General features: G+C 39.8%; 16 protein-coding genes and 1 long non-coding RNA gene across 57 annotated transcripts; 7 read left to right on the top strand and 10 right to left on the bottom strand.

Annotated features, from left to right (window-relative positions):
* The first annotated feature begins 4,664 nt into the window (after positions 1 to 4,664).
* cd34 (CD34 molecule) lies at positions 4,665 to 20,026 on the top strand. Its single transcript, XM_026154640.1, has 5 exons — positions 4,665 to 4,908; positions 15,275 to 15,334; positions 15,516 to 15,652; positions 17,861 to 18,064; positions 18,322 to 20,026. Exons 1-5 carry the CDS (start codon positions 4,827 to 4,829, stop codon positions 18,511 to 18,513), a joined length of 675 nt encoding a protein of 224 aa, XP_026010425.1. The 5' UTR covers positions 4,665 to 4,826; the 3' UTR covers positions 18,514 to 20,026.
* Positions 20,027 to 35,290: 15,264 nt separating this feature from the next.
* On the top strand, positions 35,291 to 45,378 carry LOC113012882 (uncharacterized). 7 transcript variants are annotated; one of them, XR_003270771.1, is made up of 5 exons: positions 35,291 to 37,083; positions 37,421 to 37,520; positions 39,105 to 39,347; positions 44,047 to 44,137; positions 45,337 to 45,378. It is a non-coding gene; the product is annotated as an uncharacterized LOC113012882 (long non-coding RNA). The 7 variants fall into 7 exon arrangements; XR_003270773.1 differs by lacking the exon at positions 45,337 to 45,378 and having other exon boundaries at positions 39,105 to 39,187; positions 39,302 to 39,347; positions 44,047 to 45,256; XR_003270768.1 differs by lacking the exon at positions 45,337 to 45,378 and having other exon boundaries at positions 44,047 to 45,256.
* A 2,147-nt stretch (positions 45,379 to 47,525) lies between these two features.
* LOC113012881 (C4b-binding protein alpha chain-like) lies at positions 47,526 to 74,733 on the bottom strand. Of its 6 annotated transcripts, none has more exons than XM_026153297.1 (21): positions 74,330 to 74,733; positions 74,064 to 74,163; positions 73,807 to 73,880; positions 73,536 to 73,715; positions 73,228 to 73,407; positions 70,729 to 70,917; positions 70,463 to 70,562; positions 70,207 to 70,280; positions 69,936 to 70,115; positions 69,628 to 69,807; positions 63,303 to 63,491; positions 63,037 to 63,136; positions 62,255 to 62,328; positions 61,984 to 62,163; positions 61,680 to 61,859; positions 58,756 to 58,845; positions 54,518 to 54,697; positions 52,449 to 52,496; positions 50,674 to 50,749; positions 48,947 to 49,012; positions 48,588 to 48,654 (listed from the first exon to the last, which is right to left on the bottom strand). In XM_026153297.1, the coding sequence occupies exons 1-20, from the start codon at positions 74,550 to 74,552 to the stop codon at positions 48,955 to 48,957; spliced, it is 2,655 nt and encodes an 884-aa protein (XP_026009082.1). In that variant the 5' UTR covers positions 74,553 to 74,733; the 3' UTR covers positions 48,588 to 48,654; positions 48,947 to 48,954. The 6 variants fall into 6 exon arrangements, with proteins under 6 accessions (XP_026009084.1, XP_026009085.1, XP_026009087.1 ...); XM_026153298.1 differs by lacking the exon at positions 48,588 to 48,654 and adding an exon at positions 48,704 to 48,733; XM_026153299.1 differs by lacking the exon at positions 48,947 to 49,012 and having other exon boundaries at positions 47,526 to 48,654.
* A 5,816-nt stretch (positions 74,734 to 80,549) lies between these two features.
* On the bottom strand, positions 80,550 to 84,685 carry LOC113013615 (uncharacterized). Its single transcript, XM_026154659.1, has 5 exons — positions 84,629 to 84,685; positions 83,531 to 83,851; positions 83,086 to 83,403; positions 82,009 to 82,162; positions 80,550 to 81,880 (listed from the first exon to the last, which is right to left on the bottom strand). The coding sequence occupies exons 1-5, from the start codon at positions 84,660 to 84,662 to the stop codon at positions 81,712 to 81,714; spliced, it is 996 nt and encodes a 331-aa protein (XP_026010444.1). The 5' UTR covers positions 84,663 to 84,685; the 3' UTR covers positions 80,550 to 81,711.
* Positions 84,686 to 84,732: 47 nt separating this feature from the next.
* ptpn22 (protein tyrosine phosphatase non-receptor type 22) lies at positions 84,733 to 99,149 on the top strand. Of its 4 annotated transcripts, XM_026154656.1 has the most exons (29): positions 84,733 to 84,880; positions 85,227 to 85,313; positions 85,595 to 85,598; positions 86,150 to 86,264; positions 87,501 to 87,609; positions 87,962 to 88,038; positions 88,422 to 88,517; positions 88,729 to 88,767; positions 88,936 to 89,007; positions 89,974 to 90,033; positions 90,177 to 90,319; positions 92,029 to 92,095; positions 92,196 to 92,273; positions 92,454 to 92,540; positions 92,958 to 93,465; positions 93,541 to 93,627; positions 93,724 to 93,798; positions 94,002 to 94,073; positions 94,202 to 94,350; positions 96,318 to 96,345; positions 96,511 to 96,594; positions 96,729 to 96,797; positions 96,906 to 97,039; positions 97,174 to 97,201; positions 97,638 to 97,724; positions 97,933 to 98,036; positions 98,130 to 98,160; positions 98,245 to 98,325; positions 98,407 to 99,149. In XM_026154656.1, the coding sequence occupies exons 4-29, from the start codon at positions 86,163 to 86,165 to the stop codon at positions 98,466 to 98,468; spliced, it is 2,529 nt and encodes an 842-aa protein (XP_026010441.1). In that variant the 5' UTR covers positions 84,733 to 84,880; positions 85,227 to 85,313; positions 85,595 to 85,598; positions 86,150 to 86,162; the 3' UTR covers positions 98,469 to 99,149. The 4 variants fall into 4 exon arrangements, with proteins under 4 accessions (XP_026010441.1, XP_026010443.1, XP_026010440.1 ...); XM_026154658.1 differs by lacking the exon at positions 85,595 to 85,598 and having other exon boundaries at positions 84,735 to 84,880; positions 97,662 to 97,724; XM_026154655.1 differs by lacking the exon at positions 85,595 to 85,598 and having other exon boundaries at positions 84,814 to 84,880.
* A 2,509-nt stretch (positions 99,150 to 101,658) lies between these two features.
* rsbn1 (round spermatid basic protein 1) lies at positions 101,659 to 109,105 on the bottom strand. Of its 2 annotated transcripts, none has more exons than XM_026154896.1 (7): positions 108,513 to 109,105; positions 107,492 to 108,144; positions 104,975 to 105,112; positions 103,883 to 104,025; positions 103,625 to 103,792; positions 103,402 to 103,510; positions 101,659 to 103,288 (listed from the first exon to the last, which is right to left on the bottom strand). In XM_026154896.1, the coding sequence occupies exons 1-7, from the start codon at positions 109,054 to 109,056 to the stop codon at positions 102,752 to 102,754; spliced, it is 2,292 nt and encodes a 763-aa protein (XP_026010681.1). In that variant the 5' UTR covers positions 109,057 to 109,105; the 3' UTR covers positions 101,659 to 102,751. The 2 variants fall into 2 exon arrangements, with proteins under 2 accessions (XP_026010681.1, XP_026010682.1); XM_026154897.1 differs by having other exon boundaries at positions 107,492 to 108,126; positions 108,513 to 109,104.
* Positions 109,106 to 110,730: 1,625 nt separating this feature from the next.
* Positions 110,731 to 217,355, bottom strand: magi3a (membrane associated guanylate kinase, WW and PDZ domain containing 3a). 2 transcript variants are annotated; one of them, XM_026154301.1, is made up of 22 exons: positions 216,087 to 217,355; positions 151,081 to 151,197; positions 146,918 to 147,037; positions 137,033 to 137,239; positions 134,547 to 134,709; positions 133,603 to 133,682; positions 132,840 to 132,897; positions 130,927 to 131,033; positions 124,640 to 124,849; positions 122,528 to 123,148; positions 120,695 to 120,726; positions 119,731 to 119,995; positions 118,917 to 119,011; positions 118,496 to 118,688; positions 117,153 to 117,368; positions 116,439 to 116,624; positions 116,219 to 116,312; positions 114,524 to 114,602; positions 114,174 to 114,311; positions 113,874 to 114,012; positions 113,489 to 113,581; positions 112,510 to 112,572 (listed from the first exon to the last, which is right to left on the bottom strand). In XM_026154301.1, the coding sequence occupies exons 1-21, from the start codon at positions 216,391 to 216,393 to the stop codon at positions 113,529 to 113,531; spliced, it is 3,480 nt and encodes a 1,159-aa protein (XP_026010086.1). In that variant the 5' UTR covers positions 216,394 to 217,355; the 3' UTR covers positions 112,510 to 112,572; positions 113,489 to 113,528. The 2 variants fall into 2 exon arrangements, with proteins under 2 accessions (XP_026010085.1, XP_026010086.1); XM_026154300.1 differs by lacking the exon at positions 113,489 to 113,581 and having other exon boundaries at positions 110,731 to 112,572; positions 216,087 to 217,353.
* Positions 217,356 to 218,222: 867 nt separating this feature from the next.
* On the top strand, positions 218,223 to 222,606 carry LOC113013424 (tyrosine-protein kinase STYK1). The gene is made up of 10 exons (XM_026154302.1): positions 218,223 to 218,374; positions 218,539 to 218,622; positions 218,925 to 219,068; positions 219,200 to 219,400; positions 219,487 to 219,668; positions 219,762 to 219,845; positions 220,048 to 220,265; positions 220,426 to 220,466; positions 220,605 to 220,701; positions 221,189 to 222,606. The coding sequence occupies exons 2-10, from the start codon at positions 218,574 to 218,576 to the stop codon at positions 221,358 to 221,360; spliced, it is 1,188 nt and encodes a 395-aa protein (XP_026010087.1). The 5' UTR covers positions 218,223 to 218,374; positions 218,539 to 218,573; the 3' UTR covers positions 221,361 to 222,606.
* A 73-nt stretch (positions 222,607 to 222,679) lies between these two features.
* tmem269 (transmembrane protein 269) lies at positions 222,680 to 230,784 on the bottom strand. Of its 8 annotated transcripts, none has more exons than XM_026154304.1 (7): positions 230,700 to 230,784; positions 229,936 to 229,987; positions 226,927 to 227,074; positions 226,285 to 226,382; positions 225,115 to 225,258; positions 224,802 to 225,002; positions 222,680 to 224,347 (listed from the first exon to the last, which is right to left on the bottom strand). In XM_026154304.1, the coding sequence occupies exons 2-7, from the start codon at positions 229,964 to 229,966 to the stop codon at positions 224,238 to 224,240; spliced, it is 732 nt and encodes a 243-aa protein (XP_026010089.1). In that variant the 5' UTR covers positions 229,967 to 229,987; positions 230,700 to 230,784; the 3' UTR covers positions 222,680 to 224,237. The 8 variants fall into 8 exon arrangements, with proteins under 8 accessions (XP_026010089.1, XP_026010088.1, XP_026010092.1 ...); XM_026154303.1 differs by having other exon boundaries at positions 230,501 to 230,783; XM_026154307.1 differs by having other exon boundaries at positions 228,854 to 229,987; positions 230,501 to 230,782.
* An 8,634-nt stretch (positions 230,785 to 239,418) lies between these two features.
* On the bottom strand, positions 239,419 to 333,394 carry hspg2 (heparan sulfate proteoglycan 2). Of its 17 annotated transcripts, none has more exons than XM_026154414.1 (90): positions 332,911 to 333,394; positions 303,430 to 303,559; positions 303,090 to 303,140; positions 294,875 to 294,934; positions 291,923 to 292,029; positions 291,711 to 291,769; positions 291,244 to 291,416; positions 291,081 to 291,119; positions 289,935 to 290,060; positions 289,598 to 289,789; positions 289,399 to 289,518; positions 288,208 to 288,339; positions 287,702 to 287,846; positions 286,976 to 287,133; positions 286,712 to 286,852; positions 286,412 to 286,575; positions 286,158 to 286,337; positions 285,768 to 285,964; positions 285,312 to 285,459; positions 284,692 to 284,819; positions 284,378 to 284,464; positions 284,092 to 284,150; positions 283,773 to 283,840; positions 283,469 to 283,609; positions 283,122 to 283,295; positions 282,045 to 282,224; positions 281,837 to 281,955; positions 281,622 to 281,733; positions 280,860 to 280,973; positions 280,552 to 280,679; positions 280,350 to 280,436; positions 275,840 to 275,907; positions 275,649 to 275,710; positions 275,400 to 275,540; positions 274,413 to 274,604; positions 274,028 to 274,066; positions 273,431 to 273,535; positions 272,645 to 272,923; positions 272,490 to 272,543; positions 271,763 to 271,846; positions 270,936 to 271,028; positions 270,760 to 270,849; positions 270,240 to 270,470; positions 270,036 to 270,149; positions 269,815 to 269,942; positions 269,316 to 269,402; positions 269,088 to 269,146; positions 268,754 to 268,918; positions 268,537 to 268,647; positions 268,206 to 268,306; positions 267,924 to 268,104; positions 265,530 to 265,589; positions 262,888 to 263,010; positions 262,531 to 262,683; positions 262,174 to 262,334; positions 261,855 to 261,932; positions 259,715 to 259,850; positions 259,418 to 259,569; positions 258,200 to 258,344; positions 257,103 to 257,246; positions 256,072 to 256,206; positions 255,774 to 255,955; positions 255,436 to 255,631; positions 255,057 to 255,236; positions 254,663 to 254,923; positions 254,375 to 254,537; positions 253,636 to 253,733; positions 253,274 to 253,540; positions 253,041 to 253,153; positions 252,758 to 252,905; positions 252,538 to 252,654; positions 252,346 to 252,363; positions 250,955 to 251,039; positions 250,699 to 250,843; positions 250,499 to 250,601; positions 250,286 to 250,395; positions 250,092 to 250,200; positions 249,877 to 249,975; positions 249,481 to 249,702; positions 248,822 to 249,066; positions 248,561 to 248,732; positions 247,357 to 247,488; positions 246,995 to 247,051; positions 241,682 to 241,757; positions 241,506 to 241,584; positions 241,104 to 241,151; positions 240,765 to 240,835; positions 240,586 to 240,669; positions 240,192 to 240,295; positions 239,419 to 239,628 (listed from the first exon to the last, which is right to left on the bottom strand). In XM_026154414.1, the coding sequence occupies exons 1-90, from the start codon at positions 332,977 to 332,979 to the stop codon at positions 239,456 to 239,458; spliced, it is 11,316 nt and encodes a 3,771-aa protein (XP_026010199.1). In that variant the 5' UTR covers positions 332,980 to 333,394; the 3' UTR covers positions 239,419 to 239,455. The 17 variants fall into 17 exon arrangements, with proteins under 17 accessions (XP_026010199.1, XP_026010200.1, XP_026010205.1 ...); XM_026154415.1 differs by having other exon boundaries at positions 272,490 to 272,540; XM_026154420.1 differs by lacking the exon at positions 246,995 to 247,051.
* Positions 333,395 to 338,162: 4,768 nt separating this feature from the next.
* On the bottom strand, positions 338,163 to 342,008 carry agmat (agmatinase (putative)). The gene is made up of 7 exons (XM_026154167.1): positions 341,673 to 342,008; positions 341,058 to 341,260; positions 340,788 to 340,836; positions 340,185 to 340,380; positions 339,638 to 339,817; positions 339,404 to 339,488; positions 338,163 to 339,293 (listed from the first exon to the last, which is right to left on the bottom strand). Exons 1-7 carry the CDS (start codon positions 341,975 to 341,977, stop codon positions 339,220 to 339,222), a joined length of 1,092 nt encoding a protein of 363 aa, XP_026009952.1. The 5' UTR covers positions 341,978 to 342,008; the 3' UTR covers positions 338,163 to 339,219.
* Positions 342,009 to 343,038: 1,030 nt separating this feature from the next.
* On the top strand, positions 343,039 to 345,792 carry LOC113013246 (tubulin alpha-1B chain). The gene is made up of 4 exons (XM_026153985.1): positions 343,039 to 343,147; positions 344,116 to 344,338; positions 344,425 to 344,573; positions 344,667 to 345,792. The coding sequence occupies exons 1-4, from the start codon at positions 343,145 to 343,147 to the stop codon at positions 345,645 to 345,647; spliced, it is 1,356 nt and encodes a 451-aa protein (XP_026009770.1). The 5' UTR covers positions 343,039 to 343,144; the 3' UTR covers positions 345,648 to 345,792.
* Positions 345,793 to 346,084: 292 nt separating this feature from the next.
* pink1 (PTEN induced kinase 1) lies at positions 346,085 to 350,566 on the bottom strand. Its single transcript, XM_026153984.1, has 8 exons — positions 350,074 to 350,566; positions 349,270 to 349,545; positions 349,041 to 349,144; positions 348,759 to 348,941; positions 348,406 to 348,569; positions 348,168 to 348,295; positions 347,670 to 347,900; positions 346,085 to 347,455 (listed from the first exon to the last, which is right to left on the bottom strand). Exons 1-8 carry the CDS (start codon positions 350,425 to 350,427, stop codon positions 347,171 to 347,173), a joined length of 1,725 nt encoding a protein of 574 aa, XP_026009769.1. The 5' UTR covers positions 350,428 to 350,566; the 3' UTR covers positions 346,085 to 347,170.
* A 2,606-nt stretch (positions 350,567 to 353,172) lies between these two features.
* Positions 353,173 to 354,997, bottom strand: LOC113013295 (trypsin-3). Its single transcript, XM_026154092.1, has 5 exons — positions 354,940 to 354,997; positions 354,365 to 354,521; positions 354,082 to 354,220; positions 353,754 to 354,005; positions 353,173 to 353,468 (listed from the first exon to the last, which is right to left on the bottom strand). Exons 1-5 carry the CDS (start codon positions 354,995 to 354,997, stop codon positions 353,316 to 353,318), a joined length of 759 nt encoding a protein of 252 aa, XP_026009877.1. The 3' UTR covers positions 353,173 to 353,315.
* Positions 354,998 to 360,712: 5,715 nt separating this feature from the next.
* On the top strand, positions 360,713 to 370,533 carry LOC113013321 (trypsin). Its single transcript, XM_026154133.1, has 5 exons — positions 360,713 to 360,789; positions 364,196 to 364,355; positions 367,450 to 367,591; positions 367,705 to 367,971; positions 369,275 to 370,533. The coding sequence occupies exons 1-5, from the start codon at positions 360,735 to 360,737 to the stop codon at positions 369,443 to 369,445; spliced, it is 795 nt and encodes a 264-aa protein (XP_026009918.1). The 5' UTR covers positions 360,713 to 360,734; the 3' UTR covers positions 369,446 to 370,533.
* Positions 370,534 to 420,152: 49,619 nt separating this feature from the next.
* Positions 420,153 to 422,683, bottom strand: fam43b (family with sequence similarity 43 member B). Its single transcript, XM_026154268.1, has one exon. The coding sequence runs from the start codon at positions 422,496 to 422,498 to the stop codon at positions 421,491 to 421,493; it is 1,008 nt and encodes a 335-aa protein (XP_026010053.1). The 5' UTR covers positions 422,499 to 422,683; the 3' UTR covers positions 420,153 to 421,490.
* Positions 422,684 to 435,005: 12,322 nt separating this feature from the next.
* Positions 435,006 to 440,577, top strand: mul1 (mitochondrial E3 ubiquitin protein ligase 1). Of its 2 annotated transcripts, none has more exons than XM_026155077.1 (5): positions 435,006 to 435,126; positions 436,779 to 436,924; positions 437,013 to 437,100; positions 437,196 to 437,316; positions 438,797 to 440,577. In XM_026155077.1, the coding sequence occupies exons 2-5, from the start codon at positions 436,805 to 436,807 to the stop codon at positions 439,524 to 439,526; spliced, it is 1,059 nt and encodes a 352-aa protein (XP_026010862.1). In that variant the 5' UTR covers positions 435,006 to 435,126; positions 436,779 to 436,804; the 3' UTR covers positions 439,527 to 440,577. The 2 variants fall into 2 exon arrangements, with proteins under 2 accessions (XP_026010862.1, XP_026010863.1); XM_026155078.1 differs by lacking the exon at positions 435,006 to 435,126 and adding an exon at positions 435,174 to 435,405.
* The last annotated feature ends 12,129 nt before the right edge of the window (positions 440,578 to 452,706 follow it).

The following is a 452,706-nucleotide window of genomic DNA, read 5'->3' as shown; positions in this document are numbered from 1 at the left end:
AAAGTACGGGCCTCTTCTATAAAGAGGGTCATGCATATCAGAACTAAATGAGTGACTAAGAGAGGAACATTTTTTCCAACTCTATTATCAAGACTGACTATCAGATATTTTCTTTACTTTTCCCAAAGGAGATATTAAGCAGTATGTTGTATGGGAAATATATTTATGCAGAAATATTTTGGGGGGGTTCCCAGAACCTGTTACATCTGTTTATTGTTTGTATCGCTGTCGCAACTTGCAATCTGTTTTACTCATGAGGGCGCATCCACAGACTGTATCAATGATAAACTCAGTGACGTCCACATTTGCCTGTAAAAACAAAGAATTACCAGATTTTTTTTTTAAACATATTTTTGTTTTTAAGAAAAATAAGAGCCACATTTGAGGATATTCGTTTAAAATTTTGATAGAACAGTAGCAGTATAATGTCCTCGTAAGTGGATATCAGGCCCTTGTAGAGCAAAACTGAGTATTTTGGTCTAAATAACCCAAAATGTGATGTCCACATATGTGGACGCCAGGTCCTAGGAGGTTAAATTAGACATATTACACTTTGCCATTATTTATTTAACATTATCTATTGTGTGAAAAGCCAAGTAGACCCATGTTTCAGTAGTTTTTTGAAGTGTGGGTGAATAGTTAAATAGTTTCAGCCTTCATAACTTCAAGTATTCTGAGGTAATGGTTTTCTGTATGGCTGTCAGTCTCTCTCATCGCTGTTTAGAGCATTGCTTCATTGAAGTTTGCAGCTAGTTCGTAATGATAACACGCAGTTTTCTCAAGTTCTTGCCACAGCATTTCGATCAGGTTGACTTCTGGACTCTGAGTCGTTGAAATACCTTCATTCTTTTATTTTTTAACCCATTCTGTTATGAATTTGCTGGTGTTTATTCTACTGTTACATAAAGCTTAAACTGTTGGACACTTGTCTAAAAACTAGAATAATTTGGTATAGAAAGGAGTTTATGGTTAACTCAGTCACTGCAAGGTTACCAGGTGCCCGCGTCCTGTGGCTGCAAAACAAGCCCCGATCATCATCGCTCCACTACCATGTTGCTTTTAGCTATTTGTGCTGATGTGCTGTGTTTGTGTTTCCAAACGTGCCGCTGTGTATCATGGCCAGTCATCTCCACTGTGGTTTTCTGTTCAGAGGACATTGTTCCAGAAGTCTTGTGGCTTGTTCAGATGCAATTATGTAGAGCTAAACTGTGCTGCCATTCTAGATGGAAGGGGTTTTCTCCTGGCAACCTTTTCAAACAAGCCACACTTTCCATACAAGTGGCCACACTTGCTGATGATCAGTCAGTTCAGTGTATTTGATTATCAGCACCTGGCTGCTACTTTTCCTCTTCCGATGAAAGCAGTCGGGGTGCAGTTAGTTTTTCTTACACTGATTCTGTATTTTGGTTTAATTATTGGTAGCAAAAATATTAAATTTACTCTACCGTCATTCAAGAATATTCAGTCAGAAGTCTGGCTGGTGTAAACTGTACTTTATTCCTGCCTCTGCTGTCTTCCTCCCTGCAGAAAAACTTGGAAAGATCTGTTCCGTTTGTCTGTCGTGGGCTTGAGGTCATCACTGGGTCTGTCTGACAAGTTGTATGCTTTATTGTTAGCACATACCATGTGCAAGGAGAATGGCAGGAAACAGAAAAGGAATTTCAGTTCAGGAGAAATGATGGATGGAGACTAAACTGGGGCTGAAGGGTAACTATACTGGCAGGAAACAGAGAGTAGGACTTTTGTTGTTTCCTTAAACACTTTAGGTAAAATCATCACTGACTTCTATGCCTAGGAAACCTCTCCAATAGAGTCTCTCTGTGCTTACTGTAAGCTCCTAAACAACACCCCAGTTCAACAAATGAAAAGAAAAGCAGGGATGCGTCTTTACTTCAGATCCCATCTTATGTTGTCCCATAATACTTCAACTGAGCTGTTCAAATGTCACTGTTTCATTAATCTATTCACTTTTATTTTTTTATATATTTCTACACAAAGTGCTTTACAGAGAGAAACAAAAAAATCTGAATTGTTTCCACTACTGTTAGATGGGATCTTTCAAATTTCACATGGTGTGTAAAATGTTGGACATTGTGCTCTATATCAGTGTTAGTTAAAGAAGAGACATAAAAGTTACTGTTTTTTAGCTATTCAAAAGAACCGACAAATTGAAAAATTAACTAAATGTAAACAGGTATTACACTTAAAGCTGAATGAAATTATATGATTAAAGGCCATTTTTAAAATAAAAAAAACTCTGAAATTTACTTTTGCCCATAAGAAAAGTTAAGTAATCCAAGTTCAGCATTCATCATATGATATTCCACAGCACAGAAGAAGGAAACAGAATAACACAGAAGGATATGACCCAGGGCAGAAAGACTGAAAAAGGAAAATAACATTCACTAAGGCCCTAAAGTCTTTCCTGAATTCTAATATTTTAGAAATATATATATATATATATATATATATATATATATATATATATATATATATATATATATAATATACTCTGACGGCTCTTCTAGAACACCAAAAAAAACCAACAACTCCAAAATGTCCTTTAAAAAAGAAGAAGGAAAAAAAGGGCCCTGAGGGTCAGATTTTCTGCTAACATGTGCTGATCCTCGTGATGTCCTGGCAAAGCCTTCCTCACTACACAGAGAATTCTTTGTGTATTTCAAGAAAAATAAGTCAAATGGTAAGTTAGCAAGGGCGAAGAAGAGAGAAAATCTCACAGAAATATCAGGATTCGTAAACAGGCCAGACCCATGCTGTACGTTCTGTGGGGCAAAGCACAAACACAGATACAAATCAGATCAGATTTGACATAAGTTACTGGTCTGCTGCTCTTAATGGAAATTTCACCTCATCATGATCCACCAGGTTGCATTTATTTACTTATTTATGCTGATTTCAGTTTTTATCAGTTTCTGTCGGAGCCATTCACAATTATTTTTATGTATTATTATAATGAGAGAAAATTCAGTGAAAATTAGTTGTTTGACCTTAAAATACACCTAGGCTTTTTATAATGTTGTTTATTGTCATACCAGCTTTAATTATGTTTGTTTCAATTGTTTTTAATAACTAAAGACATGTAATTTATAAAATCATAATGCAACATAATTTTCAAACAAAAATATGCAAAATTATTTTTCAATTAAGATTATTCCGTTAACTGGCTTTCCCAACACATGGATTAAAAACACAGTTTTGAGTCAGTTAAGAAAATGAACTATTTTCCAGTGAGATGTTTGGATACATACAAGTTCATGATATGGCAAATAACTGCAAAGATTATGACAGAGCAACAATTAACAGAAATTAAAGTCCTAAATTCAGACTTCAAAACTTTACAAATTCAGATTAAACATTCTTATTTACTTTTGACTTTTAAGTTCCTCTTAGAAAATAGCTGTTATGAAAACATGGAAGGTCACCACCAGGGATGCCTATTCCCAGACATCAGCCTGATCTTGACTGCATTGATCTTCATATGGTTGCATTGTTTGACAAGCATGTCTCCTGGCAGTCCTCAAAAACCCAGCAGTGGAACTGCAGTGATTCCAGATGTGGCTGACACAGATATGTGGAACAACACATCGCTGTGTGAACATGAATGCTGCGTACCACTCATCAAACTCCTACAACAACCCACATGTAAGTGTAGCAGTTTAGCTGATGTGGTGCGACTTTGAAAAAACACGTTTTGTCTATAATCTCAGTGTGTGTGTGTTACGACATTTGAAAAATGCAGAGTACAGTATATCAAACCATGCATGTGTTTTTGTGCCATTCAGATGACTCACTCTTGGCTTTTGGTGATTTAGTCCACCAGGGACACACAAAAACTGCAGCCAAGCTTGTGTGTGATGTCATGTGTTTTCACAGGCCTTTTTAGCAATGCAAGTTCACACTTTGTAGAATATGAGAAGACTTCCTCCTCTTTACCATGTGCATCATCAAAGTGGCGCACTTCACAGCAAGAAGACTCCTGTAATGGACTGGTGTCCAGGTTGGACCCCACCTCCCCACCCCACAACAGCTAGGATAGGCTCCAGCCCTGAATTGGATGTGAAGTTAAGAAAATGAATGGATGAATTATGAAAAAGCAAAACTGCAACATATTGTGCTTCTGTTTCTCCTTTTTTCTTTTCCATTTCTTCTTCTTTCTTTTTTTTGCCTTTCTGCAAATCTTTAGCCAAATTGAAGTCAAATGTGTTGCAGACAATTCTTTGTCTTCTCTCAAAACTCTGTTCACATTTGCACTTTTGCCTACATCTTTTTACTGTACTTTTGCACTTGTTTTTCATAGACCAGTCAATAGAAATGGCTCATATTTCTGCTAGAGTATCACCTGAAGCCTTTCTTAAGTCTAAGCACAACCACCAAATTGCAGAAAAATCGAAACAGTGCATAAAATGTGCACACTTTTGTGAAAGAAGAACCAGGAAACCAGGAAACAAACCTACAACACATAAAGCTTAGTCTGCTGCCAAGTATCTCCCAATAACATCTCATTATCCCATTCTGGCCAGCTAATCATGCGAGCACACACAGGAACACAGTAAAGGGAGGAAGAGGGACTGTTGCTCTGGGGGAAATGGGCAGGAGGCAGTTAGAAAGGGGGTGTGGAAAAAGCACAGAGTGAGAGGCCAAAGAGTCGGGCCATATAAAGAGAAAGAGAACACAAACCAGGCTCTATCTTTCTCCTCTATCAGACCTCATCGACGACCCTTTGCTTCCCCTCCCTCACACTAACCTTCAGTGTGTAGAAACTTTTTGCTCTAACACAGTCCCAGCACCAACTGAGACCAAAGAGGATGGCTACATCAACGTGGAGAATGAATGGACTCTACAGAAAGATGACTCAACATCTGTTTCTCTGCACTCTGGTCCTTAGCAGTGAGTACTGTAATAAGTATTTATTAAAGTATGTTATTTTGCATTTTCGGGCATTCATCCTTAGTTAGTTATTCTATCCAAACAGAGTTTTATATATTGTGTGAAGTTCATTTATTTTTTTATCTAAAAGTGTCTAACGTTCTACTCCATCAGCAAGATTTTGTTTATGTCACAGTAGCTTACAAACTTGCTGGGGATTTGCTTTGATGTGCTCCACCATGAGATTGCACACAAATGCAAAGAGGCATGGTTAGCAGTGGAGTAGCAGCAGACACAAAGGCTTTGCTCAGAAGTGGAAGCTGCTGTACATACTCATTATACTTTATACCCTGCAGTGTATCTCCGTGGAGCTAGTAAACCACACATAATATAGTCTCAGAATACACACACACACACACACACACACACACACACACACACACACACACACACACATATTATGCGGAATGTATTTAGAGAGCTGCACATGTACTACATGTGTAAAAGTAACCACATTTCATATTATTTCATCACTGAGCAAAAATAGTTCTTTCATCTGTGTTCCTTATAGTAAATGTGTGTGCCTTTGTGTGCACAAGTGTGCAATTATGCGGATGCGTGTGGACACACTGGGCAGTCCACTCCAAATCAGTCCGAGGCCTGACGTTAATTGCAGGGTAATGTATGGCTTGGACGATAGAGCTTCCTCGCTTGTTGTAAACCAGGTCTAGTTCTAGTTCAGCCCAATGTAACGACTTCTGCAGAGCTAAGGCCACAGGGGCGGTAAATGTTTGGAGTGACCTTGGGAACACTAAGAGGAGTTTTCAAGATTGATGGAAAATAACTGAAGCTTAACTTTTAAAGGGGAAACAATCATGGGATGGCAGAACATGTTTGTAGTGTAGTAAAGAGCCATATTGCCTGCATCAGCAGCCTAACAGATGGTAATTAAATTTACATAGAAATCTAATTACTCTGGGCACACCCCGTCAACGCAGATTACTTTTTTTGATGTATATAGCCTAGTATACAAGTCACAAAGTCACCTCAAGAGGCGTTACTGTTCAGGCAACATGCTACTCCTTCAGTCTTTCTAATATTTAAAAACGTGAGAAATAATGTCTGACAAGTGATCTAATAACCAACCATGTTTATTTGTGTTAAGCAATGAATGATATGCACTCATACAGTAATGGACCTACAATGAAAGGGACTCACTTGACTTCAAGAACAACTTGTGGCTCACTATTTTGCCAAAGAACATTGGCATGTGAACAGACCAGGGATGAAACCTGTAATTACTAAAGCGCTAAAGCACCTGAGCCCCAGTGACCCTGGTTATTTGTGTTCTAATCTAGTCTAGTTTTATTATGTCAAGAATTTTGTATAATTTAATTAACTGAGTTTGTTTTCACCCACTTCTTATTATGATTTCAGCCATGATCGCCTCGCCTTTTGCTCTATTTGCAAATCAATGTTTAAGCAGTGGTCTTAATTAGCATTTCAGAAACAAAGGATATAAACATTGCACCTTTGTTTTAGGTTTAAGCACACAGCTTCTGATTTCTACTTTAAGAACTCTGCAGTTGTGTTGTCTGCTCACCCGTCCTACGCTTCTCACCACATCCAACAGCAGTCCTTTGATTACACAAATCTGGTCACAGACGGCTCAGAAAAACAAAAACTGAACATTTCTCACCTAATTATATGTGATGGATTGTTGTGTCTTCATGCAGCTCTGCCATTCTGTGTGTGCGTGTGATTATTTTGTTTCTTGTTTTGATTTAGTTTACATGGGTCCCAGCTCTAGGTCACAAGAGACAAATTGTCATTGATTTCTTTTGACAATACCAGCTTCTGTGGTTGCAGTAGTATCAGAACTCTCTGATATCTGGTAACCTTGAATACACATTTTTGCAAAGTCTTGGAAAGTCCCACATCATACAAAACCTTTCGCAATTTGGTATGTTGGCATTGTGACCGGTGTTGTAATAATAGTTTATCTCAAAGTCTCAGAGTATTAGAAGGTAAATGAAGTGTTGGTTCTCACTTTCAGCTTGTTGTACGTGGGAGGAATGGACAGCTGTAAAGACTTTTTATAAAGACAAAACTGCTATAACCAAACGACTTGAAACGGCCTTTGGTTGGAGCATTTCCAAAATGCCAATGGGCTGCTTTCAGTCAGGAGTGATGACTAGCTACTGAAACAAAGGATAATAAAGGACACACCAGCACCAGATGTTATATACAACAAGGCACCCTTAGAGATAGAGTCCCTCAACTGGTCAGAGTGTTTTTTATGTGCCTGTGGCATGTCAGCAGCATATTATAGAGGATGTTTAACAAAAAGTTTTGGCTTAGCAGTAATGTCATGTTGCTGCAAACGTGCAAAGAACTATAAAAAAAAGTGTCCCCTCTGCACAGTTTTCATAAGGTGGAGATTTGCTATTGAGATAAAGACTGCTTTTTTGTTGTATCAGGGTGTAAACATGTTTATTTCTACTGCTGGGACATTAACTTGGGCATCTTGGGCACTGACTTGCAGAATCAGTCTCAAGTGGCCATTCAAAGAACTGTTTTTTTGGAACCAAATTTCCTTCACTTTTAACCCCAGAATTACTCACTTGGTTTATCAGAGCAAACATCCTTGTCACATATAAACAGGTCTCTCACCCTGACTGCAAACAGATTGAGTTTATACACTCACTTCCCATGGCTGTAATTCAGTATCTATGCAGGCGTGCAAATATGCAGCGCTGACATGGCCATGGACTAAAATCTTAGATGATGTCATTCATTGCCTTTTGGAGTGTGTTATAAGCGGTCTCTCTCCCTCTCTCTCTCTCTCTCTCTCAAGATTTCAGGGGAAAACCCAAGCTTTAAATCTGCTCTGGAGAAGGGGAAAAACATCTTGTCTCACTTACTTCAGCTTGTCATCTACAATGACTGTTTCTGTTGCTAAGTCAGGGCCTCAGGCGGAGCAGAATAGGATAGAACAATTGCTGCTACATATCATAGTGAAAAAAGTTTCATTCATGGTTGGAATATTCCAGTTTCTTATTAAGTTACTTGTGTGCATTTTTGCACATGTGTAGAAGTAAAAAGCCGTTAGTACTTTGTGATGATCTGTAAAAATATGAGACTAATTCGTTCTGAACAAGAACAAGTAAAAGATGAAAGGGTCAAGACTTAATGTTTTAAAGTGAAAGAGCAGACTTCAGTGAAAATAAGCCCTGATATGTCTCTGCACACACATTTTTGAAACTTTGTTTCTCAGAAAACAACTTTGCCAATGTAAACATGGCCAGAATATTGCCACTCATGACCCTCGGCTATTGACCAGCATTCTTTCAGTCTCAAGTTGTGATGATGAAGTTTGAGTCACGTCATCTGCTGAAGGGTGTGGGTCTTTTATGTAAGCCTTGGCAGATCATGGTCTTATGTCAGCCTAGGGTGTGTGTTCACTTGGGCCCAAAGTCATGGTTGAGGAGCCATGTGAGCTTGCAAAGCAATTAAACCTGAAGCCTGTGTTCTGTAAAACCAGCCATTTTGCTTTAGCGATTTCTAAATGTGCAAACCGGGTTAGATGTGAATAAACAGCTTGTATCAGTGTACATTCTGACACCATATCTCTGAACCCACATGCGCAAAATCACATTTTGAAATGTATTTCTCTCTGAATTATCTTTATTTGGAGCCAACTTCCTTCCAAAAATGATGTTAATGAAAAGCAAAACAAAGCCGCTAACTAATGATCATCCATGAAAAGGAAATTACTTCAATAAATAGATTGTCTAGCAACAATATTTACCTTGTGAAACAATCTTAACTAGAAAAAGTTGCATTTCCTGCAAAAATGCAGTGTGAATTCTGTGTAGTGGAATTTGCTAAAAACAGCTGAAGAAGCTGAACTTTCTGCTGAAAAGAGGTGAAAAAAAATGAAAATTCTGCTGAAAAGAGGCGTAGAAGCGGAATTTGTGCTGAAAACAGGTAAAAAAAAAAGCAGAACTTTCTGCTGAAAAGAGGTGAAGAAGCGGAATTTGTGCTGAAAAGAGTTTTAAAAAAAAGCTGAAATTTGTGCTAAAAAGAGGTGAAAAAGTTGAACTTAAAATAAATTTTGCTTAAAAGAAATTTAGCCATGGCTGACATTCAAACCCAGTCCTCCGAGTCACAAAACAGCTGCTCGTCTCACTGAGCTGAAACACAGCTCACCCTTGTGAGCTAAATCAGCAAACACACTTGTAATGTGGTTCCATTCATCAAAATGGGCCAAAAAATGGCATAAAAACCTTCATATTTCAAAAAGTATAAAAGTTATGAGCACCAAAAGATATACCAACCGTTAGCAGAGTTTGAATGGTGGAAATTGTATGAAAACTGAAGGGGTAGTTAACCAGCAAAGAACGGAGCAACTAGAATAATAAGGTAGAAGAAAGAAGAAAGAGAAACAGGATCTCAAATTCACACAACAATGAAAAACAGAAGCTGTGCTACCATTCAAATCTTCCTTCTTCCAATTACTGCTGTTCTGGTGAGCTTATTGTTCCTTGTTCCCCTGCTGCAATTTTACAGCTGCTAGGATTGAAAGAAAAAAAAAAGTAGTCTCTCATTTAATTGAAAATTGGCAGTATGAGATGTCCAAAGGATGAGAAGCTCTTAACACCTTTGCTCAGATGAACCTCAGCTCTATATTCAGCTAATGAACAGAAAATAAGTGTGATTTCTAAAACAAGAACTTGGAAAAATCGTTTCACTTATTATGCTGCATCATTGCTTTTTCCCTTGCTAAAACGTAAGCAACAGATTGTCCTCACTGACTTATGTAAAGTTATGAGGATGTCGTAACACCAGTAGAATGCAATCACTGCATAAACTACATAATCTACGTTGGATACCCAGGCTGGGATTTCCTTAAAGAGGGCTATATTGTTTACCCAGGGGGATAAAAGCTCTTAATGAGCATTAGTGGGCGGTTTTGACTGCCAAAATAATAGCTCTTGGTAATTAATGTTCATTAAATGGCACACTGTTGAAGGCATACTTTAGACATCCTAATTGAAAGCATAAGACTGCACCCCTTGCTGTTCTTAAAAGCCCTTGGTTGGAACACCACATTCATTTGTAGCGTATATGTTTCTGGGCAAGTGTTTTCATTTGTAGGAGATACTGCATTGTTTAGAAATGCGTAAGGTTTTTGAGTTATTACAGTTACTTCTCTGGCTTCCTCTTCCAATTTGGTTCCTTAGTTTCAGTAATATCAAAGCCAGATTGTTTAGAGCGATATGTTTCAGTCTCTTTTTTCTTTCCCAACAGAGTATCATGAAACATGTCTTGAAATCAATCCATGGATAGAAAAGGAGAGCAGCTTGCCGCCTCTTGGAACAGCTGGTGTGTCCAGTTTCTAATCCACTAAGAAAATGGATAGACTGTTTTGGAAACATAGGTTTTGAGTTTCACTGCCCTGCTGAAACGATTTTAATGAGTAAATTAGAGGTTGAATAAAAACAACAGTGAGCGGCTGCTATCAGTAATAATGTTACCTTTTTGTTTTTTGCTTTATTGCTGAAAAACATTTTTTTCAGTACTATAGCTTTTGAAACACAATAGGCTTGGGTAGAATATCAGTAAGTAAAATCTTCCTAATAAAAACAGTCCCAGGTTATATTTCTTAACAACAGGCATTATAGTTCCACTCCAAGAGTATGTTCCTGGTGATGGCTGTTATCTGTAGTTTCCAGCATGTTTGTCCCTGTAGTTCAAAGAGGTCACTGTGTGCTGTGATATCCACATCCTGTCATACAATAGGATGTGCATGGATAACATTCCAAGCCTGTTAATTATTATTGTTTTTGGGTTGTTTTTTTTATGGTTGTGTTTTGTTTCAAAGCAGGGGCGTGTGCAGGGTGGAAAAAGTCAACATTTGCCAACCGTCTGTGCAGAAGCAAAATTAGTTCTTATGTTCACTGATTAACTGGTATATTCCAAGTGTTTTCATTGCACCAAATAGCAATAAACGGAACTGTAGTGATTTAGTGAGCTGTTGTTTTCTTGTTTTTTTGGTGTTTAGTTGGTTTATGCTATGAAAAGATCTATATTTTTCTTGAAGGCCTGCAGGATTGAAAAGAATCTCTGCTTAAATTTGAAATATAAAATAGAATTCCTCTTAATAGGAACAACTAGGAGTAGCAAGGGATGAGTGATGGGAGACTTTGGGCTCTGCTTTGGACATCTGGTGAAGTAATGGAAGGAGGGTGTGGCTCATTATGACATCCAAGGTGTTGTCTCTACAGTCTGGGTGGAGGTCAAATTTAAGCCCCAAGGTTTAGGGCTGAGACTTTTCTCCTTTTGCATGATGTTACTGATTTCACAGCACAGCACATATGTAGGGAGGGAAAGAGCTCCCCAAGGAGACTTGCTGCAGCTGCACCACTCATCCCCCTCTCCAGGCCTCCTCCCCAATCTCCCCAGAGAGGAAACAGGCCTCATCCTCAAATACCATAAGTAAAGGACTCCTGTCCCCGGCTTATACTGTCTGACTGCAACCACTTAATCAGGTGTGACAACGTTTGTTTTTACTGCAATTTCCTGCTTCTTCCCCACCCTAAAATCAAAAGCTGGGATGACAATCACAATGGCAGCTGAGAGATTTTTGTTTCATATTTAGTTATTTCCCATAACAGCGACATGGGAAATAAAACTATTCTTATTCTCATATATAGGCAGACATACAGTAGACTTGTGCATTAAAGGAGTCTGTTTATTCAGTACAAGTAAAGTATTGATGATGATGATGATGATGATGAATTCAGAACAAGCATTCCAAGTATTGTATGTAGCAGAATCCACTCATGCAGTTTGAGCACTAGATCAACGATTTCAATTTCATCATGGTTGAATTAGAAATTCAAAGGAAGTGCTCAACCTCTGATGCTAAAAAAAAGTGCATTTTTATTATTGTTATGCTCATCATTATTGCTATTGGACTCAATATCTTAACTGCCCTTTAAATGTAGGAAATAGCTAAAAGTAAATCAAGTAAATAAAGTGAAGCAAGCACAGGATAACATAAAAAGTTTAATTTTCATACTTTTTTATGAGTAGAGAAGCTGCATTCTCAGGAAGAGACCTGAAGCTACCATTAAAATGAACACACAGGAGTAAAATCTGTATTTAATCTTACCTTACCATGGTAGCAACTGCGTTTTAGACAGATTGAACTATCTTCAGAGAACATTACGCTTTGTACATTCTCTAGCTTGTGATTTTGGCACCGTGCTCTTGAAATTATGTTTTTGCATCTGTTAGTGCATACAGCAAGGGAAGACTTTTCCCCAGTGAGGAGGAGCGGTGAAAGAAGGTTGTCTGGCATTAAACAAAACCAAATGTAAAAATGAAAGGTCTGGCTGTCATAGCAAGTTTAGTGCATAAATTGATGATAATGATACGCGGCCTCCTCCCTGCAACATGTAGCTATAGCACCCCTGCACAGACTTGAATCTTCTATAGACTGAATACACAAAGCTTTTCTAAAAGTAGTGATTGATGATGTGCAATCCAGGTTGCCAGTTCTGTAATGACCTTTCATGCTGTAATCCATTACTACAAATCCAGTCACTTGTGAAATTCTTGAGAATCTCCCAAGGGATCATCTTGCTTTATTTCTGGGGCTGACATCCACAGTGTTTACAGCGTATCTGACTTTAGGGGTTGCTTACATTCCCCTGCCATTTAAAGTACATGAAGTACAGTTGGATTAAACTTGAGACCAGCATCTCATTACTCCAGCAGCATGTTAAAAACTCTTGTGGTCCTATAAACTATGTAAAGAGAACAAAGCACTTCCTGGGAGATACATGAACATCATGGCAGCAGACAAAGCAGGTGCTTTAAGAGACTCATATTTCTTTTTTTTTCAAAGAAGTTTTACCTTTTGTCTCACTGTCTGTAATTTTAATTTGTCCAACAACAACTACAGTGTACAGCACATCTGATTTAACTTATTATTTAGTTCTTTACATCTGGCTACACACCACATCACCCAGGCTAAAAGGAGGACAGCCAGGCCAGGAAGTCCACTTCATGTAGTCAAGCAGTGATGAGCAAGATTTACTCAATCTTCACCCAAGATTTACTCACAGTCTTGGCCTTATGCTTTCTGAGAGAGACCAAGGATGTGTTTATGCATTTTTTTGTGTTTCCCTGTGTTTGTGTTGAGACTGGAGCGCCTAAGGCTTCTTGTTGAGGCCAGGGGGGCCTTGTTGGAAACATAGGAAGACTTTTCACACAATTGTATAAGCTGTCTCTGTCCACAGTAGTGAGGCACTACTACCTATAACGGTTTGACATATTCCATAATGTTTCAACATGTAAGGATTAATGTAATCACCTTTTTCTTGAATTGTGATTTTTTTTCATTTATAAAACATAAGAATAAAGGGATTTACAGTGTCTTACAATTCATACAGACTGCTTAGTAAGTGGAATGCTTTAAAATCTTTCACTGATACTGATTGCACTAAGAAATATTTAAAGTCACGAGGTATAAACTAAGGTAAGTCAATTTGGTAGGCTGGCTATTTTTGACATATTAAACACAGCAGATTAAATCATAATTAATCGAATGATCTGATAGCCCAGATTTGTACCCCAATTTACAAATTTAATTGTAGCATATGACCAACTTTGGTCAATATCCAGCCATTTGATGCTGTTGGTGAGAAAGGACACATTGCTGGAGAGAACCTACATGGTCCAATCTAGAGTGGTAGATGCATCATATTGGCCATTCGCTAGCTTCTTGTTTTGGATGAAAACATTTCAAAGTGACCTTGGCACTTCCCCAGAATATGTTCAAATTAGCCATGTTTATAGGATTACAAACACACGCTAAACACTTAAATCTACGTCCCATAAATGTGTGTTGTGTTTCACTAAATAATGATAGTGGTGCACTGAAAACATTTTGCTCTGATTGCAGAATAGTTTTGGTTACACGTAAAATTGTTTACACACTACACTGGGTTTCTTCCATGAGGAGGGGAGTGTTTAGAAGTTCAGGCTGAATTGAATTACACCGCCATCATACAGTAGGCAGGATGATCCCTGATGCTGATTATGTCTCATTTACCCTTCATGACTGTGGCAAAGCTGTGCTACATAGTTATATCTTTTTGCGGCTGTTTTTAAAAAATAAAAGTCAAAGGAGCTTTTTATCGGAGCATTTACATTTAATAACACTGTCTAGTCTTCAATATATAAAAATACTTGTTAAGATTAATTTTCAGTCATAATATGATTATGGTATTAGATTTCCAAAAGAAGTTATTACATAAACAAGATTTCTCCCAGGAGATGGATGTGTGGTGAGGTCACGACCCTTTGAAACTTAGCTGCTCATTTTTATATGATGCAGAGAGTAAAAATTAAGACAACCGTGAGTACTAATTAGCAAGTACCCTTAAGAAAATATGCCAAACTGTTAAATGTTTTTGGGTGGGCTTGAGGCTTAAATCACCAGGAGAAGATGTTCAAACCACCTTTTTAACCTCTATTAGAAACAAACAAAATGGAAAAAAAAAACCTCACAGATATTTACATAAAACATCTTTTCTTAAAGGTGATTATATATACATTAGCAGTGTGTTGCAACTGCAAGAAGTACTGCACTGGCATAACTGTGGAAAACCAAGTGTAAGAAGTTTTTGATATTTGATATCTGAGAATTACAGATGATGTGAAGACAAGAGTCAATGCTGGAGATGGAAAAAACTTTATCTTTGGAACCTTAACCTGTATGAATGAACTGAAACAACTAGACGTTAACTACACTCATTTTGTGGGATTTGGTATATTTAATGTAATCATAACTGCAGCAGAGACAGTGGCACACATCATGGAACTAATTATAGTACTTCAGGTAGGACCCGATTGATTTAGTTTGCATCAGAATTTGTAGGCTAATCGTTTAAGATTTGGTACTTGCTCTCATTTGAGACTTCACTATCACTTTTATATAATAAATAAATAAATGTCCTCTTCCCAAGGAATCATAACATTTGGGCTGCACTGCAAGTTTGAAGCAAATCCAACAGAATAGGTTCAAAATAAGGCTTGAACTGTAATGTAAAGCTAGCTAATGTTGCCATAGGAAATGACATTATACTTTGGACCTACAATGCCGAGAAAAAAAACCCTGCTTTGTCTGATTGGCATCAAACTTTATGAGCACTTGCAAGAAATGAAATGACAAAACATATGGGACAAACTGTGTATTTATGCAAGAAGCTTTTTTTTTTTTACCATTTTAATTATAAAGTGTTTAATTTGCAATTCCTTTTTCTCGATGTCTCTGTCTTTCTGTGATTCACCTGCTCTCCCTTCCTTACAGGTGTAGTGATATGTCAAGACCAAACCACCGCCTCTACCAAAACACCAAGTGTCAGTAACGGTAAGAACCTTCAAAAAAATGTATAATGGGATGTGAGAACAGCACTGGATTCCAGAGAATTTCACTATATTTTAGAGATATTATTTTAAAGTGCCAAGTTCCTTCAAAATATATACAGACATGCTTTTGTGACATAAGACATGGTGCCTGACAAAACTTTGTATTTAAACTTTATTTTCAGAGACAAACGAAACCTCCATTGATTCCCTGATTACTTCAATAACCAAAAGTTTGGCTTCCGGTAACGACAGTGCGTTTTGGTTTCTCACGGCAGAACCGCAAATGGATGAAGAAAACACCATCAATGATAATACAATGGTAAATACCGGCCTGTAGCATCATATTTTCTATTTATTAACTAATAGTACCTCTATCACCAATAAATCTAACAGCAAAAATGAAAATTATATATGTTATGCTGCATGTTATATAAATGATGACATTTATTTTTTAAACATGTATTTACAAGGGATGACAAAAGCTGTAGTTATATGTATATGTGCAATATATGTGGAGTATAAGTACAGTGATATGAGAGGAGACAGCGCTAATCCCAGTCACGTCCTGGTGGCATTCCCTCTAACCAAGACCCTTTATCTGGCTCCCTACACCTTGGGCCCCGAGGAAGTGTTTTGTGCTGCTTGGAGGAATCAACTGAATGTGTTTAAAGACCTACAGTTGGAAAAATTGGTCTCATAAAAGTGGATCTTTTCTCAGACATTCCTCAGCAGTTGTAAATCATAAAGCTGTGCTCAATGCTGGAGACAAATGAACTGGAGAGCTAATGTTTCCACTCATGCACTCGAACAGGTGTGGCTCATTTTTTTCACAACTGTTTTTTGCAACAACTTTAATATATTATAGATTTTTTATTTCTTTTTAAGGTTTGTCAAAACAGAAATATCTGACCTACAGAAAGAACTACAGATTTATCTTACTGTGTAATACAATATACTTATCCTCACATTATTAAACTGTAATTGCACATGTATTTTTTGACGAACAACAAAAGAAATTTGATGTTAAATGTTACATCGGAAGTCATCGCTACATTGTGCCATATGTGACTCCAGGTGTGTAGAGACAGCGCAACAAGTCTGTTATATAGGTCATTACTGCAACATCAAGCCAGGACCATCAACTGTCCAACTCAACCTGAAACTAAACATGAAATTCCTAAATAGCTTGATATGACACTGATAACAGAGTCGGTATCAGTGGATCACATTTTATAATATTACAATGGAGGTTATGGGAAATAAGAACACTAAAATCTGTAAATCCAACACATGTTTTTCTCCTTCTATCTTCAGTATCAAATAAATTGTTTATGTTAAAATATGCCGATTCAAATTAAACATCCAACTATGGTCATGTAAGTTCAAGCAAAGCAGGAATGAGATGTAGGATTTGATCAGTCACAAGCAACAGATGGAGAACAGCACAGATTCCCTGGGATTGATTTTGTCATCTGACTTCAGCCTTCCTGAGTTTCTTCCTCTTCTTTTCAAAGCTCTGAGCATTACAGACGAGTCCAGCTGTGAGCCCACTCCCAACTAACTGAGGATTCAAAGTTACAGCTCACAGTGGTCTTCTGGGAATGCTGAAAGCAGTCTGGATCACATTACAGAAGAATAAAAAGTGTTCCCAAGTTACAAAGCCTGAAGTTGTGCAATGATGATATCATTATTCAGGGTTAAAGTGGGTAAAAAAAACGAAGGTGTGGTCAGCAAGTTCACTCAGCTGCATCTTGTCTGTAAGGCACACAAGGCCAGTGTGTAGTCTGAAACACACGTTTGATTGGTGGCCCTGTGCTCAATGTGTATGAATAAAACTATGTACTGAAAAGTGAAAATTGCATTAGGCAATTGCAAAATAGGATATATTTTGTAGGAGATTGCTCCAGCCTAGACAGTGACATATGGAAAAAGTGTACTATTACAGAAACTACTGTCCTTCCACATAACAGCAAGTATGTACTTTTTTGTTTTTCTTACTTTGTGTGAAAACCCTTCATAATATTTTTTTTAATATACTGTATATGAGTTTCTCTCAAAGCTACAGAAGGTGAATTTCAGAAAAAAGTTATTTGTCCATCCATTCTCTTCTGCTTGCCCATCATCATCATCATATTTATTTATTTATTGTTTCCGAATTTCTTTTTTAAACTACTTGCAAATAGACAATCCTCACGCTTCCTTCTTTATTCTATTTATTGAAATAGGACAGCATGGACATTATACACCGGCTACAAATCATATTATAAAAGGCCAACATTTGGCTTCACGTTTAATTTGAACCCTACTCTCCCTGTGAAAGTTCTCTAATTGTAATGCACCACCACAGATACAGACAGCAAAAACTCAGCTATGAGAACTTAACTTGCACTCTCACAACTTGCATCTCATGACTGAGATAAGAACACCTCTTATTTTCTTCTGGACTTTTTTGACCAGAAATGTGTTTTTAACTGTTCCCATATAACTTTTTTTAATCACACATTGTCCTTTTATACTTTTTTTGTAGGTGGGAAGTACTAAAAGTCCATCACCATCATTACATTTATCACCATCATCATCATCATCATCATCATCATCATCATCGTCGTCGTCATCATCAAATTCCTCTGTGTTTGTGGGACTACTTGTCAGTGGTCTGCTTGCTGCCCTTGGAATCACTGTGGGTTATTGCTATTGCCAACGCAGGACTGACACCAAGGCAGTGAAGCTGGTAAGAATATTGTACAATATACAGTAGAGTATCTTTCCATTGTGGAACTCACTTATTTATATATTCATGCTGGCACAGGTGTTACTGTAAGCTGTAGTACACCATACCGTGCACCCTGGATTAATTAAAAATCTTTATAACAATTGTAAATTCTGAACAGAAAGACGACTTTATATTATTTCATGTGTGTATTGTGATGGTCAGTTGAAAATTTCTAGTCTTTGTTTGATGAGCTCCTACTTGTGGTCTATTTACAGACAGATGAGACCTATCCAGCAGATCAGGAGAACCAGGGGAGCACTCTTGCTTCTGTAGCCCCCCTCATCCCCACTCCCGAGACCCAGGAGAAACCCAGCGTAAATGGAGAGTCCCCCGAGGCAGCAAAGACCCAACCTCCTCCACCTACCAACGGCCACTCCACCACCAAGACAGCAGACACTGAGCTGTGAAATAGTCCAAAATGAATTGAATCCCAGAAACTACCCATCTATACACACAGACACGTCTGATGAAAACACATCTTTGTTTCAGAATTCACTCCTGCCTAATCACACAGAGGCCACAGAAATGTGGACTTTAGGGACTACAGCAATCCCTTACATAAACACTCCTGTTGTTATATGGTCCTGTTACCTGCTCTTTTAGCTACGTGCCTCAAAAAAAAATCAGGAAAACTAGTCTGATGATGACAATAATGGTAGAGATGAATGATGCTGATTAATCACGACGAAGACTCGGTTCCTGGGTTTTGATGGCAGTCAGGAAGGAGAAGAAAGACAGGAGATGGGCAGTTCTGGGTGTGAAAAGACTATAATGTTAGTATTAACCACAGCTTGCTACCATGATGACTGCAGCCTCTGGAGTCACAGCAATGTGCTGTCCACTTCAGCAGAGGCTCTGCCTGTCATCTGGTTTAATGCTCCAGCCAATCATCCAACTGAAAACACAGCTAAAGCACCTAAACAACACGTGTCCTTACATTAATGTAAGACCATAACAGACAGACAGGAACTAACTTACACTGCCTTGAAATCTGTTTACAAGAATACATCTTGTATTCTTAACGTGCGTAGGTGGTTGAAAGTGTGTGTGTGTGTGTGTGTGTGTGTGTGTGTGTGTGTGTGTGTGTGTGGGTGTACTATGACATTTTGCATGAGTGTATTAACTTGCATCTGTACTGTGCATTGACTGTATATATCCATACATGCATCTACGCTTATCCTCCTTATTGTACTGTATGTACATATGTGTGCTTCATGGTCATTTTGATCAGTCATGTCAGTGATCGATAAATCTTAACCGCATGCGACAGCCATGAAAAATGTAGAAATTTGTAAAATGATGGCTAACCAAGTTGTGGACAATCGCCATGGTGAAGCAAAACGAGTATTGACATTTAAGTCACACCATGGCATTAATCACGAAGCCAAAAGGCCTCTTTACTCACTGTTTGACCAACAAACTCACAAGGACTTTAGACACAGAGCCTCCTTATGTCACCTCTGCCCATCTATTTGTTAGTATTATTCTCTGTCCAGTACTGTATATACTTGTTTTTATTCTGTGTATCCATACTTGTATTGTTCATTCTATGTGCCAAGATCTTCATTTTATAACTTTTATTGTGTTTATATACTTCTCCCATCATCATGATATTTTATCTAGGTTATATGACAAAGAAATATATTTAGAAATGAATCAAGTTCAGCATCTAATGGTCCAAATATGCCTTTTTTTAATCCTATAAATACAGGTAACATCAGTTTTCCCTGACATGCCTAATAACAATAACAATAATGATAATAACTTTGAAAACTTTGATATCAAACTGGAATGTCCTGCATTCATTGTTCTTTTGATCCATCTTGTATCGTACCATTATCACATCAATATTTCAGTGTGACTATTTAATTTCACTAGCACTCTGTAGTTAAAATGGGATTTAACATGAAAAAAAAACCTAAATAAATAACACTGTATATGTTTTCCTGTTTTCAGCCTATTTTTTCCCAGAAAAAAAGCGAGTGATTTTGCTTGAGTTTAAAGAGAAGTTGGATTTTTAACTGCTGCCAAGCTCCTTAGACAACTACTGACAAATTGTACACAGACACGTACATACTTACACACATCTGTGGTCTAAAAACACATGGAATTTAAGTCCCATACAGCCCATAAGGTCCACAGCTGGTTTACATTAGCAGTAGTAGTGACATCACTTAACACTGTTTTGTCTTTCACAGTTTGGGTGGGGCAGTAAAAACATCCCCCAGCTGTCTTGTTGAATGGATCAGGACATGCTCAGAGTCAAACGTCAGTTAAAAGTCAAGGCCATCATCATGGTTATACACATTTACTTTAAACATTCATGTTATATTGTTAGTATAGTATTTATAATATTATATTGATGTACAGGGTGGGCCATTTATATGGATACACCGTAATAAAATGGGAATGGTTGGTGATATTAAAGTCCTGTTTGTGGCACATTAGTATATGTGAGGGGACAAACTCCTCAAGATGGGTGGTGACCATGGTGGCCATTTAGAAGTCGGCCATCTTGGATACAACTTTTGTTTTTTCAATAGGAAGAGGGCCATGTGACACATCAAACTTATTGGTAATGTCACAAGAAAAACAATGGTGTGCTTGGTTTCAATGTAACTTTATTCTTTCATGAGTTATTCACAAGTTTCTAACCACTTATAAAATGAGTTCTATGTGCTGCCCATTGTGTTGGATTGTCAATGCAACCCTCTTCTCCCACTCTTCACACACTGATAGCAACACCGCAGGAGAAATGCCAGCACAGGCATCCAGTATCCGTAGTTTCAGGTGCTGCACATCTCGTATCTTCACAATTGCCTTCAGATGACCCCAAAGATAAAAGTCTAAGGGGGTCAGATCAGAAGACCTTGGGGGCCATTCAACTGGCCCACGACGACCAATCCACTTTCTAGGAAACTGTTCATCTAGGAATGCTCGGACCTGGCACCCATAATGTGGTGGTGCACCATCCTGCTGGAAAAACTCAGGGAACATGCTTCAGTGCATAAAGAGGGAAACACATCATCATGTAGCAATTTCAAATATCCAGTGGCCTTGAGGTTTCCATTGATGAAGACTGGACCCACTATCGTTGTACCCCATATACCACACCAAACCAGTTAGTGTCAGACCAATAGCGGTGGTTTTGTTTGTTAACTTCACCATTCACATAAAAGTTTGCCTCATCACTGAACAAAATCTTCTGCGTGAACTGAGGGTCCTGTTCCAATTTTTGTTTTGCCCCTGTAGCATGGGAGATGGGTGGTCTCGTAGGGTGTCTTGCATTGAAATCTGCTGCAATGACCCGGTTACTGCGTTCACCAGATATCAACACAATTTCGATCCGCTCCTCACGTGTTAACCTCTTCGACATGTCAATGGCTGTGAACAAAGAGAAACTTGTAAATAACTCATGAAAGAATAAAGTTATGTTGAAACCAAGCACACCATTGTTTTTCTTGTGACATTACCAATAAGTTTGATGTGTCACATGGCCCTCTTCCTATTGAAAAAACAAAGGTTGTATCCAAGATGGCTGACTTCTAAATGGCCACCATGGTCACCACCCATCTTGAGGAGTTTGCCCCCTCACATATACTAATGTGCCACAAACAGGACCTTAATATCACCAACCATTCCCATTTTATTACGGCGTATCCATATAAATGGCCCACCCTGTATTACGTGTTGCTCTCTGCCACACAGACAGTTTAGCTATTTTTTCCCATACATTCATGCCTTTATTCCATCACAAGATCAGGTCCCATATGAATTCCTACCCTGGCCTGTCCCTCTCCACACCCTAAAGGAAAATATGTCCTCAATGCCATTTAGCAATGCCGTAGGACAACCCTGTTGCCACATGAAGTCACAATGTAAAGCCAGCAAGAAGCGCATACCATACTAAATGTAGTCAAGTCTAAGACTGGCCATCTGTCAGACAGCATCAAATTAAAAGGTGCAAATCCCAGAAAATGTTAAAATTGCTTTATCTATGCTCTCAGACATGTATCTCTGTTATTTACAACCTACTTGACAGGCTAATATTACATTATTTATTAAGCGTCTACTTTCAAGAAACACACTCCACCAATGTGAAAAGGCCTAATTAAAGTTGTTTCCATCAGCTTTTACATGTTTACTCATTTCCCAAGTTTCTAGTTCATGTTTTAAGATATGTACTTTTTGCATTTGTTTTCCTCCATTTGTCCTGATGCAGTGTAAATTAACTGTAGCTGCATGCTGCACTGAAAAAAGAAATCAAATAAAGCACTGATTCCATATTGCTATAGAAAAAACACTATCAGCTGTTTCGAAAGAAAAGATTAATAAGAAGTACTGTCTGAATTAACATGAACCTCATATGAGAATGTAGTTTAAGCCTTGAATTTTCCACCCCTATGCCCCTGCAGAATATCAGTTCAAACCTTCCAATTCTCAGCTTTTGTTCAGAGTCACATAAGTCCCCTAGTTCCAAGCTTGTTCCTTTCGCATCTTTTATCCCATCCAAATCTTAGTCCCCCCACCCCTCTATACTCCTGGATTTGGCCAAGAGTAGTGTATGTGTGTCGTGGAATCTGGAATGATGGACTAAACTCAGCTGGTTGTTTTTATTGTGGGGATGATCCCCCCCTTAACATAGTTACAGCTGTCAAATACGTCATGTTTTCTTTCTCCACGCCAAAGCTCAGCCCTTCTAAACTCCTTAATGGTAAGATAATATTGGTTGGAATGGGAGGCTGGAGGAAAAGTAGAGCACTCGAGAGACTTTGTGGGACCCTGAGGTCAGAAGGTGTGGCCTGCACACTGAGCATATAAAGACTGATAAATGTAAAGGTTCATGAAAAGGTCATTGCTAACAGAAAAATCAACTTCATACTGCACAATACATTTAACCTGGAATATCTAAGTTAATGTGTCTTCAAGGAGAAAATACAATAAAGAATGCCTGCAGCTTGCAAATATCTGGACTATTATGTGAGCTGTATTAACAAAACAACTGTGCATAAGAAAGTGACTCTCTCTCTCAGGCTTAGGGCGTCGGGGGGTTCCCCGGAGGCATCTTCCTTGGGGGGCTCAACCCGGGGTAGCGGTCATGTCCGGTTAGGGGCTCTGTTGGCTCTCAGGTGACTGTTTACTCGCGGCTGCGTGCAGCGGGGCTAGGGGAGGGTCTGTGCTGACGGACGTGGGTTACTGACCTGGTAGCCTGGCTGCCCCTGGGTGGGTCCGGGATGGGCGTGAGGTTCTGGGGGCGCTCCGTCTCTGGGCTGGGACCTGGACCGGGCCTCGGGGGCTTGGGTCCTGGTTGGTGTGTTGCCGGGGTTGTGGGCGGGTGGGTGCATGGGGGCCCAGCCCTGGAGCGGGGTGCCGCCGGTGCATCGAGCCACCTGGGGGGCTCTTCAACTGGTGGGGGAGATTGTCACATCTTGCAGCTTTCCTCTCTTCAGGAGCTCCCTCTGCAGGAGGGGGAGATACAGGAGAGGTGGAGGAAGATCTCAGCCTGGGCGTTTACTGTCTTATGTAGTCTGGAAGATGAGTGGATGGTGGGGTGGGTGCAGTTTTCTCTGTGGTGGGGTTGGGAGGACTGTCCCGGGCTCTGTGGGGCCGGGAGGCGCTGCTGCGCTGGGCCCCGGTCTGGATGGGCCTGGGCCCCCTTTCCCTGGCGGGTCGCGGAGTATGGGGGTGCCTACTGGGGTCAGCGGGGGAGCTGGCCCCAGGGAAGGGTCACTTGCCCCTCCCTTCCTTCCCTCCCCTCCCCATCTCCAGCTGCCTCCCTCTTCCCGCTCCACCACAACCACCCACACATGCAGGACCTTGGAGTAGGGGTATGTCACCAGGGTGCAGAGGAGGCTACCCCCCCCTCTGTCCCCTTCTGGCTGCCTCTGCCTCAATTTTATCCCACAACTTAGACATTCACATTACTCACACTCTCATTACACATACATATAGGGTCTTGGGGGTGGGCACGATACACGGAGTCCAAAGTACCATCAGGGTGTACACCCCACCCCTGGCATCGTTGCCCACCTCTCAATTTTAAATACACGTAGACATTGAGGGCTAGCAGGAGGGACTATGCGCTTACCTGCTGCTCTCTGGCAGGTAGCTCCATGCCCTCCTGGGTTTTAAATGCACCTTAGAACACACATGCATCAACACTACAATGAGCGGGTGGAGGGAGGTTTGGAGTCTTCTCTCACCCCCATTCTCTGCGACCTGCTGGAGCGGGGGGGCTAGGAGGAGGAGTTGGCCGTCCGACTGCGGTCTGGAGTGTGGGGCCTTCCTGCTGCTGCAGAGTCGGGGCGGTCTGTCTCCCCCCACCGTAGGGAAAAGGGTAACACCACCTGGGTCTGGGTGCAGTTCCCCCCTCCAGGGGCAAGGGCACCTAGACCCGGTTTGTAGAGTACGCTTGGGGAGTGTGATCGTGTGTACAACGTCTCTTTATGTCTGTCTCCACGTTGGTTGAGTGTGGAGTAAGTGCATGAGAGCATGAGGGTGGGAATGGATGTTTGTATCTGTGTGTGCCTGTATGTCTGTGTCTATATGTCAGGTTGGGTGTCAGGCGCCACCTCTCTGGGGACATCTCAGGCCCTCCAAGGTATGGAGGCCTATCTCCCCCTACCACCACTTCCCCTGCCAGTGGCGGTCCCCCTCGGACATCGGTGCGTTGGTGGTTCTTTGTGTACGGGGGTGGGCGTCCAGGTACACACCGGCTCACTCCTTGGCGGCCGCTTATCGGGGCCTGGAGCCTGGGGCTCGCTCGGGCCACTTCGGAGGTGGGGTGCCCCCGGCCTCTCGGCCTGGGGCTCGGTCACTCAGGCGCAGCTGGCTGCCGGCGGAGCTCACGGGCGCGTCACTGCAACTCCCCCTGGCTTCTGCTCCGCGGCTGCTGGGTGAGCCCTCATCTGGGACTCTCCTCAGCTCTTTCTGGGACAGTGGCGCAGCTGCCCCTCTGTTGGTCTTCCTTGGTCTCTTGTGTTCTGGGGGCCTCTGGATGTCTGGAGTTTTGATCTCCTCCATACATGCTTCATGCCCTGAAGGACGGGGCTGTGGCCCCCCCACACCCTCTAGCAGATTATTACATGAAGGAACCTTTTAAAAAACAAAAAACAAGCGCGTCCATGCTCACAGGTGTACACACGGGTGATCACACCCACAAACTACACCCTTTTTGACTCCTAACTCAAAGCACACTGTGTTCTGTTGATCTTATGTGCTGCACAATAATGTTTAATATTTAGTATTTACTGTCATATTCCCATATATCATTGTGATGTTGTTTATTCTATTACTCTTGTTCTCTTCTGCTTGTTTTCTTTTTTCTTTCTCAGCAGGTGACCCAGGTGATTGATATATGCATTTTTTTTCTCTGCCCGTTCTGTTGGTTTTTGTCTTTTGCCCTTCTCCCCCGTCCCTCTTCTCAGCTGTTTCTCTTTCCCTCTTTCTTTCTCCCCTTCTTTCCCCCAGTCAAGTCTGTCCCGTATTCAGTAAGTGAAAATAAAATAAACAATAAAAGGTGAATCAAATGGACCATTACGGCAAGGCTGGGATGGTCAATTTGGTAAAGTAAATCCGTTGGGCATCTTTCTTTGCCTTTAGACAACAATTCTGATGGCAAAAGAGCCAAACGGGACAGGCAAAAAAAAAAAAGAAAAAAGAAAAGAAAAGAAAGTGACTCTCTGAGGCTTTGACCGTGATAACATACTCTCTTTAGTCATATACAGTATTCCTACCGTTTATTCAGTTATGGCAGAGAGCTCTAAATCCCAATGTGGATACAGTGAAACAGATATTCTGTTTTCTTTTGGATTCATTCATTACATCTGAAAAAGAGAAAGCCTTTAATAAAAAACAATGTTTTTTTTTAATGTCGCATTCACCAAATTTGGAATCACATTGATGCCCATTTGTGATATGTGTATAAGAATTTCTTTTATTTATGTATTAATCACATTATTTTATTGTATAATGCCTTGGTGCAACTGGATTTTAGCATGTCTCACACTCATGCAGTTAGACAGAGGGTGGGGGTCTGGTAAGGAAGTTGGGGGAAGCAGAAAACTCCACAGGAAGAATCTTTTGTCTCTTCAGAGACTCTGGGAGGTAGCAAGGGAGTGTGAACCTTAAGGTGTGAAATAGCTGTGTACTGCCTTTTGTTCCTGGACAAGGTATTTAACTAAGAGCCATGCTAGGCTCAGAGAGAGAATCTGCTGACCGTCTGCCCCACGATCATGCATGCTCTCCACCAAGCTTGGTTTTCTGTTCTTTGTCTTGACTAAAGAATGTTAGCTACTGCTCACCGCTTGTCTGCAGGGTTTATTTAATGGAAAACTTCCACAACGTATGTAAGCGTTGGAGCAAGTGCACACTGCTTTTAAACAACCTTCTAAGGTTTTTCAAACATGGCTGGTTAACTTAAAATTTACTTTAAAATTAACATGTTCCCCTCCTTGTGATTCATGTATGATGATACTTCTTAAGAGGTGCATTTAACCGGACCAAGTTACTATGCACAAGGTGCCTGGTGTTAGAGAGACTGCAATGATTGGTTTTGTTCTCATCCACCAGTGTGGTTCAAATTGCAATTACTGACAACTACATTTTTCAGAGATTTTGTCCATATTGAACTGACATCATGTAGTTGCTGCAGATTTGTCAACTACACATCCATGATGCAAATTTTCCATTCAACCACATCCCAGAAGTGTTCAACTGGATTGAAATCTGGTGACTGCATAGGCCAGTGAAGTCACTGTCATGTTCAAGAAACCAGTTTGGTGCAAAACCATCTATGTTATAAAGCTATGTTTAGCTTTATAACATAGATGGGTATATTGTCCCAGATGGGATAGGCTCCAGCACCCCCCACGACACTGATAAGCGGAAGCAAATGCATGCATGGATGGGTATATTGTGGGCATAAAGAGATAGATATAGTCAGCAACAATACTCGAGTGGCTGTGGTATTTGAATGAGCATCAAATGGTACAAAGGGGCCCAATGTGTTCTAAGAAAATACTCAAAACTCCACCATCACCAGTCTGAACCGTTGATACAAGGCAGGATGGATCCATGCTTTGTGTTGTTTACTCCAAATTCTAACCATTACCAGGCAATGTTTTTCCAGTCTTCTATTGCCCAGTTTTGGTGAGTTTAGGTTAATTTTAGCCTAAGTTTCCTGTTCTTAAGGTGAAAATATCCATTGAACTACTGCTCAGTGGATATTTTCTATTTTTCAGATCATTCTCTGTAAAGTGTAGAAATTATGTGGGGAAAATCCCACTAAATTATTAATTCATGAAATCTCCAAAAGTTGACTCTGTTCATCTGGACGTAGCGTTTTCAGTGGGAGAAACGTTTCGTCACTCATCCAAGTGACTTCTTCAGTCTCAGCTGACTGCAGGTTTCCCCAATCTTGTAAACAGTACACTTGCATAATGACTGAAACCAGCTCATTGAATGAACAATGGGCTGGGAGGTCAGTTCCTTCATCATGATTATGCAAATGCTCATGACCACTGATCAAAGACCACTGATCAAATTCATGAAATACTCAGAGAAACCTCAAGCAACAAAAATCTTTAACATGTCAGTAAGCCTAAATGCTTTGAGTTGCTCACATGAGCTTGGTTGATTGGATATCTGTGTATACAAGTCACTGAACAGATTTACCTGACAAAGAGAGAAAAAAAATGCAATTTTTACTTCTCTACATATACAATTACAACTATTATCCATCTCTTTTGCTTATCCTTTTTCAGGGTGGGGGGCTGTAGCCTATCCCAGCTGTCTCAGGGCGAGAGGCAGGGTACACCCTGGACAGGTTGCCAGTCTAACACATAGACACAGACTCGCACTCACATTCCCGCAATTTAGAGTTTCCAGTTAACCTATCTGCACGAACAGCATGTATTTGGACTGTGGGAGGAAGCCAGAGTACCAGAGCATGCAAACACAGGGAGAACATGTAAACTCCACATAGAATGACTGATGGTGGAATTGAACTCAGAACCTTTATGCTGTGAGGCAACCGTGCTAACCACCGTAATTATTACAGCTGTTACAGTTGTGACAGTTTGAAATACAGAGCGTACCAACCGTTGCCTGACAGTCAAACAACAACTTACTGTTGAAGTACCAAATGCAGTTAGGAAGGATGTGAATGGGTGTCTAAACATGACAGGAGGAAGTTAAAGAAATGTGAGCCGCTTTTTTACTGGCATTTTAGAAGTGGTGAAAGGGCCACAGCAATCCACAGCAACCGGAGAGAAACCTAAGATACTTGAACATAGTTTAAAAAAACATGCATTGGGGAAATGTAATTTGCAGTTTCAAAGCTGGGATCCACATTAAAGGTAGGTGTTCTTTTGAAGACAAATATGGGGTTTCCCTGACTAATGTGCACACATAAGGGATTGACCAGACTGTCATTGTGTACATTATGGTTTTAAATGCAGTTTTTATTGGTTCTTTTTTAAAAGTCAGTAATACTAGGACACTATTTAAATCTCAAACTACATCTTATTTTCATAAATGGGATTAGATTATTCCTTTATTTAAACTCTTGTTAAGTCATTTCAGGTCATACAATAGTTTGCAATAGATTTTTCTGAGGATTTTTCTGTGGTGCATTTTGAAAGTAACGAATTCAAACTGAAAAGGTGATATTTCACATTTTGTCTCCATAGAAACCAAGACAACATGTAACAACGGAAACTTGAATTGATATTCCATCTGTTTCCTGCAAATCTTTCTGTGATATTGTTGTCTATTACCAACATCTGCTGTAGGAAAGAATCTGGAAAACATTGCCTCTTGTTTCCAGTGATGCAACAATCCAGAAGGCACATATCACCCTTTAGTAAACTGTAGTAAGCCTGAGCACAGTTGATTGCAGTAGAACAATTATTTACAAAACCAGTTACGAGTTTACAAAATCACTACACCAGACAAACTACACAATAACCCCACATTTTAGGTCTAATTTATTAGGCTAATAAAAAATACCTCATTTTAGCCTCAAAACACTTCTCAGCTACCCACTATAAAGTAGGTGTATACAGAAACACAACATTCTTCAAGTGACTTGCATGAGGTGCTTTTCCAAACTAGAGTTAAGAATGGACTGGAAAGTAAATGTGATATTGTTGGGTTAGGATGCCCCCTGCTGTGGCCTTAGGGCCAAACTGCAAACTCAAAGTTAAAAACGCAATAAACAGCCTATTCTTTTTTTTTGTTCTCTCCGGAAGCAGGCCGACAGACACAGCTACTGCTGCTGTTCACCATCAGCTCAACATATGGACATTCTTCACTTGACTCTACAACTTGATGATCAGTTTTTTCAAGCATAATTTTCCACAGAGGAATGGCCAACAATGAAGAGACAGCAACATTCAAGCCTAATATCTGCAGAAATATTATACATTAATGCCTTGGTACTGGAGGTAAAAGATCCAGTTAATCTATCTCTTTGTGCCTGATAATAAAATGATTTAAAAACAAATTAATCTTCATAGAGCCAACACGGGGAAACTGTACGGAAAAAAGTTACAGGAACATCTTAAAATTGAAAAGTAGCTACTCACTGAACTTACCAGCTGGATGTGCCAACATAGCATTGCTGTCCATCAAAAAACATGTATCGCCACTTTTGACTTTTTATAAATGTAATGTGCTCATTCTGCTGTGTCTACTCTCAGGTGTAAGAACTCAAATAACTAATGAAAATAAATGTAGTAGATTTATAGAGCCTTTGCTTTAAAAAAAAAATGCAATTCAAAGTGCTTCACAGGTCTCGGTCCAATCAATAATCTATGTTAAACCATGAAGCTGTGTTTTTATTACTCATCTTGTTGTGATGTCAGAAAAGAGAACACGAAGAACAAACAGTACTAACAAAGTTTAAGAAGAATTAATTTATGCAGACTAAAGCAGTGCTCAACTATGTTGACGTTGGGTAAAACACTAAATCAAATCCTATGTTCTGCAATCTTTTTTTATTTACTTGAAAGTAATGAATATGAATCTTCTGCTGCCATTGTGCTAGGTGAATATGTTGATGTAGGTTAACACAGTGTGGCTTGTCGGGGAAGGCCAAGAAAGAGGGCAAATCCAAGGACCTGGATGAGTGTCCAGAAAAAAATCTGAATGAGAGGCCGGTCTTATACTAGTATTTTGGGGACAAACTGGACTGAAAGGAAACACTTTGTTAAACCGCTGGTGTAGGAGAGCAGTGTGAACCAGTGATGAACAGAAGCAACTGAACCCAGGAGGTCAACATCAGTTTTTTTGCCACCTTGTGGTGGACGGTAGAAGAATCAGTTTGCCAGCAAATACTCCTGTTGATCTTTGGCATTAAGCAGTGGTGTTTTTTGAAGTGGGTAGGAAGAAGAGGGAAAATTCCAGAGAAGACGTAGAAAGCAAAGGTGAGGAGTTAGACAGAACAGCAGGACTTCCTCAAGACCTTTCTTCTGGAGCATCCCTGTAGGTCACTGTACCTTCACACACTCCTCTGCAAACCATTAAATCCAGTGTGGAATCCAGTCTCTGTCAATGCAAGTGTTCAAAAAATATTAAAAGACTTAAATCTGTCCCTAGTATACTTTTTGTGCATTTAAAGCAGGGAACAACAGTGCTGCCATGTGGGACGAATGACGCATGAAAAAAGACTGTGTAGGCTATGAAGGAAACTGACAATAAAAAAGCCAAGTGGTTACATGTATTGACCTACAGGGTCTCCCTGCTCTGCCACAAGCTTCAAGCTTTTGCCTTTTGTTTTTTATAAAACAAAACTAAGCGCACATAACTTTACCATCTATGACAAGGCATCATGTGATGCAACAATTTACCTTTGCCATTTGAGTTATTGGCCTCTCTGCCAGTAAGTTTGCTTCATGCATTGTACATTTTCTTGAAGAAAACTCCTCATATAAAGAATACATCCTGTGAAGAGATGGATGCGGCTACCAGAACCGAAACCTCCTCTTATGCAACACCCTCCGCAAGTTTGCTACTGAAAACAAGAAGCAAGTTACGCAGTAGTATCTTAAAAGATGTCACACACAAATAGAGGGACCCTCCGCAAGTTTGCTACTGAAAACAAGAAGCAAGTTATCTTAAAAGATGTCACACACAAATAGAGGGTAATTTGCTGCATAGTGAGAGAAGCCAAAGGAACAGAGACATCCATGTATCAGGTGAGTGTCCCGCTGTGATCCAGGGAGCTATGCCCAATCCACGGCCATACCATGTGAGATACATGGACTACAGTTTCTTCGCACACTTCAGCCAAGTGCACACCTGCAAGTCAATCCGACCGGGGAAAAGTGCTGCCGATCCAACAATGGATTCTCTCATTTACTTCACATTTACTTTACTTTCACACTGAGATGATTCCAGGCTATTAAAAAAAATGCATGCTTACTTTTGAACATGTGAGTCCAATTTTATGTTTATATAATGTGTGAATGTGTTAAAACTCAGTTTTTGGTTCTCTCTTCTGCCCATATTTTTTCTTCTTTCCTCCTTTGATATGAGTTGATCCACTAGATTCAATGCTGGTGAAACTATATCATACCACCACCACTGATAACGTACAACCCTAACCAACCTCAGGAAGAAGAGGAGACATCACAGTGTCACTATTATACAGCACCAGATGAGAAATTAAGAAGCTTAACATCTTCAAACGCTTAATTTTTTTAACATGATACAGTGTCGTGTTATTGACCTTAGCACTAGAAAGTGTGCACCAGAAATTACTGGTAAATTCTCATAATATGTGGTCAAATGTATCTTAAGGAGGAAATCACTACAGATAATTTTATTACTCTTAATAGCCTTCGGACATTATTTGGCCAAGCTCGAAGTTTTTATAGAAATTGGGAAACTGCCAGGCTAGGAGTTGAGCTAGATTAGCTTTGGGTTGTTTTTTTAAGACCAACCTGTCAGACGGATGCGTTCGTGTCTGTGGAAGAAGGCTAGCAATTAGCACAGAAATGCTGCGCATTTAATTTAAATATAGACGAGGCTTCGATGCAGCGAGTGCGTTGTGTGGAAATAGCCTTGCTATCGCTAATTCAACGGCTGAATGGGGAACAAGTAGAGACCCAGGACGTGAGGACATTTGAAAAACACGCATGTCCACTTGTGGTCACACCGAAACAAGTAAGTACATTTGAAATATTAAACGGCGCACTGATGACTGTGTAAAGTCATTTCGCATCCCAAATGTGTACCAAAATAGCATTATTGCTTCATTTAGGTATTTAGTTTTACATGAAACGTGTATTTTTTCATGCTCCTGATTTTATTTATTTATTTACTTATTGGATGTACGTGCTAATCGTTGGACAAGTGGCACAGAAGTTGACCCTTTATTTGGTTCAACTGACACTGGAGGGTTTTAGTAGATGAACTGTGCTTTTATAGTCCACTGATTATGTCTAGGCCTGGGCTTTGATGAGTGAACTCCAGAAGCTTAAATTGTATTCCTTTTGAGACATTTAAAGGTGAATCTGGTCTTATGCTTGGGATCATTGAGGCTGTGCATTACCCAACTTTGCTTGAGTTTCAGCTCAGGGACTGATAGCAGTTCACCCAATTCATTTTTATTTATATAGCGCCAAATCACAACAGCACTTGCCTCAAAGTGATTGTAAGGTGAAGACCCTACAGTAATACAAAAAAAACCAACAACCCATGAGTCAGATGATCTCCGATGAGCAGCACTTGGAAACAGTGGGGAGGAAAAACTCCCATCACGTGAGGCCCTTAGCAGCCTAGGCTCATTGCAGCAGGGAGGTTTCAGGGTCACCTGATCCAGCCTTAACTACAAGCTTTATCATAAACTTTTAAGCCTAATCTTAAAAGTAGACAGAGCACCTGTTCCCCAAAATCTAAACTCGTTGCACAGAAGAGGGGCCTAAAGCTTAAAGCTCTGCCTCCTATTGTACAGTGTAATACTCTCAGACTGATACCCATCAGTCTGAGAGCAAAGTGCCCTACTGGGGCGATATGGTACTATGGCATTTTTAAGATAAGATGGGGTTGTTCAAGACCAATTTTGGATTTAACAGAGTGAATGAAGATAAGCCAATATGGGAGAAATATGCTCTCTTTCTAGCCCCTATCAGTACTCTCACTGCAGCATTTCGGATTAACTAAAGGTTTTGGTGTTTGCCATCGGATTTCATGGATAGATGAGGCTGGTTATCATCTGCAGTGTAAATGTGTGCTATGCCTTCTAATAATGCTACCTAAGCAAAGACACCCCAATAACTTTAGTTTGCCACCTCCATGTTTCATCGTAATACATATTATGTTCTGTTTATAGAATTTTGTGTTTGATTTACCCAAAATATAATGAGACCACTTTCTATTGAGCAGTTGAATTTTCAACCACTGGGTGGACGGAGCACTCTCCCATCTACAAAAAAGATTTAAGGATCCTCAGTTTGTGTTTTGGCAAATTCACAAAAGCCTTTTGTATTCTTATTGGTTAGCAATTGTTTTTGCACTGCCACTGTTCCATAGCTGATTTTCCACTGTCTTTTGATCAGTGAAGTCTGACCTTTACTGATATGAAAACAGCCTGCTCCTTGTATGCTTTCATTAGATATCTTGTAACTTCCTCAATGAGCTGTCACAGAAGGATTTTTGGATAAGCTGCCACTCCTGGGAAAGGTAAATGTTGTTCCAAGTCATTTCTGTGTGTGGACAATGTATCCAAAGTTTTGTAGGCCTTTTCAGATATATATTTCAATCAGCTTCTTTCCTTTTATCTTCTTCTATTGTTTCTATTTAATTTTGGGACAGCAAGGTACCGGTGAGACTGTTTAGCCAACATTAAGCTATGTGATAAACTAAGTGGTAGAATAGTTTCCTTTTTTAGTTTAATAAATATAACTATCATTAAAAGCTTGTTCCAGGACTTTTATAATTATTGTTTTCTGTTGAACTGAAACAGTTTAGTTTAAAATAGAGAAATTGACAAAATCAGTAAGAAGACAAATTCCTTTTTCATTACACTGTATTTGAATAGCTTTTACATACAGTACTGTTCAAAAGTCTTAGGCTGTCTTTCATTTCTTTATAATTTGGTGGGAAACTAGAAATATGGGGCTTTGTTAAAACGCATATGGAAATAAAATATATAAGGCAAAAACAGAATCTGTATAATTCTAATGAGCTTGAAAGTCAACATTTGTATTGAACACATTTTTTTCTTCATTAAACTTCATCAAATGTCTTGAACAAGCTTTCTTGCCATTTTTTTAAGTAGTCGTTAAGTAGTAGTTCTCCAGGCTTCTTGAAGAATGTTCAAAGGTCAAAGATCATCCAACAGTACTGCAATAATGTTGAGGTACAGTCGATGACTGATAGTTTTCTCTAGTGTGTTTTCTATGTATGCCTTTGTGCATTAGCAGCATTTTTCTGGTTCATTATCATGCTAAAAGCTGAGCCCCTTTTCAATCAGACTGCTTCATGATGGGTCAAAATCTGGCAGTTCTTTCCCCACAGTGTGGGAGACCCATGCCTGCCCCATTGTTATCTTGATATTTTTCATAGATTCAGCTAAAAAATGGCTTTTTCTTTTTTTTTTGGCAGACCACTAGTCCTTAAAAATACAATTTAAAGTTGCTTCTTTACGAAGTTGTCTTTTACATGTAGACATATCACTGATTCATCCCTTCCGTCAGTCTTCTCCTGCTTGAATCATTCACAGATTCGTTTTAAGTGGTTTAAAAAAAATTGGAAGATCCTCAGAAAGCCTGTAGAAGTTTTCCCCAAGCCCACTTAAAAATACAAGAAAGTCTAACTCCTTAAAAACAACATTAAGAAACAATGGATGGCTGTAGAGTTTTTCAAAGCACTGTTGATGCAGTGTTTTTACTACGCAGTGAGATAACGTTGCGTCGCATATTAGGCCAATTTTTCCAGAATAAACAGCTGCGTGAGCTTGGAAATTCTTATTAATCATATATTCAACATATCAATGTCCTCTTACTTCGTATTTAAACCGGAAGTTTCCCGAAAGGACTCTTCTCCCTTCGCCCGTATCGACTTCCGCCCCGTGCCTGTTTGTAAACATGCGTCAAGACCACGTGATCCTGTCGACGTATTTCAGAGCCCCGTCCAATCAGAAAACGGGGGTGTGTGCGAGTGGGCGTGGTTGAATTCTGTTGCTGTGAAAATGTCGATGGACTACGGGTTTTCATTAGGGCAAGGGACCACTCTGGAGCCAATGTTAACCAAGAGGTTGATGGGAGGTTATATCAGCGACGAAGAAGCAGTTATAGTGAACCGGAGAGGTTGCGAAAGAGTCGCTGTCGGTAAGCAGCCTCATCATCAGATCTTCAGGAAGAAACTGTTTATTTACATCTACCGGCTGCTCCTATGAGTCATGTAACATAATCTGTATGTATATAGGCTATAGTGCCCCTACTCTGGGTGATGAGCTGTTTTAGTGATGTTTACTAACGTTCTTCGTTTGTTTGGGGGGGGGGGGGTTGTTTTTTTTTTTCTGTGTTATATAATTGTACTAGCGTTGAGCTTTGCTTATTTAAAACTACAGCTAATCGTAAAACAGTTGCTATGTTTCGTTTTATTAAAGGCCGATTAAAAATTACGCATGAACGTGATATGATTATTATAGTGCAGTGCGCAGTTTCCAGGGTTGCTTCCCAACGTTACCCGGAAATAATTTAGAAAAAAAAAGAGAAAAAGTATTTGTTACAAACTGTTCCCTTATAAAACATGTCTGTGCGCATTTGTGGCTCATTTTCTTCGGAGACAGTGAGAGGGGCAGAGTTGGGTGGGAAGGTGTGCTGGATGCTTACTGCAGGAGGATGTTGCGCACTTCAATTTACCCCCGGAGTGAGTGGTCCGTGCATCCATGCGGTACTGCGTAATAATTTGTTTTCGAGAAAGATGTTGATAACGTGTTTGTTTGTGACTTTTAGTTTGTCATTTCGGGTGCAGAATTTAAATTATTGAAATTTAGGACGTGTAGTCATGTGCATGAGTGTCTTGATTGAGTAAGTTTAAAATTAAGTTACAACACGGAGTAAAACTAGTTTACCTTGAAAACTGTAATTCATAATAGGTAAACCATAGAGAAGCTACTACTCCTCCAGTCACTTTGCGTGATATACTGACTTTGAATTGTGTTATGATTGCACCTGTCAGAGTGCGTCACGCTAATATAGCACAATTTATTCTTAACATGTTTAAACTGTCATGTTGAAAGTAATAGAAAATAAACAATAAAATATGACAAAACTTAAAATTATGTAAGATGTTTTTTTTTTTCTTCCGCTGTTCATGAGCAAAATTACATCCTTGAGTTACTAATTTCAAAACTTGCTCCCGATTTATTTCTAAAGGCTCATTTTTTGTTGTTTGTTGATGTTTATTGTGTGCCCTGTTGTTCCAGTGCCTTGACTCAGCTCCATCCATCCAGAGGTTTCTGTCATACGCACTTTTTATTCCTGATGTAAACAAACCGTCAGAGGGCAATACCTTCGATCACCAAAAGATGGCGTATTTATGCAGGGTTACAGAACAGTTTGTTCTGAAGCAAGAAAGTTCTCTAAACACTGTTCTTGGAATGAGTCAGATATTGGGAAGCATTGATGCAACACTACAGATTGAGGGTGAAACAGCAGCTTGCGCATCTAAATGAGGGGTAACGAATGTATTTTTCATTCATTTTTGTGCCTGGTAATGTTAGAAACCTCCAAATGACTGCAATCCTTTTAACAACTCGAGTTGCTGACGTCTTCAAATGCACATTAAGAGACCATTTTCAGGGTTGAGATTGAAATGCTATAGGAATGTTTCTGGAATTTAACGTAGTTAAAATAGACGACATAGTTCAACGTAGAAATAAAAAATGCTTAACCTCTCAGCTGATATTGCTGTTTATCTTTTCACAGAGCAAAAGTAGAGACACGCTCAACTTCCCTTGAAAGGTGAGAACCAGCACACTTCTCAGAAAACCAGGTCAGCCAAGTTTTTTGTAGAACAAATGGCAGAACAGAGCAGTAGTCCATTGTTTTTATCAAATGTTATCCAAAAGTCAAGTATCTGTGTGATATTTGCAATATTTTTGAAGGTTGTTAAGTCAAGGGTGTGGCCAGTAGTTGGTGATTATACCTACAAACAACATGTCACATTTTAACATGTAATATGTTACTTTTGTTACCCTACTTTATCGTTTTTAGATATATAAAACTATGGACCTTTAAATAATATTTTTGTTCTAGATCATATCATATTTTTATCTATCCATCTGACATGGTTTTTTAGGAGCTTCTTCCGATGGCAAAGCTCTGCCAGATGTCTCTTCATGATACAGCGACTGATGCTTAACACTTCTGAGAGGCAACTTGAAACCAGGTAATAAAAGGTAAAAACTGTTTTGTTTTACTTAAGACAACATAGATTTTAGACTTTTTCTTTTTTAGCCTGAGATCAAAAATATGCGCAGCTGCATTCAGGATTTTTATTCTTTGTTCCCATTGCAGCCAGAAAACAATATCAATGGAGCTGACTGGGCACCTTTCCAAGGGAGAGATTAAGGTTTAGGAAGTGGAACAGGCATGGCTGATAGATGACATGGCTAAAATTAACACACTACCCACTGGATGAGGAGAATAAATAGCTGACAGGAAGGACCAACACTTTAAAAGCATGTACCCTTAAAGTCACATAATATAACTGTCAGCACAACCATTGTCACACTAAAACTTCCTGTTCCTGTTAGAGGGCTACAGATTGGACCCCTTTAGCATTTCCCAAGTTATCAAAAATGCTGGAATATCTAGAAAGATTGGAAATGAATGAAATTATTTCATTTTATTCAATTTTAGAAAGTTTATGTTTTGTAGATGGCCAAGTTTAGAAATACCTGCAACTTAAAGTAAAAAAAATACTGCATCTTAAAGTAGTAGGTTAACTTAACATAAAGTGTTGCACTTAATAGCGTAAAGCTCAACGTGAAAAATATACTTCTTAGTCTTTTTCTAGTTATTTTGCAAGAGATGCACAGGACATCTTCATCCTAGAGGAGCAGATAGACCTCAATCCTCTGATCAATACCCTCTACTTCTACCGGTCTGCACGGAGCAAACATGCTTTGATCCCTCGGATCCCTTACATTTCCCATATAGCTCGAGGGTGAAAGCTGATTCTTTTAGCAATGCTCTTCTTTCTCAATCCTGTAAGGTGAAGCTGTGGGCTCTGTGTTCTTGGGCTCCAGTGGGGAATTAGGACATCACGAGCTACAAGTGCTTTAGGGAAGAAAATTTACAGCCACATGAAATGCTGGAAATCTACACTTGCAACTGGAGAATAATGGAAAATTTAAGGCATAAAAATAGAGAGCTTAGTTTGTGCTTCAGAGGCTCAATGAAGCCTTTGAACTCACTGTAAAACTAAAAGGTTTAGGAGATCAGTGTGACCGGACTGCAGTAGAAAAAATATTCTCAAAACATAGTTGACATCCACTTCAGCACTTGAGTACAAACTTGCAGTTATAATGTTAGGCTTAAACATTTTCCTCCGTGTTTTTAAAAATGATGAATTATTAATCAAAGCACTAGTTCAGTGTTAACATTGCCGTGTATCTCTAATATAAATAGGTGTGGTGGTGAAATGACCAGCAAACTTTATTTGGCTTTCGGTAGCTGAGACAAAGCTTTTGTTTCAGTTTAGTTTATAAAGGGCACTTTATGCTTCTGAAATGTGAACAGACCTAATAGGGACAGATGAGCTCATAAAAGGGACAGAACCAGGCTTGTTCCTCTTGTCGCCCTGCCCGGACGCTGCTTCCTGTATTGTTTGCATAGATTCAAATATCATTTTTGTTACGCTTAGCTTTCTTCAGACTAATTTTGTATATTGACACTGTGAATACATTCACCTAGTCTGTATATAGATTTATAGTTCGTATCTAATAATATACTCCGTCTGTTTTTATCTCTTTCCACAGACCATTGCGTGAATTTGTCGTATCGTCCGCAGTCGGTAGGAATAGCAGTTGTAGTGTTCACAAGGTACCATACTGTAGTTCAGGTAAAGTGTCGTGTCTAATGGAATATTAACAGATTGTCTGGAGTCGTTTCATAAGGTAAACAGAATGATTTTAATGGTTATTGTTTTTAACTTTCTCTTTTTATCCTCCTGCAGTGCCAATGTCTCATTTATATTAGAAATGAAGAAACATCTGTTCGAGGTATGTGAACAATCACACAATCTGCAACCCGAATTCTTAAAATAAACTCAGCTAATGTTTTACTGAATCAAAGCAGACTATTTATAAATCGGGAATCGCAGTCCTTTTAAGGACATCTAACGTAGTACCCATGTTTAGATCTTATATTTTAAAGTGTAATCACTTTAAAGTATAAGCTTACATTCTTTTTCACAATATACATGAAACGGTTAACAGCACAGTGCCCTGTGTGTCCTTTAGGGCAGCGCTGAGGTTGAGAGCACTGAAAGAGGAAGTATATGTTGTAGGGCTATTCACGGTCTTGATGTGTCAGAGTCAGGATGTGATGGTCAGTCACTTTGCATTACATATATTTTTCCTTCTCTAATCTGGACCTTGGCGACTGAATGCGGAACCATATGCATTCTACAACCTGTACAATGAATCTACAGTAAATCACCATATTAGGTACATACAGCATAGCCACACAGTGTTAAACAGGGTCCTGTTTGTTTCAGAGATAAGTCGGATTCTTCCTTAGACAGCTTTAAAAAGCCAAAGGACCATTTTAGTGCTTATGCAACAGATACACACTCTGGTGATGTGCCTTTAAAACCAGTGGCTTGTCAGGTGATCGAGGAGGCTCAGTCAGTTCTGCCTCACAGACAGAGAAGCCAGAGTGTGTCTCTAGCCGAGAGCAGAGAGGAGAGTGCCAGAGAGAAGGGCAGCGGAATGAGAGAGACCCAATTATAAGGGACATAGGGGGAAATGGGGACACAGCAACGTCACAGAGTGGGGGAGAGGGAGCCTTGGTGGTAGGGTCCCTTTAACTGCAGTCTGCTCATGCTCACTTGCCTTCTCTGGCACCTAGCAAGTGTGTTTCTGTCTCAGCTTGATCAAGAGGCTGCGTTGTGTAGCCACAACAGTGGTACAAAAGCACAGAGAATTAAGTGCTGCGTCACACTCAGGAAGAGGAATTGCGTGGCTAAGCGCGCGTGTGCACAGCTGTGCGTGTGTGTGCGTGAACGCGCACGTACATATGCATTTGTGTGGGGTCTATTCTGTTTCTGTGTATATGTGTTAGCTCGAAGTAGCAATCTAATGGCAGTTCTGCTGTTGCAACAAGATGAAAATAAAGAGTGCGTGTGTTTTAAGAGCCAAGCAGAGGGAGATACAGAGAGGGAGGGAGTGCAAGCCAGAGAGTGAGAAAGAGAGAGAGATTTTGGATTAGTTGCTACGTCACTTTTTCATGTCGGGAGAAACAGAAGCTGAGATAACAGAAGCCCAGAGTCATCGTCAGTCGGTTTCCACCTGGAGTGAACACAGTGGTTTCGGATAACCTCGCCTTTCTCCTCCTCTTCCTCCTTGGTAGTTTTGATCTGCTCTGCCTGTCGCTGCTTTCTGTGTGTGTGTGTGTGTGTGTGTGTGTGTGTGTGTGTGTGTGTGTGTGAGCGTGTGTGTTTGTGTGCGCGCTGTGTAGTTCCTGTGAGTTTCAACATGGATGCTGAAGATGTGACATAGTTTCACTAGGTCTTGTTATGATAGCAGGGTAAGGTGTGCGTAGGGTGGGCAGAGGTGCGACAAAAGGGTTAACAAAAGAATATTCTGGAGAGTTCTTAATATCACGCCGAAGCCCAGTCAGGAATGTTTTGCCGAGAATTATCGAGGCATTCGAACAACGCTTCTTTTTTCCTTCTTCTTCTTTTTGTCAACATCACCTCAAGAAATCCGGATGGCTACATTAGTGGAAATAGGTGAATATAGTGGTTGCGTGGCGCTGTCTGACCTATTATGAAACAGAGTATTACATGTGTAATACACCAGCATTTACTTGTGTGTACAGATGCAGCAACGTGGACAGCATAGAAAATGAAATGAAATTGCAGAATAAGTTTGTTGTTAAATTTAGGCACACAAATGACATTATTTTTTATTGTTTTGTCACCACGCATATGAAGTACATGTGTACGTATACGCATATTCACATTGTTGACTGTAGGCCTACTTTTTGTGGTTAGCTTACGATGAAGCTGAAGCAAAGAGTGAGCATCCAGGAAGAGATGTATGTATGTGTGATGGCAGAGACTGTTGAGGATCCAGCTGTATCAGATAACAGCATGTGGCTAGTGGCACTTTTATCATGTGATTTGTTTTGTTTTTTTACCCTCAAGGGCTACTGGGATCTGGCAAAACCCTTCCCAGGACACATTTGTTTCTGCGTAGTTAGGAGAGATCGGGATGATGACGCAGTCATTTATGGGCTGGACTTCTCTTTAATCAGTGCACAGCTCGTATCTCTCCATTTCTGTCCGTCTGTTTATCCGTCTCCTGTTCTCGGAGAAAGGGACAGGCGGAAAGAGCTAAATGTCATGGCTCAGGTTCAGAGAGAGAGAGAGAGAAACTGATAAAAGAAGGATAGATGAGACGAGAGGGAAGTTGTTTACCTTGTTCTCTTGGTGACTCTGCCTTGGCTTCTCTCCAGTTCACATGCAGTGGACTTCCTAAAGCTGCTGCATCACAGGCCATCGTGCCAAAGCTGAATTCTCATTGGATGGGAGGAGCTCCCCTGGCTCCACGAGCTTCACAGCAGTACTTTATTGGTTTTTAGCAAGCAAGTAGCTGGAGTTCAATACCTAACTGATTGGGGAGGGCTCTTTTTTTTGTTTTGTTTTGTTTTGTTTTGCTGTTGCAGAAACACTTTTCCATGGATACAACCTTAGCTTATATGTTTATATGATTTTGTATTGTTCCAAAGAGTTAGGAAAGTGGCAGTTGATAAATCAGTTGTTTAAAGCTGCGTTTTTACAAGTAGTTCTTTTGTTACGTAACGATCAAAACAGTAATGACATTTCTGACTGTCCCTGTCTCTTATGGGCCTTGTTTGCACCGTGTTTTACAGGTTATATGAATTTCAGATCTTTAAAAACTTATAACATGTACACATTTATTAGAAGGTACTGGGATCCATAGAAGTTTCTCATTTCATTTCATATAAATTAATATTCTTTTCATATCTTTTGTTAAGGCATGAACATTATTAACGTGTGAAACGACAGAGGTCCATTTAAATATGTTTATTTGATAGCTGTTATATTTATTCTGTGTTCTCCTTATCCTTGCTTCTAGATATGTTTTCGTATTTTTGCCTCCGAGGTGCTTTGCACAGAGTCTCTAGGCTGTACCAGATTTAATTAGAATTTATGAACTAGAGGTACATCAAAGGAATTATGTCTTTTTTTTTTCCTCAGGTATTCAAACCACATTACATATTCACTTACAGGACCTTGCTCATTTAGAATGACATATATTTTACTTTCTTGAAAATCAAAGGAAACTGTAGGACCTGTGAAATAAAATGTTAAACGAGGCCTTGTCGTTTACTATGGACTGAGCTGATCAGTATTTTGTGCATAGCGCTCTCCCTGGCGCTCAGATACCTGAGTACTTATATGCTGCAGATGGCAACTTCAGCAATTATATAAATCCTCAGAGGAAAGCGGTTTTCTGGTCCTTTGTGCTGGAAGTCCAGTGTCCACACTATGCTACATTTCTGAAGTGATGCAAGAGCGCGTGTGGCTGTTCAGTGGTCTGCATTGCAGCTCCTGCCTCTGGAGTCAGTGTCGCGTCTGTGCCTCGCTCTCTATTCTAAACCTGCTGATGCTGTAAAAAGCTTTTTACTCTCACGGCTTTTTAAAAATGTTCCCCTTGTAAAGATGATTATGAAGAACATGATTTCTAGCATCACCACTAAAGGTTCAGTTCCAGCTATGTTAAAAATATTGAGAAGGGTCGTGGTGTGTCGTGCCCCCTGTCCATCCACATGTAGCACTGTCAGATACAAAAAATACCGTGTATTTGTTCACTGCATAAAATTGACCGATCATACTTGTTTTGACAAGTACAGCTCTAAGCAATAATGTTACTTATCATGCATGTTTCACTGCAGTTTTCTCCCAGCATTTTAATCCCAGAGAAGTAAGGACTGGTATTTATCGTTGTTATTCGCGAGGTGCTTCACAGTTCCACTGTGAATCTGTCGATGACTGCTCTCTGAAGGCCTCCTGTCCCTTTAAATCTTTTATAAGCATTACACAACAGGTCCAGTGGCACACAAGCAACAAACAACCCGAAAAAGAAAGCTCACAGGGTTGGGTCGAGGCAGCCAGGGGAAGGAACCAGACACCTACAGACAGACAGGCCCTCTGATCAGAGCCGTCACTGTGGCTACCACGCAAACACACTCGCACACATAGCCGTGTTCTTCCTCACACACAACCAACCGCAACAAACAAACAAAATGGTTTTGCTTGGTCAGTCTGAAGCCTGATAAGGGCTCGTAAATGCCGTGGGGATTTTGTCCTTCCTCCCATTGTGAAAATCAAAGTTGATATTTTGAGGCTCATGCTAGGGCTCCCTGATTTGGTCTTTAATCAGTTTAAAGACTAAGTAGTATTTGTGGGAGTTGTCTTTGTAAAGATGGCGGAATTAGGGCGCAGTTTTAAAGCAAAATCCATTTCATTTGCATGCAGAGAGCAAAAATAGAAAAAGAACAAGGATCGTAGAAAGGATTGGGTGGTTATGTACTTTGTTGAGGCACAAAGTCGGTGAACTGGCCACTACCTGTCGCTGCCCCACCCTCCCAGTGTCTCATAGCCGTGTTTCTGCGTCACAGCTCGCATTGTCTGCGATTGACTGCTACTTCCCTGCTTTTCTCTTTTAGTGGCTGGAGAGCAGCATACAATCATCCTCTCTATTCTTTTGAGCAACCGAGAGAAGAGGATTTGTCAAGGTCTGTTTGCATAGAGCTGCAGGTGAGCCCGTATGTTAAAGACATACAGTACAGTGGCAGGATTTTCTGTGTATCTGTTCTTTTTTGGCCCATCACACATCCACGAAGCTTGGATCAAGTAGCAGATCAGCCGCGTGGGCGTGTTAGAGAGAAATAGATTGAGACGGAGAGGTGTTCTGGTGCTTTCTCAGTGCTTTTCATTTCATCTCTCTCTCTTTATCTGCTTCCCTTCTCTCCGATTTCTGAACAAGGTCAGCAAATCGAACTTACTTTGTGTGTACAAACCCGAGCAAAACCATCATATAGTTGATCACGCTTAACGTCCCTCAGCTTGCCTTGGACTGTCATCTTCTTCCATTTAGAAACAAGATATGAGACGGTGCCTTTTACTGTTTCACTGGCATGAATTAGCATGAGACACCGACGTAGCATTGTTTTAAAAATGAACTGTTCTATTTACAAAAGTTAAAGCCTCTAAATCCAAGACTTAACATGACACAGCCTCTGAATGCTCCTTTCAGCGTGATCTTGCTGAAGTCGACTTTCCCACATCCAGTGTGCGACTCTTTTGTGATTAAATGCCATGGATGTTGTGTCATTTTCTTGTGGGTGTTTAGTTAACGCATAATTCGCTTCTGCGAACAGAGCATTATATTCACAGAGCTACCAACTGTTCTGTGAGCATTGCCTCCTGAGTGTGACTCCTGTTTCTATATTAAATAACATTTTAGGTACCAGATGAAAATATGTCATCTTAGAGTAATTAATCCAGTGTCAGTGAAAATAAGTCATCTTAAAAGGATGTGTTGAGTATCCCAGTTTGTCTGAACTTTATGACAATTTTTAATGCAATATAAGAATATTGTTGCAGACTTCTAAATCTAGGCTGTCTCCCAACTTACTCCCATATCAGCGAGAACTTCACATCTGGCGTATCTGTCCTATGCTCCGTGTTAATTACAGAACACGCAGATATGAAGCTATGTGTGTATCAGATGCAGCCTCAGTGCCGCTTCTTTGTTCTTTCATTCATCTTTTCATTTCAGCTCTAGTGAAATATTCCTCGCATCCACTTTATCAAAGTTGTGCATAGTGCTTGCTCATATTAAATCCAATTCATAGTGAAAAGAAAAAACATCTGTTGGTAAACTTTTTCCATGTTAAATTATTATTTTCCACTGTTTTCTACTAAAACTGAATTTATGTTTCTGGCTGTTCTAGATTCTGCTGAATTTTACACCAAAGAAGACGGCCTTTCATCAGAGGTTCCCCCTTTGGAAGCTGGTTTCAGATGGTGGCTTAGAGTATTGTCATCTATCTAGCACCATTTGAAATCAGTGTTCTTGGGGCGGGAAGTAAGTTTCAATGACCAGCTGTGAGGTGTCAAAAGAAGTGCCCGGTGATAAAGGTACAACATGGAAATGTCACCACTGGAAGATGGAGTACCACTCGCAGAACTACAAACTTCTGGTCTACACTGACGTTTGCCAGCTTCTGCTTTTTGTCCTCTTTCCAAGGTTGACCGATTTCTTTCGGTGTTCAGAGTCTGCTTCTGTTTCTAGCACCATTTGAAATCGGTTACAGTGAAGGACAGATCTCATCTTACCTTGAGGAGGATTTTGCAACGAAGTGGTCCGCTTTTTGGTTTTTTTTTAAATGGCCTTTGTAGAATCTATAGACATTGATATGTTTATTTTATTTTTTTTAAGAGTCTTTCGGGGTATACAACTCAAAAGTTTTGGGTCACCCAGAAGATCCCAGATTTTGAATGAAACCTTTAACTTCCATCCACCCACTTTCTTAACTGCTTATCCGGTTTAGAGTCACAGAGAAACGAGAGGGAGTGTGCAACCTGGATAGTTCACTATTGCACCACCTGACTAACCATTCACATTTACAGTTTCTTTGGAAACACCAAAAGAATGTCAGCACGGTGGGATGTTGCAACATTGGAGAACATTAAAAGCCTCACACAAAAAAAGTATTAGATAAGCAGGAGGTTCAAACCAGAAATGGTTTTGCTTTGAGACAACAACGCTGTGGTATTTATTGATGAGAAATTTCACAACTTGAAGCAAGGAGCCACAAGTTGGAATTTTTTAATGGGCACTTCTTACATACCTTATTGTCAAGATGTTTCCACAACAGCTAAGCAGGATTATATTCTCATGACAGAATAACAGCTGAAAGCTTCTTTTCGACATTTTTCTTGCAGTCTGTAGCTGTGCCTCATCATTGTCCTGTTATCGTGTTCCCACTTAAAATTTGTTTCTCAGAATGACCACACTAAGATTTTAGTCTTTTAAAATACTAAGGTACAACATTGGAACTCTAGAGTAGTGGTGTGCAATACTGCATATTTTGGTATCGATCCAATACCAAGTAAACAAGGGTCAGGGGACGCAGTGGATGCATCATTGAATTCCTAAATCTCAATTAATTTTCATGACCTTAACTGTTTTTTGTGATGTTTCTTTTTTTTATTGTTAAATAGTTAAAATCCAGGACATAATTAGGATGTTTATAATTAAATAGAAAATACTTTTCTCATTTGTTAAACCACTTAAAACTGACGTATTATCCAAAGTATACAAGAGGCACCTTGAGGTGAAACTCAAGAGATCAAAACCAGTGTAGTACCAACACATAAGACAAAATTGGTATTTTTCTTTCAATAGGCAGCCTGTCACAGGAAAAAAAAATGTTCACATTTCAGTTTTATCTGTGGAACATACCAGAGCTAACACAGTTTGACTGGTGAAAAAAAGCATTTCTGCCCCAACAACGTGATATATCAATATACCCTTAAACAACTGAAGAATTGGAGGACCAAAAAAAGGGTCAGGCCTCTGCTGTTCATTGACGAGCCATCGTCTCAGTGCAATGGTGGCAGTCAGGAAGCCATTCTGTGTGAGGAACACTAAATTACACAAGAACTCAACTGAAAATCACTAACAAAAGGTCTAATACAGTGATGAATCCAAATTTAGATATTTGGTTCATATTGTTATTGATGTGTATAAAGGTGGTTAATAGAGAGGTAGAGTGACTGCAAGTCATTTATAAAACAGGGTGGAGGCTTTGTCATAATTTGGAGCTGCATTTCATTGAGTGGTGTGGAAAACTGATAAAATTCTGAACCCAAAGTATCATCACATTATGTTCCACCATGCAATAAAAGCTCTTCAAAAAGCACAGACTGAATACATGTTGTATTTCCAAGCATACTTGAATGTTTAGATTTATTTTAAAAATGCAACATATGAAAAAATTAGTGGCGGTTCAATACTTTTGTATTGTTGAGTAGCAACAATCTACTTATTTAGAATTTATTAATCCATTTATAAATCTGTAAAAGCATGTGTGTGTGTGTACATTAACATTATCAAGAGGAGCTTAGCACACAGCAATGTTGTCATTGATTTTATTATTATAAATTTTGTTCCAACTTAAAAATCAGATTCTTTTATTTTAATAATAAATATTAAGCAAGGCAATTGAGCTAATACTCAAAATATTCATCTTCATGTCCTGAACAGCGAGTAGTCAAAAGACAATTTAAAAAACAAAACAAAAACTCATGCAGTGACAGGCTGATATCCACAAATGTTTAAAAGACATAAAATACAAGTTTATGACTTTTTTTTTTTCCTCCCCCTTGTCAATGAAACCTTGAAACTCAATCCCAAAAAGTTGGTTCTGTTCATCGTAGCATGTCCAGTGGGAGAAACATTTCATTCACTTCTTTAGTCCCAGCTGACTTTAGGTTTGTAAGATCTGGGAAACCTGCAGTCAGTTGAGACTAAAGACGAGTCCAGATGAACAGAAACAACTTTTTGGGATTTCCTTTCCTGGATGATTGAAGTGTCTTCACATATCCTCAAACTTACTTTGGCAAATTAAAAAAAAAAAACAAAAAAACAAGGTGCTGACATTATTTAAGACTAAACACTGCAGGCAGGTTTGGAAACCCAACAACTGGGTTAACATTTATGAAATTCACAAATATTTGAATGAAGCACAAGCTAAAACACTTTTTTTTTTTTTTTGCATTAAGGCATGAATAGATGCCTTATGATTAGATTTGGGACCATTTTACAGATCTAACTCTCCAACCTAACAGTCCTTAATACACAAAACTTTTCCAACAAAATTTTTTGATCCAAATGAGTAGTTACAGACATTGTGTGCCAATTTTGCTCATTTTAGACCATCTGTAAATGAGCTACAATAGTCAAGCTGTGTTCCTTTACTACAGTGCAACAGATAAATTCAACATAGAATTGAAGCTTCTCCGCTAAATATTTATCAGTTTCTTTGTTATGATCAGAAAACAAAAAGCCACTCGAAGCATAACATGTCCCAATCCACTGATGTTTCTTGGTCTTCGGAATCCAATTTTAAGAGAGGTGCTCAGAAACTTCAGGCAAATGCGTGTACACAGAGGGCATGTACATTCAAAGACTGGTCCTTTGACATTCTTCTTAGGAAGCGGTTTTCACAGCAAGTAGTTGTGGAATATCCAGGCTGTCATGCTTACTGAAAAAATAAATAAAATTCAGTAAATAAATAAGAGTAATTATATACTTTTTTGAAAAGTCTAAAACCCCCAGCAAACCTGTAGAGAAAGGGAAAAAAAATGTTTGAGTACTAAAACAGTTGTTTCACAAGTTCAGCCAAGGTAGAAAAAGAAAAAAAGACCATCACTGAACATACATTATGGACATGAGTGAAATTATATGACGTGTATATCTACATTATCACATTAATCTCGTTTTTTGTTTGTTTTACATAAATTAGCTCAAGTGTTCTTCAAGATCCATCATCTTACCGAGAGTGCTACAGTACTTCCTCTCCAACATTTGTAGCATCTTTGTCAGTATTGCCTCTTCGAGCGCTGTAATCCAGTAATGACTGGTCAACATTATTGATTATGTACAACAGGCAAACAGAAAGCTACATGGAATGAAGAAGTCCACAGAAACCACCACATGCCTATATACCACTCATCCACAAGGACCACCCCACACAAGCAGCACCCGTGCCAGCAGCTACTCTTTCACCTCTTATAGTCAAAACAGCCAAATTTGTTTGATGAGATACAAAATATTACCTGTTCATTCCTGTCAGCAGAACCAAACAGATAAATAAATCTTTATCAATAACAACCTATTTGGCTTTTTTTAAAGACTCAAATTAAAGCTAAAATAAAAAGTGAATTAATATCAATGTTCCAAAATGTAATTAAAATCTTTCATGCAACTAAAGAGATTACAATATACTATGTAAACAATGCCTACATACTATTTGGGCTCTTTATATTTCTCTTATAAATACAAAGAGTGATAAGATTGTGCAGGAGGATATAATTATGCCACCACCAAATGCTCCCTTGTCACATTTATTTAAAAAACAACAACAACAAAAAAAAACAAAAACAACAAAAAACCCATCCACAACATTTACTGACTAACGATCTCCTCATTTTTACAAGTTCATGGCAGACATTATGGATCCTAAAAGCAAATTGAACGCTGTGCATCCCCAATACATGATAAATATTTGAATACAACTTCATATGAAGTATTGCATTTCCCCCAAAAATAAGTGTTTAAGTTCCTACTATGCCCCATTTCAACGCAAAGAGAGACTACTGTGTTTTGATGTCAGCACTATTTGAGCAAGGTCTTTCCTCCACTATAGATTTCACTATATGTATGCGTGTCTACTTCACCTCCTGATACCCTTTGCCAAGTCCCTTTCTACCACACATGCCCACCCACACGCAAGTGCGCACACACGCAGACACAGCAGAGACTGGCAAAATGATGACATCATTACTTAACTGAAAGACTTATTCAGTTTCAGTAAATATATAATATGAGAATACCTACAAGTAGTAATCTATGTAAAATGACAAGGCAGTACTAAATAAAACTCCACTGTTGACACCACTTCCACTTCTTCACCCTCCCAAGCAATCAAGGAGAAACACCTAAGTGTAAGACTCTGAAGTCCACAACAGGAAAGCCACCGAATTTCATACAACACTTCTCTGGAAATGTGTCACTGGTATGACACACACATTTCCTATTTTACAGATAAATTTAGTCAATAAAAAGTTTTCTTCTCTTTAAAATATTACAAATCAGATGTATTTCTTTGACCATATTCACAGCCTTAAAATTTAAGAATTAGCTGTGGTACATAAGCCATAAGCTAATGCAAATGAAACAAAATTCCTGTCATGGCATTCACAGCAGTGAATCAACATGTATAAAATATTGTATGTAACAACACAATTTAAACCACTACTCACCTCATCATTCAATATTTTAAAACACTACATGCTACATAAAATAACACTGTAGTAGAGAAATTCATTATCCAGGAAGCCTTACAAAAAGCACAAAGTTTCAGCATGCAACACTAAGATTATAGAAAGCTTGGATAGAAAGAAAAGTTGGAAAACTAACGGGTAGCCTGAGAAGCAAACAACACAAAGGACAAAGCTTTTTCGAGGGTTAGTCAGCAAAGTTTAATAAAACACAATTTTACCGCTTTCCCTTTTTGCTGTTTTTCTTGTACCACATAAAGCCTCCAAAGCCGCCGGCCAGGGCTCCGATGACCACAACTTTTATGGGGGAGAGGGGGGGGGGAATTAATGCGAAAAAAAAATTGAAGAAAATTAAAAAAAAAAAAAAAAAAAAGCTTATTGACTGGACAACCTATTAGATGTCAGTATGGCCACAAAAGTAAGTAGTAATTAAACAAGAATATGGGAGACTGCTACACTGATGATACAATTTTAAAGGAGGATAATCCTGGCAAAATATTTGAGTAGTATTTAACAAAAGAAGGGGCAAAACAAAATCAGACCAGGCAAATAGTCTTCAAGTGAGAAGACAGTCAATGAAACAAACCAAGTTAAAGAATTCTCGTTATTTTTTTTTTTATTTTTATTTTTTTTTTTAAAGAGAGACTATATTCTTCTGTTATTTCCAATTTTACTGAAATATGAGCCACTTTGGACTGTGCAGAACATATTATAGTTGTTAACGCAAGTAATAGGCCACTAGTGTGGCATAACTACAGTTATTATAAATCACATTAGTGCAGAACCACACTGGTTTAAAACTTTTGCGTCTTGTTTAACTTTCCATTTGCTGCAGCTGCAGGACATCCTACACTTAATGGTTTACCACCATTGTATATCCGGTCTTTAAGTGATGACATGATGAATCCTGCTTCCGTTCCCAAAGTAGTCTGCATTTAATAAGGCTGTGGTGTTTTTAACATGTTCTAATGCTTTGTATCTTGTTCTATTTAATCCCAACCCCCTGAAAACAGTCAGTGATCACTGTTGGCTTCTCTCAGTTTTTATTATCGCTAATCATTTTAAAGTTCAGTTTTTAAACCCTTACGATTTAACTACAGCCCAGCCCATGCAGCAGTATATTAATGACTAACCTCGTATTATGAATGGATTATCTCTGTGGTTCTCCTGACAGACGTTTGGTCCGTTTACAGCATCCTGCCGTCCGAGTGCATTTGCCCCTAACCATTGGGAACCCTCACATTAACTTTTATCGAGTGGAGAAAAAGTCCTCCGTTCATTAGCATTCGCCCTCCAGCTTTACTGTTTATTTTATGCTAACATAGCTGTGTAGTGCTAGCAATCACATAGCACATCATTATATACAGCTAGCCAAACTTCAGTAACTTTCCATCTTCATTTATGTCGGAAGTGATAACAGAGCTGTACGTTTGAATTTGTTTCATAAATCTCTCAGTCAGAACATGGTATATTATATTTAGATGGAAGCTAGCGAGCTCACTCCCTGCTAACTTCTAACTCTGTTAAATATCAAAAATTATGTTTTCACGGATGCCTGGGTGTTAAACTTAATTGTTACACCTGGCAGAGCAGCCACAGTGATCATTTAATTACAGATGAAAGAATTTAGATCAGATTCCAGAGCCCAGACATGGCTAATGACGTCAGACTTAAAGACCGGATTGATAACACTATATAATAATTAGTGTAACCAACAAGTTGACCCAATGGCCAACCAATTTTTTTTTTTTTTTTTTAATGTACAGTCAAGGTAAATAAAAGCGAACAAACAAAAAACCCTAATATTAAATAAAAGAAAGGAAAAAAAAAGACTATTACATTAAAGTACTGCCATTTAATACTTATTACGGGTATGTTCTGAATGTGTATCATAAAAAATATGATAAGCATGCTGAAATATAAACATGATCTTTTTGGGTCAACCTCATGTTTTTACATTCATGATCTACTATAAAAAGATGAATTTCAAACTTACCCACAATGCCAATGACTAAACCTTTAGAACTGCCATTTCCATTGTCCACTGGAGGTTAAGGTAAAAAAGACAAAGACCAATTAAAACGAAAGGAAGAGACAGCAAAATTCCTAAACTGATTATACAACTGACCCATGAGCACACTGAAAAATCTCTTTCAATCCCTGTGAACTGCATCCTTCTGGTTCATCAAAAGTATACTTTAAAATTGTTTCTTTAAATTTTTTATTACATCTACAGTGGGGCAAAAAAGTATTTAGTCAGCCACCGATTGTGCAAGTTCCCCCACCTAAAATGATGACAGAGGTCAGTAATTTGCACCAGAGGTACACTTCAACTGTGAGAGACAGAATGTGGAAGAAAAAATAAATAAATAAATAAATAAATCCATGAATCCACATGGTAGGATTTGTAAAGAATTTATTCGTAAATTAGGGTGGAAAATAAGTATTTGGTCAATAACAAAAATACAACTCAATACTTTGTAACATAACCTTTGTTGGCAATAACAGAGGTCAAAGGTTTACTATAGGTCTTTACCAGGTTTGCACACACAGTAGCTGGTATTTTGGCCCATTCCTCCATGCAGATCTTCTCGAGAGCAGTGATGTTTTGGGGCTGTCGCCGAGCAACACGGACTTTCAACTCCCGCCACAGATTTTCTATGGGGTTGAGGTCTGGAGACTGGCTAGGCCACTCCAGGACTTTCAAATGCTTCTTACGGAGCCACTCCTTTGTTGCCCGGGCGGTGTGTTTTGGATCATTGTCATGTTGGAAGACCCAGCCTCGTTTCATCTTCAAAGTTCTCACTGATGGAAGGAGGTTTTGGCTCAAAATCTCACGATACATGGCCCCATTCATTCTGTCCTTAACACGGATCAGTCGTCCTGTCCCCTTGGCAGAAAAACAGCCCCATAGCATGATGTTTCCACCCCCATGCTTCACAGTAGGTATGGTGTTCTTGGGATGCAACTCAGTATTCTTCGTCCTCCAAACACGACGAGTTGAGTTTATACCAAAAAGTTCTACTTTGGTTTCATCTGACCACATGACATTCTCCCAATCCTCTGCTGTATCATCCACGTGCTCTCTGGCAAACTTCAGACGGGCCTGGACATGCACTGGCTTCAGCAGCGGAACACGTCTGGCACTGCGGGATTTGATTCCCTGCCGTTGTAGTGTGTTACTGATGTTGACCTTTGTTACTTTGGTCCCAGCTCTCTGCAGGTCATTCACCAGGTCCCCCCGTGTGGTTCTGGGATCTTTGCTCACCGTTCTCATGATCATTTTGACCCCACGGGATAAGATCTTGCGTGGAGCCCCAGATCGAGGGAGATTATCAGTGGTCTTGTATGTCTTCCATTTTCTGATGATTGCTCCCACAGTTGATTTTTTCACACCAAGCTGCTTGCCTATTGTAGATTCACTCTTCCCAGTCTGGTGCAGGTCTACAATACTTTTCCTGGTGTCCTTCGAAAGCTCTTTGGTCTTGGCCATGGCGGAGTTTGGAGTCTGACTGTTTGAGGCTGTGGACAGGTGTCTTTTATACAGATGATGAGTTCAAACAGGTGCCATTCATACAGGTAACGAGTGGGGGACAGAAAAGCTTCTTACAGAAGACGTTACAGGTCTGTGAGAGCCAGAGATTTTCCTTGTTTGAGGTGACCAAATACTTATTTTCCACCCTAATTTACGAATAAATTCTTTACAAATCCTACCATGTGAATTCATGGATTTTTTTTTCACATTCTGTCTCTCACAGTTGAAGTGTACCTCTGGTGCAAATTACTTACCTCTGTCATCATCAACTTGCACAATCGGTGGCTGACTAAATACTTTTTTGCCCCACTGTACTTTCAGGATATGAAACTGACATCTCTCTCACACACACACACACACACACACACACACACACACACACACACACACACACACACACACACACACACACACACACACACACACACACACACACACACACACACACACACACACACTTTTTTTTACCATGTAGAGTATTATATGATAAAGCTGAAAACATAAATGTTTATAATTAACAACTGACTTACGTGCACATTCTGGAATTCCTGGTGACCACAGACCATTATTTTCACATGTCTGGGTATCTGGTCCATTTAGCTTGTATCCAGATGAGCAGCCAAGAGTCACTTTAACCCCATGTCTATATGGAGGTTGAGCGCTCACAGTCACCTCAGCACTTCTCTTTCGGGGATCTTCACATCCTTGAACTGTTGACAATATAGCAGTTTATGCACATTTCCAAAAAAACATGTTCAAACAATGTCAAGATATTGGGAACACATGGAAACTGCTGCAAAGTTTGAGAAATAAACAGAATAATCTATGTCAACAGATTTACATTAAAAAAAAAAAAAAAAATCCTGTTAGTATGGCATGTTTCATCACTCATTTAAACGGTTACCATATAAACCCAAAAGTTTACGTAACCATTGTGGTTTTCTTAACAATATGACATTATGATGGTAGTATGACCTGATATGCTATACGTCTGTAGACAGTGGCCACACACACACACACACACACACACACTAAGAGGTTTCTTGCAAGGCAAGGCAAGGCAAGGCAAGTTTATTTGTATAGCACAATTCAACAACAAGGTGATTCAAAGTGCTTTACAGAGACATTAGAAACAAGAACAAATAAAAAGCATGATTTAAAATTGATTAAAACAAGCAAATAAACTAACTAATTAACAAACAAACAAACAAACAACACTATATAAAATCAAAACAGATAAAATCAGAACAGTAGATAAAATCAGTAGTTAAATGTAAGTTTTGAAATTTAAGCTTAAAGTGTGGATTTGGTGCTTTATTCAAATGCAGCTGAGAACAGGTGAGTCTTCAACCTGGATTTAAATAAACTGAGTGTTTCAGCTGATCTGAGGCTTTCTGGGAGTTTGTTCCAGATATAAGGAGCATAAAAGCTGAATGCAGCTTCTCCGTGTCTGGTTCTGACTCTGGGAACTGATAAAAGACCGGATCCAGATGACCTGAGGGATCTGGATGGTTCATACTGGGTCAGGAGGTCATTGATGTATTTTGGTCCTAAACCATTCAGAGCTTTATAGGCCAGCATCAGAACTTTAAAGTCTATCCTCTGACGGACAGGCAGCCAGTGTAAGGACCTCAGAGCTGGACTGATGTGGTCCACTTTTTTGGTCTTAGTGAGGACTCGAGCAGCAGAGTTCTGAATGAGCTGTAGTTGTCTGACTGATTTTTTAGGTAGACCTGTAAAGATGCTGTTACAGTAATCAAGCCTACTAAAGATGAATGCATGGACTAGTTTTTCCAGGTCCTGTTGAGACATCAGATCTTTTATCCTTGATATATTCTTGAGGTGATAGTAAGCTGACTTTGTTATTGTCTTAATGTGTTTTTCTAAGTTTAAGTCTGCATCCATCACTACACCCAAATTTCTCGCCTGGTTTGTGGTTTTTAGATGTATAGATTGAAGTTCTCTGGTGACCTGTAATCGTTTTTCTTTGGCGCCAAAGACTATTACCTCAGTTTTGTTTTTGTTTAGCTGGAGAAAATTGTGGCACAACCAGTCATTGATTTCCTCAATGCATTTACCAAGAGCCTGTACAGGGCCTCGGTCTCCTGGTGACATTGTGATATATATTTGTGTGTCATCTGCATAGCTGTGATAGTTTATTTTGTTGTTGTTTATAATCTGTGCCAGTGGGAGCATGTAGATGTTAAACAGAAGGGGTCCCAAGATGGAACCTTGGGGAACTCCACATGTGATACTTGTCTGCTTAGATGTGAAGTTACCTATTGATACAAAGTATTTCCTGTTTTCTACGTATGTTTTGAACCAGTTTAGTACAGTTCCTGAAAGACCTGTCCAGTTCTCCAGTCGTTTGAGTAATATGTTGTGGTCAACTGTATCAAATGCTGCACTGAGATCCAGTAAAACTAGGACTGACATTTTTCCACTGTCTGTATTCAGACATATGTCATTAAACACTTTGGTCAGAGCGGTTTCAGTGCTGTGGTTCTGTCTAAAACCTGACTGGAAGGCATCGTAGCAATTATTCTGTTTTAAGAAGTAACTGAGCTGTTGAGAAACTGCTTTTTCAATGATCTTACTTAAAAACGGGAGATTTGAGATCGGCCTGTAGTTGTTCATTTGTGTCTTGTCAAGATTGTCCTTTTTCAGTATAGGTTTGATTACAGCAGTTTTTAGTGATTCTGGAAACACACCTGATAATAAAGAAAAGTTGACGATCTGTAACAGGTCTGACTCTAAAGTCTTTGAGACCTTTTTGAAAAAACTTGTTGGCAGGACATCTAAACAGCAGGAGGAGGAGTTCAGTTGACCTAAGATGTCCTCCAGGTCTTTGCTGTTAATAGGTTGAAACTGTTTCATGGTGTTTAAACAGTTTTTTGGTGGACACAGTACATATCCTGGATCTGCTGTTGATGTACCAATTGCTTGTCTAATTTTTTGGATTTTTTCAGTGAAGAATTTGGCAAAGTCATTGCAGGCCATGGTCGAATGAAGTTCAGCTGCCACTGACACAGGGGGGTTTGTTAGCCTGTCAACTGTAGAAAATAAGACCCGAGCATTATGGCTGTTTTTAGTGATGATGTCAGAGAAGTAGGACCTCCTTGCATTCCTCAGTTGTAAATTATAATTGTGAAGTTTCTCTTTATAAATGTCATAATGAACCTGGAGGTTTGTTTTTCTCCATCTGCGCTCAGCTTTCCTACACTCTCTTTTTTCATTTTTCACCAGTGTGGAGTTTCTCCATGGAGACTTTTTCCTTCCAGAGATAACCTTCACCTTAATGGGAGCAATAGTGTCCATTACATTTAACATGTTAGCATTGAAGCTATTGACGAGCTCATTGACTGACCCTCTGGACAGGTCAGGTGTTAATGGGAAGACCTGGTTAAAAATTGCACTACTGTGTTCAGTTATACACCGTTTTGTGATCACTGTTGTTGATATATTTGTGTGGGCTGAGATTTTACTTTCAAAGAAAACACAGTAATGATCAGACAGGCCCACATCAGACACAGTAACCTTTGAAATGCTCAGGCCTTTGGAGATCAGTAGGTCAAGAGTGTGTCATCTATTATGTGTGGCCTCTGTTACATGCTGAGTCAGCCCAAAGTTGCCCAGAGTGTTACTCAGGTCTTTAGTCCCTTTGTCCTGAGGGTTGTCCACATGAATGTTAAAATCCCCAGCAATAATTACACAGTCAAAATCAACACAGATCACAGACAGCAGTTCACTGAGGTCATTAAAAAAGTCTGTGCAGTATTTGGGAGGCCTGTAAACATTAAGAAACACAACTTTGGATGGGGCCTTCAGCTGTAAAGCCACATATTCAAAAGACTGAAAACTTCCAGGAGATAGCTGCTTACATTGAAATGATTCATTAAATAAGACAGCAACCCCTCCTCCTCTCCTGCTCGCCCTGACCTCACTGATAAAACTGTAGTTAGGAGGGGTCGTCTCGATGAGAACAGCTCCACTGTTACTTTGGTCCAACCAAGTTTCAGTTAAAAACATAAAATCAAGGCTGTGCTCAGTGATTAAATCATTAATTAAAAATGTTTTCCCAGCTAGAGATCTAATGTTTAATAAAGCCAACTTAAGTGTTTTAGAGGTATTACTTGTCCCCTCGTGTTTGGGAGCAGTCTGTGGCACACAAGGTATGTTTACTATGTTTAAAGATCTTTTAGAGTGCAGCTCTCTGTGTTTTGACCAGGCCACATGTCTCCTGTCACCTAAAAGTACAGAAATTTTAAAACCTTCTAGTAAACAGGGTCCCAGCTTCTCCTGGGAAAAGTCATCACTGCCATAATCCTCACAGCCCAGACCCTTCACACATCACGCATCAGACTGCGGAGACAGGGCATGAAGAGGAACTAAGGGGGGCGAGGCTGGGCAATGTGACTTCGATTGCTCTGTTGAGGGTGGGGCTCGATGGCGAACCTTTGGCCGCTCTGGTGGGGGGGTTTATGGGGGACAAAAAGGGATTGGGACGGGGTGACCAGGGGAACAAGATTTTAATAAAGCATGTAGGAGAAACAGATTAGGTTCAATGGTTTGGAGACAAAGCAAGAGAAGCAAAGGTAAGATGGTTTGTATTATGATCTGCTGTGGCAACTTATAAGGCATAAAGCAGGGTTTGGCAATAGTAGTCCCAGAACTTCATGCGCTCTTTGCAGAAATTAAATACCCAACCTAGCTAAAAGGGAGGAAAGCTGGATTTTGAGAACTTTATGAGCTTTAAATTGAACTGTACCTGTTGGTTTCTTTGGGGTAGAAGGGTTAGTAGTGGTAATGGTCGTAGTGGTTGTAGTGGTAGTTGTTGTGGTAGTTGTTGTGGGGTTTGCTGCAGGAACAAAAAGTCAGTCAGCAGGGATGTGTAAAATCCCAACTAGAGATGTAACTATTTGACTGGGACATCGGTCTGATCCTCACTCAAAAGCCTGGAATAGTTTTTGATTGCGACAACAAGCTGATCTATTACCAAACTACAGTTTGGCAATTTTTAGGCTATTGCTAAAGATCATTCAGTTTAAGTCTGCATTGTTTACAGCAGCAGCGTGTTGATGTTCTAGGAGGACAGCTAGGTAGCTAAAACAACACAATGGAAACATGCAAGCAACCGCAGCTTTATAGATATTTCAAGCTTGACATGACAAGACCTTGTGTTTGTAGGAAGTAAAACTATTCCTAACCACGTGAGTTAAAAGTTCCAATGAAATCAATGCTTTCCCTGTTTGGCCTCTCAAACACATCAGATAAACTGATATGCCATTTATTATAAATACAGCAATAAATTAAAAGAGGCTTACGATTAAGAATCAAATACTAAAAACATTTACTGGGCAGATTTTATTTCACAAAATTACAGAAGCAATGTTTAACCTGAACCGGATGTTCCCTTATAGATAAGAATGGTTCCTGGTGTTGTCCCCAAAGTGACAAATACAGCTTTTTAAGTAGGGTTGGATATCGATTTCAATTTCTATAACTGATTTGATTCTGATTCGCAAGGTTCTGATTTGATTCAATTCAATTTTGACACAGTCAGAAATATTATAATTCTGATCATTTATCAGTACATATCCATACTTTTATATCTCTGTATAAAAACAAAACTGACACTTATGAGATTTCATCAGAGGTGTAAGCATCAAAGCAGATGCCTTTGTGTTAAAGTAACAGAGGATAAAACACAAAAATATGAAGGAGATTTTCCTGGCCTGGCACTTCATAGCAGATAACCTCCTTAAAAATATTCTGCAGTAGATCAAAAATGGAAGAAAACCATGAATCAGCAGATTAACATTACCTGATGCTGCTGAATTGAAGTAGAGCAAAGTTACAGAGGTTTTATTAAAAATACTGGTACGTGTTTTACGATTTGGCATCATTTGTAAAAGTTTACATTTCTTCAATATTGAAGAACAGAAATTAGGCGCTCTTGTTGGAGGTAATTTTTGAAAAACAAAAGACAGCGGCCAGCAGCACTGTACACAACAGTAGACAAGTGCGTAATAAGCCAGCAAAAAATTGGAGAAAACAGATTTTTGATGGGAAACTGGTCTTAAAGTACACAAGGAGAGAGAGCTGTGCAGTAAGTGTGATTTTATCATGGTGGAAGCAAAACAGCAAAAGTAAGAGAGAATTCATGATGATGTTTTTCAAACATGAAACGTCGTTTGGATCTTATTTTGCTGCTGGTTGAGTTAAGTTTTACCTGCCCTCATTTGTTGTTTTAACTGTTTGTCAGTTGTTGAAATAATTTTGTGAGCTTTAACCTGAGATTCTGGCATTTCTGAAAAAATACATTTATATTTAAAAATTGATTCAGTGAATACATATCATATTATTCAAACTTAAATTATTTTGAAAAGGGAAAATCTTTTTTTTTTTTTTTTTAAATCCAACCCTACTTTTTAATTCAAAGCTAGTATTGGACACACTTAATAGAGGGAGCACTCATCATGCTTTTACCAGTCTGATACAGAGTAACTCTAGGTATTTGGTGAGATAGATATTAGGGGTGCAACGATATACAAAATTCACGGTTCGGTTCGATATTTTTTCGATACAAAAAAAATGTTCATGCCTTTTTTAATTTGTCATTTACTACATTTTCACGGCACATTCTGCACCACATCTCTGTGCGTTCATCATTTGTTTGAAGCCAGCTCACCTCCTGCAACTACTGTCGAGCGCAGATCCACTGAGCGCTCAACACAGACAGCACCGTCAGAAGGAAAGTTGATAAAATAAATTAAATATTTTGTATTGTTCGATACATATGCGTACCGAACCGAAAGCACTGTATTGAACGGTTCAATATATATCTCCATCTTTTTTTTTTGTGTGTGTCAAACCAAACCAATGTCCCTCTGGCTCTTAATTCATATGATACCAAACAGAGCGTAAAAACAATCGAGCAAAACAGTCCGATCTTCTCAGTTCACTTTCAGCAACTTTGCACTTTGAAAGCATACAAAGAAAAGCAATTGGTGAAGCTGGCATGATATGCCTCTAAACTGCTGTGGCTTTGATTAGGTGATCATCCTTCATGCTATAATAGTTCTGCCACTAGATGCCAATTGAACCAATATCCACAAATCAGATCAGTGCATCCCTAGTAAATCATGTGGTCATTACCCAAAGCCAGGGTATCAGTTACGAACTGGAAAAGTTGAATAAAATTTTCCCAACAGGAACAGTTCATGCATAATATTAGCTTTATGTATGTTACTGATTATTTCTTTTAAAAAATGCTGAGCAATGATCTGTAATGGAAAGAATAATCTTTCGTAAATGCTTTAATTTAATCATGTAACTGGATATTTTCTTTACATTATTGAAATATAATAATGCAAGAAATCAAGAGTTAGCTGCCAAAATCCATGCATTGAATGAATGAGGAAAAGAAAGACAGCACAAGTCAGCAAGCTCCAGCTTTGAGCAGGTAACTAAAAGCTTGAATTATAACACCTTGCAACCAACATGTTTTGCTAGCATATGACGAGATTCAAAAGAAACCTCATAGGAGAGGTAAACTGCCATTCAGCATTTATCAAAAATGATCATTAGGAGGAGTTATGCTCAGAATTGCGGGTGAAGTTGCACTTAGAGCAAAGAGATGATCCGATTGAACTCAGTACATGCAAATAGATATTTTAATTTTTGACTTACGAATACACCGAGGAAGTCCAGGCGACCACTGACTATTTAGCCCACACGTCACAGTCGCGGATCCAATCATTTTGTATCCAGTGTTACACTGTAATGTGACTGTAGACGAGTATCCATATGGAGGCCGAGCACCGCTACTCCACTGTCCAAACGAAATCTCTGGTTCCCCACATTCAACCTCTACAGGGAAAGAAAGACATTAGTGCAGTTGTCAAAAATGATCTTTCCATAATATGTATTAGCCTAATTTATACTACACAAGAAAAACAAAACAAATTATTGAAAAAAAATTCAAAACACTTACTGATACATTTTGGAGGCTCAGGCTTGAATGTTCCATCATCCGAACAATCCAACTGTCTTGATCCATTACGTGTATAGCCGCTTTTACAGGTGTACACTATAACGTCTTTATAGTCATAGAGTTCTTTAATTGGAGTGAAAGTGCCATCCTGTACATCAGGTGGTGATTCACATTGTGTCACTGGAAAATAAAAATACAAATCTATCAGAATGAAAACAAGCAGTGAGCTTTTAATCAGGGGTGTGACTTGTGTTACGACAAGACAACCAACCTTCACAAACAGGCAACCTGCCCGTCCACCCTTGGCTTCCACAAGTGAGTTCTCCTCCACCAACTGGCATATGACTGATTCGAGGGGAAAAGGTTAGTTTAGAGATTTGATTTCACATGACACAGAACAGCAAGTTTTTGTTTTTTTAAGACATGGAATTGCAACATTTTAGTGATTTAATATGCTACTACTAAATTCAATCTAAAAACTAATTATCTAAACACTGTTTATTAGAGCTAGCATTGTATTTTGGGAGGATTTGGGAGCAGGCTGAGGGTCGCAGATGCCAACAGACTCAATAAACTAATCCGTAAGGCCAGCAATGTTGTGGGGATGGAGCTGGACTCCCTCAAGGTGGTGTCGGAGAGGCGGATGCTGTCCAAGATAAAGACAATGTTGGATAACACCTCCCACCCACTCCATGACATGCTGGTCAGTCACAGGAGCACGTTCAGTGAGAGACTGAGATTACCGAAAAGCACCACTGAACGACACAGGAAATCTTTCCTGCCTGTGGCCATCTCCCTGTACAACTCATCCACTTAACACACTGTTTGCTGCTACAGCTACACATGTTTCTTGTTCAGCTATTTATTTATGAGTGACTTATGTATGCATGTATGTATGCATGTATGTATATATATATATATATATGTATATATTGTACTATTCTTAGTTAGTGTATTGTCTGTCTTGTCTTAATGTTGGTTTATAATGGAGCACTGTAACAAAAAATAATTTCCCCCAGGGATCAATAAAGTATTCTGATTCTGATTACTAACCCGGGGTTACAAATGAGCACTGCTTTATCACCAAATTCAGACCCAGGACGATATTCAATCTGTCCATTTTCAACTTCCCTCACAGGGCCACAGTTCTTCCCTGAAACAAGAAAAAGAAGGTTATATTGGAACTTGTTTTTATAACATTATGTGTAATCTCAACAAATATAGTCTACTATTTATGTAACATGTTTATGTGCTTAAACTGGCTGTGAAATGCAGCTGCAATAAGGAATTTGAATATCAAATCAAGTTTTAATATTCACGTTGGCATTTCAACCCCAGAGAGCTCCAACTTCCAGCAGTACAAGTAATACGTGGGGACCCTCCTGCAGACTCATATCCAGTGTTACAGGCAAAAGTAACTGTGGTCCCATCTGGAAAACTAGTTAGAAGAATGTCATTGCCCTTTAAATCCATATTTTCTCCTTTAGGAGGTCTGGAACAGTTTTGAGCTGTACATGGAAAAAGAAAGAGAGAAAGAAAAAAGATACAGACAAAAAAGAGAGAACATAATTTTAAGAACAGGGTAACCCAAGAAAAACACCATGCTGTGTTTACCGTGTCTCAAGCTAATCCGGACTGCACTCACCTTGAGCAGTAATTGCCAAAAAGCCAAGACTGCTCAGCAGAAGGACTGCAGCAATAGCCATGACAGGATCTGACAGGTTTAACTAAAACCAAGAGCCCTTTCTGGTACAAAACAAAGGCAAACACAAGAAAGATAATTAGAGATATTACTTGGTCATGACGGCTGGTACTAACAAGGCTCTCCATTGAATCAGGTCTGTCACTGCTAACACATTAACTAGCGGAAGGTAGCAGGTGCAAACATTCGGTCTTCGGTAATGTTTATATATTTCGCTAAACCAAAACCTTAACAGTAACCAAGTTTAGGTTTTAAAAATGAAATATTTGAAAATACTGCCTCCCCTCTCCCTTTGTCGCGGCAGAAAACAAACCTAAAGTCTTTCCATATTATACAACTTGAAGGCCACGATAGCTTCGGCTGGCCGATCAACATTTGTTAAACTAAATGACAGGTAGGTACGGGGAAAAAAATGGCCGTGAATTCTCGTAGGTCACGTATGCTACTATCAGTCTTCCTTGATCCAAAGATACCATGGGTGGTAACACAGCACATTAATAATCGCGTAATTTAGCTTACAGGGGGTTAAGAAGATGTCACTGAAAGATTAAAAAAAATGCTGATTCCATCTGAATGTCTGCAATTTGGTCAAAATCCATAAACTGTTAAATCGCCTTCGGCTGCGTTAGCTAGCTAATTGTTAGCTAACTTAGCAGCAACGACGGATAAATACAATAATATAGCACTGTTATGGGGTCGACGCTTTGTTTTTGTTTTTTCGGTTGTTACGGACGGTTAAAACAAACGACACCATACCTTACGTCTGAACGCCAACAATGATGACCGCTAACAGTCCTGCTCTGAAAGGTTATTTCGGGTTTCTCCTTGTTTTAATGTGGGCTGCGTCTCCTTCTCGGAAGTAGGCGCGGTCAAACAGGTGACGTGCCTGTTCTTCATAAGTCTTAGCCTTAGATTACAGCTCGCGTACTTTATAACATAGTAATGAAATACACGAAAGAAACAAAGCTCTTAAGTTTGTGTGGATTCACATAAAATGAGTGTAGTACTTGTAGTGCTACCAATAAGCCAAATGAGGGTTGTTGTACTTCCATCCATTTTACTTAGTAAATGTAGCACCAGGAAGAAAAACTAAATTAGTTGAAACCGCTGTATTTCTGAAATTAGTCTGTATGCTATAACCGTTTTTTTTGTTTTTTGTTCTGTCTTTTCTGAACATAATACGCACAAGTTTATGAGCCCCACCCACCATAAACCCAACACTTCCTTATTACTCTGTTGTTCCATACTTCACATAAATATGCAGTTTTCCCTTCTTAAAGCAGTATTAATAGGACACAGCACGAGACCTGTATATAAAAAGACACATACACCTTTAAGACAATATGAAAGTGCAGGCTGTTCTTTACTGTCCTTGAAAAGCTTTGGCCCTCTTTTGTAAGCCATGCATACTACTTGTGACATACTTGTGAAAACATTTTGTGTTGTAAATTACAGTGCCCAATACATTCAAACAGGGTGACGCATTACAAAACAGGGCGGACTGAATCAATGTGAGGAAATAAACTTCCTGTTGTACTTTGGTCTGTTTATTCACCATTCACAATTCCTGCTTTTTCCAAATGTTTTTCCAAACATTCCTTTAAATGACATCAACCACACTTGAAAAAAAAATACAAAAACTTCAGAGGATTATTTTATTTATTTATTTACATTTGTTTTTACATTTAAAACAACCTACAGAAGAGAAAGTGCAACTCGTACTAAACTGTCTGGAATCAAATGTATTTAAATACAAACTTTAATCATAAGTGTAAATGGACATTTAAACTTACAAATTAACTTAATACTTTAAATGTGTCTTTCACATGTCAGGTCATTTTTGTATGACCTCCACATGACCCCCGTTCACAATTACTTGGCAAGCACGCAGAGATTCAAATTTATTTAATGGATTTACACTGAAGTTTAAAACTGAGACTTAAAAAAGAGTGATTTCATATTAACATGAAACCAGGTGATTATAAGCAAAAAGAAATGTTCAAAAACTTGTGGAAACTGTTTATCAAATAGTGTTTTCTAAACATAAAAGTGAACATTATATGATCATTCACATGCAGCAATGTGAAATCAAATTAAAACAAAATATGATGACTTTTGTGACACTCCACGTAGCCAAACCTTTTATATCATATTGTATATCTAGGTACACGGGCCTTTCTTAACTTATCCAGATCTTCCCTGAAATAAGACCACAGACAGGAGGAGACCATTATTCAGTCATATCGAATCACAGGATTTTCACATTCACAGAATGGAAATTACTAGAATTGTCCAAAATTATCTCTATATTATGCTAGCAACCTCCTGAGGTATTTAATACAAATTTTAACAACAATTGAGAAGTGAAGCTACATATACTTAAGCAATTTTAATTCATAACATGCGTATACATTAAGGAAGTCCAGGTGACCAGTAACGTTTTTATGTCACGGTAAGGTTTGCATTGATTATGTATCCAGGTTCACACTTTAACATTGCTGACGACAACTATATCTTCAGAGGTTAAAAATCCTCATTCTATTCATCATTTGGACTCTTCATATTCAACTTGTGGGAAACAAAAAGGAAACTGTATATCAATACAGTTATCCAAAATGACCTTATCTATCATTAACCAGGAGACTGGTCCAATTGAGGCTATAAAGGCAAAGTTGGAATTTAAAAATACATATTAAATTCACATACACATTGTAGTAATTGCACACCTTTAATACCAAATCATCTACAGAGAAAATTAAATGATATGATTAGATATGCCTAGAGAGGCACGTCAGTTTTAGCTATATATATTTAATTTTGTGTAATATACTGAGATAATTAGAATTAGAGCTATTTGTATTTATTAGAGCAATTTTGTTATATTTTATAACCTTGTAATATGCTGTATTATTTCACTTAGTTTAGTTAGTTACTGTACTTAGAGTCTTGGAGCAACTTTGACCACATAATTTCTGCTTTGAAAGCAATGTTTAAGCCAAACCTGATGTTTGCTTATAAATAAAAAGAATGGTTCCTGGTGTTGTCCCTACAGTGAGAAAAACAGTTTTTAATTCAAAGCTAGCACTGGACATGCACTCAAAAAAACGCTGAGTAATGATCTATGTAAATATGGTAAAAATCTTCTGTTGTCAGTTCTTTAATTTAATGCTGTAATTCAATAAGTGTCTTTACATTACTGAAATATAATGATGCAAGAAATCAAATATTAGCTGCCAAGATCCATATATTCATGCTCATAGTAGAGGTAAAGTGCCATTCACCAATACTCTCCACTTTTTGCTGAAAATCACTGGCCAGGACCCCGTAGTCTTCATTTACCTGCCTTTTTTGCACTTTTCATAAATATGCAGCAGGAGGACTTAGGCTCAGAATTGGGGTTGAAGTTGCCAATGGCGTGTCCAGCGGGGTGGCCTGGGGGGGCACAGGCCACCCCCCCCAACCAGACTGGCCACCCCAGGTGCCACCCCAAAGGCAAAACAATAAAATTCAATCAAATATCAAATGTCCGATTATGTTTTCACGGTGAAGCTCAGATATCCGATTGTAAGTGAATGCAGCATCCTTCTGCGCTATGCGCGTCACGTTAGCAAAGGTAGGAGAGCCAAGCACGAAAGATGGCACTGCAGGAAACAATTTTTCGGTGAAAGAAAATGAGGACAGAATAAATGTCCCGGTAAGTAATATTAAGTTTGTTGAGTTTAGTAAACTTCGGTGAAATTAGAATACCAAGGAAAAAATAACACTTAAAGAATTATTGCAGCCGTGGAATATTTCAGACAGTATGCTACTGAGGGCAGCTAACATAAGAGTTATGAGTTATAAGATGTAATCTAAGTCGTAACATTGCTGTATGGAGCTGCAGATTTGGTTGCAGGTTAACATCGCTGGACTGGCCATCGGGCTTATTTGACTTATTTTTTATTTTTTTTGTAACGGCATGAACAATGAGAGGTGGTGGATTGGCCAGATGCAGGTCGATGTGTAGAAATAACTCCGTTGTTTGGTGGTGGCTATGGCGGGGCTTCCACAGAGGCCAGCAGGTGGATGAGGGAAGGGGAGGCAGGAGGAGAGACCCGAAGCAGCCACCAGTCCGAGTGTCAGGTGAACTGAACTTCAGGTAAGAAGTTATGACCTGCAGTCTCTCTGGGTCAGATATAAACCAAGTTTAGGTGGAGTTTATTTTAGTTGTGCTGACTTTTTACCGTCAGTTGCAATAACTCATACTGCGTTCTAGCCAGCTTGATGGAGTTTTTAGGTGGGTGGGTGCTATGATGTTACTGATAGTGAACTTTATTTTATTCATAAGGTTAGTTAGTAGAGTTGCCAACGGCTCCTTAAAAAAATGGAATGGTCCCTCATTCAGAGAAAATATTACACGTTTCGTATTGAGCTGAGAAGAGACGCAGTTTGTCCCGAACTTCAGCTAGGATGGAAAAAGACACAAAGCTGGATTTATTCTGTCGTTATGCGGCACAGCTGCTTCTTCTCTCATTCTCTCCCCCTCCCTCTCCTGTTGCTACTTCAATCATGAAACTGATCAATGATCAGCTGATCAGCTTTTCTCTCTTGTTTATTTATCGCCCACTTTGCGCCAGAAAGAGGAAACCAGCGGATGTCGCGCTAAACAACAGCAGCACGTTTAAGCTTGATCAGCTGTTGTTAGAATGTATTTAATATTAATTTCTAGTATCAGCTGATGTTTGCTGGAGCCACAGCTATAAAGCTGCTGGTCATGATGTCAGTTTGGATATGTGGTGAGAGGGAAACATGAAACCAGGAGATGTCCTTACTGAATCATCAGAGCTGAACAGGTGATGGAGAAACAGGTTTACCTTTTAGGTGACATGAATGAGTTGAAGTTATGAACTGTTTCTGAGAGACAAATAACACCAGGATCCTTTTTTATGTAGCTGACAGCTGGTAACTGTGCAGGGGCGGGTCTAGCAAAGTGTTGCCAGGGGGGCAGGTAGGGCATTAACAGGGAAAGGGGGGCACAAAGAAATACTTTTCTTTCTTATTCTCATTTAAAATATCTAGCTTTTATTAAATAATTATCTAAATCTTACAACCAAAGTTTTTATCTGACGTAAAATGTATAGAAATCATACATATACCAACAAGACTGTACATCACTGTCACCACAGCGTTTGTTTTCATTCAAAGGCTTTATGGCTTTAATACCTGGTGGGTCGGTCTGTAGTCAAAATGCCCGATTTTCTGTCCCAGTCCAGCCCTGCAGGTTATACTGGCAGTGTCACCATGCCAGCTGAATGTATTTCATCATCAGCCAGTGCTGTTCTTTATCAATATTACCAAAGTTTACCATAAGGCAGCATAGAAAGTATTTACTTGCTTTCAGGTTTTATTCAAATATTAGTCTTTTCAGTTGTTTCCCCACTTTTTTCCTGTTTCAAAATCAAACACCAGTTTGTGAGAAGATTATCTTCTTTTTTTAACAGGCAGAGAAAGTTTTGCATTGGCATTGGCTAATTTGCCAATTGTTTGTTACAAATGTTCGTATTTTAATATTCAAAAATGTTTTTGCCCAAAACATATGTGCACTACATGTCAGTAAAAATGCTATGCAAATATTGCTGTCCTTGAATGCTGAGTAAACACTGACAACGCAGTATCTAAAAACTTTGCACCGTAGTGGTTAAAATCTCATTCTAATAAGAGTTAAAAGTGCATTTGGTTATTAGGTTTATAGGATTATTGAATTATGGTTAATGGTTGGTAGAATTTTTTTTTTTTTTAAACATTATCTGCCAATTAAATCTGCCACCCTTCTCCAAATCTGTGCCCCTACCTGGCCCCCCCAACAAAAATTTTCTAGACACGCCACTGGAAGTTGCACTTAGAGCAAAGAGATGATCCGATTGAACTCAGTACATGCAAATAGATATTTTAATTTAACTTACGAATACACTGAGGAAGTCCAGGCCACCACTGACTATTTAGCCCACACGTCACAGTCGCGGATCCAATCATTGTGTATCCAGCGTTACACTGTAATGTGACTGTAGACGAGTATCCATATGGAGGTCGAGCACCGCTACTCAACTGTCCAAATGAAATCTCTGGATCTTCACATTCAACCTCTGCAGGGAAAGAAAGTAGACATTGGTGCAGTTGTCAAAAATGACCTTTTCCACAGTATGTATTGGCCTAATTTATACTACACAAGAAAAAACAAAATAAGTTATTGAAAATAACTCAAGACACTTACTGATACATTTTGGAGGCTCAGGCTTGAATGTTCCTTCATCCGAACAATCCAACTGTCTTGATCCATTACGTGTATAGCCGCTTTTACAGGTGTACACTATAGTGTCTTTATAGTCATAGACTTCTCTATTTGGACTGAAAGAGCCATACTCTACTACAGGGGGTGATTCACATTGTGTCACTGGAAAATAAAAATACAAATCTATCAGAATGAAAACAAGCAGTGAGCTTTTAATCAGGGGTGTGACTTGTATTACGACAAGACAACCAACCTTCACATACAGGCAACCTGCCCATCCACCCTTGGCTTCCACAAGTGAGTTCTCCTCCACCAACTGGCATATGACTGATTGGAGGGGAAAAGGTTGGTTTAGAAATTTTATTTCACATAACACACAACAGCATTTTTTTTGTTTTTTTAAGACATTCAATTGCAACATTTTAGTGATTTAATATGCTACTACTAAATTCAATCTAAAAACTAATTATCTAAACACTGTTTATTAGAGCTAACATCGTATTACTAACCCAATGTCACAAATGAGCACTGCTGTATCACCAAATTCAGCCCCAGGACGATATTCAATCTGTCCATTTTCAACTTCCTCCGCAGGGCCACAGTTGTACCCTGAAACAAGAAAAAGAAGGTTATATTGGAACTTGTTTTTATAACATTATGTGTAATCTCAATAAATATAGTCTACTATTTATGTAACATGTTTATGTGCTTAAACTGGCTGTGAAACACAGCTGCTATAAGGAATTTGAATTTAAAATCAAGTGTTCATATTCACTTTGGCATTTCAACCCCAGAGAGCTCCAACTTCCAGCAGTACAAGTAATACGTGGGGACCCTCCTGCAGACTCATATCTAGTGTTACAGGCAAAAGTAACTGTGGTCCCATCTGGAAAACTAGTTAGAAGAATGTCATTGCCCTTTAAATCCATATTTTCTCCTTTAGGAGGTCTGGAACAGTTTTGAGCTGTACATGGGAAAAGAAAAAAAACAAAAAACATACAGACAAAAAAGAGAGAACATAATTTTAAGAACAGGGTAACCCAAGAAAAACACCATGCTGTGTTTACCGTGTCTCAAGCTAATACGGACTGCACTCACGTTGAGCAGTAATTGCCAGAAAGACAAGACTGCTCAGCAGAAGGACTGCAGTAATACCCATGACAGATCTGACAGGTTAACTAAAACCTATTAAATACACGTACACATTGTAGTAATTGCACACCTTTAATAGCAAATCCTCTATGGAGAAAATTAAAATGTCAATACAATTAGAGAGGCACGTCAGTTTTAGCTGGGATATTTATCATCAGAGCTGTTTGTATTTATGAGAGGCATTTTGTTATATTTTGTAACTTTGTAATATGCTGTATTATTTCACTTTGTTTAGTTAATTAATTAAGCGGAAGGGAATGGATGGATGGATAGTTAATTACTGTTCTTAGAGTTTGGAGCAACTGTAACCACATAATTTCCTCTTTGATTAACACAGGGTTTTAATTCTGATACAGATACATGTTGGTTGAACAGCCTTAAATGATAACAACCTTAATCAACTGTGTCTATATTCCTTTTTACAGATTTACTCTATAACTTTATAAAGTTTTTACACATTAAGAGAATACTGACAGGGAATATTAGAGCATATTCCTCCTATATTGGCTTATCTTCATTGGTTCCCTGTTACATCCAGAATTAAATTTAAAATACTTCTCCTCACATACAAGGTCTTATGTGATCAGACTTGATCTCATCTTACCAATAGAGAGGAGGTGTGAATGGTTCAGGTGTTATTGAAGGGAAAGATCAGGAAGGCTAAGGACAATTACAGGAGAAAGCTGGAGCGGAAACTCCAGCAGAACAGCATGATAGAGGCGTGGAGTGGCATGAGGACAGTTGCTGGATTCAGGTCATCCAGCAGCAGGTGAGCTGGGGGTGGTGTGGACAGAGCAAATAAGCTGAACGTGTTTTTCAACAGATTTGAGATTGCAACAAATGTTCACCCCCCTAATGACTTACCTGTAGTCAGCCTGCAATCCACAGCAAAGCCACTTTCTCTCCACATTGCAACACAGCCTTCTGGTAAAGTATTGAAACCCCTCCCCAAACTGTTACTTTCACTCATGACCAGATTCAGAGACAAGTCAGAAGATGTTCTCAGGCAAGTCTGCTGGACCAGACAGGGTGACTCTCCATGTCCTCAAAGCCTGTGCCACACAACTTGTGTGGGATTTGTGTGGGACTCCAGAATCTTGTGTCCTGGATTGTTTATTAGGTAGACCCAAATATGTGCATCTTCAATATTGTCAAGGTGTTCAGTAACGTTTTTATGTCACGGTAAGGTTTGCATTGATTATGTATCCAGGTTCACACTTTAACATTGCTGACGACAACTATATCTTCAGAGGTTAAAAATCCTCATTCTATTCATCATTTGGACTCTTCATATTCAACTTGTGGGAAACAAAAAGGAAACTGTATATCAATACAGTTATCCAAAATGACCTTATCTATCATTAACCAGGAGACTGGTCCAATTGAGGCTATAAAGGCAAAGTTGGAATTTAAAAATACATATTAAATTCACATACACATTGTAGTAATTGCACACCTTTAATTTTGTGTAATATACTGAGATAATTAGAATTAGAGCTATTTGTATTTATTAGAGCAATTTTGTTATATTTTATAACCTTGTAATATGCTGTATTATTTCACTTAGTTTAGTTAGTTACTGTACTTAAGAGTCTTGGAGCAACTTTGACCACATAATTTCTGCTTTGAAAACAATGTTTAAGCCAAACCTGATGTTTGCTTATAAATAAAAAGAATGGTTCCTGGTGTTGTCCCTACAGTGAGAAAAACAGTTTTTAATTCAAAGCTAGCACTGGACATGCACTCAAAAAAACGCTGAGTAATGATCTATGTAAATATGGTAAAAATCTTCTGTTGTCAGTTCTTTAATTTAATGCTGTAATTCAATAAGTGTCTTTACATTACTGAAATATAATGATGCAAGAAATCAAATATTAGCTGCCAAGATCCATATATTCATGCTCATAGTAGAGGTAAAGTGCCATTCACCAATACTCTCCACTTTTTGCTGAAAATCACTGGCCAGGACCCCTTAGTCTTCATTTACCTGCCTTTTTTGCACTTTTCATAAATATGCAGCAGGAGGACTTAGGCTCAGAATTGGGGTTGAAGTTGCACTTAGAGCAAAGAGATGATCCGATTGAACTCAGTACATGCAAATAGATATTTTAATTTAACTTACGAATACACTGAGGAAGTCCAGGCCACCACTGACTATTTAGCCCACACGTCACAGTCGCGGATCCAATCATTGTGTATCCAGCGTTACACTGTAATGTGACTGTAGACGAGTATCCATATGGAGGTCGAGCACCGCTACTCAACTGTCCAAATGAAATCTCTGGATCTTCACATTCAACCTCTGCAGGGAAAGAAAGTAGACATTGGTGCAGTTGTCAAAAATGACCATTTCCACAGTATGTATTGGCCTAATTTATGCTACACAAGAAAAAACAAAATAAGTTATTGAAAATAACTCAAGACACTTACTGATACATTTTGGAGGCTCAGGCTTGAATGTTCCTTCATCCGAACAATGCAACTGTCTTGATCCATTACTTGTATAGCCGCTTTTACAGGTGTACACTATAGTGTCTTTATAGTCATAGACTTCTCTATTTGGACTGAAAGAGCCATACTCTACTACAGGGGGTGATTCACATTGTGTCACTGGAAAATAAAAATACAAATCTATCAGAATGAAAACAAGCAGTGAGCTTTTAATCAGGGGTGTGACTTGTATTACGACAAGACAACCAACCTTCACATACAGGCAACCTGCCCATCCACCCTTGGCTTCCACAAGTGAGTTCTCCTCCACCAACTGGCATATGACTGATTGGAGGGGAAAAGGTTGGTTTAGAAATTTTATTTCACATAACACACAACAGCATTTTTTTTTGTTTTTTTAAGACATGGAATTGCAACATTTTAGTGATTTAATATGCTACTACTAAATTCAATCTAAAAACTAATTATCTAAACACTGTTTATTAGAGCTAACATTGTATTACTAACCCGGGGTTACAAATGAGCACTGCTTTATCACCAAATTCAGACCCAGGACGATATTCAATCTGTCCATTTTCAACTTCCCTCACAGGGCCACAGTTCTTCCCTGAAACAAGAAAAAGAAGGTTATATTGGAACTTGTTTTTATAACATTATGTGTAATCTCAATAAATATAGTCTACTATTTATGTAACATGTTTATGTGCTTAAACTGGCTGTGAAATGCAGCTGCAATAAGGAATTTGAATATCAAATCAAGTTTTAATATTCACGTTGGCATTTCAACCCCAGAGAGCTCCAACTTCCAGCAGTACAAGTAATACGTGGGGACCCTCCTGCAGACTCATATCCAGTGTTACAGGCAAAAGTAACTGTGGTCCCATCTGGAAAACTAGTTAGAAGAATGTCATTGCCCTTTAAATCCATATTTTCTCCTTTAGGAGGTCTGGAACAGTTTTGAGCTGTACATGGGAAAAGAAAAAAAACAAAAAACATACAGACAAAAAAGAGAGAACATAATTTTAAGAACAGGGTAACCCAAGAAAAACACCATGCTGTGTTTACCGTGTCTCAAGCTAATACGGACTGCACTCACGTTGAGCAGTAATTGCCAGAAAGACAAGACTGCTCAGCAGAAGGACTGCAGTAATACCCATGACAGATCTGACAGGTTAACTAAAACATATTAAATACACGTACACATTGTAGTAATTGCACACCTTTAATAGCAAATCCTCTATGGAGAAAATTAAAATGTCAATACAATTAGAGAGGCACGTCAGTTTTAGCTGGGATATTTATCATCAGAGCTGTTTGTATTTATAAGAGGCATTTTGTTATATTTTGTAACTTTGTAATATGCTGTATTATTTCACTTTGTTTAGTTAATTAATTAAGCGGAAGGGAATGGATGGATGGATAGTTAATTACTGTTCTTAGAGTTTGGAGCAACTGTAACCACATAATTTCCTCTTTGATTAACACAGGGTTTTAATTCTGATACAGATACATGTTGGTTGAACAGCCTTAAATGATAACAACCTTAATCAACTGTGTCTATATTCCTTTTTACAGATTTACTCTATAACTTTATAAAGTTTTTACACATTAAGAGAATACTGACAGGGAATATTAGAGCATATTCCTCCTATATTGGCTTATCTTCATTGGTTCCCTGTTACATCCAGAATTAAATTTAAAATACTTCTCCTCACATACAAGGTCTTATGTGATCAGACTTGATCTCATCTTACCAATAGAGAGGAGGTGTGAATGGTTCAGGTGTTATTGAAGGGAAAGATCAGGAAGGCTAAGGACAATTACAGGAGAAAGCTGGAGCGGAAACTCCAGCAGAACAGCATGATAGAGGCGTGGAGTGGCATGAGGACAGTTGCTGGATTCAGGTCATCCAGCAGCAGGTGAGCTGGGGGTGGTGTGGACAGAGCAAATAAGCTGAACGTGTTTTTCAACAGATTTGAGATTGCAACAAATGTTCACCCCCCTAATGACTTACCTGTAGTCAGCCTGCAATCCACAGCCAAGCCACTCTCTCTCCACATTGCAACACAGCCTCCTGGTAAAGTATTGAAACCCCTCCCCAAACTGTTACTTTCACTCATGACCAGATTCAGAGACAAGTCAGAAGATGTCCTCAGGCAAGTCTGCTGGACCAGACAGGGTGACTCTCCATGTCCTCAAAGCCTGTGCCACACAACTTGTGTGGGATTTGTGTGGGACTCGAGAATCTTGTGTCCTGGATTGTTTATTAGGTAGACCCAAATATGTGCATATTCAATATTGTCAAGGTGATCAGCAACACAGGTACCATCCTCTAACTCTTTCCTCTTCACCATCTGCACCACAGACCTCAGCCCCTACACAGAGACCGCCATCTTCAGAAGTTTTCTGATGTCTCTGTGGCGGTTGGATGCATCCCTGGGGATGATGAAGCCAGGTACCGAGCTGTGGTTGACTCCTTTGTCATGTGGTGCCAGCAGAATCATCTGCAGCTCAATGTGAGAAAGACCAAAGAAAGGCAGGAGCCGATCACAGCTGTCTTAGGGCGAGAGGCACCAACAGAAACATGCATAATATCAAATTTACTTATGTTATTGATTTACAATTGGGAGCGTTAAAAAATTTGAGTGTTTATTTGTGGTTATAGGGTAAAGATAATCATCTCCTTTTAATCTTTTCAGTGTGTGGTAAATAATTGAATAATTTCTTTACATTATTGAAATATAATGATACAATTAAACAAATAAAGCAAGAATTTAAGAATTAGCTTCCATGGTCCATGAATTAAATAAATGACAGACAGAAAGGAAGCACAAGCCTGCGAGCTCCAGCTTTGAGCAGTTAGTCAAAAGCTTGAATTATTACAACTTGCAACCAACATGTTTTTCTAGCATATGACGAAATATTGCAATGGAAAAATCATCTACTTCAAAAGAAACCTCGGAGTAGAGGTAAAATGACATTCAGCATTACTCTCCATTCATCTTTGTGCTGGCCAGGAACCCTTAGTCTTCCTACAGCTGCTTTTTAGCATTCAGAAATATGCAGCAGGAGGAGTTAGGCTAAGAATTGGAGGTGAAGTTGCACTTCAAGGAAAGAGATCACGATTCGAATCAGTTCAGTACATGCAAATAATTATTTTAACTTATGACTTAGGTATACACGTAAGAAGCCAAGGTGACCACTGACCATTTACCTCACACATCAAAATAGTGATTCCATTCATTTTGTATCCAGTGTTATACTCTAATGTCACTGAAGACATGTATCCATACTGAGTTAAAAACATAATCATCTAGAATTCTTTAAAAGTTATTCAGTAGATCCAAAAATGCTACGTCCAGATGAACAGAATAAACTTTCTGAGATTTCTGGATGATATCTGGATGATTGAGCATGCATCAAAACATAAATGCTCAGCAGGTCTGAATTGGCCAGTGTACCTAAATTACTCCAAAACCACATTGACGACTCATCCAGGAGGTCACAAGAGAACCCCCCCCCCCCCCCCCCCAAAAAAAACCCAAACAAAAACAAAATGTAAAGAACTGCAGGCCACAATTCACTCAATTAAGATCAGTGTTCATGATTTAACAATAGGAAACAGACTGAGCAAAAAGGGCATCTACGGAAAGTAGACATTAATGCAGTTTTTAAAAATGCCCTTCTCCACAGTACGTACTAGCCCAATGTAGGCTACAGGGAAGAAAATGCAGAGCAAGCTATTGAAAATTATTAAAAACACCTACTGATACATTTTAGAGAGGATCAGGCTTGAATGTTCCATGTCACTGTAAAATTAAAAAGATGGCTATCAGAGTGAAAACAAACAAGTGCGCTTTAAATCAGGGGGTGTGTACTGTCAATTCCACACCAAAATGATTTTTTTTTTTACAAGTGTATTGTATAACTTCTCCACAGTCACGGGATTCTTTACTTGAACTGAAAGTGTAATCGGCAACCACAACTAGTAGATTGCAAGTCGACACTGAAAACTGAAAGTTGTGTCTATTAGAACTGCAACAGACATCAAGATAAAATAAGTAATGATAAGATAATTTCTGCAGTGTCAGAGATATGAAGTCTAAAATAATCACATACCAGCTAACATAAAACGATAAAATATACAATATATGCAATTTATGTTTCATAAACACCACATATGCAGAAAGTCTAAGGATATAACTAGTGTTTTGGAAAACACATGGAGTGGGTCTGAGTATAGGATGCAGGTGCAAATGGGAGCTCACCTCACAATAGACATTCACTTTGATATAATCACCCACTGAATCATAGACTACACGGTGAACTAACATTGGTAAACTATTTACCAATGTGCTCTAAATGATTCACGTGCACTCTAGCTTTTTATTGGTCATGCTCCAGCGTTAATGGCAGGCATACAGCTATACTCACACCCATTTATTGGGATAGGAGGGATCAGCCAGCCTACATTTGGAGATGGTCTGGCTTACAACTTTACACAACTTTACACTGGACTTCACTAAAACTTCGGAGGAAACTGGTCTCACAAAACATATACGCTATGACCATTTGGATTTTTTGCAACTTAGAAATCTATTGCAGTTACTGTTTCTGACATAAAACAGTTTTATGATTAGGAAGATTTACTCATAACTATAAAGTAAATCTACTGGACCTTTGACACTTTTATAGTGTTCTGTTCAAATAACAAATGAAGTCCCAGCCAAAAGTTTTGGCTGATGTAAACATTCACTTTTTATGCTTCATACACTTTGACACGTCAGATTTTATGATGATGATTGTGCAGGGTGATCAGAAGCAGCATATACATGAATTACAAGGAGCTTCTGGGTTTAGCCTAGAAGTTGATGTCCAGAATGCCACAGAGATTTGCATTTGTTTTGATAAATGGTTGATGATCCCTGTATTTTGTATTGATGTTTTATTTATTTGTCTGTGACTATGTACAAAAAACATTAATGTCTGAAAAGAAGAGATTTGTTGTACCAGATTTAGCCGATACCTACTTTCCAGCTGCAGTTCTTGAGATGGCCTTATCAATTATTCTTCAATCCCACCAGACCAAAACGGCAATGCTGGTTACTAATAGCATATTGTAAATACCCAAAGAATAAAAGTTGTTGATTTAGGACTTTAGGCCAAAATGTCAGATATTTCAAATCAATCTAAATCTGATTTTTTGGTGCTAAGGAGAGCATTTTTGTGTCTTTTTGTACATGAGTTGGTTTCCCTGTTTATTGTCTGTATGTTTTTCTCTGATAGACTGGCAATCTGTCCATTGTGCAAACAACATCTGTCATGGTCCTGGGTCGAGCGACCCAGTGTTTGAGTTTTATGTATCTTTTGTATTCATTTGTGCCCTAGATTAGTTCATCTAGTTTATTTTGAGATTGCTGTTTAGTCCTTTGTTTCTTAGTTGTTTATGTCATCTCCCCCTGTACTCAGTCTCCCTGGTTCATGCGTCATGTCTGCGTGGTTATGTTTAGTTCATGTCATGTCTAATCTCCATGTTTCCTGTTTTACTTTGAAAGTCTGTATTCAATGTCAGTATATTTAGTTTCACTTCTCCTGTCCTGCCTTTAGGTTCATGTGTGTCAGCTGTGCTCCCATGTGTGGCCACTTCCCCTGATCATCCCTTATGTGTATTTAGTCTCTGTGTTTCATGCAGTCTGTGTCGCGTCATCTGTGTTCTCACCCACCATGTTTGTATTCATAGTTTTCTGTGGCATCATAGTACCAGTTTCCCAGCTTAGTTATAGTTTAGTTTCGTCACAGTGCTTCTACCTTGTTTGGCCCCCATGTCATCAGCCAAAATAAAGGCTCGCTTTTCGTTTGAACTCAGTTTCGTGTCTTCGCCTGTGTCTGCACCTGAGTCCTCCACACACTCTCCACTCGGTCTGCCACTGCGGATCGTGACAACCTCTTCTCCAAAGTCAGCTTGGTTAGGAACAGAATATCATCACAATATTGTTGGATTATTGAATGAGTACTTTGATGACCTCTTTAATCCCACTGACACTTCTTCCATAGAGGAAGCAAAGTCTCAGGACGAGGAGGACAACTCGTTCATCGCTGAGGGTGAGGTCACTGAGGGAGTTAAATAACTCCTTGGTGGTAGGGCCCCTGTGGTGGATGTTATTTGCCCTGAGTTCCTGAAGGCTCTGCATGCTTTAGGGTTGTCTTGGTTGACACGCATCTACAATTTTGCTTGGAGATCAGGGGTGGTAACTCTGGATTGGCAGACCGGGGTAGTGGTTCCTATCTTTGGGAAGGGGTTCACTGGAGGGTGTGCTCCAACTATTGGGGAATCACACTCCTCAGCCTCCCCGGAAAAGTCTATGCCGGGGTGCTGGCAAGAAGAGAGTCTGTTAGTTGAACCTTGGATAAAGGATACAGCTTGTAGCCTCCAGCTTGCACTGAAGTGGTTCACAGCCGAGTGTGAAGCAGCAGGAGAGGGGAGCGGGAGATTGACTGATGGATTAGTGCTGCGGCTGCAGTGATATGGACGTGTACTGGTCTGTGGTGGTGAAGCTCTTGATTGACTGGTCTTTCTATGTCTTTACACTCACCTATGGTCACAGATACAAGTGGCAGAAATGAGGTTTCTCTGAAAGGTGGATGATCTTAGGGGGAGAAGTTCAGCCATTCGAAGGGGCTCAGAGTAGAATTGTCAACCAGGATGCCTCCTTGTCGAGGTGTCCAGGGCATGTCCCACTGAGAGGAGGCCCCGGTATTGGTAGGTGTATTGGTACATATATTGTATATTACCAAGGTATATGTACCAAAATACCTATATTGCATATAGGTATATTGGTACATCTTTAAGAGAGAAATCAAATACCCAAGTAGTATCACTGCTAAATATGAAATATATAAAATACAGAGAGATTTTATAATGTCTGAAATGAAAAGTTTTATTATTTTAACATTAAGTGTAACGAAATCAACTACAGTACAACGTGAGTAGTAATTAACCTGGAATTTTCTGACACTTTCTCTGAGAATGGAAACAAAATAGTATCAGTCAAGACCCAGTAAACTAAATATTTGGACAACTGTATGCTACAGTTCATATACATCACTAATTCAAGGGTAATATTGCTGAATTCTACCTTATAGTTTAGTCTGTTTCTAGTGTTGAGCCAGCAGCACTAGAATTTTAATCAACCTGATATGACATATTTTAATGCCCTACAACGCCCAAGTACTGACACATTGTTGTGATACTGATTTCACAATAAGTGGGTGAGGTATTTGCATTTCTTCATAACCTGTAACAGCAATAAACCATTTATCATATAAAACTTCCAGACTCCACGGTTTAAGTATAATTAATGTCGCTAATACAAAAACAGCAAAGGTACATGGTAGTCAATGACTGTTTTACTGCAAATTTATTTATATATTTTTATAATCATCAGTCTAATTCATGTGGAAATTCAGGGACCTGAAACACACCTTTTTAATAATCTTGGGCTACATTCTTAGTCATCATCATTATTATTAAAACAATCCTCTTGATTGGCTCTCTTATGACGCTCCATATATATGTATAGTCGACTAACATGACTAGGTCTGAGTCAGGAATGCCGCAAAGGAGATATGTCCACTTAGAGGTAAATAAAAGTTAAATACCTGATACTCTCCATCAGTTTATAGAAGTGAAGAGGGCCTTAGATAGACGGTAAAATGTCTGAAGTTTGTTTACATTTATTTCCACTACCTAAGACAATACCATAAGTCCTTTTATTTTCATTGATCGTGATAATCATCATTAGCTGCCTTCTGAAAAGCTTTGTTGGATTTAATGTCAATATTTTGTATAACTAATGTATACAAAATTGTGTAACTACTATATGAAAAGTTGATCTGATAAAGCAATCAGCAATCATAATTAAAACTGTTATTTCAATGGTCTTGTAGATTCTTCCAAACTCTAGTATTTCAAATAAATAACAGACCACTTTGGTCAGTATTGCATGAGTCATTCTGCAGTCTGACATGTTATGCCCTACCCACTTCACAAACAGGCCCACATGATCGAAGAACTTTGGCCAACAATTAAGCCACAAAGCTGCTATCTCAGAGGCATCATTCTAACTTCCACAGAACTACCACAGTAAAATTCAGGTCACTGACACGCATGGTAAATTCGCCTGCAATGAATATTTTTCTTCTGGTTGGCATATTTTTTGTATCTTCTTCTTGTGTATTTAACAGCTGTGCAAATGATTATCAACAAGGCCAGAAAAGAACTCCAACGCAGTAATATGTACCACAGTGGCAGTCCCGTCAATGATCTAGAAAAGAAAAGGGGAGTAGGGCAGGTTTTCAGACCGCATCTTATGGTGAAATTTCAACAAATTTAAATTCTCTTTTCAGCCTTTAGTGATTCTTCCATAGAGTAAAAAGTAGCATATTGACTAACCTGATGAAAAAAAAGCCTTGAGTGGTTTCATTCAGTTGTAAAGATTGATTTCTTGTGTTATCACTGATGTTCATAATAACTAGGCAGGAGGTCAGAGTTGGTGTTGTGACTGTGGTTGTGCTCATTCTGTCTGCACAGTCATAAATTGGTTGACCTGGTAATGAAAAAGAAAAGATTACAATGATAATGCTTTATAGACCTTGAGGATGAAGCTTTTACAGCATTGTAAAAACAAGAGAGAAGAAAACAGACGTTGTTGTTTAGAATATTTCATGGTAACTTTAAACTCTGTCTTTTATGTTTATTGTGTTATATAATACTAATGACCTGATTTTTGTTAATAAAAAAATAGAATGACCCTAAGGAAAATTTGTACATAAAGGGTTTGTACATACGGTCATATCTGTTATAACCTCTAGGAGTCACTGAAGTCAAAACTTACACACGATGTCTTTAATCCTTTCTTCCAAGCAATAGTTTACTATACTACACACACGCAGACATGCACGCATGCATGCACAAGTTGCATAAAAACAATTATTAAATGCCATTTTAATTTCATCATAAATTTTTGGCTTTAAAGTGTCACAAATGCACAAATAGTCTATTTTTTGCCACTAATATATGAGGCTATGAATATTGTAATCTTTTTCATGGGACATTTATGAATGGTGTAAATCATCTATGCTACGCTAACTACGCTATTAAACTTAAACTAAATATTTTACGTTTAAATTAATGTCTTAATGTTGAAAAAATCTCATTCTAAATTAAAAAACAAACTAACTAAATAAATTATCACTATGGGAACAGAACCACGTCCATGCTCAAACATTACAACAGAACACTTGCCATGTTTTAAAATGAAATATAGTAATTGACTTGTTGTTTTAGTCATTGTATATTGTCAGTAAATATAAATAGTTGTTATAAAAATGCTGCATGTTTTTTTTTGTTTTGTTTGTTTTTTTTACATTTTTTACATTTGTTCTAAAAGCATTTTATTAATCAGTAAATCACTGTAAAGACAGTTCTCACATTTATATTTGCACAATGGAATATCACATTTGTTCTTACCCTGAATATTAACAACATAGATACAGCTGCTGTTTGCAGGCATCAGAACCTGCACAGAGATGAGCTCACTCTTCTCACTGCTTATGTCATTACTGCCAATACAGAAATAACTACAGTCCTTTTGAACTGCGCCACAGTGAAGATACAAGTCTGAAGACTTATGGAGCAGGAAGTCCTTTCTGTCAATGTGCTGATACCAGGCATAACGAACACCAGTGCCCTTTGCACAACCACAGCGTAAGGTAACTGACTTCCCCCAACATGTTGGCCTGTCCACCAGAGAGCTCAGGGGCCAAAGTCGGGGCTTGGACACTGGAACTGACACAAAAAAAGAAATGTCAGTCCAGTCAGCTTAACACCAAACAGAGGCTGTGATGCAGCATATTTCACTGTTATTGTAAAATAATGTTTATTTTCTAAGTTGCATAACGTCTTTTATTCTTACCTTCAGTGATAATCACTTTGACTTGGGTCATGATGTCAGCATATATCTTATCAATCCCAACCCAGTACGCTCCAGCGTCATCAAATCGGAGATTTGTGACTTTCACAAACAGCCCCCTTCTGTTTAAATCTATCACTTGGGACCTGTGTGTGTTTCGACTGTTTTCTGAGTCTGCCACAATCTCACAATTGCTTCTGGAGGGCCCTCTGCACCAATACTTTTTGCTGTACAGAAAATGATTTATGCCATACTTGCATTTAAGGATAAATTCACCTCCAACATGGGCTGTGATCTCTTTATCACATTCAAGCTGAAGACTTGCTGAAATACAAGGCAGACAGAAAGAAAATCCTTGTAGTCTGGTAAATCATAAAAATGTTATTCAGTTTTTAATTCGAATTAATATGAGTTTGCAGTTTACCTTCAAATTTTGATTGTCAGATAGCACAAATGCTAGAATAATTGTCACTAAAAGCCCGAGAAAAAAACACAAGCAAAAAAACCACCTCATACTTGAGAGATGGGGGTAGGTGTTGTCAAACATCCTGTGTGCATTTACAACACTTTTCTTTCATTTAACAGTATGTAAAGTAAATATATATATATATGTTTCTATTCCACCTTTCACGAAAAATGTTTCCCAAAAAATAGTTAACGTGTTAATTGAATTTAAGGTTTAAAGAAAAAAACATGTTAATTTAAACATGTTTTTCTTCGTAAATAAATATTTCAATAAGGAGTACATTCAAGAATTTTTATAGGCTTGTATGTTTTAATTATAATTTTAAATCTTAAAGAATTTCAGGATATGAAAGTGAAGAGGCATTTATTTTTCACATAACAAAAAAAATTATGACGGATTTATATATGAAATAGTAAGTTTACTGTGACTGAAAAATATTGATATGAAATCAGAGTTTTTATCTATGATGCTAGAATAAGCTGTGATTTTACAGTTTAAAGTCACAAAGAACGGAAGTGGAAAAAATTACAAAAATAGAGCCTGGGAGAGAGAGAATAAACAATGATGATTAAGGTGCTGAAAGGATTTAGCTTAGTAAGTTCTTTCATAGAAGGTTTAAATTATAGCTCACTCACCTTGAAAAAGCAAAACGAGGTAAAATATCTTCATACTGATGTCAGGTTTGGAATCAACTCGACAATCAGGAAACTGTAGAGGTGGACTGTGGTGATCTTAGCTTCCTGTAGGTGCGTTGTGGGTTACATAAATGTTTTTGCGTCTATGCTAGGCCTTGAACACGAGTGTAACATGCAGCAATACTAACTAGTGACACAGAAGTGAAAGAGTGGGAACCCTCCCCACATAAGAGCTGCACTTCACTTTACCTGGTAAGAAATTCCCATTTCTTTAATCTAGTTAATCATAGTTTATCGGACACTGCTGTTGATTATTACGAGCAGCATGAAATACATTTGCACAGCAGATGCTTGATTCTTTATGACTGGAAAAAACATGGCAAAAATCTTCCTTTAACCTTTTGTTATTCGCTAGTCTGTCTTGGATGCTTTGATATTATCCAGTTATATTTTCCCGATATATACTGTAAACCGGTGACTAATGTAACATTCAGTTGAGTGTCAGAATGTCTCCATTAGTTTACTACAAAGCCACTAGATGTCACTATTCGACTGATGTGGCGCTCAGCACCTGCTAAATGTAGCAATGTCCTGTCAGAACTTCTTCATGATGCCACCCCGGACAAAAGCATTAGTTGAAGGTTGACTGACAAAAGAGGCAACATCCACGCCCGGGAGCACTTTGGTAAGTAATGCATTTTTTCATTTGTATTTTTTAAGCCACACTCTTTTCAACGCTGAGCTTTTATGTATATTTAAGAAAGGGAAGTCTTTAACGGGTGAGTTATTGCCCGTGGTTCCTGAAAACATAGCTCCTCCCACTACTCTTTTTATGCACACATTGTGAATTTAAAAGTATTGTTGCTTAACCACTAAACAAATTGCATGAATTTGTGCTAGCTGAGATTCACAAGATTTTTTTTATCATCCTGTCTCACTTCAATTACAAAAATGTCTGCTGTACAGTAAGGTAGGTACATGAAGACTTCCCAAAGCTCTGAGTGGATTACTGCTGAGCAACTAAGGGTGATTATCTTTGACACTTGCGCTCCCTCTTTCTTCTGTCTTAGGCTCTATCCCTACATGCGTTTCTCCTCCACTTGGCTTGTGTATTTAAAATATTGTACAACTGACTAGACTGCTTTTGATTAAGATCACCTGTTTTGACTGTTTATGTGCATAAATATATGTTTGTTTTCCCCTACCATCCCCTTTGCTACATATTTATGCAATAGAACACCCGGGTGACTTTAGGACCCTGTGAGAGAAACCCACAGGGGGCGCGGCAATATTTTTAATCTGACCACAGAACCTGTTAGCTTCCTCTTACATTCTGTAAGACAGTTTAGAAGTTCCCTTACACCAGTTCCTTCATGTGAGAGCTACAATACAGAAGTGCTCTGTAGCGGAGCAACGTAACAGCCTCAGTCCTGTCCCCAAGCTTAGCAAGCCTATCCATGACCTGTGGACAAGGACCTTTGTGCCATGAAATGCCTATGAAAACTGCCCTATCCCACACAGTGAAGATCCAGCTATGGACCAGCAGGTCAGGATTCTGAGAAGCTTCCTGGATGACCTGGAAAGACAGGAGGCTGCGGCTGAGGAGACACCTAACGGCATTGCTGGGGAGTTTGTGGTGAGTTAACAGTAATGTTCCTCTTGTTTAAGTACAGCTAAAAATTCTCAACCCAGAAGACATGCTGTATTTCTCGATGGGTTTTCACATTCACACGCTAAAAAAAGGTGTATTTTTATATTGACAGTAAGCACGGCGAAACTGAAAGTTCTTAGTCTTCCCGATTTTTAGGTTTTTTACAAAAGACATCACACTGAGGGAAGTACCACACTGGTATTTTTCGGAGGGTTCCAACGCCATTTTCATTCTTCCTCTTTGTATTGATGCTTGTCACTAAAGGCACAACAAGGAAGAAGTGTAAGCAAAAGTCCTGTAACACGACTGACGACTAGCAGCAACAACAACCACACACACACACACACACACACACACACACACACACACACACACACACACAGAGAGAAACACACTCACGCAAACATACTAAATTGTGCCTGAGAAGTGTTAACCCCAGGGTGACATCATCTGTGGGCTGCTGCCATGGTGATGAGTGACATGGCGGTGCCTGAAGACAGCACTGTGTGCTTCACATGCTGCCCCTCTGCTGTCATACTGCTGCCACCCCAACCACTCCAGAGGAAAGAGTCCATTGCATCACTTCCTCTGAGGACAAAAAGCACTTTGTAGTGTTAGAGAAGTGCAGATGTATTTCAAGTCCTTTAGCAGACTCTTTTAGATCTGCCTCAACTGGCCTCAGAACAAAAAGACCAATGTCTCAACAAGTCCTGCAAGCACAAACATGAGTTTAACTTGAGAGTCCGAGCTTCCGCTTAGGTGATTTAGAATCGAGGTCCTCTCAGTTTGTCAGCCATCATGTCAGTTTGAGCTCGAATGAGTCACAGATTCTTCGTCTGAGGCTGAATCACATAAAAACTGACCACATGTGACAATGTGCCATTGGTCACATGTAATTTGCTGGTTACATGCCCACTTTTTATTCACTCTCCTCTATCAGTTGCTAATGACCTTAAAGCATCTGCACTATGAAAAAAGAGCTTTTCCAGTAAATGCACAGGAAACACTACCATGAAACTCATATTACCCATCTGCTGTTTTGGCTAATTAAATATAATTTAGACGCATTTACATGATACCCGTAGCTTGGAGGTTGTTTCAGTATGACACATCAGCAAAACATGACAAAAATAGCTCTTTGGCATTTAGATAGCGTCTAGGAACTATGATGAAAAGTCTTTATGAATGCAACGCATTTACATTTCTTTTTGTGTTTTTCAGAGGTTGAAAAGTCAGTCAACAAAGTACCGAACGGACAAGACGTATCCTAGCAAAACAGCAGAAAAGCAGGAAAACATCAAGAAGAACCGATACAAGGACATTCTGCCCTGTAAGCTTGTTTAAATGTATAAAAATACAACAGTTTTACAGTTTTCTGCATTAACACTGTAAAGGAATACTTCTAGATTACCTATAGTGTGCCAGTGACCAAAAAACCCCATATAAACAGTATGTAATGCTCCATCAACATATCTACTTAAGTTTCTTATATTTATTTAAATTAGACAAGGTAGACTAGATCCTAGGAAAAGCTTACAAACATTAACATATTTTATTATATTTTCATCTTTATTTTATTCTAATTCTGTTCATTTCTTTTGCCACAAGGTGAGAACGTAAAGCACACTCTGAATCTTTTTAGGTTTTCCAACATTCATAACTACATATTTTTCTTTTTGTAGTTGACCACACCAGAGTAAAGCTTACTCTTGTCACATCAAAAAATGACACAGACTACATCAACGCCAGTTTCCTCAAGGTAAAGAACAAGGTCCCTTTTAGCTTATATCCACTGATGGCTCAGCTTCTACACATTTAATTGACAAACAACGTAAGTGCACTATTTAGGCTGCTTTAGCCTGGCCACAGTGGATTGGCCACTTTACAAACCAACTGTACCCCAGCTTCTCTTTTTTATGCTGTTCGAAGCTTTTTAACATTATCTGTGGTTGCACTGATCTCTGCTACATTCTGAGCCAGAGTCTTGCTGCTGCTCTCTCTGCCAATATATGTGAGTGGAAGGCTAGGGAGGTATATGCTGCCAAATAGTTGCTGCATTAGAGATAACAGGTTTCTTTTGGCCACGGGGGTCCCGACTGAAATATGGTTTGTGCAAATGTAACTACTGTGTTTTGTGTGCAGGGAGTATCAAACTCCAGGGCTTACATTGCTACTCAGGGTCCTCTGCCCCACACAGTAGTGGACTTCTTGAGGATGCTTTGGGAATACAAGATAGAGGTAAGGTCTACACCACAAGGTGCATTTAAGATAGCACAACTTGCTTTATTTCTTCAGTTGAAAATTAAATTAAGATTAAAAGAGCTGTGACTTTGGCCACAGTAGCTGAAATACAGATCCCCATCCCAGTTCACATATCTTTTAAAAATGTTTTATTTATTTATTTTTAGATCTATGATTTTTTTTTTTTTACACATCTTCATGATTCTAGGTTGTCGTGATGGCCTGTCGAGAGTTTGAGATGGGAAAGGTAAACTTCTCTCTGCTTTCCACTTTTTTTCTCACCATACAGAATTTTCTCTATATTTGTATGTTTATACACCAGCCTGGTGTCAGTTTGTTAACTATTATCGTTTGATGTATTGTTTAAATTGAAAGTACTTTTGTTACACTTGTATGATTGATTTTTTGTGTTTAGAAAAAGTGTGAGGTTTACTGGCCACAGAAACACGAGGAGCCGTTCGTTTGTGAGCCTTTTAAAGTTTACTGTGTGAGTACTTTTTGTTCTCTATTCATATTTTCAAGATGAATAGGTTAATGGATCTGATGCAAAAACTTATACTGAATATATACTATAGTATTTGCTATACTGAATATATTTAACTACTTTACAAAACAAAAACTGGCTGCTCAACATTGGATTTTCTCTAATCCACACAGGGTCAACATTATTCATACGGTCTCAAATACATACAACTAATATTTGGTTAAATGTCCCTTAGCAAGTCGCGCCTCACCCAGATTTGCTTTGCTTTTTGTAGCTTGGCATAACTCTGGTTGGATATTTGACCACTCTTCTTGACAGAGTTGGTAGAGTTGATTTAAATTGGTTGGTTTCTTAGCATAGCTTATAACCACACTCCACAAATTAGATATCATTACATTTAAAAAACCTCAGCTTTTGTCATTGTGGCCAAATGGCTTAACCTTTGTCTTGTCTGACCATAAAATTTCTAAGCCAAAGGCCTTTGGCTTGTTTATTTGGGCACCTGTAAATTTCACTTGAGATTTAAGGGGTCAATTTTAGAGCAGGGCTTTTTTTCTTGGTGAGCAGCCTCTCAGTCCATGGCGACGTAAAACTCGGTTCGTTACAATTTTTAAAAAGACTTTCCCATTTTGTGTAAATCTACAGGTCTCCATAGATTTTCACTGTACCTTCGCATTGTTCTGAGCATTGTTCAATCCAACCAGTGCTGTCAATCCAATTCTTTTTATGCTAAAGGATTTTTTGACTTTTTATGTATAAATTTGAGCCTGTGGAGATTAGTGAAAATCCCAAATAAGCCCCAAATTACCGTTCACACCCATGATGAATCTCTGTAAACTGACCAGTACTGTATGCCATGCACATACACTATACCTAATTATAGTTTTTTTTAAAGTCTTACATTGTTTTACCATAATTTTGTAAGCAGCAAGATCAAGAATTTAGGTTAAAGAAAAACTTTTTGTGCAGGACTCTGAAGAAAGCAAAGGAGACTATCTGACCAGGACCCTAAGGTTGACCTATCACAATGTAAGCACTGTTTATAGCCAGCCTAACTTTTGTGGTTGTATTTGACAGTTGGGTTTGAACCCCAAAATATAACTATGAAGTTTAATGTGCTCTAAAAAGACGCTTGCATTCTAAATGTGTACAATACTTTGAATTTTTTTCAGAGTTCCCGAACCTTGAAACAGTTGCACTATGTCAACTGGCCAGATCACGGAGTACCGGACTCCATCCCTCCCATTCTGGACATGTTGCATGAGATGCGCTCTTATCAAGCCCATGATGACGTCCCTATTTGCATTCACTGCAGGTCAGGCATTTGAATAGAACTTGAACTTACTGCATGGCTGGAGTTAGGTGTTAAGGCAAAATATACATCCTGTTAACATATGAGTGAAGTGGATTGTCTTGCTCAAAAATGAGCTGCAAAGCTGATCTTTATTTTTTAATAGGTAATGCTTATATTGTTGGAAGCTCTGTTCATCGTTCTTAAGAAAAATGTTCTTGATGCTGTTTAGCGAAACCAGAAATGAATCAGAATGTACACAGCTCAACCTTTAAAGTAAAAGGTGCACCGGTCCAACTGAAAGGAGGCTTTTGTCACTGTTGGTTTCACATGCTTAAATTTCACATCCTGTCACTCAGGACAACTTGAATCACCAGCTTGGGGTCAATTTTTGTAGCGATTGATTTTCTAAATATAATGTAAATTAGATTGCGTTGCTTTTTAATGCAAAGAAATCAGAATATGGTGTTGGTCTTCTCTCAAGTATTTCAAAGTATTTCTTTTAACTGGATTCAAGAAATAATTCAATTGATTTCAACTAAAAATGAAACTACATGTGAAAAAATATTTCAGGTAAATGAAAACGTGACTCTTTTATTCTTGTACGTTGTTTTTGTTTTAAATAGTTTGAAAGTTCGCGTGCGATTTTTTTATTTTTTTATTTTTTTTAAAGTAAAGCATGAAGCCATTATAGAAATTGAGGTTGTTGTCACTCTTTTATTCTTTACTTATATTTCTGAACATCGCTTTGTTATCTGATCAGTACACGCACGAGCAGAAACTACCACACTGTATGAAATGCCATCGCTCCTTTCTAACATGTTAAAGAAAAAAAGCAGATCAAAGGAGAACTGTGCTTTTGGTTGTGATCGAGTTTGTACTGCTTGTGGGCAACGTGTACAGGTCCCCAGCAATATGGCTTCGAGGTTAGACGCTATTCTTTTAACAGGAAATGTTTGTAGGTGGTTGGCCAAAACCCCACTGGGTTGTAAAGTATATATGTATACATTTCCCCCTAAAATTTTCCAGCACTTACACTATGGCTAAAGCAAGAGCTTGTGACTTAGATAAGTCCAAATAGAAAACCTTGGGGCATGTGGGATTGCACCTGTGTGAGCTTGTCAGTTGTGTAGAAAGTTTGTATCATTTTGTTTCCAGTTCTGCATCATACTTTCCCTCTGAGGAAACACAAACAAGTATAGATTTGTCACATACTGTTACTTTGTCACATACTGATTGTTTTTTTTTTTTACATAAATACATATTATATTTTTTATATGCTTATGCTTAACTAAACTGTTCAGAAACTATTAACATGTGAAACCATGACACTCCTCATGATGAGTCAGCCATGTACTGTTGAGTTTGTAGCAGATATAACCTAACCTACATATCACGAAGCCACCCCACATCTGTGACAGGTCACCACAACATGGTTGCTAAAACTATCATTAAAGTTTTATTTTTTCATTGCGCCAGTTTTCATTGGTTTTCTTGTCCTGAGAAAGAGTTTTGTACTTAATTCAGCTGACGAGGGGAGTCGTAAGCTGTGAATAGTTACAGACATTGCTGCAGTGGTTGTGGTTTAGCCATTAGATGTACCATCGTACCTAATGCCTTCTTCAGCTATGCTACATATATGTAGGGCAAGTATAGCATAGTTGAAGAAGCATATGGGCAGTTATACTGCAAATGTCTGAAAAATGTGACGTTTTTCTGTTGTGTATTTGCAGTGCTGGCTGTGGTAGAACAGGAGCCTTGTGTGTCATTGATTATACCTGGAACCTCCTAAAGAAACAGGTTAGCTATTCTTCTCTGCCTTGCTGTACATTTTGTACGACAGATGCGTTTAACTGTAAAATTGCCAACCTTTCCATTACTTTTGTGTGCTCGTTTATAGATGATCACTTCAGATTTCAGCATCTACAATTTAGTTCAAAGCATGAGAACCCAGAGGCCATCTTTAGTTCAAACCAAGGTACCTGATGTTTTTTTTAATATAATGCAAACCATCACATCTAACAAGTCTTCCAATCAACAGAAACAAATTTCAAGCAATTTATATAACAGTAATGCCAGTTAATGTCAGTTTTGTTTCGTGAATCGTGCCCCAAAGTTATGCTACCTAACAGAACAAATTCTTGTTGTTTAATCTCAGGAACAATATGACCTTGTCTACAGAACCATCAAGTTACTATTTCAGAGATATTTGCAGTCTGTAGATGAACAGACTTTCCAAAACGAGGTAAGTAACCAGAGATTTATTATTGTTAGTGAGCTTAGACAGAGACTAGCTAGAAGCAGAGACGACATGGTTTTGGTTGTGTGCTTCATCAACGCATACCGAAACGCACAGCCATCTGAATCTGTAAAACAGAAACAGTAGATGTGGCAGGCTTTCTTGTGGTTTCAGCAACATTAAAATAGAATCTAGTCACATGATCAAAGCGGAAAATCATCAAACTGGCAGATTTGAAAATTAACTAAGAAGGCAGTGACACCTCTGTGCTCTGTTGAAACTGCTGCTGTACACTTCTTTTATTTACTGTTAAGCAAAATATTAAACGGAGCTGAGAACATTCATATTTTACAAGCATACTGAATTTACATGCAAATTATAATCAATAATCTATTCTTGATGCAACTCATACTCCTCTTAAAGGTCTCTGAGATCTTTATCCCAGGTGAGGAGTCTGGTTTTCTGCCACAATTTCAGCATCTGCTTGACGAGGAACGGGCCTTCCTACCACAGTACAACAGTCCTTTGGCTTCTTCAGAAAACCTACTTTTCTTGAACGCCAAGGACATGCACAAAGACCAGCAACAATGGCCTCTGTTCCAGACCTCTCCTGAGTCAGTTCCCCAGGACCTGAATGAAGTACCCTGGATGGTGCATGCAAATCAGAGAATTCCTTCAGCAGAAGAAGAATTGGTTGCAGAGAGTGATAGTGTACCGTCACTGATCCGTCAGCCCTCACCAGATCTAGCAGCAGCCATTTGTTCAATGGTGGAGGACCCCTACTTTGACACTGGTTTGAGTTCTCCGTCATCAGATGGGGGACACACGGGTGCTGCTGAGGAGACCACAGAATGGACATTTAGCCCTCTTTTCAGTGCACCCTCATTATTTTTGAATGACCACACTCTGGAGGCCAACTCACCTGCTTCAGGTCAGTGCTAGTGCCTGTGCATGTGTTAGTTTCAAGATGAGCAACAAATAGCAGCTGATTTTTCTGTTTTTGCAGACACCGGTGAAGTCTGTACTTCTGGAGAAGACCCTCCTCCACTACCTGAACGAACCCCAGAATCCTACATGCTGGCTGTGGATACAGGTTAGGGCCCATAGTGAACATACATCTGGAATATGAGCTGTTAGCTTAAGGGATGCTTACTTAAATGATGCAACATGTTGCAATTTTGTCTTTCAGAGGTATCTGACCCTTTTGAAAGGTTATTAGTTATTCCACACGATGCTGCTGCTGATGCACTTACAGAAATTAGTGGTAAGAACACGTAACTGGAAAATAAAATGAGACTATTAAGTATGTAGATGTCTGCAACATATTACACACAGTTTCCAATGCATCAACCGTTTACTGAGCACTTGCAATAAGATCTTATTTGATCAAAATCCTTCATATTGCAATCATGTTATTCAGCAAGTGCACTATTATTGATACACTATGATACTTTTCCTTACTTCCAGGCAGTCCCCCCTCACCTGCACCCCCACTTCCAGAAAGAACCCCTGAATCTTTTGAGCTGGCTATTGATCAGGGTAACTTTATAATCTCAGAAATCTCAATGATGAAACAGTAATTTTAAAAAATGAAAAAGCTTTTTCAGGTATTTCAGTTTTCATAAAAAGACAATTGATTAATGAAATTGCTTATTTTGGCTTTTCAGCTCCCGTGGAGCAGAAATTAGAGGTCATACCAGCAGTCGCACCAGCGGTGAACCTGAATGTAATAGGAATGTCTTCAGAATGGTTTGGCAACTCAAATCTTGGAGCCACTACATTTCAGAATGAGAGGAAATCTTTTGAGAGGAGTAAGGTAAGAAAGAATTCTCTAGACAGAATTCCTGCAAAATGTGTCAGTAATGCTGAGAAATAGAAAAAGAAAGAATCAACAGTCCATTAAATATATAATCAATCTACCGGTTACTTAAGCAGCTTTCTTGTATTAGTCATCGTGATCTATAAACAAAACATGTTGCAGGAGGTTATCTCGCTTATCTCTAGTGTTGCGCTGCAGCAAATTAAGGAACTGGTCGTTCTAACCAAACCTGAGACTTATAGACATTGTCAAATTTTTATATTATTCGAAATACATGCAGAGCTTAAAATAAATAATAGCTCTTACTCTTGACTGCGGTTATTCTCAGTCACCAGACTGATAACTGGTTTTTGGGTTTCTCGCTCACGAGGCTTTGCAGCTTCAACAAACACAGTCGTAAAAGGTTGGGACACTGTGTAAAGTACAAATAAGAACAGAATGCAATGGTCTGCAAAACTCAGAATCACATAATTTATTCACAGTAGAAAACAGAAAACAAATCAAGACAAACATTTGAAGAAAAAGACTGGCTCATTTTGAATTTGATTGCAGCAACATGTCTCAAAAATGTTGGGATGGGGTTGCATGCACCTTTCAGCCATGATGGTGCCTTTGCAGACGTGCAAACTGCCGATTACATAGGCAATAATGCACCCCTGTACCATCAGAGACACAGGCTTTTGAACCGAGTGCTGATAACAAGCGACGTGGTGCCACTTCTCTTTAGTTCAGAGGAAACGGCATCCATGCTCTCCAGAAAGAATTTCAAATTTACAGTTTTCCACATTGCCTTTTAAATGAGCTTTGGTTTAAAAGGATGGTGGCCTTTCTAGATCATGTGTGCATCTTATTCTTTGCATGATTGAGTTTTAACAAGTACTTGTGCATGGTGTGGTAAACTGTGTTCACAGACTGATTTTTGTGTTCCTAAGTCCATGCAGCGATTTCCGTGACAAAACCATTCATGTTTTCAATGCAGTGCCACCCGAGGGCATCCAATGTTGATTTTCAGCCTTGTCCCTTGCACGCTCTTGGTGATGAAATATTTATACAATTTTACACTGAGCAACATTATGAATGTGCTTGTAGATACAGTTGTTTGCAGATTGGCGAGCCTCTTGCCATCTTTCATTCTGCCTCTAAAAGATGCTCCTTTTTCCTCCAAGTCATGGTACTGACTGTTGCTAAGTGATCTTAGCAACAGTGATGACTTATTTGTACAATTGTCTACTGTGTTTTTTTTAGTACCTCTTGTTTTTCCTGCCTTTTGTTGCTGGTTACCAGTTTATTTATACATGTTGCTACAATCAAATTCAAAATGAGCTAATAGTTTTTCCCAAAGTGGGACGGTTTCTCAGTTTAAACATTTAAAATGTTTTCTGTGTTCTGTTGCAAATAAAATATGACTTCATGAGATTTACTTAATCTTAATTTCTGTTTTCATTTACTGCTTTTCTGGAATCGGGTCTGGAATCAGTTTGTATGTGTTATTCATTTTACTCATTTACAGTAGTTATTAGTAATTATGTGCATCCCAGAACATGTGGGTGCAATGTCACACCCAGAAATGTCACAATGACACACGTCAAGGTTTGTGATAACTCACGTTGTTGATTCACTACCGTTTTCAAAACCATTTCCCTTACAAAACAATAGCGGTAACTGTTTAGATGTAGTAAGAATAAATGCCTTGCTGAGTATTATCCCTGTTGTGTTTGTACATGGTTAGTGGTTGTGTAGTTTCCCTTTTGCTTCCTTTTAGTTCTGCGAACAAACTTTTGCTTGCAAGGAGAGAAAGAGGAGTTAAAAATATTTAAAAGGTCATTATAATTAACGTAGTCATTTAGCGACAGTTAATGTTAGATTTCATGATCTAAAATAAAACTGAAATTAATGTATACTGTTTTGGAAATATTTCTGAGATGTAGATATAGATAACCGTGGGTCACTTTTCTTTCTTGTAGAGTCTAAAAGTGAAAATGACCTTCACAGGTAAGATTTTAGTTATTATTAACAGTGTAATAAACTATACCTATATAAAATTCTACAACGATTTAAAAAAAAAAATTTTACATTTTCATAAATTCTCACAATTAGCAGGATATTTCTACATGTGCATTGCGATGATTTATATAGCATTGCTTTTTTGTACTGTAGGACCAGTAAATGATCCTGACCTTTCTTCAAACTGTACTTACTCTCCGTCTGTGGAGCCGCTATCTCCCCCACAGCCTGCCAAAGGTACGATCTAGCTTTGATGTTTGCCTTCAAGTCTTGTTTTAGAGTAAAACACTTGCATGCAAAACAGTGAATGAGGCAACTGTTACCTAATAAGAAATGTAAAAGTTTACGGTTGGTTGTATTTGATTGTGCAGCCGAGCGCAGTCTGACACCTCCCCTTCCAGAGAGAACTCGACAATCCTTCATCCTCGCCACGGAAGAAAGTGAGTATACCATCACCTGCTTATAGCAGCGATAGCTACAGCTGTTTATTTGAACAGCAGTACTCGATGTCTATGGGTTTTTTTTTATTTGTTTTTTTGTTTGTTTAGTTCTTGAGCCAACCGCCATTTTCCCACAACCGTTAGAAATAGCGCACCCCTCAACAAGGGTGGGTATATCATCTGAGTGGGATGGCACTTCTCAGCCCAAGAATTTCCACGATGCTGTCATGAGCAGGAGCAAGGTAATGGTGGTAAAATAGCTCCAAGGCAATAGAACACGCTGTTCTAAATAAGACAGCAAACAAGCAAAACAGTGATTAAAATGATAAGTTCCATAAGACATTTAACATTTTTGTTTTTAAACACTTCCCCACAGAGTGTTCGACCTAAAAGTTCAAGACAAGGTAGGTTGTTCAGTTCAATGATTGATGATACCCCCCTCTTTAGATGTGAGATTAAGCGATTTTCCATTGAAAGGGTATAAATAGCAATATTTGATCATAATCATAAGCTTTTTGTGGTTTCTAGTGAGCAGTGGCTTTTGCATATACACAGAGCTCTTATTAAGACTGTTTCAAAGTTAGGAACAGAAACTATAGACTATAACAAGTTTGGATTTTAATCGGTTTAGTCCAGTGACCAAACTGTTTTACTTACTGTTACATAAAAAATACTGTTTGATGATTTTAAATGGTGTCAAAAGTTTGTTTGTTGCTTTGAAAATGTTGGCGTACACTGGGAGGCATGATATGATAAAACAAGTGATGAAAGCTTGACTTTTAAATTGCTACTTGTTTTATTCATGATTAATCTAAATGCTTCTTTATGTGCTGGGTGTAGTTTATCATTGTGTTTCCACTGCAGAGCCCCCAACTGTAGTTCAGCCGATCGCTCCACCTACTGTGTTTGTAGCTGAAGGAGGAAGTGGTGAGTTGGTTCAGGCATTAAACAAAATACACAGTAGCCTCTCTCACACACACTGTTATTAGAAGACCTGTGTACCAAGTGCTTTGCTATAAGACTTCACAACATAGGGATTATTCTTGATGTGAAAAGCAGATCGCGTTAGAGGTCGCGCTTGGTGAAATTTCAAACACAAATTATTTCATTTTCTTTCTGTTTCTGTGTTAATCAGCTCAAGCGGAACACTGTGATGTGAACCGCAGAGCCTCCCTGAACAACGAGAAATCAGAAAACAAATCAGACAAAAACAGCGAAAAGGCCATGAGTAGAACGAAGGTAAACGTAAACTATACAAGTACATAGTTGCACGTTTCAGGGATATTTGAAAGGATATCGGCTCTAATTTGTGTTTTTGTTTCCTTTGCCTAGAGTCTAAGGTTTTTTAAACACAAACAAAGACGTAAGTATGCTAAGATAAAACTTTGATATGGTCCTGATATCAGAAAGCTTAAACTAATAGATCTGTAAATTCTCATATCCTTAGCAAAAACTGCCCCTCCAATGCCTCCTACTCAACCTGGAGCGTCATCTCAACCATGCAGTGTTTTTTCAGTGTTCAAGTTTGGTAGGCCTACATATACTGTAACCAATCATATGTATTTCAGTATCACATAATACATTATAACATCATTTTTATCACCCGCAGGATTTGGAAACCGTTTTGGAAAGCCGAAAGGCCCCAGGAAATATCCTGACACTTGGGTCTGACTTCTCTGGAAACATAAAAAGTAGAAGCGTTTTTTATGATGGTCACAGTGACACATTGCATTGCTAGAAGATTCGTCTCATTGCCTCAGGACTAAGTGGCGATCAAACAAGCACCAGCACTAGAGCACCCCCAACAGGAGAGTCTTGGTACCTGCTCTGAATATGTTACGTACGATTTATGAACAAAAATGGATTTTAATTAAAAAACAGTAGCTTTAAAAGAAAAACATGGACAGCCACTAAGATGAATGACTTGAAAGTTCAAACTCAGGAATGCTAGTCATTAGAATAACTTGTGTGCAGAAGTAAGCAGTGAGAAGTTTTAACACTTCTTGCATTAAAGCTCAAAGCAATGCTGTCAAATCTGGCATGCAAGAAATATATTTTGATATGTGCCTTTATGCTTTCAGCATAACATGAAACGGGTATGCTACTTTGTGTTCATTACTTGACTTTTTCTGTGAAATAGAGCTCAATACTCAATGTCGGTTTGCCATATTTGACATGACCACCTGCAGTTTTTAAATGTTTTAAAAACTACTAACACCACCTTAAAAGACATGTCCAGTTAATGGACCATTGAATATGCATATTTAATATGCATATGTTGCAACTGTAAAGCTTAACTATATTACATACACTGGTTACACACAAATTATTTATTAAAAAATATTGACAGTATGCATTCTAATTGTGTTTTTTCCCTCTTGTTTAACAAGACGAGATCACATTACAAACAACAGAAAACCATGTTTCTGGCACACAGAGCATCGCGACATGAAATGACAAAACCCTGATATGACAGGGCTGTGATGGGGTGGGTTTTTTTTCTACATCAATTTATTAAGTTAAGACCACGTGAAAGCCACATTTCTGACAAAAAAAGAAGTCATTTTTCTCCTAGTTTGGGATATGAAAGGCCTAATCTTCTAAAACGATGATGCTATTATTATTTGCTTTTGGATATCATGCAAATGTAAAAGGATCATGTGAGCAACTTTTTTTTTTTTAAATAACAAAAACATGGTACACTATGGCTGTTTAGCCTCTCCCCATTTTACCATCCTACTCAACAAATAAACCTTGCAGGTTTAAATGAGGCTTACTACATACAGTACAAGGCACTAAGATGTAGTCAGTGGTATAGCAAAGGCAGCAAAACACCATCACTTCCTTCACACAGGAACAAAATTTAGAAAACAGAATGAAGGTTTTTCAGAGACTCTGACGTACTCTAAAACGTGATCAAAGCTACGATGCTATATGCCTATTAGCCACAGCATTAAAGAGACGCAAAGAAATAACACAGACTGTGTTGGACTTTGAGGAAATAATTCTGGTATTCATGTGGATGGTACCACTCCAAAAAAAGCTGTATGGGCCTCCCTGAGCAGCACAAAAAGTGCTCAGGAGTGGCTGAACAGATTAAAATGTCCAAGGCATCGACTGGGCCTCAAAACTTCAGGTTCGAATATAATTGTGCATTTGTGAGATGCAATAGTCTGATCCCCAGAGACCACAGACACAGACCCTTTGGGATTGCTGACAGTGCTGTGCCAGGAGCTGCATACTATGAGGCAAGTAGTTCTAATGTTGTGACAGATAGCAGTATTTTTGGGCGGGGCTTACACTTTGGCTACGTTCACACTGCAGGTCTTAATGCTCAATTCCGATTTTTTGATCAAATCCGATTTTTTTGTCTGCTCGTTCACACTACAAATAAAATGCGACAGCAAACGCTCTCTAGTGTGAACGCTCAAAGCGGCCCGCATGCGCAAAAGAAGATGTCACACACAACGCGCTCTGTTTAGACCCAGAGCAACAGTATTGTTTGACTGATGGCCGTTAATATAAAGACTTCGGTCTTCACGTTTCCCAATTTTTGCTTTAAGTTATTTTGTTATTTACATAATAATGTAAATAACCTAATAATGATCCTTATTGCTGTTTAAGAGAGGAGCGGTGCTTCAAAGGATAGTTGCAGATTTCTGTCAGAATCTGCAGATTATACAGTACAAATAAAATGTTTACGTTGTCTTCCCAACAGTTTCACTGACATCCACACTGGATGGCCAGGAAGCGTTCGCGATGTCTTCTCGGGCGCTTCTCTGGCGCTGATAATTGGCTTCAGTCTTGTGTCGGTGACGTAAAAGGCGGATTTAATGCGACTTGACCGTTCAAACAGCAGTCGCTTTCTAAAACATCGGATATGTATCGGATTCAGTACCACATACGAAAGTGACCCAGATCGGATTTGAAAATATCGGATTTGCGCCGTTCACACTGTCATAGCATGATCGGATATGGGTCGCATAGGGTCAAAAAACCGGATTTGATGCGCTTTCGCCTGCAGTGTGAACGTAGCCTTACTGACGCCACATAGGCTACGTTCACACTGCAGGCGAAAGCGCATCAAATCCGATTTTTCTGACCCTATGCGACCCATATCCGATCATGCTATGACAGAGCGCAAATCCGATATTTTCAAATCCGATCTGGGTCACTTTCGTATGTGGTACTGAATCCGATACATATCCGATGTTTTAGAAAGCGACTGCTGTTTGAACGGTCATGTCGCATTAAATCCGCCTTTTACGTCACCAACACAAGACAGACGCCAATTCTCAGCGCCGGAGAAGCGCCCGATAAGACATCACGAACGCTTCCTGGCCATCCCGTGTAGATGTCAGTGAAACTGTTGGGAAGACAACGTTGGAGAAACGTGAACATTTTATTTGTACTGTATAATCTGCAGATTCTGACAGAAATCTGCAGCTATCCTTTGAAGCACCGCTCCTCTCTAAAACAGCAATAAGGATAATTATTAGGTTATTTACATTATTATGTAAATAACAAAATAACTTAAAGCAAAAATTGGGAAACGTAAAGTCCGAAGTCTTTATATTAAGGGCCATCTGTCAAACAATACTGTTTGGTCTGGGTCTAAACAGAGCGCGTTGTGTGTGAAGTCTTCTTTTGCGCATGCGGGCCGCTTTGAGCGTTCACACTAGAGCGCCTTTGCTGTCGCATTTTATTTGTAGTGTGAACACGCAGACAAAAAAAAATCGGATTTGATCAAAAAATCGGAATTGAGCATTAAGACCTGCAGTGTGAACGTAGCCATAGTTGCAACCACGTCAAACTCACTACAAAGTGCCTTCTTCAGCATAATGACATTATCAGCTAACAATAAGAGTGTGAATGGAATTTTAATTAAACAGACTGAAAGACAGCTGCAACATATTCCCAGCAATAACAATATAATATTTACATTCCAAATTCTGAATACAAACTCCACACATGAAGAAAAGAGTCAAATTGTTATTGCTAAGCGCAATAGATGTGATTCCTTAGTCACTTAGAAGTGCTTTTACAATTAGGTCATAATCTTAAATACTCATCACTGGTTATAAACCTGTGTTTATATGTTAAGCTCGATATTAAGAAAATAAATAAATATCAAAAAACTGTATTAACAGTAAGAAAAAGGCCCTGTATAAAATGTTTTTTAAATAAAGAACTGCCTTAACTTCAACTTATGAAGCAGACGAGTAAGATTTAAGTGCTTGTAATATATTGTATGTTGCCTCGTTTAAAGGAAATTATACTCAAGTTTAAAAGACGGCATTTGAAAATAATAAAAGTAATAGCTAATTATTATTTCCATAGGCATGATGAATGTAAAAAGTCAAATTCTTCCCAAGCTTTTAAATCAAATAAGAAAGGCCTGGCAGCACTTTGACAACTCAGTCTATCAATGAGAAGCCACAGTATTCTTAAGGTAACATTAGTTCACTTTGCATCGGTCACTGAAACTAATAAAAAAATAAAAAAAGATCAGTATCATGCTTCTATACTTACATTTTTTAAGCTTCTAAATCGATCCACAAGCATTTTGCGACTTCAATTCTTCCATGATATGGAAGCTAAACCAGCTAAACATTCAACATATATTAAAACATGTGCATGTGACAAATTATGTCAGTCTAAAAAATAATAGTTTCTATACATCATACACAGCTTCTGAATAAAACAGTGAAGCGTTACAGTGAATATGAGAGCAATATAAAATAAGAAATTGTATTATACAATCCCATTAAATTATGTAATTGGACTTACGGGAAAACATGTGACTACATCATAAACAACATTTGAAGATTAAAAACAAAAGCATGAACAATAAGTTAAGTCGAAAAGCTTCCTGATTGACAAAAATGTCAGTCCAAGTCCAAAATTCCTTTACAGGGGAAATATAGGTTGTGGGGGTAGATGGGGGCATAAGGTCATTCAGGGAAGTCTGCAGTGTGGCCATGAGCTTTCGGAAGGCTGGGCTCTTTTGAAGGTGTACATCCAGGGCGGACTGGTGCTAAGAAATGGTGGGGATCCTTGTATGTTGTTGGGAGGTGAGCAGATTTAGCAGGCTGTGGAGGGGCTGGCTGGGTTTCCTGGGAAGGTGTTGCAGGCCTCTGGAACTCAGGTTCTTCGGTTTTAGCCACCCCACCCTGGATGTTGTCTCCCTGTGGTCTTGCACAGGGGGTTATGGAGGCATCAGGCCTCGCAGGGGAGGAAAACGACACTCGACCAGAGGTGGGGCTGAGATCGTTGGGTTGCTGCTCCTCCTTTGCGGTTACGTCTTCTGAATGGTACTCTTTGAGGCGGATGTGCCAGGCGAGGCTGCAGACTGCAGACACGGTCTTGAATTGGTGGATGACGTTCCTTGGGATAAAGTAAATGTCATCGTCACACAGCTGGGCGCGGATATAGCGAATGCCTTCCCTCCTCAGCTGGTTGAGCTTTGCATCATCCACCCATTGAACACACTGCACAAAGAACGAAGACACATAGCGGTTTTATTTTAAAGCAAACAAAAAAACCCCGCTATAATATAAAAAACAAAAAACAAAACACATTGCTATAAAGCCGCACGTCTCACCTGAGCTACTGGAGGTTCGTACAGATCCAGCTGCAGCCTCTGGACAACTTCATTGAAGTCCCCAGCATCAAAACACACTACATCTTTGGTTATACGTGGTCGGTTATTCCTGTAAGAGATTTTAAAAAAGAAACAAAGTATATCGAAAAGTTACTTTCCCACTTCACATATCATGATGCATGAGGTGCTGCTATCGCATCATCTTTATTTAAGAGATACTCACCCTTCTCCGAAATGCACTGCTTTCAGTACACCGACAGCAGCAGTGCTCTGCCAGTCAAAACTCTGCCCAATATGATCAGCATGGGCCTTAGTCCGGTCTTCAAAGAGAACCTCCCTGGGTTCACTGGTTCTCGGTAGGTAGTGCAGATTTTTTACCTCATTCATGGACCTGAAGAAACACACAAGAACAAGAAAACCAGAGGTTACATCATGAGTACTTTGCCTATATACACTGATAAACCCACAGATGAACTTGTACCTGCGCCGTTTGAAAGGAGACTTAGGCATGTCAGCAGTGGGCACCATCTGTTCACCTGGTCGGACCCACATGATCGGCCCATCATCACTCTGAGAGCGACAGTCCAGTTTTAGACTAGAGAGGGTTCCCCATGGGAGGGTCATCTGTGATGATATACACAGACACAAACATTAAGAAACATCAAGGCATCAAGTTTACCTTGATATGCATCATATTACAGCCTATTAAGCATATGCAATTTGCCGATGAGCCCTGTATATGCTGGGTAATGCTGGAGGATGGTGGTAACAACTTGTAACCAGTAGGAATGTGTTAGCACTAGATCAATCAGAGTATTGGTACTTCTTAACATTCCTGACAGCAACATACTGTATTCAACATCTTCAAGTCTACGGCCCAGAACGTAAGTACTGCAACAAGTTTTTGCTTCCTGTACTTTAGGCTTCGAGCATATTCAATTTGAAATAATCATTGGAAAGTCAGGTTCAGTTTTAGAATCACTTTAAATACACAGTCCCTACCATTTAGGATTTCATAAATAAGGCCAAATGAAAAAAATTGCCATTTTTCATATGCAATATTTTGCTTTTTGCAGGCAATAATTTACTGAAGTATTCAGGACTCTATATTTGTATTTTCTGTGCTCCATTAAGCTTTCACTAGAGCCAACATCAGTTATTGTTTGTTATGCAACACAATGCATGTTGTTCTCAATTTATTTGGATGAATAATGGCACACATAAGGCTCTAGTATACCTCTGGATTCATCCGATTTCTTATGTTAGCATTAAAATAATCACTTAGTGCTAATGCTGAGTGACCTAATGTTTACTGGTTAGGGCACATACAGCATGAGAAGGGTCCAATTGCAGCCTTACAGAACCAAGTAGCTAGTTTCACAGTACTTTGTTCCATAAAGTTAGAGTAAGCAGTAGGTTGTAGAGTGCTGCAGCAATGTATGCATACTCTTGTCCCACTTCTTTAGCATATGGTACACAAAACAAAATTGTTACAAAACCTAAGTGCTGCTGTGTGAGCCATGTAGGCAGACTACAAACTTCCATCTATTAGGACTCTAATATTTCCTCTGACCTTGAGAAATGGTGACTCTTCCAGCATGTCCAGGAAATCTGGGAAGTAATCTCCAACTTCCTCGTCAACGGCTCCAACCAAGCTGATCTGCCTCATGGGTCCTGCTCGATAAGTCCCTGAACAGTAAGTCCGATTCACCTAGGACAGCAGAAATTTTAAATATATTTCAGGGTGTGCGCTACAGTCTAACTTACTGTCTTTGTATACTGCATTTAGACACAAAACAAATGACTGTTAAATGTCAAAACCCGAAGAAGAATGGGCACTCTCATATCACAGATTAATGATTGTGACAAAGCTTCAGTGACACTTTATGGCTAACAGATTCGATTTACTCAGTCACACATCACCTGGTAGCATATTCAAAGGAGGGGGAAAATCCATACACAAGTCACTCTAATGGATTTCTGGCCCGTGTGTGTCTAGCCGACACTACAGACCGTAATCTGTGAGTCACACCTTTATTTGTAGAAGCACATAAATGCATAGAAAATATACTAGACTACAGTCATTGTAGCAAAATGATCAAACGCTTCATGAATCACAGACGTGATCAGCAACATAAACACTGCTGTTTTATGTAATGACCTAGTAAAATTCTGTAGTAAGTAAAAACAACAACAAAAACATTTTGTGCATTTATGCAGTGGTGAGACGACAAACTGCTGAGCTCTGTATCCTTTTCAGCATCACACATTTGCAGATGTACTGACACAGTTTCATCTTTCTGCAGTTAGGAATCAATTTGCAACTAGGGCTAAGTATCGTCACTGATTTCTAGAATCGATTCAATTCCGATTCACAAGGTCCCGAATTGATTCGATTCGGGGAAATTTTGCCTCAGACAGTCTGAAATATTATAATTCGGATCACTTATCAGTACATATCAATATTTTTATATCTATAAAAAGAAAGTTGTGAGACTTTATCAAAGGTGTAAGCATCACAGCAGATTTGTGTCAAAGTAACTGAGTATAAAACACAGAAAAACATGAAGGCGGTTTCCTGGTCTGAGTTTTTATAGCAGATGACCTTAAAAATATTGTGCAGTCAAAAACGAAGTGAAGCAGAGCAAAGTTACAGAGGTTTGATTAAAGACACAGCTAAGCCTTTTCCAATTTTGCATAATTTTAAAAAGTTTACATTTGTTCAGTATTGAACGGCAGAAATGAGGCTTTCTTGTCAGAAGTAAGTAAAACAACCCAAAACAAAACAAAACAAAAAAAACAGTGGCCGACACCATAGACTGGTGGGTAATAAGTAAGCGAATAATGCAAAAAACAGAGATTTTTAGATGGAAAACTATTCCTGAGAGAGAGAAAGAGAGAGAGAGAGCTCATGAAGTGGGATTTTATCGTGGTGGAAGCAAAACAGCAAAAGTAAGAGGAAATTCGGGACAATGTTTATGTAAAGCGTAGTTTGGATCTTCTTTTGCTGCTGGTTCAGTTAATATTGTTTGGAAAGAGATCAAACCTGCAGCTTCAGAATCAGCGCAAAAAAAGGACGTAAACACAAAGCGCCCGCCGATGGTTGTAGAAAGTTCGTGAGGTTTAACTTGAGATTCTGGCATTTCGGGCAAAATACATTTATATTTAAAAATCGATTCAGGATTTTAATGAATCGATATCACATTATCCAAGCCAGAATCGATTTTAATCGATAAATCGATAATCAAAACCCACCCCTATTTGCAACGTCATGAAACAACTGTGACTGTAAGTGCCCTATGAGAACAAACGCAGCCAGCCACCAGCAGTTTATCAACTTAATGAGAATATACATTAAACACAGACAGCTACTGAGAGGCAAATATTTTTGTACCTCATTTAAGATCGTGGCTTTTGTAAGACTTGCTCTGACTCACAACAATATTGATTTTATCTAAAATTTGTTTTCGGTTTTGGTGTATCGCATCTCACCAGAAAAAGTATCTGCACCTGATGTATAAACATTGGTGGAGTGAGGGAACTCATTGCCCTTATGGGCGATGCTATCCATTTCCACCATCTACAACTTAAAAACACTCAGTTTTCGTTCATGACAGATAATCTCAGCTGTAACCTGATTTACTACATTTATGTTTTTGCATCTCTGACACAAAAATGTTCTTAAAAACAAAACAAAAAACCCCCCAAAACCCAACATATTCTGCAAGTTTAAATTTGCTCTTCCCAAAACTACCCCCTCTATAAATCCACTTATGCTCTGATATTATAGCACAAGAGGTTTTGTACTGTTAGTTGATTAAAACCAAGGAATCTTTACACTAAAACATCTATTATAAGCAATATATATTTAACATTTAGTTAGTTCCATTCATAATGGAAATTACTCTTTTCAGCCTTTTTTTAAAAATAAAATAAAATATTTTAAACACAAATTCATGCTGATCAGCATCTAACCACTCTGCTCACCCCAAGCAGTGTCCTGTACTGTATTTGTTTATGGAAGTCACGAGGGATTCTGTTTACATTTTTTGTGTTATGGTCAAGAGAACCCTTTGCCCTTTTCACATACCTGAGACTGAAAGTTGGCAATAGTGGTAGTCTCAATGTCTTTCTTGCCCATTATCTCCATTTTGACCGGCGTGTTGGGGAAGTTGAAGGCAAAGTAGTCCAAGAAGTCCGGTAGGTATGCAGCTGCATTGTGTACTACTGACAAGGCATATGAGGCTGCACCTTTAGGCTTTTCGGCAAAAGCCAGCTTCAGAAATTCCTGGGCAAAGCACTCCATCTCAGCCGGACTAAGACAGGCCAACTCGTCAGCATAGGCGTGCAAGATAGACCCCCCACCATTGGGTTGCCTTTCCTCGTGTATGAAGCGTCCATATCGTGTTCCTGTCTGGAGACAGGAGCTGCGGATGTAGTGGTCCTGGTGGGAAAAGAAGGGGGCGTGAACCTGTTTGAGAGCATGGAGGTGGGCCGGGTAGTCGACAGCATCTCTGCCGGGATGGTGATTGCTTTCATGCTTAATGCTGCCAGGCAGAGAAGGATCTTTTCCAACCCCTGAGCATACAGTCTGAACGGCTTTGTTGTGCATGTGTCGAACCTTCTTGACACCTTGCTCATCCTCATGATTCTTCTTCTTTTTTTTCTTAAGGAGATATTCTTCTAGTGTTAAAGACTTGCCATTCTCATTGTGAGGCCTTGGCTCTACAAGTAAATGAGCAGCTAAAAGTTAGAAAAGAAGGATGTGCATAAAAAAAGCTGTGTTTAGCTCTGTTCTTTAGTCAACCCATAATGCAGCAGACTAGCAATGATGATTAAAGGGAGGTTCGGGGACATATTTTCTGTAAGTTTTACGTATTCATTGCTTCTTTTTTTCTTATTTACTATCAAAGGATATACACTAGGTCAGTTGTATAGCTACTCTATAAATTGCACTACTTAACAGCAAACATTACAAATTGTTGTAATCAGAAGACTCACACATTACATGCCATTACTTGTCATTCAGATCCCCCCAACATCCATCTTCAAATGCCAACAGTCTTTAAACGAAAGTAAATAAATAAATAAATGAAAATAGCAAAGCTCACCCTTCTTTTTCTTCAGTTCGGCGTGTTTCACATTTGCTTCTTCATTTTCCTTCTTCAGCTTTAGTTTCAGGTCCTTATCCCTGGGCTTTTCTTTGAATTCCTGGGGCTTGGCCTTGACCACTTTGAGAGGCGTGAAAGTGAAGAGCGCAGGTGGCTGTGAAGGCACCGTTTGCTTCTTCTGTAGCTGCTCCGGCACCTTTCGCGGCTGAGGCGGAGGAAAAATCGGCTTCTTCGTGCCGTTGGTGAGGCTGTGATTGTGATGGTGGCTGTGCAGGACGAGCTTGTCCGTGCTGAAGTTGTGGGGCTTGGGATTTTGCTGCAGCTGATGCGGCTGATGGATCCGGTGCTCGGCATGTTTGTGATTATGATGGTGGTGATGGAGCTTCACGTTTTTCGCTTCTTTTTCAGACCTCTCCCGTTTGTCGGCCAACGGTGACAAGTCCCTTTTCTTTTTCTTCTTCTTCTCTTTCATGAATCGCTCCAGACGATCCCTTACCATTTTGTCTTCTACTTTGGCACGGAGCAAGTCGACCTGAGCTGCCATCTTTGCACGTACAGTAGTCAACAATTTAAAGGACTCTGGGTTCCTACTGCGCAGGTCCCCGACAATATGTAGTCCTCTTGCCGTTAATTTGTAGTTCCCTTCGCTGATTTGAGTCCATTGCGCACGCGCAACGCATTGATCTGTAGGTAATGTAGTTTAAAGACGGCGCATGGCTGCATGGGAGTTGGAGTTTGGAATGTACTGAATGCGTGCGGCTTTGCACGCACTCACCTCCGCTCAGCTGACGTAATGGTTAACCCACTGGAGGCGGAGCTTTTGCGTTTGCAGCGGGTGAGAGCTGTGAAGTAGCAATATTACACGCCACAACGATAAACCACTGTAACCGACTCCAATTTGAGGTAAAAATATATATATATTTTAAAGTTGTCATCATAATGCAGTGGCACACCCACTAGAGGCGTAAAAAGAGGACAAAACAAACATGTTGAATCAGTAAACCTTTATTTATCAGTGCATGAACAAAATGCCATGACCAGATTATTATTATTTCTTTTGAACCACTTTATAGCATTTCCTCTCAGTTCCCTTCCCTTAAAAAAATAATGAAACAATTTAGAGGATTTTTTTCCTGCATGAAGGCAAATATTTATACAGGTGCTGTACAATTTATAAACATTTACAACTACCATGATGTAAAACTAAAAGTTTTTTTTATATATTTATATATATATGTATATATGTTGGAGCAATACAAGGCCACAGTATCATACATGGTAATGGCATGAACAGTAATTAATACAGTATCGCATCATAGTCACAATAAAGTGGACAATAAATTAAGCAGTGGTCTTACAGACCCACAGATGCATGTATTACTGCTTCACATCCTTATGGGTTGGGTTCAAGCAATAATTTGCTTGTGAACAGCAGTGTATAAACCACTAGGTGTCTCTACTCCACAGGAGAAACACTGGAACGATGCTACATTGTCATTTTAGAGCAGGGCAACATATCCCAATAACTTTTTTATTACACTGAATTTATTAAAAAAAGAAAGTTGACAAACCTTAGATTGTAATTTCAAGCCAGACTCCTAAAGAAATGGTACTGCCAATTTCATGCACTATATGTTCAATCACCAAAGGGTGACTATTTGGTGAATTCTTCAGGCATCTTGCCTATAATGGAGCATAATATTAATACTATACTACTTAAATCATGGGGGTCATGTACTAAAAATAATGATCAAAAATAGATATTTGTGTTGGAACCATCTGTTTTTGTGCCTATATTTATGGTTAACAAAAAGACATATCTTCTAATGTTTTTAGTAAGTTAAAAGCCAGATGTCTCACTTCTTACAGTCAGCCTCTGTTAATTCAATTCATGTATAATATGAGTCGATATATGTGTAACCACTTTGTTAAATGAGATATGTTTCATTTTCAGTATAGTCGATGCTACAGTGATATTTAAAATACACAGGCCTACAAGTCAGCTTGTATACGTACACGCAGGCAGAGGACCTAAAATACAGAGCTGTGAACAGTCAGCAACTTTATGAATCAGGCTTGAATGAAATTAGATGCATAAACTGCAGTCTTTGAATGTATTCTTTTAGATGGAGATGCTTATCTACACGTTCCATTTCTACCTTGCCTCATCAAGTCCACGTGAAAAGTGAAATTATGTGTACTAACTGTTCTGTGTACATTTAATTTCAATAAATTACATTATGCTTTATTTTCATTAACACACATATAACAAACATTAGAACTATAACCACAAGTATCTGGTCTGCTGATTTATGCATATAAAGCTCCAGGGTAGTCTTTCCATTCTCTGATATGCTAAGGGAATTCATGTCTTCGCATGTATGAATGCAGTCACACAGACGATTCACGACTCTAGTCGGTCTCAAAAAACAAACCATAAAGGACTTACAAGACAGTTTCGCTTTTAAGACAGCGATCAGAGAAAATCACAAGTCTCAGTTTTTAAAACATCCATTTGTGACAGCAACAGTGAGTTAGTCTCACCTGGAAGAAAAGCTGTGATTGCATGTGTATGCCTTTAAACCTTCAAACGTGACACACGTAATAAAAAAAAACAACCCCAAAACAAACAAACAAAAAAAAATCTGGATCCTTCATCGTGGTGGGGAGGAGAGCAGTTTATCCAAAAAACCCACAAACAGTCTCACAGTGAGTGCAATTAGGAGCAGCTTCTTTATATTACCGGAGTCTCTGATTGGCACAAAATAGACGTCATTGTTACTTCCAAATACCACACTCAGAACCCATCTGTTACACACATGCTTACACATCATTATACAGTACAAATTCTCATGTAGGTACAACGTGTGTCGGATCAGATATCAGCAGCTTGATGCAAACTGATGTAGGCAAAGTGGTTGGAGAAAAAAAAAATAATCAGGAGCAATGAGAAGCTATGTTGCTGGTTGCACAGTGATCTGCTATGTCAGACATGTCTAAAAAAAATAATCCTTCAATTCTGAATTCATGTTTGTGGCTCAGCTTTTTCTTTATATATGCAGAGTCCTGGCAGGGTTTCAGATATCTGCATATGTGGTGTCCACTCGGGACTGGATCTTGGCAGAACTGGGAACTTTCCACGGGCCCGGGGTGATGGGACCCTTCTTGCTGGAAGTGTTCCCATTACAGCTGGGGTCTGGGATGCTACTGTTTGAACCTCGTGGGTCCTTTTTATTCACTTCTTCAGTTGAACCATGGTACTTGCCATCTCGATGTTCCTTGTCCCGTTTGTCTCTTGCGGTCTTTCGGCTCAGTGTGCCACCATCAGCGTCTGACCCCACCCTCTCCCTGTATGCTTGGGAGTTGGATTTTTGGACCAGTGCCTCTTGCTCAGCCCTCTTTGCCTTTCTGTAGTAGTCAGTGGTTCCCCAGGTTTTGTCTCCACTCTCTGTAGCTCCTCTTTCCTGCCAGTAAGCTGAATCAGTCTGCTTGTACCTCAGGTCCTTCTCTTCTCCAGAGGCAATATTGGGCTTTTGGCCAGCTGGGCGCCTGGGGCTGTGAGGCTCCTCCAGGTTGCTCAAAGGCACGGCAGGGTCACGTTCCCACTTGGAGCCTCTCTGTCCCTGGGCTTTTCTGTCCTTGCTCATGTCCTCCAGGGATCCGCTGTGGCCTTGGTCTGTTTTTCGAGGGCTCTGGGAGCGATCTATGTGCTCCCTTTGGCCTTCAGTGGCTCTTTTGGGGCTACCATTTGCGGAGTCGCTCCTGCTTGTTTTATTGGTCTGGGTGCTTGGGCTGGTGGTGCGCTTATGGTTAGGGTCAGAGAGCTGCTGTCCTCTTGGTTTGTTAGCCTGCCTACCATGCTCCCTCGCAGCACCAGGGGACCCACGTTCTATGCCGTCACCCCCAGGGAACTCATCAGGGGCAGATATTTTGGGTGAGGATGGGGAAAGTTCAGAGGTAGAGAGGGAGACAGAGGATGGAGAAGCTGGAGATGACTGCCCATCAGATACAGAGAATCTGGGAAAGCTTGAGGTTGGAATGGTTACTTTGTCCTTTGAACCTACAAAGCAAGCAGCAGATAGTAAGAAAAAAGTTTGAGCTAAGCAAAAAAACTGCTATGTGAAAGCAAAGAAACTGCAGAAGCTAAAAAAAAAATCATAACGAGATATTTTTTGCACATTCAACAAAGATTAAAGATGATTAAATAAGTCATACAATAGAAGCGCGATATGCTCAGTTTTTGGAAAAAAGATTTTTTCCGTCTACCACACTTTCTGTAATAGTCCTTTGTAATAGCCCCCTCTAATATATTTGCCTTGTTTGAGATGTGTATCAGCTGACAACGTAGCTATCAATGAAAAGGTGCTAGAGTTCACTCAGCACTGACGTTTCAATTTTCCCCAGAGCTGATAAGAACTGCACAGCTGTAGTTGAGAGCAGATATATGCAGCAGAAAAAAACAGAGAGAGAAAAGTGAGCGTGATGGACTTAGAGGTGCTGAAATGAGCTTTTGGATTTCTAAGAGCAACAACTCATTCAAATAATTTGGTCTTTGGATTGAAAGATTGATGCCAGTGAATAAACACAGATCCTTTTACTACTTTTCCACTCACTGATCAATATCTGGTTAAGAACTTCTCTCCAGGCATCCATCTTCACTCAAACTAAGGACGCAGTGAGTGTTCAGTGGCATCTTGTTTTGTAATACCCTTAAAAAATAACCTGTGGGGCTCAGAAGCCTTCCAATGCTCCTGCAGGCCTGTTTGTTCTTCTAGGACTCACTGCTTTAGTTCAGCCCTCTAGATAGTCTGGTTATACTGTAATACATTAGGTTATTACTGAGCTACAACGAACTGATCTATTCAGGCTGATCATGGGGGATGACATAGTGGATAGAGAATAACACTTTAATTTGGGAGTTAAATCACTCTGAAAGGAGAGTTCTAAGACAAAAGTAGGTGGAGTACAAGGATTACCAATGTTATTAGGGACAGACCAAGAAAAGCAGTGAGGCCTTTAGTGATGCTCTGGTTTCATGTAGAAGCACAGGGTGGAAGAAGAGTTCAGACCTATAGAAGGAAGAGATAAAAGTAGAAATAGACAGCCGTGCTAGAGCAGAAAACAGAGAAAGCAAGGCAGATAAAGAGCACAAAAGGCAGATCCAAATAGCAGTAGTAAAACAGAATGAGAAGAGAGAAAAGTCAAGAAAGCTTGCAACACATGCATGAGAAAAAGGAAACTCGGCACCCTGCTATCTAGCATATCCATACAAAAGCTTCTCTATATGTATGACTAATAAGCTATTAAGTAGATCTATATGCAGCGGCGACAACATGCACGCAATGCTCTGCAATAACTCACTGTGATCCGGGACCAAGCCCTGGCCAGGTCGGAGAAGTAGATGAACTTTATTGCCTCCTGCTTGGATCAGCTCAATTGCCCGAGTGTGTGTAATGCCCTGTGTGGCCTCGCCATTGATCTCCACTATTTGATCTCCAACCTGACAAATAATAATAAAAGAAAAAAAAATCTATTAACATTAACTTTTCCACTGCTAGGGGCAGGATGTCTCATTTTGCCCGAGGTACAGTGCTCTGTGAGAAACTCAAAGCTTTGATTAGGAACTATTGCACTTCAATAAAGTGGAGAAAGAAAACATACATGTATCCTGCCATCTTTAAGAGCGGGTCCCTCCTCGGCCAGTCGAAGAATGAACAGCCCCATGTTATACTCTTTCCCTCCTCTCAGGCTGAAGCCGAAGCCCCTCTGGCTGCGTTCCAGCTCCACCACAAAGCAGCCCTGTTGTTCACAAGAAAGATTGTGAGCTTTTAAGACTGAAGCAATTGATGCAAAATCATTCCTGAGGTGGAAATGAATCTGGAAAATCTATTACTTGGTTGATATATATCACGATCAAGAGTTTCTGGGGATCAATTGACACCAGGGCAGAATGACAAGATTACAACCATAAAATACTACAACTGGGGAAATATAAACATCAATGGCCTCACCTGCTTAGGGCCCGATGGAATGAGAGTTCCTGTCCCATCTCTTGGTGAAAGATGATTCTTAGCCTCGGAGTCACCATTCCTACCCCAGAGAAGATGCATTACAGTGTAATTTACTATAATATGACACTAAATATTTACTATATTTAGAAAACAATATTTCAAAGACATGAAATAGACGTCGTTTATTATGAAAATTTGAGTCAGTAAACAGTTATTCTGACGAGGTAGACTGTGATATGTTATGCGCAATATTCATACCAAAAATAATAAGAAGCAACTATGGTGGCAGTTTAAAGGTGAGGGAAACACAGCCCTTTGTATAACCCAGGTAAACTAGACGAGTATTAGCTGTTTGCTAATCCACTGGCATTTATAAAGGCCAATAAATGAATACTAAAAAGAAAAGAAGAAACACCCTTTAACCATCGTATGAGTGTTGACATCGCAAGTCTATCAGAGGGCACTCTGGCAACCAACATGCTTGAAATGCCACAAACACAACTGATCCAAGCAAACTGGGCAGAGCATAAACGAGTAAATAAATAACGTAACAAATATCAGGGGAATCTGTTTATGCCTCAAGTGTCTGAAAGGAAAAAAGAATCGATCGAAAATATATCAGAATATCAGGATTTTAAATCACTAAAAATCACACACACATATACACGGACACACTAAAATATCAACATTGGCCTCAAAAATCGAATTCTAATGAAAACCCATAAAATGCATGTGTTCGGTGCTCTCGTACATACATGCCTGTACCACCAGCTTATTCAAATGTAATATTAGTAACAATGTTTTTATGCATATCCCATTTTAAATATAGAATCAGAGAGCAAAAACAAAAAAGGAGAAAAGGAGTCTAATTCTGTTCCCTCTCTGCTGTGTCCAGTGTGAGATCCACACATTACTCCTCCTTCATTACAGCAGCATGAGCCTCTTTTTGTTGGCGTCATTATGCAACACACAGAGAAATGTAAATTCTTCAAAGAACCATGTTGCTTTTACATTTCAGTGATAGATAAGGGGGCATACTTTAATGCTTCGCAGAGCTCATTACAATGCCTTTGTGAGAACTTCGCTGTGCTGACGCACTATATAAAGAGCGTAGGAATTCTTACCAGCTCTAGCTTTCAGAAGAGTTTGCACACTTTATGCCACCAAGCTGAGAGTTTCAGCTCATATCTGAGCCTAGTGTGACCCAAGGCATGTTGGTGATTAAGCGGAGAGGAAGAGGCTGAGGACTGGACAGGGGGCTAAATGTGGAGAATATGAATGCATGCTGATGGACAGTGAGCGGACGTGGGCAAGAAATGATGGTGGCAAATTTCTGTGGCAGTGGGATTAAAAAGTCTGACACAGGTGGCCTTGTTTAAAAAGAAAGATCAAAGGGGAAGCAAGACTCCCTATTAATCTGTCTCTTTTCCTTTGCTTCACCATCCAAAGGGTGACCACAGGGGGATTTTCTGTCTTTTTGGATAACGAAGAGTGTGTGAGGCACAAGAGATAGTAATGGGCCACATTGCAGCACAAAACCGAAGGCGCTTTGAGAGGATTGGGGCTAATTTATGGTTCAAGTGGCAGAACCTGTATTAGATTGTCTCCAGTGGACTTAGTATTTCAAAGGGGAATACTGGCAAGCCTGTGTGGATGCTCAAGCTTGTGTGGGAGTATGCGTGTATAATCGTTTACCTGTCTTGGTAGCTGGGAGGCTGTTGGCCTACAGCTCTGTGTTGTGCCGAAGGGCTCTGCTTGGCTGAATTTGTTCCAGACGGAGGAGCGCTGTCTGTAAAAGTAAAAGTGTGCCAAGATTCCTCATGATCTTATTCCCGGAAAATGCAGTTAAAAAACAAAGCAAACAATGACAAAAGAACAGCGCAGCAACACTGTGACTTGGTCTGTGTCAACTCACCATCTTCAGGCACAACAGTAAGAGTGACAATGTTTCCAGCATCCTTGATGAGTTGAACAATATCGTTGTGTGAAAGCTCCATGATGGAGCGGCCGTTGACAGCAGAAATACGGTCTCCCACCTTCATTTGACCTATACGGTCTGTAGGGCTGCCTTCAATAATACGACCAATTTTGTGAGGTATAACTGGAAGAGAGCAAATCAGAGAAATGACAGTCTGCAGTGTGGGATGTTTATGCAACTCTATGAGCCCAACATTTAGAGACCAAATTTTAAGTAAGAACACATAATGCCTTTATGTGATGTCCTGCACATCATGTAAAAGCATTACGCACATGCTAACATATCAGTTTATGACTTATGTTACACTCAGTCTTAGTTGAGCACATACCCAATAAGCTCTTTACAGAGAATAGCTAAGATTAACAATTTGTGCCATCAGCTTTGGAAGTATTTGAATATTAACAGTATGAAAATAGCATTTCTTATCTGAAAAGGGAATTTATTGTTTGCGATTATTTCAGGACAATCCTTTCAAAAATGACTTTAACGCTTCCCTCCCTACATGTTCTCCACTAGCATAACTAAATGTCAATAAGTAACAGATTTTGCTGGAAATGTGTTTGATGTTTAAAAGATTTTGTTGTTCCAAAAAGTAAAAACACAATATAGGATTTCATTTTTAAGGATTTATTGATTTTATTTATTCCTAACCTCCAGGTGGGGGCTTGTTCTTTGACGTGAGGATGACAAAGCCAAAGCCTTCGTTGTCTTTGCGCTGCAGAGTAACATCAAAGCGCTCAGGACGGGTAGGCTGAGCAGGCTGGATGATGCTTGGTGCTTCAGTACGAGGCATCTTGGGAGAGCTGTTGACCAAAGCAGATGCAACCTGCTGGGGCTGCTGGTTGTTGTCATCTTCTCCTCCACCATCTTTAAAAAAAAAAAACAAAAACAAAAAAACGGTACAAAAATATTAAAACACAAATGCTTAGCATTGTAGCAAATTTGGACTTCATTTCTAGGACTGATTAAAAAAGATGCAATATATTAACATTTCAGAATGATTCTACCAACACACGTTAAGTATGAGCAGTCTGATTTAGTTAACATAAATTTAAACCAATAACAATTACTTGACAAAATCTTTCTGATTTGCTCTTGCAGAGATCCTTCTGTAAATAATGCAGAAGCAGGGGCTTTATCAAAGAAGCCTTTCTGCAGCATGTCTTACCCACATTAAATGAAAGACCGTCAGCTCTACAGTTGAGATAAAAGGCCTTTCCAATTTGTTATTCATAAGACAAGCTAAGCAACCTCCATCTCTCTTCATTGTATGTTTGTTTTGCTGAGTCTCTGTTTTGCAAGCCAGCATCAGTGAATCGCTTTCTAAGCCCCCTGCTTTGAAAGCATAAACCCTCACATGATTGATGCTTAATTTTTTGCAATGTGATCAAGCTGTTGTTGTGATACATCAAATCTGTAGTAATTTCAAAAAGTGCTTGTTCTATTCATGGAATGGCTATCGGTGGGGTAAACCAGCCAGGATGCAGCAGGGTATGTGCAGTTAAAAAAAAAGAAAAAAAGAAAAAGGAAAGAAGAGTCAGCATTTTTTCCATCCTTTGAGATTTAACTCTACCAGCTGATCTAATCTTCAGTGCTTTTCACACAACTGCAATCATCCTTGACAGATAAACAGAGAGCAAATAATCTTCTTTTCTTGTTTCCACTTTATGCCCATTTTGATTCAAGATGAAACCTGGAATTCACCTCCCATGATTAAAATAAATTAACCGTCCTTAAAATTCCATCTTTTTCCTTTCAGGAAAATTACAGCATAGAGTAGCATCTTAAAAAGTCCATTTTTGACAAACTTCATTTCAGTCAGAGAAAATCTACCACAACGAATTTAAAGGATTAATGGAAAAAAAATCCAGATCAAAGCTTTCCCTCAAAGGTTCTCCTCTAGCATACCTATATAAGCCAAAGGAGTGAGCAAGAAGCCACGCTTTCTGTGCCCTCAGAGGAATGCGGAGCTGATTATTCAGAAGCAGACCAACCTGTGTATGCTAGTTTCCTGCGGACTGTAAGCATGACTTGGCCATTACGAGCAGCATTGGTCATCAGCTCCAGCACTTGTTTGTGGGATTTGCCCTTGACTGGCACGCCATCTATACAAAGTAGCTCATCCCCTGCCCGCAAGCGCCCGTCCTTCTCAGCTGCACCGAGTGGCACAATGGCACCAATATATACCTGCGGAAGTAAGATGGTGTAAGAGACATAGCTAAATATACCGATCTGAGGGAGATTCATGACACAGACTGGCTGGTATTTTCATAATACCATTCCCAGAGATGGGAAAAGAAACTTTCAGTTAATATTAAATCAACAGAATTCAGCTTCAATTTGGTGTCAGTCTGCTGCTCTTATGACTGAGGGTCTCCAACAGTACTTTTAAATGGATGCTGGCCTCCGACTTACTGGCTGATCTGGTCCCTCGCCCCCAAGGACTCTAAAGCCAAAGCCTGATTCCTGATTCCTTTTGATGAATACATCCAGGTCCTTTGTATTGGGAGCTGCACAGAGAAAAGAAAATATAATTGGTAAAAACTGATGAAAAATATTCATTAACTGCAAGAATGAAATCTCTCATGACCATCAGGAAAACACCTAGATACTTGACATGGGCAACAACACACCTATACATAAGAAAAACGCATGCTGACCACAAGGCAATCTGAGATTAAGCAATCTAAACTAGGTCAGCTGTTTTTGGAAACTCTAGAGCAATATTTTCCCTCTTGCCGAGCCAGAGATGACACTGCTAGCGATGTTAATGAGATGATGTTGTCAGACGCTAACAGGAGGTGGCAGAATCTTTTTGTCTGTGTTTGTGGTCTATAAGTAATTCATGTGGTGCATGTGCACAGATTTGATTCAAAAATGTTTTGACTGTATTATTTTGATTGCAGTATTTCGTTGTGACATAGGAGTAAGACGTTTGCGTCTTTTTGTGTCGTATTTGGCTTCTGTGTCCCTGAAATTCAGTAACAAGTGTGTTAGCATTTGCAAAAGACTGTAAGCTGGTTTTAGAATTGCACATCTGAGGATTTGATTTCTTTGTGTAATAATGAAACACAAAGTAGCAATTTGAATCAGCATTGACACCGGTAACTTGTTAATTTCACTAATCCAAAAAATACGTTAAAAAACATGAATGAATTAAATAAATCTTTGCATCTGTAGTAAAGTTTACTACTGTAAACTGTGTAAGTATAAGTACTCTTGTACTTACGCTTGCTGTCTAGAATGGCCTTGGACTTGAGGTAGAGCTCAGATGCATCTGGTTTGGGTGAAGCTGAGCGCAGGGTGCTGGAGGAGAACGTTGATGCATTGGGGGATGCCTCAGGCTGACTTAGGGTCTCTGTGCTGCTGATCATCTCCTGCCTCTGCTGCTGCATCGTGGGCTGAGGGAACGGATGGACCATTTGTTGGGGCACCGAATGAGGTGCCTGGTGTGAAGTAGGCTGGGCTACTCCGTGAGACATGGGACCTGTGCACTGCAACATAGAGACAAGCAATGTGATATACAAGATGGTAAAGCACGAGCTCATTATAAGGCAATCATCCATTAAACGAATGGATTATATATTACATATTTTTTGCCAATGTGTTCAGCATCATTGTATTATGTCTGCAGGTTATTTAATAAAAGGTATTCTATACTATAGCAATGATTTATGTCTAAAGTAGGAAGGTAGCTAATGGAGGGAAAAAAATCATTAAAGCTTGTCCAGAGTGACAAACTACTCCACCGGCATAAAATGAAAGAAAATAAAATAGTACATCCATACAGATCTAAATAATTATGCACTGAACAAATAAAACAGTATGAGTAAGCCTGTCGGTGCCCCAACACTCTCTATTTTAAGAGTGCATCATGGAGGAGTAGCAGAGGAACAAGCTGTTGAACATGGCATATCATCTTAAACACCCATACACAGAGGGATGCTAAGTTGCCGTTTGCCAGAAGCCAGCATATTTACCCACATGCAGTTCCAGAAATAACAGCCTGGCTAATGTGGGCTCCCTGAATGATGCTTCTAACAGCAGCTACTACAGCACGCACACGTTTACACGCTGGGGCTTGCGGGTAACCAAGACAAAAGTTTTCTGGTTTAATAATTCATCAGCAGTTTTAGCAGCAGAGTCTATTTTTTTCATCATACAAAATGGATTTGAACTGACAGAAAACTTACTGGTTTCAGTGACTTCACTGGAGACGTCTGACCTGTGAGCAGAGAGACAGAAGTGGGAATTAAAGTGACGTCATTAACAACACAACAGCAAACATCTGCCAACATCTGCTTACATCAGATTAAATTATTTAAGGACGAGTTGCATTTTGCATTTTCTTCACTCTACTACAGATTTGAACTTTTGGCCTGAAGTGGTTGAATGTCAAGACTAAACCCTCTCTCGGTTCTTATACAGAATCTGCACCTTCTTCTCCACCGACTCACACGGTGAACTTGCTCATAGGTTTCAGATTTAGCTTTTGTTTTTGTTCTCTCTGACATGGTCATGGTCACAGAGCAGAATGTGAACCAGAGTGTAAGTAAACCAGTAGGGGGCAGTAGACTCCAGTTGCATGAACGGTTTATGGGATGAGAGACAGATGACCTTAAGCCATGGGAAAACATGCATTTCTGTGGTTTAAACCTGCCAGCTGTTAGCTACATTACTAGAGCAGCATAAACACTGAAGCTTTTCAAATTTGAATTTTCATCAAATCAATTTATCACAAAGACAATTACTGGCATCGATTTAATAAAAAAACATTTAGTTCCCCCCCCCCCCATTTCCAATATTATGTAAAAATTCACTGGCAATATCTCCATTTTCACAATCTCTGATCATATCATATCTCAGATACTGAGTTCAGAACACAACCCATGGGGAAGGGCACTTTGTCTCATTTCCAGATTTAAATCCAGTATAGGGAGCAAGGCCAAATAATTTCCTGTTTCATTTCTCGCTGCTCTGCTGTCATTAGAAGGTAGTTCTAGCCCCCGGCTGGGAGTAAAGCCTACCCTAATCCCAGTCCATGGGTGACCTGAGGGAAGCCCTGCGGCACTACTCCTTTTAGTCCTGGAAAGCTATGATCTGCTTTTTTTTAAAACATTAACACACAAATCCTCCATATGCACTGCAATTAAAAAATGCATATCAGGCTGGCACAGCAGCATACACACAAACTACAACCCCCTGGAGCTCAACGTAGACCCCAGCTGTGCACATCTGATATGTGGGTGCAACACTGATCTCTTGAATCTAGGCTACTGCACTGCAGTAAAGGCATAAAGGAACAAGCCCTTCAAATCTGTGAAAGCATGAAGTAAGAAGAAGGGCAATCATTATTCACTGTGCTCCATCACTCCTACCTCCCCTCTCACTTTCTCTCCAGGCAGCAAGTGAATCACCAAAACTGCCATCTATTTGCACCTTCCTAGCATAGCTCATCATGTGACTAAGCATGACTTCCTCCCTGTTTGGGAAAGTGCATGGTGGATGATGCAGAGCTGGTGTAGACCAGAGCGTGAAATTGCTTTATTTAACATTGGGAGAGTCTGTGTATTCAAGCAACACCTACTGAACACCACAATGCGTGCTGTTATTTTTAAATTAAAACATTGTGCATTACATTAAATCTCACCTCTTCTACAGTTGAAATATCTTTGACAATGTCTCACTTTCTCGCAGGAAATTATTTACAAATGGAAGCAGACTGTTCACCAGACTGTTACGCTCTGTGTTTTCTTTTGGCCAAAAGAAAGTAAAGAAATAGAACAGGTGGCGTAAAGGTGAGTGAGGATTAAAGTAACTTCAGAAACGTGGGTCTAAATAGCACTAACACCTGTATTTTGTCTAAACAGCAGATTAATATAGACATCAGCGATGTCACAACATACGTACTGTAAACTCACCACCTGTGATATCCTTCTATAATGTCAGTGTTGCAGGCTTACCTGCAGCAGAAGTGTACAATAGTACAATAGCAGCAAAGTGAACTTTCATCATTGCTGACTCACCTCCTCTAAGCACCAGCACGTTGACCTCACTGCCCACAGGCAGGTCTTTGAGGATGTCGACCACCTGCGAGTGGCTCAAAGTTTGGACATTCTGTCTGTTGATCTCCTTGATAACATCACCCTTCAACAAGCCGCGGCACCACTGGGCGTCCAGGATCATCTTTACCTTTTGTCCCAGGGGGCAATCCGCTATAGCAAAGCCAAAACCTCCCGGGCCTTTCACCAAGGGCACACTCACCAGCTCCGGCTGTAATAGAGTAGGGTCAGGCCCTTCTTGATTAAGGGCATGTGGAAGGTGGTGGTGTTGATGGGAATGAGGATGGTGGTGGCGTCCTCCGTTGGTTATAGGTGGCACTGACGCAGTCTGCCGAGAAAGGGTTGCTCCATCGTTGACAGCATAATTGAGGTCTTGTGGTGTCGAAGGGGAAGGAGAAGTGTCCTTAGAGGCACTGAGGTTGCTCGATGCCTCCTCACTATTGCTGGTGTCCTCTGGCAGAGGGTAGCCCCGACACAGGACCATGTCCACATACTGATTGACTGGGATAGACTGGAACATCTGCACGACATCAGCATGAGTCTTTCCCAGCACGCATGTCCCATTAATGTCCACAATTACGTCACCTAAAGAAGAACAAAAAGCTTTTACACATTTGTGACATGAAAAAAATTGGACAAAATTTAAATTTCTGTATTCATCACCATGCCAAAGGAAATTTTGAAAAGTACTATTACAACAATACACCAATAAAAAGACATGGGGATAAGCGCAATTATGCAATTGGATTACATAAGTAGACTCCTATATCTTAAAAAATTCAAACATGTTAACGGGGGAGGAGGGAGTGTGCGAGAGAGAAAAATAAAACGAGGTCATTGACGTGTTTTCTTTTTCCTCCTTTTATCTCCATGTACTGTAAAGGATAGACTCTAATCACCCCTGGCCTGCCCCAGATATAGGTCTGGATAAGCAGCTGAATTGCTGACTAGCTAGGTGGCTAGATGCCCAGAGGTGGATTGCCCACCCACACAATCGATACTTTACCAAAGAAAAAACAAAGGCTACGTTTTCACTCTCGTGAGTGAGCTTCATATTCCAGTTTGTTGCTTGTTCAGACCAACTACATGTCGCTCATACGATTAGTTCAACAGCTACATATTCAAAAAGCTAAGCGAAATATATTTTCTCACAAAGTTCAAACACTCAACCTTTAGCATAAATAAATGCCGTGGGCCAATACTCAGAAATGAAAAAAAAAAACCTACTTGAAGATGTTACAGTCTACTGCTTGCAATTAAAACCCAATGAAATTAATTACATTCATCTTTTGTTATAGTCAATTACCCTCCTTCTCAAGGGAAATGAAACACTGAAAATAATTATTCTCTTTGCTCCACTCTTAAGTTGATTCTCAGCAGCCGCAATGGCTCGGCAATCAATACTACGGTAATGTGAATCTTAAGGCATTACACAGTAACATACTTCAAATTAATACAGTCACCATGCATGTGATCACAGAACTAGAACATGCAACAATAAAGAACTTACTGTGCCACTTGCAAAACACACTACATGGCAGACTCATATACATCCCCTGTTTTTACATAAGCACACATGTCAACCTGCAGCCACGCTGCCTGAATGCAGGCTAATTACATTTTTAATATACGAGTGCGTATAAAATGTGAGCCTCTACTATAAACTACACACAGGTTTATTGATGACTTCTCTATTTTTCGAGCTGCTCCACTGAACACTGCCTATAAACATTTGTCTTTGCTTGATCAAGCAATGTGATATTCAGAGTGAAGTGCCTGTTCGGTTTTTTGCCTCCGAATGTGTTTATTTGTGTGTACACAAAGGGCACATTAAGCTGTATTATGTACAGAATGTATGCTAATGCCCAGCTTAAGTGTTACTGCGTGAATAAAGATAAATGCCATGCACAGTTACCCGTGTACACGTGAATGTGACACTGGATTTTGTTGACTTTGCTTTTAAACAATTGTATTACCTTGCATCATGGAAACAAATTACAGCAGGGTGGTCTCCAACTGTTAAAACAGCATGCGAACCAGATACTTAAAAAACATTATGTCTGTGGGGAATGTTACCTGAGGCAATCTTCTTGTCATGTGCTGCAGGCCCATCTGGCAGGACGTTTTTGACCTGGAGGAACTCGTCAGGTCGGTCTCCGCCAATAATGGTGAATCCAAAGCCCTGGGGGCTTTTTCTAAGTGCTGTCTTAAGTATGTTGCCCTGCAACTGAGTTGGATCTCGAGTAAACCCCCACATTCCCCTGCCAGGCTCCTCTGCTGTGGAACCTAAAGGAGACGTAGACAGAAGGTAATCATTAATGATCTAATATCACAAGTACGCTCAGTAAAATTATTGCACTAAATGTTTGGGGTGTGAACACATTCTTTACACCATGCTTTCAATTCCACACACAAAAATGTTCGGACAGAACACATGTACAGACAGCAAAAGCTTCAGAAGTGGCTAAATGAACAACTGAAAACTAACATATTTACATTTCAGCTGGGAAAAGGCCTGATTTCTAAAGAATATTAGTTTAAACACATCAAAATAAACAGATTCCAATGTGATTAGTTCATTTAAAATTTTGCCTGGTGTTCTACAGAAGGCAAAAAAGTGTCAAAATTCACTTAATTGCTTCTGTTTACCTGCTGGAAACAGTTTCAGTTTAAAAGTAATTGGATGTCTTTTCATCTTTTAAACTGTAAATGAAGTCACAGTGGCGTCAGTTACACATGAATGCAGCAAGCCTCTGTAGTTCAAAAGTTTGTGAGACGGAATTGTACGTGTATGCGAAAATGAGCCCAGTATAGGAAGAGACACTGAAACGCTTGCTCATAAATTGCCATCTGTCACCATCATAACAATACTCGCACAGTGACAACATGTCTGACAGCACATCACTTACTGCTAGTAATTACATGAACACTAAGAACTCACAGTTTGAGCGCAAACTCCAACAAATCACACGCGCACACACAAACAGAGACACACAACTTGCAAAACCACTGCTCTGTTTACAAAGCCAATAAACACCTAGTTATTGCAAAATGCCTAAAGTTTGCCCAAGTCTCCCCGCAAACAACCAATTCTTTTCACTGCAGTGATAAATCCATCCTGAAACGCACCTGACATTTTCCAGATAAACTTTTCATTGCAAATTTCCTTTGTGTTGCCTGCAGGATGTGTAAATGGGGCGCTTTTATAGAAGACAGGAACAGAATTATATTAGACAGTGTGTGCGCGCGCGTGTGTGTGTGTAGGTGTGCATTTGTGCAAAAGAGAGCAAGATAAGAGTGATGAGACAGAAAGAGACAGCAAGAAATAGAGTTAGCCTTGACAGAAAGAGAGAAATTTTAACTAAATCCGAGCTTGCCCTTCTCTGTGGTGTGTGCCTATGAGATTGTGAGTTATGTGCTCTGTCCCTGCGTGCTGGGCTTCTACTCTGGCAGTTCCCACACTGATAGATGCTGGGACATCAATCTCATTAGGGAGAGCACAGATAGAAGTCCCCCCTTCCCCTGTCTCCTACACCACTCTCAATGTGTCATGGGATTGTGATTTGCATAATTGCATGGCAATTGGCAGAGGAACGTGACCGCTCTGAAAAGACAAAAAAGATTATGCCAAGTATGACTTAGATGACACTGCTGCGTCAGTGCCGGACAAGTACAAGGGATATTCTAACAAATGTCAGTCTATGTTGAGCAAGGATTTGCAAGCAGGTACAAAAACATGAAATTCTCCTGAACAACTTGGAGCACAAGTGTGTAATAAGTATGATTTATGATGGAACTAATCCCTGTCAGATAGCTCCGACATACTGAAACAGTCTTTCTCGCACAATCACCTCGAAGGCAATACTGGCATAACAGTAGTGGAGAGAGACAATCACAAGTGGGATGAAAAGGGAGCTACACACCAAAGCCATGTTTACATGGTCTTGATTAAGCTGTAGGCCACAAAGGGACAGTCAAGTTTCCTTAGGGTGAAGCGATTATATGAAATGTCTGACAGGATTCTCAGCATGATAATTATGGCTGAACATAGGGCGGCGCTTTGCTCTTGTGCTCTGCGGCATTGTCTGGGAGGTCAGGTTAGCCAGCCTTGTCAAAACAGTGTTTAGAAGCCACCTCACGCACGTCCATACACTTGCACAAGACCACTAGCCATTAATTCTCATTAACAAGGGTGGGAATTTGGAGAACAAGCACAGGGGAGGCAGTCGAAGCTGGAGGCGGCGGTACACAGCAATATCATCCACAAACTGCAGAAAGGCTCAGCTGTGGGAGGTGGGGTCTGCGTGCAACCGACTGAGGCAGACAGTTGTGTCCAAAGGGTGTCTGAAATACAGAGGCTAGTTTGAATACAAATGAGGCCATGCCTTTTGTGTTCACACGCAGAAGAGCATTATAATTCTTGCACATTTTACAACAACCTAGTCTTCTGTCTCTCAGACCTTTATATTTACTGAGAAGAGGGTGATTAAATCATCAAGCAGGAGCATTCCCCACAGGTGGTAAATGATGAGTAGATGACCCAGTGGAAATGCAATTTATGATCGTAAGTCACTTTCAACGGCAGTCACCTCTCTCTCCTTCTCTGTCGCTCTTATTTAACTCCCTCCCTCTGTTCTAAAGAGGGCTTTCAACTACCATGAGTGACTGTGGCAAAAGGATTTCAAAGAGACCTCAGAACCCGCCCTATATCATATCTACTTGTCAAAATGAATTCTGCCGCCCAGTGAAGCACTGTTCCATTATTCAAATTGAATATCATTGCTTCAGAGGCTATGGGCTGTTTATCAGAAGCCTGTCAACTGTTAGAACATCTTCCAGACAGACTTCTTAACATGAAGGAGATGAAAAGTGTCCCAGTATTTTGATTATATATATATATATATATATATATATATATATATATATATATATATATATATATATATATATATATATATATATATATATATATATATATATAAAAAACACCCAGCACGCCCCTGCGGGCGGTTTATCCTTCAAGCTCGGGTCCTCTACCAGAGGCCTGGGAGCTTGAGGGTCCTGCGCAGTATCTTAGCTGTTCCCAGGACTGCGCTCTTCTGGACAGAGATCTCCGATGTTTTTCCCGGGATCTGCTGGAGCCACTCGCCTAGCTTGGGAGTCACCGCACCTAGTGCTCCGATTACCACGGGGACCACCGTTACCTTCACCCTCCACATCCTCTCGAGCTCTTCTCTGAGCCCTTGGTATTTCTCCAGCTTCTCGTGTTCCTTCTTCCTGATATTGCTGTCATTGGGAACCGCTACATCGATCACTACGGCCGTCTTCTTCTGTTTGTCTACCACCACTATGTCCGGTTGGTTAGCCACCACCATTTTGTCCGTCTGTATCTGGAAGTCCCACAGGATCTTAGCTCGGTCATTCTCCACCACCCTTGGGGGCATCTCCCATTTTGACCTCGGGACTTCTAGGTTATACTCGGCACAGATGTTCCTGTACACTATGCCGGCCACTTGGTTATGGCGTTCCATGTATGCCTTGCCTGCTAGCATCTTGCACCCTGCTGTTATGTGCTGGATTGTCTCTGGGGCATCTTTACACAGCCTGCACCTGGGGTCTTGCCTGGTGTGATAGACCCCAGCCTCTATGGATCTTGTACTCAGAGCTTGTTCTTGTGCTGCCATGATTAGTGCCTCTGTGCTGTCTTTCAGTCCAGCTTTGTCCAGCCACTGGTAGGATTTCTGGATATCAGCCACCTCCTCTATCTGCCGGTGGTACATACCGTGCAGGGGCCTGTCCTTCCATGACGGTTCCTCGTCTCCCTCCTCTTTCTTGGGTTTCTGCTGCCTGAGGTATTCACTGAGCACTCGGTCAGTTGGGGCCATCTTCCCAATGTATTCTTGGATGTTCCTTGTCTCATCCTGGACTGTGGTGCTGACACTCACCAGTCCCCGGCCCCCTTCCTTCCGCTTAGCGTACAGCCTCAGGGTGCTGGACTTGGGGTGAAACCCTCCATGCATGGTCAGGAGCTTTCTTGTCTTTATGTCAGTGGCTTCTATCTCCTCCTTTGGCCAGCTTATTACCCCAGCAGGGTACCTGATCACGGGCAGGGCGTATGTGTTGATGGCCCGGATCTTGTTCTTACCATTCAGCTGACTCCTCAGGACTTGCCTGACCCTCTGCAGGTACTTGGTGGTTGCAGCCTTTCTAGCGGCCTCTTCATGGTTCCCATTTGCCTGCGGGATCCCCAGGTACTTGTAACTGTCCTCTATGTCTGCAATGTTGCCTTCTGGTAGTTCAATCCCCTCAGTTCTGACTACCTTCCCTCTCTTTGTTACCATCCGACTACACTTCTCCAGTCCGAACGACATTCCAATGTCATTGCTGTATAGCCTGGTAGTGTGGATCAGTGAATCGATGTCTCGTTCACTCTTGGCATACAGCTTGATGTCATCCATGTACAGGAGGTGGCTGACAACTGCTCCGTTCCGTAGTCGGTATCCGTAGCCAGTCTTGTTAATGATCTCACTGAGGGGGTTCAGGCCTATACAGAACAGCAGTGGGGACAGAGCATCTCCTTGGTAGATCCCGCACTTGATGGTAACTTGTGCTATGGGCTTGGAGTTGGCCTCTAGTGTTGTACGCCACATCCCCATTGAGTTCCTGATGAAGGCTCTTAGGGTCCCATTGATCTTGTACAATTCTAGGCATTCCAGTATCCAGCTGTGGGGCATTGAGTCATAGGCCTTCTTGTAATCAATCCAGGCAGTGCACAGGTTGGTCAGTCTGGTCTTGCAGTCTCGGCTGATTGTTCTGTCTACCAGTAGCTGGTGTTTTGCACCTCTGGTATTCTTGCCAATTCCTTTCTGTGTCCCGCTCATGTATTGACCCATGTGCCTGTTCATCTTAGCCGATATATATATATATATATATATATATATATATATATATATATATATATATATATATATATATATATATATATATATATATATATATGCACAAATCTATATAAATATCTTTGCTGAACAAAAAGCTAGAACTATAAAGCTGACATCTTAATAATACTGTCGGCTGCATTGCATCTTATGAAGGAAAATCGCCCTGTGGAGAAGTTACTGAGTTAAACTACCACTGCCTGAGCTATCGATTGTAGCGCCACTACCATAAGTCAAAGACACACTAGTACAAAACATTTTGTTTAATTAAAGATTCATGATTGAATTTCCTGTAAGACAGCCATCAGGTCAATAACTTTTTAGAGGTTTTCTTGCTTCTTCATATGGAATCTGACATGAAAGCTGAATCCAAATCTGACAACTGAAATAGTTGAGTAGTAAAAACTTTTATATGTATGTCCATTACTTATACACGCAAATTTAAATTTCAACATTGGCTTTTCATCTGGCTGCTTCATTACATAATATTTCATCAAGTCTAGATAAGGAAGCCGTTATATGAAACGTTAAATAATCACATATTAGTTCATCTCTCTATGGACATCACACTTGTTTAGTTTCTGAACAAGCTAGGGCACCAATGAAGGACATGCAAAGGTTAAATGTATTTCAGTGGTGGAAATTCTGCAGATCACAATGTCTTCAACAGGGCATTGGGAAAGAATATGCTGCCCTTTTCAGACATGACTGCATATGTTTAGCACCTACTAACATGTATTTTATTGTAAATTTGTCAACAATTTGAATTCATATGAGTCCAATTTAATCAACCCAGGGTGACGAGTTTGGGGAGTGTGACCATCAGAAAATTAGCACCTACCCCCAATTGGGCCATTTTTGCCAATATTTAGGGGTCAAAATCTATTTTAGCCATTTCTGGATTCAACTAACAAATTTTGATCTTAGGGCTGATTTAGACATTTGTCATGAGCCCAAATTGGACATGTTTGACTAAAGCTTTTATAGAAGCACGTTGGTTGTAATTAATCCCCAAAATAACTGGATACATTTAAAGTATTATAATACCGACAAAGACAAGACCTGAGTTTTGAGGTAAATGCAACTTTTGCTAATTCAAATCTCAGAATGCAATTTAGACCTATGTGTCTACTATAAAACTCTTCAAGCGTGTGTTTAGTAATGGTAATGACTGGATTTTAATGTTGATCTTGATGAAGGCTACAGGCTGAAATGCAGTGGTCAAGCAGTAAAGTTGTTCTTCATTACAAATGTTGCTGAAACTTCAACTTCTAATGACTGGATTTTCAAAGAAAGTACCCATTTTCCTCCACACTGACAGTTTTCTGTACAAAACGGACAAAATTTGACAATTTGTTCTCAAGCCTTCCTTGTGTATGAACCACTTTAATATGCCTGCGGCTCGAGCGTTGTAGGTGCAGTTACCTGAGGGCGTAGCAGCTTGTGGAGGTGCTGCAATGGGCGTGTCCACACTTGGTTTTCTCTTAGCTTCCATTACTGGATTTTCAAACTGGGTCTTCTGGTTGATGTGGCTGTACAGGGAATATAATATTAAATGAGCAAAAATCAGAATGTTAGATAAAGCTAGAATGTGCATTGAAAATATAAATGTTTTTTTGTTTCGATTGCATACTGTTGATCTATTACTGAGTTTCTCATGTCAGTTGACAGTCCGAGCTGCCAACTGATGGTTCACCGTTTGGTATCGCTGAATAGTGCTTGTCCAAAGAGCAGATACTGTTCTTTGCCTGCCATGCAAACCTGCGATTTGAATACGAGGGCTGTTTGTGACATAACATGTGCTAGGCAGACAGGCTGTCTTTATAATATGTGAGCTGTTCTAAATACATTACGAAAATCTTTAACCTGTCTTTGCCAGAACTGCTGCACATTTAAATGGTTTGAGAGAATATCTAAACCTCATTAATTAAAAATAAATTAACTGTCATGCCCAATGAATTCTGAGAGAATTTACATGGAGGAAATCAGTAGCAATCTTTCATGCTATGGGCCCATATTGTATAGCTGGGATAAACATCTGCTCAATGCCTCATAATGCGAGAATAAAAAGACTTAATGAACAGCAAAATGACAGAAATAAAAATGTGCCCTTTTTCACATTACAGGCACTGAGGTGGTATTGTTCCAGAAGTTTCCTAATATAACCAGGCTTTGCCAATCCAGGATCAGCAGCTATACTTGGGGGACTTAACACGAAACTTAATCTAAAAACAATTAATGATTTGCAGTCACACCTGTGTGCTTAAACATTTCCTGTTACCAAGGGAAATGTCCTTCCACGGTTAGATGGTAATGGAGAGAGGTAGCTCATCTGCATAATAAGCTTTAACGGTTGTAAATCACCATTACAGCACCTTAGGAAGAGAAAATGCATTGATGCTGCACAGTGAATCAGCCACATGCTGAGACACTGACTGTATACGTGTGTGCGCGCGTGTGTGTGTGTGTGCATGGGTACTCTGCACTCTTACTGCGTATGACTCATGCACAGAGATACCCTCGCCATTATGTCTGAAGAGATAAACATTCTATTTCCTTCATTTCTGTCATTTCCTCTTTTGCTCTGTCTCACTTTCTCAATCCTTGATTGCCACGCCTCATGTTTTGTAGACACAGTGAGACTTTGCGTCACGTCGTTGCATTTGGTCGTTCATTCACAATAAAATTTGCCAGACAAAAAAAACACAGAGACAGAAGGGAGAGAGAGAGAGAGCCTCTCAATGACCCTCTTGCATAAACAGGCGCGTATATTTCCCCCCTGCCTGCGGGTCTCTTCCTCTTTGTTCACAGTAATGGCACTAAAATGAAACACTGTGCTCTTGTTTACACTCTCGATCAGAATTGAATCTCACCCTCGTTTCCATCTCAGGGACCTCTAAATCTTCATTGTCTGTTGTCTCCACTGTATTTTCTTTTTCAGATACACAGACAAAGCTGTAGCTCACTTGTTAGTTCCCACAAGGGTGCTTTCAGCAGAATTGTGGGAAACTACTGTTTGCACAATTGCATAATGTACTATTATCACGTGTCCCACAGGTTCCCCTGAGATCCAGCAGCTCAACATGTATATGCTTGGTATTAAGTGATATGGCTTTATGTTGCTGAATATACAAAAATATCTTGAAATAGAAACCATTCTAAATGGGCATTTTAGAGAAGTCAAATATGCAGAAACAGCTTCAGAAAACCTATAAAGGTCGAGAATGATGTCTCTTCAGGAAAGAGACTAAGAGACTCAATATCACCATGCATGCTTATCAACAGGTGTAGATTTCTATGGATCTCCAGGTATAAAAGGAAGAGAGAATTTTACTTACTCTACATAGTATGTGCCAAATTGTGGATCCTCAATCTTCTCCCAGCCATAGGGCAACTCTGGATGAAAGGGAAAAAAACAGACAGGGAAAAGGCTGACTCAAATCACTTAAGATACTGCTGAGGCACTACATGGACAATTGGACACACTCAATGAAGTGTGGTGTTTTGACTGGCACCATCACAGCATGCTTAGCTACACCTACAGAACAGGAGGCCTTCTTTTATTTGTCACTATGTGTTTAAGACTTGATACACACTATGGAGGAGGAAGGGGAATACGGGCGGGAGGGGAGGGGGGGACACCGTGTGTTGTTAGAAAGCCTCCCAGGAAAAAATAACAGCCCTTCTTTCCAGTGGTGTGTATGTGTTCAGCATCTCGGGTTTCTGCTGCTGTGTGACAAACACACGCAGCGCAGAGGAGATCTTTACGCAAGAGGAGCCATAGAAAATTGCCTTTTGAGAGATGCTGCACTGATGAGCTCTCTGCATGTGTCCACGAAACCATTAGGAGGAGACGGGCGGACTGAGGACTGGGGGTTTGTGCTGTGTCACCAGCATGACTGTGACCAGGAGCGCTCAGCTGTTCAGTATCCGTCTGTTAGCCAGCGCCCCCTTCAGAGAGGCAGGGATGCAGTTCATACACACAAACCCTTCAATACAACAAGGACTTGGGAAAAGTGTAGGTAGCATGTGAGCGGACTCGATGGCTGTAAGTGCCTGCGCGATTGTTACTTATCACAGAGCTAGCTCCTATTGCCTCACCTCCTTCGTCGCATTTCTCAGGTGGCTTGGCTTTCTTGGCAAGACGTGGGTCCAGCCAGGTGGTGGTCTTGCTGTTATGACTGTAATATGAAAAAGATACAGGGCTTTAAGCACAGTTTAAATTATTTTTCAAATACTTAAGATGCCATTAGAGTTGAGCAATTAGCGCTTAGATCTCTTGGGAGCCACTTCACCCGGGGAGTGTTTTTCCATCTCTAGCAAACGAACAGAGCTCTCCCAAAACAGGATTATGACTAGTATTTAATCTTTTGGGATCAAATACTTTATTAAATAACCTTTTAAAAATATTAGTACAGTTTTAACAAAGCTCAGAGGACCGTTTGAGGCATAAGGGAGATGAAAAGAAAAAAAAAAGTCACAGATTACAGAAAGATGGAAAGGGATGACACAGAAAGATAAAAGAGTGAGCAGTTGCAGAGATCATAAAGAGCAGAACTAAGACAGCAGGTCAGGGGTGGCGAGCTCCATTTACCCTGTTGTTTCTCTCACTGGCAGAATGAGCTATTGATTTAGCAGCAGGCAGCTTTACTTGGCTCTCTCAGTGGCTCAGCATTGACTGTTTGCCACACTAACGGGCCAGGTAAACAATGCGGGCCTGCTGCTTTTAGCGGCAGCCAACAAAACCAACATCAAACGCAGGGGAAATAAAAGGAAAAACTTTATTGAGACTCAACTCCACTGCAATGGCTGAGTCTACAGACAACTTCCATGTTCAGCACCTGCTGGTAATTCAGTACAGAGAGTTGCACTGAATAGGAAGCAGAAAAAGTCAGAACTCTAAACATACTGGGTTAACAAGGCAGAAACAAAGAGATGAAGAAGAAACTGGGACTACAAGCAATGGGATTAGAACAATGGTGATGTAATGGGAGTGTAATAGGACAAAAACAAGACAGGGAAGTCACAGTAGAAAGGCTACTTACTCGATGAAATAGACCATGCCGGTTTCTGTGTAGGCCATCTCCCAGTTTTTAGGCAGGGGCTCCTGACTTTCATCCTCTGTGTTCCATATACGCAAGTCCATGGCCCCGGCTGACTGGTTGTAGCTGGGCACTGTCTTCCTCCACTCTGCTTTGTCCTTGTGCTCTGTGGCCAGGCATGGGGAGAGGGACATGGGCATGGAGACAGAAATAGGAATGGGTTGGGAGTAGTGGTGTGGGAGATGATAGAAGGAGAAGGAGACAGGACGTGAGAATGTGGCGCCATTGGAGCTCCTCTGGGCTCCTTGCATTTCTCCCTACTGCTGCTGCTGCTGCTGCTCGAGCTGCTCTTCCTCTGTACACTAGCCGGACTGTTACATCCACAGGAGTGTAAGGGGTAGAGAGAGCGAGCGAGAGAGACAGAGAGAGTACACGCAAAGAGGACGGAAGAGCAGCAATTGCCATAGGATTTGCATGTCAGTAGTGATGTACTGAGAACTGCCTCCCAGGCAAGAGCAGAGTTGACCAATGCTTCAGCCCAGCCGGGAGCGCTACATCGCAACTCTATTAGCATCATAGTGTTGCTTGTGCGTGAGGGTATTTGCCTAATCTTGATGTGTATGTGTGCCTGTCTGGGTGAGGCTCTTATCTGCAGGTTTCATCTGGCTGTGTGTGACCTAGCTTTGTCGTGGCATTGAATGCTCACTCTGTTTGGCTGGAATAAAGGAATGGCAGGGGAAAAATAGTGACAACTGTTGACTGGAAGAAGTCAAGAGCTCTTTGTACTGAAACCAGGGCCCTTTTTCATGATAAAACCAGGGCCCTTTTTCATGATAGAACCAGAAAGATGTTTCTGCATTTATAAAGTCTGAATAAACGACTACACACAGACACTTGCTCTAGGGTACAGCTGCTTTCAGCCCTTTCAAAGAAATATAAACAGAAGAGCTGTTGCAAATTTGTGCAGGCAAGATTGCTAAAAACCCCGAAATTACATGAAAGAAATGTACAATCAGTACTTAACTACATTCAAGGCCCAGAAATATGCCAGCTGCTACCTCTTTAAGTGGGCACTCTAAAACCATATGAAGAATTCATGTATTTTCAGTGAGACAACTGACGTGGTTCAGGGGGTTGGGAAGCCCGTCTTGTAACCGGAAGGTTGCTGGTTTGATCCCCAGCTCTGTCCATCCTGGCCATTATGTCGTTGGGCAAGACACTGCACCGTACTGCCTACTGGTGTTGGCCAAAGGGGCCGATGGCGCGATATGGCAGCCTTGCTTCTGTCAGTCTGCCCCAGGGCAGCTATGGCTACAACTGTGGTTTGCCTCCACCAGTGTGTGAATGAATAGTGGAATTGTAAAGTGCTTTGGGTGCCTAGAAAAGTGCTATATAAATGCAATCCATTATTATTGTTATTATTATTAATTAATAGTGATATTTGTCTATAATTAGTATCTTCTCTTGGTTGAGGTCTACACTGCCATCCAGAGATGACAATGCATATCTCTGACAATTTCTTACTTTGAAATATAGAAATTCAACCTAATACAATAACTGATCTTTTTAAAAGAAAATGTATTTATTTATTTATTTTAGAATTCGAATCCGTGTATTATATCTCTGGGACCTAATGTGTCCTTCTACACATAAGGTCCATGCCCATGAGCATATAGACAAAGCATGAAAGGAAGAGGAGGGGTATGATATTTGTTTGTTAAACAGAATAGAAGCGTGTCAACCGAGACATCAGGTCATGTGGGCCGGCACTGACACAGTGGGGTTGTAGGTGCAGGGTTGCAGCCAAGCTTGACTTTACTGCCTGCCTGAACTACGGCTACGCACAATTTATTTTTCAGATCTTTTTTTTTTCGTCTTCATTTTTAAAAACATGTTGCAAGCACTCAGAATTGAGAAGAAAAGAAACCTTTCTTAATTTAGCATTTGCTGCTGTTGCCACTCGAGATACATTTTTCAATTTGCATATGCAACACACGACTCTACTTTTTGTAGTGTTTAAAATAAAAGAGTGTCTTAAGGTAATGACTTTCACTACTGCTACAATTTCATCCTCACTATTAGCTCTTAGCTGAGCCATGCAGTGGCATCCGTGTATGCGAATGAAACGAGCACAAACTATCTTTCTACCCGAGGGATTGCTTCTATTGATCTCAGACAGACTTTGGCTACATTTTGACTTTGCAGTGCTGTGATTTAGTGCCGACCTTGCATGCAGAGCAGCTAATCCTGAGAATGTTTATTTGGAGAGAAGAATGATAAGGAGAAAAGTAAAAAGGTCCTGCTGTTTTGCATTCTGAGAACAATATAATGAACTGCTGGAAAAATAAATAAATCAAGCAAACAAAAAAGTGCTGGGGTTTAAATGTGTAGAAAGCCAGTAATGAAGGGAGCTGTAATACAGCTAGCAGAGAATACTAACTAACACTTGTGAAAGCCACGAAAAAATTAAAAACAGCGGTGTCCCTCACCGGTCAGTCCGTTGACCAAAGGAGGCCTCTCTTCTTCCTCTTCCTCCTCTGGAGCAGCGCTGTCCTTTCTGTCCATCTTACTGACAGAGGTTGTGCGTTTTCTTTGGACCTCCGTGTCAAATTCCTCATCAAACAGAACCTGGTCCACCAGGTCTGGCTGTACAGGGCTCGGCTCCGCAGGGGGCTTAGGGGTCCCATAATAGTTGCCTGGGAAGAAGAGAGGGCGAGAGTGACAATGAAATATATTCTTTAATACATTTAAAAAAAATATGTGCAAGCTTTCTTGATTAATTTCATCATATAACCCTAACCCCAACCACTTATCTATACACATATTCACATACAACCCTTCCACTCAGCTAACCTGTAATCTGTTTCTTACCCTTACCCTTAGAGCAGACTTAGAAATTGCTAGGCAGCCTCTGCTTTGAAGATCTCATATTTAAATGTAGACACTTCAATTTTACCAAAATACACACAGACAGCCAGAAATGTTTACTATGGTATGAAAAGAGTTTCTTTCTGGCTTTATAGTGTACTGCGAAAAGAGGAGATAGAAGTACACACAAAACCATTGTGCTCGCAGCAGACCAAAAAGAGACTGTATCACTTAAAGTGTGAAAGATTACTGCTTTTTTTTTTACCTACAAATTTTATCTGGCAGACCTGTACTCTGGAACAAAATGAGACCAAGGATTTGCTGTTGTAACCCTCAAATGTTGTGAAAATCTCCAGGTTATGAAAAAGTCTGTAGCCTTTCTCCTAGATGCCAATATCACAATCAGTACTGACCCACAATACCATATGCTCAATCAGGACCACTGACTATTACTGTAACAACAGATCATTTGCTGGCTTCTAATCTTTGAAGTGGCCAAAGGAAAAAAGTTTTGATTCACTCATTTTGTTTATGTGTTAAAAAACATAATGTTATATTTACTATTTCACTCACAGGCAATTGTGGCCACAGCGCTTATGCCAAGGTTCTCGGGCACTTGATTGTCCCTTTAAGTCCATCAGCTTCCCTTTGCTGTCATGTTGGAGCCTAAGGCAGTTAACGGTCTTACACCACAGAGCAAGCCTTTGTCTTTTCTCAACTACAAAAAAAAACGGGGTGACCCACTTACTACTCGCCACCTTCTTTCTTTGTGAAAAACAATTGAGGCCAAAAGATGTGAGAAAATAGTTGTGAAAGTATGGTGGAAGTATTGATTGTCCTCATATTTTTGTGTGGGATTGCAGTGTGCCGTGCTTTGTTTGAGTAGCCGAGCGTTGTTTTTGAACAGTTAAACGGCACATCGGAGAGTGGAAAGACACTGTGACCAAGGAGTCTGCGGGGAGGAGAGAGACAAGGGAAGGACCACTTTCTCACTGACAGAGATATGGTGGAAATAGAATTAAGTTCCACATTGAGGAACAATCATCCTTTCTATTGTTTAATGTCTCTCGTTTATAATAAATAAATATTCAAAGCCTTATCAAATTATCGCTTGCCATCTTAAAAGGAAAACAAAGAGCATTCAGATTAATGTACCTTACACTGAAATGCGTTATTACACTGACTGCAAAGTATAAGGTTATTAAGAGTTACCATCCAAACACCATTTTTAATCAGCTATAATTATGATACACTAAATAAACAAAAACAAAATCATCCTAGAGATGAGATGAGAAATTCATCATAACTGAGTCAGGTAAATAGATTAATGCACATTTAAATTAGAGAGCATTATTATCAGAATCAATTGGTTACTAGGTTTGTAATTAATAGCAAGCTTAATCGTGGAATAAAAATTGGAGGAGGTAAATTAGAAGTGGTAATTTGCTCTCTTCGTTCCAGTTTCTGAAGCTCACACAAAGGTTCCCGTAGCTTCTCTAAGTACCCCAGTGCAAAGAGCGGAGAGACGATGGCCAAAATAAGGAAGCACACTGAAATTGATTGCGTTGTAATTACTGTGTACTAATGAGTCACAACCTGAAAAGCAGCTTTTGTTTAGAATCACTACCTCCGTCCAGCACACAGATACAAAACCATAAGCTCCCAAAGTGAACTGAAAAGACTGCAGGCTAGATGTTTTTTTAAACTGTAGTTTAAAAACTGTAGAGTCCAGCTCATTAAGAACTTGCTAATGCACCGCTAATATCATTTAACATTTATATCCTGTGACTTTGCAAGATCCCCAGGCATCTGCTGTCTACTATGTACTATGTATAATTATAATATATCTAATTCTGTTCTGTGATCTGTCTTCCTTTTTATGTGATGACTCTATAGAGAATATATATGTTTTATTATTTTAACGACAAGCCACACAATAACAAATATATTTCATTATTACAAACAGATAGGTCAAACAGATCCTAATTCCTGATTCTAACAGATCAATAATAAAGATATCTGTGAAAAAAACAACTAAAGAATAAAAGATCAATTGATTATCTATACACAAAAAGCACAACTGCAAATTATAACAGCAAGAGTAAAGACGAACAATAAAGGCTGTATTTACTGTTGCATATCTGAGCCAAATTGATGGAAAGGCAGAACTGTGTCGGTTCAGCTGTTCTGTGTAGAGACGTGGGAGCGAAGAGATACTCAGGAGTCTTTCTCTCTCAAATTGTGGTAGGATGCACCAGGTACCATCAGTTCAATACAATACAATACGATACAACTATTAATAATTTACCCATTTAAAATTATTAGTGTCCACAGAACAAGTGAAATGAAACAATGTAACAGTATGAAGTCAAAGTGCATCTCTTTTCACTTCTTTATACCTCAACTCATTCTAGTAACACAGCTGGGTTTGTATGTGTATAAAATGGTGCAGTATTTGTTTGAAAAACCTTTTAAATTGATATATTTTAAAAGCATTTTTTGATTCAGAGGTTTGGCGAGCTCTGCTCTCCGTTTCATCGTGCACACGCCTCCTTAGCTTTGCTGTATGTGTGTTCATTTCAGTGTGGCAGAAAGTGAAGCGAAGAGAAAGATTTGACTTGAAGACCACTAAATGATTAAGTGCAATAAATATTTCTTAACTGTGACATCAATATAAAACATCTATAAGAAGGTAAAAAAAAAAAATCATTAACTGCATCTAACCTAAAAAGAGAAAGTGGCAGGGAGAAGCAGCACCAGCAGCAGGTGAGCTTTCTGCAGCATTTCACAGGCATTCGCTGCATTTTACAAGGATGACTGGATCTTTTTCTCTGCATATACATAGTTTTTCTCCTTGTAAATAAATGTGTTCAGTGCCTTTCTGCTTTCATCTGAGGTGTTGGTGTTGTGTGATATCCAGTGGCTCTGAATACTCTATTTATCTTTGATTGACTCTACTGACTAAAAGGCCAGCTGACACAGTTTGCTAAGAAAATATACAGTTCAAGGAAAACCCTCTATTCTTTATGTTGAAGGCTAATATTTAAACATAGAAGCTATTTTAAATTATTAAATTACCATGTCTTATCTTTAAAAGCTACAAAATAAATCCCTCAGGATTAAGAAAGTTCTTATCTGCTAGGTGGCAGATTGTGGAGTGACACAAAAAGTTCAGTCCTTCTTTTGATTCTATTTGTCACAGCCTATTTGCAGATTGTACACGTGTGCTTTCCTTGCAGGAGTGTTGCTACACCATTAGCAAGTACTTTGCCTCTATCGCCTTATTAAAAACAATAAACAAACAAACAGTCTGGCCAGCTCTGGATCAGATCTACTGCTAATTTGAAATAGGCCAGGAGTTTTTGGCGTTCACGTGTGAGCTTATTAGCTTTAGCTAACTTCTCCAGACAGATGACTTACTCTGGATGAGCTTTTTGAGCTCTCTGGTCTTGTTAAAGCCTTAAATCAATTTTTATTTTTATGTTTGTTTGTTTTTTGTGGTGGGTTGCCTGCACTGCTGGTTAGTATAATTTATGTTGTTTTACACTGCCTTTCCCAACCCTAGGGTTCATGAGTGTGCCCACTTGGGAACCACTGGTCTAGCCAACCCAGTGCACCCAACAATCTGTTGCACCAGGAACTCACATTAATGCAGCTGCATCATTTCAACAAAAAGGGAAAGAGAAAGAGTTCATTGTTTTTCATTTCCACATATTTATATATAAACATCTCTACTGATAAATGAAATTCCAAAATCTCAACATAGTGTGCAATCCTCATATGTAATAGTAGCAACATGGACATTCCTGCTTTTCTTTCCCTAATATTTATGCCATATTCTTTTCACGAAAGCAAGAAAAAAGGAAGAAACTTATCTGACCCGTGCATGGTGCTGACATATTTCAGCCTAATTAACAAATGCTTTATGCATCCTTATCAAGACAAAAGGTTCTGGTTTTAATAGGATACGATCACCTTTTGGCAACCTCGATGATGTCAGAGTGCTCACCATGAATCTTGCACCTTAATTACTACCCTAAGATGAATGGACTGTTCACTCTCAGAAGAAAATGGAGAAGGAAAAAGCCCTGAGGCCACCATGCCAGCAGCTACCCGTGACAATATGTGATTGACAGAAATAGACACCTGTTGATGTGGGCTCTCATTTAGCCAATTAATATGCTGTGGTCTACCAAAAAAATGTAACAAGAAGCAGCAAATACAGAAAGAAATTAGAGTAAAAATTACTATTTTATCTAGGTAGGAACCCCTTTTTTGTTCCCTAATAGCTTAGATTTAGATCAAGCTCCTGATCTTGGAATTCCAAATTCCTGTAAGTCACCCACTCACAAACATTGGATGAGATTTATATGCATCTCAGTTTGGTTTCTATATTTAACATACTTGAGGGAAAGTTTGTCTCAAATACAGAAAATCACAGTGGATCAACGTATTACTATCCATCATCAACAGCTTGTGAATTTTCATTCTCAAAGTACTAACAAGTTCAGCATAGTGTTATTACATTAAAGCACCTGTTAGATAGGTGGTGAGTGGTGGATGGACAGTGTAAAGCAAAGTCATTTTCATTTTAACTCAGCTAACACTTGGTTGGCACTGTCAGAAGATTACACAGCCACACACTCATACTAAACATGCAAGGGTATGTTTGCTGCTCGTAAGAAACAGTTTTGTGTGAAAGAACACGTTTTTAAACTTGGCTGCTGTTCCCCAGAGACCCCAAGACGAAATGTATCCACAGTCCTCATGTGTTTATTGATGGGAAAGAATGTGTATACAGATTGTGTGTGTGTGTGTAGATATCATGCCATCTGTTTTAGTCAGCAGCTGCCAGAATACAGTATCACATCTCCAACTTGTGAGTAACTGAATAAAATGTGAGTACAACTGTTACCACAGTTATATTTGCAGGGAGAATTAACTCCTCCAAATCCTACTTTATCCTTCAGAGAAACTTTTGTTATGAGCTCTGATGCTACAGAGCAAGAATTCATGAAGTCAGGGTCACTTAGTAATGGGAATTGCTAGCAAATGTTTTGTGGGGATGTTTTCAAAGACAAAAGGAAATTGGAGACATCCCTTATACTGTGGAAGCTTGGGAAAAACCTCTTAAGGATTTATGCTTTGGTTCAGCTCTCACCACAACCGCCCCCTCCACCCTCACCACATTTATCCCTCTGACTCTTTGAACCTGCCGGCTGCAGTCACCGACCCTCATTAATCATTGAGGATGGCCTTCCACTCTCTTGGGTAGTGCCCAGCCTGCCCAGGCCTCATCACTGATTGCTTGTGCCTCAGGCGGGTGAAGCGTCTCTTATGCTCCAGCCTTGGCACTGGGTGTAGGCCCTGCTTGGCATGGATGCTCACACTTCACAAGCCAACCTTGTCAACTCTGCTTTCTCCTGCTCGGTCTCCATGTGTTTGTGTGTGTGTACAGCTTAGCAATCTACTGTTGACCTGCCTCTCATAAATGAACTTCCTCTCTAGTTTATGTTCATTTCCTGAGTCTGTGTTGTGAAACCCAAAATGTATTAAACACCATTCATATCTTTACTGTAAATTCCTGTTTTTATTATTGAGCTTGTCAATCCTAACTAGTTTTTTTTCTATATCTTTTATTTTCCTCAATTTCAGTTTCAGCCGTTTCTTCCCTTTCTATGTTTCCTTTTTCTTTTTTGTATGTGCAAAAATCTAATTGAGTACTATACCATCTCTTTTGTACTCCTTAGAGATGAGTTACTTCTTAATCAGTTCCCATGAATAGGCAAACGTAGCAGTTGCCAGTCCAGCACCTTTATACCCCCCTTTTCTGTGAAAACTGGCCTGTTGCATTGTTACAAATCTAATCCACAGTTATGTAGCTTTGTCTCAGAACTTCGTAAAGCCTATAACACCAAAAATATCCTATTATAAAATGGTTGTAGGCAGTGTGGCTGAGCAAAACAAGGAGGCCGTAAACAGTCATTTCTTCTCCACTAAAGTCTGTGATTGTCATGGGGGATGAATTTGGCATTGCACAAACAAAGGGATTTCATCATTTTCAGCCCCTGTCAAACCATCCCCTGGTGGGCCTGCAACTTCAGACTGTAACCGTCAGCTAAAAAGACCCTAGTGCAGCCTTGTCTGTAAATCATGTCCTGTGCTTTTTCCTCAGTATGTCATTATGTAGTATTTTATATTTGCAGTGCATCCAGCAAGCCATTTTTGCACCGACCTATGATTATACCTTCTAACAGGTAATCAAGGTTATGTTTCCCATGGCAGTCTTGTTAAATACAATCACGGATGAGGATGTAAGCATAGCCAGATCCATACAAGCCACAAATTTAGGTAGCCCACTGATTTTAATAATTGCTCACAGTATAATGGGATCCCGTGGCATCAGGAATTCATATTAAATGAATGTTGAACACAACATAGGAAATAATAAGATATTAAAATTAAAACAACACTGGAATTTCCAGATGAAATCCAATTAAATCAGCTGTAGCAGGCCTAGTGTTTTATTGACTTTTGCTGGTCCATTTCTGCTTGCAGCATCTGTCATGAATGATTCATACCACTGGCTTTTCTCTACCTTGCACAGTGAGGGGCATAAAGTCGGATATGCCCTAAATCACATACATACAGGCACCCAAATCAATTTCAGCTACAACATAAGTGTTACACTTTGACACTTTCTCTGTAAAAGAAATACTGGCAAACCAATCTGTATGTTTTTGTGTAGTTTTAGTTTCTCCATTCAGTTCCCCAACAGCTGAGTCAACTTTTATGCTAATACTTCCCTGGAAAGCGGAGAGCAAGATTGTTGAAAACACAATTTTCCTCTTTCATGCTTAGTTAAGTATTTTCATCTTAATGGCCTTCTTAAATAACTTCCTATTGTTGTTTAGTGAGTTGAAAGTCTGTGAAAGACTTTTTTTCCTCCACCAAATACTCCCTTTAGTAGAGCAGCAAGAGTGAGTTTCGGTCTTGGTTACAGCATGCTACTATTATTCACAGGTCTGAAGGATTAGTCTCAGAGGTAATGGTGATTGTGGGTTTTTAACCATTTCATGGAACTTTTCTTTTTTCCAGGGTACATTCTTTAATGACTGAAAAACAAGAACTGGATCCACAGGTTTTAAATTGTTTGGGAATTTCTCCAATCCACACAGGGTCAGACGTATAAATACATCCTCACTTATATTTGGTTAAATGTCCTGTAGCAAGATATAGCCCAACCAATTGCTTTTGGTAGACATCAGCAACCTTTGGCATAATTCTAGCTGGATATTTGAACACTTTTCTTGGCAGAATTGGAAGTTTACTTAAATTAATTGTACCAAATGTGAAGCACAGTGGTGGTAGCATCATGGTCTGGGGCTGTTTTGCTGCCAGTAGTACTGGTACATTGAGAAACTCCAAAATAATTTTAAACTTGTGCACCCAATTCTTGTTTCCTTAAAGTCTCCAAAGATATATTCTGTTTAATCAGTCCATCCTGGAAAAAGAACACTTCAAGGAAATCATTAAGAGCCCCATAATTAATATGACATTAATGTGTGTCTTGTTGGCTTTTGACCACATCTTTATATGCTATTAAAGTAGAGAGTGAATGCACTGTCTACAAACAGTACTAAGCGTGTCATGAAAGGGAGAGGTAGTGATAAATGATGATTCACTGTTGTTTTCCCTGAACCTTTGACATTCAAAGTTCAGTTCAAGAAGGAAAAAAGAAACAGTTTTCACACTAAGACACACAAAACAACATAAATCATATATAATGTGGGTACTATACCCTTAATCCAATTAAAGAAAATATCCATGTGCTTTAATAAATCATCAACAAAAAACCCTAAAGAGCTATGGGCTTTACGGGACCTCTGAAAACATGCATTATCAGATAATGTGCATGGTGTGCATGTTAATTTTACCATCTACAATATAAAGCCTGGAGCCACTAGTAATCAATGTGAAGTAGATGACTCACTAACCAAGGCCAGCCATTATGAGGTCAAATATTTCACCCTCTCACTTCCTGCTTTAAAGTATGTCTGTCTATTTGTAGGTCTGTGTGGAAGTTTATTGAGCAAAAGGCTTGGCATTAATAATTAACTCTGTGAGGTTGTGTTTCTATTCCATTCAATACACACATGGTAGTGTTACATTAGCCAGAAAAGGACAGGGGGGGATCCATTATTTATCCCGAGCACTGGCTCATAGGCTCAGGGTTGGAGGGCCAGTCTCTCAGGAGCAGATGTGGGACAGAGGGCAGATGAAAGAGCTTTTACATAGCAAACACATTTTCGACATCATGAGTAGGTGAATGGGGTAAAGCCATCTGGGGATATATTATCTCCAGTTCTTTCATTTTTAGGATGGCAGTTTGATGACACGGGCAATGTGCTGATTTCACCTGATGACCTTACTGAGTACAGCTCAGCAAATTCACAAGACAACTAATAACCAGGACCCTGGTGACTGGAATGGACTGGGACATTGGTCTGTCCTCAGTGTTTATAGTGTTTACAGAAATTGTAGTGTTTTCCAGTTTGGTTCAGTTACTTTAGGCCGATGAAAAGAATGTCAACTGAGCCAGAATACAATCTGAGCAGAGTGATCTTAAATGAAAAGTTGTCTTGTTTGATGTGGTTTGTTTATGGTGCGATGGCAAAACAGAACATCTGCAGGATTTCATTATGGTAGACATGATTTTAGCACCAATTCAGGGGTCACACTACAGTTAAATCCATCTTTAGCCTTAGTCACACAAGCCTAGAGACTGATATGTGACAAAGAACTTGCTGCACCAAAATTTTCCTTGTAATTGCTTTGGTCATTTGCTACTGGCTACTGGAAGGCGATGGCTTGTCTTCCAACACTCAACATTTATTCTTCAACCTGCAGCAAGCACACCTCAAAAGATGTAACTTTTACTTTGAAGACAAACTGTCTAAGTTTCTGTTTTCCATCACACTTTTTTAAATTTTTACTACGTCTTGGCGAGTGTTTGGAGTCAGCATCTTGCAAACTATTGGCAACCATGGTTACCTGCTAGCAACCAAAGGGCAATCACATGGAGGTTTTTGGTGCGGCATCACATACCTCTTTGCAACCAATTTCGCACTGGCAAGCAACATCTTGAAAAATAGTTGCTAGCAGTTGCCTGGGGCAAAAAGTTTGACAGTGACTGCCAGTGGCTGTGGCTGTCTGTATGACTCAATCTTCAAATCTACCCCTATAATAGTACAGTATTTGTTTCTCATTATTTATAACAATGATTAAAAGTGGCTGTATTTTATGCTCAGAGGAAAAACTGGTATTCACAACAATCAACAACCAGACAAAAGTCCGAAAAGAACAAAATCATTTTATAGTTCGATACCAAGGTCAGGGTCTGATGTGTGTCTGATATTTTGTAACTCCCTATTTCTCCCACTTAAAAGTAAACTATCTATCCAGGCCCCTCCATAATATTGTGTTCCTTGTGTATGAGAACATACCATCGTAGGTGCCACTCTCCAGCAGCAGTCCACTTTCTTCCAGTTCACGAAACTCCGCCACACTGATAAAATTGTAGTCCACTCCCGGAACCTCCCCTTCTCGAGGCTGCCGAGTAGTACCTGCCAACAATGAGAAAGTTTAATACAGTAGGAACTCCAAACAAGTGGAATGTGCCATTCATCGCCAGGGTGGGAGTGGGGGTTGGAAGTGACACTCAATCCAACATGCCCACAGGGATGTGATTCAAGTCCAAATACAATGCTCAGGGGAGAATCTGTGTCTGCATCATGAATAGTCAACAAAGCTGGGACAGCAAAGCGATGAATTCATTATTCAAATATGAAGCAGAGGGAAAAAAATGTCCTCCACAGAGCAACACAGCTGTCACAATACAGAAGAAGTACAAGTGATGACAATGAACAAGATTTTTAATTACATACTTTGACGCTGATTGTGTAGAACAGCACCACTTTAAGCACGATAAATGAGAAAAATTAGAAAGCTCTCTGTTGACCTTACACATATTTTTTTAAATAATAACACCATCTGCATGTCTGCTCTGTGTGGAAATTAGTTCTCCGAAATTAATAATAACTAATCCAATGTACATCCTGGTGCTGTACACTTCTGACATGCCAGCCTACGGCTACCTAAATAAACTGTTTGTTTATGCAACGCATTTTATGGGACCTCATTATCAACAAACCACAAACTGATATTGTGAATAGATTCAAATGAATATAACGCACTGTCACCTCAAAGCCCTTTCTGTTGATTTATTAGCCACAATAGTTGTTTCCTGCACTAAAAAAAAAGAATAAAAAAACAAAAAACAACAACAACAAGCAAATCACGCATACTTGCAGTGTATTTCCAAATGTCAATGGTTATGATCGGTGGCAGTTGCTTTGCCTAAAACAATAATCGAGAAAGAAGAATTCCCTTTTTTCCCCAAATGCATCCTTGGTTCTCCTTCTCCTTCGTTTTACAGTCCTTTACCCCCTGAAACAGGCAACCTTAAAGCACTTTCAATTCCAGCAAAGAGCCATTAAGTAGTACCATGCTGCAACTGTGATTTAAAAAGTGTCACATTTTCCCTTGTTGATGGTCTCATTGGCAAGACACTGAAAACTTACTGTTATGAAAATAATTTAATGCTCCTTAACACGCCAGCTGCTCTTACCATCATCTTAGATGTAATCAGGCCTTTTGAAATACCTCAGCTAAACCGCTCTGCTATCTGACTGCACTGCAGGCACCAGGGATTTTAACTCAGAGCTTAATAGGAACCCATCCCCATTCTTCATTTTCTTTCTGTGTCAACATCCATCCCGACTGCAGTGTGAGCCATCGCATCTGAAACTGCTTAGTTTCTTGCAAAGGCAATCTTTTATTCTGTCAAACAGAGCAATCAGATGAGACCAATAAAAATCACAAGAAGAAGATATATGAGCTCATTTTTGGAAGAAGGAATAGGGAAATGTATTATGTAGCTATTTATTGTTAATTCAGCTACCTTACCAACAAACTCCAAGACACTGGATCGGTTTTCCTGTTATACAATCATGTAAATGTATTCATATGAAGTTGGTGCAACATGACTGCAAAAGGTAGCAGAAACCTCCCAAAATAACACAAAATAAAGGAGAAAACAATAACATTACAGTTTTAAAACATGAAAGAGATAGCAAAAATAAAACTGTATGTGTAGTTTGTTATTCAGTGGTTAGACAGTGGAAAGAGACTGCTAGGACTGCTGAAACTGCCACCTGAAAAAAAGAGCACTGGGAGAAGGAGCCTTGAAGAGAGCACCAGAAGAAATTTGCTGCCAATTCTCACCGGAAAATACAAGCCTGTTTTAACTTTTAGTTTATGTGTTTGATTTTTTTAAGAGATGAAACAACTGTATGAAAACAATACAGGAGCAAAACAGAAGAAAAACAAAAAGTAAATGTAGTTGATACAGTAGGTCTGTGGAGGTTATTCTGACTTCACATCAAAATCCAGCTCTCCAGTGTTAGATATGAACTGTGTTTCATGGATTTTCTTAGTCGTGAACTGTATTTTGCAGGTTGAACACCCACTCAGTGGAGCACCAGAAGAAACAACAAGCATTTGCCCACAAGATGCTAATTGCAGCAAAACAAAAAAGAATGAGTAAAGAAGCACGTGGATTGCCATTTGTAAACTGACAGATGCTTGATCGCATAGTGCCAACTTCAAACTTTTAGTCAGACTGTGTGAGTTTGACTGTAATATACGATAAACACACAATAAATCAGAACGCTAACATGAAGGGACATGGAAATATGAGTGTTGGTTACAGTTGCTGGCTCAATAGCTACAGTGAAGACACAATAAACACTCGAAAGTGGGCATTTAGCTTGTCCATTTTGGCACACATCATCCACAGTTGTCTGAGACTTACAGTAAGTAGAAAACAGTAAGTGAAGAGTTCAGTGCAACAGCTATGCTTAGTTTTTTCTTTTGTTTTTAAACTTCTCAAAATAGAAATTGCAATTGACTGAAAACCTGAGGCACTTTATTTTTACCTTTGCACCATCCTTCCTTGGTGTTTTATCGTGAAGCGAGACTAGTGGGCCTGAGTGCTGTGCTGCAATGGATATTAATACCCAGGGAAGGAGAGAGCGATAGTAGACGGTAGAGTTGGGTGTTGGAATTTAGTGAAGCTTTAAGGATTTTTGGGTGACCTAGACCCCTGGTACTGGCTTGAGCCCCAGTTTGTGGGAGGCAGGAGTGACACTTAATGAAGCTTCTCTGTGTGCAGCAGAAAAGCAAAGTCATACTTTTGTCACTCCGAAATGCTATTTGGAGTGCTATAATGAGCGCATGGCATCATGCTGTAATGGCTATTTAGGCTGCTCACAGGGTCACTTTGGCTGAGTGCACTGTGATAAGCCACTGGCACAGGCCTGAATGAGCAAACTGGACAGCGGACATATGCTGAGCTACTGAAGCCAAACCGCAGTGTTGATACGCGTGGTTCACAGTTTCTATTATCTTCCACAATAACTCACTAAAGTAGACCCAAATGTGCACAAGCAGGTACAACTACAACACTGGCTTTTCAGCTGTGATAATCATTGTGATAATGTGAGAAAATGTAACATTTGCATTTTATTTGAGATAGAAAAGACTGAGATGTTATTTATCACACTGTAATTAGGAGAGGAGGTCTAATGATTAAACTTTAAACTACTGTGAAACTTCCACGACAGCAAGCATGATTATTCGGTAAGACACAAATAAATATGCATCTCAAATTAATCAGTGATACTTCTACACAGCAATATTCCTTAAATGCACCTCCAACTGTCTTTTGAATAATGTCCCCCACAAGCAAAATGTCAGAAGTGAAAGCTTTCCAAATGCTAACTGTGAGTTGCACAAGTAATAAATGCTGTCTCAGTGATAAATGGCAAAAACATTGTTGTTTATGTTTTGTTTTGTTTTTTTTAACTCAGCTGCGCATCCCAGAGAACTGCAGCTGCTCGTTCATTTACGCCTGTTGCCCTTGTTGTCCATTTTTAAATCACTCGGGTATTAACACAGAATATTCCAAAAGAAGCAGTGGAGCAAACTCAAACTGAGGGGGGAAAAAAAAAATCAGAGGGTGGAAAGTAAATAGGGAAGAAAATGTAGAATTACTCTTTCCTGAATTTAAATCGAACACAACCAAGGTCTGACAACAATCAGAAACTGACAAACATCTCTCTTAATTAAATATTTCATATACACGAGGGCAAAACTCCATTATTAAACATAAAAACACTGAAAGTTTTTCACCCTTTTTTATTCCACAAGCACTGAAGTCTATATTTATACATTTTACCTATGTAGACATCCATATAAAAGCCTATTCAGGTTTTCATAGGACTGTGTGCTTTTACAAATTTTGGTAAGATCAAGAAGTGAAAATCTGCAGTTTATAATACTGAAGTGTAAGTAGAAGAAATTAACAGAAAACAAGTTAAAGGGGTTTATTTGAATTAAAGAATAGGGAGGGCCTGGAGGAAAATGCATAACAGGTAGTGCTACAGATGGGAAGAGACTACGCTCCATCTGGAGAGGTGAGAGGGCAACAAGAAGACCCAGACAGAGAGAGAAGACTGAAGGGCCCAAGGCTGAGGAAGCTACTCACAGGGAATGGTACGCAGGTACAGGTTGTCCCTAATCACCTGCTGGAGCTTATGGTCCAGGGAGCCCTTCTGAAACTGCAGACTGAGGTAGTGACGCAAATCAGTATTCAACACTTTACCTGGAGGGAAAGAAAAGAAAAGTTTGAGTTATGAATTCACACTGGACGGCCTCCAAACTACACACATTTTAAAAACACCATTTTGATTATTTACATTTAAAGACAATTAAAAAAGATAATCAGAAATTTTATTTTATAACCAACAATATTGGAAAGCTCTAATCAATAACCCCTGCTACAGTGCCCAAATCAAAAACACCACATGTTGGGACAGTAAATATTTACATCTGATACTATGTGATTAGTAGCACATAGTAGCATGCAAGTCTATGAAAGTTTTACGCTTCCAATAATGATCACTGTCATGTTTCATGCTATCATGCTAACGTAAAGAATAAACCTTAAAGAAATAAAAATAGATTTTTTTTTTTTTACCCAAGCTTTAGTTAAAAACTTTATTTTTGAAACGTGCTCGAGAATAATACACAGGTTACAGATACACTTGCAATAAACTGTGCAAAAGATGGACCTAGCTTCCAGATCACAAACAATAAGCCAATTTTATCTGATGGCCACCAGATGGCGATAGCACAGGTGCTATGTTTTAAAAAAGGAGGATTGGCCTTGGTATGCTCATTACATAACGGCTTGTGACCAATTAGCTGCCAGCCAAAGCACTTCACAGTCAGACACACCCCTCCTTGTCAAAAACGGGTTTTTGTTGTTTGTTTGTTAAATCAAGATCTCAAGGCTTTAACGCTGAACATCAGAAACCAATGGATGATGTCACTGTAGCTATGCCCACCTTTATCATCGATGAGTTAGACCCTTGAGATACATTTTTCCCCACCACTGTAGGTTCAGTCAATCAATGTAACCCATCAGACATACATATTTATGTAATTCAAGACCTGCTAAGGAACACTTTTTTTTTTTTATTGTGTCCTCATTTGGAAAACCTTCTTTTTCACACAACTGTAAGTAAATGTACATAGTATGATCTCTATCCAATCCCGATCGGAATGAAACCTATTAGTCACATGATTAAATATTTATTAAGCTCTATCGTTAAAAATCCAGACGCATGGCAAAAGGCAAGAGCATAACATTAGCACTATTATTTCCTAGTAGGAACAGCAGTTTAATCCAAGTGTGGGGAGTGATCTGATTAAACATTAATTGGACAATTTTGTAGTAATAATTCAGATGCACTCACGACAAAAACAACCAAACAAAAAAAAACAAAACAGGAACAGAACATTAGGATGGCTGTTTTTTAGAAGCAAAAGAAAAGGAAGGAAAGTCTGAGAAAGAGAGTGCAGGAAGAAGATTTACAGTTCTTCTTAGAGTGATGGAATATCATAGAGATGAAGAGAGAAGAAAGAAACCAAGAGCAAAATCCTTTGTGCTTCTTTGCTACAGTTAGACTCTTCCACTGTGTGGTCTCAAGCTGTGTGTGGAGCATAAGTTTCTTTCTGAAGAAGGGACACGCAGGATGTGCTTTGAATACGTCTTCACTACCACTGCGGGCATCAAAGCTCATTCTCTCCACCACTGCTTAGCAGGGGGTACACAATTAACCTGACGCTGCTGACTAAGGGAGTGGGCACAAGGATGTGATATCTACATCAATTGTCATGCCATTTGTTTGGCTTTGGGGTTTTTTCTTCTTCTCAAAAAACACTTTGACTTTGATCAGAATCAAGTCTTGTATTATGCATCTGTCCCTTTTTCTTTGCCCAAAATGCAGAAACGCAAGGCCAAGATGTGCCAATGTCTGCCAGAGTCTCTGACAGAAGTGGTGAAATCCAGCAGATGTCTTATCCAAATCAGGAAATGTTGACAAATCAAACACAAGTCATGCAGAAAATGACAGACTCCAAATGAGATCGACATTAAACTACTGTGGGGAGCTTAAGTCAGTCACGTCTTCCAGCAGAATATGTAAATATGTAATTTTACAAATTGTAAGAGCGATTCTCTTGTTGGCTCATCTGCTCATAAATATTTTGAAATAGTACTCTGCATCATTATTTTAATTAACAACTAAAAACTTTTTTTTGCATTCAAATGTATTCACTAATTTACAAAATACACACACATACGCATACAGACACATGTAGAAAATAAAATGTAGAAAAAAAAATCCAACTCTCATAATAGCAAAGAGAAATATTCCCATAGTGAAAGTAATGATTTTTTTGTGGCGCATCCTACACATCCCACACTCTGTAAGAGCTTTTCCTATTCAAGAAAAACTTGAACAATATTTTTATGACATTTTCATTCGGAAGTGTTAAAGGAGAGCCGAGGCAGCTGGGGAATAAGACAAAATAAAAACCCACCTAATTCCAAAATATTGTAAATTAAATTCATTGTTATTCATTCCCTAAGGGGATAAAACAAGTAATGCTAGGACTGCAGATCAGCAGGATAATGTTGTCTTAAAAAGTGGTGGTGAGAATATTTTTTAATAAAACGTTTTGAATTTCTTGTTTACTGGATGCTCAACACAACTCAGTACTGTGGCACTGTGCTCTGCAGGAAGGCACAGGCAGGTTTTTGGAATTTTTGGGGCTTCCAGTCATCCTTCATGTACCTGCTAATTTGCTTAAGCTGAAACGGTACCGTAATTGCAGCATGTCAGTGGTACAAGTAAGTGCTAAGGCATGGAGAAGCATGGCTATCTATTATGTAACTCTATAGACTTTTTATTGGCACAATGAATGTAAGGAATTTAGGTCAATGAAACAAAAGCTGCCTGGCTTTGAATACACAACAAAACCCCACAAAAGCCACAAGCCTGCGGTCCATGTTCCCAGAAGCTATGAGAAATGAAAAACCCCAAATTCTAATAAACATAAAGAAAATACATCCCATCCCTCCCACTGGGTCAAGCTTGTGTAGATGGGAGTGATTACCCCTCCGCCAGGGCTTTTATCAAGCTTGGGAAACCCACCCCAAATCTATTTTCACACAAGGCCTTGGAAGATCAACTGGTTTCAGTGTGGACAACAGAGGGTACTAACCGATACCACAGAATTCCCGCAACTATGTGTAGATACAACGCAGGGTCAACAAAAATCAATCTCTTTTTCTCTCTCGTACTTACACACAAACACATGCAAATTACCTCCACTGCCCAAAGCAAACTCCTACTCAAGAGCCTCTAACAGGGTAGCCTTTGTGGCCTGCCTGTCAGCTTGCGTTAGCCTGCCACATCATATCTCCAGAGACAGAAAGAGAATGAGAGAAAGGGGGAGTGCAGCGACTCTCAGCTTCCTGCTAGGTTACAAGGCAGCACATCACTGGCCTGCCAGGGTAGTAGTACGAGGCATGTGGGACACAATGGAAGCCTTTGTGCCTTGTCATCCGGCTATTAGGCACTCTCACACAGGGGGAGTGTAGGGGAGCAGCTGGGGAAAAGGGGAACTGCAGTTCAAGGATGGAGAATTATTAAAAACAAAGGGAGTGAAGGCGGACAAGGTGCACGAAGTGGGTGACGTTTGCACGGAGGATTAATGATGATGCATGGGAACACACATGGAAATCTACCATGCTTGTCTCATTTTCCCTTTTAATCATTGTTCAACCACTCCATGCATGCCTGTGCCGCCCTTTCTGTGGAGATTCATCAGCCCTGGCAGATCCCCACGGGGCTCTTCACACCTATGTTTGAGATCACTTTCTGAATTGCTATCAGGCCTCCCTGCATCTCTCCTTTTTCTCTATTCCACTGCTAGCCACTTAACCTTTTATTTGCTCTAATAACAATCCTCTGCTTTCAATGGATGTCTGCATCTACCTGTCGCTATAGTGCCTCTTCACCTGTCTTCTGCCGCAAGGATAAAGGCAAATACAAGCCAAGCCTTCTTTTTGTATTTAGCTGCCATTAGTTTTCAGGTCACATATTGAGGAGCAGGAGGACAGGCTTAGCAGATGGGTACACAACTTTCCTGCTTTAAAGTGCACAATGAAATGCTAAAGCAGAACAAATCCTTTGTAATGTACTTTTATTTAGAAATATGAGGTGCTTCGGATTTTTTTTTAAACATAATTACAACAAAACAGAATAAAATCAAATGCCTAGAAGCATGCTAGCAGCACTGAGACTGTTTCTACATAATCCTTCATCACAATGCTAACACAATTTAGCAGGTATAATGCTGACTATGTTCAATTTCTTAGAAAAACTGTGTTAAAATGTACCAAATCACACAACCAGCAAAGCACAGTTGAGGATGACAGTAATGGGTTTTTTAAGCATTTCGTCTTGAAAGAAATAACACCATCAACTGAAATTTCATCTGGGGGAAAGTGTCTCACGACAATCCATCCAACAGTTTAAGACATGCCATTGAAAAAAAGATATAGGCTAATAATTTCATGTGCTGCCTATCGATTATCACTTTGATAGGCTTCATCTTCTAGTGACCAAAGTGGAACCAAGTCTAATAGTTTACGTAGTATTTTAATCATCAGCAGAGCAATAGATTAGCTGTTAATCTGTTGTTCAGACTGATATAATCATGAGAAAGAAGTTAGGTTGACTCAAAAAAAAAAAAACTATCTTCAACTACAGAAACAAATAAGCTTCCAAACTTTCTACCGAGCACTCAGGTAAAACTATCCATCTTTGTTTGTCTTCTGCTAAAACCCTGCAGCTCGACTTGGCACACCAGCATGCTCTCGGTTCACCGGGGCCAAAACAATACACTTGCAATACAGATATTTACCCAGGCATCCAGTAAACAGGCAGTTAAATTACAATATGCTTGCATAGACACAATGCTCTTCCAAAATGAGAGAGGAAGCAATGAAGAGATGTCACCAGCAGGGGTGTCAGTGGGCGTCTAATGAGGCAATTCTCTGACAGTAGTGCAGCTCCAGAAATGGTGAGAAAGCCCCTACCATCTGCTAATTACCACCTTGTTAGGTTCATTTGGCAACTTGGGACAATAGAATGTCCTGCCTCATTCTGTATGACAGGCAGACAGAGGAATCACCAGATTTTTGGAAACACGGTTGTCTATATTTATACTAAAAAGGTAGAGGAAAATGAAATAAACACTTACGGCTCATTTTGGTTTCCCTTTAGAGAGCAACAGGCATACAGACATGGTGGGTTTTACACCAGTGGGCTCATCTTTCAGTGTCATGTCTGCCCAATCAATGTGACATGAATAAAACCAGCATTTCTCCTTAAACACCCTTCTTTGAAGTTGGAGAGGTGTGGATTGTTTCTTGTTTTAGAACAAATCTTTCGCTCGTGTGGCCACTGTTTAAGCTGAGAGCTGTACTTTAATTGGCTAGAAAAGGGAGTCTGTGTGAAGTCAATTAGTGCTGCAAAGCTCAAGTGATTAATTGTGGATGGAGGAACACTTTGGGATGAAAAATGTTAGATGAAGGAAATCAATGTCCCCAGTAGCCCTTCTCCCTTCAGGTTAGATAGATCTCTCTTGAAATCCAATTAGTGGCACCATATCTTAACATAAGGTCAGACTGCACAGTGTGGGTGTTTTGGCTGTAAAGTAACTAATGGCCAGGTCAGAGACTTTTTTTAGACAAGATACATGTTTCAGTATTTCACCTTTTAAAATCAAGACTTTACAGAATGTTGAATGACAGGATTTATCGGCGATAAGTATCAAATTCCTATTGATAAGAGAATTGGAGGAAATGAGGTGCTGGAGAAGGGACTCTTCATGATATTATGTGAGCTTGGTGTGCCACAAGGACAGCATCATTATCCCTGCACCCTTGGCAGAAGTATGCAATGAACTCTTTTAGCAGGTAATTGAAAGGAATGGTCATGCTACAGATTGAATGCGGACTTAATGTTATAGGTTTATTATAGTCAGTGTAATAATCATCAGTGCACTTGGCAGTAGACACAGATGGTCTCCCAAAGCACTCGGCATTCAGAAATATATTCTTGGATTCGGGTGGCTTACTTGCAATTGTTGGCTGACTGTACTAAATATCCATTACTTACATGTTTGAGATGAAACTGGCTTAGTGCAGTCTTGGCTCATTTAACAGTCTACACCTATTATATTGATACATAGAGCATGTGTGCATGCCATATCAAAACTTCAGTGGAGCCAGTCAGTCTGTGTAGTACGGTGTGATGAATTCTTGCCAAATGAGGTGACTTCACATTAATTCAAAGTACCCTGTCCTCCCCAGTCAATAGTTAACCACATGCAATAAAAGTAACAAGCATTTGTTTTCCAGGCAGTAAGAAGTGACCTTGAAATTGTCCTTTCACACATACACACACACCTATCTATAGATCTATATCTATCAATCTCTATATCTCTATAGATTTACACACATATACATACACGTATACATACATGTATACAAAGCTACAGGCAAGCCTTTTTGGTTGCCTTTTGATTCTTAGCTGAGGCAGGGAGGCTAAGAACAGTCACAGTCACCTGACAGTCATCAGAAGCAGGTCTTCTCTTCTCTCCTGTCCTATCCCCTTTCTGTGATATGGAGCAGACTGACAGATTGTGGCATTAAACTCTCCTTCACCCAGTATTTATCTCCAGCCACTTCTCTCAGAAAATGATTTCTTGGCCCTGCAGTCTGTCAGATCCACTGCAACTCAGTTGACACACCCACCTCTACTACCTATATGTGCATCAGCTATTGGAGGTCATCCATACCAAAATCCAGGAACAAACAGCTGTCCTGTATCCTATTAGAGATGCATTTGCTGCTGAACCAATATAACTTTTGATTACAGGTTATATTAGTTTGGTCCACACAGAAATAGCTATCGTTATATCACCTAATCCTACCTATGATTGGTGTTTCATGGTTTTACTGACAGCTTATTTTGAAGTTATCCAGTGATATATGTTGCCATGTACTTCAGCTCAGACTTTTGTACAGATAATCATGGTTCCCAGAGGATGTATCCTAATCACTTTTAAGATTTTTCCAAACACCTATGGCAGAAAGCCATGAAATTTGTTTCAGATATTTGTGATTCCCACAGGATGTTTTTGGTGTAACCATGACTTTTTAACACAGTGGCAATATTATATAAAAACACATATTTTCCTTAACCCTTTAAAACAAACGTAGGTCCCAGCAGCCTTAGCTTTACTTCCTGTTCTGGGCTAATTAGTAAATGCTACAATTCTTCCATTGTGCAACACATAATGTACTAGTACTAGAACCAGTGGATTCTCAAAACCCAGTTCAACACCAAAATAAATTTTTTATCCCATGAACTTAAACCTTATTTATGTATTTATTGAAGAATTCATGTTTAAGAAGTTAAAAAAGTTAAATCACCAGCACAGTGATTGCAGATCATTTATTTAAAATGCTAATCTTATATTTTGTTTACAGAACAGATACTGAAATGTTAGAGTCGCTGCCGTGTAACCTACTAACATTACTGCAGATAACTTAAATTTCAGAATAACATAAGAAGGATATGGTTGAATGTTGAACTGTGAATTCATTTACTTTTAATTCTATGAGCAGATTTGGATGTTGATATTTTGGGTGCTTTGCTAAACTGGGAGAATTTCTTCCCTTTGGCTGAAAAGCACACCTTGAGTGAATAAATCATCACCTGCCTCGGGCTGCCTTTATGAGTCAGGTGAGTGACAGCATTATTGTGGCAGCTGCAGTTAATTGTCATCTTCCTCATACACTACAGTTTTTGCAGTGTCTGTGGGTGTCATTCTTCTTCAGCAAGTAATGACAAACTAGGATGTGCTGCCCCCCTCAGTTCCTGAAGAACTGCATACACTGCCTACAGTACCTAATGGTACAGAAGAAAGAAATTGGTACCATTGTGTTTTCAGAATTTTAGTGTCAAAAAGGAGAGTAAGTATCAGTTTGGGATACCTAAGGTACTTTAAGGCTAATCAGTAGATGTCACTTAAATTGCAATGTTAAAAGGTACAGCTTTTGTAAGTATGTCTCTGAAGGTTCTCAGTCATCCAGGTCATCATAGTCTAAGGAGCTTGGAAAGGAAAGGACTTTAAGTTTCTTGAAGACGTTTCACCTCTCATCCGAGAAGCTTCTTCATTTCTAAGAGCAATTGGTGGAGAGTCCCAGATTTGAAGCCCCATGGGAGTGTTCCCAAGAGGGTCACGGATCCCCTATTGATCCTCTACCTAATCACACTTGAAGGCGAGCCAAGGTGTGAAAACAGGTGTGGGTCACAATCAGCCAAGGTTTCAGGTGAACCCATTGTGAAGCCTAGCCCCACCCTATCATGTGATTTACTGAAGTCAAAGGGCCCTGGATGTGAGCGGGCATCAAGGGATCTCAAAACTGGATTATAGATGGCAGACAGTTGGCATCTTAAACTTAAAGAAGCCCAGACGCTTTACTTTCCAAGCTTCTGTAAGTGCACTTTTTACTTCAGGTTGGCTGCTTTTTATCACTCTGTAGAGTGAATCTTACACCAAGTTCAGTGTATGGCCAAAAGCCTATGGAACACACTGTAAGGACCCCCTTTCACAAAGATTCAGAGAAAAAGCAGGGAAGAAAAGTCAACAACGGCAAACTTTTAACAAGCTGTAGAGACCTCCATCGTCCACTACAGCAGAGGACTCAAACGTGCTTTTCCAAAATTACTACCAGGCAGCAGACCCATACAAAGATGACAGCAAGAGAAACGATGCATGGAAAAAGGAAGAAAAGAACAGGTTTTTAAACAAGGTGTCCTTTAGAAACTTGTTTGTTTTGATAGTTTTCATCTTCATTTCTACACAGCACTTTTACTCTGAATGCACAGCTCCAAAATTCTTACAGTGAGTCAAGTCCTCGTTGAGGCACTCAAATAAGATAAAAATTCTAGATAAAAATACAATGCACAACAGTTATGGAATGAAGGTGTGTGTGTGTGTGTGTGTGTGTGTTAAAAAGAGAGCCTTCAAACACATTTCTTCCTCGACCCATTATTCATCTTGCTGATCTACTATGTGGAGGCCAGAAAAGAAGTAGCTCCCTTCTGCACGCTACATCATCAAAAAGCCTTCTGCTGTTTGCTATCTTTGCGGTTTGAAACCTCCGTCTGTCTATCCACACACAGACACACGCATACGCCTATTATAGGCCCACACAACCCACAGACAAACAAAAGCGCTCCCTCGCACTACACGTGAGCATGCATGTGCGCACATGCACTCTAACAAATAATAGCTTCCAAAGGGGTTTAATGAGAAACAAGAGATCAAAGACCAGAACAATCTTTCTTGCCCCATCTCTGGGATAGTCATCGCTACATCTCGCCGCATGGAGAGGGAGACAAAGGGTTTCATTGTCATCAGTGGATCAGAGAGAAATGAAGAAGCGACAAGAGGAGAGATCAGTCAGCTTCCTATTGAAAAATGGGAATGAGAGGGACCAGATGGAAGGATTCTCATACAGATCTAGGTGGTCAAAACAACAACAACAACAACAACAACAACAAGAGTGGTGGATGTTGCAAATACATGTGATTTGCACCCTAACAATTATCAAGCTCCACCAACCACAGACATTTACGATTACAGGAGGAACTGGCGTACCAAAAAAATCCACGACAGGTAAAGGACAATGCACAAGATTTCCTAAAGTTGTAAAACACGTGCAATCTGTTTCTGCTTCAGAATGCACCAAAGCGGCAAAAGTAGCATCTGCAGCTCTACGGATTATAGTTCTACAGAGCAAGTAAAATGATGCGCTCTTAGCCTCAATAACTTGGGCTGTCACTGACAATATGCTCCCTGATGCATCAGGGAGAACCCCAGGGAAACAAAAAGTCTCTCCGGCTTTTCTCCCTTTCTCTCTTTCTGTCTGACACACACACACTGATTTTGATTTTCATCAAAGAAAAAAAAATTCGACAAGTACTCTAAACATGTGGCAATGAAATGTATCAGACGCCTAACATTTTGTGTGATCGTGAGAATGTGGTACAAGAATTATTTACAAGGGATGTGTCATGACAGAGGAATTTGCCAAGTTCCTAAACTCTGGACATTTGGCGATGCGTGATTTCGTATGTTTGCATACAGTGTGTATGTGCGTGGGTGTGTGTGCGTAACGTTTGCCTAAAATGCCCTGGGTAGTCAGCAGTGATGTTTCGCATGTCTGCTAATAATATGCACAGCCAAGCAGAAGGTGTTTTGTATTGGAAAGCACCGCCCGAGGAGCAGCAGTTGCTGATTTGATGTGTGCATCTTGTTGCTTGGCTGACCCAGATGCTGTCTCGAGTCTCGACTCACATCTTCAAATGGCATGTTGCTGACACGGACACACACACCAGAGCTGTATCTGCATACATTAGTGCTGAATCAATTACATTTATTAGTCAGTAAGTAATTACTCAATAATTATGAAAGCTATTTAAAAAGGGAGAGTACCAAGAACTAGGTGGTCTTTTATAATGGAAAGATGCATTTTATTTTTTATGCTTCATGAAATTTTGACCTCTTCTGAAGTCTGTAGACTTTTATTAACATTGAGTAAGCAATTATGAAGCCTCAGAGCCGATTCTGCATAATGAGTACTTATGATTTAGTTATTTTAAATATTTTGATGTGCCTTTGTCTGCTCTTGAGAAGGATTTTTAATGAAGAATAACAACTCATAAGAGTATTTGCTACTTAGCAAGCAATTTAGTCACGACTAAAGCAAAACCAGTCGATAGTGGCCCTTAGCTGGCTGATCAGTGCATCCCAAGTAAACTTCCTCAATTGAGGCAATCATGTGACATGCCGTAAAGCTTCAAAACAACAATTAAAAATAACTTTTGGTCTGGTCATAAGTGATTATAACCACATGTTTTACTTAGACACATGAAAATGCAGACTCAGTTTACTGTAACCTCTTCATGTACATCACTATGTCCTTGACTGCACCTTCACTCTTCTTCATCAGCATGTGCTGTCATGAGTAGCTATGGCTAAAAAGCAATTCCAGGTCCGGGGAATGATGTATCCACTATTTCTGGCAGACAATCACAACCTGATCCTTGTCGTCCATCTCCAGGAGGCTATGCTGGGAGGGTGTGCATGAAGAGAAACCACTCTCCTACATTACTGTCATTTATCATGTGTAGCAGCCTGGCTGCAGAACAGGACACTCACCTATCACTGAAATGAGTCAGCAAGTTGAACTTCAGTAATCTTAGCCCACCGCTCATCTTCCGTCACTCATACGTGCGTTTGAGGTGTGCATACGATGTGTGTGTGGAGGATAATTAGAATGACGGTGCAAGGTTGTTGTTTTTTTATAGCTCATATATACAAGTGTAGGTGTAACTTAAGTGTAGTCATGCCTACAAACATCGCTTGGCCACTAGATACAGATAATTCATAGACTAAATGTTTGTAACTCTTTGAAGACACACGAGGGGCTGCTCAATAAACCTGGTGTATGCCCTGGGAGGAGAGGGCAGCCACATCAGTCACACAAAGCAGATGAAAAGGTTATAGCAGCCAGATGCCAGCGAGCAGATATGAAGAGAATCAGAGAGGCAAAACCTCCCTACAGCTGCTGAATGTCAACTAAATATTTATCTCATGCCATTCTTGAGGCCGTCTCTGATTTGTATTCTTTCACTTCCACATAGCAGACATTGATTATGTTTAATAAATAATTCCTCCACATGACCGACAGACTGATGGATTAGGCATGATGGACGTGGTAGGGTGGGGCGAACTAGAGCATATCAAAATCAACATCTGTGTCCACAATGTTGTCACACAACCGACAGAAGTAGAGGTTGGCTGAGTCTGCCAACACTGTCTCTATAAACACTGCAAAGTATGTGGGGAGATCACAGTGTAAGAGGTGGGATCAAAAGGTTCTGAGACTGTTCCTGTTGTGCACCAGTAGAGCACGGCGTGATCATACACATGCAAAAATAACTGCTCTGGGATAGAACCATGAATGACCTCATTAACATCTGGATCTGCGTTTCACAGGTTTTTGTGACCAATTTCAGATGCTCGTTTGTCTATAAAGGTCTATATAAACAGGCCTGGGATGACCTTCATGTTAACGGCCAAACAATTGTGTGCACAGTTAGTCTTCAAGACAGATGAAGAGAAATAAGGCTAGAAGCCTGACCATCATTTGAGATTTAAAAGGTTACCCACCATAAATTTGTGGGTCCAATAGCCAAAAAAAAAAAAAAAAGAGTCATAATGTAATCTTATGTAATGTCATAAACGTTTGGCGTGACTGACCTGAACTGTAATACATGCCATTATATAAACTTCTACATATACCAACTTTATAGGCTCACCACCCTTTTCCTAGACACTGGTTTAGCTCCAGGCAACTTGCATGTGCACACTGTATGGATATGTGTGTCTATGCATCTGTAGGTAAGTGTCAGACAGAGGGAACGCACATGAACAAATTCTCTGAAAATATGTATTCAAAGCGCTCCCTATAGGGCGCTTTGCAGTGGGACAGAAAGAGGCTAAGACCATATACCGAAAAGAAAACATACGTGTTTGTCAGATCCACCACCAAATATCACAAGCAGAGCCCTGAGCCACTTTATTAGAATCTTGAAGGTGCTTTCTGTCAGGCAAACAGTGCATGCGGAGAGCATGGCAATAATGACACCCAGCCTGAGTGAATGAGTCATGATGTTGTGTAGCTCAGGGACTGATCCAGTCAGAACTGATTTAATGGAGGCGAGTCATCTCCCAGTTGATATATACAGTTGGTCTCTGTTATTAATATTATGTCACAGAGATAGCTTGCCAGAACATTCCAGTGGGGGGAGGTGGGAATTTGTTAGATGATTCTTTCCATGTGAGTTTTCCAGCTAACACACAGCTTTGTTCTCAGTTGTACCAGTTTGCAGTAACACACAAACTAAGGCTAGATCATCCCTCTGAGAGCTAAACCTTACAAAGTACGGCGTGATTTCAATAATGACCTATGGGGTGAAGGGTGAGTCAAAAATCTAACTGATACAGCGGGCCAACATGGAGCACACACCCCCTGTGTTATTTCAGCTAAATGTTAAATGCTGGAGGACACGACGACCCCAACCACAACACACCAACACACTCCCACTGACTCTCAATCATAATTATCTGGCTTATTTTTTTCACAGACGATCTTCTGAAGCATCCGACCGAAGATGTGCAACGCGAACATTACACATGGTTAACCTAAGGTCAAGAATGTGGAAGGGAGGAGTTTAGGACGAACACAGTCATGGTGACGGTTAAAAAATGTTTATGTTTGCAGGTCCATATGTAAAAGGTATACTCCTGTGTCCATCTTCAATGCGCCCTTGCACAGCCTGAGTTGGAAATGTGCTGTGATGAATTTGGAGACAAGCATTCCTTGCTTCTTTTGTGCTCTCCTCACACACTCCTCAATGTTTCTTTTGACAGCTGAAAGCTTCGCCATCTCTTACCGTGGAGAAGCATGTCTTACGCTGAAACAAAACAACTCTGCTCTTGTGTTTCAAGTGCTATGAAAAACAAGTTTGGTGCTGGCAGCACTGAAGGGGCAAAGAGAGAGAGAAACCGTGTGACGGTGCAGAGTGAAGGCAGGAAATCCACTTTAGTGTGGATACCACCAGCCTTACTTTTCTTTACCTTTGATTTTTTCCAGTCTTCAGTCTTTGAGCCCAGAGCACAGGGGAGCTTAAGTTAGGGAACTTATTTCTTAACTAAGGGATTTCGTCTTAAGAGCTCTCTAAGTGGAAAATAGCAGTTATTATCCATCTGCTCGAAAAACAAAAAGCACAAAAGATGATTTTTGGTAATTAAATCTTTAAAAACCATCTCTGAGAGAAAAAATAAGACCACACGCTGCAGCATATTGTTTGTCACATCTCTTATTTAACATTTTACTCTAACTTTTTGGTTTCCATTTAAAGACAAACACTTAACAATGTAACACTGGAGAAGTGAAATGCAGCTTAAAGGTGGAGTGTCACTCATTTCATGGGTGGGTGGAGGGCGGAGGAGTAGATGCAATACCGCCATTTTTGTTTGTGAGCTCTTCACATGTAACAGAACAGCCGATTACGGACAACAATCCCAGACTGAGAGAAATCCATTAGGCATAATAACTAAAACAGGAAGCGCCTTTATTGGAGCACGCATCCCAGAGAGTGAGGAGAATGAGGATAGCAACCATTTCTGAAGACAATGATAAATTTAATTAGCAGCGTGATACAACTGGAGGGAGATTCATACCCCTCTGTATGGTAATCCGCTTTCCCTGAGAATATTTCTGAACAGGATTATAAACGGAGGAACAAGCAAAGAGTTGGCAGCAGGATGAGGACCAGGCTCTGTGGCAGGACATCGTTCAGTTGATGCTGGGTTTTCCATTAGAGGGCAACTCACAAGAGGCTACTGCCAGCTGTCTGGGATAGTAGATTAAGTGAATCATTATGAAGCCCTATAGGAAGCCAGCACTCATGTCAGATTTGAGGAATCCAAATGGGACAACAAAAATGATTTAAATTGCGTATCCTCAGCAAACAGTCTGTAAAACCTGACCACTCTCATATGGTGCAAACATTCTATTTACATACTTTTATACACATATAAATATATTAGCTCTTCACCTCAGGGGTTCACGTTGCTTTCAGTGTGACTGACAAGTTTGCCAGGAAGCAAAGGTGCGCGGTCTATTAGGGCCGATGAAGAGACAGCATGCTTTTGCAGCACAAACCATAATTTTCAATTATAATAGTGGATTAATGGCAATCAGCACACCCAGGTGGTGTCTGTGATTAGCTAATCTACAGAAGCATGCATAATGACATCTGTTCCACTCCAAACCTCATGCTAGCTTGTTGTGGTTAACATTCTGTAGCAAGCAAGGGATTGGGAGGAAGAGGAGGAGGGGAGGTGGATTTATTTCTGAGAAAAAAATAATTATTAGAAAAGTTCCCTAAATTTTAAGACACCAAAGGTAAGGCTAAAAGTCTATAACTTCACTAGGACCCACCCCCCTTTTTCCCCCCCAATCAATATACATAGGAGGGAGAACACAGAGGTCAATTACAAGCTAAATTGGCTCTGTTGGAATAGACTACATCACACAATATTTTGGCCTTCTCTGACCCAGAAGTCCCACTTGGGAAACGCCTGCATGTGTGCAAAAATCAAACTTTGTCACTTCAAAGACATTCTGCCACTTAATCAAGGCACCACTAAGCCAGCCCAATTATGTATTTTTTTCCTCTTTTCAAACAATTTCACTCATAAATGGACAGACAAAGTTAAACGCTCACAGCCAATCTTCTTAATAGGGAGGGAGGAAAAGCTGAAACCAGGCGCTAATTCAGAGGAATAAATACACTGTCAATTAGCCAGCAGAGGCGGTGAAGGAAACACCATTACAGAGCAGTTCTCATCACGCAGCCCTGCTCAGACTGAAGCATCACTCATTGTTGTGTTAACGACTTTTAACTAATTGTCTCTAGTTCTCAGGGCTGCTTTGACTTTGTTCACCATCTTTAGATCAAATGCAATGAAACAGTCCCATACGTGCACTGACAGTGCAATTAACCCACTATGAATTTTACAAGGCTTGAAGCTCTCTTCAATTTATGGTTCACTTCACTTATTATGGAAAGGCTTTTGACCCCTTGACTTCTCCTATTCTAGAGTACAGCATGAGAGTGTGGACTGTCTCATTCATAAAATGACATAACTGAAAATTAAGCATACTTCAGCTCCGGTTTCTTCAAATGCAGTAATTATATAGACTTCATTTAGCAGGTGTCAGGATTCAAAGCCTGTAGGACTACTGTTTTATTTAGTCTTAATTAGTAAGATTTAATTGGTTTTAGGGAAAACAACAAATAAATAACACAGCAGCGACAATAAAAGGGTTAAATTAAGCAACTAAAAACCTAGAAAAAAAATGTCTGTGATGTGATAAAGCTGTATGTAAAGATGTTATTCAATACATGGAAAGCCAGGAGAAGAATCTGGAAACAGGAGAGGCAAAACTGTTAACAAGGCCAGATGTTAATGTAGCTGATTTGTCCAAGACAAAAAGCTGGAAGGGAAAGGAAAGCATATCTGTCAGTCACCAGCCAAGATATGGATGAAATACTGCTAATCTCACTGAAAGATCTTAAGACAGAGACATCACAGACTGCTCCTAGAGAAAATATGGCTAACTGGATTTTCATATTACTCCTAACACATGGGTTTTACAGTTTGGACAAAAGCCAAATTAAGTGGGGAAGCACTCTACTCTCCTAGTGCTAACGATGGAAATACAGAGGGAGATTAATGAGTTCCCTTGTTGCAAGGCTATCCCATTTTAGAGAGCTAGAAGTGCTCTCTTAAAGAGGGGCACAAAAAAAAGCTAGAACTACGCAGACAGACCAGCCGCTCTGTAAGCTGAACTGTAACATTAACATGCCCATAATGTTATTACAACCCCGTAATAAGCTAATGCATATTTATAACATTAATTCATCCATCCATTCAACTGATTTGGGCTTGTGCTTATCCCAAGAGCAAGAGAAGGGGTACCACCTGGACAGGTTGCCGGTTCATCACATTTATGCTTTCATTCACACCTTAGAATCACCACCTGACCCAGAGGAAACCCGAATACTCAGACAAAAACCATGCACGTACAGGGAGAATAAACCTCACACAAAAAGGTTGGTCTCGCCAGCTGGTCTGCAGACTGAAACCAAAGACCTCCTGACAGTCTGTCACCATCAGATGACAGTAATACTCACTGTTCCATCTGTGTACAACATATTGTCACATATTGTATTGCTATCAAAATATAAATTATCCTCATACTAGAATGTTGTATAGAAAATAAACTTTTGAAGAGGAATAAATAAAACTTATACTTCAGACTGAAAGTCAAGAAAACCTATCAAAGCAAGGCCCCAGAGCTATAAGACACACACTGACATGAAGTTGTCTTATTGATAAGTTGGATTGCAGTTTCCTTTTATGATCCCTGGGTCAAATAAAAAACTGCAAAGAAAAGGATCCCTCAGACCGATAAAGCACAGAGGAGATAAAAAGATTGCTTTAAAAGGAAAAACAGACACAGGTTGTAAACACTAACAACTGAGGGAGCAGCATTGCTATTCTCTAAATGTTGTTTGTCTGGGGCCATGCCAGGAGATGAAACAGCCAGTGATTGATGCCACTTATATTTGTCCTCGCCTCCTGCCCCTGGCACAGTCACACTGAGAATGTTTTCAAATAAACATAGGCTCAGATTTATGATATTGGGGCAGTGTTATTAAAAATGACAAAAGTGGTTTCAAGTTTTTGCATGAAAGAAATCGACACAGTAAGACAAGAAAGAAAATGGATCTATTTAATTCAGCAAGTCGGTATTAAGTCCAGCTTGCTTTAGGATGAGAATAATAATAAAGAAGAAAAAATAAAATAAAATAAAAAACACATATTGAATATTTACACGTTCAGTGCTATGATATCATTATCTGTAAAATCCTGCCTACCAACACTGCATAGATTCATCAAAACCCACATGGCATTTAGCTGTTTGGCATGCTATCTGCCTTCAAGCTCCATATAAATATTGGATGCTGTGCACAGAGCAAGAGATTCAGTATACTGCAAAGCTGTCTGATAGAGCAAAGACAAAGGAAAAAAAAAAAGAAAGGAGCAAATCAAAATACAGATGTCAGAGCTGGCTGTCCATTTAATTGAGAAAAAGTAAGTCCTCAGTCACTTGTAAGAAACAGCCTTCAAGTACATCAGAGTTGTGACGTCAGATTCGTGCCAGATTGGTTTTCAGTGGTTTCATTACCAGGCGTAATTCAGGTCTCACAGCTGTTTGTGAGACGAAAGAAAGTAAAGCAATCAGTAGAGAGAAAAGCATCAATCATACTGATACCTTCTGGGGATTTCAGTCCTGGAACTGTGTGGGTATACTGCACAGGTTGTTTTGTCAAGAAGTAAAAGCGTTGTCACACACAGTTCTTCATTCAGCTGGGAATATATTGTTCTGCTGTTGTGGGACGGGCCTTCTTTTTTAATTCTATCCTGAACAGGGAGTGTATGTTCAAAAATAAGAATAACATTTGTTTTAAGGTGAATAAATTTTGTGTTTTCCTAAATCCCCAGTGCAAACACATTTCTGGAATACGACTCAATCAGCAACAATGACAGACTGTAGCTTTGGCAGTTTGACGTAGGCAGAATTATAAGATTCATATGTGGAATTACGCCTACTTTCAAATCAAATCAAATCACTTTTATTGTCACATCACATGTGCAGGTACACTGGTACAGTACATGTGGGTGAAATTCTTGTGTGCGAGCTTCACAAGCAACAGAGACTAATAAATATATGTACAATATATAATAGTATATGCATTACTGGATGTGTATACTAAATATGTTTCTCTACGTGTGTGTGTGTGTGTGTGTGTGTGTGTGTATACATATTTTACAAATTAAATAGAGTAAACAATAAAATAAAATATATAAAATATACAGAGGTTTGTAGTTGGATATTGTGCAAAACAGTGGCATTAATGTACAGTATGTAGTGATTTCTTTTCAACGGCGGAATAAAACATACTTTTTAAACTGCTTTAATGTGAGTGTAACTTGGCTCTTTAACCCAATAAGAAAGTTCTTGCTTTGGGTGTAGTCACATTACTGTCAGAGACAGAATACCTAAGATTAAAAGTAAATTACGACATTTTAAAAAAGCCAAAGGCAAGAAACAAACTATAGTAGGTGCAAACTAAGGGTCAGGGGCTGTACAAACTGTACAAACATCTTTTTTCAGACCTTAGACCTTTTTTCACAGGGCACATGTAGACTTAGCAGGAGCATTAATAATGACTATTAAAATGTCACAGCTAAGCTTTAACAGAGTGACACTGATACAACCCACATCAGGATCAAAGCAGGTAAAGTGGACATGACCTATTAATCTGTACTTCACTCAATTTATATTTTTTCATACACCTCTGCGCTGCCCTCAGCCGCAGGGTTGGATATGACATATTTAAACGTAACACGGTACTGTAAGTACATTACATTTTTCATATATTTACATATGTATATATATATAAAATTAGAGTATTAATAACAGCAATAATAACCAAAGAGTAATGCTGTTATTTGCTTTATGCCAGTTTCTCATGAAGGATGCACAAATGATGGCCAGTGCTACCTCCTATTAGGTACAATATGGCAAAGACTTGAAAATACTAGGACAATTTCAGAACACTTGACCTTGATGTCTAGACCATTGAGATTCAAACTTGTTCAAGATTTATGTACATGCACCTGTGGTATGAATTTAAAAATCCTAGGTGACTTCCTTCTTGAGCTATCGCGTTCACAAAATCTTCTGAAAACCTGACCTCTGACCTTGATCTTGAGGTCAAAGTCACTGAGATTGGAACTTTGCTGAGATTTTAAGTAGATGCAGTTATGGTATCAGTTTTGAAGATCCTGCATAGTCTTGTTCTTGAGTTGGTGCATTCACAAATTCGTGTGTCCACCCCGCCCGCCTGCCCGCTGACGACAATACCCCATCAGCCTCTTTCAGCTTAGTGGTCAAAACTTTTCAAACATGCCTGTGTTTAGCTCCTGTGGAGCGAGAATAGAGAAAATAATCCAAAAGGCTTGAAAAGCAGAGCTATAATATTAACTTTCATTTTTATTGCACAAAAGGAGAAGAATGTAACAGCAAAGTGCAAACTGTGTGAGTGCCAGAAACATCCACCGATACTTTGATGAAGAAGACACTAACATAAAGCTAATTAAAAAGAACTCCAATTCAGAATGGTGTTAAAGCTGAATGAAAGATGAGGACAGACAAGCAGCCAACAAACAGTGAAGTGGCACTGCAGCTTCCATTTCTACCTTTTCCTGTTTCTACAGCAGAGTCACCGTAGCCACAACATTTTTCTCTCAGGTTTGAGTTAATATTTAAACACTAAAAGAAACATCCTGTGTCCTCAACTGAATAGGGATTTGTGGCAGTGTGTCAGCATGTAGCCTAAGGTTTATATTGCTAACTGGTAATTATATGACAGTGCATCTCATGCCATAATGTGGAACGACGCAAAAAGTTATATTACAAGTAGTGTAGTGTAAGTATTTCCTTCTTACAGTTAATGAGTAATGTAGCAAATTACTTTTTAAAGAGTAAAGATAAATATGTAATACTTCCTTTTGAGTGACAACCTCAACACTGACCAGTAACAACAAACAGACACTGATGAAGTCAGACACAGCATGAAAAGAAGGCTCCGGGCTGGAGTTGGCATTGAAAAGGGTTTCTGCAGATGTTCAGAAAATAAAATAAATACTGCACCTTGTATGAGAGTTGCCAGTTGGATTGTTATAGTATATCAGCTGAGCCATCAGCTGGCGTGGACCTACTGGAATTGTGCTTTAGCTCAACTTTGTGGTCTGTCTGAAATAATGTTATCATTAATTAGCTGAGTCAGCTGAGTTTTAAGATATATTTTTTAAATAAACGAAAACAGGGAGAATTGTTTTAAAGAAGACAAAACAACAGACAATGAACCAGAAATCTTTGGAACGTATGAAAGAGTTTATCCAGTTACTGTGCCCATTTTTACCACATACACAACCACAGATGTGGATGTTGTGTCCATACAGTACAAAAACTGCGTGCAATGAAGATCTCCAACAAGAAAAATAATTTATACAGTAGTAGCCCAAATCCTTAGAGTTTAGATGTACTCTTAATGCTACATTGATGATGTAACTGTAAGCAACAATTTCTCTGAGCTACAGAAACTCCATAAGACATCAAACTGTCAATATGACTCCTGCGATTCATTCGTACCGCAGACTGACCAAGTTCTTGACGTAATATACAACCATATGGACTCATTTCTCCTGGCTGTATATCGTAGAATGATTGATGCAGGAGTGGATGTAAATAATACACAGTGGAGAGTCTGTTGATGCACTTGAGGTCAATCAGACAACCCACATGCTTATAAAGAGGCCAAGATAACATCTAACTGCCCTAGAAAGCTTGCACAATGACACTCCAATGCCATAATAACTATCTGGATGAGAACAACTGTAAAAGACCTTAAATTCCAGGCTTAACATCCCCAGGTTGTTAGAGTTTTCAGTGTGTCATACTTTGCAGGGGATAATTTGAGGGCAGGTCACATATAGCAAAAGATAACACCCTTCAAGCAGTCTCTTAAACAGGAGACTGAAGGTGCCCCTGGAGATTTTGGTAAATTTTCCTCTTAGGAAAACAGGCCAGTGACAGTTTGCGAGTATTCTGAGTGTTTCCATATAGGAACCAACAGGACATTACAAGATACAAATAACCATTTGCAGCATGACAATCTAGCTCTAAGAGGTGGACATGCTGAGTAACCTACTTAGAAAAAGCATTCACTGGCTTTTAAGAGGGGAAAAAGATAGTGGAGAAAATAATTAGTATGCTATAATTGAGTTCAAGCAGCTTTTGTCTGTACTATGAAAAAGATGAAAACTCTACTGTTCATTTTCAGCCAAGTTTTGGTTAATAATGTAACAGAAAAGCAAGAAATGCACAATGCACGAGTGCCATATGGTTTAATATAACAACGATCTCTTAACAGGAGAACGGTAGACAAACTAGTCTATATAAAAGAAATGTACTCTATTTTTTTTTACTGCAAATTAATAGTGCAAATTAGGCAGCAGCAGGCATAAGAACTGTAAAAGGTCACAAACAAAAAAACTTATTTTTCTTACCTGTCAGCGTCACAGTCGATTGTTCATAGATGAGGAGCCACATGGAAAAAAACAAAACAAAAATAAAATAATGTCAAACATGATTTGACAAAATGCATCTAAACACAATTTAATTGAAATTCTATAACAAGAAAATCCGATGGGAAATGTATATCAGCCTGCAATAATATAAAAACACCACCCTGTCCAAAGCTGATACTTAAAATACCACTGATACAGAAACACATATGCAACATTGCACTCCAAGAATAACAATAGTCCAAGTGTTAGTATTTGCTAAGTATTATACTTAGATGGAGACCGTTTAATAAATGTGCCCTGTGCGTAGGTACACATTCGTTACAGTAAACTGGCAGGCTGACATCAATTACACATAAATTGGAATGTGCATGTACAGTATTAAAGGTGCCCTGAAAAATATCCACTCGATCAAAAGCAATTCAGGGTACCTCTGAGTAATATTGCATTGTTATGGCAACAAACTGAATCAAAGACAGTCACCTTGAGAAGGCACAACTTTGTGGAAGTTTGTGGAAACTGTAACTCTTTCCTAATATCTGGAAAAACTTGGGTGAGAAGAGCCACAAGAAATACTTGTCCTATTTTCGACTTTGCTTAATGCATCAAAATAGCATACTGCTGTTGAACTGCTCCACAGTCACTGTCTACAGTGACTCTCTCCTGCTGTTACTTCCAGAAACCTCACTTTTAGAAATACAAGCGGTGACATCACATCTGCAATATTTTGTATTGACACGTACTCATTTTGTTTGCACGCTCCTTTTGGAAAAGGGAACTTGATCTTTGTCAGATAAATATTTTTGGCTGAAAACATGGCACCTTGAGTTTCAATCACCAAGAGCTTTACAGTTAACGCTTTGTCATATTTTAAGAAATTCCTTCAAGACATTCAGCAGCAAATACGTCTGTTAGAATGGGATGGCCGAACGTCAGCTTGATGTATATATGAACAAGACCAAAACATAATGCCTCCGGCAACAGCTGTCACCTGCACACTGGCAAAACCCATTACTGGGATTCTCTGCTATAAAAACTCTGCGCTTCATGAGTGTAGATGGGGTAGTGAAGCAGAAGAGAGAGGGTCTGTTATCTGTCATACAGTGGTTAAATTGTTTTCAGTCTCTTGCTCAAGACAAGTGATCTTGATATTACTAATGTTTTCAGCACTCAAAATCAAAGAGAATACACGTTACCACATCTACTTCTTTATCCTCTGTGAAGTCACCCCATTTGTAACCAAAAAGTCTTAATCCTAAAATCTGTCATGTTTCATTATGCAGTGTGTTTTTTTTTCCAGGTCCCACTAGTGAGACAGATATTAGATGCTACCTTTCTCTGAACCTCAAGGGTTTCTGTAGACTTGCTCTGTGGTGTGGACAGCTCGGAACAATCAGTCAGCCCGCAGACAGCTCCTGCTTGTCATTACTCTTCGTAAGTCAGATTGTAGAGGGAAAGATTTTTTTTTTCTTTTCTAACCAGCAGGCATTCTCTGCACACTCCTACTGGGGCCACTGGTCCCCTATCCATCTGCTGGCTGTCCCTCACACACATTAATTCTGCCTGTCCCCAGGTGGCTGCTAGTTGGTGCAATGTGATTAAGCTCAAATGAACCACCAGGAATAAATAGAAGCCTGAACCCCTCAATAGAGACTGGAGATAGAGATAGACCGCAAGAGAGGGAGAGCAAGAAAGAAGAAGAAGAAAGAGACGGAGAGAGACAGAGAAGAAAAAGCGCTGACAGATCTTTCCGATCACAAAGTATGAGGAACTGTTTGTCTCTGTGGAATCCAAACCAAGGATAAACCTTTTTGACAGTGAAGCAAACTTAATCTTACGGGTTTCTCGCAGAGATGAGGTATAGTAAGAGAAATGGCTGCTGGCAGCTGCTTAAATTCTGATTAAATTCAACAGCCATGATGGAGGAGTTTAAATGAATTTACCTATTTAAGCTCAAAAACCAGTTGGAGATGCATTAGTCACACACGGTGTTTAGATTACATGAATATTCCATACTAATTAGAGGGTATGGTGAATCTTACGAGAAGTGGGTTCCATTTGAGTATGACTAATTCACTAATTTCTTTAATTAAAATTTGTTCCATTATGTGATAACGTCACAGGGACCGAACAGGAAAGACAAGCCTCTGAAGCCGAACCTGTTTCCAAAATGATAATAATGCACGATGAAACAAAAAGAGACTGAATGACAACCGAGACAAACTAAATTGCCATGAATAGAGAGGCCTTTTAGTGTCATCCTCATTATTTTTGATTTCTTGGCTCTTCTATCCAAAAGGTACGGTGGTGCCCGTATAATCTAGCGGGTCATCAACTTTCCCGTTGACAAACCACAGATTTTAATGTTCAACTACTAGCCGTTTATTCAAGCCAGCGCATTAGTCTACTAGCTGTTCCGCATTTATGATGTTAATTTAATTATTCAAATGTGTATTTTTTTGAAAGCATGAGAAAAAAATGGTTTAAGGAATGTTATGAACAACACTGTTGCACTATGTTACATTAAATACACGCTCGCAGCTAGATGCCTGTAATGAGGTTGAGGTTGCATGTCACCTCCTTAGGGTTGTTCTTTACTCTCTCAGAATAATTGGTCATTTCGGTTTTATTGCCCAGCATTTAAACATCTCATAACTGCACAGACGAGCCGTGGGAATAATAATGAATGTGAATTATTAACATCTCAAAGAGTTCAAAAGATTTCTTTTTTGTAACTGACCAATTAATTTGGTAGATTAAGACTCATCTCATCAACTAACATGTACCCAATTATTTGTGGGTAACCTTAATGACAAGTCGCTTGTGGCTAGATTTCTTTTATGGGGTTTAAAACTACCCATTTTACTGTATTATCTGTTTATTATAGTTTTAACAGCCCCTTACAAGTAAACAAACCTGCACTCATTGATCAGATGTTTATTTTCATCAGCCTTTCTTCTTTGCTGGCCACCCATGTTTCTCCGGGTTGTCCCCACATTTCTCCATAAGAACTATTATTGAGTGGCCTCGTAACTTTTGTCCTCCTTTCCCTCAGGGTTACACTGTGCTGTTAAATGCCTGTCAGCGCACTTTTTCCAGTGACTCAGCATACTGACAACCTCTCAGAGTGGCTAGGCCATACGAGGCACACATCTCAGCTCAGCAGGGTCTGCAGCAGCCTTTTGAAGTGGATGTGAAGAAAATCCTATCAAGACTGGTCCATCTGTTCTTTTTGGCTTACAAAGGCAAACAGAAAGGATGATGTTTAACAGTTTAGCTCACAAGTGCCATTATTGGGTGTAAGGGGAGATAAGGAAAAAGAGATGCCAACCGCAGTTGCTTCATGAAATGGATATTTGCAAAAGTGTGTGTGTTTGCCTACGTTTTTTTTTACGAGTAAGCTTTTCTCCAATCTCCAGTGACATTAATGTTTTAAAAACAGCATTGTTAAAAGATGAAAGGTGCCCATCACAAGCTCACAAGGCATCTCCTTTCAAGGTATTTTCCTTAAATAGATTTCAGTTTTGCATCCAATTTTAAAACCATCTCCTCACACAATAGGGAGCCCATAACAGCACTATCATGGCTGCAGAATCATCAATAAAACACAGATGTACGTGTGGTGGAGAGATAATGAGAGGCATTTATATCTACGGTGTGCAACAACCTGCCCATGTGCATCGCACTTATGTCTTCTTCTGGGTTCTCCATAGCAGTATTTAGAATGCTCAATATCAAAACGGGCTGTTGTACTTCTCTTCATCCTTTGTCATATCACCTCCAGGTCCTTTGATTGTCCCTTCAGTCCTCATTTTAGAAGTCCAGTCCTCAAATCAAAGCCATCTGGGCAATTTTTATCGAGATCGTGCAGAAATGAACCCAGGTTTAAGCTGGAAATCTTACTAGTTGGCAATGTATTGTATAACATTTGAGAATTTTGCATGATTTATAATTATATAAACACTAGCGGAACAATTTGACAAATTTTACTACGGTTTTACTTGTAGCAGTGCAAAGTCTGAGGCCACTTTCAGACATGTACTCCTTTTGATTAATTTGTTGTTTTTGGCTTCATGTTTGAGCATTCGCAGTATTATAAACACATACACGAGCTGTTGTTGTATGCAGCAGTGCCTTTTTTTTGCACATCTGTCTTGTCCACCTGAGTTTAACAGCTTATGAAAAACATGAGTGTTTTGGAGAAAAGTGTGCTATAGAGAGCAACAAAGTAAGAGAAACAGTTGGCACACAGTCACATTCATTCACCATGTCATTGTAAGAAAAGTATGACTTCATACTCCTTGTGTACTCTATTCTTGTTTCTCTGTTAAATATTGCACATATAAATACTCCACATAGACTGGGGGGTTTCCATTGCTGTCATGTGTATGTCTTAATAAAACTCTGGAAGGACTGAAATATTGTCTGAAAGTCACCTATGTCAGAATGCTATCGCTTTCAAGACTGAGGTAACCAAGCCAATCCCATGTTTATCCTATGATGAAACATCCACAGGCCAATAACTCTGGCCCTTGAGGTCTCGATATGCAAAAGATGCAGGCGCATTGCATTGTACTGTAAAGTCATACTCCTGAGAGCTGACAAGATCAACAGAACCACTCGTCCGTTCAGAGTTTCCATTCTGTTGTGAGTGCCAAATAACTCTGTTTATAATTCAACAGCAGCTTTTTCACATCAGTAGAGGTTTTAAGTTTAAAGTGAAACCGAAAACGCAGTAAATCTTTTCGGTATCAGAACACCCACCTCCAGTAAGGCTGCTACTTCTGCAACATCTGGTTATCTCTTAAGGTACGTGTCACTTGCAACTAAAATTCCATAAGCATGTAAATGACTGTATAAGTAGAAAACAATTTATTAAGCAAAATTTTTGACTTTTCTACAGATTCCAAGTAGACTTTTGCAGGTTGAGAGGTTTGGATATTTAGCAATCGCAATCAACTAAAATTCAAGCTGATGAATGCCGTTGTTCTTAGGCAACAACTATCTTGAGGACTGAGACATATAAAATGTCTTGTCTAAGTATATTATCTACTTATCTTACTTATTATCTAAGTAAGATATATTTATGACAGTAGATGTACAGCAGGGGGTACTTGTATAGCTAATATGTACATAAACCCCAGTTGGGATGATCCTAGGATGCAATCCTAGGATTACCATGCCATATATTAATAAGAATATAATAATATGCAGTGGACCAGAACTGAATCCCATCGGCTGTAACACACACAGGCATATAGTCCATATACTGTAGTTGTCTAGGGTGTCTGGAGAATTGTAACATGCAGCAGACCTCTTCTAATGAAATTTATCAAAGTCATGTCATGTTTCCATTGTGTAGAATGTCTTTTCATTGGCCACAGTGGCTATCACTTTGTTATTTTTCCCAGATACAATCTGAGCAGGCAATATTTCATTACAAATCTACCACAGCAATCCTTGACCTCTCTCATCAAGCTGTACGCATCAATAGTGACCTCAGGGATATGAAGTATATGTTTCTGTGCTGCTACAGCCTGCAACCTAAACTGGTCTGCACCAGGGAAGGGCATCACCTCCACATTCCAAAACTCTTCACCCTTTCCAAATATTTAGGGTGAAAAATAAATAAAGCACCCACGTGAGAAGAAAAAGAGGAATAGAGCTGTTGCAAGTCAGAGTGTTCGCTTACTCAGCTGCATTAAAGATACTGAGAATGTGCCCTATCAAGCCCAGTGTTGAGAGTATGATCTGAGACACCAAACAAGATGTAAAAAGAGCACTTTGTGCCCATATCAGTGAGTTCAAGACATAAATCATGCAGCACAATGTAACAGTTAACATTCCCTTATAAATGTTTTGCTGGGTCTGTATTTTGTCTTGTCTGGATTGAGCAATAAATTACATTTATGTATTTGCATCTACATTTAAACTAATGCCATTACAGTATCGTAATAAGGTGCTGATGAACAGCAATCATTACCTCATATCATTAATCACACCTGATTTTCCAGACTAATGGGATAAAATTTGTTCTGTTTGGACTTCGCTCAATAGCCACCAAAGAGAGCAATTATCTAAGATTAGCTTATAATGCTTTGCATGAGAACTATTGAGCTTAGTCACAGCTTTTTCCCCCTTTAAGATACAATAAGTTCACAGTTGCAAAGGCTTTTCTGATTACGCTTGGGAGAGTTTCTTTAGTTCTGTGGTTTGTTGTGGAGCTCGGAACTACAAAAAGGTACTGTGTGAGCAGCACATATTCCACAAACGACTCACAACACTCGTCATGTAGGTGGGACATTTGGTCCCACATTTCAGAGTGCTTCCAACACCTGTGTAGGACTATCCATCACATAGAAGTCTATGGTACCTTTGATGCAAGGCACTGTAAAGGGTTTAAAAATCATTGTAAGCGTACTGTTTGCTGTTGTTGCAAATCTGTTGCCCTCTGAAGCTGACAGCTTGCAAAAGGCTTCAAAGTAGGGAAAAGCGACTCCAAGGACTTTTCAGACAGAGAGGGCTGTGGGTGCAGCCTAAGTAGTGGCATACAGCAGGGTCTAATGGTACCTGCGGATTCCTGGGGGACCCTACTGGTTTTTCTGAGCTTCACAGAAAGAGTATTTTGCATGCTGTGCTGCACTTGTCGAATTATAAAACAAGAAAAAGCACAAATTACTTCATTTTATGCTACAGGAAGGTGGAAAAGTTTACTCTGATTTATTAACTGAGAGAAGGCAGGAATCCTTCCGTGCCACACGAGGAGGTTGTTTTTCCTAACTAAACCAGTTGACTGCATCAGTGCAGTGCTGCAGTCTTAATGATCAACTGAAAACGGATGTGTACAGCACATGAAATGGGATTCTAGAAGGAGTGTCTCTAGAGACCACTAGTTTAAAGGTCTCACATTGTAGGTTAAGAGTCAGGTGAACCTCAGAGCTGTCCATGAGATGAATCCTTAAATAGAAGGGAACAAGAGAATAAGTCATTTTTGAACGTTTGGGAAATTTCTAGTAATAACATTATTGTAACATGCTTATCAAAAAAAATGGTAACCTCTTGACATCAAAAAATAAGCTAAAGCTTGTAGAATGTACTCAGCACGCCAACATCTGTCAACACAGATGGGAGAGTGTTTAGTTTTACACATCCTCTGAATATGTAACAATTTTTTTGTAGTTATTGAGATATTAAGATTGGACCAAAGATTGTGGAATGGCTAACTGGATGATCCAAATTTCCAACCATTCAGCTACATCTAAAAAAGCTTAAACATCCTAACCTTACATTCAGTAACTTGGTCAAAGAAATGTCTCTAAGCGGTTTTTAAAGCACTCTATTTGATGGGTCAAGTCTCTTGGTTAGCCAGCCATTAGCTAAAAGACTGAGAAAAGTTAGTTGGTTATCAAATGTAGAGCTGGGCGGAAAGCAAACAAGCTCCTTATTTATCAGTCCATTTGTTTAATTAAATAGAGGGCACTGTAAAATGATTTAGGCTGGCTGTATTATCAACAGCTAGAACTAATTAGTGTCAAGTCGCTATTTAATTATGGAAACCATTTTGGAATTATACACACCACTAGACTGTTTTCTCAACCCTGTCAATAGTGGATCAGGCATTTGTGGTAGAGAAAGAAAGGGCGAGCAGGGCACGAGAGATAATGAGCACAGATAGAGAAAGACAAAGTGTTGAACGTAAAGATCCACGCTGACGGCTAAAGAGTCAAAACAAAACATTCACTGCCTGCACGGTACGTCAGTGACTAATAGATGTAAAGAGAGAAGAAACAAAGACCTGTGCAATGCAACTCGACAACATCTAGGTCACAGTGGTTACATTATTCAGTATATGCACAATGTTGTTCATTCCTACAAATGAGGTAACATTCAACCGATTGCGTGCGCTGCAGTAAATGTTTATTGAAAAATGTCTGTGTTTCCTACAGTAAACAGAATAAAAAGTGCTCCCCTTGATGGCCATGACCGAACACTGCAATAAATTAATAACAATACAACAAATCAAACAGGCAACTGTTATCCAATTACATGATTGTAATTCCAAAATGTTGGATTTGATGACTGATTTTGTGTGCAATGATAACTATAAAAATATTTGTTAAATTAATTATTACCCAGATAAATCTGAAATTGATTTTTGGTGATATAACCCAGCTCTAATCGATAACTCTACAACAGAGTATATTATTTATACACAAGAATTTAAGCCTTGTAGTCACAGGGAAAATGTCTTTTACCCCAGCCATGCTGTGACAGCCGTGGCAGAGGAGTTACACAAGGGCGCCACAATTCAGCTGCTATCTGATATGCTGTCATTCAGCTTGCACTGTGGCAGCACTGAGAGCTCTCACCATCTCTATGATGTGCCTTTCTTCCTTTTACCCTTCTCTCTGTCCCCAGATTTTTTTTATTCTCCGGTTATCTTGTTCCTGTCCATTGCATTGAAAGAGGTTATTTTTTTAAACCTTTATCCCCTCTTTCCCTTTGTGCACTTCTATTCCAAACATCACTCAAAGTCTGTATCTGCATTATAAAAAATTCTCATTACTGCTATCTTGAGACGTCATAACATTGCAGAATCACGATTCAGAAGCCCTCTTCATGCCTGGCATTAACATGCATCTTAGGTCCTCTGATCACAAGGAGAAGGATCTAAGTCCATTGGTTCACACCTGTAATTAGAATGCGTCTCCCCGTCCCTCTTGCGTACCCACTTAAAAGCAGATATGACTTCCCACAAATAAACATGTAGCTTACATTTTTTTGCAAAGACCAAATGCCACAGTCCTGTGCAGGATAACCTTGCAAACAAGTATACAACCAATAAAGCATAGCAAACTACATGAACCACCCATCAAGCTCCATTAAGTGCTGCAACCCAACCTATTTAACACATAGGTGAGAGAGTGACTCAGCTCAGATGACTTAATTTGTAGTTGCCCCACTGATCAACAATCTTTAAGAAGAAAAATGGCTAATAATAGTGCGAGTCCTACCATACCTGGTGGGTCCAGGACTCTACATGCATTAGCTGTTGTTCATTAGAGGCAGGCTCATCAGTTGAATGGGCAGCTTTTCAGTATGACCCGAGATATACTTGCACATAATCTGAATTCAGAGTCAGTTGTCTGCAATGCATCTTGGGTGCACTTCTGATTGGATCACCCTAGATCCATGTTAATGCAAAATATGAGCAGAGCCAAAAAATAGCCCGGAGCTTTAAAGTCTCCTAGTTTGATCACCGAAGGAACTCAAAGTTCAGCAAATGAGCCGTAACATCACTGTCATCTGTCCCATTAACATTCTCCAGCTTAAATGCCTCTTAATGAGTGAAACAGTATTATTATCATTAAATAGTGAGATATGAATGTATTTTGCTGAAATATGATAACACACTACTATCCCAGTCAAAAGTGCATTTGCTTATTAAGTGTAAAAGTGGGTTTTAATTCCTAGTCTGATAGCCACCATTAGCTAATGAGTGACTAGTGACCCATCATTATGCAACGGAAGTCACCGCTCAGCCGAAGAGCTCTTTTGTTTTTCCCCTCTATTTTCTAATTGATGCCCCCTGACGGTCTAAAACCCGGAGATTTGGCCAGTTATTGTGGTTAGGAAGTAAAATAAACACAGAGGAACGACCCGAAGGCTCAGACAGCTTCTGCCCTGCGTACATACGCATACACACAGTGCAGTGTGACCAAAGATGTCCTCGTTGTCAAAGGAGCAAACGTCCTTGACAGAGTGGCATGTTGACTCACTTGGCACTTCATTCTCTCTCGTTTATATCCTCCTCCTCATTCTTTGCTCTCCCTACAGCAGGCTGAGCAGATAGTTAACAACAAAATGCTGCTGCAGAGGGCAGCAGCATAGGTGCCAGCCCATACTGACGCATGTCCCACAGTAAGTAGGGCTTTTTATAAAAAACAAGAAAATGGAATGAGTTGGGGTTTTTAAAAAATATTGGCTAGATTTTTGCGAACTGCTTTAAAAAAATAGAGATTAACCCGTGGTTTGTTTTGGAAGAAATGCAGGATACTCTAGACGCAGCAGAGCTGTTGAGACTGTTTGACTAAACATGTAAAAAAAAGTTCAGAGGAACAGCCACACCACAGTGGTCTACAAAAATATCATCCATAATATCCCCTTTCCTCAATTCACTTAACCACACACACACTGCACAAATGTAATAATAATGCAGTCCAACATTTGTTACCCCACTATTTCGACAAAGGCTCTTGGTTTGTTTAGAAAATCTGCACACTTCTATGTCTGGATGACAACTGAATATCTAGTATTATTCGGGGCCACTCTACGTTCCCCGTCTTATGACTATCACAGAATTAGTGAGTCAAGTTACTGGCATTAGCAACCAGGAGAACAGAAAATGTCAACAGATGCATAAAAAGGCAAATTCACAACACGCGCATTCCTCTGCTTTTGTTGATTTATGGCACAAGGTGGTCTGATTTATTCACCTCATTATTTTAAATGTTACATCAGTCTCAATGAATGAGACTGGCTCCATTAAAGAGCTTTCAGTAAAAGTCCCAGAGATGTGCATTAGAAGGCTTGGCAGACATTATGCATTAACATTCAGTTTCAGGGTTAACCATTGTTGATCAGGCTTTGTTTCAAATTAGAGGTTTTCAAAGTGCTTTCTGGTTGCTGACCCGATAATAAGTGTTGCATTAAGCAATTGACGAGGGACGCAGAGTGATTGTGTTTACCTTTATTTCTTGATCACATACATCAACCGCTTCTCTCAATAAGAAAACAGCATAAAATTGAGAATGACAACGCTCATACATTCAGATGGGAACAACCAGTTCAGCACGACTGTGTCCTCGGTGCTTGCTTATGGTTTCAAAAAGAACTTCATTATGGCCATGCTCATCTTTTTGTTAAGATCAAGCTGCTAAGATGCTCAAAATGACAATGCTAATCGGGTTAAATTATTACTGTGGGATCGAGCTTAGCCTAGTGTGTGAGTATGTTAATTTTTACAGATTAGCATCAAAAACAGCCTATACTGCTAACATGTCATTAGTTTCAATACCAAAATATTGAACAAAGTACAATTGTTATTTTATTTTGTTGCTAAAGAAAGTCAGGAGATCAATCTTTTGAATATATCCTCTATACAGTATGGATGTTATATCTAGTCCCCAGACTGCTTTGCACTACCAGCTAAATTCATCCTGCTGGACCCATAAATATCTTTACAAGATTTATTAGCAATCAATGCCAAACTTAAGATTTTACCTAATACAGTAAGTTCTAGAGCTCTGCTCCTAGCATTAAAAACATTTGCCAAATGGTTCACTGCCTCTAATCCCTATCATCAGAGATCCTGTTACAATAATCAGGCATAACATACTGTAATCAGTCTGATCCCAAGTACCCACGATGATGTGCTTAACTAAATGATTTTCATTTGTCAACAGTGTTTTGTTAACAGTTAAAAGTGCTTTTTACGCCTTTATTTTCCTGTTTTCTAAACATAAGTTTGTCCTAAGCACAGAGAGATTAAGTAAAGAGGGGCTAAACTAAAAACAAATGAGATTTGATGCACAGCAGATAATGCTCAATGCTGTAAAGACACTTTGGACACTGCCTGTTACTCCTTTGGAAGTAGAGTTTGAGGTTAATTGCCTTAAAAAAAAGGCTTAATGCTAACCTTTGCCTGTGACGTTGATTTGGGTTTTGTTAGTTATTGTTTAACTTTCTTTCTTTCAGTAACCTCCATCACATACTTGTATTTGCACACTCACCACATGACTGACCAGCCATTTCCCATTTTGTTTGGATTTTAATGGATTGTGATCATTTCAGAACCCATTATCTCTGCAGTCTCCTCATTTTGTTTGAGCTTTGAGTCGTTTCATGATGAAGCACAAATGTCTACATCTAGCTAGCTGCCCCAAAACGAAACAAGAAAAAACAAAAGAGCTCTCACAGACAGGAGAACAAGAACACCAGGTTACAGACTATTGTGTGTGTACAGAATTATGGTTTTGTGTTCTGATTGTGTACAGCTACTCTAAATGAACGTTATACTGCTGTACTTAACTCATGTTAAGTTCCAAGCATCACAACTAACTACGAGGATCAACAAAGGAGATGCGTTTCATGTGTTTAACAGAGAGCTCTGTGATATTAGTAATGTTTTCTGAATCCAAACAAACTAAAATCCTGGAAATGTGTACAAATGGAAGCACAAACACTGAGCCAGTATGACTACTTCTATAAATATGACTCTTTTCCAGCTGCTGTTATCCTGCAGACAATCTTTTAGTTATTAGGATTCCAGGATTTATCCATGACCCACAGAGTTGGAGTTTTTCAGTTCAAATGTGGCTAGCCACTACCATGGTAATTGTGGCTCTAACACATACTTTGAGGGGAAACTGCAGTGTATGCCAATTGTTGAGGTGAAGCGAGGCCTCAATCTGCCCGCATACATCACTTCTCGGAGTCAGTGGGTTGTTTGTTTTACCCAGTCAGAAAGAGGAGATATGCTCAACATGGTTCATATTTAAAATCAAACAAAGCTCAACAAAACGAACAATATCACCCCCGCACTCTGACTACATGGCAGAAAGAAATCCTGCCCCCTTCCCTGCAGCACACCAGCGCAGCAATGCTGCTGTTGTTTCTTCTTGCGCATGCCGCTGACAGCTTGCACCACACAATCTCTTGGGCAGCCTCATTTCGCCTCATCTGAATATTTATGAATGTTGTTGAACGGCCACATTCCATTATCAGGGAGATTGCCTGGCATGGGGCTCCCAATCCTTTCACCCTGCTCACGTCTGTCTGGGAGCCTTGCACTTCATCCAATTGCAGTCTGTATTTCACCGTGCCTGGCTGCCACCAGTGTTGCTGGTGTTATTGAGAAAAATGAGAGGCTAAAAACAGTATGGGGAAAGAGGGTGGAGAACAGTCAAGTCAAGTCAAGTCAAAAAAAAAAAATCTATAGAGGAGAAAGATGAATGCCGTTTTCAAGGTTACAAAGCCTAAATTAAATCGACTAATTCTCTGAGGTGGAAATACATGACGGCGAGGTTCACCCGCCCTGAGAGTTATGAGTCAAACTTTCAGGGCAAAGGTAAAGTAATCACATTCGAAGGAAGGCAGACGTGGGTGTATGCCACTGCATTTACATTCGAGTTCTCCCTCTTTATCGGTACTTCCGGTGGCAAAGCAATCAATAATTAATTTATTAGCAATCTGAGAGGTCTGGAGAAACAAGCAAACAAGATGTGGTCAAGGATACACAGCAACTCCACTGCTGCACAATGTTCTCATAGTTACCTATGCACCCAGGTGAAAACAAATAGCGGCAAGCAGGGTAGGGAAAGTCTGACTGAAAACTGCCTGATACAAATCAGGTCCAGCACTCAAGGGCGAGAGGAGATCCAAATCAGGTACGTAAAGATTGAAAGGTTTAGAAAGTTCCCCCACATTAAATATTTCACTTTGAATCAAGAAAGAAATTCACAAAGAAAACCCTAAATGTGTTTATCTACACTAACACGGCAGTAAATGCTTCCTTCAAGGCTTTTGCTTCCTTCTTTCAACTGATACTGTAACAAGAATAACAAATAGGCAATAATAAATGTACCGACTCAGATGCATCTGATAAAAAATAAATAAATAAAATTTAAAAAAATGCGGGACGTTTGGAGACAAGAGAAGCAAAAGCGGAAAAATACAAACAAGTTTGTTTGTTTTTTAAACTACAGACAAGATGTACTACTGCAAGCGAACACGGACGATATTGTAGCATGCCACTTGTTTGCCTTCTTCTGGTTTGTAATCTATATTCAGCACAGGGGCTAGAGGGACATGAGAGTAATTTTAAAAACAATTCCTGACCATGGGTTGAATTTTAAGATGTGCTTAAATTAGGACGCTGGTTACAGACGGCCACGGAAGATGGCGGTCACAGAAGAATGTGGCTATTTGACTGCACCTGCTGCTTACATGATTGCCCGTTACACAGTGATGGTCTCCGTGCGAAAAGACCTCTGCTGCATAAATACTTGTATTTGATAACCAAAACCATTCTCCCACTAGATATCAGCTAGCATGATTTGATCCACTTGTCCTCTTAGAGGGATGGGTTAGGGCAAATCAATGCAAAGCTGTTCCGACTGATCCTATAACAAAAAATTCCTATTCTGATGCAAGTTAATTCTTCTGAGATAACAATCACCCACATATATGAACAATTGGAGGTCACTGAATGTTTTGATTAATATGAAAATGGTGCAAATCATACACTAGAGCATTCACAGACACCAGTTTGCACCAGATTTGTATGGTATGCACATGACGGATGTGTAAATGTTCTGCTCGCTCACTCAGTCAGGCACAGCAAATAAGACTCAAGGTCGAAAAAACTGAGCCACACTGCCTCTGCGTTCTGCATAAGTTCACTGCGAGCTGCACAAAGCACCAAAGAGCTGCAGTAATTGGGACACAATGACTTTTGTAAATGTGTCAGCTGTAGATCTCATGTTATATCCTTTCACAGGATGTCACTCATTTGTTTTTTCTCTTTGAGAAATGACCTTCCCAAAAATGTCTCAACTGTCTAACGAGTCCTTGTGGGAGAGTGAGATAAGACACAACAATATGCACACAGCTTGTAATTAATGCTTTAGCTGGTTCGGATGTGGGGTGAATGCTTATAATCTACAAAGGGCATGAGTGGGTAATGGGGAAGGTGGGTGTAGGACAGCGCTGGAAAAGGTCTTGTAAAATAAGGCCAATTATGTTAATACTTTTGCAGAGATGAGGCAAGAATGGGAACATGAAATCCTGGAGACTTGATGCATAATAGAGGTTGCTGGGACTTGGAGAGATATACTCCTGATGGACTAAGGGAACATTTAGACTATGCGCCAAAGCCACACAGTTCATGTACTGACTGGTTAACAGTGAGACCTCTAAGGGGGGGGGGGAACCAAAATTTAAAAAAAAAGAAAAACTCGGGGTCATGCAGACAACATATCGAACCGACTCAACTTTTTTACTCCAACGACAAACAGCTTGCACATTAGAGTTTACATAATAGTGACAAAACTACAGTTTAGAGACAGAAAGAAATGTAATTGGTAGCAAAGGCTGCTGGTGGAGGCTGTGGATGGTGATGAGAGCATTAGAAAAAAAAGCTAAAAGTGTGCCATCAACGGATAACAAACCAATGTAGGCCCTTGCCTTTTTTTTAGTACAGTGGATACTAGTAAAAATGTTTGCCAGAATACAAATTCACTACGTTTGCTATGTGACAGAGAATACAGTAAATTGAGGAAATCCCTTTTGGACCAGCAGAGGTTTAGTTCTGCCCGATGATCTGAAGGGTTCAGATGAGCAGCTGTAAAGTGATTAGGGCTGGGTGCAGTGGCCTGTGGAAGACAGAGCAAACAGAGGAAGGCAGGCAGCAGAATGAGTTCCTATTGTGCGAGTGTCTGAGGTGAAGGAGAGCCGAGCTTCAATGGCCTTTCTTACACGCTTTGCTATTTGTCCACATTGCTGGCACTGACCTGATTCGTTTTAATGTTGCAGCACAAACGGATTTGAAATCACATGATGAGACGGATGCACCTTGGAATGTCAGTGATTTTCAGCTTTAACTCAGTTTTGTCAGAGTGCACATTCAGTTCCACTTTGGATGATGATGTAAAGTCTTGACATTTTTTCAAAGCAACAGCTTTGTCTGATGCTCTTTAAGTTGCGGCAATCATAAAGCGAGCATGAAATCATCAGTAACAGCCACAGAGGAAGGGGGGAGGGACGACATCCAGCCCCTCCTCACCAAGAACTAATCGAGTTCCTGTGAAAGAAGCAAAACAGCTCCTTACAAAGCCAGGAAGGAAAAGACTGAAAATGGAGCAGCTATGAGGCACCTAAATCTAGGCCCTTTTGAGTAACTGAAAACAACAACAACAATAATACTTCATTGATCCCTGTGGGGAAATTACTTGTTTTTCTCTGCATTTGACCCATTCACCCAGTGAAGCAGTGGGCAGCCACTAAGCAGGCGCCCGGGGAGCAGTGTGTAGGGACGGTACCTTGCTCAGGGGTACCTCAGGGTAGCCGTTTAGTGGATTCGAACCACCGACGTTCCAATCATGGGGCGACCACTTTACCTACTGAGCTATCCCTGCCCTAAGACAACAGTCATACAACGCTAATGAGATTACATCAAACTCCCACAGGAAATCTGCCCAGAGTGATGAGGTGAAATACTTGACTGAAAAGAATGTAAACACGGTGAAAACAGGCTGTATTTAAATTTCTTCTTTTTATGCACTTTTTTATACTTATTTGTTAAAAATAGAGAGTGCAAATGTATTCTACATACACCTACTAGCGACAAGACCACAATTCCTAATTTTGATTTACTAATTTTTTTTTCCCCCTTAAAAACCTGGAAAACCTAGAAAACATTATCCAAGTAAATCCCAATCTTCACTGTGCTCATTTTATCTCAAGTGAATTCTATTTGCACGTCGCAAAATTACACGTTTGTCCCAGGGTGTTTTACAGTCTGTACAGCACATGACACCCACTATCCTTAGACCTGCAATTCAAATGATCTGAGTTTGGATCTTATACACCCTAAAACCCACTGAGAATCCCCTGAAGTGTTACCTGCATCTGTCGGATAAAAATGCAGAGCGGCTTCAGTTCTCATGTTTGAAACCTGTAACTACAACCTGAATATGAGATCTGAGCAAAGAGAAATGAATATTTGATCAAATATTTCTCGCTGACACAATTGAGAGGGGGAAACAAGGTTTGCACACACTTTCGCACGACCAGAAATCCATAAAATAAAAACAGGAAAAAAAGAGAAAACATTGTTCAGGATATCTGTCTTTCAGTTTTATCATTTGATGCAATACCATTTACTCTCCAGAAATAGGAATGTACAAACTATTCAGAATAACAGTCCTGAAGATAAAGATCACGTTTAGACTTGATTTCACCATAACTAATCCACATGGACACAAAGAACGGGTTAAAATGGGGTTTTCTCTTTCAGAAATGTGGTCTGGGCAACAGTAAAGTAGTGGTTCTCTGAGAAAGGTTCATAGTTTGATGTGATATTAAAGGTGTTTCCTGCTTTGGAGATTATTGATAATTATCTTCATTGGAAGAAATATTTTTTTTTAGGTTGGGTTATATGCATTTGCAATCATTTGTTTGCAGTCACAAACTCCCACCATACTCATTAGCTCTTAAATTACTGACGGTGGTCCAGACACCGTGTCTGTAATGAAACAATTAACTCCTCATCTGGTATTTTCATCAAACAGCTCTTGAACAACAGATCTGCCAGCAGCCAGGAACACAAGAGTCATACAGGGGTCAGGGTGACCAGGAGGCGAGGGAGGCAGGGAGCAGCTAAAACAGGTAAACAATGTAATTCAGGGAATGCTAGAGATGGCGACAGCTGACAGAGAAGGCGAGGCAATAACAAGAGACGTGAACAAGTCAAAGGTCAAAGAGAAGGAGGAGCCTATGGCAAGAGAAGAAAGCTGAAACAATAAAGAGACTGATAAGATGAAAGGCCAAGACGAGGGGACGAGAGTCAAATTCGAAGTAAACACCCACCATAACATTTTCCTGTCCTTTCTCATCTTTTCAGTGCTCACGGGAGAAGGTCAAAGGTATGAGAATTATGTAAGCTATCGGCAGAGTGGGCCACAGCATGGTTCTTAGGTGAGCTACAGGACTCTTGCAGAGTTTAAAGGCTATCCATAAGGGCGTGTATAAATCTGGATGTCGCAGTCAAAACAAGCACCCCTACCACAAAAACAGCAAAGTAGTGAAATTCTTCTGTGCCTGGCAAGGTAGAAACTACTTATGCTGAACATACCATGTTGAAGCCCAAAAATATGTACAATAGGGTTACTCGTGTTCCTATTTGTACTACCGTTGATCCTTTAGCTTTATCATTGCACCAGAAAAGAAACGGAGTGTTAAACAATTAAATTGTCTGTTTGAGCTTTTCCTGCTTTTATTGCTTTTTTTCCCCCCTTCAATGAGAATGCCATTGATGATCCCTTTCCTATTTGAGACTATTTTAAAACCAGCGAGCATTTGACCTACACATTAGGTATCGTGCACAGGCTTGCTGTTTGGGCCAATGCACGAAAGCGAATCTCTACAGCTTAGGCTCTGGATGAATTCCTATAATCCTTCTTCCTGCGTAGGCACAGAGCTGTGCAAACAGACACCGATGTAAATCCAGATTTATTCTATTTGCTGGTGAGCAAAAGCCTAGCATACTAGCATACCTGAAACATGCAGTTGGTCATTTGCAACTCTCTAAATTTCTTTTCTTCTTTTCTCCTAACATTCAAATCTCAAATTAAAATCATGAATTCATTTTGCTTTAAAATTTACCATTTTAATGGGTTCGTGAGCAGGCTGTAATAAAGGAGACATGAATCAAGACTGAAACAAGTCTAAAATCTGATGTACTCCTTGCAATTCGCTAGTGGATCAATAGAAATAGGTCATGCCAAACAAGAAACTGAGCAGTTTGTCAAACACTGTAGGACATCCTCTATATTTTTATGTGCTACCAATTATTTAGCTTGATAGGTCAGTGCGTGGCATTCTTCAGTAAATAAGAAATCAACTTGTTTTACAGTATAACAACTAGCAGCATACTGTCTCCTAGTTGCGCCACTGCATGGTACAGCATTTCTACATGACGGTTTCCTATTGTATGTCCAAATAGCCCATTATGGACAACGCCATTTAGCACGTAATCAGGTCTCAATAAGTAACACTATTTCAACAGCGCCTGGATCAATGCTCCCCAGAGTTGCGCGTGGCTCAGGAGGAATCGATGTGGCCTTTGTCAGAGGAGACTCATTCGTGTGCTGTGCTCTGTGGTGCAAATGCAGATGCCCCAAGACAAAGATATATGGAGGAGGTGGTGCTGCTGCATCAGGAAGAAAGAGAAAGGAATGGAGGAGGATTATTATGACATAGTATTGATCCAAGTTGGAAAACAAGGCCAGGATGCAGGAAGCTGCAGGGAAATATGCTCAGTCTCATTTCTGTTGTCAGAAAAAGCAAAGGACTTCCCTGGAAAAACAGAAGAAACAAGAGGATAGGACAAATTTTCCTTCGTCCTATCTTTGATAAATCTGGACGACACTAACAGATACATGTTAACTTGCTCACACAAACTGAACATAAGGCAGAAAAAAAGAACTATTAGCAAAGAATCTACATCATGAATGTGTCACAGTTAATACCACAGAGTATTTTGATTTATCGTGATATGATTTAATGTCAACCCAACTCCACAAATGGTATTATATAACAGCCAATTGCAATTAGAATGGAACAGCGTCCTCGAAGCAAAGTCTGAACATAATCCAGCCAATGTGTGGACGGAATTACTCGGCCCGGTCGCTTAATCCCTCCATCCCTCATACTCACCCCTAAGGGCAATAGGAAATTGAATAGCAAAATACGTGCACAACATAAAAAAAAAGAGCAAGCTGCGTATGTTGTAAAGTCTGCCCCATTCACGTCTGTTCTCGCTGACAGCGTGTGCATCATGTTGGCGCAGACCATTGATGATGCAGAGTCACAGATGGTTTATGATGTTGACCAGATTGTGTCTCTGCACCCTGGAAAAAGGCTTACTGACTCCAGGGATTACTGATGTCTTGTAGAAAATTGGCCTAATCCAAACGAAATCCAGTGTGGAATTTTTTTTTCACGACTCGTCACTTGGTTCCGACTGTTCTTTTAACCACACGCAGACACGTTTGACAAATCTTTTGTCCTCACGCTTCACCGGCTGAGGCCTGAAGACATCAATCTAGCAGGAGTTATTAGCCAGTCGGGACTTGACGTGTCTGCACGACAGAGGCATTATGCGAGATAAGTAATCCTTCCCAAATGTTTAATGACAAAATGTTTAAACTGCATTTACCATTGTTCCTGGTTTAGTGATTTCTGAAATAGCATTTATCAGCTAACCACATGATTAATTCTCTTTAACAGGCTGACATTTAAAAGGTATCATCCACACCAGTGATTCACCAACATTTCAGACTATGCAATTTCACCCCCCAAAAGCTCTACATCAACTAAACTACTACTTGATATGAGAATGATTTCATCTTTAACCATATCTTTGTAGCTTTAGAGAAACAGTTTACATTTATGCTTTAATAAAACACTAGCCTGTGCACACTCACAAAAGCAACAGGCTGGTCGTGTTATCAACCAGTGTCATGGCAACCTTTGTTAGCTACACTCTGCATCTGTGCCTCTCCCTTCTCCTCTTCCCTGTTCCCCCTACCCCCACCTCCCTACTCCTCACATCTGTGATACACTCAGTGCCGTAGCCACAGTGCCTAAGCCACCTCATAAATTTCAACCATCCAGGCAACATCTAGTCATGCCAACTTTTCTGTTAGTGTAGTCCTTTCTTTGTCCTAAAGGGTCCCGGATGCCTGCTGCCAATTAGCCTCAGCTTATGACCCAACCGTAACCAAGCGCTTCCTCCCAAATAAAGCCCCTTACATAAAGGGATCACGAGCAGGACATATGCCCTTACGCCTTGTGACACTGGCGCAGACCCCACACCCCCGCAGCTAGAGCTTGTGGATGACAGATGATGTGGAAAACAGCAACAAGGCAAAGGGGGGGGGGGGGGGGGAATGGAAAAACAAAAGCAAGAATAAACCCCCCAGCATTTATTTTTACATGAAATGATTAATTGATTTGTGTATAGTACAATGCAAATGTGTTTGGCATTAAAATAAGGTTGCTTTACAACATGCGCCATGAAAAGTTTCTTCTTGACAAAAGAACAAAAACCTCAATAATATTTGGTTTATCAAACCTTGAAAGCTTTCTGTGCCTTTCAAACATTTGCCCCCTTAACGAAACAACTTGTCTCCTGTGTCGCCGATCCCATTTGATCCCAGACTACCTCCGTGATATTAACATAAGGGGTCTGTGGGGCCAACGCCATCTGTTCCAAATGGTGTAAGAGGGTTTCTTCATGACTCTGGCTTTATGTCAGAGGTCGCTGGCATCCTACAGAGTGAATCAGAGGTAATCAGGCTTGCTAAGCATCTAACACTAGCACAGTACTCTGTCTTCAAGACATACTGTGTTCCCTAGTGATGTAGAACTTGAAGGTCTCTAGACAGATCAATATATACTATGGTTAGGAGGTTTCAGATTGGGATTTAAAGTGCCCCTTTCTAAGTGCAATGGATTGTTTTTCGTCATTAATGTACCAGCAGCAGAATACATCATCCCTACGCAGGGCAGAGGGGAGTAGGGAGGGCACAATGGTGTTGCCACAGATAGCACTGTTCATAAATAACATGGTACCGAGGAAAGGAGAAGATAAATAGGGATGAGGGTGCTCGCCATCTCCTCACACTGACATACAAATGCTCTGGTCCTTCCCATCAGCAGGGCTGTGATTTGATCTGCATATTCTGCAGAGGGATGTCGCTGTAGTTTCTGTGCATTATGTCTATGTTGCCAGTTTATTAGAATTTATGGATTGCCCATCTGCTGTCCGTGGTTTCCAAGTGCATAGAAGAGAAAGAAACAAATTCGAAAAGGAATAAAATGAATCCTAATTGATAAGATCAGGATCTGTATCAGTCAGTCCCAAATCCCTCTCATTTTTTACTGCCTGCACTCTCCTCTAGAGTCTCACACCCTTATTCAGTGCATCTCATATTCTTTCTTATCCTATCTGCCACTTTATCCTCTTTTCTTCTCTTCCTTCCTCTATTTCTATCCTCTTAGATCATTTTTCATACCCTTTCCCTTTTCTGCTTGTGTGGTAAACTCTTCTGAGCAACAAGAAGCTGTTGTGGTAATAAAAGCTGCCTCTGAGCCAAACTGCATGGTGGGAAAAGAGCAGATGATTGTACCACAGATTGCAGTTTGTGACCTGACACCTTCAGATCTTAAGGTTGGAGCATGGTGACCTTAATGTGGTGGAGATGCAAGCCTGATAGCCCCATCTGAGAAGGGTGGTGATGATGGATATCTACGTAATGGAGATTTTCCTTCACTCCTCACCTTGTAGCCTTACAGTTTTCTTGAATATACACAGACTGCATCTAAAGACTCTTGAAGCAGTTTTAATCTTTTTAAGCTGAAACAATTTCAAGCAAAAAAAGGAAGTATAGAATTTTTTTAAAAACACATTAGCGCTGAGCAAAGCTTCCCTGGTATGGTATCTATAGACCAAACACTTTACATCGTAGGCCTCAAACACACTTTGATCTTAAGTGGCCTAGACCAGTGAAACTACCCTTTCTGTCAGTGTAAAGAAGTTTAACTACACATCTAATCCTTGAGATATCTTAATGTAGGAAAAAGATGTGCAATTTCAACAGTATGTCTCGGTTCTTCTACATGATAAAGAAATGCTGCTTCAGTAAACTAAAGGAATCTTTCAAAAGTTCCAACAGATGTAGCTCACTGACTATCCTTTAGTTACAAAACAGAAAATGTTTTTTTAAATGTAGACTTCTTGTTAAAAAAAAACAAAAAAAAAAAACTGAAATTTTTTAGTCAAAGGAAAAAAAAAAGAAGTAATAAAACTTCAACTTGAAAGTCTAATAACTTAAGCCCTCCTTCACATTTTTCAAAACCTTCCAGTGGGCTAGATTGCACCCTTTGCTGGGCCAATTCTGGCCCCTAGGCCTTATGTTTGACACCCCTGCGGATTTCTTTCATCTGCAGATGGCATTATTCAAATAGTTGATGCCAATCCTCACAAGGTCACAAAAACCCGTTGCCAAGAGAACCGCTCGAGAGTTTAGGATTGCAAAACTGTACCAGGGGATGAGGAGTGGAAGATTACTGGTTGTGTTGGTAATACTTGTGTGAAATGAGTACATCTGATCCCATACAGAAGGACTGCTTTTTGTTTGGATCACAAAAACAGAAAACAGAGCAGAGTGGTCAGTAGATGTAGTAGGATATATATTTAAACCTGTTTCTTTATGTTTATCACTTTTCACAAATGCTGAAAATATGTTGCTCCTGGACGAGGTATGTAAACTTTATTGCACTGCTTTCGCAAGTCTGATAACTGTGTCTTGGAATTGATTTAGCTCAGTGAGGTTCAGACTTTGAATCGAACGTCTTAGCAGAGGTGCTTATTCTAGCAAAAGAGTTGTTTCTTTTTTAATTGTGTTTCTATTTTGTTGGCAAAAGATTAAAGCTTGCAAAGACATTCTTGGCCATTGCAATAAACTCAAAAAGCACTAAAAATCAAAACTGCCTTTGTAGCTAACACTTTAAATGTGAAACAAACAGTTTATGAACTCTTTATTGTGTAGAACACAAATGCAAAAACTAATTTAAAAACTGTTTACATTGTGTTTTCCCTCCATACTTACAGTATTCAGACTGTAGTGTTCTAAATGATAAAGTTATACTTTCTAATGTAAAACACATTTCTGCTGTAACTCATATTCTGTTAGCATTGTAGATGTAGATGTGCCCTATCCAACAAAATGAAGAATGAAATCAGTTTAGCTGTGTTTTCCCTCCACCTCATTTGCATGAATTATAACAAATCAGCAGTAAGGAGAAGTTGTTTCTTGTTCCCAATCAATGACCTACTGCTGCACATTCCCTACAGCACTTAAATCTTTGAATATTTTAAGGGCTCACAGTGAAGACTGATGGAATATTTCAACTTTTAAATAATTAAAGTCAAAAAGACTTATAGTGGCTACTTAGCAAATACAGGACCTTTGACCAATACAAAAGATTTAAATAAAAACAATTGAAAAATAAGCATTCCCTGTTTTTGTGATTAAATGGTGTCGAGCAGTTGACTTTTGTTCAGTTTTACCTGGAGTGCACAGTGTAGATCAGACAAACACGAAGTACTATTGTTCAGAGGCATGCACTTACAGGAATGTCCACTGCCTCTCTCGCTGATCATTTCTCTCAGAGTTCAGATTCCACAAAGTATAACATGACCAAAGTGTCATTAAGTTAGTATTCAAACTTTATACAAGTTTTGAAAAGAAGCTCAAGTGAAGCCTTCAGACTTGTTTGTTTCTATCTCACTGTGCGGTAGGAGGACAAAGAAGAGGACGGCTGAGCTGGGGGGCTGACAGCTTTGGGAAGCTCTGGGCAGAGGTAGATAAAGATATCAGAGTGGTTGCGTACACACACTGACAGAAGCTTGATGGAAGACGGGAGCTTTTATGATTCTAAAATATCCAGTGTTTCTGAATATTTTAACTAAGAAGAGTAAGAAGAATGTGAGGAACTGAATAGAAGAAGTGCAAAATAAGACTGCAGGGCAAAGGAAAAGCTGATCTTTAGTAAAATGAGAACATTATGATTACTATGTATGCCCTCAGCTGTGTTACATCACAGGATGATATGATTGCACTAGGGTCAGTGTTGGGTTATATTTTTGGTGTAAACATTGGGTTTTTTTTTTAAGCACAGCAGAGGACTGCAGTCAGTAATTAAGAGCACTGATCAATACCGCAAGAGAACAGAACACATTGCTGCAAATTCTATATATCCAAACAGGCAACGACTAGCCAGTGGACAAAGTACACAGTAAGACACACAAACTTAGAAATGGCACAGTTTAGTGTGACAAATCAAAAAATTTTCTTATACAAGTTCTGAGCATTGCAGATAAAGCCCTGTGAGGATACCAATTTCAGATTCACAGCTCCACATTCACTTTTAACCCATGTTCAGAGAAGCACGTCAAACAGGGAGTGAGGCAGCACTGAGGCATGCGTGGAAAAAAGCCTTGAAATCAGCAGGCCTTGGAGCAGAAATGGTCTGGCAGATCTGCGAGAATCCAGAGACAATTCTTTGTCTCACTACAGCTGCCTCCGAGCGTGCGTGATAGAGGCCAGATCTAATCAGCACACTTGTACACAGAGCTGGACACACACCTGTTATTGTAAGACTACAGCAAAAATATGCCAGACTCCTTCATTTAATTGTTCTACATCAGTAAACTGCCACTGGGATTTATTAGGTAAAATCTAAGGGGCCAAATGAAGCACGAGAGACACAAAGACAGAATGCACGCACAATTCATGCTTCGGTTCACACAAAGGCTTCATACGTGAAACACATGGATAAATCTGCTTACAGGAGCGGCTGCTCCTAACAAATAGTCACAACAAACTAGCACATGTGTACGCCCTTTCCTCCAATACACATACATACGTTAATCCATAGTTCACTTAACAATGACTTGGCACTGTGCTCACTGAACTACAAAGCAGTATGCTTGTCTCGATGGCGTGTATGTGCATGTGGGTTAAGTACTGCCCCAGCTGGGTTTCAGCAGCATGCAGCATAACACTTCTCTGTTGTTCTTCCTGACCCCCAAGACGAGCCTTGGCCAGGCACGCACAGCACCAGTCACAACCCTAAACTTCACCTAACTGAGCTAGCCCTCCACAGACACACACACACAAAAACACACATCGTTTGCTCCAAAGTGCTTCCCCCCTCCCTGAAGTCTGAACATGGATCAAGAGAACAATAGACTCCACGAGCCCACCCTCAGTTCCCTCCTTTTCTCAAGAGCGATATTTCCTTAGGTTGTGCAATATCACCCCTGAGCATAACAAACTGTGCAACTTTGACTGAGTGAAGAGTTCTTGGCCCAAAGGCAGTGATGGAGACTGGTTGTCACTACATGTGAGTCACTCCTCTTGGGTTGCATAGTCAACAGAGCAGAGCGGAGTTAAGAATCACCAAACGTGCAAGAATCTCATTGTTCTGTGGCCAGTACCCAATACTGTCTAAGGCTACGTCCACACTAACGCATTTTCGTTTGAAAACGCCTCCCGTCCACACTGAGACGGCGTTTTTCCTGAAGAAAAACAAAGCGTTTTAAAAAACGCTCTCGAAAACGCATACATTTGAAGACGGTGCTTATGCGTCGCAGTGCTGACAGCGAAAACGGAGACTTTTGAAAAAGATGACGCATGTTAGTCATATGATGCAGTCATGTGACCAATTAAAAAAAAAGATAGTGGAGGGCATTACACAGCAGTTGTTTTGTTTGCGCTCAATTTTGACAGCCCTATTAAAGATTAATATCAGTTTGTACATGCTTCAGATAACTTTTCTTCAAAATCTTTAATTCTCACTCGCTTTTGCAACTTTGTACTTTTGTGTTACTCGCAGCAACAACTCCACCTCATCGTTAGTCGACATTTTGCCGCGACGCTTCAAAGAGCCGAAAAGTAAATAAACGGCAAACAGAAATGAGGCAGGCCAAATCTTCTTGCGTTTCACGCATGCGCAGTACTGGAACGTAAGCGTTTCCAGCCGTTTCAATGTGAACGCACAACAATGTGAAAACGACTGAAAACGCTAGTGTGGACGCGGAGCGTTTTCAGACGAAAACGCCATTTTCAAGTCTATCCGGGCTTGTGTGGACGTAGCCAAAGACACGAGAATATTTGTAAGGATGAAAGGTCTGTCACACTGATGCCTTCCATGCAGGGCAGATTTTATTAATAAGCCTGCTGCTCTCTGCCCAGCTTTCTCTCTAAAAATTGCACTGAAAAGTTCTTTTCAACTATTTACTTCAGCATTTCTGGCAAAAACAGCTCATGAGACAAATTCTCTTATGAGTCATTTCAAAGCATAGCCACATCAAACAAACAGGTTCATTGCATCGGTGGGATTTTGTATAACTTGGATGGTTTTCAAACAGACTCTCGTTCTATTAATGCTACTGTGCAGTGATGTTTGAGAGTACTGCCACTGTTTTTTCACCACACATTGGCAGCAAGTCTAGCCCGATGTCTAGCATGTGACCGTCAGACCAGCGTACGGTATGTGACTTAAACCATCGCATGACTAACTCATGCTCAACGGCTAGAGGTAATCTCTTGTGATTGGCAGAAACATTAAATATAAGATGTGCTTTACAATCACATGCTACTCTCATGCTGTGCTGGTCTCTACTAATCCCACATCCATACCAAATGTGAGTATGGCTGTCCAACAACCAATGCCCAGACTTAAAGTCTAAGTTATTAAGAGAATTTCCTCAAAGAAAATTGTTTGAAATAGTGAGCGTGGCTTAGGGAAAAAAAAAACTGTTTCATAGAGCATAACAGGTGTCTTCTTCCTGTTTCTGCCTTAAGAGTTGGAAGTGGATGGAATGTTTGAAATGTTAAAATAACACTGTAGCTGTGAGCTGTCACCAATAAGCAAACACTTGAGCTTGGTTTCAGTTTAGATTTGTATTGGAATATTTACACAGACCATGCTTTCACACTCCAAAACATGAGTGCAAGTAAGTCCAAGTAGTCCAAAGGTAAATATGCATTCATGACTCAAATGCCTCAGTCAACTATTTATTTTAAAAGCAACTTAATTTAATATCTTCTCCTAGTGATTCTCAAAAAAAAATACACCAAGAGATGAATGGCAGAGAGAAACAAGCAGGGTGTAATGAAGTAATCTACAGAGGACTGGTTGGAATTAACTCAACATCTGGACTTTGATAAGTGACAGAAACACAAACATTGGAATGCACCCACCCACTTATACACAGAAACATGCATACTAATGCATGCTATAGACACAGATACACACACACAAAAAAAAAAAATAGATAATTTGATAAAGAAAAAGCCATCAAAGGCTACCACGCTACGCTGCAGGAAACTAATTTTTAATTCCCACGTTAAAAATGGAGCCACTTAATGCGAATGTATTACTAACAACCTGTTTATGTGTGCAAACTATACACCAGTACAGTACGCTGAAGTTCAGAGTCCACTAACTATTGCTCTCCAGCTTAATGGCCCAAGAAGAGACAGACACTCCTGAGTATCTGAAGTGGCGCTAATCAACACATGATTGTTGTGACATTTCTGACTAGCCATTATCTGCAATTTGCTGTAATTCAGTGGAGCTGCATATGGCTTAATATAAACCTCCCCCCCAACTACCAGACAGCATGGCTGATCTCCTTCCAGATGGGGCGTAGGACTTAGCTCTAGACTTCTCCCCCTCCTAATCCTTCTCTTTTTCTTTCCTGTACTCTTTCTTCCTGATCTCTTATTCTAAACCTCCTCACCGTTTCCTCCTTTCGCTCCCCCCCCCCCCCCATTATTCTTCTTCTGTTCTGAAGTGAAACAGCCTGTAGCCTGCGACAGAAAATGTCAAATGCCTTTTCTTCCTCATTACAGAGTTTCCCGAGGCACCCCTTTCCACCAAAAAGCATTCATTTCTCATGCACTTCCACAGTCCTCATCCATGTTCCTACCAACCAAACACAAAGGCAAACATTACTGTCTTAGAGCAGAATTAATATCATACTGCATCTCGCGTACATTTTTTTCTATTGCCTTCGCAGCTTTGTTTATGAGTGACTTGCCAGCACTGATGATTCAACATAACTCAAGCAGAGAAACTAAGAGGCCTATCACGAAGAAAATATATTATTAACATAGGATCAAATGGCCTTTGATTCCACAGGATTGGCAGGGAAGGCTCAAAATAGACTACATGACACACCTTGGTGCAGAATTAATAAAGAAACAGAGCCAAAAAAACAGCAGAGAATACTGGAGATGAAGCAGATCAAAGAGATGCAGAAAGAAAACGCAAGCCTGACAACTAATCACAAACACACAACAGAGCTTTAGGCTTGTATGTTTGACAGAATATTATTTCACACTGCGGCAAGCATGTATGTGCGTACACGCATACCGTTGCAGTGCAGAAAGGAAGTCAGAGCTTTTTCCCAGAGAGACTGGGCAAACCTCTTCCTCCTGTTCCCTTATTCTTAAACACGTACTCAAATGTGGCCAACAACACCTTTCTTTGTTTCTTCTTTGAGATTCCACTAAAAAAACAAAAAAACAAAAAAACCCCAGATCAAGCATAGTGTTACACCGCAATTACACGATGGCACAAATCTGAGACAACTTGGTTCACCTGTCCTCAGATGGACACAGTTAAAAGGAGAATGTCGGTCTCTGTGTCACTCTAAACCCTTTATGGTGAACCTCTCGCTTTAAATCTTTAAAGAGAGAAAGAAAATACTCTATCCCCATTTCCAAGGCTTGGATGTTAGCTCGTGTATGTGATACGGGTTCACAGTGAGACACCACAACTTCAAACCTTCATCCTTTATAATGGTGGTTATATAACCGTGGTTGTAAAGGACAGCAAAAATTCACTCGTCAATCAAGTGGCAGAAACAACAGAGTTTCAGGTTAAGATGATTATCTCCAACTTTAGCTTCTGCTAAACTGGCAGCGTGACTCTCAGCAATGACACACATCATCATTCTTCAATGTGGAAAAACAGGCTTCAGTTTGAAATACAATACTGCTTAGCAACTCCCCCGAAACCAACAAACAAGTGTGGCTAGTTTTACATTCATGGATAACTGGCAAGGCTCCCTCTAGAGACAAAGGGAAGGCACTGATGGTTTTACGTGAAACCGACAGGGTAAACTGAAGCACAGCAAAGTGAACTTGAACCTGCTATCTATTAGCCAAATGACTTTGTGTACCGGCTTTCACGTTGAGAGTTGCTGCTTCCAAATCTGGGACAAACCTTTGGTTAATTTCACACCGAAAACCAAAAATTGAGTCATGTGTGTTCAGTGAACATTTATGTGCACTCCGTTTGGGGAATTGCTCCCCTTCACATCAGCAAACCCTGTCCCTTTTGAGGCAAGTACTATAACCCACACAGAAGGAGAGAATAAAGCCTGCTCTACTTTAGCCAGTCTCCCACATAAACCATCCATAGATGAGCAAGAGGAAAACAGAAGGACAGAGGAGATAAAAGGGAGGATGGGGGTGGAGGTGATTTTGACAGAGGGCTGAGAGAAAGGAAGTGCGGGGCCACTTATGCACCCTGCCACCCTGCATCACCAAGCAGCCAATGATGGATGAATAAAGCATATCCCAGTAATAGAAATGACTTGGGGACCGAGCAGGATCATTAGCTGAGTAACAGCAGGCTTTTGGGGAATCGTTAGGGTACATGTATGTGTCTAACTATTTTGTCCTATGCGTTTGTGGTGATTCACTCTCATTCAGTTTAATTTGTCAAGCTGCTCAGCAGCAAACCTACAGGGGACGAGTGCCAAATGTGTTTCTCTTTCTAAGGTAGATAAAGGGCTGAGGATTATTGCGGGTGCAGCAGGTAAATAACAATCTATAAACCATAAACTTCTAACTCAACCCTTTAAAAGCTTTTTTCCATCCACAGCAATGTCATTTAAAGACCATCATGCTGTTTTCTAAGCCTTGTTATAACTCCTGATCATCAGTTCAAACTTGGGATCATGCTGTTATTTGCTGCAGACAAAGCTGCTCATATATTTGCATATCGTGGCAGCGGCACTCGCTGTAGCACGGAGATAAAAACAGACAATAAATCAGTGTAAATAAACAGATGGCTGGAACAAACAGAGCACTAAGAGAACAGAAGGGCTGAGATGGAAGAGAAAACACAGGTATCAAGGACCTGCATAGACTGAGGTTCAACTGTTCTAACTACACCATTTAAGGATAATACTGATGATTTTTCATGGTTTGAGTCATTCGCTTTAACTGGTTCTTACAAACTGTAGCTCTTCTATAGGCTTGTTGGATTTCCCTCTTTGTCTATATTCCCTTTTTCTGTGAAATAAACCTGCATAGGATATAAAGCTTGCTTAAGCTTACCAATTATAGTAGTACTAACTTCATCTTCTTCATAAATGCTGAATTATTTTTACCATATTCAAGAAGGTTAAGCAGAAAAATGCAAGACAACAAACACATATTTTTGATTTTTAGACAACATTGTGCAACTTATCAAGACGCTGACTCAGAGCTAAAATGTTTAAGAGTCCTTGAACAAATCAATAAGGAGCTTTTGAAAGGCAAACTGCTTTTACCTTCAATGCCACATCATAAATACATAGCTTTAAATACATCACAAATAAATGAATAACAAACTCAAAGTGAAAAATAATAACAAAAAAGATTGCTTGGCATATAGAAAAACTGCCTCCAGTGACTAATATGCCTTGACAACATTAGCAAACATGGGAAAACAACTGCAGTCTTCAACACTCGTGTGTTGGAGTTTAAAGGCTGTGGTGAACCACTGCATGATCATCCACCATGAGCAGCTACATGAGAGCATGAGTGATGTAAACTTCCTGTAAGTCAGTGTGTGGTCTCATGGTCACAGAGGAATCCTTCACATCTACGAGCTGACATTCAGTGCATGTGTAACTCACAATAAGGGTAAGTAAGTCATCAACTACATCACTAAAAAAGCCACAGCAGTATTAAAGTCACATAAACCCCGTGTGAGTCTTTGTATGTGAAAGAACTCAAACTGCGCCCTAATCGTTCCAGCAGCCATTCAAGTAACACATGTTGCCATATTTCTGAGAGTTCTTTGAGTTTTGTTTGGTTTTCATATGCTGACATCTGTATTTTGTGACATTTTTTTTACTGAATGCATATTTGTTGGTTATGGTGCTGTGCTAAAATCTTGAGTCAATCCTCATTTATTTGTTTTATTTTATGTTTTGCTTCCAAGGAACCAGATTTTGTCATTTTTAAAGTGGTCTTGGGGAATAATTCTCTGTGCTTTCTGGAGGTTTTTCAACATTCTTCTTTGGATATTATCTTTTTTGTTCATTTTAAATCCAGACATTGTACCCAGCCATTAATCTGACCGTTTTTAGAGGATTTTGTTTATTAAGCCACTTACACTGTACTATGAATCATTCAAGCATAAAAAAGCACCAGGGATGAACCAGTGTTGTAACATAGAAAATAAATAATTTAAAATTGTATCTTTAAGCACTTTGTTCCTACCGTCTGTCACACAAACACATTTATTTAGTTGAATCTATTTTTTTTTAATCCAAAAATAACAGTTTGAGATAAAATAATATTTTTGCACATCTTATTCATCAAGAGTTACTAGCTGAAAGCTCAAGTTTTAAATTTCTAGTTCAAATTGTGGCGAGTATGCACAGAGGAGACCACATGAGAGATAGCAGTGAGTGTCTACAGCCATCTGCGAAACACGGTGGTGGTTCTGTCATGGTTTCAACCTGTGGTGTTGGGGATGAAAACAGCCTCATTTATGAGCGTGACAATGATCCCAAACACACTGCCAATGTAGTAAAAGCATACCTGGATAGAAAAACATTGGAACACTACTGGTCAAAGATTGGCCTCCCCAGAGCCCTGACCTTGACACTACTGACGCAGTGAAGAACTATTTCTGTGTTCTGTGTTGAAGAATAGTGGTCACATTTTTGTTAAATATTAAAATTGTACAAACTCTATTTTTTGAAGTAAATAACGTATTTTCCTGTATGCTTGCAAATATTTCCTGTACATATTTGAAAGACATTAGAGGTGATTTCACATTTTTTGCATGGAGCTGTAAGTTAGCATACTTAACTTTGAGGACATGGTAAATGGCCTCCTCAGGAAAAGAGGCATGTTGTAAAAAACACAACAAATCAATGATGGTAATGAATTAATGACCAGATATAATGAGGCAAGAAATATGCTGTGCTAAGCTAATGAAGGAAAGGCAATTACTGAATCATATAAGGTCGATTATACGATGATATCTTTACAGTATAACTAAAGCTCAAAGCACAACCAAGAGGGTTGTGCTTTGAGGGTTCTTTCTGTACTATATCACTCTTTGTTGTGAATTTTTTTTAAACCATGTTTTATCCTGAGCGAGGTAACCCCTCCTCCATTTCACAGCGAATAGTAATATTTGCAAATTAAGCTCAAAGATTCGAGATTAGCGTAAATCACACATCTCATGTGATTCAGCACATTGTGATCACAAAGCTGAAAAAAGGAGACCTGCTTTTAAGACAACAGGAACAATTGCTCTTCACTCCAAAGGCTGGAGCCATTTCATGCTACTCTGCTGTTGGGGGGTGGAGGGGGTTGGGGTCATGGAGTTCAACAAACGGATGGGTGTCTTTTAAGAAGAATCTGAACTTCATCTATCATTTGTGCATCTGTGCGTGTACTTTTAGTATGTGTATGTGTTGACTACCCCTGCCAGTGTATGCATGTGTGTTTACTTCTCCACCTGGCTGTACAGCCTGTCAACAGAAGTGTTGAATCAGTGTGAGCTGTGCTTCTCTGCCAGATCCTAAGGAGCCCCTTGACACATGGGCTTTCAGGCAGTCTGGGCACAGAGACAGCAGCGATGCCACTACATAACAGCTCTGCTAGGCCTTGGACCAATCCAAAGGAAGTCTGATATCATGAAAGCCAGACGAGAGTGACCACTGGCCCCAGACTAGCTTACAGCAACTTCTTTTTCCAGAGCCAAATTTCGGACCCTTTAAGAACAAGTTCTTTGCTCATGTTTTCACTTTTTTCTTCAGCCAAGAACCCATTTTGCTCACTTAGCAACTCTGTCAGCATGAGATTCATGCGTTCCATTATTAGGCTGTGGTATACAGTTACTTAAGATTATGTCCAAAAAGTCTGCTCATATCAAATCATTGCAGTTTTCTTTTCCCAGAACTGACTTTTTATAAACATGAGAAAGAAAATACAAATTGTGAATCCACATCACAGTGACAGCAGTTGGGCTACATTCCTTTTTAGTGAATGGATTCACCAGAGACAATGCATGCAATGACTACATCCACTTGAGTGTGATTTTCTGAGCTTTTTCAGTGTGATAACTTGACTCGCATCACAATGAGTTATGACACTTCATGGCTGCAGTGCCTTGAAAGCACTTCATTTATGGAACAAACACTAGAAATATGATGACTGGCATTCAAATTATGAGCCTCGACTGATCCTTGATGCTGATACGCTATAGTAATAAAAGAAGATTAAGTCCTCCTCTGTGCAACTCAAATTGGTTAAATGTAGGTCATCCAAGGAGAGAAGCAAAATCTAGTGTTGTATCAGTCATAAACAGAAAAAACATAAGCAAAGGAGCTGAGATTTAAGTAAAGGAAGAAACTGTCGTCTTGAAGTAAAAGTGCCACAGAAGCTTTGCAAAATGTTTGCCAGAACAAGCACCTGTTGGTAACAATACACTGGTGGAACTTTGCAGCACTTCTCACTGTGCCCAACAAATTCAGAATATCTGCACATGATCAACATTTGCCAAGAATCAATCAACTCCTCCTCCAGGACACAAATTGACGAAAATGACTGAAAGAAATTGAACAGATCAAGGAATGTTTCAATTACTTTGGATTAATTGTGGAATAAAGCTGTAGTAACTCAACATCGCTCAGGAGTCTTGTTTGTTTTGAGACATGTTCTGCTGGAGTAAAATACTTTCCTGTGACTGGATGGGATGACTGAACAAATAGCACTGACCGAGCAGCTGCTTAAACTTACCCTGGAAAACTGACAGCTAACAGAGCCAAAGCCAGTGTCTGTAATCTCAACAAATGTAATATGCCAGGGAACACAGTGAAAACTAAATACTACAGAAGGTGATAACAAGGACAGGAAATACAAATACCCAGAGGTTATTAGGACAGTGGCAGATTAAAGTTGCAAGTGCATGCTGGGAAATATACCGAACTAGTGATGCCCTAAAGTGAGCATGTGCTAATTTACAAACTATAGCAGAACTATCTTCTTAACTGGAAAAACTGGACTTTTTTTAAGCAAGCTCTCTTTGAGAGCTTGAGCAACACTTAAAAAAACAAAACAAAAAACAACTGACTAACTATTGTCTTGAGTGACTGTAACCATCACTACAATGTCAGGATTGCAGAGAGACACGTACTTCTGCTTACTTTAAACAATGAGTTATGTGCATGTGATCCCTTGAGTCTATTTGGTTGAAGAACAGTGACGGCACACAGCTGCCAAAGAGAGCGAATGTGTGTATCGTTAGGAAGGGGGGTGGATTTGTCGGCGTGTTTGTGCTTGAGTTTAAAAAAACAAAACAAAAAAAAACAAAACCTCTCAAGCACAGAGAGTGTAGGTCCTCTTCTTGGTTCATGGACAAGAATGACTCTGTGATTCGTGAGCTACATTTGCTTATTAGAAGGAAATAAGAGAACGTCCTCATGAGCAGAATAAATAGTGAGAAGGCACACTGTCAAAGCGGATGTAATCACCGTTCACTGTTAGCTCGCAAGTACTCTGTGCAAAGGCAAAACATCATGATAGTGCTGCAAGTTAAATATACTGAGCACAGCGTCCTTCTGGTGTCCTCAACTTTTCATAAAGATCAGAGCCTTGGGCAGACGCATTGGCCACGGATGCGTTAGCTGCCTTAACAGGGAAGAGATTGGCCCCGATCAATAACCTGTTAAGGCAGCTACGATGCAATGCAAGCTAAATTGGCTGGCCTGAGATCCCAACACCTATGAATTCTAATGGGGACAGTCTGGGAACTTCATCTCCACAGAACATGAAATCTCACCAGGGATAGCGAAAGGAGAGCATACGATGCATTATTAACATAAGAGGATGAGAAAACAGCCACCTCTCCCACTGCAGAGCAAAAGCATCTTTAGATAACGCAAGAAGTTTCTTCATAATTCTAGTAACAGTTAGAGAAAATTCATTTTTCGGTTCTCTTTCCTGCAAACAATTTGTGGCTCTTAAAATTGTTTTACATTCTTTTCAGATCCGTGAATGCACAAATGTCTGGGCCTTTTTGAACTGTTTAGTTTGAAAGCAGCTAAAGACTCCTCAAAGATGAGTAAGCCTAACTACTAATGCATGTTTAATTTATCTATTAATAAAGCTTATCCGTGTTCTAAGAGAAACACATGGTAGCTGGGTTTTTTTATTCTTCAAAAGGATGATTTAAAAAAAAAAAAACAACACCCCCCCCAAAAAAAGAACAGAAGAAGAAATGAGGAAGCCTCATGATAAGACATGAAAAACTGACTCCCCCAGTTGTCATGCAGAGGTTTGGCACAAACATCAGCCGTACTGCAGTCCTGAGAGCAGCTGGCTGAGTAGGGAGTTAGTTTGAAGGTGTGTGAAAAGGGCGGTGGGCTTTATATCCGTTTGATATGAGATGTTGTCATGGGCACAAGCAGAATGGGCTGAAAATTGATTCTTTGAGGTGGAGTACCACAACTAAACAGCTGAGTGGGCTGTGCTTGCAGAATGAGTATTGACAAAGGCCCACCAATGTGGGCGCATGGCCAAAATCTAAAGTACTACAGCCAACCAGCTCTGAGACTGAGTCTTCTCAACTGATTTATGATCCAAAGTGTAAAGAAAGATCCCATTACTGCTACCATGCTTTCCTTCAGTATCACTGAAAAGATGTACCAATAAATAGGAGAAAAATTGCGGAGGAGAGACTCTGGCAGCAGTCTTTCTCTATGATTGCATTTGGTTTGAAAAAGCGACCAAAGGTGGACACCAATTCAAAGGTGCCTTAATTTTTCATTATAATGCACGCTTCCAGACGTATATGCATTCAGCGCACATAAGCTGGTTACTTGCAGACATAATTGGAAATCCTGACCGTGCAGCGTGTTTAAAATAGTACGAGCTGCCTAGATGAACAGCAGGCAGAATCATTTCAGACAGTCAAAACAGGGATCAATACCATTATTGTGATTAATGGTAACATAATCGTTTTCAGTCCCGAGATGATTATTGCTCTTTCTCATCTTATTCGACCTGTTCCTCCCTGTCAAATCCTCCATTTCTTCTCCTGCTATTCTCGCTCAGTCTTACTTTCATGCTCCCTCCTATTGTCTGCACGCCTCCATCTTTGACCCCATTTTCTTTTCTCAACACCTGTTCATCATTTTTTCCCCTCCCCTGTTTAAATCCAATAGCTCCTTCAAAAGAAAATCCTTCTCAGGGAAATTTCCAATGAGCGACATGCCAGCTGCCTCTTCACTCTGTTCGCATTATTGCCTCTGCTGTAACACCGCGGGGATGGTTCGTACGGACCCAGCCAGAAACAAAGTCCCCAAATAGGCTCTCCACAGACAGCGGTGATTGTGCATCTGGAGGAAACTTGGTTCAATCAACTATCAAATGATTTACCTCCCTATATTCCTCAATCCACATCAGCACCTGCATATTGATTCATAACAGCCTGGTTCTATTTCTGCTTTTAAACAATGTCCTTAGTTGCAGCTTACAGTTGGATAAAAGGGACCTTTTCTTAAGTTAATTGGTCTATGGCCAGTCTGTCCTTGAACACATGAGAGTCAGATGGCGCTGCATTTCTGCTAAAAGCACATCGTCTTCATGTGTGCTGTGTGGCAGCAGCTCACTCCAGCCCTGCTACCTCCTGCTGTTATTTTCCGATACAGGAGGCACAAACACTTCTTATCGTTAAGCTGGTAGCAGTGCTCAGCGTGGCAAAACAATGATATTGTTAACTGGTGATGAGAGAGAAACAGTTAGCTGTTACCACACAAACTGCTTCACCAAAGCTATGCAAGAAGTCACTCATTAATGAATTAATAAAAACACACAAGCTTAATGTTTTGTAAAAATGAATGAATGCTTTGGTGCAGTCTGTAACTGCTTTTAATGTCTCACAATTTTTTGCTTAACTATATTTCATTAGTAGATGCCTTCTCTATATCTCTATATCTTTCTCAGAGGACACAAAAAACCCCAGACAGAATCGTACATTCACAGTGAAAAATATCTTGGATGATTTGACTTTCTCGGTGCAAATAAGTGTTAAAAAATGTCAAAGCTTCATTCATGTAGTGCAGCAAAACAGGTTGTCTTAACAAATACATGGACAGTTTAGATCCTGACATCATCTAATAGGAAATGGGGCTAAAAAGGTAGAGATGCATCACTGTTGCAAAAACCCCAAGGAATAGTCAAGTTGAGTAAAGGAGGCAACGAGTCTTAAAGGAAAAAACGTGCAAGTTTTTCTGTGTATGTTTCTTCTCTGCCGGTTTCCACCAGCAGTAACCTGGAGACACTGCTGCTGCTGACATCGCAGCATGACCACTCAGTGAGTAGAAAGAGGCAGTCTTGGTGAATCAGCACACACACTCATCTCCACTGCCTTTGAACATGCCTGCCAAGTTGTGGTGCCTGCCAATGAAAGGTATGGCTCATATGAAGATGCTATCTTTGTTGCTGGCCAGTTCATTACTGCAATGCGGCTCTACGAACAGGACTGGCAACGTAGAATGAAGTTGAATCCCAGTTTGCTAAACTTCTCGGGGGGGGGAGTTCTGACATCTGTTGAAGATTACAAAATTTTAAAATTATGCAGAAATCAAAGAATTTAAATAAGTCCTACTATGCAAACCTACACTGTCCCTGTTCTGTCATTTTTTTCCCCTTAACATTGAACAGAGGAGGAGAGGAATGCAAGATGATGTAGGCAAAAGTGAACAAGGAGACTGTGAGATAGTGCAGAGTTGTGCTTAGGAGGAGCTACTGAAGGAGAGGGCTTCACTAATAACTGAAGGGGCTTTGCTACTAAGGGATGGAGGGAAGAAAAGAAGAGGAAGACATGTTCTTCATCCATGGCAAGTGCTGTCATCTGGGGAGTTGAGCAAACCATCATCCCATGTCACTGATTGGTGTAAAGGCAAAAGGTGCAGAAGTTTGGACTGGGGAATGAGCTGGGATTCCAGCCAGTAGGAGGCCATGATGGATGGATGTGACTTAAATGTAAAGATGCGTACACTTTAACAGGCATAGAAAAAACCCAATGAAGTAGAGACCGCAGAAACTAAGGGTACCAATAAAGCTCCTTTTGCACTTGTAACACTGACTGTGTTTTATGGCACTCAGATTGTAAAGAGAAATCTAATACACTTCAAAGTATCTGGGTATGCAAAAACTTTCACCTTCTTTCCAAGGTAAATTCTAGGACAAACCTGGGCTTCACAGTAGACGCGCAGGGAAAAAAAGCAGCAACTGGAACCGAAGTTACATTTACCATGGGGAGAAGGAGCCACAGAACCAGACACACGCTGACAGCTCGTCTCAGCTGGGTTAGAGCAGCTTAGTCGAAGCTCTGACTGAACCTGTGAGGGAATCACATTAACACAAACTGTGCGCTTAATGCTCCGCTGTACTCCTGATGGCACACGCGTGAGATATGAAACTCGATGTTACACCGGTGAGACAAAAAAGAAAAGAAAGTGAGAGTCTCTACTTTAGACATGAAAAAGGAGCAAATTACCAAGTGAGGCTAACGTTGGTAAAGAAATCCAGTTTTCAACAATGTAATGAAAAAAAAAAGACAACTAGAAAACCTCCAGTGATTCGGCAATGGATTCCAAAATCAGGAACATTTAAAATAGTCAAGACTGTCTTCCTGTAAGACAATCTACAAAGCCATTAAATAGATGGAAACAGCTGGAATTACACTAATAATAACTTTAACAGACAAAACACCAAACATTATGAGCTTCTAAGATTTGAGGATTTGGTTCTTTTCTGTGTCATAACAGAAAACTGAATATCTTTCGAATATTTCGAACTGTCCCTTTGATCAAATGGCACATTTCAAGACATCACAGTTAGTTTATGGAAATAATCATAGGCCGAAAAATAACACCTTGACTCATTCAGGAAAATAACAGAATTCAGTCATGAACATAATTATTGGTTGCAGCGCTAAACATAAGGTGCACTTAGTAAAGGTGCTGAATTCGACATTTGCTCAGCAACAGCCATAGCATCAACTACACGCATGAAAGCACATTTTCAGGTAGTCGTCAAAGCAAATTAAGAATGGAAAGTAAAGCATTTCATCATATTAACTCACTCCTGGAAAGCACCGAGCATCACAGGTTAGTGATATATGACAGCGTAAGAAGATCCAAGGAAAAAGGCCTAACAGGTGGAATAAAATCCACTGAAATTATCTCCTACTTTATTATTGAAGTTTATTGTTACAGGATTGCTCATGGCAATGTCTTCAGGATTCTTTTTTGGCTCATTAGTTAAAATGGGGGTTACATGCATTAAAAAGGACTTTATTGTTCAAATCCTCAAGCAAGATACCCGAGGTGCTTTGGATAGGCAAGCGTGAGGAAGCTCATTTGACATCACCACTCCCGTATTATTAAGTGGAGTGTGTTTGCACTGAATTACATATTTTGAATACTTCCTTCCTCCCAACCCACACACACCCACCCCAACACACACACCCACACAGACAAACAAACAGACTAGATCGCCGGTGTTTTTGATTTACATGAAGAAATTTTTAAAAAACGCTTCTCTGCAATAAAAAGGCTCATGTGGCATCTCAAGATACCTAGCTGAAGCTTAATTCATCTGTTGTATGAACAAGGAAAAATATTCAAAATCAAGAAAAATAAAAGACTTCATTTCTGTTTCCTTTAAAGAAAATGTCACTTTTATTAACACCTTAAGTAAAAGGTCCAGCAGAATCATCCCCCGCTTTATTGTAATGTTATACTTGCATTACTTATATGCGGGTACATTTTAACACCACATTTATCACAAGACTTTCTAAGTCTAAAAGAGAAATGTGTTAACTGAGAAAACAATTAGCACTTTGAAATGTGACAATCTAAATCTCGCCTCCAGAAAGGTTTCCACGTGCTTTCCTTAGACAGAATTTCATGACACTGTAAAAAGTGAACATTGGTCTTATCATCATCATTATCCATCTGTGAGACTTTAAAAAAAAAAAAAGAGACAGAAAATTTTCCAAGAGCCTTTTTTTTAATTTTTTTTTTTTAACAACTTCAGTTACAGACCTGATTTGTAACTAAGGTGCTTCAGGACCTGGGAGGTAAATGGCCCATCCATTAAGCTCCATGAGGCAAAAACAAGCAGATCTATGTCTGTTTACAGCATTAATCAATGACCTGCCCACTCACAGGTCTCTAAACTGCGACAGGTAACGGCCGTCACTACCTTTCTACTCTCAATCGTCCCCTCAAGGTTACTGCCTTGCTCAGCTCTCAGGATGGGAGCTGCATATTGAGTGCATTGGCTGGGCAGGAGCCAGAGGACCACTAGAGACAAACTTCTGTTTTCTGTCTTGATGGCAGAGGCGAAACATCAACAACTCTCAGCTTTGATGAAAAAACAAAAATGTTATTTGATTTTAAAGCTGCAAAACTGTCGTGGCAGAAAGGTAACATTAATATTTGGAGTTGGGACTTCGTCTTGTAATTGGAAGGTTGCCTGTTCGAGCCCCGGCTTGGACAGTCTCGGTCGTTGTGTCCTTGGGCAAGACACTTCACCCGTTGCCTACTGGTGGTGGTCAGTGTCCGGCAGCCTCGCCTCTGTCAGTGCGCCCCAGGGTGGCTGTGGCTACAATGTGGCTTGCCATCACCAGTGTGTGAATGGGTGGATGACTGGATGTGTGAAGGGCTTTGGGGTCCTTAGGGACTAGTAAAGCGCTATATAAATACAGGCCATTTACCATTTAATATGATCCAGTAGAAGGGCAATGCAAGATTGTTAAATTAGTAGTAGGAAGAGGAGCGCATAGATGCAAGAAGATTAGGAAAAAAGTATCAAGGCAAAAGTGAGAATGAACATAAAAGATTAGATATGGTAAAATATCAGAGGTGATGGGAAATAGCAAAGTGTAGCGATAAGCCATAATCGGCTGTGGGGTGAAGATAAGGTGAAGACAAACTAGGCAACAAGAAAAGATGGAAAATTTCCATCAGGTAGACACCTGAAAAATTATTCCTTTTCTAACTTCTTTTACTGTTTGCTCTGCAAGCACAAGGTAAACATGCAATAATGTACTATAACATTTTTTTCACTGAAGGGGACAAAACCTAACCTAAACAACCACAAGATCCACAGCTCTGTACTTGCATGTCTCCTCTCCTAACTTTGCAATCTCGTGAGAATGCAAGTTTACAAGAATGCCAGTCGGCTAACATATGATCTGGTCATCAGCCACTAGTCATCCTGGCAGGCAGCGGCCATCAATAATGGATGATGCATGAATTAATCATGGATGAGGGGACAGATCTAAACACACAGTGAGGTCCCATGGGGAACAGAGGAACTGATGGTAAGCAGCCTAGAGATGAGCAAGTGCAGCTTGAACATCACTTAAAATGCATTACGTAACACAAGGTCAATAAGAAATGTTTGCAACAGTGTAGGTGTTGAGAACTGACCTAATGCAATATATATATATATATATATATATATATCTCACCAGTACATCCAAGAATATTAGAATTGATACTTATGTATTGTAATAGAAACCAACTACAAAGTAAATATAGTCAAGTGTGTGTGCAGCATTCTGGCAACTAAAGTAGGTGCATGTGTGTAATTGATCCAATTAGACTCATTCTCACCTTTACAATGCAAGCGAAATGACATAGTCTAACAGGGCAAGGTAACCATTAACAAATCCCTTGCCACTATTATGCCTCCATTTACACTCCTTCAGTTGGCTAGTTTGTATCCGGTATGTTTTTACACATATAATACAGTGGCATTGATTAAGCATGTATGTGCAGGACAGGAAGAATTATAAACTACCGCTAGTAAGTAAGATAACAACAAAGACAGAGCCAATAAGTGCACTATGAGCAGATCTACTGAACATAATATATCAAATATTTGAATAACAGTGTATATTTACCTTCATGCATTGAATTATGAGTCTCTTAATGTGGAACACACAAGCTCACAAGTGTAGATGTGACACTTGTGCAGTGATAAAATGAAGATTATGTGTATTATGCGAGTTCATGCAGAGGCCTGTGACCTTAATGGGGGTTCGTGTCTTATCTTTGAACCATGCAGATGTGGAGAAGATGAGGAAGCATGGTGAAACACAGCATGCCCTTTACAAATGCTGTCTGGCAGGATTTTACTCCAGTAAAGGGGTTGTGTAAATATGAGTCACCACATGAATGAATGAAAGAATGTGAAGTATGCTGATTGACAATTTAGATATGCTTAGGCCAACTGAAAATACAAGGCTGACCTGCAAGTCTGCTTCCAAATATAAACCAAACGCACACACGCACACACTTTAACACAGGCTACCTCCTCATCTCAGTCACACCAGTCCACAGTTCTTATTTTCAGGTTCTCATTTTCAGGGGGGAATTATTTTAAAAAACACGTGTCAGGTTTATTTTCGTATGTAAGGATGTCATAGTGATTTAAAATAACATTGGACACACACCTGGTTTCACAGTCTTCAGGCGGACTGGCTCCCGAAAGTGGCGGATGACAGCCAGCGTGTCTCGGTTTGTGAGTCCGCTCACGGGAGTGCCATTAACCTCCAGCAGAACGTCCCCAATGCTGGGAAGCCTCCCGGCGTGACACACCAACGCCTCCGACACTATGTGTCCAAGATAGGGGAACTCTCCCAGCTCAGCGCCACCTCGCACCTCCGCTACAGTGACCAGCTCCCCGGAACCTCCCCACGAGACGGTGCACTCCTGCACTTTACTTGACCAGTGCTTCTTCTTTTTCAGTGTCTTGGACATTGTTGGTAGATGTTGAAAACCTATAGGGAAGTCCAAGAACGATTGTCCTTCAAAGCAACAACCGCTTCAAAACCTAAGACGCAATGACGCACGGAAAAATCATTGCCGATTAGAGAAGTTAATGATGCTGCTGCCTTGTGGTGTATTCCATCTCGAGGAAAACAACTCTTGGTTTTTTGTTTGTTTGTTTGCTTGTTGTTTTTTGCTCAGCTGCTCCTGAGAATCAAATATCCTTCCATTGACTTATCCGAGCATCACCTGTCCGCGACTGGAATGTGAGACCAGCTGCGTCAGTGTCGCATTGAAGCGGAAAGTGCTGATTCTGATGCTGGGGCGTCTCGATCCCACACCCCAGTTCACAGCAATGTGCGGTTAATAACCAACAGTAGCTTCCCCCGCACTGTTACACCCCGATATGTGTTACAGAGCAGGACGGAACCGGCGAGTCCAGCAGTTTGCGCGCACCAGTGCCTGTCAGAAAAGCGTGGGAAAAATAGCATATATCCCACTCTGGACTTCAGGAAACGCCAGCACATTTGACAACACTGACGGAAATAGTTTATTTAAAAAATAAAATAAAATAAAATACAGGAAAACGTGAAAAAAAATGGGTTTATACGAGGTTCATCAGCTGCTGAAAAAGTCCTCTGTCACTGACAGTTCCTCATGCGAACCCACTGAGGCAACTTCACCCTGCGCACCTGTCCTACTCGCCAGCACTCCTCCATGGTGACATCAACAAGGCAGTCCTTAGAAACGGGAAAACACACCTGGTCCTCCCCCGAACTCAGCGGTTATCGGTTATCTGATCCTTTCAAAACACCGAAACTCTGCTCGTTGCGCCTCGTCGCGCGCTATGCGCTCTCTCCTGTTTTTTCCAGAAGCACAGCTGATTTTTTTTATTCTGAAAACTATGCAGCAGCATGCAACAGACGTGATCCGATTAGGCTCCGCTCCATAACTTTTTTTAATCGTTTTCCGTGTTGCTTTTATGACGGCAGGCAGTTCTGTCCAATCGGAGATGTGGGAGGCGTTCCCAAAGCGCGTATATTACGCCAATGGTGAATGGCAAAGGGTGGGAGTTCTGTGAGTGTTTTCAGTCCGTTGCAAGGCGGAGTTCCCCCTTGGGGACGCGTATTTTCACGTAGAACATGCTTGCAGATAGCCAGAGATGGGTAACCTATCTCTGTGTATGACCTTTGGTCTGCGGTTTGGATTTTTTTCTCCAAATTTCTTTGTATTCCTATTGCAAAGTGCAACAGCTTCTGAGTGATTCCTGAATTTTACATGGTTGCTTTAGGTCCGTGAAATGCGTTTGGAGATCTGGAACTAGGAAGGTTGTGTGTCGGTTAATTGTAGTAGTGGTTGTTGATTTTTTGTGCAAGTCTGCCCTCTTGTGGTTGCCAACAGACTGAGGCTGGCATGTCATCCAAAGCGCCAGCTGGCAACATTCACTTGTAAAACTATTAGATTTTAACTAATCTTACACATCCGATGCGATTAATTATATATGAATGTAGTAAATAAACATCGGCGTTAGCGCATTTAAATATACATTTTATTTAAGCTCACTAATTTAATTTTTTTTTACCTGGTTTACCCCTTTTTCTTAACGCCCGTACCTGTTATCTACTTTGTCTTTCATATTTTGTCTGATGAAGCAGAGACACATTTCTTGTGAGATGTGTGTGTGTGTTCATCACAGTTTAGTGACTAACCTGTTTTGGTTGCATTAAGTGTGAGCATGACTCCTGTTAATGTTATCGTTTCTGTTGCTTTGCTAATAATTAACAGTCAGTCAACTTTCCAGCGCCACTCTCCGGTCAGCGCCCTCACAGTGCCAAGCCTGTATTCTGAAAAGCCGCTGATAACAGCTGTGTTATTATGATTTCTTTTCTCTTTTTCCCCCACTGCTGTTAATTTTTATATTATAAGGTCTGTAAATGTTTGTTCACCCGCACAATAGAGCCTCTGGTGTCAGGTAGGAAGACTAATTTTTAACATTTAGACTGTGCGTTGTTCGTTTTTTGTTTTTTTTTGTTTTTTCATTTTCAAATGACTTCAAAGTTAATTAGTTTTACTCAACACCGGAATAAAATTCTCGACTGGCAACCCTTGAATTGCTTTTGTTGATACGGTCTGCAGATTCTCCCACATTTGAGAAATGCGACCTGCTCCTAATGGACGTGGACACAAAATGTAGCAATGACACCTCTCTCTGTCCATCCTGTAAGTTTTAAACATGATAATGATTGCATTGCTATTAGCTGGAAGTTCATTTGCCTTGTATACACGACAGCTAGAGCATTTGACCCCTTCCTGATTTCTTAGTTTGTTGCATGTTTGTCACAAAGACAAAGATTACCGGGGTAAATACAAAATGCAGTTTTTAGATGATGGTGTAATTTCTCAAGGGGGAAAAAGCTATGACAAACGACCTGCCCCTGTGTGAAAAAGTAATTGTGAAATGGTGAAAGCAACAGCGTGTACTTTGAAATGTTCTGAACCTGCTTCTTTAACTTGTTTTGTAGATGAAGAGTCATCAGGCACACTTGCCCTCATTATAATCCCTTCCCTGTTGGCTCTGAGCACGGTGTTAGTGGTGGCTCTCATTTTTTATACTCTATGTAAAAATAAAGAACGACGACACAGGACTTCACCTCATTTTAAAAATGGTAGGAGCTGCAATAACTATATGTCAATTCATTAAAACAGCGTGAAATCCTTTAAAAATCTAACATATTTCTGTTTGAGTGTCTCATAGTAATGCCAAGTTCTTATTTACTTATATTTGCCCTTGTATCAGGCCAGCAGATTGTATCCCTGTCTACAGCTTCTGTAGGTCCTCCAAAGGTCCCGGCAGCTTTAGATCCCTGGGAAATCCCAGAAGAGTGTGTTCTTGAGGGACTAGAGTTTTGGCAGACTGGTTGCTATGGCCCCATTTGTAAAGGTCTGCTGAAGAAGAAAGGTGGAGCCTCTTCTGTCGTGGTGGTTAAGTGCCTTCGAGGTACTGTATAAATCTGATATAAAGCAAGGGTCATCACTGGAGTTAAGCTTGTCCAGTTTTTATTCTATTAATTTAATCCCATACAGATGCCTCTGGCAAGCCTGAAGCTAAAGAATTTGTTGAGTGGCTCCTCTTCTGTGCTTCAGTGTGTAAACATGAAAATGTGGTGCAGATGCTGCACTGTCGCACCAAACGTCTACCCATGTACCTGGTTTTAGATGCCTACAACCCAGGGAATCTCCTTCACTTCCTCTGGACACTTAGAAATGTAAGTGATCCAAACCTTCTACCTATTCAGTGGCAAAGGCAATCTTCAATTATTCAATGTATTGCAATGACAAGGACTTATTTTTAACTCCAGAACAATTTAAGCACTGCAGATCCCTCGCAAAACTTCTCTGAGAGGTCAGTGTTTCTGGTGGCAAAACAGATTGCAGCTGGCCTGGTGAGTCACTTTTTTTAGACCAATTATTCCCAACACACAACTGGAATAAAACGAGTTCATTTTAGATGTCACGCCCTACAGCAGATGACATTCTGCCATTTCTTCCCCTCAAGATGCTGGAAAGTGTTGTTTATCTTGAATCTTGAATAACTGTTGCAACAAAAAGATTGACATGTTTAGCTGTAATTGGATCCTCCTCCAGGATTACCTGATGTCAGAGCACAGGCTGGTGCATGGTGATGTTGCTGCCAGAAACATCTTAATTGGCCCAGGCCTCTCGGCTCGAGTATCTGGCCTGGGCGTGGCATTTGAAGGACGCAAAATGGATTCAGCAATTAGACAAAGGGCAGCAAAGGTGCCATTGAAATGGCAGGCTCCAGAGCGGATTATGATGCTGCTCAGTATCGACAGAAGCGACGTGTAAGGGCAGAGTTATGGCTAAGGAAACAAAACAAAGACACACGATATATATTTTTTATTATTCACATTTTTTGTCTTTGCTCTTGTATGTGCATTACATGCTTTAAAAATCATGTTTCTATGAGTCACAGTGTTTTGTTTTGTTCTCCCCGCACACCAGGTGGTCATTTGGAATCCTACTATATGAACTGATCACTTTAGGTAAAGTACTGTCATCTTATCTGCCAAAGTTTTATAGTACATTTCTATCTTATCTTAATCCAAATCTACTAATTACTACAATCAAACCATTAACAACATTACAGAGCTAATAAAAAATGCTTTTTTCCCATACCTCAGGATCCCCTCCATACCCTGAGCTGAAGCCTTCAACAGTGCTTCCAAAGCTGCAGGCGTCTTATCGAATGAAGAGACCAAAGAACTGCGGTGGACTTTTGTACGTGTAATTCACCTAAAAGCAAGCAATAGACAGGGACGTATGAACAAATCTGTATGGAGTGTGTATATATATATATATATATAAAAATACATGCATTAAGTACAGTATAGTCAAAGTCAAAGTCAGTTCAAACTCACAAAAACTGCATTAAGATTTAAAGTCCCTGCAATGAGGATGAGTTAAAGATGCAGTTTGCAGATTTGATAATAATTCAGATGACAAGATTGACACTCGTCTTTTCATGTTTAATATAAAACTGCTGCAAGAAGCTATCAGGCTTGTCTAAGAACCAGCACCTCTAAAGCTCACTAATTCACTCAGTGTTTGCTCAGTGTTTACCTCTAACTTTAAAAGTCTTTGTGACAGGCTATCCAGGATTGTGATTGGTTAGCTTCATATGATAAGCAGCCATGACAGTGATACTGATTTGCTTGTGAAACAGATGAAACGCAGATGAATTCTAAATGTCTCCATATGTATTTAGGTATGACCTGATGAAGTACTGTTGGATGTGGAGCTTCAAAGAGCGACCAGCATTTTCAGCCATCATCAAGCTGTTTGAGTCCTCGCTGCACATTGCTGATACAACACCGATTTGTATTTCTGAGGTCATTGACATAACTGAATATAAGAGAATGGCAGGACTGATCGAATAGACCTACGCTCATCCGCCACTTTCTCGGGTATACTTGTTGTTGGGGGCACAACAACAGGTGCTGGTTGATGCAGTTATTGAATCAGCTAATCACATGGTAGCAACTCATTAAATGTAGGTATATAAGAAATAGTGAAAAGTCTTTCTGAAATTCAGACCAGAAGAAGAATCACAAGAAACTATCACATTTTGACTTTAAACATGATATGATTGCCAGATGAGCTGGTTTGAGTGTTTTACTAGGATTTTACTATTTTACTAGAAAAATAAAGATACCCAGTGGGGGTGAAAATGCCTTACTGATGACAAAGGCCAGAGGACAGGTTGCTTTGAGATGATAAGAAAACAGCAGTAACTCAAATAAACTAGCACAGCCAAGGTATGCTGTGAAGGCACAATACACCAAACCCTGGAGTGAATGAGCTGTAGCAGCAGAAGATCACACCAGGTGCCACTCCTGTCAGCTCAGGAAACTGAGGCTACATTTCACACAGTCTCTCCAAAAGTGTACAACAAAAGATGGAAAACTGTTGCCTGTTTGATAAGTGTCAGATTTTGCTACAAAATTTAAATGGTAGGGTCAGAAGTTAGTAAAAAAAAAAAACCTCTAAAGTGTGGATCCATCCTGTCTTGTATCACCTCGATAGCCTGCTGGTGATGTAATGGTGTCGGGCGTATTTTCTTGAAACACTTTTGGCTCCTTAGTACCAGCTGAGCATCATTTAAAGGCCACCTGAGTATTGTTGCTAACCATGTCAATCCCTCTATGACTACATTGTGCTTGTCTCCTAATGCCTGCAATGCTGAAAACTTCAAGTCATCTCAAAAATGTTGTTTTTGAACTTGACAATGAGTTCTCTGTATTCTAGTGGCCCCCAGTGGCCACTAACTCTAAAACCAGTAGAACACCTTTGGGGACGTGATGGCCCAGAAGACTAGCATCATACATGTGCAGCCAGAAAATCTGCAGCAACTGTGTGATGCCATCATATCAATATTGACCAGAATCTCTGAGGAATGTTTCCGGCACCTTGCTGAATCTATGTCATTAAGAACTCTGAAGGCAAAAGGGTAAATTGTCCAGTGAGTGTATGGTAAATATGTCAGTAACATTCACATTAGAGATCAATCACAATTTATTAATAACCGTGTATGGGTTTAGTTGAGACGTTGATAGCAATCCGACATGGTAAAAGTGACTACAGGAGTTCTAACATTTCCAGTTCAGTAAAAATATAATGAATCAAGACAATAATTCCAAGTAATTTGTGTAAATTATGATTTGTTGCCCGCCCTGCTATCTTTAGGCCTGAAAACAGACACATTCAACTGTTACTCTGTGCTCACATTTCATCGGGCTTCTGAACAAATTGGTACAAAACTATATAATCTTCTCATTTCAATTCAATTTTATTTATACAAATCACAACAACAGTCGCCTTTATATTGTAAGGTCGACCTTACAATAATACATGCAGAGAAAAACCTAACAATCATAATCATTTGTTACTCACAATGCAGAGAGGCACTAACACCCACTGTGAAACACAATGAGAGATTTCAAAAATGCGTTCTTACTAAATAAGATCTACAAAACAAGTGATTTGTCTCAGATCAGATATATACTGGCCAATATCATCACACACATTATTTCCTCCACCAGCCTCTTCGGGTTTAATGTCTGCTGCACTATGCTTGTGATCAAACTCAGCACTGACTCTGACATTATCTTACCTTTAAGTTGAAGCAGAACGTGCAGTAATTTTACCCACTAGATGGCAGGAAAGGTTTGGAAGCCTCTCTAAGGGTAAATTCACACTACATGAGGCAGAAAACTGCTGGGGATTTAGTATTTCAACTTGACTCCTTATGCCACATAAGATGTTCTAAAGACACCTGTTGTGACATCACTAATTCATCACATCATTACAGTCCAGTGTGGATTTACTTACTATTTAAACCATAATGCCTCTTAAAACAGAGGCAAATGCATATAATAACCCAATAAAAAAATAATCACACATTGATGAAATAAGGGAATCTATTGCATCATATAGTCTTGAAGCTTAAATAAAAGCCCCTAACTTACAAGAGTACTGGTCAGTAAGTTATTTAAAACATATATTCAAACAGCAAATCAAAATTGTGAAGGACACTACAATCATATTAAATAATTATATTTTCCTTTATCACTGGATTTAAGACCTCTCCGTAAACGGTAATGATCTCAATCCAAAAAACAAACGTTAAAAAATATAATTTCAATCAAAATGGGTCTACTGGATGAATTAAAATGACTTTGTTTTAAAGTATAGATGCAGAGAGGGCATGAAATTCTGAATCTCAATGAGTTATTACTTTTGATTCATGGATTAGAGCACATACCTACATAATTGTTACTATTTCAGTAGCCATTTCTTTAACTACACTCAACACTATGAAATAAATATTATTAAGTCATTTGCGATAAACCACAACAAGTTAGAAGTAAGAAAATATTGGAAATATATATATTTTTTAAAATAATATTTAGAATCATACTGTAGATGTGCTTGCTGCCATGTGCTCCCAATACTGACCAAGATTGGATTAATACTGAAGAAGGGGGTTTAATAGATGACAGGATGAAGGTTAATCCTCACCAGTAACATAAAATGCCTTGCTAATCATTCTTACTGATTTTAGGTTCCCTCAGAGGTGTCATCTAAAAAAAACAAAACAAAATAAAAACATTAAGCAGAGTGCATGCATGTGATGCATGAATTAGCTTGAATCCTCCACAGCAGTAAGACGCAGCAGTAATCTGTAAGCCTTGGTTCACCTGGACGGGCTGAGGTAAACCTGTTTGGGAGTGTTTTTAAGCGTGCCAGCATCCCTTTTACACTTTACTGCTCCATAGGGATGTTGGGAACAAAATGTAGGAGACAGACCACAGCAGGTAGTACATACACGCAGGAGGGAAGGAAGAGCAGAACAACATGATGATTCCTGAGAATAAAAACACAAAAAAGAAACTGAATGTCTGCACGAAATGAAGGTGTTGCACTCATTATCTGGGCTTCAATAATGTTTTTTTCCCCCAACACTTCTTATTAATATCGAGGTGTTTACTAGATGCTTTGATCTGCAGAATGGACTGATTAGCCAGCATTCCATCTTTATCACAGCACAAAAACATTTGAATGTGGAACAGCCAGGACATTTTTTCCAAAAAGCAGCTTCAATGAATTTAAATTCAAATTTTGGCACAAAGCGATTTAAATTTACATTTGGACTGGGATAAGTTAAATAAATGTTTCCTTGTGGTTAAGTTTAGAATTCATAAACACATGCAGTAAGAGGCTCAAACCTCATTAAGAATAAATAAGTAAATAACAGTAAAAACATTTATAGGTTTTGGCAGTTCCGGTTAAGATTTTCAGATTCTTAAAAATTACTTTACCTCCAGCGTAGACTACTTTCTTCCAGGCCTGCGACTCCAGCACTCTGTCATGAGGGTAAAAGTTCTGGCTGATCATGAAGAGGATCATGGCAACTGCAATGACTCGGAGCAATGCCATGTTTCCCCCCGACAGCAAAGAGGCACTTGCCAAGATGGCCGACGAGTAAATACAGGGCAGGCCACGATACATGAAAGGGATGCCTATGAGGAAAAACAACACAAACTATGTCCTTACTTTGCAAAGTGATGATTGAAATTAAAGACTAAATTGAAAATGACAGTGTTAAATAAGACTACATTTTTTTAAACTTACCACTGGAGAAGAAACAGAGGCGGACAAAGACAGAAAGGACGTAACACATGCACAGGATGTTGTCGAGCAGATCAGATGTTCTCAGGAGCAATGACGTCGCAATCCCAAAGGTCGTGAAATCAGCAAAATCATCTAGCTTTGCACCTGAACATGAAAAAGGAAGGTTTGGCATGTTTGCTGCTGATAGCTGTACTAATAAGCTTTAGAAAGGCTTGTGTCACACTGCTTCTATTAGCATAGCACATTAATCGTGAAAGCCACAGTAGATGTATTATGTCTCTTCAGCACTGATCTTTGCCAGTGCCATGTCATGTGACAGCCGTGCGGTGAATGTGCAAAAATTTCTCAAGTGGAAATGTCAGTGTCAGCCCAACAGGCAGGCATTCTATAAACAACATTCTCCACTGCCTTATCTCTTTATCCCTCAGGAGCACATAGCATGTTTTCAGCGGATGAGGATGAGGTGATTCAGGCCACGGCACAGATGAACGAGGTGGAATTCCACAGTCCAGGGTCAACAATTTTAGCAATTTCAGATATGCCGAGAACCCAAAGCAACAGGATAAAATAGACAATTGGGCCATGATCCCGTGGAATTAGGCTGCTTAATCAGAAAGTTATTGTTCATTTGACAAAATACGTGGGGGGCACAACAACACCCACCTGCAAAGTCATGCAGAAAAGGCTTGTTGAGACACAAAGCCCCCTGCAATGTGCAATGTGCAGCCAACAATGTATTGTGATGCAACTGAAAACTATTTTGGGATCTCAGAAATTAGGAATTTGCAGACTGGAAGCAATGTCAAAGCTATTTATACTTTCCCTTTTACTATGAGGCATTGGGCTCTTTTGTAAACAAGCCACAAATATAGTCCTTAAAGCGTAAATATGCAAGTATTTAAATATGCATTCATCTTGTCTTGTCTAGAGCACAGAAATAACTTGAAAGAAGTTAACTTGATGAATCTCAAATAACATTGCATAAATTATTCATGACTCTTCTGTTGGAAACATAAGAAGAGTTTTCAATTGCAAAGGTTCCCTTTACTGGATCTCTTTGTGTGGCCAAATTAAAAAAGCTCAGACAAAAAGATTGTGCAGCAAGCCCTGCCAACACCACAGTGGAAGTGTATCTTTGGTAAGTGCTATTGACCACAACACTCCACTTACCCAGTGCAGAGCATGCATTGAGTTGCCTGGCAACTGCTCCATCTGCCAAATCCAGGAGGTAGCCAATCAGAACGAGCCAACACGCAGCGTGATGGTGCCTGAACAAAGCCAGTCATTGTTAGGTTGAACAATTAAGTAAAAAGGGTTAAATGTCTGCAAGTTCAAAAGTTCTGACAATGTTAGAAAAGTCTCTTTTTTTATATACAGAAAATTGCCATTTTTGGGAAAGCAAACTGTGCCTTTAAACTAAACCTAGAGCGGCTCGTAATCTGTTATAAATATTATGATTTTCCTTGATGGGCTAAACACAGGATGTTAATAACATTGTTGTTTGAAAACACAAACAATAAAACCACAATAATAATAATAATAATAACAATAATTGAAAACACTTATATGTTTGCTAAATTATAGCTCAGCTTCTGAAATACTACTTTTATTTTTTCTGTTGTGTTTTCTGATTTATTCCTGGGTTTTGTGAAATTTTGACTGATTTTATTGCGTTGTGTTTAATGACTAAAGTTTGGTTATTGATGCACAACATCATTCATTTCCACACTCATTCACATAATGATTCCTCCTTACAAACTCCGCCCATCCAGCAGCTGACAAGTAAAACCCATTACTCCTTTATTTACTCACCCATTAAGGCTGCTGAGAATCGAGGCCATGCCCATGACCATGTTGGCAACTGACAGTGCATTAGCTGCATTTTTACGCGCAAACTCCTTGATCTGAAGTTCTGTGGCCCGATCGCTCAGAAAGAGTTTTTTGGTGCACTGAAAGAAACCTGAGACCAAACGATAACAGCAGTTAGTATTTTTCTGTGTTAGGTCAATAATCTCTGCTGAGGTTTTAGAAAAACAAAAGCTAAAGCCCTACTGACAGAAGACCACACCAGATGGCATGTTGATGCAAGTGTCTGAATTGGTATAGTTTACTAATCATATTTTGGGATTTAGACAAACTTTAGTTCGAGCACAAGAAGAAAAAAATGTAACAATTCTGAAATGTAATCTTAAACCTTAAGTATACCATCTATTACTTGAAAGAAAATAAGTATTTACACACTTTATCATGGGAATCATAATGCAGGTCTTTTAATTTTGTTTTTTAAAGGAAAATATTACTCCCTCCTCTTATGTAAAAGAAATGGCACTTACCAAGATGCATGATTATTGGCTGGAGACCAACCTTACGATACATTCATCCCTTTTCAGATCACTACAATGCATTTGTTACTGTACATTAAGTCAGGTGTGTGCAGCCTACCGCATGCAACATTAAGGACTGCCTCATTATCTGCTTGTTATATTATCATTTATACTAATGAATCAAACATATTACACATGTTTAACTGTAGCAAAACGCTGTCCAAAATCACATGCAATAACCTCTAAGATCAAAGATAGTATTTGAAAAATAAATAAGTCAATAGCATACAAAATCTGAACAGGATGAATGTAAGTGTTAAAACTCAAATGTGAACTCGTATCATGGATCAAACACACACAAATACTGGTGTGGGGAACAAGTATGGATACTTAGGGGACTACTACATACAGCCTTGGCTACAGTGAGAGTGAGTTGGACCTACTGCGTTGACACATACCAAACAAGAGATCAATTAGCCTGTTAACTCTGGTCAAAACAAACTGACCTTACACAAGGACATGGCAGCAGCATTCACACAGCTTAAATTAACATTAATATTAATAACACAGCAGCCCAGGCTTTAATGGGGACTCTGTCATTAAAATTAACCTGCAACCCACCTAGTTTCCTAGTTGGTTTGTTTTTTCATTATATTGTCAATATTAATAGTTTATAACCAGATTCTATCAGTTTGGATGACTAGGAAAGCAGTATATAAATGCTGTATAAATTCACTATTTATACATAACGTTTCTCATTGTTGTAATTCAATTACATGGTTCTTTATCTTTTCCTGTATTTTGCTTGATACAGCAAGTCAGTACTCAGACCTTTAAGCCATTTTATAAGGGCTTTAAATATGGTCTGTTAAAATAAGGAACAAGTTTAACAGTGTTTATAGTTTTCAGGTCTGTTCAGCTGCAACCATTAAACAATGTCAAAGTTTGTAAAAAAAAAAAAAAAGCTGATTTATTTTGAAATTAAATAACTTTTTTTTTATCAAATATAAACAAGTTTAAATTAGCATTCCCTGTTTATTCAGGATTTAAAATTTAAAGCTCAGACAGCATTCAAAGAAAATACAAACAAAAATATAAGATTAATACACTATTAATATTGATAATATAAGCCCCTGCAGTTCAACAATTGGAAATAAACTGCATTTTATGAAAAACAAGCTTGCAGTATTAAGACTACATTCACTATTGCAGTCAGCAACGTGGAATGACTGCTGACACAGCTTCTCTCCAGCCCAAAAACTCCCCCTCAAAAAACAAAAACTGGCCCCACAAATTAAAAAAAATAAATAAATTCTTTTCTATCTGCCTCCTCTTTTGTGAGCTTTTTTTTTTTTTTTTATATATTTTTAAAACAAGTCACAGTGCTGTCCAAGACAATATGCACAGATAATGACCTGCAAAGCTTCAATATATTTAACCCTTCAAGTGTTTTTCACCCTGAACTTCCTGTGATTCCAAAGCCAGGCGAATTCAAGAGACTCTTCATCTGAAAGAAAACAGCGTATGAGACACAACAGAAAGCCAACAATCACTTGCACTTTAACTTGACAGCATGCTTTTTTACTTTTCATTCAGAACTTTAGCCTAGATTGCAATTTGGTATTTAAATTACTATCTAAATCTTTTTTTACAGGAAAAACAAAGCACAACAGTTAATGCAGATAAGATTCTGCATTAAATCGGGAAATCATGGAATTGCCAAGCTTCCCATATAATCCAGTTGGTTAACTTTTGTCACCCTAAGCATCATTACAGAACCACGCATGCAGCTTAAACTAGCTAAAAGATTTTACTGGCAAGTTTTAATCTAACCACTCAATTCACTCTCTTGGTCACTAATAAAAAGAGGAGAAAGCCAGAGCCAGAGATGCACTGTCAATTTCAAACAGGTCTCTATTTCTGGGTTGCCCCTAATGAGTGCAAAGCATGACGGGAAGACCTTTGTTATGTAATACCCTATGTTTCCTGGTAACAACTAAAAAGACCAAATGGAAAACAAGGAAAACTCAGAGCTCACGATTCACAAAGGTCGATAATCTTAAGTGAATGCACTGGACAATTTAAACTATATACTTTTTAGATTGAATGTGTTCTGAAATGTTGACATATAGTAAAAAATATATGGTGATGAATTTACAATTAATGCATAAATGATGCACAGCTGTTAACGAAGGTTAACTGGGCATACTGAATATGGTGTGGTGCTGAAGTAAGCATTATAATTAGTATATGTACAAATTATAGTCAGTATACAATAATGAACAATAATAATACTGAAGTTGTAACACGAGAAGAAATTTCTCCTATAAAATGTGTTGGTCGTGCTGTGTATGTTTATAAAACTTCTGTCCAAACATCATCATATTTGTTTTCCAGCCCAATTTGATGCCAGTACACCTCAGCTTCCATCCCTGACACCCATGCTGAGGTGTACGGTAATCCAGATTAAGAGAAGAGAGTGAGAAAGGGAACCTACCAGAGGAGGACGTCAGGTGGACCATGATCATGTCTGGCTCAAAGTGCAACAACTGAAAGACAAATTAAAATAAGAGTATTTTTATTACACATACAGTACTGTTCCGGATATATACATCCTTATTTATAATTGCAGATCTACTGGGACTATTTGAGAATTGAGATTAGAAACGATCTTCATAAACATCCCAAAGATCCTAAACAAATGACAGCCATGCAATATCCCTTTCTTAAATCCTTCTGTCTGTTCGTTCTAACTAACAGGACCTTCACATCTGGTCAGCGGAAACCTTAATGCGCAGCGCTCTATCCTAAGAATCGGACAGATTCTGCAGGGTCAGACAGCTCCATCCTTCAGAACAAACACATCCCCGACGACTTGAGAATAAAATACACACCGATCTTAAATGTGTAGAGGTGTTTGAGTCCCCACCCCCAGCATCGAGGTTTAAGCAAGATGTGCAACTGCGTCACAACCAGCTGGACAAAAGCCCAGCGAGCCTAAAATCTTGGTATAAAATGTACTTGTTTCATCTAAATTTCATATAAAATGCGTCACATCTTACCTTCGAAGGAGCTCCACTGATTACTTAGTGTATACAAATCAAAGGATGGAGAAACGCACGCACTGGGATCCTATAATCTTATTTTTCCTCGTTATGTATTTTTGTTCTGTTTTTCAGCAGATCAATTTGAAAATGAATTTAACGCCTGAGTTTAATGTTGCCACGGCCTCAATTTCACAGTCATCACACAACCGGTTACCTGTCAACTTCCCAGCCACTTTTTCAGCGGGTCCTTTTAAAGTCCAAGGATAAATCCGTTGGAACATTCCACCGGAAGTGACGCCCCTGTTGTTTCTGGATTTTTCTGAAATAATGTTGCTCAACTCTGTTGACGGTTACCGCTGAAGTGGAAGTGACATTGAGGAAAAAACACATGTATTATTTATTTATTTATTTGCATGCTAATACGACGTGCGAACACAAGTTAATATGTAACAATATGGAAACCTCAGTGATTACAAGGCTATCAATATTTCAGTGACGCAAAGCTGTGGATCACTGAAGCAAATATGCAACACTGTTTATTATCTAAATATTTTTGTTTGTTTGATGACTTTAAGTGGCTGCTTTTCTGTTTGCAACACGTTTGCATATTAACCTCTTAAGCCCCAATTACTTAACATTTCTGAGGCATTAAGCTGTCACAATGAAAAATAAATTATGAAACACAATGAATGGAGAATTTCTATTTTTCTTTACATGGAATTAATTTTTGTTTAAAATCAATTAAACTAATGCACACATCCATTTATGTGCTTATGAAATCACCACAAGTCAAAAATCTTAACAGATAATACTAAGTGCAATAATCCTTTCTGTCATCGTTGTATTTTTACTCAGTTGTATATAGTATTTGTATTTGTATTCTATTTTTATCTTATTGTATATTTATTTTATTTTATTCTACTGTATATAGTATTTTATTTTATTCTATTCTGTACAGTTGTGTACTGTATTTATTCTTATTGTATTCTAATTTTTGCCTCATAACTTTTGCACTGTCCACTTCCTGCTGTGACAAAACAAATTTCCCACGTGTGGGACTAATAAAGGTTATCTTATCTTAACACTGAGTCATATTAGGATTTAGAAAGTGGTGTGCTGTCTGACTTTTTGTCTTTGCTAACTGCCTCCGCTTAGCATTTTTTCTTCTTTTCACTGGCAAAGAAAACTCTAAAGTCAAAAATCATTGTTGGTCTTACAGGTGGCTTTTGAAAACCCAAAGCTCACTATTTACTTAACCCTAAACTGAATAAGTAATAAAATAAATAAAATAGGCTTTTGTTTGCTTGTGTGTTCGTGTTTTTTTTAATTATTATTCTCAGGTTTGTTATAGTGTATTACTGCAACACATGATATAGTCATTATAGAGTGACATAAGTTAAGTGGCAAAATGTTAACAAGTGACTCTAAATGTACAAGCTCTACCTTTTCTCAAGAAGTCCATGTACATGAATTCAGTTTACTTAACAAACTCACTTAAGCACAGATTAATGAAGCATTCACTACTGTGTGTGTGTGTGTGTAATACAAGTGTAAATAGACAAATGGTTGGGATTTAATGTTTGGGTTGGACATGATGTTCAAATTTATTTTACAACCCCTACAAACAGAGAACACATGAGCCGTGCGTTGTTACACATACCCTCTGTTGCTGTTACCAATATAACGTTCAATGAATACTGTGACTGTAAAAAACACAACTCGAGAGATTTTTGTTTTGTTCTATCAACAAATCCTCACCCTTTAAAAAGGAATGCGTCTAAATGAATGAGCTGACGCTTACAGTAACCACAGCTTTTCCTTGGTTTTCTTCCATTAACCACATGCTTGCATACATGTTAGGGGGCAGAGTCTACATTTGGAAATGTACTTACAGTTAGGTGCACATGACTTGTGAGACACACAATATCACTACCAACTGTTTATAGATCAAACTTTCCATAGTGTGTCTGCAGTGACATGAAAACATGAGACAGATCACTCAGTGAAAATATACCAAAGGCAGTGACGTACAAGTTGTAAATTTTCATTTTGTATAGATATATTATAAAATATTCAATTTTATAATATAAGCTTCCACTGGAAGAAGGAGTGATTTACCATATTGTTATTAGATTTATTGTAAAAAGAATAAGTTTTTGGACAATAGTCTATTCTTTTTTTAATCATTTTGCCTCTGTTCACCAGTGGATTTTAATAAATAGAACCGTTAAGATGTGGTTGAAGTACCAAAGTTTGAGCTTTAATGCAAGGGCTGTTACAGTAATATTGCATTAAGTGCATTAACACTAACTCTTCATAGACACTTCACTGTACTTATCAAAACTTCGGCACTTATGCACTCCATATTGTGCATAAATGCCATTTTGCACAATATTCATCTGCTGACTTCTGTATTTCTGTATTGTTCTGCTCATATACTTATTCCTATATTTCTCAAATTTCTTATTCTTATATTTTGTATTGTTTTTTAGGTTAGTTGTATGTTGCTTGTGAAGCTTGCACACAACAATTTCACTCACATGTACTGTACCAGTAATGTGACAATAAAAGTGATTTGATTTGAACTGTTCAGGTCTTACAGCTTCTTTTTTTTTAAATTTTAATTAGAGGCTCCAGAGTAGTTGGACAATTGACTGGCGAGCACTTTCATGGTCAGGCATAAGAGGGGTTAAAAAAAGCAAAATAAACAAAATTATAGAAAAAATAGGAGCGGTCAAATCAGAAACCTAGTTCATTCTTAATAAGAAGAAATGCCTTGTTTTCAGATTTGTTTTCCATAATTAATATAACCTAATCACAACATCTAGCCAAGTCACATTCTTGAGGAGATATGCTCATCATGGTAAAACTCTTCATTCAAGAGATGTCAGTGTAATGTAATGCATGTAAATACAATTCATTCACAGTAAGGTGCAAACCACTTTTTACACTCAACTACATGGATTTTGTTGTTTTTAAGAAAACAACTTATACAAAAATGCAAAAAAGTTTTGGACAGATGAAGACAAAGAATAACTTAAAGTAACTGACACATTATCTGTCAAACATGGTGAAATAATATTACAGCTTGATTGTTGAGTCCAACCTCCTCAAGAATGTTCTTGACTTGACATTGTGAATAGATTTTTATTATTTCAGGAAAAACTTCAGCAAATTCTGTGTGTTCCTTCCTTTTAAGAATGAGCTAGATTATTTGTCCATGCCTAAACTTTTTTTCTGTCACTCTGATGGGTTTATTTAGGTTTTTCAGCCTCCTTCATTTGCACCTGGCCATAAAACTGCTTGTCAGTCAACTGTCCAATGACTTTTGATCCTCTGCAAATGTGTAAAAAAAGGGGCTTTAATTCCTCAACAGTTAATGCCATACTTGTAAAAGCCCTTCAATTAAAGCTCAAAGTCTGCTCTTCAGTCACAGTCAGTTCATTGTGGTGGTGAAAGGAGGCAAAATTATTAAAATAGGTCTGATCTGAATTGTATTCCTTATTTTTTTGAGTTTATTATTGGAACTAATAATATACATATTGAGAGTCTACAGTTTGCTTGTTACTCCCTTTGCTTCATATTCACTGAATAATCTGTTTTATGTTTTCATGTCACTGCAGAAACACTTTAGACAGTTTGATCTATAAACATCTGGCATTGATGTTGTTTGTCTCACAACTCACATTTGAAAAATGTCAGCCTTCATGTGTTCAGAGATACCACAGACATGACTCCTGTGGCCTAAATGGCCACAGGCTGGGAGCAGATGTGACTGTGATATAACATCTACAAGCAGGAAGATTGTCCATATCAAATCACTATGTCTTGCAAAAATAAACAGCTTTTGGGATATGACTCAAACAGATTTTTACATCATAGAGGGACGCGTGTATATTACAGTCTTATTCAAATTTTCTTCACTGGTTTTCTTGACAGATATGAGATTATGAAGCTAAAGCTAAGCTAAAAAAACCATGATAAGTGAAACATGAACAAGATTCTTCCAGATTTTTACTAGTTGTGTAGTTGTTTCCATTTCACTGGTTGAATTGCTTTCATCACCCTCATCTCATAGTTTATTACTGTTCATCAGCTGTGTTCTTTCTCTGAGTTTATACAAATAAAACTACATTTAAGCAAGAACACAGTTTAAGTTAAGGGCACCACAAACATGTTCATAAGAGTGTAATAAGTTAAGATATTGGATGGAGTTTTGATGCTGATGATGTTTTTAGTGTTTGTTTGTTTGTACCATATGTACATGCTGTTACGCTTTGTTGCTTTTAGTGAAGTGGAATTAAATGCAGAACAAATAAAAAGACTAGAAACAGATATATTAGCAGTTCCATCGCAGCAAACACAGAAGATATCTATCCATCCATTATCCATGTACACGCTTCACGTTTTGGGCCACTGGGAGCAGACAGCTGTCCCATCATGCATTTGTTACACCCTGGACAAATAGCCACTCTCTGACACATTTTTAATTAAAAACAAAACAAAACACGTATATCACTTAATACGAAAGTAAAAACAAACAACTGGAGCTATTAACCCCATTTTCTAATCCTCAGAAGTTCCTTTACTCTGCATTTACACAACAGAAACCCACAGGTGGTATCATAACTACAGAAAAGACTATAGACTGGAATTATTTAGAACATTTTATTACTCACAGATCAAATAGCTTACTCTACTAAGCCTTCTATAATGTATGTGTGTATGTGTGTGTTTGTTTTTCAATAATTTCACTTCAGTTTTCTTTCTAGAAATTATCCTGATTTTCTTGCGTTGTTGTTGAATATAAACCCAAATATCCACCTGTACTTGTTTTTTTTAAAATTTGTTTTAAAGATGCATTTATAGTTGACAAGTACACACTGTTGTTGCTTCAACCTCACTGCTTTGCAACACAAATTCTCTCCGTGTGTATGTGTGAGCACTCCAGTTTTCTCTTCTAAGGAAACCATAGCTCTCAGAAAACTCGAACACATAATCTTAATCACTGCACAACCAGTTTAAGATATGTCTATTCACCCTCCCACTCGAGACATTTTAATAACTATTTTATTTTAAGTTACTTAAGAGAAGGATTTTGACAATAGTTGGCTAAAGGACAATCAATGTTTGGTATAGTCTGAACTTCTGGACTGACGTACACGCTCCTCAAGTCCTGCCATCTCAGGTCAGTAGGTGATCTGACAGCCCATGTTTGGTGACAACCTCATCAAAAAAGACTGTGCAGGCTGAAGAAGCATGTGATGTGATTTGTAGTTTCATTTGTCTGCAGATTCTTGCAAAAAGTAAAGGAATATTTTAATTTTATTTCCAGCATTTCTGTGTTAGGAGTTTTCATTTTTCCTGTCCCTATATCATTTATCAGTTATGCTTTCCTCCCACAGTTTAAAGACATTCTTATTATGCTCAATTCCATTTTACCATCAGTTTTGGTCAAACATCCTACCAGCAGGTTTGAAACCTGGGGTAGTTAAGCCAACTAGCGTTTCTCAGCATGAGAATTAATTTATGAGCTATGACCTGAAATGAAGTTCAGCTTATTAATAACATTAAACTAACAATTTGTTGAACTTGTTTGTAATTTGTGATACTAAACTGTTTTGTGATGCATTTGAAAGGGCCTCACCCACAGTCTTTGTTACACTCACGTTCAAGAGGCCATTCTGGTGCTGCTCAGTTTCCCTGCTAACCGTCTCCAAGACTGTGACACAGCACACAGACAAGCCCACACAGAGAAGCAGTCATGTATGAAGAAACAATGATTCAAGTGTTGCAGTAGCAGTAGTCTATTCCCACTCTTGAAATTTGTGCTAAATGCTACCTGCATTTTTGACAGCCTTTGTCTTCTATTGTGGATTAGTTCTAGACTCACTGGTGAAACAAAGACACACAGCCCACCAATAATTTGGGACATTTCATAAATTTGATAGCCTTCTTTTTAAGAAACTGCAACTTCATGATTACTTTAACTGTGAAAGGTCTTTAAGGAAGAGAAATGTTATGTCTTAATCAGCAACTGGTGTCTGCTTAAATGTATTTAGGATATTCTCCTGTATTATCACTGTAATTCATGTTATTGAATATGTTATTGAATGTTTAGGCATAATTAGTGCCATAACTAGGGGCTGGAGAGTATCCAACCACATAATGGGTAGGGTACGCCCTCCAGAAGTTATCAGTCTATTACTGGAGGAACACATCCTATTATTATTTACTTTTTTACACTGTCACTTAACAAATAGATAACTAGACAATAGTCTAGTTATCTATTTGGTTCAGAACTGAACCAATGGGACAGGTTATCATGGAATTGGATGGACTTGGATGGATCTGGAATTTTTAATAAGGTGTTTAAATCAACCTCTCAGAGATCATGTTAAAGGTATATCTGTACGATACAATGGATTATTTCTGAACAGTAATGTGAATTACAGCAAAAAACAAGTCTCACAACGTACAAATAGCACATGAATTTTGTTTTTAATTAAGAAACACCAAGGGCAAGAAGAGCATCTTTCAACATTGGAAATGAAACAGTCAAGTCAATTTGACATAGACATTTTTCAGCTGGTACACTTTCATTCATTTATCTGATACAGTAAGAATTTGCTTTTGTCTGCCGCTCAGAAGTGAAGGAGTAAAATGATCAATGAAAAAATAAAAATAAAAACAGCAAGTTAAAATCCAAAACCAAAAGTGCACCTTTCTTTATTTGTAGTGGAGTAAAATAAACCAAAAGCAGCTATCAGTTTCTCACTAACCGCATTTGGTGACAGTGTACAGTGTATGTGTGAAAATCCAGTTTAAGAGCAGATACACATAAGGCACCCACCAAGGGGCACACACACCATCATTATCTGCTTTAATGTCCTAACCTGGACCACAGCGTTAGCTTTCTTCATCCCGCTTGTTCATGATGACATCATTCTGTGCACTCATACATTTGGAGCCTAAGACTTTTTTCAATTAGTGAATAATAAGACCACTTTTCATCCATTTGACCAGGAAGCTCCAGTCAAATATCACATGTTAACCTTTAATGGAACCTTGTTGGGGTCATTTTTGAAGAAGTTTCCAGGTGGGCCCTATTGAAATCGAACATCAGGAGAAAAACAACAGGGTGTGGGAGGCAATACACAATAACCAAAGAAAAGAAAGTAGCAAGCTTCTGTAATTGTTCTAAAACAGTAGAATCGAGCCTAGAAAGCAATAAAAAAGCAGGGAAAAAAAGAAAAACACAAAATAAATTAAAACGGTGCAACTCTATGTGAAAGGATGCTGCTCATTTTAGGATATTAATACAAATATTTTAAGCTTACAAAAAAAACAAGAAAAGGGTTTGTGAATCCCAAAGTGATTGTGCCATTGTGTGGTGTGGTCAACTAAAGGCTTGCGAGCATGCTTTATTTTATTAGAGCTACACTATTGATCACAGCACCTGCAGGAGGCTTCCACTGCATTCACACATGGCCAAACACTAATCCAACTATGTGCTGCGGATGAATCTCTCTTTGGAGAGAAAACATCCCATAGAACCACAGAGCCTTCAGAGTTTCATAGCTTAGTGAGGTGTCTCTAAAGCTACCAAACCTGTGTAAAACCTTGAGGCAGTTCTGCATTGATCCTCCTGAGGATATGGATAATGACACATGCACACACACACAAACCCAAATGCACACATCTGACCCTTACTGCGGCTGAATGTGGAGTGTTCTGTGAAAAAACGGAAAGGTCTAAAACATACATAACAAACAAATTTACTTCACATATACACTCATTCTTAGTTGACACAGATATCTACCTGACTGGCAGATAGTTTAACACATAAAACAATATCTTCAATAACCATACATAAAAAATGACACATTTTCAGTTCACTTAAACTCCTTCTTTGAGATCTACTCAATCAAATAAGGCTGTTGAGGCAACAAACAATGCCATACCGCCATTAAATCAATCCAAAAATGCCATGCACATCAACAAAAGTAATGACTGTATGCTGATCTATGCCAAATTACTAAATAAAACCTCTACATGTGACATATTAACTATTTGACTATGTGCTGTATTTTAATGTCTCACCTTAGCACCAAGATTTCTTTCTTTAAAAATAAAAAAAATATATAGACAGAAGACAAAAAGCACTGCAAATTACTAGTGAATCAACAATAAGCCAAGCTGAAGCAGCGGTACTTATATCCTTAGCTTTTAATCCTTTGTATTTGACGTCCTGAGTTGTGTGCTGAAGCTGCAAGTGACTGTGACCATGTGCACTCCTCTCCCAACGGTTCAGGAAAGACTGTAAGCATGCTCGCAATGAAAAGGTTCCTCTACAGAAGTGAAGAAAGAAGGCCTAAAAGTCTTCCGGTATTAATACAGTTAGGCCTTTAAAAAGCCCAGGACACAGAGTACTAGAACCCAGAAACAATTCTAGGAAAGATGAAGAGCAGTTATGGTTAGTTTGCATGTTTCCCCCCACAAATATAATATATATAATCATATGTATATAAATAAAAATTCAGTGCTGTAAAAACATCTCCACCTCCTTAGGATCTGACCCATCGTAGAAGGCCTAATATGTTTTACTTTTCTCATGGCTAATTCTACTGCTGGAAGTATGTAAACTGTACTGGTTTTCCTGTGTTAATAGTCCTTCATCAAGAATACAACACCGAGGAAGAGAAGACGTGTTAATATTGTCTGAATTTTTCTGTCTTTTTTTTGGTTTTACTGCACACAGATAAATGCATCTTGTTGTGTAATCTTTTTTTTTGGTAGCAGCAAAGCACCAAGTATGTGTTAGGCTCTATTTGTGTAAGTCTTTTTGTGTAGGTTTGCTGTGTGTGTGTGTGTGTGTGTGTGTGTGTGTGTGTGTGTGTGTGTGTGTGTGTGTGTGTGTGATGTTTCTTCAAAGTCTCTATGTGTGTTTGTGTACGTGTGTGCAGCAGTCTATGAAGAGCATGGCTGCACGTTGATGCCATGGGCCGCGTGGGCTTGCAGGTCAATGGCCTGGGCTGGCTGCTGTCCTGGCCGAGCATTCATCAGTGCCAGGTTCCTCACACAGCCCTTCATTCCTGATGAAAACTTCCCTCCTGTCATGGCAGTCATACCCGGGGCTCCACCTGTTGCATGGAATCACACCCACATAGGTAACTTTATTGATTTGCAAATATTGAAGAAAAGCATGTCTGAAACTGACATACTGGAATAAAGCTAGATGATAGATAAACACAGTGAGAAACTATTTCCATTGTAACCAAGAAAAATTAAAAGGTAACGATAATGCTATGAAGGCTAAAGAATTGTGTGAAAATTGTTTGCATGCCAGGAAAAATATGTGAACTACTTTGACACAATAATGCCTCTGAAAAGCTCAATTTTTTTCAGGGAAACTAAGTAGCCAGAAAATCCTCTGACTTGTGTTACAACTCATTATTTATCTGACTGTCTTTGAACAATGACAGCTGGGATAAGTGCCAGCCCCCCTGTGACTGTGCACTGGACAAGCGGTTAAGAAAATGGAAGAATGGATTATTATTTATTATTAATTCATCACTATTCATGTATTATTTAACTTATATTTGTGAATGAATGTATTCAATTGTGCAGTATTTTAGTCCTGTTTTTTCAAATAATCCATCTATATTTTGTCACTTTGTGTACTCAATCCTGCCATTCTACGCACCAAGATATATACTGCCTTTGGTGTTGACCATGAGGCTTTTGCCTTTAGATTGTCCATGTAGCTTGGCTCCTCCATCAACCTGGATATAGCCATCTTTTCCAGTTCTGTGAGAAAAGAGCCACACAACACAAGTTAATTCAAGAAATTATGGAACTCCACAGGTTAATAATCAACCTTTTCAACAACAGATAATCTGACAAAGTTACAGAAGTTACAAGTTATAGTACAAAAAGTATACGTTCATTTGATATAAATAATAGATGTATTCTACTGAGACAGAAAATTAAGTAGCTATTGATGAAAGAAGACAACCACAACTCATAGTGCTTTATTTTATTAAATACATCTAGAATGTAAAAGCAAATGACTGCAGGATAATGAAATGCAATCATACCTGACTGCTGTGATCTTATGCCATCTGCCGTCATTGATTGACCTGTCGGAAAAGATTTGTGCCTCTCCACTTCCCAGTTGGTAACTAGATAATACAAATCATGACCATAATTATGAGTTGTAAACATTTTTTCCTAATCTGCATGTCAGAAGATTTAGAGAATTTCAGAACAGACCTACCTGAAAACAAGGCGTCCATTCTGTAGGCCGAGGCTAATAAAGTCCTTGCGCTTGCCATGTTCTCCAGGTTCCTGGAATTAAATATGTTAGGTCACAACAAGGTCACAGCTTGTTGTGTGACTGTGTATGAATTGCTGAACACGGACCAGCTGACCTGTGGTCATATTGCAGAACAAGCGCTATAACAGCAAACATGAACCAGTGTAGTGAGATCATTCCTGGCAGTGACACAAAATGTTCCATGCAAACTAACAATGTCAAAAGAGGACTGATGATATAGTACCTTACAAACAAAGATACAATTCATTTGGCACAGATGGGAAAAAAAAAAGTGGATACCTTTTTAATAGCATGCACCTTTCGCAAAATGCGTGCACCATTGGTCTCCTGAGGAAAATTGAGGGGGTGAGTTAGAGAAGCAACATGCATTTATTTAGTGGTGTCAGAGGGTGCCAGGCTTACAGTCAGCATGCCTGAAAATGACATAGCTTCAGCAGAAGATTTGATAGTGTAATGATGAAAGATGTAGTAATGCATCAGTTATGTATTACCGACCGCACTGAAGTCTATAAATGACATGAAATGCTATGAAAATGGCAGCAATTCTTTTCTTTTCTTTTTTTTTACAGTCACAGTGATGATTAAGAGTGCTCGAGTGCAGTAGCAAAGTTAGGTTGGGAATGAAAACATGGAGGAGAGATATGAATATAAGGCACAGAACTAGGCAGAACCAGGACTCACCACTCCCTGCCATAGGATCAGGCCATCAGAGGAGCTGGTGTTGATCTCCATTTCAATTGTTTCTGGTGAATCGTGGGCACTTAAACAGTAAAAAACAACAGCACCACAATAATAATTTCACTTCATCATTATATTAATTCATATAAATTCACTAAATGTGAAAACAAATTATTTACCTTCTTGGGAAAATGGATTTAGGAAGTGCAATGTATCCATTATTGTTGAAATGAGCTGCATACTGATAGGGTGAATCTGCAATAAATACAATAAAATAAGCATAAAAACAGATTCAAGTCACAGTAAAGCTGGTTCACCTTCACTTGAACTTATGGTGCCCTCTAGTGGTAAAAGTACAGAGAATTCCTGGTAAAACAGACTTGATTAGATGCAACATAAACACTATGTAACCATAGTGTAACCACAGGCTTTTTTAAAAAAAACTGTCTTATTTGTCTGGTAGATACAGCAGCTACTCAACAATGAGACAAACCCAAAAACAGGGAATTTTTTTTCTCACTGACATTTTTTGCCTCTTGATTTAAATTTTATTATTTTAGTTTTCATTTAGCGCGATACCTCGACTGTACAGATGTTGCACATGTAGCCCCACTCATCTAGGATGGCACAGTACATGTCATTGCTAGGTTTGTTGCATCTCCAAACACAGTCTCATGAGCATGCAGGAGACTTTAGGAGACATACAGTTATTCTAGGAGAGCTTGACAGTGCCGTAGAAAGTCCCTAAACCATCACCAGGACTGGTATCTGCTCCTTTGTGTAGGAACAGGCTGAGCACTGCCAGAGTGCCCTAAAATGACCTCCAGCAGGACACCGATGTGAATCAAACAATGAGAAACAGACTTTATGAGGATGGTCTGAGTGCCCGACATCCACTTTTGGGACCACTGCCCGATTGGCATTTGCCAAAGAATACAAGAATTGGCAGGTCCATCACCGCGCCCTGTGCTTTTCACAGATGAGAGCAGGTTCACCCGGTGCACAGTGATGGTCTTGGGCGGCATATCCATGGAGGGATGCTCTACAGCAGGGGTGTCAAACTCAAATACACAGTGGGCCAAAATTCAAAACTGGAACAAAGTCGCGGGCTAACATTAATATTTATTGAAAAAAAAATCTTCCTCCAGATATAAGAATGAATCTTTTCTTATGGACTCAAATAAGTTTTGCTGGAAAACTGAATATGGAACAAGCAAAGCTTAATACCAAACAATATATATATTAGCTGTATAATACCAGTAGGCCAGCTCTAATAGTAATTTGGTATGGCTTCGCGGGCCAAATGTAATTAGGCTGCGGGCCAAATTTGGCCCGCGGGCCAGAGTTTGACACCTATGACTTATGGCAAAGTTAGTCTCAATGTTATTCTTTATTTTTTCTCAGTGTCTTCTTGAGGGACAGTATGTGTATATGTGTACGTGATATTAAATGAATGTTTAAGTGCAGGTTATTGTGCAGACTCAGCACAGAGCATCAAAGAGTTGATTTGTAGTGTGTCACATCAGTGTGGTGGCAGCTGTCCTGGCAGCCATTTTTGGAATTCCTTAAGATACTATGATTCATATCAGAATGTCACACATAAACACATTGTATTGAATGACACAAAAACAGAATCTTATGAGAATTATAAGCTTCTGCTAACATTCTGTCCACATTTGATAACCTGCTTAGTGATGTGAAATCATCATCAATGTGTGTGGGCAAAACAGAAGCAACTTTGGATTTCTAACTACAAATCCATTCTCTCTTGTTTCTTTTTGTCTTTATCCCACTCTAAAAGTTGGATGTAACAGTGAGACTAAATTCACAACCCAATAGAAACAGATCCAGGTACATTTACAGCAATATTCAAACTGAATACAGGCTGCTGGCCATTGACATGTAGTATACTTGAAGTCACCTGGAACTGTAGCTGTGCTGTAAACAAATAATGAAGCACAGTTTGACCAGAATAAGAACTAGAATCTTTAACACACTAAGATAATAAAATACACAAGCTATTTGGCTGGTAACTGGCAATAAGCCAGAGGACTAATGGCCCAGAAGGCCCAAACGAAACTAGTAATGTCCAGACATCTAGCCTATATTACTTAATATTCATTAACCTATTTAAAAAGCACTTTTGCTCTGTTTCAGGTAAAGTGTAAATCTGCACCTCTGATTTGTGTGATTACATTTTCTCTTTGTCTTTTTCTGCTGCAGCAGCCAAAGTCTGATTTATTAATGACAAACCAGTGGTAGAAGCATCATAACATCAAGAAAACTGGACAGTTAAAGGATTTTTCTTTTTACATAAAAAAGAAAAAAAATGTTTGATGATCTGAAATGTTTAAGTGTGACAAACATACAAATAAATAGGAAAACGCTTTTTCACACCATTGTCATATAAAAGACTTACTTCCTTCATTCTGTTCATTGACCCCATTGTGGACCACTAAAATGTTGTATACTATGTAGTATATACCTTATTTACTTTATTTATTAAGTTTTGGGTTTGTTTTGTTTTTTTGCGCTACATTAGACAACATCAAAATAGCATTGTCAAAAATGACAATAGCGTTGGCATTTTTGTTATTTGTGTTTTGTAATCTTTATAAAAACCTAGAAAAAAACACCTCTTAATCTTTGGTATATGGCGAGGTGCGGTGGACATCCAAGTTTGTGATTGTGTCGATTTTTCAAATCAATACCATGGTTGCATCTACTGAAAATCTCTGTGAAGCTTAAAGCTCAGTGACCTTGACTTCAAGGTCAGAGGTCAACTTTTCTGAAAATCAGAGGAGTTTCACATTTATAACACAGGTATGTCTACTAGGAGGCTGAAGGGTATATATATTTATAAACAATCAAAAACAACAATTTAGTTCCAATTTGTATGGAATTTATTTCTGTAAACATGGTGTTTTAGGTCGGATTAAAGGACTGATGTGATGGTAAGGTGTCCGCTGCTCTGCTTTGAATATTGGTAGGCTTTTTTTTTTTTTAAATTTTCACAAGAATTGCTAGTTCCCCCAGAGTTTTGGCCACCCCAGCAATCAGAAGATTCCCTATGAGCAAGCATTTAGTGACAGTGGGAAGGAAAAACTCCCTTTAAAAAGGAAGAAACCTTCGACAGAACCAGGCTCAGGAAGGGACAGTCATCTGCCGTGACTGTTTGGGGTGGGGGGAGTGAAAATTAAAAAAAAAAAAAAGCCAAAGTGATAATTATTGGAGCAGCTTAATTAATATTTCCAGTGTAATTTGCTGTTAATATCCTTTTCCAACCCCAGTTTGTGTTTTTATCACTTTTGTCCAGGGTGGAAGATGCCATGCTGGAGAGTTGACTCTGTATGGTCTTTCAATGTTGATACTTGGGAACCTGTTGGAGAGGCCAGGGTTGAAAAAGGGATGCCGTAGAACCTGAGAGGGTGTTATCCGCTGGTGTGGATCCAAGGCCAACATCTCTTTAATTAGTCTGACAAATAAGCGTTGGCCATCTTCTGGTCCTCGTCTAAACATCATTATTTGTTCGAGGTCATCCAGACGTGTCAGTTTTATGTATCTTGTCTCCAAAGATTCATATCCTGTCTCGTATTTAAATTGTTGGGCGGTCTTAAATGTCCAGCGCTGTTGGTTGTAGTTGTAGTTGTCTTTTGTGAAATAGTCTTCAGTATACACGCCAGAATCGAGAACATGATCTGGTGGCTGATCCTGAGTCTCTATGATGAATTTCAAAACATCATAATATTTTTTTCCAGGGTAGAGTGGCACCCCTGTAACAAGCTCAACAGCCACTAGCTACAGAGACCACATGTCACATGCTTCGTTATAAGGAAGGCCAAGCATAACCTCAGGTGCACTATAACCAACCGTCCCCACACGGTCACCAGGCATCACTGCAGACGCAGGACATGCGAGGCCAAAGTCTATAAGTCTGACTTTGACTGGAGACTCATAGCGTTTTACAACCATGATGTTGCCAGGTTTGAGGTCAGTGTGCACTATTCCCAAAGAACCCAGGTGGGACAGAGCATTTGTGAGTTGACCTAAAATTGGCCTGACTTCGCTTATGGGGAGACGCCGGTTATTCGGGTCCCCTATGTAGTCCCACAGGCATTGATCTACGTAGGAGTTCAAATTTCAGGCAAACTCGCTCTCTGTCAAGGAAAAAGCCGTTCCATTGAACAATGTTGGCGGCATCTGGATCCAACCTTGCTCCAGGATGAAAATTTCCTTTTTTGCCTGTTCCAGAATATCAGTGCGGTTCTTGTTCACTTTAATAGCCACAGCTTGGTTGGTTTTAGTATCACGGCATTTGGCTACAATACCAAAGCCCCCTTCTCCGAGGAAATCCTCTACCTTGTAGTGGTTTCCCAAAAAGCTCCCTTCAACTATTTCAAGCTCATCTGAGCTGAAGGATGGGCTGGCTGATGTGTGGACGAATACTTGCTGAGAAAATTCAACCGAGTTTTGAAAACTGCAGTTGATTTTCTCTGATCTCTTGCATTTCAAGTTTGAAGGGTGCTGAAAGACCACAGGGTTTTGTGGTCTTTCAGCATGTCAATGCAAGGGGAACTCGTAGGGTTGAAAAAGGGATGCCGGAGAACCTCTAAGCCTTTCTAGACCTTTCTAAAAGTCACACTTTAACACACCTATGCAATGAAATGCCACTGCTTAAATTTCATTATGTTCTCAAAGATGAGAAGATAATGATGCATATGCAAATACTGCTTTTTTAAAGTGTAGAACAACAAAACTTCAAGATGCAGACTTGTGTCAACACTGGCCATCACATGAGTCAATTATTGACCGTTTCTTGCTCTTACGGACAAAAATCTTCACAGCCATGGCACCATGCACATATGCCACTGAGTACATAATATGCTTGAAATACATTCTGACTGAACCAAACAATGATCACATTGTACTTTCAGCAGACACTTTAAGTTGTTAGTGAGACCACAAATATTCTGACATGGAGCAGACTCAATGACCTGACTTAGTTTCAAAGAGGAAACAAGTGTTTTGCTTTAGGTTTTTTTTTTTTTTTTTGGTGTGGTTGTACAAACAGGCAGGTTTTTAGTTTACAGAAACAAGATTGTATTTGTAAGTATCCATCTTACAGGCACAGGCATAATGAGAGTGAAAGAGGAAAAGAAAAACAAGGGGAATTCCACATTTCTATCACTTCCAGAATGAAAATGGTGCAACTCCAATGCAGAGTGCATATATTAGTTTAGCTCCCAAATGCAGGCTACCACCCTATTACCCCTTAGTTTAAATGCAGAATTCCCCTCTCCCAACTTTCAATGGGAATGATAGCCTCAGTTGTTGGTGAGAATAAAGACGCTTGGATTGTGTTTTTGTGGGCATGTATGTTAGGTAAAAGACAGTTCAGGTGGAGCTTTGAAGGGACATGGGGCCCCTCAAACTCAGACAGGGCCCTGTTAGTCACGGTCGCGTCAGGCAGACTGAATATTTAGATACTGTACCATTCGCCTCGCTAGACTCCAAATTCCTCAGGGCCTCTGGGAAGCTGACGACCTGGCCTGTGTGTGCAGGATATAGTGGTGAGAGTGCAGGAGTAAGACACGTGTAATCATTTAGGGTTAACCCTCCCAGCACTGCATGCTGGGAGCAAACTGTTTGATGTATAATGGGCTTTATTTTTTGGAAAATTTGAATCACATGTGCTGTATGTTTGTGACTGTGTGTGCAACCATTTTTGCTTTGATGATGTGCGGCTTTGTCTAAAGGATATACATTTGTGTACTAAGCAGTGTAACGTGAGAAGATATGAGTCGCTTTTTGCTCCTGGTTTAGACTGGTTTAATGACAACATGCAGTATTTCACCTGATAATACTTCCTCACAGTTGAGACCTGTGTACCCAGGTGTACACACACACTGGCTGTTGATGCAGATGCCTCCATTCTGGCAATGAAGATTGCTATGGCACGCGTCCTTCACTATCTCGCACCGTTCACCTGCAGGGTCACATATCAATCATGAGTCAAGAAAGGTCACAGGTCAAACAGGTTACTTCTTCAAAAAAGTAACTGAGTTTTGCAAACAAAGTTTTTTGCAGCTCTTTCCCTAAAAATAAACATTTCAAACTATTTACAGAACAATCAGGTGTTCTGTTCTGCATCAAATTTGATGCCACACAAATTATTTGTGCCACTCCCAAAAAAGATTTCTGTCCACTATGAGATAAAGGGGAACATCACAAGCCTGATACCTGCAGGCCTGACAACAGGAGATGTATCACTCCTGTAACACCTGTAACATTTAGCAGTCGCCTCATTGTTCTGACACACACAACAAAACTATTGACTACACTACACACTAACTTCACAAGAAGCTAAACGTCGCAAATCTCTCACATCTCAAAACACCGCTGCAACTCCTAAAACTTCTCTCTCCCTAAACAACTAAATGCCATGTTGTCATATCATTTTTTGATTGATAGTACATTTTTCCACCAATAGGAAAGGCTGGGGGGGGGGGGGGGGGGGTTGCTCACAGGCGGAGAGCGCTTTCAAGCGTTTTCCTTATAAAACGCCATTTTTACAGTTTCTTCCCGCAGTAAATATAAATAACGATAGTATTCAGGAAATAAACAAACACGGCATATATTTTTTTATCATAACTATGGTTTTACGTGGCCTATCAACACAATTGAAAAACTGTTATAGTTTTTCAATTGTGCTATAGTCCACACTTTCACATCTCCAATGGTTGTACACGTCATTAACGTGGCTTCACTCCACATCAGCCACGCTTTGCTAGCTAAAATACCGGTGTCGGCACATAAGGATGCTGTCATAGCCTGCCAACGACGTTGATTAGCTGCGTATATACGAATGTGAATCGCATTATTGGCTGGACTATGGGATAAGGTGACATCGTTCTAAACCCATACTGGAGCAGCCAGTCACTTACTGACTAACACTATTTATTTTAATTTCAATTCAGGTTAGATTTCTTTTTGTGCGCAACACAGCTTAGAGGGAACATTGCATGTGACATTTGCTATGTCTTCTTTTAAGCACTCACCTTCAAATCCATCCTTACAGAGGCACTGGTACTCATACTCAGCACTAGACATGCAGTGACCACCATTCAGACAGGGCCGCCGGTCACATGGGCTTCTGTCCACACATTTACTGATAGATCTACTCTCTGTGAAGCTGTAGGACAAATCCACCTTCTTGTTGTTGATGGAAACCTAAGCATGTAATACAAACTAATTCAAGCTTCCACGTGTTCAAATATATTGTGTAACCACATCTCATTTTTAGTACACAGAGATCTCACCTCTCCTATGCAGCCCTTAAACATGTCGCTGACATTAGCAGGCTTAGGCAGGATGTCCATGTTGGACACTCCTCCTATGTACATGAGGGTGTGAATATTGAGGCCCTGGGCTTTGCCCGGAGATGTCTTTCTCTCCACTGGACCTTGGTCGACCCTCAGGTGGCCATCCCTCTTGTTCCGCTCAGCCACAACTCTGTGCCACTGCCCCAGAGAGACTGGCTCAGGACTGACAAGTATCGCCTGGCCTGAAAGACAAATACAAAAACTATTAAGTTTAATTTTATACTAATTGCAATAAGAAAAGAGTGCCACTTTTATTGATTTAACATTTCTATAACTTCTATATATCATGGAGTGATATTTACAATCAATATCTATATATTATAGCTACTTTTCTAAACTTTTAATCAACTGTAAAACAGTTTCAGTTTAAGTGTTGTTTTCAAGAAATTGCATGCTCAAAATTTTTTTGTTCTCACTCCCATTTCTTCTTGTTGCACATTGAAGCTCTACTTGGAACCTTGTGAAGATCCAACCATGCAAAATACGATTTTTTGCCATTTTTCAAGTAGACTTAAACTTTTAATCGGGACTGTATCACTACCTAAATTGTACAGTTGCTTATTTTGAAATAAAAAATAAATATGATTTCTCTTTACCTGTGCCCAGTTCATATCTAAACTCTACATGTCCCTTCACCATGGAAATGGCGACGAAATCCTCCACCTTCATTTTTTTCCCACCACAGAAGAAGATCAGGCCATCTCTCTGCACTGGCTTGAACTCCAGCTCAACACGCAGGTCATCATGGATGTTGGTCAGAGGAGGATAGGCGATGTATGACTCCTCACCATCAAACAGTGGCGTGGTAACCAGTTCCCCTAGGAGGAAATTAATAAAAAAAAATAAAACTTAATTTCTTATAGCAGTGTTATAAATAATTATATCTGCATATCACTATGTACCTTACATTTTCATCATGACCATTGTAAAAATATGTCATAACAGCTAGATTTTTCTGTTTTTATAAAAGACAAAGGTATATTTCAACTTACCATCCATGCATTTATCCCCAAATTTGCCAAGATGGCAGCGGCAGTCGTAGCCAAGGCCATTCAGGCGGTTGATGCAAGTAGCATCTGGTCCACAGGCCTCTGAAAAAGGTGTGAAAAATGATGAGTGCAACACTTTTATTTGTTTATAATAATTCCATTAGGAATATTCAGATACTTTGATTCAAATGTGGGGTCAATTAGTGATTCACACCTACCCGAGTGACAGTGGAGAGAAGAGTGGTGCTGACAGTTGCTGCCTGTAAATCCTCTGGGACAGCTGCACTTATACAAACTAGCCTCTGAATCCTCACACATCCCTCCATTCTAATTCAGGATATTACAATTTGTTTTACTAGTTATAATAAAATAAAACAGCAAACAAAGAAAGATGTGGATAGATTTAACTGACCTGACATGGTTTATCTTCACAGGTAGGACAGTTTGTCACACCAGTAGAGCTGCGGTCAAGGTCTTTAAAGATGATTTCCTCACCCTGGATGAATAGCTGACGAATACAGCCTGCATGGTACCAACACTCAGTAAGGGCAAATCATCACACATATATACAGAACCTTTCTCCACAATGTAGTTCTGTTATTTAGTAAAGCATGGGATATCTTACCCACAAAACCAGTCTTAATTCCAGCAGTTTTGGTGAGGAGTGTGTAGTTGGGATAACCACCCACATAAAGCTCCTCATTGAGATCCAGACCCTGGAACTTGCCCTTATTAACAGAAAAAAGACCACATTAACTTGCATTAAAAATGAAGTGCAAATAGCGGATCAGCTGTCTTGCTCAGCTGTCACTGAAACGACAGTACCTGTGAGCTGCCATTGATGGGCTCTCCTCCATCTACAATAATATATCCTTGGGTGAGGTTGCGATGCAGCTCAACTGTGTGAAACTCTCCCAGTTTAATAGGGTGCGGGTCACGTATGGTGGCCATGCCAGAGCCCACATCAAACCTAAGATAAGAGAGATTTTAAAAATCCATACATCTTCTTAAGGTCACCTGTCCATTTTTAAATTATAGCAATAGTATATATGATAACAAATGTAAATTGATTTCAACTGACCGGAATTCCAAGCGGCCACCCACAAGCCCCAGAGAGATAAAGTCAGCTCCTGTAGTCCTTCTCTGGCCATTGTAGAGAATCATACCTGCACAGCAAGAAGACACAACACTAGTACAAAGTTGATTCTAGATAATTTTCCCCACATCTTAATCCTTATCCATCTTAATAAGTCAAATAAATCTACTAGATTTATTTAAACACATGATGTTATTTCAAGAATATCCTTGTCTCAGTGGTGCATAATTTCTCTTTTCAGCTGTGCCTTCATTTAATGGCACTGCTTTCAGAGTATTTACACGATATGTAAGTGACTTGTTAGGATGGATATTGGTTGCAGTATCATTCACACAGGAAGTGAAAGAATCAATCCAGTGAAAGCTGGATGGTAAAGCAGCATGCTAGGGCGACACAAGTATAAAGCCAACCAAAGCCATGTTACAAACGGTCCTCCTATCACTAGGCTGCAAAATGGAACCAGTCACATCATAATAGCATATTCTTCTGTTTTCTTTCTCTACATGCTGAAAATATACATGCTTATATGAGGCTCATGGTGAAATGCGAACATGCAATCTTGCATGTCTACCTTTATCTTTACCGAAAATGGATGATCAACATGTTAAAAAAAAATAAGGATACTGTAAAACATGTAATTAATTGTTATTCATTTGTCATTAATCTGAGGCTGCACTTACATAGTTTTAAGATCTTGTAAAGACCTGATCATTTTTATTAATTCCTGTTATGTAAAAACTTTACCATATTTGATCCTCTAAATATATGAAAGCAAAAGATTTTAATAGCATGATCAAATTGTTCTTGCAGTTTATTTCATTTTGGGTTTTTTTGCTTTGTTTTTTTTGCTACAATTTGCTACCTGATGGGTGGAGCAAAAATCTGTAATGTCACATATAAGTTGCAAAAGATAAAACTGGCAATGATGAAAATTAGAGCCAGATAGATTTCCATCAATGCTGAATTATTTCATGCCCCATTCATTCAAAAGAGAGAGTATAACTACTGTACTTGCAAAAGCAGCTTGACTTTAGCTTCAAATGTGCATTTGTAATATTGTTCTTCCTTATACATACAATCATTTGAAGCACAGCTGATTTGTACATAGCTTTGAAGCGGATGAACAAGACTGGGATGTGAAAGCAGACTTGTAAGCTTTTTTAATACTGATCACATCTAATATTACCAAATGTGTTCTTGGAATCACGAATGAAAACTCAGTACAAAAACATTGGCCATGCACCATGTCGAATCTGTTTCACAGCCCCAAAATCAGCTCTGAGCTGGATGCATTATGGGAAAATCTGATGCAGCCAAAAAGCAATACTGCCAACATCAGCCTTGAGTTCCTGAGATTCTCAAGCACTGAGACTCACCAGCGTACAATATGAGACCTTCCCACCACACGGGTGAGATGTGAGAGAGATGGAAGGGACAGGAGACGCAGTGAAATTACACATGAGGAGATATGAAAAATATACTACACAACAATGCGCAAGATTTAACAAAAAAGTAATGCAAAATATACACTATGCAATTAAAGCAGATTTAAGTATGTACATCCTTACCATCAACGTTATCAGGTCTAAAGTTGACCTTAATATTGAAAGCTTTATAAGCATTTTTGATAGTTGGCAGGGTGAGGTACGACGAAGGTTCCTGGGCAAAATATGGCATCACTCTCTCTGGAAGGAAAAACAAGAAAAAGAATCACATTATAGTTAACGCAGGCTTTTCTTTGGTTCATACTCACAGCTATTTACTAATATCTCAACTCCCCACACTAACCATGGACTTCAAGTGTAGTAAAGGACTCCACTTTGCCCTGCTTGTTTGAGGCTGTACAGACGTATGTGCCAGAATCCTCATGGGTGACCCGAGGAACTGTCAGCACGTTGGCTTCTTGGAAACACTTAGCAGGAAGCTCCCTATCAAGCTACATAAACAAACAAAAAAAATAAATAAAAAGATTTGTACATAAAACACACTATGCACATATTTTTAAAATAAGGTTTTACCAAAGAGAGACTTTAGCCTCAATAATCTATCTTAACAATGTCTGCTAGGCTACCTTAGACCATTTGATATCAGGAACAGGATATCCTGAGGCCACACAAGGCAAGACTGCATCTGACCCAACTGCCACCTCCTTCGTTTTTGGCAGAGCAGCAATTTGAGGAAGGGCTGTGCAAACAAGTTAGGAATTGAAATGATGATGAGTGGGAGCTTAAGTCATTAATATGTTTGAAAGTGCAAGCATCTGCCTATGTGATGAAAGGGAAAAATGTCCCATTATGAACTCACACTGGACATTCAGGACCACTTGAGACTGTACTGAGCCCACATCATTGGTGGCTGTGCAGCGGTACTGGCCAGCATCGGCCTCTGTCACCTGTTCAATCTTCAGCATGCCACCCTTCACTACAATGTGAGGTGGCAGAGACCCACCGACTTTGCTCCACTTTACTGTGGGCTCTGGGTCACCAACAGCCTGGCATTCAAACTCCACAGAGTTCCCAATCATAACTGTCTGCACTGAGGTACGCACATTGATCATGACCTTTGGCAAGGCTGTGGAAAAAATAAATAACAAAGATGAATAAGGTTGGAACTGGTTTGGATAAAGCAGTGTATAGATTAGCGTATACACAAAGGACGTAACAGACCTTGGATTGTCAAACGAGCAGTGTCCTGTGCTTGACCATACACGCTGCTAGCTCGGCAGATATAAACACCTTCATTGCTTTGCTCTAGGTTCTCAATCCTGCAGGAAAAGGTGATTGGAAAAAAGTTTGAACACATATTATAGAACATTTAAGGGACTTGATTATTTTACTTTTGCTTCTCAGTTGTTGTAGAAAAAAAACATTACAAACATATCAACAAACTACACCGTCGTGTAGGAGAGTGTATTTATCACAGTGAACAAAGGCTCTGCAGTTTACTTTTAGCTCATTCCTTCTGTACTAACCTCCTGCCTGAAATAAACACAAGCACACCAAATCCACGTCTGAACATAGTCCCCATAAATTCATCATATTTTTTCCTTGATATGCAGTTTTCATAATCTGCCCTTTAAAATTAAAATCACATAATTGTAACTTGTTTTAAAAATGTTCAGTAGGAACAAATTTACCTTAACAGAGACAATATAGAAAACTCAAAATGCATTAAGAGATTGATTCATGTGATGACTGAATTGATGCACATTTGTTGACTTGTAAAAAATCCAAAGTACACAATATCACCTCACCTTTAGGTAGATCTTTTGAGTTTATTATGTTTAATTTGTTTTGGGAAGACTAAGATGAGAAGACTAAACTTTCAGGACACACAAACATCCACATACTGACACGTTTTTAATTATGACTTCTTTTCCATTTTCATGAATCCAAAACGAATTACCTGAGCACTCCATCCTTGATGTGGCTGTTTGGTGGAAGGGCTCCTCCTTCCTTTAGCCACTCAATCTTGGTTTCTACACCACCTGCTGCTGAACAGGTGAACTCCACAGCACTGCCCTGGGCTTTTACTTCAACCTGTGGTGCTACACGCACTGCCAACGGAGCTACAAAAAGGAAAGAAGACTGTCGTCTAAGTTTTGCTGTGACACAGCACATAACGGTTACAAGAAGAAATTTTCACAAGAAGAAATATGAGTGGTATTTATTTTAGACTACTGGCCTAACTCACATCTGACTGTGACTTTTGCAATCACTTCACTGTTGCCCACTTTGTTGCTGGCCACACACTTGTAGCTTCCAGCATCCTCAGAGGTAGCTAGGTTTATCTGGAGGTCCCCTTCCCTAACCTCAGCCCTTGGCGAGAGGTTTCCATCCAGCTTGGTCCAAGTATAGGTCAAAGGAGGAGTTCCATGGGCCAGGCATTGCAACCTGATCACCTCCCCAACCCGCACAGCCACATCATTAGGCACAGAGGTGGCATACGGAGGAGCTAGAGACAAGAGAGGAAAAACTCAGTAGATTAACTATAGACTGCAAAACTACTTTAAATCCATAGTACACGCATACCCAGACAGACTCTGAAAAGTGACTACAGAAGCAACAATGGAAATACAGACACTCACTCTCTACATCTAACGTAATGGTGACTTTAGTGGTGCCCATGTTGTTGGTGGCACTGCAGATGTACTCTCCAGAGTCTTGTCTGCCAACGTTTTGCAACACCAAGCTGTTGTTCACAAGCGTGTGCCGCCAAGGCAGAGGGGACCGCAGCTTGGTCCACCTGATTTCTGGGGCAGGGAAACCTACCAAAAGACAAAGCAGGGAAATAAATATATTCTTTTCAGCTCGGCTTGAAATGGACACTTTCAAACTGTTTACTTCTTGCAGTATTCACTTAAAATGAAGCTGATTTTACAGGTTTTACCTTTTTATAGTACTACAACATAAAAACTGTCAAAGTGTATTTATAAAAAGGTTTCAGATGAATTCAAAATACATTACCGTGGGCCTCACAGCGCAGTGTTGCAGTTTGACCCTCCACTACAATCATAAGCGGTTCAGGAACAAAGGCCCTGGGCACTGTAGGCAACTGGGATCCTCCCTCGACAATTACTTCCACCCTGGTCTCAGTAGTACCTTCATTGTTTCGAGCTGCACACACATATGTGCCACTGTCTTCTGGACGTGCTGCTAGTATCTGAAAAAAGGACATAATTAAAAGAGATAATATTAAAATAAACAGACAAGCACTGACTTGGAAGCTGGGTCTTTAACTAGGAAAACAGGTAGAAATCTGGATTGGTTTGAAAATTTTGACAGTGGTCTAAGAATATCAGTACCTGCATGACTGCGTTGGACTCCACGAGCACAGGACTGCTCAGCACTACCTTGCGGTTGTTGTCAAGCCTGTGCCATGAAACCAAGGGGCGGGGCTCTCCTGAAGCTTGGCATTCCAGGTTAATGGGCTCACCCACCCTAATCTGTACAGGCCCGACAGGGGTTACCGTGGCCACAGGAGCCTCTGAAGGTACATACGCACAATATTGGTATGGAGTGCTGATATTTAAGCAGCCACTAGAGGGAACCATCGTGCAAACCAGTTTGAATAAAGTGCTGAATGACATGCATGCAGCTTACCCTTAACAATCAAAGACACTATGGTGTGCGTGATGCCGAATGGGTTGCTTGCCACACAGCGATAGGCACCATGGTTGATGGTGCGTGCATTGGTAATGGTAATAACAGAACCATCAGAGCTGACTTTGACATTGTCTGCAGAACACAGTGGCAAATGAAACATTAAATTAGCTTTAAAAACTGAAGAAGACATTTAAAAAAATTGTACTCAGTCTACAAAATCAGCAGTAGTAATCTCTTATTCACTGGTACAAAGAGGTATCTAATTACTTCTTTAAGACAGACAAAAGTGTGAACCTTTTTGGCGGTGTGGGGTTTGAAAGAAGTAAAACTTCACGGGAAAGGAGAGTGCTAATGAAAACTCATTTAGAATTTCTCTTTCAGGTTGGGGTGCTGTCTGAACATTTTCTACGTTTGTTTATCAGAAAATACTTTGTATTAGTCATATTTTTAATACTAGAAATGCTCTGTGTGATTTAGGCTAAGAAGCTGCTTGACGAGAGCATGGAGGACGAAGCTTTGAATTCAATGTCCCACCTTTGAGCAATCTGACATAACATGGACACCTGAAAGTTCAAAGTTCACAAACTTGTGAACTTTCAGGTTAAAGATTTTTTATTGTCCAATTTAACCGTGGTGGACATGTGGTAACATTTAGAAAAGTTCAGAACTATAGTAAATGTGTGAAAACACCCTGGTTTTTATCCTTAAATCTCAGAAAACTCTCAAAAACATTCAAATATGTTTTTCTAGCCCCCCACGTAAACCCTTGGTTTCACTGTAAAAGCTTTCACTCTAGAAAATATGAATATTTATTGATCATATTTATAAGCAAGTATCAATTTGTTATTACAATAAAAAGGACGCTTTCTCAAAAGCTCCCTGAATGAAGTTTAAAATTAGTGATTAAACATAGAATATATTATGGAGGGTGAACTGCAGCTGTAACTGATTGTAAATAATTATGTCATAAAATCAGTAGTTATTAAGAAGGTTTTGTTCTTTAAAGGCGGTTTGAGCACAGTAATTACCTGGCAATGGCTTGTTACTGGCCAGTTTCCACTCCAGTCTAACAGGCTGGGCTCCACTGTACACATTGCATTTGAAGCTGGCTGACTCCCCTACACGCACTGCAGCGCTGTGGGGTTCAATGGCAATGATTGGGCTCTGCTGGCCTGCAGCAGAAAGCAGTGGTTTTGACTCTGGACAAAATCTCTTTGAACAATCTCATTCATTTAACTGATATACTAGTCACAAAAACATGAAGCAACAGATTCATCATGGTGATGGGTTACACTGGCAGCTGGGAAAGTAACTCAAACATCACTGAAGTCAAGGAAGAAGTGAATGAGGATGAGATCATGGGATAGTTGCAGGGAAAATAATTCAATCTGAGGTCACACTGGGCAACACTGGAAACTGAAAATGGAAAGTTAATTCATGAAGTGAAGCAGTGAGAACAACACCTTCCCATGTAATGCCCTGTTTCGCCCAGCTGCTGACGGATGCTGGCAAATAAAAATCCCTGGTACTGTCAATCTCAAGCATGGTGAACACAGTGAGCTTAAACAATGTGAAAAAACCCAATGGGCTCTTAGATTACTTGAGTCTGTCAGTCAGTCTTTATAACAGAACATTGGAAACAATCAAATATTTAAACTGAGTCATTTTACTATTTCACAAAAAAATATTAGATCATTTGAATATAATGGCAACGGAAAATCAAAAAAAAAAAAAAGACTGAGCAAAGAAGACTGGAAAATTAAGTGTTACCAAAAAATAAAAAATAAACAGCTGGAAGAAAATTTTGCAACTAATTTGGTTAATTAGCAACAGGTCACTAACATGAGTGGGTCTAAAAAGAACATCTTTTCATAGATTCTCTGAAATAAAGAGGGATGCCAGTCAGCAGAAAAATTATTTGAGCAATTTCAGAATAATGTTCCTCAACGTACAATTCTGAATTCTGAATGTCTCATATTATGGAGGTGCATTAGTGCCTATAGAATGGGCAGCTTGCACATCTGGAAAGGCACCATCAATGCTGAAAGATCCATACAGGTTTTAGAACATGTGCTCCCGTATGATATCTTTTTCAGGGAAGGCTCTCAGTGCCACACAAACTTACGTGAAGAAGACGAAGTAACAGACACAGAGACAGAGGCCTGATGGACACGAGATCCAGAGCTGCCGGGGTTTCCTTGTACTCGACAGATATACTCTCCTGAGTCGTCTGCAGTAGCTGACAGGATTCGTAGCTGACTGCCCACAACCTGCACAAAGGAATCGAGTTGCTTCAACTGAACATGCAAGATGAAATTACCACCTTACATTTACTACTGGAAAAAAAATCAATACACTAATGAGCAAAACATTATAACCACTCACTAATGAAGCCAATATAATTGATTATTATGTCTCAACATTACACGTTAAGCTGAGGAATATATTCACACAAGTTACGGGAAATTTAATGATAGTTACTAACATAAAGTATGCTGTTGTATATAGGGCTGCAAATTCACAGACCAGGGACTGAACTACATTTTAAGCAATTGAAGGAAGCCAGCTGATTCCCTTCTCTTTGAAATCGTGTGAACAGCTAACATTTACCAGGGGAAGCAATGCCACCAGGATGCACTGTGGGAAGGATGAACCCTACAGCTAATTTCCCCAGATGAAACTCAAACTGAGCATCTGTGAGCTGCTGTGGAACAACAAGTCTGTCATCACATTGAAACTTAGGGGAGTTAAAGGATTTGCAGTTCATATCTTGTTGCCAGATACCACAAGGCCTGAAAAGTCTATTTCTTGGTGGTTCGCAGCTGTTTTGACAGATGTGTCCATCTAGATTATTTTGTGTGACATGCTTAGTTTTGGAGATATCATTTTTGGAAATGTCAGCCTTTTCTTGAACTAGATGGCATAACTTTCTGGTGGTTAAAGCATTAAAAAAAGTCAGCAGTAATGTCTCGTTCCAAATCTTAAAAGTTTTTCTTACTATTTACTGTTTTTACAAAGTTCTTTTGTCTGAAATACATGCTAACTGTGCATGCATTACTAAGGATTATATATTACTATTACTATATCTGACATAAAAATGCTGACAAAACTGATATAATGGATAGGCACAAAAGTAGGTTGTGCATACACTGGACTTTGGCAAGAACCGCGATCCTTGTGATTGTATAGTATGTACTGTATGCATGTTGAGTGAGTCTAAGTCAAAGAACCAAATTTATGTGCAGTCTGGAAAAGATAAAGGTTATATAGATTATTTTCCCTTGCTAGCATATAAGATATCTCTTATCAAATGGAGGAACAATGACGCACAATGTGTGATTACCTGGTGATTGGCAGAGAGGTGTCCACTAGCTTTAGTCCAGATGACAGGGGGAGGAGGATTTCCTGGCGCAAAACAATTGAGCTCCAGATTGTGGCCTACTTGGACATCAGCTATGGATGGTTGGATGCTCACCACATTATAGCTATGATCGGCTGCAAGGCACAAACATAAATAGTTAAGCTGAACAGTGTTTTTATCTGTCAGAGTATTTATAGTAAAACACAATAAAATGAAATTAAAATTGAAAGTTGTGTCGGAGCCACTGATGACTTTAGTTTGACTACCATGCTGTCTTACCTTTGTGCACACTGACTTTAATGGGAGCACTATTTGAGCCAATGCTGTTGCTGCCGACACACATATAAGTACCCGAGTCGGCCACCTTGATATTAGGGATGAACAGAGTACCGATGTCGGTGCGGTCATTACGAGCCTGGAGAGGACATACAAAAATGAGACAAACTTAGAAACTACATTACCATTCTTTTGTGAAACAATACAAAACAAGCGTTATTTGACTTATATTTGCCTCATATTTGACAAAGATAAATCATAAACTGACAGAGCACATTACTTACCTGTGTCCCTTGAAACAGCACAAATATAACATTGCTGATTGAGTCACATTACTAGCTAAAAGCAACACAAAAGCGCTATAGCATAGGTCTTAAAGACGAGACAAGAGCTGTTATTACTCTAGTTTGTACAGTTGTTTATGAATTTGGTGACACTGTCCATCGTACATGGAAGTGTAAAAAGTAGTGCCAGCTTTACTACGATGTTATGATTTGTTAATAGTCCATGATCAGTGATAATTACAGCACTGTGCACTCATCTTGAGGACTTTTCTTTATATTTTGTTCCCAAGCTTCCAGCAGCCTTCTTGATTTTTTAGGTGGTCTCTTCTCCATTTTCTCTTATGAAGGTCTTTCAAAATTCTTTGAACATTGGCTGTTTTTTAAATCCTTTTAGACCATTTGCAAAGGAAGGATTTTTGTTTTTTAAGCCACGTACCACTTCCCAGGCCTAAAAAAGTATCTAGAGCAAATAAACAGTATCTGTTTAGGAACAGATGCTTCAAACCGCTTCAAGAATTTACAAAGAAATGTTGCTTAAGAGCAATATTTCTTGTGTTGAATCATAAGCACAGACTGAACAAGTATTATTGTTCAGTCCCAATTCCCAATTATTGACTTTCAAGCTGGTTTAAAATTGAACAAACTCTGTTTTTGCCTTACATAATGTACCTCGATTTACATTTGCACATTTCAATAAATCACTGTACCTATTTTCAACTTTCCTAGCAAAATATAAAGAAATTTGGGGTGACTCAAAACTTTTTGCACAGTACTGTAAATTTACTACAGCTTACAGTTGTTGATCACCAAAATAATGAAAAAATTACAACATTTAGAGAAGACAGGTTGTGACAGTTAGCATTTTAAAACAGGTCTAAACTTTATATCCACCATCAAATATCTTAAAACAATTTCACCACATATTTATGAGCTCCTGAGACTTTTCAGCTAGCAACTTGACTTGTTTGTACTCTACTCCACATGGCAGTCAGATGCCCAGCAAAGCTGAAAATGAGCTTGTATTAAGTTTGGAAACACCTTAGATGGGAGGAGAAACAGAAAGGGGTTGGTCTGGGGAGGGATTACTGTATCCGGGGGGTGTCAGGGCATCCATGGACAAAGCTGCTTAGCTTCGGACCATTCAACCGTGAGGGAGGCTAAACCGAGCAGTGGCTGAGGCGGGCTGTGGCTCAATGTGTGTCTGAACCCATTGACAAGTTTTCAAAGCAAGCTGTTTGCTAGAGCATACAGAATTTCTGCGTGGTCGCACGGCAGAGCCCGGCTCCCCCTGGGAAAGGCTGACACAACGCAGTGGCTCTCTGAGGCAGAACTAAACAGGCCCCGAAGCCCTTGTCAAGCCGAGGAGGGCCGGTCAGAATCCAGACTAACACAAAACCCTCTGGGCAGGGGGGCAGAGGGCTACGCCTGGCATAGAGAAAAATATGTCTGAAATACCTACAGTACCTACTGTATGCTTAGTGCTGTTAATACACTCAATGGAATGATGGGGTCAACTGGGTGCTGAGAACCCAAACATTTGAGGGATGGTATGATATGGACAGCACAAAAACAGGACACCATGGAATGCCTTTATTATTACAACATAATTTAAAAACAGGTACTGCATGCGAGTACACTAAGAAGTCAACCGGGCCAAGCTAGTTGGTTTTAATGTATTTGGCACCAATGCCACAATGACTTAGTGAGCAGCTGTGACAAATTAACATAGTTTACAAAGTGTGAATCAAGGACACGTTTGATCATGCACTTAGTCGACAATGTGTGAAGACAAGGTCAGTAGAGGACAATGGATGTGAACTATGAGACAAAACAGACAGACGGTGGACAGATGGACAGACCTGCAGGTCCTCAATACGTCTCTGTAACACATCGAGACTGTTGCTTTTAAACTGATGGAAACCGTGAGAGGGAATAGCCTGAGCAAATGTCAGAACAGGGTAGGACAAAAAAAAGAAGAGGAGGAGACAAACAGAAGGGAGGGAAAAATAAAGTTAAGAGGTCAAAATGCTGAAACAGCCATAAACACTCTGATTACCATCGGCACTGGACTTACCTTGAGGTTTTAGATAGAGATAATACAGAAAGGAATATAAATGCGATTACCGTTTTTAATTAAATGCTGTTCTTTCAGGCATTGGAAAGATGGATATAGCTCACCTGAGGGGGGATTTGTCCTCCATTTTTCAGCCAGGTGAGCTTCGGGGTGGGTGATCCCGATGCTCTGCAGTACAACCTCAATGTGTCACCTTCTTGGACTTCTGTATTTTGAGGACTGACTTGGACTTGAGGTAGGTTGCCTAGACCGCTAGGGTTAGAGTCTAACCAAAGAATGCAACATGACATTCAAAGACACATATTGTGATCACAGGAAACTGGAATCATCTGTTAACTTAGAAAACCACTCTATTCCTAAACCCGAACATTGTATTTTGTCCCCAGATAGTTGTGAGTCCTCAAAATGTTTCTGTGGAAACATGAAATAAAAAGGCATACACACTTAAACACAGTGCATACTTTGGACAAGGAGAGAAACCCGCGCTGTGTGCTCGCCATGCGTGTTTAGGGCCTTGCAGGTGTAGTCTCCCTCATCAGCCGCGTCCACTGAGGTGAAGGTCAGTATGCCACCTCGTATTACTGCTCTCTGACTCATTCGGTTACCTGGACCTCCTGTAGGGATCACACAATTACACTAATGTCACTAATGACAAAATCAAAGCAGTGGGGGTAAGTTTTGTAGATTTCTTTTGCTGGACTAGATTTCCTAGAGACAAACACAACATAGCGGAATCTGGTCTTTCTACTTAAATAACTAGAAATAGCTCAATAAACCCTGCATTAAATAGATTAAGAATGAAATCCAACTTATCATACCAATCCATTCGATGGCAGGGGTTGGGTTTCCAGTTACTGTGCAGTGGAACTCTGCCCTCTGGCCTTGATAGACGTTCAGCACTGAGGGAGTTACAGTGGCCAGAGGCCGGGCCCCCTCTGCAGCTACAGAAGGACACAATTCAGTCAAGCACAGCTCTAAAATCTCGCCAGACCTAACATGGAGAAACAGACCTTCTAAATGAATCATGAATTTTTGTCAGGAGACTACAGCCTCTGCTTGACCATCGGGTTATTTTATTACAAACTGTGGAAATGTTTTTACATGTAAGGGAGTGATCAGACTTAGAGAGAAAGTGATGGCCTGTGCCTCAACCCACTTGGCAGCCTAAATCCCCAGTGCAGACAAAACAGATGAGATGTGGCATGCAGTCCTTGGCAGGGCCTCTGGATATATTGCTGTCTACGCCAGTTTGGCTAGCTTCTGGACTGTGTATTCGATCCCAGGGTAGCAGACCAAAAGAAAGGGCTCTTTCAGTCGGATGGGAGGAGGCTATGTACTGTAGGCTGAAAACTGGGATTTTTGAAGCCTTGGCTAATCTTTGACTCTCTGACCCCAGTGACACGAACACTCCAGGGCGTTCACTGTGGGACATGAGGCAGGCATGACAGTCTGAACACTGGCTTAGCATCTATGAACTGATTTGATTATGACTATAGATGTATTTTATTATTTGTATTTGTTATGTTTTGTAAATGTCACGTCATAGCAAGAAGGCCGTGGGTATGAATCCTCCGTGTGACCTTTCTATGTGAAGTTTGCATATTCTCCTCATGCTTGCCTGGGTTCTCTCTGGATTCCTCCCACAGTCCAAAGACATGAGGTTTGGCTAACTGGTGATTCTAAATTGTCTGAAGGCGTGAATGTGAATGGTTGTCTGTCTCTGTGTGTTGGCCCACTGACAGACTGGTGACGTGTCTGTCACAGGGCAGACATGGTTGCCCCCCACCCACACATACCTGGATTGGATAAGTGGAACAAAACGGATGGATGGATGTAAATGTCTATGGTAGAATCAGTGCAACATGCAATAACACTTAAAATACCAAAAAAGGAAGAAAACCCACCAAAAAACTACTTCTCACATTATTAACATGGGATCTGTCTTAGCAGTTAGCTTTGGTTTTATCTGCCCAGTTTTTGAGATATAATTCTTCTCATCTTTTTTTACTCTGGTTATACTGTATTACAGTAAAGGTATTTCATTTGCTATTCAAAAAGACTAGCAATATCAGTAGTTCCATTAGTTTGTACTATTTTTTAACTAAATGCCAAGAAACATGTTAACCTGCATGTGTTTAGGAAATATATTGAATAATTTGCTAATTATCACATTTTAAGAAGAGCTCAAAAAGATTGGATGTTTTTATTTAACAAGTTTTAGGGCTATAAAAAATACCTGACACTCTCGGCCTGATGATGGTGCTATGTGAAAGGTTTACTGGTGTTTACAAACAGTTGTGAAAGGATGTGAATATGTGTAGTGCTGCATATTTCATGGCAATCCATAAAGAAGTTGTTGAGGAATTTTATTCAAAAAAACATAAACTGAGCACTGAGTGAGTCTGGAAAATAGTCATGGGAATAAGAGTTATTCTCTGGGCACCACAGATATTATATGGAAATCCATTCTGTTACTCGTTGAGCTAATTCACCTGTGGCCACTGCAGAAAACAACTATCTATAATCACACTAGAATTAAGATACTGCTTTAAGAAACAAATATTTTCTTCATACAGTGTTTGATTGTATGAAGCCACTGCAGTATAGTTTAGCCTAAACACTCACGGTGTTACTTGAAGTACACTTCCATCTGAGTATCTCTTCACACAAATGGAAGTGTGGACTCCAGTCTGCTATGCACATTTAGCTATGATGCAATGGGGTTGTGATGAGATGTATTAAGCACAGTATGATGTTTGAAGCCCAGATGACAGTATAAAAAAAGTTTAGCATGATTCCTGAAACGATAGAGGAAAGTGAAGAGGAAAAGAAGGTAAGGATGAAGTGACATTTCCTATATGACATTCTGTCATATAAAACATGCAAGTACACAACCAGAAAATTAGCTGGACAATTATTATTTTAACAAAACATACTTAATTACTTTGTCCACGTTATATTTCATCTTTTTTGGTCATCTGTAACTAGGACGATAAAGTAACTGAAAGGACTCCAGTGACTGAAAAAAATAGATTTTTAAAAGTCTTTTTCTAAATGATGGAAAGTAGACTCTACATTCACAAGGAGATGCCCATTGGAATGAACATGCACTTTTCCCAGCAGTGATGGATCCAAATGAACCAAAAAAGTCAAGTAGGAACCAGTAACACTCATGTACAATCTTATAAGCCTTAATTCTAAGAAGGACACAAAAAACACATTTTTAGCTCTAAATTCGACTTTTTTGATACTTTTTGAACACCACATAAGAGAGCATGTATGCTCCAGGCTATTATTTATGCAGCGTCTGCAGCTGTTGCTTGGGTGGTTGTACATGGATGTTACCAAATCACTAGCGCATCCATGCTGTGGAAGATTAGAGCATGCATGTAAAGGAGACAGAGAGAGGAGGGTCCTTCTAGGGAACCCTGTAGAAGAAATCATGCTCATGCGGACTTACTATGTCTGCGTCCTTCAAACATTTCATAGGATGTGTAAAACATCTGAGTCTGTGAGGCCTCTGGATATGAGGGAGGGAGGAAGGGATGAAGGGAACAGGTAAACTGACAGGTCAGCTTTCTGAAGTAACGGTGGTTTACCTCGCATCTCCTCAGAGACACTTACATCCGTCCTTGCATGTGAGTCGCCGTAGTTTTTCCCACTCGATTGCAAACATCATCACACACGATGTAAACATGTTAAAAAATCATGGGATTGAATTCAAATGGCACCACTTTGACATTTGTTTTTCCATTTCAGCTTGTGGTTTTTTTTAATTGTTTAAGAATTTGTCACTCGTGGTGCCATTAAATAGCTTCATGCATTCAAATTAATACTTACCTAATACATATTGTGTGAGTCAAGATAGTTTCCGAAATGATGCTTTGAAATGTATCAGTTTTATGCTTATCTAACAATGAGGAAAACCCACTTAGACTTTAAAGTCTGACCACCACATGTGTAACAGACAAAAGAATCATGAAACATACAAACACACAGACACACAGACTCAAAGAGCATCACTATGAGAACTGTTCAGCAACACAAAATTAAGATATACAAAGTAGCCACATGCAGGTTAGTAGCAAGAAGCTGTTTTAAATACAGAAATTTCAGGTGCTAAAAGCCAACATACAGCTTGTGGTCACCCTGAATCTAAAATATATAATAGATGTAAATGAGTGAGGCTGTAAAAAAAAAAATCTCTTTGTTCTATATGTGATACTTTTAATAACTTTTTTTCTTTTAAACATATTTCACAGTTAATATAAATACATTGTAGTGTACATTACATAATTTTGGTGTGTTTTAAAAAGAAAGTAAAAAAAAGGAGAGTAAATTAAAAAATATATTTAAAAGCACATTTGTGTATACATGCTGACATGTAGCCTTTGAATTAATAAGAATGAAAAATAAAGAAATCTACTTAGTCGACTGAAATAAAGCCAAAACACAACATTTAAAGTTTAACCTGTGAAATTTAAAAGTATTTTTTTTTAGTAAAAATACTTAAAATTGTGTGAATGTAAACAAACATCTTGCCATGTAACTGTGTCCACGTTGCCTTTTTTAAAGGTTCCTTTAAAAAGCCACCCAAAATCTACATTTCTTATATATTTGATTTCATGAAAACATTCTAGGCTAACAAATTTCAGTCAATCACAGAATCAAAAGCACCAACAACATTGACAAAGTGTAAATAAAAAACATAATATACAATTGTAGTTGATTTAATACATGCTTTTTTCTTTTTCTTCTGCAGGACAGATGAAAAAGTCAGATATTGAAGTTTTTAACCAACAAAAAATTAGAAGTAGCAATCAATACAAAGGTGGACTAACACTAAAGGAATGAAACATTACTATTACAACAGTACAGCACAGTTCAACAGTAAATTTAAACATAGATTTAACCAACTGTGTGACTAGTAGCACCATTTTGTTCAACAACGTTCATCATCAGGATGGTAAGTGGAGTAACAAAGCAGCCAGTAGTTTCATGAAGGGACACTTTAAAAGTTGGGTAACACAAATACTCAAGAGTAGTAGGACTTCTTCCTATTCATCCTTTACAGTGAAGTCCTAGTTGAATGTCAGTCACAGAGTCACTAAGCACACATCGTGGCATCCGCATTTCCCCTCGTCTTATGCACTACGCTACACACACTACACTTAAGCCAGGGAGGAGCATAGGAGCACACCAGAATCCAGCACCCTGCTAGCAAAATGTTTGGCGGCACCAACAAGAAAATCTATGAGTAATCAGGAAGCAACCAGACCACCACCGATTAATTATGAAAAAATAAACCAAAAAACAAACAAACAAGAAGATAAAAATCAGCAGTAGCTTCATCAGAGTGTTGGCAGAAAGCATTGTCCACAAATCACATCTCCAAAAGAGATATGACCTTTGAGTGCCCATTAGTTAATCTGTATGCTTGCCCATGTATATTGTGTGTTATATCTTATGTTCTACAGTTTCAGTTATTACCAAACCCACAAGCTGTATTTCTTCATATATATTCCAGGAAACCACATTAAGAGACACAAAAGACTGTAAGTTAAAAAAAAAAGCAGAGAAGAGAGCTGATTGATTGGCAGCATGAGGTCAGACATGTCATATATGTGGTAACTGAGAGCAGAGGGCGAAAGCACTGGGAGTTAGAACTGCAAGCGCTTAGGAAGCTGTTAACCCTGAGCTGAATGTTTACATCACACGGCGTGAAACAAAAAGCATGCACTACTGTAAGACGACGGACTGGGGTAATGTGTGAGGATGAGAAAGTATGGTAGTCACAGCTGGTATGGCAGCAAGGCGTGATGGGTAATGGAATGCGGTGCCAAGGATCACGAACCTGGCACGTAGAGGATGGCTCTGCCCTCGTCCATGCCAAACATGTTGGAACCTGTGCAAATGTAGACACCTGCATCCTCAGGCTGGACATTCTGAATTGTTAGGATGCCGTTAAAGTCCATGGCACGGTTGGGAAGTTTCCCATTGCCGCTTCGAGTCCAGACCAGAGTGTAGGCTGGTGACTGTACGTAAGTTAGCAGATAAACATATATGAATCTCACAGGGTATGCGTCTCCAAAACACTGTCTCAGTGTCTCATAAATAAAGGATGAGCCAGCGTTACCTTGCTCTGTGCAGTACAGATGAATTGGACAGTAGACCCGACCCTTATAGTCTGGGATTTGGGCTCTTCAACGATTACCTGGATAGGTTTGGAAGGGACACCTGGTGACAGGGAGAGTTAGATTACATTGACTGTTTAAAAATACTTCAAGAGGATTTCAGAACGCAACACAAGACACCAATTTAAATTTACCACAAAGCCCAAATCCTTTTTTTTCCATCATAAAAATCAGTGTTTATTGAACCACAGCTGACATATATTTGGTGTTCTTTAACAGGCAGCATCAGGAAAAACATCTTTCTCTTAATGTGACAGTGATACCCATACACACTTGTGACAACAATTTCAGCGTGGCTCCTGTTAGTGCTGCGCTGGTCTTGGCAGGTGCAGATGTAAACACCGGCATCCTTTGGCTGGACGCTGGTGAAGTACAGCTCGGCTCCTGCACACACAAATTTCGCATTTGCATATATATCATCATTCTACTATACAAGATACGATCATGTCAGTTTCATTTACATTTAGGGTGAAAGGGTTGAATCTTGTACCTTGTCTATGTCTCTCAGCACTGCCGGAGATTGGCTGTCCATCTTCTCTCGACCAGAAGAAATAGTGCGGAGGTGATCCAGACACCTGACACCGCAGAGTGACAGGGTTTCCCTGTGGCACTAGGACTCTCTCTGGATAAATTCTGACTACGAGTGGGGCTGCAACTGGAGGTGCAACGGTCAATATAAACACTCAGGAATTCACTCTGAGAAGAATTTTGTAAGAACAGTCAAAAATTTCATAAATTTCTGAATTATTATGTTTCCTATAGATTTCATGCACAGTTACAGCACAAGGCTTTCATTTATTTTATTGGAAGCATGGAAACGTTACCATCATTTGGACGACACTTCTCTCTTGCCTGTGGGTTTCCAACATATCCAGGAGCACAACTAACAGGCACAGAAAAAAAACCCCGTCTCACAACAGTCCATGGAAAGCAAAAGCACTTTTACAGAAATTCCAGTAGGTGTATTTTCATAAATGATGCATTTCATCTTATTAAGGTTTTTCTGAAATAAACACATGAGGTATTCTCTCTGAGAGTAGCAGTTATCTTACCGTTCACAGTACTGGCCAGTGTAGCCAGGCTGACAGGCAGTACACTGGTAACCTCCATTTCCAAGGCTCTCACAGGTAGGGGAGAACCTGCATAAGTTACACACAAAGTAAAAGTGTTGGTCTAGAAACTCAGTTAACAAGTAATTGGTGTTTACTTGTAATTTTGACTAGACTTAGGGTCCTTTATGGAAGTTATAGTAGTCTTTAAGACTTTGCCTTTTTACAATTGTTTTTCAAAATTATTATTTTCAACAGATTTGGTATTTCATTGCCATGAAACAGCAAAATTATGTTATGGTAAAGTGAAATGTAAGTGCAAAATCAGACACTTTCATCAGGATAATGAAATACGCAGGATTTGATATAAGGCTGTAGTAAACAGGGTAATGTTTCACCAATACTCCAAAATCTACAAGACAGGGTTAATTGCACTGGACAGTTGTCCTGAGCTATAAATAGAGCTGGAATGTAACGTCTTAATATACGTGCCAGAACTTACTGGTTGTCTGGGTCAGTGTGAGGGCAGGCACATGGCTGGCAGTCTTCTGGAGTGCCAACAGTGGGGTCACCAAAGAAACCAGGAGCACACTGCTCACAGAGCTCACCCTGCGTGTTATGTAGGCAGCTCTGGAAGAAGGCAAATACTCTGTTTAGAGATCTTGTCAGGAAGCTTTAATTCAAAGAAAAATACCAATCATTAGCTGATCTGGTGCTTCGTACTGTACAGATGCCGGTCTCCGGGTGACAGGAGTCAGAGTGACCATTGCATTCACAGAGCTCACAGTGACCCAGGTACAAGCCACCACCGGTGCGGGTATAGCCAGGAGCACAGTCCTAAAAATGACACATACTTGATTTAGGCACAATCAGGTAAAAAGGAAAAAGAAAGAAAAATCTGAGAAATTTATTGAAAAAAATATTGACCTGGCAGGAGAGTCCCTGGTATCCAGGTGGGCATCGGCACTGCTCCACCTCGAGGGCCTGTGCCAAGCCGCTGTAGTTGGGCACAGCAACTTCCATGCTGATGTCAGAGATGCTGGAGGAGCGCATCTCTGTGGAGTAGGATGCTCGAATCAGGATGTCATCGAGATCAGCCAGAACCATCATCAGGTGCTCTCTAGTGGCAATCATGCCATCAGGTCGACGCCAATTTTCCTAGTAGGGAGGAAAAAAAATAGGCTAAAGCAATTGGTGTGCATTATGAATAGATTTTAAGAAAAGTGAGTTTTAGCATGTTCAGCTTCAGGAAGATAAGAAAACAAAGGACAGGCTCAGTCGTGGATGGTTTCACTTCAACAAGCCTAAAATTTTCTGTAGTTTTTATCTCTATCTATATATATATAACACAGGCCTATAATAAAAATTAAAAATATATTTAAATTGGAAAAATCTAACTTGTAATTAAATTGGCTTATAAAATAACTTAACGCTATGAACCACTCACCTCTCTGAAGACGATCTCAAATGTATTCATCTCTCTGCCCTGTTGCCTCCGCTGCCAAGGCTGACGGGCTACCAAGGTGATGTCATTACCCTGAAGGAAAAACACAAGCAGGTGAGCAAATCCTCCTAATGCATATAACAATGGTAGAAAACAGCAAACTTCCCAGAGATACTCACAATAATCTGAACGTCAGCATCATCAAGGAGCGTTCCTCTCGGACCAGCCACATAGGAAATGGTATATTTAAGTTTTCCACCATAGGACCCCACCTAAAGCGTGAAATTTAATGTCAGGTTAATGAGTGCTGCAGTTCTCAAGATAAAAGAGAAATGTGAAACACATTGGTGGCTTCTGAAAGTGAGTTTTTACTGACAACAAGTCCTTTGATAGGAGGATATAAAGGTGTAAACTGATTTTTTTCCAACATGTGAGCATCTTTACATTTTGCAGAGTTGTAAATACATGTAAAAGTGCATTCCCTGAATTTTATCCATGGGAAGGATGTCTAATGGCTTCTGTGATTGTGAAGGTTATTTTTTCCAAGGCCATTAACAAAGAAAGATACCATCAACTTGCTTTATGTATGCTTTTGAAGCCGGAGGCCATAGCAAAGAATGAAAGTCATGACATTGCTGCATCTGCTGCTTTTGTCTCATGTGAGACGTATACTGCCACGCATGTTTTCATCACTTCATCACTTAATTAAGAGAAAATCGAATAACATGATCTCTGACCTTTGCATTACATCTCACTTTACAAAAAGCCAAGCAGTTAAAACTCCAATCATAACATGGCAAAAAGCCCTCACATTTTAATACATAGGAGGAATGTAGGACAGGAAATCAAGAAGCTACACTGAAGGGAAAGGGTGGGGGACAACTGGAAAACTATGGGCATAGGTTTTGTGGACAGGTATGTAGGAATGCTTGAGGATAATAGGAGTGCAATATTTTATGTGACCTCTAAGGGGATGACCAGGAGCGAGCCACGTTTTCACAATTACCTTATCCCCTGTGAACTGCCCTGGAAGCTGCCAGTAGAGCAGACCATCCTGGTGCAAGTTGAAACCTTTGTAGACCAGAAAGTACTGAGAGGCAAAGGAGGAAGGAGAATAAGCCACAGGAAGCGAGCGAGAGTTAAGCAGCAAGATGAAATCACAAGCAAGCAAGCAAGAATTCCAGAAAGTATGCCTGGGAAGTATCGGGGACAAACATAACATGTAACTAAACACTTTGAAGTAGATGTTTTCACGTAGGAGTTTCATTGCTGCCAATCGATAACAGCAGAGCACTTGCACTGTGCCTTGCCTGACAACTAAAACAGCAACTTGCACAGTCAGTAATACGGCAATGACAGCTTAACAAGTGCCTCAATTAGATGGGGATCTAAACCAGACAACAGCATAATGACAGGCCATTATAAAAACCAGTGTTAAGTGGAGAATTACAGTGCACACTGTGACAGCAATGAGTGGGAGTGATTTGCTTAACAACAAAAAATACCTCCATTCCAATTAATCACTAGAATTAAGTCAACTACCCATTCTCTAGTGTTTATGAACTACATGCATTATATTCAGCATTAATGTCGCAAATTATAATTAAGTTTTATTTTAAATATCTGGAAAAAAACAACCCTCAACAAATAAAAAAAGAAAGTTGTTAATTAACTTTAAAGGTTTAAGATTATAATGTACATGAAGTTAGTCACTCAGTCATTCCACTATCTACCTTGCTGGTCCCACCAGTCGTACTATAAGTCTTGCTCACTGTGTTCTTGCTCTGCTGATTCACGGGAGAACCAGGCCCCAAAAAGAAATGCAAGACATCAACATAAGGGTTGCGAAAAATAAACGAAACCTCTTGCAATCTCTGACAGAGTGTACCTGGAGATGAGGAGCATGTCCTGGGGAGTAAGGTTGGGGTCGAGTTGGTCTAACTGAAGCGATACCAGATGGGGAGGGTGGGGGACTCGGGTTACGCAAAGACCAGCGAGAATGAGAGGAAGACGAAGAGGAAGTCGAGACTCGGGAAGTATAGGGAGAAGAGTACGGAGGAAAGGAGGAGGATTTATAGGAGGGAAAAAATGGAGGAGAACCAGCTTGCCCATTGGAGAAATTAGAGAGAAGTGCCCAGACTTCATCATCCAGCTCTCTGACAGCACCCTGAGGGGAAAGTGGTGTACCAGAGACAGGTAATAGGTAACCTGATATATACCCACTCCAAGAGAAGGGGGACCTACCATGGAAACCTTGCTTGACCATCAATAAAAGTGACAAAGTTTATTTAGAAACACCAGGTTATACATGCAATCAGTTTTTATATAGTTACTGTAGATGCTGCCCATGATAGGCTCATTCTATTATTTCCATTCAAACAATGTAGTCACACCAACAAAACACTTAAAAAGTTCTTTCACGTAAGAAACTAAGATTTTGCTATTCATGCCAGAGTTCTCTATAACTCACTCACATGCACACACGCTCATATCTGACGATGTGCTTCTGCTCAGTCCCACTTCATCAAACCCAAGTGTTCATGCTGCTACATCTAATAACCAAGATGATGTTGTTACTTCTATAGATGTCCACAAAAACACTGTGCATCACTTATTCTTGTTAGACAAACGAGTTTTACATTCTCCGATCTACAGTGCAGGTCACACCAAATACCTGACTAGCTCTTTTGGTTCTGTGGGTGTCTTTACGTTGAGTGGCCATTAGGTTCCAGATGGAAGCATCCTTCCTTAGCTGCTCCTCTGGCAAATATGAATCACTCTATTGATGTGGATAAAGTAAGCTCTTTGATCACTTTGCTCACCACTGAGCTGATGGTATTTGCAAGTGTTATGGCAGTGTTATTCCAGTAAAAGTTAAAGTTTATGAAGCTCTTTAATGGACCATTAATGATCAATCCACAAGGCTTATATCATGTGAAGCAGAAAGCGATGTGGAATATGGACTTTGATAAAAGTGGGTAACTCTAAGGGGCCTTTGTTTGCCACCTTCAGCTGCAAAATGCATGCACAGCTGTAAAAATGGCATGCATCTAATAAATAACTGTGCCAGTATAGATAAATGATCACAGAACTTTTCAGTGCATATTCACGATATATGCATAACATGATAATTATTATTATTGTACATCAACCAGCGTATTTCAAATGCAGTACAGTTACTTGAAACATGCCAGATAACACTGCACTTCAGAAAAAAATCACCAGATTTTATATGATCTAATAGCAATCACAACATACAACAACTTTATACCTGATCTTTTCGTTTCACACGAGCAAAATGAGAATTTTTCTATAGAGCGTGGAGAGGGAGACAAACACAAAGAACAAGCTACAGTATGTGAGTCGTCACTGGGGCCATCAAATCTATACAAATTATTTTGCCAATATAAATGCTGTTCAGATTTAAAAGATGAAACCACTGCAGGAATGAAGGAAAAGAAATCACGCAAAGATTGATAAACAAGTTCACTCTAAAAGGACTGGCTGAAGCTTGAAGTAAGAAAAAGCAGCAAAAGGGAGAAAATAGTTGAGTAGGATGGTCTAGTTGTTTCTGATGTGTGCTGCTGAGCATGTTTATATGCAGCATGGGGGTGTTTTAACTGTTGTATCTGTGGTATATTCTTTTTAATACTGACCTTATCACCCTGGTAAACTCCTGGAAGCTGCCAGTAGTGAGGCTCCTGTCCCAGGTAGTCAAAGTTACTGTAGGACAGCTGAGTGCCTTCATTGGAAATCTCTACAGTGAAACCAGTGGAAATGCGACTGGTGCGCTGACGGTTGACCAGAGCGAATCCCTGGAAGTTCCCTGGAGAAAAGACTGAGGACACCTACAAAGCAAATTTAAGTATACAAGCCACTAAATAATGCAGTACCACTTAAAAAACATTAATAAATAAGGTGCTTAAAAGAAAAATATTTTGCATTTCCTCATTTTTTAATCGCAAAGTTTTAAAGTGATAAAAGACGCTCCTATTAAACATTCCCACAGATAAGTAATCTCTTTGATCCAAATGCTCAGAGTTCAGACGGTTTTAAACGCTCCACTTCAAACACATTTTTACACTTTCAGATCAGCGAAAGTTGATACCCCTAATATGGTGATGTCATATTCTCATATTCTGGCTGTGAGCACAGAACACCCTTCCACCATGTGCTGAAATCTTTCATTTCCAAGAGGCAGAAAATCAGAAAAAAAAACTTTGCTAAAAGGAAGGGAGAAGCAGACTAACAGGCTTGATACAGACTGCATGAGACTTGAAGGTCTTCTTGCACATGAATAATGAAAGTGCAGGGTTTAATAGAGACCCACTACAAAAGATACATTAAAAAAGGTACCAATGAAGAAAGCAAAATGGGGGAAGTTGCAATAATGAAAAAAAACAGGAACCTTTCTGTCACTCAATTGTTTATTTGTTACTTAATTACTTTGGTGTAGTATGAATGACTACAACGGAGGTCTTTATCAGCAGGAAACACTGTAAAACTTATGATAATACAGTTAAAAGTCCAAGATTTATGCCCTCCATCACATTTTCTAACGCTGCCCAGTAGGCCATATTGGAGTCTTTGCTGGGCCTTGACCCTATCTGTTTTTGTATTTTTACTATTATTTAAAGTCTTACCAGATCTCTGTAGTAGGTTGAGCTGGAGCACTGCTGAGTGACACCCATACAGAAGCAGGACAGGCAGCCATCTTTGTTTTCTTGGCTCAGATGGAAGGCCCCAGTCTTACAGGTGGAGCAATACTGGCCTTCAACGTTCATCTACACCAGCATCAGAGGAAAAAGATACAAGCAGCCCATGCTATAATATTCAGAAGGTGAAAATACCTAAGGAATTAATGCAAACATGAAGTGACGGTGTCTGATCACCTTGCAGTTGCACACACCACTATTGCAGCTTTCATGCCCTCTTTGGTCACAGTTATAGCACTCTGTCACACGGCAGAAAGGTAGAAGATTACAGTAAGTTCTGTATTGAATAGTATCTTTGCAACTTGTATTTTCCTTATAAAAATAAGGCACAGATTTGTTATTTTTCTAGATCAAAATACTGAATTTACCATCACGTCCATTGCCAACTTTACAGCTCTGTCCAAGCATTGGATTACCAGTGTATCCTGGAGCACATCTGAAATAAAAATAGATAGTTAAAGTAAATATTTCCAGTCAAGAAGGATGCAAAAAGTATTAACCTGAAGAACAATGGGGCAGGAAGCTGGGAAGCCTGCTAGAAGAGATAAATTTGATGAATAATGTCCTTTAAGGCATCTTCTTGACCCAAAACTGACCTCAGCAAGAAACAAAGGACTGAGTGACTCAGACAAGAAACACATGTACCATTCTGTTACTCCATTCAGCAAGTATACGCATCTACACAGACAGCTAGCATTACATCAACATGAACCAAATCACCCAGCTTTTCCGCTGTATACTAACAGGTTTTAAACACTGCCTGCACTGGAGATGGATGAAGCACAGCCTCTGATAAAACTTTCAACATGTCTCAGATGTTGATCCCATCTCTCACAGGAGTGTTGTACAGCTGAAAATGAGAAATCTCTTTTTCAAATGAACAGAAACACTACAATTTATAGAAAACCAGAAAAAAATGATCAAGATGAAAACAATTATTAATCTAAACTCATGTGACAACAAAGAAAGCAGAGGTAGGAATAGTAGCTACTAGGAATAGATAAAAGAGAAGATGCTAAGGCAGAAGAAAGTGATCATTTTTGATAGTGCGACAAAGAAAAGCAAAGCACCATCAGCTCAAGCATACATTGGCACTGTCACCCAGCTCATCCAAACCCGATTTGTGCAGGGACGACTGCTGTCAGTCTTACCTCACCTATCCTCTGGCAGGTCCATAGGTCAACAGCCAAGAAAGCAGACTTCCATGCTATAAACTTGTTTTCAGAAACACTATTCAAACTGTCTACTGGGACTTCAAGAACTTTCCAAAAGGAGTTAACTTAATCTTGTTTTACAGACATCATAATAACAAAAATCAACATACAGTACATCGAAATTGTCATACTGAAAGAACATCATATGGAAATTATAAAAATATAAAACGCAAAGCACAATCTCCAAAAGCAGAAAGCAACACTCATTTTTTTACATGACAATATTAAAATTTTGCCCTTGGATTCTTTTTTTTTATGTCCAAAGCCTTGGACTGCAGAGGAACATTTAGGGGTCAAATTTGAGGTAGCATGCCCATAATGAAGTGAACAAAGTACACATATGAAAGGTTCACATGCTAAGCAATCTCTTCATAGCGGAATTGTGTGCAATAGTTCTGACAGTACTTTGCCACATAATACACTTAAAAATATGTAAGCATCTGCATTAAAGACTAAAGGAATAATACACTAAAGGTATCAAATGCAGGACTTGTTGGTTACTGTTTGCAAAAAAACCAAAAAGAACAAAGCAAAAACAAAGCATTGTCCCTTTAAAATCGGCCCCTCTTTATGACTCGACAAGTAAGAGGGAGAGGAATTTTGCTTCAAGCTGTCCCCTGTGGTCTCTGCTCTGTGTGAGCAGCACAGCTCAGCCGTCAAACACACACAGAGAGCAGAGGACAGAACATTTTTAAAGATATCCACTGTGACTAACCTGCAATTTGTTTTTGGTTTGGGATAAAAGTTGCAGCTTAGAAATGTAGCAAACACAGCAGAATAAGAGGGGAGAGAAGAAATGACAAAAAATGGTTGGGTTTCTGCAGAGGAAAACATCCCCCCCAAACACTTTTGTATTAGTCTATACTGTAAACGCATAGTATACCTTTAATAAATTAAAAGTCACTGTAAAATACTGTAAGTACTGTAATATTTGTGCCTTCATTATATTCCATTGATATGATTGTAGTATATATAAATAGGACCAAGATCAGAGAAATAAAAAAAAAATAACTGAAAAAAAATTATACAACAACAACATATTTTCTAGTCATCAGGGATAATTTTGATGGGAATGGCCAGCTTTCCCAAGACAATATGTAGAGAACCTTCTTGATTCCTGCTCTGCTTAGCAGATTTAGAATCTCCATTTAGAAGCCTCAGCAGGTCCAAAACTCCAGATTCAAAATATTTTTTCTTTTTATGTTGGTGTTTTTTAGTGTTTTTCTTCCTAGCAACAGCCTTGGATTTAGTGGGACTTGATGTCCTTTTTATCGTTATGTTCGACTTCTTCTTTGGAGAGGTAGCGTTGATTTGAGCAAGAGTTGTCCTTCTTACTGTTGTTTTAGGTTTCTTGGCTGTAGTAGCCTTAACAGTCTTTGTGGCTGTCACTGTGACCTTGGTTGAATTTTTCATTTTGTGAGAGGGCAACTTATGAGCAAACTTGTGCTCAGTCTTTTTCTTATCTGGGTTAGAGCTACCTTTGTGAGGCTTTGGCAATTTCTTTGAATCATCTTCTGAAGTTTTCACACTCTCCGGAGCCTTCTTTGTTGCATCTGCTATCACTGTCTTTTTACGGCCATTGTTTATGTTAAGTAGAGCTGGATCCTTTTTATTGGCCCGATCAGACTGTTTTTGCAGCTGAGGGATTTTAGCAGGCTTTGAGTTGTGAGGTGGTGGGTCCACTTGAAATTTTGTGATTGTTGCCTCTTCTTTAACTTCCTTTAGTTTTGTTTGCCTTGGCTGTGAATTATGTTTTGGTGTCACAGCAGCCCTCCTGCCCTCCGGCTTTTTTGTTTGAGGCTTCACTACAGTTTGAGGTGTAGACTCTGAGTTAGTGTTAGGTTTACTTTGGCTGGTCTTCAACCTGACTGTTGATCTTGCTGAAGACTGATTTTTGAATGACCTATTGACTGATTGGAGGTTTGTTGTGTTTTTCACTGATTGGACTTTTCTATCTGTCTTAGGAGCAGATTTGTGTTTGTTTGAGAGGAGACCTGGAGTCGGTATGCTTTTGGGAACAGTGGCTTTACTAGTGAGAGACATTTTAGTAGGTATAACTCTGACCTGAGGCTGAGGTGTTGAGTGCAATGGGACCGCAATGACAGTTGTGAGTGAAGGCAGAACCCTTTTTTCTTGGAGTGAACGGGAAATGTGTCTTGTACGTTTCATCTTGTTCATCTCCTGAGCCAGGGCTGTGAAACCATCTATTAGGATCTCTAACCGCCCCTCTAGTCTGCTCAGACGAGCCTCCATTTCTGTGTAGCTCTTTTCCAGCTCGCTAACTTTCTTGTTCTTCTCTGAGGCTGTCTGCAGACTGATAACGTCTTTCAGCTGGGAGCTGAGAAGACTCTGCTGTTTCTCCATACTATGAATGCTGTCCTTCATATCAAGCGTGTTGCTTTCCAGCATGGTCAGTCGTCGGTTAAAGGAGTTCAGGTGAAGCCGGAGAAGTTGCTGGAAGCTTGACTGTCTGCGCTCTGGGCTTGGAGTGAAGCGTGGTGGGAGTCTGGACACTAACTTTTTGGGGGTGACTGAAACAACGCCCACCCCAATTATTTTTGTTGATTGAGTTCTGTGATGCTGTGATGCAGTAGACAATAAAGCCCTAGTAGGGATAATAGTAGTAACAGGCCTAGGATTTTCACTGTCATCATCTCCACTGCCGTTTAGTTCTAATTCTTTATCCCAGTTGAAATTGAATATTGTTTCAGATCCACATCCCATAGGCAGGGAGCCCTCTGTGTGCTTCTCCAGGAATGGGTCCCCACAACTGTCTGCAGATGGCATCTCTTCTCTTAATATCAAAATAGCAAAATCAGGCAGGGATACAGGCAGGGACTTCATATCATAGTAAATGACAAGATGCGCTGTGTACCCAAGTCACCTTTTCATCTTTGCCATTGGGGTGGCAAAGATTCATTAGCCAGACAGTCCACATAAATGCCACATCTACATTTATGACCAAAACAACTGATCTGTGCAGAAATCACATTAGCCAGCACCTACAATGTGTTTCTATCAGCCAAGCAAAAAGGTGAAGCAGAAGGCAACCTTTGAAAAAGGCTTCTGGAGATAATGTAAAAGGAGAAGAAAGCAAAAGTAAGATATACAGAGGGAAAAAAGTCTATTTCCAAACTGTTAGTTCTCCTTCAGCATATTTCTTTTCTATAAAAAAAAAAAAAATCTAATCTGACTGATGGCATCCTCGTTACCAACGAAGGGAACTTAGCCAACAACAAAGACACAGCATTGTGCCACAGGAGAAATAACCTTAGTGGTCTGTGTCGCATGTGGGACGAAGAAAACTACTAGTAGCAGCAGAAATAACTTCACAATCTGCAAATCAAAACACCCACAATACAACACTGAGAACCACCAGCAGCTCTGTGAGGACACAGTACAAAACCTTAAAGATATATTAGAGATCCCATCCCTCCTTTGATATACTTCAGCTACAAAAACCATGAAAAAAAGGGAAATTTGAACCACAGACATGCTTATATCCCTCTCCTGTGAATGAAATCAGTCTGTGCTACTGCCAGCCCCTGGAAACCTTTCTGCCGGCCAGCCAGGTAACCCCAAACACTGAGCAGTGCTTAGACAACCCTGAGAGGAAGACAAAGAGAAAAATAGAGAGATGAGAAATAGAAGAGGAGCAACGTACCTTTCACAGCGTCGGCCAGTGAATCCAAGAGGACAGTTGTCACAGGTCGGCTGGCCGTCAGAATCCAGATAGCAGGTCGTGGAGAATCTGTTTGAAAAAACAGAGATGACGATTGAGAATGATCCTGCCCTGCACACAGTTTACTTTAGCATGAAAAAGAACAAAAAAAGTAAACTGAAAATGATTTCTGACATAAACTTACTGGTTATTAGAAGAGATTCCAGGGCAGGAGCAGGGCTTACAGGCCTGAGCACCACCCGTGACAGGGTCTCCATAGAAACCATTTTGACAGCGCTCACATCTTGAGCCAGCAGTGTTATGGAGACATTGCTTTAGGTCAGGAAACACATAAAAAAGGGGTGTGATCCATGGAACAGTTGAAGATATGGCACTTAGGTAGCCACATGTTGGGATTTGCCAAGAAATAATTTGCACATTCCGTGTCAGAGATCAAAGACGGCTCAGCACTGACAAAGGCTACAGAGAGGGGAAGAGTAGCACAGAACCTACCAGACACCTGCCGGTCTCCGGGTCACAGCTGCTGGCGTGACCGTTACAATCACACCTCCCACATGTGCCCAGGTAAAGCCCAGAGGTAGTCCGCGTATACCCTTCGTCACATTCCTGCAGAATGGAAAAAAATGGAAAAGCACCTCAGGTGAGAGACAAGTGATGACAAACAGGAAAATGTCTTTGTTCCACTGCCGGAGCGAGACAGACTGCAATTATCGCCAAGCAGTATTATGGAAAAAATTAAGAGACTTTATTTCTAGCAAGCTTAGACACATCTGTGGTGCCTTTGCTTTCTTTCCTTTGTCAGAATAACTTCAGTAAAATCGAAGGTTGCAAAGTTGCTCGTACCAATTCAAAACAGCAGTTTGAATTATCAGAAGATGGAGTTTGCAGTTTCACATAGAACAGACTACAGAAGCTTGAAGCTAAGCTAGCCTCAGATGAACAACCATCAATGTTTAACATCCTGTTATTCTTGCTTTGATACATTAAACTGATTTAACTGGCAGCTGTAGTTCACTTGAGGGAAAATATTTCCTGTGCAAAACTACATGTATAAATAATTATTGATTTATTTATAAAGAGACATTAGTGCAGATTTTTTTCATTTTCCATTACTTTAAAACTCCAAAGCAAAAATGCCTCTTTCTGTACAACTAATAACAATGAATAGAATCATAAATCAATAATCATTAGTTGCAGCTATTAAGTTTTTGTCATCTCATCTAGAATAATCTAGACTACTCTCCTCATGTGTACCTGGCAAGATGGTCCTCTGTATCCTTGAGGGCAGGCGCACTCTTCCACCTCCAGAGCACGTTCATACCCAGTTGAGTGAGGAACAGCAATGTCCATCTGGATATCTGAGACACTAAATCACGCATAAAAAAGACATGTGAAGCAGTGTGATCCTCTCGGATTAATATGTGATTTGTGAAACTTTTCCACACTCTTTGAGGAACCTCCCAGCATACCTGCTCTCAGCCAAATTGTCGGCATAGCTGGCTCTGATCATGAAGACAGCAACGTCTGCCAGCGCCATCAGTAGGTGCTCACGAGTACACGGCTGTCCGTCAGCACGACGCCATTCAGACTGTCAGCCAGAGAAAAACAATTAAGCGAAAGTGAAATGTTGATGAGGATTTAGGTTTAGCTAAACTCCCAAAAAACACTGAAACACACCTCTCGGAAGGTCACAGTGACAATTTGTGGGAGACGTGGGAGCGGTCTGGTTTGAGCGTAGTGTTCCAGGAAGATTCCATTGCCTTGGAGAACCACATCTGGCTGACCATCAATCACAAGAGAGCGCTGAAATGGTTCAAAGCTCACTGTGTAGCGAAGCTCTCCGCCATAAGCTGTCACCTGGTAGCAACATGTTGAAAACAAATGCTCATTCGAATCAAATTAGTTTTATTCGTGTAGTGCCAAATCATAACATAGGTCATCTAAGAGCACTTTACATAGTAATATCAAGACATTACAATACAGAGGCAGCACGGTGGCACGGTGGTTAGCACCGTTGCCGCACAGCAAGAAGGTCCTGAGTTCAAATTCCAACATCAGGCCGGGGTCTTTCTGTGTGGAGTTTGCATGTTCTCCCCGTGTTCGCGTGGGTTCTCTCCGGGTACTCCGGCTTCCTCCCACCGTCCAAAGACATGCAGCTTGTGGGGATAGGTTAATTGGATAATCCAAATTGTCACTAGGTGTGAATGTGTGAATGAATGTGAGTGCAAATGGTTGTCTGTCCCTGTGTGTTGGCCCTGTGACAGACTGGCGACCTGTCCAGGGTGTACCCCGCCTCTCGCCCTATGACAGCTGGGATAGGCTCCAGCGCCCCCCGCGACCCTGAAAAGGATAAGCGGAAGCGAATGGATGGATGGACAATACAGAGAGAAGCACAAATTTCCTTTGAGCAAGTGTTTGGAGACAGCCGAGAGACATCATCAGTTTTAAACAGAAAGAAACTCCCAGCAGAAACAGATTAGTGAAGTATGGCCATCTGCTTTGAAAAGGTGAGCATTTCAACAAACTGAATAGTGGAAAGGTATTTAACCCCTCCGATACTGTGAGGGGAGTCACAAGACATCCTTGACTGGCTTTGACTCGAAGGTCCAAAAGAGCCTCAATGCATGGATAAAGGCAGCCTTCTTACTTGACAACATAGAAATCAGAAAACAGAAATCACCTTAAACATGCATGATTTTTTCCTTGTTCCCTGCCTGCTACTCACTTGGTTGTTGTTTTGTTAGTTTTCCTCACCTTATCTCCCCTGAAGTTCTCAGGCAGGACCCAGTAGTAGATGTCATTAGGGAGACTCGAGAAGAAACGGTAGACAACTTCAGAGGAGCCCCTTTGTGAGATGCCTTCAGTGATAGTATTAGTGTTGGCACTATTGGAGAGGGAGAAGAGTTGCCCGTTTACGCCGCCCCGCACCTGAGAGATGCAGAAACAAGTCTGACTGAAGCGTTTGCACATTGCTTATAACTAGAAACAATCTAGAACCTGAAAAGATTTGCTGATACAGCATTAGTGAGCAAACACTGAGTGACATCATGGTGCCAAATATATGTGCTCCTTCTTTTTCCATTCAGAGCTTGGCAGCCCACCTGTTCTCTATTCCAAGTGGAGCTGGAACACTGTTTGGTGACGCCCATACAGAAACACTGTAGACAGCCTTCAGCGTTGGACCCTGATAGGTGGAAGAACCCAGGCTTGCACTCGTCACACAGAGCGCCTGCCACATTGTTCTGCAACGTAGGCAAAGAAGCAAATAAACAAACACAGTCACATATGTGGCCCATGTGCCTGTCAAGCCCTTCAATCCTTTGATAAAAAATGGCAGCAGAAAAACTCAGCCTTGCAGATTTATAACAACTGACGATTTAAATGTTTACCATACTGCAGCCATACCTTACAGCTGCATGGCCCGCTGCTGGAGCTGACAATTCCTCTCTCATCACACTTGGTAGATGGGTTTGCTGCAGGGACAGAGCAGTGGAAAGATCACATATGGAGAAGAAAGTCCACCTGGGAGGGTTCCAGCCACCCTGCACACCTAAGCCATGACCACACACTACAATCTACTGTAACCCCAGGAGGGAAAAACTGATGGGAATCATTGCACAAGATTTAGATCTTCTTGTGATCATATGGCTGGATAACTGACTAGTTCAACAAGCCAAACAATAATGTAAAGGTATTTGGATTTCTTTAATGTAAGTGTACTCACAGACAGGGACACATTTTCCATTAGGCAGAAGAGGGTTACCCTGATAACCAGGAGCACACCTGAAAAAAAAAACAGACAGAGATATAGTAGATATCAAAGTGTAGTTAATTTTAATTTTAAATACATTTGGCATATTTGAGAAACCACCTGTATAATATTGCACCATACAATACAACAGTCATTGTCGCAAACAGCCCCAAGTGAGTCGTACAGCTTAATTCATATCCGTACAGGTTCTTAATTACGCTCAGCGATAAGGTACAGGTAATGATATACGTTTCCTCACTTTTCACAGCGTCTTCCTGTATAGCCGGGCCTGCATGCGTCACATGTTGGCTGTTGGTCAATGTTCAGGAAGCAGGTGTCAGAGAACCTACAAGGTCCGCAGAAAGAATAATGAATCAAAATCTAGGAGCTGCAGTTTAATGAGTAGCATGTGAAATGCATAAAACAGTATTCTCGTATCTGAATGAGCTCAGTTTGAGTAGTGAGAAAGCTCAGTTTATTTACCAATGAAACCTTGTTTGAAGACTGTTTCCGCATGCATTAGTCTTCCATATTGTACTGTAGATGTGTTTGAGCATTTGTCTGTGACCTTACCGTCGTGATGTCTCAGTGTACGGGCAAGGGCAGGGCTTGCAGTCATCAGGGCGGCCTCGGCTTGGGTCGCCAAAGTAGCCAGAACGACACTTGTCACACTGAGGGCCCTCTGTGTTGTGCTGGCAGCTCTGTGGTTAGGAGAACACACAGTCAATTCACTCACACAGATGTCACTCAAAGTATATTTAACATTTTCGAGAATATTTCGGGTTTTTCTATTGTTGAGAATTCAATGAGAAGAGTGATACCATTGTTAATGACTCTACCAATAAACCTGGACCCAAGCATGCATGCAAGACTGGAATCATGGGGAAATGTGGGGTGTTTTTTATATCATAACTAGCAAGTTTGGGTTTTGCAGTGAATAATATGCTGGAACTGTTTCTTAGCCTTTTTGCTCCATTATGCATCCACCATGAAACCAACTTCTGACTATTTTCCTGTTTGAATCAAAAGGTGTTACTTGCATATGTGCTGGTAGTGAGGCTCTATAAGCCTTTAAAAAGGACTAAACAACCTATTTTGTCCTGCTTTTGTTTTTTAACCTGGGCTAAACAAATCATCCTCTAATGCAGACACAATTGTCTGACTCATTTTTTTTTTGTTTTGGGGTTTTTTACCAGACATTGTCCGCTGATTGGATCACAGGCAGTAGCATGTCCATTACAATTACAACCAGCACAGGTTCCCAGATACAAGCCACCAGGAACACGCTCGAAACCAGCAGAGCACATCTCACAAGACAGGCCTGTGTATCCAGGAGGACATCTGGGAAAGATTAAAATACAAATGATCAAGCATTGCTTTCATAATGAAACTATGATGAGGCAAATTACAACACTTTGCGGTAAATAGAAAACAGCTGACTGAAAAACAGACTTTTTGTTGTTCTTGTTGCATTAGACACAAAGGAGACTGAGATGAAACTATTATAAATAATCACCAAAGTATAAATATAAAATTAGCCCTTGTGATGAAATAATCCATTTATTACTGTATTGTGCTCTTTACACTACATGTGTACACACTGGAGAAACCCAACAGACTGGGCGTTTCCTCCTTCTCACTTAACGCACCTGCATTCTTCAACGTCCTTAGCATGACCCAAAACGCTGAACTCCACAGTCGTGGTATCCATGACAATGTCACTGAGTGCCACACTGACCATGTGGTTATCATAGTTGGTGCGGATGCTGATGCTTTCCAGGTTGGCCAAGGTCATCATCAGCTCATCTCGGGTCACAGAACGACCACTGGAGTGCTGCCAGTTGTCCTAAAAATGTAACAATTAGGTTAACTAACATAATGCATGTGGAAGTGCTTAATTCATCTTACTTTTGATCATTATTAGATTATTACTCCGTCATGACCTATAAAATCTTTCTACATTTTCAAAAACACATATAATCATTACATCATTACAAAGTTACCACAGGATTGTGCAGAATATGAACCAGAGCCCTTACTTCAGTGAATCTGATCTCCTTTTGGTTGACCACATTGGGAGGGGTGCCATTGCCTCTGCGGTACACAAGCCTGCGCCCATTTCCAACCAGCGTCACATCTGGCTTCTCCACAGACTCGGACAATCCGCGTGCTAGTGTGTACCGCACCTTAAACTTCAATGATCCTCCATAGGAATCGATCTAAAACAAATGGAATGATTAACACGAATAAGCGTGTCAATTAAAATGAGACTTGTGAATTATTTTCTCCTTACTTTATTGCCCAGGAACTGGCGAGGCAAGGTCCAGAAGGAGTCGAGGTTAAGGAAACGACGTGAGAGGTCGACAAGCTGGAACTCTTCCATCTCCGGGTTAATAAGGAGCTGAGTGGAGGAAAGAGGAGGAGTACCAGGCCTCGATGGGTAGGTAACGTTCACTCCTGGAATTGACAAGTTCAGATTTATTTTATGTTAGCTCTTAATGTTAGGAATAAAAGTTTGAAAGGTATTTCAGCTGACAGTTTATCTGTTCTGTCAGCTTAAACCATACGCATATGGATTAAAAGCTTTTTTTGCCTTTGAAGTTTTCCTCCTCTGTGAACCGCAGACTGATATGGTTGCGATAACGTCCAGTGCTCTTGCAATTTTTAGAGATTCCACCGCAGAAGCAGGACAAACAGCGGCCATTCACGCTAAAGTGACCATCAGGACAGTTGCCTGGAAAGAACAAGTGGATATAACTTATCTACAGTTATCCTACAGTTTCCAAGGTACATAACTTAATGTTTGTTGTTAAAACTGTAGTCACGTTGACGCTGGGCCCAAGGGATGTGTCCGTACCTTGGTTTGGATTTGAAATAAGAGTTAACACTCCATCTGGGATGCCAAACACCAAGCCTTTAGCATTAATGGCCTCGCATGTGTACGCCCCCTGATCTGACTCCTTCACATCACGAATAATGAGGGTCCCACGGCCATTATCACTGGTCACGGTAATCCTGAGAATAGAGAAATAAAACACCATTGGAATAAGATAAAAAGCTTTCCTTTACATCTCACTGTTACAGTCTTAGAAAACATTGTTACACAAAAACCCATCAATTTTAAATGTAATTGCCCAAACCACACATGCAGTCGTCTACGCCTAGAGTGAACATTTCGAAACGGCAACATCTGGAGCTGGAGTACACCACAAATATTCGGGTAATTACAATCATGGGCCTAAAGATGAAGAGTCAAAGCTGAGACGATCAGCTACACTGTCAACAGCCTCCTCACCTGAAACTGTATCAGAGAGGAAAATACCTTCACAGAGATTTTCAAATCTTCAGCGACTACTGCAGATGACTTCTAGCTTTTATCAGATATCAGATTGGAAACAGATTGACTAAAAAATAACATTAACAAACTCCAATTCATAGATATTTTAGGCCATTTTGACTGTGTTTTCTCCAAACTTTGAATTATCAGAGGTTAAGAGTTTCTGAATGTGTACACTAAATTAGGTTTGATTATAGACCTGATGAACAAAAAGCACAGAGGTGGTGAATTTCCTATCAAACCCACCTGTTGCTGGTAGGAATGTGTCCCCAGTTGAGTCTCCAGGTGATAATGGGTGTTGGCACTCCAACAGCTTGACAGGTGAATGTTACTGTGGCTCCCCGTGCAACCTGAACTGACTCTTCTGGGGGGCTTGTTACAGCAGGAGGGGCTGTGAGGAGTCAAAAAAGACAAAAAACCAAAAAATAAATGCACATTTACAAAACAGCTGGCATGTCACTGGAATTTGGCGAGTGAAGCTCATAAAGGCCGAGGAAGTCAAATTCTCTGCTATGGACAGACAATTTTCTTTTAGTTCAGGGATGGAGGGCTCACAAAAGCCCTGTGTTTCACTGAATACATGTGAAAAAAGCCTGTTTCACAGAAAATTAGGCAAAGTGTACAAAGGAGGCAATATACAGAGTAGTGTCAGAGAAGTGATTTGCATGAAAATATGAAAGAAAGCAGTTGAATGTGTATGAGAATGAGTCTATTAACAGGCAGATGTGGACAGGCACTGGAGTGAGACTTACTGCAGCCATACTCATCGGAGCGGTCTTCACAGTCTGGCTCTTCATCACACTGGTAACTAGCTGGGATACATTTGTTATCACTCAGGCATTCAAACTGCTCAGGAGCACACCTGTCATCGGGGCCCTTGGAGGCTGCAGTGATGACAAGATGAAAAGTAATAGCAAATTTATATCCCTTCACAACATAAACAGCAGCTTTGAATCAAGGTCAGAAAGGCTCATAGCAATTGCTTAGCACCAGCAACCAATAACCTAAACTGAAACCAATCATTTTTAGCATTATGGGAAAGGTGCTACCCCACCTCTTGCCCTATGGTAGCAGGGATAGGCTCCTTACCCTGAGATGGCTGGATGGATGGATGGATGGATGGATGGATGGATGGGAAAGGTGCTTTTTTGCAGAGTCAAATAAGAAGATGAATACCACTATTTCTGGATTTAATATATGAACCTGAAGGTGTTAATTGGCCTCACTCAACATAAAGAATGATAAAGAAGGACACCTATCATGGATCTATCCTCCTATCCTTAATTAATATGTACACACAAAAAAACGCTGATGGACTCTTTTTCTTCATCAAGGTCACATTCACAGTAAAGCGACTTATTCTCAGTGGCAATACATACATTTGTGGAAAGTTTCGGAGGCCTATGATTTGTTCCTTCTTTTTAAATAAGTGTGCTCATATTCACACGCAAGTATTTTCCTTTGCTTAACCAGTTCTGGGATATGGCGGTGGGGGGTGGAGCCTATCCCAGCTGTCATAGGGCAAACAGCAGGGTACACACTGGAGAGGCCACCAATCTGTCCGAGGGCTAAACCATAGAGACAGAAAATCGTTCACACCTACAGCTAGTTTAAAATAACCAATTAACCTAACCCCATGCATGTCTTTGGACTGTGCGAAGAAGACTGAGTGTCTGGAAATAGCTCATGAAAATACAAATGTCACACAAAACACCCCAGGTGGAATTTGCACCCAGAACCTTCGCACTGAGGAGACAGCGCTAACCACTGCACTATCATGCCACCCACACAATTATTTGAAATAATAAGATGACTTAACAAATCCAAAATTAGATTTAATATTGTTGTTTAAATTTAAGAGACGGACATCAGAGAGGTAAGGGAGCTTTACTTATTCCTTTAAGACAGATTTTTACTGTCTCACAAAAGAAACGGAGACTTACGGCAGTCGGTTTCATCTGAGTTATCCTCACAGTCATTGTCTCCGTCGCAGCGCCAAAGTTTGAGTGCACAGCGACCATTTTTACACTTGAACTCGTTGGGTTCACAGGGAGATGGAGTACCTGCAAAAAAGGCAAGAGGCTGATTAGGGATCATGTTGCTCTCTGGGACTGTTCGCATGTACAGGGCTGCGTTACTCACCACATCTAAACTCGTCGCTTCCATCTGGGCAGTCCCGCTGACCGTCACAGATATAGTCACGAGGTATACACTCTCCAGTCTGACATGTAGCCTGATCCACTCTGCAGGGTCCAGGTTGGCCGGGGGGACGCACTACCTTCTGGGTTGTATCGACTGTGGTGGCAGGGGTTGTGATGATCGGAATAATCGGCCCTATTGAGTATGACACAACTCTTTCATTAGGCCTATGCAAAGATGTACACAGGTGCTAATTACTGTCCCACACATCAAACAGCCATTACTCCAGCATATAACTGATCATGTTAAACTGCCAACCAGTCACAATGAGGCCACTCACCACAATTGAGCTCATCACTCATGTCTCTGCAGTCTTGTCGGTTGTCACACAGGTATTCCATTAGGATACATGTCCCATCACCACACCTGTGCTCATCTGGCATGCAGGGTCTCACACTGGGGGTTACTGTTAGAGATGCAGAGGGGAAGCAGGGGGAGGGGGATGTTGAAGGATCAAAGACATGCAAGCGTTGACTATGGTACAGCCAAAAAACTACCTAACGTCATATTAAAACACAATTAACAATTTTTTTTTAAATATTTCATTTAATTTTTTTTTAAAAACTTCTCCTGGAACTCTACTGCAGAAAGAACAACTCAGAAGTGTTGAAAATATTACCAAAATCTGAAAGCTTGTGATAATTAGGGAGCTTTTCAAGAACATTACAAGATTTTCATTAGTGTTTGTGTTCTGGTAACCATAAAATATACCATAGGTTCAAACCAACATGGCAGCTATACAATAACACATTAGACAGATTACATTAGGCGGGCAAGACAACACTGGACAGACTAGACTGAAGAACACAAAAAAAAGAGATTGACACAAACTAAATGACAAAGAGTAGATTAGACATGGCTAGATGGATACAAAAAAATAGAACAGACATATTTGATACACAATAAGAAATAAATACAAGACTGGACAAGAAAGGCTTAATAACGCACAAATAAAGACTGGATTGAACAAACACTACACTACAGTGAACACAGGCTACAAATACTTTGTAAGAATAGATTCGACACACAGACACACAAAGACAGCAAAACGAGACAGACAGATGAATGACAATGCTGTCACCTGAATAAACAAATAAAAGATAAAGTCACCATTTAACTCTATTAGTTGCCATGTCTGTATAGAGAGTTTTGTGGAATTGATGGCAAAAAAATTTAAAAAGCTGCATTCCTAATCACACTCATGCCATGCAAATATACTTTATACTCATTGGGCACTACTGGACTTCAAAGACTAAACTCAGAAGTAGACTCAAAGTCTGCTTCACACTTCTGTGCTTCCATGCAAAACATTCCTCAGACAACGGGACTTGTACACATCAAATTAAAGACACAAATGCTCAACTGTTCTTTCTAAATGCACTACAGTTTCTAACTCACCATGCAACAGGCATGGCAAAATACAAACCTGGGTCTGCTACATGCTCCGCTGAAGGCAAAGGTTCAGCTATAAACCAGAGGGAAATGTTAAGGTAACTGCCTACCCCGCTGGTAAATCTTCATCTGCTGTAAGTATACAGCAAACTCTTGGGTAACAGTGGCACCTGTTTCAGTACTTCTTGAGGTCTTACCTACTCCAAGCCGTCTGAACTGAAAGCCCTGGACCGAAGTGCTGTAGGAAGCAATTGCTCCCTCCTTCACCACGTTGTACAGCACGCTGCGGATCTGTTCCTCATTGGCGTTGTATTCAGATCCCACATCTATTTCCACAAATACATCAACGCCATCCTCTCTTATCTCCTTTCTGCAAAGACCAAAAGAAGGCCAGCTGAGCCTACAGACTGTGTGGCATGCACCGCATATGTTAAACAATAAAGCTTGTTAAAAGCGTCCTCTTTGGCTGTCCTAGAAAGGACTTACTTATTGCTCCTGTATTACTGACTGAATGTCTACAATGCTGCTGGCCTACTGGCCTTGGGTAATACGGAAAAACAAGAAGAAATATCACCTGGCAAGGTAAAAAAATATCCAAACAACAAAATAAAGCTACTTTAAGTGTCACAAATAAATATTTAAATAATATTGTGTATGTTCTTACTTAACAAGGATCACACTGACTGTCTGGACACCTGGAATCTTGTTGTACTCTGACTCGAGCTGTGGAGGAAAAATAAATTTTTAGACACACAGTCACACATTCTTAAATTAGCAAAGTCATAAATAAAATGTCTTTCACCATATAAGGCAGTAACAGTCTTATGATACTGTACAAGAGCGCTATTTAGCACAGTTTATGAGAACAGGACATACCGTGTCCACCACTGCTTCAGAAAGCTCGATAAATTCACGAGAGAAGATTTCTTCGTATTCGGGACCGTAGACCAGGGAGGTGAAGTTGACAGAAGCTCTGTAATAAACTAGAAACACAAAGTGGGGAGAATTATCTGTTAGTTAAACTGCACATTAATATCCAACTATTGTCAGGTGTGCATGTTATAAGCTGCATTCAAGTCACTGTAGTCACGGTCACTGTGATGTGGGATACTGTTTGGAACTTCCTTTCCTCAGGAAAACCTCTGGTTAAATGTTTCAGGAGGTAAAAACTGAAAAGCACGACTGCGGCTTAAGTGAAAGCCACATACAAATTACAGCATCTATTTCTATATCTCAACTGTGACTGTGTCTGTGGCCAACAACCGACACACACTGACACAGTCACACTCCTCCACATACTGAAAAATAACCATTAAATTGTACTATCAACTATTCTGTGGGTCACAGACATGGAACATAAATAATCTAACATTTTTAAGCATATTTAAATAGAGACACATGATAGAAATGAGTTACAAATACACATAATACTCGTGACATTCAATATAACAGGGCCAAAAGTTTGCTTCAGATCTCCTGACTGAATGCTGATGATATCACAGACTTGGAAGGTCAGTAGGAGTAAAGTCACCATCAATACTGTGCCAGCAGCTGTGGAGGAAGAAGAAGAGGATCCTCTGTGAATGACTCTAGAAGAAGGCCTCAACATTCCCTCCTCAAGTCATACATGCATGAGGCAGGAAGGCTGGAGAGCAGTGTAAGGGGTCAGAGGATTACATCAATGGCCTACTTAGACTCCTTGTTCATGTAGTTCAGCAGCTAAAAACAGAACACTTTGCATTCAAATGTGTGGCAAACAGAAGCTGCAGTTAAATCGAGTTTTTATGCAACGCAAGCAAGTAGACATTTATTTAAATGAGGTTTTACAGGGTTGAGAACATAACAGACATTCCGGTGGTGATACCGTGCAAGGACTTTAGGGGTTTTCACATAGCTTAAGAAAGCTTCATGTTAAAAGGTGAGAGCATGCAGACTGAGATCCTGCAAACCATGTGCAATGTTTTCAGAAAATGATTCACAGTATATTCATATATTTTACAACAATAGCTTGTGATGATTACAGGAGAAACAAAAACAATAATGGCATCCGGATAGATAACAACAAAATTCTGTAGAAGCATCCAGCAAAGCAATTGTTCTTCACTTGTGGTAGATTATAGGAGCCACACTGTAAAATAATAGCTTCTGCCAGTACTTCACTGTAATTTAACGGGGAAATTAGCTGCATTAAAGGCTTTTGAAACATTCTCAAATTGTTGATATACCCTCTTGTACAAAACAACTATAATGTGCGACTCGTTTTGAGGGAAATATTCGCTATAATATTATGATTACAATGTCACAGGCTTAGCCATGAAACTTAAAATAGCCTGCGCCTGCGGGGTGCCCCATTCTCACACTCCTGCCAACACTTTGTTAGGATGGGCTTGCCAACCTCTGATTTTAGGCTGGTAGTGTGGATTTAGGGAGGAAGTCAATATTTGTACTGTTTCTTGCAGTGAGATGCTATTTGCCGTGCCAAAAGCAAAGAGTCATGTTCTAAGTAGGCATCTGCTCAGCCTCTAGTTAGAAACATACATGCCCAAATATGCATAAAACAATAAATCTGCTCACATACACACCTACTGTGTGCAGCCGCTATACCCAGTCTTGGTGTATATAATTTTCTTCACCCTTTCCTTGTTCTTTGGATAATTGCACATCACTAGACATTCACACTGGCAGCAGATGTACATCATGCTTAACAGCAGCTACCTAATTAAAAGTTATAGATTTCGTGTCTCACATAAAGGCTGTGCGGTCACTGTGTTTAAGAGCTTTCCTCACTTTATGCCGCTAAGTCCCATTTTCCTTCTACACATCGGTGTTACAACAAGACGTCCAACTCCTGGCGAGAAAAGCACCTTTTATGTCAAAGTAAACTGAGCATTGCCTAAGAAAACAGTAAGGGGAACAAGTAAGAACAGCACTGCAGGCTTTAGCACAACCTGGTGTGCTCGCTTTTCAGACTGCTACTATTAGATTTATAGGACCAATTGTTAGGCCTGAATATGGTCTGTGGGGGAGAGCCAGATTCTATAAGAACAAGGCCCAAACCACAATGCTCTAATAACGCCAACAAAGATCTTTAGTAACTCCCCTACATGGGATTTTGCTCTCTCTCATCTCAATCTCCTCCCTAGTTTTTCTGCCTATATTTCCATTTGCCAGCTGTCTCTTTCTCATCTTAACTCCCGTAGACACGACCGCTCCTACTTAACCCCTTCGCTGGTAACAAGCCAAAACCTCTGTTTCCAAGTCCATTTATTGCCCTGTGGGGAAATCTAGGGACTTAATTCTGGCTTCATTATTAAGCTCTCCCCATCCTGCTCATCCACAGCTTGCAATGTAGAGATCAAAACCACCACTATATATAAAAAAGGCTCATTTTCATACTTGTGTTATAGCTACTTAGTATAAGACCTGGTTTGTTGCATTGGAGTTGAACCACCAACATGAGGCTGATATTTCAAAGAGCAATTTTAAAATGAAAGCATGGAGTACATTTTGCAAGTGTCATGGTAACGTCATTTCAAAGACATTTTTAGCAAGAAATGGAAATGTTGTCACTCTGTTACATGATGGAAAAAGCACATAATTTTCCATAGCATCGGAAATCATTGGGAAATGCCTGTAAGACATTTGGAAAAACAAACCAGCTGGACTCAGACACTACATGCCCCAGCTGAGTCTTCCTTGGAATGTTATCTGAGAGTGTGTTTGGAAAAGACCGTGCATAACTGAATGGAACAGGTGAAAGCAGAGTGTGCCAAAGACAAGAAACAAGAGAAAAACAAAGTGTTAAGAAAGAGGTGCGTCAGGACTTACTTTGGTCGTGCTCACTTGGGTTCTGTATGTTCCTCAGATATGAAGAATCCAACCAATGTGCTATAGCAAGAAATGAAGTGCAAGCAGCAGAGAGCAAGCAATAGTGGGAAAAGACGTGACGGGGAGGTCAACACGGCACAAACATGAGCCAGAGGTCAAAGGTCAACCAAGGAAAGCAACACAAGAACAAGGGAAACAAATGAAGTTAGCCAGGCAGGTGCAGAGAGGTTAAGGTTTCAGGAAAGTTAGACAGGGAAACAAATGCAGGGAGAGAGAAAACAGAGAGAGATAATAAGTAGGAGAATTGAAAAGAGAAAAAGTTGTAGTAACAGAAACAGGAAATCAAGAAGAGCCACTACGATTATGTGAAACAGACATATTACAGTGGTAGCAGAACAAAAAATCAAAAAAATCCCAACATAGTTTCATGAGAAGCTGGAAATGTCACCATCGATTTGCTGTGATCAACAGTCCCACTAATCATTACCATCTAAATGTTGTGGATACTGCTTCATGGGACAGAGGCTGCAGGAGGCGTGTGGTTTTATTAACCAGTGTCTGCCAGGAAACACATAAGGAAATCTCTTTACATGACAGTGACGAGGAGAAAAGGTGAGGGGCCATAACTTTAGACAAACCTCTTCCTCAGTCTTTCAACACAAAGAGAATACTTTACAAACAAAGCGCACACTTCCACATCCTGCTCTTCACATCTCAGCTGTCTGACACATACATCCACCCTGGCACTGCAGTAATGCAGGGAGGAGCTGTTTCCTGTTTTCCTTTTTAAATGGAAGAACTGAGCACCATTAAAAGAGTTTTAACTGGTTTTACCCTAAGTTCTCTCCACTGGCATGGGCAACAATGACCACGTTCTTTTTCGTGGTGACTCATTCATTCTGCTTGGGGCGTGCTATGAAATGTCAAGTGAGGAGGCCTTTTGGTTGTTTCAAGAAAGAGATCCAAGTACAAAGGTTGATTTACAAACCATTTACAGGATCTATTCACTATCTTGTAAACAAAAGCACCCTTAAAATGTATTAAAATGCTCCACACAAGCACTTTATACTAACAAGAGAGATTTTTTATGCTCCTCTCCAGATAAATATGAGTCCACTCCATAAACTTCAACAAACAGTAGTAAACAAGATCTCATTCATAATTGAGTGAGTATACTGGATCCAGCTGTTGTATAGCTGCACATGCAAAAACCATGAGGGTTCTGACACACGTTACTGCAGTTGTGGCATATATTTTAGAAGAAGGCAGAGTTTACAAAAAGAAAAAAACTGTGTTAAGAGTTAAGAGCATTTCTTCAAGTCTAAAATGCCCAGCCAGGAAACAATTGAGAGAAAACATGCCCTACCCAAATGACATGAGGTTTCCCACAAGAATAGTGACCCAAACTAATTAAGGCTAATGAAGCATTTGCTACTTCAAAGTCTGCTGATCTGCTGTGATCACTGTCAGAAACAGAAAAAGAGTGGAAGCCAGAGAGGAGGAGGTAACAGATTTGTTAATACTCTCTGCTCTGTTGTGGGTTGATCGGGCTGAGGTCACTTACTGAGACAGTGCTCACTGTGTAAGAGGCTGGATAGAGAGATATTTGAAAATACAACAAACTAAATGGATCTTTTACCCAACAGGAGAAACATAAAGTAAGTATATTGCTCAAAATACAGTAATTAAGACAACACTCAATCTTCATAGTATAACTTGAAGTCGGTTACATTTCAGGGACATCAATGTGTCCAGTTACGAAGCATAAACAATTGTGAATCCATTTCACTCGCTCTGAGGCAAATGAATGTGACAACAGGTGCAATGGAGAGGAAACAACAAGACAACTACATCCATTTTCTTCCGCTTATCCAATTCAGGGTCATGGGCAAGGCAATCCCTAAAAAGGGAATGGTTTTGTACGTGGTGGCCACAGACCATTGCTCTCTCCTTATCCGTCTAGACTGATTTTTGTATACTTTATCCTTTTGTTAGTGTCCTTAACACCACTGAGACACAGTCTTAAGAGTGTGGAGGAGATGCTTGAAGATGGATACACAAAGTGCAATGGACAGGGGCATAGAATGGCATCAATGCAGCAGATGGACAGTATCGGCTTCTTTGGGTCAGGGGCAGCAGGAGCACCGTCAGGACCCTAGAAAATGACCTTAAGCAAGCTACTGATCTGCATGTTTCTGACCAAACTGCTCATGGAGAGAATCAGAACCAGCACCACAAAGCTTGACTGACGATCGGGACCCTAACCCTAACAGAAGAATGGTAGGTCTTCCACTGTGACTCTGTTCATTTCAAAGATGAGAACAGGTTCACACTGAGCACATGTGACAGGTAAAAAAAGAGTCTGGGGATATCAGCAACATCATCTTGCATGACTGGTTTGGCAGTGGGTCAGTAATGGTCTGGTAAGGAATATCCTTGGAGGGTCAAACTTCTGCTAGGTACAAGAATGAAATCCTCAGAATCATTGTCAGAATTTCTGGGCCCCATGTTCCTCCTGGCACAGCGTCATGTGACCAGAGTGTGCAGGCAATGCCTGGATCAAGCAAATATTTTTGAATCCAAATGAGAACCTCTGGGGCATTGTGTAAATAGTGCCACAGACTGTCCAGCAGCTCACTGATGCCCCAGGCAGGCACATGGGGTAATACACTCAGTAGAGTGTGTCTCATGTCAAGCTGCATTATCTTGTGGTTTAAAATTTTAACTTTGATTGAATCCAGCCAGAATACATTATTTTGGCCTCCACTGACTTTTGTTACACCAGTTTATGTGATTTCCCTCTGTTTTGGGGGGCCAGTGGATGTATATGAATTGTCAGCAACAGAAGAAGAACTAGTTAAGAACTTAATTAGTCCCAGGAGTGGTATTATTTAATATAGATACTCTCTAGGGTGCAACCAGGAAGCCACTAATCAACTGTGGAGCTTTATCCAAATGAACTCATATCTGGGAAAACCACAGGACAATTGAATACCCAGCCAATAACCACTTTAATTCAGTATTTGGTCTGCAGCACAATTAAACATTTTGCTAGCACAAGTGTAAGTTACTCACTTATGACGTATCGTAGCTTATTTTTAAGCTCATCAAAATGCACAGAGATATAAAGTACAAGTCCTTCCTGGAGAGAGGAAAAAGAAAATCACTCCAGCAGGCAGATAAGCTCTCTTTGAACGAAACCCTAAAAATCTCTTTCCTAAAGAGGAGTGGCACAAGCCAGCTCTCCAAGGCAACTCATTTGTTATTGGTACAACAGAGTGTAGGATCACAGGGCTAGGTGCAGTAATAGAGCTCAAGTTAGTGACTAAGATCATTCAGCAGGAGTCTTTCAGAACTATGCCCACCCAAAATGAATTGCACACAGTCAGAGTGACAATCTGCTGCTTATGAATGGATAGAAGCTTTTGTCACTGATTGAGACGAGTAGGTAAGACAAAGGTTAGTCCAAACGTGTCGTTTAAAACTGCAGCACCAACGTTCGTTTGCTCCTACAACTGTCCTGTCCACAACATTCTGTTTCAAGTGCGTGACCTCCTTGTAGGGCTCCAGCAGTACAACAACAAAGATCTCAGCAAAATAACTGCAGCTGCCAGCGTTTGTCCCTCTGTGTAAGTGCCCAAGAGGCTCCGTGTATCTGACACACTCTTGCAAACACACACACAGGCAGTGCCACTGAGACACACATACCAGCTGACCATGAAAAAGCATGAAACTGAGTGGGTGGCCTGGCACTGCTCAGGCCAAACTGACAAGACAAGCTACATTACCCTGATGTATTGTCCACTAATGGTGCAACATCTGCTCAATTTGACAGATAACGGAGGAATCCAAACCTATGTCGTGTTTTTTTCAGTAAGCGCTCACTAGTAAATGATTAGAAGCAAAGCCAGGTGAGGCTACACAGGAATGCAGTACCCTGTCTGTGAGTCTCCCTCTACTCACATCAGTGTCAACAGTATACACACACACACATGCACACACACACAAATCACAGCATGTAGATCGAACACCAATGACAGGTGAGTCCTTGTCTAGCTTATTTAAACAATGGATGAGAGAGCTAGTTTAGACAGCAGCATTAGATATTGATGTATAGCAATCTCAGCACGACAATAGCTAGAAGCCATCTGAGTTTCTCAGGGCTGAGATGCTGTTTATCATGTTTACACTGACATATCTTTTCACCACTTGCACTAACAAAACACAAAGAAAAAGAATGACAGCTAGTAGGATTGTTGACAGAGTGACTTTGACATGTATTGCTTATCTCTTCTATTTTTAATATGTTGTTGTCTTTTCCTTTTTTTTTTCTTTTTTTTGCACAGCAAAAGATAAAAAAAAATATTATATAATTTCTGAGTACATCTCAAGACTTCTTTAAAAGGAGGCTACTTGGACAAATACAATACACTATAATACTGACATGTTCCTGAACCATTGCAATGAGAAATGTACTTAATGGGACATATTACGGTTGAAGTTGGTCTACTATGGGACTGCACTGGGACCTACACCAAATGCCTTCCACTTGCATCTGTGGAAAGCACAAGGTGGAAAGAGCGCACCTCCCTTCCTTTTCATGCGCATACATGGAAAGTTGTGGAGGTGTGGAGAATAAGACTGCAGCATAGTACAAAACAGGAACAAGAGACAACAGACACTGATAAAGTTTTTTTAAAAAGGAGCTGAGGTGGAGGGGGGTTGTAGCTGGACTTCTCTGAGAAGTCAGAAATTAATCAAGCATAATATTCAACTACTAAAAACAAATATTATTTGTTATTCTGCATTTTAATCAAAAACTAATAGTCCATCCTTGCATTCTCTTCCACTTATCCTTATCAGGGTCGTGGGGGAGGGATGGAGCCTATCCCAGCTTTTATAGGGCGAGAGGCAGGGTGCACCCTGGACAGGTTGCCAGTGTGCTGCCAGTGTGCTACAAAGAGAGGCCGACCATTTGTGCTCATATTCACACATATGGGAAATTTAGTAGAATTACCAATAAACTCAACCCCACTAACTGCATGTCTTTGGACCGTGGGAGGAAGTCAGAGTACCTGGCCCACAGAGACATAAGAGAACATGCAAACTCCACACAGGTGGAGTGGAACTCAGGCAACAGTGATAACCTCCGAGGTGCTCCAAACAATGTGCTTTACTATTTTTTCTTGGATAACAACAACTTACATACATATTTACAACAACATAGTGAATTAACCACTAGAAAATAATGAAAATATATTTTGCTGATTACTAGTACTGTTAAGCTGGGGCATAAACCTTATTTTTAGTAATGGTTAATTACCTTTATTTATTTATATAGAAAAAGAAGTGGTCTGCCATGTTTTTTCACCCTGGTCTAAGTATATTTAAAAATAATAATTCTCAAGCTTTTTACCCAAAATAAACACTGTGCAGAGCGTAACCCCAGCGGCCTTTCGCCAATTACTACACTATTACAAGCGAGTGGCCTGGTAACCTTTGTTTCCTTATGTCCTAAACAAAGTGGCCAATATCCTTAGAACACTGGGAATGTCTGTAATGGAGCCAGTGAAACAAGGAAAGGCTCTCACAGAGCAGATAAGCTGGATTTACCTCCTCAGAGTCCCAAAGAGATTTCTTTGGGACTCTGAGTTTAGAGGTCACGATGAAAGGTTAGGAGGACATGGGACACAGTTTCCATATCTCTGGAAAAGATTGCAGACTATGATTAAGAGGGAGACAAAGAGCAACAATACACAGAAGACGGTTCACAATAGCTCTTATTTAAGAGCAGTTTCAATTCCAGATGTTTTGCAGGGATTCATTTTACATGTCTGAGACAAAGGGAATTGGAAATTCCTTAACCACCATCAGCAAACAGTCACACAACAGGATACAAAGCATAATGGGGGCATCTGTACCACCAGCGTCTCGCCATTTACAGAAGTGGAGGGGGAAGGAAGGCACAGGCTTGGGTGAATTGTCTGGACAGCCAACAGGACAGAGACACTCAGCAAAGTATTCAGGATTCAGCACAGGAAACAGAATTTCCTTCCCAAGGCAGATTTACTCAGATCTATGTATGGCGCTAGTCTGACTACACTAATCTTACCACCATGGTCATACTGGGGAGAATGCAAATGTGTCCAGGCACCTTTGAGATAAGGCAATATAATTAAGAAAGCACCAAATAATCTCAACTTTCTTTTCAACAGCTACATTAAAAGAAAATTGACCTCTATGTGAAAACAAAAGCAAGGAAGTTTATGGAACCAGAGTACTTGGGACTGTTCTTGACTCATTCACGCTCAAAATGTTAACACACACAAATGGAAATATATTTTCTCATCCTGTACTGTGAACAGAACACTGATTTGCTTTGTCTTTTATGACTTTTAGATATTTTTTCTCACACAAATCTTTCTGCCATTCTCATTATAAGAGCAGCTCAGTGTGCTGCAGAAGGCTGGAGTACAACTTAGGCTGAAACAAGTGGCAAACTGTGTTTATGGGGTAAAAATGCATTCCCTTTAACTATGTCTCAATCAGTCAACACTAAACAAATACTGAAGGTTGAGTCAAAAAGTGATTCAACAGTCAGTTAAGCGTTGCTAGACTAATCTGCTGCTATCACATGATGTCAACACCACACACATTAATGCTAGCCGTGTCAAAATATCCTCTGGCACCTTTAACTGGCCTAGATTCTGTGAGGCCAGGCAGAATTGCTATTTCTGTGAGTGAACCACATGATGCTCTTATGCTAGCTTGCTACCAAAACAATTATTGTGCCCTGATGTAATTAGCTCCACGAATTGTTGCAAAACATAATGTGTCAGAGTCTTTTGGACATGACCTTTTAGTTCACTGGCTCTTCATATGGAATCTACTTTTGAATCTATGGTATTACTGAATACAATTTAATGTTCTTTTCATAAATTCTGGTCCTCATTACAGTCAAACAGGATGATAAGTTATGGTATGCTTTAGGGCCACAGCCATACTACTAACCCAGATCAAAATGGCTGAAGTTATGGCAGCAAATTTCTATCTTTTACATATAGTGTATGTAGATCTAAAGACTTCAGCTAATTGAGTGTCATGTGAGAACTAAAATTAAAAGAACTTTAACCTATTAGCTCCCTTGTACCTGTGATTTCCGATTGCATGCAATTTCCTAGTGGATTCAGGGAGTGTCATGTTTGCACATGCAGACAAGCAGTCAGCAGTCATTACTAAACGAGAGTACTTACTAATCTAAAGTGAGAAATGGCAACTTTGGGCAATGCTTGGACCTAACTTATTGCTGTCACAAAATAGAGTGTTAACACTATAATTATGGGAAATAAAATTAAAGCACATATAGGATGCCATCGATCAGTGAAGTTTCATGGTGAACTATAAATCAAAACCTGAGCAATGGATATCTACGATGCGATTCCAGTTATCCTTTGACGTCGAGCATTAATTTAGCTACAACATCACAGCTCAGCAGTTAAATATAGTATGCTACTAGGTAATACTCTTAAGGCATCCTTTGTGGCTAACCCTGAGTAGCATGCACACATGTTCAGTGAAAAGGTCAGGTAACAGTAATTCTTACTTATTTTGCTGTCTGCAATGAAAAGCAACCCATGGATTGTAAAAACTATAAAACACGGACCAAGAACAGCGGCACACGTAAACTTTAGGTATGATTAAAGAGTCAGACCATCATGCAAAGTTTATTATGGTTCCTGCATTATTATTTTCTGAAACTATGTGCGGTGATATAGTGTGTTCCTTGAACAGAATACAAGTCTGAATAAAAATAATGGGGTAGAGGTGCTTTCCCGCAGTTTTTATTGTTCATTGGGCGTTTATTTATCTTATTGTGCTGTCACCTTCGCCAATGGTTAAAAGGATGAAAGAGGAGATGTTTATGTCTCACAGATAAAGCCAAGGCCCTGTGTTATGACCAGAGTCTGGCAAGCTGGCGAAGAGGGAGGAGAGGATGTAGCAGGATGTGGAGGTATCATCACTCAGGCACCGACAGACATTATGCACAAGTGTGCATGCACAAATGCACGCAATGACACACGCGCGTGCACACGGTGCTACTGGTGCACGTCAGAGTTGCAGATGGGGGAGCTTTAGAGGGCTGAGTGATCCACTGCATGTAAACAAAATCTGTCAGAGTGGATTGTTAGATCCACAAGATTGTCTCTTCACTTACTTGTGCTATCAGGCCACGGTGTGCTTCCATATTCCTCTCCACTGGGCTGGTCTTTGGAATGAGAGAAACAGAAGTATAGGTCAATGTGCCAATTTGAGGTGAAGAAAACATGCTTTATTCAATTATATTTAAAGTAGTGCACCAAATCTCCTGGAGATCTATATTCCCCTTAAACAGTCGGAATCTCGCAAGTCACTATAAGACGAATCTCTGAACAAATATTTACCGATTTTCTGTTTTGGCGTGGGTTAACAATCTTAAGAATTTATATTGAAAGCATAAGTGGTGTGAATTAAGAGCAGCTGTTGTTTTGTGGTTATTCAGCTTTTACCAAACCCACCTCCTGACGCTTCATCAGCTGCAAAGTCCTCATCATCATCCAGTAAACTCTGAGATCCCTGGACAGTTTTTTCTGCCTCCAAATCTTCTGGCAGAGGAACCTCTCCCCATACCTTGGAGGCCTGTGTCACCTGCAGTAAACACAGAGTGATTAATAAGGGTTAAAGTCTCTTGGGAAAAGGGTTACACCCAGTGCTATACATGAGCTCTGGAATTGTGCAGAGAAAACAAAAGCTGGAATGGGAAATGGGGCATTGTGATCTGTTTACTTTAATCTTTTATTATCTCTTTTAACAGCATGCAAATAAAAGTTCACGACATCTAAGTTCTATTTTTTTCAGTCCACTCGCTTAAATTCAAAACATGGCGTTTATGTTTTTTCCTCATGTAAATGTTAATGCGACGAAATTCACAGCTGACTCCAAATCCAATGACAAGCACAGGAATACCTGCGTAAGTACACAGGCACACACACAAATAAAACGTATTTCCGAAAGCCAGAAAAAACAGCTGAAGTTCAGATCAGAATGACACTAATCTGTTAAAGTATCCTTTACACTCTGTTCTCCAGGCTAAAAATATATGCCACATACCACAACTAGTCCTTCAAAACTGACTCTGTACCCTGGAATCAGGAAATAGTCAATCAATAAACCATCATGTGCCCTCCAGCACCTCTAACCAAAACCTTTCTTTTTGATAAAGTGTTTGGTAAGGGCTGGATCAGGTGACCCTGAATCCTTCCTTAGTTATTCTGCGATAGGTCTAAGCTGCTGAGGGCTTCCCATGATGCACATGAGTACTTTTTCTTTGCCATCTCCCGGTCGCAGCAGATGGCCACATCTCCCTGAGCTTGATTACGCCGGAGGTTTGTTCCTGTTAAATGGGAGTTTTTCCTTTCAACTGTTGCCAAAGTGCTTGCTTTTATTGTAGGCTCTTTACCTTACAATGTAAGGTGCCTTGAGGCAACTATTGTTGTGATTTGGCTATATAAATAAAATGGAATTGAATTGAAACATCAAAAAGTCATAAAATGTCAGCTCAAAAAGGAAAAGTGGCTTTTTATCCTGTTTACCACAATTTGCCATGTTAGTGAGGTATGTTAGGATAAATGTATTGCTTCACACTGTGCCTGTTCTCCTGCTGTATTGCTCATAATCTAAAGATTTATTAAATATGGAACTTGATAAAGTGTTAGTACATTCACCTCAAGGGAGATTTGAATACCCAGTCCACATCAGAATAATTCCACGTGACCTTTTCCTCAATTATTAAACTACAGACTACCAGCCTCAGGAAGTGCAAATTCTTTTGCAATATTCTCTTTATTGCATGACAACACATAGAAAATCAAATAAGCATGTAGCCAGAATAACGTCCTCCTGCAGGACACGTGACAGACACATCAGACACCTCACTGAGAAGACACAAAGCTTTTCCAGCCATTCCCATATCCTGATCATCTTGATAAAGTTTACTATGGCGGCCTGACTGGAGCACAGTGTGGGTTTATTATCTCTGCTCTCAGCATCTCAGCATGCAGACTGCCCAGACGCTGGCTATAAGTTTAGATACGACTCTGGCAGGATGCCACCTCTGGCATTTCCAGTAGGCATGGCACGCCAGTTCCTATTTCCACCCAACTCTGTCATGGTAGTTTTCCCATTTGAATGGATCCAGCTAATAAATAACTAGATCTAACCCCCCTAAATCCTCTCTCCCCTGACTGAACACCCTTACAACAACAATCCCGGGCCATTTTCAAAAGCAAACTGCTGACTAACCAAATTCTTTTCAGTGATGCCGACCAGCCAACCATTGGTGTGATCATCTCCCGCTTCCCACTCCCTTGGGATGGTGTATGATCTGGACATGCTGGATGCCATTTTGGGTGAAAAAAAAAAAAAAAAACCCTGAACAAACTTACAGATGGCTGCATATTCACACCTGATCTAAAGCTAACATGCTGAGCCACACTTGTTTGAGAATGTCAGCCGACCTCATCTTAGGCAGAGCTGAGAACTCCATGTGAATGCGCCCTCTCACTCCATTCTAGTTCAAAAGCTAATCTGACCTTTAGTCTGAGTCTTGAGGTTGAGACATGTCTGTGGTGTTAGAGTTATCTCTCCCTGGAGATAAAGCTCTTGACGGACTGTAATTCTTCAAACCCCACCCCACCCAGAGGACAAACACCTCAGAAGCTCTCCTGACTCTAGTACCTTGCTGTGTAAACACATTGCTCTATTAATTTGTTTCAATTTCCAATAAGACATGGTAATCAGGTTAGGCTTTAAAAAAAAAAAAAAGTAGGCGTCGACATAAACGCACAGGAAGTGGCCTAGATACACACAAAAACACACATGGACACCTTTCACATATAATATTTACTTATAAATTACTTAAAAATATGCAGCACTGACCTTACAAAACCAAATGGTAGTAGCAAAGGGAAATGATGGAATCCATGAATAATGAGTGGCAGGTGACATGGGACAATAAAGACCTTCAGCTGTTTAGCATGAACAACTGATGATGACGGCAATGAGTGAGAAGCAAAACCTTTTGAAAAACGATTGATCGCACTACACAAAAAGTGAGCCAAGAACCTTTCAAGACTGAAATACTGTCAGCTGTCGTTGAGTCTTGCAGCTGGAGGCCTGCTATCACCTCTGGTTCTCAACAAGTAATGCCTCCCCAATGCTAATATTTGTACTACAAGCCCTTTTATTCATCATTCAAGCATTTCATCACAATTTTTGGTTTTTTGCATTTTTTTTTTGCATTTTCATCATTCTGTGCTGATGAGTTTCACATTAACGTTCCCATATTAACCTCCTCGTCTGCCCTTTGATGAAAACTGATTGGCACTTAGTGGTATTGTGCTGCCTGCATGCCAAATTATAACAAGCGTGAAACTGTGGAAGGCAAAACAGCACTGCAAACTGATTCTAATGCAGATAAGTAAAAAACTCACAAACACTGGCATTTGGTACCACGTGCAAACAAACACGGTCAAATACGGCCTTGCATGAACAGACACACACTATCATACACCCACACGTCAGCATTCCCGTCCTGGTTACATCTCAGTGATATCCAAAGCCTGTCAGAGGAAGCGTGAGAAGATTTCTTCAGGGATTCAGTTCGCCCACTCTGTTAATAAACCCACTGATGCAGCTGCAGGACAATCTGTAGGAAATGTCTTAAAGGCACAGCCAGTGTTTTACAGTAAAAAAAAGAGAAAGAAATTGGATTTGCTCATGACAGACACGAGTCTCCCGCAAGTGATGCTCTCTCATTAAAATGTTTATTGATAGCAGCTGACACTGTTTGTTGATAGCAGCAGCACAGGTTTAGCATTTAAATCACCTCTTGAGCTCACACAACCTATCAGCCTTTGTTCCCATGAGAGCTTGGGATATGCAAAAACAGAGAAATGAAAGCTGGAAAAAAGGCAGCATTGCTCATTCCAATCAATTTGATCCAAACGCCAAGTTGTGACCTTTTATGCAAGCAGAAAACCTTCACAAGATGAATTCTCAGCCTACTTGACCCTCCATCTCCCTTTACCCACCACACCTTCTCTTCCTTTTACCCTCTCTAATATCTGCTTGGGCTTGAAGTAGCAGCATGTACTAAGCAGGAATGGAATGTAAACCGTAGAAAGCTTCAAGTAGATGAAAGCTTGACACATACTGACTTCTTTTAGATAGGGTAGGTTGAAAAAGGGCCAACCAAGCACAACCGGGCACCAATGCAGGCTGAGTCGTTGAACTCCCTTTAGTTGACCCATTGTTATCTGAGGAATAGGTGTTGTGAACAAGCAGGCCTACGCTAGATCAGGTCTACTACAGCAGGTAAAAATATGTTGTATGTGCATACAAAGAAAACAACATGAAAAAAGCTACTGAGAGAATAAAAGAAAATACATGATTCTCATGCTACAGTTAAAAAATATTAAGATGCTAAATCTACTCATCTCAAAACATAGATATGAGGGAGGTTTTACAACATGCTTGGCTGAGTGTTGTGAAAGAGTGATGAAAGGAAAAGAGGAAAAGAGATAAGCCCAAGAGCACTGTTCCTTTGCACACCTTTGACTACAAATCTGTGTTACTAGTGCAGGATTTTTATGTTTGTATGATACAAATTTCTACATTTAACCTGCATAGGAGTGGTCTGTGATTTGACAAACTACCAGTTCCGACAGTAAACCTCTGCTTGAGCCCCTACTGGATAAAGCACTTGCACAATGTGGCCCTTCTGCACTCAGCAATACATTGGTATTTCTACATGGTTTAATCTAATGTGACTGGACAGGAAGGAAGTTTAAGGAGCCCTTTGACATTATTCACAGATTGGCTTTTTAAAGTGTTCAGTGACTAATGCTGTGGGTGGAACAAACACACCAGATTTCTTCAGAAGAGATGAATAGCAGTGAGAAGGAAGGGGCCCAGAATAGCATATGTCCACATTTCTGAACACTTTTTCGGAGTGTCTGCTTGACCATCTTCTGCTTCAGTTATATTCTGGTAGCTTGAATGAGTCATAGATTAGCATTAAGTGGCTAAATAAAAATCATCTGAAAATGGATTGGTACAAAGACTGGACTAAAAATGAAAATGAAAAAAAAGGAAAAACCTTCAGAAAACCTAGATAACTATTGCTCAAGACCAGTTAAGGCAGAGCTTCCCAAAGTGGGGGGGGGGGGGACGGGGGGGGGGGGGGGGGACGGACGACAAACGCTTGGACACTAGTTATGCTTTTTACATCCACTAGGGTCCGAGTGAGTAAATTTTAACAGTGATGTTAGCACAAGCAGCATAATATGTAAGAAAAATTATTAATCAGTTGCTTCTGCAGCAGTCTGTTGCTTTTATCTAATGTCCATCCCTTTATAGGAGGGCCAAACATTCCATGTGGCAAGCAACTATGGCCTCGGGCTAGCATTTGCCACACAGCCTCACACACACGCCTTTCCCTTTAAACCAACCCTCACTGTTTAGGGAGGCATGTCAGAATAAGCATCCAGCCTGTATAGACTTGTGTACATGGTGCAGCTAAACAGGATGAGAAAGGATATCTGCACTGTAGGCAACTGGAAAAGGTGATGAGCTTTTCCTTTGTTGTTCCCATGGAATTAAAATGGAGGAGTCATCACTGAATACATGCTTACAAATATTCCTTACTTTTACACCTTTCATACCTGTTATTTTGGTCTGCTCAAGTGCTTTAAATGTGACTGATGCTAACTGATTCCACTACATCGTTAGATGTTCAACATGGGTTAAAATGTTTTTCTTTTTGTGTGAATCTGAATTGGTTCAAAACAATATCACTCGCAAATTGGATAACATACTGTATTTCGGGCTAAAAGGTCAGCCTGGCGACACCATGACCAGACATGGAGCAGAGATTGCAAACCAGCCGTGAAACAAGATACCCCAGCCTAATGCTAAATGAAATCCTATCTCTAATGGTCTTTTTGTCAGCCTCAGTGACAGCAAAACGACAAGACTTGGAGCCTTGCTACTTTTACTCTTTATTTATGTTGTATTGTTGAGAGTTTAGAAGAAACATACTCATAAGACTTTATATCAAATCATCAAAAAACTGCATAAACACTGATTTTCTCAAATTTTCTTAGGTAGATGTAAGTGATTTCAAAACCTATATTGCATTCCCAATGTGGCTGGGATAATATAGCATGACCACATTCCCCCCAAATAATCCTAGGCGTGAAAACCTAACAGACACCTAAAGAAACACAGTAATTTCAATGATCACCCCAGCAGGATGCTACATTAACAGACCACCTAGAATGACAGCCACTCCTTTTTTCAATGGTCAGTCCTGAGTAACTCCAAAATTAATGAACAAAAGCTCAGCAACCCCCCCCCCCCCCCCCTTTATACCTTATGGTGCAGGTATAAAGGAATGCATGCATACACTGCCTAACAGTTATCAGCCCATTAGTTATGCCAGGAATTAAACTAATCTGTTTTAATAGGCCAGTGCGGTAAGCGAGAAAGCTGACTTTACTGGATTGGAGGTTTAGCTCCTGGTGTGCTTATTGTGAGAAAAATGTGCCAATGAATGTTTATATGCTCATGGGCAGAACACAAGCAGTAGTAGAATACTTAAAAAGGCAAATACAAAAACACCATCAAGTCCTTGCCCACCTGAGCTGCATGTCACAACATAAACACTGCAGCAGTGCATGGTCTGAAAATAGTGCATGTGTTTCCGGTAACATTTCTGAGAGTGTCCTACAGGGAGGAGGGGAAAAAGGGGCCAGTTCCCCCAGACGACAGCTGACAGGCGAGGTGTTGAGACCTGTAGCAGCTCAGAGGGGAAGAGCAGCTCTAGCTTGGCCAGCCCTGGCCTGTTTATTTATAACAGAAAGAGCCCCTTTGAAAGCACTGCTGTGTCACTTAAGAAGTCTGCTTTTCTTCCCACTGGGGAACTAGGAGAGATCAGAGATCTGAGTTGCCTGAACATCTAGATGACTCTAAAACACAGCAAAAGCTCAGGACAAATATCAGATTGAGCCTCAGTACATATGCAATATAAAAACTATTGATATCCTTGCACAGTATTTACCTTACAATGTAGCCGATAGTTTTCAAAACAGCCATTCCACTATTATTAACTCAAAGGTGAGCAGTGGATATGGTAACTTTAATGAAGTAAAGGAGCTAATCTAAGGGAAGGTAAGTGAAGAAATCTATGCTGTGATATCGCAGGATGAAACAAAAATCTCAGCAGCACTGGACATAATGTGCCACTAACTGCAAACATTTCTGTCACTAACTTTCTCTGCCAATTTACTCTTTGACAGCTTTAAAGGTAATAAAAATAAGAATTACAGGCATATTTCAATCGACTGCAACACTCTGGAGGACGGCGAAGAAGACTTGGACAGTTTGCAGTATTTTATTGATGAGTGTTTAGCAAACATTCAACACTCCACTAGTTAGTTTAAACATGACCACCCCGAGGTTTGTCTCATGGAATGTATGTGGAATCGGTTCCAGGGAAAAGAGGCTTAAAATTACTAACCGATTAAATGGCTTACAGGCAGACATTGTCTTTCTACAGGAGACTCACATGTTCAAAACATCTTGTACACACACTCACTTCTCCACAGTTCCCTCACACGTTCTCAGCCTGTTACAACTCAAAACAAAGAGGCGTAGCCAAATTAATTAGCAGAAAAATAAACTTCACTGTTAGCAACACTATTACAGATCTAGAAGGCAAAGTTTATAAAACTTAATTTATGTATTCAAAATATGGATCTGTCATATGCTGTGGGAGTGTCTGGTCGGGTGTGGTCCAGGTTCCTGTTGTCCGTCCCCTAGGGTGGAGTTGGCCAGCTCATCACCTGCTTCCAATTTCCGGGGCTCCATCTAGAGGGTTTTTAAGCCAGCACTGCCTGCTACTCCTCGCCAGTTCGTCCTGCTACCACCCGTGGTAAACCTGGCCTCCTCTATGCTCAGACTCTGTGTGCCTGGATCGTGGGTTAATGTGTCCTCCGTCTCCTGTATTCTCCAGATTCATCACCCGTCGTACTCACCAGCAGTGCTGGTTCTGTTTCCGTCCTGTTCTCCCATCTGCCCAGAACCCGAGGACCACACACTCATCTTCTCCTCAGCCTGCCCTCCAGCCCGTACTTCAACCTCCCTGGACACCTTGGAACCTGGACCAGCCTCCCCACACTCTCAACCATCCCTGGAACGCCCCCCACGGCAACCCCTTCCCCGCCTAATAGCCGGTGTTTTCAAGTAAGCCCAAGACTCTCCACTAGTACCACTCACCTCTGCCCTTTAATTGTTTCCCATTCAGTAAAACCCTTCTCCTGTGTTTGCAGAAGTTCCCGCCCGTGTTCTCCCTGTGTTCTACGTCCGTTTCTCCGCCCTCGGGCCTCCCTCAGTTCCTGCGAATGATTTCTGTTAGACCCAGTCTTGTTCCTTTTCCTTTCAATAAATTGTACATAGTTCGAGCAATTGAGTCTGCTCTTGAGTCCACTGCATCCTTGTTTGTGACAGGATCTGTGTATCGCTATGGTCCAGAATTAGCAATGGCGAATTCCTTGGATGTCTGAAACTGAAGTCCATCATACAGGAACTATTCAATCCCAGTCAACTGAATCTACAAACGCCAACTTGAGTAACAAAATTTTAAATATCTGTACCCCAAATGGTTATCAAAAATGTGTAAGATATTGTTTAAAACTGACGAATTACTTTCCATCCTAACTGTGAAGTGGGAACGAGATCTTTCCATTGGTCTACATCAAAACTTCTGGACACAAATAGGCTTAAACACCTTCAAAATGACTAAAAGCCCCAACTTAGAACTTATACAATACAAAATTCTCTACAGAACACACCATACAGGACAAAGGCTGTTCCAAATGGGCCTTACATACTAATATGCACCTATTGCAAAGACAACTCTGCTGAGAACTATATGTACTCTATGGTCCTGCAGGTCTGTCCAGAGATTCTGGCAGAGGATATGCGAAGAGCTATCCGCACGGTTTAGTTGCAGTATCCCAACCTCACCCAAGCTGTGCATCTTAGGTGACATATGGAAGCAAATGCATCACATATACTCCTTACTTCCTTATCCATCGCCAAGAAAACTATTCTCATGAACTGGAAATCAAAAAACAGCTTATGTATCAGTCAATATAGAAATGTACTTCTTGATCACATTAGTTTTTAGAGAATGTCTGCCTCTTCAAAATACCAACTGGATGAATTTGTCCCTCACTGGTCCCCACTTATCAATTCCATTACTTAGTGGATGACTGTAGTCTCTTTTCCCTGTTTGCCTTGCAGATGGATAAGGGTGGTCTCTGGGACTACAGGTGTCTGGTGGCCTTCTAGGGACTGGAGAGCTGAGGTTGTGGTTTTGGAGTGTATGTGTGTCTACCTCGGTTAGTGGCAGTGGAGGACTGAAGCAGGTGTTGTCTAACGGTCTTGGGATGTGGGGCCTGGGGTGTTTGTGGTGGCAGGTGCTGGCCCTGCATGGCAATGCTGGGGTTTGGGTGGTTTTTGGGTGCCTGGGACACTGTTCTAGACAAATATCAGGGTGGCTGGCCTCTAGTGGGGTCGACTGACTGTTGCCTCTGGTCCTCTGGGACTCTCACTCTTTGGCCCTCCTTCTCTTGCTGGGATGGGCGTTTGGTTGTCGTCAAGATGAGGGGCATTATTGTGGCTTCCCAGCCTCATCGATTTGTGACAAAGACACAGGCATTTTAACACTCTCTGTTTCTCTCTCTTACTCACACTAGAAAAAGATTGTTGATTTATGTATCTGTGTGTTTTCTAATTTGTGTGTGGGTGAATGCCTGTACAAATGCCTGTACAAAATCCCCCAGAAATCCAGTGAAAGGTTTTTAAGATATTTTAATTTAGAGGAAAGCATTGGCATTACTAAGCCAAGAACCAAGGTGCTAACATGACTTATAAGATGTCTTTTTTAAACATAGATTATAATTAGTTGATTTAAAGGTTTGCTTTCTAGCTAAGCTTTAGAAAGGAAGTGCCTACACCTGTTTGATGGCTCTGAAATTAAGCACTGGCTTCCCTACGCTGAATGCAGTAGAGTTGCCCTCCTCGCTTCCTCTCTTGCTCATTCTCACCTCAGGACCAACTAATCTGACACCACCTGTTGACTTGGCCACACTTACAATGTCCCACATAATCACAGGCCAAAGCTAGATCAGTCTGTCAGCTTGCCCAGTACACTTTTCTCCACAACACTGTGGTACACTACATTGTACCGTGTAGGAAAGGCACTTCATGCAACCATTTCTACAACTGAAATTTAATCTTTAGAGCTGCAACACATCCACAGCTTCTCAGTGAGGTGCAGAAAGTAAACATCTGCATCTTGACAATAACAGAGTCTTGAATTTGTGAGCAGAATAGGCTTTTGCCAGGAAGGGAATGACCTCCAGGTGTCCGGGCCTTAGGGAATAGTTTCATGTCAGTAAAGCCACTTTCCACCAGTTCCCAAGGTCATGCTCTTTGGCAATCTCATAATTAACTGGGCTTTGCAGGGAACCATTGTGAAGTTTCTGGAATGAAAGACAGTTGCAACATGTTAAGCATCTCATACTGTGAGTTTTGAACAGTCCTTGTTCAGAGACCCAAGATACACTTTGAGCTCAGAACATCACAATAAAACCTGTCTTTGTTGGACACCATCTGCACATCAAAGTCCCGTTCCTATTCTTTTTTTCCCCCCACAACAGTACTAACAGTACAGTTCTGTTAGCTTTGCCAAGGCCTATATTAGGTCTACTGAAGTGATGGGCTGTGAGAACAAAATATTCTTCCACAGCTGTTTATGCCATTAATATAAACATAATAGGGCTGAAGCATGAAAGAGAGCTGTGCTCCCCTCCAGATGTTCTGTGCTGCAGAGCAAACAAGACACTGCTGTCTGATGTTGACAAAAATCATCAAAGGGTGCAAAGAGAGGAGAAATTCAGAGGTTAACCTTGCCTTTCAAGAGCCCGCCCCTCCATTCTAACTTGGAAATTACCTGGCAGCTGTTTTGGCAAACCTTCGCTCCACGGAAAGACCAAAAGTGGGAGTAGACAAGGAGCATGGTAGGAAAAATCTGATCTGGCCTTACTTGCCGAACAGCGCAAAATATCCATGAGCAATAAGAAAAGGTTAGCTTTCATCACAGCCCACACAACAAGCACGAAAGGGGTTCTCTAGTTGTTAAAATTATTATAAAATAAATATTGATGGGAGTATCATGGTCTTGGTACCTGCAGCCAGCAATTAAGAAGAAATTTGAAACATATTAACACTATGAACCATTAGTAATGGGCAATTTGCAATCGAGATCATCTGACACTTCGGCGACAGATGAACTCATCTTTGTCTTCAGGCATAAACATTATTCACTGTTACCGTAGTTACATTTTTTCTAATATTGCTTGGGGAGTACTCCTGCTGTCTGATTATGCATGAAATCCCTACTTCATTTGGTGTGCATGATGGGTGAGATGAAAGGTTTAATGTCTATATCAACATGCACTTGTGTGAAAACAGTGAAAAAGAAGACTTTACTAAATGTAAAGACCTGCTGTAAAATTAGAGGGATATTTAAGTAAAGGTGGCCCAACTGTGCCTAGGTTAAGGCTAAACTCTGTAGCAGATTAATTAATTAACTTTATTCACATGAAAAAAAACCTGTGACTGAACATTAACTCAGGTAGACAGTCATCACAAATACCTCTACTATGAATCCTCTCAGCCATTTGCATAAAGTATGTTTTGATAGAACGGTGCTATCAACCAGTACCACAGCACCAAAGTCATTTATGTTGCTGTCATTTCTGTTCCAAATGTCAGCATATTTTCCAAGTCATCTGCTCTTGTTTGTTTGGATCTGGTTCAAAACACCAGTGTGAAGAGCACACAGCTCTCATCCATTGGGAGATGTGGTAAAGGTTAAAAATTCAGTTTCACTAGTTTTTGAAAGAGCAGCTGCTCATGACTAACATCAACCTGACAAAAAAAACATCAGTTTGTTAATGCAGCTAGTAATTCTCAAAGCTGGAAGTGTGTGGCTTCATATATCAATGAGCTATGTCAGCAAGAGTGAATGAAAAACGATGAGGTAGGTGTTTAAATCTATGTCAAGGATCATCACTGAGTGAATTCCCATGAGCTTAGACGGGAGGTCTAGGCGGAGAACAGAAGTGGAATTCCGGGGGGGATAAAAATACCTCAGGAGCTGCGTAGCTGCAGGTGTTATTACACCCCCCTCCAAAGGCCCTGCAGGGCCTCTAAAGAACAGGGTCTAAGGGGCATCTTCAGATCGCTGAGCTGTTTCTTGTTGTTTCCATCACTTTCATTAATGTTTTAGATGTTAATTGCATAAAAAAATAATGATTAGAAGTGGAAAAAATTGCTAGTCACTGCATATTATGCAGAGCTAGCTATTACAGAAGTGTTCAGGATATTTAAGTTGTGCTTACTTTCCTGACTTTTTTTTTGGCCAGCAACTTTAAAGAAGCTTTTGTGTAAGACTCTTGCTTATGTAAAACTCTACACATGCAGTTTCCAGATCAATCATCAGAGAGGTTGGGTACTACAGTAGGCAGTCTGCTGCAGCAGTTGGCAAGCCCCTTACGCTCCCATCTGAGGTTAAACCTGGAAAGCAACCAATAAATTTGAGAGAATCCTGTGAGAGGTAGAAGGCACAGCCAACTATTGCTCAGCATAGTGCACACCCACATCTGCATGAAAATTAACTGAAGATGTCTTTAAATTGGTAAGCTTCTGACAGTGATTCAGTTAGAAGGCAAGAGACAGCAGCTCTGGTCCACTTTCCTTTTTTTCTCTGCATAGAACAAAGTGATTTAGTTGTTTTTTTTTTTGTTTTGACAGTGTGCAAAATGACCAAAAATAGGCATGAATGCTTTAAGGCAAATCCACCCACAGCTTGCCTAGCAGAGATGTGGCCCTTAAGCTTCAGTCTAACAAGGGACTTTCCCACAGGTTGTCTTCTTTGTCTGATGAAGGAAGTCATTTATTTCCCACAACCCAAGGACAGAGGCAAATCTTAATCTTCACTTCTTTAACCACAGCCTAAAGCAGAGAAATGTGAACATTCCTAAAGCCAGTTATTCCAAATGGCCTGAGAAAGGGAATCAGCTACCCACTACACACAGCATAAAATGCCTTCAGCCCGACTGGCCTTCACTATTTTCAATCACAGTTTTATTCTCTGGATTCAAATTCTCTCTGTCACTCCTTGACAAAGGATCAAGGGGCAGGGCACTTGCCAAAAAAACCAGCTTATCTCCTGAAGGATGGTTCAAGAAGAAGAATCAGGGGAATCCCAGAGACTCCTTAGATTTGTCCAGGTGTAAAGAGCTTCTGTTTTGGCCAGAAAGAAAGATCCAACCATATACATAGGATTAGTTTACTTGGCTTGCTCGGGTTAAACACTTGTGATGGTCTTATGTCTCCTTTTTGTAGTATTTTATTATCTTTTTGAAGTCTTCTAGATCTTTAAAAGCCCATAAACATGTTTTCTAATTCTATTCTGATTTGAGAGTTCCCATGTTAATGGTGTGAATTAACTAAGTAAAAAGATACTGGCTCAAACTAACTAAAAGTTGAGCACTTGCAAAAGAAGTTCCTTAGTGTTTCAATGCTTTAGCAACAAGTATGGAAATCCATGCCAGCTCAAACCTTAGTAAGTCTCAGTGCAGACTTTGGCTAAGCAAACAGAGAGTGCAGGATGAAGATATGGTTATGAATGAAGGCTGGGGAAAAGCTGTTGGACAGGAGATAAACAGTAGTCCATTCATTACTTTTGTCCAAGGTCAACAAGGGCCTCAACTAGAGCCTCTTGAGATCTTGTTGAGTTTTCTTGCAACATTTGCATTCACAAAAACAAAAGTTATACATATTCTTCATTTTATCCATTGCTTTTATGGTTTTACATTGGTGGCGATGGCAATATAAAGTAATTATTACTGTATTCTGTTATTGCCTTTAATGTTTTTTCTCAGACTACCTATCCTATTTAACCTCAGGTAAAACCTTTCAGCATGAGTCATGCTTAAAAGCTGTGACACTCTGTATTTTGTTACTGACTGTATCAGCAATGAAAGATTTAGTATATTAATGCACCTAGACTGGGAATGTTCCTGTCTAGACTCTTTCCCTGGAGTGATAAGTCACCCGTCCATCACGCAAAAACGAAAAAGCAGGTACTGATGTGGGTTGAGCTGTCATGATACACAAACTGATAAATACAAGTAAATGAGTCACTCTGAAACACAAACAAATTAATAAAATTAGTCACTAAATGTCAGAATCTCAAACACATCTGCCAAACCAAATGCACAGAGATCAGAAAAAAGTAAACAAGTAAAAACATATAATTGTAAAGATACTGAGTGTGATAAAGTCTTACTGCTATCCCATTTTCCCTGATGAACTTAGAGGAAGGAATTCCCCCAGAAAGAACCACGCCTGCTGGATCTTACGCTTAGAGATCCAGATAAAATCCCTGAGCTAAATTAAACACTTCCTTTACTTCACCTACCCTTCCTCCACAAGATAGATCCAAAAATAAAGTGCCTGCGTGTTCGCAGCAGGACAATATCTAAATACAGCAGTAACTACAGTGTAAACAGACAAAAACAGCAACAGCAAGTTCGTACTGTGTGCTGGAAAATTTAGCACGTCACTTTCACCGGGAACAGCAAATATCCCCATAGTATAGAAACATAAACAGTCTGTGTGTTCAGTTTAAACAGTGATGTTAAGGTAAAACCCACAGATCACCAATATCACCAATGGTGGTTGCTAAAAAATGTAACATTAGGCAATATCGGTTTTAATACCACTGCACTGACCAGTCGTTCACTTACGGTGATATCGCAAATCAGTGCAAATTTTACGCTGATGTTAGCTCTAAATTATATTTGTATCTTTTTTACTCTTTCACTCAGAACAAATTACATTAGTCAGCAAAACAGCAAAAAACTTAGTCAGCTATGAAGACAGACTATTCATTGCATATTGCTAATGTGCAACATGGAATGTTGAGTAATAATGAGTAATAATTCCATTTTTGATTCACTAAGTCAGGGGTGTCGAACTCCAGGTCTCGAGGGCCGGTGTCCTGCAGGTTTTAGATCTCACCCTGGTAATTAAGCAAATGATTAATTATTTTACCAGGCCTCTGGAGAACTTCAAGAGGAGATGTTGCGGAGATAATTTAGCCATTAAATCAGCTGGACACGTCTAAAACCTGCGCGACACCGGCCCTCGAGGCCTGGAGTTCGACAAATGTGCACTAAGTGGAGCAACAAACAAGCAGCAAACGTATGTTTCTACATTAGTGACAAAATATTAAGTAATACTTTTGTGCTCTTCATGTATTATTAACTAGGACTAAAATATAACATCACCCCGCTTTCCCACAACAACTCATTGTTCACTGTGCATGGAGGAATATATCAAATGGGCTACAATCCTAATGATGGCCATGTCGATCCATCTACCTTTCACAACACCTGTACCTGTTTGTGATTTTTCTCCATCTCAGAGCGTGATGTTTTAAATCAGTGCTGCAGAAAGTTTACATATATATCAAAGACTTAAAGGTGTTTTTGGCCATCTTCCAACCAGACAACAAACCTGAAGGCCAACATGTGACAACTGTAAACAAAGTCTGGGAGTACTTTTTAATGGTTGATGGATGAATTTCACCAGTCCTCATAATTCAACAACAGGCCCTTATTTGACTGCATGCTCACACCTACAAAGACATCTGTTTGCCAGGACTTGAAGCAATAATACAAGAAAGCAGAAGGTCTAACCTGCCCATTCATTGGAAGCAGATGTGAGGGATCTATTTCCTACTATAATAAAAGGTAATTATAGGCAAGGGGCCCTGTGTGTTCTTATGAAAACACAGGGAGCAGTGGTGGTTAATCAGCAAAGTGAACCCGTCAGGTATATGAGAGAAGCCAGTGAACTGCAGCCTGTTCTGTGTGTGACTCATCACTGTCATAATGGACAGGTCAGCACAAGCCGGCTGACCTTTCAAGGGGAAAAAAAGAGCAGAATAAGGATCATTTAAGACCCAGCTTTCACCGGGGTGATTACATCACTCCCTGTGACCTTTGTGACAGTTTACAATAAAGCTATACTTCTTCATAAAACGAGCAACAACACAATCTTTGCATGAATAAGAATCTAATAATACAAATATTTCTTTTGCTTGCATTTTTAGTCACATCACTCTATCATCTGCTTAATTCCTACCCAGGAGGCAGAACAACAGCAAGATGGGCAATAACCGACAATGCCTGCTATCCTTGAAAAAATAACAAAAAGTATATAATCATATTTATAATAAATTTGTTGCTCCTCATAGTTGAGACATGAAGTCTTTTTTTTTTTTTGCACAAATGCACGAGTTCACAACTCTTTCATCTATAAGTACCTGTGCGCCTTTATTAGATTATTACAGGATTCATGAATTATTAACCTAAGTGGCATGTTGTCAGTGTTCTGGTGGGATGAGAAAAACTTATTAATCACTAAGTTTAACTTCTTAATTCTTCTTTTGGAGAAAAGTCAACTTTTGAGGCTTTTTTATAAATGTAACTGATGAAAAGGAAAAGGGTGGAGTGCCCAATCCGGGTCAGGGACGAGTTCTTGCCCCAAGTGGAAGAGTTTAAATCTTGTTCACGAGTGACGGGAGAAGGCAGCGGGAGATCGACAGACGGATTGGTGCTGCGGCTGCAGTGATGTCTGGATTGGTGAAGAGAGAGCTAAGTGTAAAAGCGAAACTCTCAATTTAGCAGTCGATCGATGTCCCTACCCTCACCTATGGTCACGAGCTGTGGGTAGTGACCGAAAGAACTCCCTTAGAGATAGGGTGAGAAATTCGGCCATCTGAGAGGGGCTCAGAGTAGAGCCAGAGGTGGTTCGAGCATCTGACAAGGATGCCTCGTGGCACCTCCTGGGTGAGGTGTTCCGGGCATGTCCCACTGGGAGTAGGGCCCCAGGGCAGACCCAGGACACGCTGGATAGATTATATCGCTCGGTTGGCCTGGGAACACCTTGGTGTCCCCCGTGGGCTGCTGTCCCCACGACCCTGCCCCGGATAAGTGGAAGAAGATGGATGGATGGTAACTGATGATTCCTGATTCCTGCTACTGCAATTAAAAGTATTCACAAAGATCAAAATACCAACCCAGATGGATGTCACTTGCGTCTAAAAAGACTTTGGATGTAAATGACTATTTTTTCTGGTCCTTTTTAAAATGTCCTAGAGACTGAGCATGGCTAATGCCTGACATTACATTTTTGAGTGGTAAAACCTATGATTCATGCAGCGCATTTAAAGTGCCGAGCAGGTTTAAACATTAGTACCAACGCTTTGTGCTAACAAAAGTAGTGTGCAATGAAATATACAACTTTTTTGTAACGTTACTGGATCATTGACCTGACAGTCAGACAGCAGAGTTCTACATCAGGACTTTTTTAATGGTGGTGGTCAGAGGGCCCGGTGGCGCCTGTGTCCGGCAGCCTCGCCTCTGTCAGTGTGCCCCAGGGCAGCTGTGGCTACAATGTAGCTTGCTATCGCCAGTGTGTGAATGTGTGTGTGAATGGGTGAATGACTGAATGTAGTGTAAAGCGCTTTGGGGTCCTATGGACTAGAAAAGCGCTATACAAATGCAGGCCATTTACCATTTACCATTTAAATGACAATTGTTATGTAGATTTAATCTATAGATCACTTGGGTATGAGATATTACAAGAATATTACAACGGGTGCAACAACAATGCTGAGCCACTGCATCCAGAGGGCATTGGGCACCTAATCCTCGCCTGCCTGGTCAGTTCATTCCAGTAAACAAATAGGAACGAAATAACAACTCCACTCTCGTTCTACTGTTATCACTCTCAAATTTTGTTTTCCATTATCCCTGCACTGGGAAAGCACAGTTGAATCAACAGACTGAGGTTAGCCATGTGCCCGCAGGCAAGACTGACGTCTGTGCCAGAAAATCTGACTGCAGTCTGATGTTTGGGCCAAATCTTATTCCCTGTGTGCCCCCATCTCCACCCCTTCTACCCATGACAGGGTCATAACAGAGCCTCAGCAGGTGGAGCCTGGTGGGAAAGACGGAGGCTCTTCATCATGACACAGTTTAAAGAACATCCTCAATGTGTTCATAGTCCACATAAATCACTCAAGCCCTTAGTTCAGGGGAAGAACCATTTAATTACCCCCCTTAAAGGAATAATTGCCTGACTTGGCTTGAGATGCTGCCTGCATGACGAAGAACAAAAAAGTGAGGCCTTTACCATATCTGATGTTTATAGAAAGAACATCAAGGGCAACCGAGATTTTTAATTTAGATTAAAAAATCCAATACGTTTACCTCTTGGGTTCATGAAAAGAGATCAAGAAAAATATCTAAAATTGACCTATAAGTGTAAAATCAAATTATGTGCACAGATTTTTTTCTTTAAGTGACACTCAACAGCTGCCCTTCCTGCAACTCAGTCTTTATTGGTGCGGTATTGCAAAGGCACAGTCGGTGGTCACCAGCTACTTGCTGGTCTTAACTGAACATGGGCTGACTCATTCATCCACTATGTCAGAAATTAACAGTGGGCTGGGTTTTTTAATGTGTTTTTTTCTGCATATCCTCTGACTATGCCATCTCTGACTGAGGGGCTGTAACAGTCCGAAGTAAATAAACAAACTTTTTAAGCTGACTAGTTATTTAGATGTGCTCTCCTCCCACGGACTCAACAGATGGTTTGGTGGAGAGAAGATTATATACAACCACTTTGGCTTAAAACCACAAACATTTCCTTGCCCTACCAACTGTGTTACAAGGCCAACCTCCAGTTTGAATAAGCCTGCCAGGTACACACTGTCGAGCCTCAGGGCACATGATAGATGCTTAGCTACTTTAGTCAGCATGGTTGTTAAGCAGACTTTCTCATATTTGGGCGTGTGTGTGTCGGGGAGGGGGGGATGTTAGTTGGCAATACACCACAAGAAAAAAGATAAAATCTAAAAGGTTTTTCTCAGCTTCTTTTAGAGGGTGATCTGGAACAACTTCAAGAGAAATGTACTTCAAAATAATTAGAGGGCTCAGTGGTGATAGCTTCCAGCAAGAAGCTGTGATTTTAATCTAGTGAAACTCTCTGCCACCTAAAGGTCTGACATTATTTGCTATCAATACTATGATTTTCACTGCTACATGTATTTACATACAGATGAGTGTATAATGTAAGGCTATTACACTAACGATCATGTCTCATTATGTTAACATCGCTTGTTGGAACGGGGACCATTTGGTTATTTATTATCAGTTCAGCCACATGTCTGGTTAATTGTCCTGTTACCTACAATAGCTACCAAGTGTTAAATTCCTTTATATAGCTTTTAGCCACTTGGGGATATGCTCATTGGCAGTGGTTTCACAGTCAGATCTCTCATCACATCTGGATTTACAAACCAAGATGGTGACAATGAAAATGCACATCTCGGGGATTAAAACAGGTCTTCAAAAACCTTAACCGATTCTATTAAATGCATTAAAGTTTTCATTCTTACAGTACTTTTGATATTCATTATTATTATTATATTTGCAATTACAGTGGTCCCTCACTATAATGCAGTTCACCTTTCACGGCCTCGCTGTTTCACGGATTTTTCTGTGTGCAATTTTGCATGCCTTTTTTTTTTCTTCTTTACAGCGCATTGTGTTCTGCATCATGATTGGCTGTAGACCATAGTCAATCTCCTCCGTGCCGTGTCCCCTGTACAGCACAGAACGTGTTCAGCTTCTTAAATTTACATAAATCTTCGATCGCTAGCAGTGTGACTCTGAAGTTCTGTACTGTATGCTTGTAAGTTTTCTCCCCAACAAACACAACAATGTCGATGAAATGTTTTGCACCGTCAAAGGCACCTGGGGTAGCACCCAAAAGGCAGAGGAAGATGTTAACCATCGCACAAAAAAGTTGGATTTCTGGACATGCTAAAAGAAGGTGGAAGTTACCATATTTTTTGGATTATAAGGCACATTAAGCGAAACAAAACAGTCAGCCTTTACTCAACTCATTCTTCTTGCTTCCTCTACTTCCATACCATTGATTCATTAATGTTGAATTCTCTCACAACTGCTCTATTCCCATGTTCTGGACCTGAAAACAGGGTTTGAGCTTTGGTTTCATTCTATAATACTGGACATATTTTTCCACAAAGGTTTGAACGTTGAGGGTGTTTAAACAAGAGAGAAACGTGTGAGCCTTAAAACAGTTATAATAGTTGTGAAAAATAAAGTTTGCCACTTCCTGGAGTTCACCCATCGCGGGTTATTTCCTGTGATAAATGAGGGACCACTGTATAATAAATGTGGTTATAATAAACAATAAATATGCGGTTAGGATGTATTATTTTCTCAACTCTGGTTTGTAGAAATTTGTAGAAATATATATAGCTTTTACATTTATTTAACCTGAGATCAGGTCATAGTCTCTGTGAGCGATTTTCACGTTTCATTAAGAATAGTGTATGTGCATATGTAAGCATGTCTATCAATGTCTTTTTCCATTACAGCAGAGTTTGGCTTACAGTGGGGATAACACATCTTCAAAAGCTGCAAACCTGAAAGGAAAATATTTTCACCCAAGCAGTGCTACTCAGTTAAAACATGCTGTGATGGAAATTCAAAAGTCATATACAAGCTGAGAGAGAAGGAATAAAAACAACAAGTGCTTGTGCTGGTTGTAATTAGATCCAGGGGAATTCATTAATCCTTAGTTCCCGCCTGTTATGTGCCAAGTTATAAAAACTAATAAGACCTTCAGTACAGCTTTGCAACTAGAAGCTGTGACCAGCCAAGAGACACTACAAGTGAAGTCAGTTTCATTGTGCAAGAAATAAAAACTTGTGAAATGTGCCTCTGTGTCTTCAATGCATGATAAAAAGGTTCAAAGAGGAGAGACGCTGGAGATGCAGAAATCCAGGACAATGTCAAAGACTTCAAATTGTGGGGATTTTTAGCTATAAATTAAAAAAGCGGATTTATATGGTAACTAACACACACACACACACACACACACAGAGGTACATCTGTGCACACGACAGCCTGGGTAAACTTTGCTTCAGAGGAAGCGGGGTCCTCTTGTTCTGTAGACAATTCATGGTTTTATTTCCGAAACAGGATGATGACTCAGCAAGGGACAAAACTTTCAGACCATCACAAGCCATTGCACTAAAACAATGGAGTGCTGGAAACCACTTAACTACAGACCCATTTGTTTTCAGAAAGCTCTGAAAATATCTCATTATGGACCAAATTGTCCTGTCCAAATTGCCTTCCTTGTTCTTGCAGTAAAAGGTGTGCAATAGGAGGATAGAAATTACTTCTTTATAGCAAATCTGATTTACTGTAAATGTTCATTCGCCACTGCAAGGTGAAAGGATTTGGAGATTTGAACAATGCATGCTATAAGTGAGTGAGCAGAAAGAATAAAGGACATGCAGTAAAAAAAAAAAAAAAGTAAGAAAGCTCCCCTGAGAACAAGAGTTTCTCCTTGTGTGAGCATGTGTTTGTATCAGGCAAAAGAGTTGTTATGTCTTGTGGGATAACAGCTGACGTGATAACACACACCAAACTGGTCCTCTCCTGTCTCTGTAGATTTATTGTGGGGCACAGCTGAGGCCTAGTACACCAGAACTCAATTCTTCTGTAAAACCAGATGTAATGTTGTCATAGTGTTAGAAAATATAGAAAATATTGCAGAAAAAATATCATTTAGACATCGTATTGTCACATAGATTTTCCATTGCTTACAATTTTCAGCATTTTCTGCAGCACACACAGCAGAGGATCACTGCCGATCATAGTTGGAGGTGCTGAACCATGCATTGTCAAGACAATAAAATATTGCTAGAAAGTTAAAGAAACATAAATATAATTACAATAAATAGTTTGCATATGTACATCTATTTAAAAAATCCAGCAACTGATTTTTTGTTCCTTGAAACCTGGTATCTGTCCAAAAAATCCATTATCAGTTATAATCAAACTTTAGCAGCAGTGGCTTGAAGAGAAGTGCTGCATGCAAAAGGTATCAGTTTTACCCAGAGATATCTGAATCGGCTTGTTTTTGCAGGCATATGATTTAGTCGCAAGTTTGTGGTTGAAATAATTCCCTGTGTTTATTCAATCACTAATCTCTGTATAACTGATGTCAAAAACAGCTGACTTTTAATATTTCATGCAATAATGACAGATATAAATGTCTTAGATAAATTGGAACACCTGATGTCATACTGAAAGACTGAGGCTAGACCTTTAATTATGACTCAAAAGTTTATCTTCATCAGTTATTGCTCATAAAATAAAAGCAACACAGGACCAGCAATGTTCTTGCTTTGCATGTGATGTGTTTTAATAAGATAATTATTTCCTTCTAAAAATATTTGTTGTGGATCCATCCACCCATCCCACCATGCCCAGAGAGGCCTTCTCTGTAACCACTTCCTCCAGGCCTTCCGGAGGACCACTGAGGGGTTCCCAAACCTGTTGAGAGATGTAATCTCTCCACTGTGTCGTGCATTTGTCAAGGGGCCTCCTCCCGGTAGACACCCAGGAAGCATCCTAATCAGATACCAAACCACCTCAAGTGACTATCTGGCTAGCTCTAGGAGAGAGTCCAGCAACCCTTTGGCGGAAGCTTATTTTCACCGCCTGTATCCTAATTAGCCTGCTAAAAGACAGCAGGGTTGAGTTACTGCCATCAAAAACACACTTGAATTAAATGAAACTTGGCAGAAAGGGGAAGCCAATGTTTGCCCATTATTTACCTTTCAGTGAGTCATTCAAACCCCCAAAGCCGAATTCCACTTGCCGACCTCCCTCTGCGAATATTAAGGGTTTAACAGCAGCTTAGGTGGTGAATTTGCATCTTCTTACAATAAAGTCTTGCAAATGGGGAAGCCTTTTTGTTTCACATGTAGAGACTTGCTGCTGAGTAAGAGGAAGTGAAGCCAAGGTTCTGCAGGTTAGCTCTCAGAGAATGAGAACTCAGAGTTGATAAGACACCACAGGGTTGGACTTTTATAACCATTTAACTGGATGTCAGCTACAAACTGGGCTTTTAAAGAAAAAGGGGTAAAAGGTTGATAACGATCTCTTACCTTTGTTAATTACCAAAGAAAAAATGCTCTGTTTCCTACACACCAACATGCAATTGATAAAAAGGGCACGGGGTCCCATCAGAGTACTTCTATATGTTGGGAGGGAACAAACAAGACAATGGAGCCCCTTTAACCAAAAAGTGGAAGTGATTTCCCATCACTCCCTCTGAAAAGACAATGGCAGATTCAATAGGGCACAGGCTATGGACCACCTTCAAAGGGAGAGTGCAATGCAGTAAAGTTAGCATTTCAATGAATCTGTAATAAGTGCAAGCTTAGGTCCAGCCCACAGAAAAGCCAGTGAAAAGACTGAAGACGACTGTTTGAGATGGGGGAATTGCACAGACTTGTTACCAGTCTATTCCAAACCTTTTGTTTTGCATGTTAGATTTAAGGCTCAGTATTTCCACAGGAGTAATCACTGGCAGTAAAGAACGGCAATTTAAAAAACTTGCTTGTGTCGCAAAAATAAATTAATTCCACAAAAACTGGAGCACAATATCCCCTGGTATTAAGTATTCCCCGAACCGAACCAATCGATCTCTTTCTTAAAAGTTGAAATGGCAATATCTATCATATTTTGATGCACTTCTTTTTGTACAGACTATGAATGGTGTTAGGATAGCAGGGGGGAAAATCAGACATGTAATTCGCTGCCCTGAATTACTTTTTGGCCATTACTAATCTTTATTGCTTGTGGTCACAGTGCTGACCTCACCATGAACTCTGCCGGTTTTATTGCACCTGTGGCTCTATAACTCAGGAGTGAAGAGAGATATGTACAATATCAAATGTAGAGTGATCACGCCTTTTAAAGATTCTGGTCAAGGAATCCTTTAAGTACTTGTTACAGTGAAAATCGGGTCAAATCACAGACTTCAGTGTGAGTGTGAAGCAATAGTGTCAGGAATCTTGGTTGCTCAAATATACTTTAGGGAGTAATTAGTCTATCTAAACTTGGGCCTATTTATAAGTGTTCAATGGTGTGTTGAGCAAAAAAGAACACAAAAAAACCAAATGTGATAATAAGAGAAAGGAATGATAACTTATGACACCTTTTAACACTCACGTGTGGAAAGTTTTTGTTTTGTTTTTTAAATTAAAATCAGATTTAAATGTAGATTTGCACTTTCCCAGATAGAAGCTTTGCATCAGTCTGACTATGATATATACGTGTGATTTGGTGATTTGAACCAAAGCCATCCGCATGACTTCTTCAGAGGAGGAAACGCAGAACAAGTCTGAATGTAAAGAGATGACTCTAGCTACAACAAGCAGTAGTCAAAGTACCAGAGTCTCATGTCAGCACATGCACAACGTTGCTGCTGTACCAGCTGAGGTGCAGCTGTGTTTGGATTTGGCTCTTCTGTCCGACATGAAGCGACATTGGGCATGAAAGCACAGCACTCTACAGCCAAGAACCACAGAGTATCATGAAAAGACATTAGTAAGTGTCTGTGTGAAGTTGTGCCCAGAGGATAGGGTGGAATAAAACACCCTTGTAAATTTTATCAACCTAAGGGTTTGAAGCAACTTTTGCAGCATAAATTTGTATTTCAGAACACAAAATATACTTGATACTAACATTTTTAATAAAATACACAAACCAGATTCTAGGAATAACACGATAATAATAACCTACATTTACTGCAAACCAAAGGTTTAAAAAAAATCCCAAACAAAGTGGCTAACTTCAGATGTGCGGTGAGATTAACCTGTAGATTGATAAAAGAGTATGCCAAAATTTTCAGCATATTTTAGGTTGTTGTCATCTGTAGATGCCAATAGGAAAAAGCTCCCTCAAAGGAAAATGCTAAACAGAGAGGTGAACATTAAAGCCATGGGAGAAACTTTAAAAAGCATTGCAAACAGGGTGATTTTAAATTGGTAAAAAGTCAATGAAAAACTAAAATGCTGCAAGCTTTAGACCAGATAGTCAAATCAAATCAAATCAAATCACTTTTATTGTCACATCACATGTGCAGGCACACTGGCACAGCACATGCGAGTGAAATTCTTGTGTGCGAGCCCCACAAGCAACAGAGATGTGCAAACACAACAACACAAACGAGCAAAATACAAGAATGGCCAACCTGAAACTAATAAATATATGTACAAAATATAATAGTGTATGCATTTCTGGATGTGTATACTAAATATTTTCCTACGTGTGTGTGTGTGTGTGTGTGTGTGTGTGTGTGTGTGTGTGTGTGTGTGTGTGTGTGTGTGTGTGTGTGTGTGTATACACATTTTTACAAATTAAATAGTAAAAAATAAATAAATAAATAAATAAATAAATAAATAAATAAAAAAAAATTTAAAAATTTAAAAATTTAAAAAATTTAAAAAATAATAATAATAATAAAATATATAAAATATACAGAGTTGAATATGTGCAAAACAAGTGGCATTTATATACAGTGTGGAGTGCATAATGTTGAAGTTCCAGTAGTGAAGCTGAGGTGTCTATGACGTGTTCAGCAGTCTGATGGCCTGATGGAAAAAGCTGTCTCTCAGTCTGCTGGTACGGGACCGGATGCTGCAGAACCTCCTTCCTGATGGAAGCAGTCTGAGCAGTTTATGGCTGGGGTGACTGGAGTCCTTGATGATCCTCCCCGCTTTCCTCAGGCAGCGCTTCCTGTAGATGTCTTGGAGGGAGGGAAGCTCACCTCCAATTATCCGTTCAGAGCACCGCACTACTCGCTGGAGAGCTTTGCAGTTGTAGGCGGTGCTGTTGCCATACCAGGTGGTGATGCATCCAGTGAGGATGCTCTCAATGGCACAGTGATAGAAGGTCCTGAGGATGCGGGGGCTCATGCCGAATCTTTTCAGTCTCCTGAGAAAGAAGAGGCGCTGCTGCGCCTTCTTCACTGTTTTGTTTGTGTGTACTGACCACGTAAGATCCTCAGCCAGATGTACTCCAAGGAACCGGAAGCTGCTCACTCTCTCCACAGCAGCGCCGTTGATGGTGATGGGGGTGTGTACTTCTCTGCACCTCCGGAAGTCCACTATCAACTCCTTTGTCTTTGCGACGTTGAGGGTGAGATGGTTGTCTTGACACCAGTGGGTCAGGGCGCTGACCTCCTCCCTGTAAGCCGTCTCATCACCGTTGGTGATAAGACCCACCACTGTAGTGTCGTCCGCAAACTTCACAATGATGTTGGAGCTGTTAGTGGCTGTGCAGTCGTAGGTGTAGAGTGAGTACAGGAGAGGGCTCAGTACACACCCCTGTGGAGCACCAGTGTTCAGTGTGATGGGGGATGAGGTGATGCTGCCCAGTCTGACCACCTGGCGTCTGTCAGACAGGAAGCTAAGGATCCAGCTGCAGAGGGAGCTGCTCAGTCCTAGATCCTGCAGTTTCCTGTCCAGCTTCGAGGGAACGATGGTATTGAATGCTGAGCTGTAATCTACAAACAGCATCCTCACATACGTGTCTCTCTTCTCCAGGTGTGACAGGGCAGTGTGTAGTGTCAGGGCTATGGCATCATCAGTGGACCTGTTGTGGCGGTATGCAAACTGTAGAGGGTCCAGTGAGTCGGGTAGTGCAGAGCAGATGAAGTCCCTGACCAGCTTCTCGAAGCATTTGCTTACGATGGGGGTCAGGGCTACAGGTCGCCAGTCGTTCAATGAGGAGATGGTGGAGGATTTGGGTACAGGGACGATGGTGGCCATTTTGAAGCAGGCTGGGACTACAGACACATCAGATGTAATTTCATTACATAAAAGCAGGTCTACAGGAATGAGTGTTAGGAAGGGATTTTAAGGAATTCACTGATTCTGCAAGACTGAGCTCATTAAACAAGTTACAAAGCCAAAGGGTCCTGATAGCAAAATCATAGTTCATGAAATATTTCAGAGTAATTGTAAATGTAAAGGCTGTGATGCATGTCTGTTCAACCTGTAATTATCTATAGACTCGATGAAAACCCTTACAGAGAAGCAAATCTTCTCTGTGAGGTGGAAAAGCAGCAAAGGACGTGTCAGGCCAATGAAAAGGTTATAGCAAAGCAGCATGACTGATTGTGAAGACAAACACGTAAAAAGTTCAGGTAGCAGTGGCTAATGTAGGCTATGAATAAATAATGAGGAACTCTGCTGAACTGTGAAACAGAGCCAGGTTCGGAGTCCTCGCCTCTTGACCTCTATACCGTTCCAAGTCACACTTCACTGCAGAGTCAACAAATGCCAGCTTCCTGGCCTGCTCTCCATATGTGCCAATGTGCTTGAGGGTGGGGTGGGCCAATTTAGTGCAGTATTGTCCCATCAACCAAGATGGCCTCTCTCCTGGGACTATAATTCAACAATGCAGTGTTTACCAAACCTAGTCTTCAAGCAATTATGTGAATGTGTCCAGGGGGCAGGCTTTCCCTACTGTTCAAACTATGGAGTGGAGTTGGTGTTTGCACTGCTGTGCTTTTCAACTCCCCAGAGTCCTCATTGATTCTGAATGGGAATTAAACACCAGGTAGCTGGATCTGAAATGACAAAGCACCACACAGACGGCCGACCACTTCACCAAGTCTGCATGGCACAAACTGACTACACCATCGAATCAAACTGTCACTGCATAATATTTAGTAGGAGGATGAAGGGGTCGAGTTACACGCAGCAGAAAAAGACAACAATTCAGACCAATGACACACACACACTTCAGACTATGTAGTCATAGCGATCCAAGCTGCCCTTCCCCCGCCGCCCCGAATGAAGTCAAGGAACACTTATGACAGTCTATACTGGGAGAAATTTCTGTACCAAAATTGTCAGTGGTAATGTCACGGTTAGTCTGATGTCATACCCCCAGAAAGCCAAGTGACCTCCCAAGCTTACATATGTTTAAGAAAGACATAATGAAAAAAAAACAGTCATCATTTGTTTCTTATTAAATATGAAGCTGTGTCGATGTTTGGTTCGCACAATTCTTCACACTTTTACTGCTGCTTGTTCACAGTGGGATATGGGTACTCTTTTTTATTTATTTAATGGATAACTCTCACCCACTGAGTTTTTATTGACTTTGATTGTCTTGAGCTGTTGCGCATGAAGCTGACATTCCAGCACGAAGGAAAGAGGATCTCGTAGTAACACCAGTACGCGCGTGTGCTTAATTGAATCAAGAGACAGTTCGCTTGCTGGAGTTCAAAAGCATAATACCAGAAACAGATGCTGTTTGCGGTTACAGATAATTCAATTATACTGGTGTTGTTGGCCTAACAGTCAGCCAAGGCTGTGGTAAAAGTGTAGAGGCCATCTCATGTTACCTTTCAGTGACAGAACACAACAGGTGATAATAGCCCTCTGGAGCTGACTTCTATAGATCGATGATATTGAACATACATAACTTATGGTGACACTGAAGACACACGCGATACATGTTCTGCCACTCCAAACGAAAAGCTCAGTGCTCAATAGCATGGCATCACCGGATGTAAAATATATCTTAAAGTCATGAAAACTTCAACACTACAGCTTTTCAAACGTCAAGCGTACCACTGCTCACACACCAAGTCCAGCATGTGAAAGATTTATGTCTGCTGACCTGTGCAACTATGTCCCATCATTCAAAAAGGATTTGGTTTAGATCAAATCAACACAGAGATGTCACAGATATTTCAATCGTGACAGCTCTGTTTATTGGAGGGCATAAAGGTGAGACACCAGACGGGATTTGCAAAGGGTGGGGGCAGTCTATTCTCAGCCGCCCGGTAACGGTCATCCTCTATATGATTCACAGCGCAGACACAGAGGCAAGAAGACAAACAATATCTTAGGCTGCAATATCAGTAATTAATCAAACAAATATATTCAACACTGTGTGGACTGTACACTCATTTGTTAGTTAGTTACCAAGCAAAAATATTTCAACTTCATATTTGTTCCATTCATTTGTTGTTTGCTCTCAATTGGACATAATGAGCAATACCAAGCCAGTTTTACATCCTAAAAACTGGATCGAGTAAATAAATGAACAAATATTCAATAAAGATAACTGCTGGCTGCTGCCTTAAGTGAAAACAGACATAGGTAAGAAATTCTCAGTACAGCACATTTTTGTACCTGCAGTCGCTCTTGAATACACGTCAATGGTAATGTTGAGGTGAATGCATTTCTTTTTCCTTTTGAATAACATTACTGAAAACTCAAGCCATCACCCTCAAGCGACCTGCATCTTTTATTCTCAAGAATTCCAGGCTCTCCAGGACAGAATAAAACACTCAGCCTAAATGTGAGAAGACACAAACTACCAACTACCACAGAATTCTGTTATTTCCGGTTTTTTTAATCATTGTCAAACATTGCATATCTTAGTTATAACAGAAAGCCTAGGCCACGCAAAATGGAGCCTCACAAAGTTTAAGAAGGTTTAGGAGTTGAGTACTCCAGGGAGACTATGAATAGCTTGTTTCTATGGACAAACTTAGCCCGGCTCGGAGCCTCTAGTTTGTCATATTACTTCTAAAAGCATCTTTACAGTTCATGCTGACTGGATTCAGTTATACAGCCCACCTGCATGTGAGCAACCCGTCGCCACACATTTACCCACAATCAACACTACTATCAACATATGACCTTTTAATAGGATACAAAGACACTGCTTCTTAACCTTAACTTGATTTTGGGGAGTGGAATAAATTGTTTGTATATTTGAGTTATGTAAGCAACTGATAAATAAAGTCGCCAGTGGGGAGTTTAAAAGTAAAATGAAAGCGTAAAGAGAAAGTTTGAGCTCACTTACAGTAAAAAGCTGCGATGTGAGTATGAAAGAGAGGATAAGTCCACAGATCGAAGTGGTCAGAGTGCCCATTTTCCACCGACCCAGCACAGGCTGTAAATGCTGGGGGAAAGGGGGGAATACGAGGGTCCTTCACGCCTCCTGGCCACTGGAACGGTGCACCTATTTCAGACTTTTCTTCTAGAAACCCGACTGCTCCGCTGCGTCCCACGCCCGGTGGGACTTCATCAACAGGTAAAACGGATCCCTTCTCGTGTTTTTCTCTCTTTTTCTTTTCAAAAAGATTACGCAAATAAAAAAGATCGACACTATGGGGCTTCTTCTCCCTTGCACTCCGAAACTTGGGACTTGTGGTGGGTTGAATGCAGCCTTGCAAAGTCAATGGGAAGTCCTGTGCGGAGAGTGCGCTGCCGAAAAGTAAAAGGCGGAATGGAATTCATGGAGTGCTCAAAGAGAGTACAACTAATACCACTGTGGGGAGACGTCGCCGAGAATAAAGTGTGTGGTGGTGGTGAAGGACGTTTTTAAGTCTTTACTCGAACAAAAGTAGCAAAGCACCACTGTTCCAATACTTTAGTATCCTGCAAGTAAAAATCCAAAAGTATTCCGGGTAATCTGTAAGAGTGCAGAAATTACTTGATTTCCAAAAGAACGAATTCGGCACAGTGGCTCAGTGACAGGCTTTGATACTGAAGTGGAATTTTGAATGGGTAATTGTAGGACTGATTTGATCAATTGTTGGAAAATTCAGTTAAAATGTAATTTAAAAAATGAAATTCTAAAGTACATTAAAACTGTTTACTGACCATCTGATTCGTGTTTAAATGAGGACAAGTGTAACAGCGTAGTTAATTATTATTTTATTATAACACATATGAGTTACTTTTTGTTTATTTTTAAACTAGCTACACATCTGAATTATCCAGAAATAAGTAACAAGTTTCAGGAACAACACCTAACCTAAAGGGATCTGTTATTTGTCTTTACCTACTGGGGGACATGCTAGTGCTTCATAAATATATATATATATATATATTTAGGAGACGCATTCCTGTAACAAATTCCACTCACTCAATATTTACTGACAACAGTAAAAGCAATGAAGAGTGCCCATCTGTTTGCAGTCAGGACTGGTTCAATTGGTTTGAAAATAAAAGTGTTGCTGCAGAGTTTATGAAAATATGTCGCTTCAGTTCTTGGCAATATATTTGGGCTTTTGTTGCCCTCTACTGGAGTTCTAAAGTGCAGCACACCGACCTCCCAGTGCAGAGATACCCCCACAACCATTTAACTGCCTTGCGTTGCTGTGTGCTGTGTCGCTGGAGACACGTCCCAAATATAAGCTTGTTTGTCAGGACTGAAGTCAGTAGCTGTTTGAAGGACTGGATGTCTGCATCCAACCATTTAAAAGAGTGATACTTTATCACTCTGAGGTTTGAGAGGGCAGCTGTTGCCAATTAAAAGCTAAACCCTGAATAGAGACAGTTATGGGCTGCTTCAGTTTGCTCATGAAAATAGACTAAAAGTAGATGAACAAAATGGGCTCATCATGTTTGGTTGGCATCTAGCGAATTTGACACCTCTGAGCTCCTATCCAGTCGAATCATTTACTGTACAAAAGCAGTCTTCTAAAAAATCAATTCTGTGTCTCATCTTGGAATATCAAAAAGATGTCAAAAGAAAACAAAACAAGGTGTGGAAGGGTAAATACACCAGAGACCTCACAGTAGAGCCAGCCGCGCCTAATCACACGTTTGAGACACATGCAAGGAGGGACAAGGGATTTAAGTTGTTTTATGTTGTCAGAGGTCGCATACCAAAAGTGTTGGAAACACTGCTGAAAGTTATGATAAACTTCCAAACTTTTACTCAGTGAACTCTTTTATTATACTGTAATACCATAAACACCACCATTACATAAACTAAATGCTACAGCATAGAGGATAAATAACACCTAAACTGCTGCAGTTATTCCAAGAGCAGGAATTTGTACCAGTGCTCTATAGACCCCTCTAGCCTCTTGGATACAAGAGGGAGCTTATTTCTGGGTCTGACTGGTCTGACTATGAATGTTTATAAGAGGCATCTCACTGACCACAGTGGTGTGATTTAGGGACTACTCCCTTGCTTGCAGTCAGCAGAAAAGTTCTGGAAAAATCATGTGAAAAAGTTAAGTAAAAAATGTCTTAACCCATTATTATAGGCCTCAAAGTCAACTTAACTTTCAACAAACTGTTTAGTTGTCTGTTTTGTGGCCGTGTTGGAAACGCCAAACGAGTCCTCTGTGAATTCCGAACGTGTGTTGGTGTTCAATAAAGTACTGTTTCAGCAGCATGTTTATGAAGCATAATGCCAGGAGTATATATACATTGTATGTAATTTCATGCCTTTGAGAGTTTTATTTTGTAGTTGGAGAAGTAAATAAACAATGGATTGAAAACTATTCAGAAGTTAAGATCAAGTCTCTCTTTTTTTTTTGTGTCCGACCCTTTAAAACCTGTAGCTTAGCAGTGTTGTTTGTTACTATGTATTGTGATATTACTGTAACTGTGATACAGTGAAGCTGGACTGTTCAGCTGCAGATTACAGCTGCCAAAAACCAACAGACCAGCCAGAAAAAATGAAATGATCCCTCTCTCAGCAAGGGTCAACGCCCCTTGGAGCCTGATGCAAATGAAGTTATGCTGAAAGAAGTTGGAGCACACATAGGATGCTCGTCCCAATCTTTTTCATTTCATCATAATATGTATGTCATATCTTTCCCTGCCCTCTGCTTCGATTGCACCAGATAAGTCCCAAGCAGCGTTTTGTTAAAAAAGTGCTGTTGGTAAATTAGAAAGATGGGAAATGAGAGTAACTCCAGAGTCACTTTGCAGATTACAAGTTGATTATCCGCATGTATAAAGCTACATGTCACAAAGACATCAAGACTTTATATAGTAAATATTTTGCTAAGAGAACTCAAGTTCATTTTAAAAATGACAAAATATTAAAAGCAGTAAACAAGCAATAAGTAAAAACATATATTGCAACTCTGATAATCCTACAAAATTACAGTCTGTAGATAGATAGATATTTTTATATTGTCTGTTTTACCCTTTTATTATTTGTTATCTTATGTGCAGCACTTTGTGATTCTGTCTAGAAAGGTGCTATACAAATAAAATTGCGCATATATATATATATATACAGTGGGGCAAAAAAGTATTTAGTCAGCCACCGATTGTGCAAGTTCCCCCACTTAAAATGATGACAGAGGTCAGTAATTTGCACCAGAGGTACACTTCAACTGTGAGAGACAGAATGTGAAAAAAAAAAATCCATGAATCCACATGGTAGGATTTGTAAAGAATTTATTCATAAATCAGGGTGGAAAATAAGTATTTGGTCAATAACAAAAATACAACTCAATACTTTGTAACATAACCTTTGTTGGCAATAACAGAGGTCAAACGTTTACTATAGGTCTTTACCAGGTTTGCACACACAGTAGCTGGTATTTTGGCCCATTCCTCCATGCAGATCTTCTTGAGAGCAGTGATGTTTTGGGGCTGTCGCCGAGCAACACGGACTTTCAACTCCCGCCACAGATTTTCTATGGGGTTGAGGTCTGGAGACTGGCTAGGCCACTCCAGGACTTCCAAATGCTTCTTACGGAGCCACTCCTTTGTTGCCCGGGCGGTGTGTTTTGGATCATTGTCATGTTGGAAGACCCAGCCTCGTTTCATCTTCAAAGTTCTCACTGATGGAAGGAGGTTTTGGCTCAAAATCTCACGATACATGGCCCCATTCATTCTGTCCTTAACACGGATCAGTCGTCCTGTCCCCTTGGCAGAAAAACAGCCCCATAGCATGATGTTTCCACCCCCATGCTTCACAGTAGGTATGGTGTTCTTGGGATGCAACTCAGTATTCTTCTTCCTCCAAACACGACGAGTTGAGTTTATACCAAAAAGTTCTACTTTGGTTTCATCTGACCACATGACATTCTCCCAATCCTCTGCTGTATCATCCATGTGCTCTCTGGCAAACTTCAGACGGGCCTGGACATGCACTGGCTTCAGCAGCGGAACACGTCTGGCACTGCGGGATTTGATTCCCTGCCGTTGTAGTGTGTTACTGATGGTGACCTTTGTTACTTTGGTCCCAGCTCTCTGCAGGTCATTCACCAGGTCCCCCCGTGTGGTTCTGGGATCTTTGCTCACCGTTCTCATGATCATTTTGACCCCACGGGATGAGATCTTGCGTGGAGCCCCAGATCGAGGGAGATTATCAGTGGTCTTGTATGTCTTCCATTTTCTGATGATTGCTCCCACAGTTGATTTTTTCACACCAAGCTGCTTGCCTATTGTAGATTCACTCTTCCTAGTCTGGTGCAGGTCTACAATACTTTTCCTGGTGTCCTTCAAAAGCTCTTTGGTCTTGACCATGGCGGAGTTTGGAGTCTGACTGTTTGAGGCTGTGGACAGGTGTCTTTTATACAGATGATGAGTTCAAACAGGTGCCATTCATACAGGTAACGAGTGGGGGACAGAAAAGCTTCTTACAGAAGACGTTACAGGTCTGTGAGAGCCAGAGATTTTCCTTGTTTGAGGTGACCAAATACTTATTTTCCACCCTGATTTACGAATAAATTCTTTACAAATCCTACCATGTGGATTCATGGATTTTTTTTTCACATTCTGTCTCTCACAGTTGAAGTGTACCTCTGGTGCAAATTACTGACCTCTGTCATCATTTTAAGTGGGGGAACTTGCACAATCGGTGGCTGACTAAATACTTTTTTTGCCCCACTGTATATATATATATATCTATATATATATACATATATACACACACACACACACACACACACTCTTCAGGTCAACAACCACTGGAATATGTTACCATTTTTTTAAATGAAATTATACAGTTTGGCTGATTTTATAGGCACTGTGTCTGTTCTATCATTTTTGTCAAGAAAATATGGCCAATAATGTGTTGCCAGACTGAGATTAAAGTTAGCAGTGCTTGAAGAATAACCCATAATCACAACCCATCCAGAGAGGTTGGAGAAAAGTATAAACCCATGCAAGCATGGGGGAGACAACTACACACAGAAACACCCGGGAGACTGATGAGACAGCAGTATTAATCCCTGTGACACTATGCTGCCCTTCAAGAAAGGGAAAAGATAGGAAATGAAGACGGGTAAAAGAAGAGGAAAAAGAAGGTTGGTTGAAAAAAAATATTGTATTTTTTTGAGTTATATAAAGGTGTCCAAGGCCTACATTTCAGAAAAAGTACAATTCTCTCTTATAATAGCTGCTGTTATATAATGCTAATAAAATACAGTACTGTGCAAGCCTTGAGTCATCCCTCCTTCTTTCATATTTTGCATCTAAGCCAGACTTTGACATTTTTAAAGTGGTCATTTGCAATAGTTACAATAGACTTCGTGAAGGTCGCGTTCTGTTCAAGGAACTAGATTAGGATGATTTGAGTTTTGTGGCATTTTGAGCCATCCTTCTTGCAGCAGTCATCAGAAGATGTGCACACTGGTGATAAAATGATGGACAGCAACAATAGTCAGGTATGCTGGGCCATTTAAACAATGCTCAGTTGGCACTACAGGGCCCAAAGTGTGCCAGGATGATATTTGTGTTAACACCTGGAGAACACACATTTCAAGCATTAGAAAAAAACATGAATTAGTAACCAGTTTTCATATCGTGAATTTTGAAACCATAGACATGTAACATTTTTCTGAAAGGTTGAAATAAAAGCCTTTTAAGAAATGAAATGCTCCTGCGCAGTATATACTGAGTTTGTACAACAGCATAAACAATGCAAGAGTGCCAGGCACTATGACTGGATTGTGATATCAGAAGGAAGAAACTTGTTTTCAGCAGTCAAGGTAAATAAAGACACTTCAAAAATAATATTTCCTTACGTATTTACTAAAAGCAGCAGTTAGTTTAAATCACTGACCGGTTTGTCTTTCTTGCCTTAAATGCACATTGGTGAATACTGAATTTCACATTTCTGTACACCCAAACAGCACTACACTTAAGTTGTCATGGTCTTAAAACTCATCTGCAGCACTGCACTGTTGAATGAGTGCAGGATTTCCTAATGAAGCCAATACTTACAGAATCAAAACTTGTGTCCACTGCGGCATACTCATCATTTTGTTCGCAATTTATAAGACAGTAATTACCCTCAGATATTTTAGTGTCATTCAAGAGTGCAAAGCATGACTGTACCAAAATTTGATTGTCCGAGTTTTTCCAAAACTACACATTTTATTCTCTTCTATGCTCTCAGTATTTATCAATAGTACTTAATTTTTGGGAGAACACATAACATTTCAAAGAGGAGGTTGGCCCCAGTCAATGCAGTGTTTCCTGTTGACAGAATGAAAGAAAAAAATGAAATGAATAAGAGGACAAGAGGGAAAAAATACATTAGAAAGAAAATTGGAATTTCAAAAGAATTTAAATGTTAAAAAAAGCACCTGTGGTGTCGTAGGGTGGTGACACCTCCACTAGATCACATCCAACAAGGTTCAGACCATGGCATCCCCGAATAATCTCAACTCCCTAAATCCAATCGTGACGATTGATTGAAAAAATGAATTAATAATGCAGCAGAAAATACAACATTTCCTTGCTTGGTGTATGTAGTTTTGTTTATATATAGCTAGTAACTAGTATAGTAAACTTTGAGGTGTCTTTAGCACTTTGATTACCTGTATGGGAGTGAGCCCTGCTATCTCAGGTGTGCCTGTTCCAGGAGCAAAGCCAGGGTCAAGAGCATCAATGTCAAAACTGAGGTATACTGGACCTTTGCCCATCTGATTCCTGACCTCATCCATTAAAGGCGCAAGAGATTTGAACCAACACTCTTCCACTTGCACAACACGGAAGCCCTAGAGGAGTAGAAAAAACACATAGTAGCCTTGTTATGAGAAAATTATTTTGAGACATATGGCATCTCCGAGTCAGTGCCATAAAATGCCCTTGTTCTAGATGAAAGCATTTGCATCTTGTTGTCAAAAAACAAGCACAATAAAGATATAAAATATACCAATTATTAGCATAGATTCTTGCAACTTTATATTAATCCAGTTATACAGCATTTACTCTCCAGACAAAATGCCAAAACCATTATGTTGAATTTATCTGAGGCATTTCCCTATGGGGAACAAGCAAGTAAAGGTTTATTTATCCAACGCCAAAAAATATATGCTACATAAGCATGCTTTACACACATGAAACAGTAACCTAGCAGAGTACCTGTGCCCGACTCCATTCATATGAGTCGGCAGAATAGCCTGAACCCCGAAGGCCAATCTGGACCACTCTCTTGCAGTCCAGTAATCCTTCCTCCACACATCGTCTGAATGGAGTCCCGTGGCCTATTTTCTCCCCCAATACCACATCACTGGTGTCAGCATGAGCATCCACATGGATCAAACCCACTGGGCCATGCCTAACAAATTATCACAGGAACAAGGGCATGGGGTATAAAATGGTTAAAGAGGAAGTTTATCAGTGGCAGCTATATATATTAACTGAGGACTCTTCCTGCATTCTCAGTAAACCCAATTCACACAAAACAGTATTCTTTCATTTTATTGCATTCTCAGATTGTAAAGTCAGTGAATACAAGAATGCATAACTCAAGCGACACCTGAATCATGCATTTTTGGATTTGTAGGCTGTACAGTTTTGGAAGTTTGAGGGAAAAATGCTTAATAGCCGTGTTAAGACAGTTCAACACAGATCAAAACAATGTTTATTGTATCCTAAAGTGTGTAAAAAAGTAGCACTGTATCAGCAGTCTCAACTTCAAATAATTTGCATCACATGTAGTTCCTAGGAATAAAGCACACTTACTTCTCAGCAACGGCTTGCAGGATTGGGTAAGCAATAGTGTGATCGCCACCTGCAGACAAAACTTCCTTAAAATCCAACCTTTGATCAAATCTTCTCTTTGGTTTATAGAGCTATCTAAATGGCTAATAATTGAACATGTATTACAACACTGTGCTTTGTTAAATATTTACTGAGCTATCCTTGACTATCTGTGCAACTGTCTGAATAAAATGTGAGCAAGGGCACTTTTAGAGCGTTTTCTTCACCTCTAGAGATCAGTTTTCTTCTCACCCATAGTTAGCGGGATGCAGCCAGTGGCCAGGATCTTTCTGTAGGCCTCCCTGATGCGTTTGCAAGTGTCTTTCAGGTCATACACATTAACGTTCACATCCCCAATATCAGCAACCACGAGGGACTCATAAGGTGCTGCCCTGGTGCCACTGTTGTAAGCCCTCAGCATGGCCGACTCAACTCTGATCTGTCGTGGGCCAAACCTGTGAACCAGGATGACAGCTATGATTGTTCAAGCACAATGGCTGCTGCTTGGATTTTGCATTTTTTTTTTTTATTGTGACAATTTTTAACCTTGATGGCATGAAAATAGTGTTTACTGTACACAGTAAGGTATTGGGTGGTCAAAATGAATTTGGACGTTTCAGCTTTTGTACATTCCCTGCAGCTGAGGATTTCTGTTGCCTATATATGTGTCAATTGTGTACAAGATGGTCTGTGAAGTTTTGCACAACATGAGGATAAGATTAATTTAGTCACTTTAATTACAAAAGTGAAACTTAAATCTATCTTTAAACGCCTGAAAACATCAGCTTTGTTATGCATGCATCCAATGACAGTCTACGGAGCAGCAGGCCCATACGTTTAAATATTAGCTGCAGAGAAAAACACTACCTTGCGCCAGGTCGGTTCGAGGTCCCGGTATCAATTGGGACGCCAACAAACGCTGCATCAAGCCCTTCTGCGGTGTCCTGGTAAGGTAATTTGGCCATGGTGGGGATCCCGGCCACCCTGGCAACAAACTCGGCGCTCGGTGGTACATTGTAGCGTTTCCCTGAGCATTGTCTGTTCGGATTTATGCAAAGGCCTCGTCTGTCGCTGCAAAGAGCCAAAGTCTGTCGTGGCTGCAAGGCGAAAAAGTCCGCTGCTGCAGCGGTAATGGTACGACTCAAATGCAAGTTTCTCCGAAGCGACGACATGCCTGCTAACTTGAGCGTAAAGTTAAGTTGTGTCAGCAGGCCTTTAAAGGACTTCTGCTACTTTAGTGCTTTATTGTATGCTCGTAATATTTTGTTTTGCGTCGAGCAGCGTAATGAAAAAGTATAGTTGAACAGTATTTATTTAACTTATTAATTTGCACTGTACACACTGTGATATTGGATGCACAAATTGATTCTTATTATGCAGGTTAAGTAATGCACATCTTTGTTAGGCGACTGATTAATTCATTACTTTTCTTATAGGTCTTATAAGTCACAGCATGATTCGGAGCCCTGAAGGCAGCAAGAGTCTGCAAATGAGTAATCGAGGGAGAAACCAGCTGTGACCGTCTATCAGGAAGAGGACCAGCGTTATGAATGATTGATAAACAAAACTTTGAAGAATACATATAAAGTAGTTATAATACTCTCGATCGACAGAATGCGAGTTCTATGATTTTTGCTAATGACTTCATTAAAGTAGAATGTAGAAGAAAATATATAGGGAAAAATGCAATATTACAGCTGTGATAAGATTGAAATTTAAAAGGAAGCCAAATTTGTAATTTCAAAGTTACTTTTGCTCCTGGACACGTCAGCCAAGCCATTTGTTCAATGTACACGACCACATAAGTGGAGTTCAACGGCTGAAGTATTTGTCATTTTCCTGAATTAAGCCTTTTTTATTTTATTCTCTCGGATCTCCAAACAATATAGCTTCCATTGTGATGCCGTGGCTTTACTCAAGATAACAGGTTTCTGGCTAATTGCATTGATTTACACAAGCAAAGCGAATACCCCTTTTTATTTATTTATTTATTTATTAGAAAAAGGACATCCGAGGGTCTTGCCTCCTACCAGATTTTATGAAATTCTGCTCTCTTTTTTGCACAGTCCTGTATTATATTGTCCTGCATAATCCTACCGACTCACGCCTTAGCGGAGGAGGAATTAGCTCCCGAAAGCCTCTTATCGCACATTGGAGGTTCTGAATGGGAAACAATTACTGCGCCAGACGGAGAAGGATTTTCAGTTTGTGCACTTCACCTGTCCTCCTGAAGAGGCAGAGCGAAGATCGTCATCACAGCAGCCTCAGACACCGAGCACCTCAGTCGCAGACACTCCTTTGGCTTGTTTCATTACATTGCATAATACCGACAAGCAATCATGGTAAGCGAGACCTTAATTTCTAACATTTGACTTGCTTATTTGTTACTGTTTAAGTCTAACATATGTGGAAATTAAACTAGGTCGTTTTTTCAGATCTGTTTCTTTCCAAATTACTGCAACCGTGCTTGTTGCCATGCAGTATTCCGCAGCTTACTGTGATCATACATAATTGCGAATAGAAATAGTGTGAGATGTCGTCAGTTCGTTAAGTTCGTACTTAAATGATAAATTACATTCATATGGAAGAGCCTGATCCTTATCCTACACAACTCCTGTAAATCATCTTAGTCTTCACCACTAGCCTTGTCCACTTGCCTTCCATTGGCTCCCTTATCAATTTCTGAACATGATCTCCAGCCATTTAACACAACGTGTATGTAAATGTATGTTACATAAATGCAGTGTCCTCTTTTCTAAAAAATAATTATGTCAGTGACATAATACACCATATTGTGTTTGTGTGTTATATAAAACTAAGCCATCCCTAATATCATATATGCTTAAAAATATACCATAAAATCAAATACAGCACAAATTGTGTTACATATAACCCCAGTGGATGATCTGAATGTGTCTTTTTAAAGAGCCAGCACACTGCAACATGTCTGACCTAGATAATCCTCTCTGTCTACAGTAATCCTGCAGTAGGCAGTTTTATGTCGCAGCACAAAATGCATGGGCTTCTGTAAAATAAATGGCAGACTGAGACTCAATCCAAATGTTATAATAGAATATAGAAAATGTATTATTAACGGTTTCTTGTGCAAGGTAGGGAAAATGTAATTTAAGCAGTTGTGTTAAAGGCAATTTAAAATACGGTACAGTGATTGTTTCATTTGTGAGCCCGATTAATGTGTTTTATCCCTCCTTTTTTTAATTAGCAAAAACTGTTCTGAAAACTGGTTATCTTCAGCAAGTGGAAGACTCGTCTTTGTTTTTAATCCAAATCTTATTTCCCCTTACACTAGCGTGAGTGTATTTCCATCCACGTTGGTCAAGCTGGTGTCCAAATTGGCAATGCCTGCTGGGAGCTTTACTGCCTGGAACATGGGATCCAGCCAGACGGTCAGATGCCCAGTGACAAAGCCATTGGTGGTGGAGACGATTCTTTCAACACCTTCTTCAGTGAGACTGGAGCTGGAAAGCACGTTCCCAGAGCTGTTTTTGTCGACTTAGAGCCCACTGTCATCGGTAAACTTCTAGAAATAAACTTATCGCTGTTGCCTCTTTAATTTGTTAAAACCCTTACATAATTTCTTAATGGTGGTTTTTTGTAGATGAGGTGCGCACTGGGACCTACCGCCAGTTGTTCCACCCTGAGCAGCTGATCACTGGCAAGGAGGATGCTGCTAACAACTACGCCCGTGGACACTACACCATTGGCAAAGAAATCATTGACTTGGTTCTGGACAGGATTCGTAAACTGGTGGGTAAATCAGAGCAGAAGAATCCTGCATAAATGACCTAACTGATGGGTATATCTCTTATCTGGTTGCTGTCTCTCCCTCTCTCTCCTCAGGCTGATCAGTGCACTGGTCTTCAGGGCTTCCTGGTGTTCCACAGCTTCGGCGGTGGCACCGGCTCTGGTTTCACCTCCCTGCTGATGGAGCGTCTGTCTGTCGACTACGGCAAGAAGTCCAAGCTAGAGTTCTCCATTTACCCAGCTCCCCAGGTGTCCACCGCTGTGGTGGAGCCCTACAACTCCATCCTGACCACCCACACCACCCTAGAGCACTCTGACTGTGCCTTCATGGTAGATAACGAGGCCATCTACGATATCTGTCGTAGGAACCTCGATATCGAGCGTCCTACTTACACCAACCTGAACAGGCTGATCAGTCAGATTGTGTCCTCCATCACTGCTTCCCTCCGCTTTGATGGTGCCCTCAATGTTGATCTGACAGAGTTCCAGACCAACTTGGTGCCATACCCCCGTATCCACTTCCCCCTGGCCACCTATGCTCCAGTCATCTCTGCCGAGAAGGCTTACCACGAGCAGCTCTCAGTGGCTGAGATCACAAACGCCTGCTTTGAGCCAGCCAATCAGATGGTGAAATGTGACCCTCGCCACGGCAAGTACATGGCCTGTTGCCTTTTGTACCGTGGTGATGTGGTACCCAAAGATGTCAATGCTGCCATTGCCACCATCAAAACTAAGCGCTCCATCCAGTTTGTGGACTGGTGCCCCACTGGTTTCAAGGTTGGCATCAACTACCAGCCCCCCACTGTGGTTCCTGGTGGAGATCTGGCCAAGGTCCAGAGGGCTGTGTGCATGCTGAGCAACACAACTGCTATTGCAGAGGCCTGGGCTCGGCTCGACCACAAGTTCGATCTGATGTACGCTAAGCGTGCCTTTGTTCACTGGTACGTGGGTGAGGGTATGGAGGAGGGAGAGTTCTCCGAGGCCAGAGAGGACATGGCAGCTCTGGAGAAGGATTATGAGGAGGTGGGAGTTGATTCTATTGAGGGTGAAGGAGAAGAGGAAGGAGAGGAGTACTGAAAGGGTCATGAGGGATTATACAGGAAACTTCAGTGTGTTCCTAAATACATTCCAGTCTATTTATTACCCGTTTGACTTTGTTCAGAGTATAAATTATTAAAATGCTAATATGGCTCTGTCTTAAATAAAGTTTCTGAAAAATGAAGTCTTGTATCAAACCTTTTTTTGCATAACAACACCTTTAAGTTGTGAGGGATTTTTAGAGAAACAATTTTAGTTTGTCCAAGATCACATGGAAAAATCCAGGTGAAATCTGCTTTGGAACTCCAAGAAAAAGACATTTAAGATCAGGCCGCAACTTGTTATTTCACAAACAGTGCTAATAATATTCATCATCAAAATTTTAAAAAAAAAATGTATGGATATTACTATATCACCAATACGAGTTATTTATTTTGAAAATATCTAAAGACAAAGGAAAGAACTTGAACAACCACTTCAGGGCTCTTTAACACTTTTATTCTGAAACACTGCAAAAAAAACGACATACATCTAAAATCCATCTTATAATCTTTTGTAGGAAGCCATATACATGCATCCCTTTCATTCTTTTTGACAGTAGATTATCCTAATATGAAGGATTAAGTCCCAATATTTCAATTATTATGAAATCTGTATATTATATTAGCTGAAAACCTCAGCTCTGAACAGGTGCATAACATGAGCATAAAGTGCAAACAGCAGCAATGTGGAACAAAGTCAGATCCTTAAGATTAATTAATTACTCATGCATGACACATCAGGATCAATGTGATTCATATGTTCTAGCATTTAGGACAGGTCTATGTTCCTTAGCTGTGAAATATCAGTGTACAACTGACTGCAACACACATATCCACTGACAACCAGATCAAGGGGCAACTTTATGTCCTACTTGTGAACCTTTCACTTGGTCTTACCCTACACAGTAGAGTCTAACTTGATCTGTATTGACCTCCACATTTACTGGTACAAAAAATTTTCATAGTTGCAAAAATAACTGCATGAATGTGAGTTTTTGTTTGTTTTTTCCCCCACAGGCTGATTTGAAAAAGTGTATCATAATTTGGAAAACAAAATATCCACTCACATAATAGAATTTCTTGCTGCGAAGCAACTCAAATGTTGGGAAAAATTAAACACAATCACTCCCCAGCAGCCGTCTCAGTAATCCACAATGCATTGCACGTGTAAGACAAACTGCATTTTTGTATGATGGGTACCAATAACACTTGAATGTTTGAAGTGCTTGAATTCCTGCTGATACAGTGATGATGGCAAGTGAAACATATTCACAAGTATGTGAGAAATGCAGATAAGTAACATTAGCAGCATTAGAGGACACAGGTTTGAGGGTCGGGTTCTTGAAAAGGGAGAATTACACCACTTGGCAATTCATGATAAATAATCAAACAATACCCACAGCCATTAGATGTTACAGCTAAAACAATAAATACCACACATACAGAAGTCTGAGTATTGAAAGCAATTTTAAGCCCCAGTTTATCCATATCAGTGACTCTCAGCTACGTGTTTGAGTTAATCTAGACAGACAGCACGCAGGCCTGGCTCTGCTCTCGCCCATAGAGGAGGAAGCCTACAGCAGTGCGCAGGTCCTCCAGCTCTAAGTTAGCCAGGAAACTCCTCTGAAGCTCCGCCTCCACTTTGTTCCCACTGGGCCCCTGACAGCCCTTAAGGAGAACCACAGCAGACTGGCAGAGCAACCAATCAGCCAGCTTCCTCATGCCCACACTGTCCTGGTTAGCCAGAGCCTTCCGACCCCAGAGGCTCAGATGTAGCATGTTAGCTGCCACACGGGCAGTGGGGCGCTGCAGGGTATGAAGAACATGTTTCAGTAGTGGAATGGTAGAGATGCCTCTCAGGTAAATCTACAGAAAATGTTAACTTCACAATTCCCCTTAGTGTTGAGAGAATTGTGATTTTTTTTAGTTCAATGTTTTGGTTTAATAAATGAAACTATATTGTTTTAGCTCTCTTTTACTGAAAACTTAAATATTAAACTAAACACAGCCCCTTCTTCACCTTGTTTGGGTTCCTCCTGAGAAGTAAGCGTATCACGAACTGCACATCAGCTGGAACACTGGAGGGTAGAGGAGGAAGCTGCTTCTCCTGGTAATTCCTGCTCTCCAGCCCCACTGCTCGATAGAATGGATTTTGCTGTCCAAATATCTCGTAGGAAATGGCGCCCACGGCCCAGGCATCTGCCTTGCTGTAGTCAAGCACCACACCACATCCTGGAACTGCAGTGGCCACCTGATGGCAGAAAAATTATGAGAAATTAAAGTGATTAAATATCTGGTTAACTGCAAATTATCTATTTATATGAATTCTTATTTATCTTAATGATTCATTTCAAAACACAAAGATACAATTAGGTTACTTGAATGGTATCCAAGTGTCACCTCCGGTTATAACCAGAGTGGAGGCAAAAGTCACAAAATTCAGTCTTAATAGTCACCAATAAGAGATGGCGCAGCAACTGTGGCTACTCAGTTACAATAAAGACATTTTTAATCTTACCTCCGGAGCCATAAGTGAAGCATTCCCTCCTTTGCTGACCCAAATGCTGTTGAAGGGCAGCTGCAGACTAGAATCGCTCTGGGCCAGACAGCATCCAAAGTCAGAAATCACTAAACGGGGGCAACCATCTGCATAAAGGACAAATCAATATAACACCGGTGACCCAAACAGACCTCAAGCTGGCATAGTTTACATTTGGCTTTAAACTGTTCTGTTATTGACAGAATTTTGTTCGGACCTGAGTCGAATTCCAACAGCACGTTGTCTGATTTTAGATCCCTGTGAGCGACACCCTCTCTGCACAAATGGTCAATCCCCTCAAGGAGCTGCAGCACCATCAGAGTGCCCTGCCTGCGGCTTGGTGTGGACATTTCCAGGTACTGCCTCAGTGTGCATGGATAGCTATGACACAAAAAATCTGTGAAGTTACTGAATAAAAATGACCTGACACGTACACTATAAAAAAAACCCCAACAAAATAATAAAAATCTCTGAAAACAAAGACAGTGACTTTTTTTTTTTTTTTTTATACACAATGTTTCTAGCACACATACTGGGTTGGACTGAGGTAGGTAGGAAGGTAGGTCTTACTTCTTCATGACCAGGAAAAGAGTGCGATTGTTGCCCAGGCCTGTAGGGTTAAGCCTGGGTGGCAAAACATCTGGATATTCCTCCTGAGCACCTGGTAGCAATGGAACATCTGCAGTAAAAGCCCGGTACACTCGGATTACATTAGGGTGTGCTGACACTCTTTTGGGCAGGACTCCGAAATGTCTGCATGTAGAGAAATCACAGCCATTCATTAGTACGTTTCCTATCCTTAGGTCACCACTCTGAGGCAGGAATAAAAAGAACTGAGGTTATAATACTTACCCATCCAGAGTAATTTCTTCTTTTTCCTGCTTTAAGGCATGAGGACCTGCAGGGACCAGCTCCTGAGACATAGACTTTAAGATGGCCTCACTTGATGACCCAGCCTGCAAACAAATAGCAAAATACCCGTCGGTACTGATGTGTGGCTCTTTTTCGTTTGTTTTCATACAGAGGATTAAAACCTAAAACAGATGTGAAATCATTATCAAACCATTAGTATACTACCCACCCCAAAGTTCCACATCATCTTAATAGCAAAAGGGAAGTTCCTTAGTGAGCAGCATGTCAGAGATCGAGGTGCCTCAGCTTCCACTTCACCTTCTTTTATCTGCACCAGGGAGCATTTTCTGGCACTTTGCTTTGGAGGAGCAAACTGAGCTGCAGCCTCATACACAGCTGCATTGGAGCCTTTCCCAATCTGGTTCCCTAGAATGTAATCCTCCAGTTTATATCCAGAGGTGAATGGCTTAAATGGACTCTGGAATTTCTTCTTTCTAAAAACAGCCTGCAGGGGAAAGCAATAACAATAATAATAATAATAATAAGCTACACAAAGATATGTTCATATCAATCACGTGCTATAAACAAATTTAGTCAAGAAAAAAAAAAGGAAAAACAATCAGACTGTATACAACAACTTTTTAAAGCCCCCAAATGTACCTACACTTGTTATAGACGCAGCTAGAGACATATTAAAATAATAAAAAGTAAATTAATGCAAGATTGCAACCAGGTTATCCATTCAGGCCTCAGTGCAAACAGCATGAAAATTAAAGAACGTACACAAATCTTGGGTCTATGCATTACCGTATCAACAAAACATTCATAAATGTAAAAACAATATGCAGAATTGGTGAAGATACAAATAAACAAACTTTCAGTGAAAAAAAAAACCCCAATACGGCAAATAACCATGAAAATAAAGACTAAAAGAAAAACGACTACTAACAAACCACTTTGTCAGAAGCTACTACACTTAACGACTTAAATGTCGCTTAGGTACCCTACTGTGACCTACTTTTAGATACCATACCTGGATCTCCTGGCATGTTGAAGCACTCTTTCTGTCATCCTCCAACTGTTGTTCGATAAGCCCCACACCGAGACCGAAAGCCAAAAATACAGCTCTGTTACGCGGGGACCCGCCAGCAAACCTCCTGAAGCCGGCGGACTGAAGCTGAGCTGCCAGGCCTTTCAGAGAAGTGCGGTAATAGCGGTACCGAGACGGCAGGAAAGCCTGAGGCTGAGCGGTGCGGACCGACGGGCCTGCACGGAAACGGTCAGCTCGGAGCTTTGCTGCGAGTCGGCCACCGGATTTCAGGAGACCGAGCTGAAAGACCGACCGGCCCAACTCGAGTCCCCGGCTAATAGCGTGTTTCACAGACATAATTTACCCGGACAGGTAACTTAAGCTGCTACAACGAAGTTTTACTTCTGCCTAGCTCTCTACGCCTAGCTCTCGAAAGGCCCCACAAGAGGACAGCGTTATGTAAACAAAACAATAACTGCTGCTGCTGAGCATGCGCAAACCTTTAGACTGTCTTCTTTTCGTTTACCGGAGGGTGGCGTTTAACGATCAGGGGACATATCAGGGTATAAACACAAATACATTTAATCATGTCACAAATACAGGATCACTAGAGGTTCAATTTATGCTGGGCTGCCGAGCACACTATATATTATAAAAAAAATGTATAACAACCCAGTCCCCAATGGCATTTAAAAGGTTGTTTAAGGCCTGACACAAAAATGTTTGAGTAGTTTCTCCCTCCTTAACTACTCAAGGTGATGTAGATTTTTTTCTTTTCTTTTCTGTTTGTTTCTTTTCTTTTTTTTCTTTTAAAAAGTCATCCAACTACCCATGTGGATACTTATTTTATTAGAAAACTGGCAAAAATTATGGCTTGCCTATGTGGTACAGACCACCCAAGAATCTGTTACTTTGCACTAATTAGTGAATATCTGTATCTGTGCATTACACCTGTACAGTTTATAAATGAAGCCTGCTAATTAGGTTTGCTGTTGTAAGTGTTGTCAGTTCATAGTTTTGTTGTATGTTGGATACAACATGTTAATTTAGTGAATTCTGGTCAAAAGGAGGGTGAAGCTTTACCATGTCACTGACATGTTGGCCAGTGGGTGTGCAGTGTCCCTCAGTTTCACAGTCCTGATATAAACTGGTGAAAATGCTCAGCCTGAAGCTTCACAACCTGACTTCTCTAAACATCAAGGTGACTATATCCATCTTTTATTTAAAATGTATGTTGTCTTGATGCATGCTCAATCATCCAGGTAAGTAAATCTCCAAAAGTTGATTCTGTTCATCACTTGGATGAGTCACGAAATGTTTCTCCCACGCTACGTCCAGATGAACAGAATCAACTTTTGGAGATGAAATGTATGATCTCACAAGAAATGTGTGGCTCAAATAAGAGATATTTTAATCATTAATTCATCACTACTAAAATTATTAATTTAAACTTAACAGTTATGCAACTACAGAGGAACCACACAAGTGTACAAAACCACACAAGTGTACAAGATCTGTAGCATAAGACTATAAAAACAAATTTAGCTTCCATTAATGCTTATAAAAAATTGGACAAATGGTAGCATTTGCTTGATCACATGATCAATGCCAAACCTGTAGCATGTATAGTTTATCTCTGAAGTTCCATTGGGTAGGATCCAGTCACCTTACTGTAAACAACAACAACAAAAAAGCAGAGAGAATGCCCCTGACATACAATATTACAAGTTCAAATGACCACCTAATCCTTTTTGGTAAATGTAATTATCACACACACACACACACACACACACACACACACACACACACACACACACACACACACACACACACACACACACACACACACACACACACACACAGTAGAGGTCAGATACTGTGTGTATACTCTTAAAAAGTTTGAAAACCCACCAAGGTTAAAGGCACTTTTTTAAACCTTATTTTCATTTTGTGTAGATCATTGTTTGTTCATTCGTTGTTTGTTGTTAGTTTAGCACATGCATAACCAACTAACTAGATGGGGTCACTGTGCCAAACAAGGACACTGATTTATAAAAGTCTTCATTTAACAATCATTTCCACTGGACCAGGATGTATCATACACACTTACTGCACTATTTTCAACTTATTCGTAGTCATAATGTTTCACTGTTAAATTATAGTTAACCTCAACAGGTTCACATGAATTTCCCAGTAATATACTTCCCAGCATGCCATTATTTTTAATCAGAGCTTTTTAGGATATGTTATAACTTTGTTAGGTTAACTGGCGTAGGTGTGAATGTGAGCATGAATGTTTAGGTTTAGCTTAACAACAGAAACCAGCACCAGAGAGAAGCTGTAATTATTCAGTGTGCAGCAGGATAGCTTCTATATTTAGTTGTTTAGATACAGTACCCAACAACTTGATTAGGCACCCAGTGTGAGGTTAATGCCACAGCTGCCCTAAGTTGCTCTATAACACGAGTAAACACTTTCCTAAGGAGTTCTTTATGTTTAAAACAAGACCCGAGTTCAGTGAAGTCGATAATTTTGAGTTTTAAACAGGTTTTTGACAGATTACTAAAATATTTGTTTGTTTGTCTAGCTGCATTATGTAACCATTTGCTATGTGTTTTATGAACATATAAAGGTCAGCTCTTCTTTGTGAAGAAAAATTGAGCACTTTGTTGATTTTTATATTCTAAGCAACTTTTGGACATTTTGGACTTTGAACACAAGAGACTGATAGAAGCATGATACAGACAATCAGCATCTTCACTGTCACTGTGGATGGGTTAACCTTTTATTCCATACTAGTAGTAGTAGCAAGTATCACTTGTCAGTTTATAGACCCAGTGCATTGGTAAAATTGTTCTTAAAGCTGCACTAATTGAAACTGTCATATTTACAATGAAGCTTAAATAAAATATAAGAGGTTTTGCTTGTAGTAACAGGCATAATAGGAAAATTGATTCATGTGAAAACAACAACATTGGTGATTTTTCAATAGTACTATTCACTTTGAATGATTAACACAGTTACTAATTATACTGCTATAGTACCAACAAAAAATAAAAAGGATATCATAACAACAAGTCTTTCTTTTATTATTCCCTATCAGAAAAAAGAGTGACAATCAATTAATTATAGGTGCAATATTGACATATTTCCAGGAACATTTTAGAAATTCCTAACATTAATATTTATTCATTTCAGGCCCATCTGAAAATTATGTTCATTTAACTGTTTTTGAAAAAAATCGCTCATGGTGTGTTGTCAATAACCCAGTTAATCCACTGAATATAGCTCCTGACTCTGGTGTAGACACCAGGGTAGTACTGATTTGCACAGCCAATACCCCAGGAGACAATGCCCTCAAAGTAGCCATTGCAGACAAGGGGGCCCCCGGAGTCGCCCTGTGGAGTACCACAACAAATCAGGATTGTTTTTTGATAATAGAGCATTTCACATTCACCCTTAAATGGAAAATGTTAAATATTATTAAAATGACACTGAAATTATATGTAAATCATCACTGGTTAAAATATATTTTATAGCATATATAACAGGTGTCATTTTGCCTATAAATTTAAGAGGAAATATTCATTTAAAAATAGTATTACTCTACAAAATGCAGTTGCTAAGTAGTAATTAAGCATACCACAAACACAAAATAAATCATGTTTTCCATGAATGTATACCTGGCAAGAGTCCTTTCCCCCGTATGGAGATCCAGCACAAAGCATACCTGGTTTGATCCTGCCCCAGTAATACCAAGTGCAGTAAGGTATTTCTCTTACATCCACAGCACGTAGCACAGGGGAGAGGGTGTAACTGTAAACCTGTGTCACTCCCCAGCCACTCACTATGCAGGTGCCACTAAAGGGAGGGGTACCTTCATCAGGTATCAGAACTGGCTGAACATAAGCATTCAGCTGTGCTGGTCTGCTAAGCTGTAACACAAACCAAAGTTAGGGTGGTACCATTGTGAGATCACATTTTTTGTAGCTAAGTACAAGTCCTACTTACCTTAATAAGCATGATGTCATTCTCATATGTCCTGAAATTATAATTGTGTACATATATCTTTGAGACATTGAAGATCTGTTCAAATCCCTCTGTTTTGATCAGGCTGTGCTCACATAGCACAACCCTCATAAAATTACTCCTGTTAAACAGAAAGAGACAAAACGAAATGAGAATTTCACATATGTTCTTTCAAAACAGACCTTTTTCCATCAATAATTATTAAACATTTTCATTAATGTTTATTAGTAAAGCTGCAATCTTGCTGCATGGTGTCAGTACTTACGGTCTCCAGCAGTGGGCAGCAGATACCACCCACTCCGGGTGAACTAGCGTGGCTCCACAATAGTGATCCCCGACCTCAGTCTGAAGGGATGCCTGGTATTTGATAGAGTATGGTTCGACCTCTTGACCCCCGATGATCCTTCCTGTATTCTCTTTCTCTGTGACAAAAGACAGAGCGAATCAGACAATTTGACTCTATATTTTATGTTCTTTTGGTTTACAACAAAAAAGATAGATTGTCAGGGTAATGTGTCTTAAAAAAAAAAAAAAAAAAAAAAAAGCAGAATATTCTAGTAAGTTTCTTAACTTAAAGAAGTCTAGTTGTTTTCGTTCCAAGCTCCTTATAATATTCCAGTTCTGTATTCATTTCTACAGTATTGTCTGGCTTCATAAACTGAGTCAGACAGCAGTATTACAGCCACGTCACAGAAAATTTCTCCTGATCGACTAACATGTCTGTTTTTGTCAGCTGTTTTAAAGTCTTTGTGTATTAGTCTTTAGATCTAAACATTGAGACTAGAATTTCATATCCTTTGCTAAGTGTCTTGGAATGAAAAATTCAAAGATATAACTCACGTGAATTTACTGAAAAAGACAAAAGAAGCAGCACAGTAGTGATTGCCACAGCAGCCATATTGTAATTGATACCTGTAACACAGAACAACGACAGCTAGCAGCTTCTATATACATAAATTACTGTCATTTTAATTGCTCGTGCTAATGAACTATTAATTATTTGCTTAGTTTTGCTTAATTTGGTTATTTTGCTTTGTTTAAAAACTGTATCGCAACAATTACAGGATCAACAATATCTTCAAAAGCACTAAATGACCATTTAATTCAATTCTTTTGAACAATGAGCTTTTATTTTTAAAATATAGTGAGACTGTGAATTATTTTTAGACAGTTGAACATTAATTACAATTTCACTAAAAAGGGTTAAAATAAAAATTTGCTTACCTGAAAGTCTAGACACAGGAAGCTTCAGAGTATCTCCAAATGATGAGACCAATGCTCTCCTCTTTCTTTTTATAGTGTAACTATATCCTTGTCAAGATCTTTTGTTTAAATTATCTTTTCGTCTTGTTGTGTTCTGTAACCATCTCACGCTCCTACAATGAAACTGACCTACAACCTGACAAAGCTAGGGTGTTCTCTTGTATTATGCCCATTTCTAAGCTCAAGTTTTATACTTGCAGTTTTTAGGTTGGCAACGCCTCTACAGGATCAACAATATCTTCAACAGTTATTTCTCTATTAAATGTTGATAATGTTTTTAATGAGATGAAATTAGATTGCAATAGTTTCCACGATTATGTAGGATATAAAATAATAAAGTTAGAAAAGTCACACTGGCAAGATTAACTTCATTTCAAAACTAAAAAAACACAAAAGACAGAAGCACTTCCGGTTTCTATGATTCATTTTATGAAAATCTAAAAAAAATCAGAATCTTATTTAAACATCTAAAAATTTCAAATGTATTAGTTGAGATTTAAATGAAATAACTGGCCATCACAGACAATGATAAACAGTTTACTGGCTAAGAGTACATTGCTAAACTCTGGCTTTATGGTGTTTGTATTATTGCAGACTAATAGAGATAAAATACAAACAATGGTTGGTATTATTTTCCATGAAGTCTTCGACTTCCTCCCATAGTCCAAAGACACTTAGACTAAGATATCCATAGGTGTGAATGTGAATGGGAATGGCTGTCTGTCTCTCTGTGTTAGCCCTCTGAATGGCTGGTGATGTCCAGGATGTACCCTGCCTCTTGCCTTACGGTAGCTGGGATAGGCTCCAAACTCCTATCAAACTCCCTCCCCAAGCCTAAGGATAAGCGAAAAAAGAATGGATGAACAGAATATTAATTATAACCACATGGAGACTTTGTCGTGTTCAAATTTTTCAGAAGGAATTCAGGAGAAATATCTGTCCTTTAGAAAGATTTAATTTACTTCAGCAGTTGAAATTACAAGTTTACTTCGCTGGAATGCAATGTGATAATCTGCCTCACACCAAGATGATCATGGCTAGACAGACACACAACACACTCCCTGCGTAGTCTTGATTATCTATATTATCCATTATTCTTCAACCGATTCTAAGGCCCAGTTAAGGACATCTTCTTCAGACTTCTTGACCCAGAGAATATTCAAACCATCATCATGTGTGTGTAAGCATGCTGCAAAAAACCCTCTGCACTCAACGTCACTAACAATATTTCAGCCCAGTTATAGCGTTGGATGAAACTTTTGACCCTCAAAACATAGAGTGTACATTGTGTTCTTTTCATTGCAATGGGGCTTAGACTATACTCAGGCTCTCTGTTGTACCTCACCTTCAGGTTCTGTTACACACAACTTTAATATGTCAGTGATTTATGTCTTTAACTGGAGTACTGCATGTTATAATAATAATGTGGTTGAACAACAACCTTTCATAGCACTCTCACTTTGTGAGACTGTTTATTATCTTCAATACATGCATTGTTACCTCTTTACTCCTATAGACGCCACCTAAACAGCTAAATAGCTACTGGTACCCCAAAAGAAACCTAAGTCCTTGAACTTTTTTGTGCATAAACACAGCAAATAGTTTAGTAGTCAAGGCTCTGATTAAAAGGACTATATTTCGTGTGAAAGTCTTATTCATTATTTCATTTTCTTGGATTAATACTAATAAAATAAACAAAGCCATGCCTAAAGAACACAAAATGTGTAACTGTCCAAACACTGTAGTTCACCTCACTGCACCACTTTACTTAAGACTCAAGTTCAGTGCAATCTAGATTTCGAAACTAGTTTCTAGGAGCTTAACCTTTGTGCAAAATTCAAAATGTATTGATGAATAGCTGAGGCCACCTAGTCCTGGCTTCTTGCCTTTTAAGATCTATAATAAATGCCAATGTAGCTGATTTTTGGATGTCTCTTTGAATCTGTAAATTGCAGTAAAATATGATTTCTTTCCCTGTTCTGTGCAATATTTTTGGTCTTTGGTCTTTGCACAATATTTTGGTCTCAATGGAATTACCATCCCCACCCTAAATGACCATAGCCCCTCCACCCTGATTTATTTATTTATATTATATAACTGCCCTTGTATACAGCCCCACAATGTTTCAATGTTTCTACACATACAGTGTACAGTATATAGTTTACTCACATATATGTATACATATATTGTTTTTCTTTACTTTTGCACCTTTGTGGTCCAGCTACCCAATTTCGCTGTGCAAGAAACTGCACAATGACAATAAAAGCTCTAAAGTCTAAAGTCTATGTAGAGCAATTAAAAAGTTAATATTGTGTTTGTATTTGTATTTTTTATTCATTGCAGGTTAAATATGTTAATATATGTGTGTGGTTTAAAGTAGATGTTTACTAGTAGAATTTACAGCTATTGAGCTAAACACATTTCTAAGTAAAGATAGATTACATAAGGTTGAATCAAGATGCCAGTACTAGGGATGGGGTTCTGACATAAACGGTAGTAACCAGACCGAAAAGCAGCGCACATTTCGGTGCTTTATTTTGGTGCTTTTTTTTCCTGAGATGTCATACACTTTGAATTCTAGCCAATCATTTTACGTTTCCGAGGATAGTAGGCGGGTCCAGGTACGTACGTTCTTTTAGAGCAGAGCTACAGATTAAAAATGCCCAAGGCGAAGCGGTCAAAAGTCTGGCTGTACTTCACAGCAAAAGATGGAAACTCAGCAGCCTGCAACAAGTGCTTTAAGGTGATACTGTGCAAAGGAGGTAACACCTCAAATCCGATGAAACACCTGGCGACGCATAGCGTTTTTTTTAAAAGCCGAAAAAAACACTGTATTTGATAGCTTGCTGCGAGACCTCACACCGAGCACATCTACTGCAGGTGGGTTGCCTGTTATCGGACCCGGAGTTAGCAACATCCCCCAAAAACCCGAAGAGTAGAGTCCTGGCCCCTTGCCCTGCCAGTGTAGCAGAAAAGATGACGGATGATGATGCAGCAGCAGCCGTTCTTCTCTGCGTGAGTAGCTTAATGTTGTCCGTGTGTAATTTACGTTGAGTAGGCTAACCACGTTACTACATTAATGCATGTAAGGTGAACTAGCAAACACCGTCGTAGTTACATGCAGCTGTCTTCTTGTTTGATGGCAGATGCTCCCTTCACCCTGGCCAAAAAGGCTAAAATGACCAAAGAAAAAGTGGAAAACAGTTAAACATGAGAGGTTTTTGGACAAAGTTTGTGTTTTTTCCATTGTTTAAGCACTGCTTCCAGCCAAGAGTGATACCATATATGCCCCATAGCTGCAGAAAAGGTTAACATTGTTATCTTTTTACAAAAAAACAGCTGAACATGAGAGGTTTTTGGACCAATTTTGTGTTCTCCATTCTTTAAGCACCGGTTTGAGCACCGTTTAAGCACCGGCACCGTTTCAAAAGTACCGGTTTGGCACCGGTATCGGATAAAACCTAAACGATACCCATCCCTACCCAGTACTGAGTTACTGGTACCAAGAAATGATGATGCTGATACTGACACTGATAAGGCTTCAGTGCCAACCTGTCTGACTACTGAACAACAATATATGTCAGTGAAATTATACACCTCAGTTATCAGTGAAACATGTCAGCAATTATAAGAAAGTCACGTTCAAACCCTTTATTTGTTCATAACTGCTGACATATGGAAACAAAAACATATATCAAGTTTAAATAATACAATAAAATAGATGTAATATAATAAACACTGTTGATATAAAAAGGATTAACATCAGTTTATAACATCTATGAGCAGTGTATTAAAACATGTAGTGGTCTGCTATTCTCTATAAAGGGTTTATAAGTTATTTATGAACAGTGGTAACACAATGACACAGCTCTAATCATAATTACATCAATAAACCTTTGTAAAGTGTTACATGACAGTTAACTAAAAACAAATAGCACATGCTAACAAAGCATTAGCGAGCATGAAACATTTAAATAACTTTTAAATGTCTCATAGATATAGTTACATTTATTGTTAATTTATTTTTTGTCCTTGGACTTGAGATTGATTTGCATAACTAACAGGTGAAGATAACTCCTATTTATTTTATATTTGGCCTTGATGAAGAACCTTCATTCACTTCCTACCCTTTAAGTCAACCTTCTTCTGATTTGCTGCCCCTTGCAAACAAAACAGCAGACTTAAATCTGCCAGAGCTGTATGTCTGACATGACCATAATAAGGATATCCTCTCTCTCATGACATCATAAAGAGACAGAAAAATAAAATAATTGATTGAAAATGGCTCTTTAGAGCTGTCTGAAAGTTGAGGTTTTAATTCATGAGGATTACTTGCATTTCATCGCTTCTCATTATTTGAAATGTTGGCCATGTTTAACATGAGCATCCACCACTGTAACAGAAAATAAGGAAAAGTATAACAGCTCCAGTCTAATGTAAATAAGGAAAGTCTTTAATTCAAGTCAGCTGACATATTTTATAGTAAGTGAATAGATTTAAAATAGGAGGAAATTTGTTTATTAGAGTCTTGTGGTAAGTAACATTTTAGTTCAATGTCAGTCAGATGATTGTAAGAGCTGGAAGTGGCAACCATGAACATGGCAGCAGCATGTGAACTGAGGAGTGGGTCATGCAGAAAAAAAGCACCTTTGTCAGCACTCAAGGGAGGACAGATGTACCAAGAGCACGGCTTTAGCTATCAGCAGCAATGAGGGCAACAGAGAGGGCTATTAGCCAGCTAAGGTCAGGAACTCCACAGAGGGATGGTGACTGTGATGAGACAAGGCTTAGCTGTGCTCCATTTTTAATGACACCCAGCCTGAGGATAGATGTTGAGCAGCAGTGCTTATTTGACCTGGTCTGACACGAAAGCTTATGCTGCTCAACTTCGGTCAAAAGCCTCATTAATCCTTTCAGGAGATATCAGTGCAGGGAGACTCTCATGAATGGTAAAGACGCATACTGAATCTTTCCTCATTTAATATGACAGAAGCCAATCTGAGCCACATTAGGAGCTTCAATCATGTGGACTTATGGGATGCTATATTGGACAGGGCTAAATCATCAGAGTAGCTGTTAAATAATACATGACTAAAACTGAACAAGCTCATAGCAGCTGATCAAGCTGTTCTTAAAATGTCAACAATAAACTGGGTGAGTTTCTGTGGGTCATGGAAGAGGTGAGTCAAGCAACTGTGCCATGGAGCTTCAATTATAAATCGGTCTAGGATAAAGTGGTGACCATGGAAACGGAAACAGAAACTATAAGAAACCTGAGAGTGCAGGTGAGATGCCTTCCCCCTAAGATCAGACAAGTAGCACACAGGTTAAGCCTCTCGCTGCAAGTAGACTGTGCTGCCCTTTGTCTCACTATGGACCAGCCATATTTATTGTTTTGTATACTGTTGGAAGTCCTGGCTGTAAACTGTGAGTAAGCTTCTTTTTCTCCAATTTAAAGTTCACAAAAATATGATCATAACGAACAAAGTGAAAGTTGTGATGTTGTGATGGGCTAACATTCTGAAAACAAAAGTAGACTGGGTGTCTTCTAGGATGTGCTGCAAATGCATGAGATATAGCATTAGGGTATGCCTTCTAATCATTTTTAAAACATCCCTTTTAGCTGTGCACTTGCAGTTCTGATGATCTGTGAAGAGAAAAATTGTGACTCAGAGCCATTTCCATCTGGGTAGCAGGGAGAGGAAGAAATAAATGTGCACATTAATTTGAGTTAATCTTAAAAGATGATCATATTTCACAGTAAAAAAGACACATGACTGCTTTCTTGTTAAAATAACTGTTCTTATTTACAGGTAATCATTTCATTTAAAACTCTTTTCTTCTTTTTAATGAAATTTAAATGGTTCTTATTACATGATAAATACTTTCATATTGTAGCATGTAAACTGTTACAGCCAAAACATCTTCCTGAGACACAGGGCTTTTGAAAAGGAATTGAACTTGAAACCTCAGTAACAATAGATTCAGTCTAACAACACAAATAACAATAAATAATTGTGGCCAACACCTGCCTTTGTGCCTGGAAATTATGTCACAAAGACACCAAAAAAGGAGATTCTGATAAAGATCTTGAGCAGGTCTGTGATTTGAGAAGAAGCAGCATAAAATATCATTTGGATAATGGTTTAAGACTTACCCAAACCTGAGCTTTAAAAAAAGAAAAAACTGTAGTTTATCACTGTTTAATCTTATCTTCTTAATCTTTTCAATTTTCTTCTATTTCTAGTTACAGTTTAGGAGACAAAACACTCAAAGAAACCCAATCTTAAAATGTTTACTTCCATGATCTTGCATAATGCTTTCTGATACACCCACATGTGTGTTAACCTCACACGCAGTCACTGCTGGGTGTAGTGTAGCCTATAGAGTTACCATTTTGTTGTTAAGATCCACCCCAGCTACTAATTATAGCCTGTGGTTAGATGAAAGCATTTCCATGCCTAAAGGTTCTCTCGGTTACTGTGATCTACAATTTTGGTTTCATTGTTTAATTTTCAAATATTTGCCATATAGATGCTTTGTGAGCCTTAAGGAACATTTTAGAAAATGTGGGGTCGTAGCTCAACATTGTAAAATTGCTAAAGTCATTATAATTCAAATATTTTAGGTATTCACATTTTTCTCTTTCTATTATCTATTAGGCAAAATTATATTTTCGAGTGAAAAAGGTTGCATCAAAGCTTTCCCTGATAGTTCCCTGGGTAGTTCAGACACTAACTTGGTACCAAAGTGTCACTTCTTATAAGACTATAGAATTATCTAATCTTTTGGTAAAATATAACATATCTCCACACCACACTGACAATTTGGAGACTCATTTATGAACCACTTGAGATCAATTTTGAATGTAATTAAACAGAAAAACACAAGAAAGCACTAATTATTAAACGCTTTCAAAGAAATGATCCTATGTCTACGAATAGTCTAGACTTGTTCTGTCATGAACCTTTGGGTTCACACCAAGGCTTTAGTTGGCCTTGCTTGTAAACCCATCCTTCCATTCTCTTGCACTTATCCAATTCAGGGTCTGGAGCCCATCCCGGATGCCATAAGGCAAGAGGAAGGCTAGGACAGGTCGCCAGCCTGTTGCAGGGCTAACAGGGATAGACAACCATTCACTCTCGCACTCACACCTACGGGCAATTTGGAATCACGAGTTAACCTAACCCCACTAACTCCATGTCTTTGGAGTATGTGGAGACAATGCAGATACAAGAAAAACATAGGAAGGCCCTGGACAGATGGTGCATTTCAAACCTGGGGCTTTCTTGCTGTGAGGAAACAATGCTAACAACTGCACCACTACACTGCTCCTAACTATTCAAATGACAATTTTGAAGGCCGAAGTAGCTTTTAAACCCATCAAACACTAATAATAACATGATGCTGCAATAATATGATGTGGAACAGATAGTTTTAAACATTTTAAAAATATCTGTACTCTTACTGCTTCCATAGGGATTAAGACAATAAATCAGAAGTGATCCGACAGCGCACTGTACAGACTGCAAAAACCCATGATGGTGTGCTGATGGATTTTTCTGTTTTGTTTTGTAGCTACAGGGCTTGGGTACCTTGCAGTCACTGAGTCAACCATGAACTCCACTGTATACTAAAGTATTCTAGCATTAAATATGAGGCCATCTGTCCAACAGCTAACGCTTGAGTGAAACTGGGTTATGCAACAGGGCAATGATCTTGAGCACAGCAGCAAGTCTCCAAAAGAATAACTGGAAAACAAAAATCAAGGTGTAGCAATGGCCCAGTCAAAGTGCAGACCTTAACCTAAATGAGACAGCTGTGCAAAAGTGATTGCCACACAGTTCAGTGAACTAAAGCTATGTTGTAAAAAAGTGGAGGAAATTTTCTCCACAGTGATGAGATAATGATAAGGTGATGCAGAAAACAATGGCTGTTCACTAATCTCAGACATATTTAATACATTGCCCCATTAACACAACCAGCAAGCTTGACCAAGAATACAAACACTTAATTTTAAGTTACAATCCATGATAGAAAATTTGCTCTAAATTCTGTAAGTGCTGAAATCTGTCTCTGTGTGTGCGCTGTACAGTGCTTCTGTGAGTTCTTTTCATCTTATTTGTCCTCACATTATTCAAAACTTCAAGGTCCAAGGGAAAAGATGTGATTGCAGTGTCCTCAGCAGCATTTAAAGCCACAAATACACGAAGTGAAAAAATATAAAACTGAGCAGCTCAGTCAGGGGCAGAAGCATTGTAAACACCAAAGAGTGTTCCCAAACAAGCACAGCTTCCAATTAGAATTAGTTTTACTCCAGTATCAGCTATACTCAGCTTATCCTTGAGTGTGGTCGTGGGCAGCATTTTGGAGACGTCCAAACTGATGGTGTTCTCCTTTTCCTTTAGGCAGACTGAGATAGATTGTGGGCTAGTTCAGGCCTTCTATTTGTGTTTCGCCCAGGTGTCCTTTGGAGGGTTGATTCTGTTTATGAGCTAATCAGATCCGGTCCAAATTGAGTTAACGTGTTACCTTCAAACTCATTTAAACACCAAACAGGCAGTCAGATCTATCCTCACTTAAGCCAGTGTGAAGTACTTCGGAGATGAGATTGCTTTTCATTGATCTGCTGAGCCACAAAGCAACTGTGCGGTGAAATCCTCTGTGGTTTTCTTTATGACCTGAATAGTTTGCACTGATCTTGTAAAGGTACTAAAAAAGAGCAACTGAGTTAGCTCAGTGTGGTTTACACCAACACCTTATGGACTGTTCTGTGTGTTTCTTTCTCTAAATCTAATCCGAGCTGAAATTTGTCATTGCTTGTGTGTTGCAGGTCAGAATGTTGGAGAGGAACGAATAGTGGGAGGATATGCACCGGTTCCACATTCCATCAAGTATATTGTGTCGATACAGACATTGGAACGAAAGCACTTCTGTGGGGGTTTCTTGATTAATAAGCACTGGGTAGTCACAGCAGCACACTGTAACATCGGGTGAGCTAATTTTCTCCTGTCGATTTACCCCTATGGATTAAAAAAGTTCTATAACTTAAGGCAAAGTTGACTTGATTGAGTTTTAAAATCAGTCACACATCACACAAAACCCCATGTCTTTGTGTTCAGATTTAACTTTTTGTAAGGAAGAAAAGGCCTCTTGATATAGGATAGCCTCAATTTGACTTCTCAATCCTGTAATTTCAACTCATATCATACAGTCAGATCTGTGGCTTATCCTGATTGAAAGAAAGCTAATGGCAACGATAAAAGCGCACCATAACAATGGAGCTTTGTTGTACTGAAATCTGACACAGATCATGACGACCGATCAGAATACTTTATTTAGATTGCAAACAATTTGAAGATAAGGAAGCAATATTTGTAGACAATGTTCTGTGCCCATTCCATATTCCAAGGTTTTAGCAGCAAATCAGCAAACTGATAAATTACAGTTTCCAAATGTCAGTATCGCCTATTTCCCTATCAACAAACAGTTGCAACTGATGTCAAAAAGCTTTATTGCATTAATAGCAGTTAATTATTAATATATCAGCAGAAAGGCAGCTCTGTCTCCCAGACTTCCAATTTAATGTTAGCAACCAGATTTTAATGAAATGTAAATGTCTTCATTAATGACAAATTTTAAAAAATCTTTTTGGGGTTTTTTGTATGTATGTATGTATGTATGTATGTATGGATGGATGGATGGATGAAAAAAAATCACTTCTACAGCTAAAAAGATGTTGTGTATGATGTGTATGTTTGGAGTAGGTAAAATTTATATAAGGAAGAAAATTGTTGAGACCTGGATAAAGTTGGACGCAAGGACTGTTTAATATCATCAGGAAAATGATTCCAGTGTTACAGGCAACAAAACATGACTTTACCATGTTTATTTGTACCAGTTATCAACTACTCATTTATTTTCTCTTACCTCTGTTTTGGGTTTGTGAACCGTAGCCAAAAAACACAACTACACGTTGTTGTTTAACTGCTGATTGTGCAATTTGGCAAAAGGTGTTATATCACTATTTGCCACCATTTTTTAAAAAATGATTAAGTTTCAAGCTAAAGGGTGTCATTACTGTTTGTTTCCATATAATATACCATGTTGCAACAGGAAAAGCCTTTCTGTAAATAATAACCCTAATATAGGGTCACACTCCAGTTAAGTGTCCATGTTCCAGGGACTTGGATTGTGCATGCTAGTTTACTGGCATAGCTTACTAGGAAACACCCAAATGGATCAAAGCCAGCTTTAACACAAATACACCTGTGCACCTCCCCTTATTATGTTATTGTAAACCCCTAAGCATAAAACTCAATAGGTCTTTCCAACTCCAAGATCTGGATTTGTCACTGTAGTAAAACTACAACTGTTACTATTAAGAAGAACAGTTACTCTGTTTTATTTAAGAGCAGCCAGCATGTAAAGTATCTTGACGCTGAAACTGGAGTAGGTGAAAAAGATTCGGCAGTCGCCCATTGTTATGCTTATATGTGTGGTTTTCTTGATGTGACATGCCAAAATGTCTTTTATACCTGTGATAAAAGGCAGTGTCATAGATCAGAGTTACAGACCTTAGGCTTCTGTTGCATTTATGACTTATTTACAGAAAAAAAGTTGAAAGAAATCAGCTTGCCTGTGTTGATATAACTGTAGAGGTTTTCAGAGTGCATGCAGAGAAAATGAGAAAAAAATAAACAGAAGAAAACGAAAAGCGCCATTACATGATTTATGGCATTCACCTCCTGCATTGTTCCCTCTCTCACCTGGAGACCTCTGGGAGCACTGTGAGAATCATGTTCTTTGATTTCTCCAGTGCCTTCAACATCATTCTTCCCACAGTCCTGAAGGACAAGTTGGACAACTCAGGAGCGGACCATCACTGGACTTCCTCACCGACCGACCACAGTATGTGAGAAATCAGTGCTGTGTGTCAGACAGGGTCGTCTGCAGTACGGGGGGGGCCCACAGGGAACGGTTCTGGCTCTGCTCCTCTTCACCATCAACACTGCAGACTTCTCTCACAACTCCACCCAGTGCTCCCTGCAGAAGTTCTCTGACAACTCTGCAATAGTTGGCCTAATCACTGATGGGGACGACAAAGAGTACATTGAAGTCACCCAAGCGTTTGTGGACTGGTACCAGCAGAACTACATCCAGAACAACACTAGAAAAACCAAGGAGCTGGTGGTAGACTTCCGCAGGCACAAACATCCTCCACTGCAACCACTAAATATCCAAGGTTTGGACTTTGAGGCTGTGGATAGCTACAGGTACCTTGGTGTACAATAAACAATAAACTGGACTGGACTCACAATTCAAGTGCTCTCTACAGAAAAGGGCAGAGCAGGCTGTACCTGCTGCAGAGGCTCAGGTCTTTTGGAGGGAAGGGCCCACTCCTGAAGACCTATGACTCTGTGGTGGCCTCTGCCATCTTTTACAGTGTGGTCTGCTGGAGCGGCAGCATCTCTGCTGGGGACAGGAAGAGACTGAACGGGCTGATCTGGAGGACCAGCTCTGTTCTAGGATGCCCCCTGGACCCAGTGGAGGTGGTGAGTGACAGGAGAATGGTGGCTAAGCTGTCATCCCTGTTGGACAACATCTCCCACCCCATGGAGAAGTCTCTGACAGCACTGAGCAGCTCCTTCAGTGGCAGGCTGCAGCACCCACGATGTGGGACGGAGAGATTTCGCGGGTCTTTCCTTCCAACTGCTGTCAGACTCTACAAGCAGAAAGACTTTGCAGATGACCACACACGTGCAGACAGACACACACACATATATCTAATATGACATGGTAGCCTTCGCCTAGTCTCCCCAATGTGCAATAATACCAAGTGCAATTTTCTGATGTCACATAGTATTTTAATCTATTTTGTATAGTACTTTATTCTATTTGATCTTATTCTATTCTGTTGTTTTTCTTAATTTTTGCTGCTATTAACTTTGTATTGTCCAGTTTCTGCCGTGATAAAAACAAATTTCCCATGTGTGGGACTAATAAAAGTTTATATTATCTTATCTTAAATCTTCTTTTACAGACATTTGACCCAGAAGATGTAATTTCTCATATTTTCATCAACAGGGTGAAAAATATGATGATTGTTGGAGGAGACTACTCTCTTTCTATATATGAGGGCACAGAGCAAGAAATCCTTCCCCACATTTTGGTGCCACATCCTTCATACAACAAAATCACAAACAACTGTGATATTATGCTTATTAAGGTACATAATACATTGATTTTATTTAGTTTCTTTTTATTTTATTTAGTTTTATTTATTTAAACCATGTTGCTTCATTTGTGTCTAACTCATCACATTGTCTACAATCTCTTCAGCTGAGGGCTCCATTCTATCTGAACAGCTACGTCTCCATCACTCTACTGCCCAGACAGGGCGCCCCCATTGCAGAGGGCAGACTGTGTCGTGTGTCGGGCTGGGGATACACAAATCCCAGCGGAGGCCCGATCCCCTCCACCCTCCGAACTGTAATGCTCCCCATTGTCTCCACAGAAAAATGTAACAGCAGTGAGTCATTTAGTGGCAACATCACAGAAAACATGCTGTGTGCTGGTTACAGTCTTGGTGGAAAAGATGCCTGTCAGGTAAGAGCATCTCTGCTTTTTTAAAATTCAGGATATGAACATGGCAACAGTTTTACAGCACCTTTCAAGTCATTTTTTATTTACGTAGCACCAGTTCACTATGACAGGTATGCCATATGGTTCAACATACTGCAACCCACAAGATAAGTGGGGGAATCCCAGTAATAACATTAAGGGATTGTTGCCTCTGATGCCAAACAATTGGAATCTTTTCTCTGGCCGTTTAGAGAAAGAAGGGGAAAAAAAGAGGAAGCATTTTATGGAAGGCTTTAGGCACGAAGGCAAGAAAGTAACAGAGATACAACAAAACAAAAAAACTAAGGCCAAGAGAACTCACACATTTAATTACACACATTCCTTAAGTTACTGCAACAGGCCATGGTATATGCATTGAACCCAAACTCTTAGCTGCTTCCATGAGACAAGAGACTGATATCTGAAGCTTGTACCTCAAAATAAATATTAGTTATATTTAAATGGCTACATAGTTTAATAGTTTACACATTCGCTTAGCAAGTGAAAAATCGCCAGGGAGGAAAAGATATGCCTTTGGGATCATCTTTGTCATCAGGGAGGGCATCCCGTTGGTGACCCATTGCGACTAAGGAAGCAGCTAAAAGTAGATACTTTGTAATTAGAAATGGGCATTGGAGGTAAGGACAGAATGAAAAACACATATTATGCATATGTATTTGTATTTCTGCATACAATAAAGCTCACAATAAAGCTGCATCTTGTATAAAAACTAATCCATTGGGTAAAGTTTGATATAAAAATAAAAAATACAGGCATAGGACTCCATTGCTCTTGCTGTCAATAAATCTCTCCCTTTTTTTGATTTTCATAAAAAATCTCAAATTAACCTTGTGTCAATTTGGCTTGCAGTTTATTTCAGCTTGTCTCAGAAAGTGCATTTGCAGAGTATTTGTATTTGCAAGGCATACTTTAAGTGTCTAAAATATTGTGTGTTCTTTTTTGCAACTTTTAGGCTACTGCATAACAGCATTTTGAAAGTTATCAGACTGTTTTCTGTAATATTGTTCTACATCTTCATTTATTTAGTCATTAAAAAAAAAAGGACATTACATTTTGTAAAAGAAAATTTACTGGTAGCGAAAGGCAGCTACCGCTCTACAGCCCAAGAAAATTATTTAAGGCTCTGGCTACAGAACTACAGAGCAAGTCATAGAATATCAATCAGAGATATTTAAGTTTCTTGTTGAGTAATTAGTAAAGACTTGAGTAAAGACATCCGTAGCCTAACATGTCATCCCTAATGTTTTCTTCCATCCTGTGGTATCAGGGGGACTCGGGGGGTCCACTTGTTTGCGATGGTCGGGTCTATGGTGTCGTGTCCTGGGGGAAAGGTTGTGCTGATGCTCAGTTTCCTGGAGTCTACACTGCTGTGTCCAAGTTCCGCAGGTGGATAGACAACACCATATTTAGCTACTACAGCAGATGCAACAAGAATTAGAGCCCAGTGCAACTTTTCACTGTTGCCTTATGTGACCTAAGTTAGGCTTGTTTTGCCCTTCATGCACATTTGAGTGTATGCCCATGTGTTAAAGGAATATTTAGGAAAATATTTGATTTGCTTTCTTGCTCAAATTTGGATAAAAAAGGGTGCCTTTATATGAGGCTACAGTGTGGGGCCTGTCAAGGGTAACAAAACAAACCTCCAAGCACTTTTAAGTCTTGCACGTGACTTGTTAATATTTCCAGCAGGTAAAAAGTTAAGAGCATTGTCAGTTTCTTCTCACTATTGGCAACGAAGCAAATCTGGCAATTTTCCAAAATGTTCACCTAGTTCTTGAGCGGTTGTTGCTTGACCTCAAGTAAATGTTGTGTCAGTCAAAAGCTAGAAACAATGGGCAACCATTTTTGAGTTTTACATTTAGTTTGCCAGCTGCTGATCTATTTTAGGCAACTCATAAACAATAGAAATACAGTGGAATCCACCAATACTCTCAGGCAAAGCAGAACACGTTGAACACATTTCCACAGCGTCACGATTGAGGTGCCAAATCCTTCAGAGTCTCGTGGAAAAGAGAACAACAGAAAAACATAGTCATGATGCTATCTTTCAGTCATGATACATCACAGTTTATGTTCTAAAATCCTTTAAGAAGTCAAGAAAGCTCACAGTCATATCGAGGACAAATTACTCATGTTTCACTAAAATATGATCAATAATATAGGAGGAGTAGCAACGTTGTGAAAATGACAGTGCCTGTAAAATTATAAAAATGACCTAAACCTTGGTTACACTTTGGGTGAAGACCAATTAGGGGATCATTGTGTGCGCTGTAAGTTTGAGTATATTCTGACAAATACAGAGGAAGTATCAACAATTCTTGTGAACTCCGGTGAGATAGACAGATACTTTGTGGACACTTTGCTATCACATATGCTCATCGGTCCTTTGGCTGGATGAGCTCAAAACATATGAAATGCTGTAAATAAAGCATGCTTACATTTAACTGAGCATATTGTGGCTATTACTGTAACATCACAAGTCGTTTAGCTTGTTCATGAGTCATAGAAACAACAGCAGGAACTGAGTTTACTGAGTCAAAATGTATAAGTAAAAAACAACATCTGTTCAATGTGAGCAGAAATCATTTAAAAATGTATTTCCCATATATGTATGTATATACATATATATGTATATATATATATATATATATATATATATATACATATATATATATATATATATATATATGTATATTGTTCCGTGAAAATCTGATCATCTGTAGGTTAGTCACATTAAAACAACTGTTTAGAGATGAAACTGGTGGGTAATTTGTACTATTCTATGATATTTGCATTACAAAATTAATGAATTATGAAAAGAATCCAAATTTGAACTGAAAATTAAAATAATGCTTACTTTAAGTTCAAGAATCCACTGGTTCAATTGTAACGCGTGCTGTGTGTGTCCGTGTTGTGATCAGCCTGTGTTTTCAGACTGAAATTCTATTAGTCAGAAAATGATCACTGCCAATTTGACATGATATATTCATGGTCTGTTTTAATGTAGTTGCATAAACTGCAATGTTTTTTTTTCTGTTTTTTAAACTTCAATAAATTACTAATCATCCTTTTTTTCATGCACTCTCTGCCTAACGTCTGTGTGTGCATTTACACAGTAAATGTTACAGCCATCAGCCTTAAGTTAAGTGGAGACCTTCAATAACGCATTACATGGGCTTTTCGGATAGATAACTCACAACTCTTCATGCCATGTCACTTGTACAAGTCAGTAAAAGCCTCTGCAGGGGAACAATTAATAAGCCACTACACTGATAAATTATTTAAAACTACAGCAATCACATTTGATATGGAGTGTAAAGCTTGGCTGCTTGTCATTAGCCTTACTCAAGCCACAGAAGAATTACCCTAAAACTGGAATACCTTCATGAAATATGCATGGAGCCAGTCGTTGGACTCCTTCCTCCTCCTCACCAGCAGAGATTCCCGCAAGGGCGAGCCATCACGAAGCCAGGTGAAATCAGTACAGACTGCATCACACCTGATAGGTGTTGGCTTATCACAGCAGAATGAATACTTGATGGCCTACTTTAGAGGGAGCTCTAGTTTCATGGCTGGTCCAGGCTTGGTTACACAAAGGCTTATTCCCTTTGTTCTTGCATGAGAAAGCCACACTCAGGAGTGTTAGGGTATATCACCTGACATGATTGATCCTAAGCTCCTTATATGCACGCTAGGTCACAAAAAGAAATGTACTTTAATGGGTTTCACAGAAAGCTATTAACTGAGCTATACATATTGTGACCATTCCCTAAGCATTTTCTCCCAATGGGCTTTTAATCTGCTGGGAACACAAAACGTGTTTTACAATGATAATGGCCTCTGTTACTCAAACTAGGTCGACAGCATCCATTATTTTCTAACAACTGAAAAGCAAAGTTGATTTTAAAACCACAGTTCTACATGTGCAGTTTTGGGGATGGGATGATGTACTGATATGTGGTAAGTGGTGATAATATGATTCTTTGTATAGAGGTAAGTAAAGGAGCATTGTTCAGAATTTAACTGGAAAGCTACCAGAAAACTATTACCAGTGACACCCGTGGCCATTAGAATAACTCCCGCATTGTATTCATGAACTACTATATTGTATGTGCTCTTTGTCATGTATAATTTACACTGAGTGAGAAACCTTTATACAAAGTTTACTGTATACCAAGCTTACTAATTACATTTTAACAAACCCCATCTGGGCATCCCTCATGACTATTAGTGTTGCAAACAAGATTATACACCCTTGAATTGTGTTTAGATCATTTATTGTTCGTTAAAAAAACCCATTTACATAGTTTCTTAGTATGATTCATAATGTTATATGCTTATTTATTCTCAATATTGTTGCAATTACTTATTGTCAGCAGATTAGGCATGCAACTCTCCTGTCTCTGAACAGTTACAAATGAGCTTGCTAAACAAAAACAGATGGCTATAAGCTAATGCTATGCTAGCTAATGTTTGGCTCACGTTTCAAGCTTTATCTCTGATAAACAGTTTGGATACACTGTCACATCATATGACAGTTTATTTGCTAAGTGTGCGAGTCCAACAATGTTAGATCAACTTTAAAGAAAATTTTGCTAATTCCGGCTAACAGAGGCTAACAGAAGCTAACAGTGACAAAAACAGCAGCATTTACTGACAGAAATTTCTTCAACAACTCAGCTCATTATTGCTGTCATTAAAGAAAAGTGAACTTTATCGACTCATCTATTCCTTTCACAAGGATTTACAGCCTCCACTACTATAAAAATATGTGGGCACCTGACAGGTGAGATGAAAAACAGAAGTGACAGCCTGAATTCTCTACAGATGAACGGCAGCCAGATTTGCTTGTCCTACAGCATCCACCATAGCTGTGATTATGCATTTGAATTGGGAGGGTTAAGAAAACAGAATTACGTTGACTGCAGTATGGAATCTGCTGACATTTAATAGTGATATTTTACACATTGTAATTGTGTCACTATTGTGAAATCACGAACATTTTAAAGACTTGGCAGAAATGTGACTGTTGGCAACCCAGTGATAGTCTTGAGCCATGCATGCATGCACTGTCCTATCTGGACCTATTGCTGAGACTCAGGAACCTTTTTGAAGATAAATGCAGACAGATAAGAGGAACTCGCAACAACTCACAACAGAAAAGAAAAAAAAAACGTAGCTATTTATAAGAGATGACAGAGGTTTTAAAATGCACATGACTTATCTGAACCACCAGGGGGCATTTGATCATTAAAGCATAATGAATAGAAAAACAACAGATGAGGTTCAGGCCTGCTGGCACTTCCTCCTCTTCGCCTCCTCTCTGATTATAATAAGCCTTTCCTCTGAAGTGTTGTGTCTGCACTTAAACCTGTTACATCATCTTTCTGAATTTAAATTATTATGTATATTTAAAAAAGTAAAAGTTCTGAAAGGTGTCTTTACATTGCTAGTACTCCTCTATTAGATGGAAAAAGCAGAAGGGGGAAGGAACAGCACAGGAATAGCCTTTGTTACCTGAATGTTCCTGGTACTTATTATTGCTCAGGTGCAGAGTCTTGGAGGCCAGACAACTGTTCGAGTTCAGTGGGATGCCAGGAAGCTTCAAGCCATGACAGAAGCTGAGATGAAAACGTGACGGGATTATTGTGCAGTCCTCTCAACAAAACCAGAGTCACTCAACTTCAAAAACAACCTCTTTTGGCTTTCTTTCTTCTTCTTTTCTTTCTCTTTTGACCCTGAAGACAGTTCATACTTTATTTAAAAATAAATAAATCTCTCCTTAATTCTTTAACATGACTTCAGCCAGGGGGCTTTTTTGAATCTGGGACAAGAAGCATGTGTAAAATATGCAGAAGATGGAATAATTGGCTCAGAGGCAAAGCTTGAATTATGTTTTTTCCCCCCTATTTTATACAGGATAATCGTTACAACAATGTGCAAACATTTATATACAGACACGGACAGAGGGGCTATCAGAAAATAGCCTGCCTTTATTACTGTGCAGTCAGGCATTCTCTCATAGTTGCTTCTTATAGTGATAACATTCTATTTGGTACCAAAAATAGATGCTGGTCTTGAACAGGAGCACAGATTCACTGGATAATGAGTAGGCTGGGTGACTGAATGAGCCGCTCGAGTTCAGACTACTTCCACTCTACAAAATACAGCTCTGGGAGAGTTAGTTGTTTAGAGAAGCCTCTAATGATTCCTATAATAGCTAATGGTTCACCTAAGAGTGAGCCATTAGCTATTATAGGAAATAAGTTATTGATTATGGTTACACAATTTTTAGAAGGCAGAATTCTTCATTTAAATGAGATCTGCTAATATTTCTGCTGATATTCTGGGAGATTTTACAACCACCTAAAATATGGGCTGTTTCTTTGAAAAGTGTTTGGAGCTAAATGGTGATGAATTTCTCAAGTGTCGCATCCTGACAGCTTTGGCAGTACACACCTGGGAGAGCAGACCTGAATACTAAAAACTCTCAAAGTTTATGGAGTCAGGAATGTGCTATACTGAATGACAAGAGCAGGAAATACACCCTCATGTAATCAAATGGCTCTAAATGGCTCAATATATCCTATATAAAATGAGTCTTTCCACTTTTTTCCTCTGAAATATAAATACAGTGTCTTACAGTGAGCCTGCAGTGTGAGTGTGCATTTTTAAAACTCTACAGTGCAGGCCTATTGCGATTTGGGAAAAACACTGCAGGTGTAGCTGCCCATCATCATCAAATTGCCTATACCACCTAGATGTGGGGGATTATCGTGGTTACATAATGCACAAACGTTAAGACAAAAGACATCTGTTCAGCTGCACACATCAATTAGTTCACTCAGACAAAGTGGAAACATTTACAGAAAGAGTCTGAGGCACAAGTACAATGTAAAATGTCAGACAGACAATCTGAAATGGTTTGAGGCGCAGGAAAATAAAAAATGATTAGCATTTAGAAAGAGGACCTGGATGATAATTGCAAATAACAGCACCACGACTTTCATGCAAAGCATTTAGCACAGAGAATGAGAGACACGTTTTCATCCATTTCAAGAATCTGTGAGAAGATTCTTTGGTGTAACAATTTCACACACATTTTAATAACTTTATTTGTTAACCGATTATTGAGTGCAGGCAGGAAAATGCTTCTCTGCTCTTATAACAAGTAAAGACTGAATGATGAGATAGACTTTGAAAAGCTACTGCTTCAGTCCTCCCACTTATTTTTTTTTCTTGCCTCTGCTCCCTTCCATGTCCTTTTAGTGCTCAGTAGATTTATCAAGTTTCCCCTCAGAGAATTTAACAGAAAGTAGAGCACTTTAATCATGTTTCCTAACTTAGGGCTGCCATCAAAGAGAGGCTATGCTTTGTTCTGCTGAGAGTATATGGCTGATAACCCCCCAAAGCTTCAGATCAGAGCACACTGACATTATTCCCCCACCTCTTTACAAAGTGATGACAAGATAGACTGACTTGTGGAAGCATCACTTGTATATTGTTGTGTATTCCTTTATGTGTACTCACTGGGTGGAAAATAATGGAATAGATTTACTGAAATTTTGTATATATGTATAACTTTTTTGAACCGGCCAGAGGGTCCGATGGTGCGATATGGCAGCCTCGCTTCTGTCAATCTGCCATTATTATTATTATTATTGAACCAGTAGTTTTCTTTAGTAATTCTATAATGGAAAGTTTCAGAGAAATATAAATAGTTGGAATAGTTGGAGTAATTATGAGACAGCCAATTTTGAGTTCTGATCTCGTTTAAATAGCTTAAATAGCGGCTAACATTTTTTTTAAAATCATGTTTTCACAGTTGAATGAAACATTGTGGCAATACAGAAAACACAAGGAAATACAGAAATGTGCTATAAAAAACAAATAGAACACATACTAAATAAAAAAAATATGTTGTGAATACAACAAAAAATGTAACTAATTATAAAAATATTTCAGAAAACAAAGAATCTTTGTGATTTTATGGAATTTCTGAAGTCTCCTAACTGTTGATCATGATGGAATGAATGTAAAACTATAGCAGATATTTGCTGCACATTACTCTTTAATCACAACCCTCATAAGTAATCTACTATATATTTAGCAAATTAAGATTTTATCTCCTATATCTTTAGTATATATAGATATCATATCTGTAGTACCTAAGTCAGTATTTGATTAGACAGATTTGTTCCCAAGCAGCAAAAGGGGCCTGTTATGTTCATTTCTGACTCTATATTCTGATTCTTGGACTCTACTGAATTTGTTCCTAATTATTTGAAGCTATGACCATGTTTAATATGAACGTTCCAAAATTATTTTAGGTACATCTTACTGGTACTAGTCTGGACCTCCTTTTGCCTCAGTCCATTACAGCACAGATTAAACAAGGCCATTCGAGTGCAGTGAACTAACTCATTGTCATGTTCAATAAACCAGTCTGAGATGATCTGTGTTAATATGCTGGAAGCAGCCATCAAACTTTGATCAGGAAATGCTTTTCCAATCTTCTACTGTCCAATATTGAACTGTAGCTTCAGTTTCCTGTCCTGAGCTGACAGGAATGACACCCGGTGTGGTCTTCTGGTGTAGTTCATCTGCTGCAGGGTGTCAGCATGTTGTGTGTCAGAGGTAGTCGTCTACATACCACTGATGTGTGGTTATTTGAGTTACTGTTTATTCCTATCAGCTTGAAGCAGTCTAACCATTCTCCTCTGACCTCTGGCATCAACGAGGCATTTTAAACCAGGAAACTGCTGCTCAGTTTCCTTTTTATCATGGGAAACTCCCAGTGAATCATCAGTTTTTGAAATGCTCCAACCAGCCCATCTGGCACTGACAACTGCGTCACATTCAAAGTCACTAAAATCCTCTTCCTTTCTGATGCTTGGTTTGAACTTAAGCAGATTATCTCGATAATGTCTACATACACTGGATTGCTGCAAATTTATTGGTTGATTCAATATTTGTGTGAATAAGCAGGTAATGCATAGAATACTATCAGAGCCCATATTGGTGAAATTGCATACTGAACATTTTTATTTTAAATTACTCTTCTTATGTAAGGGATCTAAGTGCTTCTTAAACCACTAAGCAAAAAATCATTGAGGTACATAGCTGTTGATCACTTCTACAAGCAGTCAAAGTATGCAACTGTGTTAATTTAAAACTTGACACAGCAGAAGTGACGCTCATGTCACGCTTGTATTACGCGTCAATGTCAGATGGTGAGAAAGACAACATTTGGGGTGCAAATGGAGGATGTGTGTGGTAGAATAAGAGAGCTGGTGTCAGAGGGGGGCGATGAGATGAGATTAAACAAACCAACCAATCATATCTGAGTTGACAGCATGTTTCAAACAAGCCACAAGGCTTCTTATGCCAGTGGATGAGAGTAACTGTCACGCCTTCAGTTTTAATAATACCCATCCGTGTCTACTGTCTGATTTAGCGCTGAGCTCTGATTTTATATAACAACAAACTAAAAAGGCAACAATGCTGTTTTACATCTCGCTCTTGTTTTGTTTGCCTCCAGTGTACAGGCCACATTGCACAGAAGAAGAGAACATCCAGCCGCACTAAATAATGCACTGTAGCTAAATGTTCACACAGCTACTGAAATGTTTTGATTAGACAATAGTGATTACACCAGCAGCATTGTTGTGAGGAGAAGAGAGAAGAGAGAGAAAAGCCCTTAGTTAACAGAGGGCCAAGAGACTTTTGCTTTGACATCCATGAAACTAAACAAAGTTGAAATTGTGTAACTTAAAAGGTAACAAGAGGACAAAGTGGGGCAATTAATCTTCTGGTCTCTGAAGATCTACTGCGTTAAATTGATGCTGCCACTCAGAGAAGACCATAATCACGCTTCCATCCAAATCTAGGAGGGAGACAGAGAAGAGATCTCCAGAGCTGTCGTGCAAAGAGAAGCAAGGGAGGATTTGACAGTGATTGGTGGGTGTGCTGTGGATTGGTCCAGAATTTATTTTTGAAGTTGAAACGCTCAGACAGAATCTTAAATGAACTTGGCAAACAGTCTGAATGTTCAATGGAGCTCCCCACAGAGAAGCTTTACTTTAGCAAGCTTCTTTAGTGTTGCAGGAAAGAAATACATTCGATCCAGTGTCAGAGAGCACATGGGGTGTCACATTTGAGTCTGAGCTGGTTTCATCATGCGACTCTCTGCAGACTGCCAGCCGGAGAGTGGGTGTCAAGCTCGCTCTGCAGAACTGCAATGTCAAGGGTGATCCAGCAACTTGAAACACTGAAGAGAATTATCTCTGTCACTCGGAAAATGAAGCAGAGCCAGAGATAAGGCTGTTGCCTTGAAACTCAAAGTGGATCAGGCTCATCAAAGCGGCGGCCTCCTCTTTGTGTGAGCGTCTGTAAAAAACTAAATCTTTTAGGTCTTGGTTCTGTCCAAAAGACCTGGTTCGAGAGAGAACAGTGATTGAACAGAACAAGTCATTTCCGCTCCTGTGCTCCCGGCCGCCAGATAACACTTCCAGTTGGAGATGGCAGACAGATTAAATCTCATCCATATGCAGAATGCAAGAACTGCTGTCATCCCCTCTTTGCTGCCAGCTGGTGATTACTCGTAGAGCAGAGGGGGTGATCAATATGGTGAAAGAGACTGATTAAATATTGGAAAAAACCAGCCTGATCTGAAGGTTCAGGATCCAGGTTACTGCCTGGCTATTTGCCCAGCAGAGTCAGGTGTTGTGAGGCCGCAGAGCCCCAGGGTGATGCACGGGCTCGTAGTTGGAGGTTTTTTTGAATGCAGAAAGAGAGCAATCTGTGGAAGACAGCACCATGACACCCCTTGTGAGGCCTGTAAGTAAACAAACAAATAATTTTTTTAATATTGGTTTGGGAGTTTTAAGCAAGCCTAAAGTTTTGAAACAAGACAGCTAAAAGAAACTAGCTAAAAAAAAATCCACAAAAAGGGTTAAAACACTTTCCCATAAATTAATGACTTCTGTGCTTTTTATGACATACTCGTATGGTAATAATATTTATAAAATCAGCTTACATGGTTTGTATGCCACACTACTTTTTAAAAAAATGTTGTGTTTTCATTTCAGCTATATCTTCTTCTGCAGTGCAGATGCAGTACAGTTCCTTCTTTAGACAAATAAAAGACTACTTTAGATGTTTTTATCAGAAGAGCAGAGGGAACATAATTGACAAGGTTACATAAAGATCATTTAATAATGTACTGAAGAGTTTTCCAACTTTGTGACGTCTGCTTAATGTAGCAGCACTCTTAGGCACTTCATAATGACACTTGATTACCAGTTAATTCATTCAGTGACTTGCATACAGTATGGACAGATTCACTGCCAAGATAGCCTTCTATTAAGTATTCAGCATCCAGGCCAACTGTTGCCCTACTTCGCAGCTACAAACAAGTCTCCTTGCATAAAGTCCAAAAGTAAGTGATGTTACCTGATTCAAGAATAATTTTAGGCAGTTTCAGAGGACGCACAGACTGCACTGGTTTCATGGGCAATTGAATCCGCTTAAAGCTCCTAGTCTAATGAGGCTTAACACTCCTGATAAAAACAAAGCTAAATGTGGAAATAATCTGTAACAGTTGCCTATAAACAAGAATTATTTGCCAGATTAAACAGCATTGTACTAAGATTCATTATCTGCCAGAGGCTACTTAAGAAGTCAAATGAAACGATGAAAACAAAAGCATCTGCAGCAGTAGGAGCAACATTGCCCAGTGTGCCACTGGAGACACAACAGGGCTGATGCCTTCATTAGTGAGGTGTGCTCATTAGGATCAACAATGTATGTTCGCCACTACAAGCTGACAGTCCTGTTCTTAAACCCTCTGTCTGTGTGAGCTTCCGGTATTTTCACTGCATTCATTCTTTGAAGTAAATTGAAGGTCTCAAAGGCGCTGGATACGTGAGATTGGAGTATATTTGGTTAAAGTGAGATTAACTGTATTTTACATTTGTCGATTTGGACAACTAGCACATTTCCGTGCTACAGTGTTTGTTCTGTTCTCTCTGGGTAGTTTAAACACATGAATATAAGGTTAACTGGTAATTTCAAATTGGCCACAAGTGTGATTGTAAACATGAATAGTTGTCTTTGTCCTTCTGCGATAGGCTGGCGACCTATCCAGGGTGTACCCTGCCTGGCCCTGTGACAGCTAGGACATGCTTCAGACCCATGGCAACACTGAAAAAAATGTTCAAAGATGGATGGATAACAGATTCTTTTTAAATGTTAAAATCCGTGTACTTAGTGATGATCTGCCACTTCTAAAAATGATGGAATATGAGCAAGAAAGTTATGGGAAGAAAATCATTGTGAAAGTAGCAGATTTGAATATTTCCCTCTAGCTTTTTAACTGCAAGCAAGCATTTTTACACCGTCATTGGATCATATATTTGTTTGTTTTTCTTTAAGATATTCATTATAGCTGCTTATGTTGCAGCTAAAAACAATGTGAGTTTGGTTTGATCTGCTGTGGATTCTGAAGTCTGTACCAAGGCATTACAGCCAACTGCTATAATATCATCATTAAGTGGAAAACTGCAGCCACCTCGGGGAGCATTCATGACTCCATCATGTCCTTTCATCATACTCTGCGCTAGCTGTGAGAACGCTGTGTTTACCCCAAGGTTTTCTTCACTTGTCATGTGCTTCCAGAGAGCTCTGACAGAGAAGCAGCATCTGTTACTGCAGAAAAACTGCCTGTAAACCTGGGAGTCACTCAAAGTGACCACTGACAGCTTAATTTATTTGAGCCCTGAGCTACCAGCTCAAGCTGCTCTCAGTGTTTTTAATTTGAAAAGCGGTTATATAGAGGTACTGTGGTCTTTCTAAATGCTGCACACTGTGCTGAAATATGAAGCTGCTGGAATATTGCTGGTTCAGCTTCCTCGGTGAATACACTGGAAAGCAGTGATGCTCTCTTAATCTGCTGTAGTCTTAATGTGCTGAAACCGAACAAAGAGAGTATTGATCTAGTGTAAATTAAATTCACTATCTTCTGTCTACTGTTTCTGAAAAGGCCTTCTTTTGCGAAATTCACAGAGGTTCTTTTTGGCAGCTGATCGCCACCAGAAACTTGTTTTCTATGCAGTGCTCACAACGTGGATGTTTCCCTTTTACTCATGACGAAGGTCTGTTATCCAAAGCACATAGATCAATGTATTTGATTTCATGAAATTAATGTTTTCTGGCAGTAAAAACAGTTTGTGTCCCCAAAACTGAATAGAGATGATTGGTTTTCCACTCTATCACTGTTCAAAGAAGCTTTGTCTTCGTCTCCTTTATTTTTATTCAAAGTCTCTTTTTGTCTGCATGACCTTTCTCGCATTTCAGACAAATCCACAGAAATATTACCCTCCAAAAGATAAAACTATGAGACTCTATTGGCCATGCTCCCAATCTCCAATTAGAATTATCCTTTATCATCTGGGTCAGAGAGACTACGTACCACAGAAAGTACATTTGAAGGTCACACAAGAAGGCTCATCAGCCTCTGCTTGTAACAAACAGAAACTCTTGTTTTCAGCAAGATGTGAACATGTCTAACTGAATCTTTGCTGCATATCTTTCAGCCCTGTTTTCGTCAAGTTATGCAGAAGGTGTCCTTTGGCGGCAGGTTGCAATGTTAGTGGTTTTATGTTTAATTCAAAACATCATCGTTTTTATAAACTTAACCTCTATGTCTTTCAAGTGAAATGAATCAGCAAGTAAAAAAAGAGAGAGAATTCAAACACATAATCCAAATAAGACATGGACAAGAATCTCATGGCTAATAAACCTGCAACATATGCTACCGATCACTCCTCCAGTGTCCTCCATGGATTTTGTATCAGGTGGCCAGTAGTGCCGTGGCTGGTGCATTCCGGCAGCAGTGAAAGAGGACACTGTACCCGTGGCTGGGCATATTCAACAGACACGCAGACATCAATTGCCAGTTCACAGGCTCTTTATTTACTTTTTCCTACACACACACACACACACACACACACACACACACACACACACACACACACACACACACACACACACACACACTAAGCCATCACAATTTCAAAATTTGCAACCCAAAAATGAATTTTGTGGTTATTTATTTTGACCCTTTGCTTTGGCAGCGTGCGATGAAGTCACCTTATCTGTTGCCCGGTTTTTCCCTCTAGTGCTTGGGTTTTGCTGCATTTCCTTCAAAATAAAATTCTACCAAACTTAAATAAAAGCCGTTTGGGTTTTTTGCCTGTACCGTTCGGCACTGTAGCAATCAGAATTATTGTCTGAAGGCCAAGAAAAATGCCCAGCAGATTCACCAATAGATGAAAAAGAAATTTCTAAATCAAGTCGTTTGAAAAACTTAATGTCCTCCCACAGTTCCCATAACATACAGCTAATAAAATTAACACTTCGGAAAGTTGGTTAGCTGCATCCTACTTTCTCTAGGCAATGAGTTTCTGTTTTATAGCTGTATTTATGTCTTGTCTCTGTTGTGCAGCCACTGCAGATTAAAACACATAGTGTGTTTGTATGTGTGTGTGCATGTGCGAGGTTGGAGAAGAAAATTGCAAACCATTCTTCTTTCCCACCCTCAACATTAATGTCTCACTTGGGCTCCTTCACTCAGATTGCTCATTTTCCAGCTGCTGCTTTTTAATAGAAGTCTAGCCTGTGAAACTGGACAGTTGGTGGAAATCCATCGAGGATCATTTAGCAACAGGATCAACACTCCACTCAGGCCAGTATATAATGAAGTGAAAGAGTGTGATGTACATAAAGTTACTTTTTCACTCGCTTTGTGACCTTTTCACTGTTCTGTTATTAAACTTTATTGTCCTGCAGCGATACGCTAAGGAACCAAAATGATCATGCGGTAAATTTTATTATACAGTCAGTCCTAAATTCACAAAAAATATATCGACAAACTCCAGCTGCATAACAGAGGTGTCCTTTTATGACCCAGTCTAAGTCACAGCTCTCCAAAATGAAGATCCCCCTTGTTGAAAACCCAGTTCAGCATATTATCTTCAGACAGCCAAAATAAATAAAAATAAAAAGTCTCTTTACTCTGTATTTAGCAGTTTTGTTCACAGCGGTATGATTCTAGGTTAGGGAAAATTGTTCACCACTTTCCACTGGTGTCCAGTGAAATGCTTTTTAGAAAACTACTGGAAGAAATTTAGAACAAAAGTTTCATTATTGATGATTTTGGAGCCATAACCAGCTTCTTTAAGTTGAAACACCAATTAGATTTAAGTGTTCTTGTGTTTACCAAATTTTAACATGTACCTTTAAACATGGTAAAAATCATTAGTATTAAAACACCAGCAGCTAGTATGGCTGCATATTCTTCTGTCTGAAATCCCCCCTTTTTAGTAAAAGGTAAGATTTTTATTTAGGAACACAAAAAATAAAAAGAGAGAAATTTTTGCATTTTAGGCAAGTATCACATTGCAGAAAGTATTGAGGAAAAAAAATTCCATGCCCAAAATAATTAAAGACAGTTTTAACAAGGTTTTAATGATTTACATTGAGCACATGTGATTTAAAGTGTGTTCCAAATCAACCCACAATGGCACAAAGTTTCTTAACTACTCTGGCAGCTGACATGGTATCAGTGTTGCATCTAGTAAAAATGACAGACTAGACAGGTTTCTGTTTAATGACATGTCACACTGCGTTGGGAGGAATTATCATAATGAAAATTAGTTCGCTGCGCTCTCGCTTTCTCCTCCACCAGCCATATAAATAAATAAATCAACTGTCATCAACCAGCGTGAAGCACAGTCTTCATCAGGAGAAATGATTGGATCTACACACGCAAACAGCTAGCATCTAAATACTCATTTAAAAACTTGCCTTGTCATACAGCTGATAGCACATCTTGACCTCGGGGTTTGAGATTAAATGAGATGAAAATGAGTCTTTCGAAACAGTAATTAATCCCTGACATGAATATTATTATTATCATTATTATTAGAGCATGATCTTTTTCATCTTTAGGTAAGTGAGGACTTGAATGAGGGGAATCGTCTTGATTTTTTTTAATCTACAACTGAGCTCAGCTTAACAGAGGAGTGTAACTTAATTACCAGCTGCTAAATTGAAATGCAAAATGCTCTTTCTTCTCTTACTGAGGCAGAGAAATTCAACAGTTTGGAGTTCAAGCACGAGAAGAAACAAACTGTCACATTCAGAGCACATCCGCACAACTCGGCAAGCCACAAAAATAGAACTAGATGTGTGTATTTGTCTCTTCTTAAACAGAGAAGGACAAAGAAATACAGTTTATTATGCAACGGCAAGTAAAAAACAGTGTTTTCTGTCAAAGTGTGGCTGAAGTAAGCTGATGTGACTACATTTGAATATTTAATGCAGCTACAGGTCCACTCTGTGCTTCTGGCTGTGTTCATGCTCACGGTCGTTAGCTAGCATGATTTAACCGTATCATATTTCAGCCAGTCACTCTCTTGTGTTTCATCAAAACAACCACGAGGCTCAGAAGTTTGCTTCCTCTTTATGCATACTCTGAGGAAAGATTCCCACTACAGATTTCATTTTTCCTGACCTATTTCCTTTTTATGTAACATTGTAGCTGCTAAAGCTCATTCCCAAATCTCGTCTTGTTTGGTCAATCTCCTCTCTTTCCTTTTCAGCATTGCTATTATTGTGCAGATGAGTGCTGTTATTGTTTCCTTCATACCATCAGACAGATTTAGACCCTGTTCAGTCAAAAATATAGATGAACGGATGGAAGCTTATCCCCCAAATGCTTTTCTGCTCTTTTATTATTCGCTCTTACATAAGCGGAGCTTCTCTGCCGAGACCTGTGATTCATGCACCTTAGTTGTATAAATATTTGGTGGTTGGAATTTTAATAAAGAAGTCGGCTGAGTTTTCCTCAGGGAGCGGTGCTGAGTTCACCCTCCCAGTGCAACGGTTACCATATGCCAATGATGAAACATTTTGCCCTTGAAATAAAAAGAATAATGAAAGAGTTCAACCATGAGTCAACAGTTAGGATAATGGGGAAATCTAGACTACACTACACTATCAGCTGCATGTGGTTAATTGCATTTTACAAGGTACATGAAAGATAATGCTACGAGAGCCCACACTTTTGTGCTCTGAATGTAGGAAAAAGATGCCCACGGGGTGTTGTAAAGCAATAATACGTTACAGTTTATGTTGTTTGAGTATGTTTAATTCCATTAAAGCAGCTGGAAGAAGGCCAACAGCTGATAAGAATGGTGGAGTCAGACAAAAACAAACAATAGCTATAGCAAAGATCACACAAGAAAACATTTTATTCTTGCAAGTAATAATAAAACCAGTTTAGAATCAATAAAGGGTAATTGCTCAGTTAAAATATAGACAGCTGGTCCTATTTGATCTGGAATAAACAACAGAGAATATCAACAAATTAGATGACGCAGTGTAGCTGATGTTACTCAGCTTGTTTTCGTCCTGTTTTTTTCTCTGAAATGTTCATTTCTGCATGTCAGTCACACATCAGCATCTATCTAATGTTGAAGAACATTATCCATTTATGATGTTCTCAAACATACAATGTGGATGGAAGCGTATCCCTAAATGCTTTTGTGCTTTTTCATTATCTGCTCTTACATAAGCGGAGCCTCTCCAATGAGACCTCTGATTCATGCACCTTAGTTGTATAAATATTTGGTGGTTGAAAATTCAATAAACAAATTAGCAGCTTTTTCCTCAGTTGCTGATTTACTTGGTTAAATAAAGACAGCTTATCTTATTTGCTCTGGAAAAATTGTTGGAAGACATTAGTTAATCAATCAATCAATCAAAATTTATTTATATAGCACATATTAAAACAACAGTGTTGACCATAGTGCTTCACAGTCAGTAAAAGCATGAGACAGTTAAAACAAACAATAAAAGAGGACAACAAACAACAGGTAACAACACAACAAGCTAGACCAGCCAACTAGACAGAATCAAAAGCCAAAGTAAAAAAATAAGTTTTAAGACGTGATTTAAAAGACTGGATAGACTCGGCAGTACGAATATGAACAGGGAGGTTATTCCAGAGTCTAGGTGCCACGGATGCAAAGGCCCGGTCACCTCTCGACTTCATTCGAGTCCTAGGTTGTGCTAGGAGCCTGTGATTGGACGATCTAAGTGCTCTGTTGGGATTATATGAATGGAGTAGTTCAGAAAGATAGCTTTCTGAACTACTCTAAAACTTGCTTAATATATGCAAGTTTTAGATTCATTACTAATTTTCTGACTTCGTACCCTCCTTACATATTTTGTGATGGAAAAAAAGCTTGACGTTGCATAGCAATGTATATTTACTGTCTGAGAACATCATCATTGTACGAAATTCTGTTTATTCCAAGTAAGGGAAATCTGTAGCAGAAAAAGCTCATGTGTTGCAAAATGAGCACAAATCTGAGTTTTAAGAGGAATTCATAGTCATTTTTTGTAACTAAATGTCTTCTACGAGGTCTGACTTAAAAGCTCCCAAAAGCTTGTTACTAAATACTGACTCCTATACAGTACAGCAAAAGTGTTGGCGCCTCTTCTTTCTTTATATTTTCCTTCCAAATATCCAAATCATTTTTAAAGGGGTCTTGAGCAAGTTCAGTTTTTTGTGTATAATCATTTTTAGAGGAACTTGTTTTTTGTTTGTTTGCTTTTTGTTATGCTTTGCATATAAATAGGACATAAATCAAGCAATGACCCAGTGTTAGTGTTAGTGTATGTTTACACATCGCAATTTTGAAAGGAATTTGTTTCATTTTATATCTTTAGGTAATTTGTTACAAGCAACCTTTTGCAAAATCACATAATTTGTCCTTTTCTTTACTTGAAACTATTAAAAATACCAAAGATACTACAGTTTGACAGGCAAAAAATATCATTCATGCACCAAAAAGATGATTCATAAAGAGTTAACAGCAGAAAACAGCATATCTCAGCATGATGTGTAGTCAGCAGTGTTGGTCAAGTTACTTAAAAACAAAACCTGGAATTTTGAACATATGCGCATATGGAGACTTGCTCACTTTGGGAGGCCACCCTCAAGTTTTCTTTGTACCATCCTCATCCATCCATCCTCATCCGCTTTGTCCGGGGCCGGGTCGCGGGGGGGCAGCAGCCTAAGCAAAGAGGCCCAGACCTCCCTCTCCCCAGCCACCTCCTCCAGCTTATCCGGGGGAATACCAAGGCGTTCCCAGGCCAGCCGAGAGATATAATCTCTCCAGCGTGTCCTGGGTCTGCCCCGGGGCCTCCTCCCGGTGGGACATGCCTGGAACACCTCACCCAGGAGGCGCCCAGGGGGCATCCTTGTCAGATGCCCGAACCACCTCAGCTGGCTCCTTTCGATGTGGAGCAGCAGCTGCTCTACTCTGAGCCCCTCCCGGATGGCCGAACTTCTCACCCTATCTCTAAGGGAGAGGCCAGCCACCCTTCGGAGGAAGCTCATTTCTGCCGCTTGTATCCGCGATCTCGTTCTTTCGGTCACTACCCACAGCTCGTGGCCATAGGTGAGGGTAGGGACGTAGATCGACCGGTAAATTGAGAGCTTCGCTTTTACACTCAGCTCCCTCTTCACCACGACGGACCGGTGCAGCGTCCGCATTACTGCAGCTGCAGCCCCAATCCGTCTGTCGATCTCCGGCTCCCTTCTCCCATCACTCGCGAACAAGACCCCGAGATACTTGAACTCCTCCACTTGGGGCAGGAACTCATCCCCGACCTGGAGTGGGCACTCCACCCTTTTCCGGCTGAGAACCATGGCCTCAGATTTGGAGGTGCTGATCCTCATTCCCGCTGCTTCACACTCGGCTGCGAACCGTTCCAGTGCGAGCTGGAGGCCCTCACCCGATGAAGCCAACAGAACCACATCATCTGCAAAAATCAGAGATGAGATTCTGAGGCCACCAAAGCGAAAGCCCTCCGCCACTTGGCTGCGCCTAGAAATCCTGTCCATAAAAATTATGAACAGAACCGGAGACAAAGGGCAGCCCTGGCGGAGCCCATCACCCACCGGGAACGAGTCCGACTTATTGCCGGCAATGCGAACCAAGCTCTTGCAACGGTTGTATAGGGATCGAATGGCCCGTAGCAATGGGCCAGACACCCCATATTCCCGCAACACCTCCCACAGGACACCCCGAGGGACACGGTCGAATGCCTTCTCCAAGTCCACAAAACACATGTAGACTGGTTGGGCAAACTCACATGCACCCTCAAGTATCCTGGAGAGGATAAAGAGCTGGTCCAGTGTTCCGCGACCAGGACGAAAACCGCATTGTTCCTCCTGTATCCGAGGTTCGACTAACGGACGAACTCTCCTTTCCAGCACCCTGGCATAGACTTTCCCAGGGAGGCTGAGGAGTTTGATCCCCCTGTAGTTGGAACACACCCTCCGGTCCCCTTTCTTAAAGATGGGGACCACCACCCCGGTCTGCCAGTCCACAGGTACTGCCCCTGATCTCCACGCAACATTGCAGAGGCGTGTCAACCAGGACAGCCCTACAACGTCCAGAGCCTTCAGGAACTCGGGGCGGATCTCATCAACACCAGGGGCTCTGCCACCAAGGAGTTGTTTAACTGCCTCGGTGACCTCGCCCCCGGAAATTGGCGGGTCATTCCCCTCATCCCCAGACTCTGCTTCCTCCTCGGAAGACGTGTCAGTGGGATTAAGGAGGTCCTCGAAGTATTCCTTCCACCGCCTGACAATTTTCTCAGTCGACGTCAGCAGCGCTCCTCCAGCACTATACACAGTGCAGGTAGAGCACCGCTTTCCCCTCCTGAGACGTCTGACGGTTTGCCAGAATCTCTTCGAGGCAGTCCGAAAGTCTTTTTCCATGGCCTCTCCGAACTCCTCCCACACCCGAGTTTTTGCTTCAGCCACTGCCCGAGCCGCATTCCGCTTGGCCTGTCGATACCTGTCGGCTGCCTCCGGAGTCCCACAGGCTAATCAAGCCCGATAGGACTCCTTCTTCAGCCTAGTGGCTCCCTTCACCTCTGGTGTCCACCATTTGGTTCGGGGATTACCACCACGGCAGGCACCAACCACCTTGCGGCCGCAGCTCAATGCAGCAGCTTCGGCAATGGAGACGCTGAACATGGTCCATTCGGACTCAATGTCCCCAGTCTCCCTCCTCCTTGAATCGCTACCTTATCGTGGTGGAGGGGTTTGTGTGTCCCAGGGATCCCAGGGGCTATGTTGTCTGGGGGCTTTTGCCCCCTGGTAGGGTCTCCCATGGCAAATTGGCCCTGGGTGAGGGACCAGACAAAGAGCGATTCATAAGACCCTTATGAAAAGGAAACCGAGGGAACAGTTTACCCTGCCCGGGATAGGGTTACCGGGGCCTCGCCCTGGAGCCAGGCCCGGGGAGGGTGCCCGAGGGCGAGCGTCTGGTGGCCGGGCCTTAGTCCATGGGGCCCGGCCGGGCACAGCCCGAAGAGGAGACATGGGCCCATCCTCCCGCAGGCCCACCACCCGCAGGAGGCGCCATAGGGGTCGGGTGCATTGTGTGCCGGGTGGCGGCCAGGAGCGGAGGCCCTGGCGGACTGACCCCCGGCTGCCAAGACTGGCAATAGGGACATGGAATGTCACCTCTCTGGTGGGGAAGGAGCCTGAGTTAGTGCGTGAGGTTGAGAGGTACCGACTAGATATAGTCGGGCTCACCTCTACACATGGCTTGGGCTCTGGAACCAGTCTCCTGGAGAGGGGCTGGACTCTGTCTCAGTCTGGAGTTGCCCTTGGTGAGAGGCGGCGGGCTGGGGTGGGTATCCTAATATCCCCTCGGCTTGCTGCCGGTACGTTGGGGTTTTTCCCGGTGGACGAGAGGGTTTGTTCCCTGCGCCTTAGGGTCGGGGAACGGGTCCTGACTGTCATCTGCGCTTATGCGCCGAGTGGCAGTTCAGAGTACCCAGCCTTCTTAGAGTCCCTGGGGGGGGGGGGGGGGGGTGCTGGAGGGTGCTCCACCTGGAGACTCTGTTGTCCTGCTGGGAGACTTCAATGCTCACGTGGGTAACGACAGCGAGACCTGGAGGGGCGTGATTGGGAGGAACGGCCTCCCTGATCTGAACCCGAGCGATGCTCTGTTATTGGACTTCTGTGCTAATCACAGTTTGGCCATAACGAACACCCTGTTCGAACATAAGAGTGTCCATAAGTGCACGTGGCACCAGGACGCTCTAGGCCATAGGTCGATGATCGATTTTGTAATCGTATCAGCAGACCTGCGACCATATGTTCTGGACACTCGGGTAAAGAGAGGGGCTGAGCTGTCAACTGATCACCACCTGGTGGTGAGTTGGATCAGGTGGCGGGGGAAGACGCTGGACAGACCTGGTGCACCTAAACGCGTAGTGAGGGTGTGCTGGGAACGTCTAGCAGAGGCCCCAGTCCGCGAGATCTTCAACGCACACCTCCGGCAGAGCTTCAACAGCATTCCGAGGGAGTTTTCTTTGTACTGTTGGCTTAATTTTTCCTGGGGTCACTCTAAAGCTCTCTCTAAAGAGGAACCATCCTGGGCTGTGTGTCCAAAAATGGCAATAAGCAAGAAGTGAATACTTGAGTCAAAGAGGGGGCCTACTCACATGGTTCCTGAGCCTCTGCACATGAGTGTTAGTATTAGGTTTAATTTACAAAAAACAAAAAGAAACCCTACAGAGATTAGAAAATGGCACGAGAAAGAGTGAACACGGTCTCTCTTTTTTTTTTTTAAATTATCCTGTAAAACATCTTATCTACAGATCTTCTTAACTATTGTAGTCGTTTTTGGCCACAAGGGATGAAATTGTTAACAATATTGAAATAAAATTACACTTAGGCTGAGACAATATACCGTATCTCTCTCTTTATACATACAGTCCTAAAATGGGTTACTACACCTTCATGATGTCATGCACAATGACCTCCTCAAAAGAGGCGTCTGTAATTGTGTATAAAATCTTTTGAATATTTGGTGACTGGTTAGCTGAAATTTATAATAATTATTATTTTGTGACATTAGGTGATAGGTAAGGTGTAACCTCGCAAGCTTTTATTGTATTGGAGAGTTGTTAGTAGAAATGGTCATAACTTTGTTTGTTTTTTCCATAATGAGGATAAGATTTATACTCATAGGAAGGAAAGTCAGAAGCTAGCAAAAAGACAACAAAAAATAAAAAATAAATAGATTTTAAGCACTGTGAAGTCCTGTAGAGGTTTGATATAACAGCTTTCAGAACTTTATTATAATATAAGAAGTCAAAACAACATTCTTCCATATAATCTTCAAAGTGTTGCTGCTGTCACTGAAGAACATAAGAAGTACTGCATGTTTGGCTGGACTGAAGCTGTGAGATTCGTGTGTCTGATGTTGACTCAGAGACTGGTTTAAGAGGCCTTTTTGGAGGCAGATTTTTAATGAACAGCGCACTTTGGGATTTGAAGGGCTCAAAGGTAGTAAGGGTCCATAAAAGCTCACTGTGTATGGAACAATTAGAGCGATGCCTACTTATTATTTTTTCATCCAGTCATCTCAGGAGGGTTTTACTCTGTAAAGGAGAGCTGAAGATTTTCAATCTCAGCTCTAACAGGCAAGTCACTGTCCTCGCTGTCCCAGGTGGCTACTGTACATCGGCACCGAAATCTTATTTACATAAATTTCCCAGTGAAAACTGACAAATATAATTACTGCGACGGATCAGGTTTTCAGCTTTCTATGTGTTACCATGGTGACATCAGTAAAACAATCTGATCCTTTTAAATGCTTCGATAGGCAAATCTATGTTGCTCCACTACTGTAGCAAGTTTAGAAAAAGCGTCTTTAATGTTTCCAAGTTGAACAGATAGACATGCTGTAATGCTTATGGCTTAACCCTTGTGTGGTGTTCGTATTTTTGTTACTCAGCCAGTGTTCATGGGTCTGGTGGACCCGCTAGAGTTTTGGCTTTCCAAATTAACACTATCAAACAATTTTATGTTAAATTACTCAACAGATGTTTACTTCATCCCAATTACAAGACATATGAACAGCAAACATGGTTAATTTTTTCCCTTTACCTTTGTTAGATCACATTTATGAATTAATGTGCTTCTCGTTTTTCTTTTATATAAAATGTTATAAATAAATCAGTTATAATCAAGTGGAGTGAGTGGAAAGACACAACACATTTACACGTGAAAAAATAATTAATTGTTTAATTTTTCTTTTGAAAAAAACTGAACACGGGTCTCACAGACCCGAACCCCATACAAGGGTTAAACTTAATATTATACCAAAACATGATGATCACAGAATCTGCACAGTATCAAAACAGCATCTTTAAGTTGGTTTGCATTTGCATGAGAAAACGCTGTAAATTTAGTCTTTCTCTTAGATGCACACCTTAATGTGCTTATCTAGTAAAATTAACTTTGTGTATTAATTACTGTTCATAGCTGAGGGGTTAATTACTGTTGATTAAGTAATTATAAGTGTTGGGATCTCTTTTTCGAGAGATGCATGCAAAATAGAATTAGTTCTATTTCATTTCAAGTTCATTCTTTCTGATTAGCAGCGGCACCAGGGCTTCACAGTAAAGGGGTCTTCATTTTGGATGCAGTGCAGTGAAGGTTTACTGCTATCGTAGAACATGCTCGGTTAATACTCCACATATTGGAGTAGGACGCGTTCCCAAGTTAAAGCAGTTAGACAGCCCTCTGACTTTAACTGTCTTATTACCCAGAATACAAAGACACAATACGGGAACTACACCAGCAAAATTCAAAGTTAAGTTTGTTGTTGATTTAAAAAGTAGAAATTACAGGTGAATTATCAAATTTTACCACGTAGTGTGTGACGTTTAATGAGTTGTATGAAATGAACTAAGCTTGATATCACTGTAATGAAGGCAAGATACTTATTAAAAGAAAGCCTGTTGAGTTCTGTGATGTTGTCATATCGTTGAAGCTCGCTCTTCGCTGTTTTTAAAAACTGTCCATGAAGTTGTTATGATTTAAAAGAGTGGCAAACATTCCCGCTCAGCATTCTCCCCGAGGAGTTGTCAGCCACAGCCAGACTTTCATATCGTCAGCCAGCTTTAATTTCCTTCACAGAGGGTGAGGATGAGAGGCATTCTTCCACAACGACAGTCATAAATAGAACACGTCTAATGGCTTCAGTGTATCAACTTGCGTAGACATAACGGCTGCTAATTTTTTTATGGAGTCACGTTGCATCCACGCGTCTCACGCAGAACGCCGGGGTGGTGAGAACTGACTAATGTGGGGATATTTATGGACGTCAGTGAGAGCTTCATGATTAACCGTGTCAAGTGTGGGAGGCATTGCTTTCACACGCTGGGAAATTTACACCATAACCTTCCTCTCCCTGGATTCTGCCCATCTGATTTATCTAATGGCTCTGGCACCTCATCTTCAGCCTGCCTCCCCATTGCCCTTCAACATGTTCATGTGATATAGGAGGAGAAAAAGAAACATATGCTTCATTTTCAAGGAGTGAAACACATGAATTAACATTATATAAATACGTAAATGATGTAACACGAGTTACAGCCAAGATAGCAGCTCCATAAAGGTTTTATTTAGGCTGATGGTTCTTTTAAACAGGTATCATAATCACCTTCAGTAACAGCTTTATTTAACTGCAATATAATTTGTTTTGCAGGTACCGGATCATAAACCACAATCAAGATGATTGAAACTTTGACCTGATGATGGTGCTAGATGAAAAGTTGTTTGTGCAGTGTAATAGCCGTAGGATACTGACCCCATCGGCATTAGGATATGTTCCCTATAAGCCTCACTTTCATTGTGCAGTTCTGTCACTGGGTACAAGATGTCCCAGAAAAATAAAGTCTCGATATCAGGAAGAAGATAGTGCTTTTGTTTTCCCTCGGTGGCAACTGGCAAGTTCCCCAGGTGGCAGAAATGGTGGACGATGCAATAACCAGAGTAACTGTGAAAACTCGACTCTAGTTATATCAGGAGCAACAACATAACATATTACACTGTGCTATTATTTACTTTATCAGCCTCTCACACTGTAGAGGATTTTAGCCCACTCTCCTGCAACGTTGCTTCAGTTCATTGATATTAGTGAGTAGTAATTTTTGCAAAGCTCTCTTTCACAATTTCATTATACACGTTATACACTCTATTTAGTTTAGGCTCTAAAATAATTAAATTATGAAACTACTTGGTTGCTATTTTTTTCAATTGATTTCAAGACAAAACCTCCAAAGTTGACCTGAATGTTAAAAAAAAAAAAAGTGTACTTTAGTGACTAGTTTATCATTTGTAATCAGACTGGGTTGGCTGTGCAGAATGTTAGAAGCAGGAGGATTCATTCTTTGGGGAAAGGTTTTCTTTATCTAATTTCCTTAAATTTCACTGGACAAATGCAAAGTGGAAACAGTAGACAAATGGAACTCAAGGTGCTGCTAGAGTATGGAACGCCAGGACTGCCATAATGAATTAATTAAATACACCATTAAATAATTAATTAAATGTGGCAATAATTTATGGAACGCCAGGACTGCCATAATGAATTAATTAAATACACCATTAAATAATTAATTAAATGTGTCAATAATTAATTAAAATTGGAATTAATTAATTAAATAAATAGTTATGACACATGTAATTAATTAATTATTGACACATTTAATTAATTATTTATGTATTTCACATTTTAATTAATTATTGACACATTTAATTAATTAATTATTGACACATTTAATTAATTATTTATGTATTTCACATTTTAATTAATTATTGACACATTTAATTAATTAATTATTGACACATTTAATTAATTATTTATGTATTTCACATTTTAATTAATTATTGACACATTTCATTAATTATTGACACATTTAATTAATTATTTAATGATATATTTATTTATTTCATTTTGGCAGTCCTGACGCCTGGCTCTCATCATGAAATAATTTTATCTGTCAGCCTCACCCATCAAACTCAGGGGGCGGGGTTAACGCTGATCGAGTCAAAACCATTGCTTTGGCCTGGTGGCCATTGTTTCTAGCACACAACAACCGGCATGTGGAAGCTAACAGAACTGAGCTTTGAAAAACCCTGTTTGTGTGTTACCAAATACCGTTTTAATATTTTTTTAGCCAAGAATGTAGCGGTTTAATCTTCATGTGTCTGGTCGGTTTGTCAAGATACAGCCTCTTTGCAAAAGTGTTTCGATGATTTCGGAGATGTCTGCCCAGTCTCACGGCAAAGCGTGGGATAGACCCGCTCGCCTCGCAAGCAATCCCACCGACAAAGCGCAGGCCCCGGTACACAGCTGTAGTAACCCCCGCTGACTTCTTTTACTGAGGTTATATTTATCGATGTTTTATTTCCTGATGTTCTTATGTGTCCTACGTGTTTCAGTCGCCAATTCTGAATTATAACTAACATTAAAAACATGTTTAAGGAGGAGAGAGAGCAAATAAATCTGTTTAACATCTGATCTTTGGGTTTTTGTTCAGTAATCAGCGTGACCTGTGTATAAACACATAAAAGAGATAACGTTGGTGTTTCCGTCATGTAGTAACTGCTGGCTTTAACTGTACAAAGGTTGTTCGACACTATGAAACACATACAGACTTCATGATGTTCGGCTAATATTTTTATTGTGAATATTAATCATGCTGACCTCGCTCTGTACACCACGCAGCGAGGTCAGCATATCCACGATATCCTCAGCTCCATGAGTTAACACAAAGTTTCCCAGCTGACTAACTGCCAACTATTCCAGAGACGTGAAAATATACAGCATAAAGAAAAGTGTAAGAGACTCAGCAGCAGATTAGAATAACAGTTATACATTTAATAAATCACCAAATGAATCCAAGAAACGAGCAAACCTGTTCCGACAATTTGAATTTGTATTCCCTCAGCTGCAGACTCGCTGCTGTTTAAATGTTTGAAAAGGAAGATTAGATATAAAAAACGTCAAACATAGACTCAGTCTGCCTTCACATTTGATATGAGGCCAGCACGTATAGTGGCCTCAGCAGGCTATTACTGAAATACACGTGCTATATCATAAACTATGATATAAACAGGGAGGTCCTATTAACATGTTTAGTTTTAAAGGACACCTTCCTGCCTTTAGTCTCATTCATGAGCAGTATTCGTTTTCTTCTAACATCCAGAAGTCTGCACAATGTGTTTCATAGTTTGTAACAAGCCTTTGACAGGTAAACATAACATGACCGAAAAAGCAAAAAAAAAGAAAAAAAAAGAGAGAGAGAGAGAGTGTTGACATAAGAAGAGAAAATTCTCTCAATTATGGAGACAGACAAATGGTTCATTTATGTTTGATGTGTGTTTATTCCTCCCTAAATATCGTCGGTGAAGTTCGCCATGCATGTCAGATTTTCCTGCGCATTTTTATACCTCTGCCAACAGAGAGAGAAAAAATCACATTCTAACAGACAGCTGGTGCTTAGAATACAGTTGAATAACTATTAAAAAACAGATGATATTTAGATGATAGTTCAGTCTAACACATGTGCCAGTGAACCATTAAACGTCTGTGAAACTATGCAGTTATGAAACGTAACTTTAACCTCAGCCAAACCGATTTGCTCAGTTGTAAATAAAACAGCGAAGTAAACGTGACCCGACAGACAGAACCTGAGTGAATGAAGTCCAGCGTTTAACCACTGAGAGCTAAAACTCAGCTGAGGTTTCAAAGCTGTGTGCCGGTGATTGGACATCAGCCGCTGATAAAGCTGTTCGCCTATAAAGTGCTCTGTAAGGAAACAAGCTCCAGCAGCTCTGCGCTCGGGGAAAATACTATATTTACTTATCTTGTGCAGTTAAACTGTGACTATCACCAGGTAACTAGGCTGTTTCTTGAATTAGCAGCAGGTGTTAAACAGCTGACAGATGAGGAGGAGGATGCATGCAGGTAAACTGAGGGTCTGTTGAGCTGATCGCTGGTTTCGTGAGAAAAATGTCAGCTCGTTCTTTATGTTACAGAAGCACAGAGACACAAGACCAGGCGGAAAGAGACGATCGTTCGGTGAAAATGAGAATCTGCGAATGCAACATGTGGAACACGGAGAGTGAAATATGTAAACAAACCGGTTAACGTAACCCCCTCGGTGCACTCTGCATGCTAACTGTTAGCAGAGCTAGTGAAATCTCTGAAAACATCTGAGCACTTTTGCAAACATGTTCTATGTTGACAACCTGACCAGACATACGTCGCGACATTCGCGGCTAAAACACTGTTAAAAGTGTAGCTGGTGACAGAAAAACGGGGTATTTTAAAACTACACCACCACCATTGCTGCTTGTGATTTGATCTGCATTCTGGGATAACTGGCTGCCCCAAGTCTACACAAGCAATCGATTTTCTAGGATCGACCTGTTTTGACTTACTTTGCACGGCAACCAATCAAATGTTAGAGAAGCTGCATGGGCAGCGTTAACCCCGCCCCCTGAGTTTGATGGGTGAGGCTGACAGATAAAATTATTTCATGATGAGAGCCAGGCGTCAGGACTGCCAAAATGAAATAAATAAATATATCATTAAATAATTAATTAAATGTGTCAATAATTAATTAAATGTGTCAATAATTAATTAAAATGTGAAATACATAAATAATTAATTAAATGTGTCAATAATTAATTAATTACATGTGTCAATAATTAATTAAAATGTGAAATACATAAATAATTAATTAAATGTGTCAATAATTAATTAATTACATGTGTCATAACTATTTATTTAATTAATTAATTCCAATTTTAATTAATTATTGCCACATTTAATTAATTATTTAATGGTGTATTTAATTAATTCATTATGGCAGTCCTGGCGTTCCATACTAGAGGAAAAGTCAAAAATCAATAAAAGACATTATGTTTTGTTCTCTGGACACCATGAATATCGATGTTATTTAGTCGTAAACAGACCGACCAATGCCACACAGCTAACACTGGTTAAAGATGGAGGAACTGGGTTACTTTGTTGTAACTGACTTGCTTCAAGCACTTCTTGCATTGCACTGATGCTTTGCCACACATTTCTCCACTCCACATCTGGATACAAAACAACAGAGGAGTGATACGAGTGTTGCTGGGGATCATTTGTCGCTTTGAGACTCGGCTTAGCTGAGGGGCTTGGCACGCGCTGCGTCTGACAAACACATTGTTTAAAGCTTCAGGAGATTAGCTGAGCCACAGCCACTGCTGGGCACTGATATGACTGCTGCTGAATTTACAGCAGACCCAGTAAATGGAGGTTGCCTGGGTTGGGCTTTTTTGAGGCCATGACAGGCAGGTGTGTTTATTCCATCTGAGGAGTGTGAGCTAGAGGCAATGACTGAAAGCATCTGCAGTGCTGGTAGAGCTGAGTAAGGGACAGCGACAGAGGTTAGGCCCTCAGGCAATGCTCCCACCCAAAGGCAATCTCATTTTAAAAGGTTCTCATTACCCCCAAGCCGCTGCAATCAGGTATGCCGTAAATCCTTCGGATCCAATTTCTTCTGCAGTGAGCTGACACGGAGCCTCCACACCAACTAATAGCTTCCCAGGACTTCCTCAAATTCTCACAGACTGCTAATCCACTGATTAGAATAGCCAACAATGGAGAAGTATTACTAATCAAATGAATTCAGATTAGCTGGGTGTCATGTTCATTATCTCGGAGGTTAATTAATTTCTCATATAAAGCAGAACACGTCATCTGGATTATTTTTAACCATCTTAAAAGTTCCATTTTTAACTTCCAATATCTTTAGATCTCTTTTTTACAGTATTATGTACAGCAAATTTAATTCTACAGTAATGTAGAACTGGGGCAATTTCATGATCTAATAATTGATTCTTTCTATACATGTTTCTGTCTGAAGACTGTCAAGTTCAGGAAGGAAAGACTGCTTCAGCCGTTCCTTGTGGAAAATGTGAAACATGTTACACAGATTAGAAAATAATCTTGAAAAGCATGACCACAACAGAAACCTTAAAATTTACATATACTGCTCATATTGAACTAAATTGTATGTAAATTCTACAATTTAGTTCAATATGAATTAAATGTGGACTATTGTTAAGTGTTACATGAACAGAGAAGAACCACTTAATTTTTTGTTTCAATACTCACTTCAAGGCGCTTTAAAGACAGTTCAATGTTAGAAAGACACTTAAAATTAAGCCGGCGTTAATTTTAAAAAACAACAAAAAAGACAAATCCTACATCTGCTTCTCTGACAGCGAGAGGAAAAATCTGGTGGAAATGTGGATGTTTTTTTTTTTGTTGAGATCAAAGCCTCGAGCACTGTGGTTAAAAAATAAAATAAAAGCTCATTTGAATGTAAGAGACTCAGCTAAACTCTGAGTCCCTCAAATCCTTCTATGCATTAATTATTAGTGAAACAGCTCTGAGTTTCGGTCCCTTGATGATTGCACAGATGGAGGCACTGGGTCTTTGGGTTCCAGCTTTTCTTTTAACTTGTATACGCTTTAAGAAAATACTTTGCCTACATCCAGGACTGCAAGAAAATCACAATTATGCTAATTTATGTATTCCTATGACACTAGTGTACCTATCCCACCTTACCCACCAGATAAATGAGACCTTCTCAGGTCTTTACAGAGGATGTAGTGTTCTCTCCGCTTCTCAGCAAACAGTGCAGGGGAATAAGTAATGAAGACTTCAGGCAGCTTGCAGTGTGCACAGTAGAATTCATTTTCTCCTGCTAAACACCTTGTTAGTGGCACATCCTGCAACTCTGTCCTTCCCTCGCATGATTGGAAGTAATTGTTTTTCGTGTGCATAACTAAAAAAAACCTAAATAGGTTCAAATAAACTGCCAGCAAATAAAAAATTTAAAAAATGAATAAAAAAATCCAGTGAATAGCAGCTCACTTTATCTCTCTCTGTCAGATTCCTGACAATTACTGTGGTTTTTGACACAGATTTTTTTTTTCTTTAGTCGATGAAATTTTAAAGTGAGTGCTTTTGGTGTATAACTGTGGCCCACCCTCCTTAACAGGATGGATGTGGTGAGGTACGGGCTTAAACTTTGATTTCACTCCAGGCAGAGCTGCTGTCGATGTGGCACGAACAGATGTTACTACTGAGGCTTTTTTTTGGTAACTCTAGCAAGTTTTCAGCTGCAGATTGAGGTCACTGGAGTGTTTTTCTCATTAAGTTTTCACAATATTTTCTATAAAAACTTTCTGAATAAGAATTCTGTGATGTTTTATGTTTGCCCTGCTAGTACTGGCACATTTTGCATTGTATTTCATGCTTTGTATTAGAGGCCAGATGTTTGGTTGGTTGTTATTATTGATGTCATTCAATATGTGCCAATTTATATATTTAAAAAAAACTGAAAAAAGAAGCTTGGAGTAATTTAGACATTGTCACCATGTTATTTGTTTCACCAACTGTAACACGTTTCAGCGAAGCCTAAATCAACTTGACCAAGTTACTCATCCTGTTCTGTCACTCCAGTTTAATCTGATTTCCATGACTGATGTTCTGGGTAAAGTTACTCATGAGTGCACTTCTTGCACATCTGACATCATGCCTACCAAATTTTCCCCATCTTCTCTCAATTATCAATCCATCTCTCTCATCTGTTTACATCTTTGACTACTTCAGCCAGTGTCTTCACTATGCTTAAAACCCCCTCGTCGCCTATCACTGATTTCAAAACTTCTTTAAATTGCTAAAATTCTGGAAAAAGCTTGGGCTCATTACTCAACATAACTAATGACATCCTTCTATGCTCAGATAAAGCTGAATATTCTATTTTACTTATGCTTGGCATGCCTGCAGCGTACCTACACTATTGATCACGCTATTCTGATCGACTTAGAAGGACATGATTATTGAACTGGGTTGTCATCTCTGCCACTACTCTTAATTGGTTTTCATCATACTTACCTAACAACCTTCAAAGTTTACATTTCTTCTCTTTGCGACATCAGTGGTTCATCCTTGGACCACTTGTGTTTTCATGATGTGTTACCTGTAGATTGTCTACTCAACAGCTTCAATAGTCTTTCTGACCATTGCTATACTGATGACAGCTTTAACAAGCCTGACAACCTTAAGAGCCTCTCCAATCTCGGTGAATTAGATGTCTTTAAATTTCCTCAATTTCAGCTCAATAGCTTCTAAAGAGGGCTGTCATTACATCAGCTATCTGATCTGGTTAGAGCCAAGGAAAGTCATCATCTAAAATTAAAAAAAAAAAAAACTGTATTAAAACCTTCAACAGTCAATCAATACCTTGGGACTGTTAGTACATAGTTAATTTTCTCCTATCTACTTTACTGTAACTTAGTTTTCGCACCAATTTCTCAGTCATCCCCAACACATCTTCAACTTGGAGCTCATACATTCTTGCTTTTCCAACCTCTACTGGAGATGTGCTGAGACCTTATTGCAAGAATTAAACTCTCTGGTCATCTGATCAGATCTGGTTCAGTCTCTTGTTTGAAATCCTGGGACAACCATGCTTTTCAGTTTGTAGCACCTAAGCTTTGGAACTGCAAAGCACATCAGCACATCAGCTTGGCCAATGGACTTGACTTGTTTCTGCTAGCAACTCAAACATCAGATATTATCATATTATCTGCCTCTCTTCATTGGCAGTGAGGCGGTGGAGAGGGTGAGCAGTTTTAAATTCTTGGGGGTAACTGTGACCGAGGACCTGTCCTGGGGCAACCATATCACCTCAGTTGTACGGAAGGCCCAACAGCGCCTCTACTACCTGAGGAGACTGCGGAGCGCACACATTCCCAGATCTCTGATGTTGAACTTCTACAACTGTGCCATCAGCAGCGTTCTGACGTATGGATTTCTAGTGTGGTTCCCCAGCTGCACCAAGGCCGATCAGCAAGCACTCCAGCGGGTGGTGAAGGAAGCTGGCAGAATTATTGGAACAAGTCTGCCAGAGATCAGTAATATCTTCCCCACTCGCTGTCTGAGGAGGGTGCACAGTATCCTGCGGGACCAACATCACCCTGCGCGCCACCTTTTCCATCTGCTGCCCTCAGGGAGAAGGTACAGGTCTATACAGGCCAGAACATCCAGACTGGCCAACAGCCTGTATCCACAGGCTGTGAGGCTCCTGAACTCTCTGCCCCCCTCTCATGGACAATAACCATATCCAACTTCTTAATAGCAATGAACTGGTCTGCATTGGTGCATCATATCTTTATTCTCTTCCCCCTCCTGCCCCCCCCTCTTTCTTAAATAGATAACTATCATATCTGATATCATATCTCACAGTACAATAATATTGAATGGGTTGCATTGTTGTATTTTGTCATGTTTCTCAGGTCTTTGTCTGAATTTCTACGAACATTATTGCTAAGGATTGTCTTATTGCATTGGAATCACACTGGGTTAAATATGTACACTTGGGTTTTAAGGGGTATTTAATATTTTCTTCTTTTTTTTGGGTTGTATGGAAGCCCCAAACGCAATTTCATTGTTCTTGACAATGACAATAAATAAATAAATACTAAATACTAAATATTGTGAGCATTTCACCATTACATTTATACATTCATTTATTTTCCTGTGTTTTTTATGAGTAATGAGACAAAACTGTGTGGTACTGCATCTAAACTCAGGCTTTCTTCTTTAAATGAGACTCTGGATGTGTTCTGCATTAGATAATGATATTTCTGCCTGTTTTATACTCCAAGGCAGCGAGCATGCAGACTGCAGACGTTCACAGCTCTGTGGCTGCTGAGCACAGATCAGCAGCTGCCTTTGACTCAAGAGTCCCCTGGAAGCTAAACGGACACTGCCGAGCAAATGCTGGTTGATTGCTAAAGGGAGATGATTCTTGGCCACGCTGAACCTGCCTGGCCTACAGGATATCTTGCTTGCCCAGTATCTACAGATGTAATTTCATCTGCATGAGAAGCCAAGCAAAAAGCACTGTTTTAAATAAAGAGGCAGAGAGCCACAATGCAGAGAGGAAACAAGTAGAAGAAAATTATAGATATTGGTGCACAGACCTATATGATACTCATCTAATGTCCAAGCATCTTACAGTGCAGAAAAGATTTTGCTCTTTCTGAAAAGTGATAGAAAAAAATACCTAAAGTGGCAATAACTGAAAGATTGTGAAAGTCAATAGGTCTGAATTTTCAAAGAGAATGTTTATCGAGACAAAAAAACACAAATAATTATCACATAACCTCACACTGAGCTCATTGCTTCTATTTACTCTCAAAATTCTATTTTGTATAACAGAAAAAGTCATATCATACAAAGTATGGCAAGTGAAGATATCAAATAATTATTACAAGGTGATAAGGGTGCACAGCTGCAAAGACCATCTGTATCCAGACTAGAACTGCAACTGTACATAAAAGATTCAAAGAACCTGAACGAGACAATCTGTGAAGACACAAAGGACGCTGGGGGTTATATATACACACTGCTGGGAGATTAACAGATTGAACACAGGAGTGTGATTGAGAACAGGGAAATATAACACAGGTGAAATCAATCAGGCCAGGCCAATTGTTAACAACTAGAAGTGACAGCAGTACACACGGACATAGAAACACATACCCTGACACAAACTGCATCCACAAACTCCAACTTTAAAATGCATGAACACAGATATCTGCTTGTTATCGCAACAGTTTAAAAAAAGATATTAACTTGACTTACCAAAACAAAACCAGCAACCTTTTGGGCCATTGAAAACAGTCCAAAAGACACCAACATCACCTGTCAGGTTTAAAAAGATTGTTTTTTATTTACCACTGTAAACATGTTTATTTCTGCTATTTAGCTGGGCAATTTAACCTAAGAGTTGCTTTTGGAGCGAGCCTCAAGTGGCCATTCAGAGAACTGCAGTTTTTTGGTGGTTTCATTTTATTAGCCTTGCGAGTTCCCCATTGATCTGGAAGTGTCTAAAAGCCATTATTGTGTAAGTTGTAAGTTTACCATATCACCATAGGAAACATGATATAATCGTTTGTGCTGCAGCTAAGTAGCTAAAGCAATTGCCATTGTCACTTCTATTGTAGGTTTAAATCTGAGCAAAAACAACCCTGATTTTTCTACATAGTTTTTCATGTTGCGATTACCAAAAGCTAACTTTCTCTGCCGTAACGTATTAATCTTTTCAGTCTTAACCAGAACGTTCTTACAAATCTTACCAGCAAAAATGATGAACAGCAACAAATTCTCTATACTGCATTTCTGTTTTGCCTTGACTGTAGCCCTCTGAAGTATTGAATAAATTTGTATTTGAATTAAATGATCCTTTGCAGGATGATTTCCATAGAAAATCGATTTACCTGGAAGGCGTCTTTTTCTGTGTTCACAAGAATGCCCTGTTGTGCTCTCCGAATTGAGACACAAATGTCATCCTTAAAAAGCTCTTTCACATTGCACTTACTGTAGGTGTTCTGTGCATAATTCAGACACTCAAACACTCTGAATGCAATAATGACTGTTACATAAGTGACCCGGCTATTTCATTTCATTAGATTGGCCCATTAAAAATTGCCATTAAATCCCCTTTTTCACTTTCTTTTTCATGCATCAGTGTGGAGGAACAGAGCAGATACAGCAGGGCAGAGCTACGACAGTGTGGATCTACAGTAGCTGAGTACTTGTACATCAAAGGAAAGTATCAGTCTGCCAAAGAGAAAGCGTTGCCTGAGGACAGGCTCAGCTTTTAGAAAGAAGTTGTGGGTTTAAACAGAAATTTGAATCAAATCAAAAAGAAAGTTAATTTCTGGTAAATTAATTTTCTGCATCTTTTACTGTTTCTCCCTTTCTATCACTGCCTTATCAATCATCCTCATTCTGACTTTTCTTTCCCACTCATACTTTACACCGGCACTGACTGTTTCCCTTCTTGCAAAGCAGAATATTAAACACCGTGGCTTTCTAATACGTACCTAACTGAATATTTCAGATCCCCTCCTACTCATTTGTCTTGTGTCTCTGAAGCTGATAAAAGTGACAAGTCTAGTTTCCATTCATGAGGGTAAAGATATTAATTTTACCCATGGCTGTGTTTGAAGTGTGAAGAGCAGCTCTGAGCTATGAAGAAGACTCATTGATCCTCCTCATTTACCATTTCCAAAGGAAACCTTACAGCTAGTGTTACGAGTTGTTATTTTGATGCAGTCTACTTGTGAAGGAGATAAAACTTATTTTCTGGGGTCATTTTCCAGTTTTGAAGCTCATATGAGGTGAATTAGTCTTCTCACAAAATGATCAGTACTGGTCAGGAACCAACCAAGGGTTAATTTTTTCCCCCCATTTTTGAGTGTGTTTTTTTTCATATGTAGTTTGACAAGTATATCAAATGGGAAGGTCTGAAGCTAGAAACTGAAGCTAGTGCATAAATGTAAATCTTCCAGTGGAAACTTGAGGCTAGCTCCTAAGTGAATCAATCCCCATGGACTCCCAGTTTATAGTTAACTTCTATGGAGCACCGCAAGGTACACTGGAGAAAAAAAAATAAAGATGAACTTTTGCGAGATCCCATGTTACTTTTGTGAGATCTTGCAAAAGATCCCACTACTTTTTGATAGCAGTTCTGTTTCTGTCCGTACAGAAGGGTCCACGGAGTAGACATGGAGGAGGATTTAGAGTGTTTCCTGCAGTCAAGAGAGTTCCCACAAGAGGACATCATGCACATGCAACAAGAAAAAGTTACGGAGCCCCGCAAGGTACATTGGAGGGGGGGGGAAATGAAGATGAACTTTTGCGACATCTCGCAAAACTTGGGATCTTGCATAAGATATGTATTATATTAAACGTAATAGACTTTCTGCTCAAACATAATCATACACATAGATTGTTACAGAGTAACAAACGTGGACATGCTGTGAATGTTTAATTTGTAGCTGCCAAAAATGCATTAATCCAGTTAGGAAACCAATTAGCCTTTTGGTTATCATTTGATGTCGTCACAACAAACCAATAAAAAGGAGACTGCTGTGCTAAACACGAGTCTATGCATGCTAAAAAGAAAAAGAAAAGAAAATCAGTTGAGTTTCAGTTTAACTTTAAGTCAAATCAAGGCAACAGCTGCAACATGTTCTACCTGGGAAAGGTAATGAAGGCCCTTGATGAAAGAACTCAAGCACAGCATCTGCAGGTGGCTGGAGGATATTCAGGGATCTTTTTTCCCTGAATCATCTGTGGTGACGTTTGTTCCCCTAACTCATGCACAGGAGCTGATGAGCTTTATACATGAATTAGAATGTGTGTGTGTGTGTGTGTGTGTGTGTGTGTGTGTGTGTGTGTGTGTGTGTGTGTGTGTGTGTGTGTGTGTGTGTGTGCCCGCATTCCTTTTGGCGACTACATCAGTATTCCCCTCCAGTGCTTGTCAACATTTTCAGAACAGTGTTGCTGTGTGATGTTGTGGTGGTGAGATAACAGACAAAATGGATACAAGGACGTTCACTTGAATAGAAAGTAAAACATAGCCAATGAGTGTGAGCTGGGGGAGAGCCTGTAAGGAGATCTGATGAATTTATAGACGTTTGAACATTCAAGCAGATATGCGTGATGCACTGATGCTAAAAATAAAACCAATATTGTAAAGCGTTTGGCCTGACATAAACCTTTGTGATGTTACAGCTTTCCTTTATCTGTGGTGAAGATTTTAGAGGGAAGTACCAAGGTGATTTAGAGTGCTAATCCCAGCTAAAAAATAAGAAATGTTGAAGTGCTTGATAAGTTGTTTCTATTAACCATCTTGAAATAAGCATTTACTATTCATCTATAAAAAAAAATTATAATAATCAGAAAAATAAAAGCGACCTTATTAAGAAATGATTAAAAGGTTTTCATGAATGCTTCATTATCTTACAAGCAGACAATGAGCACTGCTGGGTGGAACATTTTTCTGTAAGGTGGTAATGTTAATGCATTACTGTACAAATGTTCTTTAATCATCTGGACAAAGGGTGGACTAAAAAAAATACAATCAAATCAAATACAATCTCATGTTATATGTGGAGGAGAATAATGGCGGCAGTGTGGCTCATTAGTTAGGGTTCAAACCCAGGTAGGTCCCTAGAGTTTCCATGCTCTCTCATGGTTGTGCAGCTCTCTGCTTTTGAAAAACATGCTGTCTATGTCATCCGAATGCATTCCTAAAAAGGAGAGGAGATATTAATATTGCTTTTATTTTTATTGCCCGCAGTGCAAACTGAGCCCAAGCCAGAAACAACTATCCACACACAACATCAACTCTTTGCAAGCATCTGCAAAAATGAAAAATTCTGCAGACGAAACAATAACACTTTGCAAGCAAACAAAACAACAAGCGCTAAAAACTTTTTTCACTGAAGTCCTGTTTGTTGTGGCTCGCTAACAACTTGCTATTGGCTTAAACATTAAAAAGCATTAAAATGATGATCTTAGGATAATATCTTTGGATATTGTGCAGGATAGTAGCCTAAGGTCTATGTTAAGTGGTAATTATGAGACAGTGCATCTCAGGCCATGTTCCATATTTGATGAGCCGTGTAACACATTACTTTCTACAGGGACTAAATAACTCTGGTAACATATCACTTTTTTAAAGTAATGAGTAATACTATGTAATACATTACTTTTACTGAGTAATGATACAACACTATGAATGAGTATGGCCTACACAACCTAATAAGGGCTCGACAAAGCATGCAAACTCTGTAAAGCTAATTAAAACACTCGAAGCTATAGAAGTTGTAAAGATGGGAAGGAAATGTGGCATAGATGAGAAGGTCAAAAATTAATTATATGCCCTTAAAGTAAGAAACAAACAGCTGTGCCACTGTACGAAACCAGTAGCCCCGGGAGGACACAGTATTGGTAACAGACCAATTACACCCAGCTGCTGCTAGCCGCCCCTGCACTTCCCTCCGTTTTCTCTCAGCCCCCACAGCTTTCTGTGCTGCCTCCCCAAGTCACAGCTGCTGATGGCTTTTTTTTTTTTACCCTGCTAAATGTGTTTGTAGGGTTGCCAACTTCCACTGTTAGATGGGTAATGGCAAGGTTGTTTTTCTGAAGTGTGTCATGTTTAGCAATAGTCATGTTTGATTGCATCAGGGATGGATTAAACCCGACTAAACCCAAGCACAAAGAGTTTTCATATTGCCTGCAGCTACCGCAATCTCTCAAACTGCTCATTCTGCAGACAAAAGCAAAGCAGCCAGATTAAAAAGCAGTAAAGTTATTTGTTCCAAGACCGAAACAAAAAGACACATTAGTCAGCAAAGCAGTGACAGCTCCTTTATAGCTCAGTGTTTGAGAGTTTGCACTTTCACCATATTTCCAAGCTGAAAGTCTTTTTTAGTTTCTGTCACCCCATAAAGTCTCCATGCCAAACGCTTGCTACTCCATAAATATCGCCAATTTTATCTCCTTAAGCTTCAAGGTTACACTGTCTAGTTGCCGCCCGCCCCCCAAGATTGGCAGGTTTTATAATGACATTCTCCTGATACCATCTGAACAAGTGCACTGTCTTAGGGAGTGAGAGGATTTGTCATGCATCTTAAAATGCCAAATGGGGTCATCCAAATGAACCCTCTGTTTAGGGAGTCATTAGTCTCAAGGAAATTGCCTAAGAAAATATTTAAATTCTCGTGATTATGTGTTATTAAATACCAATTAATTTCTGGGATTTAATTTAATTTTTAGCTCTAAAAAGGGTTGAACGGATTCAAAAAAAGTATCCAGAGAGTTCAAAACTGCCCAGAGGCTTAGCCTTATTTCACTTCTAAGTCATGACAGCAGCACTGTGGCCCTCGGCTTGGCAATACTGGCCTAAATATCCATAATAGCTATTAGATGGACTGGCTATTGGATTGAATTTTGCACACTGAGAATCATCAATCCAGCTGAATTACTGTGACCTCCTCACTTTTTGTGCCACCATCAATCAAATGTTGTAGCCTGTGAAAAATCTGAGCATGTGGAAAGATTTGTACAAAGGGTGAAGCTAACAGGCAGCATGAAGGGGCTTCCTCCAAAGAGTGCCTGGGCTCATCCTTGGACTTAGTGTGAGGAGCTCAGTCATCAGGAGAGGCTTGGAGTACAGTTGCTACTACTCCACATCAAAAGGACTCTGTTGAGGTAGGCGTCTGACTTTTGCTATATAATGCACAAATACAAAATACATCCTGAGGGCTGCAACCAACCCACAGACCTCTCCAGCCCACTGCATCCTAAAAGAAAAACAAAGCAACCCCCAAAAAAATCAATGCGAGCCAGCATTATGCTTAAAAAATCTTCAGGCAATGAATCTCTAGTTCTGTTTCAGTGCAATGTGTTTCATCTTTGACCTTTATTGCACATGTCGGACTGTTATGAAGACAGACTGCTATGGATTTCTTTGAATGATAGCGGTAATTTAAAGATTTCGATTCAGTTATCAATTTTTCTGATATTTTGGAGGGGTTTTTGGTGGCTAGGTAGAATGTTTTGATTACTCCCTTAATCAAGCCACTTTGTCCAAGCTATGGAAGAAGCTGTAAAAGGGAAATCACCGTCATATCTCCATTTATTCCAGAGGTGGCATCAGTGAGACTGATGGTAATGTTGATAGCCTGATTTATGCCTTGCACCTCCATATGGATTTTATTTAAAAAAAATTTAAATGTCTCTTTTCATGCCAAATATTTCAGACATCTAAGCTATGGATTTGGCTCAACAAATACTAAAGATGCATGGGGGGGGGGGAAGTCATTGCATATCATGTCTGACCCTATCTGGCTTTTGCATGCATTACCTAACTTTCAGAGGGTCATCATATTTTGATTTTACTAGAAAAATAAAAAAGACAAGCACTCTGATGTCGACTGTACATGTCAACAACAACAACGAGTCAAAAATTGTAGTCATGCCTCTCTTTTTAATAATAAAATGTTATTATGTATTATAATCCAGTTAAGGCAGTACTTGCAGAGCACAACATAATCAAATGATGTTTGCTTCATTGTTAGCTTAACAATTAGACCTCATTAGATCAAGGCCACCTTTTCATGCATTTGATTAAAATGTCAGCGAGTTTAAAAAGGGAAAAACAGCCTAAACTGACCACTTAAAAATATAATTAAATATTTTTAAGATTTCATCAATTACATCCAGCAACTGAAGTGCTCTAATTATTTAAGGGATACTTTTACATCTTTCTACTGAGAGTGTTACTAATTTATGCATTCCATTTAATATATTCAGATAAAATGCATGAATAAACTTCACGTTACACCTGTACTCACAAATCCATGCATTTGTTTTCTCTAGTTGTGTGTAGTGTTTGTGGGGGTTTTTCTTTAATGAGATAAATGAATAAAAATCAGTCATCAGGTACTGATGCTGAAATTTGATCATCAGTGTAGTGATGCCGAAAATAAATCTGTACCCCTGGAGTGTCCTCTCTAATAGGCTGCAGAGGTCCAGCCTGTTTGTTTTTGTGCATCCTTGTTTATTCAGGTACTGTGGCCATGGCTGGCTTATATCCATAAACTGGCTCCTGTGTCATGTGCCAACCCACTCACATGCCGGCCAAATCCACACACTCCACTGCCCCTTTTATCTACCTGCCACTCTCTGTAGATCATCAAATAGACAAAAAAAAAGCCTTATCTCATCCTCAAACACTGTCTACTTAAATGAAATGCCCTCAGCCTTCTATGTGTATTTGTTTGTCTTGGCCCAGTTTCTTTCATGACTGCTTGTGTGTGTTCGATTGTGTGTGTGTGTGCATATGTGCCTAAGTGATTGCTCTCTCGTGCCTCGTTTCTCCATTCCCTAGGTAATAGAAAACTGGGAAACAAATGGATGTTGGACTGATTGCCTCTTCACCGTCCACCAAAATGCTTAAGGGGTAAATAGGGATGTTTTCTTCCTTCTGATAGAGCCTTGTTTCTTTCTGTTTCATAAAACTTTCTCCACTGTGCTTCTGCTGGGTCATTACATTAGTCATGCCTTTCACTGAGACATCAAAGAGCTAAAAATGCTGCATCAGACTGAACTTGGAGAGCCACAGGTATAATGACAAGTACACCTCCGCTGTTCCTGCAAATAGCGGTGAGTTTGATGATAATTGCAGTGCATTACTTTCCGGTTGCCCCCTAGTGTTTTCTAAGAGCTAAATATAAAATGCCTTTAGAAGACGAACAAATAACATGACTGGAATATTCTACCTCTGCAGAAAGTTCACATGATCTTTAAATCTTGGTCAATGTTAATAATCAGAGGTAGGAAACATAAAAGGAAAGACGTGAGAAATGCAGCAGACTCAATTTGATTGACGGTAAACTCTCCCTAACATGCTTCTTTAAGAAAAAGGTTTTCAAAAATGATTGATAAGCTATACTACCAGAAGCCAATTAAAGTAGACAGAAAAAAGGAAATCAGCTATAAAAATGTTTGCCCAATGTTAGATTCCAGGTCATATTACATAGTGTTACCCTTGTTTGTTACCAATGCAGTCAGGAGATGCAGTGTAGCATGGCGTAAATGTGCTGGAAGTAAAATAAAACAATACCAAGACCCAAAGTAGAAGTGTAATAGTATACAATGAGCATTTTCTTCTTTCCATTCTATTAAATTGTATTTATACATGTTCTTTGTTTAGTTACACCTTCCTATTGCTGTTTTGGAGAGCTGCCTTAATTCTTTTTTGCACAGATTCAACAAGGTGCTGGAAATGTGAGCCCATGTGTACTGTAACCTTATCTTTCTGTTCTCAGTGTCACATTTAGTGCTGTGTGACAGACAGGATGAAGGATCCAAATGCAGGACTCACGAACAACAAAGGAGTGAACTCAGGAAGCCAGCTTTAATGCTGTAACAAAATTCAGGTAATACAAACAGTTGAAAAGGAAAGAGAACCTAAAACACTAGAAACTAGGAAACTAACAACTTAGGAAACAAGGAAACTAGAAACTAGGAGCAGACAAGAAACAACAAGGGAAACTAGGAGCACAGAGAAACACACAGCAATGTGGGGTGACAACACAACAACAGACAGAGGAAAACACAGGGATTAAATACACAAGGGAGTAACGAGGGAATTAAAAAAACAGGGAGGAAGCAAAACTGAAAACACTGAGCATGGGATGCGAGACTGTCAGAGTAAAACAGGAAACAAGAAACATGCACAAAGACGTGGACTTGACACTGTGACATGGAGCCATGACAGACTAGGGAACCAGAAATACGGAGACAAGAGTAACTAACTGTGGAACACAGGGAAGGCACCGTGACAGAAAAATAAAGACCAGGGAGATTAAATATAACACAAGCAGAAAACAATAAAGAGAACCAAAACAATGAAAAACAACAAATCCAAGAATATAACTTAAACTACAATTACACCCAGTACCGTGACACTTAGCTAACAGGATTTGCACCCAGCGTGGTCTTCTGCTGCTGTAGCTCATCTTCTTAAATGTTGAAAATGTTTTGCATTTAGAGATTTATCTATATTTGAGCTTTCCATGAGCCCAAACAGTCTGGCATTTCTCCTCTAACCAACAACCTCCGAGTTACTTAAATTCTTTTTTCCCACTGATTCTGATGCTCAGTTTGAACTTCAACAGGTCATCTTGATTATATTTGCATTTAAAGGAAGCAGTTGAACGGGTGTACCTAATAAACTGTTAGTGAGTGTATATTGTAGTGTAGTGTTTAGTGATTGCATGGGGACAGCCACACAGTAGTGAGGTGTGTGGTAGGAGTGACAGATGGGCTCAAGATGGCGGTGGGATTACTTTAGCGATCGATTCTGAGCCCCTTTTTTGTTTGCAGTGGTGGTGATGGGATGGACAGGTTGACAGGTGAGGTCAGGCAGGTCTTAACAGACTATGATGTTTGCAGACGACAATCTGTAGTGAGAGTTGGAGTGGGTGGAAGAGTCCCTGGAGAGGTGGAGGTATGCACTAGAAAGAAAATAAATGACAGAGACATGTGAAAAGCTCCGCATGCATGGGTAGAGATTGTGAAGGTAAATGAGTTTAAGAACCTGAGTTCAAACATCAAAAGCAACAGACTATGCACAAGGCAGGTATAGAAGAAAGTGCTGACAGGGTGGAGTGGGTGGAGATGAGTGTCAGGGGTGATTTTTGGTGGGAGGACAGGAGCAAGAGTGAAAAAGAAGGTTTACAAGATGATGCTATGATGTATGTCTGGGAGGCACTGACAAAAAAGATGGGCAGGAGTCGAAATGGATATATCGGAGGGACAGCTCAGGTCGAGCGTTATGGAGACAAAGTTAGAGGCTTCGCTGAGATGGTTTGGGCATTTGGACAGGAGGGATAGTGGATATGCTGGACAAAGGGCCTTGCATATTAAGCTGCCAGGAAGAAGGAAAAGTGAAAGATTGAAGAGAAGGTTCATGGCTGTAGTAACATGCAGAGGTTTGGTGTGACTGAAGAGGAATCTATAGGTTCAGATGGAGGTAGATGATCAAATGTGGCAACCCCTTATAGCTGGGAGCAACTGAAAGAAGGAGTGTATATTGAGTGCAGTGCATAACAGTCGTTTCAAGGCACTCTGGGTCGTAAAGATTAGAGAGCAAATCCAACAGTCCCACATGAGCAAGCCCTCAGTGATGGTGGGGAGGAACAACTTCCTTTTATCCTTTTGATTACAGATGACAGAAATTTTACAAAATACCCAGTTCTAAGTTTGTAAGCACTAAAACAAACTGGCAAACAGACGCCCTACTTGTGTGTCACACAGCTTTTTTGCCCTGCTTTACAGAGAGTACAAAGCACATGTCAGACATGCAAAGGGTGTGAATTCTGAGAGCAAAGCATTTTTATCACAGCTTATTCTTTTGAACCTCAAACTTTGAGCGAGGGCTAAATCAGTTTGAGAAACTGACGACTCTGAAGGCATGTGTAGTAAATTGTCAATCACAAGGCAGGCGCACCATAAAACATACTCTGTGTCTCCTCCTTTATGGCTATAAATGTGACTATAATATTCAAATGAAAAAAAGTAAGACTTGAAACTAGAGAATCAGATCATCGTGGAAATGTTTGCTGAAGTCACAAATAAGTAAGCAGAAGGGAGAATTTCTAATAGACTGCAACACAATCTAACGTATTTTTTGCAAATCCTCTGCTGGGCAGTAGAAATGCAGTTTAAGGCAATTCTAGACTGGCTCACTTTTCAAAGCAGGAAGCTTCACCTACCTTTTATGACTGGAGGGATCCATTTATTTGACTAAAATATTACACTGAATACCTCTAGCCCAGCACTGAAAACATATTCATCACTAAACTGCGTGCAACATTTAGTTTAATATGAGACTTCTGTTCTGTGCCTTTTAATGTTCAAGGATTAGATTGCTAGAAGCCTGTTTGTGTACTCAAACAAATTTTTAAAAATTTAATCTGTTTCTCATTAAAATGGGAGAAACCCCAGAATTAAGTTACGTATGGTACTGCGAAATATGTGAGTTATAACACCCAATTTAGAAATAAATTCAAACATGCCCATCAGTTCATCTGTCCATCTGTTTCTTTTTTCTGAGGTAACTTTCAAAGGCTTTTAGCCTGAATTCCCTGCTGCTAAATCACTCTAGTATTGATATTTTCACCTGTCTTGTGAAGTATATTAGTGGATTTCTCAGAACATTAAAATATTCCTTCAAATACCTTTTTTTATTTCACTCTTTTCCAAAACTGTTTTTCTGTGATCGCCGCTGATGTCACGATGCAACTCAAACAGCATACATCACAGGCGTAATACAAGACTGACTCAGCATGTAACTCGATCTCACTATTGCAATCAGTGAAGCAGACGCACAATCACAATGACTCCAAAGCAATTGCAGATCCTGCAAGGACGTAAGCAGCACGGCCTCAAATTGGGTGCCATAAAAGAACACTTTCGAAGCACAAACCTATGCTCCTGGGTTATTGATTTCATAATTAGTCCTTGTAATGGCTCTCCTGTGACGTCAGTGCACGAGTAATTTGTGCAGCCTTCCTGCATTCCTCCGACTGTGTGGTATAAAGACGTCAGGTGGTGTGTGACAGGGTTATTATTACATTCCCCAGTGTTGTTTCTCCTTTGTGTAACATTATTAAACATAATCTTAAAGGGGCAATTTTTCCAATATGGCAAATGTCATGTTAATTAGTTGGGAAGGCTGAGTTTCAATAAAGTAGTGCGGGCAGGAGCAGCAAAGCACACACATGGCCATGAATCTGGGAAAAATGAAAAAGAAAACACCCTTCTAGAGAAAAAGCATTTATAGTCCGTGATGTGCATTTGGCCACATTTCTTGAGACAAAATGTTTGTTTTTAGAATTGTTGAATATGAAATATGTTATATATGTGGTATAATGTGTTTTTTACAGTGCGCCCCAGGGTGGCTGTGGCTACAATGTAGCTTACCATCACCAGTGTGTGAATGTGTGTGTGAATGGGTGAATGACTGGATATGTAAAGCGCTTTGGGGTCCTTAGGGACTAGTAAAGCGCTATATAAATACAGGCCATTTACCATTTACCATTTATTTTACTTTCATTTTTATAATTACTTTTAGAGACTTGTATAATTTTTTGACTTTTTATGCATATTATATAGTCACACTTTTAAACCTCTTTTGACCTTGCAATGATATAGTTGTATCCAATTTTGTTGTCCATGTGAAATGACAAAGATGTTATTGTTGATTATATTTTTGAGGGAAAACTATAAAACTGTAGGTATTACATGGCCTAAACGAATCCGTGCACTCCTGAGTTAAATAGTTGTACAGGTCTCCTCACTGACACTCCAGGTTTTTTGTTTTTTTATGTTGTTTTCCCAGGAGACCGTTTATACTCAAGAACAACAGTTGTGGTGGTTTCAAGAGATTATTTGATAGTTTATTCTACCAAGTTCTGGTTCACTTTAGGATCTTGTGGGGCAGCTGTATCTTGCAATATTAAACACAAATCGTTGCAGTTATAAGAAAAATCCTGAATGTGCATCTTGCAGTGCATTTTTGTTGTTTGAGGGCTTCAGTGTGATACTGACAGTGATGCTGAGCGGCAAAACCCACCACATCTCATCTGAAACTTGCTAGATATGCAACTATTTTTCTCAGAAGGTGTTATAAGATTTGCACAGTAGGGGAAATGATGCTTGTTAGCTGTGATCATTTGAACTTGTAAACTCCCTGCAACTGCAGAATGACAGCAGCAGATAATAAGGCGTGGTCTCTGGAGCAGCATGGGTTGTTTAGTGAGCACCAACATTTTCATGATGATTTGCCTGATTTCAGGCAAAGAAACAGCTGTAGAAATGAAAACAACAGCAAATGAGGAAGTGATTTTTACTAATCGTTGCATGAATCTGTTATCACATATGTACTGAAAGAAGTGGAGATCAGTGGGACACAGTGTGTCCCAGTGACCACAAAAAAAAGTTTTCCCACTGGTTTTGGTATGTCTCTTAACCATTTTTGCAATGATTTTTAATCCACAGAGTTGCATATTTGTAAAACCTCCACAGTGCCTGTAAAATGAGTTTTATATTCAGGAAAATGCTAAAGCATTTGTGCAGTGGACTGGAAACCATGGGAGCAAACCCAGTAACTGGAAAACTTTTGGCTGGTGAGGCAGGCAATGCAGCTCTGTTTAATACATCCACGGGTCTCAGAGGGAAGCTCTGGCAAGCAAGCATACACTGCAGTTTAACTGCAAAAATAACACTTTTTTCAGGTCTTTTCTCTTATAGAACTGAAAAATGCTATTTGACTGAACTTCACTTGTCACTTATTGAGTTTTGTTTTTGAGTGTGGATAGGTGTCATTGTTGTTCTATCTACCTGGGCAAACAAACAACCACCACAGCTGAGGTCTTCACCAAGCAAAAAAGGTACCTGTGGATGTTTCCAGTCACACGTCTCAAGAGACAGTAATGAATCCAGCAAGAAAATATGTTTTGTGAAATGTTATTTTCAATGGTGTCTTTTAGTTTTGCCAGAGGAAATACTGCAGTCAGGTTTTTATTAATCAAAACAAATCACAAGGTGAAATACTTTGGGATCTTGGAGAGAGCCTTTTGCATGGAAAATATGATGTGATTTAAAGTTGTCTTCATGTTTCCTTTAATCAAGTTCATTTTAGTAAGATAGCTGCAACTAATGTATTGGAACAATGTGATGCAACATTTCTTCAAATGTCATAGCTGTGAGAAAGGTCAAAGGAAATCTGATGATATTAATAGATAACTGAGATTCAGATGGTACCTTTAAAGGTGCCTTTTTGTGAAACTTTAAGACTAACTTGGCACAATAAATTGGGTCAATGCCACCAAGCAATCTAGTGCAACCAAAGGGTCAAAATTGGAGGTGTGCACAGATCTATTTGTATTTTATATCAATTTTCACCACACAGGATTGAAAAGACTTTCAACGTTTTCACAAAGTTTGATTATTTGTCCCCAAATTGGCACATATCTGCACTACTTGTTAAGACTGGACCCCCAAATTAGTTTAATTTGCATTTTGTTGAAATACTATTATTTTTTCTACCACGGAGCAACATTAGGACTAGAAATACGTTTTTAAAATGCAGCCAACAGAGAAATGCTAAAACTCAAAACTTAGCTAATTCCTGCAGATCACTGTTTTCAAAAGTAGAATTATCATCATTAAAAGTATTTATAACTGGGCACAAAGAACCCCACAATAACAAGTGAACAGTACGAGAATGTTTTACAATTACGTTTCAATTTTCTTTTGGCTTAAGGTGTGTTTGCTTTGATTGCGAGGTGCCTTTACACGGGAAGCTGAAGCCCATACATGTCTATATGGGCTTAACCAGTGGAGGTGGGCGGAACAATTCAAATATCGATAGTATTAATGCTAATCCTGGTGTCTGATTGGATCGATACAGTGCGATAGTATCGATATTTTGTTGCTACCCTCTAAGTTCAGTGTGTAGCCCGCTGACTCGTTAAAGGAATCATTTATTTGGAAATGAAAAAAGATATACCTCAAAATGTACTATGAAAAAAGTCCAAACCTTTTTGTTTACTCTGTCTATTTCTGCTTGTTTTTTTTAACCTACAGTACATGCTGACCCTTTACAGACAGGCACAAGAGCAGTTTCAAAATACATGAAAAGCTGAATGGTGTCTTTTACGATGTTAACTAATTATTGTGGAAAGTAAAAATTACACCAATAAACTTCATAATTTGCAAAATCATGATTATTCATTTCATAAGTGATAACACAACAATCTCCACTGCATAAGCGGCCTTTATACGTTAACACTATCAGTATCAGTGTTGGCATTGGCAATACTGCCCCTTTTACTTGCTGTATTCACAGCACTGGTAGCCAGTCAGCTTAATGAACTGGACCACTCATCCATGTTTATGTTGCCTCTGGAGTGTGATGTGGTACAGCCCATCCAATAAACTTGTGCCTCAGTTGTGGTGTGTTACTAATTAGCAAGTAGGTGCTTCTATGTGTACGTTTCGTGGATGCTGCTTGCTAACTAAGCTTGCAAGTGTTATCTGATAACTCCACTCCACCCTTTTGTCAAACCACAGTCACCTTTGCCACCATAAATTGCTAACACTGAGACTACAAAATGCAGACTCCCAAAATGACTGGGTGACCTCATGCCAGCACCAGTCCATGGTTTTCTTGTCAGTGCTTACAGACAGGCTTTTAACACGATCAGAAAAAGTTGCCATAGTGACTGTGCCCTGCTGAACTGCTTGTCCCTCCTCACTGCTGCCTACAGCTATATTTCATAAAGTTTCATTATTGTTCATTTCTCCCAGTACTGGCCAACGTCTCGGTGATTCACAGTGTCCTTCCTTGGGCTTTGTGGACTGTTCTTCCTCTTTGTCATGCTCTTGGGGAAGCTGTGTGTGTGTGGTTATTTTTTGGGAGGTTTTTTTGCACATTACTCCCTGGAATAAAATGGACTGCTGCCTGCCGCCAGCTACTTTGGGACACAATATTTTATTCCTCTGTTCCTCCTCGTCGTGGTGGAGACATGCAGGCCTGTGGTACTGTCACACACCCTTGTGTTTGCCTCACAGACACTGCATGAGGATGAGAAAGACTAAGAACAGATGTGTGCAGGCAGAAGCAGCTATTTGGATCTCCTCAGACACCCTGCTGTAAAATGGCACAGCTTGGTTATATGTAATACTTGACAGGCCCAGGTCTGCTGGGTTTGATTAGATTTTATGTTTTTAAAGAGCATCTCCTGCGGCTGACGATGTGACAAAACATAACAAGCTCCGGATATGGGCTTGAGCCCTTGTTATTCTGGAAGACGAGTGTGATAAAGCTCAGCGTGCACCTTGCTGCTGCCATCTGCTCCCTCTCTTATGTTTGCCTGACAAGAGTTGTGTTTGCGTAAAAACACAGTGGTTCCTCTGCTTAACCACCCCATAGCAGAATGTCAGTGTGACTTTATTGCGTTGTGTTTTGTGTGTCTGAGTATTAAAATGCAGGGGAAAAAATCACATAAATGAAAGTATTCCGTAATCTCTCCTATGAATGGATTTGTTGCAAGGACAAATGAATCCTTTATCTTCCATCTCCTGACATGAGATCATCTTCTATTTCCGAGGTAGTTCATTTCAAGAAAAGAAAATTATTGATCTCAAATGTTCCAGCAATCCGTCTCAGTAATTCAACCCAACTCCAAATGGTTTTGCTTTCTCATGCAGCAATAAAGTCGAAGCCATTCCTCTTCAAAAGTAGAATCTCTAATGAGAAAAGTCAGCTCAAACGGCTTTTGATGTTTGATACCTGACATGAATTCATGAATTGTTTAACTGTTACTAGCTTTTCAACGTTAATATATTTATTATTTTTATGGTGATATAATCCAAACATGGTATAGTTACATATCATCCCAGTAAACCCGGTTAAACTCTCTTCCTTCATTAGAAATAGCTGATTTTGGCAGCAATATGCTTGATTAGTAAGTCAACTTCCTGGTCCCCGTTTTGGATCACTCGTTACTGTCGGAGCCTGACAGCCGTCCTGTCGAGGCAGGTGCTTTATGTTCCTTTTCTGAACAATTCAGCCCGCTGATTAATTGCTCCCCTTAGGGTTAAGTGATGCAGAGCCACTGCGAGGCTTGCAGAAATTTATCAAACCACATTAACATCTAATGAAACTGGCAGCTGAAAGTTGTCTTTTCTGTGGCAAAAACATTTATTTATCCTTCTATACAGTTTGAAAGCAGATTAATCGGATGTAAATAGGCTGTTCTCTTGTGTTTGACGTGATGGTAAGACATATTTTCACATCACAAACATGCAAATGTACACTAGTGGAATGCTGAGCAGTTGCATTCATTTGAATAATCTCTTTGATACCATCTTGAAATACACTCCTCCTGAGATTCAAGAAGGAAACCCAAGCAAGGGTAATTTTTATTCATCATATTTGGAAAATAAATAGCTTCATCTCATAGTAATCACAATGCATCTTGGGACAGTAGCACAGATATTATCAACAGGAAATCAGCTACAGTCATATTTCAAACACTTGTGTTCAATAGTGAGGGTCATTTGCATTTTTGCAAGGGCTCATGGAAAAACTGCATTAGCAAAACTAAGACGGGCAGAGCAGTGGCAAACAGTTTGTTTTTGCTTTAGCAAATCATAAATATATATTTTAAAAGATGCATTATAAGAATTAATCAATGCTGCATGAACAGTTATGTAATAGTCCCTGGTCACGCATTTATCACAGTGTTCATTTTAAAAGCCAAAGGATCAAAGATGTCATGAGAAAAAAGACAATAGCTCAGCACGAAAAAGGTTACTGCTGACTTGTCATGCATAAATGATAAGGACCTTAACAAATGGCAGCAATAAACATGTCGACTCAATGGCTTGCCTCCTAAATTATAGCCTTATTCATTAGTCGGCTGCTATCATTAGTAAAACCGTAATAAACTTCTTCGCTGGGAAAGGTCAGTCTGCGAGTCATTTTAATGAGGATTGTCATTTTAGAAAAGTTACACAAATTTACAAAGAACCTCCCTGAAAAATATCACAAGTCAGTCCAAAAAATGACCCTGTTTACAAACGAGGCTTGAAATATACTCACAAAAATAAGAGACAGAGGTCTACTAATTACATCCTGATCGGTGCTGCAATCAATATGTGACACAAATGTCAGCGATCTCAGCGTCTCTCAGCACTCCCGTGTTTTCTGAACCCAGTGTCCTCATTTGTCATTGTGCTGCTGTTAGTCTGTGCATCACCAGCCCTCCTGTGTAAACATGCAGTTTCCCAAACTGCTACAGTCAAGCCCGAATCCGAGGCATCCGGGCAGAGTAGGAATTACTCCCACAAACGATCGTCTGCCTCTTCTTGTCCACCCGGTAAGTTGGAGAAGTTTCTGGTAAACACTTTGCATTACATGGTTGGGGCAGGAGGGAGCCTGAGTGGGGTACCAGTGAAGGGCAGAGAGAGGAATGTGTCATTGTAGTGCAGAATTGCACTCTTTAAACTGTGTTACAGTCACACCAGAGAGGTTATAAAGGTAAATGTATTGTTGTTGCTGTCACTGACAAAGTTGATTTGGCACTGCTCCAGTCGAGCAATATCCCCAATGTCCAACTTTGATAATAACTGAGTTGGGTCTGTGTTTGTCGTTAAAACCTTCTGTTTGTCCTGCTGCTCCTTTACATCCTCCTCCGCTTCCTTCACCTCTTCCTTTCTATCTTTGCTCTCCTTCTCACATTCCTCCTCCTCTTCCTCTTCCTCTGTGATGGAGCAGAGACGGGTGGCAGTCCCGGGGTTGTCGGCAGGCGGTCTGTAGTGGCACTGCCCGTTCAGCAGCCTCCTCAGAGGCATCAGGGGCACTGCCTCCTCACCGAGCAGCTGCTGCTGGCAGTGCCGGAAATCACTCTGACGCTTCAGCCGCTTGAACTCGCTGAAGGCGGAGGTGGCATTCTGGTAGAGGCTGTGGGCGATTGCCTGGGCCTTCTCCGACTTACTAACCAGGACTGCGTGACACCGGAGCACCACCGCCATGTTCTTGACCTGGTGCCTATAAATCCAAGCCAGGATCTTGGGCCGGCACGGGTCAGCGGTGCAATAAGTGATCCTGTTCAGGGAGTAAAGATGGATGGGTTTCTTTTTCCCGGATTTGTCGGCACTCATCCGGATCCCTTGTGGTCCCACTGTTAACCTCATCTTGACACTCTGGTCCCCATAGTTGCTCCTCGCCCAGATTTTGGCCACCGCCTCCTGGGTGCAGCCATCTCCCTTTGCCGTAATGGTGACCACACTTCCCAAGTAGCGCACATTATAAACCGGCTCCTCTTTATTCAGTTCAACCTTTTGCCGTTTTGTGTGGAAGATGCTACCCACCCAGTCAAAGGGGCAGTCGGGTAGCAAGTCAGGACAGGAGCGCAGCAGAGAAGAGAGGATGGAGTGGTATGTCAGTCCAGTCCCCAGGCTCTTGGGTTTACTCTTCGCCTCATCCTCCACCAGAACAAACTTATTCCTTCTCCAGGGCAGCATGGCGTGGGCGAAGTTGGTGCGAGCGAGTGAGCGAGCCCCTCTGTTGCTACGTTTCCTCTTGTAAGCTCAGGCAAGAAGAGTATTAAAGCCGATGTGGGCGAGAGAGAAAGAGGAAAGCACAGAGAAGCTGCTTGGCGAAGCACAGAGAAGAGACTGAGAGCTGCGAGCCTCAGCCAGTCTGTTCCCAGTTCGCTCCTCCTTCCTCTCCTCCTCCTCCTCTTTCTCATCTGTTTTCTGCATCATGCAGCGCTGATCAGTGCAGGATCCTTAGCCCGGCACTCGGGCACTCTCAACCCCCTCCCTGCTTTATTGTTTTGTTTCCAAATGGCTCAGTCCCAAAGCACTATTTATCCATCCAGCTTTGCACTGAGCTATCACTCTATCTATGTTTCTTGTAAACATGAGAAAAACAAGTATTCCCTCTTAGGTAACTACTTATTAAATGAGTTGTAAAAGTCACTTGTTAAGTGTGATTTGTTTAAGCAGGATCAACGGAATTATCTTATCCTATTAACAGCTTGAGGATGCAAGTGTTTTGGATCGATGTTGCAAGTGTTGCACAGTGAAGACCCCTTATTTCTGGAATGATTCTAACCCCTCTTTTAAGACTAGATAAATTTGTAAGGCCATTTAATCCTGTCAAAGGTTTGTTTACATCAGCAGTTCACTTCAGACATAAACTAGCAGAATTTTCCTTCCACAGCTGAGTCGCTCACTGTATATTATGCAAAGATATCTGAGATATAATAGTGAGGCTAATTAGGATTGGACTTAAAAATTCTGTTTGAGTGATATTACTGCATAATTAAAAACATTTTCAAAGACAGAGCAAGTTTCCAAAACTCCAAAACAGCTGATAAGCACTAAATTATGCTTTTGAAATACAGAATCCCATTATTTTTGTAACTGAAAATGTCTATATGTCATGCTTTAATGGATGCCTGCTTAATACATTTAGTAGTTCGTTCTTATTTCACAAATTATATCTACACACTTAGATTTTTTCTGTACTTTTAAGGATCAATAGAAACATTTTGTCAGCAGTGAGATAAGAGCAGTCCATATTCTGAATATAGCCTTTGTTTTATAGATGTTAAAAATGTTGAAAAGGGTCAACACTACCACTTTCAGACTCCAGGTCAGTGTTCACCTTTCATCCACTTTAGCAGAAAGACTCGATGGACGGTAACACCCACCGGACGGTTTGCTGGAAAAAAATTTTCAGCAGTGACTGAAAATCGGTGCAGACTTTCAAGGATTAACCCCATTAACCTGACCTTTTCTATCCCAGGACTAAATGTAACTTATTTTGTGGAATATCACAACCAGATGGATTGGCCATGATCCCTGATGATGAATCCAAATGACTCTGATAATCCCTGGAATTTCTTTTTACCATCATCCTCATCAAGTCACATTTCTACTTGTTGAAAATATTTGGGCCAGTATAACACCAAAAAAAGATATTCTCACTGACCACAGCTGTTTAGTGCTAATTAAGAATTGGTAGCATGCTAAGTTACAAAAGTAACTATGTAAGTGTCAAAAATGAAATTTTGAACATGTTGGCATGGTGTAGGATGCAGCTAAAGCTCCATATATGACCACAGACTATTTATTAATAACTGTATATAAATAATTAATATATTGCATTGCAAGGACAAACTTCTTGGACAGGCTGTACTACAGTGCACACCATAATACATAATTCTATCAAACTATTCCAAAAGGCACAAATACCACAAAAGGTTAGAAAGGACTGTGCAGTGACTCAAATTAGCAGAGGTAATTTTAAAAATTGCAAAACAGGTAAGTTTTAAAATAAATCCCCCAAGAGCTGTCAAACTATTCAGGTATCAGGCTGTAAACCCGTTGATGTCATCATTGAATGGGGAATACAGGTGATTTAAGTAACTTTAAGTCTTAAAAAGAGAAAAAAAATAATCCGTGAGGAGAAGTCAGCTAAAAACAGGAAACTGACATCACAATTTGCATGGCTCACCAAAATTTTGACAATAAAAGATTGGAAAAATGTTGGTCTGATGAGTCTCAATTCCAGTTGCTGGTGTAGTCATAAATGGTGTCCATCCTGCCTTGCATCAACAGTCAGGTTGGTGATGGTGGTGCAGTGATGTGGGGGTACTTTCTTTGCACACCACGTCACAAAGCTCAAATCATCTACAACTGTTTTTTTTAACATCACAGTGAGCTCATTGTACTCAAGTGGCCTCCACAGTCACCGGGTCTCAATACAGTAGAGCATCTTTGTGATCTGGTGAAACAAGAGATTCGTCTTTGATGTACAGCAACAAATCTGCAGCAACTGTGTGATGCTGTCATGTAAATATAGCTCAAAATCTCTGAGAAATATTTCCAGCACTGTGAATCTGTGGCACAAAGGACTGAGGCAGTCCTGAAGGCAAAACCGGGGTCCAACCCAGTACTCTCAAGGTGTAAGTAATGAAGTGGCCAGTGAGTGTATTTCCATTGGTGAGAACAGCAAGTCTAGCTTTTGTTAAGAGGAGGTGAATAAGTGCTATTTGCTCCACCCATACAAATAAACCCTGAACAAAGGTTATTAATAATCTGAATGCAGCGTCAGTGAAGCAATGATAAGGTATAAAATGAAGAGAATCAACCTTTTGGTAGATGCATTTATTGTCGTTTATTATGTTGTCAAAAACATGTCTCTTATAAATGTAAATGTATTGTGTTCTGCACATTAGTAGTATGTAAACAACACTTCCAGGTTTCAGCTCTGTTCTGTGGACATGGCTAAGATGAAAATGCATGAACATCTGTCCGACATCACCACATTGTGTCCAGACATCTGTTTACTGGCTGGATGACTCTGCTTCAATGAATCAAAATAAGTATCATATGTGTCTGCCAGCAAGCTGTGCTGGGCAGAATGGACTGAGCTGTCACGTGTACATGGTGGATGAAGTTCTTAGCTTAGAGAATTGTTACTGTGGCAACACTGGGAAATAAATGTCCCTCTTTCCACCCGTCGTGTGTGCAGTGAATTAAAAAAAGCACGCGGAACAGATTGAACAGCTTTAGAGGCGTTATAACAGGGATAGCTCAGTAGGTAAAGTGGTCGCCCCATGATCGGAAGGTCGGCGGTTCGAATCCACTTAACGGCTACCCTGAGGTACCCCTGAGCAAGGTACCGTCCCTACACACTGCTCCCCGGGCGCCTGCTTAGTGGGCTGCCCACTGCTTCACTGAGTGAATGGGTCAAATGCAGAGAAAAACAAGTAATTTCCCCATGGGGATCAATAAAGTATCCATTATTATTATTATTATTATTAACACACATAAATCCCTCTTATTATAACTACAAGAGCAAAATTAAGTGCATCCAAGCTGTCTCTGAATGCTTACTGAAAGGGAAGACTTGGGATTGTTGAAACTGAGTTAATGGGCTTAGAAATGCTTGAGCAGTCACCACGTAGGAGACCACAGTGGGTCAAATGATTAAGAGATGTTGGACATTTAGTGAATGAAGACTGGATCTGATCCAGAATTAACTCCTTGAGTTACCAAAGACAGTCTGATTGAGAGGCCTTATCCAAGCATCTTTGGTCCCATAAATCACCTCTCAGATGCTGATGTACTAAACTGAAAAGATCCATCATGATTTTAAAGAAATGGATTTGTGTATTAAGTATTGACTTGCGTGAGTTATCATCCCATACAAGAATGCACTTAAGTGCAATTAGTGTAATACGTGTTTAGTCTCTTTATCATGTGGCATATGTTTCAGTCCTTCAGCTTTTAGTGAAACTGCAACAACTTTTCTCTTTTTTTCACCCATTGCTCTTATTTTGGTTAATGTATGAACTGCTCTCAGACAGAGTGTGGTGCATTTTTTAAATATCTGTCTGCATTCAAGTTTAATATTGGACTTTTAGACTTATATTCGACTTTTAGTTTTAGAACTGCTGAACTGTTTCCTGTGAACTTTTCATGCACTTTTATTTGCCTGGGCAAATAAAAGTAAAACATTTGCTAAAACATATGTGGCAATGTAACAAATAGTAGATGTGTCCAAAATAGATACAATATATAAAATAATACACTTAATATTATACTTACTGGATAATGCAAAGTAACTGTGTTATGACAAAAAATCAGTCTAACATGAGCCTTTAACCTTCATAGTGTCAGGGTGGAACAAAATGAACTGATCAGTTAATGCTAACCAGCATGGTTAACACGGTGCAAGTGCAAGGACTGCTAATTAGTTCAAACAGAATACAAACAATACTTACTGAGGGTGCTGGTTTAGTTCCCCGGGTAGAGCAGGTGATCCATATACTGTAAGGCTAATCCAGAGACCCAAGTTCAAACCTGCCTTAATACATTTGCTGCATGTCTTTCTCCAGCTTTCCTGTCTTTATGCCTCTATCACCCTGAAAGCTAAAAAGTCCCAAAATCATTTTTTATTGCTTACCAAAACTGGAGGATGGACTGTTTGTACAATTAAACACAAAAGAAGTCTTGTTTTACTAACTGCATTAAACGTGCTCTAAATAATCAAAGTTGAGAGGTCCAGTTCTGTAATACAAATGAGCTGTCCTGTAATGTACTAATAAAAGGCTAGAATTTAACTTAGAAAAACTCCAGGCCCCAGTCCCCTATGCTACCCTGAATTTGATAAGCAGCCAAGGAAAATAAAATAACTCAAAATGTTAGAAATATTCCAGTTTTAGAAAATCAGCACTGCTCAGTGTTAGCCATTGTTAATCTTCAAAACTGACTAGGTTACTTGTAAACATATAACACTGTCAAAAGTGTTAATTTAACACTCAACAGTGTTGTATTTACCACTCAGAGGTGTGGACCCATATAGACACTCTCCAGTGTTAATTTAACACTGGAGATTTTGCTGTGTACAAGAGGAAAAAAGCTGGGTTCACTTAAGAAGTTACAATGTATCTTCTTGAAATCTGTTCAAACTGAGATCGACAAAGTCAGAAGATTTGCAAGCAGACTTTGACCTAAGGTTGATTAAAATGTGTTTATTCGCTGTTAGTTGCAGGAAATAAAAAACAAATCTTTTATCATCATCATATCACTTTCTCTTCTACCCTTGAAAATGTGCATCAGTTATCAACTCACAAGCAATCCAGGGTGCAGAAGGTTATCGTAGCAAACCAATTACTTTCCCTAAGCGACATCCCTGCCTCACCTCTGAAATTCTTTTTCCTTATCCTCAGTTTCGACAGAAGACATTCTTTTATCCAGGCCAACATATTCTACGTATTTCTGTCTAGCAAGGCAGCCTAATTGAATTGGGCTCTCTCTTCATCACGCTACACTTACCCAGTGCAGTGTAATCAATGTGCAGGGTCTGGCAGAGAGGGGCCCAGCTCTTACATGGCTGATTTATGGTTGTACGTGAGGGCGACAGCAATGCAGGCAGCCGTAGCTTAAAGAAAGCGCGAGAGGGAATAGTGACAGAAAGGCTGCTGTGTTTTTCACGCATCAGACTGCCGCTATCAATAACACACCCACGGCCAATCAAAAATTAGTCTGACAAAAAATGACAAAGTAGCATTACAGAATGTTTGGTAGAGCTGAAGCCTTTTCTTTGTTTACAAAAACAGGAAGTAAAAGCCTCAAGGGATGAAAATCAATATCACCTAATTTCCATACTATAGATTCTCTAGCTTTGGCTGAATACGTAATTCAGTTCAAGTGAATCATAGTTTAATGAAGAGGGAACGTGCAGGACATTATAGAAAGGAGGCTTATTCCCGTCCTTGCTCAGTAGAAGGGGACAGTCACAGGAGACATGCAGGTCAACTCCCCCTCGTTTAATCCTGCACTATAGAAGTGGAAGAGTGCTGTGCTGCAGTAAGTGGTTGTTTTAAAGGTCAGTGAAAAAATAAGGCAAAAATAATGAGGCAATTAGCCAAGACATTAGAAGCAAGGGCTAATTAATACATGTTAATTAGAATTATTTTAAGTATCTGGATGTGGATTCTTAGCACAAGAAAATAAATAAATAATGAGACATATGAGGAGTCTGATATCTGTTCATATGCTTTTTAAAGGGGACCTATAATGTATGTCTTTCATTTCTGCTATACCCAACACTGGGCAAAAGTCTTGAACCATCCCTCATTACTTTAATATTTGTTCCTCTGAGCTAGACTTTCTTGTAAGTTTTTTAAAGTGGTCTTGAGCAACAGACTTTCTGAGACTCTTTCAAAGATTTTCTTTGGCATTGGCTGTTTTTTTACTCATTTTTGTCCATTTTTAGAGGAATGTTTTTCATTTATTCGTCTCATCCACTTAGCACTGTCCTGTGAATCATTCAATCATAAAATGTGCCTAACCAGTGTTGTGTCTACACATAATAATATGTGTAGACACAACACCTCAGATAATGAGGGGGAAAGTAGCAGGTGGGAACACAGCTGAGGATACTTAACATAATGACTCAGATGGAAGTAAACTAAAGACACCAGACGACAACAATAAAAACAGGAAGTAACAAAACACAAAAACAGAGACTAAAGACACAGAACAAATGAGAGGCAGGAATACATAGAAACTCAATGAACTGAATATAAACCAAAACTGTAACTGTTAACAGAACTGGATGTTCAAAAGAACTAAACCCAGAGAAATATAAATATAAAGAAATACTATTATTAGAAAAATGCAAAAAAGAAATGATTCTCAGAAGTTAACAGAATAATCATTTACAGAAAACCTGCGATCCAATACTCAGAGACCCTGACACACGGTCAGCAACAGAGATGCTCTGCTTCATAGTTTGGTTGTGACAAGTGGTTATTTGAGTTTCTGCTGTGACCCAGCATTTTGAGTTCATTTTGTATTTTTTGATTTCTTATATTGAATATATGCTCAGTGCTTAGGGTTTGGTTGTGTTTCATTCTAGTTTTGTTCCTTCTATCATTCCTGATTCATTTGTAGTTTCTTGTCTTCTCTGTCAATATGTCATGTGTTCCTTGTTTGCGTGCTTCATGTTGTCAAGCTTGTGTGCCATGTCTAAGTCTCTCAATGTTTCCTGTTTTATTTTGAAAGTCTGGTGTTTCCATGTTCAGCGTGCTTAGTTTTACTCTTCCCCTGAGGTGTCATTATGTTCATTTGTTTCAGCTGTTTCCACTGTATTTCCACTTCCCCTGATCACCTCCTGTGTGTATTCAGTCTGTGTGTTGTCATTCAGTCTTTGTCGGGTTGTTTGTGTTTCCTCCGTTAAGTTTCATGTATGTCATGATTCTGCTCAGGTCATGTTCCATGTTTTAGTTTTTCATATGTTCCTGGTCTGTTATCATAGTTCTCCCAGTTTAGGTTTTAGTTTAGTTTTACCGTTCGCTTTATTTTTGTTCTTATGTTATCGGCCACAATAAAAGGCTCGCTTTTTGTTTGAAACTTAGTTCTGCCTCCTTCAGTGTCTGCATCAGCTAACGCCTGCCTGTTAAACATGCAACACACCCATGCCACATTCAAAGTTATTTAAACCTTTGTCCTCCCTCTGATGCTCAGTTTGAACTTCATCAGGTTGTTTAAACCATGCCTACATGCCTGATGCATTTGCATTAAAATGCAGTTTTACCTAATAAAGTGTCCCGTGAGTGTGTAAGATTACTATTGATCTTCATGTTAGCTGTAATATGGACATAAACATGCAGCATTTTCCTGAAATGTTCATTTATTTTTAAACCACATTGTGGATGTTGCATTTTCCTTCATCTCATATTCGCACTATGATAACTGCACATTATGCATACCAGTATATTCAGCGGTATCAGGAATACTAGTGTTTCATTGCATGTTGCAGCTAAAACCTTTTCATGCTTTCAAGGGCAAAATATATGTGAGACACCACAATAAAGTCATTGCCAGCTACATTCATTACATCCTGTGCTCCTCTTGAGTAATGCTCAAAGCAGTCCTCCGGCTGCAGAACGCCGGCTCATTTCAGTGTTTTTCTCAAATAATATGCTTTTCAGTGGATGAATAAGCAGCCTGTATGCATGTGCAGAAGTAAAAGCAGTTAGTATTCCAAACATGTTTTACATTTAAATTCTTCAAATCTTTTGATTGTTTGCTAATTTTTGATTAGCTTATTAACACCAAATATTTTTTGTCAATGAAGGCACTTTACTGAAGAGTAAAAAGAAAAAGACTTCTAACTGATATTGTCTTTAATTTAGTGAGACACTCCTCCAACCACATGTGAGTATTTGGACATTTCAAAGGTCGAGTGGTTACTTCTGCAGTTGTATATTGTAATTTCAGCACCTGTAAGTTACTGTAAGTTTGAAAGAGTATTACAATAAATGAATGTGCCTGCTGTGTAACAGTGAAAAGGAAGGGTGTTGTGGATTTTGCACAGGCAGGCAAAATGCCAGGCTTCTCTGAATCAGTCGCAGCAAATTCCAAATGTCGTCCTTTCAGCGGTGCAGCATCAAGAGGACACATACAATGTTCTTCTCGCCTCTAGTACTCCTCCTATAAAGCTGCTGCCTCCATCTGCTATCTCTATTTCTGTCTGTTTGAAATTAATGTGAATGTGTCAGGCTGGCATTTGAACGGAAGTCTTTCTGTGACTGACACAAACAAAATGAGGTAGTCTTACATGGGCAGAGGGGGGTAATAGAAAGGTAGATTCTCTCCACAAAATAAGGTGACTAATGTTGAAAAGAACTCCCCCAGGACATCCCTGCTCTTTTGTTGAGGTTGAAAATAAGGCTGCAACTTTTCCCGAGAGAAGCAAAGCTCCCTGACTTTGTGAAGGCTGATCATTCAGATGTCAGGTTGATTATGTCAGACTGATTCAGCCACGGGAGTTTTCTGTGACAGATTTTGCTTTCACTTTGCTGAATTTTTAAGATTTTAAAAGGGACGCTAAAAGGATGAAGTGCATTTCAGGGACATTTCAAGAAGTAAATGCAGTTAGTGAATGTAAAGATTAGACGAGTAAAAAGAAATGCACCATTAAAGGCTGTTGCACCTGCTGCTTTCCTTCATTCATTACGTTTTAAACAGCCCATCTGAATAATTACAATGAGCATTTCTGTGCGGTGTGTCTGGCAAATAATTACTGATGTGAAATGAGCTGAGTGCAAGATAACAGGAATTGATCATATGAATAAGAATTATACATTATTTGAAGGCAGAAGACAGATTTTTAGTTCGCAAAATGAAATTGTAAATGCAGACCTTTGTTTCACTAAACATAAATAGATAAATATATTGTAAAAGGATGAAGAAAGCTATCTTTCATGTTGGAGGGTGGAGGACGAGTTCTTAGTAACTGAACAGAGGAAAGAAACAGCCCAGGAGTTTAGGTTGCTCATTTCTATAAGATGAAAGACTGTATGAAAGATAAATGTAGCTTTCAGATCTAAAAAATGAAGCCAGCAGGTGGTGACTCCTCTGGTTGCAAAGAGGAAGGCCGGTTGTTGCAAAGTTCATGAAAAAAATATACCAACATTCCCTTTCTATGATTTCAGTAAACATTATTAAGCTCTGGCACTCTTTCACAGTGTCTTTGGTTCTGTCTTCTTTCTCTCACCCCCAACCAGTTGTAGCAGATGGCTGCTGGAGATTCCTTCCTATTAAAAGGGAGTTTTTCCTTTCCACTGTCACCAATTACTTGCTCCTGGGGGGGTCTTTTGATTGCTTTCTCTGGGTTTTCTCTGTATTATTAAAAAAAACAAATAATTAGCCAAAAGGTGACATCGTGGTGGCTACATCCATTTCTTCTTATTTCTCCCACAAATGAAGAAGTCGTAAAACATCCCAAAGGCAAGGAGAGACAGTGAAAAGAAACAGGAGTAAACACTAGATGTGCATTTACTGAGTGGACAGAGCTCTGAGTGACATCAGATCCATAAGAAACAAACCCAAGTATCTAAAAAGGACAAAATACCAGCAGGGATTTTATCTTGCAACTTTTTATCATTGCTTCATAGTTTTATATTTGAGATGACTTTAGGTAGACATCATAAAAGTAGTTTAAAAAAAACGCCTTTAAAGAACTCTGATACCGTGTTTACAAAATCAACTGCTTTTCTGCAGTTTCACTGTTTTTATAGGATTTCCACTTTATTCAACCCAGCATGACCCAAATTCTTTTAAAATGCTGTTTCAACCAGCAGCATCAAACGTGTGAAAACAGCCTTTTTTTTAATCCAAAGCTCTGCTTGCTCTGATAGCAGCACTTTTATTGAGTGAAACTGGCTGATGTTTTTTCAGGCAATTCACTCCAACACTGTGCAGTACCACCATTTTAATGGATTGCTGTACGGGGTGGTTTTGACAGCTGGTTGACCTGGTTTAAAAACAAAGACTCAGAAATGATTCGAGATATACAGAGTAGCCAAAAAAATGATCTGAAAATGTATAAATGTATTCAATACACCCAATGCACTAAGTTTCAGTATTGCACCTAATTCCAATGATTTTTGCCTCATCAAAGCTCTTCTCTTTATCTGATAGATTCAGCTTGAGTAAGCAGGGCATGGCTTTTCAGGCTAAAGAGCCTCCTGCTACAAACTGTGCCAACTGAAACCACAACACACTAGAAATACACCAAGCACATGATGCAATGGGAAAGTGCAAAGAGGCAATATACAACAAAAGATAATTTGGTCATTTAGTTGAAATATGGTTCTTAAGGAGAAATCCATCAAAACAAAAGGCGTACCCATTCTACTGGACTTACTGTTATAAATCTACTGACTCACACTGGACTTAATTTTGTCTGACAGCCACTGTCTCTGTTTTTGTTTTGTTTGTTTTATCCAAATGTAAGTGTGTGCATGAGTGTATAGAACACTGAGCTGCTGCAACTACGTGCGCCGCCATCTTGAAATGTGTATTCAAAAAAAAAAAAAAAAAAAAATACTGAAATGATTTATAAGATGACCCAAAGTCATGGTTAAAGAGTGCCATTAATGCTAGCCGAGAAAACACAATTTGTATGCAGCCTTGGATAAACTGCAGGCAGAGAGGGTCACCCCAGGGCAAGGAAGCCCTCCTACCCTCCAGGAGGCTTTTGGGTACACCTTCACATCTTTATGGACTGGAATATATATCTTTTTTTTAACTGTAGCACTGACTTTATGTCCTCTGCAGCAGCACTAGAATGTTCATGGTGCAGCAGGAGAATTAAAAGACACGAGCAGAACAACACCAGGAACATTAAAAAAGAAATCAGATCAGCGGCAGGCCTAAAGGAGATATAATGAGAGGATGTGTAACTAACATTCATTTTAATGTTTAGAATTTGCATGACTGGCACGCCCAAAGCTGTCATTATGTTTGTATGCATGTATGTAGTCTATGCTTGTTTGTCTCTAGTTTGTTGCAGATTTTAATGCATTTTAAAGACCCGTGGCTATCAGATGGCATCAGTGCCATCAGTGCTGCTTGTCCCTATACAAAAAAAGGGGGAAAAATCAAAGCTGCACTTTATTGCTGGAAAAATAGGTCTCAGTGCCTTAGCTAAGGTAAACACAATGTCTAGTAAAAACATAACAGTTGCTGACATACTTGTTTTGTTTAGATCTGACTACTGCAACTCCCTCTTTATGGCACTGAGGAAAAGTGGCTCTCGATCTCACCTCAAATAGAATTCAGCAGCTCAGCTTCTTACTGGGTTTTCAAACACCCAAATTGTGGCTTCCTTCCACTGGATCTCTGTTTGTTTTAGAATTTTTTTGCACAAAATTTCACTGATCACTTCTAAAGCAGAAATCCTGAATCTCAAGTGGGGCTTCTCTGGGGCTTAAATCTAAAGGTGACCCTGCTTCTGCCCCAGCTATGGGAAAATCTGCTGTTGGAGATAAGGCTTTCATATTAACTTCACTTATTAAAACACGTTTTTTATAGATGCGCTTTTTCTGTTGCTCTCTTTTTTTTTTTGTTTGTTTGTTCTGATTGATTTTAATGTTTCATTTGCATAGAATTATGTCTATTGACATTTTAGCTCTTGAGTTTAACCTTGGCTTTTTGTTTCAATTAACCTTTTGAGTAGATGATTTTTTTTCTTTTTTCTTTTCAGTTCACTTTAGTTTCTGTTAATTTCCAGAGTGATTATGCGCATTTCATGTTAGTTTTTATTATTAAATTAGTCCAATTTCAGTGTAATTTTGAGCATTTTTATGACTATAATGTGGAAGAAGTCAGATTCAGATATAGATGAGATGCTTTTAATGTCATATAAACATTCCAGTCTCACTAAAGAAATACACCAAAGCCTCCTGATGCTTGACAGATTTGGCTACACTGATAAAGACTAAAGCATGTACAATTTTTATATTATCTAGTTTTGTAAGCATTTAATATAATTTCAGTTTGTTGTTGTCGAGTTGCAACGTCTGTTTGTTGTTGTTTTTTTATTTCGGTATCTAAAATGTTTTTGTTTGTTTTATTTTTGTTTTGTTTTGTTTTGTTTTTTTCCTTCTAGTTTTTACTTTAGTTTTATTTAACCTTGGATAGGAGCTGGTATGGCCGTCAAGTTCACGAATAGATGTACGCTGCCACACTGCCATCTACTGGTGGGGAGGCAAAGTGCACGTCGGTGTCTTTCCCGGTGTTGGTGTTGGCTTAGCTGTGGAGACTGCTGTTGTTTCAGGTTTGTTGACAGGAAATCGAGTGTAAATGTGTGGTTGGACAGTCCGTTAAAGCTGCTTTTAGTTGTCTCCTTATGTGACGGCTGCAGCTTATTTCAAACAAATGTCTCAGCCGTCCTTTCATTTCCAGTCAAGGCATAGCTAGCAAACTGCTAATTTAGCCAAGCTAGCTAGTAATGTCAGTTAAGGAAGTGAAGGAAATGATAACTTTAGTCAACACTCCAGCTAACGACTTCGCTTTAAACGAAAGGATATTTACTGACAAAGACTGATATTACCATGTAAGCTGATGATTTAATTGTTAGCACTGAGTAATGTTGTGTTTGCTGAAGCTAACTTGCTTGTCGTGTTAGTTAATGGGGGCTATTTTAGTGTCCAGACTGGAGTAACCATAAACTATATATTTACCGTTTAAGCTGTGAGCGGTTTCCAGTCCATTTAGATATGAAAAGGAGAAAAGCAAAACATTAGGGAGCCGCAGACGGGACTTTTTCAAAAGTATTTATCTACACGCATTCAATTATGGGTAGTTTCAATGTGCTTTATTTGTGAGATGATCCTATTTGAAATTTGCTCTAAGTTGTAACGAGATGCCACGCAACCTTTGCTCTGACGTTCCTGTTTCGGTAGATTTTTAGCAACAGCAGTGGCGAAAGTCTGCATATATTTACGGATTTTTATTGTCATTGCAACACATACTCACATGAGGTGAAATTATTTTTTTCGCTGAGGTCCTGGTTAAAGCCAACAAGAATGAGAGAAAAGAAACAGAAGCAAGCACCCTAAAACAATTTGACAGTGTTCTTTAGTATAAATAAAAACAAAAAGTGTATAGTTCAAAGACACAAGTGGTGTTACCTTTGGCTGGGACCACTAGAGTTCAGCAGTCTTACTGACTCTGCTGGTGTAGATGTCTGTAGTAGTGGTGGTGGCGGCAAGGCAGCATCCAACCATCCTCTGTGCAGCTTCCACCACCTCAGCAGAGTTGCCTTCTCTCCCACAAAGCAGCTGCCGTGCCCCACAGGACATGACAGTCTCCACCACGTGTGTAGCTCAGGACTGAACTCCCAAGTCATATATTTTATGTTTATTTTTTAAATATATATTTAAAAAATCTAAATATGTTTAGATTTTTGGTAGAACAAACAAGACCTTTGAGATTGATTGGCGGAAAATTCCTTTAAAATTTTGAGTTGTGAGGATTTCCTGCTCTTTGTAATCTCATAGTAAATGTGGTTTATTGGTAGTTTGAACTGCTGCACAGTCAAAACTATTTGTAGGGTGTCCATATTGTGGAGTCTAATTGAATGTTTTGGAGTAAAAACAATGGTATCCTATAATATGGAGTTCAAGTGCAGAAAATGGAAATTGCACTTTGTGGTGGCTTTGTAAATGGACAATTTCCAACATTTGTGGTTGATCGGACTGTGGAAAGTAAAAGCAAAGAGTCTGTTGCTTTATTCAACAGAAATCTATGCATTTTCTTTTCATCTTCAGTGTGCTTAAAAATATTACAATGCTGATCATTTTTCCGTGGCTAAAGTGTCTTTTAGTGAGTTCCAGGAACTACTTTGTAGGTCAAACTCTGACAGTTGTGGCCTATTGGACTGACATGAATGATAACTTCCTGATGTGTTCATCTCCTCTCTCACAGCGACCTTCAATGCTGTAGATTTCAGGATGGACTCCAGTGGGAAGCCCTCAACGGCACAGATTGTGGTTTTAGCCACAAGCTCGGCTCTGACCGCATTCTTCTATTCCATTTACAGAAGCAGAGCTACAATAGTTGCCAGATTAAAGGTCAGACATATTTCTGCATTTCTCTGTTTATCATATGCAGGGTGAAAATTCCTTACATTTTTAGTATATATTTATTTTTATTCTACAGGAAGCAAAGAAAGTCTCCCATGACCAAGATTTGAAAACCATCCTGTCTGAAACTCCTGGAAGATGTATCCCATATGCCGTCATAGAAGGTTTGCTGAGCCGTACGGAAAACCTAAATAAAGTAACTTTTATTTTTATTGGGAGTCCTGAAAAATAATTGACACTTATTTATTGCACACTGCAGGTGTGGTGAGATCTGTGAAGGAAACACTAAACAGCCAGTTTGTCGATAACTGCAAAGGTGTCATTGAGAGGCTGACGCTGAAGGAGGAGAAGATGGTGTGGAACCGCACCACTCACATATGGTAAGAGGTTAAATAAATATGTTTTTTTACAGACAGTCTGAATGTTTTGTTATTCAGCTGAAATAAATAACATTTTCTGTTTTCCACACCAAACATCTGTTTTTTAATTTAAAAAACGGAACTATTTATGCTAAGTGATTTTTGGTTTAATGATGGCATGCAGTTATCAAATTCATTCATAAACGTAGACGGAGAACAGGATTACATGCTGACGTTTCGCCGTTGGGAAAAACAGTTGTGTCAGTGTTGTAGTTAGAGGGAGAGCAGATGGTAACGCTGACGCAGACAGCAGCCTGCTAAACAACTCAAGAGCCAAATACTCTGGTAACTAAATTGAGCTTATTTCATGCTGAAGTCACCTTCTTCTCTAATAACTTTTTTTCACAGGCATGACCAAATATTCAGGGAAAAGAAAAACTGCTGCCAACTGTTTAGTGAGTCCCATTTTCTGCTACTTAACTGAGTCGAATGGGTGGCAGTCTAAGCAGAGATGCCCTTTCAAGGCTATCTGAGAGACATAATCTCTCAACCATGTCCTGGTCTGCCTTTCGGTCTCCTCGCAGTTGGACTTGCCTGAAATGTCTCACTTAGAAAGCGTCCTAGTCAGATGCCCAAACCACCTCAAACTGGCTCTTTTCATTGAGGATGAGTTGCAGCTCTACTCTTTTTCCCTGTCTCTAAGAGAGTCAGAGCAGAGAAAGCTTTTCTCCTTCTTATTCTTATTCTCACGATCTTCTTATTCTTTCAGTCTCTACCCACATGTCATGGTCACAGGTGAGGGCAGGAGTGTTGATCGACTAGTAAAATCCAGTTTTGCCTTCACACTCAGATATCTCTTGTCCAAAGCATACCGGACTCTGTGCAAGGGATAAAAGTGCAGTGCATTAAAACAAGTGTTGGGCGTGCATGCTTTTCAGCCGAAGTAATTGAGTATTTTCAGTAACTGTGGAAAAAAAATACCAGCTTGAATCTCCCAAAATTGCCTCAAGTTCATTAGGTCATTGCATATTACAAAGGCGGTGTGCAAAGAACGCATGAGGTCCTCAGATTTTGTAGCAGTGACTGACAGGCTGAGGCAAAAGCAATGACTGTCCATTACTGACCTATATCCTTCTTATTAAATCTACCCTACACGTCGGAAAAAACAAGACAGAGAAAAATGACTTAAAAAGTCATTCGCACTTGAAACTCTTAAATATCTTTTTAAATGATTCTTTTAAAGGCTTTGAAAAATGTTTATATGGCAGTTTTACATAATTTGATTATAAGAAAATTGCCGAATAATCTGAGATTATTATTGTCATGCAAAGAAACTATTTAAAATACACTGGAGCTTAAATAAAGAGCTAATAATCAAAAAAAAAAGAAAAAAAGCCCAAAATATGGTTGTTTGTCTTTATAAGCTGAGCTTTGGACTGTTGCTGTTTTCTGATGCATGGATAGTGATTATAAATCAATGTAATGTAATGTTTCCACACAGGAACAGCACAGAGAAAATCATCCATCAGCGCATTAACACAGTTCCCTTTGCCCTCGGGTCACATGATGACGATATCGCTTCCACAGTCCGAGTTATACGCCCGTTAGATGCAGCGGAGTTGGATCTGGAGACCACCTACGAGAACTTCCACCCCACAGTCCAATCCTTGTCCAGTGTTATTGGTCACTTCATCAGCGGGGAGCGACCAAAAGGCATCCACGAAACCGAGGAGATGCTGCGTGTGGGTGACAGCATCACAGGAGTCGGAGAGCTGGTCCTGGATAACAACCTGATTAAGCTCCAACCACCCAAACAGGGCTTCTGTTATTTCCTCACTCGGCTGGACTACGAGTCTCTCCTGCGGAAGCAGGGGACCAGCGTTAGACTCTGGAGGATTCTGGCGATTGTGTTCGGCATGGCTGCCTGCTCCACGCTCCTCTACATCCTGTGGAAGCAATACATGCATCGCAGACAGAGCAAGAAGGAGAGAAGCATACTTGAGGAGTTCAAGGAACAACAGAGGAAGCGTTTGCGTGAACTTAACATAGAGGAAAGCAGCATATCCCCCACCAGCTGCACTGTCTGCCTGAGCCAGGATCGCTCCTGCGTGTTTCTAGAGTGTGGTCATGTGTGTACCTGCAGCCAGTGCTACGAGGCCCTGCCAGAGCCAAAGAAATGCCCCATTTGCAGGGCATCTATAGACAGGGTGGTGCCTCTTTACAACAGCTAAAGTGCTAGAGTCCTCTCAGCCTGTTGCAGCCATTGTATACCTTGAAGATTATCTTTCAAAAACTGCCTTTTCAGGCTTAAAACAGGCACTTGTTTCTGCTTTTCCTGCGGCAAATCTCTGTGCTGAATAATAGTGCATTTACAGCTCCAATCAAATGTTCAAATCAGAATTGAAAACTGGAAATTCATCTTGATTGAGAAAATGGATTTTCCTCCTGTCATGTTCAGAGTGAAAATGAGGTCTTTGTGTGCTCACACTCTCACAGATCTTGGCCCTGCTTCCTGATAATCTAAGTCTCTGAAAGCATTTTCTGAGGCGGATAAAAATGGGGTTTATCAGTTAAAAAGCTTGAATGTTGTAGAAACATTTGTGATTGTTCAGTGAGAAAACACAGCTTCAAGTGCAGTTGTCAACGGCTTTCTCTGCTTGTTGCCAAATTACACCAACACCCTTAGGAAATTAGTTAAGATTAAGTCACAGCACTTCTATAAATATATGCATTTTAGCACTTATTATCAACATCTTCCTGTCATTCGTGCAAGTACGTGACACTCAACAAAACAAAAAAGTGTTTTATTAGTCAGAAAAGTCAAATTAAAAGTGTCAATCGCCGGTTACGGTTTGATTCTGTTTCATGTTATTACATTAATTTGCTACAAAGAGAAAATGGGCATCGTACAAAATATAGCTGCTTTTCATCTGTGTCTCTGAAAGATCATCACAGGGCTTAGAAATTAGCATAAGCAATAAAAGCTGCAGTTAAAACCCCTCCCAGGCCCTTCTGCAGCCTTTCACAGCCAGAGCAGAAGCCACACTTCAATGTTTGAGTATCTCTAAGAATGTCTGTAAGTTATTTTGCATTTGGGAAACTTTTTTTGTTATTGATGTGGATAATCCAATAAGCTTAGCCTTGAGGTGCTTTTGGGAAACGGGCTCATTTTGCTTATCTTAATTTGTTTTGTTTTCCTGCTAGCATTTTTTAAGGGAATGTGTTGTGGTCATTTCTAGCTCTGTGTTTATTCTTTGGCTCTATTAAAGTAGCTTTACATAATTCAATGGTCGAAATTATTTATCTCATACTGGACCTTGGTGCAGCTGCTCAGTTTCTTCACTGTCAGAAACAAGCTGATTTAGCTCCTCCACATTTAAAGCTGTCGTCTTTTATAAAGATACTTTTTGTCATTAGCATCTAAAGGTTTAAAGAAAACTTTGACCACCCAGAGGGCAGTGTTTTAATAGTGGATGCTGCTGTTTAACCTTTCTTTCCCACCAATTCCTAATCCCAATTGCCTGTATAACTAGAAAAGTTTCACTTATCTGTTCCAAACAAAACAAACATGTTGTGGACATAAAGTCAAAGCTTCTGTGAATTCTGTTGATAGTTTTAGTTCATGTATAAGGTTTTTACAGTGTTTTTTAGCCATCTTGCTTACAATTGGCTTGTAAGCGAGATTTTTTTGGCTATTAAAATATTAAATTACATCACGGTGTAATTTTGGGCAGCACGGTGGTTAGCACTGTTGCCTCACAGCAAGAAGGTCTGGTTCTTTCTGGGTACTCCGGCTTCCTCCCACAGTCCAAAGACATGCAGTTAGTGGGTAAAGGTTAATTGGAAACTCTAAATTGCCCATAGGTGTGAACGTGAGTGCGACTGGTTGTCTTTGTCTGTGTGTTAGCCCTGCAACCTCTCCAGAGTGTACCCTTCCTCTCGCCCTAAGGCAGCTGGGATAGGCTTATCTAATAGGGCTGGGCTATATCATACCGTTCACGGTAATACCGGTGTAATTTTGGGCAACGATAGGAAAATGAAATATCGCGATAGAATATGGGTAAAACGCGCATGCGCAGTGCCTAGGTTTACATACGCACATGGCAGCGACACAGAATGAGAAGAGCGAACACGGATCGTTAAATGAAACGGATGAACCAGAATTGGTTTGTAAAAATGCTGCAACTTCAGTGGTGTGGAACTGGTTTGGCTTTCGTCCGTCAGATACACAACAAAGCACTATTTTTTGTAGAGCATGCTAGCGGGCCGTCGTTATTACCGTGTTGTTTGGAAAATACGGCACACTTAAAATCAATCCTTTGATATTTTTTTTTCTGAAAATCGACAGTGCCCCTTATAATCCCGTGTGCCTTATGCATGAATTCTGGTTGTGTTTACTGACCTCGAAACGATTTTATGTACACGGCGCTCGAAAATCTGTCAAATGTTTTAGTACGACTTTGCTAAGCTACGAACCCGGACTGCTTGATGGATTGCCGGAGCATTATGGCTATATTAGGCAGGAGCCTCGCGGAGTGATACGTATGATATGTACTGTGCTTCAACATAATATTACCATATTGTGTGTGTGTGTGTGTGTGTAACCTCTTTTTAAGTTGTGGATATTATACATGGTTATGCTGAGGATATGTCGGCCAATTTCCACTGGAAATACCTTTTGGTTAAAATGTCAGCAAGGAATTTGCACTGTAAATTTTTTATATAACTTCAATGCACATAAAAAAACAGCTGCTTGTTTAAGTGAAAATACATTAATGGGGTTTTTTGCACTAAAGTTGTGGAGTTGTAAAGTATTTTGTCTAGTGTCAATTATATCGTCAGTTATATCGTTATCGCAAATTTTAAAATTTATATCGTGATAGATATTTTTGGTCATATCGCCCTGCTCTATTATCTAATATTAAAATCAGTAAAACTTTATGTATTTCCCTTGTTTCCCTTGTTTTTATGGGTGCCTGGTAGAAGATAATATAGTACTACTGCCAGAAGGTGGTGATAAGGCACCTACAAGCTGTTTGCAGAGACTTCATTACTGCTGCCTGTTGTTTTTCAGCCTATGAATTTCTGAAACTTCTCCTTCTCCCACAGAAACTGCACTAGATTGAGTGAGACCATATGCTGAACATGGGGGCGCTGCTCTGCATGGGCACAAGTAGTTATTGATAGTGTGTTGGAGGTGCCGCTCTGATTGGTTGTTTTCATTCAGGCATGGTTGATCCTTGCAAATGGTATTCAAGAGGTGTCATATGAGGTGATCTCTGTTGTATTCATACTATTGGAACATAGCAACGGTTTGAGCAAATATGACAAAAAGTAGTATTTATAAATCCAGCATACTGAACCTTTAAACAAACTATGCCTGTGACTCGAAGCGTGTGAGGATATAGTGATAGTAGATGTTACTGTGCAAACTTGAGAAACATGCAAGTCTAAAGACAAGTACAGCTATTAAAACGTTTTCTTGCAGAAACTAAAAATAAACTAGGTCCAGTGCAAACGGCGCCAGATAAAGTGTGGTACAACTTCACACTGTCTTTCGAGAGCAGTTTGGGGTAGGGGGGTACTATTCGAAGAAGAGTCGCACAGTTTCCAGTGACAATGAAATATTTTTCTTTGAAAAGCTTTTTTGGACTCCATAGAGAGACAGGAGTAGAAAAAACAGTTTGAGGCTGAGCATTAAGAGCAGTTGGCTGAGCTTTTAGCTCGCTGGGATCTGTCGCACATGCATTGATCTCATGTTTAATACCAGCACCCATTGGTGTAACAGCACATTTATGACAGTAGATGAGGAAAAGCATAGCAGGACACTTTTAAAGTCGTATTGTTTTAGCACTGGTAAGGTCTGGCAGTTCATTCCAGGTTGTGATCTGTGCGGAGGAGGCAGACCAAAGGCTGTAATTCACACCGCAGAGAGGAAGGTGGGTGACGGGGGGGATAATTGTACAACTTTCTGTCCTTGTTCTGAAGACTGGGATCGAGCTTACCCTGTCGTGTTCTTTCTTTGCTTTCCTCTGGATGACTGCTAATAAAGAGGCGTGCAGCGGGTGCTTGGGCTTTAGTGCATTCAGCCACAGTACAGAGAGTGGCAGCTTGAGAACAGTGCAGGGACAACATGTGAAAACATAATAGCCGCCGACCGCTGGAGCTGAAATCAACTTGCTGACTGTTTGCAGCTGAAACCTCGTTAAATACAAAAGGAGCAAAAGCAAAAGGGTTTTTCACTTTTGTTATTAGTCAGCTGGTGGAGATTTCTGCCAGGAGAGGGAGGTATTGGCCTGTGAGGGAAACCAGTGATTCAGATCTTGGAATTAAAGAGCATGAATAGGCATAAAAATGTGACTGCTAAAGCTGAATTATAGTTATTTTCTGAATAGTGCAAATCCAGCTGCAGTTTGTAGGATTCTGTTTGCCTCCTTATACCAGATGAATCGTGCCTTTATTCATTTGGCTGTTTCATTTTAGAGCTCCAAAAGGTTTCATCTTGAGGCCAGGTAAAGGTATGAAACTATCATTTCGCTGACAAATGCATGACTGTATTCAATTTTAGTCAGTGAAACTGAAAATCAAAATGTTAGATCAGAAGTAGGAGAAAATGCTTGTGCACGGTTCAATTTCAGACCAGCAGGGATTCATATGTGCCTCCAGAGGAAGCCATCTTACAGCAATTTGAGCACATAAAAATGCCCTTTGTGTTTTCAAATTTATCTGTATTATTCACAGAAAGGGAAAAAATCTAATTTTGTCCTCCCACTTGATGCCATGAAACCTCAAATGTATTATTTAACATTAGATTGGAGCTTTGGCATTATCATTAGATTAGTATTCAGCAGCCAGTCCACAGATATTTATTTTCAAGGATTGAGCCAATGCTGGATGGTCTCTAAAGAAACCTGAGCTAAATGTCAGACATACAGTGTAATTGAGCAGAGAGAGCATTATCCACTCCTTCCTGCTGAATGTACTGATGGCCCCTAAAAGCTCACTTTACCACCCGGCCTGTAACTGGCTTACAAATATTCATGATGCTATTTTTTTTCTTGCAGTGTTACTGTTGACATTTACATGTTTGCAGTGTGTTTCTGCAGGAATGCGATTGTAGGTTTGTCAGTTTTTCTGTCAGTGGACAGCTTTGGTTCACTCCAGATTGGCAGTGCTGTAAGTTTTAGTTTGGACACTCCTGGTGCCCAAAAAGATTTACATGTGGCATTTTTCTATCATGTTACTACGTGGTGAGACTATATTCCACATTTTGACTGATTACAAAAATGAACATCACGGTAAATGTGGTTCATAAGAAATGCTTTGATCTGTGGATGCAGCAGAAGAAGGTAAGAGTATGAGTTTGGTTTTAACAGTAACTGAAATATAAAAAGGGAATAACCAAGTATAGAAAGATTAGTTTTTCTAGTATTAGATATGTCGGACTAGATGCTACCAAGGCTCAAGCCTGCAATGGGAAAATGCTTGAGCACCAGCATTACTGTCAACAGTGATGTTCACATTGTCATGCACTGTGAGGATACAGACCAAGAAAGAAGCCTTCACCTCCACGTTTATACTTCACCTTCTCACTCACTTCCTCTAAACATGCCTTTCCCCTCTCTTTTGTCCTAACCGATATCCTCACTGATCCGGGATGGAAATCTTACCGATGAGCCACCTGTTTGATTTGGCAAAGACTTTACACTCTGCTTTTATCCTGGCTTGCAATTTGAACTAAGAGTACACATTGTAACAATCACTTTTATTTGGCTATAAAAACCCCAAATGTAATGTATAGTAAACAAAGTGCTTAAAAATTATTTGGAAATTCAGCAAGAGATAATAATGTTTGATTTAGACCTTCATTAGACTCATTAGACTTTCAGCTCCTGCTGGGTGATATGGCACACTTGACAGATCCTACCAGTGAATAGCAGTTGACCAGTGTGGTGCTTTCTTTCTACATTCACAGTGATCTACAAATGGTAATATAATTTAAAATGTCATATAACATAATGTCATATAATTAAAGTGTATTTACTGAATGTGGGAAAACATGAACAAAATTGTTGAAATGGTATATTTTTCCGCAGAAAGCACAGGGTGATTATCTCTTTGTTTTCAAAAAGCATTTCTTTAAATGGGGAAACATTTGGAGGCGTGTTCTTTTTAGTGACTACTGATGCGGAACAAAGTGTTGCACAGAAATGGCAGGGAAAACACAGCACAAAAATGCAAATAGGATCAATGAAAAAAAGATGACAGAAAATCAAACACAAGTAAGACTGAAAGATCAGAGACTGCAGGCTTTTCTCATTTCTTTAATTTGTGCCTCCTCTTCTCCTCCTTCCTCGTGTCTGTGACCAGAAATCAGTCCCAGTAATGCCATTTTGAATGATATCTCAATTCCTAAAATGCATCTGGAGGAGAAAGGACTGTCAAGAGAAGCACTGTTGGCGATGTACAGGTGTAGTCTTTAAAAATACTTTTTTTTTTACCTTCACATGATATGAGAGGTATTTTTTTAAAAACCAAGGGGAGAAGGCAATTTGCGCTTTTTAAACACATATTGTTTCATTTCTTAAAGACAATCAAATTATGGGTCCTACACTGTTTATCTATGTGATTAGAAAAGATATTATCTTGTCACATTATATATATATGTGTCTGTGTATATATATATATATATATATATATATATATATATATATATATATATATATATATATATACACACACACACATACATATGTATGTATGTATGTATTATATTTTAAAAACCTACTGCCTCGACTCATCTCCTTTATCACATCTTCTTCTATTTGCATCTGTAGAGCAAAGGAACTACAAAAAGAGGAGAGAAACTGAGGATGTGCATTCAGATGGGGTACCGAGGACTACATGGAGTAATATATGACAATAATGTACAGGTGAACTTCATCTAACATCTCTAAACACATGAGGAATTAACCTTCAAAATAAAACAGGAAGTAAGCTCAGAGGAGCCTCAAAATCACAAACGGTCTGTGGAGCACAGAAGATTTAAAAACAGAAATAACTGAAACCAAAGATCACTGCTGGGATGAACATCTGAGCTAAACATCTTAAATGCTGCTCTCGCTTTAATAGATGTCCCACTCTGTAACTCTTTAATGTTGTCATTTCACAAGGAAACTCTAACTGCTAAAGACTGCTGTTCAGTGTGACTTAAAGACAAAAACTTCTGTTATTTCTCTGAACTTTTCAGTTTTAAATCGTTGCTACGAGACTTTTTTTTAACCACACAGACTTTATTTTTAAATGTAGCTTAAAAAAAACAAGCAATGATACCAAAAGATCACATCTGTAAGAACATTATTGTTCATCTAATAGTGGTACATTAACAAACAACCCTTTTCTTTTTTGCTGCAAACATGAAAGCAGCAGCGCTGGTTCAACACCATGGAAACCCATCAGTCGAGTCGTGCAGTGCTTTTAGCATCAGGGGCAGTCGCCGTTCTGACAGTGAGGGAACCATCAAAGACATTCCTTCTATTATTTCCCGCTTAAGACTTTTGAATGTCAATGCGGCATGAGGACTGTGCAAGAAGCGCACCGTGAGGGCTTCACACAGGCTTATTGATGGAAGTGAAATGATTGCTGCACTCTGAGGTGGGAGGCTACAGCGGGCAGTGGTTTACACATTCCCCTAACTAACCAAAGCTCTCTGGTTTGATCCTTTGAGAAGTCACAAACGCCTTGTGTCAGGAAGGGCATCCAGTGTAAGCATCTGCCTAATCAAATATGTGGAGCTGCCTGCTGGTGTGGCCTCATGTGAAGAAGGGAGCAGCCAAGAGTAGATTTTATAAATGAAATTTGCCATTTAAAAGATCGCGTTTTCCTGCTCAGGCGCCAGCTGGCCCTGATTCAAATAACATGTCTGATATGTTTTTCTCAGACTGTATAAATAATCAGACAAATTACACCCTAGACTTCTGAGTATCACATTTGTACTTCATAAAACTTATCTTATTCTTTATAATAAGTGGAAATGGCATTTTTCTCTGCTAGTGCCTTATTAGAGAGAGGAAACCTTGAATTGCTTTAGAGCTCCTTTTTTTCCTGAGAAGTGTTATTAACTGGGAAGGCAGTGGATTGATTTCTTTTTCTTTTAGGATGCGGTTAGCCTCCAGACATGGTGACACACAGTTCAGTTCAAGTATTTGAGTGCTACTACATCAAAAGAATCAAATATTCTCAGTAAATGGCTGGTACATTGCAATAAAAACAAGGTTAATCAAAACCTTCACGGTTTCTGCACCTCAAATGAGAGAGATTTACTAATCATTTCTGCCTGCGATGTTATTCTGATTTCTGTCATTTGTATTATGCTTCCTATTTCTTCCTTTTTTATATCAAGCTGAAACTACAGTACTGGGACTGCTGTATGTTTCACAGGCAGTACTGTATAAGAAGCACAATGCAAAAACACTTTTTTCCAATAAAAGGAAAGTCTTGTATTTATAGTTTTATGTAAATATTCATGCATTTTAGCATTATTAGCTCAATAAACTTGAAGTTATTTAAAGTATAAGTACCTTTCTAGTGAACGGAGGCTTTATATTATGTTTTGTATTGCTCATATTATTACTGACGCACCCAAATTTGGATGTTCCTGGATTCTTGTTGAATTTTAGTTCCTGGCGTGATTTGTGACCCCTTTGTGCTTTACCTTCCACTTCTGCTCCAGTTAACTGGGACTCCACGTCCAGCGAACTGGAAATCTTCAGTCACCACTGTTTCTGATTGATTGGCCACCAGCTGCTTGTCTGTTTGTAATTTTAAGTCCCAAAGGATCTTTTGCTCTCAGCCATTTTTGGTACCATCTCCCATAACAGCTTGGAAATTTCTGATCCATATGTGGAACAAATGTTGCCAAATATGGATTAGAAGTTGCCATTTACTTACCACTATCCCAGACTTTTGGTTGTGACTCGGTGTAGATTGCCCCAACTGCATCTTACATGTGCTGGACAGTCTCTGGGGCACCTTAGCACAGTCTTGGGACCTGTGGTTGGGGTTGATGCCTTCCTCTATGGATCTGCTGAGGGGCTGTTCTTGTGCTGCCATGTTCAGAGCCTCTGTGCTGTTCTTTGTCAGCAACAAACAAATATTTACCATACTGAAACTACAACCCTCAGAAACGGGCTACAAAATGTGTGTTTTTCACCACTGATGAGAAATAACATTTCAGTAGAAAGGTTGCAATTTTTAAGAAAAGGGAACATACAGCTTATTATTTTGGGGGTTCTTTTTCCTGCTAGAGAGATGATCCCATGTACGTTTTTTCTTCATCCTTGTTTAGTGTTTCTCTGACCAAAGTTTTTCATTCAAGGCAACACTTCGACAAGAAGCAGATTTGTTCAACTTGTGAAACTATTAATGTACTTGTAATAAACACTGAAATGATCTGCACCACTTTTTGTTGATCATTTTCATGAAGGGTCGAGGTTACATCAAATCGCTGGGAACGCAGCATTTCTGTCTCTTATTCTGCACACATTCAGACATTGTCCCAGATTTTGATTGAATCTAGTTTTCGAGAGTCAAGACTGCAAGAAAGACATTTTTCTAAAGTCTGGTTTGTATCTAATGGCTGTGAAGAAAAGCAGGGAAGGCTGTCATCATTGCCTAAGTGGAGGCTAACCTGTAACCCATTTTTCCCGACTTTGAAAGGAGAGTTTCGCAGAAAATAGCAGAAACCACCCCAAAGAATGGCAAAAGCAGTTTCAATAAAGACTGAGAATGGACGAAGTGGGTGGGAAAGTTTTTCAGCAGTTATTTTTCAATCATGCGCATAGCAGAATATGACATGAAATGACAGAGTACGTGCCCATCTCGCAAGAAATGTGCTTCCAAAAGAAATGTGCCAATCAGTGCATTCCTGCTGAAATTCAGGGATCACTACCACACAGAATAGCAGCTGGAAAAACATCTGACATCAGTTATTGGGACAAAAAATGGGACATGAAAATATGAGGATTTCAGGGCTATGAAATCAAAATCCACCTTTGTCATTAATATACTGTTCTAGCAGAGGAGTTGAGAAAGTTTCATTCAAAGAAAATATTTGTTCTTCACTTGCAAAGTGATAATTATTGCACCACTTCCAGCAGCCTGAACCATTCATATAAGGCGGGATGGATCCATGCTTTCATGTTTTTACACCAAATTCTTAATGTGCCAGCAGAAATGGAGACTCATTAGAACAAGCATCATTTTTCAATCTTATTTTGTCTGATTTTTGTGAGTGTGAATGTGAGTCAGTGTGAACTGTAACCTCAGTTTCCTGCCAGCTGATAGGAATGTCACTCGGTGTGGTCTCCTGCTGCTGCAACCCATCTCCTTTAATGTTCGACATGAGTTACTGTTCCCATATACTTCCTACCACCTCAAAGCAGTCTGGATAATCTCCTCTGACTTCTGACATCAACAAGGCATTTTCACAAATAGAACTACTGCTCATTTTCTTTGACTCATTCTCTGTAAACCCTTGAGATGGTTGTAGTAGATCAGCGGTGTCTGAAATACTTAGACAAGGCAATCTGGCACTAAGAACCATGAAATATTCAGTGTCACTTAAATCCCTTTTTTTCCATTCTGATGCTTGGTTTGAATTTCGGTAGGTCATCTTGACCGTGATAGGCCAATTAGATATTTGCATTAGCAAACAGGTGTACTTAATAAAGTGGCCAATGTGTGTATACATAAACATTTAGTTTCCTCATGTGGTCATCTTGACCGTGATTAATAATCCATTAAATAAATATTAAATAATTTATCAACAGCGCGACTCTACTGTGGCTCAAAGTTTAGTCCTGGATTGACTGTTACATTGAGGTTAATAAACATAAATTACTGAGAAAAAGATAGACACTTACTAACAGTTGCTATGCAATGAAAACGTAGCACAGCAACTGCTAATCGCGATCTTAAGTTCTGCACCCCAAAGCTGAGACACTAGTCATTTATTGTGCCCCACGACCTGCCTCTAGGCCAGCATCAGCCCAACACTGCAATTACTTATGTTTGCTCTGTATGCTATTTATGTCCAGTTTAAACTGCTGTGATATAGTGGCCTGGATTAAATCAGACATAAGCCTCCTTTCTAAAGCCAGACGAGTTTAAGTAGCTGGAATGTAACAGAATAATTGTCACTGAAGATGTTGAGTAAATGGACCTGCGGGGAAAAAACATGAAGATGGATGTGCATGTCGAGCTAAATGAGCACTTTGATGCTTTCCAGCCTGAATCTAAATGAATCTTTGGCTCCCATCAGCGTTATGTTTGTAAAACCCACCACTGTTCTCACTGATCATGTCATGCTACATTCTAATCTATATATAGGACTGTAAATGAAATAACAGAAGATTAGTTCAAACAACACATTTTCACATGCATTATAGTCAGTAGCTTAGCAACAGGACCAACACACAGGACACAGTCCAAACTTTTCTAAGGTGATTTTAATGTGTGTGCGTGTCTGTTGTTGGAATCAAGGCGTGCTGCGTAATATCACAACACACCTGAGAAAATATCGTGATCTAAATACGGGTTTTTGTGTGCATGCTCTTCAAAGCACTCCACAATGTCAGGAACTCTTTGAGTCTTGTTTGATCTCTCAAACAGGGGTGAAGACGGTTATTAGCGCAGCAGTAATGAGCTTTCATTTTTCTTACCCGGTGCTCCGTTCGCTGGCCCTCTCGTCCCCCATTTCTCGTTCATGCGCCCTCTGCCTCTCACGCCAGGCTTGTTTTACCTTGTAATAGTGTGGATGGTGTAAATGGTGCCTTGTCATCCTAATTACTATCACCCTCTTTGATTTCAAGGACCCACATTATGGCTGCTTTTTGTTGTTAATGAGACTTGTACCGTGTCACTCGGGGGAAGGAATACAACCAGTGTAGCTCAGGTCACCTTGACTTCAGTTCAGTGATGGGAAAATGTTGTGAAGCCCAAAGAGTTTTTAATAGACTGCTCTCCAAACGTAAGTTTACAGAGTGCATTTATAGTCAAAGCAAGAGCAAAATTTCATTTTCCAGTTGCTGTGAATGTATCATTACTCATACAAACGTTAGCCCCTAGCAACCAGCAGGATGAGTGCAACTATCAGCTGGAACCAAGTTATAGAAGCATGTTGTCCAAACTTACCATGAAGTCCAACAACTTTGCTCCCTTTCTCCAAACGTTCTCATTTTTCTCCTGTCAAGTGTGCATAAAAAGCCTTTTTTGTAATTTGAAGGGATGAAGCAGCATTGTTTCTACACATAACAAGCAATTTAGCAAACAACCAATTAAATAAATTGTATCTTTGTTACTAGCAGCCTGCACATAATTTGTCCAAATTTCTTTAGCTGAATATACAAAAAAGTGTCAAAAATAACACATTTTGACAGGCATCAAATAGGATGTTTGCAACAAGAGAGCTATCAGGTGGAAATACAGCAAAGACCTGACACGGGACCTGAGAAATGCATCTGGTCTTTCTGTTGATCCATCCATCATGCATTTCATCCAGTGGTGTTGGAGACCTTGTCAAAACTGATGAACACATAAAAGTACCATCATGGACCATCATTCTAAATAAGTGACCTCTAATAGTGCACGACCAGAAAGGTTTCTAGCTTCTAGGTTTGTTTCCATTCACAAAATCTAATCAGGTGTAGCATCCTGGTCATATGTATAAGGTGTAAAACCTTGTGTTTTAGTTGTAGGGTCGTAGGTGGTATTTTTGCCCTGTGTTGTTGCCTGTGTAGACCATTGATTTTTTTTTTTAAGGATTTTTGTGTCTTGTCTCCAAATCTTTTTGTGACGGTAATATTTCTGGGAGCTTCCTTCTGATTTTCCTTTTGAAGAGCACCTCTGTGGGGCTCTTACTTGTGGCTGGGTGATCATTATACTGATAGGTTTAGAGGTACATACAGAGTTACTTTTTTCCCAGTTTAATTCTTCACATTGTGCAACACGTATCCTTTTTCGCTAATAAAATCTCTCCATTTCACAGCTGGTTTATGGCCACCGTGGTGTCATGTTTCCAAGTAATTTTCTGATGTACTGAAATAAACAGCAGGCCACAGTCAGACAGGGCTGTGAGACCAATGTGACTGAAGATGTTCTGTAGAGCTTTATTGTGGTACTTGACTACAGGTTACATTTTTATAATATTGGCAATAATCGTATGTCTATTAATATAGAATTTCCTGCAGGTAGGAAGCCCAGGAAATCAGTGGCTTCCCTCAGCTCATCGAGTGCTCTCTGTGGTGTACTTACATGATATGATTTGATTTGATGACATTTCTCTAAAGCCATTACTGGCCAATATATCAACATAAAAATTGTTCATGTTTGTTTGCCCCACAGCACTTACTG

Source organism: Astatotilapia calliptera, chromosome 20, assembly GCF_900246225.1.
Source record: "Astatotilapia calliptera chromosome 20, fAstCal1.2, whole genome shotgun sequence".
Classification (NCBI taxonomy): domain Eukaryota; kingdom Metazoa; phylum Chordata; class Actinopteri; order Cichliformes; family Cichlidae; genus Astatotilapia; species Astatotilapia calliptera.
Note: the sequence above shows the minus strand (reverse complement) of the source record. Positions and strands in the feature narration are given on the sequence as shown.

Coding starts and splice junctions, on each gene's coding strand:
- cd34 (XM_026154640.1), top strand. CDS start 4,827: ATGGCTACATCAACGTGGAGAATGAATGGACTCTACAGAAAGATGACT. Junction 4,909..15,274: donor CTGCACTCTGGTCCTTAGCA/GTGAGTACTGTA, acceptor CCTTCCTTACAG/GTGTAGTGATATGTCAAGAC. Junction 18,065..18,321: donor ACACCAAGGCAGTGAAGCTG/GTAAGAATATTG, acceptor GTCTATTTACAG/ACAGATGAGACCTATCCAGC.
- LOC113012881 (XM_026153297.1), bottom strand. CDS start 74,552: ATGTTTTTTGTTTTTTTTCTTTTCCCATGTACAGCTCAAAACTGTTCC. Junction 74,164..74,329: donor TCTGGGGTTGAAATGCCAAC/GTGAATATTAAA, acceptor TTCTTGTTTCAG/GGAAGAACTGTGGCCCTGTG. Junction 54,698..58,755: donor TACCCCAAAGAAACCAACAG/GTACAGTTCAAT, acceptor TATTGTCAACAG/TTCAAGGATGTGAAGATCCC.
- LOC113013615 (XM_026154659.1), bottom strand. CDS start 84,662: ATGAAGATATTTTACCTCGTTTTGCTTTTTCAAG. Junction 83,404..83,530: donor CAAAGTGATTATCACTGAAG/GTAAGAATAAAA, acceptor TTTTTGTGTCAG/TTCCAGTGTCCAAGCCCCGA. Junction 81,881..82,008: donor CAAGGCTTTTTTTTCATCAG/GTTAGTCAATAT, acceptor TTTCTTTTCTAG/ATCATTGACGGGACTGCCAC.
- ptpn22 (XM_026154656.1), top strand. CDS start 86,163: ATGGACCAGCAGGTCAGGATTCTGAGAAGCTTCCTGGATGACCTGGAA. Junction 96,798..96,905: donor CATCCTCGCCACGGAAGAAA/GTGAGTATACCA, acceptor TTGTTTGTTTAG/TTCTTGAGCCAACCGCCATT. Junction 98,037..98,129: donor AGGCCATGAGTAGAACGAAG/GTAAACGTAAAC, acceptor TCCTTTGCCTAG/AGTCTAAGGTTTTTTAAACA.
- rsbn1 (XM_026154896.1), bottom strand. CDS start 109,056: ATGGCAGCTCAGGTCGACTTGCTCCGTGCCAAAGTAGAAGACAAAATG. Junction 108,145..108,512: donor CGAACTGAAGAAAAAGAAGG/GTGAGCTTTGCT, acceptor TCTAACTTTTAG/CTGCTCATTTACTTGTAGAG. Junction 103,289..103,401: donor ACGAACCTCCAGTAGCTCAG/GTGAGACGTGCG, acceptor TTCTTTGTGCAG/TGTGTTCAATGGGTGGATGA.
- magi3a (XM_026154300.1), bottom strand. CDS start 216,393: ATGTCCAAGACACTGAAAAAGAAGAAGCACTGGTCAAGTAAAGTGCAG. Junction 133,683..134,546: donor GGCATGGTCTATTTCATCGA/GTAAGTAGCCTT, acceptor TTCATATTACAG/TCATAACAGCAAGACCACCA. Junction 119,996..120,694: donor CAGTGAAGTCACTGAAACCA/GTAAGTTTTCTG, acceptor TCTATGTTGCAG/TGCACAGGTCCCATGTCTCA.
- LOC113013424 (XM_026154302.1), top strand. CDS start 218,574: ATGGACGTGGACACAAAATGTAGCAATGACACCTCTCTCTGTCCATCC. Junction 219,069..219,199: donor TTCACCTCATTTTAAAAATG/GTAGGAGCTGCA, acceptor CCCTTGTATCAG/GCCAGCAGATTGTATCCCTG. Junction 219,846..220,047: donor AACAGATTGCAGCTGGCCTG/GTGAGTCACTTT, acceptor ATCCTCCTCCAG/GATTACCTGATGTCAGAGCA.
- tmem269 (XM_026154304.1), bottom strand. CDS start 229,966: ATGATCATGGTCCACCTGACGTCCTCCTCTG. Junction 227,075..229,935: donor CCACCTGACGTCCTCCTCTG/GTAGGTTCCCTT, acceptor GTTTGGTCTCAG/GTTTCTTTCAGTGCACCAAA. Junction 225,259..226,284: donor CAATGCATGCTCTGCACTGG/GTAAGTGGAGTG, acceptor TTTCATGTTCAG/GTGCAAAGCTAGATGATTTT.
- hspg2 (XM_026154414.1), bottom strand. CDS start 332,979: ATGGGCACTCTGACCACTTCGATCTGTGGACTTATCCTCTCTTTCATA. Junction 283,610..283,772: donor GCGGGCCATGCAGCTGTAAG/GTATGGCTGCAG, acceptor CCTACGTTGCAG/AACAATGTGGCAGGCGCTCT. Junction 274,605..275,399: donor CAACCTACTACAGAGATCTG/GTAAGACTTTAA, acceptor TTTGCTTTGTAG/GTGTCCTCAGTCTTTTCTCC.
- agmat (XM_026154167.1), bottom strand. CDS start 341,977: ATGTCGTCGCTTCGGAGAAACTTGCATTTGAGTCGTACCATTACCGCT. Junction 339,818..340,184: donor ATGAATGGAGTCGGGCACAG/GTACTCTGCTAG, acceptor CTACTCCTCTAG/GGCTTCCGTGTTGTGCAAGT. Junction 339,489..339,637: donor CAGGGCTCACTCCCATACAG/GTAATCAAAGTG, acceptor GATTGGATTTAG/GGAGTTGAGATTATTCGGGG.
- LOC113013246 (XM_026153985.1), top strand. Junction 344,339..344,424: donor CTTAGAGCCCACTGTCATCG/GTAAACTTCTAG, acceptor GGTTTTTTGTAG/ATGAGGTGCGCACTGGGACC. Junction 344,574..344,666: donor TGGACAGGATTCGTAAACTG/GTGGGTAAATCA, acceptor CTCTCTCCTCAG/GCTGATCAGTGCACTGGTCT.
- pink1 (XM_026153984.1), bottom strand. CDS start 350,427: ATGTCTGTGAAACACGCTATTAGCCGGGGACTCGAGTTGGGCCGGTCG. Junction 347,901..348,167: donor CTTCACTTATGGCTCCGGAG/GTAAGATTAAAA, acceptor TTCTGCCATCAG/GTGGCCACTGCAGTTCCAGG. Junction 347,456..347,669: donor TCAGGAGGAACCCAAACAAG/GTGAAGAAGGGG, acceptor CATACCCTGCAG/CGCCCCACTGCCCGTGTGGC.
- LOC113013295 (XM_026154092.1), bottom strand. CDS start 354,997: ATGGCTGCTGTGGCAATCACTACTGTGCTGCTTCTTTTGTCTTTTTCA. Junction 354,522..354,939: donor GTCTTTTTCAGTAAATTCAC/GTGAGTTATATC, acceptor CTTTTGTCACAG/AGAAAGAGAATACAGGAAGG. Junction 354,006..354,081: donor ATGACATCATGCTTATTAAG/GTAAGTAGGACT, acceptor TTTGTGTTACAG/CTTAGCAGACCAGCACAGCT.
- LOC113013321 (XM_026154133.1), top strand. CDS start 360,735: ATGGACCAGCCATATTTATTGTTTTGTATACTGTTGGAAGTCCTGGCT. Junction 364,356..367,449: donor GCAGCACACTGTAACATCGG/GTGAGCTAATTT, acceptor TTTCATCAACAG/GGTGAAAAATATGATGATTG. Junction 367,972..369,274: donor GTGGAAAAGATGCCTGTCAG/GTAAGAGCATCT, acceptor CTGTGGTATCAG/GGGGACTCGGGGGGTCCACT.
- fam43b (XM_026154268.1), bottom strand. CDS start 422,498: ATGCTGCCCTGGAGAAGGAATAAGTTTGTTCTGGTGGAGGATGAGGCG.
- mul1 (XM_026155077.1), top strand. CDS start 436,805: ATGGACTCCAGTGGGAAGCCCTCAACGGCACAGATTGTGGTTTTAGCC. Junction 437,101..437,195: donor CCCATATGCCGTCATAGAAG/GTTTGCTGAGCC, acceptor TGCACACTGCAG/GTGTGGTGAGATCTGTGAAG. Junction 437,317..438,796: donor AACCGCACCACTCACATATG/GTAAGAGGTTAA, acceptor GTTTCCACACAG/GAACAGCACAGAGAAAATCA.